Here is a 465,772-nt window from a genome sequence, read left to right as displayed (position 1 = left end):
ATGACGTTTGGACATTTACCAAGTTGTTCACGATTCTCGAGGGTGAGAAGGGCTGATGTACCCTCGATGTTTAGAACTAGGTTCCTGAAGCGAACGGCGGCGAGGGCGAACACAAAGGAACATCGAGGGTACATCAATCCATGGGCCCTGAGGACAATTGTGAACAAACGTATTCATCTTGCCGAACACCAATGTGGGTAATTTTTGAACCATCGTTTCAAGCACGGTATCGGATCATGGCATGGAGGTAACAGACATGAACAAATTTAGAGTCATCTCCATTTGCATTCGCAAAACATCGGTAATTTCTGTACATCATATGTGATCTAATGTTATTCGAGATAAAGAATTACTACTACGAAGTAACTAATGAGTTCGGCATTCCCAGCGGGTACATAGAAAATGTTACTCGCTTGTTGGTGGGGTACATTGAAAATAATAGAAGAGCGCTCAGCCAATCAGAAAACGACATTTATGTGTGAGGCAAGACAAAATAGGATATGACGGTCTTCAGTTCCTCAAAGGACATTTCTCACTGTGAATAGACAGAACAATCCGCTTCGTTCAAATACTCGATACACCTTGCACGGTGTTTTTAGCTTTGTTGAGTTACTGTGGTCGAAGCAAGCCCTCTGATTAGTCAACGCTTGTAAATCTGCATATTCTTTATGAATTCACTTAAAACTTTCATTTCATCGACTGCTTGATGTGGAAATGTAAGAATTTATTTTCCAGCAATGGCTTCTCAAAAGAAAGCATCAGTTTTTTGTAAATGTCTCCTCAGCAAGCATCAACCAACAAGAGGGGCTTTTGCTTCGACCACACCCCCGTTTTGTGCGGACATATCGTCATCCATTTGTGACTATATCGTTTAGTTGAGGGTAAAACTCGGGTTTCAATAAATAAGAAATGGTAGGTGTCATGAGTGGTGATCGATAGGCCAGTCATCCAGGATTATGTTTACTTGAAGGTTTAATGGATTGCATGCAATGGTAGCATAGCGATCGGCAAAGCAGGCAGATTGGGTACACCGAAGTGTCCGGCCTCGTCATGATTTATTGTACTGTGAAGCATTGCGAGTCGGGGTCACCTCAGTTTTTAACATTTTAACAAATCTTTAATCCTTGTTAAGACGAGAGGCCCGTGGTATTAATCTAGTCCACCGCTTCGGACTACTTTCACCTCTACCGAGTACGGGAATCATAGACTTAAAGGTGACGGAATTGCTTTTTTATTTTCACCAGCCCGAGTTCCACAAATATTATGTTTTCGGGTTCGATTTCTTACTTTCTCCGTATTCTTCCATCCTGCTTTACGTTTTAAGACAACCAATGGCGCTTAATGACTATATCATATATAAACAGTAGACCTCTTACTCGCATATTTGTTCCGATTCATTACAGTCTGACACATATTTTCTTTGTCTGAATTAAGTATAAGGATTAATTGTGTATATGTGTTGATTCATTGAGGCATGAATGAAAATAGCTCTGCGCAAATTCCTTTAATTTGGATATCTTCTATTTAAGTCACATCTCACAGAACCGAAGAAAATTAACAGTCAAAACAGAAATGATATTCTTCCTTGATTACTCACTGTTAAACTGTTTAATTATAAGCGGAGAGTTTAATTGTGTTCTCATGTGTACTCGAAAAATGATAGTATTAGGAAAAAGGTTTTACAAGATGAGTGAGTGAGTGAGTTAAGATTTTAAGTCACATCGGCAATATTCCAGCCACATCGTGACTATTAACAATGTATAATGTCATAATAAATCATTATAAAAACATGTCGGCGAAGGACAGTTAAAATAACTAGAATATCACAGATATAATTGTAAAACTGGTATGAAAATCTAAAATATCTTAACTATGAACGACAATACAACGTAAAAAAGTTACTATAGATCGCCAACAACTGAAGGTAGATCACCATACTAGGGACAGTACCTTTGCTATCTGCATGGACATGGACCCTAGCTGGATTCACATCATCCCTTCGGCCATTGGCGATTGTAGTGAAAATTAGCCATACTTTAGAATAACACATATTCTACGATTAAAAACACGGAGTATGAAGAATCCTTTGAATGAAATGGGACATATACTTTACAAGATAAGTATACTCACGATAAGATGTTGTTGTATATGCAAAAGTGGTAGTCGTACTGGTGAAAGCATTGTTCATCTGAAAGTGGATGAAAAATATGACGTCATTTTATGAGCAGAATCGAGTCGTGAATCAAATCTAGCTCCGTGAATGAACATGTGCAGCTTGTGGTAATCTTCACTATTGTGTGTGACGTATCTTTGTTACTTTGATATATTTGGACATTGATGTCTTTTACCTTCCAAGCAACACATGTTATATTTGGGATTACACTTTCTCAGTAAAGAACAGATTCTAGTACTTCTGTTGGGTTGAGTCCCATCCGGGATTCGAACCCACACTCTCAGGGTCAGGAACCAAATTGCCAGCACACAAAGTCAGCCGTCTAACTCACTCAGCCACCGTGGCTTTCACAAGAAAAATGGAAGTCGGACAACTGGTAGTCTAGACGACGGACTTTGTGTCCCCTCTGATAGGAGTAAACAGGCACGGCTCCTACGGCCGAAAATTATGCATACACAATGTCATGTTTTAGAAATTGGTCAAGAGTAACTCATGTTATATGTGTAACACATGCATATTTGGGATTACACTTTCTCAGTGAAGTACAGATTCTAGTCAATCCGCTGTGTCAGACACTTTAGACACTTTGTTAGAGTCAGCATGTGTGGTCTTCATATTGAGGTTCGACTTTTCATCAGTATGACTGGTGGGATCATTGTGAGAATATTAGTGATAGATGCTCTGTCGTCAGTTTTGATGTCACAGCGCCTTCCACTGGACTGTGTGTGCTGGCGATTTGGTGCTTGACTCCGAGGGCGTGAGTCCGTATCCCGGATCGGACCCAACCCAACAAAAGTACTAGAAAAATGTTACATTTGGGATTACACTTTCTCAGTAAAGAACAGCTTCTAGTAATTATGTTGGGTCCCAAATATAACGTGTTATATTTGACCACTTATGGCATTGTGTATTCAATCGTCGATGTCTATCTAAGTAAAACACTCAGAATAAGCGAGTATGATATTAAACTTAACTTCAAAGATTTGATAACCTATTCTAATCGAAAATCTTTCACAGTAGAGAGATGTATTAATATATCCATGACGATTGCTATCAGGGATGTTACCGCAACATCTATGAATAAAAATAGACTTTTTGTATCAATGTTCATATTCTTATCTGCAATTCTCCGAGGCATAAAAAGTATAAATAGGTACAAATATTCACCTTTACTGTTTGAAGTGAGTGAGTGAGCGAGTTTAGTTTTACGCCGCACCCAGCAATATTCCAGCTATATGGTGGCGGTCTATAACCAGACAATCCAGTGATCAACAACATGAGCATCGATCTGCGCAACTGACAAAGACTTGCATCACTTCTGGCTTTCCGTTCATATAGATTCTTCAGAGAAAGTAGGGGATAGTTTGAAGTGTCTTTGAAATAATACCAATATTTATACCACTGTAAGAGATATTAGCTATAGGAGTAAAAGGAACGTGTATGGTGATAAAAAATGGGACACATTATAACTGGTAGTGAAGTATGGCAGTAGATGTCATGATCTTTACATGTCTTCAGGTACGATAAAATACAGTTGACTCTCTGGATGAATAATACCCAATACAGCCAAGAGTGTCAAACCTCAGTTATTTGAGGAAGCATATTACGTATGACTCTCCCGCAGCGACAGCCCGAGTTCAATGAGGTCGACGAGCTGACGCACCCCGGGGTATGTCCGTGACGTGTTCAGTAGGGGAAAGGCTCTATGCTGGTCATGGCATTCGATGGCTGTTGTGCAGCTGTTGGTAACACATGACCAGCGACTTGTATCCCAGTTTTGATGTTGTGTTCACCACTGACGATTTCAAGACAATTGATCGTTAACCCTAACCGCAGCAATTTACTCGGACCATTTATTCACTGTCAGAGCTCGATTTCGTTGAGCCTAGTGTCGGATGAAACTATACGTTTTTCCATGGCCTAGTAAACAATTAACTGAATCGAACGTCAAACATTTGGATGGTTCATTTTCTGTGAAACATTGAACATATTGGCCGCTGGACGCTAACTTCTAGTAATTTCTACCATTCCTATAGCTGGTTAAATGCCCGTACATCGAAAGCTGTCGCACCAGGTGTTGTGGGTGTTTGCCGAACTGGTTTCAATCACAAGTTGCGCGAATGTTTTATTTGTTTCGTTTTGTTTTGTTTTAGTCTAGGACTGAGTTCTGTCTCCACAGGAGTTCGTAAAGAGCGCTCCAAGGTACATAACTGTTGTTTAATGTCGCATAGAATATCACTGCACATCGATAGCTACGTGCAGCTGTCCAAGCGTAATGTAATAAAAGTATGGATGGGGCACTTAACTGATAGTGTGTCCATATATCTGCTAATTTGTCTGATGTTTCATACCTGAGGGTCAGTGCTTAAAGGCACAACTTCGCATTACACTTCTCTGAAAATAAATAATGCATTTTCTCAATAATACTATCAACCCTCAGGGAAGCTACTATATGATTTATTTAAAAAAACACGTATTTAGATTACAATAGTAAATTGAAAAGTTCGAAGGAATTAATACAACGTTGCATTAAATCGACTTTCGCGACCTCAACCGGCCGTATACTATTTCAAACGAAACCCATAGAGTAATCAGATGTTTGATGGGCATTTAGAAAAATACAATTTTAAATTGATTTTAAAGTACATTTGTTGGTTCTTTCATGAACTAATCGTCATCAGTCTTCTCAAACGATCGTCATCAGTCAATCCGTAACATCAACATATACGGTTAACTGTACAGACTGAATCATTTCCCCACAAGTTTTAACCTTTTTGTCATGATTGTCGGGTTGTAATGTTATTTACTGAAAAATAAGCCTTTTGGCACCAAACTCCATCAATCTTTATTTCACACTGAAAGGCCACAGACTTGTAGTACAATGTTTAATCATGTGCGGGTAGTAGAACATTCTTTCTGAGAATAAAAGCTTTATGGATATATATGGACAATTTTTCTAAATGTGTTTTACTCGAATTATTCATCAATGATATAAACTTATGCGTTTCAGGATGTACATAATAATATTTCTTTATATATCTATTTCTTAACGATAAGTATGCTGGGCAAACACATAAAAAGTGAAACTCATCTTCGACCTCGTGTAAGTTGCACATTTGGCAGATTCTACTTTCTTTCTCAATACCTTGGTATCTCCCAGTTTCAACGTATAAATCATGCGCGGAGCAGCGGAATCACGCCAATGAAGATTTATATTTCCCTACGGTCAAAACTGAAAGATAATGTTCTGTATATATGGAATCTTTTATCATTTTGTAGTAAAAACATTTATTAGATAATGAGAGACTAGTTAACCAATTTTGAAGGAATATATCTTTGAGTCTTTGTTTAACTGTACAGACAAAGTGAGAATGAGATTCTACAAATTGTTCATGCCAGGCATTGCCGAAGCCGATAGATGATAATAACTGTTTTATGTCTGTTACCCAATTACGTTTCCCATGGCTATCATATAGTATCATCATTTCATAACATTTTCTTGGCAATCTGTGTGAGGGCATTGTTAATAATTTCAACCAATATTCTTATAATTTTTACATTTGATTCTATGTACAATGGATATCTTCCACATTCTCCGTAGACCATACAAGTTGACGTGGCTGTTTTTACGCCGAGAAATTTCTTGCATGCATACAAATTGACTTTTTCTATAACATCAAAAGTTTTAAAACCCCATACTTCTGCACTATATAACAAAATTGGGTATATTTTGGCGTCAAATATTTTGAAAAAAGACCTTTATTTTATTTTGTTATACCTATTAATATTTTCTTTGCTTGTATAGCTGCCTGTGATGTGTGTACTGCCCATGAGAGATGATTGGTAAAATGCACACCTAAGTATTTATACGAAGTGGTTGTTTCCAGTCTATTTCCCTTGAAGAACCATTTTTCATTATTGGCTAGCTTACCTCCATTTTCAAAAACAACTATCTTTGTTTAGCCTGGTTTACGGTTAGTTTCCATTTATCACAATAATTCTCTAGTTCAATAATCTCTCTTTGTAGGCCTTTAATTGTGCTTGAAAACAATATGATGTCATCGGCAAATAGTAACAGGAATATTTGTATTATATCTGGATGTAATTGGATACCGTTTGAACAGTTTTCTTGGATTTGGGTTGCTAGTTCATTTATGAAAAATGTAAATAGAAAAGGGCATAATATACAGCCTTGTCTGACTCCTAATTGGCTCAGAAATGTATCTGATAATTCATTATTACTCCTAACACAAATTTTCACATTTGCATATATGCTCCGCAGTAATTTTCCCATTTTGCGACTGACACCATGCCTGTCTAAGTGATTCCATAGTTTGTTCCTGTTTATTGAATCGAACGCCTTGGAAAAATCTACAAATAAGACATAGAATTTTTGTCCCTTTAGATTAAGATATTTCTGAATAATAGAATGTAAAACAAATATGTTATCAATAGTAGTGTATCCCTTCCTAAATCCAGCTTGTGATTCTGTTATCTTGTCCAGAGTATCTGCCCATTTAACTAACCTCTTATTTATGATAGATGCAAATTTTTTGCTAAATATGCTTAATAGGGGCACTCAAAGGGGCATCTATCAGATGCTAGCACTGAACAGAAGCAATACGCCTGATCAACGAACATGGCCGATGGTTCGCAGCCCTGTCACTGTCATGCCCAAGGATCTTGGGATATGGTACGCTGACTGACGCTCAGTATTAATAGAATGAGGTCGGGTTGAGTATAATAAGTGGGTGTATTTCCTTATTAAACTGCATGCTTTCCCCGTGGACTAGCACTATAAAAACGGCAACAGTCCATCGAAACATTAGCTGCCACACACTGATCCATGCACGTAGCTATAGAGGGGCAGTGATCTTCTACACGACTTTAAACAACAGTTTACCTCACCATACAACATGGCTGTTCTGGTCATCCTTGACCCAGCGCACTGCTTCAGAGTGACAGTATGGTCAATGTAACTATGCTATTTCTGCATATGATTGTAGCAAGTCATTTGAATGAGTAGGTAAATCTGAGACAGACAGAAATACGAAATATTTATTTTTCTATTATCAGTAAAATGCCATGATATATTACCGGGGTGTTTTTCAGCTATGCAATATTATTTCATTCCTTATTTCGTACATTAATATCGTGAAGTTAAACTGGATTAAAATCTGATCAGCAGCGGCAAATGTACATGAATCCGGGTTCGATGTCGTGTGTTTTGCGATGGAAAACAGATCGAATTGAATCGAGTGTAGTTCCTTGAACTTTGAAATTTCTACTTTATCTACATTTAACCGTTGAAAACTTATATTGCTGATATAAAGGCGACGTGTGAATACAGCATTCGTACCTGAAGGTTAGACCATGGACTTGTCTCCCATGGTGCATGCTGGCAATAAATATCGTTTTGTATTGCAGACATACAAGGCGGAGATTGAAGTCCGCGATTATGACGCCTCCCGTGTCACGTCAGGCTGGCTATACGATTTTATGGGTGTAAGCCGTTTATCTGCTATGAGCATGCTTCTACACGTTATTACCTTGCTGTTACAAAACATTTTCGTTTAAAGCATTGCACCGGTTGACAGGGAGCGACGTTTCTAAACATGTCAACGCCAGAGAATAGCCTCTCGAATGTCTGCCGATATATATTCTATTGGTCCGTCAAAGGCAAAATAGAAATGTATGGATGACAACACTGCTCGCTGAAAGTGTAAACATATCTTGCAGCACCGGCAACACCCTCCTCTTACACAATCTGTTGTATGACGCAGAATACTGGATTGTAAAGACTGTCCACATGGCGGTGAATGGTGTGACTATGTTTCTACATAAAGTTTGCGTGAACCTATACAAAGTCTAAAAGCGCTCTCTGCGGCGTCCGTATACATTATCTATTTACAATTACACGCATTGGTAAATATCGTATTTGTCATTCTGCGACATATTATAGACAACTGCTATAGAATATTCAACACATTTGAACGAAATACATTTGTACCACATCAAGCGTTGACGTTTGTTTGTATTATGAGTAGGTCATCAGGCAGGTCATCAGGCAGCACATGTGTTAACATACCTCCAATGTTAGTTATCAATGCTATCTTACCGCACACACAAACATATTGAAGTTACAGTACACTACGCCTATAACAAACTCAAAGGGGCGAAAAACTGTTCGTTTTAACCGTAGTTCGTTATATCCATTTCGACTACAATATACAGAAGGTGGCCAGGCCAAAGAACCCAGTTTGTTTTATCTGTCAGTTCGTTTAGTTAGCAAACGTAGTTTGTTATATATCTGCTAATTACTTGTTTGGTAAGATACAGTGATATCTCCAGAAGATTTGATATAATATCTTTACCGTGTGTGCCCTAATGACTTCATGAGTTTAACTGTGATGCAATGTCGTTCACAGTTACATTGTTGACAAGATAACAGTTACTGTTATGTCCGCTACTAATCTTGTGAAGACGTTGTACATAACGATAACCGATTGCCAAAGAAACAGGTGTAGCTGTTATAAAGGAGTTTTGAGAATACAAAAAATGAAAAAAACCCGTCACTTTATCCAAGACACTCTGCAATAATATCACTGATTTTAGAGACTCGTATGACAGTCTGTGGCTGATATATTTCATATTCGAGTAGGGACAGCACTTTTGCAGTGGATCAATTGTAAGAAAATGTAATAATTTTCAATGTTTTAGATGAACAGTGTACTTCTGAACACATTCAGTGTATTTGCCTTAAATGGAAAAATGGCGCGTATATTCTGTCAACTTTTGGGTAAAAAGAGGACGAACTGGTTTAATTTATATACAAAGCACCAAATAATGAATTTGGACGTTTTGTAATTGTGTTTAATATCATCAGATAATTACACACACCTTCTGGAGTTGCTCATACTCTGGTAAGGTAACGTTGTTGGAAATATGAATCATGTTATCAGTATGTATCGAGTTATGACGTGAATGTTAGAAACCATTTGTCATGTGACTTTAAATTTACCATTTGAAACGTGAATGCTAAAATCGGATTTGTCACGTATGTGTTAAGACAACACTTACTCTCAAAAGAGTTGTTTTTCCTTTCTGCAATACCATATTTAACTGCCAGTATCTCTCTTTTGTATCGCGTTATAACATAACGTTCCTTGAATCAATCTCATGTGGCTTTTTGGGGGATATGACAAAAAAGTCGCCTGTTGTCGCAAATATAACTTGTTAAAATATATTGTTAGAGATACACCATAACAGAGATATAATGTGGTAAATATACAAGTAGTCATATGCAAGTATTTATATTTTAAAACAAAAGAAAAGAGAAGCTTTCAACTATAATCTTTTAAGAGGATTAATATCACCAATTAAATCCAAATCTATCATGTCAGAAGTTATATGTAACCAAAAAATAAATAATATGAACACGATCAAGCACAAACATACACCTCTTCTTGTACTCCTACTCCTACGTAGAGGCTACATGTTTACTTCGGGATATATCCAATCTATCCGTTACCAACGTACGAATATTGACAGTTGCTTCATAACCTGCCTGTCGCTGCTTTAGGTTACACCAGGTAAGAGAAAGCTTTTGTGTTTATTGTTCATACAGGTTGTTTGTGTATTGCCCACTCATGGGAGCCATGTTGGGATATTAAATTAAGACCTAACATGGTGACTTGGAACACGTAATGTTGAAATGGTTCAGGGTCGTCTCACCCCAAGTCGTTTCACCCGGGTCATTTCACCTTGTGTTGTTTCATCACAATTCCAAACTCGGTCAATTCATTCCACATTAAAGGGCGTTTCACACCTATTCAAGATTTGTTTCACCTCGACTTATTGAGTATACATGGAGAAAGGTATTAATGCTTAAATCTATTAATCCTAATTAGGTAACGTTTTACAACAATCAAGTAAATGCTACTGTGTCTGTGTTGAGATGGCACATCGGACTTAAGCTTTATCTCAACAATATTCCATCAAATTTATTGTGACGTTTCAACCTTAAAATCAAAATGTCATTACAGACTGCAACGGCGGAAAATCTAGTCACAAACGACTAAAATGAATATGTTTGATATCTCACCATTGAACAGAGGCAGGAGAATACGATGCCAATCAAACAGCGCTTGAAGGTATCCATGCTGATATATGAAATTGCATTAACAACTTAAACTTGGTTCACCGAGAACATATACTTCCATTTGTCTTTTTAACACACCCACTCATCTTCACTATGAGTAGACTGTCGGGTGTTGCTGATCAGTAACACTTCTCTGTTTACTACACAGTCCTTGATATCCACGATCAACTGTCGGTTTGTATCAGTTCTCCCGACCGGCGCTCCTCGACCCTTGTGAGTGATTGGGTAAGACTGACTCCACCCGTGTTAGCCACTTGAGCAATTTCACTTCCTCATTATATCAGCCAGGCCACGTGACAGGATCACATACACAACAAGCGTCATGACCAGGCATAATACTGACAGGGCTGTTTCACTCTCTCCCGTTTGCTTAACAACTACTTGCAAACGACCGCACGACCATATGCAACCGTTATTACCAACGCCACTTTTAACTTCTCTAACCAGTGTTTGATTCTACGGATGGGGATGGGTAGTGGTTCTCAATTGACAAAAACATAATGTTTATGAGTCCAAATTAGTAAATAACAACAAATACTACTTTACTTTGTACAAATTCTTGAAAGGCATTTAGAAGTTGGACGAACTTGATTGAATACATGAGACGTTTTATGAATGACAACTGCTTATATTCTTTATTTTTTCACATCTAATTCTGGCTCACTATATCCTCATTCACATGATGAAGGAGAAAGAATAAGCTCTGAAACGTCGTACAAAGAATAAAATTGTTATCCATGAAACGTAATGTATTTATTTACATTTTAGGCACAGCATGGACACAAACCCTATCCTCAACTCCACACACCGGAGTATAACTTCAGAATGCATACTTCCTATTCTCACTGACCCGCCTCTGACTATCTGCATTTGTTATCAAAGCCAAAACAAATATAAATCTCATCACGCTTAAAACTTAAATGAACAATTAAATAAGTCAACATTGAGTTAGACATTACACTTGCATTTCTGCCATGGCGACTGTATGTTAGGCGATCTGTCTCAGCTGCCTCTGTCTGTCTGTCTCTTATAGACCCACCCCTTATATACATAATACCCATTGATAAATAATGTTTAATTAATACCTTCTACATATTAGTCTGTAAATTGTTATTATTCAATAACCTGTTACCTCGGTTTTTATAGCTTAATCTTCCCATGTACCTTGAACTGACTTTTATGTCTCCTCGTATACTACATGCGTTCAATAGACCGACCCAGTCTGCTCAACCTGGTGCATACGTCAATTTTGTGGATTTGTCAGACTTTCTTCCGGTGTCAAACTATACAAAGCAGCAAACTAAACGTCAGTACGAATTCTAAATTAAATAGGAACTGTAATCAAATCATTACAGAAATGGACATAATAAGCGGATCAAAAACATTTTTTGTGTACAATATCTTGACACAAAATGAATAATTCAGCACAATTTCAAGACATTACGTGAACGTTTGCAGTCCATTCAGACTCTTGACTTCAGTATCTAGTGTGACCATCACGAGCGGCAATAACTGCAGCACAGCATCTATGAACGGAGTGCACCAATCGATTGATGAAGGTCATTGGCACCTTGAGCCACTCTGAGAAAAGCCTGGCGCAATAAATCAGCTGTGTTCGGCCTTGGTATGACATTATTCAGCCTCCTCTCAATTTTATCCCAAAGATGCTCTATTGGGTATAAATCAGGACTAAGGGCTGATCACTGCATAATGTTTAAACGGTTCTGCTGTAGGAAGTCCCGTGTAGCTCTGGCAGTATGGGCCCGGACGTTATCATGTTGGAAAATGTTGTTCCGGTGACGTGTGAAATGTAGTATGACGTGGGGGGGCCTGAGAGCTTGGTCGGTGTAGCGCACCGCTGTGATGCCGCCTCCTCACCCCGGACCAAGGTTCTTGAACACCACAGGACCCAATCTCTGGTTCAGGCCTATTCCAACCCATACCATGATGCTTGCACCTCCCCATGAGTCTCTTTCCATAACACATTGGTTTGAGTAACGCTGGCCACGTCGTCGACATATTCTTGTTCTGCCATCTGCAGTTAATACGCAGTACCGACTCTCATCTGTGAACAGAATAGTTCTCCATTGCCTGTATCGCCAGTTTTGGTGTTGTAGGGCAAACTGTAGACGTTCACGCCGATGACGAGGGATGACGATAGGTCCACGGTAATATAAGGTCTACGGCAATGAAGGTTCCCGCTGTTAAGGCGTCGGCGTACTGTATCAGTACTGATTGATCTTCCATGTGTTCCAAATGTCTGGCGTGCTGTTTCGGATGCCTGCATGAAGGGATTCTGTACATACTGTCGCACAATATGTCGTCTTGTGGTCATCCTTGATCTGCCAGTACGGGGGCGATCATTTGTGGTGTTGGTGGCCCGGAAACGTTGCTGCAGCCTGTAGATGGCCCGAACGTTGACCTTGAAGTGATTGGCAACGGCTTGTGCAGTGTGGCCGGCTTCAAGTCTTCCTAGCGCCTGGTTCCTCTGAGCTGTCGTGAGTCGCGGCATCCTGCTTACGTTGTAATGTGAATGTTTCAACCAGGTTTGGGGGTGCATTTTATAGGGCTGGTCTTTGTGAACAGCACATGCAGCATGAGTTGCATGAAAAACATGGAGAACACCGTACCATTTCTCCGAGATCAGGTAATGAATCTTGGCTCAGGTAAAGTTGGAGATGTTGTCAGAAATATACAATCAAAATATTAAATGAGTTTACAGTTATCCGTTTCTGCGAAGGTAAATTCCAAACTGACGTTTCTTTTGCTGCTTAGTATATGTCTCCGAAGCGATGTTCCTAGGAATAACGCCATTCTCACTGTGGCATCCATTACGTATTGCTTGGATATGATTTTTACTTTAACAAAACCCATTCGATCGGGGCAAAATATTTGAGACGGGGTTGAGTGCTGTAGTCGGTGAGAATTTTCACGTCTTTCCTAACTTTTTGCACATATGCATATTCATTACTAGTAGATGACAACCAATAGCAAGCTAAGACACGTACAATGCTTGATACTGAAAAAAAATGTTTTTGTCTAACTGTTGTTTTTTCTGAATATTGAGAATTATTGAGTTAATAGGTAATAATGCTGAATAATACAGGCCTGCGAGCTGGGAGACAAACTGAAATGCAAACATATCTGACAGCGATGCAGAATTATTACATTAAAACAATCTGGTGGATATTGTTGCCTCGCTCTTAAATATTATTTACTATGTCACAGATTCAAATATTACTATTTAGTTTCCACGCGTTACGGTTTACAAATTGCTGTGATAAAATGCTTGTGAGTCCCCTTTAAACCAGCAAAATAGAACAAGTCTCTTATGCTCAATTATATATTGGATAAACAAGGTTACAATGAACGACAGTACAGACTTGTAAACAATACTATCGGATCACAAATATAAAATATTGGGTCACAAATCTAAGACATTAACTCACTAAAGTATTGATATTCCGAGTAAAAAACAGATGCACTGATTGGAGATTGTTGACAACTGTGAAAGTTCAATGTAGACAAGGGCTCTTGAAACGTCGATGTTAGCAGACAGATGAGCGTTAATCCAAAGTAATCTCAGCAATGATTCCGTATATACCTATCATACAGTTCCGGAGAAATCTCGCAAACACCATGCCAAGCCACGACCATTTAGAAATTGCTGGAATCCCCTCATAACTTACAACATCCTACTGAAAACACCGGAAACAAAGGAAAGGCAGCTCTAACTTACCTTAACAGGTAAAATTACACAGGCTAAGTTCAAGATGTGAGTTCAAATCCACACTGACCCATAACAACCAAAAGTCAATCAATGTGACAATTTAATTAACAAAAACACATCCTCATAACACCAAGGCACACATTAGAGACCATGCTTAGAATTCGAGGAGTAATGTTTTTAAACGGAAATATAGTTGAGGTCAGCAGTTTTCTTTCACGCCAATTCTTTCAGATTAATTCATATGAGTGACTATAAAACCATGCTCTGAATATTTCAGCAGTTCTATGAAGAGGTGGGAACTTATATTGTATTACTATCACTGTGAATCGTAGCATTTCTTCGAGGTTACAAAGACAAGGAAAATTATGTGAGAAGAATAGTGAATGACTGGAATGCTTGACAGGATGAAATAAACGTTTATTTTTTAACAACGAGAACATTATTTGTTTAGGAATTTTGTTACAACTTATGTTATTCACTTGTAGTGGAGGCATCGTGGTAGATATTTTAATGAAATGACATCCGTCATTTTGATTACTTTAATGGATATTACAGCAAGATAATTTTAACAATACTATGTAATGAAATGAATTATAACCTAATCGGGTTCATAAATATGTATTCTTGATCTCTTTCGTTCTGTTGAGTTGTTTGATGTTCATTACTTATAAGAGTTTTCTTATCTTGTAGTCTGAAGCGCATGGGCTTTGGTGTGGTCGCAAATAGCTGATTTGGAGTCATTTTTCTTCACAGATACCTTATGTTTCTTGATTTCCTATGTTTAGGGGCGGACGTTGTATAACACACATATAGAATGTCGCGGCATACATATAGCATAATATACACCGTCATGTCAACTTTACAAGTTTGCTAATTGTATCTGTCGACTGTCCTCATGAGCTGCTCAAACCTTTACTGAACACTGTTGATGTCGACTGCCCTCGTGTCCACCCCTTTACTGTATTTAACACTAATGATGTCGACTGTTAATGTCGACTGCCCTCGTGTCGACCCCTTTACTGTATTTGATATTTTTGATGTCGACTGTCGATGTCACCTGTCCTGATGTCCACGCCTATAACTGTATTTAACACTGATGATGTCGACTGCCCTGATGTCATCCCCTATACTGTATCTAACACTGAGTGTCTTCATGCCCACCTTGACCCCTTTGCTTGACACAAACGATATCGACTGTCCTCCTTTCCCAACAAGCCATAATTCAGGAGTGTTCGTTCCGAATGTGTGTTTGTTAGATTGTATTCACTATTCATAGGTATAATACTCTATAGTGCGTCAGTGTTGGAAAAAGGTGACAAAGACTTACTGTATTATTGAATTGTTTACTTGTCTGAAGCAACAACAGGCTGTGGCATACATTTAAAGCAGATATTATCTATTGTCAGCATTCAGTCAGTTGAATATATTTGTTGAAATCTGACAGTGTGATAATGTCTTTGATACATATGTATCATGCACTGAAATTGAAATTTCTTGAGGATATTATACACTTGCAAACGTTTTCATAATTTTCGCTATCATTATATATATGTTTATATATACTGGAGTACAGGTGAACCCTGGAGTACAGGTGAACCCTGGTATTCACAACAGGTATACAAATAACACAAACTGTGCAATTTCTTCAGACAGGCAAGGACGACAACTTAATGGCAACAATACAGTCAATCGTCAATTCAGAAGGTATCCGTTCAATCTTTCAGAAAACCTGCTAAGGATCTAGCGGGGAACTTTGACTACACCAAGTATCATTGTTTTCAACAGCTCCAATCATTAATATCCTGATGCAACCTTTCACAAATTGGTATAAAATGGCTAGACCCCGCCAGTGAGATGCAACGAAATACGTTACGACACTGACATATATATCTTGCCAAGACGTTTTCCGGACTATAGTCTGTTTGTAATGAAAACGTACCCAAAAAGTAAATCAAGTAAAATGAAATGAAGATTGCGAATCCTCATAATTTTACCTAGTCAGTTGAACATGTAAATCTCAGAATTTTATTCAACAGGATAACAGTTGTTAAACAAACAATCATAGTTTCAAATGGCTATTGTTGGTTTCTATCACAAGGGGGTAAGCGCAGTAGTTGGAACAGTGAAACAAATGCACGTGCGGTACGTAATGAGTGTTAACTTAAAACCAACCCGACTTGTTCTCGGGGTTTCAGTTAATGTGCATAACCCCTTTTGATACAAACTAACAATAGCCATTTGAAACTATGATTTGTGTAAACCACAAATATATGAGCTCAATCGACCAGACTGGCAAACAGAATGGTCCTCAGCCTTTAAGAAAATATCAAAATAAGGTATCATAAACACTCCTGCGCGGCACGTGCGGATTATAGAAAGTTGTAACAGACTTAAAGCTCTTGCATGTGATGTTTGGAGTCAGCTCTTGTCTGTGTTCTAATCGTTTGCATTAGCATTTATAATTCATGATCCATCGTTAACACTTTTAAGCATAAACGTGTAGCTCTGTTGAACAATGCAAAGTTCCAAACATTTTGTTGTCGATAATAGTACCACTATGCATAAACATATCCTTAGACTGATTTAATCGGACTTGTGCACAGAAACTGTAATGTTTTCTATAGAATATGGTACCTACAAGGATTTAACTACATCATATAGCGTATATATATGTGTGTTACATAATACTAAATGCTACATTCTTATGCTTTTCTTAAAGGTCACATGCAACGTAAAACACAACATTGCAGATTCTTATACCTTTCGGTATGGACTTACCGAAACAAATCATCAAAAATGCAAATTCAACTTATAAAGTTGAAAATAAAGCGATGAAAAAGACCGCGCGAAATCGTAGTTCAAACGATTCACTAACTTTCCCCCAGCGCTTGGGGGAATTGAAGTGGTTTCAACAGCTGGGCTGCGCTCATAGCACATGCGCAGTGAAACAGGTTCGCGGAGCTTGGAAGTGGGTTGTTCGGTGAATATTCGGTGAAGGCTTTGATGTGAGCTATTTTTCTAATGTTTTGTTGATATCTCACAGGCGCGAGCTTTTTATATGTTATTACAGTAGATTACCGATTTAACTGTTTATATGATTTCATTTGTCTATTTCACCACACGTTCTTCTTACCGAGTCACTTTCTCAGTTCGATACTTAAAAGCAATGTCATTATTTAGCGTCGACAGAATTTCTAACTGTGATATAGATATGTCGTTGTCACAGACAAAACTCAATGTCTTGTTTTATTGGCACCTATGTGTCTGCCTGCCCGTCTGTTAATGACAATATTCAATACACAATTTCAATCACTGACCACATGCAATTTGAACTTAACACCTATCAGGCTATACACCATAAACAAAACGCATTAATTTATGGCCCGAGTTCCGTCTCTCTCACATTATGTAACTACACAGACAGGCAGGTGTGATACTTGTACACATGACATGTTATGATGTCTGTTGATTGCAAAATGTTATACACAAATAATGAGCATGTATTTACAAAACCCAACATCTCTTTATATACACACACAATGAGCCGTGCGGGAATCGGCAAATGAACCAGTCGTTACACTTGAGTGCACACCCACCCGCTCTGACTGGGTTCGGTATCCCGGCTGCTTCGTTTCTTGGAAAGTAAACCGAAGTACACAATATTGCACTTTTGATTTGCGATTGTACGCATATAATTTTGTTTTTATGTTTTTTCATAACCAGCAATGTATATTATATGTCATGAATACGTGATAATTGTGTTTTAATTATGTTTGATTTTTTGGTTGCATGTGACCTTTAAACATTGAAACAATAGAACAACATAATCTATGGGCACAATGAGTCATTACACCAGCCACGTACATGTACATGAGTGCTTATCAGTCACAAACTAAACCGCAAAAGCATTTGATCTTGCTGGTTATATGTAGTGTACCCTTTCGCATTGCAGAATAAATGGTATTCAATTTACTATCGTTACTTTTATTTAAAGACCCGTGAAGATCCGGGGTAGAATAGGTCTTCAGCAACCCATGTGCTTGCCATAAAAGGCGACTATCTTGTCGTAAGAGGCGACTAAAGGGATCGGGTGGTCAGTTTTGCTGACTTGGTCGACACATGTCATCGGTTCCCAATTGCGCAGATCGATGCTCATGCTGTTGATCACTGAATTGTCTGGTCCAGACTCGATTATTTACAGACCGCCGCCATATAGCTGGAATATTGCTGAGTGCGGCGTGAAACTAAACTCACTCACTCACTTTTATTTAAAACATTTTACCTGTCACGTACATGCACATTGACTATTATCCTGAGTACTCATCATCACAAACTAAACAGCACTAACATTTGTAAAGGTTGGCTGCATGTACTATACAGGATTGCATTTGAAGAACATGTACTCATTTTGCTATTGCTACTTGTAGTTCTATTTAAAACTTGTTTCAACATTTATCCTCCCATAATCATGACCATCTGCATTCTGGTAAGTGGTAAGTGCGTCATAGGTATTGTCTGTGTTCCGAGAGGATTGTCCTGACACATAGTTTACATAACCCTCGTTACTGTGGCTGCTGTCGACCATCTGACCATCAGGAATCTTGTCGTATACGTCATCTTGCTCTGGGCGGACTTGATCTCTGCTCGTGTTGGACCTTTCCTTGTGTGCTTTTCTGTAAGACATCAGAACCTTTGGGTATATACATGTATGTCAATGAATGGATGCACTGTTTAATAAGTAACGTAACTCAGAAGATTATTTTCTTATTTTGAACCAAGTGGAGACATTGCATGATATACTCCATTGAATTTCAGTACAATGTTTGCCTATGCTATATCTTGATGACGGGCAGTTACCAGTAGGACCAGTCCTGTAGAGAAAAATGTGTCACCGGGTCATGCATTACAGCAGGCGCCGATCAGTATTTGAGAATAATCCAATTTTTAATGCCAAAGTAACGTTACAGGTATATCGCGGATGTTCTAGGATAACCAAGAGATTGCTGACATTGTTGCCCGTTGTATTTTTGTTTCGTTGACCATAATCTATGAACAGAAATAGACAGAGGGCTGAAAATAGAAGCTATTGCTTAATCAGGGTTTGTAACGCAAAACGCATGGCAGAAATTAATCGTTTCAGTTACAAACCATACTTTTGAGTGTGTTTTTTGCTTTGCTTTAAGGTAAAGAATTTTGTTAATATCCGCTTCAGAAGATACAATTTCTCCACTATGAGTTTTGTGATTGTGGTCATGTCTTGATAAATGTGAGAGGGTAACTATATGTCATTGAGATAATAAATAGCAAAAGCTTCCCTTAACAATCACGTTTACATTTACCTCTTCAAAACGTACTCACGTTTTGACTGTAAATCTAAGTTCTGCTTTTCAAATCGATCATCCTCACCTTCGTCGCAGGAAAATTATGATGCCTGTAACGACCAGTATGGCAACTACCGCAACAACTACACCTCCGACCACAGCAGCAACAGGTACTGGTGCTGAAATATATGTGTTGTTGACAGATTACACAGTCATTAAGTCATTAAGTCATTTGTCACTCTATATGAGCAAGTATGTTCTGTCAGCTATAGGAAACTTGTGTTTACCTGGTGTTGATATTTCTATTCTGCTGCTCGTGGTGCATCCATGATTGGTGCAAGAGTATGCATATACACTGAAACGGTAAAACACGTTGCTATATAGTCAATGTACTAGCAGCATAAAGAAACACAGAAAATGTCCTGATTGAATTTTCAAATTCTTTAAATGACTTTTTGAAGCTTTGTGAATTTGTGAAATTTACATACTTACATAAATGTTTTCCCTGTAGGGAGTTTTCCATTACAAAAGAGATTTTTCGTGTTTCCACTGCAATCCTCATTTCCGAGAGAGAATAGTAGGCTTGATCGTCCTGTAAATACAAAAGAAAACATAACTAACGACTAACAGGACAACACTATTCTTCCTATCCACGTGAACTGATTATGATATGGGTATGTCGTATTTACTGTCGTACCCTCAAACTTACCAACAACTCCCTTTAGCCAGTCGTCTTTTGTTGCTCTGTAGGGAATACTAAAATCTTGCGCATTGGCTGCATTCCAGTTGGCCATATTGTCATAATCCATTGTAGTAGTTTTTTGGTCACGATTTCCTGTATGGGATATTAAACAAGATGTCGACTGATATGCTTGCTTTTATATTGTTATTATTAAATTCCACCCATATTATATTTGGTAAGTTAAAAATTGCCAAATCCATGTTCCTAAAATTTGAACATAATGATAGGCAACGTTTTGATAGAACAACTTTTGTCCCCATGGGAGTCAAATAGTAAATGCTCTCACTTGTGCGTTTGCGTACAGTTCACAAAATGTGTCACAACAAATCAAAGATTTTGAAGACCTTAATTACTCACCGACTTGCCCACAATTTTCTTTTCGGCATACAATCAACCCCGTCTTGTTTACTTGACCATTTGTGCGATCATAAAGACATCTGGGACAGATGAGTAATGGTGGCGTCTCTGATTCCCCAGTTCCTCTTCTCACGGAATTCATAACTGCCGTCTGTGATGGAGCTAGGAAATTGAGAGCAAACATTTGGCAAAAACACATCCTTCTACTATAAACGTACTTAGAGTGAGTGAGTTAAGATTTATAGTCACATCTGCAATATTTCAGCCAGTTCGTGACTGAAAAAGAAATACATTGATGATAAATGGAATTAAATTAAAAGAACCTGTCGACGAAGGACAGTAAAATAACTAGATTGTCACAGATAGAAACGTAAAACCAGTAATTAGATCCAAAACATTTAACTATAGAGGACAACACAATATAAAAGCAGGCTATAGATTGCCAACAATTGAAGGTAGATCACCATACTAGGGCCCATGGGGACTTACAGTACATTTTCTTCCTGCATGGTTCCTAGCTGGATTTACACCAACCCTTCAGCACACATTAAAATAGCATATATACTACGATTACAAATAGTAGTAGGTTTAAATTTACTTTGAATCTATTGGGACTTACGTACCCTCTCAGGACGACAATAATGTTACAATACTTCACATTTCTTTCATCGCCTTTGTGGGTACAGCCGTGAACAATCTCAGTTGATAATCTAAAGGACCAATTATAAAACAGTTGTCTATTTACAGAACATATATCAAAATTTATGCAAAAATTCTATTTCTTTTTAAAAAAGCTGTAATTAAATAACAGTTAATGTTAAAAAGATCTCTCATTGTTCTGACTTTGAAATGGTTATCCCTTGTGATGGAAAAATACGTACTTAGAGAGAAATAGAAAGACAGAGTACAACCGCTTTTGGAGTTTAACTAAACTATGTCTACTTCAAACCGTACATCTTAAATACATGTAACATTTTAAAGTGTTTAAAATGTCAGGTCAGATGAAATTGGGTTTAACGTCACATTGTAGAATTTTGCACTTATGAAGAAATGTTTAGTTTCATTGCTATACTAACTTTTGCTATATACGCCAATATCTTATATTGGTTGATGCATGTCATTGTTTTGCGTAGATCAATGATCAACATGTTTTTCACTGAATTGTGTGGTAGAGGACATGTAGATAAAATATTGCAGTTTTGGGTGTTAAAGAACACATATACAAACGATGTCATGTGACTAGAAAGGTGCATAAAGTTCACCCATCTGTACTTTTTTCTCACACTTCATGTATGATGGGACATTTACATAAAATCTTATGACCGCTGAATAATAGCATAAATGTTATACACTACTATTTTAATTACATCACTCCTGGTTTTAAGAAAAAAAAAATCACAATGCTGTGCAACTTTGGAACAGAAATAACAACTTTCATACAAAATCACAAACACTTCCGTTTCTTCACAAAAAGGTGTTTTTGGAAAGCCAAATGCAGATATTATTTTGTTCAAATACCAGTTCAAAATACTCAAATTATCGTGGGCACAAAGTGCACAGTGAGGGACCCTGGTTATCACTCACAATATCATTAAATCATATGTCTGGTGAATCTACTGGACACATGTCAAGTGGTAGCAGCAGAGTTCTAATTTGAGTTAATACATTACAGGCACGTTCCGAAACCGTACAGGTTACACTGTACGTAAAGATTTGCCATGACTGAAAATGGTTTCGTCACTGTTATTAACCAACTACAGGTTTGCTGAGTGTGATAAATAATAACGACACATCACAGCAGTTAATAGTAAGTATCCAGTAAATCACCCAGTCGAAATGTTAGTTAATAATTCAATACTTACCACCTCCCACTATGTCTTTGCTTACACCGACAACAGGGCCTGCAAAACCTCTGTTGTAGAGACGGACCTTGTCACAGAGAAAATATGTAGAATGAGTATGATTTCAGTGTCTTTGTGACGATAACAGTTATGTAATTATATAATGACGTGAGGAATCCGAGGAGGATTTGTCACGGATGATTCAAGGCCGCCTATGTGTCACTCATTTCTCGAAAACGGTTCTGGTAGATAATGTTCTGAAATCAACCGTTTGTACATTACGCTCTGTTACAGTTTCAAGTTCGAAGAATTTCCATCCACACTGGATGGTTTAGTTTCAAGATGTTCAATGAGTGGTTAGACTGTTCCAGATTTGACTGTCCACATACCGCTAGGACATAGTTGACTGCGAGTGACAGTGATATTCTCATGCCTCGTGTCTCAACTCACCTCGAAGAGATACTTGAATTCTGTAGTTACGTCCACCTTCACATTCCACATGCAGTCGCCATAATTGGTGAAGTTCTCATTCTTGCTTATAGGATTAAATGTCGACTGTTGCTGGTGAACAAATATAACGACAGGTGGAAGCAGATGTGTAATGAGCTCGTGTGGACAGTTATGACACTCGAACAAGCTTACATTAGCAAATATGATAAATATCATTACGTATATAGCATCCCTGACGAATTAATGAAGACGTTTTAACGTGCCCCACTGGCGTCAATCCTATCGCATGTGATCAGCCTTGGACAGTGACTGTCGCAGATGGGATTATGCATAGTGCGATAGAGAAGCTTATCAACTTGACTGACTGCAACGTAAGTATACTCAGCAGCAAAAGGAAAACGTCAGTACGAATTCAAAATTAGATAGGCACTGTAATCAGATCATTACAGAAATGGACATAATAAGCGGATCAAAAACATTTTTTGTGTAGAATATCTTGCCACACCAATGAATATCTCAGCATAATTTCAAGACATTACGTGAACGTTTGCAATTCACTCAGACGCTTGACTTCACTATCTAGCGTGACCATCACGAGCGGCAATAACTGCAGCACAGCGTCTATGCATGGAGTGCACCCATCGATTGGTGAGAGCCATTGGCAACTGGAACCACACTCTGAGAAAAGCCTGGCGCAGTAAATCGAATGTGTTCGGCCTTGGAATGACATTTTTCAGTCTCCTCTGGATGTCATCCCAAAGATTTATGGTTGGGTTTAAATCGGGACTAGGGGCTGGCCACTGCATATTGTTGACACCGTTCTGCTGTAGGAAGTCCCGTGTAGCTCTAGCACTATGGGCCCGGGCGTTATCATGATGGAAATGTTGTTCCTGTGACGTGCGAAATGTGGTATGATGTGGGGTCTAAGAGCTTGGTCGATGTAGCGCACTGCTGTGATGCCGCCTCCTCTCCCTGGACCAAGGTTCTGGAACACCACAGGACCAACTGGCTGGTTCAGGCCTATTCCACCCCATACCATGATGCTTGCACCTCCCCATGAGTCTCTTTCAGTAACACATTGGTCTGAGTAACGCTGGCTACGTCGTCGACATATTCTTGTTCTGCCATCTGTTGATACGCAGTACCGACTCTCATCTGTGAACAGAACAGTTCTCCATTGCCTGTATCGCCAGTTTTGGTGTTGTAGGGCAAACTGTAGACGTTCACGCCGATGAGGAGGGGTGAGGATAGGTCCACGGTAAGATCTACGGCAATGGAGGTTCTCGCTGTTAAGACGTCGGCATACTGTATCAGTACTGATTGGTCTTCCGTGTGTTCCAAATGTCTGGCGTGCTGTTTCGGATGCCTGCATGAAGGGATTCTGTACATGCTGTCGCACAACATGGCGGTCCGTCATGTGGTCGTCCTTGGTCTGTCAGTACGGGGGCGATCATTTGTGGTGTTGGTGGCCCAAAAACGTTGCTGCAGCCAGTAGATGGTCCGAACGTTGACCTGGAAGTGATTGGCAACGGCGTGTGCAGTGTGGCAATGCTTCAAGTCTTCCTAGCGCCTAGATCCTCTGAGCTGTCGTGAGTCGCGGCTTCCTGCTCACGTTGTAATGTGAATGTTTCAAACAGGTTTGGGGGTGCATTTTATAGGGCTGGTTCTTGTGAACAGCACGTGCAGAATAAGTTGCATGAAAAACATGGAGAACACCGTACAATCTCCGGGATCGGGTTGCGTTTTTGATACCATTTCCTGGGTTCCATTCTGAGTTTGGGAAGGAATGTCTTTGCTCAGGTAAAGTTGGAGATGTCAAAGCTATACAATCAAAACATTAAATGAGTTTACAGTTATCCGTTTTGGGGAAGGAACATTCCAAACTGACGTTTCTTTTGCTGCTTAGAATAGTTTTTACCCTCTTACTAATACGGCTTGGTTAGATGAAAAATGAGCGCGTGAGTGCGTTTAGTTTTATACGTCTGTAGTTTGTTCACATAATTCTCAAATGTCTGAACTCAATTTCCCAGGTGACAATTGCCTTGACATCATTCAACTTGAACGTAGTATTGAGCCTACTGGCATCACCCCACCAAGATCTCTTCAATTTGATTCAAGTCACAATCATAAGGCAATATTTCCTGATATACCTGTCTACCAAAAAAAACAGATGCAGGTTGTTTTTCGTTGATGATGACACAGATCTGGGGCTTAAAATGTCACCATGACCATTTCCTGGTTGTTTGAGGCTGGAGTGAGTAAGTTTAGTCTGAGGCCGCTTTTAGCAAATATTGCAGCAATACCACAGTGGGGGACATCACAAACTGGCTTTACGCGTTGAACACATAATGAACTTTTTTCGATATTGGAGGTTTAACATTGATACTCCTATCTACAATTTTACTTGTCTAACATGTGACTATTTTTATAAACATATGACGTGTAACTACCTCTTCACCTTAGCAACTCCCCCCCTCCTCCTAAAAATATGAATGAATGAATGAAGAATGTGGGGCATAACACATTTCAGACCGGTGTTCACAGAATGACAATGTGTTCACAGATTAAAACCAACTAGCCCCAAACCCCAAAGTCGGTTAGGAAAGTGTCACATTAATATTTCATGGCGAAGTTTGTATTTTATAACTAACTATGACGATGGATAATTCCATTTTCCCTTCCTAACCCACTGAAACTATTCAGCCGTATATAGTTAGAAATAATGCAGAGTTCAGCCGTATAAAGTGAGATTGCTCAAATAATTCAACTTACTTTTGTGAAATAATTCAGATTGGCGTTAACAATCACTCCATTTCTACCATCTTTCTGTTTGGGACACTCCCACGACACTTGTACCTGGTGAAACACATCAGTGATGTCCTCGACCTTCAGTTCCAACACACCCGTCGGCTCTGGGAATATAATGAGTACAGCTTGAAGACTATTGAAGAAATTACATGGCACCAAAAGAATTCTTATAAGCAACAGGTGACATATCTGTTTAAATACGTGTATCCTCAAATGATCTTACTCTTGTTATTCTCACACACACACACACACACACACACACACACACACACACACACACACACACACACACACACACACACACACACACACACACACACACACACACACACACACACACACACACACCCCTCTACATCATCATACATTATCAGTTAAAAGGACATGTTAATCAGTGAAATATGAATGATTTTAGTACCTGATTCCATTGTCCTCTCAGGGCTGCTGCTGACAATGGTCGAAGCACCAATGCTTGTTTCAGCTACTATATCAAACTTGTAAAACCAATAGCTGGAGAGATTGCCACAGGTATACGTCTTGATTCCCCACCCTAAAATATAAACACCACGCTTCAACAGACAAATAGGTAAATATTTGAAGTCAACGTCAGAGAATAAGCAGTTATGCCACGGACGAGATTCCATTGGGCGTAAAAAGAAAACTAGCTGTAAACATTTAATGAATGGAATCACTGACAATCAGTGACGAGGCCTGGTGGTAACAGACTGAGTAAGCATGCCTTGTCCTACCTGTCGCATCCACCACTCATACCATGTACATGAAACTGTATGTGGTTGCAGCCAATATCAGTTTCATTAAATACCTCCCTATTTTAACAATATAGGCATGAATATGACCACATACCGTTGGTAGGAGGAGGGAGGTAACTCTTTTCAGATTGTTTAGGTAAGATATATTTTATGCATTCGTCAAGCTCTTTCAACATAATATGATCGCTAAGATGTTGTCAGTGTGATAAAGTGAAATTACTGGTCTACTCCGTATTTTGACAGTTATCTGTCACAATGCCATACAGGTCGGTATCTCGCAACCTCTTATCGAGTTCCTACAGAGAATAATCGTCCCGAGATGCCTCTGCTAATGCATCATGTAAGCAGGGCGATCTTTCATTAATGTTTGATATTTATAACACTTGATAAAGCAGCAACATGGCATTGATCACGCAGCAGAAGTACAATGGAGAGACATGGTTATTCAACACATCACACGGTCATCACTTATATAGTTTCACGATAGTTAAGCAAAATAAGCATCATTTATCAACAACAAACCAACCAAACATCAACACACAAATAAATCCCACGACAAACACACCTGAAAGTGCTATGAACTTCACAGTGTCGTAACCCTCGTTGTCTTCCTGTTTTTCATACACAGTTATGTTGTACTGAGTGACACCAGGTCGGGGTTGCGGAGGATCCCATGTCAGAGTTATCTCGCTTGATGACTTGCTCTGTGCCTTGAAGTTCGTAGGGCTACCGGCGCCTGAAATACAGTCGTTAGGTATGTTTATGTACTGCAGTACACACACACATACACACACACACGCACACGCACACGCACACACACGTTTATTACTATTACATTCTATTAATCACATCACTGCTCCAACAACCATTCTAAGAATAACAAAAAGGTCGTTTCCTTGGGTCAAAGGTAAGAAAACCGAAGGAAATACTGAGGAAAACTACAATATTAACATTTTTTACAAATAATTCACAAAGACAACACTTGATGTGATAAAATTATCAACGTCCACCTAACATAAATACTAAAACATCGTGTAGACAACAACAAGAATAGACATGTCCTGCCGAGGACGTAACTTTAATGAATTATAATGAATCCTTAAAGTATTTTTTCTGAATATATTAAAACAAAGGATCTTGATCCAGAAAGGCATTTTGAGCAATTATCTCCTTTTACAATGCAAATGGTAAAATCTGTCACGAAGTACAAGAATAGAAGTGACAAAATCCGTTCCACATCCATAAGAAATCTCTGCTAAAAGCAGAGTCGACAATTAATAATAATAATAATGAGTATTTATAAAGCGCTGTATCCATCCACAAGGTGCATGCTCAAAGCGTATTGTGACTACATAACATTGTGACTATTATAAGGGTAACGCTATTTTCAGGGCATTATCATTTGCAGAAGCCCGAGGTCTTTCATACGTGATTGACTCCTCTTTCGTCGGGCAGTTGAAAAGCCCGAGGTCTTCTTGTAACAGGGATAAATCAAGGGATTCTATATTGTGCACATACATTATAACTAATCAATTTCATTTTATTCTTATTTCAGATGATCCGATAGACGATTTTTCTACACATTATATATAAGTTGCAATTAGTTGTCAGTCCAGCTGCATCTTGTCTTGGCCTTAACTGTTCAGTTCGGTGTCACAGGGCTGGTTCTTTGTGTATTTAAGGGTGTATGGATCGATCTATTTTTATGTCATTGTCTTTAGTTATTTTAACAATAGTCCAGGCTCAGCTTCTCGGGTGATTGCTCTAATTTCAAATATGCGTCTCACCGCCATGTTGCTACTAATCAGCTGCACTACACTGTCTGTCAAGAGGGCTGTTTAGAAGGTTGAGTTTTGGTCTAAGGTTAGTAATCATACATGTGTAATTGCTATACACATAGCTAATTAAACTCTAATATAGATAATTGTATAATATAGGCATAAATATGTACAAGATAAATAAAGTGTAAATATTTACACAATATGCTATTTTACCTGTATGAATGTGCGTATCGTTGGTTTGCCCTATGTAAAGTCAATATGCTGGCTTGTACTTCTTGTTTTACAAATGCTCTATATGATGTTCCATCCATCCATCCATCCATCCATCCATACATACATACATACATATCCGTAAACCGCTCAAAGGCGCTTTTGGCTCTAAGATGGTATTGATATCACATAGAGTTCAAATGCTTCTGTGAAGAGACAGGTCTTTAGATTTGATTTAAAAACAGCTAAATCTGCTTGTGTTCTGAGGTGAGATGGTAAATTGTTCCAGAGATGAGGGCCAGCCATCTCGAGTGGCCTGTCACCATATGATTTTGTCCTAGTCACAGGAATTGTCAAAAGACACTGGTCATTTGATCGAAGGGAACGTGCAGGAGTATAACGGTGGAACAGATCACAGAGGTACTTGGGAGCTAGACCATGGATACTTTTGAAAACAAGGAGTAGAGTTTTATATTTTAGGCGGTAATGGACGGGAAGCCAATGAAGTCAGTGAAGAATGGGAGTAATATGGACCGATTTCTTTGACTGAGAGATCACTCTGGCTGCTTCTGTGCCTTCTGAAGCTTATGTATAAGATGATTTGGGAGACCCACAAGAAGAGCATTACAGTAGTCGAGACGAGATGATACATATGCCTGAATAAGAGATACTGTAGTCTTGACGTCCAGGTATTGTCGAATCATGCCGATGTTGCGAATGTGGTAGTACGCCCTTCTACAGATGCTATTGATGGACAATGGACAGTGAGAAATCAAAAATAACTCCCAAGTTACGCACCTCAGGCTTTAGCTGAATCTCACACTGACCGATGCTCAATTTAGGAAGAGAGATACAGGTTTGGAGACGCTTAGGGTGGAAAACTGTAAGTTCTGTTTTATCATCATTTAGTTTGAGGTAATGTGACGTCATTCCAGTGCTCAACAATGTTAGAGTTTTATGTGGGATTATTGCACGTGTTGGCTGCTCGGCTGCTGGGTGCTTGAGCACACTCCCGTGTCACCCACAGGGTAAGTTTCTTTGTCTGTTGTTATAGTTTGTTTCATGATATGCCACATGAAATGTCACTTGTAATAATAACAATAGTATATATGCCATTTTGCCCATTACCTGCGTGAGATTTTATTAGACAGGTACATTGTTTACTTAAGTCTTTATGGAGACATGTGTTATATATAAAGACATTTCTATCAGATGTCTATGCCTACATATATATGAAGTCATATGTTCATCAACTATGTTTCTAGCATATACATATACATTGTGCAATAATTGCTGTTACAGAGTTGTTTCTTCTTTTCCACTACGGAATAAAAGATATTGAACTCACAACTCGTAGCCTGTGGTTAATTACGGAGGGTAACACCACTATTTCATGGCTGCAACATATTTTATTCATGATTTATAGCTAAAATTGATAGAATGCAAATGATAATGCCCTGAAAAATAACTTTACCGTTATTAGCTAAAATGGTATCGATTTTGAAGCATTGAAGCATTTACTGCTAACAACAAACGACGGAGGTCACTGACACACTTTTTACAAATATGGAAACGTCATAGAACAAAACAGATGACGTCAACTATTGAGAGTGACATTCGACCTTGACCTTTGCCCATTCCAATAGCCGCCATTTTTTCAGTGCTCATCGAGTTCCAATCCATGTTTTCGTTGCTGCATGTTGTAATTTATGGTAAAATTGTTAAGGTTGGCACCGGCAAGGAAAATAATTGCACAGGTACATGTGACGAATGTGAGACAGAAATATCGCCAATATTGAACCCAAGTTCAAACGAGTCCTAGGTGATTGAACATCAAGAGCTGATTGAGTGTGTGAATGAGTTAATATTTAAGCCATATCGTGACGACAAAACGTTATGTAATAAGAATAAACATATGTATACAAATCTAAAAACCTGCCAGCGAAGGACACCAAGAGCTGAGCTCCTTATGAGGTCACCTAACAACGGGCATGATAATGATCCGTCGTCAAGTAATTTGGGGGCATTATCAAGTTACAGTGGCCTGCTCATTGCTGATAACAAGCGGGCGTTTTACTGATAATTCTATCCATTTTAGCTATAAATCATGAATATATATTTGTTTCAGCAGTATTATAGCTGTACAAAAAGTGAAAAAGCTGAGGTTTGTCTTTTTATCGTAAAAGAACAATCAGTTTCGATTACCTGCTAAAACAGATTAATTGTAACAATAAAAAGTAGAAAAAGCATATTTGTTATTTGTCTAAAATCAATTGCTCCACTAGAATATGCAGAAATATCTCATCATTAGGAACGCTGACAAGTATAATGTTTCCTTTAGGACTAGTTATAAAATAGCGCTGGTTACTTAGGCCTTAGCTATAACTATAAAACTAATAGATATATGTTATTACACAGTGACTATTTTTTCTCACCTTCCTCGGGTGTGTGTAGATTAATTTGGCCGGTTATTCCTGGTCCTTCTTCATTAACAGCTACAACGTCTATGGAGTAGGCTATATTTGGGTTCAGGCCTGTTATGTTGTGCTATATGACGTGGGCGGTGTTTTCAATGTCAGCCTGGGTTATCTCAACAGTCATGGTTGTTTCACATTCGGTCTCCATCTTTGTCTGTGAAAAGACAATACGAACAAGTTCATATATTAGAATTTTGCTGAGTCTAGGTGTGTTGACCTGATTTGAGGGCATATCTATCATGAAACATCAACCTCAGGACGTTTAGGAAAGGGCTCTACTGGGGGTAGATATTCACCCGGAGACGGAAACGCATTCTTAGAGCTTTATTACAGTCTGAAACTGAAACGCTAAGACATACAGACATATGGAATTAAAACCACATGTGTTTCCTTCTAATTAAAACAATGTGCATATAAACGATGCCCATATATCTTGTTGTGCAGAATACCTACTAGTAGTATGATCTGTATACATCCGTTGGTCGATAAACCTTTATAAACATATTGTAAATAGTATCGCAACGCCCCTTGTCTTAATAGTATCAATATGCTACCATTAATCATTGGAAATTAAAATAAAAGGACATATAAACAGAACATCAGTTTTGACCATCAAAGATGCCTCAAGATTGACACTTTGTAGTGTTGATAACTATGGTTGTATGGTGTTGACAAGTGCTCTCATTTTCAATAATCTGGCATACAATCCCCCCAAAATCACATACGTATCATAAAAGAGCATCTAGCAGGTCGTCTGTCATATAACCCGATCGAATTTATGCGATTTTGGACCGATCTGTTGAACAAACGGCGATGTGGAAACGACTCTGTCTTTACACGCCACATGACATGAACAGATAAAGTCTTGCGGCTCGTGGTCGTGGTCGATCTTACCGCTGACGGTGCTTAACGCCATTCGTGTATTTTTGTTTCTGGAACTCTTGCAACAGCCACTCAACGACATCCTTGCATTCCGCATACCAAATGCCTGCCTTCTTTCAGCAGTTAACAGCTGAGGAAGTACTATTTGTTTATCAACAACGACATAAATTATCAATGTGTATCAATGTGTAAGAACAGATTACAGATTTGATCGTAGCACGTGCATATTTAAAATAAGTGTATGGTGCGACCATAAGGTCAGAATAATCAATCAAACAAACATTATTATGACAGGAATATATACGACTGTTCAGGTGTTCCGATGCTTTTTTCCATGTGCATCTGGTCCGACCATCACAAATGGTGCTCACACTATCAAACCTTCATGTACCATTACACATGATCTACTAAGGCAGTTGTGTTTTATTCTTAGACAAGCACATATATTCTATGAATTGCATGACAGGTATCTATGACGTGACTGACTGCTCTAAATAAAGTACGAATAAACATATATTTCGATATTGCATACTTACAAAGATTAGCATATCTCTGTTACATTCAGTGCAGTTGATGATGATCCGTTTCACACAGACTGAGGGACTACCCGTCCTGACGTCGACAATATATTCATAGATCTGCCCGTTCGGGTTGACTGGTCTTCTCCATTCCACGGCGACAGAACGGGACGTGTTGTCAAACGACTTCAGATTGGTAACTATTCCAACAGCTGTAGACACAATGTACTTGTACTTCCTGTCTTATAGTATTCTAAAAATATAGACCAGGCTATGTACGAAACGGGATTCTGTTTCAGTTTCCTAATTTGGTATTGCCGTCTAAAAAAAGCTGCTAATAGTACTAAGCTGCTAATAATAGATATGTATGAAGAATACATAAGTGCTTGAACATTGTTAAATGTGTATTGTAAAACAGATGTGAATTTTCAGATAACCTGCTGGAAACATAAATGTATAAAACGTTTGAAAAGTATGATTTGGGGTGGGCGATGGAATCATGATTGATGAATGTTGTATGAATGGTAAGATGCTGTAACAACATAAATCATCACATTTTATCATTATGTCAGGTAAACATAGTATTCGTGAGTCATAGTTTAGTAACATACGGATCAACATCTATGTACAGTTTGAAAGGGTATTGGATATTCAGTTCGAAATGTTACATATTCACAGACGAAATGTTACAATACTAAATGTTGAGGGTTTTACTCTACTCACGAGTTGACTGTACTCGTATCACAGTGGTATAGGGTAAACTCTGGAGGTTCCCACTCTGTGTTAGTATGTTCAGAATGTACGATACAGCCGGGACAACACCAGTGAAGACGACAGAGATGAGACCCTGTCCAGTGTTGACAAGTTGATGTTGGATGTATGTATCTCCATCCCGTCCACTGAGTGTCACAATGTACATGGTGGCATCCCCTGCAGCCTTGGCGAACACAATGGTGATGTCTGGAGCTGTTCTGTTGGTTCTGGTCATGTCAAGGCCAACGACAGAAGCCGGCGCTGCAATGATGGCAATAATTTAGAGACGACATTTGTCTCATCCAAAACGCGCGATGGTATAACAGATGAAAGACGCATCTTGATGTAACGTTACAATAATGTGCGTACCTAAGATCATTTACATAAGTACATGTTTTCCCAACACATATGGTCATAGCTTTAAAAAAGTCTAAACCCTTACAGCGTCCAGTCTCCATCTTGAGTTTTACTCCCTTTCTCTCACTATGCGTCTAATATAATATTCAATTTAATCTACCTGAGACCGATTACTTAGAACAGGTGCATGTATTTTTCACAATGAATCAAAGTAAACAGCATTGAGTCCTTGGCGTATTCGTCAAAAATCATACAATGAAAGAAGTAATATTTCCAGCTTCAGTGTAAATATACAGTGTTGGCTAGTTAATGCATGGACATAACATCGGGAAAGTATAATTTCTCTCTTAGGTCTTCGCTGTGAGTGAGAGGCGGTGTGGAAGCGTAGTGGTTAAAGCGTTCGCTCGTCACTCGGATTCGATTCCCCACAATGTGTGAACCCCATATTTGGTGTCCCCCGCCATGATATTGCTAAAAGCGGCGTAAAACTAAACTCCCTCCTTTAGTCACTCGCAGTGAGTGAGTATGTGTTTTAGTAATACTCCAGCAACGTCACCACGTAACTTTCAGAACCGGAAACTAAGAAAAACATTGTATCACATTATGTGAAGCGGGATTGAGAATTATATATTCCATCAATCGCTTGTTTGTTAGTTTTGTTTACATGTTGACGTTACACTGCTAAATAGTAATAGATATTTACTAACTTTCGCAAATTGTCGGAATGGTTGGTGTTGCCGGTAACCTTTCTCGAACACCTGGTGTCATAACTGATTTCGATGGTCCATTCATGGCATTGTTGTCGGGCTTCCATAACACATATATATACGACAATATCTACATTTCACCCAACCAGAGGCCTTAGTTCCGCCGTGACGTATTACGATAACATTGGAAATCAGGTTATCTTGTAGATTATTCAAATGTACACTTCAGTACTATTTTGTATATGGAGGACGTCTCCAAAGGGTTGCATCAGTGACCAAAAGGATATCCGATGCAACGCCTTAGTTTGACTTGTACCATGTGTTCCCGCGCTCTTGTGTATTTTAACTGAACACTTGACTTGCCTCTGCATGTGTTTGTGACGCCTGACGCCGGTGGAAAAATTATGTTCTCCTTTTCACGAACAACTGTAACATCTCTATTTGATAATGATCTGTCAATAAATGCCCATGAATTAGCCGGAATCGCAAAATCAACTGTGCATCTGGCAGATATTTTATATGAATATAGGTGGTGAATGTGACATGTATTTTACTGTAATGAGTTTAAAAGAAAGGTATCAAAGCAATCGGATGGTCTTAGTTTTTAACCCAAGTAACGATCAATTATACATTATAAAGTTTCATGACAGCCAGATAAGTATTATTCATTGTATTAACACTTGTTGTAAAAGATAATTCCTGTCACTTCAGCCTTTATTGTAAACACATATTCATCAAAATTGTGTATCAGACTTGTGTATCTTTACAAAATATGCCGAAATGTCAAATTTAAATTCGAAAAAGCCTTATTGTAAAATGATTTACACCAAGACTATTTTTTATATTAAGGGTTGTAACAGAACACGTTTGGACAGGCAATACGGTCACATCACTACGATTCGCATTGCCAAGATTCAGTAGATTCAGTAGATTCATCCGCACGACTTCTGGTTATGCGTTGGTGTCTTTCTAAAGCATTACCCCCGCCGTGATATTGCTGGAATATTTCTAAAAGCGTAGTTTAAGTTTATACTGTTGCAGACACTCTTAGTTATATAATGTCATTATTTTCAACCAACTGCAACTGAACAAAAGAACTTCTAAGTGTCCTGTACATACATGTTCGCTTTGGTGCTGCAGATACAACATCAATCATCTCATCTCGTCCTGGCAGGTAGGTAATCTTTGTCTTCACGTTCACAGTGTATACTCTCCCCGGTGTCAGACCTGTGATGGGCGTGGTCCTGCTGTCTCTGCCGACACTGACTGGAGTAATGTCCCCTGGTGTAACCGTGACCTCGTACCCGGTAACGACGCCGTTAGAAGGAGCTGTCCATGTTGCTGTCATGGTGGTTGTGCTTTGTGCGACAGCCGTCACAGTGGTAGGACGAAGTTGGTTGACTGAATTGATATGAACAGGAACGGAACACATCAATACAGGAAAATATCTTTCATGAACAGGAACTTGATGGATTTCACTGTAGATTCAGTAGGGGAGAGCGTAAGACAAGCATGCACGTTTTCAGAATTATCACACGTAGTTATAAAGGTGGGAGATTTCATACACGATAGACCATATATAATATAAAGTATACCATTCTCATCAGCATCGGTAACAATCCTTTGACCCATTTCCTACAGATGATATAAACTTGTGTAATGGAGACAATCAAATAAATTGTGTAGCTGTGACAATTAAGCAAAATAGGTTAGTGACGTTTGACGAATATATCTAATTTTGGATATGTCTCTGATATCATGGGATTTCCACAACAAAAAGTCGTCATTACGCAATTCGGTCATTGTGAGGGTTTAAACTTATTCAAACGGCCCTAGTATTTCAGACTGACGGTGCGTCTGGAGTCGTGGTTATCACTTTGCGTGGTTTTCATATCATTTACTTTCAGATGTTCAGACGGAGGTCAGTTGAACAGGGTACATCCATATATAACTTGTTCATGTTCATGTACGTACAGAAAATTGCAATGTAAGTTGATGTAAGTACTGACTGACATTGCTTGATGTTCGACTAAGAGAAACTTCCGATTATGTGCAATAAAATGACATCACCGGAAATATGTTGAAGGGCGCGCCTGACATCCACATATTGGCGCCATGACGCTAAAGGGTTTCAAGAATAAACATGAACTATAATAACTTATCCACAGGTCAACATGACCACAGGTACACCACCCCATGACACTGGAATGATCGGTGGACAATGCATTTATCTTACCTAGTTGCATATTGCCGGTGCATTATACATGTATACTCTTATAAGATTCGGTCAGGATACCACTCTGAGGAATTAGAAATGAGCCAGTCACAATCCAAAGTTCACGTGGAAGGTAAGATAGGCATCCATATTAACCACTTACTGCTGACACAGGTTGTAGTTCGGTAGAATCCCGGGTCACAGCGACATCTACCACTGTAACAGTTGGCACTGGCATCGTAACACAAACCAGGTTGTGAGCAGCTTCCGTTGTAGCCTAACCCTGAAAGCAATGATTAAGGCGTAAGTCTGCAGAGATAGCCCACAATACGTCGTACGTGTGATAACATGAGAGAGAAGATAATCAGTTTATGAACATTCGTTCAACATGTGATATTGGTGAATGTATATATCTGGGTATCAATGTTTCTAATGTTGAAAAATCAGTTCTTAAGGCTTATTAGTAGTCACATATATGTACACATTCAAACCTACATCCAATATATTGTCTCATTAATACTTGATTAATGCGACATGTAAAGATTTTCTAACAACATGACATTATACCATGGCTGAAGTTGACACAATGTGCAGATGTAGTATAGGCAGATAATAGTTTCAGCACATACTCAAGTTGATGTCCATAATTTCCTTATTGTGTCTTGAACCACATTACCGTGTTTGTTCAGGCGAATGACAGTCCGTTTGGCTCAAAAGCGGACCGATGCATTGAAATCTAACTCGAAAACTAATAAACACATAATACTCAACGAAACGCTGATCATGATCAAAATATCAGACCAACTCTGTGAGATTTTTTGCAGAATTTATGCCGTAAAAATAAAAAAGTTGCTTAACAAACTATCATTAAAATATTGACACAGTTCACTTTTTGTTACGAGGGAAGAGTGCAGAGTGAGGAACAGCCAGGTGTTGGGCATAAAATCTGCCCAAAAATTAAGAGACATTTCAAAGGATAAGCTCTGTTCTAAGAGAGTAATGCTGCATGTTCCATTAAGACTTCAATGACTTTTTACAAATTAATTGTCATAAACATTACTCCGGAAATCATAATGGTTTTATATTGAGTTTTAACTATGAATGACTCACCACTGTCAAGTTCCAAATACAAGACGTGAGTCAAACCACTCGGTCTGAGTTCACTGCCAACGTACGAGCTTTCACTTACAGGTTTTGAGTATTTGTGGTATGGGAAAGAGCACATTCAAGTCTTGAAGTGATAAACATAATATGGAATCATGTTGTGACAATAATGACTGGGGAAAAGTGTAACGTAGGTACTTGTTGTAAATGTCCTTTGGTCCGAGGAAATCGTCTGACTCCTGCCGTAGAGTGTGATGATGTGTATAACTGTGATACTGTATGCTGTTCCTGGAGACAGGGGCTGGATGGTGTAGCTCTTCTGGGTTATAGCAGCAGATGTTGAAGATCCTGAAGATCCTGGAGATCCTGGTAACCACGTTACTGTATAGCTGGATGTGTACCCTCCAGTGACATCGGTATTGGTCCAGCTGATGTAAATATTACTTGTCCCTGTAGATGGTGGTTCTGTGATGACTGGTTTTAGTGGGCTATCTGAAAATATACATGTTCAGATCAGTAACAAAAATCCAAGTACTATCATTGCCGACATTCACTTAAAGCGTCAACAGTGGTATGTATGATAAATGTATGCTCAGTCTCTTGATATACCGGTCCTGTCACATGTATTACTGCACATACGTCATCATGGGAAACTTCGCAACTCTTAATCTTTGATCTCTTGACAGGAAGTTTTTCAGGTGCCTCTACCAAACGACTGGGCATTAAGAACGTGATTCACTTACAGAGGGGAGTATTTGTGTCTTTTATTGATTTGGGCATTTGGTCATTTAGCATGTTAAATGAACGAAGATGCGATTGCATCATCAAGATATGTTAGATTGGCGACACTTTTGTCTCACCAAAAATACAAAGGGATACCCAGTGTTGCCCCTCCTCATAGACAGATAACATTTAGTGTAAGGGTATAAATAAAACATATATGAATGCACCACTCGGAGGCCGAAAACACAACCTAAAAAACACAACACAAAGCTTGGGTCTTCCATGTATCTGTGGCGTATTTTAAATTCTCCCACAGATGACTTTTACTGTTTACTGTACATTGTATGCACCTACGATGACATTCATGCACAAAGAATTCACTGAATATGGCTGCTCCATGGAAAATATATCAACCTCTTATTGCATATATCATCACACTATTTAAAGGGCAAGTGTACACGAAAATGAACCTATTTTTCTTGCTCTTTTTTAACATGAAAATTATTTACTTGGTACTTTTAAAGACAAAAACAGTAAAATTATAAAAATTAACTATATATTTTTTGTAGGAAAACGATTTCTATTTTACACATTTACCAAGTGTTCCATTTCAATAGTAAAAACACCATGGCTTATGTCCCCTTGGAAATGACGTAATTGGTGCCACATTTATAAACAAATGACGTCATCAGGTTGCATGGAACCGCTTCACGTAGTGCAAGCATAAGGGTTTGATTCCAGCGTCTCAGATGCGCATCCTATTGAAATGAACATGGTGCACTGTTCGGTTCCTCGCTGTATGAACCACAATGCAAACAAACATGAAACCAAAGTAAGTTATTTCCGCTTCCCCAAATCACCACGGAGAAGACAAGAATGGATAAAATTCTGTAAAAAGAAGGATAGTGACTGGAATGGCCCGACTAGTGAATCGCGGGTGTGTGTCGCGCACTTCGATACTTGCTGTCGTGTGTCGCGATCGACGACTCTCAGTCAGTCAGCTGATCGGACACAACTACGCCCCGATGCGGTTCCATCCTTGTATGGTAATGAGGTCAAGGGACAGCACTCTCATCAAGAGCCCGACTGGTCAGTTTTTGTAAACAAACGACGTAAAGTCGAGGGAACTCTGGTAAGTAAGTGAATACCAAAATAATGTAAACATGCTACCCTAGTTTATAAGACTGTAGTTTATATATATAAAATAAAGAAGTATTTATTCATAGTTTCGGTAGCTAATTAGATGTGCGTCTCGTTCACTTCCTGGTTTCAATAACATCGATCCTCGGTGATCAGCTGATCGTTGAGCTAAAGTATTGTGCTTGGTTTTGTGATTTTGAATCGGAACCATTTGTGGAATTTTTTTGGGGGTGAATAACGTCATCGAATGCTTTTCTTTTGAAATTTGTAGCCGTTCTCATTCACGACTGGGGGTAGTGTTTACCAATACCAGTTCCCCTCGATGCCGGAGGGCAGTCAGTGTGTGGAGGAAAACGAAGCTGTCAACATCCACTCACGTACATCATCTACTACTGAGACAGTTGACGTGGGAACAGACACAAACCAACTCATTTCGGTAAGACCATTAATAAAGATATAAAAGAAAGAACAAATTACCTGTATGTTATTTCGCATGTTAATTAATACAATATTTAAATCTGACTTTCCTTATAGACCATGCTTTAAAAAATACAGAAATGTTAGGGTAATAAAACAACACTTACTGACAAAGTTTAATTAATGCAATTTATATTGCATATTTTTTTACAATTTTTGAATGTTTGTATTGTATCTTCCAAATGTGTAGTGTCGGAGTAAGTCCTGTCAGTGTGTGACACCCTCCTTGATGTCGACTGGTACCCAGAAGAGCATGAACACATCTTGGTGCACAATTGCTGTCCAGTGTACACCAGATACATGCGACCGTGCTACACAATATGAGGTTACAATAACTACTCCTTCAAAATCTACATCCAGTGAATATTGTTCTGTATTGAAACATGTACATTATGTTATGTTCTAGTGATATTGTAACAGAATTGATTTTGATGTAAATATCTGGTAGTAACTGAGCATTAGTGTATGCACTTACAGCCCTAATACTATTTATGCAAATTGGTCACATTGTTACCCAGGCACCAGGTGATGCTGACAGCAAGAACAATATGCCTGACACAACTGCTGATGGAAATGACACTGATGAAGATTACAATCCACATTCAAGTCAGATCAAGTTCGAAGAATCTCAATCCCAGCCAGAGTATGTATTAAATGTGCCAATTCCCAATTCAGGTCATATCTGCCATATAACGTGTAATAATTGTGATCGCACTGATGTAACATGTACAATTTTTATGTGATTTTGACAGTTGTTAATTCACATTTCAGGTCCCTGAACAACCATATGGAAGAAACAAAGTTCCTGGTGTTTGAATCCAATTTGCTGTCACTTTTCATGTTTTGCAAATTATGCTTTTATTCATGCAGAGCCAAAATTTATCATATCTGTGGGAGTCTGGTGACAGTGCAGGTACAGTGCCTCAGACACCAAGAGCATGCATACTTCTGGAATAGTCAGCCAATACACAAACAATTGCCACTTGGCAATTTAGCCATAGCTTGTGCTGTTTTCTTTAGTAGTCTTTGCCCAGCAAAGGCTCTAAGGAGCTATTCAACTATGAACATGTACAATATAAGCATGTCAACATTTCATAAACTCCAGAGAAGCTACATAGTCCCAGCTATTTCAAAGGTGTGGTCAAAACACCAAACTCAGCTATTATCTGAAAGGAAAGAGAAATCTGTACGGCTGGCAGGGGATGCAAGGTGTTGCTCACCTGGACATACAGGTATGTCCACACTAGTTTGGCTTCAATAAGTTATTTGGCTTACAAAATGCATGTGTAACTGGGAATAGTAAGAAGAATTGTGTGAAAACCATTATGAAATATAAACGTTTCACTGTATTTGATATATTTAACATGAGCATGTCTTGGAAGAAAAGTTGTGTCAATTGTATATAGTATGTATGTGCTTATGTATTACAGCTAAGTATGGAAGCTATACATTGATCGATGTGGACACACATCAAGTTTTGGACATCCAGTTGGTGCAGGTAAGAATACAATCTTGTCATAACATTAAATGACATGCACAGTATAAGAGTGAACATGCTCAGTTGTGTACAGTAATACTTTCTGATATCAAATACTTGAAAATGACTTAATTTACATTGCTCTGTTTCAGTCAAATGAAGTGGCCAATTCGAATGCCATGGAACTTGAAGGATTGAAAAGGGGCCTTGCACATCTTGAGAATGCCAGAGTAAATGTTTCAGACATAATAACAGACCGACACATTCAAGTAAAAGCCTATTTAAAGAGGGAGAAAGGTGGCATTAAACATTGGTTTGATGTATGGCATGTTGCTAAAGGTGAATAGTTTTTAAGACCCATCATATCATGATTAGACTTAATATTTGGTGTCATTGACACAGTTATGGCATGAAAATGCTTTTCAGAAAGTGGAATATAACTTAAATATTATTCGACAAATATATTAAATCACCTTAACCTTAACAAACACACTCCGAGGTTAGTTTTCTTCAATAACTTTTTTTTCTAACAATTGATGATCCATTGTACCAGCCGCATTTGATGTTTTCAGGTATTTACAAGAAACTTCAAAAAGTAAGCAAGAAGAAAGGCCTGGAAATAATCAGCCTGTGGGCACACTCCATTTCCAATCATATGTACTGGTGTGCTGCCACCAGCCATGGCAATGCTGAGGAGGTGCTGGCTAAGTGGTTGTCGATTGGCAACCACTTAGCTAACATACATAGTGGTCACAGTGAAACCTTTCCATCTTGTATGCATGGAGAAATTCAAGATAGAATTTGGATACCTGCTGGTATGTAAAATTAACCAAGCAACTTCATAATGTATGATATTACATTTTCATATGCAGCCTGACATTCAAACTTAATGAAGTTTTTGTAAAAATTGTAAGGATTATCACACTAAGCATCATCATTGGTTTGTTACAAACCCACACCCATCTTTCCATTTTCTTGATCTCGCCCACTCAGTCAGCTCCAACTGACCACTCACAAAATCAAATATTGCTCTGTGATTAGACATGTTCATCACTGATAATGAAGACAAAAATGGCATTCATTTTATAAAAATATATTAAAAAATGAATTTATTCTTCAGGAACACGAGCTCACAAGGAGATAGAAAGCATCCTAAAGTCCAGATATCTCCTGAAAGATATAGCCAAACTGTCACCTCATGGGCAGACATCATACCTTGAAGGATTTCATAGTGTCATATGTCACTTCGCTCCAAAGTTCTACCATTATCATTACAATGGTATGAAAGCAAGGTATGTACCAACTTACTATCAAAGAAAACTGTTCAATTGTTTTTTCACTGGATAACAATTAGCCATAACCAGTTTGCCTCACAATTTTGATAGGATTTACTTATTATAGTAACCCACTCAGAGCCAATAATAGAGCATACCATGGTCTCGGTCCTGCAATCAGAATTTTGAATTTCTTTTATTGTTAACTACACTTATATTTTGTGTATGCCATCATATAAAACAGTCAGTGGTGAAATTACTGTTTTAACAATAATAATATTGTAACAGGTTGTTGATGTCTGCCCTCCACTTCAATGAGAATGGAACACGACTGAAAGCACACACCAAAACAGGAGAAGAGAAATGGAGTGTCTCATATCCTAAGAGCAGAAACTGGGAGGCTACTGCTAAACCTCTCAAAACAAATCCAACATATGGTATGATATTAGTGATATGCAACTTTCATGACATTGTTCAACTTTTCCTATTATACACAGGCATAATGCGCAATGATGGACTTTTCTTTTATGACAATGACGACATGTAGCCGGTAATGTATATTTGGTATTTACTTTTTCAGAATATATTGGCGAGCTGTTACAGGAGGTGTCCGACATTCGAACAGAATTTCCAAGTTGTGCCCTTGCTGACAACTCCCTAAATGAACATCAGCCACCCTGCATGACTGAAACTCACGGAAAGAAACGGGAAAAACAAATCGTTGTCAGAAACCATAAAACACGTTTCCTTTAAAACAATATTTATTCTAGTGAGAATAAAGAAATCAAGTATATACATCTGATGGAAATGTTGCACGTATAACATGGACAACACAAGAAGGAATCACCTTGCGATGATTTTTTCCCAATTTCTGCCAAATCCAGTATGTAAATCTTCTGTAGGCCAGATGTCGATAGATTCTGAAAAATATGAATAGGATTTTAAGTACACATACATTTTTCCCTATTTCAACATGCTGAACTTTTTTAAAATTTCGAGAAATACTACATCCATTTGGATAAAGAGTATGAGGTTTATGGTTCTAGTTAGTGGGGTGTTTTTTGTGTATTTCAAGAATGTGTCTGTTTGATAGTGGCATGTCTGATGAGAGGGTGGTGTCACTTTGGAGGAAGAAAATATGGTAGATGACAAGAGGGATAAAGTTCATCAATAACTGCATTCATTACATTAACAACAGGTCAAATTATATTGTACTGTGAAGCATTTCGAGTCGGGGTCACCTCAAATGTTTTATGTTTTTTAACATCTTTAATCCTCGCCAAGACACGAGGGCCTGTGATTATTGTGTAGGGTTGATCTTCCAACTAGGTCTATTGTGTAGGTCATATTTTCATCCAGTACTATACATCCTCAGATGGTTTGGTACACCAATCCGGTAGCAATTGTTGCTTTTATACACTTGTTTACTTTCCTGTTTTTTTCTTATATTGCAAATCCATCATATCAGGTCATCTCAACTCAACTTACATCCATTTAACTATGTACCAATTACGTGATTTTAATGAGTAGTAATATTAAAATAGCCTCTGTTTACTGTAGGGGCCTTGCCGAAAAACAGAAACGGAAAGAAATTATGAACATCTGGCGGAAAGGAATTGCTCAGTAATCTGAGTAATGAGTTAGAACCTATTATGAGAAATGAATGGGGCATTCAAATTATTAATACACTAAAACAGTTAAATGAAGGCTCCAGTAACAAAAGCATAGCATGATTTACCCGTATAAGGCTTATGAGGTACTACTTTTCTTGTTTAATTTCTCTGGATATACAATATTATGGAAATGGAAAAATATTGCTCTTTTTCAAATCCATCTACAAATACATGGTCTGTATCTTGTTTTAAGAATGCAAATAATAATTTTAAAAATATAAGCATATTTCGGTATATTACTTGTGTATTGGTTCATCATCACCTATGGGGCCACTGCTGTCAATGAATTCATTGTAGTATGCCTCCATACTATACTTGCTCAGTGATACGTCATGGAGGCCAGGGTGAGAAGTAATGCAGTTGTGAGTTGATGTATCAAGCTTTTCCCTGATTGGAGCAACATCCTGACAACATAGCTCCTCTACTTCAGACTGCATGTGAACGCAGTGACCACAAGTGCACCTGTAACATTATCGAATGAGTAGTAATTTTACTTTGAAAAATCAATTGACTTGTATACTCATGAAGAAGCTGTTTTTTCCTGCAGCATAAATTCATATTTGCATTTATATTTATTGTATGTGTGTGTGTTTCATATCATATCATAACATATTTGAATGAAGAACTTTTTCAACAGTTTCCAAGAGCTACTACAATTTTCTCATTAACAGTCAAAGGTCAGAAAAACTAATAACCATTGATCAATGAATGTACCGGTTTACAAACAAAACATGTCACTGTCAGTGCAGTGTACCCTATTTTCGTGTTACTCAGATAAGATGTCGATAACGTATACTGGATGTAGCAACTTGTTTTCAATCGAGTGATAGTAGATATGGAAAAAATATACATTATATGTAAACTAAAGTTCGTTCACTGTCGTTCTTTGATCCAGGTTTTGGTTAGAAAACACGGTAAACCGGAAAGTTGATGTGCTGCGGTTTCACACACCCGATTTCACAGAAAGTAATGTAACCACCATATTATGAAAACACATTGCGAACACAAAGGAACATATACAATGCATACTCTTTATAATCAGACATGGTGTTCACATAATACAAGAGTGTATTTATTTGTCTGATTTGTCAACGTTGTAAACGTATTTCCGGTATTACGTGCCCACGGTAATGACTGCGTTGGGAAACGAAACCATCAGAACTACGTACGTGTTTGGGGAAGAGAAAGCGAACTTTACTCAAGGAAAACGACAATAATACTAGAATCTAGTGAAAACTGCCTGTGAAGTTAGATGTAAGTGTTATCTTCAATTATTGTTTGGACAGGCATTCATATTTGGTGACACTGACACTAGTGACGGGGATGGACCAGGCGAAAAGCAAACGAAGAGTGCTGGTTATCAGGCATAGCAAGCATCACTACAAATAAGTTTATATTTTGAAATGTACGTTATTTAGATAGAAGTAATATTATGATCTTACCACGGTGGTCTCGATGAGTGGGACTCTGCGCTTGACGACACAATGTTTGAAGACAAAAGGTCTTCACTAGGTTCCAAATAATCGTATCTCGTCTTTATTTAAGTCCGGGAAATTAGCCCTTGTCGGTTCAAAGGAATATGGTTGGACGTTTTCTTGATTCAGTGAAAATTCTTCGCTGTCAGACGACGAGTCCGAGGCCATGTTGTTTATGACAGTAAACTGGTACTGGATGTCTTTCACGTCAGATTAAGACAAGCTACCACTTAGAGTGGCACCAATTACGTCATATCTAAGGGGGGTAACTCAGGCCTGTTTCGCTCTGAAATCGAATGCTTCATAACGGCGCACCATTTTCACACGTATTTTTAGGTTCAAACTATTAATATGAAAAAGATGAGTGCATATATCCAAAAATGAATAAGTAATAATTCTAAAACTGAATTTTGATTCATGCAAGAAACAAAACGATATTTTCGTGTACACTTGCCCTTTAAATAGGCCTACTAAGAAGCACGCTCCGTCAATCATACAACATGAGTGAGTGAGTTAAAATTTATAGTCACATCAGCAATATTTCAGCCATATTGTGACTTAAAATAGTTGTAAATTCATTATAAATGCACAAAGTTTAAAAACCTGTCGACGAAGGACAGTAAAACCAACTAGTACATCACAGTAACAAGAAATAAAACTAGCATATGTCACTAAAAGAGGATTTCAAATTAGGACAATACAATATAAAATAAGGCTGAGGATCGCCAACAACTGAAGGTAGATAATCACTCTAGGGACCATACAACATGACACAGATGCATTTAAAACAAATGAAAGTGCAGTAGATAATGTAAAACCAAACGCCAAACACACGCACATATAGCGTGTATGTAAATGTGGTACAATATTGTAGGCGTATTAACGCACTTCTTCTTCGAGTACTGATAGAAATATAATCTAAAGAAAACATGACAAATCTTCTCATTTGATCGTTCTCGCGTCGGAGTTTCACATAAAAGGCGTCAGTGCAAAAGTATCCTTTCGAAGTCGAGTCTATCCTCAGACACGGATTCCGGTCGGTGTACATGGGAAACTAGAAACATTATGAATGTACCACTGAAAATCAGTAACGACACCAAGTATTTTTTGCCCTCCCGGTAACACTCGTCATTCACATACTGTTTCTGCAAAGGTAAGAATTTATAGCCTTGCTGCGCCATTGTCATTATTCCACGGTGGCCTGTGAACAAACCAGACAATCAAGTGATCGATGTTGTGTAGAAGTTCTGATATTCCGATGTTGATAAGTAAAAAATAGATTCGTTTTACAACAAAGGGGTCTGGATTAATGACCAAACGTTTCTTTTATAGTCTATTCACCATGAATAACAGCTCATGGAAGAAAAGTACGCAAATATGTGTTGAGGCAGACATGGGAAACGGATTAAACAGGTAAATAAGGAAGTAAGATGTGTATTTGTGAGTTAACCTGGCTCACGGGTTCTGCTGCAGTACGCTTAGACACTGACCCGGGCAATGACTACCGAACGGCAGTCTTCACTACTGGTCGACACGTCATCTATTTACTACAGAAAAATCCGAGAACGGGTGGTTAGAATTTTGTCATAGCATTTTCATCGTTAAAAAGGCAAAGTATGCGTCACCAGAAAACGCCCATCGTTACTTTCTGTGCACGAAAACGTTATTTAAGCAGTTTTGAGACACGAAAGTCGTCGTTACTTGGGCGAAATGTAAACAATAACACACACACACACACGCACGCACGCACACACGCACATACGTGCACCTATTTTCAACACCGACATGTGCGTTGACATTTTCTGTCAGCTCGCTATTGTCACGAAATCGTAAACATAAAACAAAGTCGCCATTTGGTAGTCATTGCCGGGTCAGTGTCGAAGCGTAGCGCAGGAGACCCCGGGAACCAGGTTGTTGTGAGTTGTACTGGGCGGACGTGCACATAAGGTTCCTTAGAAATCGGGAAATGTAAAGTGCACTATATGGTGAAACATGGCACCATTATCCAGTCAAGCAATACAAAACAAATCAGAGGCATTTGCTTCACCGATGAATCTTTCTCAATCCGACTTTTGAATGTGAACGGAACCCTGCCCGATGCCTGCGGTGACTTTGAATCATATCCCAGAGAGGACCCTGTCAGTAAATGAGATTAATGCTCTTTAAAATATGTTGGACTAAGAAACAGTGAAACAAGGCAATGAACCTTCTAGAAGAGAAATGTGCGATCAAATCTACGAATCAGAGCTTTGAACACCTCAACTCAAGAGCTAACAAAATGTCATCGGTAATTTCAGGGAAGACATAAACAGCTTGTATTCAACGTTGACAGTACGGATGACAGATTAGAGCACCTACAATGTTTCACCAACTACATAAGACGGTGAGAATGGAAAACGTAGGTGAAATCTGACAATAATGTTCGTTAGTATGAGCTAAAATGGCTAACAACAACGCAGATTATACTAGCATGCAAAGAAGGAGAAAGAACCAAACTGCATTTAAATTGCATATACTTGGTTTTAGACAGCCAAGTGCGCTGCAGTATTCTTATTTAGTCGGGAGGTCCAAAATTTATTCGGGAGTTGACGTTCCCCGCTTAAGTGAAACCCACGATCACCGGTATTGGTTCCACTACGCTAAATCAGAATCACATGCTCCCTGAGCGAGTCCCGTATGTAAACAACTGAAGAGAGAGAGAGACATGTGGCAGCTGTGATTGGATGAAATAGTGTCAGATATTTATATTTTTTACAAGCACATCCATCCAGTAATTAAAACTGACCACCATTTTAAGTATTTAGTGCTGTCATTTTATCACCATGACTTATGCTTATTGTGTACAGATATTTTCCAGTAGGTGACATTTGGTGCGGAACTCGGGTTGATGTGTTCCGCTTCCTGTGCTCGGAAAATTAGCCGGACAAGTTGACCAGAAGTTATGTGTTTTGTAGTTTAAAGGCCAGACTGTACCCATGGAATGGCTGTTGATAGCCTGGATAATCTTTTAAAAAATATAAGGTTACTATAGACGTCTATGGGAAAACATTTGGTTTTGTGTACCCGGTAGTGCTGACAACCTAGAAACATAAATAGTGTCTGGCTTATCCATGGGACACAGCTCTTCTCAGCGAATTACGGCACCTGAGACAACCGGTACTTATTGTGAATGAAGACGTGTATGATCCACTGGTAACAGACATGGGATAAAGACTTGCAAGGACATTGAACATGCTCCTGTCCAACACACCCATATTTTGTTATACTGACTTGTCGACAATCGCTTGTCACAGATATCATTTTAAACACAAATCGCCATCGACAGAGAGCAACCACCAACGGCCATCCGATGAATCAGGCCTGGTGCAAAACACAAAGGCCGGAAAACCACACGAACTGATCACCAAGCGTTACTTCTGAATAAGCTTTATCAATCTGAAAATGTACATTGATTTAAAGGAAAATTGCGCGTATATCAAAATGTAATAGACGCAGAAGAAATCAGGAAGAAAATGAGAAGTTAAAATAAACCCGTTGTTTATCTGTTGTGGCTGTCGTTTATCGCATCAGATTGCAGTCCAAAAGTGTTTTGACTTGTCTTACGCATTGTAGAAATACTGCGTAGATTTAGGGGAGACCTTTACGAACGACATATACCCAATAAAATATAAAAGCAGACTGTATAACGACTACCAGATTAGATGACCTATGTACAAAACAAAACGTGCAAGTCAGATTTCACCGTTATAAGATCAACCGTAATAACAGGTCACACTGTATTGTTTTACATGTCTTAAAGATTTCACTTGTTTTTCCGCAGTGTTCAGAGCTATGTGAGTCTGTAGTGAGTACAATCAACAATGACAGTTTTTATACACAGGCATTTTTGTGAAACAATCCGTTTCACTGGGCAGTGGGGTAGCAAAGTGGTTAATGCGTTTGCTCGTCACGCTGAAGTTCTGGGTTAGATACTCACATTGGTACGATGTTTGAAGCCCGTGTCTGGTGTCCCCCGCCCTGATATTGCTGCAAGTAGCGTAACACACACACACACTCCGTATTTCACTCAAGAGGGGATCGTAAGAACCCACCCTAAAACCCATTTATGACACTAGTGCGGATAGAAACACAGCAAAGAGACCAAAGGTGTCCCAGACTGGCGAGAGGAAACAATTCGCTATTTGCGGCATGTTTTAATGATCTAAGCCGTTCTGATCCCTGGACCGGTTAGCAAGACCACTGAAACTTTCCCTCTTGTCAATGTTTCTTACTCCGTCCTAACATTCCGAGTTGTCCTTCACATACACAATAAATTGTGGGGGTGAGTAACTTTAGTTTACGCCGCTTTCAGCAATATTCCAGCAATATCACGATGGTGACACCAGAAATGGTTTTCACACATATTGTGCCCATGTGGGGAATCGAACCCAGGTCTTCGGCATGACGAGTGAAAGCTTTAATCACTAGGCTACCCAACAGCTACACAAGAAAAAAAGATGCTTTTAACATTAGTAATTGTGTTCAGCGATGATAGTTCATGCCAATTAACGATGATTTTGTGAAGAACCTGTGCAGATATCTCATGGATAATCAGTAACTACAAGAATCCGACGACTGACATTTAGACAAGCATCTCAGAAGAAAGGATGCGCAGCATATTAGATGTTGCTCACATTGGCAATTCAGTCTTCCTTCTATGCAAAACCTAATAAGCACATACACTTACATGGAACTTTATAGATATCGACAGCTAAAAGTAAGAACTCATCATTCTCCAAATAGATACTCACTGTTCTGACACAGTGTTGCTGCTGCTGGCTTATACATCCCATCTGTACAGAGACACTTCATGTTTGACGCTGCAGTCTGTATACACTGAATGTTGGGGTCTGTAGTGTCACACACGAGTGGGTTACTGCATACACCACCAAAGACTTGTCCTGAAAGTAACATGATGGTAGTACAGAACTGTCTGACACATAGGTGGGTGGTGATACATGCCTCTAACGCTCATTAAACATTTATCATACTATCTAATCTAAGGAGTGAAAATGTTTGTTTTAATACCGCGTTGAACAGTGACACATTTCTACGACGTTTGTCACCTTGGTGAAACCCATGAACATATGATACAAACACACGTATAAACATGGTCGGGTCTAACAGGGATTCGAACTCATGGTCATAGGAGTACAACTCTGCACCGCGAATTATGAGACTTTAGAGGACCGTGCTACGTGTACCAACACCAAACTAAAGATGAACCTAACCAGATGAAAGAGGATAATAAGCAATATCCCACTGAAACCAGTAATTTTAATAGCGTATGTCCCTATATATATTTTATATATACATGCATTACATGTCATAGTACTATACACTTGTCTTATAACCGCGCTGATGTCTGTAACTGTATTTAGTATTTCCGATGTCCCTGGCAGGAAAATTTAAAGAATATTTCTAAAAGAGACCTAAGCCCATACCCATTCACAAGCACCCCCTTGTTTGATTTCAGTACCCACGTCAGTGTATGAAATAAGCCCAAAATCCAAATGTAACCAGCCCCAAATGGATTTAACCAGACCAAATATGGTGAATTTACTCAGATGCATGGAACATCTAAATTTTTTACCAGACCATCTGGCTGGCTAGATGTAAATTTAGACCGTCCGTCAGAAATCTAGACCGTCTCGGTCGGTCGGACGGGCCTTATTTCATTCACTGACCCACGTACAAGTATTCCTGGTAGGGCAAAAGAGCACATTCAAGCCTTGGAGTTATAAACTTAATCCCTGGTCAAGTTGTGACAGTAATGAATGAGTGAAAGTTGACTTAGCTACTTGTTGTAAATGTCCTTTGGTCCGAGGTAATCAGCTGACTCCTGCCGTAGAGTGTGATGATAAGTTCAACTGTGACAGTGTATGTTGATCCTGGAGACAAGGGCTGGATGTTGTAGCTCTTCTGGTTTTCAGTAACTGATGCTGGAGAACCTGTAGTTCCTGGAGTCCACGTTACTGTATAGCTGGATGTGTACCCTCCAGTTACATCTGTATTGGTCCAGTTGATGGCAATATTACCTGTGCCTATAGTTGGTTGAACTGTGAAGACTGGTTTTAGAACGCTAGCTGAAAGTATGCATATTAACATTGATAAGGGAAAGCGAACACTTAACATCTGGGATAATTATCATCTGCAAGATTATTGGCTATAAAGGATTATGACCAATTCTCACGAAATGTGCACCAATTGTGTAATTTCTTGTCGTAGGCACTTAAGTTGAATATTTGGGGTTTCTTGGGGTTTACTATGACTTTTATCTCGAAGAACCACTTATTCAAACTGATAGCATGTGTACATATGGTGTTTAGTACAATACATACCAGTATAAACACCTCGTTTTGCCCATTTTGCTCTTGTCGCACAATGGGGGTGGTCTAATAAAACCATTCTACTTAATCATTATATACACTGTAGGTCAGGGGAAACTGTATCATGAAGACCTTCGGTGCTTGCAGTATCGAAGGGCATATACCTCTTTGCAACAGCCCATAACAGAAAAAAACATATGTTTCGACATGTTGTCCCCAATTTTCTGTAATCTTCGATACATTTCTTTTTTTTCAATTTAAACATGTACAATGTACAAAGAAACTGTTGTATAATGGTCAAACTAACTGAAAATTGCTCAACAAATTCATTTATAGGAAGTAATTTCATCTCTTACGGGTGCTATTCTTTGTCATTGTGTCGAAAGTTACTCAAAGAAAGGTTTGTTTTAAGCCTGTAATCTACGGGACTGTCCTGCTGTCAATATTACACTGCCTGCCGATGTCTCCACCCTGTGCATGCAATAGACGACAGATATACATTAACCTCATGGCCTGATTAGAGTCAAGTAACACATGATTTTAATATGACAAGGTAAAGAAAGTCAAGGTGTAATTTTCGTGATGTAATTTTCGTTACCACATTTAAGACCTTGTATCTAAGTCCTTGTTTTATGGTGGTAAGCATGGCTGGGATGTTTCCCTGTACAAATGGGACTTACATCCCTTTGTGAACATCGCGGTTTAGAGCGCCCATTGCACTTTGACGTCAAGAAGACGACTTTGAAAACGTCAAATGACAGAAGGTGTTATCTGATTGACTGTCGACCAAAGAAAGGTATGTATACTTGTCAGTGTATATGTGTATACCATCATAGTATGTTGTTCATACATAAATTCCTTCCCTGCTCGTATATTTTGGAAATATTAGACAGTGCAGCAAATACACTGATGGTAACGTGATTACAGACGACTGGACTTTTTGAAACAAACTTACATCCACACTGTTGAAAGATTATTGATGAAGGTTCCTTGGATGTGATTTCGTTTTGCCCTTTATGCAAAGGATTTTATGTTTTTCATATATGCGGTATAAAGAGGACATTTATTTACATTGAGACAGTGTCTCAAAGTAGTGGTAACGAAGATTACAAATATTTCAGAATTAGATATTTCCTTCAAATTCCGAAGCTATAGAGAAACGTAAATCAATGTTTTCAAGACTGGCAGAGTTGTCTGTTCGGCAAAAAGAAGTCTGTCATCCAAGATGCCGAGGAATTGTTTAAATGGGGAACGGAGAACCACAAAGGCTGCTCCTATCTATGCGTCAACAGTGACGAGATTGCTGCTGTCAAGGAGGAACTTCAGGAACTGACTAAGACCACAGTCCCCTTGAAAGGAACCATGAAAATTCATGCAATCATTGGAACATCAAAATGAAACATAATGGCAAGAAAAACATCTTGCTACTGTTCCATGTGTCCGGATGGTAATTACCACACTGATTGGTTGCCCTCCTCTATCTTGAAGCCCACTGCTCCTCAACCGGATGTTGTTACACCAGAGCCTTGAGTAGAACCTTCAGTAGAACCACCGGTAGAACGTACAGCAGAATCGTCGACAGAATCTTCATCAGAACATCCAGCAGATCTGGAACACATTGATCCTGAGCAGAAGCAAGCTCCTGCTACACATCAACCCCGCACAGTCGTACCTACCAGTGGTGACTTCATTGCTGCTGTGTACCAAGGCAATTGGTATCTTGGAGTGGTCAAAGAGGTGGACCCGGATGACAGTGATTGTCATTTCAAATGGCCAAGACGTTCGGATGAAATCTGGGTGTCATTTGAGGATATTCTTTGCACAGTTCAGCCCTCTCAAGCCACTGGTTATTATCGGCGCGCTTTCAAACTAACAGCGCATGATGAAGCACACATTACCATGGGTTTCAGAAATGTGTTGTAATTTACGACACCATTCCACAAGCAGTTAATTTGACAATTTCAGGATATTTAACAGAGCCATGTAGCTGTTCTTTTCAGTATGATTCGTTAGTTACTTGATTGCACGTTCCTCGCGTTGTCTCGTTGTATTTCAGAAACCTGGAAATTTCGTTACTAATAGTTGTAATCTACAAGACATTTTCAGAATGGTCGACAAATTGTTATCTTCATTATTCTGTATTTGATTCTTAAACAATGTTTCTGTGGCAGTGTTGGTATTTAGCCTTATATAAAAGTTTGTTTGGTAGATATATGTAAGCTAGGGCTAATTGAATTGAAAGTGATGTTATCCTTGCACACAAGTTCTTGAGAACACAAGTTATTGTTTTAAAGAAAGCTGTGTCCTATCTCTGATGACAGAACACATACTGACCGTGACTATTCATATCACCTGACTCCCGGCAGTAATGAACAATATAACATCATGTGTGTACTTGCTTTCTGCAGAAACTACTGGCATGTGTATGTAATCTATGTGCATAACATAGATTACATTGTGAAAAATGAGGGGTCAAGTTTAACCGACCACACAGAATTTACTTTTAGAGTTTGACCTGAAAACTTACATGTTAACTCTTAGGATGGTGTACTTACACCATCTTAATTTAAAAAATAAAATATTGAAGTTGACTTTTCAACAGTTTGTCATGTTTGATGGTGCACATTTCGTGAGAATTGGTGTTATAATGTATGTCTTAGGATAGTGACGAAGAACCCAAACATATTTATGAACATCAGTATTCATGCATTTTCTGAATTTTAGAAAAGAGGCAAAGTATTTTATTGACGAGGGCTTCTCTATTATGTTATAATGCGGCGTTTGATACAAATCATCATACGGTTGTCAGGCAAAAGTAAAGTGCTTCAGCACAGCACAGACCTATATACATCTAACTGTGATACTGTATGCTGTTCCTGGAGACAGAGACTGGATGTTGTAGCTCTTCTGGGTTATAGGAGCAGATGTTGAAGATCCTTGAGATCCAGGAGACCACGTTACTGTATAGCTGGATGTGTACCCTCCAGTGACATCGGTATTGGTCCAGCTGATGTCAATATTACCTGCTCCTATAGTTGGTGGAACTGTGATGACTGGTTTTAGAAGGACAGTCGACAGTCGACCTCTAAACATCTCAGCCCTGGTTCGTGTAGCTGGTAGAAATCTGCCACGTAGGTGACGTAGGACGATTTGACGGTCTTCTGCTCGTGACGTCACACGTGGACGACCCGACCTTGAGCGATCAGAAGTCATACACAGTACGACGGCTGCATCCCATTGCTCTTGCGACGTCAATAACTGATCTTCCCGCTTGCAACATGCCAACGTTCACGTTGCACATTTGACAATCGTGACATTTCAAGTACCGTTAGAACTGTGGTTTAAAGGTGTTTTTTCAATTCTTGAGGCCAATGCAAACACGTGCATATGAAGAAAACTTCGATGCAAAGATCATGTGATCGACTGCACGTGCAAAACCTGATTTGGCACTAACGTCATTTGCACGACGAATGGATGGGGTTGAGTGGGTTTTGCTAACGTTTTACTAGAGTCGAAAGATAGGGATCCCATTTTGGATACATAGATGTATCATCAGAGAAAAACTATTCATTATTTTTCAAATTACATTTTGTGAAGTTTCTTTTATGACTCAGTATATCTATGTGTACAATCGTGTTTTTTGTAACTGGGAATGCATACTTATATCGCCATAAGCCTTTTGGATGCTTTGGCGTTCATTGTTTACAAAATATACACGAGGACAAAGGGTGTGTCTAAACGTATTATTTTCACTTTTATTAAATGAACGTAAAATCGACTTTAGATCTCTGACAACAGCTGAATCAAATTTACCGTATGTATTTGTCTATTATATTTTATTCTTTTCCTTTAAATGTAAGAGTAGACACTAAAATTCAAACTAGATAACATTTTGATATTCGTAAAGTATCATTGAAAAAATACACTATAGTCCTTCAACTTAACTTTTGGTACCCTGTTTTTCACAATTTACATAAAACTCCTGAATATTTTAAAACACTGCTCTGTTCATATGGTAATTGTATACGGTGACCTAACAAGATATCGATTTTAGTAATTTTAAAACTATTTTTAAAGATTTTGTCTTTAAACCTGTCATATAATAATTGTAAAAATGTGGAGAGTTTTACGAGGGGTTAACGCACCTAACGGAAAAGCCAACAACACTGTAAAATGTGTGTCAGCGTGATATGTACATGCACGGGTATTTACATTAGCACGCTTAAGTAATGTCACAGATTGTCCACACGCACAGGTTGTAGGGAAAACGATGTTGTACAAAGATGACCGGCAAATCGTCAAAAGAGTTTACAATTTTTTCAAGCGCGAGGAAAAGCGAAAAAAATCCTTTTTTTTAATTGAATGTTTCTCCAAAAGACATTTAATGCCACGAAGATCTGCAAAATAATATTGCAAAGAGTTATCTCCCATAACACTATTTCAGAGCCTGACGATGACATGGCAGTTAAATCGGGGACCGTCTCAAATCATGCAAAGAAAACAAAGCTTGATGAATTCGATAGAAGGATTGTGAGGGACGTCATGCGTCGGTTACATCGATCCATATTGTCAAGCAAACTGACGAAAGTATTGTTCAAAAGAAGACCATGACATCATTGTATCAAAGCATATCATATGCAAGCTGTTGCTCAAATCTGGATATAGATACAAGAGATCAAGCAACCAGTCTTTAAAGACTTCAATGAATCTACTTGTTTAAAATGGATTTATGATGATTAAACAGTCCCTCTAGATTTGCTTGCAGGCGTAACAATGTAAACAAGATGCACGCGTGTCACACCATGCTGTTGGCTGTTCCATCGTATCATTTTACTCCCTTGTATAACTACTTCTATTTTTCATATTTTTATAAGATGGCTTCTGAAGAAGAAGCTTTAATAATTGACATAAAATTATGAAATTTAAACCTTGGATACGTCATAAGATATAAAGAGCGTATGAGCAAAAACATTTTGAAGGCATTTTTTGTTTAAAAGGTAAATCGTGAAAAACAGGGTGCCAAAAGTTCAGTTGACGGACTATAGATGCCTTAAAAACACGAAAATGTTCAAAAACACTATACTGCTACATCAATAAGCGATGTTTGTGTCAGATATATTTTGTGCTATAGACCAAAAATTGGCACCGCTGCACTGAACATTTCTCATCTGGATGTAATATAAACACAAAGAACTTAATTAAGCACCCCTTCTAGTTTTGCAATGATTGGTTTTAAACACGTACATAAAGCTTTTCGTGGTGACCACGATGGAAAACACGACTTTCTCTGAACCGTGTCATCTTTTGACTCATACAAAGCGGTGCCTACAGCTCAGAAATAAGTACAAGAACTCCCATACGATACTTACTTTCCGTACAAGATGATGTCGTTGGTGATTTGTACATCCCATTCTTACAGAGGCATCTCTTCTCTGTTGACACTGTAGTCTGCACACACTCGATGTTCTGGTCTGAGGTGTCGCACTGGGTCCCGTCAGTACATAGTCCACCAAAGACTTGCTCTGAAAGTGACATGTGGTATTAACACAGCAGTATGTTTAAAAAGCAGTTTATTAAGAACCTTCGAACGTAATTATTACAATGATCTTTGATAATGAGTACCAGAATGGGTGGACCTAAAACTGAAAGTGTCTTGCACAAGTCTACATCAAACGTTTTAAAAACTTTACTGAATTCGCCAGTGTTGTAACCCGGATCAAATAACTTTTGTGCAGAGTAGCGTAATATCAATGAATAAGCATGACAATGAGACGTCCTAAACGCGACAGAACGATAGGAAAAACGCCATCTATATACTTCACTGAAACTTTAGTGACATTTCACTGCCAATATCTTTACATTGGATACTGCATGTTGAGTTGGAATTGAAATATTATCATAATCGGTGTTCCAGATCTTTGTGTTTCGAAAATATGCATGGTTACACGAAATTGGAGGTGGGATCTATGTTTGACCAGCCGCATGTTACATGTTTTGTGTGCTTGTTTAGCGGAGATTTAAGGACGGTAATAGGCGAGGTGTAGCCAAGAGATTAATACGTTTGCTCGTCAAGCCGAATACCCGGGATCGATTCCTCACGTGGGTACAATGTGTGATACCCTTTTCTGGTGTTCCCCCTAATATTTCTGGAATATTTCTAAAAGAAGTGTAAAATTTTACTTACTCACTCAGGACGATAAACCGCCACTATCTCACTTCGCTTTTTTGAGTATGACTCTTTCTTCATGGTATTGAAATATGTCATTCAAACGGCTACGAGTCACATATTACACTTTACAACAATGCATTATTGCTGTCACGACTTTGTCAAGCCGATGATGAACAGGCAGCCTGTTCATGCACAAGGATACGATACAGAACACCAATAACAGAAAGCACCATCGGGGCTGTATATGCACATTCACCTGGTGGCAAAGCAAAGTGTTGCTAACACGATAAAGTGAACCGTGCCTCAACACTTACAGGCCATCGATGAACTGCAAGAATTCATACTGTGTTGTGATAAATGATCAACTTGGAAGGGAAACGATGTCTCATTGCAATTATTTTGAATCAAACAAGCCCAATGGGCTCCTAACACACGAAAACAAATATCTGTTTTCATTGTCTTCAGTTGGTTATGGTCATGACGAGCAATTAATTAAGAATTGATCTTGCAACATTTGAATGACTCTTTTGAAACATATTAATCACAAACAATCTATGTTATAAATAATTTAGCTTAGTCGTCAGGTTGTGAATACAAAAAGTGATTATTCATGTCTTGATGAGATGGCCGCCATACGACTGAAATGCAAACTTAGGTACCTGTTGTTGTAAATGCCCTTGGGTCCGAGGTAATCGTCTGACTCCTGCCGTGCTGTGTGATGGTGTATATAACTGTGACAGTGTATGCTGTTCCTGGAGACAGGGACTGGATGTTGTAGCTCTTCTGGGTTGTAGTAGCAGATCCTGGAGATCCTGGAGACCACGTTACGGTATAGCTGGATGTGTACCCTCCAGTGACATCGGTACTGGTCCAGCTGATGTCAATATTACCTGTTCCTATAGTTGGTGTGGCTCTGATGACTGGTTTTAGTGGGCTAGCTGAAAGTATACATGATTACATTATATATAAGTAAAGGCCAACAATTAACATCTTTGATAATTACCACCAACAGGGTTATTGGTTATAAAGGATTATCGATGTGTGCCTTAGAGCAGTAATGATATGTCCCTGGAATATGTATTTCGTACACGTACTTTGGTTTGGTTAGTAGGTTATCTGAATATATACACGTTGAAATAGATGTATTGGTAAAGCGAATGACTCTTGATATTATATATTTTAGTACTGATGTTTTGTTAATTAACAAAACTTCTAAACAAATTGGAAATTCGCGTTTGCTTTACTTGAGTGATTGTCATTCGTAAACGGTGCTCTCGTAATGGGAGGTGATTGTGAACAGGTCAGATGTAGGCAGACATTCAGGAATAACCTTGTTATTGTTTGTTCAGTACAAGCAGTTTCTAATTCTTCAACAGTTGTAAATCCAACTCGGATACTATACGGGTAGTAAAAGTATCGTATGTCCCAACATTGCCTAGTGCGGTGACATAACACTGGCAGCCCATAATCTGTAGCCTGGCTACACACCATGTTTAGAGCGATTCTGTAATAATCTAGATGTTTTACTGCTCTTCGTTGGCAGCTTATATGTACTAGTCTGAATGTATTTATTATAAGTGAATAAATAATAGTCACAATAAAGCTGAAATACTGCCGATGTTACTTTAAACCCACTCACTTGACAATGATATTTTGTAACTGTTGTGTCCCTTCTAACAGAAACACACCTTCACTGAGAAACAAAACATTTAGTGTGGGGCCCATACATGTACATGAAGGTACACACAATGTGTTGTCGATATGGTTAGATTGGGGATGGCAGTGTCATGATGTGATATGTCATACACATGGTGGACGTGCAGGGACATTTGACAACGTTTATGACGGAGGTTAAAGTCTCGAGCATCCCTATTCCGGACCCCGACGAGAGATTTTCAACAGGAGAACGCCTGATCGCATATTGCATGTGTCAAGGTGGACATGATACATAATCTAATATAACTGTGCTTCCCTTTACGGTGCTGAATTTTTTGTTTCAATCAGTTTGACAATAAACGTCTCTACGTGAAGGTTTAATTTTAAAGATATTTGCTTCGGTTAAGAAATATCATTTACAATGTAACCTTGGAATGTTGTCATTTTTAACAATGCGTGTCTTTTGCTTTTGATGGAGTATATATAACCGGATTTAAACAGCGATTATTTGATTCCAAATTTCCAAATCCTGTTTATCAACATTAGTTTGAATCAATTACTACGGGATAATACCAGCTGTCGGCTTAATACACACTTGAGGGAACGAACATTAACGACCGGCCTGACGGGTGAATGCTTTAACCTGAGGGCTGCCGCTTCATTCTCCGGTGAATACTTCACCATTTTGGCAGCTTAATTGTATTTACATCAGTGTCAAGGAAGAGCAAATACTGATCAACAAAAATCGTGAATGATAACGTCCACTGATTTATCAAACAGACAAATATTATCAAATATTTGTGTTTTTCCATCACAACTGTATATTCATTATTTTAAGAAGTTTAGGTATTCTTTCACAACTTAAAGCTTTGAAATACACAATGCCGTTTAGAAAGTGGTCAGATGTGACATATGTCATATTTGGGATTGCACTTTCTTAGTAAATGGCATTGTGTTACATTTGACCACTTTCTAAATGGCATTGTGTATTTCATAGCTTTCAGCCGTGGAAGCCGTGCCAATTAACACTTATCAGAGGGGTACACAAAGTACATCCTGACTCTGAGGATGTGGGTTCGAATCCCGGATGGGACTCAACCCAACAAAAGTACTAGAATCTGAACTTTACTAAGAACGTGCAAATATGACATATGTAAACTTAAAGCTTAACATAATAAGGAATCCAAAAGCGACAACACCGATGTTCTAGTAACATGATTCGACGGTGAAAATTGTTGTTGAAATCCGCACACTCAAAACCGGTAAACATAATTCTATGTAAACGCCTAGGGATTTAACGAAAATATGATATGGACCTGAGATGTGAGTATACTTTCGCAAGTTTCATTGACGCAGAAATTCAGTTTTACGGAACAGAAATAATTATCTAAGTTAAAAATCTTCTAACTTTCATCTATTTCATTGTCTCATTTTCCTGAACTTTCCAAAACCAATAATATCAATGATTTGGCGTCTGTTTCTATATCCAAGATTTACATGGCAAGAGGGAAATGTGTTTTTCCAGCAAAGAACTGACTTGATTCATTTATGTTTTATCTAATTAAAGGTAGGCCGCCGTGATGTTGCTGGAATATTGCTAAAAGCGGCGTAAAACCAAACTCAGTCAGTCAGTCAGCCTAAAAGTAGGAGAGGAAGCGACCATTTGAACGCTAAAAGTTAACTATTTAATACTTACTTTCAGCGCAAGATGTTGCATCTGGCCTATACCATCCATCCGTACAGAGACACTTCATGTCTGTTGCAGTCTGTATACACATTATGTTGGAGTCTGAGGTTGTGTCACACTGGGACGTCTCTGTACATGATTCGCCGAAGGCTTTTTCTGAAATGTATCATTACATACAGCACATACAGTTATGAATTGTCAGCAAAATCCATGACACAAATAATACGCAACATAGAACTAGAAATTCAAATTATAATAAACAAGAATTCAATTTTACATGCGACATGACCTGAAAATAAATTACTCTTGGCGGCAACCTTTTCGTTTTGTAACAGTACTGCTTGTTGAGTAATCAAAAGATGTCTGGAAAAACATCATATGATCTGAAAATATATATATATTTTTATATATATATATATATATAATGTTAGTCAAATCGCTATTGTATATCCAATATGAGATATGTTGTATTTCAGTCTTAGAGAATCAGTGTACGGTATAAGCAATTGGGAGATTGCTATGTATATAGGTACGTACAAGTAGGCAAACACACACACTCACACTTGCTCTTGTAAGATGGAAGAATGGTTCAGGAAGAAGGTTGGTGTAGGATTCAAACGTTAAGGTATTTGGATGGGATTAAAAGATAGGCAGGTACAGAAGATCGAAGGGAATAGGAAGGCAGGTATGGTTTGTTTGCAAGTACATTTCTGTACCCTTTCTTGAAAACATGTATAACACTTTCGAGATGTCAGCTCCCTTGAATGCGAATAGCAACACTCTGTCATGATAGGTGTTGTATAGAGACTATATTTAATAAATGAAGACTATAGAAACACTGTGAGTTGTGTTTTAAGCTTTTTCAACAAACGTATACATATGCCCGGACTTCTCCCTTCTGTGCAAGTAATCATCCATTAGTTATGATTCCTTTGGCGCAAGTAAGTTGACGTCTATTGAAACCAGTTGTAAACCGAATTTAACATGCTCGGTGGCATTTTATACCTGACAAAGGCTAAAAGCTAATGCTATGGACATCTATAAAAAAACTTGTATGATATAGGAGAGTGAGTGACAATATCGTGACCATGTGTTTATGAATAAACATTAAATGGTGATGATAACAATGTTCGCGAAACGGTGACATTTGCCACACGCACACGCCAAGGCCAGACAATTGTTCATCCTAAATGTACACAAGAACATGTTGTACAGGTCAAGGCAACGAATTGCACCAGATATAGCTTATGTTACTGATGTGGCAAATTTGAAACTGTTCTCTACATGTCAATCATTAGGTTTTACTGGAGCTTGAATGTGGTAACCTTGACCAAATAACTACTGACTACTGTTTTTCGTAGTAGTGTGTGTCAGCACATTCAGTTATACCGGATACATTAAAATTGCATTGCTGGTATTGCACTGAGTAAGATAATCACATCAGTTCCGAAATCCACTTATAAAGGATATAGTGCCTGGCGCTATCGCTGTACAAGCAAGATGGTAAGCAAGGTTGCCAGAAACGGGAAATTCGCGGGAACTGGAAGACAAATATTATCAAATTTGAGGAGGCTAAACATTAAGGTCTGAAACATTTCTCTGAACGCAAGTGTCGCTGGCTGCATCGTAGTAGTAAGTGTCATCACATGCGCAGATGCCGGATCCATTACAAACTGCATTTGTGGTATTACACTGTGTTATGTTATCACAGTGAGCTCCGTATTGCACTTCTGAAATTGAACATGTGTATACAATGCAATATGCATCATGTTTTGTATTTGTCATGGATAGCATCACATCTTGGTGCACTTAATAGTACTTTTAAAAAATAAACCTGAAAATGTAGTATATTTCGTAAATAGATTCTTCCGAGACAAAAGTCTGAAAAGCGAAACAAAAACAACAACACAAACATAATAAAAAAAAAACAAATAAATATAAAAATACTCCAAATCGGTGAGTACATGTAGGTTAATGTATACTATTTCTAGAATGGAACGAAAACTATGGGTTAGTTGTTGTTTTAAGCTGACATTTGTAAGCATGGAATAAATAGTATCTATGGTAACTGGCATAACATTTGGAGTGAAATCTACCTGGATGGTGCTCTGACTACATACCAAAGAGTTACAACTCACAATTAACAGCATGAGCAATAGTTCATAAATACAGAAAGGCAAAAGAAACGTCGTAATATTGGAAATTACATTTACAGTCCGTTTGAGTCGGAAACGGACCGATGAATTGCAAATTTTATCATTGTACAAAATTGCCACAGAAATATAAATAGTACACATGTTTATCATTTACTAATACCCAACAGCTTTCTTATATTTGAGTCCACCAAAAAAGTTGTTTAACAAACTATCATTAAAATTTTGACACAGTTCACTATTTGTTACGAGGGAGGAGTGCAGAGAAAGGGACAGCCAGGTGTTCGAGAAGCACGTACGTGCACAAGTGCCGACAAAATTATTGATTCATTAACCTGTGCTGTGCCGTCTCCATCCTTTCTCGCACACCTGGCTGTCCCTTTCTTTGCACTCCTCCCTCGTAACAAATAGTGAACTGTGTCAAAATTTTAATGATAGTTTGTTAAACAACTTTTTTATATTTAGGACAATTCTCCAAATAAATCACAGAGTTGGTCTGATGTATTGATTATGATCAGCGTTTCATTAAGTATTATATGTTTATTATTTTTCGAGTTAGATTTCAATTCATCGGTCCGTTTTTAAGCCAAACGGACAGTAAGCATCAAAGAGGTATTTGAACCTTTTTTTTAAAAACATATACACTGGAAGTCAAGTTTGAGAAAACATGAATCGTGGTCGTATAGTCTGTATTGCCCAATAAAATATTGTTCGAGATTGAGGTTAGAAATGTTTTTGCTTGTGAAAAGTGCAGAGTTCGCACAAACGCAACATTGAAATCGAGATGCACGAGCATCATGCATGCATTCAGGCAGGCATAAATTGCCGGCTTGAATGGCAATCGTTCACTTGTTTTCTGAACGATGTTTCTTTTGTCTTTCAGTATACACCTACTTACAGCAGAGACATTCAGTGAGAATTCACTAGTCCATAATTCACCAGAACCTTCACTGTAACATCGTACTCTTCGCACAAACAAGGTGGTAAGCAAGGTGACCAGGCACGGGCAATGCACTGGAACTGGAAGACAGACGTCTTCAAATCTAATAAAAGGAGGCTAAACACTAAGATTAGAAAAATACTTTGAGTGCAGGTGTCACTAGCTGCGTCGTAGTAGTGAGTGTCATCACATGTACATATGCCGGATCCATTGCAAATTGCGTTGGTGGTAATACACTGTGTCATGGTACCACAGTTAGTTCCATAAGCCACTTCCGAAATTGAACATGTTTCTACAATACAATATACTTCATGTTTTCCATTTGTCATGAATATTTTGACTGACTGGTGTACTTCACAGTATATATTCCCTTCTTTTTTGCTGCTCACACTGTGGCTGACATGTTAACGAGGTGACTTTTACTTGCTACAGAGCTCTAAATGGCTTTAGATTTATTCTAAATATTCAGTTATTACTGTTAAAAGATAAACTGGGAAATGCAATATATTCTGTAAAAAGAGTTTCCCAAAACAAATGTCTGAAATGCGAAACGTAAAATCCAAACATAAATCCTGAAAACAGAATGTAAAGTAAATACTCCAATTTGGTGATTAGATATACAGTTTCTACAATGAACCAAAAACATGGGTTAGTAGATGTTTTAAGCTAACATTTGCATGCACTGACTAGTATCTATGGTATCTTAGAACTGACATAACATCTAGAGTGTTTTTTTCCTGGATGATGCTCTTGCTACATACAAAAGAATTACAACTCACTATTAACAGCAAAAACAATAGTTCATATACATCTAGTTACAACAGAGATATTCAGTGTGAAAGTAAAGTATACTTTGGTTATTCACTAGTCTCTAATTCACCAAAACCTCCATCACAAACAAATTCAAACAAATGGTATCAAGTGGGATGGAGTGGTGTAACAACAGAATTGACGCTTAACATATTGGTTGTGGCCACTGTTGGCGTTGATACAATTGAGGATGGGGTGGTTTGGATGATGGAAAATAGCATTGATAATGCACTAGTGTTACCGACTCTTTCTGATCCTGGTGCAGGCGTCGTAAAATTTCATTCCAGATATATATTGTGGGGGAGAGGCCTGCAGAAGCTGGCCATGGCAGTACAACAATTTTACACAAGACAGTTAATCAAGACACTTAAGAATCGCTTCTCTTCGCTGCAGGGGATGTGAATCAAATCAAGGGATTCTGCCATACGAGGTACTGAATGAACATTGGCCATGGAAGACAGAAGTAATTCTACGCATTCTGCCCCTATTATCCATTAGTATACCATAGTGTTATCATAAAATATGCGTGCTTGATGATTTTTACGTGAAAAAAACCCCCTCACCGCCAGTTAGGTCGCTTGAAGAACATTTCAATTACAGATTAAATACCCTCTACTGTTTGTTTGAAGGGTATATTTAAAACGTCGTACAGGCAAATCTAATAATATAACATATATATGTATTATCTATGTGGAATGCAAAGAGGAAAGAGTGCATGGGGTTACGATGATAGAAGAAATACTCTTCGTACAAGCAAGGTGGTAAGTAAGATGACCAGGGACGGCAAATTCACTTGAACTTGAAGGCAGATGCTTTCAAATCTAGTTTGAGGAGGCTACACACAAGGGACTGAAACATTACTTTGAGTGCAGGTGTCACTGGCTGTGTCGTAGTAGTGAGAGTCAGCACATGCACATATGCCGGATCCATTACAAACTGAATTGCTGGTATTCCCCTTAGTAATATTGCCACAGTTAGCGCCGTAAACCACTTCTAAAATTGAACATGTATATTCAATACTATATAAATAATGGTTAGTATTCTCATGAATATGTTAACAGTACGTGTCTCCTGAGCTCCTTTTGTTGCTAACAAATTGAATTGTTGGTATTGCACTGTGCTGTGGTATCACAGTTAGCTCCGTAAACCACTTCTGAAATTGAACATGAGTATACAATACAAAATACTTCATACTTTGCATTTGTCATGCATATTAGACTGACGTACTTCACAGTATATATTCCCTTCTTTTTGGCTGCTCGTGCTATGGCTGACATGTCGAGGTGACTTTTACATGCAACTCACACAGAACGTTAACAGGCTTTAGATTCATTCTAAATATTTAGTCATATTACTCATAAAAGAGAAACTGGAAAATGTAGTATATTCTGTAAATAGAGTTTTCCGAAACAAATGTCTGAAATGTGAAACAGAAAATCCAAACATAAATCCTGAAAACAGAATATCAAGTAAATACTTCAGTTTGGTGATTAGGTATACAGTTTCTAGAATGGAAAGAAAAACATGAGTTAGTTGTTGTTTTGAGGTAGGTAAAATCCTTTGTAAATATTGAACAACTAGTATCTATGATGGCTAACATAACACTTACTACTAATTGCATAAACATTAGTCCATATACATCTAGTTGCTATTCACTGTGCAATTCAAGTATACTTTGGTTATTTGCAAGTCCCTAATTTACTAAAACCTTAATCAAAACAACATCATTGACAAAAATCCATACATGTACTTGGTATCAAGGGTTGGTGTAACAACAAAATTAACGTTCTCCATTGGTTGTGACCACTATTGGGATTGATACAAGCGAGGATGGGGTGGTGCAGATGACGGAAATCAGAATTCAGGATGATGATGAAGACAAACGCTTAGTCTCTGAATTTATATAATGTTGATAGTAACAAACAAACGCATATAAATTGAAATGGAGCCCCAGGTTTTAGACAATGTTGAGATATCAGGGGAGACAATGTCTCAGTGAAATCTGTTTTGCCCGCGAAAATTACTTGTTGCTTACATTAAAGATAAACTTTACGTACATAGTGTCCCTGCAATTTAATATTCGCGAAAAGGTTCAAATGTTATTCTTTCTGATCATGTTGCAGACGTTGGTCCATTTATTCCAGCCATGGTAATACATCGGTTTTGCACTGAATGGTGCCTCAAAGCATTTCTTTCAACACGAGTAACGTCTGCGCGGGCATTATAATGCAATATCGTGACGTTCCTGCATTTGCGCAAAGGGCTGACCATTTCCTCGAGATATGTTCTGCCAAGAGTTGATGAAACCTTCGCTAACGTCTCAGAGACGTTCTCCTGGACTCATTTGTGAGCAATACAGAGTCCAAAACCGTGTCCACTGGACGCCAAATGTTGTCAACACTCAACTATGACGGACATTGTGCCCCTCCAGCGGTTGCATGTGATTCTGCCACTAACTGGTCTTTAACGAGGAATGTTCCGACCTGTTTATGTTACAGTTTGGTATCGATTCTGAAGATGCAAAGCCAATGTATTTGTGGTGTTGACATGAGGCGACACGTTTACGGCCGACCTGTGGTATATCATGAGTGTTGCCCTGATGTAAATAATGTCTCCAGAGAGATGATATTGTGTTTCGGTGAACATTAAAACATCTTGTAAGTTTCTAAAATTTCATTTTCAGCAAGCCGTGGCATTCGTTAGGATCGTGTAACGTAAAACAACTGGATACTAAAAGTACACTCGGTCTGTCACCTTGTCATAATCTATACTCCTCAGTTACAAATGTTGAAAAACGGATTGTCAATTAACTTTGAGAACAAAACCCACGCACATGTCTACTTCTCTTGCTGTAAAGCCTTATTAATGTGTTTCTATCTTAATATTTAGCAGTTAATTGTGAATGAATGAAGTCAAGTATAACATACAGTATTAACAACATTTAAGAACTACCTAAACTAAAATGGTAAAATTCAGACTGAAATACGATTACCCCAGCGCTAATCATTTGCCCCTTTTTGTGTTACTGTTTAAAAACAACACTACTGGTCGGTAAGAACATATATCTGCTTTGAAACGTTTGTCAGACGTGACTTAGATCTACCCCAGCATTATACGACATGGAAGTACATAGATGTCAATAATTTTTACAATAGGCAAACAATTATGAAGAGATGACAATTTGCGTCCGACTTAACAGTTTGTGGAATCCATGCGGAAGGCATGATTAACATTTCACGGAAGGTTGTTTGGATACAGTTGAACTGATGTGTACATATTCATTAAATAGTGAGTGAGTGAGTGAGTTATTATTTAACGTCACATCGGCAATATTTCAGCCATGTCGTGACGAGAACATTTGACATTGAAATAGAATATTTATAGAGATTATAAAACCTGCCGACAAAGGACAGTAAAGCAACTAGAGTATCACAGATGTAAAACATATGTAAAACTAGTAATTGAATCTAAAACATTTTAACTATAGGGGACAACACAATATAAAAATGGGCTATAGATCGCCAACAACTGAAGGTAGATCACCATACTAGGAGCCATGGGGACTTATCTTACTTTTGCTACCTGCATGGATCCTAGCTGGATTTACACCATCCCTTCAGCCGCTGGCGATTGTAGGAAAATTTAGCCAACAGTTAAAATAACAAAAATACTACGATTAAAATGTGATAATTTATATTTTACTTTGAAAGTTTTGGGACTTACGTACCCTCTCAGGAGGACATAATTTTACGGTACTTTAACCCCCTTTGAGGGCACAGCCACTAACAATCCAAGTTAAAATACATCTATTTACAGAACATATTAATCAAAAATCATTAATCAAATCAATTTATTTTAAAAAACCAAGAATTAAATGAACATGGACAGTGTTAAAAAGATCCTTAACAGCTTTAACATTGAAATATTTATCCCTTATGATGGAGAATTCGACACAGTCAAGCAGGAGATGCTTTACTGTGACTCTCTCATCACAAGGGATACAAAACGGAGGATCTTCACCTTTCAACAAGTATTTGTGAGTATACCTTGTATGGCCAATGCGACATCGTATAATGACCTCCTCAAATTTGGACTGACAACCCAAGTGAGTGTAACCAATATAAGGTTTTAATTCATGTAGTTTATTAATACCTACTTGGGTGTCCCACTTCTTCTGCATCAGATCACGGATGTAAGTTCTAATGCCAGCTTTGTAATCAGAATATGGAATAAGAAGTGGTGTCACAGATTTATTTAGTGCTGCCTTGGCAGCAAGATCAGCCATTGTGTTCCCAGAAATGCCAACGTGGCTGGGTAGCCAACAAAAGACGAAGTCGCACTGGCCAGTAGCAAGCTCATTATACAATTCAATAATTTCTAATAAAAGTGGATGTTTACAAGAAAAAATTTAATAGCCTGTAGACACGAAAGAGAACCTAAAAATATTATATATTGTTGATATTTAGGGTGTTTATTAATATATTTAAGAGATGTTAATATGGCGTTAGCTTCTGCTGTGTCACGCTATGGCTGAAATATTGCCGATGTGACTTAAAATCTTAACTCACTCACTCACTCACTCACTAGCTTCTGCTGTGAAAATAGAGCTGTTATCTGGTAGTCGAGAAGAGATTGTTCTGGATCCAATGACAGTGGCACAAGCCACCGCGCCACCATCCTTGGACCCATCTGTAAATAAGGATTTGTATGTATTATATTTACTTTTTAATTGATTATATTCTTGTTTATATTGGAATTCATTAGTTTCCGCTCTTTTAAATGCTGTTAATGTTAAGTCAACTTGTGGCCTAACCAATTGCCAAGGAGGAGAAGAAAGAAGAAGGGAAGGAGATATATTGTCCAGCTCAATGCCGGCAGCAGAAATGAATGGTTTAATTCTGAGCCCAAGAGGCGGCACAAGAGCAGGTTTCTTAGAGTATAAATCCACATAAAGAGGGTGAAAGACACAGTTTATTCATTAAATACACACACCGATATATGTACTATATATATATATATATTTATATATATGCCTATGTACGGTTCTGGTAAGGAGTTCGAGGATGATTACAAATATTGCAGTGTCTTAATGGTATAAAATCAAACTATTCGATGGTTTGTTGTAAATCCCCAAATATGATTAGCAGCATTGACCTCGTGTTATTTCATTTCGATTGCCATTGAATGTACAAATACTATGCCACGACCAGCGCAGACGACTACGTACATCACGATCGAATACGGGGACTCCCTAACTAAAGTGGAGGAAAATTCCTTTCTGATTACCTGCACTTGACGTTTCTGCAAAATTCATGCATTCTTATTGTCCAGTCCAGTTCAGAGAAAGAATGACACCTGAATGATCACTCGCCTGTTTATTTTCGCTTGCCTAATTTCAACAAATGCTATGTTTTCGGGTTCCATTTATTACTTTCCCCTCATTTTCACCACCTTGTCTCGCGTTTTCAGGGAATCTATGGTCGAATATGAAGGTAACTGACTATGTCATTAGCAAACAGCTGTCCTCTCACTGGCATATTTGTTCCGATTCAGTACAGTCTGCCTCATAGAAAACACACATTTTCATTGTGTGAATTAATTGTGTACTTGTGTCGCTTCAACAAGCAGGTTGCAATTGACAGTCAATTCATAGTGATTTTCTTTCAGGAATATTCACTGTTAAACTGTTCAATTACAAGTAGAGAGGTTATTTGTGTTGTTATGGCTATATGATACTAAAGTTGCTAGGAGGCAACAATGAAAACAAGTTTAACTAAATGAGAACTTACGAGAAGGGGCGGGAGTACTGCTCGCATTGCTCATCTGAAATTGGATGAAAAAAAGCCTCTTGAATGAACACGTAAATATTGCAGTAATTCATCTTCGCTAGTTTGTCTGTGTATGTATGCCCCTTGACATATTTGGTATGTGTTGTCTTTAATCTTCAATCAAAATACAATATTAGTAAAACGAACAAAATAGGAATAACAGACAGTAGGAAGAACTGAAGGACTGAGGATAAAGTGTCATTGTCAGGTGATTACATAAACTATTTCAACACTGAAAGTGAATATGATAAAAATTTGGTAAAATCTTATCTCCCAAGATTAAATAACCATCCCTAATCGAATACGTTCACAGCTGAGAAAAATATGAATTTATTCATTACAATTTGCCATCAGGGATGTATCTGGTTATTGAAATAGACTTACCCTTTTCAATGTTCATATTGTTTTATCTGCGATCTCTGAGATTCTTCTAGACAGAATATATAAGTCGTCTAAAGTCAATAAAGTATCCTGAGTATATAAGACCCGTGAAGATCCCGGTTAGAATTGGTTTTCAGCAATCCATGATTGTCGTAAAAGGCGACTAACGATGGGATCGGGGGTTCAGATTTCCGGGGTTTGGGGGTTCTGACTTGGTTGTCTGGTCCAGCCTCGATTATTTACTGACCAAAGCCCTAAGGCCGGAGGTTTGCTGAGTACGACGTTAAACAAAGCAATATTTCTGGCTATATAAAGACGTGGAGTTCAAAATCTGCATCACTTCCGGCTTTCCATTCATACAGATTATTTGAAGAAAGTAGGGGACAGTTGTTAGCACTTTTTATTCATGTCCCATATTGTAAGAGATATTAGCTATAGGAGTAATAAGAACGTGTACAAAGAGTAGCGAAGTATGGCAGTTGATGTCATGACCTGCACAGATCTTGAAGAACAATGAAAACGTTCAAATCGTTGACTCTCTGGATAGTTAATGCCCACTATCGCCAAAATACTCCAACCACATCCGCTTGGAAACCCTGCTCGAAACATTAAACATGAAGAATCATGTCAGCAACATTTGCAAAAGCGCTTTTTATCAGTTGTTGAACATCAGACATATTAGTAGATATAATAGACACACTATCAGTTAAGTGTTCCATCCATGCATTTCTGACAGCTGAATCAGCACACTCTACAGAGCTGCAGTACATGGGCAGTTACAGCATGTTAGAAACACAACTACCAAACGCATAACGCGCATACGTGTGTAGGTGCACATTACACCAATATGGGTGTTCAAGCTTCTCGTGTTTGTTTACTATTCCGTTGATGGACAATATCAGGTCTATCTCCTGGAACTAGTCAATCTTTACAGTGAGAGAGTTAGGTTTTACGCCGCTCTTTGCAATATTCCAGCAATATCACGACAGGGGTCACCAGAAATGAGCTTCGCAAGTGTATGAAATAAGCCAAAATCCCAGCCAGACATCAGGGTTTGCAACTTCAAAATGTTCCCAGCCCAAAATGGATTTTACCAGACTAGACAACCCAAAAATAATTTTTCAGATGTATGGAACATGTTATCTTAAATTGTTATCAAAATTGCTGGCAAAGCTGTACATCTATCCCGTCTCGGGCGGTAGCACGGGCCTTATTTCATACACTGGCTTCACACATTGTACACATGTAGGAGATCGGACCCGGGTCTTCGGCGTGACGAGCGAACGCTTTAACCGCTAGACTACACCACCGCCCAGTCAGTCTTTACAAACAAAATAAATGCCTACTTTGTTTGCACTGAATAGCACAGAGACACCCCTGGTGTTGCTGACGCCACTCGCTTGTTCATTTGAACATTTTAGAGATTTTAATATATTATGTATGAAGCTGTTTAGGTGTTACGTACTAAATCCTCACCCTATAGAATATAACAAATTATGATTATGCTATGTAAGTAGTTGTAAAAGGTTCACAAATTATGATGTCAGCATCATTCAAAATTGTCATACAATTAAACCCTAAATATACATGATATGACCGTCATACTGCATAGGACCGTAGAAAATATGATATCTTAGTCTCTAATGTGAGTTACGTTCTGTATTTGTGTTGTATTTAGAATTTAATAATGAAAGTTATATTTTGAATTGCATTATATCTAAGACGAAAGTTGTTATGAGGCAGTGTTATATCCTGTACAACAATGCTTAAACTGTGTACCTGTTCATCCAGTAGGGTGTAGTAGGTAGCTACATTTGGACTTGCGCTATATTGAGGGCGACCTTATTCCAGAATCATCTACCCGTGAGAGATATATAAGGGGACCTAGCTATTGCCGCTCATCTCATATTTCATCTCAAGCCACAAGATCACTCTACAGTATGGGATACACTTTCTAGTTCTGAACCGAAGCAATACGAACCGAATGCCGATGGTTCGGTGCTCTGGCACTGTCATGGCAAAGAATTTTAGGACATGGTAGACGGTCATTCTGGGTTTAATTTTCAGAATATTGTTTCAATTGATAATCCTTTTTGGAAAGATGTTTTATTGGCATGAAAATTATACTGTAATAAGAATACCATAGAAGCAGACAACATTAAAGGAATTTTAGCACAACCTTTATGGCTGAATAATAATTTCAAAAACCCAAATCACTTTATCAGGCATTGGGCTAAAAATGGAAGTTTAACAATTACGGACCTTTGCAATGAAGATGGTTTTATGTCTCTTGAAGATCTGAAGCTCAAATTTGTATTAGAGGTACATATATGGATCTTCGATATGTTTTCTATATCATACCTGAATCATGGAAATTGACCATAAAACAATACAGAAATATACATAACAATGATCTGGATGATAACTTTCTTCATAAAGATTTTATGGATTTGAAAAAAGGTACCGGTAATTATATAAAGTTCGACATATGACATTGTCATATATTGTCAACATATGATTACACAATGCCATTTAGAAAGCAGTCAAATGTAACATATGTTATATTTGGGATTACACTTTCTTAGTAAAGTACAGTTTCTAGCTAGGGTCTATGCAGGAAGCAAATGTACTGTAAATCCCCATGGTCCCTAGTATGGTGTTCTACCTTCATAACATTGACTTCATACAGCAAGGCATCGATGACTACCCTACTGACAGCTTTGTAGCTCCCAGGAACAACAAGGATTCAGATACTTGTAATAATTTTGGTAAGAAGCTGATTGAACTGTGTAAAGTATTCAGCATTCATATTTTGAACGGGAGATGTCATCAAGACAAGCAAGGTGAATATACATGTATCACACATAATGGGGCCAGCACTGTTGACTATATGATAGCCTCGCAAAGCTTATATCCATTTATCTCGGACTTTGTTATTGGTACACGAGATGACTCAAATCACTTTCCAGTCTTCTGTAGGTTTGATTTCAAACATCAAGGTTTAAATGATATACAAACTCTTGACAAGTGTGAGACAAGTGTCAATGAAGCAACTCCCTGGTCACGATATCTCTGGAAGGAAGAAAACAGTGTGGTGTTTAAATCTAAGTTTAAAGAGTTATATGATCTATTAAAGGATGAAATTGATCACCTAATACCAACAGATGTGAACACTGCATTAAGTTTACTTGTCGATGTTTATCAAGAAGCAGCATCTATAAACAAGAGAGTCTACTTCACTAGTTCTAACCATAATTCCAAGTCTAAATTATACAGCCAACCTCCCTGGTGGGACAGTGAACTTGAATACCTAAAGTATGAGAAATATCGCGCACTGAGGGGCCATAGAGACCATAACTTGGACTTTAACATATTCAGGGAGCTACGCACTAAATTCAAGAAAGCATTTGTTATCAAGAGACAATCTTACCAGGACAAACAGAAACAAAAACTAATTGATGCTAGAGGAAAGCCTAAAATTTTCTGGAAATTGCTGAAACAGGGAAGACAATCACACATGCCAGATGGAATCAGTACCCAGGAATGGACAGATCACTTTTCTTCTCTCCTCAAAACAGAAAATCCACCTTCTTTACCTCCTACTATAGATGAAGATGACAGAGGTACCAGGGCGGAATTAAATCAACCTATTAGCTGCCAAGAAGTTGAACAACATATAAAAAAGTTAGCAAATAATAAATCACCTGGACCTGATGGAGTTGTCACGGAATATTTTAAAAATATAACAAGTACTATTTTACCCACAATTACAGCCATGTTCAATCAGATATTTGACAGTGGTGTATTTCCTCCTGCTTGGAACAGAAGTATTATTTGCCCTGTTTTCAAATCTGGAGATAAGAATGATGTTAACAACTACAGGGGAATTTCATTAATTGATACTATGTGTAAAATATTTACTTCTATATTAAACTGGAGACTCAAGACTTTCTGTGAAGACAATATGATTATTGATGAGCTACAAGCAGGTTTCAGATCAAACTACTCAACTATTGACAATATATTCAGTCTGCAAGCAATGATACAGAAATATACCGGAAAAAAGAAAGGGAGATTTTACTGCCTGTTTGTGGATTTTTCAAAGGCATTTGACACTATAAGACATGATATTCTATTACAAAGTTTGAAGGATGTTGGAATAAAGGAAAATTCTATAACCTTCTCATCTCTATGTATTCGAGCCTGTGTGCCTGTGTAAGGGGTTCAAGAGGATTAACAGATTACTTCAAGTGTAATATTGGCACCCGCCAAGGCTGTATTTTGAGCCCTCAGCTATTTCTCGTATTCATCAAGAAGCTTTTAAAACAACTGGAAGATGTTGGAGGAGAAGGTGTTTTTATCTCACAAGATTTTAAAAATGTTTTTGCCATAATGTTTGCAGATGATGTGTCATCTGTAGCTTATTCAGCCATTCAACTCCAAAAGAAAATAGATGCTCTGAACTTATTTTGCTTAGAAACTGGAATGAAAGTGAACTTGAAGAAAACGAAAGTCATGGTCTTTAGAAATGGAGGACCCCTCAGAAGTTATGAAAAGTGGACCTATAATGGCGAAAACATTGAAGTTGTACCCTTCTACAGATATTTAGGCATTATGTTTACACTCAAACTGATATGGACACAGTCTCAAATTTCTTTAGCTTCCCAGAGTTCTAAAGCTGTGATGGCTATAAACAGATATCAGAGGACACTTGGTCATATTCCTTGTAAAGATTTGTTCAAAATATTTGACAGTATTGTTACTCCTATCCTGTGCTATGGCTCTGAAATTTGGGGATTTAATTACAGCAAAATAATTGAAGATGTTCATGTGAAAATGTGCAAATCTTTTCTCAAAGTGTCAAAGAATACATGTAATGTAATGGTGCTAGGTGAGAGCGGTAGAGCTCCACTGCAGCTTACATATATGACAAGAGCTGTCAAGTACTGGTGTAGGCTGATACAAATGGGCCTTGAGAGACTCCCCCACCAGTGCTACAGGATGCTCACTGCCCTTGATGATATGGGACGCACCACATATGCTACTAATATTAAAAATATTTTATTCAGATTTGGATTTGGATATGCATGGATTTCCCAAGATGTTGGAGACAAAAATATTTTCTTATCAATGTTTAAGCAGAGACTATTTGACAATCTACAACAAACCTGGAGTGTAAATGTTAATAACCTATCTGACTCTTATTCATATAAACAATATAAATCCCTACTGACTGTTGAATACTATCTGAACTCATCACTTCCATCTCGCCTACAAATGATCTTATCGGGCTTCAGATGCAGTAACTTTAGAATAGCTGTCAACACTGGAAGACATCAAGCTACACCATATGAAGAAAGACTCTGTCCTCTCTGTTTATCCCAAAAAAAGTATTTTATTGAAAATGAATATCATGTACTTCTAATTTGTGAAGCTTAGAGTTTTTTCCGTAATACACTTATTGGTAAATACATCAATACTACCTCTCAACATAACTTTAATTCTATAATCGCTTCTCATAATTATGATATTTTGCATAACACTTCATTCTTTTTATTTAAAGCACAACAAATAAGGCAAAGTAATATATAATATATTCATATCATGCATTTGTACTGTTTTATGCTATGAAATGTATGTAAATATGTATTATGCGCAGGGATATTTTGTAACCCTATATTGTCTGTATTTTGGGCCAAAGGCCTTATACTGAATAAATCTGTCTGTCTGTCTGTCTGTCTGTCTGTCTGTTCTACCTTCAGTTGTTGCAATCTATAGCCTGTCTTTATACTGTATTGTCACTTACAGTTAAAATAGTTCAGATTTAATTACTAGTTATAAATTCATATATGTAATAATCTAGTTGTTTTACTGTCCTTCTTTGACAGATTTTAAAAATTTACTTTCAATTACTATAAATCCATAATTAGATTTAGTCACGATATGGCTGAAATAATGTGACTTAAAATCTTAACTCACTCACTCACGTAGCCCGCTGTCGCCCACGATGCCTAAAACATCGTACGTCAACATCGTAGACAACTTTATCGTACATCGCCCACGGCAAATGTGATCCATTTCTAAACCACACCAGTAACTATTAACATGATTCACGACGACACAGTTTCGCAGTATAACGAGGGCGACATTTCTTATGTCTGCAGAATTACAGTTTACTACTGTCATTTTTAAAAGAGAATATCACCGGCCTCGACCACAAAAATTGAAGTAATTGACTCACCCAAGTAACCTTAAAGTTACTGTGTGTGTGTGTGTGTGTGTGTGTGTGTGTGTGTGTGTGTGTGTGTGTGTGTGTGTGTGTGAGAGAGGGCGTGAGTGAGTGACTGTGTGTCTGAGTGAGTGAGTGAGTGAGTGTGTGAGTGAGTGAGACCATGTACGGTCGCGTACCTATACGTCGAATTTCTGATTTCAAAGTAGTAAAATGCATTCGACGGATGAACACTGTGATCTTAGCTATCAATTAGTTATCCAAACATTGGACTATACCAAGAAAAAGACGCAAGGGGTGTTGGATGGTTTGACTCTTTATTTTTATACTTTTGTAGAAAATTGAAATTGATGCATTAACCCTTGTCTTATGGACAGGGTTCCAAACGGACCCCAAAACTATAAATATTGTAAATATATAATGCCTTTGACCAGCATTTAGAATTGCTCAAGGCAATCAGATTCATTAACCTTTTTTCGGGTCTTTTAACTGGTGTGCCTACAGCACATTCTAAATGGATTAACAAAACTATTTTGAACTTATGCAACGGGAGCTTGGTGGTGATTACCCTGATGAAAGTGATGGTGGATCTGATGAAGATCATCAACCATCTGAAGGATCTGAAAGCCCAGAATCCGACTGTGACCAAGCGGATGACGCTACTTCCAACTCTGACAATGAGACTGATGTACAAAGACAAGCTCCTGACAGGTATTACAACCGTGATGGAAGACAGTGGTTCAAGGACCCAATGCCATTAGCTTGAAGCCTCAGAGAAATATTATTCGCTAGCTGAATGATAAAGTCATCAGTCAAAATCCAGTGGAAGCCTTCACTTTGTATGTCTGTCCTGAAATTGTTGACGATATTGTCAAATGGACAAATAAGTTCGCTGAAACTAAGCTTGACACACAGTGGAAGCGAAACTGTTTAAGAAAACATGTCGTCTAATCCAATACAAGTGTACATATATATTTATCTTGCCTCACACATTACTGTCGTTTCTAAATGACTGAGCGCTCTTTATAATTTTCAACGTACACCCTTACAAGACACTAACATTTTCTATGTACCCCGCTGGGAATGCCGAACTCATTTGGTACTTCGTAGTAGTAATTCTTTATCTCGAATAACATTGAATCACTTATGATGTAAGGAAATTACCCATGTTTTGCGTATGCAAATCGGTGGAAGGGAGATAACTCTAAATTTGTTTTACTTGTCGCCTTATCGTCTGGTACTCCATACTATGATCCGATACCCGTGCTTCAAACAGTTCAAAATTACGGTGTTCGGTAAGATAAATACGTCGTTCACTGGTCCCTCGGGGTCTATGGGTTGATGTACCCTCGATTGTTCTCTATAAACAAACATCGAGGGTACATCAGCCCATGTCCCCCTCGATACCAGTGAACAACTTATAATATTAATAATAATAAGCGCGCGCGCGATCGATGCTCATGCTGTTGATCACTGGATTGTCTGGTCCAGGCTCGATTATTTACAGACCGCCGCCATATAGCTAGAATATTGCTGAGTGCGGCGTAAATCTCAACTCATTCACTCACTCACACACGCACAGAGTACAATCATTAAAGTAAATATATATTACTCGAATTACGCATGCATATGCGTTGATTCATTTGTCGTATTTGGTAATGTTTAGAATGTGGGTCAAACATAGATAAGCTGTATGTGAGCAGAGATCGTGTTCAGACAGTTGCACAACGCTACCGTGTCTCCATTTCGAATGAGCTGAAGATTAGACAAAAAGCCATTCCCTCAATCGCCGTAACTTCTGCAGTGATATAAGTATATCAACGGGGGAAATACATAGACACATTACTGCTGGATCTGTGTCACGAGGCAGGTGATGTCGGGAGCTACTCCTGTATATCCTTTATAAAATGGACAGGTGATGTATGTATATGTTCATTAAATGAATGAATTCGATGTTCACAGTATATGAATAAAGTGACATACCCCATCTCCAAGTACAACCAGGAGCCCCAGCAGATAACAGCCATACACTGTCGACGTCATTGTTCACCTGCGACGCCGAGCTCTGTGTGTCTGTCGGGTGTGTGGACAAGGTGACCTGGCCTACCAGTGATTTACTTCCTGATTGTATTGAGAACACTAACCACTGTGTTGTGTAGGTATGCAAGCTATTTCTAGCCTCCCTGCACAAATACACGACGAGCACCCCTGCTTCATAAGTCAAATTACATAAAACGATAATATGAATTACATAAAATGATATTATCAGGTACTTGTTTCGAAATTTGATTTGCACACGTAATTCAGTAGTTGGTTAAAATATATGTACCCTTGCTTTTATCCACAGGCAAATGTTCTTTAAAACATCAAATATTCACATAAGTGTTTCAAGGGGTTGTGTTATCACTCTTTTATGATTGTACATGGTGCTGATGTTCATCTGAAAGAAGGTGCTATCAATACATCTCCATTTATTCAATGGATACTGGGTGCCCCTGGGTGCTGACATTCCACGTCAACACCGAGAGATTAATCTCGATTAATGAAACAAATTTCAATGGACGTAAAACCCAATATAGTAGTGAAAATGAAAAGTGAAAATCAGCGATGACATTGATTAAAGCGTTTTTCTTTCACAAAGTAATTGCAAAATGTAGACATCAGTTTGCTGAACTGCTGACATCTCGTCACTTCTCGTGTCAGTCAGTTTTAGGGGGAAAATTTTTGTCAGATTATGCGCAGATCTTAATTAAAGATGTAATTTATTCGAACCGACGCAACTACGCACAATTATTAACGAAAATGCAAAATTTGATTTAAGGTACATATCTGAAAATGTTGGGTTTTTTTTAATGTAAACGGAATTATATTGGCGCTTGCTTGTCAAATGATAACGCATTATTCAATACTGTTTTGGTACACTCGATTTAAAATAAAGATATGTCATGAACAACATCGTTTGTAGTGTACCAACATATAGTGCCGAGAATGGTTTTAATTATATCATCTTAATGAAATAAGAGTCCTCGCTAACCTTCTTGGCAAAAGAAAGTTATCACCGACTTCACTTGACCCAAAAACAGAAACAAGGACGTATGTGAGATTTATGATAATTATTTTACAAACAAAAATCATTTTCAAATGATATGACTAAAAATTATCTGTAATGTTGGTCTTGAATTGCTGCAACTCATTAAAAGAGTCAAGGGGTTAAAATTAAAATTATACAAATCAGAGTTCATTCAAAAAGTGCATAAAGAATAATATAGACAGGAGTCAGGGGACACGTAATCAGTAGCGAGTATGACCACCCTGGGTATCCATACACGCCAACACACGCCAACACACGCCTCCTCATTGACGTTGTCAGTCGGCGGATGACGTCAGCAAAAATCCTGTTCCATAAGACACAGAGAGAGTGTCTGTTCAAGTTCCTGTCCGTTCGCTGGAGGTGGCAAACGCTATCAAGATGACCACAGAGATCTTCAATGGGGTTCATGTCTGGAGAAGGCGCTGACCAAGGCAATACGCTAACGTTAACATTGTGCAGGTATTCTCGAACAATTCTGGCGGTGTGAGGCCTTGCGTTGTCGAATAAAGTGCATCATAAATGGTCTCAACACTTCATCCCTGTATCGCTGTATTAACTTCTTGAACGCAGTTTGGCATCAGTCGTCCGCCTCTACGTCGAAAAACTCGAACTTTGCCATCGTTTCTAAACCGACAAAACCGATTTTCATCTGTAAAGAGCACTCTCTCCCAATAGTCATATGGCGGCCACCGACGTACACTTCGTGCCCATTGCAGCCTGCGTTGACGGTGTAGACGGGTCAAGGCCATTCCACGGAAGGGGCCGTAGGCTCACATAACAAGTCATCGAAGGACGACTGATGGCCGGTCCTAGTGCTATCGCCGCCGTTGAAATCGCCGTCCCGATTGTGTTCCAGAGGTGGATCTGCCGGATGGAGCGGCCTTCGGCCGTTGTCGTGACTCTTAGGGCTCTCTTCCCGATCTTGGGTGGTCCTGGGTCTGGATGGTTTGCTGGTTATTAATTCATTGATGGTGGTCTGGCTGCAGTTGAAGGTTCTTGCCAGCTGACGCTGTGAAGGCCCTATATTGGTCATACCGATCGCCCAGTCTCGTTACGCTTGCGTTAGTCATGACATATTCGTGGTGGGATTTTTCTGTTACTGCTTGCTTGTTATGTCCAACATCGGTATTAATGTCACAATCATACACATTTGGACTAATGTCCCACAATTATGTTTTGAAAGATGCACGATTGGAACTAAGTTTTCGGACAGTTGCGTTGTTATTGGGACCGTGTTGCGTTTAGGCGAATGTTTTTTGTAACGTTGATGAAGGAACGTTTGATTGAATACTGCGAATAATCGGAGCTGTGCTCAAAGCAATTCACCAGTAAAGGTTTCCTGTAATGTTTAGATGCAGTTGAGCCGGTGATAAGCCATATTTTAAAGTAAAGATGATTTTAAGTATGCAGATGATTATGAGTTCAACAACACAGTCGTAACTTCCCTCCTGCGGTTGCTGTATTGCTGAATAACGCTCTTGCTGGGTTACACCTATCATAGCATTCAGAATGTATAGCAACATTAAATTCTTTCACCGACCTAATATGTGTACAGTGGCGTTCTAATCAGGTTTGCTCAGTGAGTTCATGAATGACAAGAGCGCAAAATATTCGTCAGCTCGATAAATATAAAGGCCGATTGCCAAAGCCAACGAGCAAATTGCAAAATAGGTATCAGGCAGACACCCGTATGAGGGTCCCACTTAGTCTGTCATACAGACCCTGAAACAAATATATCCAAGAGAGCCCATGAAAGTCTAGGATATATGGCAAGTCCAGATTTCAACAGTTTCAGTGAAAGTCAGGTTTGGGAGGGGGGCGTCCATTTTGTATCCATGCACTAGCCGTGAGGTCAGCAATTTTTTACAGGACATGACTGATATGATAGGTATAACCCAGTAAAAGCTTTATTCAACAATACGGCAAACCCAAGAGGAAAGTTATGAATGTGTTACACTTACCCATTGATAATTCAAATTACTGAAACCAATATATCTAGAAGGCTTATCGAGTCATACAAGCTTCAAGCAGCTTTTTGGTGATTATGCAAAGGGATTTTTTGCTTTCTATTTCTGGCCATGAAAAGTGTTCTAACGCTGTTATGTCAATCAAGAACGTGTCACTTGAACACACTTCCGTCCCTAGTTTCTTTCCTCGTGGTATGGGTGTGGTTAATCGAAACATTTGTTTCCACATTCCCTTGGACATTAACTGGCCTAGTTATTAGGTTACGACAGACACTTATTAGATAATGTTGAATGTGCTCACTGACGACACACCTAACATCAACGTGGGGCATGTATGTCAGATGTCAATGTCTGCGTTGTCAGTCTCCTTCTCAAGTCACCTCCCTCCACCCCCACCCCCACCCCCATCTTCCTGTTGCCAAGAGGCAGCTTATAAAAATTCTGTATTCAAGTCTTTGTGGCAGGCTAGTAAACAACCTCAGGTATTTTCCGGTAGAAGATAAGATAAATATTCTAAAATTACTTCTGACTGTTAAAGTTCAACTCCAAATCCCGTGTACAATAATAACTACCCACAGTCAAGATGTCCTCAGGTTCTGGGTCTATCTTACTGGGACTCCTTTTCAATATAAAAGGAAGTATTTGTTTCTGGCAAAAATATGTATATTCAGAGACAAAGCGTTAGTCTGCCTGCAGTCCATGTTAAGTCAAGTATACGATTGCCTGGGTATTCAAGATGAAACTCTAGTAGATGCTTACCAAGATCAATTCCGTGTACACCTGACACTATTAAGTCCGTATGTTCACTCACACGACTATGTGTGCAGTATTCTTCTTATACAAATGTGTTGTAGGCTGATTCGTTACTTGTTATCGGGAGTTATGTTCCGGTGATTTTGCATAGAAACTCTCTTCCTTATGTATTTAACACTGTTAATGTCGAAAGTCCTCATGTCTACCTCTATACTGTACTTAATACTGTTGATGTCCACAGTCCTCATGTCCACCCACATGATGAGGCGTGGTGGGCGAGCTGTCTCAGGCGCCAGGCTAGTGATAAAGCGGGGTCGAGTCCACCTGTGACCGAATGTAAAAACCTTGGAGTCAACTTTGTGTGCAGTGTATTTAACACTGTTGATGTCGACTGCCCTGGTGTCCACCCCTTTACTGTGTTTAACACTGATGATGTAGACAGTTGATGTCGACTGTCCTCATGTCCACCTCTTTACTGTGTTTAACACTGGTTTTTGTTGTTGTTTTTTTATTTGCACATTTTTTCAAAGTATAGTTCACATGTCACATGTAATCAAAAGTGAGTATGTATAGATATATAAAGATTCTAATATCAGAGTCTATACAACTATGGAAATATATGTATGTTGGTCTACAGTCTTTGCTTACATTCCATGCTAAATTTCTACTTTATCCGAAGCAAGTAATATATTATGAGGCAAATAGAGTGTGTAGCGATAACCAAAATTTTGTAAATCTATCATATGAACAGGTTGTAAAAGCAATACATTTTGAGGCATGATAGTATTGGCAGCTGATTCTAAAAATGTTCTTTTGATCTGGTACTATTCCATACTTTCGGTTGTGAAAAATTGTCTGTTTAATAAGAAGCAGAATTATATTTAAAGGATCATTTCGATTTTCCTTTACTCCAAATAGTATGATTTGTGGTGGTGTTTAACACTTTTGATGTCGACTGCCCCGATGTCCACCCCTTTACTGTGTTTAACACTGTTAATGAAGACTGTTGATGTAGACTGCCCTTATGACCACCTTTTTACAGTATTTAACACTTATAAGGTCAACTGCCCTTATGACCACTACTAATTGCATTGTATTGCATTCTAGAAGGTGATGAGTCTAAAATGAAACATACAATTTTATGGTTTACAATTAGGAGATAAACCTACTGTGTGGGAAAATCAGAGGTATATAACGAAATTATAATAGTTTAAATTTCATTTAAAACCGAACGCGTAGCGTGAGGTTTTAAATGAACAATTTAGAGCTATTATAATTTCGTTATATACCTCTGATTTTCCCACACAGTGGGTTTATCTCCATTCTACCGTGGCAATTTTATGAACAATTTCAGGTGGAGCTCTTTCTTTGGTTACGAGTCAATGCGTGAAGCGGCCTCACATTCCAATCTCAACTGGCATCGCCCGAAACGGGGTGATTGGCGGCAAACCGTCAATGACTAACAAACTCCAGATTCAGTAATAACAAATCACGTTTTGTTTTTTCAATGCATCAATCACCAATCATTAACTGATAAGTTGGAAAACATATATCAAATAAGTTTAAAAAGCTTGGTTCACATTTGAAAATTCCACCGTAGACCCTTTCCCCACCAGAATAATGGCAGCAACCTCATGGCCTTGACCTTTTCTCGGAAGTCATTGTTTACATTTACGTGCAAATTTGGAAAGATGCTACGGGAGAGCCTCTGACAGTTTGCGCAAGGTTAACCTGATTGTATGACTGAGATAGTCTTTGATATCTACTTACTGGTACTGGTACAAAATTTAAGAGTAGAGGCGCTTTAGCTGTAACGAGAAGTCCGTGTTGTACCGAATTTAGATACTGTTGAATTTTGCGCCCAGTCAACTTGACGATTTCACGCACCTCTACGTCTGCGTGCGACAGCTGTGGTGACTCTTACACTCATGTGTGTACTTTGTGCTCAAATTCGATTCTACGGATATTATTTTCTACATTTTGGAAAGTGTTTTGTGACCTAGTGGCTTCAAAGTGTAGTGAATTCAAATTGAATCGGATTCGCTGGCATGTTCGCGAGTCTGTTGACAAAGAGCCAGATTTGTGGTGATATTTCCGAAAGGATGGATCAGGACATGAGGGTGTACCTCTAGCAAACACACGGTAAGGTAATTAATTATACTTTAATAGACCACTTTAGATCAAGCAGTGTAATGGATAAGAGGGATCATGACTAAGCTAAATAACTTTTTCAACGATATTATACTTTCAGAAAAAAAATATGTTGGGCTAAACAGAACGGTTTGCAGATTCTGTAATTGTGTTTTACTACCGCTAAATTTGAAACAGTACAAATTTCAAAATATCATTTTGTTTGAATTGATAACCCAACTGTTTATTTATGTGGACGGAAAGCATTAAAATTTCTTCGGCGTTCGATGTTAATGCATCCTCCGGTACCGGATCAAGATCAGTGGCGATATCGTTGACGAAAGCTGATAATTAATTTAACACGGAAATTAGCAGTCTGACATAACATAGAATCAACGTAAACATATTTGTTTTTGCTGAATTTTATTCGGAAAGCAGACGATGTTTTGATCTTGTTCGACTGAATATTTGTTTCCATGCTTTCGAAGTACTTTTGTATGTATAAACACCTATTGCTGTGATTTACGCAAGTAGTGAGTCGAGCCCGTCATCGCTAAATCCATCTTTAAAGACATGTGTAATTTCCGACAGCAAAACCGCCGTAATTTATCGATGCATCGGAAGGTTGTTTGCTGTCCGCCATGTTGGTGGGCAGACAAAAATAGTGCATTACCGTAAACCATGTATGATTGCGCAAGGGAAACAGAGACCTGTATAACGTGATTATATACCTCTGAATGACTTTAATTAACCAATCACAATCCAGTGTTTACTGAAGTCATGGTAGAATATTGCATAGAGCGACGTTTTGATGAGATTCTTACACCGTTATCAAGCTGATCGAAACGTCGCTTTATGCAGTAAACAAGAAGTTGTCATCCATACAGTTGCATGTTGCATTTTCATCTCTATACTGTATTAAACACTGTTGATGTCGACTGTCCTCATGTCAACCACAATAGTGTATTTAACACGGATGATGTCGACTGCTGATGTCGACTGCCCTAATGACCATATCTTCACTGTATTTAACACTGCTGATGTCAACTGGCCTCATGTCCACCTGTATACCGTATTTAACACTGTTGATGTCAACTGTCCTCATTTCCATCCCTTAACTGTATATACTGTGGATGTCAGTTGTCATGTCCACCCTTTACTGTTTTTAGCACTGTCGATGACGACTGTCCTCATGACCACATATTCACTGTATTTAACACTGTTGGTGGCGAATGTCCTCATGATCACCTGTATACCGTATTTAACACTGTCTTCATTTCCATCCCTTATCGGTATTCAACACTGCTGATGTCGATAGACCTCATGCCCGCCGTTTTACTGTATTTAACACCGTTTATTAAGACTGTAGCCATGTCCACCCTTTTATTGCTGTTAACACTGTTGGTGTCGACTGGTCATGCCGACTGAACTTGTATCCACCCACTTACTGTATTTAACACCGATGATGTCGATTGTCTTCATGTCAACGCTGACCCTTTACTACTATCGACTGTTTTCGCTTCCCAACAAGCCATAATTCAGGAGTGTTGGTTCCGAATGTTCACTTGTTAGATTCCATTCACTATTTATTGGCATAATACTCTATGGAGAGTCAGTGTTGAAAGAGGGACTACGCCTTAGCTATTGAATTGTTTATTTGCTTGAAACAACAGGCTGTGGCATACATTTTAAGCAGGTATTATTTACTGTCAGCATTCCAGTCTGTTGAATATATTTGTTGAAATCTGGCAGCGTGATAATGTCTTTGATACATATGTATTTTTCAAGAATTGAAATTGAATTTTTTGAGGATACTATACACCGACAAACGGTTTCATACGGATACATTCTTCACTATCATTTTTTGTGTGCATGCACATGTGCCCTTAATAACAAGATGAACATGTTGTCACAAGGCCTTCTGTACGTATAGTCTGTGTCTTTCATACCACTAGTCGTGATCTGCTAGCAGTGACAAATATGCACCCCATGGATCCGCCCTCTTTTGCTGAACTGAAGTGTGACAAAGCTGACAGTGCAACTATGATAGAGGAATGGGCATAAGCATAAGATGGACACGATAATACTGGTGTACGGGGGAACCCTGGTATATACAAATAACACACACTGTGCACTTTCTTCAGACAGGCAAGGACGACAATTTAATGTTGCCATTCAACTACAAAACAGTCGTCAATCGTCTATTCAGAAGGTATTTCGTCAAACTTGCAGAAAATCTGTTAAGGAGCTCGGGGGCAACTTTGACGAGAACGTTTGTTGATTTCCAGTAGCATTGTTTTCAATAGCTCCAATCATTAATAGCCTGATGTAATTGCTAGAGAGGACCACGTTTCGCAGATTGGTATTTGATGCCTAAACCCCACTAGTCCGGACGGTGAGATGGAAGGAAAATACGTTATCACACTGACATATATATCTTACCAAGACGTTTTCCGGACAAACTTCACTTCTGTGAACATGGTTTCCCTGTCAGAGACCTCATGAGACAAAGAAAACTACCCCTACGATAGCCAATCCTGTCTTTAAATACACATGCTTACATAGTAACCAAACCAACGTCCTGATATTTGTTATCTGATCAATGAAGTGGTTAATCCCACGGCCGTGGCATATAGTCCATATAAAGATGTAGGATTGTCTGACTGTCCGGAGATTAATACTAACGAAACAGGTGTTTTGTGTACTATAATCTCGTATCTTGTAGTTTCCATGCTGGCAAATGATCACATATTCCTTTGCCATAAACACAAATGATATTTCGAAAAGAGTGTCCGAGAGAGGAGGGATTAGAGAGTATCTTAGCTCTCGAGTAGTCAGAACAAATATTACAATAAAATAAGATTAAATGTATCAGCATCGTGAACAGAGTCGCAGGATATTTCTTGCAACTGACCTCAAAGCACACTTTCCTTGAAGCTGTACATATTGGTAATATGAGAAAAGGATTACTTCGTGACTCATTCTTAAATCATGATTGTTATCACTGATTGTTTTTTACATCAGCAACGCAGTGATCATAAATTTCTATCTCGGGAAGATCTCCCAAGCCAAGGATAAGGTAAGGTTTGAACTCTTTAGGCTCCTTAGCAATGAACGATGTCAAGGAAATCACAAATATATGATGAGCTCAATCGACCAGACTGACAGAAAGAATGGCCCTCGGCCTTTCTGAAAATGTCCAAGAGAGGACATTGGCACATTCCTGTGCGACACTGCAGATTATAGAAAGTTGTTACAGACTTAAAGCTCTTGCATGTGATGTTTGGAGTCAGCTCTTGTCTGTGATCATAAATTTCTATCTCGGGAAGATCTCCCAAGTCAAGGATAAGGTAAGGTTTGAACTTTTTAGGCTCCTTAGCAATGAACGATGTCAAGTAAATCACAAATATATGATGAGCTCAATCGACCAGACTGACAGAAAGAATGATCCTCGGCCTTTCTGAAAATGTCCAAAAGAGGACATTGGCACATTCCTGTGCGGCACGTACAGATTATAGAAAGTTGTTACAGACTTAAAGCTCTTGCATGTAATGTTTGTCGTCAGCTCTTGTCTGTGTTTTAATCCTTTGCATTAGCATTTATAATTCATGATCCATCGTTAACACTTTTAAGCATAAACGTGTGGCTCTGTTGAACATTGCAAAGTTCAAAACATTTTGTTGTCGATAGTAGCACCACTATGCAGAGAAGATTAATGTCTATGGTACGTTCCAGCCTCAACTCCTCCATAAACATATTATTAAACTGATCTAGTCGGAAACGTACAGAAACTGTAATGGTTTCTTTAAATTATGGAACTTACAAGGGTTTAACTACATCATATAGCGTATATATATATGTGTTACATAATACTAGATGCTACATTCTTATGCTTTTCGTTACACATTGAAACAATAGAACAACATAATCTATGGGCACAATGAGTCATTACACCTGCCACGTACATGTACATGAGTGCTTATCAGTCACAAACTAAAAGGCAAAGGCGTTTGATTTTGTTGGCTATGTGTACTGTACAGTTTTGCATTTCAGATTATATGGTATTCAATTTACTATCGCTACTTTTATTTAAAACATTTCACCTGTCACGTACATGAACATTGATTAATATCCTGAGTACTCATCATTCACAAACTAAACAGCACTAGCATTTGAAAAGGTTGGCTGCATGTACTATACAGGATTGCATTTGAAGAACATGTACTCATTTTGCTATTGCTACTTGTATATTTATTTAAAACTGGTTTCAACATGTATCCTCCCATAATCATGAACATCTGCATTCTGGTAAGTGGTAAGTGCGTCATAGGTATTGTCAATGTTTCGAGAGTATTGCTCTGACACATAGTTTACACAACCCCAATTACTGTGGCTGCTGTCGACAGTTACCATCTGACTATCGGGAATCTTTTCGTATACGTCATCCTGCTCTGGGCGGACCTGATCATTTGCGATGACTTCATCTCTGCTCTTCTTAGGCCTCTCCTTGTGTGCTTTTCTGTAAGAAATCAGAACCTTTGGGTATGTATATGTATGTCAAAGAATGGATGCACAGTTTGATAAGGAACGTAATTAGACGATTAGACACAGTGGAGACATTGCATGATATAATCGACTTAATTTTAGCACAGTGTTTGCCCATGCTATATCTTGATGACGGGCAGATGCCAGTGAATGTGTGAAGCCAATTTCTGGTGTCCCCGTCGTGATATTGCTGGAATATTGCTAAAAGCTGCGTAAAACAAAACTCACTTACTCACTTGAGAGTAACATCGTTACCCAGTATCATGACACTGTTACTCCTTCGTACACCTTTCGCAAACCTTATGGGACCATCACTCATGCACAGTTATTCATCTTTTATTTATAAATATATGGTAATGATAGATTAGGGATCATGAAACGAAACGAGCTTTTGGAAGAGATTGCTAAACATTGTGGAAGGACTTCGTACGTATTGAATCTCTAACATACCTTCGTCTACGGATAATCACGACGATAATCACAACAAGGATGACGACAACTGCAGCAACTACTCCTCCGACCACAGTAGCAATTGGGAACAAAGCTGAAATTAGATGCACAGTTATTAATAGTTGTTATGGTCTAAATGATTCCTATCAGATACCTTATATGTAATGAGTCAAAGTCAAGTTATTTATTCTTTAAACATACCTTTTGTTGTAACTTCAATTTGTTGACTTGTGGTGCACCCATGATTTGTGCACGTGAAAGCGTAAACACTGGAAATAACGCAAAATGACATAATGACAGTTTATGTAAAGACATAAAAACTATGTATGTATGTATGTATGTATGTATGTATGTATGTATGTATGTATGTATGTATGTATGTATGTATGTATGTATGTATGTATGTATGTATGTATGTATGTATGTATGTATGTATGTATGTATGTATGCATGCATGCATGTATGTATGTACGTATGTGTAAATAGATGGATGACGTTAAATGTGTTGTGTTAGTTAATTAGCAATAAGGCTTAGTAAATACAACATCCTCTATACTTTGGACACGTTCTATGAAGCCGGATTGAAATCTCGATTTATGATGTGGTCCAACATTAACATCGGTCGTACATGTGTAGGGAATGAGCCTGATGGTACATTGTGATTGCCAATGGTACGACCCTGGAGTATGACAGCGGTTTTGATGTAGATCGGCTGACGAGTCGGCCTTGTATTGTACGACGGACTCTTCATGTTTGTGGCTTGCCAGGGCATGATTTCACAACATTCGTCACTGGTGTTTGAAAAACATGTGAAAGTGGTGACCCTGCCATCAGAGCAAGTAACAAGTCACTACTTTACCGAATCTAGAATATGGATCTATATGCAGCCTAAAGATGTATTACTCATGAGCAAGTGTTCTGAAATGCTTAGTATTGTAAATATTCTTAACACGAATATCAGATTGTCGGTGTCATCAACAACTTACATAAATGTTTCTCCTGCTGGGAGTTTCCCATTACAGAAAACGCCTGGCAGGTTTCCACTGCAATCTTCCTCCCCTAGCGTAAAGGTCAAAGTTTGTTTACCTGTCAATAAAATTATAATCATTAGCATCATATATCAATGCATCAGCCAAATCAGTCACTGAGCCTAAACACCAATATTTATGAAATTTTGGGGAAAATGATCACCTAGCGAGGTCAATAACACTAAGCGTTCCCGAAAAGGTCTGCAGTTGCACGGACATTTGTTGGCCTTGGAGAAAGCAATTTTCGCATAATTGCAGAAGGCGGCTGTATATGTCAACAGGAAAAAAACATCCCAGGAGCATTTATTAATTTCGGTTAGTTTAGAAACGAAGATACTTTAATTATACTTTTTATCCTGTAGTAATTTGGAATTTAAGTTTCATGTACTTCTCGAGTTTCTTGATTCAAGTTGTAAGACACGAATAGTCGCTTGCTGGCAGTCATAAATGGAACTTTGGTATATCTACATTTAAAACCTTCCAGGACAGAAATATTGTAACCACGTGTCAGCTGTTGCAGTAAGGATGTCACCAATACTCACCAACATTTCCAACAAGCCAATCCTGTTTTGTTGCCCTGTACTCCACGTTGAAACTATTTGCACTGGCCTTATTCCAGTTAGCAATTTCGTTATAGTCCGCAGCAGAGGTTGTTGCGCGACGTTTTCCTGTACGATTAGTACCAAGTATTCAGACAGCAACGGCATATATATATTATTTCTACATCAAGAGAACCGGACATTAACATTTGCTGTTGTAATCTTTTTATTCACACTGACAATTTCCGAAAAAGTGAAAATTGCTAGCACCCTCCAGAAAGCTGGATTATTGCTGATTGCGGCATTAAACAACAATAAAACAAAGCAAATTGTTAGCGACATAGCAAACACACTATTACAACGTTAAATAGGGGATACGAACACGTGAATATTTCACTCATTTAAGTGATACGTTAACGTGCAAATAAAGAGATTTGAAAGGTTTTTTTTCCATCAACAGTATACTCACTGCTTTGTCCACAGCTTGCTCCTGTCTTACACACCATCATTCCGGTGATATCTACTTGACCGTTTGTTCGATCATTCAGACACTTCGGGCAGATGTTCAGTGTCACCGTCTCCTCTTTTTCTCCTGCTCCTTTTTTCACAGATTCCATAACTGCCGACTGCAGTGGGGCTACAAAACAGATAGTGAATAGTAGCACTCCACTCCACTCCATCCAGAGGTGGATAAGTCCAAAATATATATTCACTTGAAATTTTGTCATTCTGTTTATTGGGCCTTGTAAATAGTCATGTCACTCAGAAATGTTTCTGCTCTCAAAATTTTTCATTAATTAGCCGTTAAATAGAATTCTACGAAATTGACCCAGAATCGCATGTGAAAATGTATGAATCATTGTGCTATTTTTCAGTTGACAATGTTTTAAAAACCATTCATGCTGTCAGAATTATTTTACTTTGTATTGAAAGAAGACATATAACTTCCACTTCAATTATATTTTTGTAGAGTTGTTGAGTACAGCTCCATAGCAACTGTTGTCAGGGTAACGGGTATTATCTCAGAACAGCAAACGTTTGATGTTGCAATTGCTATTACCTTGCTAAATACAATTATCCAATTGTTATATCCATATATATAAAGTTCGTAAAGTATAATTTTGTTTTTATTAAACTTTGTAATTTATCAAAAATTCATATTTTTCAAATTTGGACAGGAAACAATTTTGTACATTTACCAAAAGAAATCAACTAATCATTGAATATTCCACAAGAAATTATTATCTAAGTATTCAAGAGGTAGTTAGGTTAGTTTCATTATTAGACAAAAATAACAGCGAGATTTGCAATATCAACCTGCTGAACTAGCACGTACCTTCCTATAAACTGGATGTTTTGAAGAAAAATGCTAAGTATAGAGCCACTGTACATGCTTCATACATTCATGCTTTTGGGAGGCCTAGATTACTCACCAATAGCTTAAAAGCTTGCAGATTTTCATGTACAAAAGCCTATTATAGTTCTTTTTCTTATGTACTGAAGTAAAATATGCTGATTCGTCAAAATTATACTATTCAGTAAATGTGCCATTACCTTTCAAATTAAAAAAATAAAGCGAGAAAGTCAAGATACATTCATACTGGCATTCTTACATCTGTCATCTGTTCAAAGCCTTCATTCATTCCTGGTAAAGTGAGTGAGTTAGTGAGAGAGTGGGTTAGTTGGTTAGTGGGTTAGTTGGTTAGTTTGTTGACTGGTTGCTTGGTTGGTAAGCTGGTTAGTTAGTTTAGTTACTAAGTTAAATAAATATTTGAATAAATAAGTATATAAATAAAACAAATCCTTTCAGTTTGTCATACATCCCCATATATTACTGATTCATAATCTGTCATACTATTTTCCACACACCAATCCTACTCCGACAAAAAACATATACCTATTATACATTAGCTAAAAGCAATCAAGGGGCGGTGGGTAGCCTAGTGGTTACAGCGTTCACGCTGAAGATCCGGGTTCGATTCCCCACATGGGCACAATGTGTGAAGCCCATTGTTGGTGTCCCCCGCCGTGATATTGCTGGAATATTGCACAAAGCGGCGTAAAACTAAACTCACTCACTAAAACCATTCAAACGAATCATGCACTCATTCAAACAGAACACACAGCATATGGCCATATATTAACTATATTATATTCTCACTAATTATTCATTCATTCCATCTGGTGTCTTTTTCTGTTTACAGATTTTTGTCATTTTTTTTTTCTCGGTTTCCATGGAAACGTTTTGGACTTAGTCTTAAAGGGAGGGGTGGGCTTCGTTTCCAGAGCATAACTAAAAAACCGTTCAATATTTTTCTGCAAAAATTGGTAGATATATCAAACAGAACTTAAGGTGGTGCCTTGTGCTGTTTACAGATTTTTGGCATTTTTATTTTTCTCGGTTTCCATGGAAGCGATTCGGACTTAGTCTGAAAGGGGAGGGGTAGGTTTTGTTTCCGAGCACAACTCGAAAACTTCTTATTATAATATTTTTCAGCAAAACTTGGAAGATATGTGAGGCAGATCCCAAAGTGGTGCCTTTGGGTGTTTGCAGATTTGTGGCATTTTTATTTTTCCCGGTTTCCATGGAAACGAGAAACTTAATCTCAAAAGTGAGGGGTGGGCTTCGTTTCCGGTGCACAACTCGAAAACCGTTCAATATCTTTTAACAGAACTTGGCAGATATATGAGACAGATCTTGAAGTGGTGCCTTTTGCTATTTACAGACTTTTGTAATTTATTATTTTCTCGGTTTCCATGGAAACGACTCGGAATTAGTCTCAAAAGGGAGGGTAGGGCTTTCGTTTCCGGAGCACAACTCAAAAACTTCTTAATATCTTTCAGCAAAACTTGGCAGATATGTGAGGCAGATCTTGAAGTGGTGCCTTTTGCTGTTTACAGATTTTTGGCATTTTTATTTTTCTCGGTTTCCATGGAAACAATTTAAACTTAGTCTCAAAAGGGAGGTGTGGGCTTCGTTTCCAGAGCACAACTCAAAAGTTTCAGCTAAACTTGGCAGATATGTGAGACAGATTTTTGTTATTTATATATTTCATGACTCCATGGGAACGATTTGAACTTAGTCTAAAAAAATCAAGCTGGACTTAAGTAACTGTCAGATGATTTGTTCTTTTAAATATATGGGGGCCGGGGGCATATGTCATCTTCTGATAACTCTTGTATTGGTTGATACATGTCAAAGAAATCTATTTGCGTATATCGATGTTCATCATGTCGGTCACTAGATCTAGTAGAGGACATGTAGCTTGAATATTGCAGATTTGGTCGTTAGAGAACAAACAAAAAAACAAAATGATATCATGTGGCTAGAAAAGTTCACTCACTTCTTGCAAAAATACACACACCGCATCTTTTTCGGATTTTTTCAAAATCTTATGACAGCTGACGAATAGCACAAATTTTAAACACCTCTATTCCAATGACATCACTCACTGTTTTCTCACTCTCACACACACACACACACACACACACACACACACACACACACACACACACACATGCTGTACAACTTTGGAACAGAAAGAACAACTTGGAAATATAGTCATTAACACTTCCGTTTCTACACAATTGTCTGGTTTTAGAAATCATATGCCCAATGCAGAACACATTTTCGTCAGTTACAAGTAACAAATACTCAAATTATTATTGATTGCAAAAAAGGCTCAATTTCAATTTTAATATAACTAGAATTTAAACCATGTTAATTAGATGCAGTCGGGACCCCTCACAAGAGATCATAGTCGTGTAATTATTTCGTGAGTCGTAATTCACATTAAGTGACCTGGATCCACAATATCATCAAATCATAGGTGAAATCTGGTGAATTCCACTGGACACATGTCAAGTGGTAGCAGCAGAGTTCAAATTTGAGTTAATACATTACAGGCACGTTCCGAAACCGTACAGGTTACACTGTACGTAAAGATTTGTTATGACTGGAAATGGTTTCGTCACTGTTATTAACCAACTACAGGTTTGCTGAGTGTTATAAATAATAACGACACATCACAGCAGTTAATACTAAGTATCCAGTAAATCACACAGTCGAAATGTTAGTCAATAATTCAATACTTACCACCTCCCACTATGTCTTTGCTTACACCGACAACAGAGCCTGCAAACCCTCTGTTGTAGAGACGGACCTAGTTACAGAGAAAATATGTAGAATGAGTATCATTTCAGAGTCTTTGTGACGATAACAGTGATGTAATAATATATAATGACGTAAGGGACTCGAGAAAAACTTGTCACGCATAATACAATGCCGCCTTCGAGTCACTCATCTCTCGGAAACGGTTTCGGTAAACAATGTTCGCAATTTAACCGTTGGGACATAACGTCCTGATTCATCCAAACTGGATGGTTTAGATCGACGCTTATGTTCAGTGAGTCGTGTTGCTCGTCCAGATATGACTATCCGAAGACCGCTCAAAGAATCCTGGCATCTCGCTTGACTGTTTGCAGTAAATGCCGAGATAAATGTTGTCGGTTGGATCATGGCCTGTATATCGGCATGGGTGACGCATGTTTAAAAAGATTTCACAGCAGCCCACGTAGATATATGGTCAACAGTTTACAAAGGCGGCCGTTGTGCAGTTACCAGTGATATTCATATAATTTTCGCTTGGTAATTAGGACAAAAGTTTGAAGGCAGAAACAAATCTGATTTAATGCATTGTTTGAAAATGTCGCAATACACACAAGGCGAATTTGCGTTACACAACGGGAGCACAATTTTTATGTCATTTTTCTTTTTCTTTTAAGAACCAGAGTATACTTCTCGAAAGCTGATGGAGATAGCTAATGAACAACGGCAGACGATAGAACAAGGAGTGTTAACATGAGGATTCGAATTCTGTGGAGTCATTAATTTCCTGCAGGCTGAGCAATTTCTAGAACCCGAGGGAGAGGACCAAATGTATTAAAAGCCCTTACATTTACCCATGATAACCAAATAAGAGGCTTAAATTTGGAAACATTTTGTTTAGTAAACAGAATAAAAATTATGAGGTTTCCGCGCATCTGTTAGGGGAGATAACTTCTGTGGATAGCGGTTGGAGGACCACCTGGATTCCGAAATAAGTTTTAGGAAAAAGGAAAACAAGTGAAGGACCTATTCGTAAGGAGTTTGTGTTTGAACAATAGTTACTTGTCCAGAATGAATTACTGTCAGATGTAACGAGTGGTGTTGGCGTTGTTCTATTTAGATGTCTTACGGTTTAGGTGTGATCTGGATTCTTCCAGAACAGCATCCAATCTAACTACTTTGTACAATATATAATTTTCTGGAGTGAGTGAGTATGGTTTAACGCCACTTTGAGGAATATTCCAGCAATATCAAGGCGGGGCACACCAGAAATGTGCTTCACACATTGTACCCATGTGGGGAAACGAACCCGGGTCTTCGGCGTGACGAGCGAACGCTTTAACCACTAAGCTACCCCACCCCCCCTAATTTTCTGGAAGATGTTTGAAGCTATACAACGGGGTAAACACATGCCGCTGTCATCTCATGTGCAGTGAAAACCAGCGCGCGGTTGTCTACTATCACCTTTTTCAGCCTCGACATCCAGACCTGTTTCGGAAAAGCTTGACCACTGTTGTGGCTAGATTATTTTTACCATCATATCATTTATTATTTCGCTGTTGCCTTTGCGCAATCAACGTTTATTTTCTGCGTGGCTGCATGGGGAAGAATTAATGTGACTGATGAAAACCAACACATAAAAGTTTAGATTAATTGGTACATTTTGTCTCAGGAATACATACTTACTGATGACGTCGACAGAGGACAAACGACAACTTAACCAAGTAATAGTATACGCTCACTTGACTTACATTTCAGGGGCGATCTTACACCTTACGACCTGATCTTGTTTTTATGGCCATGTTGGAAATTGTGATGATGCACGGCTCGGGTTCTTCATTATTTACAGTTTCATAGATTGAAACTTCCTTATGAACATATTAATCGCATTCATAATAAGTATAGTGATATGCATCGTGTCTCAACTCACCTCGAAGAGATACTTGAATTCTGTAGTTACGTTCACCTTGACGTCCCACATGCAGTCGCCGTTATTGGTGAAGTTCTCATTCCTCCTTATAGGATTATATGTCGACTGTTGCTGGTGAACAAATATAACGAGAGGTGGAAGCAGATTTGTAATCAGCTCGTATGGACAGTAATGACACTCGAACAAGCTTACACTAGCATTAATGATAAATTAGTGGTACGTAATAGTATCCCTGACGAATTAATGAAGACGTTTTAACGTGCCCCAGTCATTCATAACACATGTGATCAGCAATGGGCAGTGACTGTCGCAGACAGGATTATGCACAGTGTGATAAAACGTCAATAAAACAGCTTATAACTTCATTTAGTACATTTTGACCCTCTTACTAATACGGCTAAGTCAGATGAAAACTGAGCGAGTGAGTGAGTTTAGTTTTAACAATTGCAGCAATATCACGGTGGGGGACATCAGAGATGGGCTTCATACAGATGAGCATAAAGATGAAAAATAATTCCATATTGAAGGTTTAATATTACTGAGTCACTAAATAAATTACTTCTGCATGTATAAGTGTTCACGGAATAAATGTGTTTCACAGATTAAAAACAACAATCCAAAACTCAAAAGTCAGTAAGGAAAGTGTCACATTCAGGGAGAAGTTAATATCTTTTATTTAACTTTGAATAATTCCACTTTCCCTGCATGTCGCTCTGAAACAATTCACTGATCGTAGTTAGAAACAATGAAGAGTGCAGCCATAGCTTCGTATAACGAGAGATTGCTCAAATAATTCTACTTACTTTTGTGAAATAATGCAGATTGGCGTTAACAATCACTCCATTTCTACCATCCTTCTGTTTAGGACACTTCCACGACACTTGTACCTGGTTAAACACACCAGTGATGTCCTCGACTTTCAATTCCAATACACCCGTCGGCTCTGGGAATATAATGAGAACGGCTTGAAGACAACTGAAGAAATTGAATAGAAGCAAAAGAGTTACTAAGCAACATGTGTCATATCTCTAACGTGTATCCACAATTGACCATACTCGTGTTATTGACATATAGAAACAATATATGCATACATACATACGTATGGTTATAGCGTTGTTTGTTTGTTTTGGGTTTGTTTGGGTTTTTTTTCTCTGTGTGTGTGATCCTGTAAATATTGTGATATAATAATGTTAGTCTTTGTACCTGATTCCATCGTCCTTCCAGGGCTGCTGCTGACAATGGCTGAAGCACCAATTTTTGTTTCAGCTACTATATCAAACTTGTACAACCAATAGCTGGAGAGATTGCCAAAGGTATCCGTCTTTTTTTCCCACCCTGAAATATACAATTCCTAAATGAACTCTTCTGTAAAGATAACAGAACATGAATATAATGTATCACAATATCATGTAACACAATCCCCACATGGGTACAATGTGTGAAGCCCATTTCTGGTGTTGCCCGCCGTGATATTTCTGGAAGATTGCTAAAAGCGGCGTAAAACCACACTAAGTCAGTCAGTCATGTATCACAATAGTTAAACAAAGCTGGCAGTGACAAACGTTCTGAGAATGCTGCCTCTTTTACATCTTTAATAACAGTGTCACATAACAGTAATGTTTAACATCTAGAAAATGTAAATGCATTTTCCACCATTTATGGCTTAAATCTCAACATTTATCTCCATAAAATGCCTTTTTTAACATAAATGCGAAAAACTGACTGACTGACTGAGTTTGGTTTTACGCCGCTTTTAGCAATATTCCAGCAACATCACGGCGGGGGACACCAGAAATGGGCTTAACACATTGTACCCATGTGGGGATTCGAACCCGGGTCTTCGGCGTGACGAGCCAACGCTATAACCATTAGCCTAGCCCACCGCCCCTAAATGCGAAAAAGATGTCAGGTGTAACATTGTAACATTTCTGCTGTTGAAAGAAAGGTCTACTCAAGTCCTCAGTTATCTGTCTGCCGAAATTCACCCGTCTGTCTCTGCCCTCCTTTCCATGATATGGAATGGATCTGATGGGATGGATGGGTAAAATGATCTACGATACGATCTATAATTGAGTCTGCGATACAAAACAATTTCAAACCACATTTAACTGGCTTCATTGGCATGTACTCGAAAAAAGAGCATGAGTGTGAGAAGCATTCCAATAAGAGCACGAATTGTCATCGCATCTGTGTCTCTCCAGTTTCCTTTCCTAGCTTGGGAAAGTCGGTTCCCTTCAGCATTTGAGTGCTGGACTATCTGGTAGATGACAGTGAGTGAGTGAGTTAAAATTTAACGTCACATCGGCAATATTTCAGCCATATCGTGACGAAAACAATTAATTTTATGCATAGTAAGCAATGGTAAACTATAAAAACCTGTCAACGAAGTACAGTAAAATGACTAGATTATCACAGATTCGAATTTAAAACTAGTAACTAAATCTAAAACAGTTTAACTATAGATGACAATACAAGGTACAAACAGGCTATATATTGCCAACAACTGAAGGTAGATCACCATACTAGGGACCATGGGGACTTACAGTACATTTGCTTCCTGCATGGACCCTAGCTGATTTACACCATCCCCTCAGCTATTAGCAATGTTAGATAATCTAGCCATAAATTAAACGAACACATATTCTACGATTAAAAAAGTGGAACGTTTTAATTTACTTCGAATGTTTGGGGACTTACGTACCCTCTCAGGAGGACAATAATTTTACAGTACTTTAACCCCCCTCGATGATACAGCCACTAACAATCTTAGTTACTAATTCAAGCTTCCAATCTTAAAATATTTATGAATTTACAAATCATTTAACAAATCTAATTCTTTTAAAAATGCAATAATTAAATGAGAACTGATACTATTAAAAAGATCCTTCATAGTTCGTGATTCTGGTCGATGACAGGCTCAGAAAGGTAAAGGTTAAAGGCATCCACGTCCTGTGCGACATGGTCACAATCGATGCTTTTCTGCAAAGGACCTGAGAGGATGTTGTGTGATTGGGGCCGCGATATTGATGACCAGAACTGTTCCATCTTTACCTTAGTTACATACGGCTCACCGCTTGTGTTGGTAGAAAGAACAGAACACTATCAGAACTGTCACTGCTGTTGCGGACATCTTTTGCAGAGGAAGGTTCGAACTCAGAATGTGATCCACTGTCAGAAGGTACTGCATCAGTACCACCACCATCATCATCGCGAAAATTGCTTCTCAAACTTGCTCGACGATTCATCTTTGACTGGCATTTACTGTACAGATATTTGCTTTTTAAAATCAATGTAATCATTTCAAAATAATTGAATTGAAACTTTTTCCCAGCAATCAGTATTGTAATTTCAGGAATACACTGAATACTGAACATTTATATAGAGAAATAAAGTGTTAGCATACCATCAAAGTGGACTCCGTGGCTCCACTTGATCGGATACGGGTTAAAATTCTTTCTAAATTCGAAAATAATGTCAACAATGAAAGTATTCATGTCGTGATATTACCAGAACCGCAAATACAATTTGAAAGGTAAATTATTATGTCTAGTAATGATATACCTCAGATGTCATACTTTACTGACCAAGTTTACTATTACCTGAAATCTGAAGGGATACTGCCCAGTGTCTTTCACTGTGCGTGATAATGAGGTTTACCGCTAGCTTCACGCTGTAAGTCTTGAACGCATTAATCAACAACAAAAACATGTGGCAGTTTGGCTGTACCTCTTATTGAAAATCCCTTGTTATGATAGACAGCTTCTCTTCGATCCTTCGATATAGGTGTCGCATCGCGCAGCGCAGCCAGATTAGCGCTGAACAAAAGTAAAACCTATAGAAATTTTAGTCCATAAAATACAAATGTGTATTTTGTGAAGAAACAAGAGCTCCTTATTTCTATGCTTTCAATGTTGGAGTTTTGTTTCCTTTTACAAAGTGGCTATTGAGTGCGTGAGGTACTACCCCTATCTTTAGGAGGTTTTGTCATCTTTGTAGTCAGGTGGTCGGTCTCTTGACGGACATTTACTTGCTGACATTGAAATGTGTGCAAGTCTCTAGATCCAATTTGCTTCAGCGCGAGTCCAGCTTTCCGTGCTCGAACTTTATTATCCGATACCTATGGGTTTACAAGTATATTGCGAGGCCTCTCTGCATTTCAACTTTTTATGGCAAGAGTTTGAGAATCGTTATACGTCAGATCATCACCTTGACTCCGTTTCCTTGCAAACTTTCGGATTCGTACATTTTGCCTCTTGAACCGCAAGGAGAGCATCCTTATCACGTCGACTAAAGGATTCCAGTTAGTCCATGGCGTCATCTGTCCAAGGCAGAGGTTCAACGTACACATTAACTCATGATTGTTAATATCCGATGCGCCTGTTTGGATAGTGTTTCTATTATAGTGTTTCTATTTCCTCAAACATACCATCTTTGGAGCTGACTGCAATTTTTTCCTTTTTCTCCCGAACCAAGCGAGAATAATTATACCAAACTTGGCCAAATCCGAGCGTGGTGACATCCCATGATACCGAGAGGGAGCTGCTTTCTTCGGGCAAATGCTTATCAAAGTTAACATTAATTTGATCGAAATGACAGAATACGGCGAACAGTGAAGAACATTGTAAAACAAGTACAATTGTGCAAGTAACGTATAGCGAGTACTTGACGGGTTGATAAACGAGCCGGTTTTGGCCTCAATCGATACAAAATTGTTGTCATTACTGATTATTATACGAGTAGTTATGGAGACCCGTGTTCAATATTCAACACATGGGTACAGTGTATGATGCCAATTTCTTGTGTCCCCCGTCGTGATATTGATGGAATATTACTAAAAGCTCTCCCTAGAGAACTCTCCAAAACCTAGTGTGAAGGCATAGCATGTAGAAAAATCTCGTTTAGCCTTTAGTGTTTAATGATTTGTTAAACGGGAACTGAAGTGAATCGATGAAAAGGTGAATCTATATTGACTTCCAGTATGTTGGCCCTTGTATAGATATATAGATTATTTACGTTTTATCGATTTTATGGTATTGGTAAGGGTATAATATATATGACCATACCGTTATGTGTGAAAACGCCCATTGGTTCAATACCATTTACTTAGAAGTGTGAAATAGAAAACAAACACACCTAAAAGTGTTATGAACTTCACACTGTCGTAACCCTCGCTGTTTTCCTGTTTTTCATACACAATTATGTTGTACCGAGTGACACCAGGTCGGGGTTGTGGAGGATCCCATATAAGAGTTATCTCGCTTGATGACCTGCTCTGTGCCGTGAAGGTAGTAGGGTCACCAGCACCTGAAATGCAGACCTTATATGTGTACATGTACTGTAGGATTCAGCAAGTTAACAATATCTTGAAACCCGTAGTTCCTTCCATATTCTGGCATGCAAAGGAAAATTAACCTCTCATGGATGTGCTTCCATTGTGAGTTCTTGTTTTGCTGTAATGATCGTCGATGTTGGGCACATTTGTGTACCTTAGAGACAATGTGAGAGTGAAAATATTTGTGAGATGAATAATGATGTTAGCAGGGCATCCTGCAGGTCTAGCTATCATTTTGTCCGTTTTAAAAGACGTGGAAACATTAGTTTTTCCAGGGTATTTAAAATTAAATCACTGATCCTACACTCATTCTAAGAATACCAAAAGGTCGACCCCTTGGATTCAACAGCATACACAAAAGAAATACCGAGGAAAACTACAAAACAAATATTTCCTTAAAAGTATCCCTTTACACGCACGCCACACTTCAATATTTATCTCCATGTTGCATGTTCAATTTAAAACCTAGCTCCGTTTTTTTAAATAACATTTAGCGGTCTTAAATCAACGATAAAGGACGGCAAAATTGAAAAGGGAGTAGCTTTATCTTCATTCTAGCACGACTGATCAGCGTTTTAAAACCGACTCTTTGGCTCGCAAGAACACAAGCCATAAAGGGGTCTTTTTCCTGGAAAATCGCTTGGAACCGTCCAGTTGAAGGACAGGTCGTGTAATGGACAAACTAAGACATTTTCAACAACATAAATGCATTATTTCAGGAACCATTATGGTTGTATTTGTAACAAGTAGCATAAACATATCACAAAAAGTACAGTTTATATACTGTGAACAAGTACAATTATTTGATTTTTTTTCTCTTGCGAATTAATAATCTCCCATCTCTATGACAATCGACTCGCTCCCAATTCAAGCAGTGAACTCAGTAAGTTTAGACGCCGCTAACTTTAGTCACGGAAGTAATTATTGGTAACCACGCTGCTATTCCTAATTTGGAAAAGCCCTGACCTGATCAAGGCCCGGTTTGAATTATGGCGGAATACTGTCGCTTTTGCGCTGCTGACGAATTTTCCCGCTTCGAAGTTTATTCAATGGGATTAGGCTCAATGAAATTCTTCTTAAAGCCATTCGCTTTTTACTTCAAAAACATCAAAGATGCTGCCAAAGTAGAAATCGCCGATGTCCGACATGTTTGTTTACATACAAAAGGGTCAACGAGTTCATTGTATGCCTACGCGGTCAGTCGGTCGCTTTAATGTATTAGCGGTCCTTAAACTGCCATTTAAATACGGTTTTGATGAGCTCTCAGCCAATCAGAATCGAGTATCACACAATGTCGTGCTAGAATAGGTAATATTATTACAATATTTGTCTCACCTTCCTCGGGTGTGTGTAGATTAATTTGGCCGGTTGCTCCTGGCCCCTCTTCATTGACAGCTACTACGTCTATGGTGTAGGGTGTATCTGGGTTCAGGCCTGTTATGTTGTGCTGTATGACGTGGGCGGTGTTTTCAATGTCAGCCTGGGTTATCACCACAGTCATGGTTGGGTCACATTCGGTCTCCATCTTTGTCTGTGAAAACGACAATACGAACATAGCTTAGATATCAGAGTTTACCTGAGTCCAGATGTGTTGTCAACGTTGTACAATTTGTTGTATTTGTGTCTATTGCAGAATGGTTTAGATAACATCATTAATAGACATGCACTTGCATTTCACACTTGACTGTTACTTGAGGGATGTCAGTCAGGAAGCATCACATCTTAACCTTCAGAAAAGGAGGGGGTGCATATTCACACTTGAGACCGTTCTACAAAGATTTGTATTATCTTTAGGCTCAGGTCCTTAGTATATAAACTATGAATGAACAGACAGTTCTATATAGCATACTTACAAAGTTTGCCATTTCTCTGCTACATTCAGTGCAGTTGATGATGACCCGCTTCACACAGACTGAGGGACCACCCGTCCTCACGTCGACAATGTATTCATAGATCTGCCCGTTCGGGTTGACTGGTCTGCTCCATTCCACAGCAACAGAGCGGGACGTGTTGTCAAACGACTTCAGATTGGTAACTATTCCGGCAGCTGAAGGCATAATCAACTTGCACTTGCTATCTTATAATATTCTTAAATATAAGCTGGACTATTTACGATGTAAATATGTTTCAATTTCAAAGTTGTTATTGGCGTCAATAAACGTAGATCAAAATTTGCTTGACGAAAATGGCTCTCTCACACGACACAGACCAGTGTCCGTATATTATCATAATGTTTGTTCTTAAAGAGAGTTTCTGTTTGGCACATAACACACATGAAATCACTAGGGCATTGATATATACTATGTGCCAAAAGTTTGAAAAGTCATATGAGGTGTACGACGGGTGAATGATTATTAAGTGTTATTTGTATATGATGCTTTTACAACACAGACCATTATACTATATCAGTATGCCATGTACACAAACTATTCGTGTCAGTTATAGTTCAATAACATACGGTTCAACATCTATGTACAGTTCTATTTACATCATTCACAGATTCTAAATGTTGAGGGTTTTACAGTACTCACGAGTTGACACTACTCGTATCACAGTGGTATAGGGTACACTCTGGAGGTTCCCACTCTGTGTTAGTATGTTCAGGTTGTACGATACAGCTGGGACAACACCAGTGAAGACGACAGAGATGGGACCCTGTCCAGTGTTGACAGGTTGACGTTGTTGGATGTATGTATCTCCATCCCGTCCTCTGAGTGTCACAATGTACATGGTGGCATCCCCAGCAGCCTTGGCGAACACAATGGTAATGTCGGGAGCGGTCAAGTTGGTTTTGGTCATGTCCAGGCCCGTGACAGAAGCCGGCGCTGAAATGATGGTACCAATGTGATATCATGGTGGCAGTATTCTTGAGATAACATTTATCTCATCAGTAGCTTTATGGTACATAACAGACGAAAAATGCATGTCCCAAACAGATCAAGATGTATGTGGATCTTGATATAACGATACAATATGTTCTAAGATCAGTTAATCATGCTTTATATCACGCATGTATCACAAACGCTTCAGAACAATCTTTCCGTAACCCATACTCTCTACTCTCCACCACGAGTTTAACACCCATCCGCTCACTACAGGTCTATATAATCCATATGTTTACCGATCAGCGCGTAAAATCCCGTCCGCCTGTTGGAGACCCCAACATTCACAACAGGTGACAAGTGACGAAACGATTAATTTCAGTAAATTATATTTCCTTGATATGTGCATTCATCATGTGACCGCCATCGGTGCAACTCAAATGCAGACAGGATTGTGACGTGACATGCAAGTGACGTTAAATAAAAACGTATTACATGACATTCGTACAAAACGGCTATCAGATGATAATATATTTTACACGACTTTAACGAGTAAAGCATTGTTTTCGGTATAGCTGTTTCAGGGCCCCCACATACTCATATTACAGGTCCATGTAGAAATGATTTCAGTAGTCCATGGATGTGATACAAGGTTAAGGTATTTAGTTTTAAAGGAATAAATTTCCATTAAAAATACATAGTCGTGCCGGTAAGACACCAGGTTCATGATACAATTGTATCAACATACATTTTGATTGTCCTGATTTTCGTTATAAAAACAAACTGGCACGTATGCTCATGTTTTGTCATACTTAGACGTAAACATGCTCCCGTTCAAATGCACAAACACAATTATCTGGTCCTCATTATAAAATATTCAATCTAAGTACTTAGAACAGGTGGGTGTATTTTTCGCAATGTGTTTTGGCATGGCGTAAAATATGAAAGTAAGCAGTCCGCAGCTTGGGCATATTCCTTATATCAATTAACGAGAGAAGTAATATTTCCAATTTCCATACCGGTACCCGGTCACGGTGTTCACTGATATATATTTTTTTCTCCCTCATGAAGAATAAACGAATGTCTTTATTTCCTCCAGATAAGTCCGAAGATCCTCAAAATATGTTTATGTAATTTCATAATTAAGTAACAAAATACTCATCAGACACTCACGCACGTATAGGTAATTATGAAAACATTTTCCCCAGTATATACAGGCTGTACACTGTGAGAGATATTGGTACAATTATTACCACATGCTATTAACAATATCCTTTAGTTTATACGGATACTTTGAGAATTCGGCAATCCCATGTTATTTCATCAATAACGTGGTTATCGGCCCCAGGAAAGAATGCAAGCATGTCATGCTCTTCCATTATCTCTATTCTAACATACATTTCAACATCAAGATTATCCATTCGAACTGAAAATAATATATCTCTCTCTGAAAGTACATATTCACAGTTGAGGATGACATTGTGATGATAAACATTAAAGTACTGTCGGAAATAGAAAAAAAATGTTTTTAGGCTGTTACTCTGTATCCCTAAAATTTATACAACTGCAAATAGCATATGTCGAAATAGCCCAATTCGGCTTAACTTGGCATTCAGTGGGATGCGTAATAGGATATCCAGCAAAGCATGTTTACTCGTAAAATCGGACAAAGCTTAGAAAAAATACGAATAGCTGCTGAAAACAACAGATCAGACTATAGGTGCAATTAGGTCGCTCAGCCAGGTATGACGACGGACCGTCGACTCACCTGGCATGAAATGCATATGCATGTGCTGCCTACAGGCACAAGGGGTAATCTCAAAGATATTTTGTGCTTTTTCATGTGTGTTGACTATGTCTCATCTATTGATTAACATCTTACGTGTCTTTCTTTCATAAAGTTTATTTTGAGATATGTAAAAGAGTATGATACCTGATAACCATAGAAACCCATCGTATTAAATGTCTCAAAATATATAGCTGGCATGACCACCCGATCGCGAAGATCGTCAGGACTGGATATTAATTGTAAACTTTTTTGACATGCCGTGTACTTCACCAGTATAATTGCCCTAAAGGATTATCTTATCTTAGCTGATATCTCTATCCTCCAGCCCGACCCCAACGACCGTCTGCGACACCCGTCCAGGTTTTGCTTTTGAGACGAACCCTCCTATCTGTTTCTTGTTGTATAGTGACAGTGAGACTCCATGGTAGCTACATCCTAAATAGTTTCAGCATGAAAGTTATTATTTTTACGCCAGCTATTGTTTATAATGAAGCTACGTCTAATTTCAAATTGGGCATTTAAAAAGTATCCTTTGTAATACAATATCGTCGCACACTAATTTGCATAAAGCCATGGTTTGTTCAAAATAAATCATTTTGGACTTAGAAAAAAACCCGCATTGCTTATTTCTGCTCTAATCTCTCCTCTGTAAAGTCCTTTTTCTACGTTTCCTATGTCCCTACCACTGAGACTGCAGTTTAACAGATATTTCACATTTGCACATATCAACTACATATTAAATTGTAGAGATAAATGAGAAAATACAGTTTTTATCTATTTCCGACAGTACTTTAGCAAAGGTATTACATTTTGTACATTCTTTTGTTAATTTGCTCCCGGATCCAATCCTTATTACATACTGCAATTCTTCTGTCAATTCTGGATATAACAATGCCATGCTGTATAACACATGAGGTGTAAGTGCTGTATGGATTTTAAAATACAGAGACAGGTCAGCTCTGCAAAATATGTTTCCATTCTTCTTCCTGGTGGGTATATATTTCACTTACAAAATCTTTCTCCTTTCATCCTGTGCAGATGTAGTGACAAACACGACGAAGCAGCTTATATTTCTTAGCAGTTGATAGCAGCATTCAGATAAACTCTTTAAGTTATTGTTATTAGAAAAACAGAGTGAGTGAGTTTACTTTTACCCCGCATTCAGCACTATTCAAGCTATATTGCGGCGATCTGTAAATAATCGAGTCTGGACCAGACAATCCAGTGATCAACAGCATGAGCATCAATCTGCGCAATTGGAACCGATGACATGTGTCAACCAAGTCAGCGAGCCTCACCACGCGATCCCGTTAGTCGCCTCTTACGACAAGTATGGGTCACTGAAGATTCATTCTAACCCGGACCTTCACGGGTCGGAAAAAACAGAGTTACGCAGACACAGAAAATAGCTAAAAATATTGGGCACATTAGATGTTACAGAGACGCCTAGTATTGTCTTGCATTGACGTTATATGTAATATGTAGAGAATCTCACCCAAGTGTCTTCTGATATCAAATATATCAAAACGAGTTGATTAAAGTTATAAATATCCGAGGATTGTCGAGGATAGTTTTACTTTAATCAACAAGTGTTGATATATTTGATATCAGAAGACACGAGGGTGAGATTTTATTTATCACCCAAAATCATTCTTCATCAGTTATCATTAAAAGCATGAATTTATCTGAACACAAACCTGCCAATCGCCGTCTTGAGCATGTGACGTCATCAGCTTTATGACATGATAGCATTGTAGTGACATCAACTTCGTAACATCATAGCATTGTCAGCTATGTTCTTAGTGATGTCAAATCATTGTGAGGCCATTAACTGACGTAATAGCAGTATGACAATTCACTTGTTGCTATATCTACAATCTAGATATCGCTTGATCTACTGTGGGAGCCAGTTTTGGATGATAGATTCGGGGTTACATTTATATCTTTGCACACAGTCAACAGGTCAGTTGGCACAAGGTAAATTAATTATACCCCATATCGTTATGTACTTATAGTTTCCTTTTTCCGTTCAGTAATTTACATTTGGTATCTTTCCCTTTTTGTGAGAAGAAAATCCGTCTTGTGGTTAAAATCGGGCTGAGATATGTTTTTGTTTCAGTCAAAGCTTATATACCCGCTTTGTAATTGTAATGCCTTCCTCGTAAAGCCACTTTCATACTTGTGCCAGATTCATGCCACAACATGCATAAGTGGGCTTTTTGAAATGACTCCGAATAAGAACAATAGGATTGTGTTTTGAGATCATTGCTTGACAGTTAATGTGGTACTTTCAATTTGTTGTTTGCTACATTTCATTACATACATACATACATACATACATACATACATACATACATACATACATACATACATACATACATACATACATACATACATACATACATACATACATACATACATACATACATACATACATACATACATACATACATACATACATACATACATACATACATACATACATACATACATACATACATACATACATACATACATACTGCAATTGAACAAAAGAACTTCTGAGTGCCCTGCACATACTTGTTCGCATTGCTGCTGCAGATACAGCATCAGTCATCTCATCTCGTCCTGGCAGGTAGGTAATCTTTGTCTTCACGTTCACAGTGTATACTCTCCCCGGTGTCAGACGTGTGATGGGCGTGGTCCTGCTGTCTCTACCGACACTGACTGGAGGAATGTCCCCTGGTGTAACCGTGACCTCGTACCCGGTAACGACGCCGTTAGAAGGAGCTGTCCAGGCTGCTGTCATGGTGGTTGTGCTTTGTGCGACAGCCGTCACAGTGGTAGGACGAAGTTGGTTGACTGAATTGACATGAACAGGAACGGAACACATCAATACAGGCAAATATCTTTCATGAACAGGAACTTGATGGATTTCATAACTGTAGATTCAGTAGGGGAGACCGTCAGACAAGCATGCATGTTTTCAGAATTATCACACGTAGTTATGAAGGTGGGAGATTCCATACACGATAGACCATATTTAATATAAAGTATACCATTCTCATCAGCATCGGTAACAATCCTTTGACCCATTTCCTACAGATAATATAAACTTGTGTAAAGGAGACAATCAAACAAATTCTGTGGCTGTGACAATTAAGCAAAATAAGTTAGTGACGTTTTACAAATATATCTAATTTTGGATATGTCTCTGATATCATGGGATTTCCACAACAAAAAGTCGCCATTACGCAATTCGTTCATTGTGAGGGTTTAAACTTAATAAAACGACCCTAGTATTTCAGACTGACGGTGCGTCTGGAGTCGTGGTTATCACTTTGATTGGTTTTCATATCATTTACTTCCAGATGTTCAGACGGAGGTCAGTTGAACAGGGTACATCCATATATAACTTGTTCATGTTCACAGAACATTGCGATGTAAGTTGATGTAAGTACTGACTGACATTGCTTGATGTTCGACTAAGAGAGAAACTTCCGATTATGTGCAATAAAATGACATCACCGGAAATATGTTGAAGGGCGCGCCTGACATCCACATTTTGGCGCCATGACGCTAAAGGGTTTCAAGAATAAACATGAACAATAATAACTTATCCACGGGTCAACATGACCACAGGTACACCACCCCATGACACTGGAATGATCGGTGGACAATGCATTTATCTTACCTAGCTGCATATTGCCGGTGCATTATACATGTATACTCTTATAAGATTCGGTCAGGATGCCACTCTGAAGAAGTAGAAATGAGCCAGTCACAATCCAAAGTTCACGTGGAAGGTAAGATAGACATCCATATTAACCACTTACTGCTGACACAGGTTGTAGTTCGGTAGAATCTCGGATCACAGCGACACCTGTCACTGTAACAGTTGGCACTGGCATCGTAACACAAACCAGGTTGTGAGCAGCTTCCGTTGTAGCCTATCCCTGAAAGCAATGATTAAGGCGTAAGTCTGCAGAGATAGCCCACAATACGTCGTACGTGTGATAACATGAGAGAGAAGATAATCAGTTTATGAACATTCGTTCAACATGTGATATTGGTGAATGTATACATCTGGGTATCAATGTTTCTAATGTTGAAAAATCAGTTCTTAAGGCTTATTAGTAGTCACATATATGTACACATTCAAACCTACATCCAATATATTGTCTCATTAATACTTGATTAATGCGACATGTAAAGGTTTTCTAACAACATGACATTATACCATGGCTGAAGTTGACACAATATCCAGATGCAGTATAGGCAGATAATAGTTTCAGCATATACTCAAGTTGATGTCCATAATTTCCTTATTGTGTCTTGAACCACATTACCGTGTTTGTTCAGGCGAATTACCGTCCGTTTGGCTCAAAAGCGGACCGATGCATTGAAATCTAACTCGAAAACTAATAAACACATAATACTCAATGAAACGCTGATCATGATCAAAATATCAGACCAACTCTGTGAGATTTTTTGCAGAATTTATGCCCTTATAATAAAGAAGTTGCTTAACAAACTATCATTAAAATATTGACACAGTTCACTTTTTGTTACGAGGGAGGAGTGCAGAGTGAGGAACAGCCAGGTGTTAGGGCATAAAATCTGCCCAAAAAAGAGAGACATTTCAAAGGATAAGCTCTGTTCTAAGAGAGTAATGCTGCATGTTCCATCAAGACTTCAATGACTTTTTACAAATTAATTGTCATAAACATTACTCCGGAAATCATAATGGTTTTATATTGCGTTTTAACTGTAAATGACTCATCACTGTCAAGTTCCAAATACAAGACGTGAGTCAAACCATTCGGTCTGAGTTCACTGCCAACGTAAGAGCTTTCACTCACAGGTTTTGAGTATTTCTGGTATGGGAAAGAGCACATTCAAGTCTTGAAGTAATAAACATAATATGGAATCAAGTTGTGACAATAATGACTGGGGAAAAGTGTAACGTAGGTACTTGTTGTAATTGTCCTTTGGTCCGAGGAAATCGTCTGACTCCTGCCGTAGAGTGCGATGGTGTGTCTAACTGTGATACTGTATGCTGTTCCTGGAGACAGAGACGGGATGTTGTAGCTCTTCTGGGTTATAGGAGCAGATGTTGAAGATCCTGAAGATCCTGGAGATCCTGGTAACCACGCTACTGTATAGCTGGATGTGTACCCTCCAGTGACATCGGTATTGGTCCAGCTGATGTAAATATTACTTGTCCCTGTAGATGGTGGTTCTGTGATGACTGGTTTTAGTGGGCTAGCTGAAAATATACATGTTCAGATCAGTAACAAAAATCCAAGTACTATCATTGCCGACATTCACTTAAAGCGTCAACAGTGGTATGTATGATAAATGTATGCTCAGTCTCCTGATATACCGGTCCTGTCACATGTATTACTGCACACACGTCATCATGGGGAACTTCGCAACTCTTAATCTTTGATCTTTTGACAGGAAGTTTTTCAGGTGCCTCTACCTAACGACTGGGCATTAAGAACGTGATTCACTTACAGAGGGGAGTATTTTTGTCTTTTATTGATTTGGGCATTTGGTCATTTAGCATGTTAAATGAACGAAGATGCGATTGCATCATCAAGATATGTTAGATTGGCGACACTTTTGTCTCACCAAAAATACAAAGGGATACCCAGTGTTGCCCCTCCTCATAGACAGATAACATTTAGTGTAAGGGTATAAATAAAACATATATGAATGCACCACTCGGAGGCCGAAAACACAACCTGAAAACACAACACAAAGCTTGGGTCTTCCATGTATCTGTGGCGTATTTTAAATTCTCCCACAGATGACTTTTACTGTTTACTGTACATTGTATGCACCTACGATGACATTCATGCACAAAGAATTCACTGAATATGGCTGCTCCATGGAAAATATATCAACCTCTTATTGCATATATCATCACACTATTTAAATAGGCCTACTAAGAAGCACGCTTCGTCGATCATACAACATGAGTGAGTGAGTTAAAATTTATAGTCACATCGGCAATATTTCAGCCATATTGTGACTTAAAATAGTTGTAAATTCATTATAAATGCACAAAGTTTAAAAACCTGTCGACGAAGGACAGTAAAACCAACTAGTACATCACAGTAACAAGAAATATAAATTAGCATATATCACTAAAAGAGGATTTCAAATTAGGACAATACAAGGCTGAGGATCGCCAACAACTGAAGGTAGATAACCACTCTAGGGACCATACAACATGACACAGATGCATTTAAAACAAATGAAAGTGCAGTAGATAATGTAAAAACAGACGCCAAACACACGCACATATAGCGTGTATGTAAATGTGGTACAATATTGTAGGCGTATTAACGCACTTCTTCTTCGAGTACTGATAGAAATATAATCTAAAGAAAACATGACAAATCTTCTCATTTGATCGTTCTCGCGTCGGAATTTCACATAAAAGACGTCAGTGCAAAAGTATCCTTTCGAAGTCGTGTCTATCCTCAGACACGGATTCCGGTCGGTGTACATGGGAAACTAGAAACATTATGAATGTACCACTGAAAATCAGTAACGACACCAAGTATTTTTTGCCCTCCCGGTAACACTCGTCATTCACATACTGTTTCTGCAAAGGTAAGAATTTATAGCCTTGCTGCGCCATTGTCATTATTCCACGGTGGCCTGTGAACAAACCAGACAATCAAGTGATCGATGTTGTGTAGAAGTCCTGATATTCCGATGTTGATAAGTAAAAAATAGATTCGTTTTACAACAAAGGGGTCTGGATTAATGACCAAACGTTTCTTTTATAGTCGATTCACCATGAATAACAGTTCATGGAAGAAAGGTACGCAAATATGTGTTGAGGCAGACATGGGAAACGGATTAAACAGGTAAATAAGGTAGTAAGATGTGTATTTGTGAGTTAACCTGGCTCACGGGTTCTGCTGCAGTACGCTTAGACACTGACCCGGGCAATGACTACCGAACGGCAGTCTTCACTACTGGTCGACACGCCATATATTTACTATAGAAAAATCCGAGAACGGGTGGTTAGAATTTTTTCATAGCATTTTCATCGTTAAAAAGGCAAAGTATGCGGCACCAGAAAACGCCCATCGTTACTTTCTGTGCACGAAAACGTTATTTAAGCAGTTTTGAGACACGAAAGTCGTCGTTACTTGGGCGAAATGTAAACAATAACACACACACACACACACACACACACACACACACACACACACACGCATGCACACACACGCATGCACGCACGCACACACACACGTGCACCTATTTTCAACACCGACATGTGCGTTGACATTTTCTGTCAGCTCGCTATTGTCACGAAATCGTAAACATAAAACATAGTCGCCATTCGGTAGTCATTGCCGGATCAGTGTCGAAGCGTAGCGCAGGAGACCCCGGGAACCAGGTTGGTGTGAGTTGTACTGGGCGGACGTGCACATAAGGTTCCTTAGAAATGGGGAAATGTAAAGTGCACTATATGGTGAAACATGGCACCATTATCCAGTCAAGCAATACAAATCAAATCAGAGGCAATTGCTTCACCGATGAATCTTTCTCAATCCTACTTTTGAATTTGAACGGAACCCTGCCCGATGCCTGCAGTGACTTTGAATCATATCGTAGAGAGGACCCTGTCAGTAAATGAGATTAATGCTCTTAAAAATATGTTGGACTAAGAAACAGCGAAACAAGGCAATGAACCTCCTAGAACAGAAATGTGCGATCAAATCTACGAATCAGAGCTTTGAACACCTCAACACAAGAGCCAACAAAACGTCATCGGGAATATCAGGGAAGACATAAACAGCTTGTATTCATGGTTGACAGTTCGGATGGCAGATTAGAGCACCTACAATGTTTCACCAACTAGATAAGACGGTGAGAATGGATTAACGTAGGTGAAATCTGACAATAATGTTCGTAAGTATGAGCTAAAACATAGCTAATAACGACATTTGATCACCAGAGAACACAGAAGGAATATGTTTAGAATTGTATCAAACGTCTTCGGAAACGTTATGACAATGAGGGACAACAGCATGATGTTTACGAAGAAGAATCTCTTTGTTAGAAGGTCTGGAAATTCCAGAGATTATACGCAGATTATACTAGCATGTAAAGAAGGAGAAAGAACCAAACTGCATTTAAATTGCATATACTTGGTTTAAGACAGCTACAGCACGCTGCAGTATTCTTATTTAGTCGGGAGGTCCGGATTTATTCGGGAGTTGACGTTCACCACTTAAGTGAAACCCACGATCACCGGTATAGGTTCCACTACACTAAATCAGAATCACATGCTCCCTGAGCGAGTCCCGTATGTAAACAACTGAAGAGAGAGAGAGACATGTGGCAGCTGTGATTGGATGAAATAGTGTCAGATATTTATATTTTTTACAAGCACATCCATCCAGTAATTAAAACTGACCACAATTTTAAGTATTTAGTGCTGTCATTTCATCACCATGACTTATGCTTATTGTGTACAGCTATTTTCCAGTGGGTGACATTTGGTGCGGAACTTAGGTTGATGTGTTCCGCTTCCTGTGCTCGGAAAATTAGCCCGACAAGTTGGCCAGAAATTATGTGTTTTGTAGTTTAAAGGCCAGACTGTACCCATGGAATGGCTGTTGATAGCCTGGATAATTTTTAAAAAAACATAAGGTTACTATAGAAGTCTATGGGAAAACATTTGGTTTTGTGTAACCGGTAGTGCTGACAACCTAGAAACATAAATAGTGTCTGGCTTATCCATGGGACACAGCTCTTCTCAACGAATTACGGCACCGGTACTTATTGTGAATGAAGACGTGTATGATCCACTGGTAACAGACATGGGATAAGTGACTTGCAAGGACATTGAACATGCTCCTGTTCAACACACCCATATTTTGTTATACTGACTTGTCGACAATCGCTTGTCACAGATATAATTTTAAACACAAATCGCCATCGACAGAGAGCAACCACCAACGGCCATCCGACGAATCCGGCCCTAGTCCAAAACACAAAGGCCGGAAAACCACACGAACTGATCACCAAGCGTTACTTCTGAATAAGCTTTAACAATCTGAAAATGTACATTGATTTAAAGGAAAATTGCGCGTATATCAAAATGTAATAGACGCAGAAGAAATCAGGAAGGAAATGAGAAGTTAAACTACACCTGTTGTTTATCTGTTATGGCTTTCGTTTATCGCATTAGATTGCAGTCCAAAAGTGTTTTGACTTGTCTTACGCATTGTAGAAATGCTGCGTAGATTTAGGGGAGACCATTTCGAACGACATATACCCAATAAAATATAAAAGCAGACTGTATAACGACTACCAGATTAGATGACCTATGTACAAAACAAAACGTGCAAGTCAGATTTCACCGTTATAAGAGGTCACACTGTATTGTTTTACTTGTCTTAAAGATTTCACTTGTTTTTCCGCTGTGTTCAGAGCTATGTGAGTCTGTAGTGAGTACAATCAACAATGATAGTTTTTATACACAGGCATTTTGGTGAAACGTTCCGTATTTCACGGGGCGGTGGGATAGCCTTGTGGTAAAAGCGTTTGCTCGTCGCGCTGAATTTCTGGGTTCGATACTCACATGGGTACGATGTGTGAAGCCCGTGTCTGGTGTCCCCCGCCCTGATATTGCTATAAGCAGCGTAACACCCACACTCACTCCGTATTTCACACAAGAGCGGATCGTAGAAACCCACCGAAGAACCCGTTTATGACACTAGTGCGGATAGAAACACAGCAAAGAGACCAAAGGTGTCCCAGACTGGCCAGAGGAAATACATGTACTTCGCTATTTGCTACATTTTAATGATCTTAGCCTTCTGACCCCTGGACCGGGTAGCAAGACCACTGAAATTTCCCCTTTTGTCAATGTTACTTACTGGGTCCTAACATTCAGAGTTGTCCTTCACATACACAATAAATTTGTGGGGGTGAGTGACTTTAGTTTACGCCGCTTTCAGCAATATTCTAGCAATATCACAATGGGGACGTCAGAAATGGTTTTTACACATATTGTGCCCACGTGGGGAATCGAACCCGGGTCTTCGGCATGACGAGTGAACGCTTTAACCACTAGGCTACCCAACAGCTACACAAGAAAAAAAGATGTTTTTTTACATTAGTAACTGTGTTGAGCGATGATAGTTCATGCCAATTAGCGATGATTTTGAGATACTTGTGCAGATATCTCATGGATAATCAGTAACTACAAGAATCCGGCTACTGACATTTAGACATGCATCTGAAAAGAAAGGACGCGCAGCATATTAGATGCTGCTCACATTGGCAATTCAGTCTTCCTTCTATGCAAAACCTAATAAAGCTCATACACTTACAAGGAACTGTATAGATGTCGACAGCTAAAAGTAAGAACCAATCATTCTCCAATTAGATACTTACTGTTCTGACACAGTGTTGCTGCTGCTGGCTTATACATCCCATCTGTACAGAGACACTTCATGTTTGACTGTATACACTGAATGTTGGGGTCTGTTGTGTCACACACGAGTGGGTTACTGCATTCACCACCAAAGACTTGTTCTGAAAGTAACATGATGGCAGTACAGAACTGTCTGACACATAGGTGGGTGATGATACATCTCTCTAACGCTCATTAAACATCTAATCTAAGGAGTGAATGTGTTTGCTTTAACACCGCGTTGAACAGTGATACATTTCTACGACGTTTGTCACCTTGGTGAAACCCATGAACATATGATACAAACACACGTATAAACATGGTCGGGTCTAACAGGGATTCGAACTCATGATCATAGGAGTAGAACTCTGCACCGCGAATTATGAGACTTTAGACGACCGTGCGACGTGTACCAACACCAAACTAAAGATGAACCTAACCAGATGATAGAGGATAATAAGCAATATCCCACTGAAACCAGTAATTTTAATAACGTATGTCCCTATATATATTTTATATATACATGCATTACATGTCATAGTACTATACACTTGTCTTATAACCGCGCTGATGTCTGTACAAGTGAACTGTGTTATTAAGTATATCCGGTGTCCCTGGCAGGAAAATTTAAAGAATATTTCTTAAAGCGACCTAAGCCCATACCCATTCACAAGCACCCCCTTGTTTGATTTCAGTACCCTCGTCAGTGTATGAAATAAGCCAAAATTCCAAAATGTAACCAGCCCAAAATGGATTTAACCAGACCAAATATGGTGAATTTACTACGATGCATGAAACATCTAAAAACTTTACCAGACCGTGTGGCTGGCTAGATGTAAATTCAGACCGTCCGTCAGAAATCTAGACCGTCTCGGTCGGTCGGACGGGCCTTATTTCATACACTGATCCACGTACAAGAGTTTTACTGCCATATGTTGAGTATTTCTGGTAAGGAAAATGTGCACATTCAAGCCTTGAAGTGATAAACTTAATCTCTGGTCAAGTTGTGACAGTAATGACTGAGTGAAAGTTGACTTAGCTACTTGTTGTAAATGTCCTTTGGTCCGAGGTAATCGTCTGACTCCTGCCGTGCTGTGTGATGATAAGTCCAACTGTGACAGTGTATGTTGTTGCTGGAGACAGTGGCTGGATGCTGTAGCTCTTCTGGTTTGCAGTAACAGATGCTAGAGAACCTGTAGTTCCTGGAGTCCACGTTACTGTATAGCTGGATGTGTACCCTCCAGCGACATCGGTATTGGTCCAGCTGATATCAATATTACCTGCTCCTATAGTTGGTGCATCTGTGATGACTGGTTTTAGAATGCTTGCTGAAAGTATGCATATTAACATTGATAAGGGAAAGCGAACACTTAACATCGGGGATAATTATCATCTGCAAATGTATTGACTGTAAAGGATTACATGTGTATGTCTGAGGATAGTGATATTTATGACATCAGTATTCATGAATTTTCTGAATTTTAGAAAAGAGGCAAGCTATTTTATTGACGATGGCTTCTTTATTATGTTATAATGCGGCGTTTGGTACAAATCATCATACCGTTGTCAGGCAAAAGTAAAGTGCTTCAGCACAGCACAGACCTATATACATCCAATAGGGATTTACAAAGACAACGTAAGGGTATGCATGGATGAGATAAACAGCAAAAACAACAATGGGTATTTGTGATTAAATATAGTAAAAACTGGAAAAATCAAACAACGTCAACCAGACCAGGATGTAACAGAGCTAAGACCTGGTTCGGACGTCAGTGTAAGATCTGTAGGGGGGACGGTATAATCAGGCAAAAAGTATTTTTAACAAACAAAAAAGTTTACAAATCCAAACGCATCTTGAAAACTACGGAAGCGTAGTAGGGCCAAGGTGAAAAATGTTTTTGGTCTCACTATCTCATACGTAGGACTTAATATCTCCCACGTAGGACATAATATCTCCTACGTAGTACTTAATATCTCCGACGTAGGACTTAGTATCTCCTACGTAGGACATACAATCTCTTTAATATCTCCTACATAGAAAATGATTATTATATGTATTAATATTTGTGTATATACACAACTAATGTTCCATGAGGTGAAAGGGAAATTGATAAGAATCCTGCAGTTATCAGGATGGGTCACACGTAATTATTAAATCGAGCAACCACGATATGACTTGATAATAATTATTGCAGAGGTTCGGATTAGGAAGTATGGATATGAATTTGAGAAATGTTTGGTTATGTAGGACGTTAGATAGTAGAAATGTGAGTCAGTGAATATTCCTGACACTAACGCAGAGTTGCTATACGGTGTTATTGTGTATGTGTATTACGTTAGGGCGAAGTGAACCTTCTATTGATAAGTGCAGTGATGGCAATTTGGGTATGGTTATGTTTGATCTATCATACATCTTTTCATTCATACATAGAGGGAGGGTGGGGGTGAGGTTATGATATGAATAAACTCTGGAAATAACACATTCTCCGCAAGTTGTTGCTTGTCTTCAGATGGAGTTAGGTTGGATCGGATACAACGCTCGTTGTTGGCGATTTGTTTTTCGTGATCGTTTACAGGTTGACTTGACTGGGTGAAGAGGTGTAGAGTGCGGCGTAAAACAATACGAAATTCAAAAAGGCAAAGAATTGTCATTGTAGTTATTGTAAACCGCTGTAACACAAAAGCCATATATTCGCCAATGTTCATTATCTTACCTCACACATAAATGTCGTTTTCTGATTGGCTGAGCCAATCAATGTACCCCACTTACAAACGAGTAACATTTTCTATGTTACCCGCTGGAAATGCCGAACTGTGGGAATTCGTTAGGTACTTTGTGTTTGTAGTGTTTGGGCTGTTGCCTAACTCCGGTACTCCTTATTATGACCCAATACCCGTGCTTCAAGCAGTTCAAAATTAACATTGAAGTGTTCGGTAAGATAAATACGTTGTTCACTGCTCCCTCGGGGCCCATGGGTTGATGTACCCTTTATGTTTGTTTATGTTCCCCTTCGGGCTCAGGGAACATAAACAAACATAGAGGGTACATCAACCCATGTCCCCCTCGTGACCAGTGAACAACGTATAATGTAACTCGCATTAATAATGTCGCATAGCCTACCGAAAGGATCCAAGCACAGGTTACTGGGGTCTAGTTCTAACACAGAATCCCCATCATGTGTAATGCCACAAACTCGACAAGCTGTAATATTTATTCACAAGAAGATGGTAACGTTGTCTTTTATCTTGGAGGAAGGTCAGGGAAATTATTGCTGACAAACAATTTCTGTGTCGACTTAGCTACTACACTCGACCGGCTCCTGAATCATGGGAATAACCATCCATAGGTTGCCACCGATAGTATAACACAGATCTGTGCACGCAGATTATGACCCATGTGCAACGGCCTCTGAAATATTCAAAGCATAACAGTAAAGTGTAACAAAGTGCAACACATAACAGTGAACTGCAGCGCGTAATAGTAGAGCAAACTGAGCGCAAGGCAGTACAGTATTATACAGTCGGTCCAACACATGACAATAATGTGCAACAATTAGTTCAACACATGACAGTAATGTGCAGCGATTAGTTCAACACATGTACATGACTCTAATAGTGAATGAAACACATGACTGTATACTCTAACAGTGGTTGAAACAGTGAAATGGGATTGTTTGCGTGTCTGGGGATTTAAGTCGACCATTTCAAATGAATGTATATTAATTCATATCGCTCATCTACTACGTAGGAGATATTGTATGTCCTACGTAGGAGATACTAAGTCCTACGTAAGAGATATTAAGTATTACGTAGGAGATAGTATGTCCTACGCAGGGGATACTATGTTCTACGTAGGACTTAACTCTTACGTGGGAGATACTTAGTCCTGCGTAGGAGATACTAAGTTCTAAGTGTTAGGTAGGAGATACTAAGTCCTACGTAGGAAATACTAAGTCCTACGTAGGAGATACTAAGTCCTAAGTAAGAGATAATGAGACTAAAACATTTTTCACCGTGGCCACACTACGCTTCCGTAGAAAACAGTAGCAAAAAAAAAAAAGTCCATCGAACATTTTATAACAAACACAGTTTTAACATGCAAATAATATTGCATAAAAGCGATTCACGCTCATTTTGGAAAATGTTACGTGAGAAAGATATTGACGCAGATTTGCACCTTATCAATAATGCTTTTGAATATATATAGAACTTAAATGCTGAAAAGGCAAATCATATCGATCGATGATCCCTTTGATCTTAGCACTAATTTTGACATAAATGATTGTAATGATATTCTGAACATTGATTTACATGAACATGAAATTGTACGTGCCATACGACTGCTAAGAAATAGTAAGGCATGCGACCGGGATCACACTATTGATGAATACATGTATATTAAATCTTCTGTGCCGGCTTTTTAACCTTTGTATGTTAGAGTATGAATCTAATATTTGATACTGGGATTTTTCCTAAACAATGATTGAATGGTATTAACCGCCCTGTCTACAAAGGAAAAGGAAATACAGATGACCCTTGACATTTCCGGCCCAGAAGTGTTATAAGTTACTGTGGAAAATTATTCACTTCAGTTCTCAACGAAAGATTAAACGACTTTGTTGAAGGAATAATATTTTATCAGAATCACGAGCAGGTTGTAGGCACGGCTACTCCACGAATGACAATATTTTTAGCCTTTATGCTATTATTGATTCACCTAAAAAGAGAAACCTAAAATGTATTGTGGTTTTATTGATTTTCAGAATTCAAAGCTTTTGACAATGTTTGGCGCAAAGCACTGATGGCAACTCAATCGAACTATAGTTGACATGCGCGATTTTATTTATTAACGTGTGTGCTCAAATGGTGTATACCCTGAACATTTTCCCTGCCTTATTCTCAAGACTTGGAACCGCCTTTACATTCCCAAACATTGCCCTAATCTTTCTGTGGAGTAGAAGTCACTCGACGGACTCTTACATATATATGTCTTTTGTATTAATCGCGCTACTTCATTCCTTATTACTTCAGTATTATTATCTTTCAACCACCAAAATTTGCAAAACGTGTTTGACGCATTTATTCTTTATTGTAAACGTGGAAATTAGTCATCAACACTAGCAAAAAAAATATACAAGTTTTGGCAGTACAAAATGAGATACGAGTGAACATATGCTATTAAATGGCTCGTCGAACATGTCAATGATTATAAATATTTTGGTATTCTAAACAATAATTCTTTAAAAACCTCTATTAAAGAATGTGCCAATCAGCCAATGTATGTCGTGCTACTTATAAGTCGAATCTTTAATCTGTCAATAAAATATCAGTTGTATCCCTTTGATGCAATGGTTATTCTGATATATGGTTTGGGTTTTGAAAACTATAAACTATAAAGCTATTGAATCTGTTCATGTTAACCTTTTACGCAAATTACTCCCCGAAAAGAGAAGCACGCCATTATGCATGCTATATGGAGAATTTGGAAGCCTACCGCTAATTGACTCTATCAAATGTCGTATGGTATGATTTAGGGATATACTCCTCTATGGTAAAGAACTAATTTATAAAGCTGTCAAGAATTTTGTCATCCTGTGTATGAATTCCTGTATATTTGTACCTGTTATGCCGATTATCCCGGCCTGAGCATACTAACATTGCTGTTCTTTGAACATGTACATGCCTTTGGTCATAAAACGTGATCACCTACACCTACATTGGAATGAAAGCACACAGACATTTCTATAACGGAAAACGCATCAAAATATCATATAGAAAGAACCCAATATGCCACGACTCATCAGGTTTAGACTCGATTATTTACAGACCGACGCCATATGGCTGTAATATTGCTGAGTGCGACGTAAAACTAAACTCACTCACTCATCAGGAACGTGAGCATTTCAAGGGTTGTCTAAATGCTGTACAATCCGGTACAGCAGGTGCACGAATAGAACAGAACAGAACCTTTATTACTTTCCGGGGACTATACTGTAATGTACAGTATATAGAGGATACTAAACGACCTTCCGTGTAATACTTCTGCAAATCTTTCACGAGTTAAATAAAAATGGTATTTCACAGAATTGATAGGAACTACCTACAATGTGAGGACTCTCAGCTTTCCGCAGGTCAAGCAAGGCTTAATACCATTGTGACAGAGGTATTAGTATTCTGACGTCATAACTGTAAACCATTTGTACGTCATACCTAGAGCGGTATTACACTACTGTAATATTGCCGTAAAAATATTACACAGCAGTATCTTCCACGGGCGAGTACTAAACAATATTATTAAACAATCTTGCATGTCGGTAGGACATTTGGCTATATTAATGTACATACTGAAACATTGTGTAAAAGGTAGAGAGAGAACAAAATTTGCTTAGCCTTCTCGGTACATAATTGTTCTTACTTTTAAATAATGTCTAACACTTTTGGCTGAACATGAATGTATGATGACAATAGTTTATTTTGCTATATTCGCTAAAGTATGGACAACACAAAAGTGCATTCATCACCAACACAGTTATTCTGGGATTGAATAAATGTTCTTTTGATTAGGAGTATAATATTCCATCTGCCTAGTTGGGTAATCTGTGTCCGAATTTGTGGATACCAATAGGTTTAAGAAGCATACTAAAATACTCTTCTAACTAGAGCTCGGATTTCAGGATTCTGTATGTGGTGGCTTTGCAAGAGTTTTAAATTTCAGATGACCATGCTGGATAAATTGATCTTTAAGTCTTTGAAACACCATTTTCTTCAAAGTATGAACTGGGACTGCCAAATGTACATAAGACCGGCTTTTTATATAAGGATAGATTCTACTGTTTGGATTCTACTGCGCGATAGCACATGAATCAACCTTCCATGACCTTGGGCACACAATGGCATCGACTTATGGTCAGAGTGTTCCGACAGGTTTTCCTGTTCATGAGGAGACGTTGTGGTGCCGTAACGGTCGCTCAAGGAGGCCATATTAGTGTGAAGTTCGCGTTGGGTTTTCATTGAATGTCATGCATTATTTTTTAAATAAATAACACACAGACATAAGTTCTAGGGCATGCTCCCTCTATTTGTTACCTGTCAGTTCAGGATTTTGCAGCAATTGTGAAAATCTGAAAGAAATGTGACAGTGCCCTGACAAAGCGGTTCCTGGATTTCATCATGTTTGATAAGGTGCTGTGACCAAGTGCCTGTGCCTGACTGCAGTGATGTCGGACATTGTTGGCGTTTGTCTGGCCTTAGCTATAGGAAAGGCAGGGGCTTCAGATGGACGTACAAATCGCCGCCTTTCTAGTATAGTCTCTATTCGTGTAAATGTAGGCCATCGGCCCATTGTACAACGTTATACATTGGCAGCCTTCAAGCTGTAGCGACGACGATTATTAGCATAGAAGATAAACATGGCAAGATTTCTTAAAACCAGAGGAGTAGCATTACTCATCAGTCGATTAAATTTACACAAGGTTGGATGGGTGAAAACATCGACAGGGATAAAACTTTTACGTAGATCATCATAGACAGTACAAATCAGTAAAAAGTGGAACTCATTTTCTACATAATTACAGGAACACATTTCACACAATCTTGAGTTTTTTGGTTTCTTTATATATCTACCAGTTTCTATATTCAGTTGGTGGGAACTACACCTGAACCTCGCTAAGGCAATATGAAATTTCTTGATAGCTATGCAATGGAGACATGGCTCAACACCAAAAATAAATTTAAATTGAGAATAAAGGTAAGTTTTTGAGCCACCCGACAACGAGGAATGCATCGTATAGAAGGCATATTTAACAGTTTGTACCAATACATAATACAGCGTTTGTACGCAAAAATATACATAGGGTATGTATGCACGTTGGTGACGGAAATGTCAATGAATACCGATGACAGAAAAGTCATTTAATAAACACTTTTATAAAATGTTTTGCTTCACATTTAGCATTGTTTGTTTTTACTGAGGAAATTAACTTTTTGCCAATGCTACAACCTTGATAATAGTAACACTATCATTTCCAAATCTTTGTCGTCTTTTCCTTTTACTGAACGCGTCTAATCTGTTGTCAATTGACGTGATAACATGAAATCCATCTGCAGACCAAGGTCAAAACTACTGTTTGCGGATGGGCAGTGTGTGTAGTAAAGGAGTCTCCTCATAGTGCAGACACCTTTTGTCCATAATTACTGAAGCAATCAGGCATGTCAAATAGAAAAACAAAGGGATTATTGGGGGACCGTATCAGTGTAAACCTGTGACACAAAGTTAAAGCTTATATTTTTCAATACAGTACCATATTCAATAGTACTGGACTAAAAATAGTAGTATCATGGTTGGTGCCCATGTGTGTCATGGTTCAGTGGATTCATTTGAACCTAAATGGACAGCATACCACCCGGTGATTGAAGCAAGCTGACCATAGCCTGTCTGATGATGTTAGCCTCGAAAGACCTCTTCCTAGCATCTGCGCCTGGGCACTTTCCATAGGTATCCCCTCGAAATGTAGGATCGTTTCTTTTCCAAGTCCTGGCTTAGTAGGAGTCTATGCTGTGACTATGAATTGACCATAAGGCACGAGTGGACGATGCATTCGAGTTCCTGCTGATCTTGTGTAATCTTGACACTAATTGGCTTCTGGGCTGGAGGTAGGGGTTGAGTGGGGTATATTTCTGGGTGTGCATCGTCTCCAACTGCTGCTAGATTCTTCTGATATGGAGTCACATTTCTGTGAATCACAGCCTGAATATGTAACTGAATCTTCTCAATTGGTTGCTCAAACACACTGACAGAAGTCTTCGGGATGGAAACAGATTGGATACGTTTCTTAGTCTCGGGCGGCGACTCCTTCGATAATGTTGGTGTGTATCTCATTGGCCTTATTAATGGCCTGCCTCTTTCTAGCCTTCTTAAAAATATCAGATAGCTTTTCACTTACATCCGTGGAAAGTACACTTAGCACATCTATCTCAGAAAAAGGATAACAAATTTGCAAATTTGCACTTTTAGCAGAATGAGTGCGAACGTCCAGGACTTTTATATTTGACATGTGCACTCCGTTGGCAGCTGGCAACAATGGCGTGGGAGATGTCATGTCTGATAGCTGTTAACCTCTGACTACTTGACTAGATTCTAGAACAAATCAGCCGTGCATGAAATCCCTTGCCTTTCGAAATATACAGAACACGGTTCACACCCAGGGAAATGGTGTCCTATTCCTTCTGTGCCGATAGGACACAGATCGGGACACATTGCTACACCACATAATATACGCGCGTGACACCACTGAAATCGTCGTTTGGCTCGGATGACGGCGCGTGGCGTGGCGTGGCGTGGCGTGGCGTGGCGTGGCGTGGCGTGGCTCTGGACAGTCTGGTCCTACATTCGACATTCGGTATTGCTGATGCTGTGGTTGTTGCAGTGGTCATCCGTTGGATCACCCGTATCTAATGATACACGGATGTGGAAGCCACAAAGAGCCTTCCGGATCTGGAGGGTTCACCCATGTTGTTAATATCGAGTCGCACAGCTTTCTGATGGTGCTTGGGAACACACTTCACGCCTTTCAGTGAGTGAGTGAGTATGGTGTTACGCCACTTTTAGCAATATTCCAGCAATATCAACAAGAAACAAGAGAAATGGGTTCACATACCGTGAGTGAGTGAGTGAGTGAGTGAGTGAGTTAAAGTTTATAGTCACAGCGGCAGTATTTCAACCACATCGGGACTTAAGATAGTTATAAATTCATGACAAATGCGCAAATTCTAAAAACCTGTCGACGAAGGACAGTAAAACCATCTAGTATATCACAGTAATAGGAAATACGACAAGCGTATATCTCTAAAATAGGATTTCAAATTAGGACAATACAATATAAAATAAGGCTGAGAATCGCCAACAACTGAAGGTAGATCACCACTCTAGGGGCCAAGGGGACTTGCAGTACTTTGGCTACCTGCATGGACCCTAGCTTGACTTGTACCATTCCTTCAGCCACTGGCGATTGTACTGAGATTTAGCCATAATAAAACAACAAATATTCTACGATTAAAAAGGTGTGTAGAACTAAATTGACTTGGGAAGTTTTAGGACTTACGTACCCTCTCAGGAGGACAATAATTTTATCACACACCGTGACCATGTGGGGAATCGAACCCGGGTCTTCAGCGGACGCTTCATCCACTTGCCTACCCCACCGCCCCTCACCCCTTCGATATGATCGACCTTGGTTACACTGTATCCAAGCGGCCGATGACGTTGTTCCTCTGTGCTTTGTCTGACGGTTCTGCAAGTGTCATGCAGTTGAAATCCCTGCACTGTTAGGTTAGGCACTGCATGTGCAAAAGACGCACATAGTTTGATCATACGGTTTGCATGTAACTGCATTTAGGCCAATTTGTATATTTGTAATGATAATTTTCAGGTCTGCAATTTTGAGAAAGTGACGATTGGAAGATGCTGGAGTCCCCACCTAACATAAGGCTCACAAATTCATTGAATATTGGAAGGATCTCATTTGATACTGTTACGCACCTCTGACTGGTCTGTGCCATATGCGACTAGTGACCATGGACGTGTTAATTCTAACATACAAGAGCGCATGACGTTTCACGATGATCCGTTACTCTGCTCGTGTGAAGAAATTTGAGTCAAACGTAGCAGGGATTTTTTTAACGTTCATTGAAGCATGTGTTTATAATCGTTATCGAATAGCAACGACAGTACTACAGTTAACTTTACTTGACATAGCAATTGCAAGGTGTAGATTTGCAGAGAGAGAACATGATATAAGTAACCTGTATGCATGATGCGGGCTCTCCTGTTGCAACACAGGTGCAAACGTGAACATTAACCAAACGGTTATTAGTCATCTCAGTGGAGGAAATATGTGGCTATAGGTAAAGGATTGTAAAGATAACCTGAAGACCAATGACCGTGATGACCGAGTCCCAATTTATCTGACAAGACGAAGTCCCATTACCCATACCGAGGGCCTGGGCCGGCAATGATGAGTTGGAATCCGTCTCTCCACCAGTACCATCAGAAGGAGGCTGCATTCTGCTTGGTTAAGGAATGTTAACTGATCATGCGTCGCTTCCTCATAGTTTGGCAGAGGTAGTAACATTTGGCTGGGTGCTGGCTACGTGAAATCCGTAACTTGTGGCCATGAATCATTATTTGAAAACTGCTTGACCATCAGATTGGCTTGCGTAGTCTTGGTGATCGGCATTGGAGATATTTACGTTTTTGTGTGTTACTCTTGAATTGCAAAGAAATTCTTACCCAATTTACATTTCTCTTTTGTTTTGGTTTCAATGAGAGTAAAATGTGTTACACTTACTATTTCAATATGCGGAATTAGGCTTTCAAATCGTATACAACACCATGTAGTGTTTACGTAATGTGTATAATTCATACAAAGTGATGTAAGTTGTGCTTGATGGCATAGTTTGACTGACTGATCACCTACTTTTTGACGTAATATATTAATGCCCAAAAAATATACTAGACAAAAATAGTTAGGGATATATGCGAATTTTGAATTATGATTAATGATCTATTTATTCATTGACACACTGATAAAATATAAATCATAAAAATACCAATATCCCTAACTTATTGTGTCCAGTATATGTAATGTTTAGACGCCCTTTGTCAGGTTGCCAATACTTTATTGAACTGTTAAATTTAAGAATGACATGATGTGATAGAGAGGTGATAGTGGGTGTCTGTTTGGCGATGATAAATGCCGTATATTAGAACTAAACAATGCCCGCAAGACAACAATGTCCCTGCAGTTTCTGACAACTTCTTGTTCTGAAATAGGCTCTCAAAATAATATGAGAGGTTTACAGTAATCATGTCGTCACTGATGCGGGTAAGTATAAATGAGACAACAATGTTAAAGTAGACTCCTACCAGTCCTATCTAAACATTGATTGTTAGAGTGGCTCCAAACTGATGTGGTTGTAATAATTTCGTACATGATGATCACTGTTTATTGGTTGCCTGAACAATAATGGAACATCTCTATGACATTTCAGATAGTGCAGTTTGACATTTAAAATCCTCAAAATAAAATAGTACTATTTACGTTTTGAAAATCATACTGTAGCGAATTGGACTAAATTGGTTTGAAACAGTACGGAGAGGTAATGTGATCAGATCATGAAATGTGGTGTAAATATTTTCATAACATAACTTGTATCCTTTTTAATAGCTGAAAAGAATTTAGAAGTCAAAATACTGATTGATTTTTAGCAAACAATCAAGATTGATTCTTTAGCTTTAAATATGAACACCTGTCATCAGTCTTCTATATCTGAGTCCATACACTGTCATCCTCAACCTTCTGTCAGGGTAGACTCAATAATACAATTTGATAATGTTTTCCAGAACACGTGGTGTCATTTCTTATTTTCAGTGATACGTTATAAAACTACACAGTTTTTTAATTTTATGCCCAGTTAACAACCGAGACTAAGTATACCCTGTCTTTGACGTATATATGTAAATGGTTAAATGGAAAGTCACCTTATTTTCACACTTTCAGTTTTGAAAGAGGAACGTGTTATTATTTTACATGATATTGTATCGTTAAACTATATAGTGTGACCTCCAAGTTCAGAAAACAGTATTATTTTGTTTTATAATAAGCAATTCTAAGCCTTAGATTCAGTCGAAATTCCATCTGGGAGTTTCTTAATATATAAGGTTAATTGTAGCTCTAAACATAAGTTACTCTTGAAATGTTTATTATTCTTCTCTAAAACTCTAAACTACGTGTGGACGCTAGGTAACATGCACATGTGGTGTTTATGACATGGTACACTTTTGGTGAAACTCTCACAGTCAGATAAATGTGTATCTTAGCTAGACAAGACAGCTAGATTATTTGATGCCAGATTTGTGACCCAGTATTAATACTACGCACATTTTAAAACGGCATGATGGTAAGAAAAGAGGGTGCAGTAGGGCAACTATCCATGTGCATAATCGTGTTGCTGCAGTGGCAATACTGCATCTGTAACTATGATATGATCACGGACGAACAGTACACATATCGTCATTAGTTGTTTGGAATGCTTTGGCGTTCAATGTTTACAATAATACTCGAGGACGAAAGGTGCGTTTACGTATATATATTTTCACGTTTTTAAGTGAACGTCAATCTACTTTATTTCTCTAATAACAGCTGAATGAACTTCACCATATATACTTGTCTATCGTATCTTATTCTAATCCGTCCGTTAAAATAACAAGAGCATTGACAGTCAAATCCAAACTGGAGGACAATTAGATATTCGTATCATTTGAAAAATACATTAGACGACTTCAAAAACACACGTGTTTACTATGTTTTACTGTTACCTCAATAAGCGTTGTATGTGTCAGATATTCTTTGTATCATAGAACAAGTGGCACCGCGGCACTGAACATTCCTCATCTGGATCTACTATATTAGATAAATTACAGACGACATCAGACGTCGGGCATTCTCTCGGTGCCTGCAGCTAAGATATAAGAAAAAGAACTCCATTAAGATACTTACTTTCCGTACAGAATGATATCGTTGATGGCTTGTACATCCCATTCTTACAGAGGCATCTCATCTGCACACAGTTGATGTTCTGGTCTGAGGTGTCGCACTGGGTCCGGTCAGTACAAGTTCCACCAAAGACTTGCTCTGAAAGTGACATGTGATATTAATACAGCAGTGTGTGAAAAACAGTGAGTGAATGAGTTCGGTTCTACGCCGCTTTAAGAAATAATCCAGCAATATGACGGTGGGGAACACCAGAAATGGGTTTCACACATTGTACCCATGTAGGGAATCGAACCCGTGTCTTCGGCGTGGCGAACGAACGCTTTTACAACTAGACTACCCTACCGCCCCTCTCTCTCAGGAACCTTCGAACGATATTATTAGACGTGTCAAAATGATCTTTGGTAATGGATAGGAGTATAGTTGAAAGTGCCCTACACAAATCTAAATCTAACGATTTATAAGCTATACTGAAGTCGTCAGTGTCAAAGCCCGGTTCAAACAACTTTTGAGTGGCGTGACATTCATAAGTAAACATGCTTTAGTTGAGACATAACCCTTAGACAACCATAGTGAGATGCCATAATGCTTTATTGTAAGTTCAGTGACATTTCAGAGCCAATGACTTTACATTAGATATTGCATGTTGGGTTGGAATTAATAATATCAAAATCAATGTTCTAGATCTTTGTGTTTCGAAACTATGCATGGTTATGCAAATAGGAGGTGGGACCTCTGTTTGACCAGCCGCATGTTATATATACTTTTAGTACTTTTGTAGGCAGAGGGAAGGTCAATGCATGCAAACTTCTTGTCAACAGCAAGGCATATCAAGAGGCTTCCCAACAACTTGTGAATGAATGGACTGTGCCACCAGGTTTGATTGACTCACTTCAAGCATTCAGATGCCTCCTGTATGCCTTATGTTCTTAAATAAGGTATGTCCATCAATTACGCTACCACGTATATGAAGTGAGAAAAGGGGCAATTGAATCAGGAGAACTGACACCCTGCTTTGATTGTCTATCCAAGCACATGCTGAGAGCAACCTGTCAAGCTGCAAAATGGTACAACTGTCTGGAAGCTAAATATCCAACTCAACGGGCAACAGATGGTCATGGATGGGTGGAAGAAAATTGTCACATAGACATATGCTGGATGATAGGACCTCTTGCTCCAGATGCTGTTTTTGTAAGTGCACAACAGTCTGTAAACTGCCAAGTTGTCAATACATTACCATTGACTGAAATGCACTGTGGCATGTCGGAACCAGATTTGTGACAACATGGTATGCGAGGACTATGACATGCCGAAGAGTGACACTGATGATGCAGCTGATGTTTATGATGCGGAATAGTGACTATCACTAACCAATTCAAAGAACTTGAAGGTGCTGTCACTCTTTGAAATTAAAGAGCTGTCTTCAGAATAAATGAAATGATGAGTTTTCGAAAAAGTTCTTTGAACTTACAATTTTGACTCTTACAAAATCAGGGAAAAGAATGATTTAAAGGTATTAAATAACACAACTTGATATTAATTAAATCTTTTTAATCATGTTAGCACTATTTTACTTCCCTTTTTTCTATTCCAACCTATTTGTTGACCTTTACTCAAAGGATTAAAGCTTGGAATTGACATGTTTTTAACATTTTGGGTTTTTTTGGAGGCCATCTTGGAATAAGCCTCGGTCTGAGTTTGAGCTACCAAACCGACATGGCCATTATACCTTTTTGATATGTAGAGACCATAACAACTTTAAAAAACATGAAAGTGTTTCGTCCCTCTAGGTGGTACCGAACATTTTTCTGGCTCATGGCCCATATGTTTTGTGTGTTTGTTTAGATTTAAGGACGGTAAAGGACGAGGTGTAGCCCGGAGCTTAAGACGTTCGCACGTCACGCCGAATACCTGGGATCGATTTCTTACATGGGTACAATCTGTGATACCCTTTTTGATGGAAAATAAGGTGTTGCCGCCAACATGATAAAGTTAACTGTGCCTCCAACAAACCCAAGGGGCTGACTTATACCATACGCGTTACCTCCTAAGACACAAAAACTGTTGTTTTCATTGTCTTCTGTTGGTCATGGCAAGCAATTAACCAAGAATTGATCTTGCAAGACTTAAATGACTCTTTTGGAACATATTAATCACAAAAACTGAATATAATAAATATGTAGCTTTAAACAAAGCTAACATATGACCTATTAATTGGCAGGTTGCGAATGCGATAAGTGACTATTTGTCTTGGTGGCTAAAACTGACAGCCGTACGACTGGAATGCATAAAATTTAGGTACTTGTTGTAAATGTCCCCAGGTCCGAGGTAATCAGCTGACTCCTGCCGTGCTGTGTGATGGTAAGTCCAACTGTGACAGTGTATGTTGTTCCTGCAGACAGAGACGGGATGTTGTAGCTCTTCTGGGTTGTAGGAGCAGATCCTGAAGATCCAGGAGACCACGTTACTGAAGAGTTGGATGTGTACCCTCCAGTGACATCGGTATTGGTCCAGCTGATGTCAATATTACCTGTTCCTATAGTTGGTGTACCTGTGATGACTGATTTTAGTGGGCTAGCTGAAAATATACATTATTACACTGATAAGGGAAGCCAACAACTAACGTCTTCGTTAATTATCAGGAAAAGGATTATCGGTTATAAAGGATTATAGATGTGTGCCTTCGAGTATGTTTTTCGTACATAAATGTGGTTGGGTTGGTGGGTTATTTGAATATATACACGTTCAAATGGATGTCTTGGTAAAGCGAATGACTCTTGATATTACATATTCTTGTGGTGATGTTTTATGAATTAACAAATCTTCACCCGTCAAACTATCACAAATTGGAAATTCGCATTTGCTTTACTTGTGTGATTGTCATTCGTAAACTGCGCTCTCGTGAAAGGAGCTGATTGTGAACAGGTGTGATTAAGAAGACATTCACGTAGATGCGATTTTCTCCTGTAGATATTTACAGCGGTCCGACGGTGTCATTGTTTGTTCAGTAGCCTACAAGCAGTACCTAATTCTTCAAACATTGTTAAATCCAACTGAGGTACCATGCAGGTAGTAGAATTACCGTATGTCCCCATAGTCCCTACTGTTGTGGCTGGTCATATATGTGTACAGTTACACGCTAGTTTTAAGATGATTCTGTGAGAATTTAGTTGTTTTACTGCTCTTTGTTGGCAGCTTTTATACAATCTAAATGTATTAAGTGAATATCTATACCCACTCACTCACTTGACAATGACATGCTGTGTCCCTTACAACAGAAATAAATCTTCATTGAGAAACAACAATGTCAATGTGGCGCCCCTACATGTGTATGAAAGTCCACAAGTTGTGTTGGCGATGCGGTTAGAACCAGAGGTGGGAGTGTCAAGATGTGAGCTGTTATGTCATACACGCACAAAGCCAACATGGTGGACGTGCAGGATAATTTGACAACATTTATGACTGAAATGAAAGGCTCGAACGTCACCTGCTTCCCTATTTCCGGAACCTGAAGAAAGAATTTTAAACAGGAGAACGCTTGATTGCATGTGTCAGTGTGGACATGATACAGAATCACATAACTGTGTTCAGCTTTAAGGTGCTATCGCTACGGGAAGACTTGATTTCATACATATTTGCTTCGGTTCAGGAATATCATTTCAAGTGTAAACGAGGAATGTTGTCATTTTTACAAATGCGTTTCTTTAGTTTTTGATGGAGTATATATAACCGGAATTACACATCGATAATCTGTTTCCATATTTCCAAATCCTGTTTATCAACATTGGTCTCAGAATACCATGTTTGAATCACTGCGGGAAATACCAGCTGTCGGCTTTACACGTGACAATACACCACCGACTTCGGGGAACAAACCCTCAGCGACTGGCCTGACGAGTGAATGTTTTAACCTGAAGACTACCAATATGCCCCTTCCCCAATGAATACTTCACCATTTGGCAACAAGTTATATGAATTTACAACAGTGTCAAGGAAGAGCAAATACTGATCAACAAATATCGTGAATGATAACGTCCATTGATTTATCAAACACACATATTTGCCTATCAATACTAATGGTACGTTGCATGTGAAGTATCGAGGATTACCTTTTATAAAAAACAAAAACAAAACCAAATCAAACCCCAAACAAAAAAAAACAGAAAAAAATTCATTTTGTGTTTTTCCATCACAACTGTATATATACATATTTTAAGAAGTTTAAATATTCTGTCACAATAAAACCTTAACGTAATAAGGAATAGAAAAGCGACAAAACCGACGTTCTTGTCACATGTCTCGACGCTGAAAGTTGTTGAGGAAATCCGCACGCTCAAAAATATAAATCTGTATAAACGCCTAGGAATTTACGAAAACTAGTGAAATGTGAGTGTACTTTCATAAGTTTCATTGACGCAGAAATTCAATTTTACGGAACAGCAAAAATTATCTAACTAGTAAATTAAATATCTCACTTTCATCTATTTCATTCCTCCATTTCCAACTTTCCCACAACCAATACTATCAATGATTTTTCGGCTGGTTGTATACCCAAGATCTAAATGGCAAGAGGGAAATGTGTTTGTTTTAGCAAAGAACTGACTTGATTCATTTATGTTTCATTTAACCGACTCAGTACTTAAAGGTAGGGGATTAAGCAACCATTTGAAGGCTAGAAGCGAACTATTTAATACTCACTTTCAGTGCAAGATGTTGGACTTGTATTTGGCCTATACCATCCATCCTTACAGAGGCACTTCTTGTCTGGTCCAGCCTGTATACACACTATGTTGGAGTCTGAGGTTGTGTCACACTGGGATGTCTCAGTACATACATCGCCGAAGACTTGATCTGAAATATACAATTACACACAGCACATAAATATGAATTGTCAGCAAAATCCCTGACACAAATAATAGACAACATAAAACTACAAATTCAAATTATAATAAACCAGAATTCTATTTTACATGCGACATAACCTCGCGATAATTCTAATATTTGAACATTATTTACTCTTGGCAACTTTTTCGTTTTGTAATAGTAGTGCTTGTTGAGTAATCAACAGTCCAATTATATATATAATATTAATCAAATGGCTATTTTTTACTCTTGGCAACTTTTTCGTTTTGTAATAGTACAGCTTGTTGAGTAATCAACAGTCCAATTATATATACGAGACATGTTGTTTTCAGTTTTAGAGAATCAGTGTACGGTATAAACAATGGGGAGATAGGTACAATGTAGGTAGGTACAAGTAGGCAAACACAAACAAACACACACACACACACACACGCGCGCACACACACGCACACACACACTTGCTCTTTTAAGATGGAAGACTGGTTCAGGAAGAAGGTTGGTGTAGGATTCAAACGTTAAGGTATTTGGATGGGATTAAAAGGTAGGCAGGTACAGAAGATCAAAGGGAATAGGAATGCAGGTATGATTTGTTTGCAAGTTCATTCCTGTACCCTTTCTTGAAAACATGTACATGTATAACGATGTCGAGATGTCAGCTCACTTGAATGCGAATAGCAACACTCTGTCATGATAAGTGTTGTTGTGCTCCTACTTGGATATAGACTATATTTAATAAATGAAGACTGTAGGAACACTGCAAGTTGAATTTTAAGCTTCGCATCTTTTCACACAAACTTACTATATATGCCCGGACTTTCTCCCTTCTGTGCGATGTAATCAGCTATTAGTTATGATTCCTTTGGCACAAGTAAGTCGACGTCTATTTAAACCAGTTGTAATTTAACATGCTCGATGGCATTTTATACCTGACAAAGGCTAAAAGCTAATGCTATCGACATCTATAAAAAAACCTAATATGCTAAAGTCAGAGTGAGTGACAATATCGTGACCATGTGTTTATGAATCACCATTAAATGGTGATGATAACAATGTTCGCGAAACGGTGACATTTGTCACACGCACACGCCAATGCCAGACAAGTGTTCATCCTAAATGTACACAGGAACATTTGTACAGGTCAAGGCAACGAATTGCACCAGATATAGCTTATGTTACCGATGTGGCAAATTTGACAATGTTCTCTACATGTCAATCATAAAGTTTTACTGGAGCCTTGAATGTGGTAACCTTGACCAAATAACTACGGATTAGTGTTTGTTGTAGTCGTGTGTCAGCAGATTCAGTTATACCGGATACATTAAAATTGCATTGCTGGTATTACACAGAGTAAGATAATCACAGATCAGTTCCGAACTCCACTTATATCGGATATAGTGCCTGGCGCTATCGCTGTACAAGCAAGATGGTAAGCAAGGTTGTCAGAGACGGGAAATTCGCGGGAACTGGAAGACAAATATTATCAAATTTGAGGAGGCTAAACATTAAGGTCTGAAACATTACTCTGAACGCAAGTGTCGCTGGCTGCGTCATAGTAGTAAGTGTCATCGCATGCACAGATGCAGGATCCATTACACACTGCATTTGTGGTATAACACTGTGTTATGTTATCACAGTCAGCTCCGTATTCCACTTCTGAAATTGAACATGTGTATACAATGCAATATGCATCATGTTTTGTATTTGTCATGAATATCATCACATCTTGGTGTACTTAATGGTACTTTTAAAAGATAAACCTGAAAATGTAGTATATTTTGTAAATAGAGTCTTCCGAGACAAAAGTCTGAAAAGCGAAACAAAAACAACAACACAAACATATTCCCCATAAACAAAATAAATATAGAATACTCTAAATCGGTGAGCACATGTAGGTTAATGTATACTGTTTCTGGAATGGAACAAAAACTATGGGTTAGTTGTTGTTTTAAGCTGACATTTGTAAGCATTGAAAATATACAGTATCTATCTATAACTGACATAACATCTGGCGTGAAATCTACCTGGATGGTGCTCTTACTACATACCAAAGAGTTACAACTCACAATTAACAGCATGAGCAATAGTTCATAAATACAGAAAGAAAAAAGAAACGTCGTAATATTGGAAATTACATTTAAACATCAATGGAGTATTTGAACCTTTTTTACAAAAAATACACACTGGAAGTCAAGTTTGAGAAAACATGAATCGTGGTCGTATAGTCTGTATTGGCCAATAAAATATTGTTCGAGATTGAGGTTAGAAATGTTTTTGCTTGTGAAAAGTGCAGAGTTCGCACAAACGCAACATTGAAATCTAGATGCACGTGCATTATGCATGCATTCAGGCAGGCATAAATTGCTGGCTTGAAGGGCAATCGTTCATTTGTTTTCTGAACGACGTTTCTTTTGTCTTTCAGTATACATCTATTTACTGCAGAGACATTCAGTGAGCAATTCAAGCATACTTTGGCTATTCACTAGTCCCTAATTCACCAGAACCTTCACTGTAACATCGTACTCTTCGCACAAACAAGGTGGTAAGCAAGGTGACCAGAGACGGGCAATGCAATGGAACTGGAATTTGTCTTCAAATCTAGTTAAAGGAGGCTAAACACTAAGATTACAAAACATACTTTGAGTGCAGGTGTCACTAGCTGCGTCGTAGTAGTGAGTGTCATCACATATACATGTGCCGGATCCACTGCAAATTGCGTTGGTGGTAATACACTGTGTCATAGTACCACAGATAGTTCCATAAGCCACTTCTGAAATTGAACATGTTTCTACAATACAATATACTTCATGTTTTCCATTTGTCATGAATATTATGCCAGACTGGTGTACTTCACAGCATATATTCCCTTCTTTTTTGCTGCTCACACTGTGGCTGACATGTTGTCGAGATTACTTTTACTTGCTACAGAGCTCTAAATGGCTAGTTATTACTGTTAGAAGATAAACTGGGAAATGCAATATATTCTGTAAATAGAGTTTCCCAAAACAAATGTCTGAAATACGAAACTCACACAGTGAGTTAATAGGCTTTAGATTCATTCTAAATATTTAGTCATATTACTCATAAAAGAGAAACTGGAAAATGTAGTATATTCCGAAAATAGAGTTTTCCAAAACAAATGTCTGAAATGTGATACAGAAAATCCAAACATAAATCTTGAAAACAGAATGTAAAGTAAATACTCCAATATGGTGATTAGATATACAGTTTCTACAATTGAACGAAAAACATGGGTTAGTAGGTGCTTTAAGCTAACATTTGCATGCACTGACTAGTATCTATGGTATCTATGGTAACTGACATAACATCTAGAGTGTTTTCTTCCTGGATGATGCTCTTGCTACATACCAAAGAATTACAACTCACTATTAACAGCAAAAACAATAGTTCATATACATCTAGTTACAGCAGAGATATTCAGTGTGCAAGTAAAGCATACTTTGGTTATTCACTAGTCTCTAATTCACCAAAACCTCCATCACAAACAAATTCAAACAAATGGTATCAAGAGGGATGGAGTGGTGTAACAACAGAATTGACGCTTTACATATTGGTTGTGGCCACTGTTGGCGTTGATACAATTGAAGATGGGGTGGTTTTGATGATGGAAAATAGCATTGAGAATGCACTAGTGATACCGACTCTTTCTGATCCTGGTGTAGGCGTTGTAACTTTTCATTCCAGATATATATTGTGGGGGGAGAGACCTGCAGAAGCTGGCAAAGGCAGTACAACAATTTTACACAAGACAGTTAATCAATACACTTAAGAATCGCTTCTCTTCGCTGCAGTGGATGTGAATCAAATCAAGGGATTCTGCCGTACGAAGAACTGAATGGACATTGACAATGAAAGGTAGAAGTAATTCTACGCATTCTGCCCCTAATTTCCATCTGCATACCGTAGTGTTATCATCAAATATGCGTGCTTGATTATACATTTTTACGTGAAAAACCCCCACACCGCCAGTTAGGTCGCTTGAAGAACATTTCAATTACAGATTAAATACCCTCTACTGAAGGGTATATTTAAATCGTCGTACAGGCAAATCTAATAATAGTACATTTATATGCATTATCTATGTGGAATGCAAAGAGGAAAGGGTGCATGGAGCTACGGTGATAGAAGAAATACTCTTCGTACAAACAAGGTGGTAAGTAAGGTGACCAGGGACGGCAAATTCACTGGAACTGGAAGGCAGATGCTTTCAAATCTAGTTTGAGGAGGCTACACGCGAAGGTCTGAAACATTACTGACTTTCTGGTATTACACTGTGTAATATTGTCACAGTTAGCGCCGTAAACCACTTCTGAAATTGAACATGTGTATTCAATACTATATAAATAATGGTTAGCATTCTCATGAATATGTTAACAGTACGTGTCTCCTGACCTCCTTTTGTTGCTTACACTATGGCTGACATGTTGCCGAGGTGACCTTAACTTTCAAGTCACAGAGAGAACTAATAGGCTTTAAATTAATTCTAAAGAATAAGTCATTACTTTCAAAAGGTAAACTGGAAAATGTAGTATATTTTGTAATTGAGTTTTCCGAGACAATAGTCTGAAATGGAAAACCCAAGCATAGATAAAAAAAAATCCAAATACACAAGGATTCTTCAAATGGGTGATTTAGTAAATATATACAGTTCCTAGCATGGAACGAAAGAAGTCGGTTAGTTGTTGTTTTAAGCTAACTAACATCTTTTGAAGGTATTGAATAACTAGAAACTATGGTGGCTGACATAACACCTGCCGTGAAACCTTCCTGGATGGTGCTCGTACTACATACCAAAGAATTACAACTCATTATTAACAGCATATGTAATAGTTACATCTAGTTACAGCAGAAAAATTCAGTGTGCAATTCAAGTATAGTTTGGTAATTCCTTAGTCCCTAATTCATCCAAACCTTCATCGTAACATATACATTGCGAAATACCCACACATGTAACAACAAAATTAACGTTGTCCATATTGTATCAAAGATTTCCCCAACTGAATTAGCGTTACCGAATGTTTCTGATATAGTTTTGGGCGTTCTAACATTTCATTCCAGGTGTGTAATGAGGGTGAGATGTCTACAGAAACTGGCCATGGCAGTAAAGCAGGTGTGCACAAGACAATGTGTAAAGGCAGTAATGAATCGCTTCGTTGTAATGGTTGTCAATCAAATCAAGGGTTTGTGCCAGACGAGGTGCTGAGGGAATATTTGCCATGAAGTCAGAAGTAACTCCCTATTATCCATCGGTACACCATAGTGTTATCATATGTTCTTTATGCTTGAGTATACAATTAACTTGATAAAAGAATAAGTCGCTTTGAAAAGATCATTTCGATGACCAATAAAATACATTTTATTGCCATTTTGAATGGTACATTTTAAACGAACCGGCAATTCTAATAATAGAACATTTATATGTATTTTCTACGTGCTATGCTAAGAAGGATGACGTGCATGGCCCTACTGGTGATAGAAGGAATATTCTTTATACAAGCAGGGTGGTAAGCAAGGTGACCAGAGACGGGAATTGCACTGGAACTGGAGAACAGATGATTTGAAATTCTAGTTTGAGGAGGCTAAACAGTAAGGTCTGAAACATTACTCTGAGAGCAGATGTCGTAAGCTGCGTCGTAGTAGTGAGTGTCATCAAATGCACATATCCTGGATCCATCACAGATTGAATTATTGGTATTGTGGTATCACAGTTAGCTCCGTAAACCACTTCTAAAAGTGAACATGTGTATACAATACAATATACTTCATACTTTGCATTTGTCATGCATATTAGACTGACGTACTTCACAGTATATATTCCCTTCTTTTTGGCTGCTCGTACTATGGCTGACGAGTCGAGGTGACTTTTACATGCAACTCACACAGAGAGTTGATAGGCTTTAGATTCATTCTAAATATTTAGTCATATTATTCATAAAAGAGAAACTGGAAAATGTAGTATATTCTGAAAATAGAGTTTTCCGAAACAAATGTCTGAAATGTGAAACAGAAAATCCAAACATAAATCCTGAAAACAGAATATCAAGTAAATACTTCAGTTTGGTGATTAGGTATACAGTTTTAGAATTGAACGAAAAACATGAGTTAGTTGTTGTTTTGAGGTAGGTAAAATCCTTTGTAAATATTGAACAACTAGTATCTATGATGGCTAACATAACACTTACTACTAATTGCATAAACATTAGTCCATATACATCTAGTTGCAATAGAGACATTCACTGTGCAATTCAAATTATACTTTGGTTATTTGCAAGTCCCTAATTTACCAAAACCTTAATCATAACAACATTATTGACAAAAGCCCATACATGTACTTGGCATCAAGGGTTGGTGTAACAACAAAATTAACGTTCTCCATTGGTTGTGACCACTATTGGCAGTGATACAAGCGAGGATTGGGTGGTGCAGATGATGGAAATCAGAATTCCGGATGATGATGAAGACAAACCCTTAGTCTCTGAATACATATAATTTTGATAGTAACAAACAAACGCATATAAATTGAAATGGAGCCCCAGGTTTTAGACAATGTTGAGATATCAGGGGAGACAATGTCTGAGTGAAATCGGTTCTGCCCGCGAAAATTACTTGTTGCTTACATTAAAGATAAACTTTACGTACGTTGTGTCCCTGCAATTTAATATTCGCGAAAAGGTTCAAATGTTATTCTTTCTGATCATGTTGCAGACGTTGGTCCATTTTATTCCAGCCATGGTAATACATCAGTTGTGCACTGAATGCACGTGTAACGTCTGCGCGGGCATTATAATGCTGTATCGTGACGTTCCTGCATTTGGAACTGACCATTTCCTCGAGATATGTTTTTCCATGAGTTGATGAAACCTCATACCATGACACTTCGCTAACGTCTCAGAGACGTTCTCCTGGACTCATTTGTGAGTCCAAAACCGTGTCCACTGGACGCCAAATGTTGTCAACACTCAACTATGACGGACATTGTGCCCCTCCAGCGGTTGAATGTGGTTCTGCCACTAACTGGTCTTTACCGAGGAATGTTCCGACGTGTTTATGTAACCGTTTGGTATCGATTCTGAAGATGCAAAGCCATTGTATTTGTGGTGTTGACATGAGGCGACACGTTTACGGCCGACCTGTGGTATATCATGAGAGTTGCCCTGATGTAAATAATGTCTCCAGAGAGATGATATTGTGTTTCAGTGAACCTTAGAACTTCTTGTAAGTTTCTAACATTTAATTTTCAGCAAGCCGTGGCATTCGTTAGGATCAAGTAACGTACAACAACTGGATACTAAAAGTACACTCGGTATGTCACCTTGTCATAATCTATACTCCTCAGTTACAAATGTTGAAAAACGGATTGTCAATTAACTTTGCGAACAAAATAAAACTCACGTACATGACTACTTCTCTTGCTATAAAGCCTTAATATTTAGCAGTTAATTGTAAATGAATGAAGTCAAGTATAACATACAGTATTAACAACATTTAACAACTACCTGAACTAAAATGGTAAAATTCAGACTGAAATACGAGTACCCCAGGGATATTTGTTGTATTTAGGTTAATTGAGGACTAAATCCGTCACTTGAATTTCTAATGAGGTCCATGGTTTTGAGTCTATTTTTAGACAATGACTCGGGGGTTTCCCCACAACTTATTTTTAGACTACAGTCACTGGGTGTAAAGCCATTCTTGGTTTAGACACTGTACTGTGCAGACGTGTTACCATTGGTCTCGGATATCATGGATGTGTGTGGACATTACCCATTCGACAAGACCGTCTTTGCTGATTGCTGTGCAATCAAGACTGAATGGACTTCATTCCAGATTCGTTTAAAGACTGGCCAGTGCAGATGAAACAGAGTCCTAGTCACATGGCTCAGGCACGATTTGTGTACTTAATCAAAGGGATGCTTGCAAGTGTTTTCAATGTGGTCTTGTTCTCAGGAACTGGGAAGTTGATGCTTATCCCTGGGTCGAACATGAAAAATTGTCTCCAGACTGTCCATATTTGACCCTGGTGGGAGTACCTCAGAAAGAGGTGGCCCGCTGGGGTAGTCATGTGGATTTGCAACCAAGAGTGTGATGTAAAATGTGTGAATATTGGAAATAAATCAATGTTAAGAGTACATCTGCCTTGGTTGTCTATGTATAGTATAAATAGAGGTTTACTCAAATACTAATCACACTGAGATCCCAACCACGATAAGAGTTTGTTTGCTAGAAATAGTATGGCTAGGTACCAGTTGAAACATTACGAATTTTTAAGGTTCATGTTAATGTTTCAAGACATTGAGGAGATTCGACAAGACATCTTAGAAATGAACAGAGAACAGATTCTTGCCGTCAATGGTATTATGAATAGGTTATTAAAGGGGAGATTACCAGTGACTTGATATGAAAGACGTCGTTTCCTGAGGAAAAATGATAGAAATAACTATCTAGCAGTGCTACGAAGATTACTTCACCCCCTGTGGACGACAGACAGTATGTGGAAGAATCTTTTTGCCAGTGACATGCCAATCGTAGCATTTGTTTTGAAACCACAGTTTGTCAATGCACTTAGAGATGAGGCCATTCAAAATGCCTGGTTGTTTGATAGAGCATTGGCTTAGTACATCTGGTACACGCGTCCTAGGTTTGTCAATCCGGGGAAAGAGCATGTATGAACATCCTAGCAGTGATGTTGAAAGCTATAGCAAGCCCACGGTCAATGAAGATATCTAGATAACAGGCCACGAGGGCTATCTAGCTTCATTTAGCCGTGGACCAGTGACAGTGACGCATCACCTCAAGTCACTCCCGTTTTCATCAAGAATAATCCACAATATAAACTCTTCGTACCCGATGCCGATAAATGGACACGGTTTTACATGCTCAGGGCTGAAGGGAAAGGAGACCCTTATCATTCTATAATACGTGGAGGAGAAGAATCTGCTATGATGCCTGTGGATCGATATTTGGAACTGTATGATCCAGAGTGGAAGACAGACAAACAAAAACCAGAAACCACAGAGCAACCTACGATTAATTTCGTTACCTCTACTCAACAAGTGGTCGAACAAGCCAAGGCTCTTATTCAGATGCAGAAGAAAGGGGGATCTAAAGTTGGAAATTCCTCACAGAGTCCCATGAAGAAACGGAAGATGACTTTTTAGATAAAAGCAGTCAGTAGACATGTTCCCTGCCATTTAGACTCGGACCACCATGCAGTCAACAACATGTCCCGTGTGCTATCATACTTTTTCCAGGACAGACAATATGTTGAGACATAGGAGACAGAAACATCAACAACTCGCTCCTCCTCCTCCTCCTCTTCATCTCCTCTTCTCCTCCTCCTCCTCCTCTTCCTCCTCCTCCTCCTCCACCAACACCATCTACACCACCACAGCATCACCACCACCTCATGGACCTCCTCTTTCATTAATGCTGACTTGGCAACATCATCATCAGCATCAGCGACTACAGCAGCAGCAGCAGCAGCAGCAGCCAGTGCAACCACATTCATCAGAAAGTACTACCCAGTCATTGGAAGAATTAAGGCTGCAACATCCATTCACCATGATCGTCTCAGGGCCAGCCTCTTGTGGGAAAACCTACTTAGTGAAACAGATTCTAGAAACCTGATCCTGAACGTATTATATGGCTCTACAAACGATGGCAACCCTTGTATAATGCCATTCAAACCCATGTTTATCCCTATGTGGAATTTCATCAAGGCATCCTTCTGATCTTGAAAAGGATGCATTTCTGGACCCCCCATGTGGTGAACGTGGTTATCCTCGATGACTTAATGTCGACAGCGAGCAAAGATCCAAGCATTACAGATCTGTTTACGGAAGGAAGTCATCGCCTTGAACCAGAATTTGTATTACAGTAAGGATCCCACACAACGTAGAAACTGTCATTATCTGCTTCTGTTCATCAACCCTATCAATCAACAACCCATCATGACTTTGGCGAGGCAAATGTATCCAGGTAACACAGACCATTTCATGGAGCTGTTTCAAAGGGCTACCCAGAAGCCTTATGGCTACTTGTTGGTTGATCTAAAACCCCAAACACCTCCCCATATGCGACTTTGTCCCAATGCATTCAGTTTAAAAGGAGACCTCCAAGCTAGGACAGTTCAGTCCGAGTTAGATGTTCAGCGTGAGCAGACGTGTGAAGAAAACCTCCCAACAATGCCAACTTGTGATGACTGTGGACTCATGTTTCAAGACGTGGGGATACCCCAAGTGAAAAGGCAGTGGGAGGAGGACAACAACTTCTCACCTGTGAAGAGACCACGTCCTCTGTCAGACTGTGACTATTGTGGTCAAGTGTTTAGCAATAACCATAATTTACAAAGACATTTACACGATAAACAATGTCCTTAAATGGAAAATGAGGATCATGATGTTGAATCATTAAGCGATGTCACACACAACAACAGGTAAATAAGATGGCTGATCTTGAACAGCAAGGTATAAGACAAATGTATTCACGTACGCGTGAGCTGAATAAAGACTTTTTGGATGAGAAACGACAGCTCTACATGAAAAGAGGTTTAAACGAAGACATGATACAAGCCAAACTGAAGAAATTAATCTGGAGCACGTTTACAGAGACGTATGCCCGATTTATTACTTATCTGTATCATATACAGTGGGGTCCAAAGACACAAGGAATACTGACACAAGTACAAGACACGAATAATATGTATCATGAAGTGATTTCAAAATTGTACAAATATAAGTCTTGGGTGGAAGGTGTGAATGAAGATGAAGACATAACATCTGATGAAGAGAGTGAAGGACAGGGGGATGAGGAAGGGTAGATGTAAAGTAGGCATTTGGGAGAGCTCCTATCCTAATGTCTACTCATTTGAAACGGAGCTAATAAACAATGAAATCTGTATATCTCTCTTGTTTCTTAATGTAGTGTACCCATGAAGGTCTGGGTTACCCCTCTGTAACCCATGCTTGTCGTAAGAGGCGACTAACGGGATCGGGTGGTCAGGCTCGCTGGTTGACACATGGCACATTGTGTAGAATGACGCTCATGCTGTTGATCACTAGATTGTCTGGTCAATTATGTACAGACCACCGCCATAGAGTTGGACTATTGCTGAGAGTGTACTAAACTCACTTAATGTATTGCTGGAGGATTGACATAAGACAACTGTTGTACAATTCTTGGTTTTTATAATACCAATTTCAACCCTATTTCACTGAATCCACATATTCTTAACATGATCATACTATTATCAGACATTAAAGTTTCAGTTTAAACGTCATTACTGTTCATTGAATGCAAGATAACAACTGTTTCAGTTCATTGTATTGAATGAAAGATAACAACTGTTACAGTTCATTGTATTGAATGCAAGATAACAACTGTTACAGTTCATTGTATTGAATACAAGATAACAACAATTTCAATGATCTGTAATGAATATATTTATATGTATAAACGGTTTATAAATACATAAGCTGTTACAAATGGTCACTTGTGTGAGCCGTCTATAAAAGAGGGGGTGGGGTAACATTGTATGTGATGTGTGATTCCTTGCATTTAATCTGGGATCCATTCATATACATTGACTACCTACCTGCTGATCAACCAACAGAATGTTCTTTCAACTATCAGAATTGATGGACTAAACTGGTGAGTATTGACAGGTTTTTCCCCAATTGTCATCTATTTTTACTATATTTTCTTTCCTTCCATAGATTAATGTAAAAAAAATCAATCCATCTAAAAAAATCTAATGAGACGGGGAATAAACCATTTGTGTCAGGTTTTTGTAAACAGTGTGTGATCGAGATTCACGCTGTACGTTACGAGTGACCGCCTATGTAAACAGTGTTTGCCGGTGACTTTTAAGATTAGTGCTCAATTTCACAGTTTCGTGATTTGTACCTCCCCATTCAATCTGTGAACTGAGTGTCTGTGCAGGGGCTGTGTGAGCAATGAGTTCACTGAACCGTGTAGAAATCGGCACGCTTCGTGTTAGCAAATGAGTTCACTGAACCATGTAGAAATCGGCACGCTTCATGTTAGCAAATGAGTTCACTGAACCGTGTAGAAATCGGCACGCTTCATGTCAGAGTTCCACACAATGCCTAAGGACATTTACTGATCCATGAAGTGGTTAAACACCCACTTCTGAAGTAGCCCCTTGAAATGTATGAATAATTGTGTACAAAATCAACTCACCTTTACAGACTGGATTTTCTTTGAAGAGAAAACGAGTCGAGACACAAAGCGATATGAATTCGGCAATGTCAAATGGCGTTGTGATGTCAAATGGTGTTTAACGACCCTTTTATAGTGTTATTTAAAACTGGATTAAACTTGATTATACCTTCCAGAATGTTCACTGTGTGACGAGGGTGAACAATCTATGAATATAATAGGTCAGCCACATGTGTAATGAATCATACCTTCTAGAACATTCTCTGCCCCTGAATCATGGTCTAAAAACAGTCTCTTCTAAAAATAGAAACAACAGGTGTTGATATGACTCGTGGTCTAAATATAACCTGATACAATGACTCATCATCTAAAAATAGACTCAAAACCATGGACCTCATTAGAAATTCAAAATGGCGGATTTAGTCCTCAATTAACCTGAATACACAGCTATTCATTTGCCCCTTATATATATATATATATATATATATATATATATATATACACATATATGTGTGTGCCTATGTACGTTTCTGGTAAGGAGTTCGAGGATGATTACAAATATTGCAGTGTCTAAATGGTATAAAATCAAACTATTCGATGTTTGTTGTAAATCCCCAAATATGATTAGCAGCATTGACCTCGTGTTATTTCATTCATTGCCAAATGAATGTACAAATACTATGTCACGACCAGCGCAGACGACTACGTACATCACGATCGAATACGGGGACTCCCTAACTAAAGTGGAGGAAAATTCCTTTCTGATTACCTGCACTTGACGTTTCTGCAAAATTCATGCATTTTGATTGTTCAGTTCAGTTCAGAGAAAGAATGACACCTGAAGGATCACTCGCCTGTGTATTTTCGCTTGCCTTATTTCAACAAATGCTATGTTTTCGGGTTGCATTTATTTCTTTCCCCTCATTTTCACCACCTTGTCTCGCGTTTTCAGGGAATCTATGGTCGAATATGAAGGTAACTGACTATGTCATTAGCAAACAGCGGTCCCCTCACTGGCATATGTGTTCCGATTCAATACAGTCTGTCTCATAGAAAACACACATTTTCATTGTGTGAATTAATTGTGTACTTGTGTCGGTTCAACAAGGAAATTGCAATTGACAGTCAATTCATAGTGATTTTCATTCAGGAATATTCACTGTTAAACTGTTCAATTACAAGTAGAGAGGTTATTTGTGTTGTTATGGGTATATGATACTAAAGTTGCTAGGAGGCAACAATGAAAACAAGTTTAACTAAATGAGAACTTACGAGAAGATGTGGCAGAAGGGGCAGGAGAACTGCTTGCATTGCTCATCTGAAATTGGATGAAAAAAGCTTCTTGAATGAACACGTAAATATGCCCCTTGATCTATTTGGTATGTGTTGTCTTTGATCTTCAATTAAAATAGGAACAAAACGAACAAAATAGGAATGACAGACAGTATGAAGAAAGGAAGGACTGAGGATAAATTGTCATTGTCAGGTGATTACATAAACTATTTCAACACTGAAAGTGAATATGATAATAATTTGGTGAAATCTTATCTCCCAAGATTAAATAACCTTCTCTAATCGAAAACGTTCACAGCTGAGAAAAATATGAATTTATTCATTACAATTTGCCATCAGGGATGTATCTGTTTATTGAAATAGACTTTCCCTTTTCAATGTTCATATTTTTTTATCTGCGATTCTTCTAGACAGAATATATAAGTCGTCTAAAGTCAGTAAAGTAACCTGAGTATATAAGACCCGTGAAGATCCCAGTTAGAATTGGTTTTCAGCAATCCAGGATTGTCGTAAAAGGCGACTAACGATGGGATCGGGTGGTCAGATTCGCTGACTTGGTTGTCTGGTCCAGCCTCGATTATTTACTGACCAAAGCCCTAAGGCAGGAGGTTTGCTGAGTACAACGTTAAACAAAGCAATATTCCTGGCTTTATAAAGACGTGGAGTTCAAAATCTGCATCACTTCCGGCTTTCCATTCATACAGATTATATGAAGAAAGTAGGGGACAGTTGTAATTAATTTGTATTCATGTCCCTTATTGTAAGAGATATTAGCTATAGGAGTAATAAGAAAGTGTACACAGAGTAGCAAAGTATGGCGGTTGATATCATGACCTGCACAGATGAAGAACAATGAAAACTTTCAAATAGTTGACTCTCTGAATAGTTAATACCCACTATCGCCAAAATAGTCCAACCACATCCGCTTGGAAACAAAGCTCGAAACATTAAACATGAAGAATCATGTCAGCAACATTTGCAAAAGAGCTTTTTATCAGTTGTTGAACATCAGACATATTAGTAGATATAATAGACACACTATCAGTTAAAGGTCACATGCAACCAAAAAATCAAACATAATTAAAACACAATTATCACTTCTTCATGACATATAATATGCATTGCTGATTATGAAAAAACATATAAACAAAATTAAAAGCGTATAATCGCAAATCAAAAGTGCAATATTGTGTACTTGGGTTTACCTCCCTCGAAACGAAGCAGCCGGGATACCGAACCCAGTCAGAGCAGGTGGGTGTGCACTCAAGTGTAACGGCTGGTTCATTAGCAGATACCGCCTTCACGGCTGGCTCATGGTGTGTGTGTAGAGATGTTGGGTTTTGTAAATACATGATCATTTTTTGTGTATAACATTTTGCAATCAACAGACATCATAACATGTCATGTGTTCAAGTATCACACCTGCCTGTCTGTGTAATTACATAATGTGACAGAGACCGAACTCGGGCCATAAATCAATGCGTTTTGTTTATGGTGTATAGCCTGATTGGTGTTAAGTTCAAATTGCATGTGGTCAGTGATCGCAGTTGTGTATTGAATATTGTCATTAGCAGACAGGCAGTCAGACACACAGGTGTCAATAAAACAAGACATTGAGTTTTGTCTTTGACAACGACATATCTATATCACAGTTAGAAATTGTGTCAACGCTAAATAATGACATTGCTTTTAAGTATCGAACTGAGAAAGTGACGCGGTAAGAAGAACGTGTGGTGAAATAGACAATTGAAATTATATAAACAGTTTATTTACTGTCATAACATATAAAAAGCTCGCGCCTGTGAGATATCAACAAAACATTAGAAAAATAGCTCACACCAAAGCCTTCACCGAGTATTCACCCGACAACCCGCTTCCAAGCTGCGCGAACCTATTTACTTGCGCACGTGCTATGAGCGCAGCCCAGCTGTTGAAACCCGTATTCCCCAGAAAAGTCTGGGGAAAATTAGTGAAACGTTTGAACTCCGATTTCGCGCGTTTTTTTTTCATTGCGTTATTTTTCAACTTTATAAGTTGAATTTGCATTTTTGACGATTTGTTTCGCTATGTCCATACCGAAAGGTATCAGAATCTGCAAAGTTGTGTTTTACGTTGCATGTGACCTTTAAGTGTTCCATCCATGCATTTCTGACAACTGAATCAGCACACTCTACAGAGCTGCAGTACATGGGCAGTTACAGCATGTTAGAAACACAACTACCAAACGCATAACGCGCATACGTGTGTAGGTGCACATTACACCAATATGGGTGTTCAAGCTTCTCGTGTTTGTTTACTATTCCGTTGATGGACAATATCAGGTCTATCCCCTGGGAACTAGTCAATCTTTACAGTGAGAGAGTTTGGGTTTACGCCACTCTTAGCAATATTCCAGCAATATCACGACAGGGGACACCAGAAATCAGCTTCGCAAGTGTATGAAATATGCCAAAATCCCAGCCAGACATCAGTGCTTGCCACTTCAAAATGTTCCCAGCCCAATGTGGATTTTACTAGACTAGACAACCGAAAACATGTTACCTAAAATTGTTATCAGACCATCGGGCTGGCAAAGCTGAACATCCTTCCCGTCTCGGGCGGTAGCACGGGCCTTATTTCATACACTGGCTTCACACATTGTACGCATGTAGGAGATCGGCGTGACGAGCGAACGCTTTAACCGCTAGACTTCACCACCGCCCAGTCAGTCTTTACAGACAAAATAAATGCCTACTTTGTTTGCACTGAATAACACAGAGACGCCCCTGGTGTTGCAGACGCCACTCGCTTGTTCATAACCTAGCAATGAACGAAATCAAGTGATAACGGTATGATAAGCGGAATCGTTAAGATCGTTAAAATTATAGTTCGTCGGTCTTTGAAATTTTCGAAATTAGTTATTTGTAAAATACAGGATGTGTTCTGGTTTCAAGTTTTGCAGACGTAACGATTCTTGTATAGAATCCTTGTCATCAACACTGATCTTTGTTCCAAAACTTTAACATTAACGTTCCATTAACGTTAACATTTCATACTTTCGTAACGAGTATATATAACGGTATATGACGGGACAGTTAAACCAAATATATACTTTCGTTAAAATTATAGGTTTATTTGAACATTTTAGAGATTTTAGTATAGCATGTATGAAGCTGTTCAGGTGTTATGTACTGAATCCTCACCCTAAAAAGTATAACAATTTATGATCATGCTATGTAAGTAGTTGTAAAAGGTTCTCAAACTATGATGTCAGCATAATTCACAATTGTCATACAATTAAACCCTAAATATACATGATATGGGTGTGATACTGCATATGACCGTAGAAAATATGATATTGTAGTCTCTAATGTGAGTTACGTTCTATATTTGTGTTGTATTTAGAATTTAATAATGAAAGTTATATTTTGAATTACATTATTTTTAAAGACGAAAGTTGTTATGAGGCAGTTTAATATCCTGTACGACAATGCTTAAACTGTGTACCTGTTCATTCAGTGAGGGGTAGTTTTGAGCTACATTTGGACTTGCGCTATATTGAGGGCGACCTTATTCCAGAACCATCTGCCTGTGAGAGATATATAAGGACACCTAGCTATTGCCGCTCATCTCATATTTCATCTCAAGCCACAAGATCACTCTACAGTAGGGGATACACTTTCTAGTTCTGAACCGAAGCAATACGAACCGAATGCCGATGGTTCGGTGCTCTGGCACTGTCATGGCAAAGAATTTTAGGGCATGGTAGATGGTCATTCTGGGTTTAATTTTCAGAATATTGTTTCAATTGATAATCCTTTTTGGAAAGATGTTTTATTGGCATGGAAATTATACTGTAATAAGAATACCATAGAAGCAGACAACATTAAAGGAATTTTAGCACAACCTCTATGGCTGAATAATAATTTCAAAAACCCAAATCACTTTATCAGGCATTGGGCTAAAAATGGAAGTTTAACAATTTAGGACCTTTGCAATGAAGACGGTTTTATGTCTCTTGAAGATCTGAAGCTCAAATTTGATATTAGAGGTACATATATGGATCTTCGATATGTTTTCTATATCATACCTGAATCATGGAAATTGACCAAAAAACAATACAGAAATATACATAACAATGATCTGGATGATAACTTTCTTCATAAAGATTTTATGGATTTGAAAAAAGGTACCGGTAATTATATAAAGTTCGACATATGACATTGTCATATATTGTCAACATATGATTACACAATGCCATTTAGAAAGTAGTCAAATGTAACATATGTTATATTTGGGATTACACTTTCTTAGTAAAGTACAGTTTCTAGTACTTCACTTTCCGGGATTCGAACCCACACCCTCAGGGTCAGGCACCCAGTCACCAGCACGGGTACTAGAAACTGTACTTTGATCTCCGTAAGATCTCCGTACGAGTTCTGTGCAGTCTCAATTCATGTTTGCCTCGGCCTGTCCCCAAGGAAATCGCACGATGCAAGTAGGTCATGTGAACAGAAAGTCGTAGCCCGTGGTCTTTTTCCATCACAAAGGATATGTAAAAACTGTAAGGATCTTTTCATTTAATTATTGAATTTTTATAAGAATTAGAATTAGATAATTTTTTATAAAAGGTTTGTAAATAGATAAATACTTAATGATTAGTAGTTTAAGTTAACAACTGATATTGTTAGTGGCAGTATCCTCGAAGGGGGTTAAAGTACTGTAAAATTATTGTCTTCCTGAGAGATTACGTAAGTCCCAAAACAATTATAGTAAATTTAAACGTACTACTTGTTTTTAACTGCAGCATATATGTTCTTTTAATTTAAGGTTAGATTGTCAAAAATTGCTAACGGCTGAAGGGATCATGTAATCCCAGCCAGGGTCTATGCAGGAAGCAAATGTACTGTAAATCCCTATGGTCCCTAGTATGGTGTTCTTCCTTCAGTTGTTGCAATCTATAGCCTGTCTTCATACTGTATTATCACTTACAGTTAAAATAGTTCAGATTTAATTACTAGTTTTAAATTCATATATGTAATAATCTAGTTGTTTTACTGTCCTTCTTTGAAAGATTTTAAAAATTTACGCTCAATTACTATAAATCCATAATGAGATTAAGTCGAAATATGGCTGAAATAATGTGACTTAAAATCACGTAGCCCGCTGTCGCCCACGATGCCTAAAACATCGTACGGAACATCGTAGACAACTTTATCGTACATCGCCCACGGCAAATGTGATCCATTTCTAAACCACACCAATAACTATTAACATGATTCACGACGACACAGTTTCGCAGTATAACGAGGGTGACATTTCTTATGTCTGCAGAATTACAGTTTACTACTGTCATTTTTAAAAGAGAATATCACCGGCCTCGACCACAAAAATTGAAGTAATTGACTCATCCAAGTAACCTTAAAGTTACAGTGTGTGTGTGTGTGTGTGTGTGTGAGAGAGAGAGAGAGAGAGAGAGAGAGAGAGAGAGAGAGAGAGAGAGAGAGGGAGGGAGGGAGTGAGTGAGTGACTGTGTGTCTGAGTGAGTGAGTGAGTGAGTGTGTGAGTGAGTGAGACCATGTACGGTCGCGTACCGATACGTCGAATTTCTGATTTCAAAGTAGTAAAATGCATTCGACGGATGAACACTGTGATCTTAGCTATCAATTAGTTATCCAAACAGTGGATCATACCAAGAAAAAGACGCAAGGGGTGTTGGATGGTTTGATTCTTTATTTTTGTACTTTTGTAGAGAATTGAAATTGATGCATTAACCCTTGTCTTATGAACGGGGTTCCAAACGGACCCCAAAACTATAAATATTGTGAATATATACTATCTTTGACCAGCATTTAGAATTGCTCAAGGCAATCAGATTCATTAACCTTTTTCGGGTCTTTTAACTGGTGTGCCTACAGTACATTCTAAATGGATTAACAAAACTATTTTGAACTTATGCAACGGGAGCTTGGTGGTGATTACCCTGATGAAAGTGATGGTGGATCTGATGAAGATCATCAACCAGCTGAAGGATCTGAAAGCCCAGAATCCGACTGTGACCAAGAGGATGACACTACTTCCAACTCTGACAATGAGACTGATGTACAAGGACAAGCTCCTGACAGGTATTACAACCGTGATGGAAGACAGTGGTTCAAGGACCCAATGCCATTAGCTCGAAGCCTCAGAGAAATATTATTCGCCAGCTGAATGGTAAAGTCATCAGTCAAAATCCAGTGGAAGCCTTCACTTTGTATGTCTGTCCTGAAATTGTTGACGATATTGTCAAATTGACAAATAAGTTTGCTGAAACTAAGCTTGACACACAGTGGAAGCGAAACTATTTAAGAAAACATGTCGTCTAATCCAATACAAGTGTACGTATATATTTATCTTGCCTCACACATAACTGTCGTTTTCTGATTGACTGAGCGCTCTTCTATTATTTTCAATGTACCCCGCTTACAAGCGAGTAACATTTTCTATGTACCCCGCTGGGAATGCCGAACTCATTTGGTACCTCGTAGTAGTAATTCTTATCTCAAATAACATTGAATCACTTATGATGTAAGGAAATTACCGATGTTTTGCGTATGTAAATCGGTGGAAGGGAGATAACTCTAAATTTGTTTTTCTTGTAGCCTTGTCGTCTGGTACTCCATACTGTGATCTGATACCCGTGCTTCAAACAGTTCAAAATTACGGTGTTCGGTAAGATAAAAACGTTGTTCACTGGTCCCTCGGGGCCCATGGGTTGATGTACCCTCGATGTTTCTGTATAAACAAACATCGAGGGTACATGAGCCCATGTCCCCCCTCGATACCAGTGAACAACTTATTATACACACACACACACACAAACGCACGCACGCACGCGAACGATGCTCATGCTGTTGATCACTGGATTGTCTGGTCCAGGCTCGATTATTTACAGACCGCCCCATATAGCTGGAATATTGCTGAGTGCGGCGTAAATCTAAACTCATTCACTCACTCACACACGCACGCACGCGCGCGCACACACACAGAGATAGTACAATCATAAAATTAAACGTATATTACTCGAGTTCAGACAGTTGCACAACGCTACCGTGTCTCCATTTCGAATGAGCTGAAGATTATGTAAAAAGCCACTCCCTCAATCGCCTTACATTCTGCAGCGATATAATCATATCAACGGTGGAAATACCTAGACACATTACTGCTGGAACTGTGTCACGAGGCAGGTGATGTCGGGAGCTACTCCTGTTTATCCTATATAAAATGGACAAGTGATATATGTATGTTCATTAAATGAATGAATTCGATGTTCACAGTATATGTATAAAGTGACATACCCGATCTCCAAGTACAACCAGGAGCCCCAGCAGATAACAGCCACACACTGTCATTGTTGACCTGCGACGCTTAGCTCTGTGTGTCTGTCGGGAGTGTAGACAAGGTGGCTTAGCCTACCAGTGATTTACTTCCTGGTTGTACTGAGAACACTACCCACTGTGTAGTGTAATAGGTATGCAAGCTATTTCTAGCCTCCCTGCACACATACACGATGAGCACCCCTGCTTCAGAAGTCAAATTACATAAAACGATATATTGAATTACATAAAATGTTATTATCAGGAACTTGTTTCGAAATTTGATTTGCACACGTAATTCAGTAAGTGGTTAAAATATATGTACCCTTGCTTTTATCCACAGGCAAATGTTTTTTTAAAACATCAAATATTTACATAAGGGTTTCAAGGGGTTGTGTTATCACTCTTTTATGATTGTACATGGTGCCGATGTTCATCTGAAAGAAGGTGCTTCAATACATCTCCATATATTCAATGGATACTGGGTGCCTCTGGGTGCTGACATTCCACGTCAACACCGAGAGATTAATCTCGATTAATGAAACAAATTTCAATGGACCCAATATAGTAGTGAAAATGATAAGTGAAAATCAGCGATGACATCGATTAAAGCGTTTTCTTCTTTCACAAAGTAATTGCAAAATGTAGACATTAAAGGCTGGAACTGCTGACATCTCGTCACCTCTCGTGTCAGTCAGTTTTAGGGGGGAGATTTTTGTCAGATTATGCCCAGATGTTAATATGAAACATGAAGAGTTTTCATTAGCCTCCTCTGTTCGGAAACGTAAATCGGTGAGATGCAATTAAAGATGTAATATATTCGAACCGATGCAACTACGCACAATTATCAACGAAAATTGCAAAATTTGATTTAAGGTATATATCTGAAAATGTTGGGTTTTTTTTAATGTAAACGGAATTATATTCGCGCTTGCTTGTCAAATGATAACGGATTATTCAATACTGTTTTTGTACACTCGATGTAATATAACGATATGTCATGAACAACATCGTTTGTAGTGTACCAACATATAGTGCCGAGAATGGTTTTAATTATATCATCTTAATGAAATAAGAGTCAACGGTAACCTTCTGGGCAAAAGAAAGTTATCACCGACTTCACTTGACCAAAAAAACCAGAAACAAGGACGTATGTGAGATTTATGATAATTATTTTACAAACAAAAATCATTTTCAAATGATATGAGTAAAAATTATCTGTAATGTTGGTCTTGAATTGCTGCAACTCATTAAATGAGTCAAGGGGTTAAAATTAAAATTATACAAATTAGAGTTTATTCAAAAAAGTACATAAAGAATCATATAGACAGGAGTCAGGGGACACGTAATCAGTAGCGAGTATGACCACCCTGGGTATCCATACACGCCAACACACGCCAACACACGCCTCCTCTTTGACGTTGTCAGTCGGCGGATGACGTCAGCAAAAATCCTGTCCCATAAGACAGAGAGAGAGAGTCTGTTCAAGTTCCTGTCGGTTCGCTGGAGGTGGCGCTATCAAGATGACCCCGGAGATCTTCAATGGGGTTCATGTCTGGGAGAAGGCGCTGACCAAGGCAATACGCTAACGTTAACATTGTGCAGGCATTCTCGAACAATTCTGGCGGTGTGAGGCTTGCGTTGTCGAATAAAGTGCATCATAAATGGTCTCAACACTTCATCCCTGTATCGCTGGGATTTCAGATTTCCTCGGATCATAAGTCTTGTTCTCCGGCCACAAATGCCGACCCAATACCACGACGTCTCCTCCATTGAACGGAAGAACTTCTTGAACGCAGTTTGGCATCAGTCGTCCGCCTCTACGTCGAAAAACTCGAACTTTGCCATCGTTTCTGAACCGACAAAACCGATTTTCATCTGTATAGAGCACACTCTCCCAGCAGTCATGTCGAAGGACGACTGATGGCGTGTCCTAGTGCTATCGCCGCCGTTGAAATCGCCGTCCCGATTCTGTTCCAGAGGTGGATCTGCCGAATGGAGCGGTCTTCGGCCGGTATCGTGACTCTTAGGGCTCTCTTCCTGATCTTGGGTGGTCATGGGTCTGGATGGTTTGCTGGTTATTAATTCATTGATGGTGGTCTGGCTGCAGTTGAAGGTTCTAGCCAGCTGACGCTGTGAAGCCCCTATATTGGTCATACCGATCTCCCAGTCTCGTTACGCTTGCGTTAGTCATGACATTCGTGGTGGGATTTTTCTGTTACTGCTTGCTTGCTATGTCCAACATCGGTATTAATGTCACAATCATACACATTTGGACTAATGTCCCACAATTACGTTTTGAAAAATGCACGATTGGAACGAAGTTTTCGGACAGCTGCGTTAGTATTGGGACCATGTTGCGTTTAGGCGAATGTTTTTGTTGATGAAGGAACGTTTGATTGCATACTGCGAATAATCGGACCTGTGCTCAAAGCAATTCACCAGTAAAGGTTTCCTGTAATGTTTAGATGCAGTTGAGCCGGCGACAAATATATAATAAGTATGCAGATGATTATGAGTTCAACAACACAGTCGTAACTTTCCTCCTGCGGTTGCTGTATTGTTGAATAACGCTCTTCCTGGGTAACACCTATCATAGCATTCAGAATGTATAGCAACATTAAATTCTTTCACCGACCTAATATGTGAACAGTGGCGTTCTAATCAGGTTTGCTCAGTGAGTTCGTGAATGACAAGAGCGCAAAATATTCGTCAGCTCGATAAATTTAAAGGCAGATTGCCAAAGCCAACAAGCAAATTGTAAAATAAGTATCAGGCAGACACCCGTATAAGGGTCCCACTTAGTCTGTCATACAGACCCTGAAACAAATATATCCAAGAGAGCCCATGAAAGTCTAGGATATGTGGCAAGTCCAGATTTCAACAGTTTCAGTGAAAGTCAGGTTTGGGAGGGGGGCGTCCATTTTGTATCCATGCACTAGCCGTGAGGTCAGCAATTTTTTACAGGACATGACTGATATGATAGGTGTAACCCAGTAAAAGCTCTATTCAACAATACGGCAAACCCAAGAGGAAAGTTATGAATGTGTTACACTTACCCATTGATAATTCAAATTACTGAAACCAATATATCTAGAAGGCTTATCGAGTCATACTTCAAGCAGCTTTGTGGCGATTATGCAAAGGGTTTTTTTGCTTTCTATTTCTGGCCATGGAAAGTGTTCTAACGCTGTTATGTCAATCAAGAACGTGTCACTTGAACACACTTCCGTCCCTAGTTTCTTTCCTCGTGGTATGGGTGTGGTTAATCGAAACATTTGTTTCCACGTTCCCTTGGATATTAACTGGGCTAGTTATTAGGTTACGACAGAAACTTATTAGATAATGTTGAATGTGCTCACTGACGACACACCTAACATCAACGTGGGGCATATATGTCAGATGACAATGTCTGCGTTGTCAGTCTCCTTCTCAAGTCCCTCCCTCCACCCCAACCCCCACCCCATCTTCCTGTTGCCAAGAGGCAGCTTATAAAAATTCTGTATTCAAGTCTTTGTGGCAGGCTACAACCTCAGGTATTTTCCGGTAGAAGATAAGATAAATATTCTAAAATTACTTCTGACTGTTAAAGTTCAACTCCAAATCCCTTGTACACACAACTACCCACAGTCAAAAGATGTCCTCAGGTTCTGGGTCTATCTTACTAGGACTCCTTTTCAATATAAAAAGAAGTATTTGTTTCTTGCAAAAATATGTATATTTAGAGACAAAGCGTTAGTCTGCCCGCAGTCCATGTTAAGTCAAGTATACGATTGCCTGGGTATTCAAGATGAAACTCTAGTAGATGCTTAACAGGATCAATTACGTGTACACCTGACACTATTAAGTCCGTATGTTCACTCACACGACTATGTGTGCAGTATTCTTCTTATACAAATGTGTTGTAGCCGGAGGCTGATTCGTTACTTGTTATCGGGAGTTATGTTCCGGTGATTTTGCAGAGAAACTCTCTTCCTTATGTATTTAACACTGTTAATGTCGAAAGTCCTCATGTCTACCTCTATACTGTACTTAATACTGTTGATGTCCACAGTCCTCATGTCCACCCACATGATGAGGCGTGGTGGGCGAGCTGTCTCAGGCGCCAGGCTAGTGACAAAGCGGGGACGAGTCCACCTGTTACCGAATGTAAAACCCTTGGAGTCAACTTTGTGTGCAGACAGTATTTAACACTGTTGATGTCGACTGCCCTGGTGTCCACCCCTTTACTGTGTTAAACACTGATGATGTAGACTGTTGATGTCGACTGTCCTCATGTCAACCCCTTTACTGTGTTTAACACTGATGATGTAGACTGTTGAAGTCGACTGTCCTCATGTCCACCTCTTTACTGTGTTTAACACTGGTTTTTGTTGTGTGTTTTCTATTTGCACATTTTTTCAAAGTATAGTTCACATGTCACATGTAATCAAAAGTGAGTATGTATAGATATATAAAGATTCTAATATCAGAGTCTATACAACTATGGAAATATATGTATGTTGGTCTACAGTCTTTGCTTACATTCCATGCTAAATTTGGAGTTGATCCGAAGCAAGTAATATATTATGAGGCAAATAGAGTGTGTAGCGATGACCAAAATTTTGTAAATCTATCCTATGAACAGGTTGTAAAAGCAATACATTTTGAGGCATAATAGTATTGGCAGCAGATTCTAAAAAGGTTCTTTTGATCTGGTACTATTCCATACTTTCGGTTGTGAAAAATTGTCTGTTTAATAAGAAGCAAAATTATATTTAAAGGATCATTTCGATTTTCCTTTAATCCAAATAGTATGATTTGTGGTGGTGTTTAACACTGTTGATGTCGACTGCCCCGATGTCCACCCCTTTACTGTGTTTAACACTGTTAATGTAGACTGTTGATGTAGACAGCCCTTATGACCACCTTTTTACAGCATTTAACACTTATAAGGTCAACTGCCCTTATGACCACTACTAATTGCATTGTATTGCATTCTAGAAGGTGATGAGTTTAAAATGGAACATACAATTTTATGGTTTACAATATAGCATAGAGCGACATTTGATGAGATTGTTACACCGTTATCAAACTAATCGAAACGTCGCTTTATGCAGTAAACAAGAAGTTGTCATCCATACAGTTGCATGTTGCATTTTCATCTCTATACTGTATTTAACACTGCTGATGTCGACTGTCCTCATGTCAACCACTATAGTGTATTTAACACGGATAATGTCGACTGTTGATGTCGAATGTCCTCATGCCATCCACTATAGTGTATTTAATACGGATAATGTCGACTGTTGATGTCGGCTGCCCTCATGACCACATCTTTGCTTTATTTAACACTGTTGATGTCGAATGTCCTCATGTCCACCCCTTTTCTGTTTTGAACACTGTTGATCACGAATGTCCTCATGGCCACCTGTATACCGTATTTAAGACTGTTAATGTCAACTGTCCTCATTTCCATCCCTTTACTGTATTTACTGTGGATGTCAATTGTCATGTCCACCCTTTGACTGTTTTTAGCACTGTCGATGACGACTGTCCTCAACTCCACATATTCACTGTATTTAACATTGTTGGTGGCGAATGTCCTCATGACCACCTGTATACCGTTTTTAACACTGTCCACATTTCCATCCCTTATCGGTATTCAACACTGCTGATGTCGATAGTCCTCATGCCCGCCGTTTAACACCGTTTATTAAGACTGTAGCCACGTCCACCCTTTTAACGCTGTTAACACTGTTGGTGTCGACTGGTCATGCCGACTGAACTAGTATCCACCCACTTACTGTATTTAACACCGATTATGTCAATTGTCTTCATGTCAACGCTGACCCCTTTACTTAACACAAACGATATCGACTGTTTTCGCTTCCCAAGAAGCCATAACTCAGGAGTGTTGGTTCCGAATGTTCACTTGTTAGATTGTATTCACTATTTATAGGCATAATACTCTATAGTGAGTCAGTGTTGAAAGAGGGACTACTACGCCTTAGCTATTGAATTGTTTATTTGCTTGAAACAACAGGCTGTGGCATACATTTTAAGCAGGTATTATTTACTGTCAGCATTCCAGTCTGTTGAATATATTTGTTGAAATCTGGCAGCGTGATAATGTCTTTGATACATATGTATTTTTCAAGAAATGAAATTGAATTTGTTGAGGATACTATACACCGACAAACGTTTTCATACGGATACATTCTTCACTATCATTTGTTATGTGCATGCACATGTGCCCTAAATAACAAGATGAACATGTTGTCACAAGGCCTTCTGTACGTATAGTCTGTGTCTTTCATACCACTAGTCGTGATCTGCTAACAGTGACAAATATGCACCCCATGGATCCGCCCCCTTTTGCTGAACTGAAGTTTGACAAAGCTCACAGTGCAACTATGATAGAGGAATGGGCATAAGCTGCAAGATGGTTTCACATAAAGGGCAGGCCTGGACACGATAATACTGGAGTACGGGGGAACCCTGGTATACACACAAGGTATACAAATAACACACTCTGTGCACTTTCTGCAGAGAGACAAGGACGACAACTTAATGTTTCCATTCAACTACAAAACAGTCGTCAATCGTCTATTCAGAAGGTATTTGTTCAAACTTGCAGAAAACCTGTTAAGGAGCTCGGGGGGAACTTTGACGAGAACGTTTGTGGATTTCCAGTAGCATTGTGTTCAATAGCTCCAATCATTAATAGCCTGATGTAATTGCTAGAGAGGACCACGTTTCGCAGATTGGTATTTGATGCCTAAACCCCACCAGTCCGGACGGTGAGATGCAAGGAAAATACGTTATCACACTGACATATATATCTTACCAAGACGTTTTCCGGACAAACTACACATCTGTGAACATAGTTTCCCTGTCAGAGACATCATGAGACAAAGGAAACTATCCCTACGATAGCCAATCCTGTCTATAAATAAACATGCTTACATAGTAACCAAACCAACGTCCTGATATTTGTTATCTGACCAATGAAGTGGTTAATCCCACAGCCGATGCATATAGTCCATATACAGATGTAGGATTGTCTGACTGTCCGGAGATTAATACTAACGAAACCGGTGTTTTGTGTACTATAATCTCGTATCTTGTAGTTTCCATGCTGGCAAACGATCACATATTCCTTTACCATAAACACAAATGATATTTTCGAAAAGAGTGTCTGAGAGAGGAGGGATTACAGAGTATCTTAGCTCTCGAGTAGTCGGAACAAATATTACAATAAAATAAGATTAAATACTTCCAATTCCTGAAGTTATCAGGAATAACTCGAAAAGCGTTACTGTACGAATGTGGTGCAATTAGTGTAAAGACCTCTGTACCGGCACATAAAAATGTATGCATATGTATCAGCATCGTGAACAGAGTCGCAGGATACTTCTTGCAACTGACCTAAAAGCACACTTTCCTTGAAGCTGTACATATTGGTAATATGAGAAAAGGATTATTTCGTGACTCATTCTTAAATCATGATTGTTATCACTTAATCGTTTGTTACATCAGCAACGCAGTGATCATAAATTTCTATCTCGGGAAGATCTCCCAAGTCAAGGATAAGGTAAGGTTTGAACTCTTTAGGCTCCTTAGCAATGAACGATGTCAAGTAAATCACAAATATATGATGAGCTCAATCGACCAGACTGACAGAAAGAATGGTCCTCGGCCTTTCTGAAAATGTCCAAAAGAGGACATTGGCACATTCCTGTGCGGCACGTGCAGATTATAGAAAGTTGTTACAGACTTAAAGCTCTTGCATGTGATGTTTGGAGTCAGCTCTTGTCTGTGTTTTATTCCTTTGCATTAGCATTTATAATTCATGATCCATCGTTAACACTTTTAAGCATAAACGTGTGGATCTGTTGAACAATGCAAAGTTCAAAACATTTTTTCGCGATAGTAGCACCACTATGCAGAGACGATTAATGTCTATGGTACGTTCCAGCCTCAATTCCTCCATAAACATATTATTAAACTGATCTAGTCGGAATCGTACAGAAACTGTAATGGTTTCTTTAAATTATGGAACCTACAAGCGTTTAACTACATCATATTGCGTATATATATATATGTGTGTCTTACATAATACTAAACATTCTTATGCTTTTCGTTACACATTGAAACAATAGAACAACATAATCTATGGGCACAATGAGTCATTACACCTGCCACGTACATGTACATGAGTGCTTATCAGTCACAAACAGAAAGGCAAGGGCATTTGATTTTGTTGGCTATGTGTACTGTACAGTTATTTGACTAATATCCTGAGTACTCATCATTCACAAACTAAACAGCAATAGCATTTGAAAAGGTTGGCTTCATGTACTATACATGTACATGATTTCATTGAAGAACCTATGGTATTCATTTTGCTATTGCTACTTGTAGTTTTATTTAAAACTGGTTTCAACATTTAACCTCCCATAATCATGATCATCTGCATTCTGGTAAGTGGTAAGTGCGTCATAGGTATTGTCAATGTTTCGAGAGTATTGCTCTGACACATAGTTTACACAACCCCCATGGCTGCTGTCGACAGTCACCATCTGACTATCGGGAATCTTTTCGTATACGTCATCCTGCTCTGGGCGGACTTGATCATTTGCGATGACTTCATCTCTGCTCTTCTTAGGCTTCTCCTTGTGTGCTTTTCTGTAAGAAATCAGAACCTTTGGGTATGTATATGTATGTCAAAAAATGGATGCACTGTTTAATAAGTAACGTAATTAGACGATTGTTTTCTCATTTTGGACACAGTGGAGGCATTGCATGATATAATCGACTTAATTTTAGCACAGTGTTTGCCCATGCTTTATCGTGATGACGGGCAGATACCGGTGATTGTGTGAAGCCCATTTCTGGTGTCCCCCGTCGTGATATTGCTGGAATATTGCTAAAAGCTGCGTAAAACAAAACTCATTCTCTCACTTGAGAGTAACATGGTTACCCAGTATCATGACATTGTTAGTGCTTCGTACACCTTTCGCGAACCCAATGGGACCATCATTCATTCACAGTTATTCATTTTTTAATCATAAATAAATGGTAATGATAGATTCGGGATCATGAAACGGAACGAGCTTTTAGCAAAGATTGCTGAACATTGTGGAAGGTGTTCGTACGTATTGAATCTCAAACATACCTTCGTCTACGGATAACCACGACGACGATCACAACAACGATGACGACAACTGCAGCAACTAGTCCTCCGACCACAGCAGCAATTGGGAACGAAGCTGAAATTAGATGTACAGTTATTAATAGTTGATATGGTCTAAATGATTCCTATCAGACACATTATATGTAATGAGTCAAAGTCAGGTCATTTATTTTTGAAACATACCTTTTGTTGTAACTTCAATTTGTGGACTTGTGGTACACCCATGATTTGTGCACGTGAAAGCGTAAAAACTGAAAATAACGCAGAAAAACTGTATGCATTTGTACGTGCGTGCGTGTGCGTATATGTATGTATTTATGTATTATGTATGTATGTATGTATTTATGCATGCATGACGTTAAATGTGTTGTATTAGTTTACTAGAAAGTGTCTTCCCCTTACCCCAATTCAACGTTGAGACCCCAAACGATTCATTTGATTCCTTCAATTTCAAAATGTCTATATGAAGTATAGAAGTATGAAAAGACATATTATACATATTTTATAGTAGTACATGTACATGGTTGATGCTTCAAAGCTTACTATTAATTGGTATTGGTATTAAGTATCCAAAATTCGGTGAAGATGTGAGAAGTGGTTTTAGAGTTATGCTCCGAACACAAACCTACCCTTCAAAAAGACAAAGTCCAAATTGTTGCCATGGAGACATCATTAGCAATAAGCAACATCCTCCGTACTTTGGACACGTTCTATGAAGCCAGATTGCAATCTCGATTTATGATGTGGTCCAACCAACATTAGCATCGGTCGTACATGTGCAGGGAATGAGCCTGATGGTACATTGTGATTGCCAATGGTACGACCCTGGAGTATGACAGCGATTTTGATGTAGATCGGCTGACGAGTCGGCCTTGTATTGCACGACGGGCTCTTCATGTTTGTGGCTTGTCAGTGCATGATTTCACAACATTCGTCACTGGCGTTTGAAAAACATGTGACAGTGGTGAGCCTGCCATCAGAGCAAGTAACAAGTCACTACTTTACCGAATGCAGAATATGGATCTATATGCAGCCTAAAGATGTATTACTCATGAGCAAGTGTTCTGAAATGCATAGTATTGTAAATATTCACAATACGAATATCAGATTGTCGGTGTCATCAACAACTTACATAAATGTTTCTCCTGCAGGGAGTTTTCCGTTACAGAAAACGCCTGGCAAGTTTCCACTGCAATCTGCCTCCCCTAGAGTAAAGATCAAAGTGGGTTTACCTGTCAATAAAAATATAATCATTTGCATCAATGACGTTTTGTATGTGTGTTGTTAAACATCAGAGCATTAATCCGGATGTATCGCGATGAAACAATCCAGTATGCATAATCCAAATCAGTCACTGAGCCTAAACACCAATATTTATGAAATTGTGGGGAAAATGATCACCCAACTAGGTCAGTAACACTTAGAGTTCCCGAAAGGGTCTGCAGTTGCATGGACATTTGTTGACCTTTGAGAAAGCATTTTTTAAATAATTGCAGAAGGCAGCTGTATATGTCAATAGATAAAAAACCCAGGAGCGTTTATTGATTTATATTAGTTTAGAATCCAAGATACCTTAATTATGTTTTTTTTATCCTGTATTAAATATTGTAACCACGTGTCAGCTGTTGCAGTAAGGATGTCACCAATACTCACCAACATTTCCAGCAAGCCAATCTGGCTTTGTTGCCCTGTACTCCACGTTGAAACTATATCCACTGGCCACATTCCAGTTAGCAATTTTGTTATAGTCCGCAGCAGAGGTTGTTGCGCGACGTTTTCCTGCATAATTAGTACCAAGTATTCAAACAGGAACGTCATATATATTATTTCTACATCAAGAGAACCGGGCATTAACATTTGCAGTAGTATCATTCTTATTCACATTAACAATTTCCGAAAAAGTTCCAATTGCTAGCATCGCCAGAAAGCTGGAATATTGCACGGTGCGGCGTTAAACAACAAACAAACAAAGCAAATTGCTAGCGACATAGTATACACACTATTACAACGTTAAATAGGAGGGATTTTGACCACGTCAACTGTGATTATTTCACTCATTTAAGTGATATGTTTAATTGCAAATAAGAAAAACATCACAATATGAGATTTGAAAGTATTTCCGTCTACAGTATACTCACTGCTTTGTCCACAGCTTGCTCCTTTCTTACACACCATCATCCCGGTGATATTTACTTGACCGTTTGTTCGATCATTCAGACACTTCGGGCAGATGTTCAGTGTCACCGTTTGCTCTGTTTCTCCTGCTCCTTTTTTCACAGATTCCATAACTGCCGACTGCAGTGGGGCTACAAAATAGACAGTGAATGTTTAGGTAGCATTTCACCTAAGAATCATGCAGAGGTGGATAAGTCAACAATTTCATATTCACTTGAAATTTTGTCATTCTCTATATTTGGCCTTGTACAATGCCATGTCACTCAGAAATGTGTTTGCTCTCAGTATTTTTCATTAATTAGCCGTCAATTAGAATTCTACGAAATTGACCAAGAATCGCATGTGAAAATGTACGAATGCTGCTTTTCAGTTGACAATATTGTTAAAACTATTCGTGCTGTCAGAATTCTTTTACTTTGTACTGAAAGAATAAATATAACTTCAGTTATATTTTTGAAGAGTTGATGAGCACAGCTCCGTAGCAACAGTTGTCAGGGTAACGGGTATTCTAACATATGTGAAAATTACTCAATTTGATGATTTTTAGTGACATTTATCTCAGAACAGCAAACGTTTGATGTTGCAATTGCTATTACCTTGCTAAATACAATTATCAAATTGTAATCTCAATATATCAAAAGTTCGTAAAGTTTTAGTTTTAATTTTTATTAAACTTAGACATTTTTCATACTTTGACAGAAGACAATTTGGTACATTTACCAAAAGAAATCAACTAATTATTGAATATTCACACAGACACTATTATCTAAGTATTCAAGAGGTAGTTAGGTTAGTTTCATTAATAAAAATAACAGCGGGATTTGCAATATCGACCTGCTGAACTAGCACGTACCTTCCTAAAAACTGGATGTTTTGAAGAAAAATGCTGAGTATAGAACCACTGTACATGCTGCATACATTCATGCTTTTCGGGGGGGTTACTCACCAATAACATAAAAGCTAACAGATTTTCAAGTACAAAATCCTATCATAGTTATTTTTCTTAAGTACTGAAGTAAAATATGTTGAGTCATCAAAATTATACTTTTCAGTAAATGTGCGATTACCTTTCATAATAAAAAAAAATGAAGCGAGAAAGTCAGTGTTGACTTTCTATACTTTAATCAAAGATTAAATGGAATATTCCCCATCACAAACGAAACACAGACAAAGTACTTTTAAGAGAAGAAGAAGAAGAGGAAGAAGTAATGTTTATTATATAGTGTCACGCATATAAATACAAATAATGCCCGGCCATAGGGCTTACGAGACACTTTCATAATACAAACACGCTTAAAACTAAGGTATTACTCAATAATACATTCATACTGGCATTCTTAGATTTGTCATCTGTTCAAAGCCTTCAGTCATTCCTGGTAAAGTGATTGAGTTAGTGAGAGAGTGGGTTAGTTGGTTAGTGGGTTAGTTGGTTAGTTTGTTGAATGGCTGCTTGGTTGGTAAGCTGGTTAGTTAGTTTAGTTACTAAGTTAGATAAATATTTGAATAAATAAGTATAAAAGTAAAACAAATCCTTTCAGTTTGTCATACATCCCCATATATTACTGATTCATAATCTGTCATACTATCTTCCGTACACCAATCCTACTCCGACAAACAACATATACCTATTATACATTAGCTAAAACCAATCAAGGGGCGGTGGGTAGCCTAGTGTTTAAGGCGTTCGCGCCGAAGACCCGGGTTCGATTCCCCACATGGGCACAATCTGTGAAGCCCATTTGTGGTGTCCCCCGCCGTGATATTGCTGGAATATTGCACAAAGCGGCGTAAAACCAAACTCACTCAGTAAAACCATTCAAACGAATCATGCACTCATTCAAACAGACAAACAGCATATGGCCATATATTAACTATTAAACATTGTCACTAATTATTCATTCATTCCATCTCAAATCTGTCATTGTCATACAGTCTTTCATACATTAACAGCTCAGTTAGCTAAACCTATACATTCACTGTAACACATATACCATATTTATCAGTCATATATTCACAAAAACCATACATACACATCTGTTCCTCATTCAACTCTGTCATCACTGTCACACACATTTTCATACACTGTCTGTTCAGGCCTCTCAATCAAACAATGTATCTGTACATTCATTGCCAATACAGCAATCGTACTAACATCATACATAATACTGCAATAGTAGTGAAAACGGAAATGTGTTTGTAGTTACGCCATTCTGTCGACGCCTCGTCCTTCTGTCCGTCCGTACGTAATCATTTTGTTTCCGGAGCATCACTCAAAAACCTTTTAATGTTTTTCAACAAAACTTGGTAGATATATCAAACAGAACCTAAGGTGGTGTCTTTTTCTGTTTACAGATTTTTGTCATTTTTATTTTTCTCGGTTTCCATGGACTTAGTCTTAAAGGGAGGGGTGGGCTTCGTTTCCGGAGCATAACTAAAACACCGTTCAATATGTTTCTGCAAAAATTGGTAGATATATCAAACAGAACTTAAGGTGGTGCCTTGTGCTGTTTACAGATTTTTGACATTTCTTTTCTCGGTTTCCATGGAAGCGATTCGGACTCAAAAGGAAGGGGTAGGTTTTGTTTCCGAGCACAACTCGAAAACTTCTTAATATCTTTCAGCAAAACTTGGCAGATATGTGAGGCAGATCCCAAAGTGGTGCCTTTTAGTATTTGCAGATTTGTGGCATTTTTAATTTTTCCCGGTTTCCATGGAAACGAGAAACTTAATCTCAAAAGTGAGGGTGGGCTTCGTTTCCGGTGAACAACTCGAAAACCGTTCAATATCTTTTAACAGAACTTGGCAGATATGTAAGGCAGATCTTGAAGTGGTGCCTTTTGCTGTTTACAGATTTTTGGCATTTTTATTTTCTCGGTTTCCATGGAAACGATTCGGACTTAGTCTCAAAAGGGAGGGGTGGACTTCGTTTCCAGAGCACAACTCAAATAGTTTCAGCTAAACTTGGCAGATATGTGAGACAGATTTATATTTGGCATTTATATTTTTCATGATTTCCATGGGAACGATTTGAACTTAGTCTAAAAAAATCAAGCTGGACTTTAATTACTGTCAGATGATTTGTTCTTTTAAATATGTGGGGGCCGGGGGCATATGTCATCTTCTGATGACTCTTGTATTGGTTGATACATGTCAAAGAATTCTATTTGCGTAGATCGATGTTCATCATGTCGGTCACTAGATCTGGTAGAGGACATGTAGCTTGAATATTGCAGATTTGGTCGTTAGAGAACAAACAAATAAACAAAATGATATCATATGGCTAGAAATGTTTACTCACTTTTTGCAAAAATACACACACTGCTGACGAATAGCACAAATTTTAAACACCTCTATTCCAATGACATCACTCACTGTTTTAAATATAGTCATTAACACTTCCGTTTCTACACAATTCTGGTTTTGGAAATCATATGCCCAATGCAGAACACATTTTCGTCAGTTACAAGCAACAAATACTCAAATTATTATTGATTGCAAAATGCTAAATTTCTATTTTAATATAACTAAAATTTTAAAAAATGTGAATTAGATACAATCGGGACCCCTCACAAGAGATCATACTCGTGTAATTATTTCGTGAGGCGTATTGTGTGACTTGGAAACACAATATCATCAAATCATATGTTAAGACTGGTGAATTCCACTGGACACATGTCAAGTGGTAGCAGCAGAGTTCAAATTTGAGTTAATACATTACAGGTACGTTCCGAAACCGTACAGGTTACACTGTACGTAAAGATTTGTTATGACTGGAAATGGTTTCGTCATTGTTATTAACCAACTACAGATTTGCTGAATGTTATAAATAATAATTTCACATCACAGCAGTTAATACTAAGTATCCAGTAAATCACCCAGTCGAAATGTTAGTCAATAATTGAATACTTACCACCTCCCACTATGTCTTTGCTTACACTGTCAACAGAGCCTGCAAACCCTCTGTTGTAGAGACGTACCTAGTTACAGAGAAAATATGTAGAATGAGTATCATTTCAGTGTCTTTGTGGCGATAACAGTGATGTGATAATATATAATGACGTAAGGGACTCGAGAAAAACTTGTCACGCATAATACAATGCCGCCTTCGAGTCACTCATCTCAATTCAACCGTTGGGACATTACGTCCTGTTTCATCCAAACTGGATGGTTTAGATGGCTTATGTTCAGTGAGTAGTGTTGCTCGTCCAGATATGACTATCCGAAGACCGCTCAAAGAATCCTGGCATCTCGCTTGACTGTCGGCAGTAAATGCCGAGATTAATGTAGTCGGTTGGATCATGGCCTGTATATCAGCATGGGTGACGCATGTTTAAAAAGATATCACAGCAGCCCACGTAGATATATGGTCAACAGTTTACAAAGGCGGCCGTTGTGCAGTTACCATTGATATTCAAATAATTTTCGCGTGGTAATTAGGACAAAAGTTTGAAGGCAGAAACAAATCTGGTATAATGCATTGTTTGAAAATGTCGCAATACACATCAGGCGAATTTGCGTTACACAATTTGCTGGTGTACGGGAGCACAATTTTTATGTCATTTTTCTTTACCCGTTTTAACAACCAGAGTATACTTTTCGAAAGCTGATGAAGATAGCTAATGAACAACGGCAGACGATGGAGCAAGGAGGGTTGACATGAGGATCCTGTGGAGTCTTTAATTTGCTGCAGGCTGAGAGCAATTTCTTGAACCCGAGGGAGAGTACCAAATGTATTTAAAGCCCTTAGATTTATCTATGATAACAAAATAAGAGGCCTAAATTTGGAAACATTTTGTTTAGAAAACACAATAAAAATTATGTTATGAGGTTTCCCGCGCATCTGTTAGGGGAGATAACTTCTGTGGATAGTGGTTGGAGGACCACCTGGATTCCGAAATAAGTTTTAGGAAAAAGGCAATCAAGTGAAGGACTTATTCGTAAGGAGTTTGTGTTTGAACAAAAATTACTTGTCAAGAATGAATTACTGTCAGATGTAACGAGTGGTGTTGGCGTTGTTCTATTTAGACGTCTTACGGATTAGGTGTGATCTGGAATCTTCCAGAACAGCATCCAATCTTACTACTTTGTACAATATATAAATTTCTGGAGTGAGCGAGTATGGTTTAACGCCACTTTGAGTAATATTCCAGCAATATCAAGGCGGGGCACACCAGAAATGTGCTTCACACATTGTACCCATGCATGTGGGAAAACGAACCCGGGTCTTTGGCGTGACGAGCGAACGCTTTGACCACTAAGCTTCCCCACCGCCCCATAATTTTCTGGAAAATACTTGCGGTTATACAAGTGGGTAAGCACATGTCGCTGTCATCTCATGTGTAGTGAAAACCAGCAGTTGTCTTCATATCACCTGTTTAACCTCGACATCCAGGCCTGTTTTGGAAGCTTGACCACTGTTGTGGCTAGATTAATTTTACCATCATATCATTTACTATTTCGCTGTTGCCTCTGCTCAATCAACGTTTGTTTTCTGCGTGGCTGCATGGGGAAGAATTAATGTGACTGATGAAAACCAACACATGAAATTTGAGATTATTGTTACATTTTGTCTCAGTCAGGCCGCGGTAGTCCGGTCGTCGTTAATCCGAATCCACCGACTTCCGAACGCTACTCACTGGGCACCAAATCATCTCCCTATATATTGTTTAATAATTGACACCTCGTTAGTCCGATGATTCAGTTTCCGCCTCCGAACGCTGGTCAGTGGGGAACGGATTGGACGCTGCTGACACGTTGTTTGTTTAGCGACTTAGCGACTCATCCCTTTGATCCCTTTATCATAAGTGATAGGGAAATTTCGACGACCACGCTGTTTTGGGAAAAGCTTCAATCCAGAAATATATGCTCGGTACCGTTTCAACACGAATTAAAATTATAAACTATTTTTCGCAATGTTATTGAAAACAACGATTCTCGGACACATGCTTCGGCAGCGGGTCCACAATAACATTGTCAAAGAGCAAAGTAACGATGTTTCGAGAAATTCATTAAATAAATTGAATAAACTAATGAATAAAATCAACAAAATATATACATGAAGCATTTTTGTCACAGGTCATAACCTAGCACGATACGTCCAATAAGTTCCATGATTTACGTATAGGTAGCGATTTCTTGCTTAATATGTTCAAAATAGCATTATTTTACCCAAAACTTTCGTCTAAATCTAAAAGTTTTCGTTTACGAGGACGGTATCCATTGCCGTAATATGATTGGCTGCCTTAGGTCACGTGTCTGGTTTTGACCAATCACGACCCTTAGAGCAGACTGTAGCGAAACAGCGTCATTAGAAACCAATTTTTATCCAATAAAATCGCTTCTTACAACAGTGAAAATACTCTCGGCAAGGGTTCAGTGATGTTGTTGATGTTCAGAGCTTTCGAACGATACCCGACATCAAACGATTCGCCTCCCATGTTATTCATACGACCAAGGATACTCTACAACTCTTATATAGTCTCCCTGATACGACGCTTCGAAAACGGAGGTATTTTCTGTTGTTATGTCATGTTACCGAGCGGAAAGCCACAGATACCGGGAAATAGGCGACCATACATATTATTTAAGAAATCTTTTTATAATAATTTTAAGAAAAAGGCACAGGCATGTTATGACATGTCACAAATGTGAAAACATCGCCATAGTTTTTGCTTCTTTCGTGGTTTATCTTGACGTTAGAATTTCCTTCATAAAAATAGGCTTCATCTATGACCTCAGAGTCTCGATAGTAAGGAAAGATATCAAGAGGATGTAACTCGGTGCATATACTGTGGTTTCAGCAGTACGAACGTTTCACTATCCGAACGTTTTTTAAAAACCAAAGTGTTCGTATTAACGAGGTCTGATTGTATATACTTACTGATGACGTCGACACAGGACAGAGGAAAAGGATAACCAGGTAATAGTATCCGCTCACTTGACTTACAGTGAGGTCAGATCATCTTACATTTCAGGACCTGTCTTACACCTTACGACCTGATATTGTCTTTATGGCCATATTGGAAATTGTGATGCGCCCCAGTCTCACTCGTTGTCTGGGTTCATTTACAGTTGCATAGATTGAAACTTCCTTGTGTACATATTAATCGCATTCATAATATTAAGTATAGTGATATTTTCATGCTTCGTGTCTCAACTCACCTCGAAGAGATACATGAATTCTTTAGTTACGTCCACCTTCACATTCCACATGCAGTCGCCGTTATTGGTGAAGTTCTCATTCTTGCTTATAGGATTATATGTCGACTGTTGCTGGTGAACAAACATAACCACAGGTGGAAGCAGATTTGTAATGATCTCGTATGGACAATGATGACACCCGAACAAGCTTACACGAGCATATATGATAAATAAGTGGTACGTAATAGTATCCCTGAAGAAGTAATGAAGACGTTTTAACGTGCCCCAGTCAATCATAACACATGTGATCAGCAATGGGCAGTGATTTATGTATAAGTGTTCACGGAATAAATGTGTTATAGATTAAAAAAAGAACAATCCCAAACTCAAAAATAAGTCAGGAAAGTGTCACATTCAGGGAGAAATTGATAATTTTTTTACTTTGAATAATTCCACTTTCCCTGCATATCGCTCTGAAACAATTCACTGATCGTAGTTAGAAACAATGCAGAGTGCAGCCATAGCTTCGTATAAAGAGAGATTGCTCAAATAAATCAACTTACTTTTGTGAAATAATGCAGATTGGCGTTAACAATCACTCCATTTCTACCATCTTTCTGTTTGGGACACTTCCACGACACTTGTACCTGGTTAAACACACCAGTGATGTCCTCGACTTTCAATTCCAACACACCCGTCGGCTCTGGGAATATAATGAGAACGGCTTGAAGACTACTGAAGCAATTGAATAGAAAAAAGAGTTACAAAGCCACAGGTGTCATATCTGTAACGTGTATCCACAATGGACCGTGTGTGTGTGTGTGCGTGCGTGCGTGCGTGCGTGCGTGCGTGCGTGCGTGCGTGCGTGCGTGTGTGATATTCTGTAAATATTGTGAAATAATAATAATCTTATTGATCTTAGTCTCTGTACCTGACTCCATCGTCATCTCAGGGACGCTTGTGATAATGGCTGAAGGACCAATTTTTGTTTCAGCTACTATATCAAACTTGTAAAACCAATAGCTGGAGAGATTGCCAATGGTGTACGTCTGGATTCCCCACCCTGAAATATACAATTCCTAAATGCACTCTTCTGTAAAGATAACAGAACATGAATATAATGTATCACAATATCATGTATCACAATCCCCACATGGGTACAATTTGTGAAGCCCATTTCTGGTGCCCCCCCCCCGCCGTGATTTTGCTGGAAGATTGCTAAAGGCGACGTACAACCATACTCAGTCAGTCAGCCATGTATCACAATAGTTACACAAAGCTGGCAGTGACAAAAGTTCGGAGAATGTTGCCTCTTTTACTCTTTAATAAGAGTGTCATATAAAAGTAATGTTTAACATTTAGAAAATGTAAATGTATTTTCCACCATTTATGGATTAAATCTCAACATAGCTACATTTGTATTACCATAACTTGCGATTTTAACATAAATGTGAAAAAGTTGTCAGTACTAACATTGTAACATTTCTGTTGTCCGAAAAAAGGTCTACTCAAGTCCTGATCATGAGTTATCTGTCCTGCCCAAATTCACCTGTCTGTCTCTGCCCTCCTTTCCATGATATGGAATGCCTCTGAGTGGGTAAAATGATCTACGATACGATCTACGATTGAGTCTACGATGCAAAACAATTTCAAACCACATTTAACTGGCTTCATTGGCATGTACTGGATAACAGAGCATGAGTGTGAGAAGCATTCCAATAAGAGCACGAATTGTCATCGCATCTCTGTCTCTCCAGTTTCCTTTCCTAGCTTGGAAAAGTCGCTTCCCTTCAGCATTAATATGTTGGACTATCTGGTCGATGACGGACTCGTTAAGGTTAACGGCATCCACGTCCTGTGCGACCTGGTCACAATTGATGCTTTTCTACAAAGGACCTGAGAGGATGTTGTGTGATTGGGGCCGCGATATTGATGACCAGAACTGCTCCATCTTTACCTTAGTTACATACTGCTCACCGCTTGTGTTGGTAGAAAGAACAGAACACCATTAGAACTGTCACTGCTGTTGCTAACACCTTCTTCAGAGGAAGGTTCGAACTCAGAATGTGATCCACTGTCAGAAGGTACTGCATCAGTACCACCACCATCATCATCGCGAAAATTGCTTCTCAAACTTGCTCGACGGTTCATCTGTGACAGATATTTGCTTTTCAAAATCAATGGTAATCATTTCCGAATAATTAAATTGAAACTTTTTCAAAGCAATCAGTATTGTAATTTCAGGAATACACTGAATACTGAACATTTATATCGAGAAATATAGATTTAGCATACCATCAGAGTGGACTCCGAGGCTCCACTTGATGGGACACGGGTTAAGAATTAATTACAACAATGAAAGTATTCATGAAGTGATATTACCAGAACCGCAAATACCATTTAAAAGGTAAATTATTATGTCTGGTAATGATATATCTCAGATTTCATATTTCACTGACTAAGTTATTTATTACCTGAAAACTGAAGGGATATTGTGCAGTTGTTTTCACTGTGCGTGATAATGAGGTTCTTGAACGCATTAATCAACAACAAAAACATCTGTCAGTTTGGCTGTACCTCTTTATTGAAAATCCCTTGTAATGATAGACAGCTTCTCTTCGATCCTCCGATAGGTGTCGCATCGCGCAGCTCAGCCAGATTAGTGCTGAACAAAAGTAAAACTTATCGAAATGTTACTCCATAATATACAAATTTGTATTCTGTGAAGAAACAACAGATCCATATGTCTATGCTTTCGATGTTGGAGTTTTGTTTCCTTTTACAAAGTGGCTATTGAGTGCGTGAGGTACTACCCCTATCTTTAGGAGGTTTTGTCATCTTTGCAGTCAGGTGGTCGGTCTCTTGAAGGACATTTACGTGCTGACATTGAAATGTGTGCAAGTCTCTACATCCAATTTGCTTCAGCACGAGTCCAGCTTTCCGTGCTCGAACTTTATTATCCGATACCTATGGGTTTACAAATAAATTACGAAGCCTCTCTGCATTTCAACTTTTTATGGCAAGAGTTTGAGCATCATTATCACGTCGACTAAAGGATTTCAGTTAGTCCAAGGCGTCATCTGTCAAGGCAGAGGTTCAATGACAGTTTCACTTTCATCGAAAACGGCATTCGTACACATTGTCTCATGATTGTTATTATCCGACGCGCCTTTTTGGATAGTGTTTCTATTTCCTAATATATACCATATTTGGAGCTGACTGCATTTCAAGCATAAAAATTGCACAATTGACGCAGAGAAGTTGCCCTTTTCTCCCTAAACAAGAGAGAATAATTAGACAAACCTTGGCCAAAACGTAGCGTGGTGACATCACATGATACCGAGAGGGAGCTGTTTTCTTCTGGAAAATGTTTATCAAAGTTACTTTTATCGAAATGACAGAATACGGCGAACAGTGCAGAACGTTGTAAAACAAGTACCAGGAATACCAGCAAGCCATTTGTTTTCGTGTAAGCCCGATAGGTTGCTTTGTATTTAGTTAGAATTGGGGGTTTGCCCAACTTTTTTGCAAATATCATGGGTAAACCCGGGTAAAGTATAGCGAGTACTTGACGGGTTGATACACGAGCCGGTTTTGGCCTAAAACTCCTCAATCGATAACAAAATTGTTGTCAAGACTGATTATTATATGAGTAGTTATGGAGACCCGTGTTCAATATTCAACACATGGGTACAAATCATGACGCCACTTTCTTGTGTCCCCCCGTCGTGATATTGATGGAATATTACTAAAAGCGGCGTTAATTAAACTCTCCTACTTCAAAACCAAGTGTGAAGGCATAGCATGTTCAAAAATCTATATTGACTTTCAGGATATTGGAGTCATGTAAAGATATATAGATCATTTACGTTTTATCGATTTTTATGGTATCTATAAGGGTATCCTGTATATGATCATACAGTTATGTGTGAAAACGCCAATTGGTCAAGACCATTCCTTAAGATCAAACCATAAAAGTGTAAAATAAACAAACACACCTGAAAGTGCTATGAGCTTCAGAGTGTCGTAACCCTCGCTGTCTTCCTGTTTTTCATACACAGTTATGTTGTAATGAGTGACACCAGGTCGGGGTTGCGGAGAATGCCATGTCAGAGTTATCTCGCTTGATGACCTGCTCTGTGCCTTGAAGTTCGTAGTGTAACCAGCGCCTGAAATGCAGACCATATGTATTTACATGTACTGTAGTATTCAGCAAGTTAACAATATCTTGAAAACCGTAGTTCCTTCCATATTCTGGCATGCACGGGAATATTTCGGGACATTAGAGACAATGTGAGTGTGAAAATGTGTTCGAGATGAATTTTGATATTATCAGGGCATTCTGCAGGTCCAGTTAACATATCCCTTGGGTTCAACATCATACCACAAAGGTAATACCGAGGAAAACTACAATACAAATATTTCCTTAAAATTATTGTAACGCAAACAGGACACTTGATCACATAAAATGAACCCCACTTGTACTTAATCTAAAAAGGTTTTTAGGAATCATTTTGGATGTTTATCGTAAATTATCCATATATTTACTAAAACGAAAATTCTATAGGCATCTTTACAATGCAAATGGAAATGTTAGTTTTTAATACCAAACATATGTTGAGCTTTAGGAAAGTAATAGCTTTTCAAACCGACAACGCCAGAGACAAATCACTATCGAACATCGATAAAGCATGAATAACAGGGTCAGCTACAAGAAAGTTGAAAAGCAGAGTCTGTCTCACCTCACATGGATGATGATGTCCCCATTGATTCATAACCAATATCCAAGTCTTAAATCTATTGCTCAACTAGAATATATGTATATGTATATGTAAGTCGATAAGTGTAATTTTTACGTTTACACAAGTTACTTACTTAGGTAAAATATGTAGCTGTGTAACTAATTAACGTTATAATAGTTCAGGGGAAAAGGTACTTTATTACACTATGGGTGGGGCTAGAGCGAACTGTATGTCTTTTTCAGTTCACGACTAACTGACGGGCTCTTCCGGTGACGTGTCTGCACCCCTACTTTAATATGTACATTGCCGTGAAAACAAATGATAAACAGTTTGAAGACGGTTTACGTTCGAGTTAAATATCTTCACAGTATAATGTTGGTTACGTCTGTGTTTATCGTAAACCATATGGTGCAGTGTGGACGTCGCATTGCTACTACCAACGTAAGTTTAGAACAGTAAATCCTGATGTGAAGTTGACTAGTCCACGACGTTCCACGTGAAAAACCTCATTTGGTTTTTAAATAACATTTAGCGGTCTTAAATCAACGATAAAGGATCGCAAAATTAAAAACAGTAGCTTTATCTTCATTCTAGCACGACTGATCAGCATTTTACACCGACTCCTTGCCGACAAGGCATGAAAGGGCCTTTTTCCTGGAAATTGCTTGGAACCTCCAGTTGAAGGACAGGTTGTGTAATGAACAAAATAACACGTTTTCAACAACATAAATGCTTATTCCAGGAACCACTATGCTTGAATTTGTAACAAATAGCATAAATAGATTACCAAAAGATACAGTTTGTACTGTGAACAAGAACAATTTTGATTTTTTTTCTCAAGCGAATTATTTATCTCCCCTACTGTAGGACAAACGCCGCTAACTTTATTCACGTAAGTAATTATTGGTAACCACGCTGCTATTCCAAATTTGGAAAAGCCCTGACCTGATCAAGGCCAGGTTTGAATTATGGCGGAATACTGTCGCTTTTGCGCTGCTGACGAATTTTCCCGCTTCGAAGTTTATTCAGTGGGATTATGCTCAAGAAATTCTTCTTCAAGCCATTCGCTTTTTACTTCAAAAACATCAAAGATGCTGCCAAAGTAGAAATCGCCGATGTCCGACATGTTTGTTTACATACAAAAGGGTCAACGAGTTCACTGTATGCCTACGCGGTCAGTCGGTCGCTTTAATGTATTAGCGGTCCTTAAACTGCCATTTAAATACGGTTTTGATGAGCTCTCAGCCAGTCAGAATCGAGTATCACACAATGTTGTGCTAGAATAGGTAATATTATTACAATATTTGTCTCACCTTCCTCGGGTGTGTGTAGATTAATGTGGTCGGTTGTTCCTGGCCTCTCTTCATTAACAGCTACAACGTCTATGGTGTAGGTTGTATCTGGGTTCAGGCCTGTAATGTTGTGCTGTATGACGTGGGCGGCGTTTTCAATGTCAGCCTGGGCTATCACCACAGTCATGGTTGTGTCACATTTGGTCTACATCTTTATCTGTGAAAAGACAATACGAACATAGCTTATATATCAGAGTTTACCAGAGTCAAGATGTGTTGTCAACGTTGTACAATTTGTTGTATTTGTGTCTATTGCAGCTAAGTGTTTGATCCACGCAGAATGGTTTAGATAGCATCATTAATAGACATGCACTTGCATTTCACACTTGACTGTTACTTGAGGGGATGTCGGTCAAGAAGCATCACATCTTAAACTTCAGACAAGGAGGGGGTGCATATTCTCACTTGAGACCGTTCTACAAAGATTTATATTATCTTTAGGCTCAGGTCCTTAGTATATAAACTATGAATGAACAGACAGTTCTATATAGCATACTTACAAAGTTTGCCATTTCTCTACTACATTCAGTGCAGTTGATGTGCATCTGGTCCGACCATCACAAATGGTGCTCACACTATCAAACCTCCATGTACCATTACACATGATCTACTAAGGCAGTTGTGTTTTATTATTAGACAAGCACACATATTCTATGAATTGCATGACATGTATCTATGACGTGATTGACTGCTGTAAATAAAGTACGAATAAACATATATTTCGATATTGCATACTTACAAAGATTAGCATATATCTGTTACATTCAGTGCAGTTGATGGTGACCCGTTTCACACAGACTGAAGGACTACCCGTCCTTACGTCGACAATGTATTCATAGATCTGCCCGTTCGGGTTGAGTGGTCTGCTCCATTCCACAGCCACAGAGCGGGACGTGTTGTCAAACGACTTCAGATTGGTAACTCTTCCGGCAGCTGAAGACATGATCAACCTGCACTTGCTATATTATAATATTCTAAACTATAAGCTGGACTATTTACGATGTAAATATGTTTCAATTTCCAAAGTTGTTATTGGCGTCAATAAACGTAGATCAAAATTTGCTTGACGGAAATGGCCCTCTCACACGACACAGACCAGTGTCCGTATATTATCATAATGTTTGTTCTTAAAATAGAGTTTCTATTTGGCACATAACACACATGAAATCACTAGGGCATTGATATATACTATGTGCCAAAAGTTTGAAAAGTCATATGAGGTGTACGACGGGTGAATGATTATTAAGTGTTATTTGCATATGATCCTTTTACAACACAGACCATTATACTATATCATTATGTCATATAACAAACTATTCGTGTCAGTTATAGTTCAATAACATACGGTTCAACATCTATGTACAGTTCTATTTACATCATTCACAGATTCTAAATGTTGAGGTTTTACTTTACTCACGAGTTGACACTACTCGTATCACGGTGGTATAGGGTAAACTCTGGAGGTTCCCACTCTGTGTTAGTATGGTCAGGTTGTACGATGCAGCTGGGACAACACCAGTGAAGACGACAGAGATGAGACCCTGTCCAGTGTTGACAGGTTGATGTTGTTGGTTGTATGTATCTCGATACCGTCCTCTGAGTGTCACAATGTACATGGTGGCATCCCCAACAGCCTTGGCGAACACAACGGTGATGTCGGGAGCGGTCAAGTTGGTTTTGGTCATGTCTAGGCCCGTGACAGAAGCCGGCGCTGAAATGGTGGCACCAATGTGATATCATGGTGGCAGTATTCTTGAGATAACATTTATCGCATCAGTAGCTTTATGGTAAATAACAGACGAAAAATGCATGTCCCAAACAGATCAAGATTTATGTGGATCTTGATATAACGATACAATATGTTCTAAGATCAGTTAATCATGCTTTATATCACGCATGTATCACAAACGCTTCAGAACAATCTTTCCGTAACCCATACTCTCTACTCTCCACCACGAGTTTAACACTCATCCGCTCACTACAGGTCTATATAATCCATATGTTTACCGATCAGCGCGTAAAATCCCGTCCGCCTGTTGGCGACCCCAACATTCACAACAGGTGACAAGTGACAAAACGATTAATTTCAGTAAATTATATTTCCTTGATATTTGCATTTACCACGTGACCGCCATCGGTGCAACACAAATGCAGACAGAATTGTGACGTGACATGCAAGCGACGTTAAATAAAAACGTATTACATGACATTCGTACAAAACGGCTATCAGATGATAATATATTTTACACGACTTTAACGAGTAAAGCATTGGTTTCGGTATAGCTGTTTCAGGGCCCCCACATAATCACTTTACAGGTCCATGTAGAAATGATTTCAGTAGTCCATGGGTGTGACACAAGGTTAAGGTATTTAGTTTTAAAGGAATAAATTTCCATTAAAAATACATAGTCGTGCCGGTGAGACACCAGGTTCATGATACAATTGTATCAACATACATTTTGATTGTCCTGATTTTCGTTATAAAAACAAACTGCCACGTATGCTCATGTTTTGTCATACCTTGACGTAAACATGCTCCCGTTCAAATGCACAAACACAATTATCTGGTCCTCATGATAAAATATCCAATCTTAGTACTTAGAACACGTGGGTGTATTTTTCGCAATGTGTTTTGGCATGGCGTAAAATATGAAAGCAAGCATTCATCAGCTTGGGCATATTCCTTATATCAATTAACGAGAGAAGTAATATTTCCAACCTCATACCGGTACCCGGTCACGGTGTTCGCTGATACATATATTTTTCTCCCTCACGAAGAATAAACGAATGTCTTTATTTCCTCTAGATAAGTCCGAAGATCCTCAAAATATGTTTATGCAATTTCATAATTAAGTAACAAAATACTCATCAGACACTCACGCACGTATAGGTAATTATGAAAACATTTTCCCCAGTATATACAGGCTATACACTGTGAGAGATATTGGTAAAATTATTACCACATACTATTAACAATATCCTTTAGTTTATACGGATACTTGGAGAATTCTGCAATCCCATGTTATTTCATCAATAACGTGGTTATCGGCCCCAGGAAAGAATGCAAGCATGTCATGCTCTTCCATTTTCTCTATTCTAATATACATTTCAACATCAAGATTATCCATTAGAACTGAAAAGAATATCTCTCTCTCTGAAAGTACATATTAATCCACTGTTGAGGATGACATTGTGATGGTAAACATTAAAGTACTGTCGGAAATAGAAAAAAAACTGTTTTTAGGCTGTTTATAAAATTTATACAACTGCAAATAGCATATGTCGAAATAACCCACTTCGGCCTAACTTTGCATTCAGTGGGATGCGTAATACGATATCCAGAAAAGCATGTTTACTCGTAAAATCGGGCCAAACTTTAAAAAATACGAATAGCTGCTGAAAACAACAGATCAGACTTTAGGTGCAATTAGGTCGCTCAGCCAGGTATGACGACGGACCGTCGACTCACGCATGTGCTGCCTACAGGCACAAGGGGTCATCTCAAAAGATATTTTGTGCTTTTTCATGTGTGTTGACTGTGTCTCATCTATTGATTAACATCTTACCTGTCTTTCTTAAATAAAGTTTATGTTGAGATATGTAAAAGAGTATGATACCTGATAACCATAGAAACGCATCGTATTAAATGTCTCAAAATATATAGGTGTCAGGACCACCCGCTCGCGAAGATCGACAGGACTGGATATTAATTGTAAATGTTTTTGACATGCCGTGTACTTCACCAGTATAATTGCCCTAAAGGATTATCTTATCTTAGCTGATATCTCTATCCTCCAGCCCGACCCCAACGATCGTCTGCGACAACCGTCCAGGTTTTGCTTTTGAGACGAACCCTCCTATCTGTTACTTGTTATATAGTGAGAGTGAGACTCCATGGTAGCTACATCCTTAATGGTTTCAGCATGAAAGTTATTATTTTTACGCCAGCTATCGTTTATAATGAATCTACGTCTAATTTCAAATTGGGCATTTAAAAAGTGTCCTTTGTAATACAATATCGTCACACACTAATTTGCATAAAGCCATGGTCTGTTCCAAATAAATCGTTTTGGACTCAGAAAAAAACCGCATTGCTCATTTCTGCACTAATCTCTCCTATGTAAAGTCCTTTTTCTACGTTTCCTATGTCCCTACCACTGAGACTGTAGTTAGGCCGAACTTAGTTTAACAGATATTTCACATTTGCACATATCAACTATATAAATTGTAGAGAAAATTGAGAAAATACAGTTTTTATCTATTTCCGACAGTACTTTAGCAAAGGTATTATATTTTGTACATTCTTTTGTTAATTTGCTCCCGGATCCAATCCTTATTACATACTGCAATTCTTCTGTCAATTCTGGATATAACATTGCCATGCTGTATAACACATGAGGTGTAAGTGCTGTATGGATTCTAAAATACAGAGACAGGTCAGCTCTGCAAAATATGTTTCCATTCTTCCTGGTGGGTACATATTTCATTTACAAAATCTTTCTCCTTTCATCCTGTGCAGATGTAGTGACATACACGACGAAGCAGCTTATTTTTCTTAGCTGTTGATAGCAGCATTCCAGATAAACTCTTTAAGTTATTGTTATTAGAAAAACAGAGTGAGTGAGTTTATTTTTACCCCGCACTCAGCACTATTCAAGCTATATGGCGGCGGTCTGTAAATAATCGAGTCTGGACCAGACAATCCAGTGATCAACAGCATGAGCATCAATCTGCGAAATTGGAACCGATGACATGTGTCAACCAAGTCAGCGAGCCTCACCACCCGATCCCGTTAGTCGCCTCTTACGACAAGTATGGGTTACTGAAGATTCATTCTAACCCGGACCTTCACGGGTCGGAAAAACAGAGTGACGCAAACACAGAAAATAGCTAAAAATATTGGGGCCCATTAGATGTTACAGAGACGCCTATTATTGTCTTGCATTGACGTTATATGTGATATATAGAGAATCTCACCCAAGTGTCTTCTGATATCAAATATATCAACACGAGTTATTTAAAGTTATAAATTTATGAGGTATCTCGAGGATAGTTTTACTTTAATCAACAAGTGTTGATATATTTGATATCAGAAGACACGAGGGTGAGATTTTATTTATCACCCAAAATCATTCTTCATCAGTAATCAGTAAATGAATGAATTTATCTGAACACAAACCTGCCAATCGGCGTCTTGAGCAGTGATCTCAGAGAGGTCATAGCATTGTGACGTCATCAGCTTTATGACATGATAGCATTGTGGTGACATCAACTTCGTAACGTCATAGCATTGTCAGCTATGTTCTTAGTGATGTCAAATCATTGTGAGGCCATTAACTGACGGTAGTATGACAATTCACTTGTTGTTATATCTACAATGTAGATATCGTTTGATCTTACACAAGCGAATCTACTGTGGGAGCCAGTTTTGGATGATAGATTCGGGGTTACATTTATATCTTTGCACACAGTCAACAGGTCAGTTGGCACAAGGTAAATTAAATATACCCTTTATCGTTACGTACCTATAGTTTCTTTTTTCCGTTCAGTAATTTACATTTGGTATCTTTCCCACTTTGTGAGAAGAAAATCCGTCTTGTGGTTAAGATCGGGCTGAGATTGGTTTTTGTTTCAGTCATTGCTTATACACACGCTTTGTAATTGTAATGCCTTCCTCGTAAAGCCATTTTCACACTTGTGCCAGATTCACGCCACAACATGCATAAGTGGGCTTTTTGAAATGACTCCGAATAAGAACTATAGGATTGTGTTTTGAGATCATTGCTTGAGAGTTAATGTGGTACTTTCAATTTATTGTTTGCTACATTTCATTAAGTTGTGGTCAATTACCATTTAAATTTTATGCTGGTGTACACATACATACATACGTACGTACGTACGTACATACATACATACATACATACATACATACATACATACATACATACATACATACATACATACATACATACATACATACATACATACATACATACATACATACATACATACATACATACATACATACATACATACATACATACATACATACACACACACACACACACACACACACATACATACATACATACATACATACACACATACATACATACACACATACATTAATAACGTCATCGTTGTCAACCACTGCAATTGAACAGAAGAACTGCCAAGTGTACAGTACTTGTTCGCTTTGGTGCTGCAGATACAGCATCAGTCATCTCATCTCGTCCTTGCAGATAGGTAATCTTTGTCTTCACGTTCACAGTGTATACTGTCCCCGGCATCAGACCTGTGATGGGCGTCCTGATGTCTCTGCCGACAAGGATTGGAGTAATGCCCCCTGGTGTAACCGCGACCTTGTACCCGGTAACGACGGCGTTAGAAGGAGCTGTCCATGTTGCTGTCATGGTGGTCGTGCTTTGTACGACGGCCGTCACAGTGGTAGGACGAAGTTGGTTGACTGAATTTACATGAACAGGAACGGAACACATCAATACAGGAAAATATCTTTCATGAACAGGAACTTGATGGATTTCATCACTGCAGATTCAGTAGGGGAGACCGTCGGACAAGCATGCATGTTTTCAGAATTATCACACGTAGTTGTGACGGTGGGAGATTTCATACATGATAGACCATATTTAATATAAAGTATACCACTCTCATCAGCATCGGTAACAATCCTTTGACCCATTTCCTACAGATAATATAAACTTGTGTAATGGAGACAATCAAACAAATTGTGTAGCTGTGACAATTAAGCAAAATAAGTCAGTGACGTTTTACAAATATATATAATTTTGGATATGTCTCTGATATCATGGGATTTCCACAACAAAAAGTCGCCATTACGCAATTCGGTCATTGTGAGGGTTTAACCTTATTCAAACGACCCTACTATATTTCAGACTGACGGTGCGCCTGGAGTCGTGGTTATCACTTTGCGTGGTTTTCAAATCATAGATTTTCAGATGTTCAGACGGAGGTCAGTTGAATAGGGTACATCCATATATAACTAGTTCATGCTCATGTACGTACAGAAAATTGCAATGTAAGTTCATGTAAGTACTGACTGACATTGCTTGATGTTCGACTAAGAGAGAAACTTCCGATTATGTGCAATAAAATGACATCACCGGAAATATGTTGAAGTGCGAGCCTGAAATACCCATTTCGGGACCATGACGCTAAAGGGTTTGAAGAATAAACATGAACAATAATAACTTATCCACAGGTCAACATGGAGGGTACATCACCCCATGACACTGGAATGATCGGTGGACAATGCATTTATCTAACCAAGCTGCATATTGCAGGTGCATTATACATGTATACTCTGATAAGATTCGGTCAGGATACCACTCTGAGGAATTAGAAATGAGCCAGTCACAATCCAAATTTCACGTGTAAGGTTAGATAGACATCCATATTAACCACTTACTGCTGACACAGATTGTGTTTCGGAAGAATCCCGGGTCACAGCGACATCTACCACTGTAACAGTTGGCACTGGCATCGTAACACAAACCAGGTTGTGAGCAGCTTCCGTTGTAGCCTATCCCTGAAAACAATGAATACGGTTCAAGTCTGCAGAGATAGCCTATAATACGTCGCACGTGTGGCAACATGAAAGAGAAGATAATCTGGTTGTGAACATTCGTTCAACATGTGATATTGGTGATGTATATATCTGAGTATCAATATTTCTGGAAGACAAAGGACTCAAGATGTTTGTGAAACCAATACGTAGTCAGTCTAAATATTGAAAAATCAGTTCTTAAGGTTTATTAGTAACCACATATATGTACACATTCAAACCTACATCCGATATATTGTCTCATTAATACTTGATTTATCCCCCGTGTTTGTAGCATGTAAAGGTTTTCCAGCAACATGACATTATACCATGGCTGAAGTTGACACAATATCCAGATGTAGTATAGGCAGCTAATAGTTTGAGCATATACTCAAGTTGATGTCCATAATTTCCTTATTGTGTCTTGAACCACACTACCGTGTTTGTTCAGGCGAATTACAGTCCGTTTGGCTCAAAAGCGGACCAATAAATTGAAATCTAACTCGAAAACTAATAAACACATAATACTCAATGAAACACTGATTATAATAACATAATAACATCAGACCAACTCTGTTTTTGCATAATTTATGCCCTAAAAATAAAAAAGTTGTTTAACAAACTATCCTTAAAATATTGACACAGCTCACTTTGTGTTACGAGGGAGGAGTGCAAAGAGAGGAACAGCCAGGTGTTAGGGCATAAAATCTGCAAAAAAACTTAAAAGAGACATTTCAAATGATATACTCTGTTTTGACAGAGTAATGCTGCATGTTCCATTAAGACTTGAATGACTTTTCACAAATCGATTGTCATAAACAATATTCCGGAAATCATAAAGGTTTTATATTGAGTTTTAACTATAAATGACTCACCACTGTCACGTTACGAATACAAGACGTGAGTCAAACCATTCGGTCTGAGTTCACTGCCAACGTACGAGCTTTCGCTCACAGGTTTTGAGTATTTCTGGTATGGGAAAGAGCACATTCAAGTCTTGAAGTAATAAACATAATATGGAATCAAGTTGTGACAATAATGACTGGGGAAAAGTGTAACGTAGGTACTTGTTGTAAATGTCTTTGGATCCGAGGAAATCGTCTGACTCCTGCCGTACAGTGTGATGGTGTATATAACTGTGATACTGTATGCTGTTCCTGGAGACCACCTTACTGTATAGCTGGATGTGTACCCTTCAGTGACATCGGTATTGGTCCAGCTGATGTAAATATTACCTGTTCCTGCAGGTGGTGTACCTGTGATGTCTGGTTTTAGTGGGCTAGCTGAAAATATACATGTTCACATCAACAGCAGAAATCCAAATACTATCATTGCCGACATTCACTTAAAGCGTCAACAGTGGTATGTATGATAAATGTATGCTCAGTCTCCTGATATATCGGTCCTGACACATCTATTACTCCAGCGACATCGGTATTGGTCAAGCTGATGGCAATATTACCTCCTCCTATAGTTGGTGGATCTGTGATGACTGGTTTTAGAACGCTTGCGGAAAGTATGCATATTAACATTGATACGTGAAAGCAAACACTTAACATCGGGGATAATTATCATCTGCAAGATTATTGGCTATAAAGGATCATATATATATGTCTTAGAATAGTGATGAAAAACCCCAAACATATTTATGAACATCAGTATTCATGAATTTTCTGAATTTTAGAAAAGAGGCAAGCTATTTTATTGACGAAGGCTTCTTTATTAGGTTATAATGCGACGTTTGGTACAAAACATCTTACCGTTGTCAGGTAAAGTAAAGTGCTTCAGCACAGCACAAACCTATATACATCCAATAAGGATTTACAAAGACAACGTAAGGGTATGCATGGATGGGATAAACAGCAACAACAACAATGGGTATTTGTGATTAAATATAGTAAAAACTGGAAGAATCAAACAACGTCAACCAGACCAGGATGTAACAGAGCTAAGACCTAGTTCGGACGTCAGTGTAAGATCTGTAGGGGGACGGTATAATCAGGCAAAAACTATTTTTAACAAAAACAAAGTTTACAAATCAAAACGCATATTGAAAACTACGGAAGCGTAGTAGGGACACGGTGAAAATAATTTTTGGTCTCACTATCTCATACGTAGGACTTAATATCTCCCACGTAGGGCATAATATCTCCTACGTAGTACTTAATATCTCCTACGTAGGACTTAGTATCTCCTACGTAGGACATACAATCTCTTTAATATCTCCTACAGAGAAGATGATTAATATTTATTAATATTTGTGTACATACACAACTAATGTTCCATGAGGTGAAAGGGAAATTGATAAGAATCCTGCAGTTATGTGGATGGGTCACACGTAATTATTAAATCGACCAACCACGAGAGAGAGAGAGAGAGAGAGAGAGAGAGAGAGAGAGAGAGAGAGAGAGAGAGAGAGAGAGAGAGAGAGAGAGAGAGAGAGATCAACTCTGGAAACACATTCTCCGCAAGTTGTTGTTGTCTTCAGATGGAGTTAGGTTGGATCGGATACAACGCTTGTTGTTGGTGATTTGTTTTTCGTGATTGTATACAGGTTGACTTGACTGGGTGGAGAAGTGTCGAGTGCGGCGTAAAACAATACGAAATTCAAAAAGGCAAAGAATTGTCATTGTAGTTATTTGTAAACCGCTGTAACACAAAAGCCATATATTGGCCAATGTTCATTATCTTACCTCACACATAAATGTCGTTTTCTGATTGGCTGAGCCAATCAATGTACCCCACTTACAAGCGAGTAACATTTTCTATGTTATCCGCTGGAAATGCCGAATTGTGGGAATTCGTTTGGTACTTCGTGTTTGTAGTGTTTGGGCCGTTGCCTAACTCCAGTACTCCTTATTATGATCCAATACCCGTGCTTCAAGCAGTTCAAAGTTAACATTGAAGTGTTCGGTAAGATAAATACGTTGTTCACTGCTTCCTCGGGGCCCATGGGTTGATGTACCCTTTATGTTTGTTTATGTTCCCCTTCGGGCTCAGGGAACATAAACAAACATAGAGGGTACATCAACCCATGTCCCCCTCGTGACCAGTGAACAACGTATAATGTAACTCGCATTAAAATGTCGCATAGCCTGCCGAAAGGATCCAAGCACAGGTTACTGGGGTCTAGTTCTAACACAGAATCCCCATCATGTGTAATGCCGCAAACTCGACAAGCTGTAATACTTATTCACAAGAAGATGGTAACGTTGTCTTTTATCTTGGAGGAAGGTCAGGGAAAATATTGCGTACAAACAATTTCTGTGTCGACTTAGCTACTACACTCGACCGGCTTCTGAATCGTGGGAATAACCATGCATAGATTGCCACCGATAGCCTAACACAGATCTGTGTACGCAGATTATGACCCATGTGCAACGACCTCTGAAATATTCAAAGCATAGCAGTAAAGTGTAACAAAGTGCAGCACATAACAGTGAACTTACTGCAACGCGTAATAGTAGAGCAAACTGAGCGCAAGGCAGTAAAGTATTATACAGTCGGTCCAACACATGACAATAATGTGCAACAATTAGTTCAACACATGACAGTAATGTGCAGCAATTAGTTCAACACATGTACATGACTCTAATAGTGAATGAAACACATGACTGTATACTCTAACAGTGGTTGAAACATTGAAATGGGATTGTTTGCGTGTGTGGGGATTTAAGTCGACCATTTCAAATGAATGTATATTAATTCATATCGCTCATCTCCTACGTAGGAGATATTGTATGTCCTACGTAGGAAATACTAAGTCCTACGTAAGAGATATTAAGTATTACGTAGGAGATAGTATGTCCTACGTAGGGGATACTATGTCCTACGGAGGACTTAACGTAGGAAAAACTAAGTCCTACGTAGGAGATAATGAGACTAAAACATTTTTCACCGTGGCCCAGCTATGCTTCCGTAAAAAACAGTAGCAAAAAATAATAAGTCCATCGAACAGTTTATAACAGACACCGTTTTAACATGTAAATAATATTGCATAAAAGCGATTCACGCTCATTTTGGTAAATGTTACGTGAGAAAGGTATTGACGCAGATTTGCACCTTATCAATAATGCTTTTGAATATATATAGAAATTAAATGCTGAAAGGGCAAATCATATCGATCGATGATCCCTTTGATCTTAGCACTCATTTTGACATAAATGATTGTAATGATATTCTGAACATTGACTTTGAACATTGAACATGAAAATGTACGTGCCATACGACTGCTAAGAAATAGTAAGGCATGCGACCGGGATAACACTATTTATGAATACATGTATATTAAATCTTCTGTGCCCGCTTTTTAACCTTTGTATGTTAGAGTATGAATCTAATATTTGATACTGGGATTTTTCCCAAACAATGATTGAATGGTATTAACCGCCCTGTCTACAAAGGAAAAGGAAATACAGATGACCCTTGACATTTCCGACCCAGAAGTATTATAAGTTACTTTGGAAATTATTCACTTCAGTTCTCAACGAAAGATTAAACGACTTTGTTGAAGTAATAATATTTTATCAGAATCACGAGCAGGTTGTAGGCACGGCTACTCCACGAATGACAATATTTTTAGCCTTTATGCTATTATTGATTCACTTAAAAAGAGAAACACAAAATGTATTGTGGTTTTATTGATTTTCAGAATTCAAAGCTTTTGACAATGTTTGGCGCATAAGTTTATGGAAAAGTCTCAGACGTAAAACTAAACTCACTCACTCATCAGGAACGTGAGCATTTCAAGGGTTGTCTAAATGCTGGACAATCCGTTACAGCAGGTGCACGAATAGAACAGAACAGAACCTTTATTACTTTCCGGGGACTATACTGTACATATAATGTACAGTATATAGAGGATACTAAACGACCTTCCGTGTAATACTTCTGCAAATCTTTCACGAGTTAAATAAAAATGGTATTTCAAAGAAGCGAGTTTAGTATTCTGTCTATTACTCTCCACCATAAATTGATAGGAACTACCTACAGTGTGAGGACTCTCAGCTTTCCGCAGGTCAAGCAAGGTTTAATACCACTGTGACAGAGGTATTAGTATTCTGACATCATAACTGTAAACCATTAGTACGTCATACCTATAGCGGTATTACACTACTGTAACATTGCCGTAAAAATATTACACAGCAGTATCTTCCACGGGCGAGTAATAAACAATATTATTAAACAATCTTGCATGTCGGTAGGACATTTGGCTATATTAATGTACATACTAAAACACTGTGTAAAAGGTAGAGGGAGAACAAAGTTTGCTTAGCCTTCTCAGTACATATTTGTTCTTACTTTTAAATAACGGTTTAACACTTTTTGCTGAACATGAATGTATGATGACAACAGTTTATTTTGCTATATTCGCTAAAGTATCCACAACACAAAAGTGCATTAATCACCAACACAGTTATTCTGGGATTGATTGAATATTCTTTTGATTAGGGGTATAATATTCCACCTGCCTAGTTGGGTAATCTGTGTCCGAATTTGTGGATACCAATAGGTTTAAGAAGCATACTAAAATACTCTTCTAACTAGAGCTCGGATTTCAGGATTTTGTATGTGGTGGCTTTGCAAGAGTTTAAATTTCAGATGACCATGTTGGATAAATTGATCTTTAAGTCTTTGAAACACCTTTTTCTTCAAAGTATGAACTGGGACTGCCTAATGTACATAAAACCGGCTTTTTATGTAAGGATAGATTCTACTGTTACAGTAGGAATCCACTTAGTCAAGCTTTCTGCCAGGTAATGATTCTTGATAACTAATTTATAAAGCAAGTATGAAAGTGTAGATGTCTTTCCTGAGAACATTTCAGCCCATCATTGTGCAATACGTGTGTACACAGCCTACAGAGTCTCCGTGTAATCTGGAGCCAGGAATGTTAACATCATGGAATTGAATTAATTTTGTTTCTACCAAACATAATATGTCACAGTAAGTGATTTCAGTTTTAAAAACAGGGTTATGTAGCTTGCCTTTCAGTCCACATACATTAAGGAAGAAAATATGTAACAGTTCATTTGGTATTGAGACATTATCAATACTTGTAGGTGTTGTTGTCACCTTAATAGATCCTCTCTGAACATCCTTACTTCTAGATTCAGATCCAGTGTTCGGGGATGTGACGGTTATCAAAGTCCACAAGTTCATTGTTCAAATACCGTTTGTAAAACGCTTAAAAGCATTTTGGTGTTTACATCTAGCTTCCTTCATATAAAGATCGTTCCCCACCACCGTGTTTACCCTTCAATTCCATGGTAGCAGATCTCACTAAATCTCTCTCCTTAGGGTAATGAAACTTAGCCACAATGTCTTCCCATCCTATGTGACACACGTGACGCAGACTGGTGTTTGTGAGGTTGACCGATTTGCAGCGTAATTGTTTACGGTAGCATTTTGTACCAAGGATCTCAATTGACAGTCGTCCAGGGGAATCTTACTGCCAAACAGTATCGACCGGGGCAAAATGTTGATAACATTTTGGATCAACAGGGAAGAGTAGCGCGATAGCACATGAATCAACCTTCCATGACCTTGGGCACACAATGGCGTCGACTTATGGTCAGAGTGTTCCGACAGGTTTTCCTGTTCATGAGGGGACGTTGTGGTGCCGTAACGGTCGCTCAAGGAGGCCATACTCGTTACTTACTTGTATTAGCGTGAAGTTCGCGTTGGGTTTTCATGGAATGTCATGCATTATTTTTTCAAATAAATAACACACAGACATAAATTCTAGGGCATACCCCCTTTATTTGTTACCTGTCAGTTCAGGATTTTGCAGCAATTGTGAAAATGTGAAAGAAATGTGACAGTGCCCTGACAAAGTGGTTTCTGGATTTCATCATGTTTGATAAGGTGTTTTGACCAAGTGCCTGTGCCTGACTGCAGTGATGTCGGACATTGTTGACGTTTGTCTGGCCTTAGGAATGGCAGGGGCTTCAGATGGACGTACAAATCGCCGCTTTTCAAATCCTCACGTTGGTGACGGAAATGTCAACGAATACCGATGACAGAAAAGTTAGTGCACATTTATCAAATACTTTTATAAACGCTATCATTTGTATGTAAAGACCATACGTTTGTTTTATCTCATGACTTCATCACCTCATCACCAAGATGTCAAGATGCTTACCAAAAGCAATCCGATATCAAACTTCCTAGCGAAGTTCCTTTATTAGAAGCCCTGTCTATCAGTTTCACAATAAACGTTGATGTAAGTGTCTGACAAAATGTATGAAACAAATCTACAACCTTGATAATAGTAACACCATCATTTCCAAATCTTTGTCGTCTTCTCCTTTTACGGAACGCGTCTAATCTGTTGTCAATTGACGTGATAACATGAAATCCATCTGCAGACCAAGGTCAAAACTACTGTTTGCGGATGGGCAGTGTGTGTAGTAACGGGGTCTCCTCATAGTGCAGCACCTTTTGTCCATAATTACTGAAGCAATCAGGCATGTCAAATAGCAAAACAAAGGGGACCGTATCAGTGTAAACCTGTGACACAAAGTTAAAACTTATATTTCTCAATACAGTACCATACTCAATAGAACTGGACTAAAAATCGTAGTAACATGGTTGGTGCCCATGTGTGTCATGGTTCAGTGGATTCATTTGAACCTCAATGGACAGCATACCACCCAGTGATTGAAGCAAGCTGACCATAGCCTGTCTGATGATGTTAGCCTCGAAAGACCTCTTCTTAGCATCTGCGCCTGGGCACTTCCCATAGGTATCGCCCCGAAATGTAGGATCGTTTCTTTTCCAAGTCCTGGCTTAGTTGGAGTCTATGCTGTGACAATGAATTGACCATAAGGCACGACTGGACGATGCATTCGAGTTCCTGCTGATCTTGTGTAATCTTGACACTAATTGGCTTCTGGGCTGGAGGTAGGGGTTGAGTGGGGTATATTTCTGGGTGTGCATCGTCTCCAACTGCTGCTAGATTCTTCTGATATGGACTCACATTTCTGTGAATCAAAGCCTGAATATGTAACTGAATCTTCTCAATTGGTTGCTCAAACACACTGACAGAAGTCATCGGGATGGAAACAGATTGGATACGTTTCTTAGTCTCGGGTGGCGACTCCTTAGATAATGCTGGTGTGTATCTCATTGACCTTATTAATGGCCTGCCTCTTTCTAGCCTTCTTACAAATATCAGATAGCTTTTCACTTACATCCGTGGAAAGTGCACTTAGCACATCTATCTCAGAAAAAGGATAACAAATTAGCAAATTTGCACTTTTAGCAGAATGAGTGCGAACTTCCAGAACTTTTTATATTTGACATGGGCACTCCGTTGGCAGCTGGCAACAATGGCGTGGGAGATGTCATGTCTGATAGCTGTTAACCTCTGACCACTTGACTAGATTCTAGAACGTGCATGAAATCCCTTGCCTTTCGGAATATACAGAACACGGTTCACACCCAGGGAAATGGTGCCCTATTCCTTCTGTGCCGATAGGACACAAATCGGGACACATTGCTACACCACATAATATACGCGCGTGACACCACTGACATCGTCGTTTGGATGTCTGCGTGGCGTGGCGTGGCGTGGCGTGGTGTGGCTCGGCTCTGGACAGTCTGGTCCTACATTCGACACAGCCCTGGTATTGCTGATGCTGTGGTTGTTGCAGTGGTCATCCGTTGGAGCACCCGTATCTAATGGTACACGGATGTGGAAGCCACAAAGAGCCTTCCGGATCTGGGTGGTTCACCCATATTGTTAATATCGAGTCGCACAGTTTTGTGATGGTGCTTGGGAACACACTTCACGCCTTTCAGTGAGTGAGTGAGTATGGTGTTACGCCACTTTTAGCAATATTCAAGCAATATCAACAGGAAACAAGAGAAATGGGTTCACATACCGTGAGTGAGTGAGTTAAAGTTTATAGTCACAGCGGCAGTATTTCAGCCATATCGTGACTTAAGATAGTTATAAATTCATGACAAATGCGCAAATGTTAAAAACCTGTCGACGAAGGACAGTAAAACCAACTAGTATATCACAGTAATAGGAAATATAACTAGCGTATATCTCTAAAATAGGATTTCAAATTAGGACAATACAATATGAAATAAGCCCAACAACTGACGGTAGATCACCACTCGAGGGGCCATGGAGACTTATAGTACTTTGGCTACTTGCATGGACCCTAGCTGGATTTGTACCATCCCTTCAGCCACTGGCGATTGTACTGAGATTTAGCCATAATAAAACAACATATAGTCTACGATTAAAAAGGTGTGTAGAACTAAATTGACTTGGGAAGTTTTAGGACTTACGTACCCTCTCAGCAGGACAATAATTTTATCACACACCGTGACCATGTGGGGAATCAAACCCGGTTCTTCAGCGGACGCTTCATCCTCTTGGCTACCCCACCGCCCCTCACGCCTTCGATATGATCAACCTTGGTTACACTGTATCCAAGCGGCCAATGACGTTGCTCCTCCGTGCTTTATAGACTGTGCTTTGTCTGACGGTTCTGCAAGTGTCATGCAGTTGAAATCCCTACGCTGTTAGCCCTATATCAGGGGCCAGAAACGGTGGGTGTTGTTGTTTAAACGTCGCGTGGACGATGACTATACACAATCCATTGACATGTTGCACATCGACGTGAAACTTGTTCCCAGGGCCAACTGGTGGTATCATCAGAAGTGACCTGTCTTTAACGGGTTCGAAGCCGGGGCGCTTTTAAGCCCGATTTGACCCGATTTACGGCAGTATTTCACGCTGCAGGTGCTTGTTATGTTTCGTACATCGACAACAGGGTTTTGTTGTTACTATGGATCGAAAGCCCCGTGTCTTAGCTTTCACGTCATGTGCGACACGTGCGGATGTCGTCACGTTTTCCTACCCTTAAAGCCCCCCGAAGCTAAGCCCCGTGCGTGTGACGGGAGCCAAAACAGCTCAGATTTCATATCAAAAGGGGTTTGATCTCTGCATCCCGCTTGCACTAATCGTCTCGCAACCTAAGAAAGAAACATATGCACGCATATCATATATGAAAATGTTGTCACGTGCATGAAGCACCTGGGATCGTCACGGGGTCGACGTGGGGCACCTGGTTGGACGTCCACGTCCATTTGGCCATCTGATATAGACATGTCTTTTTACCAAGAAAAGAGCCTTGCTCGGCGAGCATCTTTTATACGTCGCGTGGACGACAAATATACACAACCCATTTACATGTTGCACATCGACGTGAAGCTGGTTCCCAGGGCCAACTGGTAGTATCATCAGAAGTGACCTGTCTTTAACGGGTTCGAAGCCGGGGCGCTTTTAAGCCCGATTTGACCCGATTTACGGCAGTATTTCACGTTGCAGGTGCTTGCTATGTTTCGTACATCGACCACAGAGTTTTGTTGTTACTATGGATCGAAAGCCCCGTGTCTTAGCTTTCACGTCATGTGTAACACGTGCGGATGTCGTCACGTTTTCCCACCCTTAAAGCCATCCCAAGCTAAGCCCCGTGCGTGTGACGGTTGTCAAAACAGCTCAAATTTGACTTAACACTCAGGTCTGATCTGTGTGTCCCGTTTGCACTGATTGTCTCACACGCGGAACCCTTTTGCCACTGCTGTATATAAACACAAAAACGACAATTATTGAGTTTTGGAATTACGATTAAATGATGATCTACCGGACAGGGCATGGGCGTTTAAGCGTGCCTACACATACACTGAATGGAAAGCCAGAACTGGGCATTGGCTTTTGACGTCAAGTGGACGCCATCCCTGCCTAACAGTGCAGGTCCCTTCCTCATGTGCTGGCTGTGGTCCCAAAAGGTGGCATCCAGACGGCGTCTCAACATCCTCTTCAAGCGCCACATACTACAATTTACATCAACATGCATAACAAACGTCAGAAAACGTCAATGTCCGTCTGGCATGTCATGCCCTCGCGTCTACCCATCAATTGGGTGCCTCACATACATAGCTGTAGACACTACAGCAATATACCTCTCCTTTCCCATATGCCACACCTTAGGGAATTGCAAAGATTTGACACTGCAAATCATGCACAGTTACCGCCAAGTCGCCTCCGAGCCACTGCCGAGATTCAAACTGGTTTGGGTGCGCCAGCTACCGTTTTCCCACCCTCGCCTCTCTTCTAAGGGTCGCCCCTTCACTCCTATGCAACACCAGCATTTCGTCCTGCTTCCAGGAGAAATCCACCACCGTTTGCGCTTGCTTACTGCCAAGTCGCCTCCGAGCCACTACCGAGACTCGAACTGGTTTGCCTGCGCCAGTTACCGTTTCGCCGCCATCGCCTCTCCTCTAAGGGTCGCCCCTTCACTCCTATGCAACACCAGCATTTCGTCCTGCTTCCAACAGAAAACCACCACCGTTTGCGCTTGCTTACTGCCAAGTCGCCTCTGAGCCACTACCGAGACTCGAACTGGTTTGCCTGCGCCAGCTACCGTTTCGCCGCCATCCTCTCTCCTCTAAGGGTCGCCCCTCAACTCCCATGCAACACCAGCATTTCGTCCTGCCTCCAGCAGAAAACCACCACCGTTTATGCTTGCTTACTGCCAAGTAAGCCTCTGAGCCACTGCCGAGACTCGAACTGGTTTGCCTCGCCAGCTACCGTTTCGCCCATATCGCCTCTCCATTAAGGGTCGCCCCTTCACTCCCTATGCAACACCAGCATTTCGTCCTGCTTCCAGCAGAAACCACCACCGTTTGCGCTTGCTTACTGCCAAGTCGCCTCTGAGCCACTACCGAGACTCGAACTGGTTTGCCTGCGCCAGCTACCGTTTCGCCGCCATCGCCTCTTTCACCTCTATACAACACCAACATTAGAGCTTGCTTCCAGCAAATCAGCCTCTGAGCCACCTGTCAAGACTCAATGTGTTTCAGTTCTGCTACACCATGGCCGCATCAAGCGTCTTCGGGAGAACCAATGATGAATAGCATGAGCAACGTCGCGCGCTGTTACACAAGCTAAGCACCAAGGCAACCAAAAGCTTGATCATGGTGGAGGTCGGAATTATCCCACTATGCACTACCTCGGGTCTCCCATCTTTCCGACCTCCGTGGGCAGACGTGGAGGGCAGCGTCGCAATTTTCACATCGCCGTGCCCGTCGCATTGTCTTGCCCGGGGGACATAGGCAAATATCTGAGCCAGTGGCCAACCTGGCTCCTGTCCCCATATAAAGAATACCCGTAAATACGTTGGATTGTTAGACTTTCGCCTGAGAGTACTATGCATTTTATAAAGTTAATAAATACTTTATTTGAAAGGTTAGAAAAACGCTCTGTTGCATGCACCTCCGCGATTGAATGGGCTTTCTGACAATATCAGCCAATTTGATTTCTGACTTTGGACAGAGAAGTTATATAGGATTTTCTGCAGAAGTATAGCAAAAAATGACGATTTTTACAAACAAATTGTACAATATATATTTTAATTTTCAGGATAGATCAAATCTGCGTTCACCACCGTCACCGACGTCAAAAGAGCTTTCTAATGATACCAATACAGGTATGTTGCAGAGAGGTATAACGGAGTTAGAAGCAAACAAAGACGCGATAAGGCAAAGCCTGAACAAGGGCGCCGACACAAGAAGCGGCGGTATAAACCGACGTGTGTAACGTCTAAGCAGAACATCGCACATGTCTGAGTTATACGTCGTTAGGAGCGTACTTTCGAGAGCTTTCGACTGCATTAGACATATTGAAAATCAGACCATGGACATATAAATCATAGCCGAACACTACATCCGCTGATGGCGCAGGTGACACGAACACCACAGACGGCGGCATGTTTAGATGTCTGTAGCACCGTTGCAAAATACTCCACATGTGAATGTTATATATCGCTACACGCGCACTGGAAAGGTCTTTCAAATGCGTTATAGATATTAAGAATCTAACATTGCATAATGAATTTATGACTGAAATCATCTTCCGCCGATAGCGCATGGGACACGGAAATTACCATTATACCAAAATGCGGACAAGACTGGTACTTTTGCACACGCGTCACAAATGTGCATGTTATACATCATTAGAAGCCAACTAGAAAGGCCTTTCAAATGCGTTATAGATATTAAGAATCTAAAAATGCATAATGAATTTATGACAGAAATCATCTTCCGCCGATAGCGTATGGGACACGGAAATTACCATTATACACGGACAAGACTGGTACCTTTGCACAACGTCACAAATGTGCATGTTATATATCGTTAGAAGCGCACTGGAAAGGCCTTTCAAATGCGTTATAGATATTAAGAATCTAAAAATGCATAATGAATTTATGACAGAAATCATCTTCCGCCGATAGCGCATGGGACACGGAAATTACCATTATACACGGACATGTATAGTAACTTTGCACAACGTCACAAATGTGCATGTTATACATCGTTAGAAGCGCACTGGAAAGGCCTTTCAAATGCGTTATAGATATTAAGAATCTAAAAATGCATAATGAATTTATGACAGAAATCATATTCCGCCAATAGCGCATGGGACACGGAAATTACCATTATACACGGACAAGACTGGTACCTTTGCACAACGTCACAAATGTGCATGTTATACGTCGTTAGAAGAATACATCGTTAGAAGCCAGCACTGGAAAGGCCTTTCAAATGCGTTATAGATATTTAGAATCTCACAATGCATAATGAATATTAAAGCTGTCAAGGATCCAACATCAGATATAGAAATAATTACCAAACGAAACATACGCTGATTTTCGCTGATAGCGTCGGTACACCAGATGCGAAATGTCGCAGATGTACGTGTTATACGTTGTGAGAAACAAATTTGAAAGGGCTTCCATATGCATTATAGATATTATGGATTGCACAACGGATATAGGACTTATTACCCCCGCTGATAGTGGGGGTGACGCGGGAAAAAACAAGCGACATGTCGGGGTTATACGTCGTTAGAAACGAATTTGAAAGGGCTTTCATATGCATTATAGATATTTAAGTCGAACCATGGATATAGACATTATAGCTGAAAAAAAGAGACCTTTTAAACATGTAATATATATATATAAATTGTCATATCAATGAATGATAAATATTACGAAATACACGTACGTCTACATATCAAATAAGTTCCACAATGGTGATTTATAGCTCGTCGGAACCACCCCAAAGAAACATTTAAGAGCTATTCGTATTAACCAGCACTCACCACGTGGAGGTTGCTCTTTTAAGAGTGCCATTTTCATTTTCGTGCACCATTCCCACAACAGCACGTTTGAACAGCGAACCCCTTTACTACTGTTGTATAAAACTAATGGGTCAAAACTGACATTAGGTTATGGAATTACAGGTTATATCCTATTACTTCTAGCCTATAGTTGATTATGGTTTGATCATCTTTCCCTGTTACTTTTACTTGCTGCCTTGCCATTTTCATTTTCCTGCACCTTTCCCACAACAGCAAGTTCGAACAGCGAACCCCTTTACTACTGTTGTATAAACCTAATGGGTCAAAACTGATATTAGGTTATGGAATTACAGGTTATATCCTATTACTTCTAGCCTATAGTTGATTATGGTTTGATCATCTTTCCCTGTTACTTTTACCTTTCCCTTCCCCCTACCTTCCACTATCCACCTAATTTATTACCTTTTGGGCTTGATGAGTTTGCCTTTGCCTTTACTTTTGCCTTTCCCATTCCCCCTACCTTCGGGGTTTGGGGGCTGGGGCTGGGGCTGGGGCTGGGGCTGGGGCGCTGTTGGAATGGACGCCGAGGCAGGTTCCTCAACGTTTGATGCACCAGCTGCTTGCTTGATGACACCCGCTACAAATGCACTCACTAGCAGCCTGTAAGGGTGTTTTTCTAGCATAATATTTACTTACTGTTTTTTGGCCATGTGCAAGATAGTCACTGGCCATCTTACGTTTTGCAGCATTATTGGGATGCTGCCTTGCCACTTCAGTCTCCAAAGCTTTTCGAACATCCGTGGCTGTAAATGTCCTACGTTTATTTCCCTCATACAGGATGCCACTGAAGGTCTTTGGCCATGACCAAGTTGAATTATCCCACAAGACAGGTACCGCATCACCAGGCGCTGATCTTCATTGGATTGTCGATCTGCCTTGGCCCGATCCAGGATGTCCCTCACCTCCTGTCTGGTTGCGGGATCCGTGTACCCCTTTTGAGCAACGGAAATGGGCGGCGGTTGTCTTGTTTCATCTCTGAATTCTGCAACAGATTTATGGGCTTCCTCGCGTTGATATTGTTTACTTACACCTGTATATGAACAATTTGTAGCACTTGTAAACCTACGCAAATTATCGAAAATTCTGGGTGACATTTTAACATATCTATGTTTGACAGTAGGTGAGAAAGGATTTGACAGCTGACATGTAATCTATAATGGCACCTGCAGAAACCCCGTTTTGCGAAAATACCAAGTTGAAATGATGTATTTCATCTACGTGCTCAAATATATCAAAATTGATACAAGCCATATTACTATTTGGGAATACCTGTTTTTGGATATAATAGAAAAACTTAGAAACGCGGCGACATGTGTCACCAGCATTACGCCCTGCTTTTTTAAGAATATTGGTTAAATATTGCTTAAAGCCTGAAAGTGTGGGTTCACTTTCAGGGAACCTATCATATAAGCCAGAGTTAGTTCGATTAGCCCTGACTGAGTTGTGTTGGTAATTATACCGAGTACCACTTCTGGTCGACCCAGTTAAACCAGTACTGGTACTCGGCATTGGATTATTATTTGAAGGAGAGGCTACAGGTGCGTCATCTCCTTGTATTGTGTGACCAAAGTGTTTTAGTACCCTGATGTACTCAGGGATTTGGGTTTTGTTGATTGTGAATGTGCCACAAAATGCCAATAGAACCGACATGGATACAAGCTGAGTAGCGGTATAAGACTCGCTTTGGCGGCGATTTTGGGCATGAATGGCGTTTATAGCAGCAATAGAACTGTTAGGATAACAGTTTTTTAAATGCGCAACGCCTTTGTAATATGTTTTGCACTTTTTGACAAACCACTGATACATTTGTGGAAGGCATATTGGCACAAATTCACTGTACTATGTTTCTGGGAGCTACAGAAAAAACCTGGATGTCACAGTTTTGTACTTGGATATTTTAAGAACCCTATTTATGCTATGTATCAGTTTGATATATTGAGCAGCGTAGATGCCTTATTAAAAACAAGCAAAAGGTAATAAAAGTAAAGTTCACTTGCCAATAGGGATCGTCAACGCCGACTGGTAATCGTCCACTAAGACACTCGGTTTGTGATGTTAATAATGTGGGCATTCTCCACTTATATTACCACGTCCCAGCCAGATAGCCAATGGAATGGTTTAGATGAAGCTCACTGTCATGTGACCAAGTCGGATGTTTTTTAAGGGAGAGGAGGAAATTGTGAATTGCCCATCTCCATTCTATGCATGACGTCCATTTGGAGGGGCAAGGGCATGCCAAAAGGTGTGAATTGCCCATGCCAAAGAAAACCAAGCATTCTATGCACAAGGTTGAAACCAGTCGGGCGACAAGATTATAAAATCACAAAGCTGCTTATCAAAAAGGAGGTGGCCCAGGCAAAGTGATAATAACAAAACGATAGCAAATCTCCACGGTGAAGAAATTAAATTTGCTGATTAGTGGTACATCTCCGGCAATTACCTGCCACGCCTCAGACTAAACAGTGAACACAGCAGAGTGATATACAGTTAATGAGTGATAATTAGATTTACAGGAAGCTAGAGATGTGCATGTATATACAACCAATCCATGAGGACAGATCAAACAGACGTTATAAAAACAATGATGATACGTAGATGTGATAAATAGAGTATGATATACAGCTAATTAAGTGACAATAGAGGCGGCTTTTGTGATAAATTATAGCTGTCATAACGCCGACTGGCCGACGGAGCATGCATGGTGTATTATTCCTTATTACCAACTATTCATATTTACTGTTAAAACCCATCTGAGATGCCCCGTCGGCGAAATTGGCACCCGCCAGAAGCCGACGTAAAATCGTCGACTATCAGATGTGACTCGAATGCACATCATACCTTGGCAGAACCGCATTTTCAAGGGCTTTCCGATACACTAAAAGTATATATATTAACACTACAGGTATTGCTGTTATGGTTAGATTCAAACTATTGTACTTTTTTAGTTCTGTCAAGCATGTTCATTCCTGTATTGCGCAACTATCTAATGTTGCACAACAACATATTACATATTCCCAGAATCCCACATGAATGATCTTGCACATGCACTATAGATGTAAATATGAACACCGCCGGTATAGCCGGTGTACAGATTCATCTAAATTCCACCAATCTATATCACGTCCCATATATTTTTGCAGTTCGCACATTAATACTTATATAGCTCCACCACTGAATGTGCATCATGTGCGTATTATACATTGTCTAAAACACGCCTTAATAGGCTTTCAAACGCGCTATAGAAATGTATATTCTGAGGTGATGTGTAAGAATAGTAGCCGTTATATCATGACTGCGCGATGTTGGCGAAAATTGCTATATCACAGAAGAATTTAACTTCAGTAAAATTACACAAAACATCACGTCGGAGTTTCAATCTGAACTGGTTACCAGGGGCAGCACAATATTCACGTTTGCATATTTGGAGAGAACGTTTCCTCAGGTTTTCAGCAACGTATAACATGCATAGATATGACAAAGTAGAAGGCTTGCAAAATGCAATGGCGCAGGCGACTTCCACCGGAGGCTGGGTGGAACAAATTTCTTCCACTAGGACCTACGTGGAAGAAAAACACACAGCTTAAAATCACAGAAACCTTAATTGCTCGGCTATTAAGTTGCATAAAAACAAACGGGAACATTCTCCGTGTAGCTCCAGGACACAGCTATCCAACGACGCGCGGCATGCGCGTCGAAGAGGATTTATGCAGCTCCCAAGGGAGCCGTGCTGAAATAGGTGATACAATCTGGGAGTAACTGATCAAAGATTGCTGACTTGTGTGCCCTGTCAGTTTGATGATTTCGCGTGCCTCAACACCCGCATGCGAGAGAAGAGTGACCGCTGTGGCACGTACACAATGATTTGTGTACACCTTACTTAAACCTGGATCTTTGGAAATTGTCTTCATCATTTGTGACAAGACATTGTCGAACTCTGTGACAGATTTTCGAGGATACTGGAAGAAACATTCATTTCCTGGATTTAATTTTTGAGACATATTTTTTTTGAATGCCGCCACAGGGCACGAATCAGTGTTGGTACAGCACTGATTATTCCGTTGATCAGAAACGATATTATTCTTCAGTTCTTCAGGGTTCAGATAACACTCCCAGTCAGGTACCATCAGTTTCAAACTTCAATCAGATGCAATTATCCAGTGCTGCCACTTCGGCTGCCTTGCATTTTTCGAACTGCAGTGTCACGGTCAACAACTATTACCGCGAAAGCAAGTAGGTCAAGGTGGACGAGTCTAAGAATTTCAGTGCAGAATTTTTATTTTTTCCGAAACGAGATGTTTCCAAAGAATATTAAACTCAAGTTTGTTGATAAAACGATTTGTTTGTTATTTCTTGTGAGCGAGAGAGAGTAAGTGTGAGTCAATAGTGGAACGTTCTGAAAGCGCTCAGTGACCCTTGTCACCTTGTCACCAAGTCCAACTTCGAAACCGCTGTACCGTAAATACCGCTTATTGCGCCAAGTAAAAGAATGCATTTTTAAATGGGTAATGGTAGAATGGAGATAAACCTAGTGTGTTTGAAAATCAGAGACATGCTTTACTGAATTGATGGCGACTAAATTTCAATTGGAACCGAACGCTACCAATTGAAATTTGGTCGCCATCAATTTAGTAATGCATCTGATTTCAAACACTAATATTATTATTGTTTACGTCTGCTACGTGCATGTTTGGTGGCATAGGTATAACCTTTTATGTGCCAAACATGTAAACATATTTTAGACAACCAGATTGAAAATTTGTACAATATATATATGCTTCTCATGTCATATTGCACTTTAACAAGTTATATTTCTATTGTATACGGTTTTAACGGATAGTCCCTCATAACTCCAAATGGAGTGGCTCATGTATTTCTTCTGTATACAATGCTGTACTATTTCATGTCAAGGAGGTGAGACTGTCATACATATTCTGTCTGTCTGTCTGGCTGGCAACATCAAAGCGCCGTCCATCATATTGCGGGCCAACGGATATTGTGTTTTGATTTGAGTATCCGACCCAGCAAATCTGAGACAAGTAATCGCTGCGCAAACAACCGGTTAGTCCGGTTCTACAAGAGGTTTGTTACGATATCAAACGATCTTTTAAGAGTCATGAAACATTCATTTGCAGAGTTGATGTATATTGGGTTATTTTAAAAGTAGTCCTTTTCTTTGTCAACAGAAAGTGGATATTAATGGCAATAAGTCAGCTAGCTTGAAGATTCACTGGCTGCTACTTACAAAGACAAAACAGTCCTGTTTCAGGCATAATGTACTAGACATAACATTGAAATACTAAATCGGCTTAAGACAGTAACGACATTGGGGCCAAGGCAGCATATTCCAGAACACTCATGCTGTGTATATAGATCTAGGCTTCATCTTCAGGCTTCGTCAAACTAGCAATCAGCATTTTGTAGCTCGCATGTGAGAAGAGAACAAATGTTCTTTCTTCAATTTGTCTTTTTAAACAACATGCACGAGGCCACTATATTATACACAGGGACAATTGAGTCGTGCTCATTAGTTTTAACCTTTTTAAGGCAGCTGCAGAAAGCAACCGTAAGTTTAATCACCTTTGTGATGAAAATAGATTGATTTATATAATGAATTCCGATGTTTTACAAAAGGAATTAGCAAATGCATTCTATAAAATGTTTAAAAGACGTCAAATGGCGTAAATCTAATTTATGTTTTTTCATTTTTGGACTTAATTTATTATGATTATTTTAAGAATTCTCTTTCTCTTTTGTTGTTTTATCGAGGAGCCTACAGTGTTTCCTGCATCAACCAGAACCGTCGACGTACTGTCCCTAACATTTATGAACCTGTTGAATGTTGCCACTCTGCACTGTGGCACTAAAATCACCAGTGATCCAGTGGACACTAAAACCCTATCGTTGATTGAATAATTACTCCAGAGAAGGAAAACGCCAAATAAATGCTGATTGCAATATACACCAGACGCCATTAGCCGAAAATACACACTTAGCAGGGGTGAGGGGTGGTACCGGTACCACTAATTGCACCATAAAGCAATAAGCTAATGACCAGGGAATGAGGACAACCGCAGGTGTTGTGGGAAAACCGCATAAAGATGTTATATAATGAGTTGTTGCATAATATGTAAATAGGATCAATGGGTATCCTCCCAAATCTTCCACATCCCCAAACTTCCAGAGGTTATAACAACAACATTTCTGGTTGACTGCATTAACTTTAGCATACTGGTTATCTCAGTCTGTAATGGTTAATTAAACAGTAATGAATACAAACAATCACTTAGTAATAAATTATATATTTTATATATATAGGAACCAATAGAGCTGTACTTCTGTACTTCTCTCAGTTGATTGCATCCGCATAATTAAAGTGGCGTGTGGTCCTGTGCACGGAGCTCAGGTCACGAATCAGTTGAAGTTAAGCAACGTCGAACTCGGACAATCCTTGGATGGGTGACCGTGTTTGGCAGCTTGACTCCTGAGAGCTTCTGGGACTTCAGTCCTGCCCCACAACGAAGCACATGTGATGCATGTGGTCTCACCTTAGGTAAGTGAGTCTGATCAAACTGCCTCTGTTCACCCAGCAGAAAATGGGTACCCGGTTGGATAAAGTCATGTGACTATAACCTTCTAGCGCCTAACAGGCAGCTTGGGTTATCCGAGGTAATAAGAATCAGATTCTGATTAAGCGCCGCAAGCAATCACTTGGTGTTTGGAGACTGTGCGCTATAGAAGATGACTTTAATATTATCATTATAATTACCCTTAATTGGTACAGCTAGTTATCCCAGTTTTGACAGCGAAACTTCACACCTTAACGGATCAGCAACAAAGACGCTGTCAAAAATGACAGTACCGTCAAATGTACAAGATGGGTCTGATTGATAACATCGCTCTTATTTTCCTGCAAGTTGACATATCGGGGGCGTAGGAACAGTTTTCAGAACGGGGGCTAATTTATGAAAAGTATTGAAAATCAAAATGAAATTGTAGTTATGGTAAGCCCGAACATTTAGGCAGAAGAGTATGTTTATCTCCGGCAATTCATTTTCATCGAACATTTTTGTTCTTGGCAAAATATAAAAATCTCCAGTTTCGACCAAATTTGTAACTTGGGGGTAGTTCAGGCGTTAACCTTATCGAAAACCGAGATTAATAAATCGAATACCTTCACCTGAATGCATGTCAGAGATATTTGCTGAATTCCGGCCTTCGACAGAACTGGAATTTGAACCTAAAGCTGGATTTATTTCCAGTAACACCTTGTTTAATCCAGGCCTCTGTAAATCCATATGAAAACAACAAAAAAACAGCAAACACCACATTTTTCAGCTTTTGCATATTGGAAGATGTATGCTTTACTCAATATTGTAATACATTCTTGTGATATTTGTCTTAACAAAAATCTAATAATTCAACAGAATATCAATGTTCTTGCCAAAACCACTTTTTGCGAAGATATTTGGTGTATTTTTATGTAAAAATAGGGATGATATTTTCCATATCTGGTGAGGCATAGAATCCCGAATTCCGTCAAAATTGGAAGCACTTTAACATAAAAAGTATGGAGGTAAACCTCGGTAGACAGGCTCACCAGACTTGTAGTATCTGAACTACCTCCCTTGCTTGTTGAGCTAATGCCTTTTGTTTTAAGTACCTAGACCCGGAGGAGGATAACTGAACACCAAGATATTGATCATTTGTTTATTGATAGGGAAGAAAGGCAGACAAAAAGTTACAACAACGCTTAACGATACGTTTTCCTTAATGACAAATGTTTTTGTTTTTGTTTTTTAATGAAAATAAAGTCTTCCATAATAACATTCGCTACATAATGACACATACAAATACATGAATATAATCATCCAACATATCAGGCTATCACCCTATGCTCCGATATATAATGGTGTATAGGGTGTTGTGTGTCTAGTGCCACATCCAACATATCATGTTTTATCAACGTGCGCAGCATGCTGTAATCAATGTTGTATATGGCCTCATATCAGACATAGCATGTTGTATATTGGTCACAACCAACATATGTTGTATATTGCGCAACTTCCAAAATAAGTTGTATATATAGAGAATACTACACGAGGTCTCATTAGATACTCATTATACAGAAACGAGTGTCCTTCCTATTGTATCTGACCGAGCGAAAGCGAGGTCGAATAACTATAGGAAAGGTCACGAGTTTCGTATAATTTCATATAATGAGACCGAGAATAATATTATTTATTACCCACGTCTTACATGCATTAAATTGACAAAATAGCGTATTTTTGTTCACATTTTGGTTTCAAACCGAAACCGGTTTCATAAAGAGGTTGCGGAAGAGTTTTGTACTGTAGTACAATATTTGCATGACGTCACACTGTAATGACGTCACTGCCTTATTAACCGACGTCACGATGCATGTCAGTTGTCATCGCCTCGTACAGCCTCGTACAGTAAACTACTCCGTAGCACCGCGTTTCTTGGTTTGCAGTTGCTACATTCGGCTAACATCACGGGTAGAAACATTGCGTTTACGTTTTCGACGGATATAATGTCTCAGTTCGACTCACAATTAAACAGCGACACGGCAACGTTCGCGATCTTTATTCCACAATGTATTTAAGTTGTAGAATGAATGAATTCACGTGTTTGTTATGAATGAAAAATAGTTACGTCAGAATGTGATCTAATGATGAGAGGTCATCGGTTATCAATCAAATCGTTAGAATCTTAGGTCAAGTCGTTACGACACAGGTCAACGCGATACGACACTCGTGTGACGTACGAGAATAGTAATGCAACTACCCATACGTTGACCACGTGGGTAATAAAATGTCATATCTGATATATCATAAGTATATAGTATTACTTCCCATATGTCATGTTGTAAATAACATCATATATGAACATATCATATTGTTTATAGCACCACATCTGACATATCAAGCTGTATATTGTGTCACATCCAACATATCATGTTGTATATTGCATACACATTCAACATATTTTGTTGTATACGGCGCCACATCTGACACACCATGTTGTATATAGCGCCACATCTGACATATCATACTGTATATAGTGCAACACCCGACATAACATATTGTATATAGTGTCACGGCCAATCTATCGTGTTGTACATAGTGTGTTATCTGATATACATTGTAAATATGTCCTATCTAACATATGTTGTATATAGTGCTACAATTATTCTGACATTTCATGCTGTGTCTTGTGTCATCAATGTGTTGTGTTATATATTGCGCAACATCCGACTTATTGTGTTGTATATTGTGTCATATATCCAACCTATAATATGTGTTCCCAAAAGTTACACCAGTGCGATTAACTAACTAGTCAATATATAACTAAAACAAAGATACTTTTCAAAAGGGGAAACAGATCAAGATTTTACAAAAGAAGCGGTTGCTGCATACACAGGTCAGGTTTGAATACTGGGAATAATGGATGCCATTAATTAGCAAATTTCTTCATTTTATTCTTCCTTTTGGCAATGAAGCTTTCAACGGAAAAAATATCTTTTAAAGTCTTTATAAAGTTACCGCATTTTGGAATGTTGTTTTTCAAAGAAGAGACATAGATCTGTCTTTTTGCTGAAATGATTATAAGATTAAGGAATGGGTTTTTACTTAAGGAGCCAAAATACACCAAATATTTTGTCAAATTGACTTTTTGTATGAAATAAGTTTTAATCCAAATTTGAAGATCCTTCCAAAACTTCTTAGTTTCACTACATTCCCAGTAAACATGGCACAAGTTTTCATCTTCATCTTTACAAAAGCTGCATGAGGCACTCTGGATAAGGTTCATTTTTAAAAGTTCCTTTTTGGTATAGATAATACCGTGTAAAAATTTATATTGGAACTCTAAGAGTTTTACATCATTAATGTCTTGTCTGTAAGACTTAAAAATCATTGGCCAATCAAAGTCAGTATCTTCAAACACATTCTCCCATTTATGACACATATGAGGGTTATTATTGTTAAATAACAATATGTCATAAAATAATCTTGATCCTTGTAATGATTTCATAAAATTCTTTTGATAGGAGTTAAGATTCATGTCATAGTTATTTATACACCTGTGATTTGTTATTGTATTTTTCCATGATTTAGGTATGTTATTTAGAACATATCTATGATCTAATTCTGTCCTTTTATTGCATATTTACTTTTAAAGATTCAAAGACATCAAACCTTCTTCATCACACATGTCTTTAATGGTTAATAGTCCTTTATGTGCCCAATGACTGATATAATGATTTTGGTATTTAAAATTATGATTAAACCATAATGGCTGTGCTAAAATTTCATCAATGTTGTTTTCCTCTATGGTAATGTTAGTACAATACATGTTCCATGCTTTTAAAACATCTTTCCAATATGGATTATGAATATCAACAATATTATAGAAATTAGCACCAAATTTCATGATATCATGTAACGGAAAATTGCATGGATTACATATTGATGATTTTCTTAAATATAGTCTCAAAGTGGATAGTTTCAAGGCATTGATAAAGGTTTTTATGTTGATCATTCTTAAACCCCCATGTATATAATCTTTTTTCAAGGTACTTCTCTTAATTTTGTCAGTTTTGTCAGTCCAAATGAATTTGAAAAATATTTTATCAAGGGAGGTAACAAAATCTTGGGGTGGGTTTGGTAAAGTATTGAAAATATGAACTAATTTTGACATCGCTAGTGTCTTGATAACAGTGATTTTGCCGATTAATGTTAATGTCTTTTCTCCACACTGCCAATAATCTGTTAATTTCCTCTAGTTTTTCTTTGTATTGATGATCCATAGATCCTTCAGTTCAGCATTAAATATAATTCTCAGAACATCAAATTCATTTTTCGCCATTCAATATTCAAATCCTGACATAGTTTATCTCCACAACCTGCATTAGATCAATCCAGATAGCTTTAGTCTTATTAATATTTATTTTTAGAGTAGTAGATATAATGATAGTCGAGATCAAGTCCAACAAAAGCCTCTGCAAAGCTTTATTTCACAAATAAAGCTTTTGTCAGAAACCCTACCAGATCTCTCCCATCGTATCTACTACTCTTTGAATCCCAGTTAACTTCCCGGCCGCGCGTGACACTATTGTGCCGCAATGACCGCTATAGAAAGATAGAAAGGTTCTAAAAAGTAGTAAAATGTCCCCGGCAGCCATTATTCCCCAAGGGTGAAATCGAAAGATGATGTTGCGCTTCTCCCAAGGGAAATTGCGTCGGCTGCCTTTCTCTCGCCATGAGAGTGTCCTTTTCAGCGACCCAACTGATATGATCCTGATTCCTTACCGAAACACCTCACATCACACAAAGTTGCAAGGAATCTCCACTGAGGCAATGGCAGGATATGAATCCACATGTATAGCTCGCGCAAACTATACAAAATGGGCCGCACCACTCAACCGATTGAGCTACGGGGACTTAGCTGAATAATCTCGGGTTTAGCGGGTCTATCCTGAGATATTCCTGATCATGTGACATGTCGTGTTGACCTCGAGGAAACAGTTTAATGTGATACAGGATACTATTGGGATTACTCAACAGTAAGTGTTAAATGTTTTGCTTGGGTGGCAACATTGTACCGTACGGTATGATCAATAATTCCTCTCTAGCAGCTCTCCTGGCCCATCTCTCAAGTGGTACAAGTTCGACAAATCGGCTTTGATGTCCACTTTATCTATGTTGTAAGTTTTGACTGACCATATCGGATCGGTGGCTCGCTTCGACTATCACCCTCGTGTACCCCCGGCTGGTAGAGGTACCTCACGAAGGCCCTATCTGGTATCTGTTTCTCCTTCCCACGCAATGGTGCAGCTGACTCAGCCACTATTGATTTTAGTTTGATAGCGTCAGCTGGTTTCTTACCAGTGAGCCGAGTGGCTTCATGGTTGATGGCCGACACCACCTGGGGTAACCACGCTACCCATTCAGTCGATCGTTTCCCCGGGTTGGCCATCTCTCTCGCATACTGATGCCCGAATAAGCGCTCGGCCAAAGTCCTATTGAATCTCTCAACTATGGCAGCTGCGATGGGCTCCGTCCGTGCCGCGCCTGACGGCTTGGTATCGTGTTTGTCTAGCAGGTGTGGCGGCACCCATGAACATGAACTCCGCCGGGGTCAGCTTGCAGCTCTGTGGGCCACATCAGCGGACTGCGCTTATACATGCGTTCGAATCCGCGCGCTACCTGTACCTCTTATCGTGGGGTAGGAATAGGAGGTCGGCCTGGTGAACGCTATTGGGTATGTGTATACCGAACTTCCTTCTAAGCACGTAGCAAGGTGCCGGTAAATAGATCTGCCACAGGGCTTGTTTTTTCAAGCCACGCTTTGGCCTCGTTTGGGGGGTACTCGCGCCATTTTAGCCAGCTTATGTACGGTGCTAGCTCCTTTCCAGTACCCACGCGGGCTGTAGTAAATAGCCTCAAACTTTCTCTGGTTCCGTGACATGTCACCCGATATATATACACCTATGTTCTTGGTTCAATTTTCTCATGCCGATGCAGCGTGCGTGTTTATCCATCAATAGCTATCCAGCGCTTGGTGTCCATCGGCGACAGGGGCGTCTTGTTTATCGTCAGTCATTATATCCTATGCCCATCACTTCTAAGCGTGTTCATTTTATGTCTAAAGATGCGGGTCTTGAACAGGGCTTCCTTGAATCTGGCGTGTTTGATGTGTTGTTTCACCACGTACTTCTTAACACCCTTCGCCTTCCGGATCTCACCATTGTCGGCCTTCAGGATGGAGTACATCTTAGGCCTCAAACCTATGTACTCGGCTATGGGCGTGCCAGCACACTCGTCCTTCATCTTACCTGGGACCTTTTTATTTACCGTGCTGTGTATGGCATGGCCCTTGGGGTAGTCGCTGGTGTCATATTAATCGAGGCGTTTTGCATGTCCTCGTACGTCCTCGGTTCGAATCTCCATCAGCAGGGAATCCGTGTCAGTGTACAGCACTTCACACCTGTCGCCATACTGTTTCTTCAGTTCGTTGTAGTAAAAGTCGTACATCAGGTGTTTGGATAAATCGAGGATGCTCATCCCCGTAAACAGGCCGTTGAATTTGATGTGGCTTTTCTTCATGTGTAGGGCAACCAAATCGTCGGTGAATATCTTGCTCGGTTGAATGCGGGCTGGCTATCAGTCTCCTGAGCTTGTCATCCTCATTCGACCAAACCAGCTTCCGCGGTCCGCAGCGTTTCCTCAGGTTCTCCATAGTCTTACCGAACACTGAGTTGTTCATGAGCTTGTAGAGATTTTTCTCAAAGTCACTGGTGGCAAGCTTTCGTAGGTCTGTGTTCATTCTGATGTAGGGCTCCATCCAGGGGCTCTGGTTGAACACGAGCACCCTGTGTATTTTGGTCAGCCTCATACCCAACGACAGGTACAGCTGTAGGCTGCGATAGTGAACGATGTACTTGGTCTTATTCATTAAGTTGGGCACGAGTTTTTCAACGTCTGCCACCCGCCCACCTAGCAAGTTATGTTGGTACTCAGACATCCAGTCTGGGTTAACCCTCATACGTTCGGGGGCCAGGGGGTAGTTGTGGTGTGATGTGTGTAATGCCTTGGGGTATTCTAAGTCCACCTCGAGGATCGTCCGCGATGCTCATAACATCGATCTCGTGCGATGCCCATTCGAACCCCCCTGTGGGTAGATACTGGCTCATGGCCCAGCCGTACAGGTTGTTGGCATCGAGGTAGAGAATATGATTGGTTGGCTTGCTCGGGTCGTAGCCCTTCACGTATTGATTATTGGCTTTTCGCGTATCGTTTAGAGACCATAGAAATCCCACCTCGCAAGCCTTTCTCAATGAATAGGTGCATGCCCGTAATCGGTGAGCAATTCCAACTAAATTCCGGTCTTTTTCAACAATGCATCCCACGACAGACCTGGGCTGGTGTAGTACCATGCGGGGTCGAGTTGATACTGCTTGAAACACGTCCGCCTAAACGTCTCAAACACGTCGGCTAGCAGCAGTACATCTGTCCTCAAGTACAGGTCGTGATAGTCACCCAGATTCTTACAGCCCAGTTTATTCCATACGTTAATCGCGTGCGAGTAATCGTCTTGGGATATTGTCGAGTCGGTCAGGTTGCTGTAAAATTCTCTGATGGGGGGTAGTCGGGTCTCGGCGAACTTGGCCCAGCCATCCATGTACTCGTAGGGGTACACACCTTTCCTCATCAGCAGGGTTCTGTGTGGCCCTGCCGGCGGCAGCCTCAACGGGTTTGACCAAGGCTTCAAACTCGGCGTAGATGACATAAGGCACAGACATTTGGTTCTTGTGGTTGTCGAATTTTAGATATTGTCACCTTCCTTAGGCATGTCGACTCGTATGGCCGTCTGTCCCACACCTTGGCAATCCTCCCGGTGGGATTCTAATAAATCAGCTCATGTGTAGCCGTGTAGGCATCGTATGCAAAAGAGTTTTTTCCCAACGTGTTTCGACTGGTCGTGCAACAGCCTGCTAAGGTGTTTTATCCACGTGTAGTGATACTTATCACCTCGCTGGGTCATGAATATATTGATAACGCGGCGACCCAACACTGGGCTGACCCTGTGCACTATTGTTGTGTTACCTTCGTGCCCTAATACGTTTATGGCTATATCATTCTGTTTTTCTACTTTAGTGATCTGGGATATGGGGGTTGGTTCATCTATACCATCCCAGTTGAGCCCATCATCTTGGGGATAACTAGAAGGCCTGTTCGAATTAGTGTCAGCTGGAAACAAGGCTGACCTGATAGCTAACATCAGGCAATCATCTCCTCTATTCTTCACGTTGACCATGGCCTGTTTTGCTTTGTAGTAGGGGGGCAAGTCTAGGTATGACCCGCCTCTGAATGGCACGTAGTTAGCTATGTCTTGATAAACATTATCGATTTCATCCACTACCCACCCGGACCCCATGTGTGTGTAGCGTTCTAGGTATTCTCTTATCTGTTGAAAACTGGTATCGATTGACTCGTCTTTAGTCTCTGTGTGAGTCACGATTTCTTGTTTAAGGCTGAACGTACTCAATGACCCCAGTGGGGGTTCCCCCCACTCCCTGCTGTTTATCGAGCGACATTTTCACTGTGATTTGAAACTTTATACTTCCCAGATCGTTTAGTTCCTCATTGACTTTATCAGCGATTAGAGGCTTGATATCGGCGATGTCTATGTTCCTATCAACATGCATGCGCCATCCTCTCAAATAGTTACCTACAGCGCGCTCAGTGCACATGACCTCTAGGTCAATAGCTCTATTCTGCCGTAATAGTTCTAAAAACTGTGGCTTCCTCATACGGGAATAACCGGCTAACCCCAAATCGTGTGCCTCTACTTTTAGTTGTTTTACAGTGGGGAGCTGAACGCGAACGGGGTCGTTTAATAATACGACTAACCCGTCTCTCCCCAGGCGGGAATAACCCGTCAACCCTAGCTCTTTTGCTCGGAGTTTTAATTGTTTTACCGTGGGAGGGGCTTGTAGGCTGAGTAACCTCAACAACTGTGGTTTCCTCATTCTAGAGTAACCAATTACACCCCGCCGCCTGGCGATCTGCTTGAGCTCACGAATAGTAGACATTGTGATACCAAAGCGTATACAATCTCTAATTGGGCCACCGGCAAGGGAGGTAACTCCTCCAACCCTAAAAAAATAATAAGGCGCGCCCATAAAATCCTTCAGTAAATATCTAGATAGATCTCATCGATTATACCCTCCCCGGAACATGCGAGGGTGTTTTGTATTATTTCCAAAGAGGTGTCAACAAACTCCTTTATATCCCCGAGTTGATACACATCTCCTTTCCCACCATCAAAGTAATTACAAGTCCCTGTTTTCACCATGATGGAAACTGCGAAGCCCTCCCCCTCCAGTGCCTTATAGAGTTCACCAACAATAATAGGTCTGAGGACACTGATATCTATACTTTCCCCCACGGGAAGGAAGTACGACACAATACCAGTGTATATCTGGGTCATAGCCGATGCTATAGTCTTTGTCATCTCGGCCCCGAGTCTAGCCTCGTATCTAGCGTACAACTTATCGATTTCTTCGGTTGACATTTTGTGAATTTTATCGGGAGTGTAGTCCCCAAAGTAATGTTTTGCTTTGCCACCAACAGCCAGCGCCACCAGTCTCTCTCGCTTATCATCGTCCCCTTGCTTATCATCGTCCCCTCGCTTATCCCCCTCCAACAGTTGTTCTAGCAATTCATCACACTCCATCTTATAATGTAATAAGTACGTTTTAGTTTTAATAATATAATACCTGATGCAGGCGAAACACAGCGAAATGAAGGTTAAGTTGCACACGACTAGCACTTCAAAAACAACCATCGCTAAGCGCTTAGCATTTGGGCCACGGGCACGCTGGGATTGAAGGCTCACCTGGGGGTCGATATCATGAAAAAAGACGGGAAAGGTCCGTATGCTTTGTCAACACTCACCAGTCGCCCTGGTGGGAGTCAACTGCTCCGTGATGAACTAGGCTTCATAGATTACGGGGGCGCACGGCCTAAGCTTCCCCCGAAGGTCGTCCAAGATCTGCAAGCAGCCAGGGCCGAACTCAGTAATACCGGGGACGTACCCCAACGTGCTAAAGAAACATCAGACAGTCTCGAAAAAATATTGACCACGTACCATGCCAACCCCTTGCCAGGTCTCGAATATTATGAAATGAGTATATATACTCTAACATGTACAAAACACTTCTAGGAATAACGAGCAGTGAGGCCGTTCAGCTGATGCACGCGATCGATAACACGTCGGGTCAACTTCGAAATCGCACTCTGCGATATCACCTACCTACATAATGGACTAACATCAGCGCCAACAACAACAAGCTGTTAGTCAGTGGCGCCGCAACCAGATAACTGGCGGCTACTACAGCGTGTACTTTCGCTAGCGATGAGGTCTTCAAACCCTTTGGAGCCGAACTCAAGATGAAGGACTCAAACGGCACTGTGGTGTTAATCAACAACGGAAGAAACTCCTTGAGGCTCGGCCGACCATTGACGAGGACACTTTCGGTATGTAAGCCTGATGAGATAAAACCAACAACTACCGACACAGGCACGAAGTTACCCGACCTAGTACCGTGCGAGAGCTGTGCATTCATCTCGGTCAGTTGAGCACAACGGACAACATTCAAGGGGTCACCCTTCCACGATACTGAGAGCGTTACCGGTGAAAGCGGAGAAATACAACGGCGGCAGAACCGAGTCGTTTTCACCTCAACAGTATAAGAGGTTAACTTCGGGGCAACATCCCTGAGCTGATAATATCGGTGTTAGATATAAATCATAATCCTGTGAATATAGGATACCTCAGCATAGCGCTGCACATAAAATGACTAGCGCACAAGGCCCGGGATGAGGTTGAAAAAATGCATCAATGCGGGGATCCCGACCTCGGGGACACACGCGGATTCGACGACCCCGGAGTAGATGGTAAATTGTACGCCTTGCAACTGAAAAACAACATTTACAAACGCGTTGAAGTCCCCTCCGGGGGAACCCTAGGTGATATAGTACATACCTCAAGAGCGGTCGTCAACACTCGGTACACCCTAGTCAGCACCGGTGATGATGAATGGATAGTATACCCATCGTTCGGGGGCAAACTGTTCGACATAGAAGATATTGAGAGCACTACCGTCGCCCGAAACAAGCCATATACGCTCGTCTTCACCGACGATGACAAGTGGGTGTTGTTACCCGCTAAAGTCGACTGGTTTCTCAATATTAGGCTCGGCTCCCCCTACATGTTCACGGAGAATAAAGACAACTACCTAAACAAGTCGTGAACAACGGAACCCTGCTCATGGCTTACGTCCCAGCTCAGAGACGTAGCGTAGTCATCAGCCCAGCCGCCAGTATGGCAGCCCACATACTATGGAGTAAACCGGGAGTGCAAAACGTGACATTGCAGTTGGTGTCTGAATTCGAAGGCATGGTCAACATCCTGGAGAGTCTACCGGAGAATGCCACTCTGATCATCAAAGTCTACCTAGGGGAACCATCGCAGGATGAAGTCGAAATCGTGAAGGGGGTCAAACTCGGGTGGGTGAAACGGCACCAGTATCAGGTTTGCACTGTTTATGTGCGGGTGGGTGCTGACTCCCACACGAGTCTGCAGGGGGTCATCGTGGCCGTGGAAGACACGATATCACTCACCTAGATCTTCTTACCCAACAACATACACTTCATGGGGTTGAAGTGCGCCCCTGAGAAATTATCAGAAAAACAATTGGAAACTATCTCGTAATAGTAATATATCAATGTCAATCATCGCCCCAACGCCACACTTAGCGATCTAGGGGACACGGAGGGATTCGATCAGCCTCGCGAGAAGACACCTCGTACGTCCTACACTTGAAAGACGTGTATAGGCGGGCAGCAATGGCCGATCATCTACCCAAAATCACACTCGGGGTCTAGGAGGCATAGAGGGTTCGATCAGCCTGGCGGAAACGTCTCGTACGTTCTACTCTTTAAAAACGGTGTGTACATACGGCAGTCCCTGGCACACTTAAAGGAACCCAAATGGTTGATCAACATGACCCTCACCGCACCATATATGTCATTAGACAAAGATGGCTATGTCTCGAAATTAGGAACAACGGTATCTTGCTCACGTCTTTCATTCCAACTTCGTGAAAGGATGATAGTTTCTAAAACACCATATTACCCGGTGGGCAACATGTTAGTTTCATCCAGGCGGTCACAGTTAATAGCCAACCACCCCGATGCCATAGCACGGTTTAGGGCTATGGCCCCAGGCTCCACACTCATCATAGAAGTCGCTTACAAGGGTAAGTTTGATGATTCAGACCTGGGGCCATCCCCAAACCTGCAACTTTTACCTGGGGTGACAATACGTTGGGGTGACCCCCTAATACCAGTTTTCCTACCTTGCCGTATCATTATACGATTGGGGAACCCCCAACTGGGATTACTACCCCCCTTAGTAAACCGCTCAGATGTTGATATAGACCAGAAGTTACCTATTGATCCTTCCCGTATCTCCACATACGAGAATCTAAGCCTTATAAGCCTCAAGTACGTTGATCGGCTATTAAAAAAAGCCCAATTAAAAAATATCCCATAAGATATATTATAGGCACACAGGATGGGTCTGTACCCAGTCGCAGAGGAAGTAGCGAAGCCCCTGGAAACGGTAGACGGGTTCCGCTTGAGGCAGTTATGTGACATAAAACGCCAACTAGAACAAGACCGCGACACACCGGCAGCATTGTATCAGAAGTACCATAGAGCTTTCAATGTCGTGGATGGTGTTGATACCGCCCTTATGGCCACCAGTATGGGTTTAGGGGCAGTAGGTGTTGGGTTGTTGGCCACCATCATAGCCGCACCCGCAGTGCTAGGCATCGAAATAACAGCTGGGGTGTCAGGGTTGGCTGGATTGGTGTTTAAGTTTGTGTCACGCAGACTGCACCGGAAGGCATTGAAACACGACAAGATCAGGATTCTGGCCGAAGCAAAGCTGAACACGGTAAGTGAGCGTATTTCCACAGCACTCACTGACAGTAAGATCTCAGAGGAGGAATCTCGCTCAATCCTCTCTGAACTCGACAAATACCGTAAGATGAAAGAAGAAATCCGGCTCAAGTCTCGTAAGTCGGCTATCGGTGAAGACGAGAAAGAAAAGTACATAGAACAAGGGGTGCGAAACATTAAACTGTTTCACAAGACATAGTGCCACGTGATCAGGTTCGCGGTCATAGCGGCACAATAGTGTCTCGCGTGGCCGGGAAGTTAACTGGGGATTCAAAGAGTAGTAGATACGATGGGGGCGAGATCTAAGGGCCTGACAAAAGCTTTATTTGTGAAATAAAGCTTTGCAGAGGCTTTTGTTGGACTTGATCTCGGACTATCATTATATCTACTACTTTTAGTCCTGACATCTTATAGAAAGTATTAATTGCATCAACAGCAGAATATAGACATTTTTCTGTACCATCTAAAAACAACTCAGTATCATCTGCATATTGTCCTAATTTATACTCTGTATCATCAATTACTATACCTTTGATATTTTCATTTTGTCTTATCATGCATCCAAGGACTTCAGCTACAAAAAGGAAAAGATATGGTGATGACGGATCCCCTGTCTACAGCCCCGTTCGTTTGAAAAGAATTCTGAAAGATGTCCATTTTGAATAACACAAGAAGTTGTATTATAGGTTAGGATATTTATCCACCTAATAATTTGGGGACCAAACCAAACTTTTTAATACCAAATTTATAAAATCTTTAGATGCAGTATCAAAAGCCTTTTCAAAATCGATCAAACTTAAAAACTGGGATGTCTCTTCTTTTGTCTCAAACATAATGTCATAGAGTAATCTTGTGTTTTCGCTTATATTTCTACCAGGTATAAAACCAGTCTGATTTTCATGTATAAGAGAGTACAGGGTTGTTTTTAAACGATTAGAAATACAAGTACTTACTAATTTATACAGTGAATTCAATAAAGTTATTGGTCTCCAGTTTGTTAAAAGGGTTCTGTTTTTATCTGGCTTGGGTATACATGTAATAACATCTTTCATTGTGAAAGACATTTTATTCTTATTAAAATATCTTCAATAAATCTATAGATCCAATATTTAAGGTCTTTCCAAAAATATTTCAAAGAAATCTATTGGAAATCCATCTACTCCAGGGCTTTTGTTATTTTTCATATGTTTAACAGCCAATGTTATTTCTTCCATGTCAATATCTTTTTCTAATTTGTTTCTAAGATGGTCAGTTAAAGTGGGAGTTACCACATCTTGTAAACAAGTATCATCCTCATATTTCCTGCCAGAAGAGTAAATTGTTTTGTAAAATGTTTTTACTTCATTTAAGATAGAAAAGCTGTCAGTAATTTCGTCATTGTTATCTGTGACAATCTTATTAATTGATTTGCTGACATAATTTCTATTTTCTAGGTTGCAAAAATACTTGGTTGGCTTTTCCCCCTCTTCATACCATAAAATTCTGTTTCTGAGCTGTATACCCCTTATTTCATCTTCTTTAATTTGTTGAAGTTCAAATTTAGATTTTGCAAGTTCAGATAATAAAGTTTCATCTATAGTTTGAAAGTCCTTTCTTATTGATTCTTCATAGTCTTTAATTTTAGTTTCTAATTCTGTGGTTTTATCAATGGTTTTCCTTTTAAGAAAGGTTGAAAATGAAATTGATTTTCCCCTAACATTCATAAGGAAGGTTTCTAAAAATAAACTATCATCAATCTTAAGTTTTATATTAAGGTCATTAGTATTTTCATCATATACATCAATATCTGAATATTCTTAAACTGTGTCCTTTAATATGGATCTAACAAGCTCACTATATTCAGGTTGTAACAATAAAGACGTATTAAATTTCCAATATCCCCGCCCTCTTTCTTGGTTAATAGTATTTGAAAAAAAGTAGGTAATAGCTGAGTGGTCTGTTTTATAGCCTGGTAGAATATCGGAATCAAGCGTAAGGTTCAGCAAATCTTGTGAGATTAAAACAAAGTCCAGTCTGGCTTGTTGTCTTGGATGTTTTTTCCACCATGTAAATTTTTTCAGATTATCATTTGAATCACGCCAAACATCCACAAGATCATAAGCTGCAATTGTGTCTAAAACTACTTTTCTGGCCTTGGGATTGTTGATATTTTTGTAATTTTCTAAATCAATGGAAGGATCAAGAACCAGATTCCAATCTCAAAATTGGATATACTTTCAAAAAGCTTTACATAAAATAGTGGATCATCAATATTTGGTCCATAAAGGTTTGTGAGGGTAAATCTTTTATCTTCTACAGTTATGTCTGCAATAATAAAATTTCCACCTTTATCTTCCAGAGTTTTATGTATAGTGAGATCAATATTATTATTGAAAAGTATTGCAACACCTCTTGAATTGGACTTGAAAGGTGCAATTATACTCTGCAATCCCCATTCATTTCTCATTTTATTAACATCTTCTTTGGCTATATGGATATCTTGTAAGCAAATTATTGAGTATGATTTCTTTCTATAGGAGATTCATAACTTCGTTCCTTTATTTTTATTTGCCAGACCCTACAGTTAGCAGAAATCATCCTTATTTTGTTTATATTATCCATCTGATAACCATGTTGACAGTGTAGGAAAGATGTAGAAAATCTAGCCTGTCCACAGGACAGGCAGGTCAAATTTTTACCAGTCCTGCCAAAATCTAGCCTGTTCTCCAAATATAAATAAAACACCTTCGGCAGTAAATATTCAAAAGGTTATAATCATTATATATATGTCATTGGTTTGCTAAAATTGACCCGACATGAGGACGGACTAGATATCTTTTTAACCCGTCCTCCACAAAATTCATCCGTCTCGGACGTTGGGACGGGCTATCATTCCTACACTGATGTTGAACTCAAAGTATTTTTAAGTATTGAGATATAATTGAAATCTCTAGGATTACGCTTGCGTTTTGTAACATGATATATGCATATATGCTGCATTTCAAGACATGTTAGATCATCTGATGTAAATGGTTGAAAACAAAGTCTTAATTTTTGGAAGACTACTAAAAATATGATGTAGTAAACATAAGCACTGAGAGCTGTTGAAAAGGAAGATCTGAATGATGCTGTACTTGATTCTAGAAAAAAAGATGATATAAAAGAAACTATGTACAAACATAAAACAAAGAAAGAGGCATTTGTGCTTTATCCTCTCAACCCGTGAACGTGAATATAGTCTGAACTGCATCGAATGTGTCTGCCAAATACGACATAAACATAACCTTGACCTTAAAGGTCGAGGTCGGAATTAACATATCACTTAAATCAGTTCCGTTTACATAAAGTCTACTGGAACTTATGAAATTTGATTTAATAACAACTGCAAAAGTTATAAATCCTCTAACAAAGGATCAAATGGTTATTCGTGACATAGTCATGTATAAACTGTATAACCTATCATCTTAAAACAGAAAATGTAACATAACTCACGTGTGAATGACAAATGTTGGTTCATCATCGGGTGAAGCCACCTTTAGCATGATTCCCTATTTTATCCATTCGCAATGAGGACCACCCGCCACAGTGAGGGCATCTCAGGGCATTCACGAAATGACGGGGCGATGGGGTAACCAAGTGGTTGCAGTGTTCGTCCCGAAGATCAGGTTCAATTCCCAGCATGGGTACACTTTGTGAAACCCATTTGGTGTCCCAGTCTTGATATTGATGGATTATTGCTACCTCACCGAGGTAATAACACAATTAACACGAGCCATTTGGTGTCCCAGTCTTGATATTACTGGAAATTGCTAACTCACCGAGGTAATAACACAATTAACACGAGCCATTTGCCTTTGTTAGAATCATACACAGTTGCTTTCAACTCTTGAATAAGATTAAACCTTTTCTTTGTCTCTTTATATTCGTACACAACTTATGTACACCAATATTTGGAACATTCATCTGACGTGATAAGCGCTACACTCGACCTGTATATGTCACTACCGACTAAATCTAATGACAAACGGAACATTCAAATAGTCTCACCACTGGCTGTGATCTTAAACGATGACGAAATCAGGCGCGTAACAAGCCATGTCTTCGTCCGATAGGTTGCAAAGCTTTATATCTGGATAGTATTGAGGGCTTGCCCAACTTTCACAGCAACAATCATGTGTAAGCTAGGCTCCTTTTATAATCGTAGCTACGCCCCTGGAAATGATGTCACAAGTATATTATACTATGGGTTGTTTCAATTTGATGGATGCACATCAATTAAAAATTGTCAGAGTTTTTCTTCTGCATCACTTTTACACGACCCCTGGATGATCGTGTACAGATGATCCTGGTAGTCCAACAGCTTGATGTAGTTGCTAGACTCCTCCAACAGGGTGTCAAGGTTTCGGCTCAGAACATCAAAGTCAGGTCTGGACTCCGGATCCTGTCGCCAACACTCATTCATCAGAGAGAACCTGCAGAACGAGAAGCTCTAGCGCTGTGTTGGATCAGCAGCTTAACACCGAAGCTCTCTTAGCGCCAAGATAGTCGTAACTTAATGTCAATGTATGGTACTTACGACTATCTTAGCGCTAAGAGAACTTCGAAAATCTAGGCCCAGCTTCTTAATTCACACGTAAAATAAATAGATTCTAATATTGAAACATTGCAGGAAAGTGTGTTTCAAGACATTAAAGGAAGCAGTATAATTTTACTACAGCATATCCTTTTATTCAAAACAAATAAACACTGTCGAATCTGTAGGAAGGAAATGTGGGTAGTGAACGCACTTTTTATGGATAACAAATATATACTTTGCAACGAACTCACCTTCATACCTTTTTTAACGATAGTGTCAGGTGTCCAAATAAACCTGTTGTCATTGAGCATTTCGTCACGGATAGACTTTCATTATATTGATTGTTGATAGTCAGGGTGGTATACCCGCTGTTCAGGTACATGTGCACTGACACAAGGTATATCAAGCCATATGCCACAGGGAATGATTGATAACGTATTTATCTTCAAGATTTTCGTTCCACTGACATTTTGACAGCGAGCTTTCATTATTATCAGATATGCCAGGCTAAGTTTGCGAAAATAGACCTTGATACGTGCTCAGTGTCGAGACATTACATTTATATCGGCGTTTTCGCATTGGTAAGAACTTTAGCAATTTCCAGAGAGGGTTATTGGACAATCTTATGTCATTGAAAGCATGGTTTATGTGAACAAATATATACTTTGCAACGAACTCACCTTCATACCTTTTTTAACGATAGTGTCAGGTGTCCAAATAAACCTGTTGTCATTGAGCATTTCGTCACGGATAGACTTTCATTATATTGATTGTTGATAGTCAGGGGTGGTATACCCGCTGTTCAGGTACATGTGCACTGACACAAGGTATATCAAGCCATATGCCACAGGGAATGATTGATAACGTATTTATCTTCAAGATTTTCGTTCCACTGACATTTTGACAGCGAGCTTTCATTATTATCAGATATGCCAGGCTAAGTTTGCGAAAATAGACCTTGATACGTGCTCAGTGTCGAGACATTACATTTATATCGGCGTTTTCGCATTGGTAAGAACTTTAGCAATTTCAGAGGGTTATTGGACAATCTTATGTCATTGAAAGCATGGTTTATGTGAACATTTGCCTTTGATCTAACCAGTCAGATGAAAATATCTTTGAGTTATAAGCTGTGCCAATAAACCGCCTTAATTGTATGTGGTCAGACAAACATGTCATGGTTATTCCACAATCTCTGCTTGTATGCTCCACGCGTATTATTACTGGAATATAATGCGAACTTAATAATGAAATTTAGATAAAGTCAGAGTGTTGCACTGAAGCAAAGACCATCTGATGATATCAACCAGTTATATTCATCTTCCCAATAACTGACAACTCTGTAACCAATTACATCTGCTAATATCAACCAACTATATTCATTTTTTCCAATACCTCACCACCCCGTAACCAATAACACCTGTTAATATCAACCAGCTATATTCATTTTCCGACAAATGACAGCCCTGTAACCAATAACATCTGCTGATATCAACCATCTTCCCAATAACTCACAGCTCGGGGGCACAGTGGTCAGGCCTGGACATCGTCTGTCCATTCAGTACGTCCTGCACGACCTTGTGGGCAGACCTCCCTTGGTATGGGCTGCCCCCTGTGCAAACACATCACAGACCACGTGACTTCATCTGTGATTATTCAAGTAATCACGTGAATCCAAGTAATCATGGAGAACAGTTCATGTAGCTAACAAACCGTCCGGATTATACAGATTGACGAAACATAGTTTAAGAATGATCCTTTATCAATCATAAAAATGAGGGTAATATACACAGTGTATCACAGTGTATCACAGTGTATCTACTGCAATAAAGCAAAGTAAAATATGCGAACTCAATGAATATTCTGCTAGAAGCGGTAAAACCCTTTCAGTACTCCAAGAATATTCTGCTAAAAAAAGCGATAAAACCTTTTCAAATAAAATATTCTGCCTCGGTGTCTAGGGAGAGTTTATATTAATAGCAGTGATAAAACCATTTCAGAACTCAGTGAATATTCTGCTAGAAGCAGTATAACCCTTTCAATACTCCAAGAGTATTCTTCTAAAAGCGATTAAACCATTTCAAATAAAATATATTCTACTTTGGAGTCTACGGAGAGATGTTATTAAAAGCGGCTGTAAAATGTAAATACCATAAAGTGTAACGGTCGTAGTTCAAATGACTGGAAGTGTTCAGGTGACCATAACTGGACAGTCTCAGTCCCACCGTCCGACAATCCAATCAACATTTTGTGACAAACGTCAGAAGCTGAACGCCTATTCATTTCCAAAACTGAACGGTAATACTCAAATATCCATATTCTCTGCTCCATGGGGAGTATACTTACCGAGTGTAACAATCTCCCAGAGCAGGATGCCGTAGGACCAGACATCAGACTTGTAGCTGTAGATGCGGTCTCGGAGAGACTCAGGGGCCATCCAGCGCACAGGGAGGGGCCCCTGTCACAGTAACCATGACAACAATGGAGATTTGGATCTGAGAAACCATTCCTGACATAATTAAATAACATTAAAGACTCGACTACCGCGCGACAAGGTGAACCCCATTCAAGATGAAAGACAGGTTCAACATCACCATAATGCATCTGATTGATCGAAGCCAAACTGATTTATCACTGAACGTATATATTATCTTATTCACATTTGCACAAAAAGAGTTCTATGTGAGCCACAAAAAGGTATATAGGTTATCTTATTTTTAGAAAAAATAATTTTAATCAAAAGTGTTAACTAGTGTAAGTTTTCAAGGGTTCTAATTTCTGTACAGGATCATTTGTGTTTTTTTGTATCGGCAGTTGGATGTAGAAACCTTCTTCATGGCAATGAGTACGAAGTTTCAGTGTAGGTACTGACACAACTTGATAACGGTGTTAGTACCTACATAGAAACGTCGCACTCATTGCAATAAAGAAGTTGACTATCCATAGAAAACTGGTTTTCCTTCATCTTTACAACTTCTAAAATGTCTCTGAAAGAACTTGGATGTTGTTTGTTCGGATGTTCCAGAAAAATAGAATGGAATATTATAATGCACAAATGGATTATCTCCGGTAGCTTGACATTAGCTGTCCATAGAGTCGTCCCGAGATAGTGTATGGTTGAACTGCGTACCTCCGATTTCGTCTCGTAAACGTCGCCATCAGAGTCCGACAGATGCCGCGCCAGACCAAGGTCGGCGACCTTGCATAGCAAGTTGTCAAACAGTAGCACATTCCTGGCAGCCACGTCACGATGAATTATCTGACAAAAAAAATTCATCTATAAATTTATTGCGCTGTGAGTGTAAAACCGACAAAAGAATTCTGGGCCTAGATTTTCGAAACTCTCTTAGCGCTAAGATAGTCGTAAATGCCATACATTAACATTAACTTACGACTATCTGAGTACTAAGAGAGCTTCGAAAATCTAGGCCCTGAACTACAAGTTGTCCAACCGACGTTCACACTCCCTCTTTGGCAGAACATCGAACTATTCGGACAGAATTGTGTTGTACATGAGACAGGCCCGACCACGTCATACCAAAAGACGTTAAAATATGGTACTTGTTGGTCCCTGCCTGGCGCTTGGCATTAATAGGCACAACAAAGACTGGTCGGCTCGGAGTCAGTATAATGTGTCTGAGTGGGGTATTCATGCTTCACTGCGGCATGGTATCTCAGTGGGCTAGCACTATAAAACCAGCTTTAGTCTGAACTAGTACAAGAAGCCGCACATACACATACACACGCATGCTCGTCGTCATATGAGCGAAATATTCTCAAGCACGACGTTAAACCCAATTTCACCTCACCTCACATGAGACAGATGTACACTACGAGCTTATGATATTCGGTGTTGGACATTGTTCAAACCGTCGAACGCCGTGTTGATATTCAATGAGAGAACTGTGTCTGCTGTTTCGCGGAAAAAGTAACGTCACAGCAATCGCCATGACATCATGATATGACGCACGCGACGGTGTTTAGGAGGGTACTGTAAAAATATGCTGTCTTATCCTTTCAAGAAAACCATTGCCTTCAGAAAAACTTCCATATATCGGTAAATGCTTACTCTGTTCCTATGAAGATGTCTAAGCCCCTTTGCAATCTGATAGGCGAACATCGTCAGTTGTTTCGAAGTCAGACCAAGGTTGGCACTTTCATCATCATTGCTTTGATTCTCTGAGTCGTTGGACAATAACGTTGTGAGGGCGGATCTGGAGACCTTGAGGCGTTTCTTGCGTAAAAACTGAAGGAGATTTCCCAAAGGCGAGTATTCCATTATCAGCATACGGGAATCTGTCAAAAGGAGGTACGATTATGAAGTAACTGCAATTTGAAAAAACAGCTTCGTAACTCATGTTGATTATGACGTCGTTGTTGGTGTGATGTCAGCTGCTTAACTCCTGTGTGAATGTTTTGATTAAAGAATCTATAAATCGACTACAAAGTCACAAAAAACCAGCCTCGAAACAGATCTGATTTCATTGGGTTTAAAGGAAAAGTAGCTGTAAAATGCAATGAATGATCATTGAAAATATGTGATGACACCAGGCGTTCGCGAAGCAAGGGTAAACATGTCCTCCTGCACTTTTATTGTGTGTAGTGACGTCAATAAATAACGTCAACGACGCCATCCCTGAGGCTATAAAGAGGCCTTGAATGTTGTAACCTTGATACAAAAACTGTCGTAGGTAAGGTGCTGCTTCTTCATCACCCCGAACGTTCGGTTCCATTTCTGCTGCTCCCCGAAATTATTCTGCGGTTCATTGAGACAATCCAATTCACCCTCTCTCTCGCTCACTCATTTAAGGAGGAGAGTGTTTCATTTTTGTTGTGTTTGACATCGACATTTCTTGTTGATTCCAGTCATACAACATATATATGTGTACTACCAAACAGACCAACGCCATCATACCTTGTGTGCGGTTGTTGCCAAGGTAATTCACCACATGTAAGTATTTCGGTAAAGACTTCATCAGTTTAATTTCACGGTAGAAGTTGGTCCACCGCTCCTCAGATGCATTATCTGAAACAGATGGTTTGGAGTTTAGATCGCAAACATGAACATTGCACAATCACACATATTTTACCGATAATAATTTATTCTACATTGAAACAAATTGAACATAATTCACTAACTGGCATCGCTATAAATGAGACACCGTCATTAAAACTACTCACCTCGATCTTTAATCAACTTAAATCGACCTTTTTGACAACAGTGCACAATTCTCATCCGCGAACGAAATTTCAACCAATCAGAGCGGGGCGTCTCTGTGACGTCATATGAGGAATAGATATGAGGGCCGATGCAGAATTCATCTACATTTTAGGGCGTAAATTATCTTGTTTACAGGTTTGTATAAACCTGGAATCGTGACAACTGTTGTGGAAAATGAAAGCTATATGTTCTCACAATCTACTGTCATATAAGTTTGTCTCCTGCTTTGCCTAGTTTCCGAGTTACAACTTGTTTTCATAGACGATTCTGTCAACATCGTTATTGATCCCATTTCTGTGTTTTTTTTACCTCGATATTTAATCATGTCATGTAAAACTATGACGTCTATTACGTATGATATTAAAAATTGACATTTGATTTATTTGAATCGGTAAACTAAACAACCCTGTTTTGCCATTGGTAGAAGAATCTGAAATCTTACTTAGGTAAATAGGTACATACAGTTTTAGCACAGAGCAAATGCTTATATGTATTTCTTATGCAACAATGAAGTTCTGTTTGTATTCTCAAAACAGTGTTGGCCCATGGGTTTCCACATGCAATACAGCAATTAATACTCCCTCGTTGTAACCCGTGTTAGGTGGTATAAACCTACACATGTTATTTGTCATCATTCACTTGATGGTCAGTTAATGAAATTATAACAGGTATAATTAGTAGTAACACCACTTAGATTACCCGACAAAGGTTCCCATTTAGCATTTCTTGTGTCTGGAGTAAATATTCCACATTATAAACATTGATCAAAGGATTAACCGATAACACGCTGATTGATTAATTACTTTTATCTTACACAGCGGATTTGTCAACAGGTAGTGTTTATGTATGTAGATTTACTAATCTATACTGAATACACTCTGTCGTGTTTGTGTCTGCGTAAAAACAACGTCCACCCTTCAAAGGATTAACCGCCAATACAGTGATTGATTGCTCATTATTGGCTAACTAAATTACCGTTTTTAAAGAATGGCGGACATTATGCAATCAGTTGCCAGGTGTGCTATCTTGGGTGACCAATGAGACTATACACCAATGTGACATACCTGAAACGATATATCACTTTTTCTATACTAGACTGTTAAAAGACACATTACTTGGAACAGCTGCAGATGAATGGCATATCACTCGTTTTTTGTGGATATTGATGGATACATTCCTCGAACAAGGTAATAGCCTGACATTGTTCCTAATAATTTCATCTGTTTTAATTTTAATATTTGCATTTTGTTTTTATTCATTGTCGTAGCATTCAACAGAATCGTTGTTTTCGCCGTGAAGTGTAATGAGACATACACCAGGGCGTGTGTGCGAATTATGATTCACATTGGCAAACTATAAAATGTCTAGATATTACAGTCCTGTTATTAATGCACTATAAGTATCAGCAGATCGTCTGCTTTTATTTAGTTTCAAAATGCATACAAGTATGATAATAAACTAATTAGGATTATAAGACCAAATATAAAGACGTACAATGACTAGTATCTACATACTGGTGAGTGCACGTTAACCACGTGAATGTAGCAAAGAAATCTATCGCGCAGTATTGTCAGTCGACCCCCCACCTCGCTTCCGTGGAAGAAATCGTTATGTTATAAGTTGTGTCATGAAAAATGCTTTTGGTTATGATTCAAATACATATATGACTACGAGTAGAAAGTAGTTTTGATTTTCTTACTTGATGAAAACAAACCATAATCTCATTAATTCTAACAGACTTTAGCCCGTGACTTCACGATTTTCGAAAATGGCGGCGCCTGTCGCGAACATCCGCCAGTCTGAGAATAAATGCTGTTTAGGTTTGTTTTCACCGAGTTAAAAAGTCAAAACTACTTTCTACTAAAAATAAAATATATATTTGATTGATGGCCAATAGGATTTTGCATGACATAACTAACATAACAATTTCTCTCGTGGAAGCGAGGTGAATATCAATATAACACTACTTACAGTTTTATTGTTACTTCGACCACTATCTCGCTTCTAAGACAGAAATCGTTATGTTACAAGTTGTGTCATGGAAAATCTGTATGGTCATCAATCATATACATATTTTACTACGACTAGTAAGTAATTTTGATTCTTTAACTTCCGTGAAGCGATCTGAACACAAGTAAGACATCGTTTCAGGCTTCCAAAACGCTCGCTTTGCACTCACAACCATTTTCCACGCACTTGCGGCGTCCTGTGGAAATCTGTGCATGGCGACACCATCGCCTGACCTCTAGGACCAATTGACGACAACGCAACGATTTGGCATGTCTTCGTTGATGTCGAGAAATGATCAAAATGACGAGCTTGGTACACACTTTCTATACAACTAACTGAAAATCCTTCCTCATATGACGTCACTGCAGTGCTCTGGCGACAGAGTTACGTAACCTGTTTGTGGTTTCGTTGGCGGGCGAGAGTGAAGCAGGCGACTTTTTGGCAACTTTTAATCGCTCGTTTCTAATTAACCACAAGTTTTTAAAGAATGAATTTGGTGTTCCGCATAAGACTGACCACAATCTTTCATATGTAATAGTTAAAAGATTAAAACAAAAGAAGTTTATTTGTTCTTTAACCTTACAAGGTTTCAATCTTCGACGTTCTATAGAATACACTATGCCATTTAGAAAGTGGTCAAAATTTACTATTACCCTTTCTCAGTGAAGTACAGATTCTAGTACTTTTGTTTGGTTGAGTCCATCCGGGATTCGAACCCGCACTGTGACTCAGGCGTCTAATCGCCAGCACAAGAAGTCAGTGATGTGAGTGAGCTGGCTGTAAGTTGCCTGACTCTGAGAATCTGGATTCGAATCCCGGATGAGACTCAAGCCAACACAAAAGTACTAGAATCTCTACTTCACTGGGAAAGTGGAATCAAAGTCAGTCAAAAAAGGCCCATATACAAGAGAGTATGTACACATCATACTGTTACACACAGGAAGTAACACGTTCTTTAAACAGTTAGACATGAAGTTACGTCCCCTCGAAGTACACGTCACCATTCCTGTAGTCTCCTTGAATTTGTATTAAACATCAACATGAAAGGAAACTACTAAACTAGGAAAGTGGAATCCAATATAACATGTGTTACTTTCTATAGATCGACTATTGTGCAAGAGCCTGTGCCTACGATGTTCCATGTTGTGCATATGGACTTGTACCACAACTATTTAACATAAATACATGGACGTGGGGTCATTTTACGGCTAGATTATTCGGCCAGGTTAGGTCGTCCTCGATATTCCAAAACTCAGGAGGCGGTGGGGTAACCTAATGGTTAAAGCGTTGGCTTGTCACGCCGAATGCCGGGCTCGATTCCCCGCATGGGTACAATATGTTGAGCCCATTTCTGGTGTCCCCCGCCGTGATATTGCTGGAATATTTCCATAACCGATGTAAAAACATACTAACTCACTGACTCCAAAATTCAGAATGTCTTCTCACCTTTACATACTTTAACAGCAACGATGTCACATTGACCTGTGTGTAGAATCCCATTGGCCTTGGCCTTCCAAACCTTCCCGAAGTGACCTTCACCCAACACGGCCAGAAGTTCAAGGTTGTAGTGAGTTAACAGGAGTTCTGATGGTTGTGCAGCGTTGTTATGTCGGTTGTATTCCTGACGCGGGGAGCAACATTGTTGTGTTTGCTTTGTTATTAGTTTTAAGGATGTTAGCTGGTAATATAAATGGTACATTTTTTTTCTAATTGGTATATTTTTAAAGTATGACGTTTGTCTTTGCAAAACCAGCCCAGAAAAGCAGGAGGTACTGTGGGTTTTCTTGAGATATGTAGTCTTAAAGATTCTTTGGTTATCAAAGACTTTTAACATAGGAGTCTATGGGAAAATCAGCAAACCCTTTCACATGATCCCTCATTTTCATAATTTCTAGTATTAAACTTTTTTCTAAATTCCAATATGTTAATGACAACATGTTTTGCTATAGAAATAAGTATAAACACCATGGGTCGCTGAGGGTATTTTTCCGCTATGACACAATGTGTAACATTATATTACATATTTGCACAAATGTTTATATAATATTTATGATAAAATTAAGGATATATGTTGCTCAAATAGCTTTTCCTCTAGTAATTGAATGACTTACTGCATTGACAATTGAAATATCTTAGCTTTAGTGCATCCATGTGACCATTTATCTGATATTTTAAGCAGAAAAGGTGAAGAGTAATCACACAGGAAAACAATAAAAGATTTAGTCGCTCCCTTTCTCGTCCCAATAGACGCACAGAGATGGACTTAAATGTAAAGCAGAGTGGAAGTGATGGTGATGAAACATTCCCAAGTGACTGACATAATGGCTGGGGACATTATGAACATATATATACGTGAAACGTTTACTGTCACTAAATACACTGAAATCAAAATCATACTTACTTTGGTAGCTTACGGTGTTCAATAAGAACAGCAAGATACGTAATGTTGATACATGCACGTACCTTCTGTCTCTGTCTCCGCTTGATGCATACTGCGATGACTGCAATCAGTATAACAAGAGCAACAGCAGCCCCCCTACAGCAACACCAATTACAACCGGAGATATTGTGCCTGCAAAAGTAAAAAGATTGTCTGATGTCACATGAGTATCGATGTAGCAGTTGAGTGGGTGCAGAACATGTTGCTCCGTTAAAGTATGGGAGTTACGATCATCTTAGCGCTACGACTGTCGCAACTCTATGTTAAAGTATGGGAGTTACGATCATCTTAGCACTACGACTGTCGCAAGTCTATGTTAAAGTATGGGAGTTACGATCATCTTAGCACTACGACTATCGCAAGTCTATGTTAAAGTGTTGGAGAAGAAACATATGCACGCATATCATATATGAAAATGTTGCCACGTGCATGAAGCACCTGGGATCGTCACGGGGTCGACGTGGGGCACCTGGTTGGACGTCCACGTCCATTTGGCCATCTGATATAGACATGTCTTTTTACCAAGAAAATAGCCTTGCTCGGCGAGCATCTTTTATACGTCGCGTGGACGACAAATATACACAACCCATTTACATGTTGCACATCGACGTGAAGCTGGTTCCCAGGGCCAACTGGTAGTATCATCAGAAGTGACCTGTCTTTAACGGGTTCGAAGCTGGGGCGCTTTTAAGCCCGATTGGACCCGATTTACGGCAGTATTTCACGTTGCAGGTGCTTGCTATGTTTCGTACATCGACCACAGGGTTTTGTTGTTACTATGGATCGAAAGCCCCGTGTCTTAGCTTTCACGTCATGTGCGACACGTGCGGGTGTCGTCACGTTTTCCCACCATTAAAGCCCCCCGAAGCTAAGCTATGTGAGGCAGATCTTGAAGTGGTGCCTTTTGCTGTTTACAGATTTTTGGCATTTTTATTTTTCCCGGTTTCCATGGAAACAATTTAAACTTAGTCTCAAAAGGGAGGAGTGGGCTTCGTTTCCAGAGCATAACTCAAAAAGTTTTAGCTAAACTTGGCAGATATGTGAGACAGATTTATCTCTCTCTGAAAGTACATATTCACTGTTGAGGATGACATGGTGATGGTAAACATTAAAGTACTGTCGGAAATAGAAAAAAACCTGTTTTTAGGCTGTTACTCTGTAACCCTAAAATTTATACAACTGCAAATAGCATATGTCGAAATAACCCACTTCGGCCTAACTTGGCATTCAGTGGGATGCGTAATAGGATATCCAGAAAAGCATGTTTACTCGTAACATCGGGCAAAACTTAGAAGAAATAGGAATAGCTGCTGAAAACAACAGATCAGACTATAGGTGGCAATTAAGTCGCTCAGCCAGGTATGACGACGGACCGTCGACTCACCTGGCATGAAATGCATGTGCTGCCTACAGGCACAAGGGGTCATCTCAAAGATATTTTGTGCTTTTTTCATGTGTGTTGACTATGTCTCATCTATTGATTAACATCTTACGTGTCTTTCTTTCATAAAGTTTATGTTGAGATATGTAAAACAGTATGATACCTGATAACCATAGAAACGCATCGTATTAAATGTCTCAAAATATATAGGTGGCATGACCACCCGATCGCGAAGATCGACAGGACTGGATATTAATTGTAAACTTTTTTGACATGCCGCGTACTTCGGTTGAGTCCCATTTCGCCTACATCCCATTTCGCCTACATCCCATTTCGCCTACAGTAAACATGTAGGCGAATAGGGAATAGAAAATGCACCCCTACTGAGAGAATGGACTTGACTTAGTGGAATTAAGGAAGGTCAGTTTCACATTGTATGAGTAAAAAGATAAGTATATCATTGTCTTTAAATGGAGTCAGCTTATAATCTGTGTTTATATAAGCAATTGGCTTCAGGATTACGGCTATGAAGATCAAAAGTAGCAGTGACATACTTACAACAGTTTGTGATTATAAACAAATATTAATCATTTTGTTGCTACACACTGGAAGTGTGTGATCCAGGGATGTAAAGGAAGATGCAGCACCATAATGGTCTGAAAAAACTTGTGGGAAAGCACCATCCGAACATTTATGAATTCATAACAGGTATCAAGAACATTGAATCCACCAACAAGATCACTCGCCTTCAGATTGACCATGGTGCAACAACTCGGCTACGCTCACGAGCTTACAGAGATCTTGACCAGTGTCTCAACCGACTGAGACAACAACTTGAAAGTGGAAGAAGATCACCTATTCAGCTCCTGGACGCAGCAGGTCACTTATGGAAGCTTCAATAAACTCAGACATCCATGAACTCAAGTACAGTGTACTAGTTAACAGCCAGTGTTATTTTGATTATTGTATTATATTGTACTATGATTTGCTGTGAATAAAAAAACATGAAAGAAGAACATTTTTTTTATTTTAATGCAAAAAGACATGTTGTCTACATGTGCTATTAATCAAACTAAAGGAAAACTAGGGGATATTCCATTTATATCTGAAGGGGGTAAACTTATTACTCATGCATGAAATAACAGTCACCAGACCATGAATTGTTGTTTTAAGACTGTAGGCGAAATAGGATGTAGGCGAAATGGGAACATGCCGTGTACTTCACCAGTATAATTGCCCTACAGGATTATCTTATCTTAGCTGATATCTCTATCCTCCCAGCCCGACCCCAACGATCGTCTGCGACACCCGTCCAGGTTGTGCGTTTGAGACGAACCCTCCTATCTGTTTCTTGTTATATAGTGACAGTGAGACTCCATGGTAGCTACATCCTTAATAGTTTCAGCATGAAAGTTATTATTTTTTACGCCAGCTATCGTTTATAATGAAGCTACGTCTAATTTCAAATTGGGCATTTAAAAAATGTCCTTTGTAATACAATATCGTTGCACACTAATTTGCATAAAGCCATGGTCTGTTCCAAATAAATCGTTTTGGACTTAACTAACCACCCCCCACCCCCCACCCCCCTTGCTCATTTCTGCACTAATCTCTCCTCTGTAAAGACCTTTTTCTACGTTTCCTATGTCCCTACCACTGAGACTGTAGTTAGGCCGAACTAAGTTTAACAGATATTTCACATTTGCACATATCAACTACATAAATTGTAAAGATAAATGAGAAAATACAGTTTTTTATCTATTTCCGACAGTGCTTTAGCAAAGGTATTACATTTTGTACATTCTTTTGTTAATTTGCTCCCGGATGTCTGTGATGCAGTTGACAAAATGAAGTCTGCAAGACGTGGTGTGCAGAGCAAAATTGTGGACTTTGTTAAACGTAATTAAGTTATATTCATGTATTGTTGAGATTGTTGTGATTGTTAAACATGTTCTAGCTAATGTCTGTGAATGAAAAATTCAGAATTGTAATGTTATGTCAATGTACATGTACAAGAATAAAGATTTGTAGCCTCAGCATATACATGTCTCTACATCCCTACAATCCAAGATGGCGGTCAAATGTGAATAACGAACAACGGATATAGCGAACTAAATTTCTGGGTCCCTTGGAGTTCGTTATATCCGTGTTCTACTGTATGCATTTATGGCATATATTTAATCATTATAAATAAACTGGGACATTTTGACTACCCCCTTGGGCAATTTGACCAATCATCCGGGGCAATTTGACGAAATTTGCTGGGGCATTTTGAAGATGGGGTCTTTCGACTGGTGCCCTATTTCATCACAATCGGACTTGATTTAATCTATGTTAAAAATACCACTGAAAGTAAGTTGTAACATGGAATGATGTAGTATTTATGAATCTCGTGGGTACTGCTTCTTTCTTCAGCCTAGGTTTTGGATTTTAATACCTCATGTGTGCATGTCTCTTTCATATGCGCCAGACTCGAAATGATCGGAACATGTCTCCTGCCTAAATCTGTCTTTTTACTTGGAAAACGGATGAAATGGTGGCTTTTTCCATTTCTCGATGATAGCGTGCATCCCTAGGCAACCATACACTGTTGTACCATGTACAAAGACGACAGAAACAACACGTTTTGTATTACTGCAGCGCTTGGTCTTTGGCAATATGGCACATTTGACGTCACGAGCGAAAAGGTCACGTGAGTTCCAGCGGAATATGCATAATGGCCGAAGCTCAGATAACAGAAACTGTTAAAACATAAATAACCATATTTTCTTACCAAAAACTCGGGTACACTTTATCTGTCACCCAGACAACTATTGCAAATGTCTAGTATTCTCCTTTAATGTACATGTACATTGTGAAAGTGGAGGGAGAAAAAGTTTGCTTAACTTTCTCAGTACATATTTGTATTTACTTTGAAATAACGTTTTAACACTTTTGGTTGAACATAAAAGTATGGTGACAACAGTTGTTTTTTCTATATTCGCTAAAGTGTCCACAACACAAAAGTGCATTCATCACAAACATTATGGCATAGATTACATATTTTTTTCGATTAGAGCTATGTTATTCCGTTTGCCTTGTTGAACTAGAAATCTGTGGCGAATTTGTGTATACCAAATGGTTTTAAGAAGCTTTCTATAATAATGTTCCAACGAGAGCTCGGATTTCAGGATTCTCGATGTAGTGGCTTAACTAGAGTTTTAAATTTCAGATGACCATGTTGGACAAATTGATCTTTAAGTCTTCAAACACCATTTTCTGCAAAGTATGAACTGAGAACGTATGTACACTTGTATATACAGAGGGATTCTTCAAATCTTACGGCCTGTAGAGTCTCTGTGTTTCCTTATAATCTGGAACCAGGAATGTTAACATGATGGAATTGATTTATTATTGTTTATACCAAACACAGTAAGTGACTTCAGTTTTAGAAACAGTGTTATGTAGCTTGCCTTTCAGTCCACATACATTAAGAAAGAAAATATGTAACGGATCATTTGGTATTGAGACATTATCAATACATGTAGGTGTTGTTGTCACCTTAATAAGCCCTCCATGAACTTCCTAACTTCCAAATTCAGATCCCGTGTTCGGGGATGTGAAAGTCCTCTGTTTTTTAGAATGATGTTTTATTGCTTATGGTTGTGTTTTAATCTGTGACGTGTTCTCAGAACATCCTCCTCATAATAGTACTTAATGCTACGACTATCGAAGTCCACAAGTTGATTGTTCAAATACAGTTTGTCAAACTTTGATAAGCATTTCGTAATTTACTTCTAGCTTCCATCATATATAGATAATTCTTTTATCTGTGTTGGACATACTGGGGTTACTGCTCATCCACACCACAGTGTGTACCCTTCAGCACCTTGATAGCGTATACGTATCTCACAAATCTCTCTCCTTAGGGTAGTGAAACTTGGCCACAATGGGGCGGGGTTTACCCTATCTCACATGTCCCCCCATCCTATGTGTCACGGAGACTTGTGTTTGTGAGGTTGACAGATTTGCAGCGTAATAGTTTCGGTGTTTTTTTTGTACCAAGAATCTCAATTGACAGGGGAATCTTACTGCCAAACAGTATCGATCGGGACAAATTGTTGATAACATTTTGAACAGGGAAGAGTAGCGCGATAGCACATGAATCAACCTTCCATGACCTTGGGCACACAATGGCGTCGACTTATGGTCAGAGTGTTCCGACAGGTTTTCATGTCCATGAGGAGACGTTTTGGTGCCGTGACGGTCGCTCAGGGAGGCCATACTCGATATGAAAGAAATGTGACAGTTATAGCCCTGACAAAGTGGTTCGTGGATTTCTTCACGTTTGATGAGGCGTTTTCACCTAGTGCTTGTGCTATTACTGCAGTGATGTCTGACATTTGATGGCGTTTGTCTGGAACGGCAGGGGTTTCAGATGGATGTACAAATCGCCGTCACGTTGGTGACGGAAACCGATAACACTTTTATAATGTTTTGCTTTACTTTTAGTATTGTTTGTTTTTTACTGAGGAACTTAGCCGTGCGCCAATGAACATTAAATAAAGAGTTTTATAAACGCTATCATTTGTATGTGAAGAACATACCTTTGTTTTATCTCATCACCAAGATGTCAAAATAGTTACCCAAAACATCCCACATCAAACTTCCTAATGAAGTTCCTATATTATAATATGAGAAGCCCCGTCGTCTATCGGTTTCGCTTTTAACGCTGATGAAAGTGTCTATTGTGCCAAGACAAAACCTATTAAGCAAATCCACAACCATGAGTACAGTAACACCATCATTTCCCCATCTTGCCCCGTCTTCTTTTAAGGAACTTGGTGACGACATGAAATCCACGTGCAGACCAAGGTCAAAGTCAAATCACGGTATGCGCAGTGTGTGTAATAACATGGTTGGTGCCCATATGGTTATGATCAGGGCTCAACATATATCCCATCAAGAATGGCATAACTCGTTATCATCAAGTTCTAAAACTTATTCATATTCTCTTTTCAAGTGTAATCTATCTATGGAACCATATCTAAGTGTTATTAACGTTAGAAAATTTCGCATTGCACTCGCACAGTTTCGCTGTGGCTCCCATCAATTAAATATTGAGACAGGTAGATACACAAATAAACCAAGACATCACAGGTTATGTAACATGTGCGACAATGGATATATAGAAAACGAGTATCATTTCCTTTTAGTGTGTACTGCATATAGTTCTTTGCGCACACTATATATTCCTGCCAAGTTTTACACATACCCTTCTTTGTCAAACTACAATATATTAATGACCTCCAACAATACCTTTGTCATCAGAAATATAGCAATGTTTGTCTATTATGCTGTAAGACACCGCCAATCATATATGGCTGCAAATATGTAATATTTGTATTATGGGCCGATGACCTACATACATTCTGCGAATAAAGAATTGAATTTGTATGTGAAGAACATACCTTTGTTTTATCTCATCACCAAGATGTCAAAATAGTTACCCAAAACATCCCACATCAAACTTCCTAATGAAGTTCCTATATTATAATATGAGAAGCCCCGTCGTCTATCGGTTTCGCTTTTAACGCTGATGAAAGTGTCTATTGTGCCAAGACAAAACCTATTAAGCAAATCCACAACCATGAGTACAGTTACACCATCATTTCCCCATCTTGCCCCCGTCTTCTTTTAAGGAACTTGGTGACGACATGAAATCCACGTGCAGACCAAGGTCAAAGTCAAATCACGGTATGCGCAGTGTGTGTAATAACATGGTTGGTGCCCATATGGTTATGGTTCAGTGGAATCCAGCCTGGTAGGCTCAATGGACCATGCCACCCAGTAATTGAAACAATTGACCATGGCCTCTATGGTGATCGAAGCCGCGATAGGCCTCTTCCCAGCATCAGGCACGACTGGACGATGCATTTTAGTTCCTGAATTTGGGTAGTCGAGGAGATCAACAAAATCAGTCGGCCATCCTAAAAGCAGTGATTCGTGTCGGGAACGCACGGCCAGCAGTCTATTGCGGCCACCGGGCTGAATCCCAACGGTGTACAGTTGGATGAACCGTTCCGTAACGCGACACTAATTCCATTTGTCCCCTCTTTGGCCTCTGGGCTGGAGGTAAGGTAGTGGGACGGGGGATGTGGTGTGTGTGTGTGTGTGTGTGTGTGTGTGTGTGTGTGTGTGTGTGTGTGTGTGTGTGTGTGTGTGTGTGTGTGTGTGTGTGTGTGTGTGTGTGTGTGTGTGTGTGTGTGTGTGTGTGTGTGTGTGTTTTTTTCTTTGTGTGCATGTTCTGCTGCTGGTAGATAGATTCTTCTGATATGGAGTCACATCTATGTGAATCAAAGCTTAATTATATTCCCTCTTCTTCTTTATTAGTTGCTCAGAGTGACAGATGTCTTCGGGATGGAGTCAGATTGGAAACGTATCTCAGTCTTCGGTCGGAAGCTCCTTAAATAATGTTGGTGTGTATCTCATTGGCCTTATTAGCGGCCTGCTTCTTTCTAGCTTTCTTCCAAGTATCAGATAAGTTTTCACTTACACCAGGGGAGCACCTATGTCAGACTGTGGATAACACATTTCCCAAATTTGCAATTTGCAAGAATGAGTGTTGATTTCTAGTGATTATATATTTCACACGCACTCTCTGTTGGCAGCTGGTGACGATGGCATGGGAGATACCTTTCTGTCTCAAGGCTGTTTACTTCTGAATACTAACGTGACGAGATTCAAGACCAAATCACCCGTACATGAGATAATAAAAGTGTCCACTAACAACCACATAACTATAATGATTTTAACAAAATAAATAAATAAAAAAGAACAACCCAAAAAACAATTGTGACAACAGATGTATCTCACCCAGGATGCGTTGGCTGGTCGAACCCATTAAACATTTGCAAAATATTATGAACATGCCCCAAACTGCAACCTTTCGAATTACCAAGATTGTCAGATGGACTGTTTTCCTGGCTGCGGAGACTCTGTCTTGCCACGTTTCAAGTATAAAATGCTGCAACAGTCGTTCCCCTGCCTGTGTGGTTGGGACGGGATTACTGTTATTATTGAGAATATAATTTCAAGTACTGATTGGCACGTCACATCTCAGAATTGTGAATTGCAGTCAACAGCTGATTCCAGTGAAATATACTTTGCAGTCATCATTGGTAACGTGACACCACTGACATCGTCGTTTGGTTCGGATGACAGCGTGGCGTTGACGAACCCGGACAGTCTGGTCCAACATTCGACCTGGTATTGCTGATGTGGAAGTTGCAGTGGTCATTCTTTGGCGTACTTGTAAGTAACGGCTCTGGATTTTTCAGCCATTTTGTTGATATCGAGTCATACAGTTTTGTGATGGTGTTTGGGAACACATTTAACGCCCTTGATATGATCAATTGAAATCCCTGCACTGTTGGAGTTTATGATGCACGTGCATAAGACGCACAGAATATGATCTTACAGTTTGCATGTGAAAGCATTTAGGCCAATTTTCAGGTCTGCGTTTTGTGAGACAGTGGCGACTGGAATATGCTGGAGTGCCCACAAACATCAGGTTTACAATTACCATACATACTGAACGTATCTCTTTTATTATGCAACTGGCGGCCACCTTTGACTAGTTTGTGTCACAACGAGGTCACAAAATGGTGCCATCATGGACGTGTTAACAAAAGAACGCATCTTGTTTTACGATGAGCCGTTACACTGTTTGAGTCAAACTTAGCAGTTCTTTTTGGAAGGTGCATTGACGCATATGTTTATGATCGTTATCAAATAGCATCTTATATCATGCAACCGTGTAAAAGTAAGTTTCTGTTGCAACTATACATATGAGCATTAAATAAGCACCACCTGTATCCTAGGGTGATTTTAAAAATGTTGGTCCAAACAGGCGATCATACACGAGCATACTAGATTGCATGTGTAAAATGCAATCTTAACACATTATCTTAAGAGCTATGGATCGCATGTGCTGCGAATGCGCCAAGCACATTCGGATATATACTTTACTGCACCAGAGTTTTCTGAACTGATCTAGAGAACGACAGTACTAAACCTATGCAGGGGGAACGTAATGGAAAGTTACTGGTATTCTGATACTGTGGTGTCCAGCGTGGTGAGGCTACATGAAATGCGTAACTTGTGGCCATGAATCATTATTTGAGAGCTGCCTGACCATCAGACTGGTTTGCGTAGACTTGGTGACCGGCATTGGTGATATTTACGTTTTTGTGTATTGCTCTTAGATTGCAGATGAAATGTTTAATCAGAAGAAAATATGTTACACATGCCATTTTATTACGCGGAATTAGGTTTCAAAATCGTATACAACACCATGCAGTGTTTTCGTAATTAGTACAGTGCATATCAAATAATGTAAGTGGTACTTGGTGGCATAGTTTGACAGACTGACAAAACGTTTATGGACGGTAGAATTTAAGATTGACATGGCGTGAGAAATAGGGTTATAATTCGTGTCTGTTTGGTGATTATACATGCCATGGATTAGAAGTAAACATGCACAATGACTGCAAGCCAACACTTTCCCTGCAGTTTGTGACAACTTCTTGTTCTGAAATAGGCTCACAAAATTATGAGAGATTCTCAATGTCATCACTGATGAAGATTACATAGAAAATGAGAGCACACATGTTAAACTTAACTCCTACCGGTCCTATCTAAACACTAATTGTTACGTAGAGTGGCTCCAATCTGATTCGGTTACAATAATTTCGTACATGCTAATCCCTGTTTGATGCTTGCCTGAACAATAATGGAAAATCTTAATGACATTTTAGATGGTGTAGTTTGTTAAATCCTCAAAATAAAATAGTACTATTTACTTTTTGAAAATCATACTGTAGAGACTAAATTGGTAACGGAAAGGTTACGTGATCAGATCAGGAAATATGTGGTATAAATATTTTCATTTCATAACTCATCCTATTTGATAGCTGAAAAATTGTTAGAAGTCAAAATACAGATTATCTTTGAGTAAATAATCAAGGTTGACCCTTTAGCTTGTTATTGAATGTTATTGTATCGTTACCATATATAGTGTGACCTTCAAGTTCAGAAAACAGTGCTACTTTGTTTTATAAAAAGACTATCTAAGCCATAGATACAATGGAAATTTCCCCTGAGAGTTTCTTAAGGTTAATTGTAGCTCCCAACTTAGGTTAAATTTGAAGTTTATATCACTATCTTCTAAATGTACCTTAATTACGTGTGGACACCAGGTAACATACCCATGTGGTGTTAATGACATAGTGCACTATTGGTGAAACTGTCATAGACAGATAAATGTATATCTTAGCTGGGCAAGACGGCTAGACTGTTTGATGGCAGTTTCACAAATTGTGGTCTAGTATTAAAACATTTTTAAATGGCGTAATGGTAAGAAAAGAGGCACAATAGGTCAACTATCTACGTGAACAATCGTGTTTTTTTGTAACTGGGAATAGTATGCGTACATATATCGTCATAAGCCTTTTGGATGCTTTTGCGTTCATTGTTTACAAAATATACACGAGGACAAAGGGTGTGTCTAAGCGTATTATATTCACTTTTATTAAATTAACGTATAATCAACTTTAGATCTCTGACAACAGCTGAATCAAATTTACCATATGTATTTGTCTATTATGTTTTATTCTAATCCTTTAAATGTAAGAGTAGACACTAAAATTCAAACTGGATAACATTTTGATATTCGTAAACTATCATTTGAAATAATACACTAGATGTCTTAAAAACACGAAAGTGTTCAAAAACACTATACTGCTACATCAATAAGCGCTGTTTGTGTCAGATATATTTTGTGCTATAGAACAAGTGGCACCGCTGCACTGAACATTACTCATCTGGATGTAATATATACACAAAGAACTTAATCAAGCACACCTTGTAGTTTGCAATGATTGGTTTTCAACACGTACATAAAGCTTTTCGTGGTGACCACGATGGAAAAACACGACTTTCTCTTAACCGTATGATCTTTTGACTCATACAAAGCGGTGCCTACAGCTCAGATACAAGTAAAAGAACTCCCATACGATAAGTCTCGAGCATCCCTATTCCGGGACCCCGACGAGAGATTTTCAACAGGAGAACGCCTGATCGCATATTGCATGTGTCAAGGTGGACATGATACATAATCTAATATAACTGTGCTTCCATTTACGGTGCTGATTTTTTTTGTGTCAATCAGTTTGACAATAAACGTCTCTACGTGAAGGTTTAATTTCAAAGATATTTGCTTCGGTTAAGAAATATCATTTACAATGTAACCTTGGAATGGTGTCATTTTTATCAATGCGTGTCTTTTGCTTTTGATGGAGTATATATAACTGGAATTACACAGCGATTATTTGATTCCAAATTTCCAAATCCTGTTATCAACATTAGTTTGAATCAAATCACTACGGGATAATACCAGCTGTCGGCTTTATACCCACTTGAGGGAACGAACATTAACGACCGGCCTGACGAGTGAATGCTTTAACCTGACGGCTGCCGCTTCATTCTCCTGTGAATACTTCACCATTTTGGCAGCTTAATTGAATTTACAACAGTGTCAAGGAAGAGCAAATACAGATCAACAAAAATCGTGAATGATAACGTTCACTGATTTATCAAACAGACAAATATTATCAAACATTTTGTGTTTTTCCATCACAACTGTATATGCATTATTTTAAGAAGTTTAGGTAATCTTTCACAACTTAAAGCGTTGAAATACACAATGCCGTTTAGAAAGTGGTCAAATGTAACATATGTCATATTTGGGATTGCACTTTCTTAGTAAATGGCATTGTGTTACATTTGATCCCTTTCTAAATGGCATTGTGTATTTCATAGCTTTCAGCCGTAGGCGCCGTGCCAATTAACACTTCTCAGAGGGGTACACAAAGTACAATCCTGACTGAGGATGTGGGTTCGAATCCCGGATGGGACTCAACCCAACAAAAGTACTAGAATCTGTACTTTACTAAGAACGTGCAATACCAAATATGATATATGTTAACTTAAAGCTTAACATAATAAGGAATCCAAAAGCGACAACACCGACGTTCTAGTAACATGTTTCGACGGTGAAAATTGTTGTTGAAATCCGCACACTCAAAACCGGTAAAAATAATTCTATATAAACGCCTAGGGATTTAACGAAAATATGATATGGACCTGAGATGTGAGTATACTTTCATAAGTTTCATTGACGCAGAATTTTTTACGGAACAGAAATAATTATCTAAGTTAAAAATCTTCTAACTTTCATTTATTTCATTGTCTCATTTTCATGAACTTTCCAAAACCAATAATTTCAATGATTTGGCGGCTGTTTCTATATCCAAGATTTACATGGCAAGAGGGAAATCTGTCTTTTCAGCAAAGAACTGACTTGATTCATTTATGTTTTATCTAATTGATTCAATACCTAAAGGTAGGGGAGGAAGCGACCATTTGAAGGCTAAAAGTTAACTATTTAATACTTACTTTCAGAGCAAGATGTTGCATCTGGCCTATACCATCCATCCGTACAGAGACACTTCATGTCTGGTCCAGCTTGTATACACTTTATGTTGGAGTCTGAGGTGTCACACTGGGACGTCTCTGTACATGCATCGCCGAAGGCTTTTACTGAAATGTATCATTACATACAGCACATACAGTTATGAATTGTCAGCAAAATCCATGACACAAATAATAGACAACATAGAACTAGAAATTCAAATTATAATAAACAAGAATTCAATTTTACATGCGACATAACCTGGAAATATTTTACTCTTGGCAACCTTTTCGTTTTGTAATAGTACTGCTTGTTGAGTAATCAAAAAGATGTCTGGAAAAACATCATGTGATCTGAAAAATATGTGACACCCAGTCCAATTATATATATAATATTAATCAAATGGTTATTACATATCCGATACGAGACATGTTGTTTTCAGTTTTAGAGAATCAGTGTACGGTATAAGCAATGGGAAGATAGCTATGTATGTAGGTAAGTACAAGTAGGCACACACACACAACACTTGCTCTTGTAAGATGGAAGAATGGTTCAGGAAGAAGGTTGGTGTAGGATTCAAACGTTAAGGTATTTGGATGGGATTAAAAGATAGGCAGGTACAGAAGTTCGAAGGGAATAGGAAGGCAGGTATGGTTTGTTGGCAAGTTCATTTCTGTACCCTTTCTTGAAAACGTATAACTATTTCGAGATGTCAGCTCTCTTGAATGCGAATAGCAACACTCTGTCATGATAAGTGTTGTTGTGCTCTTACTTGGATAGAGACTATATTTAATAAATGAAGACTGTAGAAACACTGTGAGTTGAGTTTTAAGCTTTTTCAACAAACGTATATATATGCCCGGACTTCTCCCTTCTGTGCAAGTAATCAGACATTAGTTATGATTCCTTTGGCGCAAGTAAGTCGACGTCTATTCAAACCAGTTGTAAACCGAATTTAACATGCTCGGTGGCATTTTATACCTGACAAAGGCTAAAAGCTAATGCTATCGGCATCTAAAAAAAACTAATATGCTAAAGGCAGAGTGAGTGACAATATCGTGACCATGTGTTTATGAATTACCATTAAATGGTGATGATAACAATGTTCGCGAAACGGTGACATTTGTCACACGCACACGCACACGCCAAGGCCAGGCAAGTGTTCATCCTAATGTACACAAGAACATGTTGTACAGGTCAAGGCAACGAATTGCACCAGATATAGCTTATGTTACTGATGTGGCAAATTTGACAATGTTCTCTACATGTCAATCATAAAGTTTTACTGGAGCCTTGAATGTGGTAACCTTGACCAAATAACTAGTGACTACTGTTTGTTGTAGTAGTGTGTGTCAGCACATTCAGTTATACCGGATACATTAAAGTTGCATTGCTGGTATTACACTGAGTAAGATAATCACATCAGTTCCGAAATCCACTTATAAAGGATATAGTGCCTGGCGCTATCGCTGTACAAGCAAGATGGTAAGCAAGGTTGTCAGAGACGGGAAATTCGCGGGAACTGGAAGACAAATATCATCAAATTTGAGGAGGCTAAACATTAAGGTCTGAAACATTACTCTGAACGCAAGTGTCGCTGGCTGCGTCGTAGTAGTGAGTGTCGTCACATGCACAGATGCCGGATCTAGTACAAATTGCATTGGTGGTATTACACTGTGTCATGGTATCACAGTTAGATCCGTAAACCACTTCTGAAATTGAGCATGTGTATACAATACTTAATAAATCATGGTTTGCATTCTCAAGAACATAACGACAACCATATGTACTTAACAGCACGTGTTCCCTGAGCTCCCTTTGTTGCTCACACTATGGCTAATATGTGGGCGAGCTGACTTTAACTTTCAACTCGCAGAGGGAACTAATAGGCTTTAAATTCATTCCAACTAATAAGTTATTATTTTTAAAAGATAAACTAGAAAATGTAGTATACATGTATTTTGTAAATGGAGTCTGAAAATGTCTGAAATACGAACCCCAAAATCCAAACATCTAAATCCAATCAAAATTTTGTGCTTATCTAAATGTAAAGTTCTAAAATGGAACGAAAGACATCAGTAAGCTGTTGTTTTAAACTAACTAAAATCTTTTGAAAGCATTGAATAACTAGAATCTACGCTGACTGGTAAAACATCTGGAGTGAAATCAACCTGAAAGATGTTCTCACTACATGGTAAAGAATCACCTCTCACCATCAACAGCATAAACATTTGTCCATATATCTATATATATATATATATATATATATATATATATATATAGTGCGAGGTGGTTCAGATGATGGAAAACAGTGTAGTGGATGACGTTGCAAATGCCCACCAAGTACCGCCCCAACTGAGTTAGCGTTACCGAATCTTTCTGATCATGTTGTAAGCGTTAGAACATTTCATTCCAGACATGTCCTGTATGGGAGATGACCGTAGAAACTGGCCTTGGCAGTACAGCAGGTGTACACAATACAATCAGTCAAGACAGTAAAGAATCGCTTCGCTGTAATGGTTGTCAATCAAATCTAGGGTTTGTGCCATACGAGGTAACTCTGTCCCTATTTTCCATCAGTGTACCTTTGTGTTATTATATGTTATTTATGCTTGAGTATACATTTACTTGAAAAAACGTTAGATCGCTTTGAAAAAAACAATATGATGACCAAAAAGTACCTTTTATAGTCATGTCGTATTACCCGTTTTGAACGTAGTAATGGCAAATTTAATATGCTTTAAATTCATTCTAAATAATCAGTCATTATTTGCAGAAGATAAACTGGAAAATGTAGTATATTCTGTAATATATTCCCAAAATACAATAAACAGGAATTCTCGAATTCGGTGATTAGGTAAATGTATACAATTTCTAAAATGAAACGAAAATCATGGGATAGTTGTTTTAAGCTAGCTAAACAAATTTGAAGTTTGGAATAACTAGTATCTGTGCTGACTGACATAACACCTGGATTAAAATCTACCTGGATCATGCCCTTACTACATACCAAAGAATTACCACTCACTACTAACTGCATAGACAAAAGTTCATATACATCTAGTTGCAACTATATGACATTCAGTGTGCAATTCGAGTATACTTTGGTTATTTACCAGTCCCTTATTTACTGACACCTTCACCATAACCAAATCATTGACAAAGCTCATTTATGTACCTGGTATCAAGAGGAAGAAATTAACGTTGGCTGTGACCACTATTGGCGTTGATAAAAGCGAGGATGGTGGTTCAGATTATACAGCGTAGGGGATGATGTTGCAAATGTCCACCAAACACTGCCCTAACTGAATTAGTGTTACCGAATCTTTCTGATCATGTTGTAGGCGTTAGAACATTTAATTCCAGATATGTCTTGCGGAGCCATGGCAGTACAACAGTTGTACACTAGACAATTTGTCAAGACAGTCAAGACTCGCTCCGCTGTAGTGGATGTGCATTAAATCAGGGGTTTGTACCATACGAAGAACTGAAGGAACATTTTCCAAGAAGGCACAAGTAACTCTATCCCATTTATCCATCAGTATATACCGTTGTGTTATTATATGTTATTTATGCTTGAGCATACAATTTACTTGAAAAGCAGTTAGGTCGTTTTGAAAGAAAAAAACCATTTCAATGACCCATCAAATACCCTTTATTGCCATTTCGAATGATATATTTTGAATGTTGTAAAGGCAAATCTAATAATAGAACATTTATCTGTAGTTACTATGTGGCATGCTAAGAAGTATAAAGTGCATGGCGCTACCTCTTATAGAAGAAATGCTCCTCATATAAGCAAGGTGGGGGAAAGGTAACCAGAGATGGGCAATTCACTAGAAGTGGATGTTGTCAAGTCTAGTTTGAGGAGGCTAAACACTGAGAGTAGACGATTTACTTGAAAAACAGAAAAGTCGATTTTTAAAAAACAACAACAGTTCGATGACCAATTAAATACCCCTTATTGCCATTTTGAATGGTATATTTTAAACGTAGTACAGGCAAATCTAATAATAGAACATTTATATGCATTTACTATGTGCTATGCTAAAAATAGGATAAAGGCGCTACCAGTGATAGAGGGAATATTCTTTATACAAGCAAGGTGGTAAGCAAGGTAACCAGAGATGGACAATTCACTTGAAGTGGAAGACAGATTTTTATCAAGTCAAGATTTTTATTCAGTGAGCGATTATATACCCTTCATTTGCATTTCGAATGATATATATTGAACGCAGTAAAGGCAAATCTATCAATAGAACATTTATCTGCATTTACTATGTGGCATGCTAAGATGTATAAAGTGCATTGAGGTACCGCTGATAGGAGAAATACTCTTCGTATAAGCAAGGTGGCAAGCAAGGTAAACAGAGATGGGCAATTCACTGGAGGTGGATGTTGTCAAGTCTAGTTTGAGGAGACTAAACACTACGGTCTGAAACATTACTCTGAGTGCAGGTGTCGCTTGTTGTGTTGTGGTAATGAGCGTCATCACATTCACATTTGTTGGTTCCAGTACAAATTGCGTTGGCGGTTCTACACGTGTCATGCTACCACAGGTATTTCCGTATTCCACTTCTGAAATTGAACATGTGTATACAATATCATATGAATCATGTTTTGGACTGGTCGTGAATATCACGACAGCTTGTGTGAAATTCAAGTATACTTTGCTTATTCACTAGTCCCTTATTTCCTCAAACCTTCACCATAAAAACATCATTGACAAAACCACATACATGTACATGGTATGAAGACGAGGAAGGGGTTGTGTAACAATGAAAACCCGTTCTCCATTGGTTGTGACCACTATTGGCGTTGATACAAGCGAGGATGGGGTGCTTCAGATGACGGAAATCAGAATTCAGGATGATGATGAAGACAAACGCTTAGTCTCTGAATACATATAATTTTGATAGTAACAAACACACGCATATAAATTGAAAAAGAGCCCCAGGTTTTAGACAATGTTGAGATATCAGGGGAGACAATGTCTGAGTGAAATCTGTTCTGCCCGCGAAAATTACTTGTTGCTTACATTAAAGATAAACTTTACGTACGTAGTGTCCCTGTAATTTAATATTCGCGAAAAGGTTCAAATGATATTTTTTCTGATCATGTTGCAGACGTTGGTCCATTTTACTCCAGCCATGGTAATACATCCGTTTTGCACTGAATGGTGCCTCAAAGCTTTTCTTTCAACACGTGTAACGTCTGCGCGGGCATTATAATGCTGTATCTTGACGTTCCTGCATTTGCGCAAAGGGCTGACCATTTCCTCGAGATATGTTCTTCCATGAGTTGATGAAACCTCATACCATGACACTTCGCTAACGTCTCAGAAACGTTCTCCTGGACTCATTTGTGAGCAATACAGAGTCCAAAACCGTGTCCACTGGACGCCAAATGTTGTCAACACTCAACTATGACGGACATTGTGCCCCTCCAGCGGTTGCATTCGTTAGGATCGTGTAATGTAAATCAACTGGATACTAAAAGTACACTCGGTCTGTCACCTTGTCATAATCTATACTCCTCAATTACAAATGTTGAAAAACGGATTGTCAATTAACTTTGCGAACAAAATAAAACTCACGCACATGTCTACTTCTCTTGCTGTAAAGCCTTATTAATGTGTTTCTCTCTTAATATTTAGCAGTTAATTGTGAATGAATCAAGTCAAGTATAACATACAGTATGAACAACATTTAGCAACTACCTAAACTAAAATCTTAAAATTCAGACTGAAATACGTGTTCAGTACAAGTAGTATCTCATTCTTCAACAGTACTCAAATTTTGGTCCACTCCCAGGATTTCATCAAACGCATCATCTACATGCACACAAACAGTTTGCATACCTAAGGTCATTCGTCACCTCTAGCCTCTTTCCGTAACCTCCAAGAAGACTCGTCCCCCTATCGATGTTTGTCATGGGCGAAAATACGACAAACCAATCAGACTGCGGTGCTTTGGTAAAAATAATCCCGAGTACTTAAATCGTTTATGGCATTATGTCATTGTTTAAAAAAACATGAAAAATATATATTGTCATATTGAAACTTAGCTAACAGGATCTTGCTGCCTATTATGAAGTTTTTGATAAGAATCATGCGATTGACGGTTAGAGATTCAAATGCACGCACGTGCGTTTGTTGACATAACGGTCTCATTGGTCCAACCGTGGGTATTTCTGACGATCTTGCGGGCTTGCTATGGCGATTGTACGTGCGCTTCCAACAGTTTTATATTTCATATTTGACATGTCTGGGAATATTTTAGTTTGACCCTTTTTTGGTCACTCATATATTTTTCAGCGAATTCATTTAAAATGCCACTTTGGGTAAGACAGCAAAAAGGTTTAATTCTTTAAAGCATAAACAGCAATACAATGTATGATTACTTCGGTGATATTAAGTACCATTGGAATCAAACAAGAATAAAGTTATCATGCGCCAATATGAAATCCTTCCAGAGGGGCACGAGTCGCTATTCGGCTTGTCCCGGAATAACACGAGTTGGTCACGAATGACCTAGGGTAGTAATATTGTAGGAACCTACTTACCTACATGCCTACCTTCCAGCCTACCTACATATTCACACACAACACACACACACACACACACACACACACACACACACACACACAAGTGTTTGTGTTAGTGTGTGTGTTTGTGTTAGTGTGTGTGTGTGAATCTGTATCGAAGCGTCGCATTACCTGATAAGTTGTTCATCTATAAAGTTTGTCCGTAGACTATTCTCCAACTTCTAAATAATGCCACTCAAAGGAATGATGGCAAAGGGAACAAATTATAGTGTTCGATGTGAAATCACTTGCAGCTGTTATCACGACCTGCAAAATTATTTCTGCCAAATGTTTGAAGGAGTCATAAACAGCAAAGACTTCATATATTATATAACTGACACTTGACAATGAAACACGGTGAATGATGTCTTGCTTGACTGTATTGAGTTTCTATGACAAGGCATAACTATTTCACTGTGTTATGCTTCAAGAATACTTTTTATAGTCACAATATATCTGAAATACTGCTGATGTGACTTTACATTTAAACTCACTCGCTCACAAGACAATGACATACTGTGTCCCTTCTAAAAGAAATTATATAAATCCTCACTGAGAGACATTAATTTCACACATGTACATCATGGTACACGAACTGTGTTGTCAAAGTGGACAGATTTGGAGGTAGCAATGTCATAACATGACCTGCAATGGTAAAGCCAACATGGTGGTCGTGCAAGAAAATTTGACAGGATTTATTACTAAGGGGAAACTCTCGAACGGCACCCGCTTTCCTACTTACGGAGCTTTTGTGAGAGTTTTCCCAACATGGGGACGCCCGACGTTGTATGTGCCAATATGGACATCAGACATAATACATAATCTAAATATACAAAACTTCCATTTACTGTGCTGATGTTTGTGTCAGACAAATTTCACTATACACACAAAAGCCATCAATACGCAAAGACTGACATTCATAGATATTTGCATCGGTTCAGAAGCATCATTTCAAATGTAAACGAGGTATGTTGTTTTTTTACCTGTGCAATTCTTTGAGGGAACATATGTATAACTGGAATTTCACAGTGATTATGTGTTTCCATATTTCCAAATCCTGTTTATCAACATTGGTCAAAACATGTTTGAATCAATGCGGAAAATACAAGATATCGGCTTTACAGAATATACCCACAAGTGTGACGAACCTTAAGAACTAGTCTGACGAGTGAATGTTTTAACCTGAAGACTACCCCTCGGAACTTTCATTGAATACATCTGTTTATAATCGTTTACGAATAGCGCCGGATACCATTTTTATCCGTTATAAATAATACACTGTGATTTTGCTCTTTTACGTCCAGTGGACGATCGAGAATGAGTAGTCTCGGGGTTTGCCGATTATATACTCAGCCAAATTAAAAAGTTCACACCTGTTTGACGGTCGCCAGATAGAACATATCAGCAAAGGATGCATTGACAATGGTATTATTGAATTCTGAGCACCTCTATGACGAAGGACCCTAGATATCAAGTCCATAGTGTGACCATTCCGACCAGAACAGTCATCCAAACGTCTAAAAGAGAATATGGTAATTCACAACTAGGAAACTGTTCCCAAAGCAGGATGCCAATAACGCGTATGGGGTTGTACACTGAAAGAGTCTGCACACAAAGTTGACTCCAAGGTTTTTACACCCGGTCACAGGTGGGCTCGATCCCGACACCCCAACCTCGCTGGATCACAAGCCATGCGCCTCAGCCAGCTCGCCCATCATTTAAGGTTTCAAGTCTATATTTTTGTAAAATTATAACGTGAGTGGTAAAAATATTGGGTATTACGAATTATTATATACATAAATACAATATATTTCAATATAAATACAATAAGTAAAGAAATCACGTGCTCAGGTGAGAGCAAGATATAGAGCACGGCCGTTTGGACACTCAAAGGTCATGTAGCATGTGAATTACAGGTGTAAAAGCAAGGCCAGGTACTGAACACGTACAAAAACAGCTGGCAGAAAGAACTCGAGTGTAGTGAAACAATTACAGTGGCTGGAAGGGGTATGAGAGTTGCTGATGATAGAAGCCTCGCTGGACTTTAGAACTCAAAGATATTTAATTGATACAAATTTTAGATCTTGAAGAATGGGATACATTTGTTAGTTTTTTGCGTGATAATGTTGTACAAACATTCATATAAAACAGTCACATTTGCTGTCGTAGGTATATTTGAATTTGACACAAAACCATGTGAGTAATGAGAGGGAGTAACTTTGCTGACAACACAGTTTCCCCATTACGCCACCATCCGGCTACGCATGCATGAAACATTACACGTTTATAACAAACATACACACGTTCTGAACATATGCAAGAATCGCTAAACACTTTAATTACAAGTGGATCATAGTTATTGTCATGGGCACGTGACACTTACATTATCAGTTAGAAACCTAACACAAATTAGATGTACATAATCGATACTTACGAGATGGTGTTGTTGTAGTGGCAGCATTGCTCATCTGAAAGGGGAGAAAATATATTACATCGTCCGATGGGTAAGACAATGTTGAAATGAAAAAAAGAACTTGTGGCATGGACATGTGCTTTTTGTTGTATGGCATCTTCAGTACAGGGTATTCTTGCTACTGAGTCAATCATTGACCCGTACTAAATATTCACTACTTGTAGTGAGTATGTACATCTTCAGGTCTTAAGGGAAATGCATAAGACCTGAAGACAATGCACATAAATCCGATCTGAAAGTTGTTATCATAACTTCAACAGCCTTATCCCAGTTTAGGACTGCAACATAAAGACTGCTACATGTCGTTTTCCAAGCTGAAAGAATAGGTTAAGCAATAAATCTATACGCACAAGAATTCAGTGTGAAGCAAGCAAACAATAAAGGCATGTTGTACATTAACAAATTAACTTAGTTGACAAATCAATACAAACAGTGTAACTGCATTACAATGACAATACACAACAGTTGAGAGGTCAGACATTCAGTGACAGTAGACAGTATATAATTAAAATGTACTGGTAATTGTTTAAGAAATACACTTCGCTCTACCACCATGTATAGTGTAATAAAACACACTTTTGCCCTGAACTATTATAGTTTAAGCACGAGGACGCTTGCGTCCGAGTGCTTTAACGTTATAATAGTTCAGGGCGAAAGTGTGTTTTATTACACTATACATGGTTGTAGGGCGAACTGTATTTCTTTTCTAAGATGCCAAATTTAATACTTTCTAAAGATAATTACGATTAATTTAAGGCAGAAAACAAAGGACGGTGTCGGTGACCTAAATTAAGAATCCTCGCACAGGGCTTACTGGCGCGCTGTTCTATTGATGTGTCTGCCCCCTACGTTAAGACGAACGTTACCAGAAAAAAAAAAATGATAACAGTTTGATGACGGTTTACGTTCGGATTCAATATCTTCTTTGAATTATTTTAATTACATCTGTCATTAACGTAAACCATATGGGGCAATATGAACGTTGCATTTCTACTACCAGCGTAAGTTTAGATCCAGAGGAAGTTGAGTAGTCAAGCGACATTCCACAATTGCATTGTGGGAATGTACACATTACGAACGTTACCGTGTCGCTGAAAACTTGTGAGTCGAAATGAGACATTTTAACCGTCGTAAAACATAAACGTAATGTTTCCGCCAGTGATGTTAGCTGCGTGAAGCAACTGCAAACCAAGAAACGGGATGCAACGGTGTAGTTTACTGTAGGAGGCCGTACGAGGCGATGACAACTGACATGCATCGTGACGTCGCTTACATTGTGGCGTAATGTAAAATGGTTCGATTACGAGGGGGCACACTAGAATGGCGCAGTGACAGGATAACGTCATTCAATTGTTACATCTTCAAAAAACTATACATTTATTGTCTGATAATGTATTTTTTTTCGATTGTTCTAACCGCTAGGCATCTTAGAAAGAAAGTTAGACATATGGCATTGTCATATATTATGAACATATGCTGTAATTACATTTATATTGTTTCTTTTATATGGAGGGCAGTGGTGTGAAAGACTTGGAGTTAAGTGTAAACCGGAAGCTTTCAGAACATTATTTACCTATATTTATCTAACATAACATGGAAATTTCTAGATTATTTTCAAGGTTATATGAGGTGGCATATTTAGTAGGACCAGAAATTATTGAGAATTTTAGGAATATGTTTAATTGGATTTTTAGCATAAACAACCTTAACCAGCTATCAAGTGCTTGGTTTCATTCAAGAGAGACAACTCCGTTAATCCTTTTTCATTAGTTTGTGAAGTGTTATCCCCCATTTGTTGACTTGCTAGCAGACGACATTTTCAGTGATCCTCAGTATGGATGATTTAGAGAAAAGGAAGTTGATTTTAGAGTATTATAACAAGGACATCAGATCAGCTAAAGTGATTCGTGTAGAACAGGCATCCCTTTGTCCACTGTTTATCGTGTTTTGAAAAATATTGCAAATAGATATGGCAGTGAGCACCAGGGAGGCGCAAGTAGGCCCAGAAAATGGACTGTCGGTGACAGCAGGCGGCTTGGTATTCTTGTTTCTAAAAACAAACGAAGGAGTTTAGAAAACTCAAGGCTAGAGATGATTGATAGAGGAACTGTGGCTGTCTGTAAGGAGACAATTAGAACTGAGCTGCATGCAATGGGTTGGCAGAAAAGTCGAGGAATTCCATCACCGATCATGAAACCTGAACAAAAGGAGCGAAGTTGAACTGGTGCTTACAGCATAGAAATGTTAAGTGGGACAATGTGATTTTCTCAGATGAAAGTTCTATGTGGCTGTTTCCTAATACACTGAAATTCTGGACCAAACAAACGGAAAAGCCTTTGTATCAGTGCCCAAAGTACAGTCCGAAATTTAACGTGTGGGGTGGCATATCTGTGTTAGGGGCAACGCCCCTCTGTGTATTAGATGGGAATATGAACAGTGAGCGGTACACAGATATTCATTTACTTCGATCTGCTCACTTGTTCTATGGAAATGTTTGGATTTTCCAGCAGGACAACGACCCAAAACATCGTTCAAAGTATTCACAGGCCTGGTTTCGGACCCAAAATATGACATTATTAGATTGGCCAAGCTATAGCCCTGACCTAAATCCAATACAAAATGTTTGGGGACTTATGAAGGAAAGTGTCAATAAGAAAAATCTGACAAATATTGCTGAAATGTCCCGATATTGGGACAGCATGGACCACGACTTTCTAACTTCTTTGATCAGTAGTATGCCCTGCCTCATTGAAGCCTGCATTGCTGCCCATGGTGACTTGACAAAATACTAACTGTTCACCTGTCTTTGAATCTGGAGTTATGTTCTGCTAATATTCACATTTAATACGTGAGTAATGAGTGAAAAAAAATTAAAAATTACAATCTCTAAATTCACCATAATTTCTGGTTGTACTGTATATGCCATCAACACCAGTGGCTGTGGGAAGACCACACTTTTGCCCCGGATATCCATACTAGGCCTATTATGGAAGCTTGACCTGGCTGGCTGCTTGGTGAATATCATAGTCACTCAGACTCTTGCTATTACCCACTGCTATTTTCTTCGATACTGCCATTGTAATATGTACTGCCCCTATGTCGTGTAGTGTCATGCTAATGAATGTGATGTAAGTTGTACTTATTTGTAAACTGAGTCAGTCCATTGTATTTTGGGATTAGTTTTATTGTATAAATTTGAAACACGACAAGAAGCAACGACTACCAGGCTCTATGTACTTCAGCCTTATTTGTTGCGTAGAAATCAGTCTACCATCATTCCACCTCGTAACAGCATCAATTATTCACATATACATAACCTTACTATGTCACATATCTGTACATCGAGTGCTTAATAACAGCGTTGCTACGTCCTTTTCATTTTAACAAAGAAGTTGTACATCCATAGTGTCATCTTCGTGGTTCTATAAGTGTTTTCTCATTATACCTCAAGCCAGCATTCAGGGATAGAACGTCAACCGACATCTTCGGAAAAATCATCATAATGTTCACATGTCCGAACGTATGCTACGACAGTCATTTTAGAAGAAGGATAACGATAGGTCGATGTATTTGTGTGTTCCATTTCCATGCGGTGACAGTGCCCCGGTAGGCAGCGGCCGTGCGATTATCGCACGATTCTAGGGACGCCGTTGCCTCTACGATTTTGTCAAACAGCGAAGTTTTTAATATTATCGTTATGCTAGGGTTACACTATGTTCCCGGCGGCCACGGCAGCCCCGTTTCGCCGCATTGTCCTGAAACGGGGACAAAACGGGATGGACGTGAGACATCGTGGGGGGGGGGAGCTACTGAATGAGCAAACGTGACAGTCCGTGATGGCCGTTGATGACGTGCCAGATTTTAAAACTATTAACAAAACTGCCACGGAAGTCACGGTACCAATTAGAAACCTAGTAGGCCGTAGTGAAATGGGGGGAACGCAACAAAACGTGACAGCACGTAATAGGCCGTAACAAAACTTGTAGACGGTCCGTAGTGGGTACGTGGTGTGTCCGTAGTTTATGTTTTGTCACGTTTGTGTGCCATTTTGTCACGGTTGTTTCACCCTTGCTGCCCGTTTTGCCCCAGCTCTCACGGCAAGCTTGGTTGTATGGTAGCCGATTCGTCCCGTTCCCGTCGAGATACGGCACGTTGAGTTCCCTCTCTGCTGGACCTCTTGATCTTCTTCATCCTCGGGGTTTCATGCTGCTCTTGTCTCTCAGGATACAATAGCTGCTATTGCTTGGGAGGCCTTATGTTTATACCATGGACTGCGGGCCGAACCGTAGTGCACCTTTAAGCTTCCGGGACTCAGCTCACTGATAGATCGTGAGGAAACATAACAGGACTTACAAAACAGCGTACTACTTTTCGGGGAAACGAGACTGCCGTGGCCGCCGGGAACATAGTGTAACCCTAACATAAGCCCGTAGGTGGCACTGGACGGTGATCGTGCGGTAAACGCACCTCTCTTTAGTTCCAAAAAACCGTACGGTTATCGCACGGCTACCACACGATCACCGTGCGGCCTCCGTGCGGTGCCCGTGCAATAGCTGCGGAGACAGCACGGAAACCGCATGATCTCCGTAAGATCGCCGTACGATTTCCGTGCACCCTCCATGCAAGTTTGCCTCGCCCTGTCCCCAGGGAAATAGCACGAGACCCGTAGACAATGTGAACACAAACGTCGTAGCCCGCGGTCACCCACGATGCCTAACAAATCGCACGGAAAATCGTAGACTACTGTATTTTACGGCGTCCGTGGCAAATGTGATCAAGGTGTAAACCACACCAATATTATACATTTACACAACATCAACGTCGACCAGACAAATACACGTGATTGACTCATCCAAGTAACATAAAAGTTACAGTATATATTTTCCTCGAATTTTGCGTGTTTGGTGATTCTTAGAATGTGGGTCAAACATAGATAATCCGTGTGGGACCAGAGATCGTGTTCAGACAGTTGTACAACGCTATCATGCCCCCATTTCAAATGAGCAGAAGATTACTAAAAGCCACTCCCTCAAACGCCTTAACTTCTGCAGTTGTATAAATCAGCGAGGGAAATATATACACATATTACGTAGAGGGTAATGCCCGAGTAACTCTCCATTCCTTAAAAATAATGGAGCCGAGGCCCCGGAGGGGCCGAGGCACATTCTTTTTAAGGAATGGAGAGTTACGAGGATATTACCCTACTTAAATTACATTCGAAGTATTGGGAATGTTTCTGTTATCAAAATTAAATGTCAAAATGACAAAATGAAGGTTTTATTTTGAAACGGGTACACTTCTCTCCATTCCTGAAAAGTAATGGAGCGAACAGACAATGGAATGACGTCACAAATGTAATTTAATGCTGGATCTGTGTCTCGGGAGCTACCCATGTTTATCCTCTATAAAAATGGACAGGAAAGGTAAGTGAAAATTGGACATTGTGTACGTCATTTTTCATTAAATGAATGAATTCGATGTTCACAGTATATGAATAACGTGACATACCCGATATCCAAGTACAGCCAGGAGCCCCAGCAGATTACATCCAAACACAGTCATTGTTGATCTGCGACGCCTAGCTCTGTAGGTCTGTCGGGTGTGTAGACAAGGTGACCTGGCCTGCCAGTGATTTGCTTCCTGGTCGTATTGAGATCACTACGCCCTGTGTAGTATAGCGTGCAGGCATGCTATTTCCAGTTCTGCCCAAGTGCACACATACAAGAAGAGCGTCCCTGCTTCATATAAGCAAAGCCAAATTACATAAAATGATATTATCAGGTGCCTATTTCGAAGTTTGATTTGCACAAGTAAATTCAGTAATTGGTTAAAATATACTTTCGTAAAGTATGTACCCTTGCTTTTATGGACCTGAAAATGTTTTTAAACCTCAAATACTTACATCAGTGAGCGAGTGACAATGATTTTACGCCGCTTTTAGCAATATTTCAGCAATATCACGGCGGAGGACAACAAAAATGGTTTACACAAGTGTTTCAAGGGGTTGTGTTATTACTGTTTCATGATTGTACATGGTGCCAATGTTCATCTGAATGAAGGTGCTATCAATGCATCTCCATTAATATTATTCATTATATCCCGAAGGCATGAAAATGAGTCCGGAAATATTATATATTGTATATATGAGGTGCTTATTGATATATTTAATTTGGTGGCTGTTTCTGCTGTGTAAAAAGAGCTGTTATCTGGTGAAATGGAAGATATTGTTCTGGATCCAATGACAGTGGCAAGGGCAACTGCGCCACCGTCCTTGGATCCGTCTGTAAATATCGATTTGTATGAATTATATTTTCTTCTTAAATGTTTAACTTCTTGATTGTGCTGTTTCTGACTTCTTAAATGTGGTCAATATAGGTCGACTTGTGGCCTCATCAATTGCCAAGGAGGAGAAGAACGCAGACGGACAGGAGACATTTTCCAGCTCAATGCTAGCAGAAACAAAGAAAGGTATATTTGCTATTGCAAGAGGTGGGACAAGTAAAGATTGTGAATTATACATATCCTCATAATGAAGATAAAAAGACGAACTCTCTATGTGTCTATAGAAGGTGGTTGCAACCTGTGCGATGGGTTTACATCCATGTGTTAATGTTCGTAGAATAACAAACTTGGTCAGGTGGTCTTGATAGCCCATGATCCACTTGGGCCATGGACTGCATATATGCCCATGGTGACTTTACAAAATACTAACTGTTCACCTGTCTTTTAATCTGGGGTTATGTTCTGCTAATATTCACATTTGATACGTGAGTAATGAGTGAAAAAAAGATACAATCCTTAAATTCTCAACAATTTCTGGTTGTACTCGCCTGCACAGTGTGAAAACCTCGAATGATTGTACATTCTTCTTCAAACACCAAGAAACCTCTCTCACGTGACACAACTTTCACGTGCAACTCAACCATGCTGCGTTAGCCAAACCTTTACCGTATTTTACACAAAATAAACTCATTAGTTAAATAGCTGTATAAAGCCTAAGTACCAAGCGCTATTTCATCATTTTTCTTACCGTAAACATATACTTATCAACGTTCCTAACGTTCGTATCAACGTTACAACAATGTTAGATTCATAGCAATTTCAGGTGTGTTTGTCTTATTTGTTTTAAAATTTTTTTATTTGTATTTGATAAATGGTGTTTATATTGCTACACTGGAACTTAAGTGGTGATGATCATGTAATATGCTGGAGAACCATATCTCTCCCTTAACTTAAATTAGTGGGGGAAATGCCATGCTGCTGCTTTTGCTTTAAAGATACCAAATATTAATGAAAGACCATTTCGGTTATATTATTTGATTCTGAGAAGCATCAAAGGACGGCTACGCTCTGTGGGAACTTGATAAGAGGTTGTAAGATACCGACCTCCATGGTAATGTGACGGATGGATGGATGGATAATTGAAAGTTTGATAGGTGTTCGGGCAACTGGGCCCATTTACACCTTGCCCATCATAAAGGTTTGCTACGTTTATACATGTTTACAACGTAGTAAAGCTGCCACAAGCTTTAATGTAAGCAAGAATGACATTCTGAACATCATTGCGAGTGATATTACTTGTACACAACAATCCAGTCAAGGAGAGGTCAATATGAAGCGCTGTCAAAGATCCCACCATCGCCTTACGATGAGTTACATATTTTTGACAATGCAGTAAAAAATGAGCAACATCATCTACCTGATTACACACTGTGCAATTTGCAGGAATATCATTATTAATAATGTTTAGATATGCACCAAGACCACAATGCCCAAGACGAAGTCTGGTTAAAAGAACCTCTTCTCTACGATTGTTTCTAGATAATTTTGCTTTAGCTATATAAGGCTCAATGCAATAAAGATGGGGTCCTTTTAAGGATGAGGTCCATCTCTGTTGCCATTTCGCTTGCGCATGGGTCTTACTGACGGTGCATAATTCTGCAGGAGAGGGCAATATTGTCTCATCCTGTTCTGAGACATCAAAATCTAATGCAGCTTTTGCCAAATGATCAGCTTTTTCATTTCCAAAGATTCCAACATGAGCTGGTATCCATGAAAACTCAACATCTAACAGGTCTTTACTTAATTCATTAAAAAGATCAAGGATAATATTGATCAAGTCTTGTCTTGCTGAGGAGGCACCTATCTGGATTGCTTGTAAAGAACTGACAGAATCACTGAAAATGACCGCTGATACAGGTCTCAAAAAATGAATCCACCGCAAAGCTTCAATGATTGCTGCAAGTTCAGCAGAGAATACAGATAAGTGATCAGCTAATCGTAGAGATATTGCTCTTTTATCAGTGGCTATGACGATACCTGCAACAACACGACCGGACACTGAGCACTTAGATCCATCAGTGTAAATCTGCATTGCATTGATCCTCTGTAAACTTCGGATATGTTCCTCGGCAAGAGCTTTAACAAGAGGCGCCGGATCAGATTTATTTGCTTGTTCCAGAACGTCAAGATAAACTGATGGAAGGTCAAGCAACCATGGTGGCTTCTTTGGCAAAACACTAACATCAGCTATGGCAACATCACGTACATTATGATGGAAAGCAGTTCTCTGAGAACGCATCCCATAAGGCCCCATACCGTCTTTCCAAGGATCTAGGAAATACTCAACACAATCTCCCAATACAGCTGAAGTAGGGTGTTTCATTCCAAAAGATTTCAATTTAAGCATGTACCGAACTTCTAACAGTTCACGTCTGAGATCTAAAGGCAGTTCACCAGATTCAACATGGAGAGCCTCAACAGGGGTAGTTCTAAATGCTCCAAGGCATATTCGTAGGGCTTTTGACTGAACAACAGCTAGTCTTGCCTTTTGTGTAGCACATGCAGATCCATAGGCTTGACAGCCGAAATCAAGTCGTGATCTAATGAGGGCACGATACAACAGTAACAAACACGTCCTGTCTGCACCCCATTTGGTACTGGAAATACTTCTCAGAAGGTTCAGGATTTTAGTGCATTTCTGAATCAAATAGTCCATATGAGGTTTCCAAGTAAGCCTCTTATCAAACCAGAGTCCCAAAAACTTGACTTTATCCACAAACTCCAAAGGAGAACCGCACAAAACCAATTTTGAATTATGTGGAATCTTCTTTCGAGTAAAAATGATTGCAGACGATTTAGAAGCTGAAATCTTAAAACCCCAATGGACACACCAAGTCTGTACAAGATGAAGAGATTGTTGAATGCCGTTAAAGACAGTGTCAAAATTACTGGACCGTTTCCACAACGCTCCATCATCTGCAAACTGTGATGTTTTGACCATTTCACTGATATTCTCAAACAGGTCATTAATCATAACATTAAATAAGGTTGGGCTGATAACACTACCTTGAGGTGTTCCATTCTCTAACATGTATACATCCGACAGAGAAGTTCCAATGCGAACTTGTATAGTTCTATCCCTCAAGAAATCTTTTATCCAGTCAAGCATGCGGCCACTAACTCCAAGCTTATACAGTTTTATTACTAAACCGTCCTTCCATAACATGTCATAGGCTTTCTCAATGTCCATGAAAACTGCCAGTAGAAATTCAGTGCTTCCTAGTGCCTTTTTAATTTCGGTTTCAAGTCGCACTAAATGATCAGCACAAGATCTGTTTTTTCGAAAGCCTGACTGGACACCTAAAAAGAGATTGTTCTTTTCCATGAAGTAAACCAGACGGTTATTTACCATTCTCTCGATTTTGCACATGTTGGAGGTAAGAGCAATAGGCCTGTAGGATGTGGCTTGAGTAGGATCTTTACCAGGCTTTGGAATAGGAATTACAATTGCCTTTTTCCAAGAAATGGGAAGTTTGCTTTCAAACCAAATGTGATTAAAAAGTAAAAGCATAGTGTCAAGGCTGATAATTGGCAGATGTTTGAACATATCATAACACAATAAATCGTCACCTGGAGAGGTATTTTTACGTCCAGAGATGGCATTCCTTAATTCCTGCAAACTAAATAAAGAGTTGTATTCAGCGATATGATGTGTGGGACAATGTAAGATATCTGAATACTCTGATTCAAGTGACTTTTTAATGAGCCGGAAGTCTGAATTAAAGTTATCTGTACTAGATACTTTTTGAAAGGACTTTGCCAGTGCATTACTCTTGTCAATATTTGTTGTTGCTGGTGTGTCTTTACCAATAAATGGAATAGCACGTTTAGAACAGGAACTACCAGAAAGAATTTTCACTTTTCTCCATACCTGAGAAAGAGGTGTATTTTTGTTTATGGAACTTGTGTACTTAGACCAAGACCAACGTTTAGCTTCAGTAACAGTTCGTTTGAGGAAAGCGGAAGCACGCCGAAACTCTATCAAGTCAGATGGTAAAGCTAATTTTTCAACCAGTTTTTTTGCCCTCTTCCTAGCATCATGTGCTGATTGACACGCATCCGTTCACCAACGGACTGGCGGTTTAAGAGGACGTTTACCTGAACTTCTGCCTATGGTTCTAGTAGCAGCGTTAATAATGTTAGAAACAAAGCAGTTATGAAACTGTTCAAGGTCAAGCGAATTTATAGCTGGCGTGATAGTGTCAGAGCACAAAGCAGTAAATGCAGACCATTCAGCTTTAGAGAAAGTCCATCGCTGAGCTGTTTCTCTTAATTCCATTATCGGGTCAAGTTGAAAGCTGGTAAACACAGGATAATGATCACTGCCAAAAGAATCCCAAAAATACACTTCCCAATCACAGTGTGGAGCTAGTTGTGGACTGACAATGGTCAAATCCAGGGCTGAAAATGAAGCAGAAGCCAAGTCATACCGGGTCATAGAGCCATCATTCAGAAGGAAAAGATTCTGTTCATCAAGGAGTGTCTCAATGGCCTTACCTCCAACATCCAACTTAACAGCTCCCCACAATGGATGATGACTATTAAAATCACCACATAATACTTTAAGATTATCTGACACATTCAAAAGAGAAATGTATTCATCACTGGAAGCATGAGCTTTATTGTAGATATTAAAAAATGATCTCATATCCTTCAAATGGATAGTGACTGCATCCGCTTCTATTTCGGACTGTGGCAACCTAAGTTCACTAAATGATAACGAATCCTTTATGAGTATAGCACAACCACCTCTTGACCCGATCGGACGGTCTTTACGTAGACAGACATATCCTTCCCAACGGAATCGCTGATTAGGATTCAAAAAACGTCTCCTGAAGACATATAACATCTGGCATGGGATCAAGATTGTTGACAAAAACTTTAAACCCTGGACCATTAGCATTAATAGATCTAGCATTCCACTGAAGGATTAAGAGAGCCATAATAAGGATTATGACTTCCATTGTTGACCCTTAACCATGCTCGTCAGATCCTCAGATGACAACTTTAACCCCAGCAGAGAATGTGCAGCTGATGCTATCGTCTGTAGACCATCAGACTTGAAGGCACGATTCGTTCCAAGGTTGGCAACTAGGCAAATAACAAAATTGAGAAAATCAACTGGAGAGACATTGTTGAACAGGGGTGTACAAGAAGTTTCATGCAGAAGATCAGTAAGAGAGTCAGTCTGACATTCAACCTCTTGGGTGTCAGTCTGCGTACTTGCTGTCACCATGACAGGACGAGATACCACATCAGGAATGGGAACAACCGGAGACTGTGGTTGAGCAACGGGTGGTGGTTTTTGAACCATTGGAACCTTAACAACATCTGATTCTCCGCGCACCTTTCGAACAGCCTGAGAATAAGAAAGTTTCCCCTCAACTCTAACTTTCTGGATTTGGACCGCTTCTTGATATTTAAGACAACCTCTGTATGCAGCAGAGTGAGCTTCACCACAGTTTTTACATTTAAGAGAACTCTCATTGCATTCCTCATATTTGTGCTTCCCTCCACATTTAGCGCAAACATGATGAGTGCTCCTACACTTAGCAGAGACGTGGCCAAAGGACTGACATTTAAAGCATCGCAGTGCAGGGGGGACATAGATACGGATTGGAAATCTCTGGAAGAAAAGGACAACATTACCTTGTAAAGACTGACCAACAAACGTGAGCAAAACAGATTAAGTAGGGATTTTATCAGGTCCACGAGTCAGACGCACCGCAGAGTATAGTAGAAGCAAAACAGTTTTTATTTCTTCCTCAATTTCACTCATCTCAACATCAAGGTCGATACCATAAATAACTCCTCGAGATCTCATTAGTGACTCAGGCTCATACGGTGTAACATAATGTTCATCAAGTTCTGTAATTTGCATAAGCTTATGGGCTGCCTCAACGGATTTAGTTGTTACACAAACATCACTCCTGGCCATCCGCTTAACACTATCTATCTCAGTTGTAACCTTAGCCAGAGCTCTAGCCAAAGCCCGCTGGGTCATCAGTTGACAAAGGGTTGGAGAATTATCATCATCATCAACATCTGCCTTAATGATGACAGTGGTTGACTTCATCTGAACTGGCTCATCATAAACAAAGGTGAGATCTGACCACGCATGAGAGGTAGTAGGTGGTTGCTTGACAACACAAGCTTTCTTAGAAGAACCATCCGGTATGCGACCGATTCGCTTCCTCCCTGAAGACACCACTTTAAAGCCATCCTCACAGTCCATTCTGTTGTCAGACATTGCCGAGGAAAATCCCCAACAACTGACTGACTAACCCACGAAAAATAATAAAAGTAAAAGTTTCAATACACTCCAACAGATGAGAAAAGCAGAACACAACCAAAAAGGAACAACCATAAACAATCAAGTATGCCTTGTTACTATTCAATTTGCTGACAAGCAAAAGACGTCCGCACTCGACAGCAGTCAAGACCGAACTCGTAATGTGACGGATAACTGTCACAAAAATAGCTCTTTAGCCACAATCACCAAGAGTGGATCGCCCACACACACTCCAAGAGTAGTTCGCCCAAACACACCATCTGATAATAGGTTGATGCATGTGCTGCATGGGGAATACATGTACTGTTGTGTATTTAAGAGAGTGATTGGAGAGGAGTGTTAAACAGATGATATATTTGCTTTAAGTGGATGCATGGGCTATTATGAGCCATAAGTATGTTTTTTGTATTTATTGAACATTTGTGTTTTGAGTGTAATTTTCACTTTGTGTGGTATGTATTTGATATGTGACAAGAGAAGTATTTTATGTTGAGTTAACAAAATATGCAGGTGATTTCAGTTGGTAACGTAATTACGCTGCTGATAGTGATATTGTAGCTATATACATTCCGAATTTGCAACTTTCATAGAAGTCATATTTCATATTAAAATAGATGCTACACCCAGTATCTATTTTTTCCAGTGTTGATGTTGAACATCAGGGGCATGGTAGTTGTTGACAAATGATGCACGTCAAATATTTAGCTGTGTCCTAGCTACGCCTACATGTATGTTCGTGTGTGGGACGTCGTCAGCTGTGTGGAACGTCGTCAGCTGTGTGGAACGTCGTTAGCTGTGTGGAACGTCGTCAGCTGTGTGGAACGTCGTCGGCTGTGTGGAACATCGTTATCTGTGTGGAACGTCGTCAGCTGTGTGGAACGTCGTCAGCTGTGTGGAACGTCGTTAGCTGTGTGGAACGTCGTTAACTGTGTGGAACGTCGTTGGCTGTGTGGAACGTCGTCAGCTGTGTGGAACATCGTTAGCTGTGTGGAACGTCGTCGGCTGTGTGGAATGTCGTCAGCTGTGATGTCATGGTGATGTCATTGGGTCGGCAGTGTAACCAAAAGACTTTGGTAAAGTTGTTACATTGACTGCGTGAAGTAACTCATAGTCTTGTGTTGGCTATTCTTCATCCCACGTTATGATGGATACTCAAGCCCACGTTATGGTGGATACTCATGCCCACGCTATGGTGGATACTCAAGCTCACGTTATGGTGGTGCATTAGTGCTGTAGACGCACACCAACATTAACTTTTCATTCAAGTGTATGACTTGCATTAGACATTCATGTTAAAATGATGAATGAACTTTCATTCAAGTGTATGACTTGTATTTCTCATGGTATGATGAGACAATCGTATCCAAGCCTGCGTTATGGTGGGGCAGTAGTGCTATAACTGCACGTGAATTTCTTTCAAGTGTTTGACTTGTACTAGTACTAGTACTGTTTAGAAACATTTATTTGATGTACTTATTGTATGTTTGGTACATGTGAATGCTTCAGTGAATAGTGTTTGCATGTGTGGATTGTTTGCACATGTATTTAGGTTGGTGAGTGGTTGTTGGGAGCATTGAGATTGATTACGTGAAGTAGTTTTGTTCATAATAAACTTTATTTATTTTGTTTACAATTTCGTGTTTTCGTTCGGGGTCGGACAAGCGCGTGACAATAACTATCACAATACGGAAGTCAACCATGCATACACTAAGCGCCAAACGAAACGTTACCCTCCTACCTTTATGAATTACTTCAAAACTATCAAAGATATGTTAGAAGGGATTAGTTGAGAAGACAGCTTAACAACACAGCTTAATGCAAATCACGAAAGAAAAGTCTCAAATGCATTATTATTTAGGTGAAATGCATCTTTTTCAGAAGAGTTAAATTGTCCTATTTTCGTCCATGCCGAAATAAACCAATAACAGTGATTTAGATGTCCAAAAGAAAGGTTGAAATAAAATTCTGCTTTGAGACAAAGTAAACCATTTAAAGTCACCATTTTTCAACTGTTAAAACAAGAAACAACTGTTGTAGTGTGTGTACAATTGTAAAATAATCATTCCTATGATTTCAGTCTTTAAAAACATTTTCTGCTAATTTGCATTAGTGAAAACAAGTAAAACGTGTCTTTGATATTGTGAAAAAATGTTTATGAACAATTTAAATTATCTTTGTGAGGATTTTTGCTTGCTACCTAACATTTTTCCATTTTCTGTTTACACACAGCGATATCAATCGCCAAAAGGGAGCAATATTCAAGCAGTATTTGCATCCATTTCACATGTAGAATGATTCTATAGGGTATAAAGAGAGACCAGAAATTACTGAGAATTTTAGGAATATGTTGAATTGGATTTCTAGTATAAACAACCTTGACCAGCTATGAAGTGCTTGGTTTCATTCAAGAGAGACAGCTCCGTTAATCCTTTTTCATTAGTTTGTGAAGAGTTATCCTCCTTTGTTTTCTTGCTAGCAGACGACATTTTCAGTGATGCTCAGTATGGATGATTTAATAATAATAATAATGTGTCCATTTATATAGCGCCAAACTCCACACTAGGTATGCTCATAGCGCTAACAATCAAGGCCATTATTACCCCGGATAACCCAAGCTGCCTGTTAGGCGCTAGAAGGTTATAGTCATATGACTTTTTTCCACCGGGTACCCATTTTCCTGCTGGGTGAACAGAGACAATTTTGAACAAACTCACTTGCCTAAGGTGAGACCACATGTGTCACATGTGCTTCGTTGTGGGGCAGGACTCAAGTCCTAGAAACTCTCAGGAGTCAAGCTGCCAAACACGGTCACCCATCCAAGGACTCTCCGAGCTCGACGCTGCTTAACTTCACCGATTTGTGACCTGAGCTTTGAGCACAGGACCACGCGCCACCACAATTTAGAGAAGAGGAAGTTGATTTTAGAGTATTATAACAAGGACATCAGATCAGCTTAAGTGATTTCAAGTAGAACAGGCATCCCTTTGTCCACTATTTATCGTGTTTTGAAAAATATTGCAAAAGGATATAGCATTGAGCACCAGGGAGGCGCAGGTAGGCCCAGAAAATTGACTGTCGCTGACAGCAGCAGGCGGTTTGGTATTCTTGTTTCTAAAAACAAACGAAGGAGTTTAGAAAACTTAAGACTGGATATGATTGACAGAGGAACTGTGGCTGTCTGGAAGGAGACAATTAGAACTGAGCTGCATGCAATGGGTTGGCCGAAAAGTCGAGGAATTCCATCACCGATCATGAAACCTGAACAAAAGGAGCGAAGGTTGAACTGGTGCTTACAGCATATAAATTTTAACTGGGACAATGTGATTTTCTCAGATGAAAGTTCTATGTGGCTGTTTCCTAATACACTGAAATTCTGGACCAAACAAACGGAAAAGCTTTTGTATCAATGCCCAAAGTACAGTCCGAAATTTAACGCGTGGGGTGGCGTATCTGTGTTAGGGACAACGCCCCTCTGTGTATATGATGGGAATATGAGCAGTGAGCGGTACACAGATATTTTCGAGGGACATTTACTTCCATCTGCTCACGTGTTCTATGGAAATGTTTGGATTTTCCAGCAGGACAACGACCCAAAACATCGTTCAAAGCATTCACAGGCCTGGTTTCGGACCCAAAATATGACATTATTAGATTGGCCAAGCTATAGCCCTGACCTAAATCCAATACAAAATGTTTATGGACTTAAGAAGGAAAGTGTCAGTAAGAAAAATCTGACAAATATTGCTGAAATGAAAGAAGAGGTGGTCCGATAATGGGACAGCATGGACCACGACTTTCTTACTTCTTTGATCAGTAGTATGCCCCGCCTCATTGAAGCCTGTATTGCTGCCCATGGTGACTTGACAAAATACTAACTGTTCACCTGTCTTTGAATCTGGAGTTATGTTCTGCTAATATTCACATTTAATACGTGAGTAATAAGTGAAAAAAAGAAAGTACAATTTTTAAATTCTCAATAATTTCTGGTTGTACTGTGTATATACTACCCATCAAAAGTTTAGACTCACCTAAAGCACTCTCTATATATTATGTATATATATATACTAGCCACATAAAGAAAGTGTGCATTGTCAAAATATCATCCCAGTTGATAAGTACGATAACAATGTCAAAGGTACATATAAACTTTAATGGAGATATCATGAGACCGGGAAGTCGGGAGATTTTCAATTGAAAAGTCAATCACAATGACGTCACAATGAGTCCACAAGCGGGACAGGGGTCAAACGACCATGTCACAAGCTCAATAACGGGTATGTCCACCATCCGCATTGAGAACAGCAGTGCATCGACGACGCATAGAGCCTATCAAACGTGCAAGGAAGGCTTGTGGGATGTCACGCCAGGTTCTCTCAAGTTCTGTTGCAAGGTCAAGGACGTTATCTGGCGGATGAGGAAGACGGCGTAGACGTCGATCCATCTCGTCCCAAACGTGCTCTATCGGGGAGAGATCCGGTGAATTTGCAGGCCAAGGCAGTAACTCAACGTTGTAGTGTTGCAAGAAATCCATAGCAACCCTTGCCGTATGAGGGCGGGCATTGTCCTGTTGGAACGTTAACCCAGGGCCATGACGTTGCAGAAAAGGAATTGACACAGGTCGAAGAATCTGATCTCTGTAGCCCACACCAGTTACGTTGCCCTGAACAATCACCAAAGGAGTTCTTTGGCGTGCTGTTATTCCACCCCAAATCATCATGGAACCACCACCAAGCGATTCCTCTCCAAAACACACGTCTCCCACACGTCTATAGGCACGTTGACGTCCATCACTAGAGGAAATGTTAAACCTGGACTCATCTGTAAAAACAACATTTCTCCACCAAAACAAGGGTCTGCGGACATGATTTCGGCACCACATTCGGCGAGCTTGTCGATGACGTTGTGTCAGGATAGGCGTGGTCTGATCCCGTGATGAGGTAAACGTTGTCGAGCTGTGTTGGGGTGGATACGGCGAAGTCCTGGGATGGTTCGGGCAGTCATCACTGCAGTCTGAAACCTGTGGCGACGATGGGTCACCCTTATCCATCTGTCCTGTCTTGGCGTTGTTACACGTGGACGTCCAGAACGTGGCCGATTGATGACGTCATTTGTGTTCTGGTAGTGTCTCACCAGTGCAGAAATGGTGTTCCGGTGGCAGTGGAAATGTGCAGCCACTTGTCGTTGAGACATTCCCCCACGGACCATCCCAATGGCCTCATGACGTTGTGCAGACGTGAGCCTTGGCATGCTATGCGTTTCAATAGCCGTTTAATTTTTTGAACGATCGCAAGGGCAGGGGTTGAACTTTCCAAAGTGACAGTATTGTGTGGCATTCAATTGCTCTGTTTCTCTTTCCCGGAATGCACGTGCAACAACGTATTGCACGTCTCAAGGACGAACCCACTGACGTCACGGAACGTGGCACGTGCATGCATGTTGGATACATGTCACTAATCTCTGAATTTAAATCCTTATGTGTCTACACAGGTTTGATCAATTTAGATTTTAAATTTCTGTATGCACAGTTTCTTTATGTGCCTAGTATATATCTATAATATGGTTACATCGAAGATGAATTTCTACACTAACTTGGGGGAACCAGCTGCATATTTTATGCGGATTAATTGTACGAGGATCATGCATCAAATTGCTAAAAAGCATGTGCAAATATCGTCCATGTAAAAAGCTGCATTTTGCTGTAATGTTTTGTTAAGAATTGTTTTTACTGATTTTCATCATTTACTGAACTCATGACAATAATCTTTTTAACGTTACGAATTAGTTTTACAATACATTTGTTCGTGTGTAAACAGTACCTATAAACTGAATGGAATATTTTGCAAAATCAAGTTTAGAACAGTTGACTGAAGTAAGTGGCTACAATTACTCTTGTGAGTCTAAACTTTTGATGGGTAGTATATAACAAACAAATAGCATCAATGTGCATACTACACTTAGATTCGTCTAATGTGATTATAAACATTTTTAAGGACACATAGGACTCGTTTACCATTTTGAGGCATGTTTGATTGTGTCATCCTCCTGCAGCTGGGGCTATACACGATGAGACCAATGTACAGTGGCTTTGAGGCATTCTGTCACTTGCAATGTATTATCTTTACAGGATGCTAAATGAGAGCTAAATTTATGTGTCAATACTACTGTTGGAAAATTAGTATATCAGGTCAAGCCAATACAGATAATGCAACCTTTCTCTGTCACATGTAGATAACACAACACAGTAAATTTTAGTAATTCCACTTCAACACCCTGGAAAAATCCTAACGATCGTGTTATGTTGAAAGAGAGTGACGATTGCATGAAACATACCTTTCCTCCACAAGCTGACAAGAGTCAGCTCCCTACTCCTACCAATTCACGATAATGTGGTCATCATCATGCCTTTATTTTATGTAGGTGACTTCTATACATAGTTTAAGGTTAAATAGGGAGGTATTTATTGAAGCTGATATTGGTTGCGACGTCAGGCAACAACCACATACTGTTTCATGCAAATGGTATGAGTGGCGGATGCGACAGGTAGGACAGGGCATGCTTACTAAACACTGATTGGCAGTGATCCATCAATATCATGTTTACAGCTATTTTTCCCAATGTAATCTCGTTCATGGGATAACTGGTTTTTCTATGACATTGATATATTTGCCTAATTGTCTGTACGAGTGTGGTGTTTATATTTCAGGGCGGGGAATCAAGTCATATACCTTTGGCAATCTCTCCAGTTGTTGTTTTACAAGTTTGATGTAGTAGCCGAAGCAAAAATTGCTGCTTCAGCCATTGTCAGCAGCAGCCCTGAGAGGACGATGGAATCAGGTATTTAAAGGGATATTTACGAAACTTTATTAGCGATCACTTTGTACGTGGAGAGTGTGAACATTTAGATCACATATCAGACCTTCATTTTTGGGAATTGTACTATTTTACAAATGTGAGATGGGTACATGTATTAAACACTCAGAGTTATGGCAAGTAAACTGATCGTTGCTAATAATAAGCATTCTATGTACAGTGATACATTTTTGTTTTGTTTATGGGTGTGGAAAGGGTTTTGTTGCTTCTATCTATCGAACTGTATTTATCGTTTTCTACATGGATTCGAACACCCGATTAGCAGATCCAGGCTCAATGTGCTTCCTTTAGTGAAATGGACCATCCCACTGCCTGTGAACTAACAAGAATGTGTTTGGTTGATGCTATTCAGGCAAGGTCACATTAGGGTAAAACATGATGAAAGTATCATTGTATGTTCCCAAGGTTACGGGATAATTCCTGTGTATAAAATTTAACATTCTAGTGCCCATTTATTTGACAATGGCGAACGTTGTTGGTGTGATATTTGTGTCCCCACCAGGTGTTCATTATCACAATTATATTTTGATATTCAGTCAGTAATGTATAATAATAAATAATAATAAAGTTCAGGTTTGTAATGCGCCTGAATCCAATAATTGCTCAATTGCGCAGGTCATAGGCTCCTTGAATAAAAGCGTCTTAATCTCTCGCTTAAATGTCTCAAAGTCTGTGATTGTCTGACAGTTCGGTGGAAGCTTATTCCACAGAGTGGGACCCGCCTTGATGAAACTTCCGCGTCCTCGGAACTGTCAGTTGAAGTGTTGCTGAAGACCTCAACGATCTGGCTGGTTCATACTTGTGGATAAGGTCCTCAAGATATGATGGAGCAAACGCACAAGTGAGAGCAGTCGATTAGCTTTTTGACTCCCAAGATAGACAAAATTGTTCTATCGAGAAGTTGCCAGTCAACATTCTATAAGTTGCCATATCAAATAAGGTTGGCATTTTATATCATAAATATACAGTCGACACCTTGTTTAATATCCCATACAGGAAATCGTGACCAAGCTACTACTGCAGTGGATTATGACAATATGGCCAACTGGAATGCAGCCAATCAGCAAGACAGAGCACCAAAAGATGACTGGCTAAACGGAGTTGTTGGTAAGTATGAAGGTACGACATTAAACACTAGATACCCATATCATAATCAACTCTGGTGGTTAGGACGAATAGCTTCTTGTGAAAACCTTAGTTATGTATCCACGTGTTCCTATTTCGTAAAAATTGCGTTATTCACCCTATGGTTGTTGTTTTGTTTATTTTCAGGAAGATCAAGCTTACCTTTTACTCTCGGAAATGATGATTGTAGTGGAAACACGAAAAACTCCCTACAGGGAAAACATTTATGTAAGATGACTGATGACTGAGGTACCGTTACTGCGGTAGTTGCCACACTGGTCGTTACAGGCATCTTTATAATTCTGCGACGAAGGTGAGTGTGATCTATTTAGAAAATTTAACTTCAATTTACAATAACAACCTAGATCCATTTTGAGGAAGTTAATGTTTATTTGTAAATGTAATTGTAAGAAACACTTCATCATACTGCAATCCTTATTTATTATCTCAATATCACATTTGGAGTTGGTATGGTAACCTTGCACGTTTATCAAAACTGAACAGAGTGAAGAAACTGCAGCTTCTTTGGCGAAGATTAACATTATTATTTACTTTTATCAAGTTAATATGCACACGCAAAAGTATTGTTTATAAGTGAAACGATTAATTTATGACATGCATTTTGCACTACAAATTCTGCCTATGCAACAGCTTCGATTTCATCTCTTTGGCTATTTCTAACTTCCGCGGTATACCCGTAACGTTACTTTGGCAATTAACTTTAGATTACTCTTAAGTACTGCTCGGCACTGCTGTGAAGCATGACTCACCGTGTGGACACATTCGACTTTTGGCTACAGGACTGGTCCTACTTGTAACTACCCGTCATCACGATGTAGCATTGGCAAACATTGTACTGAAATTCAAAGGATTGTATCACACAATGTGTCAAAAATGAGACAATAATTTGCGTACCCATGTGATTTCTTACAGAAAAACACACAAGGAATGGCCTAAGAAGAGTTGAGATGAAGTCCTCGCAGAGGATCAGAGTCCACTCAGAGAAAGATGGCGTATCCCCGATGGTCAGATGGAGACTGTCGACAACTGTCACAGTAATGAGGGTTATGTAACTATCATGTGTCTGGACAATCCTCTCGGGACACCTATGACGAGCTTGCCCCTTACCAGAATGGGATGATACATATTGAAACTAGATAAAAGTAGCAATAGTAAATTGAATACCATATATTCTGAAATGCAAAAATGTACAGTATATATAGCGACATTTAACTGACCGTTAGGCCTATAACACTCAACCCACCTCAAATCTTGTGTCCCGATTGTGTGGGTTTTGTTAGGTACAAATCAAATCCAAGCAATACGCAATGGATGTGACGAGTGAGAATGGCATTATTCCTAGGAACGTCGCTTCGGGGACATCGTTTGACCCCGGAAGAAAGTCTGACAAATCCACAAAACATGGCCGGCCTTCTAGTTAGCTTTAATTGACTTATGCCCAGATTTGACTGACAGACTGGGTCGATCTATTGAACGCACGTTCGTATACAAGGCGACATAAAAGAGACATGCACTTCAACGTACATGAGGACTGACTGACTGACTGAGTGAGTTTAGTTTTACGCCGCTTTTAGCAATATTCCAGCAACATCACGGCGGGGGACACCAGAAATGGGCTTCACACCAAGTACCCATTTTGGGATTCGAATCCGGGTCTTCGGCGTGACGAGCCAACGCTTTAACCACTAGGCTACCCCACCGCCGAGGAAGTTGAGCTATACAAACCGCCATTCAAGAATGTTTGTGTCAGGAATAACTGGTAGAAGGGAGTGATTGCAATAAAGCATCATCACATAATTTCAAATTAAATCAAAGTCAAAGTCACTAGTGCAGGAAAACAAGACTTTACATTCAATCTATATTTGTGTTTTTGGCTTTGATAACAGATTAGATAGTCAGAGGCGAGTCAGTGACAATAGGAAGTAAACATTCTCAATTTATTTGTGTGTGGAGGAGAGGATGGGGTGTGTGTTCAGTGCTGTCACTGTTATGCCTGGTTATGACGCAACCGCGCGAGGTAGTCTGAGGGGTCGCGTACCGATCCGTCGAATTTCTGATTTCAGAGTAGTAAAATGCATTCGACGGATGAGCACTGTGATCTTAGCTATTAATTAGTTATCGACACAGTGGATCACACCAAAATAAAGACGCAAAGGATGTTGGATGGTTTAAAACAATGAGAATTTGATGCATTAAATATATGTTTTGACTCTCTCTTTTTTTTTACTTTTGTACAAAATTGAAATTGATGCATTAAATAAAATGCATTCATAAGGAGAAATATATAGGAATATACATTGTAGGAATGTTACACACGATCACCATACTCCGAGCATGTGTCCAACAAAATCAATGCGGCCCATTAATCCGATGTCGCCGCTCTGTAAGTTTAAATCCTTTTGGCATGAATTGACGAAATTATGAATGTGGGGTGTCCATGTCACGTGGTGGTCGAAAGTTACTCCTAAGAATTTAGCTTCCTTTTTTAATTCAATTTCTTGGTTATTTAGGGGGAATAATTTTGCATTCGCTGTGTTTTGAATAGAATGCCCACGGTGTTTTTGACGTCAATATGGAAACCCCCATTTTTTAGCCCATTTTTAGATATGATTTAGCATAGTTTGGGTTTTACTGCTGATTTGTTTTACAGACGTGGAGGAGGTCCAGAATGAAATGTCGTCTGCAAATTTAGCTGTAGAAATTTTGGGGTTTGCTTTTTCTGGGAAAATGCCATTAATCATAAAATTAAATAAAGTTATACATGGTGTTTCCCCCAACCTAAATAAAGTTAGGGACTCCGAGCATAATGGTGGGGACAACTCTCCAAGTATAATGGTGTTGGGACCTATGAATTTTGATAGAACAGTTTTGTATATCTAAATCATGAATAGTGAGTTTAATGGATGGTTTTCTGTATACATTTGTATACATTAATATGAACAGAGATACTTAAGATCAATTTCAAGTTGTACTAATACCTTCACTCACAGTTTTATAATTAACTAATAAAACAAGAAGATGACAAACATCCGCTTCCTCATCTGAGAAAATATGTAGTCTAAACCAATACAAGCCGACCCCTTCATTAATTAACTTACCATCTCCCAGTGTGTTAGCGCGGTCTGAAATTCGACCGATTAGCACAGAACCACTCAAGCATGATTCGACGGATCGGCACTGCTGACTGTTCAAAATTCGACGTCTGAGGCAATCGCTCACCTGGATCGATCGAGTGCCGGTCGGGAGAACTGATACTGACCGACAGTCGTTCGGAGATATCAAGGACTGTGCTGTAAACTGAGAAGTATATTACTGATCAACACCCGACAGTGCACGCATAGTGAAGTTAGCTGTGTGTGTTTAAAAGACAAAGGGAAGTATATGTTCTCGGTGAACCAAGTTTAACTATTTAATACAAATTCATACATCAGCATGGATGCCTTAAAGTGCTGTTTGATTGCCGTCGTATTCTCCTGCTTCTGTTCAATGGTGAGATTTGAATTATGCTTATTTTAGTCGTTATTTCCACATGACTTTCTCAAAGTCACCCTGTAAGGTCTCTATATAATATCCCGAACATGACCCCCATGAGTGGGCAATACACATCCTAGATCTAGCCTGTCGTGCCTGTTATATACATAGCTGACCTACCATAACGTATGTATGAACAACACATAAGCTTTCTCGTACCTGGTGTAACCTAAAGTAGCGACAGGCAGGTTATGAAGCAACTGTCAATATTCGTACGTTTGTAACGGATACACAGGGTATACCCCAAATTGAATATATAGCTTCTACGTAAGATTACAAGAAGAGGTGTATATTTGTGTTTGGCTGTGTTTATATTATTATTCATTTATTTTATTTAATCTTCTGTTAGATTTGGATTTAATTGGTAAATCAGATTAATCCTCTTAAAAAGATGTAAAATGTCAGGGAGATGGTGGTTGAAAGATTCCCTTTTCTTTTGTTTTAAAAGACATATTTGCACTCCTAGCAACTGGTATACACACCACATTATATCAATGTTACAACGTATTTATAGTAATGTGTTTGATTTCAATAAGCTAATTTTGCGAGAATAGCGACTATTTTGTCACATCCCCAAAAAGCCATTGTAGATTGATTAAAGAAACGGTGTGTTATAACACAATACACTGTAAAACACTGGCAGTTATAATATGGCATTGCAGAAGGAAAAGCAACTCTTTTGAGAGTAACTCTTATCTTAACATATACGTTACAATTCATATATCAGTATTCACGTTCCAAATGGTATATTAACATTCACGTGACAAATGGTATATTAACATTCACCTGACAAATGGTAAATTAAAGGTCACGTGGCAAATGGTTTTATACCATTCACGTCATAACTCTATACATACTGCTAACATGATTCGTTATCTTACCAGCGTATGAGCAACTCCAGAAGGTGTGTGTAATTATCTGATGACATTAAACACAATTACACAACGTCCAAATTCATTAGCTGGTGCGCTGTATGTAAATTACACCAGTTCTTCCTTTTTTTCAACAAAAGATGATAGATTATACGCTCCAGTTTTTAATTTGAGGCAAATACACTGCATGTGTTCAGAAATACATTGTTCATCTCAAACACATGGAACATTATAATTTTGTTCTTACTATTGATCCACTACAAAATGCAAATACTGTCCCCACACTAATATGGCATATCTCAGTCATAGACTACCATGAGTGTCTCTAAAATCAGTGATATTATTGCAGAGTGTCTTGGGTAAACTATCAAATATGTTTTTTGTTCACTCAAATCTCCTTTATGAAAGCTTCACCTGTTTCTTTAGCAAACGGTTATCGTTATGTATGACGTCTTCACAAAATTAGTAGCGGACATAACAGTAAGTGTTATCTTGTCAACAATGAACGGCATTGCATCACAGCTAAACTCATGAAGTCATTAGGGCACACACAGTTATGAAATTATATCAAATCTCCTAGAGATATCACTGTATCTTACCAAACAAGTAATTAGAAGATATATAACAAACTACCTTTGCTAACGAACTGACAGATATAACGAACTGGGTTCTTAGGCCTGGCCACTTTCTGTATATTTAGAAATGGATATAACGGACTACGGTAAAAACGAACTGTTTGTCGCCCTTTTGAGTTTGTTTTAAGCGTAGTGTACTGTAACTGCAATATATTTGTGTGTGCGGTAAGATAGCATTGATAACTAACATTGGAGGTATGTTAACCCATGTGCTGCTTGATGATCTACATCAGAGTGACAGGCATAATGCAAATGAACGGCAACACTTGATGTAGTATTGATATATTTCATTCAAATTTGTTGAATTTGACATAGCAGTTGCCTATGATCTGTCGCAGCAAGGCAAACAAAATATCTACTAATGGGTGTAATTCGAAATAGAGCGTATACGGACGATGAAGAGAACGTATATGGAGCTTGTATTATAGATTCAGCGCAAACGTTGTGTATAAATAGTCACAATAGTCACATTCACCGCTGGGTTTTGGGCCATGTGGACAGTCTTTACAATCCAGTGTTCGGTGTCATACAGCAGATTGTGTAAGAGTTGCTGTTGCCGGTTCTGCAAGATATGTTTACACTTTCAGCGAGCAGTGTTGTCATCCAATCACTTTTATTTTGCCTTTGATGGACAAATGGAATCCATGTATATCTCGGCAGACATTCGAGAGGCTACTCTCAGGCGTTGACATGTTTAGAAACGTCGCACCCTGTCAACCGGATGAGTATTTTGTAAGAGCAAGTTCATAACGTGTAAAAGCATGCTCACAGCAGATATACGGCTCACATGTATAAAATCATATACACAACCTGACGTGACTCAAGATGTGTTATAATCGCGGGCTTTAATCACATCACCTTGCAGATAATCTACGCCCTATATTTTTGTAATAACTAAACGAACTTTATTGCTAGCATGCACCACGAGAGACAAGTCCATGGTCCAACCATCAGCTACGAATTCTGTACATACATCGCCTTTATATCAGCACTACCAATTTCACCGTTACATGTTGATGAAGTAAAAGGTTCAAAGTTCATGTGACTACATTCGTTTCAATTAGATCTGGTTTTCTATTACAAAACATAAGACATCGAACCCGGACTCGTGAACATTTGCTTTTGCCGATCAGATTTTAATTCATCTTCATTTCACGATATTAATGTATGCAATAAGGAATAAAATATGTTTGCATAGCTGAAAACATCCCGATAATAGGTCAAGGCATTTGACTGATAAAAACAAAATACGTATTTCGTAATTGTTAGAAGTTGTTGCTGATTGTGGCGGTACATCAGATTCACTCACTCATTCAAATGACTTGCTACAATCATACGCAGGATTAACATGGGTATATGTGTGCATGTGGTTTCATATATTTGCCATTGGCACACTGTCACCCTCAAGCAGTGCGCTGGGTCAAGGGTGACCAAAATGGCCTTGTTGTGTGGTGAGGTAAATTGTAGTTTAATGTCGCGTAGAAGATCACTGCACCTCTATAGCTACGTGCATAGACTTGTGTGTGGCAGTTCATTTTTCTCTTGGCTGTTCCAAAGGCACTGTATGGTCCCTGGTATGGTGATCTACCTTCAGTTGTTGGTGATCTATAGCCTGTTTTATATTGCAATGTCCTAGACAGTATATAATAGTCGCATGCTAGTTTTAAATCTCTAACTGAAGATAAATTCATTTTGTTATGATATGTCCAGCGTATGAAAGCTTAAGCTCTAAATACCTACTGTTTGTCTGTACATCCTATAATATAAAAACTAGTTTCACCAACCTAATGGTTTCTAATGATACAAACTGTGATATTCTAGTTCTTTTACTGTCCTTTGCAGACAGGTAAGTATATAAGCTTGTTTTTATTTCATGAATACATTTACAAATTTACAACGTTCATAGTCGCGATATGGCTGAAGTACTGCAAACTCTGGACTGTTGCCGGTTTTATAGTGCTAGTCCACGGGGATAGCATGTAATTAAATACGGATAACACGCTCACATATTATGCTGAACCTGGAATGACCTTAGTCTATCAATGATGAGCGCCAGTCAGGGTACCATGTCTTAAAATCCTTTGGCATGACAGAGCCAGGCCATCGAACCATCGAGCCTTCTTTTCGCTGGACACACGTATTGCTCCGTTTCAAAACTAGCATCTCAACTTGGCACTTAGAGTATGTGCCCAAATTGTGGTTTAATTACATAAAGTAACATTTCAAATCGACATTTCAAGAATATTAACCGACAATCATCACAAAAAGGCTTACAAAATGTGTGGAAATAATTCAACCTTTACAGTTAACCAATGATGGTAATATTCACTTCTCAGTAACAGTAATCCAACTTGATATGAGGTCAAGGCAAGAGTGTCCTAGGGTAGAGAGTGATCACACAATATGCTGGTTTTCTTGTGGTTTGAGATGAGAGGAAATGGCCAGCTCCCCTTGTATACCATTTAGAGGAGGAGATAATTTTTGGAATAAGGTCTTTGTAGCCCTTTTCAAATCATTCTATAGCATTCTATGGCTCAGAACACCTTTCCGGTGACAACACGCTTTCCGGCGAGGGAAGATTTGTTTAAAAAATATGGACTAAGAGAGTTTCCCAAGGATCTATCATTGGACGGTGAAGTTACAATTATGGAGCACAAAATGATTTCGACTGATGTTTATCGAGCCAGAATCGGCGGTTTCACTGATCCGATGGCAACACGACACGTGACGTTGCACAAACAAGAGAGTGAGTACTCACCATTCTTGTCAGGGGCAGATGTCCAATTCAGGCTGATAATTTGTACATTTCTCATTGCTGTGCATCTTACCTCATCATATCTCTTGATACTTACATTGGAAATGTGAATTATGAACGATTTGAGACGAAAGAAAAAAGTCTACCTTTGTGCATCATGTGACGTCACTACTGTCAACTGTGACCCAGTTTGGGCTATGTATCATGCTTCATTTGCACGTGGGGTGTGCTTTCTTGGTGGTAACGTGCTGCCCGTGGGTGTTGTGAAACATATTCTGATTTGTGCAAATGACATTAAAACCAACCCCGACCCTCTTACTTCGCGTTCGGCTTCAAATGAAATTTAGAGACTATCAATTCGGTCTAACATCCATCTAATTTCCAAACACAGTACGTTTATTTCCTAAGTACCTGAAATACGTGACGTCAAATCAGATTTATCCTCATAGATGACGACTGTAAAAACAGAAATGATATCAATTGGATCGAATGAGTGCGTGAGTTAAGATTTTAAATCACATCGGCAATATTTCAGCCATATCGTGACTACTACCAAGTTATAATGGCATAATAAATCATTATAAAAACCTGTCTGCGAAGGACAGTAAATATAACTAGAATATGACAGATGTAATTGATAAAACTAGTATGAAAATCTAAAATAACTTAACTATGAAAGACAATACAATATAAAAAGGTTGCTATAGATCGCCAACAACTGAAGGTATTAATTGGATCGAGATGTGATCAACTGGAGAGATCAGTGACAGATATCAAATCAGATATGGTCACCTCCAAACATGAGTATGGCGTTATGTATTCTGATCTTGACGCCATGGATGAAAGGGTTAGTGGACTTGGTTAACGTTTGACCATGATCGACGCTGAGCTAGATAAGTTGGAATGCTTTAGCCATCGAGACAACATTGTCATACACAGTGTACCGGAAGCTGAAGAGGTGAAATCAATGGCATGTAAGGAAACCAATCTTAACCTATTCACCAAGTTCGTAACGTTCAAAACGTGGCAACCAATTGGCGTTATTAGAGTCCATCACCTTGGACGTAAGCGTGTCGATTCAGATAAGCCACACCCGATAATTGTCAAGATGAAAGTGTCAGATGGCAACTTTAGGGTACTGAAAGCTAGGCCTGTGCTGAAGGAAAATGGATATGGTACTTCCAGTGATCTGACCAAACGCCAACGTCAACAACTTCAAGACCTGAAAGTAACAGGTCAGTTCGGTTCGGTGACTCACTTTCGTCCCCCTATGAGGATCACACAACGTAGACATCAGACACGTACTAATCATGACGACCGTCAACCACTTGCAAGTAGTGTATCTGAAGGCCCGGACTTCATACCACAGGGTCCTCTTAACAATGACACCAGTGATAATCGTCATTCGCTTACTCGGATTGAAAATGACAGTGACAAAAGCACATTTTTGTGCTGGAACATACATGGGTTGACTGAATAGATTGATGATATCAACTTTATTGATTAGATTCGCAAGTTTCACATTATATGTTTGATTGAGACATTTGTAACCGACATCTCTTACACTTGGTCAGTGAGTGAGTGAGTTTAGTTTTACGCTACACTCATCAATATTCCAGCTATATGGCGGCAGTCTGTAAATAATCGAGTCTGGACCAGACAATCCAGTGACCAACAGCATGAACATCGATCTGCACAATTGGGAACCGATGACATGTGTCAACCAAGTCAGAGGACCTGACCACCCGATCCCGTTAGTCGCCTCTTACGACAAGCATGGGTTACTGAAGGTTTATTCTAACCCGGATCTTCACGGGTCTACACTTGGTCAGATAGTTTTGACGTGTTTTATAGCCCTGCTGTCAAATTGTCAGATCAGGGTAGACCTTCAGGCCGTGTTTGTATCCACCATTCGCATAGAAACATGTATCGACAATTAACATCTGATATTGATAATTTCATTTGTTTCAAATTTTTAAAAGTGAGGTGAAATGGCGTTTAAGGTCGTACTTTAAGAATATTTCGCTCATATAACGACGTGCATGCGTGTGTATGTATGGCTGCTTGTACTAGCCAAATTCTTGAAGGAATTGTTTTGCCTTCAACCTATTCAAAGCGAACGGTAGAGTGTACTGAGACTCTCGGGGTGAACATACGTTTCATGGGCAGCTGGGATCAAGTGTCAGTGACTATTGTATTTGTTCACCAGACTTTTTCTAATTTATTAACTTGTTAAATACTGGCGACAGAGTAGATGATATTGATGATTCCAAAGAAAAGATTCTTTGGAACGACTCCTTTTCGCGAAATATCTTTAGATAATTTGCAATGTAAGATTTCATGTTGTAATGACCGTCTCTTGTCAAAACTTGAGTTTGAGTGAGTGAGTGTGGTTTTACGCCGCTTTGAAGCAATATTCTAGCAATAACACGGCGGGGGACCAACGCTTTAACCACTACGCTTCCCCACCGCCCCCTTGTGTTTGATCTAAACAGAGAATTTAATGGTTTTATCCGACTCCACCCCTCTAGCCCCCTGTTGTTACAAGCCACTAATTAGTACCTCTAGCCCCTCGCCTGGCTGTTTTGTTAGCTGTACTCACTTCCCTGTAGCCGGATTAACTGTTCGTTAGGTTAGGTGTTGGTAGTGAGTAGGTGACTACCTATACTTAGGGAGATAATAGTAGCTAACAATTGACAAAACAAATATGAAGATTCCATATTTATTTACATTCACAAATGTATTGATTCAGATCCTGAAGGTAATAATAAAAATAATAATAAGGGCCTGATGATGTACGCCTCTTCGTGGTGGGCCTAGATAGGGGAATTATATTCCCTGAACTGAACGTACATCACCCAGTTCGGGCTGACCCCCCAAAGCTTGGAAATTACTGGGTTACTACAAGCCAAGAAGAATTCAATCTTTCACTTCCGCAGCCCAGTCAGCCTTCCTCCGATTAGGAAACAAACCATACTGGAGATGGGACTTGCCCCAGGGGAAGGCACCGAACCCGAACCCGGCCATATCTTGGTCAAACCATCTCAAATCCACACTACTTGAGTGTGCGAAAGCGACAGGGTGGCCTGATAATCCACGCATCAATGGCAAGTCGCTTAAACTGTATTGGGACAATGCCATGCCCATGTATGCTTACCTGACAGAGAAAAATCTCCGCGACCAATTCCGGCGGCTTAAAAATCTCATACGCCTGTGAGCCAGTTCAACCAGCAACTGGTGCCCGTCAGGAACCTTTGCATGAGCACAATGCTCAAGTGGCAGCAGACCCAAAACTTCCAAAACGGATGTCCGTGTCAACCTCTTTCCTCTTTCTGATGGAAATTCTTCTGGTATAGGGCCAATTGGCCCCGAAATGTCAGACCCTCACTCCTCTTCTTCAGTTGTAGATCTTTCAGAAAATCCTGTGTATATTTTGTTTCATTCTATTTGAAATATCTGATATACCTTTAGAAAAACGGAAGACCAATTCAACAAACAAATGTATCTTTTCCCAAACATGAAATTAATTTATTAAATGACATTATTTCTATGAAACTTTCTGCAGACTGTTCATTACATGAAGTTAATTGTTGTGTCTACGCTGCTGCTCGAACCTTGGAGGAACTTCACAGAGTTTCCAAAGAAAAACATCTAACACTAAGAACACTTCACCAAAGAAAAAACGGTTTCAAGTAAAACTAACGGAAACTAGAAAATACATTTCCTGGATAGAGTTGTGCCTGAAAATATGATCATCAGGAAGTCCAATGTCAAAACGGCAAAAGTCAATTTGGAGAAAATTAAAATTACAGTACAAGAAAAGAAAAGAAAAGGTATTTCTCCACATTGTCGATTCTCTTAATGCAAAAATAAAAGTTTGGACTGAAAGAAAGAAAAAATGGGAAAAGAAAAACAAATTCATCAAACAAAATAAACTTTTTAGAAATAATGAAAAGCACTTCTACAGGCAACTTCAAACAAGAGGTGATGGTGAGCATGATAAACGGCCTCCCATGGATGCCAATGAAAGGTTCTGGAAACAGTTGTCGTCTGTACCCGGCGACTGTAACCTTGAGGCACCGTGGATCCGTGATTATGACCACGCAATGCATGAGAAGCTAACTAGGTCGTTTGTCTGTTACATCTCACCAGATTGCCTGAAAAGTGTTATAAAAAAAAGTCCAAATCTAATACAGCTCCAGGGCCTGATGGCATTCGAAACCGGTATTGGAAACTGTTCCCCTGTGTCCAAACGCCATTACTACACTGTTTCAATACTCTCGTGGACACAGGTGATGTTCCTCCATGGTTCTGCAAAGGTCGCACAATACTTCTCCCCAAGAAAGGAGACTTGACTGATCCCAAAAACTTCCGCCCTATCACATGTACACAATACAAAATATTCACAGGGTGTCTGACAAACCTGGTGTCAACTTACTGCTCTTCCAATGATATAATTTACAGAGAGCAGAAGGGAGCAAGAAAGGGATGTTGGGGGTGCAAGGATCAACTTCTTGTACAGATTATGATTTTGGAAGAGGCTAAAACATATCACCGCAACCTCTCCATGTGCTGGATTGACTACAAAAAAAAGCATACGACTCTCACGAATGGATTCTGAAGTCTCTGCGTTGTATTGACCTCCAGGAGCGACTACTTGATTTACTCAAGTTTTTAATGAGTTGCTGGTCGACTAAACTTGAGATGTACTCGCAGATGGAATCTATTCCAATCAGAAGGGGAATTTTCAAGGGGGAGTCCTTCAGTCCTTTGCTTTTTTGTTTGTCTCTAAATCCCTTGAGCTTTATGCTCAATAAAGAGGAGGGTTACCATCCCGTACCTCCTCAGCACAGATCCCCAACACTACTTACTCATCTCCTTTACATGGATGACATCTAGCTCCTTGCCAAAGGAGATACCAATTTGAAAGAGCAGGTTCTCCTTGTCGAGTCCTTCTCTAATGATATTGGCATGACATTTGGACTCGACACATGTAATACTCTTCATTTGAAACGTGACAACGTAGTTAATGATGGATCGGTCAAGTTACAGACGGGAGGAGTTACTGAGCATCATGTGGAAGATCAGGCCTACACCTATCTTGGAATGCAAGTTCGAGACAAGCTCCAAAATGCCCTGATTCAAGAATAACTTCGGGCCAAGTATAAATCTCGCTTAAAGAAAATCTGGAGCTCAGAGCTAAATGCTCGAAACAAGGTCAAAGCCACCAATACTTTTGCTGTGCCAGTCCTTTCCTATTCCTTTGGAGTAGTTGATTGGACAAAACAAGACATCCAGAGTCTTGACCGTCTGACCAGAAGGATCATGTCTGATAACAGAGCCCACCACCCTCGTTCCTCTCTTAACCGTTTATACATGCCAATCAATTCTGGAGGTCGGGGTTTGATTAATGTGGAGGCTCTTCATGATAGAATTTTATTGTGTACTTTTGCACATATTTATTTATCAGATGATCCTCTGGTGATGCATGTGAAGACTCATGATGAAAGCAAGGAATTCCACAGCTATTTAAAGCGTGCCAAGGTTGTTGGACAGAATCTGAAATTTCAGGTTGATTTTGTTGATGGCGATGTACTGCTGGACGGTACAGTGATTGGAGTAAACCAGGTGAAGACCTTCACCAAGTCTGCCCAGAATCGGTCTTTTGTGGAGAAGCTTTCTGAGAAGCCATTGCATCGTGTGTACATGCAGTGTGTGGAACAGAATAGCAATCCCACCGACTCTTTCGCCTGGATGAAGTCGGCTGGTCTTAAATGTGAAACTGAGGGCTTCCTTTTTGCTGCTCAGGACCAGTCACTTCCCACTCGTAATCGCCTAAATGTGATTCTTAAAGAAAATATCAATATGAAATGTCGACTTTGCAATGAATTCACGGAGACTGTCCAACACCTTGTCAGTGGATGCCCTTCCTTGGCATAAACAGCATATCTTACGACATGATGGCATGGCTCGTTGCTTTTACTACCGTCTCCGACATGCCTGTGGCTTTGACTCCGAGGTCCATCCATGGTACGACCCTGAACATGTCCAGGGCGTCATGGAAAATGATGCTTTCAAACTTCTCTGGAATAGGCCCATATACAGCCTGAGGAGAATTCCTGCCAACAAACCTGATCTTGTCCTTTTTGATAAAGCCAATGAATTTATATATATCATTGAATTTTCTGTCCCTTTTGACACCAATGTGATTGGCAAGATTCAGGAAATGCATACTAAGTATGCGGACCTCGCGTTTGAAATGTCTCGCTTGCATCCCAAGTACACTGTCGTCAGGCTCCCCATTGTTCTCGGTGCCCTAGGTTTGGTACCTCCTGATCTCTTGGCGCAGATCAGGAGAGTGCCCGGGTTCTCCACCGGAAGTACAGCCCTTCTGACACTCTGGGTAATGCAGAAGGCTGCAGTGTTGGGGAGCCTTCATATTCTCCGGAAAGTTCTTGGTGGGTTCGAATAGGCAGCGTTTCCTGGGAGAAGTCCCATTTGCTGTCTGGGCTGCGTGTAGAGGGGGCGAGGGCCCTGAGCTGATGATGAGCCCCACCAGCCTGACTGTGCCAGGATCACCCGAACCCTCTCTATTATCTTTAATCTGTAAAACATAATGGTATTTATATAGCACTGACTTCCACCACACAAAGGCAATGCTCAAAGCGCTGAAGTTAGATTACGTAGAGTCAGATTAGTTCGTATTAAACGTTCGGAGAGCAACAGTTTTGTTGTTGTTTTTAAAACGAGAAACAAATACAAAGTTTCATGTAGACAATTCAAATCTAACCCGCGTAATCAGAGATTTAACAGATTTAATTATTCTGTCCACAATCCTGCTAAGTTCTGGAAACAAATTCGTTCATTTAGAAAGAGAGCAAATCCTAAAAGTAATATTTCAAAATGTTAATGGATGACACAGGTCAAACAGTTTGTTTTAATGATGTTGTTTTTCCAATTGATAGCTATTCCTCCGATGATGATACTACATGTATTTCTCCAAATGACAATGACACAGTTGATCAAACGATTTTGGAAATACAAATATCATTAGATGAGATAAAGAATGCTATAAATCATTTAACGAGCGGAAAAGCAGCTGGTCCTGACAATATTATAATGATTAGATGTTCTCAAGTCAAGTTAATGCCCTTCCTCCATAAGTGTCTTAATACTGTATTTGAAAGTTTCCAGAAAGCTGGTCTCGTTCAGTTATCGTCCCAAAACATAAAAGAGGGTGTTCAAGACATTTCAGATAATCATAGAGGCACATCTTAAATGAGTTATATTGGGAAAATATTTACAACAAAATCTCAAAGTGGTCAAATCTAAGAAACTTAATTCATGAATGACAGGCGGGTTTTAGAAAAGATTACTTAACTGCTGACCATATCTTTCCACTATATGCAATACTACAAATGTATATATCTCGTAGTAGACACAAACGTTATGTAGCATTTGTTGACTTTAAGAAAGCTTTTGACTCTTTGGGTCGTTCTAAGTTATGGCACTGCTTACGAAAGTTTGGCTTACAAGGGAAAATGTATACTATTCTAAAATCTATGTCCTCGAATATCAAATCATGTGTTCGTTGTTCGTTCGTCATTTGATGATGTCATCGTTTTTTTCGACTGTCCCATCGGGGTTTGGCAAGGGTGTATTTTAAGCCCTTTATTGTTTTCCTTCTTTATAAGCGAACTGTATTCGGCCATGAGCCAGACAATTTTTCTGTTCCACTCAGAGGGATTAAACACTTTTTGGTTTTTTTAAAGGGTTATGGCCTCTAAATGCATGATGGCCATGTCGGTTTTCGTAGCTCAAACTCTGAACGAGGCTAAATCCAAGATGGCCACGAAAAACCACCCAAAAAATTCAATGCTTTAATCATAAGTGAAGTTCAACAAATACGTTGGAGATGAAAACAAGGAGGTAAAATGTTTCTAACATGGTAAGAAAGATTTAATTAATATCAAATTGTGTTATTTGATACCTTGAAATCATATTGTTTCTTTATTTTGTGAGAGTCAAAATTGTAAGTTCTAAGAACTTTTTCAAAAACTCATCATTTCATTTATTCTGACGACAGCTCTTTAATTTGAAAGAGTGAGAGCATCTTTAAGTTCCTTAAACTGTGTTGTGATAGTCACTGTTCCGCATCATAAACACCAGCTTCATCAGCTATGTCACTCTCCAGCACGACATGGTCCTCGCATACCATCTTGTCACAAGTCTGATTCTGACATGTCACAGTGCACTTCAGCCCATTGGTAAAGCAATGACAGCTTGGCAGTTTCCAGCCTGTTGTGCACTTGCAAGAAATCAACTCAAGAACAGCATCTGGAGCAAGAGGTCATGACATCTAGCAAAACTCAATGTGACAATTTTCTTCCACCCATCCATGGCCGTCTGTTGCCTGTGGAGTTGGATATTCAGCTTCCAGACATTTGTTCCACAGTGCAGCTTGATAGTTTGCTCTCAGGATGTGCATAGATAGACAATCAAAGCACTTCAAATAAGTGGTATGATATTTCTAATTTAGTAACATGGTGTGCAAATGTTTCAAGATATGATTGGAATTTTTATCCTCCTTTTTTGCTGATGATGTTATTTTAGTGTCAGACACTATCGTCGGTCTAAAAAGACAACTGAATATTTTATTGTGGAACGGTATACAAATGAATGGAAATAATCTGTTTATTTTGGAAACACAAACACAGTTATCTTTAGAAGATGTGGATCTGTCGCCTCCAAAGAAAATATGTTTTTGAATGGCAAACAATCATCTATTGTCAATCACTATACCTATCTCGGACTAGTGTTTTCCCATACTATGAACTTTAAAAAGAGTGTTACAGATCAGAAATCAAGTGCTAAGGAGGCCCTTATTCGTGGTATTTCGGTTTCACGGAAGTTTGGAATTTTAACCCCGAAAATATATTGTTTGATTCCCAAATCATCTGTGCTGCCAGTTCCAACGTTTTTTGGACCGCCTCCGTGGTATAGTGGTTAGAGCGTCTGCCCGGAGAGCGGAAGGTCGCGGGTTCGGTCCCCGACCGCATCATACCAAAAGATGTTAACATATGGTACTTGTTGGTTCCTGCCTGGCGCTCGGCATTTATTGGTACAACAAGGACTGGTCGGCTCGGAGTCAGTATAATGTGTCAGAGTGGGGTATTCATGCTTCACTGCGGCATGGTATCTCAGTGGGCTAGCACTATAAAACCAGCTTAAGTCTGGGCTAGTACAAGCAGCCGCACATACACATACACACGCATGCACGTCGTCATATGAGCGAAATATTCTCAAGCACGACGTTAAACCCAATTTCACCTCACCTCACCTCACCTCCAACGTTTTTTATTGCCACTATCTTATAGAGTACAATGACATTCCAGACCCCATGAGTCATCCACGGGAACAACTGTTCCTAAACAATGAACAATAGTATTTGAGAGTACAAGTACATTTCAACACTCACATTCCAGAGTATACATTCAACTCACCTATTGAGCTGGGATGAGCGACATTCTTAGGACGGTGACGACATTCTGTCAGATGAATCGTGTGCATACCTGGTTTTAACCAATAAATATGCAGTGAATGATCGGGTTAAAACATTCACCTAAGGAAAAAGGTCATTCTCATACTAGCCAGAACAGGGAAAAGACAGGTTACTTCTATAAAAACTGAAACAGGCTATAGCATGCTGGTCCACGGGAATACAATGTTATTGGAAGCGTTCATCCATGAAACCTCTCTACATGTAGTGGGTATAGTCCATATCCGAATTGTTAGCTACATTTTAATTTGGGGAGAAATAAGCGTTTTTGATTGTCATAGGTCAGATGGTTTCATGTTCCTCTTGGGTTTGTGTCAAGGTTTGTAGTTTACCACGTCTGTGCCCATATTGCTACGAATGCCTTTTGTGTTCAGTAGTTTTTAAGTTGATCCACGTGTCATGACTGACAACAGCGGAAAACTCGATTTAAGCGTGAGGTGTAAGCCTATGATGCAATGCTCTATACCCCAAACATACTGGTATTCAGAGTTTCTTCTCAATGCTGTGAACCACTTAAATTCCCTGTCGCACCTGCACCACTCCCTATAATGAATTAAGTATTACTACTTACTAGAGATAATTGATAGTGAGTATTAATTTAAATACTAAGTTGGTTGGTTGGTTAGTTGTTTAACGCTGCACTCAGCAATGTTCCAGCTATATTGCAGCGGCTTTGAAATAATCGAGTGTGGACAAGACAATTCAGTGATCAACATCATAAGCATTGATCTACGCAATTGGGATAAGATGACATGTGTCAACCCAGTCAGCGAGCCTGACCACCCGATCCCGTTAGTCGCCTCTTACGACAAGCATGGGTTACTGAAGATCAATTCTAACCCGGTCCTTCACGGGCCACCATGTGCATTAATGAAAGCCTAGTTTAGGGCTTGAGACTTTTGACATATACCTTTACTTCACATGCAATATAAGCGAAAATTGGCAAAATAATCAAACATTAGACCTTTTGTTTTGTTACAACAACATCGTAGTTCACTTCTTGGGGTGTTACCAGGATAAAATTCCCCATTTGGCACTTGGACATTGACATAAAGGGCCATGAGTCAGATTTTTGGCATCGGCAGTGCATCTACAGGGCGAGAACATACTGCCACATTTGTTACCCCTATCCCCAGAAATGGTGTATAAAAAGCGCGGCAACATTAGGTAATAGGTACCTCGGGAACCTGTTTTTTTTAATGTTAACATGCATCTTTCTGAAGGAATGACCCATGGCTACTAGAAAATACCCAAGACGTATCTCTCTCTCTGATAAGGGAGTGTAATATCAGCGCCTTTTATAATTTTTGGTCTTTGTGTCACTCACTGTTCACATAATCTGTACATCATATGCCTGTTGTATTGTAACTTGAATGTCCTTTGTTGAGTTTTCAGAATTGACTGTAAAACATCTCTAAAAACAATAATATTATATTAAAAAAACCGTTTACTACCTGCATGGTACTCCAGTTGGATTTATACCACCAATTATAGACAAGTGTTTTATGTTACTCCAAGTAGCATTCTCAGTTATTTATCTATGTATTCACCTACTCTACCAAAATACCAAATTAATAATCACTTACTAATGACAATACATATAATAATCACGTATCAACCAAATGAAATTACTTTTAAAAAACCTAGAAGTAAATGAGAAGTTACACTAAAAAGATCCTCAAAGGATAAGAGAGTGAAATAGGTTACCTTGTGAGGTGTGACGTGTGGATACATACATGTACATATATTCCACTAAAATAGAATGCCCTAACTATGCAAACTGTGCCTAATGCAGGCGAATGTGCCTTCTGCACAAGACCTCCACAAGACTTTCCAACAGTAATGGTGTGTCTTCATGTCGAGGTACAATAAGTGTCATTTGATTAAGTGAGTGAGTGAGTGAGTGAGTGGGTTTAATATTTAACGTCACCTCGGCAATATCTCAGCCATATCGTGACGAGAACAATTTAATTTATATCAATATAAGAAACAATAAATTGAGAACATAAAAACCTGTCAGCGAAGGACAGTAAAACTACTACAATATCACAGCTCTTAATTTAAAATTAGCACGCTATCATAAAAATATATCACTATACACAACAACACAATATAAAAACAGGCTATTGATCGCCAACAACTGAAGGTAGATCACCATACCAGGGTACATGGGGACTTACAGTGCCTTTGCTACCTGCATGGACCCTAGCTGGATTTACACCATCCCTTCAGCCATTGGCGTATATGCTGAGATTTTGCCATACATTAAAATCACAAAAATACTACGATTAAAAACCTGGTAGACTTAACTTTACTTGAAATGTTTTGGGGCTTACGTACCCTCTCAGGAGGACAATGAGTTCACAGTACTTTAACCCCCTTTGAGGGTACAGCCACTAACAATCTCAGTTACTAATCTAAACTATCAATCATTAAAATACATCTATCTACAGAACATATTATTCACAATTCATCTATTAAATCAATGTATTTTAAAAAGCCAGTAGTTAAATGAAAATTAACAGTGCTAAAGAGATCCTTAACTGTTTTCACATTGAAATACTTATCCCTTATGATGGAGAATTCAACACTGTGAAGCAGGAGATGCTTGACCGTGACTCTTTCATCACAAGAGATACAAAACGGAGGATCTTCACCTTTTAACAAGTATTTGTGAGTATACCTTGTATGGCCAATACGACATCGTCGCATAATGACCCCTTCAAATCTGGACTGACAACCCAAGTAGGTGTAAGCAATGTAGGGTTTTATTTCATGTAATTTGTTAATACCTACTTGGGTAGCCCACTTCTTTTGCATCAGATCACGGATGTAAGCTCTAATGATAGCTTTGTAATCAGAGTATGGAATAAGAAGTGGTGTCACAGATTTTGTTGAGAGCTGCCTTGGCAGCAAGATCAGCCATTGTGTTCCCAGAAATGCCACCGTGGCTGGGTAACCAACAGAGGACGATGTCGTATTGGCCAGTAGCAAGATCATTATACAATTCAATAATTTCTAATAAAAGTGGATGTTTACAAGAAAGATTTTTTAATAACCTGAAGGCAAGAAAGAGAATCGGAAAAATTACATATTGTTTATGTTTAGTGTGTCTTTGAATATATTTAAGAGCCGTTAAGACGGCGTTTTGCCTCTGCTGTAAATAGAGCTGTTATCCGGTATTCTAGAAGATATTGTTTTGGCTCCAATGACAGTGGCACATGCCACCGCGCCACCGTCCTTGGACCCATCTGTAAATAAGGATTTGTAGGTATTATACTTTAGTTTTAATTGATTATATTCTTGTTTATATTGTAATTCATTAGTTTCTGATTTTTTAAACTCTGTCAGAGTTAGGTCTTACCGGTTGCCAAGGAGGAGAAGAAAGAAGACCAGAAGAAGCTATATTTTCCAGCTCAATGCCGGCAGCAGAAATGAATGGTTTAATTCGTATCCCAAGAGGCGACACAAGAGAAGATTTCTTTGTGTATAAATCCTCATAGAGGGGATTAAAGACACAGTTATATGCAGGGTTAGATTTGTTAGAGTACAGTTTGGTAATATACTGTGAAGATAGTTTAATACGGCGTTGTGCAAGAGATGGTTCATCAGCCTCAACGTAGAGACTGTCAACAGGAGAAGTTCGAAAAGACCCGTGACCAAGTCTTAGGCCTTGATTGTGGACAGAATCAAGTAGTTTTAGGTTGCTTTTGCAGGCTCCACCATATACGATGGAGCCATAATCAAGTTTCGATCGGATCAATGATCGATATAGGTGGAGGAGGGTAGCTTGATCCCCTCCCCACTTTGAGTTGGATACAACTTTCAACAAATCAAGGGCCTTCAGGGATTTGGCTTTAAGGGATTTAATATGCGGCAAAAACGTTAAATGGGAATCGAAAATTAGACCCAAGAATTTGGCCTCCTTGACAACTTTGATAGGAGTGTCATTTAAAGATAGTTCTTGGTCTTTATGCGGCTTATATTTTCTACAAAAGTGTAGACAATTTGTTTTGGACTTGGAAAATGTAAAGCCCTTTTCAAGACACCATTTATTTTATTTTTTTAAACACAACTGCAATTGCCGTTCAATAGTATGCATATTTTTACCACGACAAGAAATGTTAAAATCATCCCACAAAAAGTGATCCATTAATTGAATCGTTTAAAGCCTTGGATAAACTGTTGATCTTAATGCGAAACAATGTCACAGACAAAATACTTCCTTGTGGGACACCCTGATCCTGATTATAATGGTCGATACTACTACAAGGGTAGTAAGTTGCTGCATACTCCCCGGGAAGACACTAGTAGATCTGCGGGTACGTCGGCCTCACACCGTCCCTCACCGACAAATACTGACCGTACACCCAGATCCTGGGGTAGCCAGGACACAGGGGGTAAATACCCCCTGAGGTCGACATCCAGACGTGTCGACAGTGACAAGTAGGGGTGTGGCCAGGGCCAACATGTATATAGGCATTTTATGGCGCATCGAAGTGAAGCAAATAATGAAGATGATGATGTTAAAGATACTACTAAAGACTCTTATAACCCAATTAATTTATTATATTGGAATATTTCTGGTATTACGCAGAAACTAACAGACTCTGATTTTATTGAATATATTAAGTCATTTGACATAATTGGATTAACTGAGACATGGTCAAAGAATCTAGATTTAAATGATATTTTTTCTGATTATAAGAATGTTATGAAACATGCACAAAATATATCAAGCGGTGGTCGATCTTCCGGTGGTATTGTGGTTTTAATCAAGAATCATTTACTTAAATACTTGAAGTGGTTTAAAGTAACAGAAAATGCTGTTTTCGTTCTTTTCGACCGTTCGCTGTTTGGTTTTGATAAAGATATTCTATATTCCTGTGTCTATGTACAACCGGAGTCATCGTCATGGTATGATAAATTTTCCCCTAACTGTAAAAATGGTATTAGTATATTCCAGGACTCTATATTAGAAATTATCTCATCTTTACCAGATTGTTATATCTTGTGTGGCGGAGATTTTAATGCTCGAACCGGAACGAAAGCAGATTTTGTTGAAGATGACTTATTTGAATATACAGAAAATAGAAATCATTCCTACTGGGATTTTCTTATAGATTATTTTAACTTGAAGCGTTTCTCCGCCGACAAGGTCGTTAACAACTTTGGTAAAACATTTCTTGACATGTGCTCTGTTTTTAACATTCATATACTAAATGGCCGATGTGGAAGTGACACAGAAGTTGGAGACTTTACTTTTCTTGGTCCAACTGGCACCAGTGTTATTGACTATATCATTTCTTCATCAACAATATTTGACTATATTCTAGATTTTAGCATACAAACGAGAACTGAATCTGATCATCTTCCCACTACATTAAAACTAAAAACAGTACAACTTGAGCAATCCAACACTTCTACCAAATGTAGGAATAAGTCGTTTAAGTTCATTTGGGATAACGATAAATTAGAACAGTTTAGAGAAAATATTTTGTCAGATAACGTACAAAAATTACTAGATAAATCGATTGACTGTGCTTTCGTTAATATTGATGATAGTATAAGCTATATGACCGAGGCACTCTGTCTGGCCGCCTCTTGCATGAAGAAAACAGTTAGCCCTCCCACAACAACAACTACTAATAAATGGTTCGACTCTGAATGTGAAAGATTAAAATCAGACCGATGTAGAGCTCTGAATAAGTTTAGGAAATCGAAAGATAAAGAATCATACGATCAATATTGCGCTAAAAGAAATAAATATAACTCAATTTGTAAGGAAAAACGCCTTAATTATTTTAAAGAGAAGCAGAGAGTAATAGAAAACAGTATATCTGATTCAAAACAATTTTGGTATGAACTCAAACACCTGAATACTAGACATGAAGCTCAAAACAACATCGAAATGAACGACTGGCTAGAACACTTTCGGACACTGTTTAACTCTTTACATAATGAAAATGACGATGTAACATGTGATAATTTCGAGAATGAAAACCCATCAGATCCGAATTCAGAGCTTACCACGGTAATACTTGATTCCCCAATTACTAGAGATGAAATCTTAGCTAGCATTAACCAATTGAAATGTAATAAATCACCAGGAATTGATAAAACGATATCTGAATTTTTTAAATACTCAGCAGATCTTATCGTCCCGTACTTAGAATTGCTTTTTAATTTGATATTAGAAACTGGTACGTTCCCCAGATGTTGGGCAATTGGCATAATAGTTCCTATCCATAAACAAGGTAATATAAATAATCCAAATAATTACAGAGGCATAACACTACTGAGCATATTTAGTAAAACTTTCACCTTTATAATAAATAAAAGACTTGTAAACTGGGGAGACTCAATGGATAAGATCAGCGAAGCGCAAGCTGGCTTCAGACAGGGATATACGACAGTAGATAATATGTTTATACTGCAAAGTATTATTCAAAGGTATTTAAACTCTAAAGGGGGGAAATTCTACGCATTATTTGTAGATTTTTCAAAAGCTTTCGATTCAATACAACGAAAAAAACTTTGGCTTCTATTTAATACCCACGGTCTCAGTGGTAAAATGAGTAAACTTTTATGCAATATATATGAAAATGTCAAGTCTTGCATTAAAAGTAATCATAATTATTCAGAAACATTCGACTTGCAACTTGGTGTGAGACAAGGCTGTATACTAAGCCCATTTCTATTTTCCTTTTTTATAAATGAGTTAGCACGACAAATTGAAACTAATTGTGTACACGGGATTCAACTCCACCCTGACATAGTTCATATTTTCCTATTGCTATTTGCAGATGACATTGTTTTGTTCTCAAGCACGATTAATGGCTTACAGAATCAAATTAATGAACTTGAAAATTACTGCGATAAATGGAAATTAACTGTAAATAGAGAAAAAACGAAAATTGTTGTATTCAAAAATGGAGGCAAATTGTCAAAAAAGGAAAACTGGTTATATAAAGGTATGCAGCTGGAGTGTATTGGCTTTTATAAATATTTGGGACTATATTTCACCAGTGGCCTGTCATGGACGAGGCATGTAAAATATGCAGCGTTACAGGGACAAAAAGCATTAATTGGAATTATGAAACAGTTGAGTATACTTGGTAATATTAACTACTCTTCATTCTTTAAAATATTTGATGTCAAAGTCAGTCCAATTTTATCATATGGGGCCGAAATTTGGGGAATAACAAAATTTGACGAAATTGAAAAAAATCCATTTATACGCATGCAAAAAGTTCCTCGGAGTTAAAATTAACACTATTAACGCAGTGATTTATGGTGAATGCGGTAGGTACCCAATGCACATTCTTACAAGCATTAAAGTTATTAAGTACTGGCTAAAACTGCTGATTATGCCTTCAAATCGCTTACCCAAGAAGTGTTATAATATGATGTTGTTATATGATAAAGGTGGACAAAAAAACTGGGCAACTAATGTAAAAAACTTTTTATATTCTATTGGTTTTGGAATTACATGGAATACACAATATGTCGAATCACCTACGTTATTCATACAATCCTTAACGACAAGATTAAAAGATATGTATATTCAAACATGGAGTGAAAGGATATCCTTATCAAATAAATGCATGTATTATCCATTGTTTAAAAATGCCATAGTTCTTGAGTCATATCTATCCTGTGTTAATGTTAAAAAGTTTAGAATAGCACTGGCACGATTCAGATGCTCTTCTCATGATTTGTTGATTGAAAGAGGCAGATATATGAATGTAAAAAGAGAAAATAGAATATGTACACTTTGTAATTTAAACGAAATAGAAGATGAATTACATTTTCTCCTAATATGTCCATTTTATGACCGGTTGCGAACAAAATATATTAAAAGATATTACTATGTCCATCCAAATGTGATAAAATTCTCCTCATTGTTAAGTAGTAAAAATCCAGTTCTTCTACAAAATATTTCAATGTTCATTTACTATGCTATGATTACCCGATCTAAATTCCTCTCAAATGTAACATAACTTTATGTACTATAGGCCTGTGGCCTTCTCAGTGCAAATAAAAAGATTATTAAGGTCAGACAGGGTCGAACCCCACTTGAAATTGCCTGTTCTTTAAAAACTGTGATATAAAAAGAGGTTAACGATCCCTTAAACCAAATCATGTAAATCCTTGAAAATACCATGCTTCCAGGTGGTATCGTATGCTTTCTCGAGATCAAAGAATATCGATACTGCATGTTGTTTATTTACTATTGAATTTTTAACGAAGGATTCCAAACGTACCAAATGATCAATGGTACTACGATTTTTCCTGAAACCACACTGAATATTTGTTATAAGGTTATTGGTTTCAAGATACAATGTTAATCTATTGTTAACCATTCGTTCCATGGTTTTACAGACACAACTCGTTAAAGAGTTTGGTCTGTAATTAGACGGATCTGTATGATCCCGGCCAAACGAATGGATGTCGACGAAAAACCTTTTCCGCTTTCTTCCTACACTTTCTGGCCTGTTTACATTCATTATTGAACCATGGCTTACGAATGTGTGGAATTACAGAGGACCTGGGTATACTTTGGTCAGCAATGTCATTGAGTATATCTGAAAACGACTGTATAGGATCTTCGCTGTTCGCAAAAATATCATGTTTTAAGTGTTCGGTACATAGTGTTTAATACAATGACCAATCAGCCCTGGCGAAGTTCCTTCTTGATAAAGGAGGATCATCACCAGGGTTGATTGTTCTGAGAATGGTGGGGAAGTGATCACTCCCACAGAGGTCATCATGGACCATCCATTCAAATTCATTATACAAAATGGGGTCAGCGAGAGACAGATCCAGGGAAGAATATGTTCCTGTAGCTGGATGTAAATAAGTGGCGGTATCATCATTGAAAATACATAAATTATTATCGGAAATGAATTCCTCAAGTATTTTACCTTAAGTATTTGTATGGACACTTCCCTTAAAAGCGGGCTGTGTCCGTTAAGATCGCCTTTGACGATACATGGCTTCGGTAGCTGATCATATAAGTTTTGAAGATCTAACTGTCGAATATTAGAAGGAGGGATATACAAGCTGCAAACTGTCAGAGCAATATGCAAAGTCAGACGAACAGCAACAGTTTGAAGGTTTGTATTAAGTGAGACAGGACTATGAATGATACTCTGATGTATCAAAATAGAAGCACCTCCAGTTGCTTTATCTCCTGGAGGAGAGAAGGAGTGATAGTCACTGTATTGTCTCAAATTAAAGTTATCTGTATTTTCCAGATATGTCTCTTGGAGACATAATGCTGCCGGTTGAAGATCTTGAATGAGTAACTGTATTTCATTGAAGTTATTTTTAAGCCCTCTGCAATTCCACTGAAGTATATGTTCATGGTTTATCATTGGGGTGCATTTATTGGTGATCTGCCCCGCCTTGACTTGGAAGGCAATAAACTCCCTGTCCGATGACAGATGTTTTCAAAAACATCCATATCGTCAAAAGGATCCAAACTTGTTGTAAAGGTTGGATTTGATCATTTGAACCTTTTGCTTGTCTATCGCTTTGGTTCATCCTGTAAATCTTTTGATTCGTTTTCACGGATTGTTTTACATTAGTATCACGTACAATCTGTGGTGGCATCGAGGAAACGGGGTTTGTTTTGAGTTTGGACTCAACGTTATGTTGATTGTGTTGCTTTGTACCTGGTTGTGTCCTTGAGCATATGGAATCCTGTGAGTGGCATTGAGATGACAGTAAAGACGATGGCAAGACCTCGGCAGTTTGTGTTGCAGACTCCTCATGAGATAATAAGTCTTCCTTTGGGAGAGGTTCAGGGTGGGTGGAATTTGTCCATGTCAATTCTGTCTGACATTCAGTAGAAACCGTAATGACAGATGGTCTTCTGGTTATAGAGGCATAGGATTTATTTGGATCACAGGAAGGTACAAGTTTCCTGGCATCATTGTAGCTACTGTTCTGGGTACATTTGATTTTATTAATTTGCATTTCCCTTTTCCACATTAGACACTCTTTTGATGAGGATGACTGCTGACCAGAACAGTTGACACATGAATTTACCCCATGACCAAACTTTTGGCACTGATAACACCTCGGTGGGTTTGGGATATTTTGTTCAACTGGAAGGCTGCAATAACCTGCTCTGATAGTTTTAGGTATAGATGGACAGACAAAGGAAAACAAGTGTGTATTGGTTTGAATAACTTCCGAGTGTTGACGCCGAGTAAAACGTTTCACATGTGTCACACCTTGATCTTTCAACTCACAAACTATGTCAAGCTCGGACATATCATCATGAAGATGATCCCGGTCCTTTACAATGCCTTTGCTCGAATTGAGTTATCTGTGGACAAATACTGAAACAGGAAGTCCAGACAACGTATCAACACAAAGTAAATTAGTCGCTTGTTGTCGTTTGGCACATTCAATTAGTAATGACCCTGATCTCAGACGTTTGATGTTCTTAACGTCACCGGCTATTCCATATACTGCTTTTGAAATCGCAAATGGGTATAGTTTTTATGGTTGGTTGTCTGAAGATTCTAGAACTAGAAATCTCGGCCAGTATTCAAGTTGTTGTAGAGGTCGACAGCCTTCATTATCAAGATGATCATTGTCAGGTTGACGGGGTTTTCAAGGGGGTTTCGAGTTCCATGTTGATGTCGAAAAGATTCATCATCCCAGCTCCCCACCCACCATGGAGTATCATGAAGACAATGCTATATGCAAGTGGATCTCCGACTTGCAGCACCAAGGATACTGGGATGATACTAGTATACTCCAGTAGAAAAATTAAAATTTCATAATTTTACCAGATTGGCACATGAGCCACCGCCTTATGGGCATAGGACTCTAGGCAAATGACAAAATATACAGAGCATATTTCAAATTTCAAGTGAAATATTATTTGGCCAAGACCATTGACAAAATATTTAGGAGCAACAAGATAATGCTCAGGGCTTGGCGTGACCAGCCGATTGATAGAACCGGACCAGTTCTACCACCCGTCTAGGTGAAGTAAGGGGCGAAGTCGTGTGTTGGGCAAAAGGAACACGGTTCCAGGTCCCCACTGCCCTCAACCACCACACTCCCGTCCTCCGCCGACACAGGGGCGCAACCCACGGCAAACGGGTTGGTGGATCATATATTCCCCCGGGTCCACAATGGGGGGTTGAAGAGCGCGCTTAGCGTTACCCAGCACCCACCACGAGGAGGTGGCTCTTCACGGGTGCCTCATTTGATTAAGGTGGCAACATTCAAATCCTCAGTAAAGCTTTCAAAACGTTTTTGGTAGGCATGTAGAGGACAATTTAACATTTGACATTCTATTTTGACTTGTACCTTATGCCACGTGTCTTTGTTAGGTGAACAAGTGATTTGCCTGTGCATGTGTATGTGACGGAAGGCACCTCTCCGCTTACACCTGTTGTTATCATTATTTGACTGTCATTCATACACATATTATGAAACTGATTTAGCCCTTATCGTACAGAAAACGGTAAGGGTTTCTAAAGATTATGGAACCTACAAGGATTTATCTACAGCATACAGCGTATATACATTTATGTGGTACATAATACTAAATGCTACATTCTTATGCTTTTCGTTAAACATTGAAACAATAGACAAGTTTATTCAGTAAAAGGCCACATGCCCATCATACAGTCATTTGCATATGGTATTAATAGTTTAGTGCACATGCTGTTTAAGAGGAACATTTCTAATGCGCTGAAGTACAAAATACAGAAAAAAATAACATCTTTTATGATACAGTCAGTATATGTTATCATAATGTTGGTAAGATTGGCATTTGGATCAAAATCAGTCAAATATTTCTGAATATATCTTAACCTTAAGTCAGAAAAACGTTCACACTTAAGGAGTACATGAAATTCATCTTCAATAGCATTTTGTCATTCTATGGATACAATTAGTCATTACACCTGCCACGTACATGTACATTTACATGGATTTATATACATGAGTGCTTATCTGTCAAAAACTAAACCGCAAAAGCATTTAAACTTGTTGGCTATATGTACTGTACGTTTTTGTATTTCTGAATATATGGTATTCAATCTACTATTGTTACTTTTATCTAAAACTAGTTTCAATATGTATCTTCCCATAACCATGACCATCTGCATTCTGGTAAGTGGCAAATTCGTCATTGGTGTTGTCTGTGTCCCGAGAGGATTATCCAAACACATAGTTTACATAACCCCCATTACTGTGACTGCTGTCGACAGTCACAATCTGACCATCGGGGATACGCCATCTTGCTCTGGGAGGACTTGATCCTTTCTGTGGACTTCATCTATGGTCTTCTTAGGCCATTCCTTGTGTGTTTTTCTGTAAGACATCACATGGGTACGCAAATGATTGTCTAATTCTTGACACATTGTGTAATACAATCCTTTGAATTTCAGTTACATATGTTACATTTGACCACTTCTAAATGGCATTGTGTGATCATAATGCTTTTGAGTGTGCTCATTAATTTAATTAGTTGATGATTATAAAAGAATGCGGTTAAACTCCGCCCAAGAAGCTTCAGTTTCTTCACTCTGGCCAGTTTTGATAAACGTGCTAGGTTACCATACAAACAAGTATGAGATTGAGATAATGAATAACATTGTAATATGATGGAGTGTGTTATTACAATTACATTTACACATACAAATTAGCTTCCCTCAAAATGGAATTAGGTTGTTATTGTAAATGTAAGTTCAATATTCTAAATAGATCACACTCACCTTCGTCGTAGAATGATAAAAATGCCTGTAACGACCAGAATGGCAACTACCGCAGCAACTACACCACCGACCACAGCAACAACAGGTACTGGTGCTTGTTGTTTAACTGTTGTTGATATTTCTATTCTGCTGCTCGTGGTGCACCCATGATTCGTGCAAGAGAATGCATAAACACTGAAATGGTGAAACACGTTGCTATGTAGTCTATGTACTGAAACAGGGAACATGTCCTCAGTGAATTTTCAAATTCTTTAAATCACGTCTGGAAACTTTGTGCATTTTGTGACTGTCCTAACATACTTACGTAAATGTTTTCCCAGGAGGGAGTTTTCCATTACAAAAGAGATTTTTCGTGTTTCCACTGCAATCCTTATTTCCGAGAGTAAAAGGTAAGCTTGATATTCCTGTAAATACAAAAGAAAACATAGAGTGACCAACGCAATTTTGCGAAAAAGGAACACGTGGATACATAACTAAGGTTTTCACCATTCGTCCTAACCACCAGAGATGATTATGATATGTGTATCTCGTGTTTAATGTCGTACCTTCATACTTACCAACATTTCCGTCCAGCCAGTCATTCTTTGTTGCTCTGTAGGGAATACCAAAATCTTGCTCATTGGCTGCATTCCAGTTGGCCATATTGCCATAATCCACTGCAGTAGTAGCTTGGTCACGATTTCCTGTATGGGATATTAAACATAATGCCCACTCATATGCTTGCATGTACATTGTTGTTCAGAAATGCCAACCTTATTATATTTGGCAAGTCATAATATGTTGACTGGCAACATTTTGATAAAAAAATATTCCACCTTAGGAGTCAAATAGTTAATCGAATGCTCCCACTTGTGCGATTGCATACAGTTCACAAAATGTGTCCCAGTAAATCAAAGACCTTAATTACTCACCGACTTGCCCACAATTTCCTTTTTCACATACAATCAACCCCGTCTTGGTTACTTGGCCATTTGTGCGATCATAAAGACATCTGGGACAGATGAGCAATGGTGGCGTCTCTGATTCCCCAGTTCCTCTTCTCACGGAATTCAGAACTGCCGTCTGTGATGGAGCTATTACATATTTACATTTATACATGAATACATGCTTCTACTAATATATACATGCTTTACACATTGAATACATTGAAGTTGGAGGTGAAGTGAATACATGTCTACCTTGATCCTTACATCAAAAATACATGTAACGGACTGTATTTTTAAAAATTGCAGTGAAATGAAATTGAGTCACAATTAAAGATTATCTGCGCTTACGAAGCGAGTTTGTGTGTCGCATGAGTCAAGTGCAATCGTTGAACGAATTTTGGTATGATCCATTGCAAACAGGGGTTCATATTGAAATTTTAAAGAAGATATTAGCATGTAATTTCTTTCTTGAAAAATCACATGCATGACCTTTGAGAGGTCAGATTTGACATTAAAACCGGGTTAAAGCATTAAATGTTTATACTTACGTCCACCTTGTACGTAGAAACTGGCAGTCACTACAGTACCAGCAAAACCTCTGTTGTAGAGACGAACCTGAACACCATCATTCTTATTATTATGACAGGGCGATTTACATCGTGATGAAAACTAAGCTGAATACTAGTGCAAAAGAAAATATGTCTTCTATTGACAGGTAGAGTTGCATATGTGTCTGAGCGTGTGATCGGGGTGTGAAAAAATATCAACTTTGTCAGGGCACTCGATAAGGCACACATAATGATATACACCAACATTCAAGTATCCTCTATTAATGTATTTACGGGGAAATACCGATTCTTCCACTACACAATACCCACCTGGAACTCGTACGTGAATTCTGGAGTAACTGTAACATTCTTGTTCCACATGCAGTTTGTGTGGGCAGAGAAGTTCACATTCTTCTGTACAGTTTCCACATTTGACGCCTGCTGGTGGAAATATATGCTTAATACAGGTTGAATGTGCTAATGTGTTGTGTTGAAGTTTTCAATGTAGATGTTTGTGTGTGCTTTTCCAGGATGCCATTAAATCACAACTGAGAGTTATTGTTGAGAGTAAGATACGTAGATACCATCCAATATCCATTTCGCACAAGACAATACTGTTTAACATACCACACGAAAACATTTGCATATTCAGCAGAATCAATGTCAAAGAGGCTTCCCTTAGTGGGTTATTTGTGCACCGGAACGGATAAAACAACAGCCGAAGTCACTACTGAAATATTCGGGCGCACAACATCCCAGAATGACGATCTCGCCAACTCCTCCTCTAAAGTTACTGTATATCAACTACTATATCAACCATTCAAATCAAATGAAGACAATACTAAAGTCACTCGCTTATTCAGGTCAGGACCAGAATCACCCACTCTTACAAGAGGAACATCAAGAGCGTTGGTACATATATGGTCTTCTGGAACTACATAAACTATTCAATAAGACGCATCAATAGAGCCACCATTACAGCTGAATATGATATCAACTATGTGTCAGACAGGACGAAGCTGTACTTGGAAGTACATCGTGAGATTTCTCCCAACACTAGATAATAAACAGAAATACTCCATGGGTCTATAAATCAGCCATTCCGAACATACACCACATCATGCCACCATAGCAAATACCTGAAAAGATGACAGAATTCTGAATATCGATAAAGTAATTCAATGGGATAACATTAAACCAACTTAGCACATTAGATAAAAGAATACTGATTTTGGAACACCATTCCACTGAACCCTGAGTAAAGTACCAATTTTTGCCCCGAGACCAGATAAACCATCTTAGATTGTTTCCTCCCGTACTCCATCATAAGGGATAAATATTTCAATGTCAAAACAGTTAAAGATCTTTTTAACACTGTTAATTGTCATTTAATTATTGGATTTTTAAAAGAAATTGACTTAATTAATGAATTCTGATTAAAACTTTCTGTAGATAGATGTATTTCAATGATTGGTAGTTTAGATTAGTAACTTAGATTGTTAGTGGCTGCACCCTCAAAGGGGGTTAAAGTATTGTAAAATTATTACCCTCCTGAGAGGGTACGTAAGTCCCAATACTTCAAGGTCAATCTAGCTCTACCACGCTTTTACTCGTAGAATATTTGTTCTTGTTAATACTGGTACTAAAGCACAATCGCCAGCAGCTGAAGGGATGGTGTAAATCCAGCTAGGGTCCATGCAGGTAGCAAAAGTACTGTAAGTCTCCATGGTCCCTAGTATAGTGATCTATCTTCAGTTGTTGGCGATCTATAGCCTGTTTTCAGATTATGTAGTTTCCAATTTAGTGCTATTAGTTTTAACCTCACATGCTAGTTTTACTCAAACTGTGATAATCTTGCTTGAATAGTTTCAACCAAACACAGCCTTGTTAGTTCACAGACAGTGGGATGGTCCATTTATCTATAGGAAGCACATTGAGCTAATCGGGTGTTCCAATCCATGTAGAAAACGACAAATACTGTTCGATAGATACAAGCGACAACACCCTTTTCCACATCAATAAAGAATACGTTTCTTATTATTAGCAACGATAAGTTTACTAGCCATCAATGTGAGTGTTTTATAAATGTATTCATCTCACATTTGTAAAATAGTACAAATTGGCGTTGACAATCTCTCCATTCCGCCCGTCCTTCTGTTTGGGACACTCCCATGACGCTCTGACTTTGTTGAATACATCTGGAAGTTTTGTGACCCGGAAGTCCGTAGAAGCAGTCGGTTCTGAAGAAGTGGAACACGGTCGTAATTATGCTGAAATGGATACATTGTGTCTAATTTTCAGTTCGATAAACCCAAATGATGGCTGTAATGTGGCAACTGAATTGTGATATATTATGAGTTTGAGCATAACCACATGACAGAATACCCACTGTACTTCCTTATATCGTCAGATAAACATTAGAATAGGGAGGTCTGGTATGGGACCTAAATATCCAGACTCATCACACACAAAGTGATCGAAATAAAGTTTCGTAAGTAATATCCCTTTAATACCTGATTCCATCGTCCTCTCAGTGCTGCTGCTGACAATGGCTGAAGCACCAATTTTTGTTTCAGCTACTATATCAAACTTGTAAAACCAATAGCTGGAGAGATTGCCAAAGGTGTAGGTCTTGATTTCCCACCCTGAAATACAAACAACACGCTCTGCTAATGAAATCATGCAACCGGAATCGTCTTTCATTAACATTTGTTACCCGTGAAGGTCCGGGTTAGAATATTGGCCTTCAGTAACCCATGCGTGTCGTAAGAGGCAACTAACGGGATCAGGTGGTCAGGCTCTCTGACTTGGTTGACACATGTCATCGTATCCCAATTGCGCAGATCGATGCTCATGCTGTTGATCACTGGATTGTCTGGTCCAGGCTCGATTCTTTACAGACCACCGTCATATAGCTGGAATATTGCTGAGTGCGGCGTAAAACTAAACTCACCCACTCACTCATTAACATTTGATATCTATAAAACTTGCAAAAACAGCAGTATGGCATTTCCCTCTCAGCCTAAGTAGAGGGAGAGATATGGTTGTCCAGCGTATTACATGGTCATCACCACTTAAGTTCCAGTGTTCTAATATAAGCAGCATTTATCAAATACAATATAGAACACAAATAAAAAACAAGACAAAACAGACACGACAAACCCACCTGACATTTCTATGATCTTCACAGTGTCGAAACCCTCGCTGTGTTCCTGTTCTTCATACACAGTTATGTTGTACTGAGTGACACCAGGTCGGGGTTGTGGAGGATCCCATGTCAGAGTTATCTCGCTTGATGACTTGCTCTGTGCCTTGACATTCGTTGGTTCACCAGCGCCTGAAATAAAGTCCTTATGTATGTATATTTTCTGTAGTATTTATATATATATGAAACTCGCATGAAACCGTTTCATTTTTCTGGCATTTAGGCATTCGGGTGCTATATCTAAGAAATATATTCAGGTGCTTTCATTATTATGCAGGAATTTGTAGCTGTCAGAGGAGATGTGAAACATGAGGAGCACTAGGAAGTCACAAGGATAAATGGAACCTGAACTTCATATGGATGTGCTTCCAGTACTTACACCGAGTGTTCTTGTTTTGCTGTAATGATTGTCTATGCTTACGGGAACTATGTGAGTAGATATACGGGTGAACTGAGTGACAATCTGTGTGTGAATAGGTGTGCGTGGGTGTAATGTGACTGCAGAGTCGTGTGCGCGAAAATTGAACAATTTTATAAGTGTTTATATTTTTTACACAATATTAAACACATGCAACCCTTCTAAAAATATCAAAAGGTCGCCCCCGTGGGTTAAACGTCAAAGGACGAAGGAAATACTGAGGAAAACTACAAATAATTCACAAAGATAACACTTGAAAAATGAACTAGGCCCCCATAACATTAATACTAAAATCTATATTTTGACTAAACTAGTCAGGGTCATCGTGTAGACTACAACATGAGTAGGCTTTACTGCCGAGGTCACTGGTTTTAGTGTTTTGCCATGTCTCAGGCATTATAATGAATTCTCACTGTGACGTGTTGACAAATATATTAAAACCAAGGATCGTAAATCGGAGAGGCGTTTAGAGCAATTATCTCATTGTACAATGTAAATGGTAAAACCTGTTATGAAGCACAAAACATATGTAAAAGCTGAGGGAAAGGTTTGTATTTTCAAACCGTAAGAGAATAATCAGTCTCGATCATCAGCCAAAACAGATAAATTATAAATGTAGAAGGTTAAAAAGCGTATTCTTTACTCAATTGATGAAGCTTTTCTCATTAATTCATAACAAGTACACGAATCTGAAATCAAATGCTTCACTAGAACATACAGAAATATGTCATCATTAGGAACGTTGATAAATATATGTTTACTTATAAATATTATGAAATAACGCCGGGTATTTATATAGCTATTTAACTAATAGATATATGTTATTACACTATTTGTCTCACTTTCCATTGATGTGTTGATATGTATTCGGCCGGTTGTTCCTGGTCCTTCTTCATTAACAGCTACTACGTCTATGGTGTAGGATGTATCTGGGTTCAAGCCTGTAATGTTGTGCTGTATGACGTGGGCGGCGTTTTCAATGTCAGCCTGGGTTATCACCACAGTCATGGTTGTGTCACATTTGGTCTCCATCTTTGTCTGTGAAAACGACAATACAAACAAAGCTGATACATCAGAATTTTTTCAATCTTGATGTGTTGTCTGTGTTGTCGAATTCGTTTCGTGTATTTCCTACTTAATAGTTATTTGACGGTATATCTATCATGAAACATTTCATCTTGAAGTTTCGAACAGGACTCTACTAGGGGTAGATATTCACCCGGAGACCAGCCAAAACGCATTCTTAGAGCTACATGATTGTCTGAAAATGAAACGCTAAGTATGACGTTAACAACTGTTGTCGTTTTTTACATCAGGCATACAAACCTCTAGAAATCACATAAGTATCATAACCGAGCATTTGATAGGTCGTCTCTCTCTATACCCTGCCGATTTCAGGCGATTTCGGACGGATTTGTTGAACTAACGGCGATGAGGAAGTTACTCTTTCGTAACACGCCTCATGACATGAACGGATAAAGGCATATCTTCCGCATACCAAATGTCTGCCATCTTTCAGCAGTTAACAGTTGTGGAGGTAATATTTCCTTATGAATAACGACATTACCGGAATTTCCAGGTTATCAACCTGTAAGAACAGATTACACGTGCATATCTACAATCAGTGCATGGTGTGGTCGAAAGGTCAGAATAATCACACAAACAAACATAATTATGATACGAAAATAAATGGCTGTTTAGGTGTTGCGATGCTTTTGTCCATGTGTATACATCTGTTACGACCATCGCAACTGGTGCTCCACACTATCAAACTTCACGTAGCGCTATGCATGATCTACTAAGGCAGTCCGGTTTATTCTTAAATGAGCACATATTGCATGAATTGTACGACAAGCGTCTATGATGTGATTGACTGCTGACGTACGAATGAATAGATATTTCGATATCAGATACTTACAAAAGTAAGCATATCTCTGTAACATTCAGTGCAGTTGATGATGACCCGTTTTACGCAGACTGAAGGACTACCCGTCATCGCATCGACAATGTATTCATAGATCTGCCCGTTCGGGTTGAGTGGTCTGCTCCATTTCACAGCCACAGAGCGGGACGTGTTGTCAAACAACTTCAGATTGGTAACTCTTCCGGTAGCTGAAGACAGAATCAGCTTGTACTGCCTTTCTTTCAGCATTATAAAAATATAGACCAGGCTATTTACGAAACAGAATTCTGCTTCAATTTCCTAATGTGTTATTGGTGTATATATACGCTGCTGATAGTACTCAAAGATTTGTATAGAGAAAACATTTCATACGATATACAGATTAGTCTTTGAAAATGTTACACGTTTGTTCTAAAACAGGCTTTCTAAATATAGTCTGCAATAAATCACTTTGTCATTGTAAAACATACATGTGTCAAACGTTAAAAAAGTATGATATGAAGTGGAGGATGGAACAGTGACTGATATATGTTGTATCAATGGCAAGATGCCTTAACAACACCAATCATCACAATACACCATAATGTTACACACACGAACTGTTCACGTCAGTCAGTTTAATAACATAGGGGTCTACATGTAAGCACAATTTGAAAGTGTATTGGATATTCAGTTCGAACTGTTACATATTCACGGACAAAATGTTACGATGCTAAATGTTGAGGTTTTACGTTACTCACGAGTTGACTGTACTCGTATCACAGTGGTATAGGGTACACTCTGGAGGTTCCCACTCTGTGTTACTATGGTCAGGTTGTACGATACAGCCGGGACAATACCAGTGAAGACGACAGAGATGAGACCCTGTCCAGTGTTGACAGGTTGATGTTGTTGGTTGTATGTATCTCCATCCCGTCCTCTGAGTGTCACAATGTACATGGTGGCATCCCCTGTAGCCTTGGCGAACACAACGATGATGTCTGGAGCTGTCCTGTTGGTTTTGGTCATGTCCAGGCCCACGACAGAGGCTGGCACTGAAATGATGTACCAATGTGATATCATGGTGTCACTATTATAGAGATGACAAAAATCCATGTTACAAACAGATCAAGATTTATGTGGATCTCAATATAATGATAAAAATATGTTCTAAGATACGTTAAATAGGAACATGCTTTTCCGTCATATATCACAAACGCATTAGAACAATCTTATCGTAACTCATAGGAATCTCTACTCTCCACCACGAATTTAACACCCATTCGTTCACTTTAGATCTATATAATATGTATGTTAACCGTTCATCTCGTAAAATGTCGTACTTCTGTTGGTTATCCCAACATTGACAACAGGTAACAAGTGTCAAAACAATTAATTTCAGTAAGTTATAATTCCTTGACATTTGCATTCATCATGTGACCGTCCCGTGAAGATCCGTGTTAGAATTGATCTACAGTAATGCTTGTCGTAAGAGGCGACTAAATGGATCGGGTGGTCAGGCTCGCTGACTTGGTTGACACATGCCATCGTATCCCAATTGCGTAGATCAATGATCATGCTGTTGATCACTGAATTGTCTGGGCCCCGTTTCACAACGCTCTCGTAAGCCTAAGATCTCGTAACTTTTCTCGTAGCATTAGTACCTCATATGTTACTGTATAGAAGGCACGAATGCTACGAGATCTTGGGCTTACGAGAGCTTTGTGAAACGGAGCCCTGGTCCAGAATCGATTATTGACAGTCCGCCATATAGCTGGAATATTGCTGAGTGCGGCGCAAAACTAAACTCACTCAGTCACTCACTCACTCATTATGTGACCGCCATCGGTGCAACTCAAATGGAAACAGGATCCTGTTATCTTTCAGTACTTTACTTTTGGTATCTTTCCCACTTTGTGAGAAGAAAATCCGTCTTGTGGTTTAGATCGGGCTGAGATAGTTATTTTGTTTCCTTCATTGCTTTTATACATGCTTTGTAATTGTAATACCTTTCTTATAAAGCCAGTTTCATACTTGTGCAAACTTCACGTCACGGCATGCATAAGTGGGCATTATGACATGACTCGAAACATGATTGTGTTTTGTGTTCATTGCTTGATAGTTGTGGTGATATTTTCAGTTTGTGGTTTGCTACATTCGTGTTTATCTGTGGTCAATAACAATTTGAATGTGAAACATTAGCGAATAGCATTACTTTTATGTTGTTGCAGGGAGATTTGGTTATATAATGTCATTATTTACAACCAACTACAATTGAACAGAAGAACTGCTAAGTGTCCAGTACTTGTTCGCTTTGGTGCTGCAGATACAGCATCAGTCATCTCATCTCGTCCTGGCAGGTAGGTAATCTTTGTCTTCACGTTTATGGTGTATTCTCTCCCTGGCGTCAGACCTGTGATGGGCGTGGTCCTGCTGTCTCTGCCGACACTGAGCGGAGTAATGTCCCCTGGTATAACCGTGACCTCGTACTCGGTAACGACGGCGTTAGAAGGAGCTGTCCAGGATGCTGTCATGGTGGTTGTGCTTTGTACGATGGCCGTCACAGTGGTAGGACGAAGTTGGTTGACTGAATTGACATGAACAGAAACGAATCCATCAATACAGGAAAATATATTTCATGAACAGGAACTTCATGGATTCCATCACCGTAGATTCAGCAGGGGAGACTCCTAGACATGCATGTTTTCAGAATTGTCACACGTAGTCATGAAGGTGGGACATTTCATGCATGATGGACCATATATAATACAAAGTATACCATTCTCATCAGCATCGGTAAGATTCCTTATGCCCATTTCATACAGATATAAACTTGTGTAATGGAGACAATCAAACAAATTGTGTAGTTGTTACAATACAGCACAATAAGCAGTCAGTGACGTTTGACAAATAGATCTAGTTGCTGATGTTACATGTGATATCTACAACAACAAAACGCTATTGCACGATTCAATCATTATAAGGGTTAAAACGTATTCAAACGGCCCTAGTATTTCAGTTCGATGGCGTGACAATGTCTGGAGTCGTGACTATTATTTCGTATGATGCTCCGACGGAGCTCAGTTGGATAGGGTTTACTCCTATATATCTTGTTCATGTTCAGGTACGTCCAGAAAATTGCAATGCAAGTTGATGTAAGTACCGACTGACATTGCTCAGAGAGACAAAAAGAGAGACTTCCGATCATGTGCAATAAAATGACATCACCGGAAATATGTTGAAGTGCGAGCCTGAAATACCCATTTCGGGACCATGACCCTAAAGGGTTTGAAGAATATACATGAACAATAATAACTTATCCACAGGTCAACATGGAGGGTACACCACCCCATGTCGCCGGAATGATCGGTGGACAATGCATTTATCTTACCTAGCTGTATATTGCAGGTGCGACTTATGCATGCATGCTTCCGTCAAAATCGGTAAGGATACTACTGTAAGGAATTAGAAATGTGAAAGTCCGAATCCAAAAATCATCATGTAAGGCAAGATAGACATCCACATTAACCACTCACCGCTGACACAGCCTGTGGTTCGGTAGTATCCCTGATCACAGCGACATCTACCACTGTAACAGTTGGTATAGGAACCGTAACACAAACCAGGTTGTGTGCAGGTTTCATTGTAGTCAATCCCTGAAATCAAAGATTGGGGTGTAAGTCTGGGATCATAACCTGTAATACATGTTACGTGATAACATGAAGTATATTAAATAATCTGAGCTTGGAAATAAGTTCATCACATGATGTTTATGAAGAAAAATGCTATAAATAATTTAGTTATAAATAAAGCAAAAATAATGACTTAATGACAGGTTGTGAATACAAAAATGACTATTTATGTCTTGGTGTACTGATGGCTGTACGACTGAAATGCATCAAACTCAGGTACTTGTTGTTCTTCTTGTTGTTGTAAATGTCCTTTCGTCCGAGGTGATCAGCTGACTCCTGCCGTGCTGTGTGATGATAAGTCCAACTGTGACAGTGTATGTTGTTGCTGGAGACAGATACTGGATGTTGTAGCTCTTCTGGGTTGTACTGGCAGATCCTGGAGATCCTGGAGACCACGTTACGGTATAGCTGGATGTGTATCCTCCAGTGACATCGGTATTGGTCCAGCTGATGGCAATATTACCTGCTCCTATAGTTGGTGGATCTGTGATGACTGGCTTTATATCGGTTGCTGAAAGCATACATATTTACACTGTTTAGTGAAAGCCTAAAACTAATAATATCGATAATTATCTTCAACAGGATTATTGGTTATAAAGGATTACAAATCTGCGCTCAATGCTAGAATATGGTAATGACATTCTTCTAAGTAGTGTTAAAAATTATTTCCCAACTCAAGATTTAACATAAGGATTCGCAAAGCGATATAACCGACATCCTAGCGGAATATCTCGACGGGGAAAGTTGTTGAAAAACATATGCTCAAAGTGGGAACCACAATTCTGAATAAGCGGCTTGGAATTTAATAACATATTTTATGATCCTGAGGTTTGTGTACTCCTTTCATAACTTTCACTGACGTAGAAATAATTTACGGAAGAGCAATGGCGTTTCTGAGAAAACCTATCACTTTCATCCATCACATTGTTCCATTTTCATCAACTTTCTCACAACCAATATTATCAATGATTAGGCGGCTGTTCGTATATCCACAAATCACATAAGAAGAGAGTAACTCTTTAGCTTCCAATAAGCTCAACTCAATCAAGTGATCACAGATGATGAATCGACTGTAAATTTGGAAAATAGTTTGTGGGTGTTTTGTGACTATTTAAAGGCTAAATAGCTAACTATTTAATGCTTACTTTGAGTGCAAGATGTTGGACTTGCATTTGGCCTGTACCATCCATCCTTACAGAGGCACTTCTTGTCTGTTCCAGTTTGAATACACTCTATGTTGAAGTCTGAGGTTGTGTCACACTGGGACGTCTCAGTACATACATCACCGAAGACTTGTCCTGAAATGTATCATTACATACAGCACAAAGTATGGCAAATAGGGTCATTGTAATATGCCTTGTCAGCAATAAAAGTACTATGCAACATAGAACTAAGACATTCACATATTACTTAGAAATATTCATGAGTTTGAATATGAGTTTGAACATTTCCTTTTGGCAACCTGGCATATACTGAAGAGTAACATTGAGTGAATTTGTAACAAACATTTATCTTCAAACAGTGTTGTTTCTTGTGCAACTGAATGATGTCAGAGAGAAGTAATATTTCCTGGCAATTATCATAATAAAGCAAGCAAAGTCCAGGGACAGTCTTGTACTAGACGCGATAGATCCTAACGCACAAAACAAACATCTGTTATCATTGTCTATTGTTTGTCATGGCAATCAATTAACTAAGAAATGATCCCACAAAACTCAAAAGACTCTTTTGGGCCAGAGTAGTCACAAACAATGTATGCTATAAAGAATTTAGCTATGAATAAAGCTAAAATAATGACATCAATTTATGACATTGTAAATACAAAACTTGACTATTTATGTCTTGGTGGGATAAACTGATGGCTGTTCGACTGAAATGCATCAAACTTAGGTACTTGTTGTTGTTAATGTCCTCCGGTCCGAGGTGATCAGCTGACTCCTGCCGTGCTGTGTGATGATAAGTCCAACTGTGACAGTGTATGTTGTTGCTGGAGACAGATACTGGATGTTGTAGCTCTTCTGGGTTGTACTGGCAGATCCTGGAGATCCTGGAGACCACGTTACGGTATAGCTGGATGTGTATCCTCCAGTGGCATCGGTATTGGTCCAGCTGATGGCAATATTACCTGCTCCTATAGTGGGTGTACCTGTGAAGACTAGTTGTAGATCGGTTGCTGAAAGCATACATATTAACACTGATAAGTGAAGGATTAAAACTAATAGCATCGATAATTATCCTCAATAGGATTCTTGGTTATAAAGGATTACTTATCTGTGCTCAATATTAGAATATAGAAATGACATTCTTTTAAGTAGTGTTTAAGTATTCTTTCCTAACTCAAGATTTAATATAAGGATTCGCAAAGCGATATAACCGACCTCCTAGCGGAATGTCTCGACGGTGACAGTTGTTGTTGAAATACGTACGCTCAAACTGGGAACTATAAATCTACATAAGTGGCTTGGAATTTAATAACATATTTTATGATCCTGAGCTAGGTTTGTGTACTCCTTTCAAAAGTTTAACTGACGCACAGATAGTTTACGGAAGAGCAATGGCGTTTCTAAGAAAAACTTATCACTTTCATCCATCACATTGTTCCATTTTCATCAATTTTCTCACAATCAATCTTATCAATGATTAAGCGGCTGTTCGTATATCCACAATTCACACAGTAAGAGAGTAACTCTTTAGCTTACAATAAGCCCAACTCAATCAAGTGATCACACATGATGAATCGACTGTAAATTTGGAAAATAGTTTGTGGGTGTTTTGTGACTATTTTAAGGCTAAATAGCTAACTATTTAATGCTTACTTTGAGTGCAAGATGTTGGACTTGTATTTGGCCGATACCACCCATCCTTACAGAGGCACTTCTTGTCTGGTCCAGCTTGAATACACACGATGTTGAAATCTGAGGTTGTGTCACACTGGAATGTCTCAGTACATACATCACCGAAGACTTGTCCTGAAATGTATCATTACATACAGCTCTAAGTATGGCAAGTACTATGCAACATAGAACTAAGACATTCACATATTACTCAGAAATATTCTTGAGTTTGAATATGAGTTTGAACATTTCCTTTTGGCAACCTGGCATATACTGAAGAGTAACATTGAGTGAATTTGTAACAAACATTTATCTTCAAACGGTGTTGTTTCTTGTGCAACTGAATGATGTCAGAGAGAAGTAATATTTCCTGGCAATTATCATAATAAAGCAAGCAAAGTCCAGGGACAGTCTTGTACTATACGCGATAGATCCTATCACACAAAACAAGCATCTGTTATCTTTGTCTGTTGTTTGTCATGGCAATCAATTAACTAAGAAATGATCCCACAAGACTCAAAAGACTCTTTTGGGCCAGAGTAGTCACAAACAATGTATGCTATAAAGAATTTAGCTATGAATAAAGCTAAAATAATGACATCAATTTATGACATTGTAAATACAAAACTTGACTATTTATGTCCTGGTGGGATAAACTGATGGCCGTTCGACTGAAATGCATCAAACTTAGGTACTTGTTGTTGTTAATGTCCTCCGGTCCGAGGTGATCAGCTGACTCCTGTCGTGCTGTGTGATGATAAGACCAACTGTGACAGTGTATGTTGTTGCTGGAGACAGATACTGGATGTTGTAGCTCTTCTGGGTTGTACTGGCAGATCCTGGAGATCCTGGAGACCACGTTACGGTATAGCTGGATGTGTATCCTCCAGTGACATCGGTATTGGTCCAGCTGATGGCAATATTACCTGTTCCTATAGTGGGTGTACCTGTGATGACTAGTTGTAGATCGGTTGCTGAAAGCATACATATTAACACTGTTCAGTGAAAGTCTAAAACTAATAATATCGATAATTATCTTCAACAGGATTATTGGTTATAAAGGATTACAAATCTGCGCTCAATGCTCGAATAGTAGTATCTTTGTTTCCACATTTCCAACTTCTGTTTATCAACATTGGTCAAACCATGTTTGAATCAATGATGAAAATACAGTATATCCGCTTTACACAATATACCAACAAGTGTGGTAAACCTCAGCGACTGGCCTGACGAGTGACTGTTTTAACCTGAAGACAACCCCTCTGTCCCTCCTCTAATGAATACCTCAGCATTGTTGCAACCTAATTACATGTACAGAAGTGTCATGGACCTAATGAGAAATACTGACCAATAATTGCTACTATATTTTCAGTATTTCATAAAAATATAGAAACAATTCTTCAAAGCAGACACATTTGCGCACGAATACACCAACTGACACAAATGTTTCATAAGATGCAGAATTCTTTTGATTGTCTAAGGGAATAGGCAGGCATGTGGCATTATACCATTTGGATATTCTTGAATAACATCTTGAGTGAGTAAGTGAGTCATTATTTAGCGTCACATCGGCAATATTTCAGCCATATCGTGACAAGAACAATCTAGTTTATATCAATATGAAAATCAGTAAAGTTAGAACATCGAAGGACAGTAAAAATACTAGAGTATCACAGCTATAAATTTAAAACTAGTACGCTATCGTAAACTTAAATCACTACAGACAGTACAAAATAAACACGGGATATAGATCACCAACAACCGGAGGTAGATCACCATACTTATATTCTTGTTTATATTGTAATTCGTTAGTTTCTGAATTTTTTAACTTTGTCAGTGTTAGGTCAACTTGTGGCCTCACTAATTGCCAAGGAGGAGAAGAAAGAAGACGGGAAGAAGAAATATTCTTTAACTTAATGCCAGGGGCAGAAATATATTGTTGGATTCTTATCCTAAGAGGTGGAACAAGTGAAGTTTTTTTATTATACAAATCCTCATAAAGAGGATTGAAAACGCAGTTGTGAGCAGGATTGGATTCATTAGAATATAACTTTGTGATATATTGTAAAGACAATTTGATACGGCGATATGGCTCATTGGCCTCAACGTATAGACTGGCAATGGGAGAGGTTCTGAAAGATTCAAGGCAAAGTCTCAGAGCTTGGTGATGAACAGAATCTAATAGTTTTAGGTTGCGTTTGCAGGCCCCATCATATACGATGGAGCCGTAGTCAAGTTTCGATCGGACCAAGGGTAGTTTGGTCCCCTCCCCACTTTGAATTAGAAACAACTTTTAACAAGTCGTGTGCCTTCAGGGGTCTTTATGTGGTTTGTATTTCCTACAAAAATGTATACAATTGGTTTTGGATTTAGAAAATTTAAAGGTCACATGCAACCAAAAAATCAAACATAATTAGAACACAATTATCAATTATTCATGACATATAATATACATTGCTGGTTACGAAAAAATATATAAACAAAATTACAAGCGTACAATCGCAAATCAACAGTGCAATATTGTGTACTTCGGTTTACTTCCAAAGAAACGAAACAGCCGGGATCCCGAACCCAGTCAGAGCGGGTGGGTGTGCACTCAAGTGTAACGTCTGGTTCATTTGCAGATGCCTTCACGGCTAATTATGTGTATGTATATAGAGAGATGTTGGGTTTTGTAAATACATGCTCATTTTTTGTGTATAACATTTTGCAATCAACCGACATCATAACATGTCATGTGTTCAAGTATCACACCTGCCTGTCTGTGTAATTACATAATGTGACAGAGACCGAACTCGAGCCATAAATCAATGCATATTGTTTATGGTGTATAGCCTGATTGGTGTTAAGTTCAAATTGCATGTGGTCAGTGATAGCAGCTGTGTATTGAATATTGTCATTAGCAGACAGGCAGGCAGACACACAGGTGTCAATAAAACAAGACATTGATTTTTGTCTGTGACAACGACATATCTATATCACAGTTAGAAATTCTGTCAACGCTAAATAATGACATTGCTTTTAAGTATCGAACTGAGAAAGTGCCTCGGTAAGAAGAACTTGTGGTGAAATAGACAAATGAAATTATATAAACAGTTAATTTACTGTCATAACATATAAAAAGCTCGCGCCTGTGGGATATCAACAAAACATTAGAAAAATAGCTCACACCAAAGCCTTCACCGAGAATTCACCCGACAACCCGCTTCCAAGCTGTGCGAACCGATTTACTTGCGCACGTGCTATGAGCGCAGCCCAGCTGTTGAAACCCGTGTTCCCCAGAAAAGTCTGGGGAAAATTAGTGAAACGTTTGAACTCCGATTTCGCGCGGGTTTTTTTCATCGCGTTATTTTTCAACTTTATAAGTTGAATTTGCATTTTTGACGATTTGTTTCGGTATGTCCATACCGAAAGGTATCAGAATCTGCAAAGTTGTGTTTTACGTTGCATGTGACCTTTAAACCCTTTTTCCAAACACCATCTATGATTTTTTTGAGACAGAGTAACATGTTGAAGCATGAAGGTGTTCGATGAACCTGCAACGAACGTCCATAACCTTCAGAGCAGAACAATCAAAACAGTTTAGGAATCCATCAACAGGACTTCAGCAGTGTGACATTGTAGCAAACTGTAAGATTGGATACACGTTATATGTGCGCTCAGTACTAGAATATGGTAATTATATTCCTTTAAGTAGTGTTTAAGAATTCTTTCACAACTCACGATTTAACATAAGGAATGGCAAAGCGATATTACCGAAGTCCTAGCAGAATGTCTCGACGGGGAAAGTTGTTGTGGAAATATGTACGCTCAAACTGGGAAATATAATTCAAGATAAGCGGTTAGGAATTTAAGAAAATAGTACATGGACCTGAGGTGTGTGTACTCCTTTTATAATTTTAACTGACGCAGGAATTAATTCTACGGAACAAGAATTTGTTTAAATTCAGAATCGTTTCTGATGAAAACATATCACTTTCATCTATGACATTGTTCCATTTTCATGAATTTTCTCACAACCAATATTATCAATGACTTGGCGGCTGTTTGAATATTGTTATGAGAATGTGTTTTTTGTCATTTGTAATATCACATTGATTACGTGATAGTTATAATTGGGTCACAATGTTTTGAGTGTGGGTTGTGGCTCGCATCTCGCATCATATATGTTCAATGACAAAAGTATTTTTAGCGGTAGGCCTTTTTGATAGCGGTTCAGAGTTGCCTCCCTTGGCAATCTTGTTTATTTACGGCTTTCATCATGCCGACTGTTCCACATAATTCCATAACGTTCTGAGAGAATAATGATGCAGCCTGTGTAAGAGCTATATAAAGGCTGGCTGTTGACTTGTGCAGCACGGACGTATTACATGACTGGAGTTATACACATCTGTCAGCCGTAAACGAGCTGATAGACTTGTCGACGGTTGACAGATGTGTGTCTGTCAACATTTCAAGACCGTACTTGTCAATTCAACTAATGTCATTGTAAACAACCTTCAATCAGTATATCTGTTCTCAGCGTGAATGTCGAGCCTCTGGTGAGTTAATATTTTATATTTGTGACTCAGTTGCATTGTACTAGATATCTGTATCATCATTCAGTGTAGCTTGCTGTTGAATATTTGAGACTTGTCTGTGTTCTATTTTGCTGGTTCAAAGGGAACTCTTAAACCTTTTTGTCACGGCAAATTTATTAACTGTAACAATATCCACGATTCACATTACAAGAGCGTAACTCTTTAACTTCCAAGAAGCTCAGCTCAATCAAGTGATCAGAGAGGATGAATACTGTAAATTTGAAAAATATTCTGTGGGTGGTTTTGTGACTATTTAAAAGCTAAATAGCTAAGTATTTAATGCTTACTTTGAGCGCAAGATGTTGGACTTGCATTTGGCCTATACCATCCATCCTTACAGAGGCACTTCTTGTCTGGTCCAGCTTGTATACACACTATGTTGAAGTCTGAGGTTGTGTCACACTGGGATGTCTCAGTACATACATCGCCGAAGACTTGTCCTGGAATGTACTATTACATAAAGCACAAAGTATGGCAATTAAGGAAATTGTGATATGACTTGTCAGCAAAAACAAGTACTATACAACATAGAACTAAGAAATTCAGATACTACTCAGAAATAATACTCAGCGGTATTGGTGAGTGAGATACAATTTATAGACACATTGGCATAAACGCAATTAAATTTGGTAAGAAAAAACTTTCAACGAAGGACAGTGAAGACAACCCTAATATCACACTATCAAGAATTAAAACTAGCATCGCTCTCTAAAATTGGATTTCAAATTAGGACAATATAATATAAAATGGGTTGCAGATTGCCAACAACTGAAGTTGGGTCCACGGGGATTTACAGTGCCTGGGGAACCTACTGGATTTACACCATCACTTCAGATGTTAGCGATTGTTAAAAAAAATCTAACCACAAGTTCAAGTAACATATATCCTACGATTAAAGAATGTGGAAGAATTAAAATCACTTTGAATGTTCTGGGACTTACGTATCATCTCAGGACAATAATTTTACAGTACTTTAACCCCCTTTAGGATACAGCCACTGACAATCTCAGTTGATAATCTAAATTACATATTATAAAACATTTATCTATTTACAACATGTTTGTCAAAATGTTTGCAACAATTCTATTTCTTTTAAAAATGCAATATTTAAATGATAAGTAACATTGAAAAGATCCATTTCTGTTTTGACATTGAAATATCTATCCGTTGTGATGGAAAACTTATTGCAGTCAAGCAGGACATGCTGGACCGCGATTCGTTCATCTCAAGGGATACCAAACGGAGGATCCTCACCTTTCAATATATATTCATGCATATACCTGCTGTGGCCAATACAACATCGTCGCATGATGACTTCTTTAAATCTGGATTGACAACCGAAGTAGGTGTAACCGATAGTTGTTTTTATTTGATGTAATGTATTGATGCCTACTTGGGTGTGACACTTCTTTTGCATCAGATCAGATCGGAGTATGGGATAAGAAGTGGTGTCACATATTTGTTGAGTGCTGCCTTAGCGTGTGCTGTGCTACAGGAAATTCCAACATGGCTGGGTAACCAGCAAAGTACGATGTCGTATTGGTCAGTAGCTGGATCATTATATAATTCAATCATTTCTATAAGAAGTGGATGTTTACAACATAAGTTTTTAATAGCCTGAAGGCACGAAAGAGAGTGAGAGAAGATTGTGTATCGCGGTATGAGTTTGAATATGAGTTTGAACATTTCCTTTTGGCAACCTTGGATATACTGAAGAGTAGCATTGAGTGAGTTTGTAACAAACATTTGTCTTCAAACAGTACTGTTTGTTGTGCAATCGGAAGATGTCAGGGAGAGGTAATAGTTCCTGGGACAGGCTTATACCATCCACGTTACATCTTAACACACAAAAACAAGTAGCTGTTTTCATTGTCTTTTGTTTGTCATGGCAATCAATTTACTAAAAAATGATCCAACTAGACTCGATAGACTCTTTTGGACCATATTAGTCACAGACAATTTATATTGTAAATAATTTAGCTGTGAATAAAGCCAAAATAATGACTTATTAAGCGACAGGATTTGAAAACAAAAATGACTATTTATGTGTTGGTGGGATAAAACTGATGTCTGTACGATTGAATACATTAAACTGAGGTACTTCTCGTTGTAAATGCCCTTGGGTCCGAGGAAATCGTCTGCCTCCTGCCGTGCTGTGTGATGATATGTTTAACTGTGACAATGTATGTTGTTCCTAGAGACAGGGACTGAATGTTGTAGCTCTTCTGGGTTGTACTGGCAGATCCTGGAGATCCTGGAGACCACGTTACGGTATAGCTGGATGTGTACCCTCCAGTGACATCGGTATTGGTCCAGCTGATGGCAATATTACCTGCTCCTATAGCTGGTGTACCTGTGATGACTGGTTTTAAAACGGTTGCTGAAAGCATACATATTAACACTGATAAGTAGAAGCCTAAAACTAATAGTGTGCATAATTATCCTCAACAGCATCATTGGTCATAAAGGATTACAAATCTGTGCCTTAGAACAGTGATGATTCGTCCCTGGCATATTAGTTTCATACGTGGTTTCAGATATTCACGCAAATGGCTGGCTGGCTAAAACAAACGAATTTTGATATCACATATTATTGTGTTGTAACGTTTTGCTAGTTGACAAAATAAACAATTCAATCTGTCAATTTATCGTTCGTTCCATCCACTCTTTAAAAAATTAATTACAACTAATGCAAAACAAAATGCTTTAACGCAAAATATTAAATCACTTACAGACCTCGACGGCTTCAAATCTGCCTTAAATTCCAGAGGTACAAATATTCATTTCGACCCAAATATAGGTTCAAGAAGTTATGAAATCCTTCACTGTCGCTTAAGGTAGGATGTAGCGATCTAAACGCTGACAAACTCAAGAGACATATATCATAAAGAGCAGATTGTGTTTTTTCCAGATTTGATTCAATAAGAGCAAATGAATTTTATTAATGGCTTTTCATTAGAAACAATCCTATATGGAACTTCTTCCATTGACCGTGCAACTCAGTCTCATATATTAAAATCTATTCATCAATTTATAATGGAAACTAGACGTTTTGACTAAGCAAATCATCTGTTATAAATCGTAACTCTTAAAACTATACTACTAGTGATGCCGACTGCAAATGTCGTAAATGTATCTAACCCCAATGTGCTGAATCTTTCGACTACACGTCATGACATCAATTTTAATTTGATATTTTCTGTGTTGTTTCCTTGTCATGTTAATGTTTTATTTATTTATGCGGGGAACAGGTTTCATATAAGTTCTTTTTGAACTTGTTGACAAATCCAGTTCATGCATTTTTCATGAAATAGATATGTTTAAACCAACAAAGTATAATATTATTCATCAATCTAATTACAAACAATATAAGTCTATAAAATAACCGATAGAAATGCACGTTTGGTTTACTTGTGTAAATGTCATTAGTAAACGGTGTTCCCATGAAAGAAAGTGATTGTGAATAGATCTAATTGTGAACAGGTCTAACTTCTACAAAATGAATAACAAATTTCGCCACAGGCTACTTATGTGACCTTGTATCTAAAACTGTCTCTGACAATAGTCAATACAATCTCAGAAGAAATCCCAAGTTACAAACAATGAACTGTAGGACAAAAACATATGAAAAATCATTCCTACCAGACACAATAAAAATGTGGAATTCGTTACCTGACGACGTGGCGAATGCTAATACAATAGGCGAATTTAAAATAAATTATGAATCCAATGACTATCTTGACCTGAATTATGGCAGTCGATTTTGTCAGATTATACACAGTCGTCTCAAGCCCGGCTGCAGTGATTTAAACGTGGATAAAGTCAACAGACATATATCAACTAATGCTGAATGCGCTTGTTGATACCTCAATGAAAATGTTATTCATTTTCCCCTTACATGCCCCGTCGTGATGTTGCTGAAATATTGCTAAAAGCGGCGTAACACCAAACTCAATCAGTCCTTACATGTAAATTATATACTGCCGTTAGAAATAATGCATACTTTTATGAAAATGGCCACAGCCTTCAAACAAACAGTGTTATACGGAACACCGCTAACGATGAACATAGGAATATTATAGAGTCCCTACACCAATTCATTTGCGAGACTAAACGATTTGAAAAAAACAGTCTAAACCAAATAATACATAACAATTACCTTAACAAAAAGTAATGAAAAGTAACTGCAAGAGCGTTGATAATTAGAATTTCCAATACACATACCATGGTATGATTTTAGTTTATTTCATTCTGTCTCTTTTCTTTAGTTCCTGTGTGTTCTATTTGTGTAATATTTGTACTGGTGAATGAAAATACGTTTAAACCATATGTCTCGACGGGGAAAGTTATTGTGGACATATGTTCGCTCATTCTGAGAAACTCTGAGAAAATATTATATGGACCCGAGGTATGTGTACTTCTTTCATAATTTTAACTGAGGCACAAATTAAATTTACGAAACAGGAATGTGTTTAAATCCAGAATCGTGTCTTACGAAAACTTATCACTTTCATCTATTATATTGTTCCATTTTCATGAATTTTCTCACAACCAATATTATCAATGACTTGGCGGCTGTTCGTATATCCACAATTCAGAGGGTAACGCTTTAGCTTCCAAAATGCTCCGTTCAATCAAGTGATCAGAGAGGATGAATCAACTGTAAATTTGGAAAATAGTTTGTGGGTGTTTTTGTGACCATTTAAAAGCTAAATAGTTAAGTATTTAATGCTTACTTTGAGCGCAAGGTGTTGTGCTTGTACCTGGCCTATACCATCCATCAGTACAGAGGCACTTCTTGTCTGGTCCAGCTTGAATACACACGATGTTGAAGTCTGAGGTTGTGTCACACTGGGATGTCTCGGTACATACATCACCGAAGACTTGTTCTGGAATGTACCATTACATACAGCACAAAGTATGGCAAGTAGGGAAATTGTGACAGCCCTTGTCAGCAAACACAAGTACTATACAACATAGAACTATTAATTCAGATATTACTCAGAAATATCCTCGCGGTATGAGTTTGAATATTTCCTTTTGGCAACCTAGGATAAACTGAATAGTAACATTGAGTGAGTTTGTAACAAACATGATAATTTTGTCTTCAAACAGTACTGTTTGTTTTGCAATTGAAAGATGTGGAAGAAAAGTTCATGTGATTTTCCCGTCAATCTGCGAGACTCAGTCGAATTATATATGTATAATCAAATCTCTATCACATATTTGAACCATGATATATTGTATCCTTTCCAGCAGAAGGCATATTGGTAAACGTACAGTTGAGGGTAAGAATAAAAGATATTATTCAGAGCGTTGTGAACCTGACTTGGCATGTTCTTATCACATATTAGCATGAATATTTAAGACAATAAATGCTTGGTTTCACACTGTTCAGTCCTGAATGGTTTTTGAAGCACCATACGTTTCTGCTCTACAGTCAACAGCTATATTGTAAGTTTTGGGTACCCGTTGAAACACTGGGGCGGCGGGGTATCCTTGTAGTTCGCTCATCACGGCTAAGACCCGGGTACGATTCCCCACATGGGCACAATGTGTGAAGCCATTTCTGATGTCCCCGCCGTGAATATTGCTGGCATATTGCTAAAATTTAACTGCCCATTTCAGTATGTCATAGACTTATTGATTTGTATGCATTCTGACAGTAGACTGAGGTTTATTACTATTTACACGGGTCAGTCGTGTTACAAATAATATATTGGAACATGTCAATGTGCAGATATAGAAAACATGAACTGAGTTTGATACTAGAAACGTCACGTTGGCAAAAGTATAATAATGATTATGTAAATTACTAGTCATTAATCATTTGATTCTTTCCCGAGAGCATTAAGGAATTCATCTGAGATGCAAAACTACTGTTTACTGTATCATGATAATTATTCACTTAAACTCTTAAAAATAACTGATGTAACAGGAACAAAACATTTTTTAAAGAACAACAACAGAATAAACACAAAATATATGTCTGTACATATCGTCATAATGTGCTTGATGTTTTGCTCATCCAAAATTCGTCTCACCAATGCTTCATCATAAAAAATAATTGGCAAAACCCATACTTAGTATCAAGAGGGCGGGGTTGATCTAACAACAAAATTAATGCTAGTCATATTGGTTGTGACCACTATTGGCGTTGATAGAAGCCTTCAAGCAAGAACGGGATGGTGCAGATGATGTAAAAAACAGAATTGAGGATGATGCTTAAAATATTCATCAAAGATTGCCCCAACTGAACAGCGTTACTGACTCTGTTTTACCCTGTTGTAGACATTGTAGCAGTTCATTTCAGAAATGTCCCGTGGGAGATACCTGCAGAAACCTACACAATTATGTACAATTACTCAAGACTGTAAGGAATCACTTCGCTTAATGTTCGCAGGATGGCTGTTGATACAAGCAAGGATTGGGTGGTGCAGATGCTGGAAAACAGAATTGAGGATGCTGCTGCAACTATTCATAAGGAATTGCCCCAAATGATCTAGCGTTACCGAATCTTTCTGATCATGTTGGAGGCGTTATAACATTTCATTCCAGGTATGTAATGAGAGGGGAGATGCCTGCAGCAACTGGACATGGCAGTACAGCAGTTGTATCAAGACAATTAGTGAAGACAGTAATGCTGGGGTTACACGAAACATCGTGAAACGGGGACAAAACGGGAGGGGCGTCAGACAACGTGACGAGCCAACGCTTTAACCACTAGGCTACCCCTCCGCCCCCACTTCTGAAATTGAACATGAGTATTCAGTGCTATATAAATCAAGTTTTGCATACTCGTGAATATCATGACAGCCAGATACACTTGACAGTATATATCCCCTTCTTTTGTTGCTCACATAGTTGCTTCGATGTTGTCAGGATGATGTTTACCTTTTTTAAACACATTTAGGTAGGATCACAGAATTCTTTCTTAAAACTAACTTAAAACATTTAAACGATAAACTGGGATTTTACGCCAGAATGAACTGTATATTCAAGATAAATGTGTCACTGCAAATTAAAATTCCCGAAGAGGTTTTACATTCATAAGTATCACTCTTTCTGATCCTGTTGCAGTCGTTGTCCTATTTTATTCCAGTCATGGCAGTATAGAAGACTTGCAGGGACTGCTGCCTCAAAACATCTCTTTCATCACGTGTAACTTGTGTGTGGGCCTTATAATGCTGAATTGTGACGTTCTGTTTCTGCATTTGCAGCAAGGGTGTTCATACCATAACACTTCAACCAAACATCTCAAAAGCGTTCTCCTTGACGTCTGTACCTTCGGTATGTTACCTTGTCAATAAGTGTTTATATTAAGTGTATAGTGCTTCAAACATAAATGTCTACCTCTCTTGCTGTAAAGCGATAACTGTGATACTGTGAATGAAGCCAGTTAAGCGTCACATTAAACAACTATAAATTGCCACAAAACGCGATCACCAACACTTCACACAACTACATTTTACATCTTAACCATCCTTCTAACTATCTTCAAGTAAACTTTTTCAGTTCTAATCTATTTCTCCCGTACCCATCCTTATTACTTATGTCACATATCTCTGAAAAAAAAGGATCTTCATGCAAGATAGGAGAGTCGCCTATACCAGATCCTTGAACGGGGACGACAGAGGATTCCCTACCCAGGGCAGAATTAAATAACCGGCAAGATAACACTCATTCAAATTCTGACTGACTTACATAAAGAGTTTGTAGTTTGTTCCCACTAAAAACATTCCTCACAGAACATAGACATTACATGAAGTGAATATATATTAATGTTTAATCAAATAATGCCTCACATAGGACTGAGATGTTAACTGAAGTATAAACCTACTATAAATGAGCCATGAATATCTAACTTCAAAACATAATACAGGTCCATTTTTATTTCGTAAGGGGTCCCCTAAGCTCCATAAAAGTCACTACAAAGAGAGATATATAAGTGGGTCAAGGTAGAGTACCATGAAATCACTGACTCAAGGATTAATAAGCATAATCCTTCAATCAAGAAATGGCGATCTCTATACTCAAAACAAGTATACTAGACAAAAATATACCTTGTTGATTTTCGAAAACACAAAGGAAGTGCGTGAATATTTGCAGTCCACTTTAACAGCATTAAGAAAAACTTCATTGCTTGATCAGCGGAGTATGTATCACGGAACATGATGACTATATATTGTTACAACACATTTAGGCGAGAAGGTATTTGGAAGCGATCCTGTTTCATAATTATGTTGTTACAACACATTTATGCCAAGAATGGATTTGGAGACGATCAGAGAGACCGCCTTACCTATAGCATAATCATTTCTTTCTTGTCACTTTTGAGGAGCAGTCGAGCATGTTCTATTCCGCCACTAAAAGACAGCTATTTCACATAACGCTATGCTATATCCAGTGTAATCTTAAACGTTGAACATAGGACTATGTATCAGTGAAAGTTACTGCAGAATAATCAAGTTACAAAGCAGTTATATTTTATAAAACATTAGTACTTTCTCATCTATATAATTTAACGCAGGGTAGAAGCTAGTGTACTAAAATGTTAAGTAATACTTAATGTTAAGTATATACAGAAATACAATGTATTTCACTTTACAGAGTTCTGATACACACTAATATATCAATCTTTTTCTGAAAGAGGATTAAAATACAGAGTAAATATTGAAATTCTCCTCGGTTTGAAATAAGACCATGCCTCCAAGGCCAGGTAGCATATGAATGATAGCTGTGAAAGGAAGTTCGGTTACTGAACACCTACAAATACAGCAGGAAGATTTTGTAACAGCAGAAAGGAGAAGGTCGACGTGAAGACAACTGCAGTGACTGCAAGAGTTGACGTTGATAGTAGACTGACAGCGATAGTTAATTGACACAGATTTTAGATATTTTTGCGTGATGATGTGGTACACACATGAGTCAATGTTCCTGTTGTGGGTATATTTGGAATTGGTACATAGCCATGTGAATGATGAGAGGATATACCTAATATATTAACACAGTTGCCGTGCTACACGACCATCTGAGTACACATGCATGAAACATTCGACGTATATGCAACATACACACGTTCTGAACTCAAGCAATAATAGTTAAACCCTTCAATTACAGTAGACCATAGTTATTGTCATAACTTTTAGACGTGAAAATGACATTATTAGTTAGAAGCCTAACACAAATTAGATATACGACATCAGTACTCACGAGATGGTGTTGTTGTAGTGGCAGCATTGCTCATCTGAAAGGGGAGAAAATACATTACATCGTCCTATTGGTAAGAGAATGTGGAAATGCTAATGCATCTTGTGGCACGAGCATGTGCATTGTGGTGTCTGGCTTCTTCAGTATATGCTGGTAAGTATACGCACAAGAATTAAGGATGAAGCCAACATAAAATAGAGACATGTTGTACATTAACAAATGATCTTAGTTTACAAATCAATATAAAGCACTGTAAATTCGTGATAGTAGCAGTACACAACAGAGGAGAAGTCTGAAACTGGTAATTGTAGAAAGTTCGAAGAATGGTACCACATGGCATCGACATACATAATGAAAGTATGATTCGATTACATTTTATATTTTTTTCTTTTAAGATTCAGTGGTACGAAAGTTGAAATATTTAGAATGGAAATAGTGTAATATTAAAGCATATAAACAGCGTAGCTCTATCCAGTATAATATGGAAGTTCTCGCAATTTACCTAACCTAGTTTCATTGCATATGCCGTGCTTTGCTGACATCTTGACATGACAATACTAGTAGTTACTACATTTTTAAACTGAGTTCATTTGCCATCAACGATTCTTTGTAAATTGTCACACATTATATACTCATGGAAACGAATGATGGAACACCTGAAAGTACAAGTGTTCCTTTATTCTTTTCCAGGTTTCTTCACAAGCTTTGTATTGCACTGTGGGTGAAATTCTGCAAAGGAATGAAGGAACACTTGTACTTTCAGGTGTTCTCTTATTCGTTTCCATGAGTATAATGCGTTTCCATGTCCTTGTAGATTGCCATTATGTTTTGCACCCAGTTCATGTGTACGTCACTATGTGTAATTGTTTTATTGTTAGGGAGCGGCATTGACATAAGCAAAGTTAATGCTTGTTTATGAATCCCCTCATGACTATTTGTACGTTTAAACCACAACATGGGAATTTCAAGAAGACTTTCAAGAGTATATAAGGTGGCAAGTACATGCTTTTAACAATTCACATTACATTAGGCCAGTGGTTGTGAGAAGACCACATTTCTAGCCCAGATATCCAGCCGGGACCTATCTTAGAAGCTTGGCATCTGTATCTGTTATCACTCACACTACTGCTATTACCATTGCTATTTTGTCCCCATATGGTCATTGTAATTTGCATGCCACTCTGTCGTGTTATGTCATGTTAATTGATCTGCAGTAATCTGCTGTCATTTGTATTCTTACCTAAACTTAGTCAGTTGTGAAGCAGAAATTGTTAATTGTACAACATTCCTGTCGTTTGCTGGTTTCACACTCTATTCATTTGCGTATAAATTTCTGGCTTATGTTTATAAGTTTAATTTAAACATATTTTATTCACAATCTGAATATGATCGTGGACAAGTTCTTACAACTTATAAAATCCCTCTCCAAAGATATTTACAATAACTAATTACATCACAAACAATTAGAAACAGAGACGGAGGAAAAATTAACAGTACAGGGGAAATGTTATAATGCAAAAGGTGAATAGAAAGAAGAATACTTATTTTTGTTGTTGTTTTAATTTGGAAAACGACAAGTAGCAACACCTATGTACTGTAACTTTATTTGTTGTGTAAATATCAGTCTGTCACCATTCACCATTGTAAAAGTATCCATTATTCACATATTATACATAACCTTCCTATTTCACATATCTATACGTCAATTTCTTGAGAACAGTGTTGCTACCTACACCTAAACGTCCTTGTCATTGTAACAAAGAAGGTGTCCATCAATAGTGCCATCTTCCTTGTTCTATAAAGGTTGTCTTATCATAACTCCAGTCAGCGTTAAGGGATAGAACGGTAAACATAACTCGTCGCCAAAATTATCCGATAATTTTAACCTGTCGAACGTATACAGTGCTGATAGGCTGTCGACAGTCATTTTACACTTCGGATGACAATAAATCGGTTTTATTGACTGAGAACCAAGCATTCTATATTGACAGAATGCTACAATTATCTTTAAACCGCACCAACAGCTAATGTAATCAATATGATTCACGACGAGACATTTCTTATGACTTCGAAATTAGTCCAAAGGGCACTACTGTCATTTTTAAAAGAAAATGTCACGGGCCTCCACTGTCGATGTTTACCGCAGTGCTCTCTCGATTACAGTAATGCACCACAAACTCACGGGCTTGGCACATTCAAGTAACATAAAAGTTACAGACTGAGTGTATATTTTACTCGAATTTTGCATGTATATGCGTTGAGTCATTTGTCGTGTTCCGTGAGGTTTAGAATGTGGGTCAAACATAGATAATCCGTGTGGACCAGAGATCGTGTTCATACAGTTGCACAACGCTACCAGGATACCCCATTTCGAATGGGCAGAAGATTATAAAAAGCCACGTGCACAAATGCCGTAACTTCTGCATGGGTAAATATCAACGGGGGAAATATATAGACACATTACTGCTGGATCTATTCGTGGGTCATGCATTAGCTTGCAAGGTATATGAACTGACTCATAAAAGTATGCTTTATATGAACACATATGACATAATGTATATGAGTAAATATAAAAATGTATAAGCTATAACAGATGAATTGTACACATCAGAATATATGAGAATGAGTATACATGGACTACCTTACAAGCTATTGTATGAACTACGAACTGACTCATAAATGTAAGTATGCTTTATATGAACGTGTATGACATACTGTATATTACTACTGGGTCTGTGTCAGGAAGCAGGTGATGTAGGTATATATTCTGGTTCTTCAACCAGTCTCGGGACCTACTGCTGCTTGTCCTTTATAAAAATTGAGCAGGAAAGTAAGTGAAAATTTGACATGATGAAAATGAATGAATTCGTTGTTCACAGTATATGAATAACGTGACATACCCGATATCGAAGTACAGCCAGGAGCCCCAGCAGAAAACATCCACAAACAGCCATTGCTGATTTCCGACGCCCAGCTGTATATGTCTGACAGGTGTAGAGACAGTGTGGCCTTTAATAAAAGTGAGTTACTTCCTGGTCGCACTGAGAACACTGTGTAGTATAACTAGCAAGCTATTTCTCGTTCTGCCTCCCTGCGCACACACACCAAGATCATCCCTGCCAACCCTCGAGGTTGTTGTTTGTGCGGGGACCGTCAGTGTTGAAATGGTTCCAACTGCCTAGGTCTAGGTCACCTTCTATCCACTGGGTTGTGACGAAGTCAACCACCTGATTCACTCTCGGAACTGTCAGAATGCCTCTCCACGTGATCAATTCTCACCTTTTCCTCTTGTTCACAAGGAGCATATAACCATTTACACATAGGTATCTCCCACCACGATAAGTAAGAAGAAACTTGTAGTCTAACTGTGCATTTGCCATAACTAAAGTTGTGAAAATGATAATTAAAACTGACATTTCCAACATTATTTTAACATGAAAGTTTATGTAAGAAATTGAATAACTCACTACTAATGACTTAAGTGAACTGAATGTTCATATTACTAATCAAAGTTATTGAGTGAACACACTCACTGATATGGATTCACTCACATATATGTACACGTCTTATTTCGTTTCCTAAATGAACACATTTTACATTTTGTAGAAAACCAGTGCCTTAATCCCTTAAAGCAACACCGTTGTCGCAACATCAAACATCAAAGGATTTTTACCTCGACCCAAAGGTCCAACTCACGGGACTACCACCGCGCTTCGTATCAATAAAGTCAAATTACATAAAACGATATTATCAGATGCTTGTTTCGAAGTTTGATTTGCACAAGTAATTCAGTAATTGGTCAAAAGATAGTATCCTCGCTTTTGTGGGCATGAAAATATTTTTTTAAACCTCAATCATTTATATATTTTTAGTGTTTCAAGGGGTTGTGTTCTCACTGTTTCATGATTGTACATGGTGCCGATGTTTATCTGAATGAAGGTGCTTATCAATGCATATCCATTTGTTGATTCACATGTACCAATTTCCTTGTAATATGAAACATTTCATGTCAACACCGAGAGAATAATCTCAATTACTGAAACAAATTTCAGTAGACGTAAAGTGCAATATAGTGGTGAAAATAGGAATGGATCAGTGAAAATCAGGGTTGACATGGGTTAAAGCGTTCTTTCGTCTCTCGAAAGAATTGCAAAATGTAGACATCAAAAGATGAAATTGCTGAAATATTGTTCGACATAATGGGAAAGTTAACAGTTATAAACTTTTTGTATTTGAACATACTTTATTCATGAAGTAAAAATTACATGAATATGGATTGGCACAACAAGCCAACGGCTTATGTAAGTGCCGCTCCATTAGATATAACAAAACACAATCACTAATTATATTCAAACAAAGTACAGAGGCAATTAATTCCACAAAGGCAAGAAATGGATAATGATAGGAAAGTATTCACAAAATTACATTCAAGCGTTCATAGTAATTGCATACATAAGAGTTTAGAATAATTTGAATCTATTTGAAATTAGTATGTATTCATGATCAGAGGCAAGAATAAACTGATTAATTCTGTTGGTAGAAGTTTGATTACCTTAAAGAATTGAATTCAAGTCAAAACCACTAGTATACAAATATTTATCTGATCTTATTAAGTCAAAACAGGGGCAAAAAAAGAAGTACTCGAGAGAATCTCCCATGTATACCCACATACATTCGGATTATTTGAAATATGTCTATGAAAACTATGAGCGTCACTACACCCAATCTGCGGCGAGCATGGGATATTTGACAAAATCCAGATGCAAAGTTTTTATCAAAGAGAGTGTTTCCTTGTGTGGTCTGTAATCGTGTTTTGAACGAATTTGCTGATTTTGAGCTAATTATTTCGGGTCGTACATTTAACCATAAACGTATGGTATCAGGTAAAGAGGAGCGTGCATACGAGTGCATGGCAACGAATTGTGCGAATTTCTATCAGTATTTTTCAGAATGTAAGAACTTAAAACCGAAATATGTTCTAGAATTAAACCATATCAGTAGTTTGGAGTAAGATTATTATTCACTTTGTAGAAAAAAGTTTTATTTCTCTTCGTTTAACTAATTGTATGAAATGGTGACTTTGTAGATTTTATCATGACAAGTTCCTCTCGCAGCTCCACACATCGTTCTTAGAGCGTCAAATTGTAAATGTTCTAGAGTCATATAATGATCCTCCGTGCAGTTGTCCCATATGAAGCAACAATAATCGAAATTTGGAAGTATATATAGAGAATCTCACCCAAGTGTCTACAGATATCAATTATATCAACACGAGTTGATAAAGTTACAAATATCCGAGCGGCCGTTCCAATGTTCTGAATGTGTTGTGTTTCTATTTGGAGCGAGCTCTGTTTGGAAGGAGAACAGTTTTGGATGATAAAATAGGTATACATACGTTTTAATGTATGTCTAGTTAATTTATATTTGAAGCTTCTTAAACAATTTACCATAGGACTTATAACCTTTACTATTTTGTCAATATGTTTTTCCAATAACAATCTTTTTGAAGATAAACACCTAAATGTTTATGAAATATATTTCATTTACTTGCGTTCCTTTCATTCCTATGGGTGAACATACAGAGAGATTTACCTTGCGGGAAAATATAATCGTTTCAGTTTTTGTTGGATTAAAATTTACTTGCCACATATTGGCCCAATCAGAAATACGATTCAAATCATTATTAAAATATCGTGTTGCTTTGTCTGGATTATCTACAAATATATATACACTGATGTGTCATCTACAAATATATACACTGATGTGTCATCTAAAAATATATACACTGATGTGTCAACTACAAATATATACACTGATGTGTCATCAGCAGATAGTCCAATATTGCTGTTGATGCCATGTATGTATGATATCATTTATATATACACTGATGTGTCATCAGCAGATAGTCCAATATTGCTGTTGATGCCATGTATGCATGATATCATTTATATATGCACTGATGTGTCATCAGCAGATAGTCCAATATTGCTGTTGATGCCATGTATGTATGACATCATTTATATATACACTGATGTGTCATCAGCAGATAGTCCAATATTGCTGTTGATGCCATGTATGTATGACATCATTTATATATACACTGATGTGTCATCAGCAGATAGTCCAATATTGCTGTTGATGCCATGTATGTATGACATCATTTATATATACACTGATGTGTCATCAGCAGATAGTCCAATATTGCTGTTGATGCCATGTATGTATGGCATCATTTATATATACACTGATGCGTCATCACCAGATAGTCCAATATTGCTGTTGATGCCATGTATGTATGACATCATTTATATATACACTGATGCGTCATCATGCAGATAGTCCAATATTGCTGTTGATGCCATATACATCATTTATATATACACTGATGTGTCATCAGCAGATAGTCCAATATTGCTGTTGATGCCATATATGTATGATATCATTTATATATACACTGAGGTGTCATCAGCAGATAGTCCAATATTGCTGTTGATGCCATGTATGTATGATATCATTTATATATACACTGATGTGTCATCAGCAGATAGTCCAATATTGCTGTTGATGCCATGTATGTATGATATCATTTATATATACACTGAGGTGTCATCAGCAGATAGTCCAATATTGCTGTTGATGCCATGTATGTATGATATCATTTATATATACACTGATGTGTCATCAGCAGATAGTCCAATATTGCTGTTGATGCCATGTATGTATGACATCATTTATATATACACTGATGTGTCATCAGCAGATAGTCCAATATTGCTGTTGATGCCATGTATGTATGGCATCATTTTTATATACACTGATGTGTCATCAGCAGATAGTCCAATATTGCTGTTGATGCCATGTATGTATGACATCATTTATATATACTTGGAACAGAAGCGGCCCTAAGATTGATCAATGAGGGACTCCTGCCGATATATATTTCATTTCTGATGATCGGCCATCTATAACTACTCTTTGAACTCTATTTCTAAGATAACAGCGAAACCATCAATTAAACTACCACGTATTTCATAAGCCTCTAATCTAAACAATACCCGTATGCCATACTTTGTCAAAAGCTTTACTAATGTCACAGAAAACGCCTTTACTTCTTTTCCATTATCTAAAGCATTTGCTATAAAGCCATATAGATATGTGAGTTGATAAGCAGTACAATCGCCTGGCATAAATCATGATTGCAAATTTGTGGCATTGTGGCATTCATTTACATTGCCTTTTATCCAAAGGAAATACCGAAGTTCTTTCCATATAGTGGGAAAAAATACGCCCTTGCGATGACTTTTTAAATGCATATATGTGAGGGGCAAAGAAAGTGAGTCTGCGGTTAGCTTGATAAACTTATTGCTTATTTGGTCAGAGCAACTTGCTTTGTTTATGTCAACTGATGAAAGAATTGTCAAAACAATTTCACTTAATAACATTTTCCTTTCTATATTCTACATCTGGTATCTGTTTGTCTGGGAATCCAATTTTGGCTTGGTCACTAAAGTAATCGTTAAATATGTTTCCCTTCTCGTTTGCGTCTTCATAGATGATACCATTGTGATGTAGAGGGGAAATGGTCTTTGTTGTCATGTTGTCATGAAATGTTACTGTTATTTAATTTATCATCAAGTTTAGAACAATAATCTGATTTAGCTTTTCTTACCGCTGATGTTACCTTAGTTTTAAGTTTCTGAATTTTATCCAATCATTGTCTTGATTTCAACATTTTGCTATTTTATGCTGGCGGTTTCTTTGCCTAATTAGTCTTCGAGTGAATTTATTCGTTCATGGCGTGTCACGTGATCTTATAGTTACTACCTTATTTGGAATAAATGTATTACAGTTATAAACTTGAAGCCACCCCTCGTGTTAGTCGGTTTTGAGGAGAGATTTTTGTTAGATTATGCACAGCAGATATCATGCTCAGATAAGATATGAAACATGTAGAGTTTTCACTAGCCTCTTTTATTCAGGTGCTTAAATCGGTGAGAGGCAATTAGTAATGAAAATATTCGAATCGACGCAACTATGCACAATTAGCAATGGAAATGTAACATTTGATATAAGGTATATGTCTGAACATATTTTATAAATGTATACGGAATGATACTGGCGCTTACTTGTCAAATGATATCTGTTTCTTCACTTCGTGAACGTGAGTGCTGATGCCCACAATTTCACGCGTTTGTACTTATCATAAATACTCTTCTGATACAGGCGATTTGATACAATGATATGTCTTCAACAACATCGTTTGTAGTGTTCCAATATATCATTCTGAGAATGATCTTTAATTAGTATCATCTTAATGACTTAAAGTCATTGCTAAACTGCCAGCAAAAGAAAGTTATCACCGACTTCACTTGACCAAACAATAGAAACAACGTATGTGAGATTTATGATAATTATTTTACAAACTGAAATAATTTTCCAATAATGTAACTAAAAATCCATTGTAATGCTCTTCTTGCATTTGCCGCAGCTCACTAAAGAGTCAAGGGATTAAAATTTAAATGACATAAATCAGAGTTCATTAAAAATGTGCATAAAGTGTCACATAATGCACAGGAGTCAGGGGACACGTCATCAATAGCGAGTGTGACCACCCTGGGCATCCATACACGACAACACAGACTGCTCAATGACATCGTCAGTCGGCGGATGACGTCAGCAAGAATACTGTTAAGTCAAAGAGAGTCTGTTCAAGTTCCTGTCGGCTCGCTGGAGGTGGTACACGCTGCCTCAGCTGACAATCAAGATGATCTCAGAGATGTTCAATGGGGTTCTTGTCTGGAGAATGCGCTGGCCAAGGCAATACGTTGACGTTAACATTGTGCAGGTATTCTCGAACAATTCTGGTGGTGTGAGGCCTTGCGTTGTCCTGCTGCAAAATTACTCCTCTTGTCTGTTGTCGAATAAAGGTCATCACAAAAAACGTTAACGTCTCAACACTTCATCCCAGGTCTCGCTGGGCATTCAGATTTCCTCGGATGATAACCAGTCATGTTGTTCTCTGGCCACAAATGCCGCCCCATTCTATGACGCTTCCTCCATTGAACTGATGAACGCAGTTCTGTGGCGGCCACCGACGTGCCCAGTGCAGCCTGTGTTGACGGTGTGGACAGGTCAGGGCCATTCCACGGAAGGGGCGGTAGACTCATATACCAAGTCGCCAAGGACTGTTCGTCCGCTGATGGCGTGTCCCAGCGCTATGGCCGCCGTTGACATCGTCGTCACGAATCTGTTCCAGAAGTGGATCTGCTGAATAAAGCGGTCTTCGGCCGGTGTCGTCACTCGTGGGCTTTCCGATCTTGGGCGGTCTTGGGTCTGGATGGTTTTGCTGGTTAGGTTTATCAATTTACTGATGGTGGCCTGGATGCAGTTGAACGTTATTACCAGGCGACGCTGTGAAGCCCCCATATTGGCCATACCAATGTCTCGTTGCATCTAAACATTGCAGAAAAGGTTTACCGGTGAATTATCTTTGAGCACAGCTCCGATTATTATTAGTATTTAATTAAAAGTTCCTTAATCAACATAACAAGCAAGTTGATAATTGTGCAATGTCCGTCTATATGAGCCCAATATTTCCACACTTTGCATGACAACATTAATCACTTTCACTACAACGATGAAGTTGTTTGATTTGCGTATCAATTTGTCACACTTATCCATTGATAGATTCAATTTACTGAAAGCAATATATTAAAAAAATGCTGATATAGTCATGATCGTACGCTTCAAGCAGATTTCTGTTGATTATGCAAATAATTTATTGCGTTATATTTCTGGTTATGGAACGTGTTCCATAGGTGTTAATCAAAGACAAATCATCAACACCATACTGCTGCATGTGTGTTAGCAACTCGGTGAACAGAGCGTGTGCGAATACGTTCAGAGAATCATGTCTCTCAATAGACCAATAATGGTCTTGTTAGATCAATTTGACATCCTGCAAAGTCTTTCAAACATAGACGAATGGTTTTATGATTAGACTGTTCAACTTTGCATGCATTAATCATATAAATATTTAAAAATATATACAAAGCCAGAAATGCCTTTGAGGTAAGTCCACAAATCATTATTGATTGCGTAATGCATCAAGTTACGAACTTTTCACCGAGGATAATATATTTCACATGCGCTTGTGCTATGCAATCTGGGTGACTGACTTATGTGTTATCAGAATAACCACGTGTATCTTTGTAATAAGCTCAGGCATTATACCATTGCTATGGAAGGATAGCGTAAGTGTACCAGTTTTCAAAGGAAGAACCGTAATGATCCAAACTCATACAGAGGGATCTCTTTAACTCCTGTTATTGAACACATCTTTGAAATGTGTCTACTTCCTCTTCTCCCCGCAATAAAACAACTAGATGTGTTCCCAAACGGACAGCAGATGGGTACCAACCGGGCTTGTCGTCCCTGCAATCATCCTTTAATGTACAGGAAACCATTCATTACTACCATGAACTGCAGTCAGATGTCAGTGTCGCCTGCTTTGACTCTTCCAAGGCATTTGACACTGTTTGGCATGATGGTTTGAGGGTCAAACTGTGTCAGAGGCCAGATGTGGCGTACATCTGACAAATTGTATCTTCGTATGATGAACTCTGTGATAACTACCAATCAACATGGTTCATTTTACTACAAGGTGTTCGCCAGACTCTACCTTTAATTTATTATTGAACTCCTGTCAGAACTGACTCGTGCTAATAGAGGCTAATTTATTCTAGATCTTAACACATTTGGTCAAACACAGGCAGATGACATAGCCTTGGTGAGCCCATCATACAGCGGTCTAAAGACATTTTTGCTGATAGCTGAGAACTATAACTGACGATGGAGGCCAAGTTCGATATGGAAAAAGAAAGTAAAAGGTGCAGTATTCGACTTCCAGTCGAGATCTTGGACTTTGCGAAGTCATAACGACCCAGATCTCAAAGAATTGGAACACATTCACTCTTCATGATCTGTTCACTCAGGTTGGGTAGCTGCGCAGAAGAATCCAATCCTTATACATTCTATGGGGTATTTTATGAAAGTGGTAACTGTTTACAAACTGTTAAAATCTGTGTGAACACTGTGGTGCCTTCTTTTCAGACTCCTTGACTCACATCCAAACGTCATGTGAATATACATCTGAAGTGCGGGATGGTCTGTGGTGTGAATTTGCCAATATTAGACCAATTGACTTCAGTGTGTTTCTTTACAATAAATCTGCTATCCTGCAATCCTATCTTCACTTTAAGTGAAAGTGATAGATCACAATTCACACTGACTACTGTACGGTTCGTGTACAAGATGTGTACTGTGTATTACTAAACACAAACTGTCTTCCAGTACCGAGGGAATGATGGTGAGAAGACTGAGCCGTTCTCTGTTTCTGATATAATCTTATGATTCTCATTGTACAAGCACTTCGTAATGAAGGATGATAAAAGTATATATGGGATCTGAGTACCCGATCCAGCTCGTGACCTCAACCAATTTCCATCCATTTCCCTAACATCCTCAGTATGTACACAAGGATAACCCGTCTATTTATGAGGCGATATAGAATATATTGCGATATATCTTGTTGGTTTCATTTTAAGCCACCAAACACGAGTACACACTTTGCTTGGCAGTTTACGTTATAAGGAATGTATATAATCCCTGGAAATGGCAGGTAATATATCTGATTCACATTTTTCAAACAGTGTACACAGTCCATACTTTAACAAGCATACTTTATACATTTTCTTAAAAATACTTTCACATTGTTTCCATGTTGTCATATTCTCTTCGGTATTAACTGTGCTTGTTAATAATTACGACAGAAACTTTAGAAACGCAAACAAGAGTAAGAAATCCTAAAGCGAATTTACGATGTGCCCACCAACGGTCATCGTGGGGACATATGGCAGATGACAATGTTGACAGTCAGTCCCCTTTTAAAGGCGAGACAGGTCTCCCCCAACTTCCTGATCCAGCGACAGATTATAAACAGTCTGTATTCAAATCTTGGTGGCAGGTTGGTGTACAACCTCAGGTGTTCTCCGGTAATGCGACGTGTTCAAAACTAAGCTAACATAAATGTTTGTGTTCATTGTTTGAAATGTTTGCTAAACACAGCTACTGTTTCTAATATTACTTCTGGCTATTAGAAGTCAACTCCTAATCTCATGTACACACAACTACAAACAACTTAGCATGCCCAGCCTGTTCTGCAATGCAATTGTGGAGTCTGGGTGTCCTGGGCTTCTGAATCTCCTATCTCACTGGGGCTTCTTTTCAATTTAAACGGAAGTATTTGTTGCTATCAAACAATATGTATAGTCAGAGACTACGTGGTAGTCTGAGCACTCTGATTTCAGTCTATGTTAAGCCAAGTATACGGTTGCCTGGGTATTCAAGGTGAAACTCTAGAAGCTGCTTGCCAAGATCATTTACCTGTACACCTTACACTATTACGTCCGTATGTTCACTCACGCGATTAGGTATGCAGTATCCGTCTTATACAAAATGGGTGACACACATGTCAGTGGAGAGGTATACAGGATGGTACAGGCTCGGTCAACTTCTATAGTACCTACACCAAAACATCGCACTCATTGCAATAAAGAAGTTGACTATCCATAGAACTTGGTTTTCCTTCAAGTTTTGCCACATGGTTTGTCTGTCAGGTTTCTCCCAGTCCTTCAGTATCAACAGACAGTTTATTTGAATGAGCAGTATGACAATATAACTATCAAAAGTATATTATATTTTTAAAAAAACACATTGTGAAGTGTGAGAATTTCAAAGCTGTTTATTATTTAGTACACAGAAATGATAACTGACAATTTAGTAAATACAAGTAGAATCGGGACAAGAAATCATTTCCACAAGATCACCATGACATACAGTTCTGTATGCGACCCCACTGATGTGGTGATTTCTGCATGAAGTATATGTATATCTAGGGGCATGAATGTCCCTTTGGTTTCACATCTTATATCTTCTACATTCACATGTACATCTTGGAAATATACAAATCAAGGAAGGCCTGTGTCATCAATATACCAAAGCTAAACAAATTTATACACATATAAGATTTTCACCTATTTTTCAGAAAGTTAAGAAAGGGTGGGGTAAGAGGCTTTCAGAGACATCTATGATCATTACGCCAACAATTACATGTTCAGCAAGTTTAGTTGGAGTATTGGAACACTATGTACAATAACATGATGTGAGGTGAGTGGGGTCAGTTCACAGCCAAGCAGGTTGAAAGTCAAATATTGACAAACAAAAGGAATCCTAAGGTGCAGGTACTGAAGATTTGTTTAGTCTTGAAAATGTAATGAACAGAATGTGATTGTATGACTTACAATTTGATGCTTTTCTATAAAATATTAAACCAAAATTATATTTATCTGTAATGACTTCATAATCAGATCTTTTTCCTACCATTAAATGTCAAGAGTTAAACACATCAATGGGTGAAGAAGGAAAAGCAGCATTTCTGTCATAGGAGTACTTTTTCATTTTGCCCACATTTGAAATTTATCAGTTCTTCACAGATGATATTCCTAATTATCCAACAAACCATTAATTATAAATACCTGTGTACAATCTCAATCTTTGTCATCAACAACTTAACTTAGAAATTCTCTCATTTTGACATCAACTAATCAAAATGATGCAGCTTAGATCCATCATATCTCTAATTCTGAAAGTATTATAAGAGCAAGTACTTGATATATATTCAACAGAATCAGATGACTGTAAGCAACTATTTTCCTGCCTATAAAGGAAAGTGTTTGCAACAAGGTCAGTCAAGAACTAGTGATATCGCTTCTCATTGCAATTTCAATCACAAAATAACAGGGTAATTACACAGTCATGTCATTCTGTTCATGAAAATGATCATGGTGGAAGATTAGTCAAGGGTGTTTCTCTGAATGTAAAATGAAGGATGGGCTAATATTGAGAGGTACTTGTATGTATTGAAAACAGATTAAAACTTAGCCAGTACAGTTCAAGTGAAGGTGTTCTAGATACCAAGTGACACAAAAACATCAGTATACAAAGTTATTGACAATAAACAACAAAACAACATAAGTTATTGGTAAACAACTGGTACAGATACCGACCATGACATTTAAATATCAGTGGGTGCCTACTTATCTTCAAGAGGGAAGATGGATAGCCTAAGATTAAAGCATTGACCTGTCATGCTGAATACCCCAGCTTAGTCTTCCTATGTGAAAAACAAACAAACATTTTAATTCCATTCATCTCATGCTCACCATTAGGCTGAAATATTGCCATAAGTGGCATTCCAACTCTCTCTACAAAGTCTGTTCAACACCACATAAAAATTATTTTGTGATTTGTAAGTAAGATGGGTAGCAACTGTTGCAGAACCCTTCACTGTTAGGGTTACCGAAGTTAGTACAACCAGACATTTTACAATGTTTAGGACTCCTCTTCTGACTGACTATCCGAGCCATCATGGCATGGAATGGGTCCTGTTGCTCACCCCCACCAAGGGTGCTGGCCTCGAGGTCAGGTGATGCCGCTATTGACCCATGGTTGAAGATCCTTGTCCAGCAGGCACTGCACCTGCCCTCTGCTGATGGGTCACCAAACCTGCTGCAGCCAGGAGTGAGGCATCTCCGTCCTACCGGTGCTGAGTTAGGGCGCTGACTCTCTGCAAGGGGAACCTTCACCATGTGTTGCCTGACAGCCAGTGGGGCACTGTTGTTACTTCTTCCTGCAAGACACAATATATAAACTCATGTTGGTTAGACTGGGACCAATGGCTCTCCCCGGAAGTTTGGGTCAAGGTCAAATATTACTTTGCAAACTCAAATGATCTGATTCATATCAGTCTGGCATTCTTGCAATTCATGATTGCCATAATTCCCCAAGACAATTAACACAGAAACAATTACTCATGTCACGAATTTCACAGAGACAATGTCTCAGAATAACGGTTCAGAATCATTCAAAACCTCTCACTTTGTAATGAAAGACTAAATGATGGTTACCAAATTCTGGTATATATCAGCAGCCTGTAAACATAGTACAACTGACCTTGAACTTCTTTCAGACAAGAAAATGACCATTTTAGGAAACTGCAGCATTGAAAATGAAATCTATTTAAATGAATAACAAACTTGAATCCTGATCACTGATCTCAGTCCTTTCATCATCGTGACAAAACAAATAAGCAGGGTGATATTTCATATTTTCCTGAGATGTGTCCAATTAGGCTCTCCCTACTTAACATTTTGGCCTCCCTGAGCCTGTGGCAACTGTCCGCTCCACCAGTGTATAAGACAAATTGTCCTGAGAATATGACCCTGCATTAGGTAGAGGGTAATGTCTGAGTAACTCTCCATTCCTTAAAAATAATGGAGCCGAGGCCCCGGAGGGCCCGAGGTACATGGAGAATGGAGAGTTACGAGGATATTACCCTGCTTAAATTACATTCAAAATATTGGGAATATTTCTGTTATCAAAATTAGATGTCAGAATGTCAAAATGAAGGCTTTAATTTGAAACTGGTACACATCGCTCCATTCCTGAAAAGTAATGGAGCGAGCAGACAATAGAATTACGTCACAAATGTAATTTAATCCTCTCACCTGAACTTCTGGCTGATCCTGGCAGCTCTTCTTGCTTCAGTGACACCACGGTTGGCTGTAGTTGTTCTACGTACGAGCGCTGCTGCTGCTGCTGGAGTGCCTGGCTTTGTCTTAGGATGTCAATGCAGTTCTGGCACAATTTATTTGGTGGATAGATGAGTGTGTTACACATTGGGCTAGCGCATGCTATCTTGTCCTCGGGCCCTTTGAGCACCGTTATTTTCATTGTTTCTGCATTACATTTTGATCCAGATTCCAGTAAACTACCTTCCTGTTCACTTGATTCTGATTCCTGTCTGTCGGTCAGTCCAGTCGATTGCTGGTTTATCTTTCTCTGATTTTCTTCTCCTGGTGCACTTGTTGGTGGATGGTGAATTGCAGTTTGGTTTGACCTACACAGCTGACAGTACCCATCATGGACTCGGGGTCCATCACAGCCTGGAGTGATGCAGATGTGCTTCACCAGCTCCACTCTCACTCTCATGTAGCACTTCTCACACAGTCCACCAAGCTTTGCTTTTGCTTGCTGAATACATCCTTCTGTTGTACAAGTTAATGTTTCAGGCTGCTCCAACCCCTGCTGAGAACCACCATGGCCAAACAGATAATCCTCTGAGTGCATGATTGATTGAGAGATGGCACTAGGTCGTGCTTGCGAGGTGGCACCAAGCTGTGCTTGAGAGTTATTACCCCGGTCCCTGTCGAGAGATGGCATTGGGTTGTGGTTCAGAAAATCCACCTTGTTCTTGGTAAGAGATAGCATTAGGGCCGTTCTCAGAGATGTCAGTAGATCTGGGGTGAATTATGGAGCCTGACACCTGGTTTCTCATTCTCTCTGCACACTCGTGACAATAAGGGTATGTGTTGATCGAACACCTATACCCACAGCCTCCTTTGCAAGTCTCCCCCATCATAGACATATCAATATACTCTGCAGCAACAGGCATGGAGGCAGGAGGAGCTGTTGGTTCTGCTAGGCGTGGGGCTGGTGCCTGCTGTAGGTACTTCTCCACACATTCTGAGCACATGTTACCTGTTGCTGGGGAACCATAGAACTTGCAACCTTGGGTGATGCATGGAGCCATATCAAAGTTAGTTGCAGCAAGTTCAGCGCGCTTGGCCTGTAAGAGCTATTTGGCACACTTGGCACTGTTTGCTCAAACACCCTCAAGTGATCAGGTAGGGGTACATATTTTATTTCTGTGCATAGCACAAGAGACATTGACTCAGTTGTGGATACACCTATCTCCTTCACTTTCAAGTATGACTTAAGAATCCGAGCTGCATTTTTCTCTTCCTCATCTGAAAGGAATCTGATGGGCAGAGATGACTTATCATGAGTCACAATTGGTACTGTGAAGAAGGCTTTCTCTGTGCTGGCGGTCATCTGTGGCAGAAGGGGGCAGAAGTGATTCATGTTGTAGGCCAGGACAACTGGATACTTGGAGCACTTCTCCACTGGCCAGTCAAGGGGAAGGTAGATGCCGCCAATGTCACTCTCCTGCAGACTGGCTCCAGACAGAGTACGGGCTGTAGCATCAGCAAGTACTATGATTGGACGCCTCAGTATTTTGGCCAGGGTGAAAATATGGATAGCCTCAAGGTGAGAATATGGAACAACTCCCATCATACTCTGGGTAGGTGCTGCTGTCATGACGACTGCCTTCCATTCCTGTTCCCAGTCCTGCCAAACAACAGTAGCCAGTCATCACATGTATGTAATACCTCAACAGTTTCATAGATTTAGCAATATTGCAGGTGCTATGTAAGTTCAATAACAATTCATGTTAAGTCAATCCACAATATAAAGACTGAGAAACAATCAAACAAATTTTGTCTCAAAAAAAGGAGGGTCAAAAGTTCTGATTCTAATATCTGTCATGTCAACACACTCCACTAGGCAAAGAAAAATTTGGGTGCAAATAGACTGTATTTTCACAGCATCAATAACACATTAGTCTCGATATATATCAAATATCTCAATGAAATCTTGGCTTATTTATAAAATCATGAAGACAAATAAATTGATAAAGACATGATAAAAACTAAGGCTTAAAAACGACGTCAGCAATTATTATACTGTGCATTTAACCATTGAAAAGAACAACAAGAAGCAGTGACCTTGATTGACTTTGAATGAAGTGCACTCAAAATTTATCCAGTTTTCTACCAGTTCAAGGTAAGAAATAACTAGATATCATGAAATGAAACTGAATGTTTCTAACTGAAAACACATCATTTCAATTTGAGTTTCATAAAATCTGTAGGATAGACAAAGGAATGCATAGTCTCCTTATTGTCAGCACCTTATAATGTGGCTGTCATGATTGTGTAATATCTTCTATACTTAAAATCTGGTACTACTTGACCCGGAACTAACAGTCAACATGTGAACAATAGTCCACCATGATGCTACACTGACATCAGCAACATCACATCAGTCTCTCTACTACATCAACAATGTTGTTGGAGAATGTGAAGTGTGTGATTTTTATGAGCTTTATGAAGAAGTGTTTTTCCCAAACAGGAGATATGGGTGAAACCAAGTCATATAATTAAGGAGGTATTGCTAGAGTGAAATTGTATTTGCTTTGCAGACCATTGTGACATCATTGGTAACAATGACATCCAACTGGTAACTATGATGTCACAATCAAACAACATCACTAATTTAATTCTGTTTGCCACTCAAGCTGGTTAGGTGCCTTTTACACTATTGACATTGGTTATTATGTTATCAACTGAAAATGTTAGATGAATAATATAGGATAATAAAGAGAATGTAATGTCTTTTGATAGAAAAAATACATCGATCAGCATTGGTTGATGAAAGTTAAAAACTGGTCAGCATGCCTTGAAGGCCAAAACACTAAATGATGAAATCAGAAGGATCAGGCTTTGTTTCATAAACATAATATGAACTTTAACAGTGTTTCTGCTGACTTAAATATTTATCGGACACTGTGTCCGGCGACCTAAATTTTTCCGGTCATGAATTAAATTTGCCAGTCATATCCTATTATCATACTGGAAGTACTCATTTTAAAGTTATTTTAGCCTGGGTATTTCCGAAACATAACAAATTTTACGACCATAAAAGCACAGCCAAGACTGTCATTTCGCTTACCCATGATTGTTTTTATTTTAATACATGATTATCTACCGGACATAGTGTCCGGCTGGTTTTCATTTTTTCAGTCCCAAACAAATTTTACTGGCGATTTTCAGGTATATACCGGAGAATGGAAACACTGTTTAATGAATAGCAAGAAAACATTGATCAAGCAGAATCTAGGCCCTATATAATTCTAGTTCAGGAAATATAAGTTGCATATCAAGGCATGTTGAAAGTGATTAGTCTTACATTTCCATTCAATCTCATACTGTCTCTTGAAGTGATAAGTCTTACATTTCCATTCAATCTCATACTGTCTCTTGAAGTGATAAGTCTTACATTTCCATTCAATCTCATACTGTCTCTTGAAGTGATAAGTCTTACATTTCCATTCAATCTCATACTGTCTCTTGAAGTGATAAGTCTTACATTTCCATTCAATCTCATACTGTCTCTTGAAGTGATTAGTCTTACATTTCCATTCAATCTCATACTGTCTCTTGAAGTGATAAGTCTTACATTTCCATTCAATCTCATACTGTCTCTTGAAGTGATTAGTCTTACATTTCCATTCAATCTCATACTGTCTCTTGAAGTGATAAGTCTTACATTTCCATTCAATCTCATACTGTCTCTTGAAGTGATTAGTCTTACATTTCCATTCAATCTCATACTGTCTCTTGAAGTGATAAGTCTTACATTTCCATTCAATCTCATACTGTCTCTTGAAGTGATTAGTCTTACATTTCCATTCAATCTCATACTGTCTCTTGAAGTGATTAGTCTTACATTTCCATTCAATCTCATGCTGTCTCTTGAAGTGATTAGTCTTATATTTCTCCATTCAATCTCATACTGTCTCTTGAAGTGATTAGTCTTACATTTCCATTCAATCTCATACTGTCTCTTGAAGTGATAAGTCTTACATTTCCATTCAATCTCATACTGTCTCTTGAAGTGATTAGTCTTACATTTCCATTCAATCTCATACTGTCTCTTGAAGTGATTAGTCTTACATTTCCATTCAATCTCATACTGTCTCTTGAAGTGATAAGTCTTACATTTCCATTCAATCTCATACTGTCTCTTGAAGTGATTAGTCTTACATTTCCATTCAATCTCATACTGTCTCTTGAAGTGATTAGTCTTACATTTCCATTCAATCTCATACTGTCTCTTGAAGTGATAAGTCTTACATTTCCATTCAATCTCATACTGTCTCTTGAAGTGATAAGTCTTACATTTCCATTCAATCTCATACTGTCTCTTGAAGTGATAAGTCTTACATTTCCATTCAATCTCATACTGTCTCTTGAAGTGATAAGTCTTACATTTCCATTCAATCTCATACTGTCTCTTGAAGTGATAAGTCTTACATTTCCATTCAATCTCATACTGTCTCTTGAAGTGATAAGTCTTACATTTCCATTCAATCTCATACTGTCTCTTGAAGTGATAAGTCTTACATTTCCATTCAATCTCATACTGTCTCTTGAAGTGATTAGTCTTACATTTCCATTCAATCTCATACTGTCTCTTGAAGTGATAAGTCTTACATTTCCATTCAATCTCATACTGTCTCTTGAAAGTGATTAGTCTTACATTTCCATTCAATCTCATACTGTCTCTTGAAGTGATAAGTCTTACATTTCCATTCAATCTCATACTGTCTCTTGAAGTGATTAGTCTTACATTTCCATTCAATCTCATACTGTCTCTTGAAGTGATTAGTCTTACATTTCCATTCAATCTCATGCTGTCTCTTGAAGTGATTAGTCTTATATTTCCATTCAATCTCATACTGTCTCTTGAAGTGATAAGTCTTACATTTCCATTCAATCTCATACTGTCTCTTGAAGTGATAAGTCTTACATTTCCATTCAATCTCATACTGTCTCTTGAAGTGATTAGTCTTACATTTCCATTCAATCTCATACTGTCTCTTGAAGTGATTAGTCTTACATTTCCATTCAATCTCATACTGTCTCTTGAAGTGATAAGTCTTACATTTCCATTCAATCTCATACTGTCTCTTGAAGTGATAAGTCTTACATTTCCATTCAATCTCATCTGGCCTACCAAAGAAAACTTTCCCACTGTGCAGAAAAACGCAGAAAAGCCCACATTAATCGTGAAAATAGCAGCATAAACACATTACCTCGCTACTGAAACAGTAAAAACAGCAACGAAAAACCATGAAACTGCAACATTTTTTGTATCAGTGAACTTTGACCTCTACTGCGCATGCGCATTACGATCCGGGCGTCTTTCCAAATTCTGAGCAACCGTGAATCGCCTCACATAGAAAAAGTATTAAATATGTCGATATAATTGCTGTCAATCGTTTGATACGAATGAAACGTAAACTAAACAAGTGTGCACACAAGTATCATGATGATAAATGCCAAATAACACAACAGAAATACTTAAAAAGTAATGTAACATTTGTCCAAGCTGGAAAATGTCAACATGCGGTCGAGACTTCCTCTTCCATGTGCGCATGCGCAAATCGAAGTTGCGGGCTCCTCGTTTTATGATGCAGTGTTAGCGATTTAAAGTTGCCGTTTTTACTCTTTCAGTAGCGAGGTAATGTGTTTATGTTGCTATTTCCACGATTAATGTGGGCTTTTCTGCGTTTTTCTGCACAGTGGGAAAGTTTTCTTCGGTAGGCCTCCTCATACTGTCTCTTGAAGTGATTAGTCTTACATTTCCATTCAATCTCATACTGTCTCTTGAAGTGGTGCTGATCTGCCTCTCGTACTGGGTCCTCCATCTTCGTTTGTTTTTATCGGTGTCGACAGCAATGTTGATGAGTTTCCTCAGTGTAAGCTTGTCGTCAGCTATACCCCAGATGAATGACGACACAGCATGGCACAGACAGTTGCCATCACCTGTAATGTTGACACCATATGTCTACATTCTTCCCACTAGTCCCAAATATGAAATTGACAACATAATCTACCATAGTGATCAAGAATGTTTGATTCTGATTGGTTAAAATGAAGTATCAAATTCTAATCAGACAAACACCTTTCAAAATCAGCCTCATCACACAAAAACCATGCATATATTAATACACTGGTACCATATCAGACTATAAAAAAATCACTTGAGTTAAAATTAAAAATAAAGGGTATTATTTCCAGAGAGATAACCATAAATTTTAAAATTACAGAATGGTTATTTTTAATCAACTGTGTCTTATTTCTTCAGTGAAATGGTCCAGTTGAAAAGAGAGCCTTCAAAATAAACAATACAGCCTTGCTGGATTCTAAGCATTTTCCTTACACCTGACCATGCTGATTACTCCACAAGTCTTGTGACAAGAGCAATTGGGCTGGACACCAGGGCCCAGATTTTCGAAGCTCTCTTAGCGCTAAGATTGTCGTAAGTGCCATATATAAACATTATCTTACAACAATCTTAGCGCTAAGTGAGCTTTGAAGATCTGGGCCCTGTTGTGTACCCAGGCTTACTGCAGGTGTACAGCACATACGGGTGTACTCACTCTTTGTCTGCAATGGGAATACAGCGTCTGCAGTACGACACCAGTTGAGCACTCTGGCCTGCAGGAGGTCATGGTGCATGTCTGTGTCGAGGACCCTGAGGTTGGCTGTCTGGCGCTGTGATGGTGCTGGCAAGATCTGGGAGTAGAAGGCAAAATCCTGCTCGAAGGTGATTGTGACTCTGCCATCGTAGTCAATGTTGCTGTTGATAAACTCCTCAAGTCTCTTCTTATGGATCAGCTGGTTCCTGTCACTCATTCTGTTTCTGTAAGGTGAGACAATTATAATATGTTTCATAATGATCATGATGATGTGCAAGATGATACAATCCATAAACAATATTATGTCATGTAGACCATCACCCCATGTTACAACATTACCACTTATAGACAACATCTCCTTTTATTCACACACAGACCCGTGAAGATCCGGGGTAGAATAGGTCTTCAGCAACCAATTCTTGTCATAAAAGGCGACTATGCTTGTCGTAAAAGGCGACTAACGGGATCGGGTGGACAGGCTCGCTGACTTGGTTGACACATGTCATCGGTTCCCAATTGCGCAGATCGATGCTCATGCTGTTGATCACTGGATTGTCTGGTCCAGACACGATTATTTACAGACTGCCGCCATATAGCTGGAATATTGCTGAGTGCAGCGTAAAACTAAACTCACTCACTCACTTATTCACACACAAAAACATTAATGCAACTTAATGGGAGGTAAGCAGTTTGGTAGAGGAGGGGACATTTGTTATTGGTTAATGGTTTGTCTGCTGGAGATGAGATCATACTGATTATTTCAAAAGAATGGCATTACATTTCAAAGTTGGATGATATTTGCTAACTTTTATGGATGAACAGGAAACATAAAATGACAATGTGACGTTTGTATTGATGTTTTAGTGCCATATATATCTTTTATAACAATGTTTACAACACATTTGGAAGCCTCATGCACATCATGCTATGACATGTACATTGTCATATTTTGTGTTATGATGACTTAATATGTTTTATCTAAACATGCTCTATCATCACACTCTGTAATTATCTTCCTTGTTAAATGGAAACTAGGAATGTATTTGTACCCCATAAAGTCAACAGATCACAATAACAGTGGAAATTGAATGAGGCAACAATAACCATGCCAACTGGGTTCAACTTCAGGAGACATGAATGATTGACATCTTACACACAGTTTTGCCTTGATCCACAAAACAAGGAATGTGGTGGACCCGATTCAATATTTTTAAGGTTTCTGCCATTAGGGCCTGTGATCTTGGAAAGTAATGAAATGGTATTTTGTACAGTAAGATTGTATAATTTTCAATTACAAAACCTTTATCATTATGTTTACTGACTTTCAGAATGACTCATGCAGAAATTGCTGTAAGTGGGCAAAAATACATGTCTATGAAATTATATATGGTCTTAATTTCTAATGTTGTTTAGTCTCTTGTGCTAATGGAGTTACTGTCATATCCTGTTTTCATAAGTAAAGAAGTCAATTTCAATTTGAAAACAAGACTCAGTATGGGTTAAGTGTTCCAGCACTAGGATGATTGTGGTTGTTGTGACTGTGTACAACTTGATATAGATACATGCTTATGCAAGCAAATTTTAAATTATCATTAACGAGAGTGCCAAGTGAAAGCCCACCCTTCCATGAAGTGGAACATCCAACACTTGCTTAATTTAGGCCACAAGCAACACCTCATCCGGTAGTGGTATTACCACCTTTGTGTTTCTATTGCTGGACACATGCCTATTTTTAAATCCATGTAAAATGTGTCATTTTCAATTTTTACAACCATATTTGCCAATTAATGATGAAAATATACATAGACAGCCATATTAGGTGGGGTGGTGAGGTGAAATTGGGTTTAACGTTGTGCTTGAGAATATTTCGCTCATATGACGACGTGCATGCGTGTGTATGTGACAGCCATATTAGACCATTTAGGTCATGTTATTACCTTAAGCAGAACATTCATGCCAGGCTCAGACATGTTTTTTTATGTTTTTTAATTGTTTCTTCTTAACATGCTTAACACGGCACTTAACAGACCCTCTAGTGACTGAAGTTATGAGCAATGATTCATGTTGTCATGTATGTAAACATACCATCAACCAAGTCACTGAGTTCACACAATTCAATTCAATTAAATAATCTTTAATAGTATGTTTCAATATAATCTTTAATAGTTTGTTAGGGACTAATCAGGGACTTACATGCACAAATATACAGAATGGATGCAGAAGAAATGTATATTGCTCAATATAGATCTGTCTGCAGTAATATTCACCGAACAAACTTCTCCTTAAGCAATATTACTTCCAGTTTTATTAAGTACTGCATCATACAGTACACTATTTCATTATAGGAACCTCATATTTCCTGTAAGGTTCCACTGGACCCATAGTTTGTAGGGCAAGGGAAAGTCCATGGGACTATTATAATCCCAACAACCAGCTGGATCGCTCATAGGGTTTCATATATGATTGTCATCATCTTGTGAAACATGTGCTTCTCTACCATGTTATCTTACCTCTTACCATCATCATGTCTGCCCATATCTGTTTTTGATTGTCGAAGAATATTAAAAACGTAAAGAAAACACAAAATGTTGCATAGTTCTTCCTGTTAATATCCTTTCGTACATAAAAAAAACACCAATCATTATTAATTGACTTTGGGCCATGTTTGGGGTATATTTTGATCGGTTTATATATACACGGTGAATATATTCATCCAACAAACGAATCATCAAACATGTAAAGACTAACATCTGTGTCGAAAGACGTCACCCTCACGTTAATGTCATGTCAAATACAAATTTGTGTTCAGATAAATTTTGTCAGTCGTTCCAGAGGGATACGTTCTGGGTACATAAGTTGTAATGTCCAGTACACACAAGTCAGATTACCTACATATTTCAATACTTACATTCTTTTTTGTCTGTTCACGTATGTATTCCGTACCGTTCGGTCGCGGTCATTTCCGAAATTCGGAGATTTCTGTTGAGAATTGTGAAAACTAAAACGTAAAACCTCCCAGGGAATTTTGTTTTGGGGAATCCCCAAACAAACTAGAATGTGTTTTGATTGGCTTAGCCACACACAATCACAACTTCTCGGCTTGTTCCGTAAAGTGCGTGGATAAGAATATTTGCTCCTATATTAGCTCATTCGAACCTGAATAGATATTCACGTAAATCAATCTATTCTACTAGTACTTTATACACTTTTTGTTGGTAAATTTGTATTATAGTCTGGTTCTGTTGGTATGCTGCGCCAGCGGACGCATATTCAAATGTCAATAGACAGAGGCTCAGTCAATGCCTTCCGACTTACGAGCGAAGCTAGTTGCGCGAACCAGTTTTGGGTTACTATTTTTATTTTCAATCGGAATTCCGGTATACTATTTATAGACACGATTCGCGAGCCCTATTCGGGTATATTTGGATATGTAGAGACATGTAATTGACATTGCGGCAATATTTATCTGGGAAACAGTGAAACAGTTTTCAAGAGGAGCAAATCGATGATCTCGATCCAATCACCCTTTGTCAACGAGATGGCTCTTTGCAGTGAAACATCTGCGTACCTGTTTCATAAAAAGTGAAGCCGAATGGTGTGCGGAGCTTAATCAGTACACACTTCCGTGACACACACATTGATCAGGTGACGACTTTTTTTGTATTTGTCTGTGTAAGGCATTTGTAACAATGCAGTTTACCGGGCGCAGGTTACTATAGTGAGAACTGTCACAGGCTGTCCACAGTGGCTGTCGCTTCTTAGTTCTCACGCGCTTCTTCGATCCTGGTGGTCAGTCGTGTTTAGGGTAGGTCGGTGACCCCCTAGCCGAGAGCCGCGATCGGGTCTAGACTCGAGCTAAGATACATAGCGTTCACGTTAGTGTTAGTGAACGCTATGTATCTTAGCTAGATGGGGTCTTACAGTCAATACATGTCTTGACATTACTTTCCTTACTCGTTATTTTGTTGTCATTTGTCACTAGCAGTGATCTACACACAGAACTGCTGTACATATTTGGTACTTTTCTTAGGTAAAGTTCAGATAGATAAAAGTACACACAATCATCCAGTCTTGCTTCTAACAGTTTGAACTATCATGTAGATTTTGCAAATGTAATATATATTTTTTCACATAAATGGTTTCACTATCAGAATCTATATATGTTAAGTATGATCAGCTATTCCCTTCTTTAAGTGGTAAATTGTCATCATTTCTTTTGATTTGTTTTATATGTAAACATATGATAAATGTATTCAGTTTCAATTTTGATATTTGTGTTGGAATAGATTTTTTTCCTCCTGGACGAAAGATCATAAAGATATATTTTTCTTAACCACAGCAAATTTTGAAATAACGACTTGAGATACAATGAACTAGTGCTAAGCATAGCAGAGTTATGTCCCCAGTTCTATTTGCGCTTGTAGCTTTCTGTCATCTTTTGACATCAGCGAGGAAAACAGTTGATATGTCATTTATGCATGCTTTCGTCCGTCTTCTTCAACCTGTTGTGGAAGCTATCCTAAACCAAGCTTACCTTGACTAGTGGTCGACATGCATCAACCGATAAACACGGTTCTGTCCATCATCATCAATACCCATTGCCCTATCAACAGGGATCTACCAATAAACATTGATACCCCTTGTCAATACCCCTATGATGTAGACATTGGTATGCAATGGTCCTGTTGGTTGTATCATGTAGGCAGTGTTAGACAATGAATGAATGATGCTGTTGGTTGTGTGATGAAGACAGTATTATACAATTATGGTGTTGGATGTTTCAGCTACAGAATGCAGCCAGTAGTGAGGCTGCTTCGACAGGCAGTGAGGTGTGTGTTCCTTCTTCTCCAGACATTCCTTCAGCCTGTTCTTTCAGCAATACTGACATGGTGGTACCCGGCCACTACTGTCTCACCAGTTACTGATGAAGTGCTGCTCTTGAGTGCCGTGGAGATTGCGGATCGTATCCGAACAAAAAAGGTAGGAATGTGAATTGTATTGGCTTCAAACCTCAGTCAATGAATAAATCAACCGTGAAGATCCGGGTTAGAATTGGTCTTCAGTAACCCATGCTTTTAGTAAGAGTCGACTAACAGGATCGGGTGGTCAGGCTCACTGACTTGGTTGACACATGTCATATCCCAATTGCGCAGATTGATGCTCATGTTGTTGATCATTGTTTTGTCTGGTCCAGACTGGATTATTTACAGACCGCTGCCATGTAGCTGGAATAGTGCTGAGCACGCAGCGTAAAACTAAACTCACTCACTCACTCTTCTCAGGCATTACAGTCATGACTGTGACGAATTGGACATGATGGAGATGTCCAGAATGAAACATACAACTTCATGGGTAACAACTTCTTGTTTATTGCATAGAGTGATGTTTTGATGTTGATTCTTACACCATTATCAAGCTAAATGTTCTAAAAGCTCTTTTAGCTTGATAACGGTGTAAGAATCTATGCTGAAATGTCGCTCTGTGCAATAAACACATGCTTCATTTTGGACTCGCCACTGATCAAACAATGATGGAGAAGAAAAGTTCCCTTGCCTTACCTCATCCCCCTTTTATGACTATAATGTAAAGATGTGCTAATGTATGGTACTGTTTTCTTACTAATAACAAGATAGAGGACAAGTATGTGACTATTGTTTATGCTGCAGCTGACCGCTGTTGAGGTGATGCAAAGATTCATACAGCGAGTGAAGGAGGTCAACCCAGTGGTCAACGCTGTAGTTGTGGATAGGTTCTCAGATGCCTTGGAGGCAGCGGGAAATGTGGACAGGCAACTAGCTGAGGACGACAGTTCTATCAAAGACCTACCATTGTTGGGAGTGCCACTGTCTGTTAAAGAATCATTTCAAGTAAAAGGTAAGCCTTCAGATCTCACCGCACATCTATTGATAAAAAAATGAATGAACACTTAATATTCATACCACCACCACCACCATCTCCACCACCATCACCTCCACCACCACCACTACTGCTGGAGAGGAACACATACCGTTTAAATACTGTGATGGGAGGTAAAGGGGGAACATAAGGCTGTTCACACATTGTTTCAGGAGGCTGAGGCTTCCATGTATCTTATATTGATCAGATGTGGGGGCAAGCAAGTCACATACTATATGTAAATATGTTGGGATATAATGATAATGGGTAATGATGTAACAATGTTCAGATGTGGTAAGCATAGGAAGGTGGGCAAGCATACTACAACTCTTACCTGTGTCTACTAGAGGACAAGCACTGAATGTACAGGTCGGGCACTGTGAACAGTTTCATGAAGCTGACGTTGGTTTCCGGTGAGTCCATGTTATCCTGCTGTGTTCAGGTATGCCCAACAGCTCTGGTCTGTGGACAAGGAAAGACAACAAGGCCACATCAACGGCTCCGGTTGTGAAGCATCTTGAGGCTGCAGGAGCCATTCCCTTCGTCCTCACCAATCTCAGCGAGCTCTGCATGTGGTATGAGTCGGCAAACAATGTGTACGGCAGGACGAACAACGCCTACAGCACCAGTCACATCGTAGGAGGAAGTTCAGGTAGACACAATAACATAATGGACCATTGACTGTGTTTTGTTAAATGCTTTTGTTCAGGGCACTTATTCTAGTACAAACACTTAACTGTAGATTCTTCCCAAATATTTCTGTAAACATCCTACTATTGAAAAAATGGGTTATCTAATGAAATGTGATTATTCACCACTTAACTCTAAAGTTGCCAAATTTATCAAAACTGGACTTTGTTCAGTGTTTTAATATGTATCAATATGCTGTATGTTCTCTGTGTCACTATATGTGATTTTTTTAGAATAAATTTTGGTTCTATTCTGTTCTGTTCAGTAAAAGGATTAGTAATATGTTTTGAGAAGGGCACAGGAGATAGGAGCGAGTTGTTACTATACTCTGTAGTGAGTCTGGGTCAGCTCTGGACAGCATGGCTCAGCTGATTTGTGTACTCATTGAGTCTGTCTTATGGGTGGTTTGTCTTTTGGGAGTGAACCAAATGGGGGTCCCATAGATCCTTCAAACATTCAGCTGCTTTCCTGCTGAACTCTCTGCCTGTTGGACATTAAATCTGTTCCAACTCTTTCTAGTTTTAAATCTCAACTAAAGACATTTCTTTTTCTTCGCTACTGACTGTCTTGTGTTTGCGCTTAGAGCATGGCCAAGTGTTCTGGAATCAAGCACATTACAAATCATCTATATTATGTTTGATGCCAAGTGTTGTGGAGTCAAGCGCTGTACAAATCATCTATATTATGTTTGATGCCATGTGTGCTTCTTGGTTCCTTATTTGGATCTGTGCTTTGTGTTTAAGTGAAACAAATACAACATGGACTGTACAAATGTGGGTTGTACAACTGTGGACTGTGCAAACGTGGGTTGTACAACTGTGGACTGTTCAAACATGGGTTGTACAACTGTGGACTGTACAATACGGGTTGTACAACTGTGGACTGTACAAATGTGGGTTGTACAACTGTGGACTGTACAAACGTGGGTTGTACAACTGTGGACTGTACAAACATGGGTTGTACAACTGTGGACTGTACAAACATGGGTTGTACAACTGTTGACTGTACAAACATGGGTTGTGCAACTGTGGACTGTACAAACGTGGGTTGTACAACTGTGGACTGTACAAACGTGGGTTGTACAACTGTGGACTGTACAAACATGGGTTGTACAACTGTGGACTGTACAAACATGGGTTGTACAACTGTGGACTGTACAAATGTGGGTTGTACAACTGTGGACTGTACAAACGTGGGTTGTACAACTGTGGACTGTACAAACGTGGACTGTACAAACGTGGGTTGTACAACGTGGGTTGTACAACTGAGGACTGTACAACTGTGGACTGTACAAACGTGGGTTGTACAACTGTGGACTGTACAAATGTGGGTTGTACAACTGTGGACTGTAACAAAAACGTGGGTTGTACAACTGTGGACTGTACAAACATGTGTTGTATTACTGTTGACTGTACAAACATGGGTTGTGCAACTGTGGACTGTACAAACGTGGGTTGTACAACTGTGGACTGGACAAACATGGGTTATACAACTGTGGACTGTACAAACATGGGTTGTACAACTGTGGACTGTACAAATGTGGGTTGTACAACTGTGGACTATACAAACGTGGGTTGTACAACTGTGGACTGTACAAATGTTGGTTGTACAACTGTGGACTGTACAAATGTGGGTTGTACAACTGTGGACTGTACAAACGTGGGTTGTACAACTGTGGACTGTACAAACATGTGTTGTATTACTGTGGACTGTACAAACATGGGTTGTACAACTGTGGACTGTACAAACGTGGGTTCTCCAACTGTGGACTGTACAAACGTGGGTTGTACAACTGTGGACTGTACAAACATGGGTTGTACAACTGTGGACTGTACAAACGTGGGTTGTACAACTGTGGACTGTACAAAACGTGGGTTGTACAACTGTGGACTGTGGACTGTACAAATGTGGGTTGTACAACTGTGGACTGTACAAACATGGGTTGTACAACTGTGGACTGTACAAACATGGGTTGTACAACTGTGGACTGTACAAACATGGGTTGTACAACTGTGGACTGTACAAACATGGGTTGTACAACTGTGGACTGTACAAACATGGGTTGAACAACTGTGGACTGTACAAACGTGGGTTGTACAACTGTGGACTGTACAAACGTGGGTTGTACAACTGTGGACTGTACAAACGTGGGTTGTACAACTGTGGACTGTACAAACGTGGGTTGTACAAGTGTGGATTGTACAAACGTGGGTTGTACAACTGGACTGTACAAACGTGGGTTGTACAACTGTGGACTGTACAAACTTGGGTTGTACAACTGTGGGTTGTACAACTGTGGACTGTACAAACGTGGGTTGTACAACTGTGGACTGTACAAACGTGGGTTGTACAACTGTGGACTGTACAAACGTGGGATGTACAACTGTGGACTACAAACGTGGGTTGTACAACTGTGGACTGTACAAACGTGGGTTGTACAACTGTGGACTGTACAAACATGGGTTGTACAACTGTGGACTGTACAACCATGGGTTGTACAACTGTGGACTGTACAAATGTGGGTTGTTCAACTGTGGACTGTACAAACATGGGTTGTACAACTGTGGACTGTACAAACATGGGTTCTACAATCATGGACTACAAACATGGGTTGTACAACTGTGGACTGTTCAAACGTGGGTTGTACAACTGTGGACTGTACAAATGTTGGTTGTACAACTGTGGACTGTACAAACATGGGTTGTACAACTGTGGAGTGTACAAACGTGGGTTGTACAACTGTGGACTGTACAAACATGGGTTGTACAACTGTGGACTGTACAAACATGGGTTGTACAACTGTGGACTGTACAAACGTGGGTTGTACAACTGTGGACTGTACAAACATGGGTTGTACAACTGTGGACTGTCCAAACATGGGTTCTACAATCATGGACTGTACAAAGATTGATCGTGCAATCGTATCAAAACAGGAATATCAAACAAATTTATAGTACGTGTCACTACTAAGAATTTGATAAATTCCACATGCTCATATGTGTCAATGGCGTGTACAGGATGTATATTTTTTTCTGTTGTAAAACCGTGTGTGTCGTTTTGTGTTGCAGGAGGGGAAGGTTGCATCTTGTCCACAGGAGCCTCCATCATGGGAGTAGGATCTGACATTGGGGGAAGTATTCGAATGCCGGCTTTCTTCAATGGTGTTTATGGACACAAACCCACCAAAGGTAAGTAAGGAAATACCTTCTGTAAGGAAATCTCGACATTTCCATTTACCCGATGGTATATAACATCTTCTGTGTTGAGACCATCAACATGGCTAGACTCAGGCTAGTATTCATTTAATAACAAGGTCGTGACAAAAATAACTGACTGTAAGATACACCTGAATCAGTGTCTTGTGTGAATGTAAACACATTGGGGCGCAGTGGGCGAGCGAACTAAGGCGCTAGTGATCCAGCGAGCTTAAGAGGCCGGGATCGAGCCCACCTGTGACCAGGAGTCAACTTTGTGTGCAGACTCTTTCAGTGATGTCACAACCCCTAGTGTACAGTACACAACCCTGTGCACTTACAAGAACCTACGAATGAGATGGTGGCCACATGGTGGCAAACACCTAGTTGCGGGTACAGCAACGTGCAGTAAACTTCTGTAAAACACTGTGACTATGTGTCCCAGTCCACCCAGCTATGAATGGGTACCTCGTAAGAATGAGAAAGCCACATTAACATGGTATGCCTAAATGGCTGCAAGAGTTGTATGATCCACAGGGAGTTGAGAGTGAAAAATTCAATGTGTCATTAAGATTGACATCCTATGATCGACAGAAAAACAAAGCACCTTTGAGCAGCTGAGCTGAGCTGGATATTGGTGCTAGACAAGTATCATATAATATCATATAATGTCCCAAAACGAACTGAATTCGACGTTCTGGTGATGTCGACGATTGTATTGCTCACGCTGTATCAGGGGAGTATGTGCGCGAACGCGAGTGCACGAGCAGTTCATCGGCAGGGCGGATGCCCAGTCACTATAGTGAGAAGTTTTATTGACAATTGAAATCCAGAAGTTAACTTCTATAAAAAGGAAAGAAACATCAATAGTATTTACCCGAGATTGCTAATACCACTTCAGATGCAAAATCAGTTGCCTTTATGACAAAACATAGTAAGCAAAAATTCAGTAAGATCAGTCGTCTGCTTGTGACAGGCAATATATAAATAGGAAAAATACCCGGATGTGGCGAGCGGCAACAGTTTCGCCAATACGATGTCATCAACGCTATTTTTTTCAACTTGATATTTCTGTGTGAAATAGATGACTATATCCTTTATCACTCAAGGTTAGTAAAATAAAAACTTTAAATGATATTATAGATACAAATTACATTTTTGTCTTACATTGTCGAAAACCCCTGACACCCGGGATATGTTATGTCACTTGGTGACTTCACAAATGTCAGTGTATATGAGGAAAATGAGTAAGTGTTTTGTTTGCTGATCAATCTTGAAATATAAGTAAAATATACTTTTTAAATATTTGAGTTTTATTTTATTGGGACACAGTTTCTTGCATAATAATTGATAAGAAGTTATAAAATGTTAAAAGGCTACTGAAATAAACTGTATTAAAGTTTCCAAAGTGTACCTTTAAGAAATACTACGCAGCGCTCATGGCTGTAGGTCACACCTAACTACCTCCTGAGCCCACTTGTAACTAAAATCACTAATATAAGTAAAAGCAAAAGGTAAACACATCAGACCTGTTGGATTTCCGCGGAGGGATCTTTTTGAACCCTCGGGACACATACTTTCATCAGGTCGCTGGCTGGATGACCGTTAGTCTAGAGTCTATGGCACCTTGCCCAGACCATAACGTTCCTATAGAACACTATTTGGGTGAAGTCTATGTCCACTGGACCCTATTCTCAAGGACTTGGTTACTTCAACAATATTCCAAGATGGGCAGTTATTTACCCTGATGTCTGTCACAATCTTTAAGGATAACTCGAAGGCTGGGAGAGACTTCCTGTTGGGGAAAGAGCTAAGGAAGAGGCAGGGGCCTTATCAATCCCAGCATGACAGACCCCAGGGTCTGGATCTGACAGTAGGGAAAGTACTGCACAGCTGGAGCATCATACCCTCAGCCGTTCAAATCACTGACAGTATGTGGGAGACTGGGCCTATTTTGGCAGAACTGGACTATTTGGACAGACCTGTATGTCACCAAGGCCCGATATCATGAGTATTGCCTTTCACTTTCAACAGTCTTGAGTCTATCCACATTATAAAAATCAAATTTTCTTGACAAAATCACCCCTTTACTAAACAATAAGACCATTTAAATTGTACATGCCCCAACTTTAATACCAGGTTTCTAACTCCCATCTTCCTTGTCCCCTAAAAGGACTCCACCAAGGGGAGGATAATCCTAAACACTGAAATGTTCAACAAGCAACATCTGGCACACCTAAATACTTCTGCCTAATAACCATAAGGCTGTACAGGTCTCAAAATCAAGGACATGATTCCCTGCTGAACAGAAGTTGTCTTTAGCTGTGTCCAATCCAAATGTCTCTGCCACTCTGTTGGTAGAATCGAACATCTAATCTGGGATCTCTTTTACAGAGTTCATTCTCCCACTCCAGTCTTTGTAGATGCATCATTTCAGGAATAGTGTGCTCGTCTGGAAAGCCAGACAGCCACAGACAGCCACAGGGCTGTGGTCAGACAAACAACAGGACTGGCATATTAGCTAACTAGAATTAGAAGCTTTTATTCAAGTAATTATGCTTTGGTGACAAAGTCTGGAAGATCGTCTTGTGGAGATCAAGTTCAGACCACTGTCATGAGATCTTAAGAAGGTACTCCACATATGAGGCACGCAACTTTATGGATGACAACACATCGAAACGTCGCTCATCTACATCAAAAAGTCACTCGTGTACATCGAAACGTCGCTCATGTACATCGAAACGTCGCTCTATGCAAGAAACAAGGAGTTGTCGTCCATAAAGTTGTATGCCTCATTTTTGACTCACCAACTTCTAGAATGCTGATCAAACAATCAGGTACTCCATGCTTTTAAGGGATCCCCTGCTTCAGCCACTTAACACTGCATCCTTCTGTAACCTGACCCAGTAGATGTATCTTCTAGGTGCTGGTCTAGCAGCTTGAGTTAGTGAGCTTCATGTTTTGAGGCCTCGCTTTTAGTGTGGTTAGCAAAGCACAGTTCATTTCTGATTATCTTGGGATTATCAGGGGGATCCCAGACATAATTAAACCCATCCAATGTCCAAAGCTGAACCTTTTCCCTGACTCCTGCAATGCACTTAAGAGAGGAAAGAATGCCTTGGTTAGTCAAAAATGGGATCAGGTCTTGGCTGAGATGTGTTATCGAAAGATCTCTTTATCAGATACAGAACGTGTACAAAAGATGTTAACTTACTCAATTTTCAATAATGTTTATTCATTGCATCATCTACACAGAGAAAGTTCTGTTAAGTACAAAGGCTGTTGGTGTTATGTTCACAATGATTGAAGAGAACGTAGCCAAAGTAGGATCCTTTCTAAGTATACATTTGCGAAACCCTTTACATTTACAAAAAAAACTCTTTTTATATACTAGGATACAACTAAATATATATCAATTATTAAGGAAAACAAATATATATTTTATAACTTTCTGAAAATTTTAATCAACATGTTTCTAATAGAGAAATCAATAAAATAATAAAATAAGTCACTCTGACAGAAAATGATTAAATTGGTTAATGAACCGTCAGTAGTGTGCTTGTGTCACAATGTGCTGACATGATGATGATATGTACAGCTGTGTCCTGACTTGTAGAATATATTATGCTATCTATTATTGGCATGTAACTTTCACCTTTAAGGATTGTGTTACGTGTCATGTGGAAATCAACTTTTTAATTGAACAAGGATAGGTAACAGCTGCATATGGAGCTACATTTTTTCCATAGCTCAGAACTGGCATAGAAAATGAAGGACCGTGAGTGAGTGAGTGAGTGAGTTAATTTTTATGTCACTTTTAGCAATATTCTTGCAATATCATGGGGGTGTGGGGACACCAGAAATGGGCTTACAGTGCACCTACGTGGGTCATCGAACGTGACAAACGTGACAAGTGAATGCTTTAACCACAGGCTACACCACCATAGATGAGGGCACTTGCACCGTTCCTCTGCCTCTCTTCTCCCCAACACGACAATAATGTCTCTCAGGAAAAAAACAACTGCTGTGTTGTTGAGTAGAATTATTGTTGTTTTTTCTTCTTTTCTGTTTTGTTTTTAGGACTGTTGTGTCATGTAGTTCAGTTGTTGCAGACAACAGTAGACAGTTTCATGTAGTCAGTAAAGGCCACATCTCTATTACCTTAATAATGTTACCAAACATTTTGTTGACATTGGTTGAAACTATTCAGTTGGATTCTGATGTTGTCATGTTGTTATCCAGGTGTTGTTGACAACAGTGGCCAGCACCCCCCAGCCACGGGGGGTCAGGAAGACCTGTTAGTGACTGGGCCACTATGCCGCTATGCTGCTGATCTCCTACCTCTGATGCAGATAATGTCTGGGGATGCTCCACAGCTCAACTTAAAGAAACAAGTGAGAATCTTTATCAACCAATGTTGTTACTTCACCAGACATGAACCTAGACTGCTATGAGAATGTTGATAGGTTTGAGAAACATCAGTGATGGACCAAGACCTTTGTGCGGATACTGGTGAAACATCCGTGATGGGCAAAGATGTCTTTCCATCATGCTGACTGTTGGATCAATCATCATAATGGATGGAGACTGCTGTCAGGGTGTTGGTGAAGCATTAGTGATGTACTCTGGATGTTGTTGAAACATCAATCACTTTACCAGATTGCCATGTTGTAACAGACATAAATCTAGAATGTTATTTAACTGTTGTTGAAGCCATGGGTTGTTTTGCTCCACTGTTGCTGACAAAGTGAAACAGTAGTGCTCATGAATATGTCTGTTCACTTCCCACACATACTGAGGGTATGAATCTTGCAGGTGGACTTGAAGGGGCTGAGATTTTTCACAATGGAGAATGATGGAGGAGGCTTGCTCCAGAGTAATGTGAATCAAGAACTTGTGGCAGCACAGAGGAAAGTGAGTTGAGCATATTGATGTAACATGTTGATGGCTGTAGCTAGAACAGATTGATGTACCCTATCATCATCAGTTTTCTCTCAGATATGAAACACATGTTAATAAAATACAAACAAATATTAGAACAGTTATAATATGGAACCTACATGTTGATACGGTTAGTTACATTATATTCATTCATGTATTTATTCATTTTGATAATTGTAGAGTTTGAATATGGCAAAGATGCATTAAACTTTATGCAGATGAATGTGTGATAGAAGGTAATTCAGGTGATGATTTGGGCTGCCTTTGATCTGAATGAATGACTTGGTCCAATGGTAATCCAAAATCATGATCCAGGACATAAAAAAAGTGTAACATCACATTGCTGTATTGACCAGCACCTAGATTTTCGAAGCTCTCTCAGAGCTAAGATAGTCGCAAGTTAATGTCAATGTATGGCACTTACGATCATCTAAACACTTGGAGAGTTTCGAAAATCTAGGTCCAGATCCAAAGACACCAGGTCCTTACATGTTTGCCTGACAGGTTGTGTCTATGTTCCAGAAGGATAGCACTAGTACCCATACTGCCAACACAAGGCTCTCTGCAGCTTCAAGCTATCAGACATTCGCTAATGTATTCTAACTGTTTCTGAAATGTTAGAATTGTATGCTCCCTGTTTTTTTGGTCTTGGAAATTCATCCACTTTTTATTCAGCTTCTCTTGAAATATATAACTCAACATTTTGATTCTTGAGGAGGGTTTCTTTTGTGGATCTGTATGCTTTGATATCATGTTCCTGCATGGAATTTACTCTGTTCAGAAGATACTTAGTTCAGACACGTTAGTAGTTCAGAAGTTGACTGTATGTGGTATGGTTTCTTCCAGCTGAGGGAAATAGAATTGTTTCAGATTGAAGAGTTGTTTCCCCTTGCAGGCTGTGTACTATCTGGAGCACACTCTGGGGGTCCGAGTGACTACACTGAAGCTGAGGCGGATGAAGTACAGCTTTGAGATGTGGTCAGCCCGCATGACGTCATCTGATGGGACAACATTCAGTGAGTTCATGGCTGGACAAAACGGGTCAGTGAATGGCTTTCTTGAGTTGTTCCGCTGGCTGATCGGGAGATCCAAACACAATCTTCCAGCCATCATGCTAACTGTCATAGAATGCTTCACCCCACTGCTGGAGGGCAGCAATGCGCAGTTCCTGAAGATGTTGACAGAGTTTAGGGAAGAGATGAGGGAGTTACTGGATGATGGAGGAATCCTCCTGTATCCCTCTCATCCCTGCTGTGCCCAGCTCCACGGCCAGCCTCTCTCAACACCAGTCAACTTCTCCTACACAGCCATCTTCAATGCCCTGGGTCTGCCCGTCACCCAGTGTCCACTCGGGCTCAACAAGAGAGGGCTGCCAATTGGGGTTCAGATAGTGGGTGGCATGTATGAAGATCGGAACACCATAGCTGTGGCCCAAATCTTGGAAGCAGGGCCAGGTGGCTGGGTCTCCCCAGGACGGATCTGAACCTTCTCTGAACAACACACATCCATCAACATGCATGAGCCCATGAGATCACAGCATTATAATCATTGTTCAAACAAGAAGTCATCTGTTCATTCTAGGGCCAGTGAAAGGAGGTTGTGTCCTAATATTCTCCTGTCACATCTGTGATGTTATATATGCCCACTTTATTTTAAATATATTCTGAAATATTTTCTGACTTGGAATAATTAGTCCAGATATTTAATCAGTTTTAATTATAATAAAACTTTTAGGGGATGCTTTTGTTACGATTCGTACGGGTCTTTCTCCACGTTTCGTTTTCTCATGACAGTATTCAGTTTTTACATTTGTTATGGTTTTGTCATTTTGCTGCTTACATTGACATAGTAAGGAGGGAAAATACATGGCATGAAGAGGGAAATATACCATTTTTTCATCCTGACCTATTTCAGATATTTCAAACATAAGCTATGTCCCTTTTCAAGCCTCTCAGACCCTTGTCAGGCCGTGGAATGGTGTTGTGTGGATGGGGTCCCAATTTGGCCAAGACTATCAGACCCTTGTCAGACCATGGAATGGTGTTGTGTGGATGGGGTCCCAATTTGGCCAAGCCTCTCAGACCCTTGTCAGTCCATAGAATGGTGTTGTGTTGATTGGGCCCCAATTTGGCCAAAACTATCAGACCCATGTCAGACCGTAGAATGGTGTTGTGTTGATTGGGCCCCAATTTGGCCAAAACTATCAGACCCATGTCAGACCGCGGAATGGTGTTGTGTGGATGGGGCCCCAATTTGGCCAAGACTATCAGAACCATGTCAGTCAATGTAATGGTGTGAACTTTTAGCCCATATTAGACTAAGACTATTAGTTGAAAAATACTGAATAAAATTCATTACAATAAGGGATGGTTATTTATTCCCATCTTTTTTTAATATTTTTATATGTACATGTTCTGAAACCGGATGTGTGTATGAATGTGCATGTATCTACTGATGAAGATCTTGTCATCTAATCCTTTTATGTACACGAGCCATGTGGGATGGACTCCATCATTCACACTCCACCTATTGTGGCCATTCTTGTTCATTTGTCTGAAGGACATCCTTGAATCCTTGAATTAATGCCTTCCTTGAATTAATGGTTTCCTTGAATACATGCAGCATAAACTGACGAAACAGTTTCTTTGATAAACACTTGGTCTAACATGGTGAGAAATATATTGATTACTTATCACATGAAATGTCATCCCAGAAATGACTTTTGATATTTTCCATTAATAATCTTGAAACTTTAGGAAGAAACCTTTTTAATGAAGCTTGATGCATTCTCCATTCTAGAATTGTGTATGTATTTGTCTGACAGACCTTGTGTAAACACCAGGGCTAACGACAATCAAAAATATATAACTCCGGTGATTATTCAAGGATTAATGGTTTCAATCCCACTCATGCTAGTATGAGCACTGGTTATCCATATGCCTTTTAAGTGATTTTAACCTTAAGAATCAAAGCACATGCAGAGTTCAGAAGAGCAAGATGGTATTTTATTAACAAAATAATTTGGTGGTAATGTAAGGATTTTTGTACAAGGATCCTAACAAACCACTCAACATGATTGTTCTTTGTATCAATAAATTTTTTATTATGCTGGAATTTGTTGTGTTTGTGATACAGAGTTCATGAACTGAGGTTGCGTTCTGTAGGGCTGGCTGACCCGTGAAGATCCGGGGTAGAATAGGTCTTCAGCAACCCATTCTTGTCATAAAGGCGACTATGCTTGTCGTAAAAGGCGACTAACGGGATCGGGTGGTCAGGCTCACCGACTTGGTTGACACATGTCATCGGTTCCCAATTGCTTAGATCGATGCTCATGCTGTTGATCATTGGATTGTCTGGTCCAGACTCGATTATTTACAGACCGCCGCCATATAGCTGGAATATTGCTGAGTGCGGTGTAAAACTAAAACTCACTCACTCACTGTAGGGCTGGCTAAAACGATCAATAATCGGAAATATCATCGATAGGAAAAATATTAATGATTATTTATATGAAAATAGTGTCATCTATAATATCATACATAAGCTCTTGTGGCAGAGTAAAGTTTTAATTTACTCACACTACAGACAAAGTTACCTTTTTATTAGTGGGCTGCTTCTAAATTATGTTCAGGACGTTGTTTTCTTAGTGTTCCATGCATAAACACGTGACCATTCGCAAGTAGTGTGAAATATATTCATTTCTTGAGGACTTTCTTTTTCGTTTTTGCTCAAAGTTAATATTCCGATATTTATAGATCGATATTTAGGTAACAATCATCAATCTTTATGATCTGTATTGATAGCCAGCCTTAGTGGTCTGCATGTTACACTTTCACATACATTTGGTGCATACTAACAAAACATTGTATACTGAACAGCAAAAGAAACGCAAGTTTCGAAAAAAATGAAATTTCATGAAGGTAAGCATTCATGTTTATGGAACGTTCATGGTAAAGTGACGTAATGATCCCAGATGAGATGATGTCATGCAATTTGACGTCCATTCGCACAAACACACCAACAGTGCAGCAAAACCATAATTTTAGCATGTGCGTCGACGGTTCTGGGTGGAAAGCATGCATTTCACTCTGAGGTATTCTTGATAAAGGTTTGTGTCAAAAAACAGTTGAGTATTGACGCTAGGAGGTGTACACGCCACACAAACGATGCCTAGACTAATGACTGAGCAGAGGGGAGTGGCCATTGGAAAGTTGCACGGAGGTAGCTCTGCAACTGCTGTAGCTAGGCAATTGGGCTGTCATCTTACCACATTACACGACTTGCTCAACGTCATCAGCAAACCGGGGTTGCTGCTGATTGTCCCCGTACCGGACGGCAACGAGTGACAAGATCGGTTCATCCGGGTCACTCATCTAAAGAACCGAACTCAAGCAGAAACAGTAACAGCAGCCTTAGTTCTTGGGTCAAGTGGAGCAGTGTCCAGCGATACAATTAGGCATCGTCTTCGGGCTGCTGGAATCCACTGCCGACAGCCATATGTGGGGCCAGTTTTGACACGTCAACAACGCCAGCAGCCCTCACACAGCAAGGGTGTTGATGGATCATCTGGCTCAGAACAATGTTAACATTTTTCCATGGCCGTCTCTTTCCCGGATATGGCTCCCTTTGAACATTCTGGGACGAAATTGGACGGATGATTGGGGCAGGTAGACAGCCACTCACACTTGCACAATTGGAATACAGATTGGTGTTTGAGCGGAACCAGTTGCCTCAGGCAGTCTTTCAGACTCTAGTGAACTCAATGAGGCCATGTTGCACGGCCTGTGTGCAAGCTCAAGGTGGCTATACGCGCTACTAAAGAGACTGTCACTTTTCGCGTTCAGGGGTATCTCCAGTTGACGGACTGTGATCAATTTGAACGTCTTGCAATTAAATGTGAACAGCAACTTTCAACTGTTAAATTGACAGTGTTTTCTATATAATAAATGATTAGACATGATTTTGGTTGTCTTCTATTAAAAAACTTGACAAAAAGCCAAACTTGCATTACTTTTGCTGTTCAGTATATTAACATCCATACAGACTTGTTACCCGTAATTATTTGTAAATCACAACATAAAAGATTTTACATGACATAGTTTTCTGATGCACACTTAAAGGAGGGATGAACCATCAAACTTTGGTGTTTCACATTTTAGGATTTTGGCATGACTATGGTTCTTGCTTCCACTTCCATCCGTCCTTTCCAACATTCCAGCTGCCAAAGACCGGGGCTCCCCACATGGGTTCAATGTGTGAAGCCCATTTCTGATGTCCCTCGACGTAACATTGCTGGAATATCACTGAAAGCTGCATAAAACTAAACTCACTCACTCACTACATACCCAGGTGAGCTACAGTAGCGTGGTACTGTTCACAGTCTGTCAGTGTTATCAAGGGCCAGTTTTAATGTCAGAGGAGAGACAATCATTCCATCACAATGCTATATTTCTGGCATATATGTTATGACTTCCTCAATCCTTTCCAACAATCAAGCGGAAATTTGTGTGCACATGAACCCAAGAATACTGTCTCTAAGTAAGCTTGGAGAATTCTAATGCAATGTGAAACATCACTGCCACATAGCAAGTACAATTGTTCACCAGTACTAAACCATTCCTGGGTGTATTGTCCTGTATTATAACAGGAAACATGGAGATGTATGGTAAAGATGAGTATTCTTCGACCAACACTTGACTTGTTCCCACTAGATCTGAAACATAGGATAAACAAGAAGACAAAGTCATCAATATCCCCCTCAATGGCAAAATACTTTTCATGATTATGTCTACGAGTTATGATTATGTCAAATATTTAGGTGTGTATTTAGAAAAGTGGAAAGAGAGTATTGAAAGGTTTTTAAAGTTCTGCTCCAGAAAGGAGAACTATCACAAAATTCAGTCTATGTCAAACTTGTTGCCATGGAAATGCCAAAAATATTTTATTCAGAAATCCAAAACTACCAAAAGGCACCAGTACACCACCAGATCTATGTATGTGCCAAGTTTGGTAAAGAAATAGTGAACGGTTTTAGAGTTCAGCTCCGGAAAAGTGTACTACCACCAATTTCAGGCTAAGTCAAAACTTGTTGCCACGGAAACGCCAAACATATTTTATTCAGAATTCCAAAACTACCAAAAGGCACCAGTACACCACCAGATCTATCTATGTGCCAAGTTTGGTGAAGAAATAGTGAACGGTTTTAGAGTTCTGCTCCGGAAAAGACAAATGTGCACGGACGGGACGGACGCACGCACGGACGACTGAGTCCATTTTAATACCCCCCCCAAAACGCGTTGCGGGGGATAACTAATTGTTTTTTGGTCATATATTCACCATCATCATAAGGTGTTTCATAAATGTGTTAAACTTCTGCCAGTAGCCAGGTGGGAGGGGTGTGTGAATGGGGGTGTTTGTTCTTCGGGACTGGATAAAACTTGCCGTGTAGGTGTGAGTTGTTCTTAGTGACAAGATACAGTATTCTCAGAAGGCAGTTCTAAGTTCTAGTTCCAGTGACAAAATATTCAGTAGAAGGAGTTGTGCGTTGTTACAGAATACTGTCTCCCCTGTAGGTGGGATTGTTAGTGTTGATCAGATACAGTATTCCAACTGGGTCAGGGTTGTTGTTAGTACTTACTGAGTGCTCTACGTCACGTGATACTGTATTTGGGTTGCATAAACACGTACTGTTACCTTATGCGTACAGGGTTGCCCCTGGGAACAGAAGGCCTGTTATGGTTCACCTGTACTATTACCTATTTAAAGTAGAGTGTTGACTTCAGTGACAAGTGATCCGATGGAAAGTCCTTGTTCGGAAGCCCACCGTTGTTGTCAATAACTGATTTGTCTACTATCCCAAGGACGTCTGCCACACCAAGTCCCTCCCTGCCGTAGAAGATGTAGTCCAAGCAACCGATGAAGCTGTAGTCACGACATGTGATCTCAGGCTCATGACCCTGTTACAAGAAAGATAAGATACTGACCATGGCATATATGTCAGGTTAAATGCCTCTATGAACAATATTTCAGTTATATTATTGTGGGCAAGTGAATGGCGGGAATGGGAGTGGAAAGCAATGAAGGTCTTCGGTGGTTACCCCCCTGTAAATTCCACATGTACAAGTTTACTGTTAACCAACAATGAATCATGACCCTTGGGATAATTAAAGATTTAAAACCACGATCAACAATTTATGACATGTCCGGTGTATGCAACTCCATGCCGTTAATGATGACGCCATGGACAAGAGGACGATTAGGCCTCCAAAGACATGTTACTGCCAGCAAGATCTGTATATGATGTTCAGTCAGACACGGTCCCCGTAGCTTCGTGTGAACAGTTCTGGGATATTATGAATTTTTACCAGACAGGTTTTGTAGGCACTTGATATGTTCGATGATGTGTGTTTGAATTCTTCCAGGAGATAATTGATCAATGACCTCTGAAACAATTGGTAACCCCATTAAACATACAGTGTATTGTAGTAAATGAAAAATGTACACGCTAACACGAAACTATTAATTACAACGGTCTGTTGCCATAGTATATTAGCTTTTTCCCCAGATGTATCGAACGGTCCACTGGACTTATGGGGAATGTACATGAAGACATGGAAACATCACGTCATTCCTTGTCTGAGCACATAAAATATATGATATGTTGTTATAATGAACATTTGTATACTCACAGGTCCTGTAGAACTTTTGATGTTTAGAACTGATGTCAAAAATGCTTTGCTGGAGTCTGACAGGGAGCCATCACACATCAACTGATAGCCAGCACTTGTTGGAAAGGAGTTGAAATCTCCGCAGATAACGTGAGGGAACTCATCTCCTCCTGCCTGCAAGATGACATGCTTCACGGCAGAGGTTATCTGAAATCAAAAGATGATCACACCAAGTAGGTCTCACTGCTGTCTGATACTAAAATCACATTGAAAACCGTTCAATCACGAAATCATTCCACTCTCCAACCGACAGCACTTTGATTCTAAGGGCACAATGACACTCACTAAAAAAGATAACATTATACTCTTTTTGTCTCACTGCACAACAGATCTGTCTGAAAACACACGACTACCAGGAGTCTCACTTCACAACATCCTCGAAAATCTCCAGGGTATGCGTTTTTTTCGATCACTCTCCACTTTACCCTGGATGCATCCACGGCTTGGCCCGAAAATTTTATTCCCTCCCTTTGCTGGCTTTTTATCCAATCAGGTGTCTACGCTGGGAAGTTGAGCAAACCAATCACAACTCACTTTTGCTTCTTAATTTATCTAACCGTTTAAACTTGGCAACACAAGTTTCAGATCTGTCAATTTGTCTGTATTATTTTCCCCAAATTCTGAATGACACTGCGAACAAACCTTCGCGACTGCAACCGCTATCTTTGACACTGACAAGCTCGGATGTAATGGCGGCTTCGCTGATTGGCTACTGTGATGATGCGGAGCCAGCAAAGGGAGGTGATAAAATTTTTGGGCCAAGCCGTGGATGCATCCAGGGTATAGTGGAGAGTGATCGTAACGTATACCCCGGAGATAATCGAGGATGACTTCACAACAGATCTGTATAAAAATACAGTACGAACACACAGAGTAAGTCTCACTTCACAACAGTGCCGTCTGAAAACAGCATGGTCTCTTTGTGTGATCCCACCCATCAGAGAAGCCTAACCACGAACATACATGCCCATGCGATCTATTTCTACCACAATAGCTGACAGAAACCACGAGATGAATACACTGATAATACTTCACTCCAGAACTGCAGGAAACCATACATCTATACGCTGATAAAGTCACACCCCACCACAGAGCTGTGTGCAACCACACTGGCCTCAACCATTTACTTTCTTTAGGTGAGTGAACTTAGTTTTACCCGCACTCAGCAATATTCCATCTATATGGCGGTGGTCTGTAAATACTAAATCGAGTCTAGACCAGACAATCCAGTGATCAACAGCATGAGTATCGATTGACGCAATCGGGATACAATGACATGTGTCAAAGCAAGTCAGCGAGCCTGATCACCCGATTCCGTTAGTAGCCTCTTACGACAAGCATGTGTTACTGAAAATCAATTTTAACCTTGATCTTCACAGTTCTACTTTCTTTGGTTCTGTTATATCTTCCAATTAGGGACCATTGTTAAATGTCCTGGAGTTTTACCACCTTGTTCACTTTATAATTTACAACAATAGAGTTCTATCAATCAATGAGCAGCTTGAGATTCAAACAACGATATCTAACCTGTAACGCCTGGACATCTTGGCACCTCAGATCATCCCATGTGACATGTACATTGCCTACAGTCAGTCTGTTGCCGGTGTGGTTGCAGCGAAGCGTGCAGATGCTGACCACATCGGACCGGTCCAGGTATTTCTCAACGGCGTTCCACAGAAGCGTGTCCTGTTCCATGCCTTTCGCCTTCTGTACATGTGGCCAGACATTAGAGAGTTTTGTACATATGTCAGTGAATTTTGCTGAATCATTTCATCTCTTTACGGTATAGATACCTACTGTGTCTTGGTACTGAAGTGATTTTGGGTGAGACGTAAGAACTTTGTCATTTTAAAAAAAAACACTTTAGGCTTCTGAATAACTAATGTAATTTAGATTGTTATTTACTCTAAAAACATTATCAAATAAATAACATTTGTTATAATGCGATTCATGTCTTCATAAGTGACTAATAACTTCCAACATTTCTGTAGGACCTATTTACTCCAGACGTCCAGATTTGCAATATCCAACTTTTATAACAGCTTGTTCTGCTCCTCTTTACTGGTCGGGGCGGTTGGTTAGTTTTGTGGTTGAAGGGTTGGCTCGTCATGCCAAAGCCCCAGGCTCAATTCCCCACATGGGTACAATGTGTGAAGCCCATTTCTGGTGTTCTACCACCATGATATTGCTGGAATATTGCTAAAAGCGGCGTAAAACTAAACTCAGTCGCTAACTGTTTACTGCCTAATGGCAAATTAAGGTATCCGCCCAGCAGGGTCAGAACTAAAGAAGCTTCACTGACAAAGGTTTGATAATATTAGCTGCTGCAGTTTTACAAGGCCTGTGTACAACTATTCGAAGAGAAAGGTTTAGAATGTGATTATCAAAGGAAATTATCAGTTTTCACTTGATTGTCAAATGATTTCCTTTATCAAAATCAGAACATCTACAGCCTTTTCATTCCATATTAATAACAAGTTAAATACGTGTATTGGATGGAAACAGGTAAATATACACAAAGAACTTAGTTAGACACCCCCGGACATATCTCACGTTTGAATGAACCCCGATCCTAACCCTTTGGAGCATATCTGGGAGATTGGTCGTCGTGTGCAACAAGGTTACAATCGCTATTGACCTTGAATCTTGTAAGACACGCATAATGACATTTTGAATGTTCACATTACAATAAATTCAACATTAAACATTTCAGAGCCATACTTGTACAGACATGGTTTTGTATGAAAATCAGTGTGTGTTTTTAATGTGCAATTATCATCATAAAATCAACATGGATTCCAACCAGTTTGTCGTATATTAGGTACCGTATATTATGAGTCAAAGGATCATACGGGTCAGAAAAACGCCTGTTTTCCATCGTGGTGACCCTAAGAAGTTTTATGTACGTTTGAAAACCTATCATTGCAAAAATACTGGGGGTGCTTAATTAAGTTCTTTGTGTACACATTGTTTTGCTTCGAGTGGGTCCATGGCAAAATATTTAAGCATGTTAGATAAGCCCTTGGAAATAAACGTCTGCAGCCACGAAACACATACATTTGAATCTATCATCTAACTTTGAATTCACCAAGACTAGATTGTAAGCGAAGGTAGCTTTTGCACCCATACACTTCATTGATTCACAGACATTGATCATACCCGTTGTTCACCAAAATGTATTTACTCAATTATAAACGTTTTCTTTGCCATCTCGCCATATTTGTAAAGATTTTTAAGTGTGTACTTCTGGCATAAGAAACATACTTAACCATGACATCTGCCTTAAATAAGAACATTTCCGACCCATAGGAAATAACTCCATGCACATTGTTCAAGCCACAGATAAAATATAAGCTGTAACAACGTCAATCTCGGTGGTGTTATGTTACTGCATCAGATTTTATACCAGAAGCCGCAACCGGCAAGTAGTACTGAACTTACGATGGACGCATAAACGAACACCTGCTGCGTGTTACTGCTATTACTAATCTATTTTGCCGACACATTCTAAACTGCCATGTTTATATGATTTTATATGAAATTTGATAGGAAAAAAGACTATCAAAGGAACAAATGGTAGCTTTAATAGACTGTTTCACGTGACACATGAATAATGTGCCCATGGGACATGGTTTTAGTTATTCTTCTGCGTACAAATCTATTTTCCTACGTAGTATTTTATCAGGATCTCTTGAACTAATTGGATTTCAACATTCTGACGTGGAGATAAGGAAATCAATTGAATCCACTGGAAAGTATGCTTATATCTAACAGGAGACTTGGGACGTAGAGCATCCATTTGACTAAAGGACATTGATACGGATTACATACAACAATAATAGTGTAACAGGCAGTACAACTTCCTATATTAGTGATCATGATTTTACTGATTTGGAACACCGCAAAGACGCTATATATAACTTGCCTTTATCAAACTCGCCGTCAGGGGATTCCTTTGTGGCATTCAAGTGAAAATCTATCACTTCTGAAAAATGTAGCCTCCCCTTCATCAAAGAAGTCCTGGGTCCTCTTGATAAAGACACCTTCGTATCCATGCCTGGAACAGATACAAGATGATCCGTCTTATGTAAGAGCAGTCCTTTGCCAACTCACAGTCCACAGTCCCCCATCAGCCGTTTGCCTAATACCTTCTGGAGAACAGTACCAGCCTTGAGCCGTAAACAACACTGCCTACAGACCGCTATCAGCTCTGGGCCTTAAACACTGCCTACAGACCGGGCTATCAGCTCTGGGCTATCAGCTCTGGGCCTTAAACACTGCCTATTGAACACTATCAGCTCTGGGCCTTAAACACTGCCTACAGACCGCTATCAGCTCTGGGCCTTAAACACTGCCTACAGACCGCTATCAGCTCTGGGCCTTAAACACTGCCTACAGACCGCTATCAGCTCTGGGCCTTAAACACTGCCTACAGACGCTATCAGCTCTGGGCTAAACACCTGCCTACAGACTCTCAGCTCTGGGCCTTAAACACTGCCTACAGCTCTGGGCCTTAAACACTGCCTACAGACCGCTCAGCTCTGGGCCTTAAACACTGCCTACAGCTCTGGGCCTTACCTGCCTATGGAACACTATCAGCTCTGGGCCTTAAACACTGCCTACAGACTATCAGCTCTGGGCCTTAAACACTGCCTCAGCAGACACTGCTATCAGCTCTGGGCCTTAAACACTGCCTAAACAGCCCAGACTATCAGCTCTGGGCCTTAAACACTGCCTATAGAAACACTGCCTTATCAGCTCTGGGCCTTAAACACTGCTCTGGGCCATAAACACTAGAACAGATCAGCTCTGGGCCTTATCAGCTCACTGCCTACAGGCCTTAAACCTTAAACACTGCCTACAGACCGCTATCAGCTCTGGGCCTTAAACACTGCCTACAGACCGCTATCAGCTCTGGGCCTTAAACACTGCCTACAGACCGCTATCAGCTCTGGGCCTTAAACACTGCCTACAGACCGCTATCAGCTCTGGGCCTTAAACACTGCCTATAGAACACTATCAGCTCTGGGCCTTAAACACTGCCTACAGAACATATCAGCTCTGGGCCTTAAACTATCAGCCTACAGACACTATCAGCTCTATCAGCTCTGGGCCTTAAACCTTAAACACTGCCGCTATCAGACCGCTATCAGCTCTGGGCCTTAAACACTGCCTACAGACACTATCAGCTCTGGGCCTTAAACACTGCCTACAGACCGCTATCAGCTCTGGGCCTTAAACACTGCCTACAGACCGCTATCAGCTCTGGGCCTTAAACACTGCCTACAGACCGCTATCAGCTCTGGGCCTTAAACACTGCCTACAGACCGCTATCAGCTCTGGGCCTTAAACACTGCCTACAGAACTGCTATCAGCTCTGGGCCTTAAACACTGCCTATAGAACACTATCAGCTCTGGGCCTTAAACACTGCCTATAGAACACTATCAGCTCTGGGCCTTAAACACTGCCTATAGAACACTATCAGCTCTGGGCCTTAAACACTGCCTATAGAACACTATCAGCTCTGGGCCTTAAACACTGCCTATAGAACACTATCAGCTCTGGGCCTTAAACACTGCCTATAGAACACTATCAGCTCTGGGCCTTAAACACTGCCTACAGAACACTATCAGCTCTGGGCCTTAAACACTGCCTACAGACCGCTATCAGCCCTGTGCCTTAAACACTGCCTACAGACTGCTATCAGCTCTGTGCCTTAAACACTGCCTATAGAACATTATCAGCTTTCAGCCTCAACAAACCATATAACTGCCTGCTTCAACAGACGCGTGGTCAATATCAAAAGGTGCATATTAAACTGTATTAGATATTCTATAAACTGGGATGTTACACTAACTGGCCCTTTACATCGATATCACTGGAGCAGGTTCACACATCCTACACCCTCCATTTCCTTAACCCTACATCCAGTGAGCATGACACATAACATTGTTTATTATCCATATGGTGAAACATAACCAGTGTCATATATATCATGTGCACATGTGCACATGTCACTTTTGCCTAGCAAACATTGTTTCTGTATTTCATCTGCGACATCATTACACAACTGAACGTGACGTCAATTACCATGTTTTCTGCACAAAAGTACATGAATAAAATGGATAATGAAGAAATTATTACACTCGAGCAAGTGTGTCATATGACTTATACGAAACGAGTGTGAAATTGTGTATTGCCCGAGCGAAATATTAATTCTCTATCTATAGTTCTATATTTACATGAAGCTGTCATATTCACAACACGTATTCCGCAGTATACATGACAAACATCAAACAGTATAAACAGTATGTGTCAACCTGCCATGTTTTACTGAACAGAGTTATAATGTGTATAACGGATATACACCCAGTCACCTAGCTTGATTCAGTTATTTGGACAATGACAAAACAAACAACCAATTTGACTGGTGAAATGATGTCTGACAACATCACTGTAACAAATCCTATGTATCCTTACCTTCCTCGTAGAGGCCAATATACACATTCTACTAACACACCTGTTACCATGGCATATTTTCACAGAGGGTATTTGAGATGAGAGGAATTAACACCATGTGGATTCTCATAAAGTCCAACGATTTTTCTTTTTTGCAAGTTCATAATAGAAACAAATTTAGCTCCATTAAAACATTTGATTTTCAACTTTTAGTCCAATCCCACATACAAAACTTCAGTCCTCTATCCATTTGTCACTGAGAATGGTGATTCTAGATGCAATAATGAACCTATCTTCAGAGGTTCAGGACAGTTGTCAATAGTATAAGCAAATGACATCTACAGTGATGAGACAAGACAGCTAGTTTCCGCTCAACTAGTGGCAAGGAGTAGGTATCCCACTTGCTGCTCATCTGTTTCTTTATACAGGTTCTTTGGAAAAGTCAAAACAAGTTAATTTGCCAAGAAGTTTACCTTAAGTTTCAGTTATATCGGTGGTTTATCATTCGATAATAGTCAGTTCCTTTCAACTGATATACTCACGTGAACTATAAATACAGATCTAAATGGGTTTTTTAAAAGCATTATGCCTAAAGATTTAAAGTTACTTAAAATACTCTCCACAAGATTGTATGATAAGAAGGATGACTTCAACCGTCCAATAGTCACCTTTCATATCATGCAATATTCAATATTCTCCAGTCTTTTCCTTCCATATTGTACAACAAATGATGTACAATCATGTGTGCTGTTTCTACAACCATATCAAAGAGCGCTGTCCGACAACATAATAAACAACATCTCTTACTAAGAGATTTCTATTGGTGATCACAAACACCTACTTACTTCAACAGAGCTGGATGTAGATGGGTATTGTAGTAGCTGGGGTTGACTTCTTGTAAGCAGATGACATCAGCGTCCAGGTAGAGGAGCTCCTGCTGCAGCAGCTGATGGCGGAACTCCTGCGTGAGGAATCTCTTCTCTGTGTACTGATGGTAGTCGCCCAGCCTCCTGTGACACTCCGCAAGGATGTTGTAGCTGACAACACTGAAGCTGTGAGATGCTAACTTGCTGCAGTCACAGAGTGGATTCTGTATACAGCTTCGATGGAAGATGTCGGGAGATGCGTCCATGCTTGAAGGTGGCTGCTTGGTGTGTGGAATGAGACGATGATCCTTGAGCAGGCTTAGAAGCTATAGGGATTCTCCTCACATGGACAGGTCTCCGATGTGAATCTGATTGTGCTGAATTGCGTGGAGGAAGCCTGCCAATGACATATAAGGAAATGATACCCACGAGCACTTAAGGAAGTTATTTATGCTGGACAGCGTTACATCATGTTAATGCGCACGGTGGGATACAGACATACATTTATTCAGTAACCTGACAACAGATCAAATTATATAGCATGATACATCATGCACCGAATATAAACACTGTTTTGAACTGTATGTACTATGTAGGCTATCTCTCGAGGAGACTTCCTTGCTGATTTTCTCCTCCACACAGCCGATATTCGGCTAATAAGTCTGTGGCAAAAGTCATTAAATATTCCCAATAAGTCTGTGGCAAAAGTCATTAAATATTCCCAATTTTGAATTAACAATTTCTCAACACATAGTAAAGGGACCATGAATTTTAGTTGGCTGTATCCGAAGTTCGTTGTACGCATTTCGACTAAAATGTGCCGCAGTTATCGGGACCAAAAACACAGCTTGTAATAAGCATGTTATACTTATGGTTTACAGTACTGTCGTTCATAACCTACCACACTGGTACTCTTTTTATTTATTTTTTTATTTACCATTTTTTCACTTGTTTATAGGTACAGTACATGAAGTCAATATATGACATTGATAGGTACACATTGTGCTAACATACAAGAATACAGAAGCAATCAATGATATTTCTATAGAAAAAAGTCTGCAAATGCCATCAGATACACCATATCTTCATAGTGTGTGTGTGTGTGCGTGTGCATGTATATGTATACGTATGTGTGTATATGTGTATATATGTATGTATGTATAATGTATTAATGTATGTATGTATGTATGTATGTATGTATGTATGTATGTATGTATGTATGTATGTATGTATGTATGTATGTATGTATGTATGTACTGACTGACTGACTGAGTTTAGTTTTACACAACTTTTAGCAATATTCCAGCAATATCACGGCGGGGGACACCAGAAATGGGCTTAACACATTGTGCCCATGTGAGGAATCGAACCCGGGTCTTCGGCGTGACGATGTATGTATGTATGTATGTATGTATGTATGTATGTATGTATGTATGTATGTATGTATGTATGTATGTATGTATGTATGTATGTATGTATGTATGTATGTATGTATGTATGTATGTATGTATGTATGCATGTCACGACGAGGACGTGACTTTGTACGTACGTATGTATGTATGTATGTATGTATGTATGTATGTATGTATGTATGTATGTATGTATGTATGTATGTATGTATGTATGTATGTATGTATGTATGTATGTATGTATGTATGTATGTATGTATGCATATACGTATGTATGCACAGGGGGATATGCATTCAATTTGTATCTATATGAAATAAGGATAACATAGACAAAATTATTCATCCCTCTCCTTATAGTGCTGGAAGAGTGCATGTAGAGATGACCAAAAGGAGAAGAATCTGTCAACACCACAAGAGGAGGAATAAACATATTTTGTAATGTCATAATACTTAATTATCTCCCTTTTCACATGACTGATAAAGGGTACAGTTGAATTTCTGCTGTGTCTAAAGATAACCTGCTTCACAACAAGTATTATGGCATTAATTGGATTATTATTTTTCCTTTAATTCCAAGTAAAACATTATGTTTTGTGAAATATAACGGAATATTCAAGCCAGTTAAGAGCCATGACTGGAGGTTTTTCCAAATATCTTGAACAATTTCACAGTCCAAAAATAGATGGGTAATTGATTCAATGTTATATTTACAGAAACTACAAATGGGAAAATCTATGTACTTAATCTTAAACAAAAACTGTTTTGTAGGTAGAATATTATGGATAATTCGGTATTGTAACCATCTTAGAGCAGTGCTATAGGTGCACTTCCATGGGAAAATATTAAATATTTCCCACTCCTTTGGTAGGAGATTTAGATTCCTGGCTATCCCAGTTTCTATTATAGTGTTCTGTTTTAAATTTAGAGCATAGGAGTGTTTCATAGAAATATTTGCTACCTTTTTCACTGAATTTAAGTTTGGACAAATTAAAAGGGTATGTCGGTTTAATGCTCAGAGTTGAAAAATATGAAACATTTACCTTTAACATATATGTAATAATTGCTTGTTTGACCCCTTCAAAGGTCAGAAAATTTGTTCTGAGTTTATATAGATCTATAAAGTCATCAAAGGATAGAAATTTCCCGTCTGCTGTCAACATGTCAGATATAAACATAACTCCCTTGTTATACCAACATTTATATAGAATAGGTTTGTTATCAACCAATATGTCATCATTACACCAGATAGCCTGTGACTGGATTTCAAATTCACTTGTAATAGTATCTTTTTGCTTAGATGTGAACCAAGCCCAAGCAAGAAACACATCCTTCCAAAACTGATTAGTTAAGGTTGGAGTAACAACATTTTTAATATAATTGCTGTCTGCAGACCATAGGTAAATTTCACATGTTATCTTTCTAAGAAAAAGATAGTCCCACCTATTTGATTTCTGTAATAGTTTTCTTACCCATCCAAGCGTTTGTGCCGCAATTGTCTCTTTGATTTTTGGTACCTTTAATCCACCATGTTTAGGGAGAGATGTAACAATGTCCCTTTTAACTTTGTCTGGTTTTCCTTTCCAAATAAATCTAAAACATAGCTTTTGAAGCTTATCTAAGACATGATCTGGAGGATTTGGGAGTGAAGCAAATAGGTGATTTAATTTTGGGAAGCAGGAGTGATTTCAAAACTGTGTTTCTTCCAAAGGGTTTCTTTCGTAATTTGAGACAATTTATCAGAATAATTTTTTTCAACCATACTTTCTAAATCTATGTCAAAATGAATACCTAAAAGTGTAAATTCAGTATGAGACCAGTCAAAATTCCAGTCTTTGCATAATTTTAGTCTTGATCTCTTTTTTGATCCTATCCAAATTAGCTTTGTTTTTTCAATATTGAAAATTTTAATATAAATTGTATATTTATATACTTATCCTATCTCACTGTATGCACTTCTCTCTCTTGATTCGACACTGAGTGGAACGATGTAAACTTTTTTCCTAGGCCTCTCTTGTCCATCCGCCCAAGCACTCCATGCTACCCTCACTATAAGACAGCTTCCTAGCTCTCATGCAAAGCTTGCGGCATGCACCACTAGCTATCCACGTGACTATCTCTGAAACATCATTCTCATTCTTGGAGCCACTGGATAATATCCCACTTGGAGAATCTGCATAACGGGGAGGATGGGCTGGAATCCGCTCGCGTGAGATAGGATAAGTATATAAATATACAATTTATATTAAAATTTTCAAATTTTTAAACTTATCCTATCTCACGGTATGCACTTATCCCACGGTCGGACGGCGGGACACAGATACCCTGTGTCTTGACAGAGCGAACAGTAGGAACTGTGTAGACTGGAAACGACCGTAGAGAGCGATGCACAAGGGAGGCCTATTACGCATGCACGCAACTCCTATGCTTGTGCTGAGTTCTTTGGAACTCCTTGGCTTACTAAGCACAACGTCTCCTAGGGAGATGGGTGCTCCCGAGCGATGTGGAGTTTGGCCACAACCTCCCAAGAAGGACGTAGTTCAGCAAGAAAGGATGTCACTTCGCCACGATTTTCAAGGTACCCCCGTAAATTAAAGTCGGTTGACAATAATCGGGCCAGCCCCTGCTTCAAGAAAACCCCCACAGACACCAACCAGGGGCGGGTGAAAGAGGAGCACAACTCGGGAACTCCAAGCTTTAACGTTCAGTTCCGGGACAGCATCAAATTGACCCTCACTCCTTTGCAGAAGCTTAGTCAAAGGATGAGCAACTTCGGAGTCGGAACGCAACGAAATCCACTGGAATGCGGGAGTGACACACTTCACTGACGTAATTGCTTCGAAGAGTAGAGGTCAAGAAAAGTGAAATGTCAAACCCTTCCACATCGTGATACAGAATCGAGCTCCAGATTCGTCCAACCACCGAGGTGGTAGTATCTCCGTGTCTTAGTATAAAACTAAGTGAAGTAGTTCTAACCCATAAGCAATCAAAACATAAGGCAGACAGCAAGTTCAGAGTTATATTCTAGAAAACACAGGGAAGCAGCAACCGCGAGGGACCGTTCCCTATCTGCGTTGGTGGGCCGTAGACAACTGTTGTGCGAGCACAAGGGGTCCTAACTGGTGCAGACCTTGGACATCCTTGACTGAGAGGTCTCGAAGATAGTGCGAGGAGAAGACCGAGTCGGATCGCTAGAAACATCCTTCCATAATGGCGAGGAGAGCGCAGTTACTATGCAGAGCCATTGTAGACGCTAACGCCCGTGTCTCATGTGGATTGGAAGCTGTCGGAGGCGGTAAACTAGCGAAGGTGTAAGCCCGTAGGATGGTGGCTCTCACCCAGAAGGATAAAGTGGTGCGAGACACTTCCGCCCTGGATGTTGAGGAAAACGGAATGAAGAGGCGCTTGCGAAGACGGCGGCGATCTTTAGAAGCAGCAAGAAAAATCTTCAAAGCCCTAACAGGGCAAAGCTGCAGGTCTTCATTGTCATGGGCCCAAGGATCGTGGACAACGGTGGGATGGTAAAAGTACGATCGGGTTGTCCTGGCAATTGATTCTTCGCTACAAAATCCCAACGTAGACCGAGGAAGACTTTGCCATGTTTCTTATGTTCAAACTGGACTCTACTAATGTCCAAAGCGTGGAGTTCAGATATCCGAGCAGCTGTAGCCAAGGCCACAAGGAATAAGGTCTTGAAGGAGATCTGCTCAAAGTCCTTCTGAGCTAGGGGTTCATAGTCCGACGAGGCCAAATGACGCAGCACCACGGATAAATCCCAAGCAGGAGGTCTAAACTTCTTAGACTGATCGGTCAACTTAGAGGACCGAAGCAAATACTGAAGCTCAGGAACCGTGGAGACCTTAGAGCCTGTGGTGGTAGCCAGGACCGAGTTGATCGCAGCAAGGTAAGTGGCCAAAGTGGAACCCTTGAGCTTCTTAGACGACCGCAAATGCTGCAGAAACTCAGCGACGAGCTGAGGCGAAGAAGAAACAGGAGATGTAATGCCTCTGGACGTGCAATATCTCTCAAAACATTTCCACTTCTCATCATAAAGTGAGCGGGTGGAAGTCCGATGAGCAGAAGTGATGGCCATAGCCACTCTCCGCGAATACCCCTTGGCGATTAAGGACCTCTGCAAATGCGCCAAACGTGTAGAGACTGGGTGTGAAGGGAGACATGATGCCGATCCGAGTGAGGGTGTAATAGTAGGTCGTCCCAATCGGGAAGCGGAACTGGGTTGGGGTCTGCGAGCTGTGCGAGATCGACAAACCAACTCCTGACTGGCCAATAAGGCGCGACCAAAGTCAGTAGAATCTGCCTGGTCGCTCAGAGTGTCTGAACGACTCTGGGTAGAAGACCCGGAGGAGGAAAAGCGTAAGCGTTGAGTCCCTCCCACGAAATCGCCAGAGCGTCGAGATCCCACGCTAGTTGGTCTGGTATCGGCGAGACAAACTGCGGGAGCTGATGGTTGAACCTGTCTTGGGGGGGAAAATCAGGCCCTGGTGCGTGTCGAAAGTTGCTTCGATGAATTGAAGGGTCTGGGTCGGTGTTAGTTCCGACTTCGCAGTGTTTAACAACCAACCTAGGTGCCGGAGAAGCTTCGTCTATTATTTAGAACCTTGAATTCAAAATTATTGTTGAACATGACAGATGTTCCCCTGGAATTGTTTGTGAAGGGACTTATGTAGCATTCATTGTAACCCCATTGTTGTTTTATATGTTGAATATCTTCAGCTGTAAAGTGTAAATCTTGTAAACAATTAATATTAGCTTTTTTCTTTTTCCGAAAATTAAATACTTTCTTTTTCTTTTCATATTATTTTTGAGACCTCTGCAGTTGAGGGATACTATCTTCAGCTTTTCAGCCATATGATAGACAGGGGGTGAGGCACCAATGTGTACAAATAATGGGAATAATGAATAGCAGACCAAAAGGTCTGAGAAAAATTATGTACCTGTACCTTTTAATATGACTTCCAACAAATAACATAGAGGTGGAAGCGAAACATCAAATAGAAACAAGAACAATATATACAAATGTATCATTTGATACATATTAAATCCACTAAACTTACAGTTTATCCGTCCATTAACCATCTAGGGGAATAGCGATATCGAGATTGTCAAACTGGTCATCTTATCCTCAGTAATAAACATGTGACAAATGCTGAACGAAAACTGAACAAACATAACATGATGCATCTTTCGCTTTCATCATAGACAAATATACAAACTTAAAGTCTGTCTATGACAACTTTCTACACAAAGTTGGAAGTACAAAATCGGGCCCACAAAATCATATAATATACCCAACTTTTTAAATTGTTTGAAAGCAGATGACGACAATGACTTTTTACATAGGATTGGTTTTATCTTCAAGTTCGCAAGTGACGCAGAAATTCACTCTCCTACCCAGAGTTCCATGCGGCAAGCCAGCCTAGTACCTCTGCCACAGGCCAGAAAATGTCACGATTTGTCACATCTTGCAATGTCCATGCAATATCATGTACAGATTTCTTTTACTCTTTTATTTTTGACGAGTCTACACATCTAAATAAACATCTTTAATAGAATGGTTTAGTTTCACTGAGAAAATATCCAAAAAACATGTAACACTATTACGATTTGCGTAGCGATTCTTTGTTTACATAGGTTGTACGGCTCCACGTGCTGTCATCGAAGCTGATGGAGAGCAAACGATGCAGCCAGTTTGATAGACTAAGGCTTAGTCTCTGAATATATATAATTTTGATAGTAACAAACAAGCCCATTTATATTGAAAAGGAGCCCTAGGGAGACCAGAGATTCATCCTGAACCTGAGGAAATCTAAACTTGCTTTATTTAGGGCTTTAGCACTGCAGAGAGGGCTTGGCAGTAGGGAAATTAATGTGGTTCAGGGACTGTGAGACAGACTACCAGTTTGATATCTAAATATGTACTATCATAGACCTTACTGTCGCAGTTGTGGAAGAATATATATGTAACAATGTAAAACAATATGAAGAGAGCGACGAAAAGCTTTTGTGAGTCCAGTCTCTTCTTATTATGAATATGCGCGTTTGTTTACAAACAAGAGAAAAGTCCGGTCACGTGATATGCAAATTAGCCTGTGGCAGTGACGTTATGTTAATCATCGCTGTGCCGGAGTGTGGCAGACATTGACACGGTCACGTGGATACATATGACAGTTCTAAAAATAGTACGGTTTGTAAACATTGACACGTGGGGGGAGTGTCCACATGTATGATTTTTCCGTTCAGTTGATATATCTTGGTTACTGAAAAGTGGAGTAACAGTTCATGAACAGAATTCCAAATTTCACAACAACAAAAAGAAAAAAACGTACATTTCGTGGTTTTGTTAAGTAACGGACCAGGTAGAATCATAAGCATTGATATACATTCCGTATGAATGTGCAGATACTATTCGCTTAAGAGATTGTCATTTAATGTATTCACAGCTCATCGTCCAGTCCGACATCTTTCCCGGCAAATTCTCTACTTCGTCGGTATTGCAGATCGAGTGATATCAATTGGGTTATAGCTAAAACGGCACCACAGCAGAACGGCACCAAAATCGTTTGGCGAAAACGGCACCGTATTGGCGAAAACGGCTACTGATTTCTGAGCTAAAACGGCACCATATACAAAACACAGTATGATGTTGACTTTTATGTTTTAGTTCGTTTAATTATAACATTAGAATCAACATATAAAAAACACAGTATGACGTTGACTTATGGTTTTAATTTCATTTCATAAAATTAGCAAGATTATAACACGTGATATAGCTGGGATATTGCTAAAAGCGGCGTAAAATCATAACTCACTCAATCACCCATTACATTAAAATAACAAGATAACAAGATCACACGTCGAAAGTCCATATTTGGCCGGATGCTTATTTGGCCGAATGTCTTCATGAATTGCACTAAACGATTGGTCCGTGGATCATAGCATTTCTTGATAGTAGCTGCGACAGAGACAGGTCGCCATCCTTGAATAAACTCCACAGTTCGAAAACCACCTCCTGCCTGCCGATGTTGAAGACTGACCAGGTGCGGGGGTGAATATACAATGGGAGATCCACTCTCATTATCAGCTAATTTCCAATCACTGTCGGCAGAGTAGACGCATTCCAAAATCTGTAGCTTGCAAAGTTTGAATAATTAGGATTTTATCTTATTTTCACCATAAGATTTGCTTTTGCGGTCGAGGTTCCGTTATGTCCAAATGGTGCCGTTTTCGCCTGGTGACGTTTTTCTGTGGTGACCACCTGTAGGGTTCAGGTCGTGTCTGTACGTAGTTTGACGACCATAAGCTTTCTTTCTCTGTATTTTCAGTGCCACGGGAGGTACGTTGAGACCTTCCTCTCAATAGTTTTCCTTGGTGAATGTAGCATCTAATATGTCCTGCCTGTCAGACATCCTGACAAACATAACAACAATCGGTTTGGGCATATTAACAGTTCGCGGGTTAGTACCATGACGAGGTAGTCTGTGGATTAACCAGGTCAATGCACCAAGGATTGTTTATACCAAGATCTTCGAACAATTCAATGCAGCCCTCCAGAGGGTCTCGCGTGTCTGGGATACCATAAACAAGTAAGTTGCACTTACGATGGTACAGTTCTTGTTCCAGGAGCTTGTTTTCAAAGTGACACTTCATCTCAGCCATGTCCGACTTCAGCTTGTTTACCTCGGCCTTGTTGTCTTGAATATCAGCTGAGTTGTAATTCAGCTACTCCCGAAGATTATCGTATGATCCTCTCAGCTCAGCAATATCGTTCTTTAGTCCGCCTATTATGTCAGAAGTTTGTTGTTTAAGCGCCTCGTTGATGAAACACTTAATTTCTTCAGTGTCCGACATTATTTGTGAGTGTGATGGCTGACTATCCGAGTCACTATTCGGCAACAAAGAGCCCCTGTTTGTTTGTTCCACACTTTCCCCGGTCAAAAACTCAGACCGCCTCGCTGGACGTTGTCGGACTTTTTTTTACCTTTCCCCCTTCGATTCGTAGCCAGTTGTGTTGATTTAAGGCGGATTTAACTGAGGATCTGAAATCAAGCACGTCTCGCCATTCACGTCAACCGGAAGTCTACCACCCTGTTACTTGATATGGCCACCCTGTAACACATAATCACAGGCATATCCATGGTGGGTTGCCTATCCATTGGAGAGATAAGTCTAATTGTAAGGTTTGTGTGGTCCCTATGGGCTATATAGACTTTGATCATCACGTATTGCTGAGTGAGTGTCTGAGAAGGAGAAAAGGGCGTTGTGTTATCATGACTACGTCAATACCACACGCCATATTTCAGTTACGTCAAGGTGAAAGGCATAGCAACATGTGATTTGCAATAATGTTTGAGAAATCGAACTGTATATTGTAACACGTGTTGTTTAGCTACCACAATGATCCTGTCCAGGACGAGCATATGCCGACAATCAATATGTATGTCAAGATCACAGAGTGGTGATTGTCCTGCATACACGTCATTCTCGCGGGTATTTATGCAACGGCAAACCCAATCCATTACAGGTGACATAGTGGATCCAGGCCCCTGATACAAAGGAACGTACTTGTTAAACTTACCTTTATCTGGGAAAAACCTGGGTGCGTGAGGTGCCTGAAAAACATCCAACAACAACACTGATGTGACCGTCACATGTGCAGGTCAGTTAGTGATCAGGGTACACAGAACTGGAAGTAATGTATCTCCAGCTGTGACAGGTTGTCGATCGTTTACTTAGAGAGGTTATGGCTATTTACCCTAGCGGGGCTGTGACAGGGGACATAACTGTACATAATACCTGTGCACGTGTATCTCTGTGTGAGCGCCTCTGTGTTTACCGCTGATACAATGTGTGCATGTGTGTGTGCGCGCGGTCGTGTGTGTCATGTTGTATTTCAAGTGTATAATTTTATGCAATTTATTTTAATCATTTTATCAATCTCACGTTTTTTAATGCTCTTTAAGTCTGTTATCGCCTTCTGGCGGCTTGTGCATACACAGCTCTATAAATTTATGTATACATTATTTGTATGTACAAGATGAGACTAAAATAAACTACTACTACTACTACTACTACTACTATCGTATCGGCGGAGAGGTTGGGTAATAGGGTTACTTAAAAGCGGAGACGTGTGCAGGGGAAACTACTGGAACTGAGCATTATTTGATGTTATGACTTTTTTAATGCAAAAAGATAATACCATGATTTGTAGTGTTTTCCTTAATCAAGTATTTTACTGTTGACAGGATAATATCGAAATCTGTATGATTTGACACTAGGCATCGTGACACGCTTTTGAAGAGACGTTGTGTCAGTTCGCAAATTCAGTATCGTGTGTGTCCACCATTAGCGTTGATGCAGGCTTGACAACGACGAGGCATAGACCACACTAAGCGATTGAAGAAAGGTTGATGGATAACATTATGAATGGCTATTTGTCAACTGGCTGTGTTGTTAACTGGTTGCTTTTAACTGGCTTCCCTATGTTTTTGCAGTGCTAATCCCCATTGTACTGTACAAATATCTCACACTTGTACATATGTCTCCCCACCCTCAATCTGTTCATCACTTGCTTGATAACGGTGTTAGAACCTACACCGAAACGACGCTCTCGCTGTAATAAAGAAGTTGTTGATCCATATATTGTTATGTATCCGATTGAAGAGACCTTGGGGAGCGTTGTTCCGTGCCAGAAACAAACGCTTGTCCCAATTCTGCTAACGTCAGTGGCTGATTCTGGGCTTGACGTAAACGTCTCTCCATTTCATCCCATGCGTACACGATCATGGACAGGTCCGGAGAAACAGCTGGCCAGGGAAGTACCGGAATGTTCTGCTGCCTCAGGAAATCTGTCACAAAACGAACCACATGTGGACGGGCAGTATCTTGCTGAAATGTGAAGTTACGTCTCTGTCCTTGAATGGACAGCTGCAAGTGAAGTCAAATGATGTCATCCCTGTATCGCAGACCTGTCAGGTTGCCATTGACAATGACAAGTTGTGTCCTATCATGAGATGTGATGCTCCCACACAACACACACACGCACGCACGCACGCACGCACGCAATCAAACTGTCGACGTTGCATATCATGTTCGAAATATCCGACCGGGGATATAGACCGGCCGAGAGTTTTTATTCGGGACTGTAAATGTCATTGTGAATTACACATAGTTTAGTGACCTGTGGTAGTCCGATTTGGTGACTTGACTGATTACCCCGACGGCGTAAATCGGTGCTCATCATATCGATCACTGGATTGTCAAGTCCCAATTCGATTATTTCCTTGACACCGATTAGGTAATCTTCAACTATATCCGTGAGGTTTTAAATGGAACATTTAGCTGTCTTAAGTCAACGATAGAGGGCCCCGAAATTAAAAACAGAGTAGCTTTATCTTAGTACATGTATACTGCAGGTATCCTGCAAACAAAGGCACTCGTTGCATAAATCGTGATATATTCGTTCTCCCAGCTGGAACAGACGACATTTTTGAGTACCATTCGTTTACTACCTATATAATTAACAAATACGAAGTGCGACATATTCCTGCAATGTTAGGTTGGCTAATCATATGGTTGTTTCGCCATTTTTACTTCAAATGTGTTTAAGGCTAAGTGTCGGCTAGTGCTTTAAGTGTCCGCTCGTTTCCCCAAAGACCCGGGTTCGTTTCCCCATATGGGTGCAATGTGTAAAACACATTCTGGGGTCTCCCGTCGTAATATTGCTGAGATATTGCTAAAGCAGCGTAAAACTATAACCACTCACTCTAATTATATAACCGACCAATGCTACAGACTAATATATCTCCATTTCCCATTCCATAATGTAAAACGGTGTCGAAAACATTGATGGATAGACAAACCAGACAATCAAATGGTAGACCATAAATCTAGTCACACGAAGGCACATGCTGATTGTTAGTGTAACGTAAAAGGAGCAGTTCATATTTGAATGACGTTTTCCGTGTACAGGGAGATTCTTCTAATCTCAACAAATACTTTTAAGAAATATGTTTGATTGTATGGCGTGTAAATTAGGGAAGCCGATTCACCTATTTCATTTCTCAAAATAGTTACTAACAGGGATGTCACGTAGTTGTGTTTGAAGGACTCGAAACTGGGACACCACTGTTTGGACTAGCATTTCTCAGTGCCAGAGGAGGGATGTTGTTAAACACTCCTGATCAATATTAAAAGAAAACAGCACTTTTAAGTCTGTTGTGTTCGTCTTTTGTTAACCACGACGCCTGCATGACTCCTTAGGGATTAGTTAACTGAGAAGTTGATGTATAGCTGTAATGTTGTTCCTGCTGACGTCGAGTCCCATGTCGTTACTTGGGTTGACGGTGGTAGGGTTGTGGTTGTGGTGGTGGACCCGGCGTCCTCCGACGCTCCCGCCCGGACCCCCACTTGTCCCTTTCCTAGGCAACCTGCTGTCATTGGATACAGATCCGCGAAAGACTTTCAGAAAACTGAGACGGAAATACGGGGATATTTACAGCATCTATATTTTCAACAAACCCGTTATTGTCCTCAACGGCTATAACACCCTGAAAGATGCTCTTGTTAGACATGCTGATGTCTTTTCCAGTCGCCCTCCTTCCTTCCTGACGGACCACTTACTTGGGGGCAGAGGTAGCTATGTCATTACAACCAGTGTTTCATATTGCAATAACACCTGTATTACATATTACATTAAAACCTGTACCACATTAATACATGTATGCATTACAATGCATGTAAATTAATCCCAGTACATGTACCTGTACTACATACTGCATTTACACCTGTACTGCATATTGTATTATCACCTGTACTGCATATTGTATTATCACCTGTACTGCATATTGTATTATCACCTGTACTGCATATTGTATTATCACCTGTACTGCATATTGTATTATCAATTGTACTGCACATTGCATTACCGCCTTTGTACATATTGCGTGTATATCTCTACTACTTTTACGTCTTGTACAACATATTTTATTATCATTTTCCACACATTGTATTACCATTTGTACAATTAAGTATTTGGGGCGGTGTGGTAGCCTAGTGGTTAAAGCGTTCGCTCGTCACGCTGAAGACCCGGGTTCGATTCCTCACATGGGTACAACGTGTGAAGCCCATTTATGGCGTCCCCCGCCTTGATATTGCTGGAATATTGCTGCAACTGGCTTAACATTATACTCACTCACTGTTGTATCTCATGTATTACATCTTGCATTGTCATCAGCACTACATATAGAGAATACTACACGAGGTCTCATTACATACGAATTATACGAAACGAGTGTCCTTCCTCGTTATCTGGCCGAGCGAAAGCGAGGTCACGATAGGAAGGTCACGAGTTTCGTATAATTCGTATGTAATGAGACCGAGTGTGGTATTTTATTTATTACCCACGTCTTGCATGCATTAAATTGACAAAATAGCGTATTTTTGATATTTTTGTGGTTTCAAACCGAAACCGGTTTCATAAAGAGGTTGCGGAAGAGATTTGTACTGTAGTACAATATTTGCATGACGTCACACTGTAATGACGTCACTGCCATGGTAACCGACGTCACGATGCATGTCAGTTGTCATCGCCTCGTACAGCCTCCTACAGTAAACTACTCCGTAGCACCCCGTTTCTTGGTTTGCAGTTGCTTCATTCGGCTAACATCACTGGTGGAAACATTGCGTTTATATTTTTCAACGGATATAATGTTTCAGTTCGACTCACAATTAAACAGCGACACGGCAACATTCGCAATGTTTACATTCCCACAATGCATTTAAGTTGTAGAATGAATGAATTCACGTGTTTGTTATGAATGAAAGAATAGTTACGTCAGAATGTGACCTAATTGAGAGGTCATCGGTTATCCAATCAAATCGTTAGAATCTCAGGTCAAGTCGTTACGACACAGGTCAACGCGATACGACACTCGTGTGACGTACGAGATTAGTATGCAACTACCCATACGTTGACCACGTGGGTAATAAATCGCAGTATTACATACTAAACCTGTATTAATACTACTCCTGCATTACATAATACGCCTGCATTACACACTACACCTGCATTACACAATGCACCTGTATTACATACTACACCTGCATTACATACTACACTTGCATAACATACTCCACCTGATTACATATTACACCCGATAACATACTACACCTGCATTACATACTACACCTGTATTACATACAGCATTAACATAATTACGACACACTGCATTGCCACCTGTACAACGCATTACGCCTGTATTACATACTGCATTACCACCTGTATTACATACTGCATGGCTATTTCTACCACATATATATATCCATACCATGTCTACGACAAATTCGATTACCCCCTGTACTACATAGTGCATGTCGAACCTTACTTCATGTTGTATTACCACTGGTATTTCATACTAATTTTATTGTCCGTCTGTTGTATATAAATTAAATGATTTCTTTACCACCTCTTCCTTACAGATCATTACCAACTGAACCAAACATTGCATCGCTCAGTATTACCTCTCAACGAAGAAAACGTGATCAAACCAATAATATACTAGTATCTAAGAGTGTCTAACAATATGAATTAGTGATAAAGTATGGTTATGTAATATATAATAGTATAGCTTTATAATATAGCACAGTATGGCATTCTATAGCATCGTTTAGCACAGTATGGCATACTATAGCATCGTATAGCAGGGTAGGGTCGGGCAGGGCAGGGCTGAACGCGGTACATTAGAGTACAGTACAGTATAGCATAATATAGCATCGTACAGCAGGGTAGGGCAGAACGCGGTACATTAGAGTACAGTACAGTAAAGTACAGTATAGCATAATATAGCATCGTACAGCAGGGTAGGGTCGGGCAGGGCAGGGCAGGGCAGGGCAGGACGCGGTACATTAGAGTACAGGGTGCCGTTCCACTAACCGATCTTATCTAAGATCAATCTTAGCAAGTTAAGCCAATTTTACAATCGTCTGAGCTAAAAGTTACACCCGTTCCACTAACGTCTTAGGCCGATCGTAGCCGGTCCCGATCTTACGATCCGATCCAAGCTTATATCGAGACTCTTTCGTGCGAGAGATAGAGGAATGCGAGGCACGAGTTATTTCCCTTTGCATACTCTAGCACATGATGGAAGTAGTTTACGTACCAACTGAGTGAGTGAGTGAGTTTAGATTTACGCCGCACTCAGCAATAGTCAAGCTATATCGCGGCGGTCTGTAAATAATCTAGCTAATTAAAGAACCAATAAACTTTGTTTTTTGTTACTCTTTTAACCATTACATATGAAAGATTTGTCGTTAGTCTTACGCGGAACACCAAATTTATTCTTTAAAAACTTGTGGTTAATTAATACCGAGCGATTAAAAGTGGCCAAAAAGTCGCCTGCTTCCCTCTCGCCCGCCAACGAAACCACAGACAGGTTACGTAACTCTGTCGCCAGAGCACTGCAGTGACGTCATATGAGGAACGATTTTCAGTTAGTTGTATAGAAGTTGTATAGAAAGTGTGTAGCACGCTCATCATTTTGATGATTTCTCGACATCAACGACGACATGCCGAATCGTTGCTTTGTCGTCAATTGCTCCTAGGGGTCGGGCGATGGTGTCACCATGCACAGATTTCCACAGGACCCCGCAGTTCGTGCTAAATGGGTTATGTTTGTGAGTGCGAAGCGAGCGTTGTGGAAGCCTGAAACCATATCTTACTTGTGTTCAGATCGCTTCACGGAAGTTAAAGAATTAAAACTACTTACTAGTTGTAGTAAAACATGTATATGATGGATGACCATAAAGATTTTCAATGACACAACTTGTGACATAACGATTTCTTCCTCGGAAGTGAGGTTGTGGTCGAAGTAACAATAATATTGTAAGTAGTATTATATTGACACCCACCTCGCTGCCAGGAGAGAAATTGTTATGTTATACGCTATGTCATGCAAAATCCTATTGGCCATCAATAAAATACATATTTTACTACCAGTAGAAAGTAGTTTTGATTTTGTAACTCGGTGAAAACAAACCTAAATAGCATTTATCCTCAGACTGGCGGATGTTCCCAACAGGGCGCCGCCATTTTTTGAAAATCGTAAAGTCTGTTAGAATTAATGAGATTATAGTTTGTTTTCATCAAGTTAGAAAATCAAAACTACTTTCTACTCGTAGTTAAATATGTATTGGAATCATAACCAAACGGATTTTGCATAACACAACTTATAACATAACGATTTCTTCCACGGGGGTCGAAGTCACAATACTGCGCGATAAATTTCTTGCTACATTCACATGGTTAATGTCCACTCACCAGTATGTAGATACTAGTCAATGTGCGTCTTTATATTTGGTCTTATAATCCTAATTAGTTTATTATCATACTTGTATGCATTTTGAAACTAAATAAAAAGCAGACGATCTGCTGATACTTATAGTGAATTTATAACAGAACTGTAATATCTAGACATTTTATAGTTTGCCAATGTGAATCATAATTCGCACACACACCCCAGTGTATGTTGTCTGTCTCATTACACTTCACGGCGAAAACAATGATTCTGTTGAATGCTACGACAAATGAATAAAAACAACATGCAAATATTAAAATTAAAACAGATTAAAGTTATAAGAACAATATCAGGCCATTACCTTGTTCGAGGAATGTATCCATCAATATCCACAAAACTGTTCCAAATGATGTCTTTTAACAGTTTGATATACGAAACAGTGATAAATCTTTTCAGGTATTGGTGTATAGTCTCATTGATCACCCAAGATAGCACACCTGGCAACTAATTGCATAATGTCCGCCTTTCTTTAAAAACAGTAAATTAGTTAGCCAATAATGGGCAATCAATCAATGTATTGCCGGTTAATCCTTTGAAAGAAGGACGTTGTTTTAACGCAGACACCGACACGACAGAGTGTATTCAGTATAGATTAGTAAATCTACATACATAAACACTACCTTTTGACAATTCCGCTGTATAAGATAAAAGTAATTAATCAATCAGCGTGTTATCGGTTAATCCTTTGATCGATGTTTATAATGTTGAATATTTACTCCAGACACAAGAAATGCCAAATGGGAACCTTTGTCGGGTAATCTAAGTGTGTTACCACTAATTATACCTGTTATAAATTCATTAACTGACCATCAAGTGAATGATGACAAATAACATGTGTAGGTTTATACCACCTAACACGGGTTACAACAAGGAGTATTAATTGCTGTATTGCATGTGAAAACTTATGGGCCGACACTGTTTTGAGAATACAAACAGATTTTTACATGACATGATTAAATATCGAGGTAAAAAACACAGAAATGGGATCAATTTGGATCAGTCATTATACAAATAGGGCCTAACGACACCAATCGATTTTGACAGAATCGTCTATGAAAACAAGTTGTAACTCGAAACTAGGCAAAGCAGGAGACAAAATTAAATGACAGTAGATTGTGAGAACATATAGCTTTCATTTTCCACAACAATTGTCACGATTTCAGGTTTATACAAGCCTGTAAACAAGATAATTTACCCTTAAGATGCATAGCGTTCACTAACATGAGCGTTCATGTTAGTGAACGCTATGTATCTTAGCTATAAATAATCGAGTCTGGACCAGACAATCCAGTGATCAACAGCATGAGCATCGATCTGCGCAGTTGGGAACCGATGACATGTGTCAACCAAGTCAGCAAGCCTGACCACCCGATCCCGTTAGTGGCCTCTTACGACAAGCATTGGTTATTGAAGTTCAATATTCTAATCCGGGCCTTCATGGGTATTTTTCCAACCAAGTGTAAACGTGGAGAAAAAACCTACAGCAAAATATTAGGGTAGTGAGCACCTTGGTTTCAGGTGCAAATGTGTGTGAACGCTGGGTATCAGGCATAATATTATAATAATAAATGCATATTTATAGTGCGCCTATTCCACATCCTGGGGCATGCTCAAAGCGCTATGTACAGATAATTTACATGAGAGTATTTACAGCCGAGATTATAAGTAATATACTGAGAACAGGTTTTAAGTCTGGACTTAAAAATGTCAATTGTGTCAGAGCTTTTATTATGTGCCTGAACCTTGTCAATCAGAATAAACGTGACGAGCGTGACGAGGCATCCTCTATAACGTATCTAGAATCTGTCAGTGGTCTTGAATAACACGCGCGGCCTGCCTTTAGAATCCCCCACCAAATAAGCGCGTGAAATCAAACATATTTGTATCTTTTTTCAGAACACTGTTCACTTCATGACCCGTCCCTATTCTTAACCATGACGTTGCAATATTGTTGTAAAAATGTGTTACACCGACTCGCTCGGTTGTGTTCCCATGACGACAGTGGTCAGACTGGCCTGACATTTGTAAGGCTTCAGTGCAATGTTTGTTTACATCACAGAAATATACAAATTCATTTCCTGGGGGATTTTAGGGGACGCTCACGGTGAAATGCTTGCTCTTATTTTTCACATAGAATAGGAAAGCCAGCATTTTGGTTTCTCTACGATTGATTTTAGCTATCCTAAGTTGGTCATGAGCAGCTTAGACTTTGAATCTTAACTTTACGATTGACTTGGGTAAGATTGGTTGGTGGAACGGTATGCCGATCGTAACGTCACGCTAAGATTGGGATTTTAGGGGTTTACGATTGGCGTAGGGCTGAGATCGGTTAGTGAAACGGCACCCAGTACAGTATAGTACAGTATAGCACTACATATGAATGTGCATGGATTTTTAAAGATCATGGAATAGAGTGATGTTTTGACTTCCTGATTTTGAAGTATTTCATGGTAGAATTATCCATCCTTGTCGAAATTTGTAGGACTGTGCATGTTGGTAGTATACACACTAAGTACCACTGTGCTCCTCTTTTCAGGTATTGTCGGTACATCTGGCGCCACCTGGCGTGAACACCGTAGGTTTGCAGTGAGAACTCTGAAGGAGTTGGCATCAAGGTCAAAGTTGCTCGAGACCAAGGTCAACCAGGAGGTGTCACACGTCCTGGCGTCCATTGAAAAGGAAGGGGGTTCGGGTTTTGACTGCAAGAGGATGGTGTTCACTGCGGTGGCAAACGTCATCAGCTCGGTTGTGTTTGGAAGGAGGTATGATTACAATGATCCCCTTTTTCTGAAGGTGCTCAACTGTATGGAGGAGAATGTCGCCAGCTTTGGCTCAGCTAGTATCCTCAACATCTTCCCTGTAGTCCGATATTTGCCAGGGGACATCTTCAAGTTTAAGAAGATTTTGGACAATCTGGCGTTCACAGAACGCGAGTTTATACATCCCATGATCAATGACCATATGGACTGCTACGACGAGGACAACATACACGACTTCACCTCAGCATATATAAAAGAGATGCGACATCATGAAGGAGAGGGTACTACCATGAGCAGTACGTCACGGTATCATGTGCACTTCATCATCGTATAATGTGCAGGTCGTCACAGTATAATGTGCAGGTCGTCACAGTATCATGTACAGTTCCAGTAAGCCACAATATCACCTTCACCATGTCGTGGTACAAAATATGAAATTCCGGAACTTTCTTTGGGAAACGTTTCCTCTTATACAAAGGACATAACCTTAAATTCGTTAACCCCGTAAATCTGGTTCACTGAAATAGATCGATATTGAGTAAGGGCTTTGCACTTTTAATGACTCGGGTAACGAATCTAGACATGTACATGTATCCCTTGTACTTGCAGTTCCTGATCTGCAGGCGTCGGTTCTTGATCTATTTGGAGCCGGCTCGGAGACGACAGCAACGCTCATCCGCTGGGCCTTGGCATTGTTCCTCAACTACCCGGACGTCCAAGACAAATGTTTCAGAGAGATTGAGGAAAACATTGGTTCGAGCAGAAAACCATCAATGGCGGACATACCCAACCTTCCCTACGTGGAAGCAACGATCACTGAGCTGGCGCGTTATGCCAATATCGTCCCCACTGGCGTCCCCCACGCTGTGTCCCGGGACTTTCACTTCCAGGAGTACACGTTTCCCGCTGACGTGATGATTCTGCCAATCCTGGACTCCGTGCTGCACGACGAAGCATTGTGGGGAGATCCCTACAACTTCCGGCCGCAACGTTTTCTGGATGAAGATGGCCGGTTCGTTAAGAAGGACGAGTACATACCTTTCTCACTAGGTGAGCTAGCTTTGTTACATGTTCGAAGACTCCAGTTACAGTGAAGCGATATCTATAGGGCTGGATATGCAAGCATGCGGACATCGACTGCGAAATGTCACGTACCCAAGTACCTTGTTGTCCGAATCCCCACTGTTCTTGTTCACTTAGGTTTGGTAAATTCCAATCTCTTGACGGACAATCGCATACAAATGTATAAGATTCTGGTCTTGGGTGTACTCTGAGAATACGAGAAGGCAATGTTTCATTATTGGTGCTGGTGTTTTTATTATCGTTTTCGTGTTCTTCACAGGTCGCCGAGCTTGTCTGGGCGAGTCCCTGGCCCGCATGGAGCTGTTTCTGTTCATCGCAGGGATGGTCCAGAGGTACCGGTTTGTGAGTGTGCCTGACGCTGTACCGTCCCTCATCCCAGTGTGTGGAATAGTTTTCTCTCCGAAACCATTTCTTGTGAAAGCAGTTCCGCGTATATAACACACATGTACCGTCATTGATTCATTCTCAGGACAACCTGAAATTTTGCATTCGCAGGACGTGGACAGACGGTGTATCATTGATGTCGTCTGTTGTTTCCGTAAGGGATTAACATAAAATATGTTCACTCCGATAAGTATACCCCGATAGGTGAGTATACCCCGATAGGTGAGTAAATTTACTCAAACGTTTATCGGTGTCAAGAAATTGTACGATATAATTCTGGCAAAATGAGGTCAATCATACATCAATTTCGCTATGGATTGTAAATCAATTGTATCTACTGTCAACCACACCCTCAACGACCCCGATCTTTGGTTTGTCGATGTTAAATAATAAAATACTCCAACCTGCAAGAAAGATACGAGGCCACCAGGAACAGAACAGATTGAACCTTAGTGCCTTTGTGTTTGTTTCTTTTCCTTATAATTTCACAATTTAGTATTGCCCGAAGTCTTGTAATCACAAACTTTGTCTAATGTCTGGCGTTAATGAGCTCAGTAACACATTCGCACGAAGTTGATACTTTTTTCTGGACTTTGTTTTTACACGACACAGGGTGTCCACGTCCCGAGAATACCCCACACCGTACCCGTGTTTTATGAGTTCTGCTAATGCAGTAGGGATATCACAACGATCGTTCATATGACTATTATGACAATCCTCCTTCTGCTGTGTTCCTATTGCAAGAACAGGTGTACAAACAGCGCCGTACCCGATTTAAATTAAGACACAACAATACAAGTCGTTCGTTCAAAAATGAATGAATGAAAAATATATTACGTTGTATCCCAAACGAGGTTAATAACACGTAGCCGTTAGTTACACTGTAACTACACTACAATGCAGAACTATTTCTTGACTATCCAGCTGTTACACTGAATGATAGACTGACAATGATGGTTAGATATTTTACGGATGACAAATCATTTCTTCTATTATGATGCGACGTGTTGATACAGATGCTTTCACAGTTGTCAAGCAATAGTGGCGTACGACAACGTATTACAGACTTGCATAGTAAGGATTAACAACCACTTCATAAGAATATGCGTGAAAGAGGTTAACAACATCAAAGGTTAATCGTTGATTTAATCTAAGCGTAACAGAAAGTGAGTGAGTGAGTATGGTTTTACGCCGTTTTAGCAATATTCCAGCAATATCACGGCGGGGGACACCAGAAATGAGCTTCACAAATTGTACCCATGTCGGGAATCGAACCCCGTAACGGAAAGAAACAAACTGTACATGACGAGGCAGGAATTTTTAGAGATGATAGCTCGAGTGTGGTTTGCGATGTTTTGACGGCCCCGATCATATTCGTGACCTGCTGACGATCGTGTTGACGTAATGATGACCAGTTAAAGTACAAGTTCCTTGACATTGTAGACGCCCATGGATTAAAAATGTGGATAAACTCTGGATACCCTAAACGCCATGACAGAGTAGTGGAGCATAGATTTGAAATGTGGATATACCCTGGATGCGCTAAGCTCTGACATGTTGGGGGAACGTTGATTTGAAAAGTGGATATATCTGGATGTAAGTTGATGGGTGACGTGAAATCATACAATCACAAGAGAGAAAACACAGACACTACTTCAAAACTAGTAACAATGTGATAGTTGTAAACAAGTGTTCGGCTTGATGAATAAAGCTACATTGTTACCCGAGTGAGTGCGCGAGTTTTGTAACTCAAGCTTTGTGCAGAATGTGAACGACATACCGGTGTATCTGAAGCTGCAACAGGACGTTTAACCATCCATGTTTGTAAATGCACGGGTAAACCGGTGATGGAGTGGTATGATAAGCATGTCATTTATGGATTCGTCCTGATTGAGTTTGGCTTAACGCCGCTTGCAGTATTCCAATTAGGTGATGGTGTCAGGTTAAGGTGGGAGGAAAGCTCGAAGTGATGCAGGCAGCGTTTAAAATTCCCGCCTCCCCGACCGTCCGGAACGGTCTTTTTTCATCTCGGACGGTCAATTTTCAAAAGTAACCTGTCCGGTAGTCTGGTAGATGTTTTACCCCTAACAGTAAATATTTCATAATATCAAACAGGTTCTCTTGTCGTCAAATTGAGGTGTTTAAGGTAATTATGATAATTATGTTAAACTATTTACGATTGGACAGTTCATTTTACAATACCCAACACATGTACATTCAGCCTGGTTCCCTGGGTTTGTTGCGCCTGCGCTAACGCCCCACCACTGTGGTTGCCTGGGTCACACAAGGCTGATGTACTTTCAGTTTACCTAAACTCGGTGCATTGCCTGTTAGTGCTACGTGTTCATTGCGATGCCTACAGACAGTAACGCCACGTTGGCAGTTAGTTATTAGCGAGTTAACACAATGACTCTTAGAGTTATCGCCCTTAAACATAAACTCGCTTTCCCAGTTTTATGTTCGGTTCTTCGGGTTGTCTGTGTGTCGCCTTGGCTTCGATAATGAAGTGTTTGGACTTGATTGCACGTGTCCTGGCTGTTTATCGTGGGGGCGGAACCTTCTCCATTGGCGTGGTGGCAGCGATATAGATTAACTACATGACCTACGCTTCCCGGTAACTACTAAAAACGTAAACGGTCAGTCAGTCAGCATATTGGTTGGATAGCACGTGTGATCGTTGTAACTGTCCAAAATGGCGCATACACATAGAGCCCCGAAGCAATGGTGTCTTACAAAATCTGAGACAGTTAATTCCTTTGAGAACTGGAAACAAAATCTCCATTACACTCTGTCACTAGACCAGAATTTTGCACACTATTTGGTGGATGGTGTGACCTGGACGAAGAAAACTCGTGATAACCCTCGACGTGGTTTTGTAAACAATGGAGATGATGTTGAAATAGCCATTCGTCGTACTTCTGAACAGAAAGTGACAATGCTTGAACTTATGCTTGGCCAGATCGCCAATTATTGCCCTGTTATTGCTAGAAGCACCATTGTCAAGAAGTCAACCTCTCTCAGCAACATTTGGCAGGAAATACGTTTACATTACGGGTTTCAGTAAACTGGATCACATTTTCTGGACTTTGCCAACATTTCTTTGTTACCAGATGAGCGTCCTGAAGACCTTTACCAGCGTCTGGTTGCCTTTGTTGAAGATAACTTGATGAAGACTGGGGGTAATATCACACACCATGGGGAAGAAATCATTGAGGATGAAGAATTATCCCCATCTCTTGAGAACTTTATTGTGCTCACGTGGCTTAGCCTCATACATAAGGACTTACCCAAATTGGTTAAGCAACGCTATGGCACTGAACTAAGTTCTCGTACCCTTGCATCCATAAAGCCTGAAATCTCTCAAGCTATGTCCTCCCTTCAGGATGAAATTATGACTAATCAAGACATGAAAGTTATGAGAACTGCAACGTCATTCCCTACTCAGGACAAACGACAACACTCTCGCTCAAGCCGTTTCCCTCACAAGAAAACTGACAAGTCTTGTCCTTTGTGCAAGTTGGCTGACAGACCTGATTGCCATTTTCTGAGTGAGTGCAGTTACCTTCCGGCTAGTGATAAACGTTATCTAGCTAAGGCTCGACAGATCGTACTTGCCCTTGAGGACGATTCCCACGATAGTCATGACCAAAACCCTGATGATGACTGCGACGTTAAAGAGTATGAGAAACCAGTCGGTGTGATGAGAGTCCAAGTATCTCAGTCCCCCTGCCTCAATACCTTTTACCAACATCACTTGGCACGCATTACCTTGGACAGTGGTGCCACCGGGAACATGGTGAAGTTATCTGTGGCAAAGAACTTGGATCTTGACGTCAAGATTAGCACCCAGTCAGCCAGGCAAGCAGATGGTGTTTCGCCCCTCAGAGTTAGTGCTGTCTTCGTTCGAGGCCAGGATGAATTCACATTCGAGGGTCTTGTTGTTGAGGATTTGGATGTCGACATTTTAGCAGGCATTCCCTTTATGGAATTGAATGATGTTTATGCCAGACCCGCTAGGCAACAAATCTTTCGAGGTGAACGTGTCATCGTTGATTACAGCCATTCAGGGAAGGAGTCAAAGCTTGATCAACACACTGTTAGACGCGCTCAAGTCCTCAGTCCCACCACTATTTGGCCAGGAGACTACGTCGAGCTGGAAGTTCCTCCCGGAGTTCACTACACATGATGACCATCTCGCCCTGGAACCTAGGCTTGAGAACTTTCCCATCCGGAAACAAAACTGGCCAGAGGTTGACATCGTTCCCAGTGTCTGCGGACGGATACGCATCCCGAACCTGACGGATGAGCCTTTGTCATTGAAACATGCACACTTCTGCCAGGTGAGACATGTCGTAGATGCCCCCGACAAAGTACCACCCACAGACTCTGTCATCACTAGCCAAAATGTGTCACTCCAGAAGAAGCAGCAATGTGGTTTCTCTCAAGCTGTTAAGTTGGATCCGGATCATGCCCTACCCCCAGATACGTTGCAGAAGTTCAGAACCTTACTTGATGAGTATGACGATGTCTTTGATCCCAACTTCAAAGGTTATAATGGAGCTTCTGGTCCTGTATATGCTGCAGTCAACATGGGCCCTGTGTTGCCTCCCCAAAGGAAAGGTAGAGTACCCCAGTATGCCAGAGATAAACTTGAAGGGTTGCAATCCAAGTTCAACGATCTTGAAGCTAAAGGAGTGTTTGTTCGACCCGAAGATGTTGGGGCAACTGCTGAGTACCTTAACCCATCCTTTCTTGTGAAGAAACCTCAGGGCGGCTTTCACTTAGTTACAGCTTTCGCAGATGTCGGTCGATATTCATAGCCCAAACCATCACTTCTCCCAGATGTTGATTCCACTCTACGACAGATTGCTCAGTGGCGATTCCTCATTTCCACGGATCTCACCAACGCCTCCTACCAGATACCTTTAGCTCGTGACTCCATGAAGTTCTGTGGTGTAGCAACCCCTTTCAGAGGTGTACGAATGTATGCAAGATCTGCAATGGGCATGCCTGGATCCGAGACTGCTTTGGAGGAGTTGATGTGCCGTGTACTTGGTGACCTACTTGAAGAAGGGGTGGTAGTAAAACTTGCTGATGACCTGTATTGTGGTGGTAATTCACTTGATGATCTATACAACAATTGGAAACCTCTGCTGGAGACTCTTCACAAGAACAGTCTCAATCTCTCTGCATCGAAGACCATTATTGTACCCACATCAACAACCATCCTCGGTTGGATCTGGAGAAACGGTACGATCTCTGCAAGCCCTCATCGGATCTCTACATTGTCTGCTTGTGCTCCTCCTGAGAAAGTGAAAGGACTCCGGTCCTATGTAGGGACATACAAAGTGCTGGCACGAGTTATTCCCAACTGTTCATCTTTCCTGGCACCCCTTGATGATGCTATTGCCGGAAAGCAGTCAACTGATCAAATGCATTGGACTGAAGATCTCATCCAACTGTTCAGGGATTCTCAGAGGGCTCTCTCAAATTGTCGTGTACTCACTCTTCCACGTACTGGTGACCAGTTATGGGTTGTCACCGATGGTTCGGTTAAGAGACAGGGTGTTGGTGCTACCCTCTATGTTACTCGAAACAACAAGCCTCTCCTTGCCAGTTTCTTCAGCTCCAAGCTCCGAGGTCATCAAGTGAAGTGGTTACCATGTGAAATAGAAGCACTTTCCATCGCTTTAGCCGTCAAACACTTCAGCGCTTACATGATCCAGTCAAAGCATAAGACTTGTGTTCTCACTGACAGTAAGCCTTGTGTGCAAGCCTTTGAGAAATTGTGCAGGGGAGAATTTTCTGCCAGTCCGCGAGTGTACACTTTCCTCTCCATTGTGAGCCACCATCAAGCATCTCTTCGTCACCTTGCAGGTGCCGCAAACCTGCCTTCGGATTTTGCGAGCAGAAATGCACCAGATTGCCATGAACCTACTTGTCAAATTTGCTCTTTCGTGGCTCGTACGGAAGATTCGGTTGTCCGTACCACTTCCATTCAGGACTTTATGTAGAGGGTAATGTCCGAGTAACTCTCCATTCCTTAAAAATAATGGAGCCGAGGCCCCGGAGGCGCCGAGGCACATTATTTTTAAGGAATGGAGCGTTACGAGGATATTACCCTACTTAAATTACATTCGAAGTATTGGGAATATTGCTGTTATCAAAATTAAATGTCAAAATGACAAAATGAAGGTTTTATTTTGAAACTGGTACACATCGCTCCATTCCTGAAAAGTAATGGAGCGAACAGACAATGGAATGACGTCACAAATGTAATTTAACACTGGAGAGTCAAGATTACCATTCACAAGCAGAGCTGCCTGGAAATCCATCCAGTCGGAGTCCAGTGATCTTCGACGCACACATGCCCATCTCACTCAAGGTACACGTCCGTCCAAGAAGTTGACTAACATCAGGGTCGTTAAACGTTACCTACAGGTCGCTTCCATTGCGCGGGACGGCTTACTTGTTGTTGTCAAGGAGGAGCATTTCACGTCTAACAGAGAACGGATCATTGTACCACGTGAAATTGTCAGCGGATTACTGACTGCCCTACACATTCAACTCAATCATCCGACCAATCACCAGTTGAAACAGGTCATACAGCGCTACTTCTATGCCTTGGATCTTCACAAGACTATTGAAGACACCACTGCCAGTTGCCATAGATGTCAATCACTTCGCAGTTTACCACATACAGTGATCCAACAGTCCACTGGAGACCCGCCTGATACTATTGGAATCAGTTTCGCAGCGGACGTTGTTCGCCGCAACCGCCAATTCATACTTGTAGTCCGGGAATGTGTCAAATCTCTTACACTGTCCTGTCTACTCGATGACGAGCGTCACGACACACTCCGCAGCGCAATTATTGCTTTGTGCAGTGAAGTTCACCCAATGGATGGACCGCCTGCTGTCATTCGAACTGATCCAGCTCCGGTTTTGTAGCCTATGTTAATGACAGGTTTATGAAACAAAATGGTGTAGTTATTGAAATCGATCGAGTCAAGAACAAGAATAAGAACCCAGTTGCAGAAAGAGCTGTTCAAGAACTCATAACTGAGTTACTGCGTCAAGACCCTCAGTGCAGTTACGTCTCGCCCCTCAACCTATCTCTTGCCACTGCACGTCTGAACTCACGGATCAGAACCAGAGGTTTCTCCGCCAGGGAAATGTGGACACAACGCAACCAGCACACAAACTCTCAGTTGCCTATACATGACATGGATCTAACTCTACTCTAGTTACTCTGTTACAAAACCTTCACTGCAACAAGCATCCACTTTGTCGGCTGATCTCCAATATCTGCCAGTGGGAGATGAACATGACAGATTCCCAAAGTCTCTACCTCCTCCTCCTCAACCTCCTCCTATACCAGATGTCATCATGGAGCCCCCTACACCCGCAGAGAGAGCTGACCCCTATTATGCTGAAGTGAATTCACACCCGTATCGCACTACTGGCAACACTGACTATCCAGAAGATACTTCAACAGACTCCCCTATCGATCAAACAGAACCTTCTATGTCTCCAAAGTTGTGTCGGTCCAGTCGCACTCGTCAGATGCCATGCCACCTCTCAGACTATATCCTTTACTAGATTAATGTGTGTGAGCATCCTATGGTGATACTGTGTTCCATATATCATTTGCTTGTATACAATGTGATGGGACAGAATAATCCCCGAGACTGGAGGGCAGTCTACTCAGTGATGGTCTCTCATTTCCTTTTCAGTTTGTCAGTGTTATAATCCACCACTACAGGACATATTTGTTCCAAAGAGTGTAAACGACGATTTACCATTTGTTTACTGTTATTAACTTTAGTGATCATATTCTACCGCATAGGCCCGTTGTATTTTGTATTCCCCTTTCATATGGATACATGTGTGGATCCCATCCATAAATTTTGAAGACGAAAGAAGGAGAAGTTACGCCAGTTGGCAGTTAGTTATAAGCGAGTTAACACAATGACTCTTAGAGTTATCGCCCTTAAACATAAACTCGCTTTCCCAGTTTTATGTTCGGTTCTTCGGGTTGTCTGTGTGTCGCCTTGGCTTCGATAATAAAGTGTTTGGACTTGATTGCACGTGTCCTGGCTGTTTATCGTGGAGGCGGAACCTTCTCCATTGGCGTAAAGTATTCACAATCCTGATTTATTTTCATTGTTGAAAACCGGACAGGCAATTAAGTTTGTATCCGGACTGGTAATTTTTAAAAGTTACCAGTCCGTCTGTCTGGCTTGGAATTTGGGGAGTTTTAAACACGGATGCAGGTCTCAGGCATCTACCACATCAGTAAAATTAACGAACACTGGTATTGCGCTGACAAACTAAGAATCAAATGGACGCGAAACCAAGATCATAAGTTTTGGCGTGGCGAAGGGGGGCAACTCTGCACAGAATGATGCCACTCATACCCCAGCCAGATATAAGAGACACTGAGAAGTTTTTAGGTAAGCCAGGAGTTACAGGGACAATGGTGTGTAAAGAAATCAAGATGATGATTATACAATGCCATTTAGAAAGTGGTCAAATGTAACATAGGTTATATTTCAGATTACACTTTCTTGGTAAAGAACAGATTCTAGGACTTTTGTTGGGTTGAGTCACATCCGGAATTCGAACCAACACCCTCAGAGTCAGGCACCTAATCTCCAGCACACAAATATGTTATATTTGGGATTACACTTTCTTAGTAAAGTACAGATTCTAGTACTTTTGTTGGTGGCTAAGCGGGTTAGGCGGCTGACTTTGTGTCACTTCCGCTTCATCGGAAACAGTTGACTTCGATAGGGTGTGTTCTCGTTTCAACATAGAAACGTTTCTGCGATGGAAGGACGTTTTCTTCTCCATTAACACGGGCAGCGGAAAATATATTTGCTTTCAAGCATTCCCCGTTTTGTGTGAACACAGCGAGCAACCCACGGCTTTGTTGACACTCAGGTGGCAAGCTCGGTTGCAACGGCTTATGTAATTGGCTTCTGTGAGAAAGCGGAGCCAGCAAAAGGAGGTAATACAATTATCGGGCCGAGCCGTAGATGCATCCAGGGTTCTAATGGAGATATATCGGGACTAATGCCCTGGAGATTATCGAGGATGGCATTCGTCCAAAAAATTACACATATGAACTCAAAAATGCCTGCTCCATGAACAAATAAACATTACCTTGAGTATTTCTTGTATATGCCACTTGTATATATGTCCGGTACTGTACTGTGCCTTGACACAGGTGTGTGACGGTTATGCCACACTGTCCTCAGACCTGACAGGTGTATGCCACACTGAACTCTATGCCACACTGTCCTCAGAATATCCCGTATATGCCGCTGAGCTCTGCCTGACACAGCTAAGATGTCGGCATCCTAAAAGATGTCCAGTATGCCACACTAAGATGTCTGCCACACTGAACTCCTCCCCGACACAGCTAAATATCCCGTATATGCCGCTGAGCTCTGCCCCGACACAGCTAAGATGTCCGGGATATGTCACTGAGCTCTGCCCTTCCACAGCTAAGATGTCCAGTATATGCCGCTGAGCTCTGCCCCGACACAGCTAAATATCCCGTATATGTCAGCTGAGCTCTGCCCTTCCACACAAGATGTCCTAAGATGTCCAGGGATATGTCACTGAGCTCTGCCCCGACACAGCTAAATATCCCGTATATGTCACTGAGTTCTGCCCTTCCGCAGCTAAGATGTCCAGGATATGTCACTGAGCTCTGCCCTGACACAGCTAAATATCCCGTAAATGTCACTGAGCTCTGCTCTTCCACAGCTAAGATGTCCAGGATATGTCACTGAGCTCTGCCCTTCCACAGCTAAATATCCCATATATGTCACTGAGCTCTGCCCTTCCACAGCTAAGATGTCCGGGATATGTCACTGAGCTCTGCCCCGACACAGCTAAATATTCCGTATATGTCACTGAGCTCTGCCCTTCCACAGCTAAGATGTCCGGGATATGTCACTGAGCTCTGCTCTACCCTTCCACAGCTAAGATGTCCGGGATATGTCACTGAGCTCTGCCCTTCCACAGCTAAGATATCCGGGATATGTCACTGAGCTCTGTCCTTCCACAGCTAATATATCCGGGATATGTCACTGTGCTCTGCCCTGACACAGGCGACCGCCTACAGTCTGTAGTATTTGACACGTAGTTTCTGCCCTTACATTACTCAATGCCCGGCGAGTCACTGATTGATACATGGCAGCTTCATCTCGTAATAATCAATGTGCTAATAGTCAAGCTCACACGATTTGGACAACGCCCCTTCTCTTACGCTAGCTGCTGCTAAAGAATGAAATGATCTGCCTCGTCACATCCGTTCCTGCTCTATTTATCCCAGATTCAGAAGTCTCTTAAAATCTCATCTCTTCCGGGAAGCTTTCTGTTGACTCTATTGACATTTTGTGCGCCTTGAGCATGACATTTAGCTTGGAAAGGCGCTGTACAAATGCTCTATTGCATTACTAATACACCGTTGAAGGAGATTTTTGTGGGATGATATTCACGTAAGGGGCATACTAGTGTCAACTGGGACTCGTGTCTGTTTATACGGAGAAATTCACTAATCCGCCCTTCGCCTTATACGCCGATTGTCTAAATATAGCCACAGCCGTCTTGATAGACTAAGGCTTAGTCTCTGAATATATAAAATTTGGATAGTAACAAACAAGCCAATTTAAATTGAAAAGGAGCCCCAGGGAGACCAGAGATTCAGAACCTGGGGAAATCTAGACTTGCTTCGTTTAGGGTTTAGCACTACAGGGAAGGCTAGGCTGTAGGGAAAATAATGTGGTTCAGGGACTGTGAGACAGACTACCGTCTTGATAATTCCAGATAGAACTGCTATACATCCATGGATCATTCACTATATTTTGGGATATGACTTGAAGTCACTACCTCCGACGGGGAGTTCATGTGAAAAGCAGGTTGAGCTCACGCATGTACTGTGGTCACTTTGTATGATATTGTCGCATTTTTAACACCCTAATACCCCGATCGATAATGGCAGGCATTTACAACCCTATGCGATATAGGTGAATTATCATTAAACTATATCTCACTTCAATGACTGCTCTGTTACATCCTAGTTATTTGAAAATTTTCCGGACTCCACCAAAAAAGTTGTTTAAGAAACTATCATCATTGAAAACGCAAAAGGTGTTATCTGTCGCGGCGGGATGAAACCGCAGAAACGGAACAGCCACTATCTCGTCGTGCACGGGATACACATGCCTGATGAAAAATGAAGTTGAATGCTGACGTGAAACAGTTGATGATTAAAGTGTAAGATATTTTCCGTGCTGAAGCCGAAAGGGGCAAACCATTTTATGCCATTAATAAATTCATTAAGCCGGCAGCAAAAGCTTTAGGAGTATCAGCAAGGGTACTGACAAATTTTCTGGAACACAAACATTGTGAGGGTGATGCGAAGCAGGTAGGGGTCGTGTCAAAATCACACAAATTAAAACATTTGGACAACTTTCAAAAGAACCTTGTAAGGCAGTCTATCAACAAGCTCTATTCTGAAAACAAATACATGTCGCTGAAATTTTTTTAAAAGCATTTGAAGCAAGAATACAACATCAGAGTATCAAAGTACACACTCTGGCGACTCTTACACTCTTTCGGGTATCGTTATAAGAAAATTTCGGGGGAGAATAGGTCAGTACTCTGTGAACGCCCTGATATCGTTCGCTTGAGAAATAATTTTCTCAGTGTTATAAAGAAGAAGCGCGAGGAAGGGTTCGAGCCAGTGTACTTGGACGAGACCTGGGTCAATGCCTCGCACACTGCCAGCAGTCAGTGGGTACCCGATGTGGTTGATAAGGGGTCACGTAGAAAGTTGCCTCTAGGGAAAGGAGAGAGACTCATCATTCTCCATGCTGGTTGCTCCAGCAAAACTGTGTCAACAAGGTAACTAACGTCATTGAACAAGGTTACTGGTCTCGGGATGGCTTACAACAGGCAACTGTGGCACCACTTGTAATCCCTTTAAGTCGTGACTATGACAATACGACGGACGAGGAACCGACAGGTCTCCCGGAATAGATTTTGAGATGTCCCCCCGCCATGACTGGCTGTTCCGTTTCTGCGGTTTCACCCCGCCGCGACAGATAACAACTTTTGCGTTTTCAATAATGATAGTTTCCTAAACAACTTTTTTGGTGGAGTCCGGAAAATTTTCAAATATAAGAAAGCTGTTGGGTATTAGTAAATGATAAACATGTGTACTATTTATATTTATGTAGCAATTTTGTACAATGATAACATTTGCAATTCATCGGTCCGTTTCTGACTCAAACGGACTGTAGATTGCCAGCAACAAGAGGGGACAAAGATGTAAAGATTGCGTATACCGTGGATGGGTATGAAACTACACCAACTGTCATTCGATAGATACTATCAGCTACCAACTACATGTCAAGTGCATATGTCTGTTATTTTGTTTATTTAATCCTCACCCGGGTCCCTATTTTCAGTCGCATTCCCCGGTGCCCGGGGACACTAATATTTTTTTTCTCTCCTTAAACAAGAAAAGCCTATGTCTTTGCCATAGGAACACTTATCCATACAGGTTCAAGAAAGCACTATGGAGCTATTGCAGAGAAAAGTAGAAGAAAAGGGGTAAAGGTGTTGACGAACTGCGCCAATTCATCAAGGGTACAAGACCAACTTGGTGTAACCTTGACTGTTTTCCAACCAAGATATTACATAATTTCAAATCATTGATTGTGTTCTGCCAGTTGTCAACTTGAGTCTGTCACCTGGAGCGGTTCCTGTAAGTTTCAAGAGGGTTGTCATTAAGCCTACAATCAAGAAGCCTTCACTTGAACAAGACATCTTGAAAAATTACAGGCCAATATCCAACTTATCTTTTATTGTACAGAGTCTAGGAGAAAGTTGTAAAGATCCAATTTTTGGAACACATGGAGGCATGTTTCGTTGCTGACAAGTATCACTCTGGGCACAAGTATAACCACAGCAAGGACATGGTCCTTAATTGTGTCCTTGACCAGATTAAGATGAGGGTTGACTCCAGTTCAGTGGCTAGGATGGTGTGTTTGGACCTCTCTGCCGCATTTGATACGGTTGACCATCAAAGACTATTGGACCGCATACACCAAGAGTATGGCGTGTGCAGCACAGCACTGTCATGGTTTGCTTCTTATCTGTCTGACAGAGTGCAAGCAGTCCAGATTGGTAATGTGCGATCCGACGATATGTCTCCGACCTGTGTAGTGCCACGTGAACATAAATGAAGAAAAAACAGCTGTTTCCAAGTTCGAGAGCTGCATCTCAACAATTAAACATTGGATGTCATCAAATATGTTGATGTTGAACGACAAGACAGAAGCACCCTTTATAGGACCACCTTCAAGACTGAAGAAATGTGATACCAAGCAGCTTCACATTGGTCAATCTGCAGTGGATGTTTCATCTTCACTCAAGAACTTTGGTGTTCATATTGACTGTAATCTCTCTATGGAAACTCAAGTTTCACATCTGTGTAAATGCTGCTATTTCCATTTGAGAAACATTGGATCCATTCGCCATCTGTTGACACAAGGTAGTACCGCGTGTCTCAACTTTAGTCCTCTCTCGGCTAGATTATTGTATTGTTTGGAGTTTCTAACGAGTTGATCAACACGTTACAAGCGATTCCGAACATTGCTGCCCGCATTATAACAAGAAGCAAACCATCTTGTCACATATCACCCATTCTCCTATCTTCCCACTAGCTTCATATTCCCGAACGTATTAAATTCAAAATACTGATCCTCACTTATCAGGCAATTCACAAAATGGGACCTGCGTATCCTCAAGACCTCATCACGCTGTACACTCCTTTCAGAACTCTCCGCTCCCATGATCTACTGTCCATACCAACTTATAAATTAAATTGTACGGTGCCAGGTCCTTTCAGTATGCAGCTGCTACCCTTTGGAACTATCTACTTTCGACCTAGAACTAGTACTAACTCTGCCGATAGTTATAACATCTCAGCCTCATCACTCATGATCACATGGTCCAAGTTAAAAACCTTCTGATGAGGAAGGATGTCCCATTCAGATACACAGCATTGAGGTGGGGGCCTCGGAGGCTTTAAACATGCCGCTGTATCCAACTAGTATCCAACCTTTCATCTTCTTCTGATAAATCAGATGATTCCAATTCAGATACATCAGATTGCACAAAATCACTACCAGAGCCACTAAATGCTGAGTCAAATTTCATTCTCTGCTTCTTCGAGTGGAACACTTTTCAAAAAGGTCTCAAGCAAGCGTCTGCTTCTCGCTAAGTCACTCATTGTCAATAATATAGACTATTACAGTAACTTGAACCCTTGGTCATTTTCTATCTCATGATCACGACAGAAACAGTATGACCGGGCCTCCTAGGCCCGGATACTGGGTTAATGGGTGAAAAAAATCTTTTCGACTGTATGTAATTAATGCAATGATCAATATTTATGTTAAACTTGTGTCAATGTTAAGCACATCAGATGTGACGAATACATGGTGGTATCAAGGCGCAACAATTTAACATAGAGCTTGGGCGATGCAATGTAAGTGTCACCGGGACTCAAAGGCCCCGGGACCGGGGCAGAGGGTTAATTTGTACGCTACAGTCAGCGACAGGTGGACTGTATCATAATGTACTGGGAATAATAGTATCTGAGTCTAGGCAAACCGGTGGTTAAAGGAATGAGCCTTGACCCCAGCCATTTGGAACCAATTACAGGGTGTCTTGGACTACCTGTTTCAGTCGGATCATGACGACGGTGTTGATTTGTAAATGTGGCTCAAAGATGAAAAGGTTTCTTCAAACAGGGAATTATGTGATTTAAATTTTCCCAGGAAAGTCTACAGCAGTGAAGGTATACCAGAATGTAAAGGTATATTATATTAATTGACCGTAGAATCGATACACAAAGACATTGGTGCCATCAGTACACGTCTCAAATCGATAAAAGGACATATTTGACATCGACGCGCTGGTCAAACACTCTATTGAACGCCCCACATATACATATAGTTTATAGCCTCAAATGCCAAAATCATATGCCTTTAAGCCAGAATCATTGCCCCAAATGCCAGAATCATAGCCCTAAGTGTCAGATTCATAGCCCCAAATCCAGAACCATAGCCACAATGCCAGAATCATAGCCCCAAATCCAGAATTATAGCCGAAAATCCAGAATCATAGCCCCGAATGCCACAACTATAGCCCCGAATTCCAGAGCCATAGCCCCAAATCCAGAATCATAGCCCCAAACCCAGAATCATAGCCCCAAATGCCGCCGGTCAATTTGGACTTCCAGCATTGTATGTTTACTGTACTAGTACAAGCTAGTAATTTCAGAATAACAACTATATTGAATTGCAAAGACTAGTGTGTTAGAGAGGCAGGGGTCGGTGTCTTGATACTGTGGTTTGTAATATTTGAGTTGAAGATACCTACGTAGTGAAGGAATTCTCTAATAATTACCTTATTTTAATGTCACAATCTTGGTTAACTTCTCTCATATATCTTTTTGCGTCAATCAAAAGCAAACAAAGTCGTCTAGCCGTGTGCGTCTAATTACTTGCCACCGATGAACAAAGAGCAGATAGGTACATACCGCAGATGTAATCTTCTTTGTGTCGCGAGTGAGCGGACAATCTGAATACACGTTTCAGCTCATTGCACACAGCTCATTGCACACACGACTGGTTCTTGTTTGTCATGCAAACATTGGTCAATGACGATATATATATCAGGAGGAACAGAACGGTTTCAGAAAGCATCGCAGTTGTATGGGTCATATTTACAGTCTCTACGAAATCCTTAACAACAGGAAAACTTCCGACCAATCGACGTTCGCCTGCTTCATCGACATGAGAAAAGCATTCGACAACGTAAACAGAGACTGTTTATGGTATAAACTGAAGTTATCTGGTGTTCAAGAACACATATTAAAAGGCACTCCAATCTCTATACGAAGGGGTGAGTTGTGCTGTTCGTGTGAATAACGACCTAACTCCTTGGTTTAAGGTACCAATCGGCGTTAAGCAAGGATGTTTGCTGTCACCAACCCTATTCGCCATTTACATTGATGACTTGGCTCGGAGTGTACGGAATTTGAACTGTGGTGTTGATGTGAATGGAGAAAATATTAGTATCCTTCTTTATGCAGATGACTTTGTCTTACTTGCACCAACGGAAGAGCACTTACAGTCTATGCTGGATGAAGTTCATAAATGGTGTCTCAAACGGAGATTGGAGTTAAATGGTGAAAAGTCTAAAATCGTTCATTTTAGACCCCGATCGCGAAATTGCTCTCATGTCCAGTTTGCTTGTGGCGATATCTCATTGCACTACACGGAGCACTACAAGTACCTCGGCCTATGGTTTGATGAACATTTGGATTTTAAAATTGCAGCGAAATTGGCAGGTAGAGCTCTGAGTGCTCTCTGCACTAAGTTTTGTGATGCAGGTGGAATGGCCTACGATGTAATTACAACCCTCTACACCTCATTAGTACAGCCTATCCTTACATATGGAGCGGGTATTTGGGGCTTTACCAACACAGAGTTATCAATGTAATTAAAAATCGAGCCTGTCGCTTTTTCCTCGGAGCCAGCAGTAAAACGTCTAATATCGCCACCAGAGGTGATATGGGTTGGACCTCGTGCGTTACCAAACAAGGCCTTGAAGTATTTAGATTGTGGATGAGAGTACGTCATGTGCCAGAGTCTAGACTCCCGCACAAAGTGCATAAGTGGTCACTTAATCGGAAGAGATCCAGGGAACACAGAGTTAAAAAACTGAGCGAATCGTTAGATCTGGAACAATACATGTATTTAGACAAATCTACAATTTCAGTTATACGCCGGAAACTGAATATCTTGGATGAACAGAAATGATTTATTGATTTGTGGAATGATAAGGTAATGCAACAAATGGAAACAAGCTTAGGACCTATCGACTGTTTAAGAAGGATATATCCCACTGTATGACAGAGTTTGTCCACTCTGCCCCTTGTATATGGAGGATGAAGCCAACTTCACCATCACGTGCCCGCTCTACTCAGATATCATGTACGACGTTTTTTAAATTGTCTCTAAACATAGATAATGCTTTTATGCAGAAAAAACACAAAGAAAAATATATTTTTTTAATACAAGATCCACAATGCCACCTTCTACTGGCTTTCAAGGTGCATCTTATGGTGAGAAGAAGAATCTCACTTTTGATATAATATTTTAATATGCTTATATCCATGTGTTTTGTGTGTCTGTTCATGTGGAGTATATGTGTGTGGAAGGTGTGTAGAGCGTGATAAAGCAAAAAGCAGAGTGTGTGCAGTATGTAGTGAACTGTATGTGTGTATATGTATGTGTATGTAAGTGTGTACCTATATATGTATATATGTGTGTATATTTGTATACATGTATGTGTATATATGTATGTGTATATGTTATTCTAATGGTATGTATGTATGTATGTATGTATGTATGTATGTATGTATGTATGTATGTATGTATGTATGTATGTATGTATGTATGTATGTATGTATGTATGTATGTATATATATATGTTTGTGTGTGTGTGTATGTGTACATGTTTGTGCGAGAATGTCATAGCGTGAGAGTGCAATAGCGTAAGCCTGTGATTGTGTGAGTGAGTGATTGTACGATGTGTATGAATGCAGTCGTCCAGTTGTATTACTGCTTGTCATTTCAGAGTAGGAAGAAAGACGACTCAGGTCTCAGATGACGCACCTATTTGACAAGTTCATGTGTCTATGGACCAAACACACTAAGCCAGACATTAAGCCCTTCCCACGTGTAGAAAGCACAGAGCTGAGATAGCACATGTGTTCATTCCAGTTTAATGTTTGGGTATCGCACAACAAATCTCTTGGTATGATCGAATGTCGATTTGGGGATTTGAATAAAAGCTATAACAATAGTGATATTTCCCTTGTTTGTCTACTAATAAATAATTGAAAATTAATTATAACATTCCTTTGGCATGATATTAAAAAGACATTGGCTTCGTTTTCCTATCAACCGAGCTGGTCAACGATCACATTAAAGTTGTATATAGCCTCCACCACCGGTTATTGACAGGATAAGAACAAAGCAGCCAGTTTATTTAACAAATAACAGAAGTATTGCTGTAGCATGACCTTATGATCCTTATGAACCTTAGCAACATAGCAAACTTATCAACACTCAATAAACGACAATCAATGCCTTTGGTTTGCTTCAGTCTAAAACACTTCAATTGATTCCCAATGGGAATTCAATCCGCCTTTGGGTGCCAAAATATCTTACTGAAGTGTCCCATGCTGCAGTACATGACATTCTTATTGTATTGATAAGTAATGTTTCCATGGCAGTATCGATCGTCCTGAGAAACATAGAAGTTGCTAAATCATGTTCGTAAGAATATGAAAATGACCAAGAGTTTAAATATAGTTATGACCTGTATGGTCTCTGAGATGTATGTTAACATTGCCTATTGCAGGAGTTAAAAAGGAGTTACATATGGTATATGTGGGATTACACTTTCAGAGTAAAATACAAATTCTTGTACTCTTTGCAGTTGTGTCCCATCCGGGGTTTGAACCTATACTCCCAGGGACAGGGATCTGAATATGAGATTTCTTATCATGTGCCGACTCCTTATTGTCCTTACGGAATATTAACTTGTCAGATGTAGATATTCACGATTCAAAATCACATCTTATAACAACTCAACAGATGTATCAACTTTATGACTTTGGCTTTCATTATTTTATATATATTTCAGAAATGCCGTATTAAGTGATATAGTATGTGCATATGTACACATGTATGATTTAGTTTGTTGGTTGGTTTAGTTTTACGCCACACTCGGCAATATTCCAGTTATATGGCTCGGTCTGTAAATAATCGAGTCTGGACCAGACACTCCAGTGATCAACAGCATGAACATCACTCTACGCAGTTGGGATACGATGACATATGCCAACCAAGTCAGCGGGCCTGACCACCCGATCCCGTAAGATCATATGTCAAACCCAAGATGGCGGTAACCTGTCGAGGTATCTAAAATCTGTTACACTTTTGACCTAGGAAGCATGGTTCTGCAAGTTTTAAAGTTACACCAGATTTTAGACTCAGTGGAAAGGATCGCGGAACAAGTCAACATTATAAACCAAGTCAACTGAGCTCTAAATATGTTGAAATTCAAGTGGTTGCATCAACCAATCATATGGCAAAGATCAGAAAACTTTCAGCAGCCAAAAGCAATATAGTACAGATTCTATAACTACATTACCTGGTATATATAAAAGCAAATATTCATAAATCATGTTGAAGATTTTGTCAACTTGCCCTCAAAATGGCGGCGTTCAAGACCATATCTAGGTATGGTTCCAGGACACAAAGTATAAAGAGTTTGGAAGTGTTCGATTGGAGCAAATGTGCATGGGAAACGATGGCAAGGCGAAATTGATGTGTATTTGATGAAATTTAAAACATATAAAGTCGTTGAGCACAAAGGTTTGTATGTTACCTGCTGAAAATGATCAAACAGCAGAGGGAAACTATTGCAGTCGTATTCTGGTAGCTGGCAGCATTCAAGCATGTTACTGAATGTGGTACTCTCTATAGCTCACTGTGCTGACACAGAAACAAGTCATGAAACATGGCCAGCATCCCAAATACGTCATCTGTATTCTGCACAACTCCGCAGTGTGTCCAGGTACGGATGCATACTGTGAGTTATGTTTTCTGACGAAGGTACATTGGTATGATCTTTCTGCTGGAGTGTGTTTTCGAAAATTATAAACACATTCCAAGAGTGTTCTTTTAAGAGCCATACCCTATAATGAATTGTCTTTACTACAAACTAATATCTTACATACTGTGGCACACTGTGGTTCGAAAATGGGTTTTGATACATTGTGATTCATAAACATGCTTTCTCATCGTATCTCATGATGTCAATCACTGGATTTTCTGGTCTAGACTCGACTGTTTAGATACCGCCGTCATACAGCTGTAAGATTGCCACGGAGTGCAACGTTACACAAACAATCAAACATATGCTCATAATACGGGACCTTTACAATCGACTCTACTTGACTCTAATCGAGATTTCTTATGGATGTGGAAAGGGTTTGGTCGTTAAATTTTGGCGATACTCCCATTAACTCTATTGAAAAATGTATTTTGCTGTGGTCATCATATGGTGTCATGTCAATGAGGTATATTTACAAATACCTGAATAATAATGTCTCACTTGCTCACTGAACGTTCTTCAGGATTCTCCAAATTCCACACTTATTTACCTGTCCTGTCGCAGAGAATGACTTGATGTCTTGTTTGTAGGCAAAAACATGGTCAATCAACCCTCGTGGTATTGAAGGTAGTGAAGAGAGAAAGTATGTTTCACCAAGACTGATGATTTACTCATATCAGCTTGACTCTATACTCCCAGGGACAGGGATCTGAATATGAGATTTCTTATCATGTGCCGACTCCTTATTGTCCTTACGGAATATTAACTTGTCAGATGTAGATATTCACGATTCAAAATCACATCTTATAACAACTCAACAGATGTATCAACTTTATGACTTTGGCTTTCATTATTTTATATATATTTCAGAAATGCCGTATTAAGAGATATAGTATGTGCATATGTACACATGTATGATTTAGTTTGTTGGTTGGTTTAGTTTTACGCCACACTCGGCAATATTCCAGTTATATGGCTCGGTCGAGTAATAAATAATCGAGTCTGGACCAGACACTCCAGTGATCAACAGCATGAACATCACTCTACGCAGTTGGGATACGATGACATATGTCAACCAAGTCAGCGGGCCTGACCACCCGATCCCGTAAGATCATATGTCAAACCCAAGATGGCGGTAACCTGTCGAGGTATCTAAAATCTGTTACACTTTTGACCTAGGAAGTATGGTTCTGCAAGTTTTAAAGTTACACCAGATTTTAGACTCAGTGGAAAGGATCGCGGAACAAGTCAACATTATAAACCAAGTCAACTGAGCTCTAAATATGTTGAAATTCAAGTGGTTGCATCATCCAATCATATGGCAAAGATCAGAAAACTTTCAGCAGCCAAAAGCAATATAGTACAGATTCTATAACTACATTACCTGGTATATATAAAAAGCAAATATTCATAAATCATGTTGAAGATTTTGTCAACTTGCCCTCAAAATGGCGGCGTTCAAGACCATATCTAGGTATGGTTCCAGGACACAAAGTATAAAGAGTTTGGAAGTGTTCGATTGGAGCAAATGTGCATGGGAAACGATGGCAAGGCGAAATTGATGTGTATTTGATGAAATTTAAAACATATAAAGTCGTTGAGCACAAAGGTTTGTATGTTACCTGCTGAAAATGATCAAACAGCAGAGGGAAACTATTGCAGTCGTATTCTGGTAGCTGGCAGCATTCAAGCATGTTACTGAATGTGGTACTCTCTATAGCTCACTGTGCTGACACAGAAACAAGTCATGAAACATGGCCAGCATCCCAAATACGTCATCTGTATTCTGCACAACTCCGCAGTGTGTCCAGGTACGGATGCATACTGTGAGTTATGTTTTCTGACGAAGGTACATTGGTATGATCTTTCTGCTGGAGTGTGTTTTCGAAAATTATAAACACATTCCAAGAGTGTTCTTTTAAGAGCCATACCCTATAATGAATTGTCTTTACTACAAACTAATATCTTACATACTGTGGCACATGTGGTTCGAAAATGGTTTTTGATACATTGTGATTCATAAACATGCTTTCTCATCGTATCTCATGATGTCAATCACTGGATTTTCTGGTCTAGACTCGACTGTTTAGATACCGCCGTCATACAGCTGTAAGATTGCCACGGAGTGCAACGTTACACAAACAATCAAACATATGCTCATAATACGGGACCTTTACAATCGACTCTACTTGACTCTAATCGAGATTTCTTATGGATGTGGAAAGGGTTTGGTCGCTAAATTTTGGCGATACTCCCATTAACTCTATTGAAAAATGTATTTTGCTGTGGTCATCATATGGTGTCATGTCAATGAGGTATATTTACAAATACCTGAATAATAATGGCTCACTTGCTCACTGAACGTTCTTCAGGATTCTCCAAATTCCACACTTATTTACCTGACCTGTCGCAGAGAATGACTTGATGTCTTGTTTGTAGGCAAAAACATGGTCAATCAACCCTCGTGGTATTGAAGGTAGTGAAGAGAGAAAGTATGTTTCACCAAGACTGATGATTTACTAGTTCCTCTCTCATATCAGCTTGACATCCATGGTTATATCATTCATTGCCATTTTAACAAAATCATTGCGTCACATGATCGCCCTCGAAACGATAAACTCGTGTTCCCAAAGAAAGACAGTCATTGAACAAACTACAAATCTCTTTTACATGTGTGAATAGTTGTATTACAGAATTCTCTTTCTTTAAATATATGTACATTTAGGAGATAAACATACCGTGTTGGAAAATCAGAGGTAAATATCGAAATTATAATAACTCTGAATTTGAATGGCGTCGCGTGATGTTTCAAATTTAATAAAACAGACCTATTATAATATTGTTATATACCTCTGATTTAACACAGTATGTTTATTTCCATTCTACCATAACCGTGTTATTAAGTTTAAAAAAAAATACATACTGTGTTGGAAAATCAGAGGTATATAACGTGATTACATACCTCTGAATGACTTTAATTAACCAATCACAATCCAGTGTTTACTGAAGTCATGACAGAATAGTACATGTTAAAACTAGGTAAATGTTTCTCCGATAAACATATACTGTTCCGAATAGTTTTAATTCCACGTTAACTGGTTGAATCACACGTGCATGTCAATTTCTCAAATAGCAGAAGTTTCGTAAAATCCATAGTGACCCACACGCATGTTGTAATCTCCAGCTGATTCTTTCATCCAACACATTCATCTGAAACAGCGGGATAACCACAACCCCGTGAAATGACGTGTATATATACCTCCAGCCTTGTGGTGGGTCTTCGACGAATAATCAACTTGACCACCAATCAGTTCATGATAAACTGTCACGTATAAACTATCAAGATCTCCACGAAACCAATGAAAACTGCAGAACGTATCTAAACCATTGCAATTACTTTCTTTAGTATTGACAGGTTGCAATATCAATAAGTGGAAACGGACAGGGCACAAAACAATCGAAAGTTTATCATAATTTAATTTAACGACATAGATATAAACGCCGTTTACATAAGCATAAGAAATCAAACAAGAGTCCATTGTACGAGTGAGTTTGGATTTACGCCGCTTTTAGCAATATTCCAGCAAAATCACGGCGTGGGACACCAGAAATGGACTTCACACATTGTACCCATGTGGGGAATCGAACCCGGGTCTTCGGCGTGACGAGCCAACGCTTTACCCACTTGGCTACCCCACCGCCCCCAGTCCATTGTACGGACCCGACCATATCGTGAGTGTATTATGACAATATGATACCATATGTTCCTGACTAACTGATGCGAGAAGTTATCAAAGGCGCTTATCTGATGTATGATGACGGAATGAAGTCACGAAGACAGTCAATATACTCTCTTTACTCCCGTAAACGTGATTCACGTCTTACAAAATACCTATGGGAAATGGTACAGAATTGATTTACTGTACTCAGGTGTACAAATATAAAGCATGTACTTCCTGCCCTTGTCAAACATATAACGACATATAGATCTACATCATGGTATAAAACTAACCTCACTGAAGCCATTCTATAGTGAGTTTTTTCCAATAGTTTAACGTCTTGTTTTAGTCGGAATTACTACCACTGCCGTGTGTGCTTCAGCAGTTCCATTGAAATGAAGAAGAAAACTCCGTAAGCCCCTAAAATCATTAACTGTAACTTTTATTTATTTCCACCACTACATCGATATTTTTCTGCTTAGATAAAAAGCTAACTTCAGATTGCATTTAATGTCTATGAGTAGTTGTCAGTAACCACGACGTTGTAATGATTATCAATGCACATACATGTATGTATGTAAGTAATCAATTAGTTCATGAAGGTGTATGGATACATTTTCGAGGATATGCATCCATGACAGTGTCTAAAACAAACTGTTTCACTATCACGTAATTCCGTCCATGTGAATGTTAGAACAACCCACCTATTTTACAGTTGTTCCGATAGTTGAGTGCTTGATCAAAACACAATAACACAGAAATCGATAAAAGCATCGCGGAACATCTCTTGTGTGACATAGCGACTTCACGTCCCGTCGAGTGTATCCGAGTAAACTGTACATTTCAACTGTACAAATTGTGACTACTGTACGGGTCTCTTCTGATCTCTTCAGATTTAGAGCCAGTGACAAGACAGAAGGTAAGACTCTCTCTCTTCAGTGTGTTCACAGGGCACTCGACATCCAAACATTATGTGTACGGGTATCTGTTCTGTGTGTTCATAAGCATAGATAAGTTTAGCCGGTAGCTAGAAAATAAAACATAGAGCAGGTGTAGAAAGTAAATAAAATCAAAACACCAACTGTGAATATATTTTATATATAGGGAGAGAGAATTGTGCGATAGATCACCCAGGCAAGACCTTGTTTATTTAGAAAGTCCTGTCAACGCCGGCGTTCATTCTAGCTTAAGTCATGAGTATCGCACAAACGTTCCCTTCTTTTGATCAAAAGTCGACTTGTATGAATAGTGGCGAATTTGAATAATAACTTTGAAAACAGTTATGTTCATATGGTCTCTAATTTTAAAAATACATATTTGTTTATTTCTTAGTGACTGTATATTTAAAATACCATGCTATAGCAACTTTGTTGGGCCACCACCATATTGGTGGAGTAATAACCGGATAACCAGTATGTTTGGAATAATAAGAAAAATATTAAGTCTTGGGGCAACTTGACAACGGTAATATTGACCTTATCAACACATCGCTTTTCAGTAAACGGCAATCCATATGTATGGTTAGCTTTGTGAAAAGGCCCTGTGTTACTGACTTAATGACACTCTCACCAATAGTTATAATACCATCTTAGATAAGTGTTTCATATTGCATTAGTTCAATTTAATTTTTCTAATACTGATAAGAAAGGTTGCCGTGGCATCATCGATCGTTTCGAGAAACGTGTAACATGCTAATCCATCCTCTTTACATGAATAAGAAAATGACGCCGAGTTTATAAAAAATGTGCCTCTAACATATAGTTAGGCATGGTCTTTACTGGAGATAATGTTGAGTTGCTGGTTATGCGTTGATTGGTTTAACAGATACACATTACTCATAACAATACGTTATTGCAAATCGGCACATTAAAATACCAGTATAAAACTAAAATTGTGGCATGAATAGATCATTTCCATAGTATGCATTGTCATCACTTCAGGTAAAACACTCTACCAAACCACGAGGGATAGATAGATAGGTAGGTAGGTAGGTAGGTGTGCTATTGTCGGATGATTTACAAGGGGTAGGGGTAGCATTGCTCAATGAATACAAAGACACGCTCTTCACAGGTTTAAGCAACATTCATGGCCATACATTCAAGCTTCAACTTAAACCGTATGCAGATCTGAGCTAGGTTCCTCAGCGTGGCGAGGGTTTTGTCCTTATGTAGACACGAATACTACGGATTGCTGACGAGTCCATAACACAGAGGCAAGTAAGAGAATACGCCAGTCATTGTACAGCGTGTACAGGGAGCTTGGTGTAACAATGACAGGTTCATTAGGTACCACGCCCCTGTGACGTTATCGCACCACATTCTACGTCATAGACAAGATGTGAATACCTGTTGACATGTTCATATGATCTGCCGAGATTATGTTTCCTGTATGATCAACATCCTCTGCGACAGCGATGTATGCGCTTGAAACAGTGCTCTATCTGGCTTCCGTGCTTCCTCTACCTACTTTACTCACAGATTGTCATGTTAACTTTCAAGTCTGCTGAATTTTAGGGTTTCAAGGATGTAACAATATTTGGGTATCGTGCTCACTTTTTCTCCAGTAGATCACCCTCCTGCAAATAAACTGTAAAATCATCTATGGTGAAAGCTGCAACCAGTGAACAGAATTAAGAAAATGAATTACCGGAAATGGCATTGGCTCAAACTCATGTCCAAACAGAACAACCGGAGTATCACCTTATTTAGCTATGGTTGGTGGACGTGTATCGTCTTTATAGCAGTTGTTCTTCAAGAGGGGAGCAGCACATGAGTTATCTGTGGGGGCTATATTCCAAGAAACATGCTCAAATCAAACATGAACGTTAAGCAACCGTTAGAGACAATCGAGAAACTTGGAAATAAGTGATAGCAGAAAGTCATAAATGGTCCCAAATGTTGTAAGAAGCATTTTCGGACAGTTTTTGTTGAGAACAATCTTTGATGATTTTCTGTGTAGACTCGATTTTATAAGTAAGATGTAAGTAATCTTAAACACCTATGGAGGGGAGGAATGTAAGAAGAAAACAAGGTATGGATCACAGCACATGACATGGAAAGACATCGGAGCAGATCCTTGAGAACGGTTCGTCCGTGGATTGTGTTGTATATCAGCCTTGTACTTTCTTCTGTCCTCTCTAGTCGTGCAGAATAGATTTAAGTCCGCCAGCAGACTGAATTTATTGTTATCCCTGACAATACCCATGTCCAGTTTCTATACGTCATTGTCCTTACCTGCTTGCTCATTTGCCTATGTTTTATTATGCATCAGCATTCTGAATCGGAATTTCTTCGTGGAGAAGCAAAATAAATAATTGATTGGCCAAGACGTTCCACTTTAGCTTCAGGTGTGTGGTCGATCGTTCAATAATGGTCAAATAGCTAGTTCCATTGGATTGACATACCAACCTGTACAAGAAGTACACGATACAAGTGTCTATCATATAGATCTGAGCACGAAGATTCAAAGTGACATCCTTGTACAGGGATGATTTCAACTACAATGAATGGCAATATTCCATAAAGGGGACATTTCTAAATTTGACGCATCTATCACAATAATGATACAAGTCCGTTTGTAGATTTGTTCCAGATGTTACCGTATTTTCGTAGGAGAACAATTGGCATGAATATCTTTGTGACTCACTAACGATCGGTCAGAATATCTTCACCTTTTGGATAACACCTAGTACTTTCACTAGTGATCATGCCTATGATATAACGTACAATTGATTTTTTATGATTATAAAAATGGTTTTATCGCCTAGTTATTGCCTGTTTTCAGGCCAGGTTCATTCTCTGAATTTGATAATAATTTCTTTGATATGATCAAAAGATGAAAAAGATAAGAAAGTAACGTTTCTATGAATGGATATAAACTTGTATAGAACAGAAGAAAAGCTATGTTTCCAAGGCGAGTCTCCATGCAGTAATCAACATGAATTATCCCCTTGACCTGGCCCTTGAAATACATGATTTATTTCTATCATATTCATTTATATCGACAGTCATTATGCATTCACCACATAACAGGAATTAGGACTTATGATACTTCTAGGTGCAACTTAAACGGAAACGGACACAGGACCAAGAAATTAATGGAATGCTCGTTCACGTTCAATCAATGCCGTACAGTCTATTGTGTGATTTGTATTGATGGGAAGATCTAAAGTTGTTTACATTGCGAGGACTTCAGAGCATACGGTTTCTAATTTCTAATTCTTAATAAATATAGAGCCACTACCCCTAAAGGATCAGCTGTATGGTAGAAAGACCGTGTTCAATTCAGTCCAGAGATATCGATAAGTCCGGAATCTAAAACAAGCCCATCAACGAATCCCGATAACAACGCACCTAAGAGTGGGTTACATAGTGTTCAGTAAAGTAGTTCAACATCGTAGAACATCGATCCTCATCGAAATTACCACCAATCTTGATATCACTGTTTAAATAAAGCACTGTTTTGTCGCAAATTGTTAACCAGCTGTAAGACATTAGTGATGCTAATACTCTTCTATTAAAATAAGGTAGGGGATGTTCAATACTTTTTTTTTATTTATATGAAATTATTATGAAAATTCTGATTCTGTGAATGAGATTTAATTCAAGTTAAAAAAAGAAGAAATTTCTTGACGCAGTTTATTTTTCCGACATTTACATCTGGACGTTTATGTATGGGACACACAACTGAATACATATTTGAACGATACTTGCTTTGTGGTCAATTAGGGGCGTTATCAGACAATAACGTACATGACTTGCAGAGGAGCTACAAACATCAGTTTCTCGGAACTTTGTATGAAGACCAATTGGTTGATTTCACCGAAGTTCAACCAGGGTACATATCCACGGTAACATCTGATGCCATCTAAAGGCGGACATGGTTAGTCTCCTCCAAACAATATCGTACTTTGGTTAACATTTCCTGAGTCAACATCCAATGTATGCATGTGAATTCGTGATGGAGTGATATATTTTCAAATTTATATTTTATAATCATAGAAATTGTATTATTACATATTCTATGGACATAAATGTACAATGGGAAGAGCAAAAAACACAGTCTTCAATTCACCCAGGGACACTACAAACAAAGCAGAATTGTTCACATGAATACTATCTATTTCACGATGACGTCAATATGCCCATCCAATAGCGTATTGTATTCGTTCAAACATAATGGTATATTCAAATGTTCTTTTTACAAATATATGTGGATTTTGATTCGCTTTCTAACTGCAGTGCATTACTCATATAGAAGCGTACTTGACTAATTTTCCTTCATTGTGTTTTCTACAAATGTCAAGTTAATAATGCTGGAATTGCTGGTTTTACATAGGTGCAGTTGTTTCGTTACACACATCACACTTCCGATAGTTTTCATCGGTCCAGCATCTGGGGCACAAACACAGAACTTCAAAGTTAATGCTGAACACCATACCTGAGTTTCACCAGGTACTCTTAATCACATTATATATAGAGAAGTGTCTAAATGTTTTAAAATAGGGAGCATATACATATTGTATATATGAACATAATACCTTTTAGAACCACGACCTTTTGCATGAAGAAGCTATACATATAGTACATATGAACATAATACCTTATAGAAACACGACATTCTGCATGAATAAGATATGGACTACTAATGACAGCGTGCCTTCATATGTGTGCATCACATCAAGCAAGCAAGTAATGTCACTGTGCTAGTATCTACCCCGGACGTCGCATTCATTTTCATTAAGAACTTATCCATTGGACTATCTCCTTCTTTTTCATATGTCACATGAAGACGATGTACGTAAGTGGTTTACAATCCTCTGGCATTAATTTCAAACCCTCAAAATCTCGCTAGAATTTAAAACAAAAGTACTTTTTATTGTAATTGGATGAGATAGATGTCTGTAATAGCATAACATTGTCTTTGTTTTGTATGTCTCTACTTTATACCACAGTTTTGGTTTGGTTGTGGTGTTATTGCTATATTGATTGTTTACACAATATATGTTTGCCGTAATGTTTCGGCATGGCATAAGATATGTCATACAAATTGCTATAAAACCCAAGTGTTACTCACCTTTAAAACTTCTGAAACACTTATTCGAGATAAACCTTTATGTTGACTCACGAATCATGACAATCGAGTTATGCATGAAGTATTTGTTTACCATTGAATATTTCCCTCTGATATTCACTTCATTTCGCACAACACAGCTCGAGTGACTTTATGAACATTTCAACGAAAAGTGAAAATGATTTATGTTGATTGCTGTTATGTATCTCCAGAGGTTGTCTCCCAAACGGACTATCACAAACACACAAAATGTTTCTTGCATATTTTGTTTCCCGACGTTTGTGATGCATTTATTGCAGATTTTGCGGGGTTTTGGGGGGTACCAAGATACAAAGTCAAACAAAATGGGATCGTGAGGCTGGAGCATAGCAAAACCAATTTGCTTGAGGTTCACAGATACTATGTAGGAAAATAAAACATAAAAAACATTTAATATGTTATGACATTATTATATTTAATGAAGTTAATTAAACCTCAAGTTCAATATTATTGAGCTTTGGTTTAAATATTTTTGTTATCATCCATTAAAACCATTCTCTCAAACTCTTAGTTTGGTTATTGCTCATTAAAATCATTCTCTCAATTTCTAAGTGTTCGGGCTGGTCCATTGATTGTATGAAATGGGTAACAGGCACGAGATTAGCAGTGCACTGGACCATGAACTTTGTTGTTATAAGCATTTTTGGGAGGTTACCATCTTCTCCAGCTGTTGCTACCACACACAAGGTATTGTGCGTGCACATATACGTATGTTTAAGTTGACAATGGGTTGAGTTGTTTCTAATCTGTATAGTTCACTTGATTACCTTGTACGAATTTCTTCGATCATTATCCGTGATAACCACAAGACTAAATTAAAATTAAATATACCCGAAGAATATGATCATATTTACATTGCATTTCTAAAATCTGGGATAACTGAACATATAATGGTATATTCATTTCGGAATAATGACCATTGCACATGTCCAACTCATATATCAATTGAACAACACACATGTCAACTCGGATAAACTCGACACTACTAGAATAGTTGCTGGTCTTCGCATCTCGATCAAGTTCACATCACGAAACAACCATGGAAACACTATCAATCAGACGTGAAACTAAAATCCGTGTCGCATTGTAAAGTAAGATTTTCAACGACGTATGTCCAGCTTTCTTGCATGCAAATTAATTCCCAAGAGTAGCCATCAACTGTCATCATAATCTTAAAAACAGAAACAGTGTTAGTTCTGTTACTTACCAGCAATGCTTTAAACCAGACACGCTCAAATTATGGAATATCTTCTTTGTTAGTGCAGACGTCTTAACCATTTTTATTTTGTAACTGTAGTGTTAAAGCCAGAAATACTTCTTATTTGGGGCAGAAGAGCAACTATACTTCATCCTCGTTTGACACATTCCTGTGGTTCTTTCCGAGCAGATTGTTTACTAGTCACTTTGTCCACCTGCCTGTATCAATGTGAAAATATCTTATAATGTTAATTACTGATGCCATTGGAACTTGATCCAGACGATTACCTGTGGTGTCTGATGTTCATAGCATATATCTTTTCAAAATATGTGCAAAATTATATTATCACAGCAGTTTCATTTTCTTTGTTTTGTTAAAGACAAATGTATCTCTATTGTTTGGTTAAATACAAATACATGTATATCTCTATTGTTTTGTTAAATACAAATATACCTCTATTGTTTTTATTTAAATACAAATATATTTCTATAGTTTTGTTTAAATCTCACACCAGTATGACTTGTATACATTATTTATTACAAAATAGTGCATGTAATTACATTACTTTTTACTATAACTATTTTCATGGAGGTGGTACATGCTCTGGACAGAACAGTTTAAGCAAACACAGCACAATACGCACTCAAAGTCCTTCGAAATATACTTGAAACTATTGAATTTCGTGCGCAATGAACGTTACATGTGATTTGCGTATGGTTTTCAGTTAGTTTAGTGTTATAATTGCCAGAAGGCAACATGTGGTGCTGTTTCGTCCCAATACGGGAATTTAAAATGGAAACGTTGTATTAAAGCCATATTTCATTAGAAATAGAAGTTCACATATATAAACGTGGACTTAAGTTGCAATGGGTGGGTGAAAGTGTGAATACAGTAAATAGTAAACGGTGTTGTTTCAGCAGTATTGTGTTTTGCTATATGTGCCTATCTTCAGTCCATGACCTGCAGGCGCGGATCCAGAAGGTGTGTGGGACTGCTATTTATACATTGGTTTATGGAAATGGCGCTGAAAGTGGGACTTCTATCCAGCTCCATTGAGCTTTCGCTCGTCACGCCGAAGACCCGGTTCGATTCCCCACATGGGTACAATGTGTGAAGCCCATTTGTGGTGTCCACTGCCGTGTTATTGCTGAAATATTGCTCAAAGCCGCAATGCAGTTAATGTCAATGCCAGTAATACAATAGAAGAATTGAATTTACAAAGGAAGCGCTGTTTCCATGTATCACGAATAAGGAATACCATGGCTCGCTTGTACAATGCTATATAGTTACTTTGAAAGATGAAATGGAAGACAGTACATATACGTGCTTTCGAAAACATAAATATGTAAAACGACAATAGAATTATAACAATTTCCCAATGTTTGTGTGATCCCATTTCCAGCATGTTGAAAGGCAGGAAGCTAATCGAGTCCTACTTTTTCTAACAAAATATCTGAAACTCCCATGTGACCATGGGGCCCTTTTTTATGCACTTTCAGTGTTTCAGTTGAATAAACTAGTCAAATGAAAACAATTCATTACAATTAGAATTTACAGCTCAGTGATGCCTTTGTAAACATTCAAACTTCCGAACATTTCATCGCTCGGTTCTCGGTACCAACGGTTATTTCTCTTTCAAAAGACCTCAAACACGGCATTGCGTATGACACTTTGAAACTTAAATGGCAAATCTCCTGAGTGTTTTATATACTGCTGGTTCGTTGCCTGTTTTTAATAGATTGTCAAAGATGCATCCCATCGGACTTTTCTCTACAATGTGTGAAGCCATGAAACAATATATGCATTTGTCCAGTACTATTATCAGTTATCCCGCTCTGCATCATGTCTCAAAAATAACAATTGCGTTTAATAAGTGAGATTGCTCTGTTATCATACCTTAGTCTCACAAGAGGAGGGGTCTAAACGGTTGGAAGCCATAACTGCATTTAAAAGTATGTTTTGCAATTAATATTCAGAGAATGAAATGTCACAGAATGCAAGTACTAAACATAACGTTTTCAGAGGAATGTCGTCCCTACCTGCTTGAACGCAATTGTTGACAGTGGTGAGGCATGAGGCAAGGCAACACCTCGCGGCCGGCTGTCTGCCGGAGCAGATGATGTCCAGTTGGATGTTCGGTTACACTAGTGACATTTATGTAAACTCTGAAACTCGCCAAGTATTGCAGATAAATTCCACCATTTATTCGGCTGTGAGCCTTTACGGTTAATATCGAATTAATTTTCCCTGACCAAATATAAAATGATAATTAATTAAGTAACTCCTAATTCATATACCTATAACTCTGTGAATTAAGAAAACAGAGCATGTTTCTGAATGATTTATTAACATGTTAAATCTTGCTGTATAGCATGATATTTTGTGGAGATATTCAGTGTACGGGCAACAATGAAATGCATGTGAATATTAACCCCCAACATTGTTAAAATCAAAATGTTATTGATAATATGTCACACTCTCTCCTTTCAATTTGGATTAAATATTCAGTACCATCATTGTCATGGCACGTCGTAGATTGTCAGAGGCTACAAGGTGGCAAATATTTGGGCATGAGAAGTGCATGCTGTCCGTCAGACAAGTTGGACGTCACGTTGGACGCAATCCTTCTATCAGTTGACTTCTGGACAAACACAGGGCTACCAATGATGTTGAAGATCTTGAAGACCTGGCAGACCCGTAAAGCAACCATAAGAGACGATAGGGCATTGTTGGGACTATTCAGGCGCCGTTCATGCGACTCAAGCACATTGTTAATTCAACAGTGGTTACCTGGGAGAGCCATTTCCTGCAGGGCAACTAGGAATAGGCTGATGGCAACATGACACAGGGAAGAAGACCCATCAAGCGTACAAAAACTCTCCAGCTCACAAAGCAGCACAACTGCCCTGGTGTAATCAACGTGCTCGTTGGAACATTGCATCATGGTGCGGAGGGTTCACTTTGGGTGGATGGTCGTTAGGTGAATGGTCGTGCACGTGTCTGGAGACAGAGGAACACAGCTAAAGTTCCCCGCAATATCCAGGACACGGTTTCCTTTAGGCAGGGTCAATCATGGTATGGGGATGCATTTCTTGAGTTGCAAGCTGGACCTCATTACCATTCGAAGTAACTTTAATGGACCTCGGTATCAACAGGAGATCCATGAGGCGGCTGTTGTCCACATTTTGATAACCATCCTCTATCCACAAGACCCATCGTTATGGATGACAATGCCTGGCTGCTGTCACCCAGTTCTAAGAACAGATTGTTGCCATGAGTCCAGATTAATGAAATGACTGCGGCTTTGGATGGTGAATGGAACATGATTCCGTAGATCCTACGGTAGATTCAAGGAGGTTACACAAGACACTTATGGGAAGTCTGTTTTTGGACATGTAAGACATTATTCTTCAATTCCGCAAACACGATGTATGCAAGATACTGACTGTTAAATTTGTGCAAGAAAACTAAAATATAATGTTTTTTTGCATGAAATGAGATTCATTTTCCAAATCTGTACAATCTTCCAGATTATGTCATGGTAATCTTGACCATGTTTCTCCTCAAACCTTTCTTGTCACTTAAAAATCAATGTGGTGTGGACAGTTTTGACACATTTTATGTACCAGTTCATTAAAGTTACTCAGTCTGAGAAAATACGTGTGTTTAATTCCCATATGTATATTTCTAATTGTAAAGTAAAATCTAATGATCTGTAGTATACAGCTAAAGAGCTCGTCACATGCTACACTGTATGTCGCGTCATCGTGATTCTTCTTCATATTTGACGTATCATTTATTGCATCATTGTTTATGGAAGGTCGACTGAGGTTATGAGAGGACTGAAGAATCTGGCCTCCACCAATCGCCATTAACGTTTATTATGCAGTAGTCTTTGGCTTGGAAAGCGTAACAAGACGGATAGAGAGCATGCCTTGTGGATCAATACCACACGATTACTCATTTTCTCTTCCAAGATGCAAGTAATAAAACAGCAAATACGGCATTATATAGACTTGCACAAGTCTCTAAGATAAAGATTAATAGTTTAAATGATAATTTCTAAAAAGTAATATGAGAATGGGGTCCTTACTGTCCGCTTATCTGGACTTGCCTCTTCGAAGGATAGAATTACTATAACCCATGGGCTCAGCATTCAGTACAGCCTTGGAGCAAGGCTAGGCATTATATAGTTTCTAACGTTACGGTTTCATTGTAGGTTCATGTATTATAAAAAACGGAAGGGGTAATAATATCAGCCAGGGACGATATCGGTGTATGGTCTGTGTATCAATGCAATTGTTATTTACTGTTTCCAACTGTAACATCATCAAAGGCCGCATTTCTTATGTTTGTAACAGATATTGGAATGGCAGGTTTTCTACTGAGCTGAAAGGGGTGACTAAGTGATTGGAATGTTGGTTAACTTTATGTAATAAACTCACATGAACTAAAGAGATCATAATTATCGATGTTCTAGTTGTCTGTTCAAAGTATGTCTCTTTTTGACAAATTTCAGATTGTACATTATGGCATCTGAGATACTTCTACTGCTTTTATTGGCTGTTACCGTCACCGCGTCATCTTATAGGAGATGCACTAACTTGGGCAACCTTCCACTCCAGAACAATAAGCGCCTCACCCACCACACCTTTTTGTCCATACAAATGACAGGTCTTATGTCATGTGCCCGGGCTTGCGCAAACAGGGGACGCTGCAAATCCTTCAACTTCCTTCTCGGATTCGGGACGTGTGAGCTCAACCAGGCCAACTATGCCGAGACGGGCACAATCACCGTTGAGACTTCGTGGGTGTATTATGACATTGAAGGGTTCCCTCAGGTAACACATAACATAACACGAAATGTAATGTATACGCACACCAGGTAATGCAGCACGTCAGGTAAAGCTGCACCTCAGGTAGTACTGCACACCAGGTAATACTGCACACGAGGTAATACAGCACGCCAGGTAACACTGCACCCTAGGTAATACTGCACGGCAGGTTCTACATCGTAATGCAACACTAAAGGTAATACTGCATCGCAGGTAATACAGCACTGCAGGTAATACGGCATGCCAGGTACATGTGTAATATGTCACACAAGGTAATATAGCACACCAGGTAAAACAGCATGCCAGGTACATGTGTAATATGTCACACCAGGTAATACAGCACGCCAGGTACATGTGTAATATGTCACACCAGGTAATACAGCACGCCAGGTACATGTGTAATATGTCACACCAGGTAATACAGCACGCCAGGTACATGTGTGATATGTCACACCAGGTAATACAGCACGCCAGGTAATAAAGCACGTCAGGTAATACAGCATGCCAGGTACATGTGTAATATGTCACACCAGGTAATACAGCACGCTTGGTAATACAGCACGTCAGGTAATACAGCATGCCAGGTACATGTGTAATATGTCACACCAGGTAATACAGCACGCCAGGTACATGTGTAATATGTCACACCAGGTAATACAGCACGCCAGGTACATGTGTAATATGTCACACCAGGTAATACAGCACGCCAGGTACATGTGTAATATGTCACACCAGGTAATACAGCTCACCAGGTAATACAGCATGCAGGTGCATATGTAATATGTCACACCAGGTAATACAGCACGCCAGGTAATACAGCACGTCAAGTAAATCAGCATGCCAGGTACATGTGTAATATGTCACACCAGGTAATACAGCACGTCAGGTAATACAGCATGCCAGGTACATATATAATATGTCACACCAGGTAATACAGCATGCCAGGTGCATATGTACTATGTCACACCAGGTAATACAGCTCACCAGGTAATACAGCATGCAGGCGCATATGTGATATGTCACACCAGGTAATACATCACGTCAGGTAATACAGCACGCCAGTAGATACTGCATGCAAGGTGCATATATACTATGTCACACCAGGTAATACAGCTCACCAGGTAATACAGCATGCAGGTGCATATGTAATATGTCACACCAGGTAATACAGCACACCAGGAAATACAGCATGCCAGGTACTAAAGCTATCTATCTAGATGTGTGTATATACATATAAATATACATATATACATGTGTGAAGCCCATTTCTGGTGTCATCTGCCGCGATAGTGCTTGAATAATGCTTAAAGCAGCGTAAAACTAAACTCACTCACGCACTCACTCACTTTTATGTACAACCTGTCAACCCTTTATTAGGGGCGATACCACTTGAGGTTGGAATGCGAGGCAACAGTATTGGCGTATTGACGTGTATCCAAAGAGTTCCAGCTGAATTGTCATGGAAGAATGGAGATAAACCTACGGTGTTTTGAAATTGGAGGTATTGTTACAGATTTACAGTAACTTGAAGTTTGATTAAATCTATAGCTATTATAAATCCATTAAACTACCTCTTAATTGAAAACACAGCAGGTATATTTCCTCATCATATAACAAAAGGTACAACACACGAGGTTATACTGCACGTATGACAGTGCAGCACGGTATCATTACTGTCTCATGTATACTATTGCAAGGTAATTTATTCTAGATGTTCTGAGAATATAAATGACGGGGAACAGCTAAGTGGTTACACCTTTCTCTCGTTATACCAAAGGACGTGGTTCGATTCCCAAGCTATACACTACGCAGGTGAACAATAAATGCATCTATTTCTGACTGAGACACCCATGAACCTTAATATCTGTACAATAACGGCATCTCAAAGGCAAATGTATATAATGTCTAGTTACCCTATGAGTTAATATATTATAGTTTTAGCACTGGTGGTGTATGTGGTATGGTGTCAGGTGTCTCTGGTGCTGCAACACAATCAATTTAGGTAACTGTGTTGTTCATTTCAGTCAGTGCGACAGCAGTGCAAGGATGTCTCGTGTGGTTATAACGAGACTTGTGAGATTTCCTCGTCACTACAACCATACTGTAATACATGCAGCATCGAAACAGGCTGTGGAGTATGCTACCCTATTTCAGGTAGGTACACTGTAGATGTATGGTACCCTAACACAGTTAGGTACACTGTAAATGTATGGTACCCTAACACAGGTAAGGTACCTCCATACGCATGTTACTCTATCTCAGGCAGGTAAATTCCATACTCATGGTAACCTATCTCAGGCAGGTAAACTTCATACGCATGGTACCCTGTCTCAGGCAGGTAAACTCTAGACTCATGGTACCCTATCTCAGGTAGATATACTCCAGATGCATCGTGCCCAATCTCAGGTAGGTTAACACCAGACGCATGGTATCCTATATCAGGTATAGTCTGTTTGCAGTAAAAACATACCGATGCATTTCACTTTAAATAAAAAAGTAAATCAAATAAAGTGAAATTAAGATTGCGAATCCTCATAAATTGACCTTGCCAATTGAATGTTTAAATCTCAGAATTTTATTCAACTTAAGATAAAAGTTGTTAAACAAACATCGTAGTTTCAAATCGCTATCATTGGTCTGTATAACAAGGGTGTATGCACATTAAATGAAACACCGAGGACAAGTAGGGTTGGGCTAAGTTAACGCTCATCACGCACCGCAGGTGCTTTTGTGTCACTGTTCCAAGTACTGCGCTTACACCCTTGTAATACGCACTAATAATAGCGATTTAAATCTTAATCTTAATATCACTTTATTTGATTTATTTTTCTGTTTAAAGTGAAATTCATCGGTACGTTATCACTGCAAACATGCCATAATGTGCCCAATCTCAGGTAGGTTAACTCTAGACGCATGGTTCCCTATCTCAGGCAGATATACTGCAGATGCATTGTGCCCAATCTCAGGTAGGTTAACTGTAGACGCATGGTTCCCTATCTCAGGCAGATATACTGCAGATGCATTGTGCCCAATCTCAGGTAGGTTAACTCTAGACGCATGGTTCCCTATCTCAGGTAGATATACTGCAGATGCATTGTGCCCAATCTCAGGTAGGTTAACTCTAGACGCATGGTTCCCTATCTCAGGCAGATATACTGCAGATGTATTGTGCCAAATCTCAGGTAGGTTAACTCTAGACGCATGGTTCCCTATCTCAGGCAGATATACTGCAGATGTATTGTGCCAAATCTCAGGTAGGTTAACTCTAGACGCATGGTTCCCTATCTCAGGCAGATATACTGCAGATGCATTGTGCCCAATCTCAGGTAGGTTAACTCTAGACGCATGGTTCCCTATCTCAGGCAGATATACTCCAGATGCATTGTGCCCAATCTCAGGTAGGTTAACTGTAGACGCATGGTACCCTATCTCAGGCAGATATACTCCAGATGCATTGTGCCCAATCTCAGGTAGGTTAACTGTAGACGCATGGTACCCTATCTCAGGCAGATATACTCCAGATGCATTGTGCCCAATCTCAGGTAGGTTAACTCTAGACGCATGGTTCCCTATCTCAGGCAGATATACTGCAGATGTATTGTGCCCAATCTCAGGTAGGTTAACTGTAGACGCATGGTACCCTATCTCAGGCAGATATACTCCAGATGCATTGTGCCCAATCTCAGGTAGGTTAACTCTAGACGCATGATACCCAGAAGAACAAGCTTTGACATCTGAGGTAAGTAAACTGTAGGCCATGGTGCTCTGCCGCTTTAATTACACTGTAAGGCATGCTATCTTATCTCATGTAGATAGACTGTATACCCGCTTACCTATCTCAGACAGGTAGCACGTGGAACATGATAGTCTTCCTCAAGTGGATACACTACAGAGCTTGCTATCCTTTCTTCTCTCATCATGGTAAACTGTATTAGCACGTAATTGGTAGGTTGGAGGTCCCCTGCATGAATCTGCAGATGGGAAAGGCCAGACGTTCATGACACTCTAAGTCAGCCATGGCTTCAATCCTTCATATCCACGATCTGGATAAATTACTGAGGCAATGATTATCAGTATCAACCTAAGAGTTTCAGATACCGAAATGTCCATGGCGCCAGGGCGTTTTATAAGTGTTGGCATTACTCTACACGAGCGTGATTCAGTGGCGTTGGTAGAAGTGTGGCTTAAGGACCTCTTGAACCAGAAAGAACGTCTATTTGCCCCAACACATCAAAACAATGTTTAGGAACACAACTACAAGTAGGTTTATGGCACCACAGGAAAGTACTTGACATACAAACGAATTAATTGTGCACAATTAAATGACAGAATCTTCAGCGTACTGAATAGATTAAAAGATCAAGCTAAAGCAAGTTATGTTTCTAAAATAATTCGATAATAATCTTTTTTAAAAAGCAGAAACTCAAAAACAGAAAATAGTTTTGTTTTGTGGCTTAAAGCTGCCAATATTCCAACTATATGGCGGAGACAAATAGTAGTTACAATGGTGTAAAGTCTTATAGGCAAGAGAGTCTTCCCGTTGATAAAGGGCAATTATCTAACTGGTGGACCTATGGATTGCCCCGAAGATGATGTCCGACAAAGTTATTTTTGCTCATTAAAGATTACCTTAAAAATAATTACTCTTTTTATATGTTTTTTATAAAACAGTCTAAAAAGGCTTTACATGACAAAGAAGGTATAATCTGTGATAACAGGACTTAATTCCCCAAAACAAGATATTTATCATCCCAAAATAACATACTCGTGTGATAACATGTGATGGATACACAGCATACTCTAGTACCATTCCTTACATATTTACACTGCTGTACCCTGCATGACGTTGCTAAAAGGCAACGGATGGACGATATGTTACCACACAAGAAGTAGGTACGCTGTGGACGATGTGCTGCCCAACCACAAGTAGGTACACTGTGGACGATGTGCTGCCAACGAGAGATAGGTACACTGTGGATATTTACTACCCAACCACAAGTAGGTACACTGTGGACCTACCCAACCACAAGTAGGTACACTGTGGACCTACCCAACCACAAGTAGGTACAAAGTGGACCTACCCAACCACAAGTAGGTACACTGTGGACCTACCCAAACACAAGTAGGTACAATGTGGACCTACCCAACCACAAGTAGGTACAATGTGGACCTACCCAATCACAAGTGGACCATGTGGACCTACCCAACCACAAGTACGTATACTGTGGACTTACCCAACCACAAGTAGGTACAATGTGGACCTACCCAACCACAAGTAGGTACACTGTGGATATGTGTTACCGAACCACAAGTAGGTATACTGTGGACCTACCCAACTACAAGTAGGTACACTGTAGACGATATGCTACCTAACTACAAGTAGGTACACTGTGGACGATATGCTACCCAACCACAAGTAGGTACACTGTAGACGATATGCTACCTAACTACAAGAAGGTAGACCATGAACGATGTGCAACCCAAACACAGGTGCACTGTACCCGATCTGCTACCCAACAACATGTAGGGCTAAGGGGTACTGTGAACTATGTACAACCCGATCAAAGAAAGGGATAATCATGCTACCCTTCTAAAGACATAGAATACAGATACACTGGTGTGTAGCAACTAACCATAGGCAGGAACATCCTTAGAGGGACACTCTCAACTGTGTCTTTCATTGATAGGAAGTTGCGGGATTGCTGGTAAGACCTTTTCCTAAATTACGTTTGATAGTTGTAGAACTATTTACAGTTTGAACCTTCCGAACAGTAGGAATTACAAAACAACATGCACAGCAGGTTAATCAATTTTGTTTTCTGTACTTAGAGGTTACAGGGAGGTGGTACCGATCGTACGGCTGCTTCAAGTCAACACCCGGAAAGGTTCTGCCTGAACTCCATGTCAACCTACGAAGCTCCATTGTCTGGCCTAATCTTAAAAAGACAATAGATGCCTGTGCCAGTGCATCTGCCTCAACGAACAGGGAGTTTTTCGGGATACAATTCTACGGTGAATGTTACATTGGGAATGCCACCGAAGCCAACTTCCTGACGCCAGTGACCATCAACGAATGCGCCACTGCCTGCCCGAATGCCGTTGGTGACGGTTCATCTACGCAGGTGTATCAGTGGATATAAAGAGTTAGGTAGATAGGTAGCCTAATGGTTAAAGCGTCACGCTGAAGACCCGGGTTCGATTTCCCACATGGGTACAATTTGTGAAGCCCATTCCTGGCGTCCCCGCCGTGATATTGCTGGAATATTGCTAGAAGCGGCGTTAAACAATACTCACTCACTTCTTGAACTTATCGACATTACCACGTTGCATTTTGTATCTGGGCAAACAACATGTACCTTATACTTATCAACAGTTTTGCCGTTGCTTTTTTATCAGTGGTTATAACATTACACTCACATGAGTGAGTTTGGTTTTACGCCGCTTTTAGCAATATTCCAGCAATATCACGGCGGGGACACCAGGAATGGGCTTTACACATTGTACCCATGTGGGGAATCGAACCCGGGTCTTCAGCGTGACGCTTTAACCATTAGGGTAAACACACACACACACACACACACAAACACACACACACACACACACACACACACACACACACACACACACACACACACACACACACACACACACACACACACACACACACACACACACACCCCTTCTTTGCATTGAGTATCATTGGATACACAATTGTCAGGAGTATTCATGTATCAGGGGATATAACATTGTCATGTTGTATTGTGTCAGTAGATACGCTGCCTGATGTATCTGTGGATGTATCATTGTCATGTTGTATTGTGCCAGTAGATACGCTGCCTGATGTATCTGTGGATGTATCATTGTCATGTTGTATTGTGTCAGTAGATACGCTGCCTGATGTATCTGTGGATGTATCATTGTCATGTTGTATTGTGCCAGTAGATACGCTGCCTGATGTATCTGTGGATGTATCATTGTCATGTTGTATTGTGTCAGTAGATACGCTGCCTGATGTATCTGTGGATGTATCATGTCATGTTGTATTGTGTCAGATATTACGCTGCCTGATGTATCTGTGGATGTATCATTGCCATGTTGTATTGTGTCAGTAGATACGCTGCCTGATGTATCTGTGGATGTATCATTGTCATGTTGTATTGTGCCAGTAGATACGCTGCCTGATGTATCTGTGGATGTATCATTGTCATGTTGTATTGTGTCAGTAGATACGCTGCCTGATGTATCTGTGGATGTATCATTGTCATGTTGTATTGTGTCAGTAGATACGCTGCCTGATGTATCTGTGGATGTATCATTGTCATGTTGTATTGTGCCAGTAGATACGCTGCCTGATGTATCTGTGGATGTATCATTGTCATGTTGTATTGTGTCAGTAGATACGCTGCCTGATGTATCTGTGGATGTATCATTGTCATGTTGTATTGTGTCAGTAGATACGCTGCCTGATGTATCTGTGGATGTATCATTGTCATGTTGTATTGTGCCAGTAGATACGCTGCCTGATGTCATGTTGTATTGTGCCAGTAGATACGCTGCCTGATGTATCTGTGGATGTATCATTGTCATGTTGTATTGTGCCAGTAGATACGCTGCCTGATGTATCTGTGGATGTATCATTGTCATGTTGTATTGTGTCAGTAGATACGCTGCCTGATGTATCTGTAGATGTACCATTGTCATGCTGCATTGTGTAGCTTTGGATATAATATTTTTTTATATGCTGCATCATGTATCTGTGGTTATAACATTGTGATGGCTGCATCGTGTATTAGTGCATATAACATTGTCATGCCGCATCGTGTACATGTGGATATAACGGTGCCATGTTGCATCGTGTATCTTTGGATGTAACATTTTTATGCTTCATCATGTATCTGTGGTTATAACATTGTCATGTTTGCATCGTGTATTAGTGCATATAACATTGTCATGTTGATAAAACATCGTCACTTTTTGCATCGTGTATTAGTGCATATAACATTACCACTTTGCATTGTGTCTGTGGTTACATCATTACCACCTTGCATTAAGTATACATAGATACGTTACACCTTGTGTCGGTGGATATAACATTGTCACGTGGTATTATAAATCCATTGATATAACATGTAAACCTGCAGTAATATAATAATCAACTGCACATGGCCTTTCAGCAAAACAGTGTCCAATAATGTCAAGGTCGTGGCATCTCACTGTACGGCAATTGTCTGGGTTATGATCTGTACAGTTTGTACAGTTTCTCAATGTGGTGGTGTCGTGGTAACTGTCTTTGTCATCAAATTTAACTGTGCGAAATATTTGAGTGTTATTATGGTAATTTGTCGGGATCATGATGTTTAACTTACACAATTTGATATTATGATATCCAACTGCTCAAAACTTTCTTGTCAGTGTCATCATATTCAAGTGTACATAACAAGGCACTAGTATGACATGTGGGTTTTAAAAACACGCCCGGGGGTACATCACCTAGTTGCTCTTATCTTAAAATTAATATAATTAAATAATTTAATATTAATTTTCTATAGTGACAGTGCTTCCTTCAGCAGCTTTGTTTGTTTGTTGTAACATCCTGGCTTGTCATGAGTATTTGTTTGTTTGTTGTAACATCCTGGCTTGTCATGAGTATTTGTTTGTTTGTTGTAACATCCTGGCTTGTCATGAGTATTTGTTTGTTTGTTGTAACATCCTGGCTTGTCATGAGTATTTGTTTGTTTGTTGTAACATCCTGGCTTGTCATGAGTATTTTGTTTGTTGTAACATCCTGGCTTGTCATGAGTATTTTATCTTGAAGGAATAGGACGATGGTAAATGTGTTGTATCCGGAATTGGTATCGGAACATCTCGCAGATCAACTTTGTTTTCACGGGAATAGAAGCATGGTCACAGGAGCCAAGCTTGTCCAACGAAATAGCAGTCATCGTAAAACTTCCCCACGAGCTAACAACCACAGGGAACAAGGGACACTAAGGGAACACAATAAATCCTTTACTTTGCTAATTGTAAACTTGTTGAAGTTATTGGTCTTACCATATATGTATTTACAATACATAGATACTATATCGCGCCACGAAGCAGCAATCACAGGAAACAGGGAACCATTCTTCTCCATCAGATATTAATAACAGCTTGTTGGGAATTATTCTGTAATATGAGCAGTCAACAGTCAAATTTTAATAGGTATTCTTCATCTTCGTGAACTAACAATCTTAGAATCTTGGATACAATAAGTGGGTCGTATTACAAGGGATCACGATAAATCCTTTTTGTTGTTTGTATGTTTGTTGTATTTATTGGTCTTAAGGAGCGTTCCAGAAACAAAGATTTGGGGTGAGAAACCAATTTATTGTTGGTTGGCTGGTTGGTTGGTTGTTTAACGCCGCACTCAGCAATATCGGTCGGTCTGTAAATAATCAAGTATGGTCTAGACAATCCAGTGACCAGTAGCATGGCATCGATCTACGCAATTGGGATACGATGACATGTGTCAACCAAGTCAGCGAGCCTAACCACCTGATCCGGTTAGTTGCCTTTTTACAACAAACATGGGCTACTGAAGCCAATTCTAACCCGGTTCTTCACGGATCCAATTTATGGTAGCAAGTCGACTTCAAACTTTAGGTAAAACATTCTAATTTAAGTAATCACCAACCAGTCTGAATCGCAGAAAAGGATTTTTCAAACAACATAATTTTCAAGTATTTGAGTATTCAAGAATTTCATTTCATTATTTGTGATTTATACAGTATATATATTTCGTTTGAGGAATATAGCATGTAGGAAACTGTTTATTATGAACAAAAGTCTTTTCATGAATGTCTCCGAAGGCTGCAGGCAATGTAGAATGTACCGATGGGAACCAGCTTGTGGATTTCAGTCCACGTAATTGCCACGTTCCAGGCCAACCTTCACAGCCAATAATTGGTCAGGGAGGGCATAACATAATTATCCCTGCTCCGGCTTTAGCCGGTTATATCATTAGGTCCGTATTACAACAATCAGGGAACTGTTTGCCTCTGTCTGACCTCTACACGAGCACAAACACGACGAAACAACCAGCTGAAGTGGCATTACCAGCGAGTCTCTACCAGTGGTTTAAATTCAATTTGTTTTTGGAACTGAAAGCCTACAGTTCAGGGCTTAATCATGAGCATGTGGTCCCTTATTCCAAACCGAGAGCGTGATACGATTACTCGTTTGGTCAATGTATTGCACATCAGGAGCATTTTTCGTACAGTCAGCGATTCTATGCCCTCAGTTTACAGATTGTATCCTTAGAACAAAACCTGGCTACATGTTTTCCATAATATTTTAAACAAAAAAAAATGCCCCTGGAATAATAAGATAGCCGTATCGTGAATACGCTACAAGATCAGACCCCGTGTTACACAAAAACTGAACCAACTTTATACTCAGACATATCATGTACAAGGACTTAAACACATTATAGCCTTTAATCACATATTGTTTCCAGGAAGCGTTAACACACCACGTGTGAAACCACGTTTCAATCCCAGAGCGAGAACACGCTACAACTTTAGACAACATATTGCGTAGCCGGGAACGTGAACATAATGTGTGTTGTATGACTAGAGACGTGAGCTTACGGCAAAAGGACACGGCATAGTGTGTATCGGGGCGTGCACTCACTACATCCTCTACGTACGGACGTACGTATGTATGTATGTGCTCGCTGACTTGGTTGACACATGTCATTGTATCCCAAATGCGTAGATCGATGTTCATGATGTTTATCACTCGATTGTCTGGTCCACACACGATTACTTACAGACTGCCGCCATATAGCTGAGATATTGCTGAGTGCGGCGTAAAACTAAACTCACTCACTCACTTGGGGCAGATGTATTGTAGTACAATTAGAAAGCCGTAATTCCGACCATCATGACCATCTTGTCTATAAACCTCGGTATGTGTCGGTGATATATACCAGTAATGTGTACGGCCCGAGGAGTGTTCGTGTCTACTGACCCAGGTACACTCACCAGCTGACCATGCGGGGCAATGAAACCACGACCTAAAGTAAATATCTGTAACCCCGTGTTAAATCTGCGAACATTGAACATATACACATGTCACTTGCAACGAGTGTATATCACCTGGGTATTGGTATCCTGGCACAGTGTTATAGGTACTGTGTGGTGATATGTTTCAGGCGCCCATTGGTAGACACTGCGTTGTGGATACTATCTGTGAGACACTGTGTGATGGATGCTGATTGTGATAAACAGTCGCGGATACTGACGCTGAGACACTGTGTTGCGCATAATGATCAGAGATACAGTTTGATGGATGCTGATTGTGATACACAGTCACGGATACTGACGCTGAGACACTGTGTTGCGCATAATGATCAGAGATACAGTTTGATGGATGCTGATTGTGATACACAGTCACGGATACTGACGCTGAGACACTGTGTTGCGCATAATGATCAGAGATACAGTTTGATTGATGCTGATTGTGAGGTAATATATATACTCAACCACACTAAAAACTGTACACTTTTAAATTTGAAACCAACAATGGAGGTAGTGCGTGCATTCAGAGATCAGATCCAGGCAGTATCACACTGCAATGATACAGGCAGTAATACAGACGATGAAAAGTGTATTGCGGTATCATTCTATTTGGATGATAAATGCATGACGTTCCAAGAATCCTATCGCTAGGTTTCACACAGATAAAAGTGCTTGAAGGGAGCGTTTTGACCTCCGAGGGCGGGCGTGACGGCAACACAATGTCTTCTCAGGGACAGGAGAACCTGTCGGACCACTCTTACTGGAAGTCGTCACCACTGGTCAAGACATGCTTGCCCAAGATCTGGAGTTGATTCATCAGCTGCCGCTCTCGTTTTTCACCTGCTCATCCCAGATGTGTCTGACCGCGTTCAGGTCCAGGTAGCGGCCCGTGTCCATGACGTCATCGCCGGCGTAACGTAAGAAGGACCATGGCGGTGCTTGAATGTGGGAAGGACTGGGGTCAAAACTAGGCTCCGATACTGTATGGCAGTAACATTAACCTGCATGACAATCAGTTGAGATTGACCGTTATCACAAACTTCTCCCAAACCATTACGCTTCCCCCTATAAAAAGGTGAGCATTACAACCACAACACTGTTCCTTACGTTCTAGCCTCCTACGCCCCGCTATCGGCAAAGCGCATTGTGAAGCATGGCACGTCACTGAAGACAATCCTGTTCCACTAGCTTCGGTCGAATCATGGCTTAGTTGCAGACCCATTGTAAACGTGTGTTGATCTAGACACTAGCTGTAAGACTGTATGTGGTATATACTGACTGTGAGATACTGTCTGTTAGATACTGACTGGGATATATTGTGTGATAGACAATGTCTGGGAGATACAGTGTGATAAATCCTGGGTGTGAGATACAGTCTTTTAGGTACTGTCTGTGTAACAGATACTGTCTGGGAGTTGCAGTGTGATAGATACTAGCAATGAGATATACTGTGATAGACACAATCTGGCAAACATTGTATGATAAATACAGTGTGATAGATACTAGCAATGAGATATACTGTGATAGACACAATCTGGCAAACATTGTATGATAGCTACAGTGTGATAGATACTAGCAGTGAGATATACTGTGATAGACACAATCTGGCAAACATTGTATCATAGCTACAGTGTGATAGATACTAGCAGTGAGATATACTGTGATAGACACAATCTGGCAAACATTGTATGATAGCTACAGTGTGATAGATACTAGCAATGAGATATACTGTGATAGACACAATCTAGCAAACATTGTATGATAGATACAGTGTGATAGATACTAGCAGTGAGATATACTGTGATAGACACAATCTAGCAAACATTGTATCATAGCTACAGTGTGATAAGATACTAGCAATGAGATATACTGTGATAGACACAATCTGGCAAACATTGTATCATAGCTACAGTGTGATAGATACTAGCAATGAGATATACTGTGATAGACACAATCTGGCAAACATTGTATGATACATAGATACAGCGTGATAGATACTAGCAATGAGATATACTGTGATAGACACAATCTGGCAAACATTGTATGATAGATACAGTGTGATTGATACTAGCAGTGAGATATACTGTGATAGACACAATCTGGCAAACATTGTATCATAGCTACAGTGTGATAGATACTAGCAATGAGATATACTGTGATAGACACAATTTAGCAAACATTGTATGATAGCTACAGTGTGATAGATACTAGCAATGAGATATACTGTGATAGACACAATCTGGCAAACATTGTATGATAGCTACAGTGTGATAGATACTAGCAATGAGATATACTGTGATAGACACAATCTGGCAAACATTGTATGATAGATACAGTGTGATAGATACTAGCAATGAGATATACTGTGATAGACACAATCTAGCAAACATTGTATGATAGATACAGTGTGATAGATACTAGCAATGAGATATACTGTGATAGACACAATCTAGCAAACATTGTATCATAGCTACAGTGTGATAGATACTAGCAGTGAGATATACTGTGATAGACACAATCTGGCAAACATTGTATGATAGATACAGTGTGATAGATACTAGCAGTGAGATATACTGTGATAGACACAATCTTAGCAAACATTGTATCATAGCTACAGTGTGATAGATACTAGCAGTGAGATATACTGTGATAGACACAATCTAGCAAACATTGTATCATAGCTACAGTGTGTTAGATACTAGCAATGAGATATACTGTGATAGACACAATCTGGCAAACATTGTATCATAGCTACAGTGTGATAGATACTAGCAATGAGATATACTGTGATAGACACAATCTAGCAAACATTGTATGATAGATACAGTGTGTTAGATACTAGCAGTGAGATATAGTGTGATAGACACAATCTAGCAAACATTGTATCATAGCTACAGTGTGATAGATACTAGCAATGAGATATACTGTGATAGACACAATCTGGCAAACATTGTATAATAGATACAGTGTGATAGATACTAGCAGTGAGATATACTGTGATAGACACAATCTAGCAAACATTGTATCATAGCTACAGTGTGATAGATACTAGCAGTGAGATATACTGTGATAGACACAATCTGGCAAACATTGTATGATAGATACAGTGTGATAGATACTAGCAGTGAGATGTACTGCGATAGACACAATCTGGCAAACATTGTATGATAGATACAGTGTGATAGATACTATCAATGAGATATACTGTGATAGACACAATTTAGCAAACATTGTATGATAAATACAGTGTGATAGATACTAGCAGTGAGATATACTGTGATAGACACAATATAGCAAACATTGTATCATAGCTACAGTGTGTTAGATACTAGCAATGAGATATACTGTGATAGACACAATCTGGCAAACATTGTATCATAGCTACAGTGTGATAGATACTAGCAATGAGATATACTGTGATAGACACAATTTAGCAAACATTGTATGATAGATACAGTGTGATAGATACTAGCAGTGAGATATACTGTGATAGACACAATCTAGCAAACATTGTATCATAGTTACAGTGTGATAGATACTAGCAGTGAGATATACTGTGATAGACACAATTTAGCAAACATTGTATGATAGATACAGTGTGATAGATACTGGCAGTGAGATATACTGTGATAGACACAATCTAGCAAACATTGTATGATAGATACAGTGTGATAGATACTAGCAATGAGATATACTGTGATAGACACAATTTAGCAAACATTGTATGATAGATACAGTGTGATAGATACTAGCAGTGAGATATACTGTGATAGACACAATCTAGCAAACATTGTATCATAGTTACAGTGTGATAGATACTAGCAGTGAGATATACTGTGATAGACACAATCTGGCAAACATTGTATGATAGATACAGTGTGTTAGATACTGGCAGTGAGATATACTGTGATAGACACAATCTAGCAAACATTGTATCATAGCTACAGTGTGATAGATACTAGCAATGAGATATACTGTGATAGACACAATCTAGCAAACATTGTATGATAGATACAGTGTGATTGATACTAGCAATGAGATATACTGTGATAGACACAATCTGGCAAACATTGTATCATAGCTACAGTGTGTTAGATACAAGCAATGAGATATACTTCAATAGACACAATCTGGCAAACATTGTATCATAGCTACAGTGTGATAGATACTAGCAATGAGATATACTGTGATAGACACAATCTAGCAAACATTGTATCATAGATACAGTGTGTTAGATACTAGCAGTGAGATATACTGTGATAGACACAATCTAGCAAACATTGTATCATAGCTACAGTTTGTTAGATACTAGCAATGAGATATACTGTGATAGACACAATCTGGCAAACATTGTATCATAGATACAGTGTGATAGATACTAGCAGTGAGATATACTGTGATAGACACAATCTAGCAAACATTGTATCATAGCTACAGTGTGATAGATACTAGCAGTGAGATATACTGTGATAGACACAATCTGGCAAACATTGTATGATAGATACAGTGTGATAGATACTAGCAGTGAGATATACTGTGATAGACACAATCTGGCAAACATTGTATGATAGATACAGTGTGATAGATACTATCAATGAGATATACTGTGATAGACACAATTTAGCAAACATTGTATGATAAATACAGTGTGATAGATACTAGCAGTGAGATATACTGGGATAGACACAATCTGGCAAACATTGTATAATAGATACAGTGTGATTGATACTAGCAGTGATATATACTGTGATAGACACAATCTGGCAAACATTGTATGATAGATACAGTGTGATAGATACTAGCAGTGAGATATACTGTGATAGACACAATCTAGCAAACATTGTACGATAGGTACAGTGTGATAGATCCTAGCAGTGAGATATACTGTGATAGACACAATCTAGCAAACATTGTATGATAGGTACAGTGTGATAGATACAAGCAGTGAGATATACTGTGATAGACACAATTTAGCAAACATTGTATGATACATGTAGATACAGTGTGATAGATACTGGCAATGAGATATACTGTGATAGACACAATCTGGCAAACATTGTATGATAGGTACAGTGTGATAGATACTGGCAATGAGATATACTGTGATAGACACAATCTGGCAAACATTGTATGATAGGTACAGTGTGATAGATACTAGCAGTGAGATAAACTGTGATAGACACAATTTAGCAAACATTGTATGATACATGTAGATACAGTGTGATAGATACTGGCAATGAGATATACTGTGATAGACACAATCTAGCAAACATTGTATGATAGGTACAGTGTGATAGATAATAGCAGTGAGATATACTGTGATAGACACAATCTAACAAACATTTTATGATAGATACAGTGTGATAGATACTAGCAATGAGATATACTGTGATAGATACAATCTAGCAAACATTGTATGATAGGTACAGTGTGATAGATACTAGCAGTGAGATATACTGTGATAGACACAATCTGGCAAACATTGTATGATAGATACAGTGTGATAGATACTAGCAATGAGATATACTGTGATGGACACAATCTAGCAAACATTGTATGATAGATACAGTGTGATAGATACTAGCAGTGAGATATACTGTGATAGACACAATCTAGCAAACATTGTATGATAGGTACAGTGTGATAGATAATAGCAGTGAGATATACTGTGATAGACACAATCTAGCAAACATTGTATGATAGATACAGTGTGATAGATACTAGCAATGAGATATACTGTGATAGACACAATCTAGCAAACATTGTATGATAGGTACAGTGTGATAGATACTAGCAGTGAGATATACTGTGATAGACACAATCTAGCAAACATTGTATGATAGGTACAGTGTGATAGATACTATCAATGAGATATACTGTGATAGACACAATTTAGCAAACATTGTATGATAGGTACAGTGTGATAGATACTAGCAGTGAGATATACTGTGATAGACACAATTTAGCAAACATTGTATGATACATGTAGATACAGTGTGATAGATACTGGCAATGAGATATACTGTGATAGACACAATCTGGCAAACATTGTATGATAGGTACAGTGTGATAGATACTGGCAATGAGATATACTGTGACAGACACAATCTAGCAAACATTGTATCATAGATACAGTGTGTTAGATACTAGCAGTGAGATATACTGTGATAGACACAATTTAGCAAACATTGTATGATAGGTACAGTGTGATAGATACTAGCAGTGAGATATACTGTGATAGACACAATCTAGCAAACATTGTATGATACATGTAGATACAGTGTGATGGATACTGGCAATGAGATATACTGTGATAGACACAATCTAGCAAACATTGTATGATAGGTACAGTGTGATAGATACTAGCAGTGAGATATACTGTGATAGACACAATTTAGCAAACATTGTATGATACATGTAGATACAGTGTGATAGATACTGGCAATGAGATATACTGTGATAGACACAATCGGGCAAACATTGTATCATAGCTACAGTGTGATAGATAATAGCAGTGAGATATACTGTGATAGACACAATCTAACAAACATTGTATGATAGATACAGTGTGATAGATACTAGCAATGAGATATACTGTGACAGACACAATCTAGCAAACATTGTATGATAGATACAGTGTGATAGATACTAGCAATGAGATATACTGTGATAGACACAATCTAGCAAACATTGTATGATAGGTACAGTGTGATAGATACTAGCAGTGAGATATACTGTGATAGACACAATCTGGCAAACATTGTATGATAGATACAGTGTGATAGATACTAGCAATGAGATATACTGTGATAGACACAATCTAGCAAACATTGTATGATGGATACAGTGTGATAGATACTAGCAGTGAGATATACTGTGATAAACACAATCTAGCAAATATTGTATGATAGGTACAGTGTGATAGATAATAGCAGTGAGATATACTGTGATAGACACAATCTAGCAAACATTGTATGATAGATACAGTGTGATAGATACTAGCAATGAGATATACTGTGATAGATACAATCTAGCAAACATTGTATGATAGGTACAGTGTGATAGATACTAGCAGTGAGATATACTGTGATAGACACAATCTAGCAAAACATTGTATGATAGGTACAGTGTGATAGATACTATCAATGAGATATACTGTGATAGACACAATTTAGCAAACATTGTATGATAGGTACAGTGTGATAGATATATAGCAGTGAGATATACTGTGATAGACACAATTTGAAGCAAACATTGTATGATACATGTAGATACAGTGTGATAGATACTGGCAATGAGATATACTGTGATAGACACAATTTGGCAAACATTGTATGATAGGTACAGTGTGATAGATACTGGCAATGAGATTTAGCTGTGATATAGACACAATCTAGCAAACATTGTATATACTCAGATAGATACAAACATGTGATACATGATACTAGCAATACCGGCAATGAGATATACTGTGATAGACACAATCTAGCAAACATTGTATGATAGGTACAGTGTGATAGATACTAGCAGTGAGATATACTGTGATAGACACAATCTAGCAAACATTGTATGATAGGTACAGTGTGATAGATACTAGCAGTGAGATATACTGTGATAGACACAATCTAGCAAACATTGTATGATAGGTACAGTGTGATAGATACTATCAATGAGATATACTGTGATAGACACAATTTAGCAAACATTGTATGATAGGTACAGTGTGATAGATACTAGCAGTGAGATATACTGTGATAGACACAATTTAGCAAACATTGTATGATACATGTAAGATACAGTGTGATAGATACTGGCAATGAGAGATATGAGATATACTATGATAGACACAATCTG

At 39.3% G+C, this 465,772-nt stretch overlaps 8 protein-coding genes and 7 long non-coding RNA genes across 28 annotated transcripts; 7 read left to right on the top strand and 8 right to left on the bottom strand.

Moving 5' to 3' along the window:
• Positions 1 to 15,393: 15,393 nt before the first annotated feature.
• Positions 15,394 to 18,162, bottom strand: LOC124261920. The gene is made up of 2 exons (XR_006894463.1): positions 17,861 to 18,162; positions 15,394 to 16,776 (listed from the first exon to the last, which is right to left on the bottom strand). It is a non-coding gene; the product is annotated as an uncharacterized LOC124261920 (long non-coding RNA).
• A 103-nt stretch (positions 18,163 to 18,265) lies between these two features.
• Positions 18,266 to 341,190, bottom strand: LOC124261914. 3 transcript variants are annotated; one of them, XM_046696278.1, is made up of 32 exons: positions 341,047 to 341,189; positions 338,150 to 338,183; positions 333,673 to 333,825; positions 331,038 to 331,316; positions 329,224 to 329,376; positions 325,052 to 325,330; positions 324,339 to 324,491; positions 323,417 to 323,695; positions 322,668 to 322,820; positions 321,755 to 322,033; positions 136,985 to 137,137; positions 134,589 to 134,864; positions 132,293 to 132,427; positions 119,780 to 120,064; positions 118,718 to 118,858; positions 113,256 to 113,549; positions 112,117 to 112,236; positions 110,861 to 111,142; positions 106,222 to 106,515; positions 105,544 to 105,737; positions 105,026 to 105,221; positions 103,492 to 103,662; positions 99,562 to 99,693; positions 99,162 to 99,301; positions 98,359 to 98,469; positions 96,417 to 96,483; positions 20,485 to 20,646; positions 20,095 to 20,220; positions 19,878 to 19,977; positions 19,673 to 19,740; positions 19,471 to 19,564; positions 18,266 to 18,737 (listed from the first exon to the last, which is right to left on the bottom strand). In XM_046696278.1, exons 1-32 carry the CDS (start codon positions 341,098 to 341,100, stop codon positions 18,494 to 18,496), a joined length of 5,601 nt encoding a protein of 1,866 aa, XP_046552234.1. In that variant the 5' UTR covers positions 341,101 to 341,189; the 3' UTR covers positions 18,266 to 18,493. The 3 variants fall into 3 exon arrangements, with proteins under 3 accessions (XP_046552234.1, XP_046552233.1, XP_046552235.1); XM_046696277.1 differs by lacking the exons at positions 18,266 to 18,737; positions 19,471 to 19,564; positions 19,673 to 19,740; ... (3 more) ...; positions 134,589 to 134,864; positions 136,985 to 137,137 and adding exons at positions 89,823 to 90,277; positions 90,754 to 90,847; positions 90,955 to 91,022; ... (3 more) ...; positions 188,749 to 189,027; positions 321,367 to 321,486 and having other exon boundaries at positions 321,743 to 322,033; positions 341,047 to 341,190; XM_046696279.1 differs by lacking the exons at positions 18,266 to 18,737; positions 19,471 to 19,564; positions 19,673 to 19,740; ... (3 more) ...; positions 136,985 to 137,137; positions 321,755 to 322,033 and adding exons at positions 89,823 to 90,277; positions 90,754 to 90,847; positions 90,955 to 91,022; ... (1 more) ...; positions 92,324 to 92,449; positions 92,790 to 92,957 and having other exon boundaries at positions 341,047 to 341,188.
• On the bottom strand, positions 26,995 to 79,910 carry LOC124261915 (mucin-5B-like). Of its 5 annotated transcripts, XM_046696280.1 has the most exons (18): positions 79,801 to 79,906; positions 71,169 to 71,202; positions 66,241 to 66,372; positions 63,075 to 63,206; positions 61,486 to 61,632; positions 58,793 to 59,071; positions 57,334 to 57,486; positions 56,609 to 56,612; positions 54,834 to 55,031; positions 51,437 to 51,519; positions 50,387 to 50,536; positions 37,556 to 37,849; positions 36,417 to 36,536; positions 35,158 to 35,439; positions 32,945 to 33,235; positions 32,240 to 32,433; positions 30,780 to 30,975; positions 26,995 to 27,089 (listed from the first exon to the last, which is right to left on the bottom strand). In XM_046696280.1, exons 1-17 carry the CDS (start codon positions 79,858 to 79,860, stop codon positions 30,892 to 30,894), a joined length of 2,637 nt encoding a protein of 878 aa, XP_046552236.1. In that variant the 5' UTR covers positions 79,861 to 79,906; the 3' UTR covers positions 26,995 to 27,089; positions 30,780 to 30,891. The 5 variants fall into 5 exon arrangements, with proteins under 5 accessions (XP_046552236.1, XP_046552238.1, XP_046552239.1 ...); XM_046696282.1 differs by lacking the exon at positions 63,075 to 63,206 and having other exon boundaries at positions 79,801 to 79,905; XM_046696283.1 differs by lacking the exons at positions 63,075 to 63,206; positions 66,241 to 66,372 and having other exon boundaries at positions 79,801 to 79,904.
• LOC124261921 lies at positions 39,607 to 40,261 on the top strand. The gene is made up of 3 exons (XR_006894464.1): positions 39,607 to 39,656; positions 39,888 to 40,022; positions 40,216 to 40,261. It is a non-coding gene; the product is annotated as an uncharacterized LOC124261921 (long non-coding RNA).
• On the top strand, positions 40,895 to 41,831 carry LOC124261923. Its single transcript, XR_006894466.1, has 4 exons — positions 40,895 to 40,929; positions 41,128 to 41,195; positions 41,327 to 41,404; positions 41,747 to 41,831. It is a non-coding gene; the product is annotated as an uncharacterized LOC124261923 (long non-coding RNA).
• Positions 46,043 to 46,510, top strand: LOC124261924. The gene is made up of 3 exons (XR_006894467.1): positions 46,043 to 46,100; positions 46,259 to 46,263; positions 46,373 to 46,510. It is a non-coding gene; the product is annotated as an uncharacterized LOC124261924 (long non-coding RNA).
• On the bottom strand, positions 119,242 to 119,773 carry LOC124261922. Its single transcript, XR_006894465.1, has 2 exons — positions 119,638 to 119,773; positions 119,242 to 119,435 (listed from the first exon to the last, which is right to left on the bottom strand). It is a non-coding gene; the product is annotated as an uncharacterized LOC124261922 (long non-coding RNA).
• Positions 227,958 to 232,797, bottom strand: LOC124261917 (tyrosine-protein kinase receptor Tie-1-like). Its single transcript, XM_046696285.1, has 5 exons — positions 232,545 to 232,797; positions 231,606 to 231,734; positions 230,822 to 230,933; positions 229,991 to 230,087; positions 227,958 to 228,371 (listed from the first exon to the last, which is right to left on the bottom strand). The coding sequence occupies exons 1-5, from the start codon at positions 232,761 to 232,763 to the stop codon at positions 228,185 to 228,187; spliced, it is 744 nt and encodes a 247-aa protein (XP_046552241.1). The 5' UTR covers positions 232,764 to 232,797; the 3' UTR covers positions 227,958 to 228,184.
• On the bottom strand, positions 232,999 to 238,241 carry LOC124261919. Its single transcript, XR_006894462.1, has 3 exons — positions 238,170 to 238,241; positions 237,153 to 237,327; positions 232,999 to 233,501 (listed from the first exon to the last, which is right to left on the bottom strand). It is a non-coding gene; the product is annotated as an uncharacterized LOC124261919 (long non-coding RNA).
• A 9,740-nt stretch (positions 341,191 to 350,930) lies between the features above and the next one.
• Positions 350,931 to 363,494, bottom strand: LOC124261918 (tumor necrosis factor alpha-induced protein 3-like). Its single transcript, XM_046696287.1, is given in 7 exon segments — positions 350,931 to 352,895; positions 353,773 to 354,492; positions 354,494 to 354,855; positions 354,858 to 355,456; positions 359,594 to 359,778; positions 360,396 to 360,658; positions 363,343 to 363,494. Coding segments are annotated over 6 exon segments (2,517 nt in total). The 5' UTR covers positions 360,652 to 360,658; positions 363,343 to 363,494; the 3' UTR covers positions 350,931 to 352,500.
• Positions 363,495 to 363,824: 330 nt separating this feature from the next.
• On the top strand, positions 363,825 to 378,268 carry LOC124261928 (fatty-acid amide hydrolase 2-like). 3 transcript variants are annotated; one of them, XM_046696295.1, is made up of 8 exons: positions 363,825 to 364,079; positions 365,219 to 365,414; positions 366,101 to 366,308; positions 366,772 to 366,981; positions 370,088 to 370,207; positions 374,456 to 374,607; positions 375,029 to 375,127; positions 376,050 to 378,268. In XM_046696295.1, the coding sequence occupies exons 2-8, from the start codon at positions 365,226 to 365,228 to the stop codon at positions 376,635 to 376,637; spliced, it is 1,566 nt and encodes a 521-aa protein (XP_046552251.1). In that variant the 5' UTR covers positions 363,825 to 364,079; positions 365,219 to 365,225; the 3' UTR covers positions 376,638 to 378,268. The 3 variants fall into 3 exon arrangements, with proteins under 3 accessions (XP_046552251.1, XP_046552252.1, XP_046552253.1); XM_046696296.1 differs by lacking the exon at positions 363,825 to 364,079 and adding an exon at positions 364,091 to 364,239; XM_046696297.1 differs by lacking the exon at positions 363,825 to 364,079 and having other exon boundaries at positions 365,280 to 365,413; positions 366,099 to 366,308.
• A 2,405-nt stretch (positions 378,269 to 380,673) lies between these two features.
• Positions 380,674 to 420,491, bottom strand: LOC124261927 (CCR4-Not complex 3'-5'-exoribonuclease subunit Ccr4-like). Of its 5 annotated transcripts, none has more exons than XM_046696290.1 (8): positions 420,379 to 420,491; positions 390,187 to 390,604; positions 386,807 to 386,938; positions 384,409 to 384,588; positions 382,843 to 383,028; positions 382,519 to 382,596; positions 381,910 to 382,110; positions 380,674 to 380,867 (listed from the first exon to the last, which is right to left on the bottom strand). In XM_046696290.1, the coding sequence occupies exons 3-7, from the start codon at positions 386,843 to 386,845 to the stop codon at positions 381,910 to 381,912; spliced, it is 684 nt and encodes a 227-aa protein (XP_046552246.1). In that variant the 5' UTR covers positions 386,846 to 386,938; positions 390,187 to 390,604; positions 420,379 to 420,491; the 3' UTR covers positions 380,674 to 380,867. The 5 variants fall into 5 exon arrangements, with proteins under 5 accessions (XP_046552246.1, XP_046552245.1, XP_046552247.1 ...); XM_046696289.1 differs by lacking the exon at positions 420,379 to 420,491 and adding an exon at positions 400,210 to 400,390; XM_046696291.1 differs by lacking the exon at positions 420,379 to 420,491 and adding an exon at positions 399,233 to 399,602.
• On the top strand, positions 409,063 to 411,662 carry LOC124261925 (cytochrome P450 2D26-like). Its single transcript, XM_046696288.1, has 4 exons — positions 409,063 to 409,088; positions 409,521 to 410,039; positions 410,353 to 410,793; positions 411,086 to 411,662. The coding sequence occupies exons 2-4, from the start codon at positions 409,694 to 409,696 to the stop codon at positions 411,262 to 411,264; spliced, it is 966 nt and encodes a 321-aa protein (XP_046552244.1). The 5' UTR covers positions 409,063 to 409,088; positions 409,521 to 409,693; the 3' UTR covers positions 411,265 to 411,662.
• Positions 420,492 to 435,528: 15,037 nt separating the features above from the next.
• LOC124261930 lies at positions 435,529 to 453,059 on the top strand. Of its 2 annotated transcripts, none has more exons than XM_046696298.1 (4): positions 435,529 to 435,633; positions 446,543 to 446,864; positions 448,883 to 449,012; positions 452,688 to 453,059. In XM_046696298.1, the coding sequence occupies exons 2-4, from the start codon at positions 446,553 to 446,555 to the stop codon at positions 452,996 to 452,998; spliced, it is 753 nt and encodes a 250-aa protein (XP_046552254.1). In that variant the 5' UTR covers positions 435,529 to 435,633; positions 446,543 to 446,552; the 3' UTR covers positions 452,999 to 453,059. The 2 variants fall into 2 exon arrangements, with proteins under 2 accessions (XP_046552254.1, XP_046552255.1); XM_046696299.1 differs by lacking the exon at positions 435,529 to 435,633 and adding an exon at positions 440,065 to 440,167.
• A 1,765-nt stretch (positions 453,060 to 454,824) lies between these two features.
• Positions 454,825 to 455,879, top strand: LOC124261929. The gene is made up of 2 exons (XR_006894468.1): positions 454,825 to 455,443; positions 455,623 to 455,879. It is a non-coding gene; the product is annotated as an uncharacterized LOC124261929 (long non-coding RNA).
• The last annotated feature ends 9,893 nt before the right edge of the window (positions 455,880 to 465,772 follow it).

Source organism: Haliotis rubra, unplaced genomic scaffold (genome assembly GCF_003918875.1).
Source record: "Haliotis rubra isolate DU_JTF1 unplaced genomic scaffold, ASM391887v1 Scf816, whole genome shotgun sequence".
Classification (NCBI taxonomy): domain Eukaryota; kingdom Metazoa; phylum Mollusca; class Gastropoda; order Lepetellida; family Haliotidae; genus Haliotis; species Haliotis rubra.
This window is presented reverse-complemented; position numbering and strand designations above follow the sequence as displayed.

What these genes read in the sequence shown, in the direction of transcription:
- LOC124261915 (XM_046696280.1), bottom strand. Translation starts at nt 79,860, where the DNA reads ATGACGTCGACAGTGTATGGCTGTTATCTGCTGGGGCTCCTGGTTGTA. An exon ending in CAGCGACACTTGCGTTCAGA is followed by an intron (nt 61,633 to 63,074) that starts GAAATGTTTCAG and finishes GATACATTTCAG; the next exon opens with AAAAAGCCTTCGGCGAATCA. An exon ending in GATACGAGTACAGTCAACTC is followed by an intron (nt 32,434 to 32,944) that starts GTGAGTAGAGTA and finishes TTGTGTCTACAG; the next exon opens with CTGTTGGAATAGTTACCAAT.
- LOC124261917 (XM_046696285.1), bottom strand. Translation starts at nt 232,763, where the DNA reads ATGCTGATAATGGAATACTCGCCTTTGGGAAATCTCCTTCAGTTTTTA. An exon ending in TTTACGAGACGAAATCGGAG is followed by an intron (nt 230,934 to 231,605) that starts GTACGCAGTTCA and finishes TTACTGTGACAG; the next exon opens with GGGCCCCTCCCTGTGCGCTG. An exon ending in GACCACTGTGCCCCCGAGCT is followed by an intron (nt 228,372 to 229,990) that starts GTGAGTTATTGG and finishes CTCGTTCTGCAG; the next exon opens with GTTCTCTCTGATGAATGAGT.
- LOC124261914 (XM_046696277.1), bottom strand. Translation starts at nt 341,100, where the DNA reads ATGGCTGTTTGTGGATGTTTTCTGCTGGGGCTCCTGGCTGTACTTCGA. An exon ending in AACCACAGGCTGTGTCAGCG is followed by an intron (nt 189,028 to 321,366) that starts GTGAGTGGTTAA and finishes ATGTAAATTCAG; the next exon opens with TCAACCAACTTCGTCCTACC. An exon ending in TCTACACACACCCGAGGAAG is followed by an intron (nt 103,663 to 105,025) that starts GTGAGACAAATA and finishes TCTGCATTTCAG; the next exon opens with GTGCTGGTGACCCTACTACC.
- LOC124261928 (XM_046696295.1), top strand. Translation starts at nt 365,226, where the DNA reads ATGCAGCCAGTAGTGAGGCTGCTTCGACAGGCAGTGAGGTGTGTGTTC. An exon ending in ATCGTATCCGAACAAAAAAG is followed by an intron (nt 365,415 to 366,100) that starts GTAGGAATGTGA and finishes TTTATGCTGCAG; the next exon opens with CTGACCGCTGTTGAGGTGAT. An exon ending in CATCGTAGGAGGAAGTTCAG is followed by an intron (nt 366,982 to 370,087) that starts GTAGACACAATA and finishes TTTGTGTTGCAG; the next exon opens with GAGGGGAAGGTTGCATCTTG.
- LOC124261927 (XM_046696290.1), bottom strand. Translation starts at nt 386,845, where the DNA reads ATGCCACAAAGGAATCCCCTGACGGCGAGTTTGATAAAG. An exon ending in AAGATGTCCAGGCGTTACAG is followed by an intron (nt 383,029 to 384,408) that starts GTTAGATATCGT and finishes TTTTGATTTCAG; the next exon opens with ATAACCTCTGCCGTGAAGCA. An exon ending in GTGCCTACAAAACCTGTCTG is followed by an intron (nt 382,111 to 382,518) that starts GTAAAAATTCAT and finishes TTCTTGTAACAG; the next exon opens with GGTCATGAGCCTGAGATCAC.
- LOC124261925 (XM_046696288.1), top strand. Translation starts at nt 409,694, where the DNA reads ATGGTGTTCACTGCGGTGGCAAACGTCATCAGCTCGGTTGTGTTTGGA. An exon ending in AGAGGGTACTACCATGAGCA is followed by an intron (nt 410,040 to 410,352) that starts GTACGTCACGGT and finishes TTGTACTTGCAG; the next exon opens with TTCCTGATCTGCAGGCGTCG. An exon ending in GTACATACCTTTCTCACTAG is followed by an intron (nt 410,794 to 411,085) that starts GTGAGCTAGCTT and finishes TGTTCTTCACAG; the next exon opens with GTCGCCGAGCTTGTCTGGGC.
- LOC124261930 (XM_046696298.1), top strand. Translation starts at nt 446,553, where the DNA reads ATGGCATCTGAGATACTTCTACTGCTTTTATTGGCTGTTACCGTCACC. An exon ending in ACATTGAAGGGTTCCCTCAG is followed by an intron (nt 446,865 to 448,882) that starts GTAACACATAAC and finishes TGTTCATTTCAG; the next exon opens with TCAGTGCGACAGCAGTGCAA. An exon ending in AGTATGCTACCCTATTTCAG is followed by an intron (nt 449,013 to 452,687) that starts GTAGGTACACTG and finishes TTCTGTACTTAG; the next exon opens with AGGTTACAGGGAGGTGGTAC.